Source organism: Schistocerca piceifrons, chromosome 2 (assembly GCF_021461385.2).
Source record: "Schistocerca piceifrons isolate TAMUIC-IGC-003096 chromosome 2, iqSchPice1.1, whole genome shotgun sequence".
Taxonomy (NCBI): domain Eukaryota; kingdom Metazoa; phylum Arthropoda; class Insecta; order Orthoptera; family Acrididae; genus Schistocerca; species Schistocerca piceifrons.
The window spans coordinates 825,531,731-826,108,446 of record NC_060139.1 but is presented as its reverse complement, the minus strand read 5'-3'; the positions used below and the strand labels follow the sequence as shown (position 1 = coordinate 826,108,446).

General features: G+C 41.4%; 1 protein-coding gene across 1 annotated transcript; it reads left to right on the top strand.

Moving 5' to 3' along the window:
• Window positions 1–119,513: 119,513 nt before the first annotated feature.
• On the top strand, window positions 119,514–502,250 carry LOC124776875 (potassium voltage-gated channel protein Shaw-like). Its single transcript, XM_047252057.1, has 5 exons — window positions 119,514–119,588; window positions 243,940–244,289; window positions 450,928–451,122; window positions 475,844–476,867; window positions 500,013–502,250. The coding sequence occupies exons 2-5, from the start codon at window positions 243,963–243,965 to the stop codon at window positions 500,048–500,050; spliced, it is 1,584 nt and encodes a 527-aa protein (XP_047108013.1). The 5' UTR covers window positions 119,514–119,588; window positions 243,940–243,962; the 3' UTR covers window positions 500,051–502,250.
• The last annotated feature ends 74,466 nt before the right edge of the window (window positions 502,251–576,716 follow it).

Here is a 576,716-nt window from a genome sequence, read left to right as displayed (position 1 = left end):
TGTGGTCGGAGCAAGAGTTGCAAGTTGGATCGATGATAATGATGAATCCGAAGCTCTGAGTCCCTTTTTCTACCACTGCATCGACCCCACGCTGTGTTGTCTTTCTCGGTGGACAGCATGCTTCTCGACACTGTGTTCGACCATGGGTCACCCATTCCTTCGAATAGTGGCATCGCTCCTACCCAGATATCGAGCGATTTGCCAACTGGCTTCTTTTAGACTATCTACACGTCCTATCTACGAGTAGAATGCTTACATCTGCGTATACTGTTCATACTACTGTCTGCGGGGCATTGTTCCTGTCCAGCGGAGTACACAGAATGAAATTCGCAAGGACTTTGGTATCGTCGCTACCTGTTCAGTGTCCTTGTCAGCTGCGCTGTGAAACTGCTCTGTAGCGACACACATCTATCCATCGGCCACCAAATTTAACGATCATGTATTTTCCGTCGATATTTCTATCTGTGTGTGAAGTAAGTATTGCAGATTATTACACTAGTGTATTTTTCATTAGCAGAGGATACAGTTCATTCTCCATGGCAGAAATCTTTGTTGGTGCAGAACTGTCCTTCTATCGCTCTACGAAGTAGTTTTACTGTGTGGCCTTTGCCAAACGTCACTGCTGTGACGCAGGCCAGAGGCTACAGAGCTGCCAAGCGGCGGAGCGAGACGGATGGCGTGCTGCTGTGCGCACTCTCAAAGGCGACAAACAGGAAGCCGGACAGTCGCCGACGCTATTAATCTCTGCGCGACGTCTCAGTGGCCTCGCTTGGACCCGACCCCAAGCAGATTCGCGAGTCAAGGAGTTGCGGAATCCTCTCTGTACAGCAGCCCAGCCACCTGTACAACCGCATACTTGCTTAACTGAAGAGCTCTATAACCACATCTGTACTTCGTGTAACATTCACATTTCCCCACTGTTCTGTTCTAGTGGCGAATGATCCACGGGTAGACCGGTGTATGCTTGAATCTTTCTAATCTTGGCTCCATCGTCGTTTCGCTTGAGATACTTGGGAGGAAGCGATATTTTGGAAAATTTGGAAATTTGTGGGACCAAACCGCCTACTCACTACTTAATCTAACTTAACTACACTACTAGCCATTAAAATTGCTACACCAAGAAGAAATGCAGATGGTAAACGGGTATTCATTGGACAAAGATATTATACTAGAATTGACATGTGATTACATTTTCACGCAATTTGGGTGCACAGATCCTGAAAAATCAGTATCCAGAACAACCACCTGTGGCCGTAATAACGGCCTTGATACGCCTGGGCATTGAGTCAAACAGAGCTTGGATGGCGTGTACAGGTACAGCCGCCCATGCTGCTTCAACACGATACCACAGTTCATCAAGAGTAGTTACTGGGGTATTGTGATGAGCCAGTTGCTCGGCCAGCGTTGACCAGACGTTTTCAATTGGTGAGAGATCTGGAGAATGTGCTGCCCAGGGCAGCAATCGAACATTTCTTGTATCCAGAAAGGTCCGTACAGGACCTGCAACATGCGGTCGCGTATTATCCTGCTGAAACGTAGGGTTTCGCAGGGATCGAATGAAGGGTAGAGCCATGGGTCGTAACACATCTGAAATGTAACGTCCACTGTTCAAAGTGCCGTCAATGCGAACATGAGGTGATCGAGACGCGTAACCAATGGCACCCCATACCACCCCATACCATACCTGTCTGTGTTGCAGCGTCAAGGGTAACCGCAGCCATGGTTTCCTAACTGATAGTCCATGCTGCTGCAAGCGTCGTCGAACTGTTCGTGCATATGTTTGTTGTCTTGCAAACGTCCCCATCTGTCGACTCAAGGATCGATCAGTTACATCCATGCGGATAAGATGTCTGTCATCTCGACTGCTAGTGATACGAGGCCGTTGGGATCCAGCACGGCGTTCCGTATTACTCTCCTGAACCCATCGATTCCATATATTGCTAACAGTAATTCGATCTCGACCAACGGGAGCAGCAATGTCGCGATCCGATAAACCGCAATCGCGATAGGCTACATTCCGACCTTTATCAAAGTCGTAAACGTGATGGTACGCATTTCTCCTCCTTACACGAGTCATCACAACAACGTTTCACCAGGCAACGCCGGTCAACTGCTGTTTGTGTATGAGAAATCGGTTGGAAACTTTCCTCGTATCAGCACGTCGTAGGTGTCGCCACCGGTGTCAGCCTTGTGTGAATGCTCTGAAAAGCTAATCATTTGCATATCACAACATCTTCTTTCTGTCTTTCTATTTCGTGTCGTCTGTAGCACGTCATCTTCGTGGTGTAGCAGTTCCAGGGAGGGCTCGAACCTCCGACGGTGAACGGGGGGGGGGGGGGAGGGGGGGGAGAGCCTTACAGACCGTGACAAGACGTCTCAGAACGAGCGGCTACCCCGCGCGACAGCGATATTTTTTTGCTTGTTTCTCCTAGGAACGTAGGCTCTCGAAATTTTAACAGTAAACCACACCGTGAGGCAGAAACTCGCCTATAGCCTCTGCCGTTGGAGCCACCTGAACACCTTCTCACGCAGTGAAACCCTGTCTCAGAATAAGCAATCCGCAAACATCAGTCGGAAGAGAGTTTTGTAAGCTACCTCCTTCGTGAGTAGACTACACTTCTTCAGAATTCTTCCACTGAAATGTTTGACATGGTCGTTTTCTGTTATTATGAAGTCATTCCACTTTAATTCTCTTCGTACTCATACTCTTGAATGTTGAAATGATAGGGCTGTTTCCACGGATTGTCCGTGAATGCGGAAATTGGATCTTCCTCCAATAGGTGACCGATAAATGCATTTGTTTATTTTGAAGCGCAGCAGTCAATGTTTCCTGAAAGTGCCTGTCCTCTAGAGGGCTTCCTGCATTCCAAAACCACACCGAAAAGCCAAAGAAACTGGTATAGCTATGAATATTCAAATAGAAAGATATGTAAATAGGCAGAATATGGCGCTGCGGTCGGCAACGCCTATATAAGACAACAAGGGTCTGATGCAGTTGTTAGGTCGGTTACTGCTGCTACCATGGCAACTTACCAAGATTTAAGTCAGTTTCAACGTGGTGTTATAGTCGGCGCACGAGCGATAGGACACAGCATCTCTGAGCTAGCGATGAAGTGGGGATCTTCTCGTACGACCATTTCATGAGTGTATCACGAATATCAGGAATCCGGGAAACACCAAATCCCCGACATCGCTGCGACTGGAAAAGGGTTCTGCAAGAACAAGACCAACGAGGACTGTAGAGAATCGTTCAACGTGGCAAAAGTGCAACCCTTCCGTAAATTACTGCAAATTTCCATCCTGGGCCACCAACAAGTGTCAACGAAACATCATTGATATGGGCTTCCGGAGCCGAAGGCCCACTCATGTATCCTTGATCACTGCACGACACAAATCTTTACGCTTTGCCTGGGCCCGTCACCACCGACATTGGATTGTTGATGACTGGACAAATGTTGCCTGGGCGGACGAGTCTCGTTCCAAATTGTACCGAGCGGATGGACATGTATAGGTAGGGAGACAACCTCATAAATCCATGGACCCCTGCATGTCAGCAGAGAACTGTTCATGCTCGTGGAGGCTCTGCAATAGCGTGGGATGTGGCCAATTGAAGTGATATGTGACCGCTGATACATCCAGATACGACTCCGACAGATGACACGTAAGTAAGCATCCTGTCTGATCAACTGCGTCCATTTATGTTCTTTGGCCATTCTGACAGACTTGGGCTATTCCAACAGGACAATGCGACACCCCACACGCCCAGAATTGCTACAGAGTGGCTCCACGAACTCTCTTCTGAGTTTAAACACTTCCGCTGGCCACCAAAGTCCCCAGACATGAACATTATTGAGCATCTCACGGATGCCTTGCAACGTGGTGATCAGAAGAGATCTTCACCCCGTCGTGCTCTTACGGATTTATGGACAACCCTGCAGGATTCGTGGTATTACTTTTCTCCAGCACTACTTCAGACATTAGTCAAGTCCAAGCCACGTCGTGCAGCGGCACTCCGGCGTGCTCTCGGCGGCCCTACACGATATTAGGCAGGTATACCACCTTCTTTACTTTTGAATGTATTTTCTAGCGTTGCGACTTCCTTATATGTAACATTATCACCCACCTTCGCGAGCTTTCCACGTCGCTCACTTAATCATGTAAATATACTGTGACCAGTAATCGTCCTTTGAATCTCTTTAGAGATACACCCCAAGTTACTTGCACTTCAGAATATTTTTCTCCGTTGAGAATTGCATTTTGAGTTTAATACGCTAAGAAGTCTTCAATCGAATCTCGAAGAAGCTCTGATATTCTTCGCGCTCTTGTGGTTCTCTTAACGACAGTGACGAACTGTATCGAAAACCTTCCGGATATCAAGACCGCCGTAGCCATTTCCTTTTGGACATCGTGAGACAACAGAACGAGCTTCGTTGGTTTGTAGAATCTATTTTGATCCTTACAGATTTCCGGTCTCCAGAAAAGTCATAATACGATGCGTTCTAAAATTCTACAACAGACGTCGGCAATACAGACCTAGAGTTATGTGCGTCTGTACAAGAACCCGTCTACAAAAGGTGAATTATCGTCTTTTTCCAGTCAGTTTCAATGCCTAGTTTGTCAGACTTAAGGAATTCCCCTCAAGGAACTAAATCCAGAAGTCATGCCTCCGTACAAAAGTGGCAATACAAAATTCAAACCATAAGAATAAGCTTTGTATTTATTGGAGGGAGTATGTTTCAATGAAATAATCTCTCATGTATTCATGATGATAGAAATAAAAGTACCAATCGGTCTAATTTGTTCACTGCAGAGTCAGCGAAGAAAATAGAGAACAATCTTCGTCGAGCGAAGATTCTTGTTCGATGACATATCAGCATATTCGTATTGCGCATGCGTCCTAGTGGTGTCCATATATTCCAATGTACATCAACTTTGAGGCGAACATATCTTCCCTGCGTGGTTGTCGATAACAGGAGATGTTCTGACAAGCAACACACGAAACTTAACCCACCACTAGCACCTTACAATTTAAGCTATGCGAATAGGGCATTTATGGTGGTATAGTATCACGAAACCTCAGGAATATTGATCATTTGTAACCACCAGTTCCTTGAAGGGTCAATTTTTGCTCACAGGTTATTGAAGAGTGTTCATTAGCGTGTACTGTTAAATTTGTAGTGTTCACAACCATCAACCTGAACAACAAGGTGAAAGAGAAGCACGTTTCAAATTTCCAGGCAGCAGTTAGGATGTTCTGTAGTGTCCCTGTAAGCCTGACAAGAATGTACGGATCGTCGACAAGCCCATGGACTCTTTCCAATCCCTTCCTTCTTCAAAAGGACACAGAACTCTGGTTCCGAGGATTTCAATGTCAGCAGCTTACTCTGAATGACCGTGGCTTCAGTATCTACATTTCTACATCTATACTCCAGACGTCATCAGCGGAGAATGATTTTTGTGTTTTACTCGATTTCTTCCGAACTCGTAAATGGTGTCTTGAAGAACGACCTTTGTTACTCACTTTTGGAGTGAATAATTTTTCTGGTTTTATGGTTATTTCACAAGATTACTCTGTGTGGGTGTAACGTATTACTTGTCTCTCCTTGAAATACACACTTTAACAGGAAACATTGTCACACCAAACGCCACAGCTGTAGCATCTAGCATTTCACTCCCAAGCGAACACGTCGCGAAACGTGTTTCTCTTATTTGTATTTTCGCTATCTTGTCTCTTAGTCCCAATAACCGGTCGAACGGCAGTTTAGTAAACTCCACTTTTCGAATGAGAATTCCATTTTCTTAATATGTTTACAACCAATATAAGCCTGGCATCTGTTTTTCCTACAGTCAGCTTTATATAGCTGTTGCCCTTCGCACCTTTCCTGAAGCCTACTTCTACACATTTTACTCTGGTGGCTCTTTCCTGCGGTCGATTGCCTATCGTATCATAGAACGAGAACTTTTCTCCTATTTGTGCGCAATACGCCACATTTGTTCATGAGTACAATCGTACATTGTGCCCTCCACCAAACGTCTATAATATGGGAATATTTCTGCAATTTTTTACCATTTTCTGACGTTGTGGCTGCTGAATGTATGACAGCATCAACCGCGAATCGTTTCGCAGGACTACCAAGCAGATTTTTTATACACAACGTAGCGCTGAAAGTTATTTTGTAGTTGCTGAGTTACGTTGTTAGTACTGTTTGAATGCGGCCACAACAAACCAATACATGTAAGTATCATTCCATCAAGAGCTTCCCGATGCTGTTGTTATATACCTAGTAAACAAGCAGTGTCATATAGTAACAATGTTTAAGTATATATTCCTTTAGGTAAAAAGTTTTTGTAATGTGCTTTGGTGGTACGTTATTAATTAACTTTTGTTACTTAGGCAATCAGACTGTGTTTATGTGTAGGGACAACTAGAAACATATCAAAACACAAAGAATACTTGGTCTATGTTACATAAGCCCTTTTGCATACTTTGAAGAAGAGAAAGTCGCTTTAAAGTGTTGCTAGACACAACTTCGTATCACAACTGTTAAGTGTGTAGAGTTGATGATAAAAATAGGAACGAACAGCGGCCAGTAATCGCAGGTCAGGTCGTCGTCGCAAGGAGAGAGGGGGGTGGGGACAAAATAATTTTTAAGTAGTCGGCTGCTGATCGAAGAAAATCGATTAGACAAATTAGAGATGAATATGGATCAACATATGGACTTAACCTAGAAGTCCGTACCGTAAAATGTTTTGCAGTAGCAGATGATTTAAACGGTGGACGACCATCATGTGAACCGCTCATAAATTCAAAAAACAGGAAGGCCAGGGCAGAGTTTGTAAAGAAACATGAAGCTTGGAATGCTACAGATTTGTCTAAGGTTTTATGAGTGACGAAAGTAAATGTAATGTATCTTCTTCCAATGGTGTGCAGAATATACGCCGAGCAAATAACAGAAAGAAGAAGAAAAAGTACCAGGTACCGACCATTAACCCTCCCATTACCAAGCTCTTTCACACCTCTATTTTACCAACCCGGGTATTTGGACAACTCCAAAAGAGTTTTGTATTTTATTGTAATAATTGTTCTCAGATTTCGTTATTTCCATTGAATGCGTTTATTTAGTATTGAAAAACAGATTTTTCAGGTTATTAGAAGTATTTAATCAGATCACAGATACAAAGTACAAAAAAAAAAAAATTATTCTCTCACTAAATTCAGTACTCATCGAACACAAAATTAATAATATATGTGCCTCAATAGTCACTGCAGTAAAATAACACAAGACTTTTTTCAACTTTTCAGTCAAGTACATTTTTGCACTGCATGCACTTCACAGTACCAGTTACTTCTTTGTGTATATTACAAACAACTTTCTTGCACGTTACACAACAAAATTTTGTTTTCCGATCTTCTATTCTCTTACAATCTTGATATCGTTGTGGCGTTGGTAACTTTGAACACTGGTTCTGGATCACTGCTATAGGAATTGCAATACCTCAAGCTTTCAGTGCATCTTGTACATCTTTATGAAGACCGTTGATATTTTGGCTCTTTCTTCCATGTTACCTTTCCTGAGTCTAAATGCCAGTTCAGTCGTGAAGAGTTTATATCGGCTTCTGTTATTCTTCTGCCATTCGGGAAATCTTTGAGTGTACAGAATATATGCATTCAGTGCTTCAATATCTATCATTTCAATGAAGATTTGTAGTGGCCACCACCTCATTCCCCTAACACAAGTTTAGTCTCTTGTCATTTTGTCCCCATAATCTACAGCACCTTTGGTTTTGTTGTTGTGCAGTATGATTTTGGGTTTGTGTTCACTTTCTTCACCACTCACTTGCCTCTCATTATGCTGAGTAGGGAGTAGTTTTATTGCCTTTCCCTCCTTTGGAACATAGGAAACTAGGGTCAAGTCATTTGTGAAACCAAACGGTGAAGGGTTTCTTCTTTCTTTCTGTTTGGCAAGAATTCCTTCGGAATCTCTTTCTTATTGGAACACAAGGTACCAACCAATGTCGTGTTTCATTTTAGTAGTTCAGAAGCCAATGGAAAACTGGTGAAAAAATTATCAGTTCTTAAACCATGACCGTTATTCAGAAATGGTTCCATCAGATCCAAAACAACTCTCTGTCCTTGATTCACTTCCCGAGTATTGTCCACCATTCCAGTCTAAATTTGGACCCATAATAAGTAAGATGTCTTCACATCAGCACAAACCCAAATTTTAATGCCATACTTGCCAGGCTTGTTCTTCATATAAACCCTAAAAGGGAAGTTTCCTCGGTATGTTGCTAATTGTTCATCAATAGTCACATATTCATAAGGATAGAAGTCCTCGCACACGTAACATTGAAATTTGTCGAACACTACCCTGATGGCTTGTAGCTTGTCCTTGGTTTCTTCAGTTCTCTGTGCTCTTGTATCTCTGTTGCCAAATCGCAGGAATTTCAGTATAAACAAAAATCGGTTTTTTGACATGCAGCAGAAAAGAATGGTTGCCGAAAGGCAACATTACCTCCCCAAAGTTCGAAAACACTTATGCGATGTCCATGAGTTCGACCAGCTCCTATTAGAATTGCTAATATAGTGTACACTTCAGTTGCATTTATATCTCTCCATGTCGTTTTGTTCGAAGAATGAACTGCATTCCATAAAGAAACTACTCGTTTGACTTCCCTGTTCATTTCTTCTACAATGACGCTCACAATTTCCGGTGCGATAAATAATAAACATGACTTTGTTGTTGTTTCGATTGTTTTTCCATCATTCACTGGGCCAGGTACTACGTTCAAAATGTTGCGATGTCGACGCCGCCCACCTTTTGGTGGTTCACCAGAAAATTGAAACAAACAAATCTCCAGTGTCTTCGTCTTCTTCTTCTTCTTCTTCTTCTTCTACTCGTTCACGTTAATGTGTAGTGTCTTCTGATATTTCATCATCAGCTTCATCTGATGCTATGATATGGTCTTCGTCAAGAGGCTCCATATTATATTCATTCAGTTCATTTTCAATGTCCCATTCATTTTCATCGTCACTGACATCAGAATTGTATAGAATTTCCATGATCTCTTCGCTAGAAAGTCCTTTGGACATTCTTACTTTCAGATGAAATACTGACTCATGTAATGTCAGCTCATCAGTGAACGTCAAATTCAACTCAACAGTAGTAACCAGCAACAATAACAAACATCGGATCTATGGCAAAACTCAACAAAGAAAATGAATGACAGATATATATCTCAAAATTTTCTTTTTCTACAAAAAAGAAAATAAGACGTTTCATACCAAGCGGGGTAGTCTTACAATTCCACAAATAAATGACTTGAATAACAATGATAAAGCGAAAAAAATTAGACAGTCGTGAATGTTAATTCAACGTCAATCATTTTAGCACAAAGTTATGAAACCACAGGCATGTGGCCCTTAAGTAACCCTACTATAAGGAAAAAATCAACCTGGGGTAGTCAGAATACCCCGCTTGGTAATGCGAGTGTTAAGCACAGCAGGGTTGCGTCACGAAGTGCGGATATTTTTATAGACGTGGTTTTGGTCTTACATCCCTAATAGAAGGCGAAATGGATAGTTTCCTGAGCAGTGGCATCTCACAAAAGAATTTGGTTCCGCATGTAAAAAATAAAGTATTTTACGAAACTGGTGATTCAAAACACATTTGCGACCATCTAAAAAATTCTTTTCTTATAAAAAAAATCAAACTTATGTATTGGCCAAACCAGAGCCCGTATCCAAATCCCAATGAACACCTCTGCGAATGGTCTAAACTCCGACTTGACCTATGACAAAAGCTTGTAGCTTCAAAGTGAAATAGATGTGCAACTGTGTTATAACCAAAAGGTACCCAACAAAATGCTGGATAATTCTTCAGGTTTCAAAATAGTTTTATTTTATTCTTACATGCTTAGACATATAAAGAAATTCTGAGCCAGAAATACTGTTATTTGTTTTGATGTAAGACGACCTTCTTCAAACTAAATATAGTTTTGCACTAAATAGGTCATAAATAAACATTTTACAACTATCCATCAAGAGTTTTTGCTGTTGCAAACGGAACTATAACTAATGCTTTGTACAAAATACTTCTGAGGGCAATTATATTAAATTTAAGACCCTGCAGCATTCCCCAGTGTTACCTCATTTTCACATCTAATGATTTCACCCCTTTAGAAGGGACGTTGAGTGTTATATACGCAGACAAGTTCACAATCCAGCCACAAAGATGGAACTTCGTCTCATAACACACGAAAGTCAAAAACGTTGCCACATCCTGGGAGCGACTAGTTAGTCGACTCTAAATCTCATCAGTTACACAGAATAAGCCTGATTGTTCTTACAGAAGGTAGTCTCGATTCCCAAAATGGTCACAATATGAGAGAACAATACGTTTCCACAGTTATACAATAAATTGAAGTCAACAGTAAACATCTGTAGCTGTGCAAATGCATCCAACATTTTCTGGAAAACGGGAATGACCTCCGCTGCACTGGGGTCGCTTCGAAGCTCTGAAGAGTCTAGCGACCTACGTCAAACTGCTGCTACAGCAGGAAGAAGACCTTTCACGTAATCCACTTGTAACTGCTAATACCTCATCGGATCTAACCGCTTCTCTCTCTTAAGCAATTTTAGATGCACATCTATCCCATGACCTTTTATCTTGACAGACGCCACTTCAACGGCAAGCTCTTACCTCGATAAATGCAGCTTTGGCATTCGTGTTATTCAACAGAAGAATAATATTACATTATATTTAACAAAATGCATTTTATCCATCAGCTGTATGTATGTCCCATTAGTCATCCACCGGTTTCGGTTATTAACCACCGTCTAGGATGTCTATCAACGTCACATTAAAAATTTTAATGAAAGTACAATGCATACAAAAATAGCAAAACTCAACAAATATAAGGGTGCGAAATTCCATATGTATACTTCCAGAGTACAACAGATTAGCTAAAAGCATCTCATAGCCGTATGAAACTGAACAATAAGGAAATTTTATAGGAAAATTGTACAAAGAATTTGTCTTGAATACTGACAGTCACATGTTATGTCAAATACAGACATCACGAGAGAAAGACGACGAACAATTACTGGAAGAACCCTTCAGCAGTCAAGTTGTATCAAAGATAGTACATTTGTACTGCATAGGTAAAATAACAACATACTTTTGCATCAGTGCTAAGTTGGAGGAACAGGAACCACTTTATTAACACCTGTGACTAAACATAAAGAAAACCAGAGAAACCTTAAAACTGCAAGTTGCAGGAAAAACAGCGGCAAGATGAAAGGGGAACCACATATCAGTGAAAACCATGTATGTTTACGGGAACACATGTGTACAACTGGTTCAGAGTGCAAAACAAATTATCAGTGCTACACCACTTGCAGCAACACCCTTTATGCAATAATGTGTGTCAGACAGGATATAAATTCAGAAACATCTAGTCTCTTTTTTTCACTATACCTCAAATTTGAAGAGCTAAAAGTCTGAGGACACCCATCGGATGAGTAAATAGAGTTTACCATGGAGACATGTAAAAACAAATGACATAAATGGTTCTTAGGAGGCTAGTAATCTGTTTACAAGAATAATTGTTATATGGACAAATGTTAAGAAAAAAAACAATGTGCCGCTATGGTATACTGTTGACATCAATTTCTAAGCTGCCGATGTAGTAACAGCATACAATCATATAGCATTATCATTCAAAAGATGTGGACACTAAAACAATCCACGTTTAAAAATGGTCTAATCTTCATACTTTTATCCGTTTCAAAGCAGCAGGTAACAGAGGTGAACACCGACAGATAATATATAACACACATTGGTTATACGTATCACTACAAAAAAGACAGGAATTTTTTAAGTCAGTAGTCTCTAACCTAATTTTTTGAATCGATAGCAAATCTAAAAACGTAGTAAATGTAGTGATTACAATCTCAGTATCCAATGAAATGTAAGCCAAATGTAGAATGTGTGTACATGATAGCACCTATTTCAAATGAACATGACAACTAAAATGAACACCATCAGATTATATGTAAAGAGGATTGCCCATGTATAACATTAATGGACACTGCCATATAACTGTAACTACTCAAGCAGATTATATGTAATCTCAGAAAAACATAGAAGAGCCGTATGTAGGGTGCACATCTAATATATTTACTGAACACTGAACATCCTAAGCCCAGGATGTAGATAAGCAGCATATAATCAATACACAAAAGTACGAGCTTCAATTTGAAATCCATCCTGCCCAAATAACCATAAAAATGAGTGACACCTAACAGTAAAATTATTAAGTAATGGTAATGCCATACACAGTACAAATCTTCATGTGTTTAAGTATCTGAAACCCATCCATGTATAACGTCCATACATAGTTATGGTAGTGACCTATGTTCCTAACTACAAGGGCAGATTGTGTCATACAGTCATGGGACTCCTTAATTGGCACTGATTTTTGTAATTATCTGAGAAGCAGAATACATACACATAAACATCAAACAGATCCAGAAAAGTGTTCTACCATAATTATTTTTTTAAGAATGGTTGTGCTAGTTAATGTAAAAACTACATTGAGTCTATAACGAAGAAAACCTATATAAAATGATTACGTTCATCATTACAGCTTCATGCAATGCCACAAGTAGTACACCTCAACCAAATGTGAGATGGAAGAGGATCTACAACAGTATGTGTGATAAGTGTAAATAAGTTGGTGACACACCATATAAAAAGTCCAGCAGAGGGGAATGGTTAGAAGGTTCAGAACCAAGTAAAGAATTTGAGAAGCCCACTGAAATTTTATAAGAAGGCAGTGTATGTCCAATCTTTTAGTTCATTTAAAAATTTATCTGGATATTGCTTAAAATTCCAGAAAATCTCAATTCCTCTGAGTATATTGATACTTCAATCTTCATCAGTTTTATGTAACAACTTCATGTTGTCATCAATGCTACCTAAGGTATGTGTGGAAGACTTGAGGTATGTACCTAATTCTGAAGCATTAGATTGTTAGTTATGTTCTTGAACTGTCTGTCTTAGTTTCCCAGCAGTTCAGCCTATAACAAATCTCTTACATTGTTGATAGTTTATCCTGTAAACGCCAATCTGACCATGCTGTTGTTGTAGTCTTCAGTCCAGAGACTGGTTTGATGTAGCTCTCCATGCCACTCTATCGTGTGCAAGCTTCATCTCCCAGTACCTACTGCAACCCTTCATCCTTCTGAATCTGTTTAGTGTATTCATCTCTTGGTCTCCCTCTACGATTTTTACCCTCCGTGCTGCCCTCCAATACCAAATTGGTGATCCTTGATGCCTCAGAATATGCCCTCTACCAACCAATACCTTCTTCTAGTCAAGGTGTGCCACAAATTTCTCTTCTCTCCAATTCTACTCAAAACCCCCTCATTAGTTATATGATCTAACCATCTAATATTCAGCATTCTTCTGTAGCACCACATTTCTAAACCTTCCATTCTCTTCTTGTTTAAACTATTTATCGTCCTCGTTTCACTTCCATACATGGCTACACTCCATACAAAGACTTCCAGAAATGACTTCCTGACACTTAAATCTATACTCGATATTAACAAATTTATCTTCTTCAGAAACGTTTTCCTTGCCATTGCCAGTCTACATTTTGTATCCTCTCTACTTCGACCGTCATCAGTTATTGTGCTCCCCAAATAGCAAAACTGATTTACTGCTCTAAGTGTCTCATTTCCTAATCTAATTCCCGCAGCATCACCTGATTTAATTCGACTACATTCCATTATACTCATTTGGCTTTTGTTGATGTTCACCTTATATTCTCCTCTCAAGACACTGTCCTTTCCATTCAGCTGTTTTTCCAGGTCCTTTGCTGTGTCAATGTGATCATATACCGATTTATTCTCCAAACTCTTTTGAGGCATTGTTTTCATTTCATTTTCAGTTTGGAATGCTATTTTGACATTCCAGTTTAAAAAATTTCCTGAATGTGGAAACTTGACATACTTAGTCTTCTTGTTATTTTTGTTTTTGGCAAGAGTAATTATTTTTGTGTAAAATGCTGTCAACTACCTCCTCTTGATACTCCTTACTTGAGGCTATATATTTGAGTGTACATACATCATTACTAAAACTATCAGTGAACAGTAGGGTTGTTAATAAACTATCAATCATGCTATAAAAAATGCACGGTTATACCTTGTGGGATGGCATAAAGGTTCTTAACTAATGATATTAGTGGTTGTTGGTTTTCTATAAATTGTGATACTGTTCACCCTAGAGATTTTTACGTCCAGAAAACTAATTACACTTTCTTTTTCTGCCTCCACAGTTAATTTTAAATCTGGGTGAGCACTTTTGAATAGATTACAAATCTCTTTTACATCATTATCGTTACCATTTACTAGTAATATGTATCATCCACATATCTCCTACAATAAATTATATTTTCTGCTATTTACTACTGTAGTTTCAATGTGATCCATGAAAACAATGGCCAGATTTCTGGGTAGGCAACAATCCTGTGGCAAGGCCCTGTGGTTGTCTGTAAAAATCATTATTCAATGTGAAGTAACTGTGTGATAGTACAATATTTAAACCATCAATTACCTCCATAATTTCAGCAGTAGAGAATCGTCCATCTATGATCAAATTCTTTCTAATTATTTCAAAGGTTTCTGCTAAGGGGATGTTTGTATAAAGGTTTTTAATATTGAATAAGACTAGTCTTGCTCCATTAGGAATATGTAACTCTTTGACTGAAGCAAAAAAATCAACTGTATTTTTTGACATGTATTTGTTGGGAAAGATATAATTTTCATCAAAATGTGATTCAATTTTTGACTTAGAGGTAAACAGGTCTATCAGTATAATTAACAACTGAATACTTTCTTTCCCAGTTAGAGAATAAGAAACTGCAAATTTTTTTTACAAAAGTCATTATGTAGTCCTGGAATTTTCGTGTTGGATCTTTATCTATTTTATAAGTATTATCATCAGTAAAATATTCATTGGTTTTATCTATGTAGTAAATGGTATACGTCACTACCACAGAATTTCCCTTACCAGCTTGAAGGATAATTGCATCATTCTCATTTATCTTCTGTTTAATTGATTGTATTTCGTGTAATCTTCATTATTAGAGCATTTTCTACATCTTGTACTGCCTCATATGTGTTCATCAAGAACTTTCACTACTTCATTCATCACGGAATTCTTACGTAATGCTGAATCTGTCACTTGGTCGATTGCAACTTTAGTATGGGCAGTCAAACGGTTAATACATTTCCCATTTTCATCATTCCTTACATTGTATTTTAAGCCTTTACTTAAGATATCAATTTCCTCCAGTTCAAAAGCAATGAATTTTAGGTTAGCCACTTCCTCATAGGAATGGAAAATTGAGGTGGTCGTGTTATCTTGTGGAGGATTTTGCTTCAGGTTTAATTTTTGATTTTCTTGTTGTGTCTGTCAGTCACTACTTGACTTTCCACAGTGACAAATTCACCTACAATGCCAAACTACTGTAATGAGTGTTTTATAGTCTACCAGGTTAGTTAAATTCATATAAGCTAAATAAGACTGCCTATGACATGTGAGCTTTCACTTTTGAGTGAATTTATATTTTAGGAAACTAATCAGTTCACTCAGAAGTGAAATCTTGAATTGAACTGACGGCATTTCCAACACAGTACTAAAAGCTTGTTCCCAACACATGAGTAGGACTCTCAGCCAAAAATGTTATAGATCACTGAAACAGGGTATTTTCCCAGGTAGACAGAACTATGCCATTGTTAAACAACTGCATATGAAAGGGGATAGGTCCGATACTAACAGCCACCACCCAATCTCACTTCTGACAACTTTATCCACATGTCTTGAAAAAGTAATGTATTTGAGAGTAGTTTCACATATTTCTAAAAATGAAGTACTAACAAAATCTCAGTTTGGTTTTCAGGAAGGATTTTCAACAGAAAAGCTGTATATGCTTTCACTGATGAAATATGACATGCTCTGAATAACCCAGCGTCAGCCACTGGGATTTTTTGTGTTCTCTGAAAGGCTTTTGGCTGTGTGAATCGTGAAATTCTCGTATATAAGGATAAGTATTACGATATGAGTGGGGCAGTGCACAACTGGTTTGATTCCTATTTAACTGGGATATGAAAAGGTTGAAATTAACAGTACAGGTAGTCTGCAAAAATTAGCAGAGTCCTCTAACTGGGGATGTATCAAGAATGGTGTCCCTCAGGGTACAGTCTCGCATCTGTTATAACGACTTGCCAATCTGAATTCATGAAGATGCAAAGCTAATTCTTTTTGTTCAAGATACAAATATAGCGATCACACCCAACAAAAAAGAATTAGCTAAAGAAATTGTAAATAATGTCTTTCAGAAATTTATTAGGTGGTTCTCTGCAAGTGGACTCTCACTAAATTTTGAGACTCACAGAATATACAGCTCTATATAGTGAATGGCATAACAGCATTGATAAATATAGGCTCTGCCTGTTCCTAAGGCAGAGTATTCAAAATTGCTGGGTGCGTGTATTCAAGAGAATAGGAAGAAACCCATTGATGAATTTCTGAATTGCTTAGGTTCAGCTACTTGTGTTATGAGGATTAATAAAAATTTTTGGGATAAACATATCAGTTAATTTGTCTATAATACCTATTTTCATTCATAACTTTCATATGGCATCATATTTTGGGGTAATTCATCATTAAGAGATAAGTATTCGTTGCTGAAAACAATGTAATCAGAAAATAACTGCCACCTAAAATAATTTTGCAGACTTTTTTTAAGGAACTCGAAATATTCACAATGCCTTCACAATACATGTATTCACTTGTGAAATCCGTTAACTCATCCCATTTCCAAAATAATAGCAAAGCATGTAGCTACAACACTAGAAGAAAGTATGAACTTCACTATTCTGGATTAAATTTGACTTTGGAACAGAAAAGCGGGAATTATGCTGCCACAAAATCCTTTGGTCATTTACCAAACAGCATTAAAAATCTGAGAGATAGGCAATTAGCATTTAAAAATAAATTAAAAGAATTTCTGAATGACAACTCCCTCTACTCAATAGAAGAACTGGATTCATTTTTAGATATGAAGCAGTAAATGAAAAAAAAGAGAAAGAGAGAGAGATTATATTACGTAAAGGAAACTTCTGTTAAACTGACACGTTCGACATCATTACGAAATGTCGTATGCATGATTTAGGGAACAAGACGTATCAATATAATGTAATACTACTAAACTTTCGCAGGATAGTTGGCGTCTACCTTCAGACGCCTGCCATTCAAGCTTTTGCAGCATCTGAGTGCCGCTTTGCCTTCCGTCAAACAAACTTATCACCTTTTCTACTCTTGTTTGTGTGCCTCCAAAATTCTTGTTACTCCTGTGTGGTAAGTGTCCTACTCGTTAGAGTAATATTCCGGAATAGGTCGCGTGAGGTGTTTTGTAAAAAGAAAATTCATTTTTAAACACATTGTTTGCTTCTAGTATCTTAAAAATGGAACGAAGTCTAACTTCTGCCTTACCTAGGTTTGAGGCAACGTGATCCATTTTAATATACTTACAAACTGTTACACGTAGGTATTGATGTGGTTAAATACCGGTGCGAGCCTCGAGTTGATCTGCATCAGTTTGGGTCTTCTGAGCAGCTACTCGAAACACAATCCTTAATAAAAGTTAAGCAACGAACCTGACTGATGCATTTAATGGAAGAAGGGTAACCTTAGCATTGAATTCATGTTACCGGTATTTCGTTGATTTGTTGTTAATTTACGTCTTGAAAGGGATTTCAGATAGTGGTACTCGCATTATCTACTGTTAACTAAAACCTTGGTCAAGGTAGCTCCCAATATTTTTTTACAGTTCTTAGCGCGCACAAATTTGTGAAGGATAGTAAAAGATTGGTAATGGAGCACATACCAGAAATATCACAATTGAGACGTGAAACTGATTTAGAATATATGTTAAAAATTTTCTTAAATATGTTAAAATTATTTTTTTAATTTTATGAAAACCGCATTAGTTGTTGGTAATACTTTAATCCAAGATTTACGTACGTAATATCGTAATCAAATCTTCAGGAGAAAGATATTGTTAATTTAACGTTTGTCCATTGAAAAGGTACGATCTCCATACGTTCAGATGGAGCCTGACGTTAGCATTGCCAGTTGAAATGAATGATGAGTAACACAGGAAGAGAAATAACTGTCCACTCATCTTAACCATCAATGTTAATATCAGATGCCATCGGAACGTTGGGACACCGCATTGTTTCATTGGCCCTATGATAAATTAGCTATATTTTCACTTGAAGATGCAATTACTATATCGCAAAACCGGTCGTGTACAATCTTGGAATAGAGAATTATCAACAGCTAATACGGTGTCAGAAGTTTTTATAAGATTTTAAGAAAACGTTATTGAAGAAATTCTCTTACGTGTATCAACTTAGCTGTGGGTGTCGACATCGTAAAATCATATGTAATTTAGAGTAGACTTTGGTACAATGCTACTTCGTCAACACAAAGATAACTCGACAGGGAAACCGGGTTCTTGCAAATCAACTACCTGAGGTTTTAGTACCGTATGACGTAACTGCAAAATGAAACCAGTGATAGTATAGTTATGCTGAAAAGAGAACACAGAACACGAGATTATATTCAACCTATGTGTCAGGTTAATCATGAAAATCCTGCTTGAATTTACTGAAACGTTAGCAAATAATGAACCCAGTTCCACCCTAACCAGCCAGCCCTGCTACATTTTCTCACCATTACGTGCATATGGATGTGCAGACAGTGTCACAGATGGGTGTTTTGAGTCAGCCGCGTGAGAGAAAAGCTGCTACTCGAATGAAATCTGCCACTAGAAGCTACTACTAGATTTGAATATTCGACGAGATGGAGAACATGTACTTTTTGCACTTGCTTTACTCCGAGTCTCCCACGAAAAAAAAAGTTCGCATGGCGTTAGCTAATTGTGCTGTTTTTATGGTGTTAACACTCTTCCATTATGGAATGTCCAAAAATCGTCCTCTAATGGTCCGTTCTCCCACTAGCACTATTTCCAGAATCTCTGGAAGCAGACTTACGTCAGACCTTTGTGTTTTTAACTAACAGTCCGCAGTCTCCTCTCAAAAACTTTGGAAAGTGGGCACTGACCTCCATTTCTTAACTGTCTTTTCAAGAACACACACTTCGTAGCTGTCATGGCAGGAAGATGGAAAAAAACTCTCACTCCACCTATCTTCTGCGAACTGGCTGGCTAACGCACAGTGCCCTGTGCAGAGAGAGAGCCATACTGTAAAATGACAGTTAATGCGGAAGGAAAGTCGCATCAGGCTATTTATTTTAGCGCATTCACTGGGATCCATGCAGTACTTTGCTTTCCAAATTTCTCGAAAATAGCTTGCTGTACTTGTCACGGCAGCATCAGGGCTACATGAGTTTTCAGAGTACATACTTTCGGCGGAACAGGAGCGCCCCCATCCACCGTCGGCGTCCAATTTTTAAGTTTCCCCAAGGGCCCTCTGCGAGCGGCACATCAGGGTGTGCTGGATGTCAACACTCAGTTTTTGTTAGCATTGACTGTTGACCGCTTCGAATTGCAAGTGAATATTCTAGTTACATGCACCATTTCCCAAATACCAGGTAGAAGAAAGGAGATCAAAGAAGATGGCTTGATAAACACAATCGCTGTCGTAAACAGCGTCATTTTGAACAAGAAATAATGGCAAATAAATCTATATTGTTCCAGAGAACTTCGCAGGTCTCAGACGTGTATGATGTATATATGCAGACTGAAGAGAGGAGCGAATATTTGTACCAAGGCCAGGACTCGATCCCTCGTCTCCTTCGCGTTAGCCACTACGCCATCCTGGCACAGTGGTTTTGCACAACTGTACGGACTACATTAGCACACCTCTCCCTCAACAATCCAAACACACATTAACGCCTCAGCCCACTTGGTATTCCCCCTAAAGTCGGACAGCGTTTCAGTGGCCCTCCAACTGTATGTGAATTGCACCTCAGTATCGAACTAAACTGAGGATCCTGCCTGAAACACAGGTAGTTTAGTTTGCATAGAGCGTCCTGCTGAAACACAGACATAGATGCTTTTATGAAACTATATGTTTCCAGAGACCTTTTCAAGTCTTATACCTGTATGATGTCTATATCACTGAGGACCGAGGGGTGCTAGGATAGGCTATGTAGCTGTGCAAAGACTGTGCAGTGTGTTAGGATAGCGTACTGGTTAGCGAATCTGCCTGGCAAGCAGGAAACTGAGGTTCGAATCCTGGCCTCGTTACAAATATTCATTCATTGCTTCTGTTTGCATACATACATCAAAAAATAACGTTTTGATTGGCCTATACATGACTTTAATTGGTATCAGACGTCATTCACGTTTTACAGAAAATGAAAATTGTGAGGTTGGTGATGGCTTGTTCAACGTCAATTGACTGATTCCAGTGGTGTCACATGGACATTGTACTAGAAGGATATTACGTTTTTCAGTTTTTTAAAGGGTAAAACTTTCATTTATGAACAGTTCCTGCAAGTTGTCACACTTTTTTTTGTGCTTCATGATTGATTACTCTATCATCTGTAAACTATATGAGGATACTATTAAATTTCGCTGTCGTGTCATTAATATACAAGTGTTAAGAGTTTGATTACTCTATCATCTGTAAACTATATGAGGATACTATTAAATTTCGCTGTCGTGTCATTAATATACAAGTGTTAAGAGTCTCTGACGTTATTTATACAACAGTAAATGATTATTATCCCTCTGTATCCTACCTACTTTAATGAAATTAAATTAAAAAATTATTTATCTTTTTTTAAAATTGTTTTTTGTTATTTGCTCTTTCTTTCTGTCAGTACGTGCGAACTTTGTTCTAGAACCTCTTATTTACGTGTGGTAATAAAAATTAAGTACATTTAAAATTACGTGAACTTAGTCAACCCTCTCATGCTGATAAATTCATATTAACTGATTAAGAATATTTAGTTGAGAATTATACCTTTTACATAATTCGGCCTTGGCACACATTTTCTAAATGCAGTGACTTTTTTAAAAATATTTACTGAATTCTTTCCTGGCGTTAGCTATGGAACACCAGACTGTCTCTATTAGCAGAAAGTGGTTAAATATTGCCAAGCCGACCTGAACGTTTAATTATCATTGATAAAACACACTTCACTATACATTTAAGTTATTTGCAAGAACCAACGAATTGTTAAATTTCAGCATTAACTATCCGCCTATGAATGCACAAATGTGAAACTAGTAATAAATTCCGTCAGTATCTGAATCGCTGTAAAAGAAAAACATTTTCTTAATTCAGTGCTAATTTTTATCTGCTCCCGATTTACGGGTTTGGTTAATTTTTCTTAGCGGAACAATTTTTTAAATGTGCCGCCGCTGCAAATCGTTCGGTCGCGGCACAGCCCAGCAACACCAGCGATAATTGCTAAAAAATGCTGAAAATTCTTTAAAGAAATATTATAGATGACATGGGCAAGCTAATTTACATTAGTAATACACACTTTTGATAAATTATAATGTATTTAGACCACAACAATAATTCAACTTACATTAGTTTGTAATTTCTCCTCTACTGGCCGCTAAATCTAGATACAGACAAATGAATCTACCCATTCATAAAATGCTACGTCACAGGTTCCTCTCTCTCTCAGCTCTCGAGGAAGAAGACAAAAAATGCACACTATGTATTCCTATTTATATCACTCTCAATCGTTAATGTCTATTTGCAATCTGCGGCTGTATTTTACATTTTTGTTATCGCAGATATTGACACATTTCGTAATTACATTATGAGTATAGAAATATTACAATCATAAATACATCGAGAATATTACTACAGAAAATATTACAATAATAACGAATGTCCTTTACACAAAATTAAATAATATTTTTTGTTAAATAATTACAGTATATACAAATTGCTTCATAGCGGCGTATATAGTACAATTAAATTTTAGTTTATTACTAGTGTGTGTGGTGCCAGGGTACGTTACACTAACAAGAAACAATGTCTGTTATCAGTGTGTCATCTAATGTGCAAGCTCGTTTTTTTTATTTTTGTTTTTTTTACTTGCTAGTTACAGTAGTCTTTCCACCTCCCTTCACATTCCTTTTAAAATGTGTAATATTTGATGCTGTAACGGTCTTACAGTTACTGATTCTCTCCTGTAACGGAATCGAATAGCAGTGGTGTGCTATCACTGGAACATCAAAGACTCTTTGACTTTAAAGAAACTTTACATTAATTCCTTTAATCCTCTACAGTTGCTGAGTCTTTCCTGTGCAGTATCTACAGAAGGATGCTTACGGAGCGACGATAGGTGCATCTAAGTGCTCGGCGCAAGACCAGATTTGAGGGTAAAGCCGCGTTGAGTGACTCTGGTCGCTGCTCGTCGGTCTCTCCCACACACCACGCAGGAGGATTATTTGTGAACAAGGAGGCAGAAAAATTAGCAGCGAGGATGCGCTGGAGCCTGAGGAACGAAATCCCTGGCCATCCACACAGCGTGTTTGTCGGAAGCCGAGGGAGGCTACACGGACTCGAGCGGAAAATCCTTCCTGGCTTCGCTCCACTTTTTTTACGGGAACAAACTCCCACTATTTGGCTGATTTTTCTGAAAAGAGGATTATGGGGGCGATTAGGAGCGAAATGGAGCGTGACACCGACCGGCGAGGTGCGATGGCGCGATGTAGGATTCATTAGGCGCCGCGTGACGTATCGATCAGGTGGCCAGTTCAACAGTCGACACACGCCCCAGCCGGCGCTGGGTCGACTCTCCCGTAGCAACGATCGCGCGCCATACGAGAATTACAGCCGGCTAAATCTCACCCTACCACCTATGTTAAGAAGCGTATTGCTTTTACTAGATATTTCCCAGGCAAGATTGTGGGACGTCCTCAGTATTCTACGAAAGGAAAACAACAATATCAGTTAATTTTTATATTTTATTAAAGATAAATTCAAACAAAACTTACAAGAGTAAATCAAACAACACTGTTACTTGCCTCATGTCTTCGCAGCTATTTCAGTACTATTGCACTGATCAGAAGAATTAGAGGACATGACTTCGGGCGTTTAACATACTCTATAGAGCAGTAATTGAGGATTGGGTTCGTTAGCAAATTATACCTGCATCTTTCACAAATTAAGTACACAACAAAACATCATTGCATCCTCGATCATTTGAACACAAAGAACTGAAACGTCCGACAAGTATCGAAATCAAAGTGGAAACATTGCTTCATCCCGTCATCCTTGGTGCTTTTCATTGCGCTTTCATAGTTTCTTGTATGTTACAAATCAGAGTGTGTTCTTGCACGCTTGATCAACTGAATTCTAGTACTCTCGAAGTTTCTGGTTGCGTTGTCTTAGTTGAATTACTATGTCCAGTAGTGTTGCTGTATTTATTTGATGATCTCAATTGCAGTTCCGTCTCTTCCTGTTATGATGAGCAAACTATCCGCAGAATACAAATGTATCGCTAGATCAAACCACCTGACATACAGATGCTACCGCATGGACGAAGGAGCAATGCCATGAACAGTTAAACTGTTCATTCAGTTAATTATACTGCAGTGACTGTTTAATACCGCCTGAATTAATTTCGATTCTTCGCCCATAAAAGGGTCAGTCAAATGAGAACGAGACACATGTAAAAAGTAAATGGACTGCTTATTATTTGGAAAGTTGTTTGAAAAGTAATAGTCATAACTGTTAATAGATTTATCCCATTCTGAGACAAGATGATCAATGCCTATATGGAAAATTGCTTGCGGTTGACTACAGAATCATGATCGTAGCCAGACGTGCGCCTCTTCGTCCGAAGCAGATCGACGGCCAGGAATGTCTTTCTTCAGGATTCCAAGAATACTGATATCGCATGTGCAGAGATTCGTACTCCATGGTTCAAATGGCTCTAAGCACTATGGGACTTAACATCTGAAGTCATCAGTCCCCTAGACTTAGAAACTACTTAAACCTAACTAACCTAAGGACATCACACACATCTATGCCCGAGGCAGGATTCGAACCTGTGACCGTAGCAGCAGCGTGGTTCCGGAGTAAAGCTCCTAGAACCGCTCGGCCACAACGGCCGCTTCGTACTCAATGGAGAATGTGTAAAGGCTTCCCAGCGAAACTTCTGAATCGCACTCGAAACAACCTTGGCAACATGTCATGCAGACCCGCTTACGAGTTGTCAGGGTTGATCGGAGTACACTTGACAAGTTTCACTGGAGAGTCCTTACACAGCCTTTATAGAGTCCCGATCCCTCCCCATGCGACTTCCGTATTTTTGCAACCCTGAAAAATGACATTCGTGGCCGGAGATTTGATTCGGACGAAGGCGGTGCAAGCCTACTTGCAATCATGTTTCCGTATGCAACGGCAAAGATATTTCCATGAAGACTTTGACCGTCTCACAGCGGGGTAAATGTATCAACGGTCATGGCGATTACTTTTGAAATAATAAACAGTTTACTTATTGTTTCCAAAAAAATGTTTCAAATGACTCTGAACACTATGGGACTTAACTGCTGAGGTCGTCAGTCCCCTAGAACTTAGAACTACTTAAACCTAACTACCTAAGGACATCACAAACATCCATGCCCGACGCAGGATTCGAACCTGCGATCGCAGCGGTCGCACGGTTCCAGACTGTAGCGCCTAGAACCGCTCGGCCACTCCGGCCGGCTACTGTTTCCCGTCTTTCTCTTTTTTATTTGACAGTCATAAAAGTAGAAGATTTATATTGTGTCACTACATTCGAGAAATGCAGATTTTGGGAATTACACTGAACATTACATCAAATTCATTTTAAGCTACTAAGAAATATAGCCGTTAATTTACAAACGGCATGGTAAAAGAAATATAAAACGAAATGACTACTCTTCTTCAATTGACTAGTATTTAAAATTGGAAAATAATGAAATTCTCCTCATTTAATAATGTTAACATTGCTTCACATAGTGAACAGAAGAACGTACAAAACAATTACGGCAATCACGGATGATAGTAAGTAACGAAACGACCGAAGCCTTATACGTACAGTAAAGGACTCCCCAAGCGTTGATAATTGAGGAGGAGCGTAAGACAAAGCGAACTGGCGTGTTCGACGAGGCGCTCCATATCTGCCTCATTGTATTTCTCACCCCCCAGTGACCTGAGGACTGGTGAACGCGCGTTAATAAAGCGCTCACAAATCTTATTGGAGCTGCACGTAATTACTGGGGCGGGCCGGCCAGAGAGCTCGTGAGATAATGATCTCCAGTTCTGGCCGGCGTGGCGTAGCGTTGCGTTCGCGTATCGATTACGCTCCGGCCGTAGCCGCCAGCGCCTTGCCTCAGCCAATACTGCGTGGTGCCCGCCCGCCTGGAAAAGCGTCGCGGGTTGGCCTACCCCGGTAAAGGTAGGCGCAGCCGGTGCAGTGCACTGTGGTGCGTGGTGCGCCGTGGCGAAATTGTGCGTGACTGAGATATTGCGACCACCCACAGGGGTTTCCCCTCAGGTGACGCTTGGGTTTTACTCCGAACTTTGTGCAGTGACATGTATTCCCGTGGACGCCTCTAGAGGGACCTGACATGAAAAGGATCATATCGACTGTTCCGGTTCTATACAGGGTGTTACAAAAAGGTACGGCCCGACTTTCAGGAAACATTCCTCAGACATAAAGAAAAGATGTTATGTGGACATGTGTCCGGAAACGCTTGATTTACATGTTAGAGCTCATTTTAGTTTCTTCCACCTACGCTCAATGGAGCACGTTATCATGATTTCATACGGGATACTCTACCCGTGCTGCTAGAACATGTGCCTTTACGAGTACGACACAACATGTGGTTCATGCACGATGGAGCTCCTGCACATTTCAGTCGAAGTGTTCGTACGCTTCTCAACAACAGATTCGGTGACCGATGGATTGGTAGAGGCGGACCAATACCATGGCTCCACGCTCTCCTGACCTCAACCCTCTTGACTTTCATTTATGAGGGCATTTGAAAGCTCTTGTCTACGCAACCCCGGTACCAAATGTAGAGACTCTTCGTGCTCGTATTGTGGACGGCTGTGATACAATACGCCATTCTCCAGGGCTGCATCAGCGCATCAGGGATTCCATGCGACGGAGGGTGGATGCATGTACCCTCGCTAACGGAGGACATTTTGAACATTTCCTGCAACAAAGTGTTTGAAGTCACGCTGGTATGTTCTGTTGCTGTGTATTTCCATTCTATGATTAATGTGATTTGAAGAGAAGTAATAAAATGAGCTCTAACATGGAAAGTAAGCGTTTCCGGACACATGTCCACATAACATCTTTTCTTTATGTCTGAGGAATGTTTGCTGAAAGTTTGGCCATACCTTTTTGTAACACTCTGTATATGAGTAAGAACACAAATCGAAACCGTCACCTCAAAAAATTCGCAGAAAAAATTCAGATATAAACATCACGCAGTTTAAAAGTAATTGTGTAGGTAATAAAAATTTTCTAGTCTTGACAAATTAAAACTGTTCCGGACCGGGACCCAAAACCGGGACCCAAACTTTTAACCTTTACGCGAAGAAATGCTCTATCGACGGAGATACCCAGCATGAATCTCGAGCCGCCCTCACAGCTTTACCTGCACCAGTACTGTTTCTCTCACTTCCTAAACTTCACCGACGGTATCTTGCATGTCTATTGGGACTAGTTCTCTTGGAAGAAAGGATTCTATCGAGAAAAGGCACAATCTGACAGAAAGTTTCAAGTCGGCGACTCTCCGATGGACTGCAAAAATTATTCTGGAAGGAATGCCCTAGGCTGTGGCTAAGCTGTTTCTAGAACTATTTAAATATATATGTTGAGAACAAGAGTAAGGTGATGTAACTTCGCAGACTTCCACGGCCAGTGTGATTTTGGATAGCAACAAGGCACTCGAAACGTCAGCAGTTTAGTTGTTTTAGTAGTTTACATGACAAGGCCCAACATCCAAAATTATTTTATCTAAAATGAGTGAGGTGGTTTAAAGTAATAAGAAGTAATGTGCATATACGGCACAGATGACTGTAATGTTAAAAGATATCATGGCAGGTTCATGGACTGGTTTTGGTGTCATCTTGTATGGTCTGATATCTTTCACATACACAGAGCGTCCAAGATAGTTTCTGCAGTTTCCTTTTGAACTCATTAATGAACAGTTCGTAAAGCTACACACAAAATTAGAGAATAGTAATTAGGCGTCACTCTGCTATTATTTCTCAGTAGATTGTAGTCCATAGTAAACAGTATATGACGTTTTCAATATGACTGATCTTTCATTATATTTGTCCTACTCCGCAGCTGAGTGATTAGCGTGGGTGACTAATGCGGAGGAACTGGGTTCAATGACTTTTTTCCTTATTGTTTGATGGGAGGGTTGGTATGGGTTGCATTCAGCCTCGTGGTGCCAGTTGAGGAGGTACGGAATGATAAACAGCGGCTTTACGCTAAGGAGTCGACAAGCCCCTCCCTACCGCATCCACACGACACCTCGTGAGGAGGATCACATGGCTGTCGGACATCTCTCAGGCTTACAGGGTCTCTAAAATGAGCTTGCTTTCGTTATAACTAAGTTCCATGATAAGATTTGTTCAAGGCTTTGTCGATGAGTTTCGAAGAATATTCGCTAACAGAAATTGGAAACTATTTCACTGACAATTTATTTCAGTATGAACATCTAGAGCTAGTAATATCGCCCCAAAACTGACGTTTTTGGTGCTATCATGAAGAAGAATTTCGTTATGACATTTCGCTAATTTAAATATAAAGAGTGCTACGCTACATGTGAGGCAAATAGCGAAATACAAAATAAGTTAGACCCGATTAACTATTTCTGTGGAACTAGAGATGTAACGCTGGAAAAGGAAGTTGACCGACACTCCACTGACGTTCTATAAGATTATAGCTATGCTTGTACTTCACTTGAACGTGAATGCTGCAACCCCAGAAACAGAAACGGAAAAAGAACAGCAGCATGTGAAAAGAACTTCCTCAAATACGTCGCTGAATATACATTAATGGATAATATGATAAACGACGTTAGGTTGAATTGAAAAGGCCAAACACAGTTTTTAACATTTTTATTCAGCCCCCGACGTTAAGGAGTCAATTTAAGCTCCACAGAATTTCCCATCCGATCTGCCCTGTTATGAATAGCACCAATAGTGCTTATCATAAATTAGCGAGACACTTACACTATAAAATTAAAGAATATTTCGAGTTTCAAAATAAGTTTTCGATTAAAAATTCAGAGGGCCTGTCCAACAGACTTAAAACCGTAACATGTTCCGAAAACACCATATTGGTGTCATTTGACATAATTAGCTTGTACACAAATGTACCAGTGGATCAGACCTTGAACATCATAGAACAATACTTAAGGTACCACAAAAAATTATCCACTATAGAAATTGATGAGCTAATGTTACTTCTTAGAACGATTCTTAAATACAATTATTTTTCATTCAATAAAAAATTATATTCACAGCCATGTGGCCTAGCTATGGGGAGTCCACTTCCGTGTATGATGTCTAAAATTTTTATAAATTCTCTGGAATTGTGTTTTTTCCGAAATTACCCGGAATTCGTGAACAACATAATCTTTTATGCGAGATACGTGGATGACGTTCTTCTATTGGTTAATAACTCTCCAGAAGGAATAAAGCAAATATTCGCAACGTTTAACAGTCTACATGAAAAAATAAAATTCCCACAAGAATTGGAATCAGTTGATAGATCACTAAATAATCTTGATTTAACCTTGACTATTAAAGATGCTAAAATAGAGTTCAAGATATTCCGGAAGGCAACTTATTCAGACATCAGCCCGGCCGATTCAACCCACCCCCAAGCGCATAAAATGGCGTTTATCTATTCTAGTAGCCATCGGGCGATTTCTGTCCCGTTGTCAGATGTCAACCTCGAGAAAGAATTACAAATTCTCGGGAGTATTGCACAGAATAATGACTTTGATCCAAAGATAGTGAGGCAATTATATCATAAGAAAACGCGAAAAAGGGCAACGACTTTAGTAAACACAAATTCTCAAATCCAAGATCAGACCAAGAAATGGTTGTCGGTTTTTATACAGGGCTATTACAAGTGATTGAAGCGATTTCATAAATTCACTGTAGCTCCATTCATTGACATATGGTCACGACACACTACAGATACGTAGAAAAACTCATAAAGTTTTGTTCGGCTGAAGCTGCACTTCAGGTTTCTGCCGCCAGAGCGCTCGAGAGCGCAGTGAGACAAAATGGCGACAGGAGCCGGGAAAGCGTATGTCGTGCTTGAAATGCACTCACATCAGTCAGTCATAACAGTGCAACGACACTTCAGGACGAAGTTCAACAAAGATCCACCAACTGCTAACTCCATTCGGCGATGGTATGCGCAGTTTAAAGCTTCTTGATGCCTCTGTAAGGGGAAATCAACGGGTCGGCCTGCAGTGAGCGAAGAAACGGTTGAACACGTGCGGGCAAGTTTCATGCGTAGCCCGCGGAAGTCGACGGATAAAGCAAGCAGGGAGCTATTTTCATCTTTTAACAGGATGGTGCTCCACCGCACTTCCATCATGATGTTCGGCATTTCTTAAACAGGAGATTGGAAAACCGATGGATCGGTCGTGGTGGAGATCATGATCAGCAATTCATGTCATGGCCTCCACGCTCTCCCGACTTAACCCCATGCGATTTCTTTCTGTGGGGTTATGTGAAAGATTCAGTGTTTAAACCTCCTCTACCAAGAAACGTGCCAGAACTGCGAGCTCGCATCAACGATGCTTTCGAACTCATTGATGGGGACATGCTGCGCCGACTGTGGGAGGAACTCGATTATCGGCTTGATGTCTGCCGAATCACTAAAGGGGCACATATCGAACATTTGTGAATGCCTAAAAAAACTTTTTGAGTTTTTGTATGTGTGTGCAAAGCATTGTGAAAATATCTCAAATAATAAAGTTATTGCAGATCTGTGAAATCGCTTCAATCATTTGTAATAATCCTGTATAGGTAATGTCTCCTACAAGATACAGCACCTGTTGAAAAATTCAGGTTTTAAAATTTCCTTCTCGACGAGTAATAGTTTAAAGCGAAATTTTGTTCATACCCTTGCGAAAGGCTGTGATAAGTCAGCGAAATCAGGCGTATATAAGATTATGTGTGATGATTGCCCATGTTATTACATAGGTCAGACAGGCAGAGCTATAGTAGTAAGGTTTAAAGAACATCTTCCAATAAATGGCGTAGGAACACGGGGGTCAGCCTTTGCGGAACCTCTGGTGCAAATAGCTCATACACCTAAACCTTTACGTGACATATAGCTACTATATCATGAAGTTAAGGGCTAAAGACTCGACACGCTTCAGGAACTACAAATTTATGCACACCTAATTACAGATAGAGGCAATTTACTGAACGATCAACTGTATCTAAAAAATAGGGCAAACTTCGAAGGTTTCCAGCCTATATCAGGTTTACAATCATTTATAATGCATGTGACCATTACAGTTCCTGTAATAATAGAACGTTTCCTACAGATGTTCATACGAGATTTGTTGGTCAGTTTATAAGGCTCTGTAGCAGAATGTAAAACATAATCATGCCGGATACTGTAATCAACTTACAATAGTAAAGTATAAAATTAATTCATAGCAAAAATGTTATCTGACGCGTGCGTAGTAAGAGTTTGATTCTATACGTATCGCGCATGCGCGCCGCCCTCTGTGAGGCAGCCGTGAAGCCCTCGCGGTCCGCAGTCTCTAGTCACACAACGAGGCCCATACAACGGGCTTAATGTGAATTTGCTACAGCTTGTTTAATAGAAGTGACAAAACCTTATGGTGATGCATCAAGTTTTATAAAGTTGACTTAGGACATGGCTTGTTTTAGGCAAACATTTAAATAATATTTTACGTAAGTACCACACGTTGCATCCTGTAGGATGACCATATCTAATATAATTTACTAGCACATTATAATATTAACTTTTTGCAGGTTCTGAAGAAGACGTTATTACTAACGTTGAAACCTAGGTAAACGATAAAGTTTACCTGCAACTGTAGGCTGTATATTCTTGTACCAAACATAGTTGACACAATGAAACAATATCACATAAGGTGTAATGAATACATAAACAATATCACATAAGGTGTAATGAACACATAAACAATATGCAACATGCAAGAATCACTAACGCAATAGAACAGTGTAAATCAGGAGGCAAAAGATTTTGAGGAAAGACCAATGAAGAGACAGCTTGATTAGTTTTGAAGGAAACAGAACGGACCAAAAGTCCCAACCGCTGATGTAGATGAAGACGATAATGATGATGCTGTATTCCTACAGCACGTAGAAATAAATGTCGGAACTTTGTACTTAGCACCAGTGGCGATCATTACAAAAATTTATGACTGTAGAACGGTAGAACATCCCCTTCAAACGGTTTTCGGTTGGTAGTACGGAAATGTGCCTATCTTTCCCCGTAAAAATTAATCGGATTTATCAAACGAACATTAAATAAACAGCAACTACTAAGGGCGCGAAGTAGCTTAACGAAGCAAACAGCAGCAAACACAGTAACGATGAGTAGCATTACACTTTTTACCGAGCGAGGTGGCGCAGTGGTTAGCACACTGGACTCGCATTCGGGAAGACGACGGTTCAACCCCGTCTCCGGCCAACGTGATTTAGGTTTTCCGTGATTTCCCTAAAATCATTTCAGGCAAATGCTGGGATGGTTCCTTTGAAAGGGCACAGCCGATTTCCTTCCCAATCCTTCCTTAACCCGAGCTTGCGCTCCGTCTCTAATGACCTCGTTGTCGACGGGACGTTAAACACTAACCACCACCACCACCACCTTACACTTTTAAAGCAGAAACTCTTTTTTAATACGTAAATTTTGTACGTGCGAACATTATGAGCTTGAACGATCCTGTCTATCAATCGAACGACTTACGTACACCGCAAACTAGCATAAATGTTTTGCCGAAGAGGCTATACGCTTCACGACAGATGTTTTTTACGGCCCACGCATTAAATTCTTTATGCACAAGTTCCATATTAGCCAAAAATTTAGTCAAAGCCATTCATAAACGGAATCAGGAGAGCGGGTTTCAGAAATCCCATAGGCAGATGTTTACAAACAGTTGTGTTCTTTTTTTTTTTACTCCCGATACACTTCTCCTAGTTATTTTTCTTTCTCCCTTCGTTGTGATTTCACCACATGCGAATGGTTTAACCAGTATTAAATATGGTTCATTTTTACCTTACGCACTCATCTGACGAAAAAAATACGAAATGACCCTACAGGCTGGAACTTGATGGTTATGTTTATTATGCTTAAGAAAGCTGTTTCCCTCAGGATGACTCTCCTGTGTTATATTAGCACTGCAGAGGTGAGGTATTACTGTTGCCGAATTCAACAAAGAGACAAGTATCCGTCGCTCGCATGCTAATTATATTCAGATGTTCGTCCGCTTCGTGCCTCACGTCGGTAAATCAGTTCACACGTTACGAGGAAGATACCCTCTCCTTTTTGTAATTCAGCCTTTAATCCTTGAATCTGCGGCCTCTATTAATTCAAAAACACGGTGGAGAACTATGAGATCATTAACTAACTGCTAGGTACTATACCACTCTAGTAGGGCAACAAGTTAGCTTTGCGTGTTTTCGCCCACACCACAGGCGTTTCACGTCAGCATGAAAGCGCGTTTCGTGACCGAGCTGTTCCATTGGCGGTCTTTTCTGAACCGCGCTATCTCGGCGGCGAAATATAGCTCTTCCAGGTGGGGAAACAGTACAGGCTGTTGCGTTAAACAACTGAGCGTTGGTCGCAACCTGGTATCAGAGTGTGTATTCTTGCTTGTCATATGGTTCAGTGAAGCGTGTAGCGCGCACACACGAGGACGTTACGGGAAATTGATAGTTTTCTCTCGCTTTACCCGCGTCACGCAGTAACTGACGAAATATCAACAAAAATTTCACATTATTTAATACTCCTGTAAGTTAATTGCCGTTTGCTGTATTGTACGTTAAGCATTACTTGTTGAGTTCTAGCTGTATAAATTGTCGTTGCTTCATATTAACTGACAGGTTGTGACGTATCGGCTACTGCTATCGTCTTGATTTATTTTGATAGCTGACCTCGCGATCTACACTCATGGTCATAAATTAACGATAATGCTGATACATGGTGAAACAACGCTCTGGTGGGCGGTTAGCGGGTTTAAATCACCTTGGGTATGACAATGCGGTGCATTTGACCTGCGGTCGTCTCACGGTGGCGCTGGCAGCCGTCCACATACGCAGAGGTCTGTTGGTGCATGTCACAGTACGGTGCAGCGAGCAAGTGTGCGGACGTTTTCAGAGGTGCTAATGGTGACTGTATGTTGACAATGGCTCAAAGAACAGATATTGATGACGTTATGAGGGTAGAATACTAGGGCGACTGGAGGCTGGTCTTACACAGCAGGTCGTAGCACGAGCCCTCCATGTGCCACAAAGTGTGATCTCAAGATTATGACAACGATTCCAGCAGACAGGAAACGTGTCCAGGCGCTACAGTGCGGTACGTCCACAGTGTACAACACCACAAGAAGACAGATATCTCACCATCAGTGCCCGCAGACAGCCTGTAGCCTTGCTCGGGACCTTACTGCAGCCACTGGAACACTTGTCTCCAGACACACGGTCTACAGACGACTGAACAGACATGGTTTATTCGCCCGGAGACTGAAAGGTGCATTACACTGACCCCTGGTCACAGGAAAGCCCTTAAAGCCTGGTGTCAAGAACACAGTACATGGTCAATGGAACATTGGTCCCAGGTTATGTTCACGGACGAGTCCAGGTATAGTCTGAACAGTGATTCTCACAGGGTTTTCATCTGGCATGAACCAGGAACCAGATACCAACCTCTTAATGTCCTGGCATGAGACCTGTATGGAGGTCGTGGTTGGATGGTGAAGAGTGGGATTATGACTGGTGCTGGTACACCCCTGCATGTCCTTGACAGAGGAACTGCATCATGTCAGGTGTATCGAGACATCATTTTGCACCAGTATTTCCGCCTTTTCAGAGGTGCAGTGGGTCCCACCTTCGTCCTGATGTATGATAACGCACTGTCCCACCGAGCCGCTGTCGTGGAGGAGTACCTTGAAACAGAAGATATCAGGCGAATGGAGTGGCCTGCCTGTTCTCTAGACCTAAACCCTATCGAGCACGTCTGGAATGCTCTCGATCGACATATCGCTACACGTCTTCAAACCCTTAGGACACTTCAGGAGCTCCGACACGCACTGGTGCAAGAATTTCAGGCTATACCCCACCAGCTACTCCACCACCTGATCCATAGTATGACAACCCGTTGTGCGGCCTGTGTACGTGTGCATGGTGGTCAGATCCCATATTGATGTCGGGGTACATGCGCACGAGTGTAGCGCCCAAAATGTTGAATACAACATCTGCTGAGGGCTCAAAAACTACCAGCTCAGGGTACTTTCCGTGTATTAATTAATTTGGAAATGTTATAGGATACTTTAACTGAGTGAGCTGCCATGCCAGCAATACGACCCATGGAATGACAGCAGTCGGTCAATGACAGCGAGCAACCGACAGGACGGCGATAATGCTGCGGGAATCAAATAATTCCCTTCGAAGCTGGCTGCAGATTGGATAAAATTATATTGCGTTGTCCGTTCTGTTCTGTATTATCTCCAGTACTGCAAACTCCTCAGCGCCTAGGCGGATTTACTTTAAAGTGCCTTTGAGTAATTTACGTCACTGTATGATAGTAAGGCACACATATGGCGTTATACAGGATGATTCAGCTGCCCCTACCGATGTCGTTTCACGCAACTCGCGATGTTATATCTGACCTTCAAACACCACGCGCGAGTTTCTCATATTCTCTCGGTCGCTACGCGCAAACTGTTAGTCCCGCAGAAAAAATGAGCGGAACCTGTTTGTTGGAAATTTAATGTAGTTAAAGTTTGTACTGGGATACATTTTTGATGGAGGCCATGGTCTTCGAGTTATTCAAGAAAAACGCACAAGAGTGACCCTCACACGCACCTCCAACCCATACTCATCCCTCATCAGTCAGGAGTTCGTGACACTCCCTGTACCACTACACAAAAATTTCCCACTACACGAAATGTTCGCGATATTCGATCCGTTTTGGTCTCTATTGATTGAGTTATTACGCCACCAGCGTTAATTCAAGAGTACCCGCGAGGATAATGAAAAGAAACTGATAACATTGGCAGATCGATCCAGACTCAACTCTTAGAAGTACAGTAATTTCATAGTGAGAAGGCCTGGTAAATATAACGACACAATTGTTTATTTTGTGCTGTTAAAATACAAAAAGTGTTAGGTGAAATTTACACAAACGTCAGTTTTAGAATTTGTAAGCGCGCGAACAAGCCAGTGGCGTAATGAGACCAGTCAATGAAGATCAGAAAAGGTCGAATTCGAGAAATAATTCGTGCAGTCACACATTTTCATTATTTTTAAAGCGGTGGATGAGTGCCATAAGCAATATACCAGAAATCGTGACCGGTGGGGACACTATGGGAATGGAGGTATGTTTGAGTGTCTTTTTTGTAAGTTTTTCTTGAATAACTCGAAAACTTCGGCATCTAGCGAAAACGTAGCCCTGTACAAAATTTAAATACACTACATTTCCTAAAAAGAGGTGCTGATCGTTTTCTTTGTAAGACTAATAGTCGGATAGTAACAATCTAGAAACTAAGAAAACCTCGTGTGTGATTTTTAGAGGGCAGATGTAACTCTGCGGATTGCGTAAAACGACATCGGTAAGGGCAGCTGAGTATCCTGCTGTCACTTATTGACATAATTATTCAAAGGCAATCTCAATTAAATCTGGCTAGGCGTTAAGTAGTTATAATTTGTAACTTTTGGGAGGCAGCGTTTACTGAAGTGACTTTAGTATCGTATGAGGTATGTAGATGTTCATTCTGAGCAATTTTTGTTCCTTTATCGATTTAATTTGATTACACGGAAGTGATATTTATTCTCAAAAAGTGCTAGATGCTCTTTGGAAGCTACGGATTTTGAAATTGTATGACTGCTGTCGCCCTTGAATTTCTGCTGATTAGTCAGATTTTGATAGCTGTTTAATAGAGGCTATAATTTGCGTTATATTAATGCCCCTATCACGTGGCAAATCCTTGACACTGTGACGTTATCGCGTGCTCTCAGATTCTAGTGTGCCGTTTGGTGACAGTCATAGCTAAGCCGAGAACAACGAGAGTTCGTCGACAGAAGATCAGCCGCAGCGTTTATTACGACTATTGTCACAACTGTGTGTGAAGCAACGTTCGCAAATTGGTTTACAGTTGAGATGTAGATGGAAGGTAGCTCTTGAGATAACTAATGTTAATGCTTTTCAAATTACACACTGCTGATTTAATGCCAGTTTTACAAAAGCAGACTTAATTAAGAAGACCAGTGAAATTTTTGCAACGACATGTACTCAATATTTAGAACTGCACTGGTTCGCAGCTCGTGGTCTCGCGGTAGCGTTCTCGCTTCCAGAGCACGGGGTCCCGGCAGGGTCAGGGATTTTCATCTGCCTCGAGATGTCTGGGGGCTGTTGTGTCGTCTTAACATTATCATTCATCCCCATTACGGTCGGAGGAAGGCAATGGCAAACCACCTCCACTAGGACTGTGCCTAGTACGGCGGTGTGGGCCTCCCGCATCGGTCCCATACGGTAAAGGAGTATGGGACTTCATCATCATCACAGATTACAGTACGTGCCTAACAATTTCAGACTCCAGTCTGAACAGTTCTTGAATATTACTTTAAAAAAAATCATCACAACACTTAAAGTTGACATAAAGAGCAACCCATTTTTGCTTAGTTAAAATCCCTTATCACTCAGAAATTTTCAGAAGTGTTTTTGCAAAAATGTCTCACTATAAGCGTAACAACCATCGTCTATCTATAACAAATATTCGATGTCTCTGTTCATTATCTCAAGAAAGCTTCATAACGTCCAAAGACGTGAAATTAGTTATTCACTAATTGCAAAAAAAAAAGTCACATCCTCAAATATCTTCATTCAAAAATACATTATCAAACAAATGTTTTAGAAATGATGGTTTCTTCATCAATTACAGATTTTCCGGATGTTTTATTTAAGATTATCTAGTTATTCGAGGTAAATAAAAGGTGACAGAAAGTAGCTCTTAATACGTTTAAGCAATTTATTTAGCGGTACAGTAGCAGGGGCACTCTCCCTCTTGGAGAAAATTGCTGAACCACCTTAAAGTTGTGGTAACGTACCCGAAGGTATTCTGCCAGGACGTGATGGCTGATGACTTTGAGCAACTATTGGAGGAGAAGTGAAAGTGCTCTTGGAAATAAAATACTGTAGATACCTTGAAGATGCACCGTCCCTTGCTTCTTTTCTTCTTCTCCTTCTTCCCCTTCTTCTTCTTCTTCCTATCCACTATTGGGCCTAGTGCCCTACTACGGTCTCAGTCTATCTCCTTGCTTATTTTCCTACATCTATTGTACCCCCATACGGGAATTTGAGACTTTTTTGAGGGGTCCACCTGGTCTTCATCCGTAGTGTTTGGTCTTTACAAGATGTTATGTAGTTCTGTACTCAGAATTCATTTCTTCAGATCTTTTCCCGTTCCATGGTGTCACTCTAGCAGTTCTTCCCGTGAACCCTATATCTTTAGCCCCCGTTCGTCATCTCTACGTAGTGTCCACGTTTGCCGTAATACAAGGCGGTAGCTTTGGACAGAGTGTTGTGTAGTTTGAGTCTGGTGTACTGCACAACAACAAATTGTCTGAAGATGATATTCAGTAATCCTTTGACTTTTATGAACTTTGTAATGCCTATCGTTTCTTGGTTACAGCTGACGTTGCACCCTAGGCATCCGAATTCTGATTCTCACCTCATGGTTGTACTGCCTACTAAAATTGTGGTTCTGTTGTGATCATTTCCTATGAGGGGCTCGAAGCTGAATTGTAGCAATGCCACCGCCAGACTTGCCATCTTTTGGCTAGCATCCAATTGGTGGGACTAAATGCTTTACTTTAAATTATCATAGAAGGAATAACAACTATAGTATGCATTGAGTGTACTAGTAATGAGTCACGTGGTTTCTTGCCCAGATCTGCCGATTGGTGTTGTTCCATTCTTATCCCTCGTGTATCCGGTGGAAGGTCAGACGAGAGTATAAATATGTGCACAGTCGATATTCTCAACGTGGTGAGGTATGTTTAGTCACAGAAAGTCGAGCTAGTAATTACTCTAGAGGCATATTTATTACGCTTAATACACGACTTACGTGGTCACAATACAATAGAATTCATTAAAATGTAGCACTGATCATGTCGATTACAACTGCTTTAGCACGAGTTATGTGGCATGAAATTATCATCAGGTCAAATCTCAGCGCAAAAACGAGAAGCAGTCCACATTTTCCTTTGGCCTGAAGAATTAAATTCCATAAAAATATTAAAGAAGTGCAATCAAGCGTCTATTTTGCTTGGGTATGTGTCATCCAAGTTTAATAACATGGATTTTATGTCTGGTGTCGTCATGCACACGAATTGCTCCCTCACTTTTTCTATGTGGCCATGCTGATTGCCAAGTATATCTAACGCCTCCTTGTTCGGTTAAGAAAATTTTAAAAAAAGTGCGGTTGGATAAACGTTAGTGACCAGTTAGGAATAACAAAGTGATCGTCAGCACACGGAACTCGACGGCACTAGCAGGTTTGAATGGTGAATGACGTGAATACGACCAGGCCCCAAACACGAACGATCGAGTTCCATTACCACACATTCAGCTGCGGCGGAAATCCGTCGCCTAAATTTCTTTTTGAGTCATCAATCTTCTGTCTTGTTTGATACCCGGGCGCGAATTTCTCTCCTGTGCCAACCTCTTCACATCAGACTAGCATTTGAAAACTATGTCCTTAAATAATTGCTGGATGTATTCCAATCTCTGTCTTGCTCTACAGTTTTTGCTCCCTACAGCTCCCTCTAGTATCACGTTTGTCATTCCCTAATGTCTTAATAGACTTCCTACCATCTTGTCCCTTCTTCTCGTCAATGTTTTCCACATATTCCTTTCCTCTCCGATTCTTCGGAGATCCTTTTCATTCCTTTCCTTATCAGTCCGCCAAATTTTCAACATTAGTCTGTAGCACCACATCTCACATGCTTCGGCTGTCTTCTGTTCCGTTTTTCCCACAGTCCACTACAAGTCAGAGCTGTGCTCCAATCGTACAAAGATTACTAGCGTTGCATACAGCTCACAGAGTTTTCTGCACCAGTGTTTTCGAATGATATTTATGATGTAGCTTACCCGGCAGAAAATCCTACAAGCGCCAGTACAAGCGTACCGTAAAGATGCGCAGTACAGAAACGATTTATTTATCATTATAGAAAACAATCGTTCCTTCTTAAAGCCAGACGCTTGACTATACATATACATTAGTATCTCCAGGGTTTCCAGTGGACGACTTGCCGGAAACCAGCAGATAAACAGAGAAATGACACCTGTTAGTTGACAGAACGCCTCTCCAAGTTTCGATTTATAATAAACGTCATGTAAGTGAAGTAAAGCGTACCACTAGCTGCTGGGATGTCAGAACATACAGGCAAACATCTACTTCACATTGTCTCATCGAATTAGTTTGCATCTGCTGACAGGCATCTCAGTGAATTGATTTATAAAGTGGACTTCTGTCATTGCTCCTTCCTGGCAACTTCCTGGCGGTTTCAATGAATGTACAAACTGTTACGCTGGTATTGCCATTTGCCGTGTCGCAAACGGTACCCATATTTAGCCATACTGGGGTGAACTGGAAACTTGAAAAAATGTGTTTTTTAAAAGTGTAGTAGTCCTCGTGCAGTCGTGTTCTGAAATCCTGGAGGTACTTGTGAATAGCCCTATATGTAAATCTACAGATGGGAGATTACAGTATCGAAACTTTAACTAGCATCAATAAGTCTGCTTCGATTCTCGTTTTACTGACGATGGTTACATGGTACTACACCACGGACTATTAGATGGACAGTATTAGGTTATCTGACATTAGCAACTTGAAACTAGAAAAAAATGCAATTACTGTATCACAGCATTTGTATAACAATTAATTGTAATTCCAATAAGGTCCAGCTTTATGAATCGTTCTAATTTTGAGCATATAAAATAATCACGTGCAGACGGTTATTTAGGTCTCGTACACCTGTCTCGATCAGCTTGTGGGACTTATCTCCACCCTCCGAGAAAGAAACGGTCTTGAACTACATCTTACGGTAAAAGAAAAGCCATATAATCGATTATCAACTCAATATTATTCAAGGTGGGTTATTGTAAGCGAAACTAATCAGATCTATTTATTTTTGTATACGCTGAAACGCATACACTGCGTGCCTTGCACCAACCTTCGATTCACTCCGATTGGCATAGTCTGGAACGTTATACCTGAAAACAATGAAGTATTACGTAAACAGCAACAGAAGGATTGATTTAATTGTAAAGCCCGACCGCAATGGGGACGAAAAAGTCACCGTGGTATAAAAAGCGCAGGAGAGAAATAACCGTAGCCTTTCTCTCAGCCATCGGTGCTCACACATGAAATCGTCTGTCACCAGAGTTCAGATTATGCTTCCCGTTTCTCGGTAGCTGTGCGCAAAGAAAAACTATATCCGTATCGTGCACCTTTTACATACGACAGGCACGAAAGTGATACCGAGCGAGGTGGCGCAGTGGTTAGACACTGGACTCGTATTCGGGAGGACGACGGTTCAATCCCGCGTCCGGCCATCCTGATTTAGGTTTTCCGTGATTTCCCTAAATCGCTCCAGGCCAATGCCGGGATGGTTCCTTTAAAAAGGGCACGGCCGACTTCCTTTCCCGTCCTTCCCTAATCCGATGAGACCGATGACCTCGCTGTCTGGTCTCCTTCCCAAAACAACGCAACGCAACACAAACGCACGAAAGTGATGTTTACGTAGCAACTTTGGTGTAACAATGCTGTGTCGATAGTATGCCACAATCGTCTATGTAATTTGAACGTAACTCGTGCGTTCCTGGAAGGGCGTATTCCTTTATTATTTTATCAATCTCTCATGTGGAAACCATTTATCGTAAATCTGAAAAAGCTACGTTTTATCGCTCTTATGTTTCATTCTGTTGGAAGCCAACTAAGACTCGAATATCATATTAGTGTACCCCTTTTCATAGAATAGTGAAGCTGTGACCTCGAAGTACAAATAGCGTTTCTGTCTAGTGTTCGCTCAGTGACCTCTGCTTTTTTATATGAACGATTCCAGGCTGTAAACTTCAAATCGCAATGAGACCACGTAGGGAAAAACTTTCCATTAGCAAAGAATATTCCCTGGAAGTCCATATTATTACTCAAGAATAATGTGCAAGTAAAGTAAATGAGCGTCCAGATTTCGTTATGAGCAACGGGTCTTCCTGTAGCGAAGATAAAATTAAGTACATAAAATCATGAACATGAAATGTCCGAGGAAGCTTTCATACACTTTCCGTTCTTCGGCTATCGTTTATGACAGTGATATACTGCTGTTACCTCGATGTTTTAGTTAGAACATGTATACCAAGTTTTATAATAGAGTTAAGCGACATGTTTTACTTAAGGAACAAAATGGTTCAAATGGCTCTGAGCACTATGGGACTTAACATCTATGGTCATCAGTCGCCTAGAACTTAGAAGTACTTAAACCTAACTAACCTAAAGACATCACACAACACCCAGTCATCACTTAAGGAACATATATTTCCATATGTGACTCATGTTATCTGAAAATGGGGTTTTCTTTATACAGTCATCTATCAAATTTAGTGACCCTGTGACACCTTCCGCTTTTACCTCGTATTGTATTATTTTAGTCTCCGTTTGACGGAGAAGTGCCGCTCCCTATTTATATGTTTCTAGATCGAAAGAATATCGTCGGTAAACTAATTTTGTACTGTCCTACAAGCGAAATCACATGCTTAAATCGTGGACCACACACGAGCCTACGGCAGGAGTTTACTTTAGTGAGTGCTTTCGAAATCATATATTCTCTGTGCTGTGTAAATATGTGTCGTAGGAAACACGTAAGGCCCATAAAACTTGCACGACATTGTGGCATGTCAGATGTGATACGAATCTACCGGTAACTATAATGGAAAAGTTCCCTGCGCTTGCACACTATCGTGAATATCTTTATTGCCTTTACGGTGTTGCCTGAACGGTATTTTTCGAGACGCAGGAAGGCACAGCACAAAACTGAAGTTTCCTCTAAGAACATTAGGAACACCAGTCCGACCTGAATGGCACGACCTTACCATCTCTTTGGATATACGATATATGAGTAAGGAATGCCAATTGCCTACTAGAAATGTTTCTAATATATCTCTGGAAAATAACTGCAGTTTGAAAACATTGAAAGTAAATGTCAGAAACGGCACAGAAAAGCTGGAAAATGTTCCTGCGTAATACCAGTCGGGAATGTAACGTAAACGTGTTAACTTAAGAAACTGAATATATTTTATTTCCAGATTACAAATGAAAAAGTGAAATGTGATATGTTTCCTCCAGCAAGTACTCGAATGTATTACCGACCTTGTTCCAAGTAGTTTATAGAATAAATTGGAATTCCAATGAAAGTAGTTGCTGACAGGTGTGAAAATTACCGAACTATCAGTTTAACAAGACAGAGTTATACTAACACGAATTCTTTACATGAGAATGGAAGAACTAGTAGAAGCTGAACTCAGGGAATATCAGTTTGGATCCCGGAGAAATGTAGGAACACGCGTGGTAATACTGATCCTACGACTTATCTTAGAATATAAGTTAAGATAAGGCAAACCTACGTTTATAGCATGTGTAGACTTATAGGAAGCTATTGACAATACTGACTGCGTTATTCTTTGAAATTTTGAAGGTAGCAGGAGTACAGTACAGGTGGTGATAGGCTATTTACAACTTGTACAGAAGCCAGACGGCAGTTATAAGTGTCGTAGGGCGTGAAAGGGAAGCAGTAGTTCAGAAGGGAGTGACACAGGGTTGCAGCCTGTGTTCAGTGTTATTCAATCTGTACACCGAACAACTTTACAGGAAACAACAGAAAAATTTGGAAGAGTAATTTAAGTTCGGGAGAAAAGTAAAAACTGTGAGGTTTCCCCAAGACGTTGTAGTTCTATTAGAGGCAGCAAATGACTTGGAAGAGCAGTTGAACGGAATGTACTATGTCTTGAAAGGAGAATATAAGGTTAACATCAACAAAAGCAAAACAAGGATAGGGGGCTGTAGTCGAATTAAATCAGGTGATACTCAGGGAATTAGACTAGGAGACGAGACACTAAAAGCAGTAGTTGATTTTTGTGATTTGGGCGGCAAAGTAAGCGCTGATGGTCGAAGTAGAGAGGATATAAAATGTAGGTGGACAATGATAAGAAAACATTTCTGAACAAGAGAAATTTGTTAATATCGAATATGATGTCAGGGAAGTTTGGAAATATTTGTGTAGAGTGTCACCATGTATGGAAGTGAAACAAGGACAATAAACAGTTTAGACAAGAACACAGCAGAAGATTTGAAATGGTGCTACAGAAGAATGGTGACAATTAGACGGGTAGATCACATAACTAATGAGAAGATAGTGGAAGGAATTGGGGAGAAAAGAAATCTGTGGCACAGCTAGACTGAAAGAATGGTTCAGTTTATTCGCCACGTTCTGAGACATCAAGGGATCACCAGTTTAGTACTGGAGAGAAGTGGGAGGGGGGGGGGGGGGATCGTAGAGGGAGACCAAGAGATGTATAAGGTAAGAGGGTTCAGTAGGATGTTGATTGAAGTAGTTATTCGGAGATGAAGAGACTTGCAGAGGATCGAGTAACATAGATAGCTGCATCAAACCTGCCCTCGGATTGAAGACCAAAGCAACAACAATGATCTAAGTAGTTACCTGGATCCATGTGCATGCATTTTCTCCGAACTTTTCTTTCGGATAGGCGAATAGTTGGAAGCAATAATTCGAAACTAAGTATGCAAGAAAGGAAATACCTACAAAATCTCTGCGACTGCTAAATCGTAAGGTCACAAATCGTGGGGAACTGGACAAGGTGCGAATGAAATTTTTCGGAGCTGTAACTGTTGCGGTCCCAAATTAAAATTTGGAAGTTCTCAAAGAAATATGTTTCTTATCTCTAGGCAGTATTAACAGTGCACAACAAATTAATGAGTCAAAACATCATGAGCACCTGTTTAATACCTAGTTGGTCCACATTTAATATAGCAGCGATTCTGTGGCTATGGATCAGACAATCCTTGTGTAAGCTTCTGGGGGTATGGGACGGCACCAGATGTCTAATGACAAGTCACGTATTTCTCGATTGCGGGGAGGTTGTTTCTGAGCGCTTAGTTGGCACCCAGTAGCGTCCCGTATGTGTTCCGCAGGTTTCGTATCAGGTGAATATAGTGGATAACACATCGACGTGAGTTCACCACCATGCTCCTCACACCAAAGTAGTACGATTCCCGCTTTGTCACACGGGTAGCTACTATGGTGGGAGATGCCATCGATGTCAAAAAAGACATCAAGTTTGAAGGGATACTGGTGGTCCGCAATAGCGTTAACGTAGTGCGCAACTTTCATGATGTCTTTGATTAGAACCGCAGGTCACATGGGTGCACAGGTGAATGACCCCCTTACCACAATATTGCCCCTACCAGTCTACGCCCGTGGAACGGAGCATATTTCGAGCATGTGGTCGCCCATGACAGTGTATCCGGGCACGAATCGTGTATGCACAATTGAGGAGCTATGAGCATTGTTCATCTTCTCTAGTGTGAAACGTAACTCCTCTATTGAAAAAGTGCTCATAACTTTTAAGATATGCATTTTAGAACCCATGTCAACTACGATTTTGTTTTCTTTTATTGGTTAGTACTACCACCTCTGAAAGTTGCGTACCCTAATCTCTTGGCAACAACATTACCGCTACGCGTATTCCACTGTCAGAGGTAGCAGAATGATTTTCGCCTGTAACTTTGGACCTCACCTCAAATTGTTAAAGTTTACTTGATACCGGCTAACAATAAATTATTTCAGTCTTATGGTTATATCAGTCTTCGAACGCATAGCTCAACGTACTTGGATTATATATATATAACATTTTTAGCGTTTCCTTTATTATATATTTTAACCACAAGATTACATTATATTATCTCCATGTGCACTGATATACTACTTAATTTTATTTTATGTACACTGAACAGCCAAAGAATCTGGTATACCTGCCTAATATCATGTAGGGACCCGTGAGAACACGACGTGGCATGTACTCGACTAATGCCTGAAGTAGTGTTGGGGGGAATTGACACGATGAATCTTGCAGGGCTGACCGGAAAGAGTACGAGGAGATGGAGATTTCTTCCGAACAGCATGTTACAGGACATCCCAGGTATGCTCAATAATGTTAATGTCTGGGGAGTTTAGTGGCCAGCGGAAGTGTTTAAACTCAGAAGAGTGTTTCTGGAGCCACTCTGTAGCAATTCTGGGTGTGTGGGTTATCGCATTGTCCTGCTGGAATTGTCCTAGTCTGTCAGAATGCCCAATGGACAGAAATGGGCGCAGTGATCAGATAGGACGTGTCACCTGTCAGAGTCGTATCTAAACGTATCAGGGGTCCCATACCACTCCAACTGCACACGCCTCACACCATTACAGAGCCTCCAGCAGCTTGAACAGTCCCCTTGCTGACATGCAGGGTCCATGGATTCATGATGTCTCCACACGCATATATCCGCTCGACCGACCAGGGGACATGTTTCAAGTCCTCAACAGTCCAATATCGGGCTTGACGAGCCCAGGTGAGGCTTAGCATTCCATCATATATTACGTAAGCAACTGGTAATACTTTTTTCCTTGAGCTACTATTCTGCGGTCAAGATGCAGACAGAATGGCGGCTTCACTGACTGCCTTGAGCCCATAAATGAGATTAATTATTACCATACAGCTACGCTTCTGGAGGCGGACGATTAGGTTTGTCATATACTTACTCGTCCTGTCAGCTTTCTCGAGCTCACGTCAGAGCATTGATAGCTAGGCCGGGATGAATTTGCAGCACGTGAGTTTCTCGGTAGTACACAAGTGCTCTGAGTTACACCTGGTCGCAATGTATTGTGACGTTGACGGTTCTATGCTCCTTGGCTGTCATCAGTGTAGTAATCCTGTCTGTTCGCAACGTTCGGCTTAATTTCAGCAATATTGCTCAGTGGCTTACCGGATGAGCACATCGCCCGAACTGGCTTCCATTGCCTTGCCGTGGCTGTAAATAAAGATTTACTATTAGTGTGCCGAACGTTTTGGGGGGCGCAGTGCAGGGAACAATAAGCAGTATATTATCTTCTTTTACACTTGGTATGAATTATCCTTCAGAACCACATTATAAATATCGTTTTTGCATCACTATAAATGTTTAATGACAAAAATCGTTGCTGAAGTGTAGTTAGCTTTAATGTAAAGATTCCCCTACTCCGTGCCTATCGCGTAATGGAGGCAATATGTCTGTTAGTTCAGCATGATTATTCCATTTACGTGAAATGTTAACATAAATCAGCCAATGTCTCAGACATTCTATGAATCAGTAACATTGTGTTTTAGGGCATGCTGTATGTTTCTGTAACCAGCAATTCGCTATTTTTTTTTTTTTTTTTTTTTTTTTGAGGCAGTTGGCTACATGTATGAATGGCTTTTTTTTTCGGCCTGCGTTCAGAGGAAATGGAAAACACATTTAAAATCAAAATCGTTTTATTTGCAACATTTATCTACATATTCTAGCTGCTGTACACAGTCACCCCTACAACTTAGATATTTGTCGTAGCGTGGTACCAATTTTACAGAACCCTCGTCATAGTAGGGAACCTCTTGCGATTTCTGCTACGTCCATAAACTGGTCTCCAGCTCCTTATTTGTGCTGTCCTGTTAGCTGGCAGTTCGTGTGAGTGAAGAGATAAAAATGAGAGAAAGTGAGGTCTGGGCTATATTGTGGGTGATCTAATACATGTCTTCAAAAAGGTTGCACGGGCTTCTTCGTTGCACCTGCTGCGTGCGGCCGAGAATTTTCATGAAGAAGGAAATGCAAGACAGTTATGTAATGTGGGTTGCATGAAATCAGGAGGAAGCTCCCACCAGGTAGTTCGCACTTGGCAGGTGACATTACTTTCTAGGCTGTTTAAGCGCTCACTGAGCTCTCAGAACTGAAAAGTGCTAAGTGACACGATTGATGGACGCACTAGAGACATCGCGCAACACATCTGCGAAAACTTCATTGGACTTTATCTGTGGTTTTTCATAGCGCGACCAATCGAAAATGAAAAATATAGCCCTCATAGTATATGAGGAGATACGTTATGGTGACTTAATACGGTTTATTTATTGTATGTGTTGTTAAAGTGCGACGTTCAGTTTGTTAGTGACTGCTGACGCTGTACACCTAGAAATGGCAACAGTTCCCAAGCTTTGGATACGATTAAGAGTCTGGAAATATTTTTGGAACTAGCCTGGCTTCTTATGCATTCACGTTGTTGATACGTATATCATTTGTAGCGCTGGACATTACGCAACATTTTCATCGACTTTGGAGCGAAATAACCATCATGACAGTGACAATGTTTTCTAATTTTACTTTATGTCACATAATTTATTAAATTAAAAGCAATGAAACGAATCATCGAATTGTTGTCTGCATGGCTCTGAGAGATCGTGGGTGGGAACGCTTCCATACTTCGCGTAGTTTGAAACTTTAGGCCACAATGTGTGATTGGTGGGATTTCTGTTGGGAGAGTCATATTTGGTTTTGTGATATTGATAACAGTCACACAATATTGCAACTAACAACTAACGTTTGACTGTTAGCATCTGGGAGACTCGAACATAATATTCCAATAACGAGGACGGATCACTGTTCATCACTCCTAGAGAATGCGGTGCGACTGGCAAGTTTCTTTTTTCTTTTTTTTTTTCACCTGTATCTATACCACCTATATCTTTGCCACTTTATGGTGTGTAGAGAAGAGTATGTCTACTAAAACAATCACTTCCCTACTTCCCTTTTTCATTCACGCATGAGAGTGGGAAGAACGCCTGGCGAGCTCTAATTTCTCTGATTTTCTCTTGTGATCATTTTGCGAGACATGTAAGAGGAAGTAGTATGTTGCTCGATTCTTCTGGGAATATTTTCTCTTGGAATTTTGACAGTAAACCTGTCCGTGACCCGAAATGCCTCTTTTATAGCATCTGATACTGGAGACTGTTGACAATGTTCGTAACGCTTTCGCGTTTCCTAAAGGAGACAAACGAAACGTGCCGCTGTTTTTTACATTTTCTCCATTTCTTCAGTTAATCCAACATGGTAAGGGTCTCAGACTTATGAGCAATTCCCAGACTTGGTCGAACAAACCTTTCGTAAACCACTTCTTTCGCAGGCGAAATACATTTCCATCATTCCAAGTTCGTACTTACGTCTTGCATGGCCACATGACTGTTTGCTAGCAGCATCAGCCTGTGGAATCGGTATTACAAATATTTTCTTGTATGTTTTATAGATAAGTAGAATTGGGATATCATGATTTTTCATGTAGTCAATCCGATTGTGTGTGAAGTCTGTGTTGTAATTGGTACATACGATAGTGAGTGAAATGTGAAAAGGCGAAACAACAACCAAGGTAGTCAATACTGAAACATTATTCAATGTTACATTCTTATGGGGTTTACTATCATTTGGTTCAAAAGTCGATTTTTTTTTAAATCTCATTTTTGGACCCATAAAAGTGTCTAGAATCTACCCGTGAACGGTTTTTCCGAATACGGAACGGAAATGGTTGTTATTCGTGGTTCCATAAAAAATTCACCTGCCTGAAATCGGCCTTTTCCACGCACAAGTTTCTTTCTTTTGGAGGATGAGTTATTGTACCGGTGCTTGGGAGGAAACACACATAATTCAAATGAAAGTTTGAACTCGTTGGTTTGGAAATTATCCCCGAAGGATTTGCATTCTGTTGCGAAGACTGTGCATATTGCTACTTTCCTGGCAGTGAGCAGCTACAACGAAGGGTATTAAGCCATTCTTAAGACCATGGCAACGATGGACGCCACCGTGAGACTCTATTCGGTGCAGTTCGCCAAGCATTCGGACAACCAGCGGATTCAGGCGGCCAAAAACCGCTTGTCACCGGCCGTTCGAGCGGCTGTGGAGCAGCACAGGATGGCCCAGATCGAGCAGAACGCCCTCTATGAGGAAGAGGAAGGACTAGTTTTTGGACCCGGAATAGCAGATTGAACGTACGTTGCATAATATTGCATTTATATGTAGTCAAAACTACTGAACCGATTGGCATGATTCTTTGTTTCCGACGAAGCTAACTAAATTTTCTAGGAGTTGTACCACTTTTATTCCAATCCATAAACTATAAATATTTTTCTTGGCCGACGAAGTCGAAAAATCGATGGAAAAAGCCCTATTTTCTTCAAATGGCCGCCATTTTGTTTGCTATGGTCCAAATAACTTAAGCGAGGTACAACTCCTAAAGAATCTTGTTACATCGCTAACGTCAACTCAATTTTGATTTCAGACGAGCCGACTGACTTGTGACATACCGCGCGTGAAGGTCTGCATCGAAATTTTGTTTCGTTCCGACGGCACTTCCGCCTTTGCTCTCAAAGAAAATTCTTTTTTCGGGCCAAAGATAGTAAACCTCCCCTTAAATACTGTAGCATAGGGTTGTAATGGAAAATATACAGGAGATGAACTGAAACAACTCAGTTATAGCGTAGAATTGACGAAGTGCGAACAGCTCTAAATGCGGTCAAACTGAAGAAAGTTTACGCTAATGAAATAATATTAATTATATAAAAATTTTCGTAGAACTGGGAATGAAATATACGGAACAAGACTTGGAACTACAATATTCATAGTAGCGGAAGATAAAAATGAAGGAACGGTTAAAAAAAACAGTACAACCTTTGGAAACCTTGAGCTGTGTAAGACGTTGAAATTGAAATTAGGAAGTGATACAAGTGGGAAAGTGTAATGCATAGTTCTTATTTGATAAGGAGCTGGTGTTAAAATATCTAGCAAAGTTATACACACTTACGTACTTCAATAGCGGAAGCGACAGACATGAAATGTGGCAAAGGAAGTAGAATCTTAGAGTAGGGAGATCAAGTTAACAAGCAGAAAAGATGTAATGCCAATCACGAAACTGGCGTAGGAGAGGCGGAAGCGTATCATTCTAAACAGTGTGAAGGTAGTAGAGTCTGTTCACTTGGATTCTGCTCATACGTTAAGAAGCTGTCAAACAACGGAACACGAGTACCACTACAACGCCGTCAAGTTCACTGAGGAGGAAAAAACAAAGGTACAAAGTGAACGTGCTGTTTACTTCGGAGTCACAATCGACGGTACAGCTTCTCACTTGGAAGAATAAAGTGAACGACTTCGGTCCTTTAAGGGAACCTAACCGTCTTTCACCAAGAGTGGTTTACAGGTGGGAAATATTCCAGATGTTAGCCGAGAAACAGGAACCCAGCTTGTCACAAATCTGATTAAGTGTCTTAAAGACAGTATTCTTCGTCTCCATTGTACACTAAAAATATTACTACAAGTGTGCTGTTACTGCCGGCACACATTCATTTTCGAAATGTTATATGAACTGTGAGAGGTGTTCTGAAGTCCTCGTTACATGCAGTGTGGAACATCACGGTTCCTGAGTTACGCGTTTACGACAGAAGATCGGACCTCGTTTTCCTGCTGATTATACTTCGTAGTTCCTCAGCTTGACGCTTAGTTTACTTCAAACGTGATGGCATTCATACAACAAGACAAAGACAGCAGTCAGTTATTCGAACCCACTTACTCTCTGCAGATGTTACTTGTTTCCCATTGCCGAATTTTAGGAAATGTTTTCTTGTCAATCAACGCCCAACACGTCTACTACGTGTACTTTCAAGGCAAATGATTTCGGTAAAAGGTTCATCAGGAAGGTCACTGCTGTGTTGGTTGAAATGTCTCTGACCACTATGGGACTTAACATCTGAGGTCATCAGTCCCCTAGAACTCAGAACTACTTAAACCTAACTAACCTAAAGACATCACACACATCCATGCCCGAGGCAGGATTCGAACCTGCGACCGTAGCGGTCGCGCGGTTCCAGACTGAAGCGCCTAGAACCGCTCGGCCACAAAGGCCGGCAATCACTGCCATGTGTGTGCGCGCGCACGCGCGCGCGCGCGCGCTTGTGTGTGTGTGTGTGTGTGTGTGTGTGTGTGTGTATGTGCGCGCGCGCGCGCGTCGGAATCTTCAAACTCATTCCACTTTCATATATGACTATTAATAAACTTTTACTTTCCCTCTCCACATGCGTCTGTTCGTCTATTCTGCTTCATAATTATCTCCATTTACATAACAACTATATAATATTAACTAATTTTCCGTCGGTGGTTGGCGGAATATGATATTAATATTAAACAAGAAAACCACTTTCAAAAATTCTGCAAAATTATATTTATTTGATCAATACCGACTTCTCAGGCCGACTTCAGGTGACAACTGACTGTCGCAAACACCGATAAGCATGATGTGCGACTTATACAGATATTATTCGCACGGAAGGTACAAAAATCGCGAAGTATTTATCTACATAAACATAACAATAATAACATGCACTAAAAAGGGGTTAAACAATGTTTTATCTGGAGATGAATGCCAACCAATTTTTAAATGATCAGATTGAATTTCCATTTTCCCCTTTGTTAAATTACGGTTTGTTACAAATACTAAATTCGGTTTGTAAATTCATCCTATGCCTCATAATCTATTAAAATTATCTCCACATAAGTCTTTGTTTAAACCTTTTTTAGTTAATGTAACTATTGTAATGTTTTCCTATGTATACACTATGTCATTTTTGTACCTTCTCTACAAATATTACCTGTGTAAGAAGCACATCAAGTTTATCTGTATCTGCACATTCGTTTGTCACAAGGTGTCAACAATGACTGAAGATTTTCTACATTTTAGAAAAATCGAACAACGGAATGTTATTGATGTTTTGTAGCATGTAAACACACGCACATGTATATATTTGGAATAAAACAACAAAGAGCCAACTTCTGCTACTTAGGAATCTATAATCATGAAGGAAATGTGAACAAGCGGCATAATGAAAGAAGATTAAAAACTCTCGTAATGGGGAGCCAAGGAAATTCTTGTATGATCATACCCAATCATGATGTTGAAATTATAAAATTCGGTACAAAATGAATCCCTCCATTGAACGCTATTTTTAACGCAATTTTTTTTCTTGTGACATGTCTACAAAATCTGTCTTCAACCTCCGACAGTCGTTAGACCTCTTCCAATCATAACATGAACATCCCAGTAACCTCTTTACCACAGCACTGTTTACAAAAATAAAAAAGATATTTCTCTTTTTACAGCAGAACTTCATAAAAGAAAAATGAATTCATTTCTGATCAGGCTCTTTACAGCTGAATTCATGAAGTCAGCAAGTCTTAGTTGATCAGTTATAAGATAAGTCTTTAATATAATTTAACATCTACTATACGTAAAAGGTGGAAAGTGCTTAGGTTTCTGCACCTAGCGTTAGAATACACAAAGTGGAGCTACCACCATAATCATCCGCACCACCACAGTAATCATCATCACTGACAGACCTATTTACCCGAGCCACCTCAACACCGTTCCCACCACATTTTTAAAACGTAGATCATGAATGCAGTGTTGTCTCTGGTATTACACTGCAAAGTTCGCCGTTGACTGTACAGCTTCTTGCAATTCCCACAACTGCAATTTCGACCTTAATTCATTTTTCAGTGGTTGAGGTGCTGGAAATACAACAGTCCTTAGTATTAACCAAATGATTGTGGTTCATGTCAGCATTCGTCACATACACCATCAGATGTCGTAGACGAAATTTAGGTCATACACACCGTTGGTATGTAACGAGATTGTTACACCACAGATTACACCATGGATATGTTACAGGGGTACTGCTGGTCGTATTGCGTTTTCGCTCTTGCATGTTATGGGTTTGTCGTCACCAAACAGTATGGTTTTATAATGCATTCTGTTAATAATATTGTGCATTGGAGTTGTAGAAAATGCGAATGACGTCAATGAGCTGCAAATGAGGAAGTCGACATGATACACGTGAGCTCGTCTAATACTTTTATTTTGTCGATGCTCTCGAGATCCGTTGTGGTACGGTTTCGGCAGCTGTTCCAGAATGTTGCCACGTGCGTGCCCGCTGGAAACGACGTTCCAGAAGGAGAGCACACACCGGAAGAGACCAATGGGCCGCGACGCCATCAGCGGGCATTGGGTCGCCAAGCCGCGTGGCGAAACACGAGCTTACGACCCAGTTGGTCCACACTTAATCCTCTCCTCGCGCCCGTTCTGCTCAGCCTCCCACGTTCTCTCAACCAAATATCGCTTCCTACGCATACTCTCATGTTTACCCCATACTCTTGTTCTCCTCAACTACTGTTCATTCTAAACTGCTTCTGCATGTGCGTATATACTCTGCAAGCCACCTTATGGTATCGGTGGAGAGTGCTTTGTATACAGCTGTCACTTCGCCTCATTACTGTCCCAGTCGCGAATGTTGCGTCGAATGAACGATTGTTAACATCTGCGTGAGCTCGAATCTCTCTAATTTTATCTTCATGGTCCTTTTTTGCGAAATTACGAAGTAGTGGGCAATATGATGAATGTTTCTTCTGCACTCATGCTCATAAATTGAGGATAATGCTGATACATGGTAAAACAACGCTCTGGTAAGCAGTTTATGGGTTTAAAACACCTCGGGGATGACCATGCGGTGCATCTGATCTGCGGTCGTCACACGGTGGCGCTGGCAGCAGTCCACATACGCATGTGCATTGGTGCATGTCAGAGTACGGTGTTGCGAGTAAGTGAGCAGACATTTTCGCACGTGCTAATGGTGACTGTGTGTTGAAAATGGCTCAAAGAACACATATTGATGACGTTATGAGGGGCAGAATACTAGGGCGACTGGAGGCTGGTCAAACACAGTAGGTAACACGGGCCCCCCATGTGCCACAAAGTGTGATCCCAAGATTATTGTAACGATTCCAGCAGACAGGAAACATTTCCAGGCGCTACATTACGGGAAGTCCACAGGGTAAACACCACAAGAAGACCGATATCTCACCATCAGCGCCCGCACACGGCCACGGAGTACTGCAGGCAGCATGCTCGGAACCCTACCGTAGCCACTGGAACAGTTGTCTCCAGACACACAGTCTACAGACGACTTAACAGACATGGCTTATTCGCCTGGAGACCTGCAAGGTCATAGGAGATCCCGTAAAGCCTGGTGTCAAGAACACAGTACATGGTCATTGGATCAGTGGCCAGAGTTTATGTTCACAGGCGAGTCCAGGTATTGTCTGAACACTGATTCTCGCCGGTCATCTGGCGTGATCCAGGAACCACATACCAACCCATTAATGTCTTTGAAAGGGACCTGTATGGAGGTCGTGGTTTGATGGTGTGAGGTGGGATTATGATTGGTGCACGTACATCCCTGAATGTCTTTGACAGAGGAACAATAACTGGTCAGGTGTTTCGGGACGTCATTTTGCACCAGTATGTCTGCCTTTTCAGGAGTGCAGTGAGTCCCACCTTCCTCCTGATGGATGATAACGTACGGCCCCACCGAGCTACCATCGTGGAGGAGTACCTTGAAACAGAAGACATCGGGTGAATAGAGTGGCCTGCCAGTTCTCCAGCCCTAAACCCCATCGAGCACGTCTGGGATGCTCTCGGTCGACGCATCGCTGCACGTCTTTAGACCCCTAGGACACTTCAGGAGCTGCGACACGCACTGGTGCAAGAATGGGAGGCTATACCCCAGCAGCTGCTCGACCGCCTGATCCAGAGTATGCCACCCCGTTGTGCGGCCTGTGTACGTGTGCATGGTGATATATCCCATATTGATATCAGGGTACATGTGCAACAAACAGTGGCGTTTTGTAGGACATGTGTTTAGGGACGGTTTTCTCAACTTGTCACCAATACCGTGGACTTACAGATGTGTGTCGTGTGTGTTCGCTATGTGCCTATGCTATTAGCGCCACTTTTGTGTAGTGCCACGTTGTGTGGCACCACTTTCTGCAGTTATCCTTAATTTATGAGCATAAGTGTAGAACGATACTCGTACAATACCGTCATGGGCAACATCTCTCCTGTAGCGTCTGGCAGTGGAGCTGTATGAGCAATTACGTGACGCTTACACGCTTGCTAAGAGAAACTGAGACGAAACGCACTGCTATTCCTTAAATCTTCTCTGTTTTATCTATCATTCTTTTCTCTTAAGGGTTCATGACTGTCAAGGAAAAAATCATTTGTCGGTCGAACGATGATTTTGTAAGCAGTCTCCTTCGTGGGTGATCTGCACTTCCAGAGGATTCTTCCAAAGAACCTCGGTTAGGCATCTGTCTTTACTGCGATTAGTTTTATGTAAAGGTTTCACTTTAAGCCGCTACATATGCATATTAGCAGCTATTTAATAAGCGTCACTGCTTCCAATAAATATTCGGCAATCGTTTAATAATATGCTAACTGATTTCTCTCCCTGTCTGAGCGTTATGCGTTACATTTCCTTCTACTGAGGGTCAACACCACTTTTTTGCAACAAGCGTTGGTCCTTTACAGACTTCCATGCGTCTCACTACAGTTTTCTAGTACCTGTAATTATCTGTACGCAACAGTATTATCCAAGAGCATCAGATGATTCAAAACTGAAACCTTCTGCATTGATACACTGAGTTTGATGTGCACAGTGATTGACACACAAAACTGTTGATCGTCTATGTGGTTTTATTATATTTCTATAGATCACAGTGGCTGGATTCGGAAAGGTGATAATTAATGATTTCACGTCCCACCGTGGATTTTACAGCGTTATACACTAGATGATTTATATACTCATATAGTGATATAGTGTGGTAAGTAATGGTTCCACTTCACTTTCTTGGGGCATACCCAAAGTTACTTTTTCGTCTGTAGATATATCTCCATTAACAATGACAATCTGGTTTGATATTCCGTATGATCGAATTTCACGAATTATTCAAGACAGTGCAGAAATGTGTCAAACAACTTTCCGCTGTCAAGCCACCAGTATCAATTTTCTAAGACAATGCCTTAGAACCTTGAAGGAGGTTCGTACATAGGAATGAGGCTTATTAGTGAGAACAGGGTACAATGTTTAAAGAATAAGTTAAAAGAGATGCTATGGCAGTAGGTATATATAGAAAGAATTGATAATTACGCCGGCCGGAATGGCCGAGCGGTTCTAGGCGCTACAGTCTGGAGCTGCGCGACCACTACGATCGCAGGTTCGAATCCTGCCTCGGGCATGGATGTGTGTGATGTCCTTAGGTTAGTCAGGTTTAACTAGTTCTAAGTTCTAGGGGACTAATAACCTCAGCAGTTGAGTCCCATAGTGCTCAGAGCCATTTGAACCATTTTTTTTTTTATAATTACGGTTTCAGTTTATTCCATAATAAATTTGAGTCGGTGTTTGAAAGTTTCTTTCGAAAATTTTGTACTGAAAATCCACTAAAAAACAATAAACCATGGAAGTTCACTATAAAATGTTAAGAATGATGTACGTCCTATCAGAAATTAGTAATTCAGACAATAAAAGTAGATGTATATGCGATGTGGTCGAACGGGAGACAGGTTAGCCAGTAAGTACACAAGATTCACCAATAATTAAACTGAATGACAATGTTGCTACTGATAATTCACAAGTTGAGAGTACTTTGAACAATAACTTTTCAAATGTAGCAGCAAAAACAGGATTAAATGGTTCGGTTTAAGAAGCAAAAGAATATATTAAGAACGCCATTCCACAAAACGTGAAGCAAACAGAAGTAGCACCAACATTCTTCACTGAAATTAACAGATTTATAAAAATTCTAAAAAACAAAAGTTCATTTGGTGTTGAAGGAACGTCAAACAGAATTCTGAAAACTTACACTAACTTAGTAAGTTCTAACTTAATAAGTAAAGTCTTTAGTTATTTATGTCCTGCGTCACTGGCTTAGGGAACTTACCAGAACAGAATAAAACACGCAAATTTTACACCTCTCCATCAGAAAGTTAACACGAAAGCCTTGAATAATATTCGTCCAGTTTCCTTACAGACATAACATTCGCAAAAGTTTCCTATAGTGTCGGATACACGTCTATTACCCTACATCCGTTTTCCTATCATTTCCCTCTAAATAACGGTTCCCCGTTTACAAGTATTAGAAAGAATTTTCATCCTCCGGTTCACGACCTACAACGTACATTTTAGAGTTGTGAAGTTTTAGAAGTTAGCCCGTAGTCTCCGAATTAATTACAGAACTAAGTTTTAAACATCAGCCTCTCAAATTTTTATTCGAAAGTTCCTTTATTCTATATTGATACACTAAGTTTGATGTAAATAGTGGTTACCAAACTCCTAATCATGCCTTTGGCCATGCATTTGTAGTTTCTATAGTATTTTCGTAAAATACAGCTGGTGGTACGAAAAGATAATAACTTATTTCCTGGTTCTAGTGACCTCATCCTCCGTCCGAACCGACCTCGGACGGCCCGAAAGTACCGACTGACCGCCGTGTCTTCCTCAGACGATCGGCTTCACTGGTTCCGGATACGAAGGGGCATGAAGTCAGCACACCGCTCCGCGGTCGTAGTCTGTTTTCGTGGCCGGACGTTTTCGTTACTGGAGCTGCTATTTCTCAATCAAGCAGATCCTTAATTGGCCCCTTACGGGCTGAGTGCACCCCGCTTGCCAACACTGTTCGGCATATTTGGATGATAACCCATCCAAGTGGTAGCCAAGCCCGACAATGCTTAACTTTGGTGATGTGACGGGAACCGGTGTTATCACTGCGGCAAGACGTTGGCGGGTCTAATGACGCAGCAACACACTTTATATTGTGGGTAAGTATAGCTGGAAAAATTCAATCTTGTTAAACAAAATCGCAGCAGCTGTTAAATAACCCTTTGTTAGTACAAACAGTTGTGCAAATCAAATTTTCATCATCAGTTACATACTCAAATCATTCACGTACAGATTACTGGATGCCCCCATCACTCTTGGTCAAACTGTCTTAGAACGTCGTTTGACTACCGTTCCTTTTAAGGACGTTTTAAGTTAACTTGTGGGAGAACGATGATGGCGTCCAATAATCTCTATGTTTGGATGTAAATGATTTGAATATGTACTCGCTGATGCAGCTTTAGATTGCGAAACTGATTATACTAATAACAGATTATCAACAGCTGCTGTGGCTTAATTTAACAAGAAAATCTAATGACCTACGTGATGACGAGATGTAGAAATGTAACATTATTTCCGTTTTATGACTATGCTGTTGAGAAAATTCTGAATTCAGATACAACCTGTGAACACTAACAAATGAGAGAGTTTAACCATCGGTTCGTAAATTTAATTTAAATTAAAAAATCCTTAGCCCATATACACTTATGCGCTACATTAAAATTACTATCAATGTACACTTGTGTCCGGTTGGAGATCGAATGCACTCCTCCGAGTCTCTTGTCTATATCCATGAAGATCACACTATGACTTAATTTTTTCGTAGTGTGGGCACGCACTGCAAATTCCCAGTTCACGGAGGAAATTGTTCAACTTAATTCCATGCGCTGAAAGCGTTAAATTGAATTTATCGCTGCCGCTATCATGAAAGGTTCTGCACCAATGGGAAGAGAGGTGTTAACGGAAGACCTATAGATTATTCATGAAGCTGCGTCACTGAAAAGGGAATAATTTAAAACCGCTGAACTTCAAACGAACGGTAATGCATCGAATGAATTTAACTATTACGCAGTCAGTTTGTCTGCAGAGCTTGCTTTTAAGCTCATTCAATAGCGGAACCTTTGAGAGTGCATTCCACTGTGCTGACTCGCACTCATTGTTTACAGCGAATGACCTGTAGACTGAACAGTCGTAAGCATCCGCCGTATCTTTATCATTGTGAAAATCCTGTCCTGTTACTTTGATTTTATTTCGTTTCTTTACTTTCATTCTGTCTACTCTCACTATAATGAACAACTTTTTGTTACAGCAGTAACTGCTGGGTTGTAATCAAACTTCTCCAGTCGCTTTAGCATCTTATAATTCTGATATTTCTTATCAGCTTTCTGTAATCTGGTGATCCATACTGTTAATAAACTGTTTCCGAACCAACACATAAACAAAAGACACTCTTTGGTAACCGTTAACAATGTTGTAACCAGTTTCCAACGAAGACGAAAGACGTAAGGGATGAAACAGTTTCTAGCTCAACAGCTCGCTGTCTGTCTGTATGCAAGTTGACTCAAGGCAACGAAGACTAAATACTTAACGGACGAAACAGTTTTTAGCTCGTATGCTTGCTGAAGACAGTATCAAATATTAAATGAAAACGGAATGAAAGAAGTTTGCAATACAGAACTAGTGAGAAAGTACAGCAGGAATGTTCCAGTGAATAACAAGTCCCAGTGACACGATGATAGTTACTATCTGATGTAAAGATGACAGAGTATGGACACTTCCATCTGTGTATTTGAGATCTGATTTCACCGGTTTTCCACGCGACTGAAATACTGGTGTTGGTTTGGTACCCATGTCGATTTCTGTGGCAGCCTGCCTCGCCTTCCATAGGAGGTATCATTGCAAGAGTTCCCAATGATTTTATCTTGGAACTCTTCCATTTGGTCCGTGTTTGCAAAGGAAAACAGTAATGTCAGAAAATTGCGTCCGCCTTGATGCAAAACACCTTGTTATTCGTTTATTTCCTTTTTCTCCCAAATTTGTTTCGGCGACAAACATCACAATCACCAGTGTCTTTTTTTTTTAATCTAAAACATGCAGAAAATAGCACGGTTATACAAACACAGTAACACATTATTACATTTTTACTTCTAGTTTTTTGAAAGACAGTTTTCTATGGACACTTTTATACTACCTTATTTATTGTATGTTACAGCATGATTTAAGCAATTATTGCGCTGTCTGCAACATATTTTCTGTGCGCTTTTTCCTGTTGCCGTTTTTTACTTAGCGAGCATCATGTCATCTGCAACCATGTGAGCGGCTGTTAGTAAACAAAATACCAAAAGGTGAAATTCGAATGTCAGCTATATATATATATATATATATATATATATATATATATATATATATATATATATATATATATATATATATAAGTCAGCGATTGTTAGAAAAAGTGCTCACACATGCGAAATCTGGCTCCATTGATTTACTGTGGGCTCTTCCTCAGTGTGCCAAGCTTATATAAAGACTGATTCCTTCCGGTTCTTTTTCCCATTTCGTGTAACTGGTGATGTTTGGTAAACACGGGAATGGTGAAAAATAATGGCTCCGAATTTTTCATGTGTAACCTGTTAAAGAATTTTAATTAAAACAAACATTATTAATATACCACATTTTTATTCTTTATCTCTGCCAATTTACACTACTGGCCATTAAAATTGCTACACCATGAAGATGACGTGCTACAGACGTGAAATTTAACCGACAGGAAGAAGATGCTGTGATACGCAAATGATTAGCTTTTGACAGCATTCTTACACGGTTGGCGCCGGTGGCGACACCTACAATGTGCTGACATGAGGAAAGTTTCCAACCGATTTCTCATACACAAACAGCAGTTGACCGGCGGTGCCTAGTGAAACGTTGTTGTGGTCCCTCGTGTAAGGAGGATAAATGTGTACCATCACGTTTCCGACTTTGATAAAGGTCTGATTGTAACCTAACGCGATTGCGGTTTATCGTATCGCGACATTCCTGCTCGCGTTGGTCAAGATCCAATGACTGTTAGCAGAATATGGAATCGGTGGGTTCAGGAGGGTAATACGAAACGCCGTGCTTGATCCAAACGGCCTCGTATCACTAGCAGTCGAGATGACAGGTATCTTATCCGCATGGCTGTAACGAATCGTGCAACCACGTCTCAATCCCTTACTCAACCGATGGGGACGTTTGCAAGACAACAACCATCTGCACGAACAGTTTGACGACGTTTGCAGCAGCATGGACTATCAGCTAGGAGACCATGGCTGCGGTTACCGTTGACACTGCGTCACACACAGGAGCGCCTGCGATGGTGTACTCAACGACGAACCTGGGTGCATGAATGCCAAAACGTCATTTTTTCGGATGAATCCAGGTTCTGTTTACAGCATCATAATGGTCGCATCCGTGTTTGGCGACATGGTGTATTCGTCATCGCCATACTGGCGTATCACCCGGAGTGATGGTATGGGATGCCATTGGTTACACGCCTCGGTCACCTCTTGTTCGCATTGACGGCACATTGAACAGTGAACGTTACATATCAGATGTGTTACGACCTTGTGGCTCTACCCTTCATTCAATCCCTGCGAAACCCTACATTTCAGCAGGATAATGCACGACTGCATGTTGCAGGTCCTGTAAGGGTCTTTTTGAATACAGAAAATGTTCGACTGGTGCCCTGGCCAGCACATTCTCCAGATCTCTCACCAACTGAAAACGTCTGGTCAATGGCGGCCGAGCAACCGGCTCGTCACAATACGCAGACAGCAGTTACTACTCTTGATGAACTGTGGTATTATGTTGAAGCTGCATGGGCAGCTGTACCTGTAAACGCCATCCAAGCTCTGTTTGACTCAATGCCCAGGCGTATCAAGGCCGTTATTTCGGCCAGAGGTGGTTGTTCTGGGTACTGATTTTTCAGGATCTATGCACCCAAATTGCGTGAAAATGTAATCGCATGTCAGTTCTAGTATAATATATTTTTCCAATGAATACCCGTTTATCATCTGCATTTCTTCTTGGTGTAGCAATTTTAATGGCCAGTAGTGTATTTCCCAACATAGTCACCCTCGCGACGAACAAATCTCTTCCAACGAGAGACCAGTTTGTTGATAACGTCATCACGAATATTTGACTTTGTTGGTGGAGCTACAACCTCACTTCTGACCACACCACTGAGTCACTGTCAAGTCCTCGAAGATGCGCTTTGAAATTTGGAAATAAATGAAAACTGGATGGAGCCAATGTCGGGGCTGTATGGAGGATAATCGACGGCAGTGAATTCAAACCGTCGGATTGTTGCATATGTATCACTGCTCATTTATGGTGTGGCGTTGTCATGCTGACGGAGAGGGTGGTCCAGCTGTGGACAAATTTTTCGACTTTTAAACACGATTACTGCACGCTGTTTCTGCCTTGTACATATTTTCGAAGGGCGACAAATACGCAGACATGAAGAATAAAGACGCAGAATGTCAATAACGTCTGTTTTATTTAAAGGATTGGAGAGTTTTCACTTAAACACTTCGGAAGCTTTGCTTTTCAGCATGCCATCACACATTTGGAAATGGGAATCTTTACAAAAGAGACGCTGCGCTTCATAGAAAGCTTTACTCACAAAGTTACGTGAGTCTACGTCTCAATTAAGTCAAGTCATACTATCACCAACATTCATCTTGCTTAATGATCGCGATGCTCTAATTAGAGAAAGTTTCGACAAATTTTGTTCAAGTGCACCATCCGCGAGTGAAAAAGTTGCGCATGGGTAAGTGAAGCGCGATGTGATTGGTTGGAAGGATTTTACGGGAGCCGAGGTTATCAATGGATGTGATTGGTGCACTGTGCACCCTCTGCCACACACCACTTGCTGGTGTCTTTCATTATGATTTCTTTAACTTCGTCGTTCATCAGATTCTGATTATGTATCTGCCGTTATTTTCGCTTGTATGTCTAAATGCCTGCATGTGTCAGTTCTGACACCACTGTGATTTCTTCATAAAACGTACCGTTCCCTGAAAACGCTTTCTGAGGATAGGAATGTCCTGTGGCTTGCTATAGTCTCGCTTAGTCTGTGGTTAAGCACTTTGGCAGGTGCTGTGGAAGTCGCAATGCACGAGTCTGTAAAAACTGCCTCAGCTACTTGAGAGTGTATGCAATGTGTTGCCCCTGCCAACAGCGGTACTGTCAGTGAACGGTTGGATCAGCAGCTTCTGTAGTGTGACGATAGATTAATCCGGTAAAGCCTATGTTGGGATTCCCTGCGCTCTGCTGAAACCACCGTTTCTCCCACATCCTGCGCTGCGAGAACATACGCTTCACAAGATAAAAGACTTTCGAAATCCCTGGTATAATATGGAGGTAACTACAGTGTGTTCTCACAAAGTTGCCCTAGCAACATTATGGCACGTGGCACGTAGATACAACATGCACCAGAGGAACTTCAATAGTCCGTAATGTGACACTCTCTGTGTCTGGTAATGAGCTATAGGTGACACACAGAACATTAGTTTGGACTGTGATGCTCTCCACAGGAAATATGATGCACGATAGCTCTTATATTTAAATCTCAACTGCAATATGACTCATGGTATTATTTTCCCTTCCCTTCTAGGGAAGCGTTTAATACAAGAAGTTTGCAGTTTCCTGACATATTAAATCTGTGGACCGAACCAGGACTCGAACCCGACACCTTTGCCTTTCACTGGCAAATGCCCTACCGTCTGGACTCTCCACGACCCACCCTCAGCTTTACTTCCGCCAGTATGTGCATCCTACTTTCCAAACGTAATAGAAATTGTTCTGCATAACTTCCGGTCCAGAACACAATTTTAACCTGCTAGTCAGTTTAAAATTAGTGCATACACTGCTGCAGAATCACAATTTATTGTGGACATACTCTGTGTTTGAGAAACATGTAACTAACATATTTGAAGGAAAGTCATGACACTTGGCTACATTAAAACAATTTAGTAATTTGCTACCAGGTTCGTTTCCCAGTTTTGGTAACTACCATTATTTGGCAAGAAACATTGGCTATTGCAAGTCGCATGTCAGTCATGTTGAACAATAAAATCGTATTAGCTGTCGAATGCATGAATGATAATACAGAATAGCACTATTTCCACATCAGTCACTTTTATCATCGTTTGATGACGAAGGTTCCTGGTGCAGGCTATATTGTTATTATTATTGTTTCTTTTCTCAGACGTTATGTCTGGTCAAAAATGGAAAGTAACGCGGACGTTGATCAAGCGTGACTTCCTTTTAACTGTACGGTATATGTTATATTGCATTTAGGAACATTCGGGTGATTGAACATGTATCAATAATTACGGATTTCTGTAGTTGTATATATAAGTTTGGATGTAGCTGTATTGCATTGATGTACTGGTGGATATTGTGTGGTATGACTCCTGTAGTTGATAGTATAATCAGTATAATGTCATCTTTATCCTGATGCCACGTGTCCTTGACTTCCTCAGCCAGTTGGACGTAATTTTCCATTTTTTCTCCTGTTTTCTTTTGTATATTTGCTGTATTGGGTATGGATATTTCGATTAGTTGTGTTAATTTCTTCTTTTTATTGGTCCGTATGATGTCAGGTTTGTTATGTGGTGTTATTTTATCTGTTATAATGGTTCTGTTCCAGTATAATTTGTATTCATCATTCTCCAGTACATTTTGTGGTGCATACTTGTATGTGGGAACGTGTTGTTTTATAAGTTTATGTTGTAAGGCAAGCTGTTGATGTATTATTTTTGCTACATTGTCATGTCTTCTGGGGTATTCTGTATTTGCTTGTGTTGTACATCCGCTTGTGATGTGATCTACTGTTTCTATTTGTTGTTTGCAAAGTCAGCATTTATCTGTTGTGGTATTGGGATATTTAATAATATGCTTGCTGTAATATCTGGTGTTTATTGTTTGATCCTGTATTGCAATCATGAATCCTTCCGTCTCACTGTATATATTGCCTTTTCTTAGCAATGTGTTGGATGCGTCTTGATCGATGTGTGGCTGTGTTAGATGATACGGGTGCTTGCCATGTAGTGTTTTCTTTTTCCAATTTACTTTCTTCGTATCTGCTGATGTTACGTGATCTAGAGGGTTGTAGGAGTGGTTATGAAATTGCAGTGGTGTAGCCGATGTATTTATATGAGTGATTGCTTAGTGTATTTTGCTAGTTTCTGCTCGTTCTAGAAAGAATTTTCTTAAATTGTCTACATGTCCATAATGTAGGTTTTTTATGTCGATAAATCCCCTTCCTCCTTCCTTTCTGCTTAATGTGAATCTTTCTGTTGCTGAATGTATGTGATGTATTCTATATTTGTGGCATTGTGATCGCGTAAGTGTATTGAGTGCTTCTAGGTCTGTGTTATTCCATTTCACTACTCCAAATGAGTAGGTCAATATTGGTATAGCATAAGTATTTATAGCTTTTGTCTTGTTTCTTGCTGTCAATTCTGTTTTCAGTATTTTTGTTAGTCTTTGTCTATATTTTTCTTTTAGTTCTTCTTTAATATTTGTATTATCTATTCCTATTTTTTGTCTGTATCCTAGATATTTATAGGCATCTGTTTTTCCATCGCTTCTATGCAGTCGCTGTGGTTATCCAATATGTAATCTTCTTGTTTAGTGTGTTTTCCCTTGACTGTGCTATTTTTTTACATTTGTCTGTTCCAAAAGCCATATTTATACCATTGCTGAATACTTCTGTTAACTTTAGTAATTGGTTGAGTTGTTGATTTGTTGCTGCCAGTAGTTTTAGATCATCCATGTATAGCAAATGTGTGATTTTGTGTTGGTATGTTCCGGTAATATTGTATCCATAATTTGTATTATTTATCATGTTGGATAGTGGTTTCAGAGCAAGGCAGAACCAGAAAGGACTTAATGAGTCTCCTTGGCATATTCCACGTTTAATCTGTGTTGGCTGTGATGTGATATTATTTGAATTTGTTTGTATATTAAGTGTGGTTTTCCAATATTTCATTAGTATGTTTAGGAACTGTATCAATTTAGGATCTACTTTGTGTATTTCAAATATTTCTAGTAACCATGAGTGGGGTACACTATCAAAAGCTTTTTCGTAATCAATGTATGCGTAGTGTAGTGACCTTTGTTTAGTTTTAGCTTGATATGTCACCTCTGCATCTATTATCAGTTGCTCTTTACATCCTTGTGCTCCTTTGCAACAGCCTTTTTGTTCTTTATTTATAATTTTGTTCTGTGTTGTATGTGTCATTAATTTCTGTGTAATGACTGAAGTTAATATTTTGTATATTGTTGGGAGGCACGTTATGGGGCGATATTTAGCTGGGTTTGCTGTGTCTGCTTGATCTTTAGGTTTCAGATAAGTTATTCCATGTGTAAGCGTATCAGGGAATGTGTATGGGTCCGCAATGTAACTGTTAAATAATTTAGTTAGATGTGAATGTTTTGAGGTGAATTTCTTTAGCCAGAAATTTGGTATTTTATCTTTTCCAGGGGCTTTACAATTGTGAGTAGAATTAATTGCTTGGGTGACTTCATGTTGCAAAATTAACACTTCAGGCATCCACGGTATCATCTTGTATGTGTCTGTTTCTGCTTGTATCCACCGTGCATGCCTGTTATATTGTACCGGGTTTGACCATATGTTGCTCCAGAAGTGTTCCATGTCTGTTATGCTTGGTGGATTGTCTATTTTAATGTGTGTGTTATCTATTGTCTGGTAAAATTTCTTTTGGTTTGTGTTGAATGTTTGGTTTTGTTTCCTTCTATTTTCACTTTTTTTGTACCTTCTAAGTCGTTTGGCCAATGCTTGTAATTTCTGCTTCTTTTCATCTAATTGCTCTATCGCTTCTTGTTGTGAGATTTTACCTAACCTTTTTCGTTTTTTTTCTGACATTTCATTTCTTATAAATTGTGTTAGCAGTCCGGTGTCTTTTCTCAGTTTTTCTATTCTGATTTGTAGCCTGTGTTGCCATGCTGGTTTTGTGGGTTTCTTCTGTGTGTTGGTTGGTTCTGATCTCTGCCTAGTGTGTATATTTAGTGTAGTGAGTGCTCCTATATAAACCAGTAGTTGTAACTCTTCCATAGTTGTGTTTTCATTTATTTTGTTGTGTATGATTGTGTTGATAGTTTTTATTGTTGTTTCGACTTGTGGGTTATTAGGCGGTCTATGCAAGAATGGTCTAATGTCCGTATTTGTGTCTTTGTATTCTATATATGTCAGTTGAAATGTCTCTTCTATATCTAACATGTGTGTCACTTTGTGTTCTATTTGTGCTTGTTCTGGTGTCTGTCTTAAGATTTCGTTTTCCTCTGATTGTTTAATTGATGCGTGTTGGTCTTTGTTTGTTTGCTCTGGGATGTTTGAGTCCATTACTGTATTTTCTTCTTCTTCTGATTGCACATTATTTTGTTCCTGTATTTGTTGTACTTGTTGTTTGATGTTTTCTAATTCTGACTGGGCTATCCTGTTATTTTTGATTATTACACGGATCTGATCAGCTAGTCGTTGTTCTGTTAAAAATTTTAATTCTGGGTATCTGGTAATAAATGTTGTGTATACTTGTGATCTGTATCCACTTGTGTTGGTTCCTAGATTTGTTGCTTGGTAATAACGGAACATGAGGTGTCGATTAACTTTATCTGACCATCTCATCCTCTGTCTTTGTTTGCCTTCTAGGGTGGTTGCAGGAAGCATATCCTGCAAAACACCTCTATTTGAATTTAAATCATTTTCCAGTTGGCTAGCAGTGTCGTTACCATTGTGGGCGGGCATAGGGTTCAAGCGTCGTCCCCGACCATAACGGCGCTTGTCCGAGGCTTCTTTAGTTCTGTCCTGAACCAAGTGATCACATTAAAAGGGGAGTTAGCCCTATTAGTGGTTTGTTCTTTTCGTCGCCTTTTACGACTGGCAGAAGATACCAGAGGCCTATTCTTTTCCCGGGCCTCCACGGGATTTATTATTATTATTATTATTATTATTATTATTATTGACAGTTGACCGAAACCGGTAGTAAATTAATAAATTACTTTAATGCAGTTGAATGTCAAGAGTTTCCTGGAACATAAATCCACTGCTGACAGTTGTCTGAAGTAAAGATTTAAGATATTTTGCTATACGACCTCACATATAAAAGACCCTATGTTACTCATTTATTGAATGATCCAATCTCGCTCACGTAAAAAAAGAAATGAGTTTTCTGGTAACGATTTACGGAGTGAAGGCCTGTGTAGATGTGCTAGCTTCTGTAAGTCGTCTATCGACAATTGCATGCCCCTGTAATCCAAGAAGCAGATCATTTTTGTCAGTGAAATTTATTCTCAAAGTGTAACGAACAAGTTAGAATCATTTGAAATGACCGGGTAGTAGTAACCTGTCGGTACTTACCATTCTGTTTCGTCGTATGTCTTAAGAGAACATAAAACACGAACTTGCATCTGCTTATAACTTTTGCAATAGATGCTAATGGACAGAACTGCGAACTGGACATTTCAGAAATGCTTACACAAGCGTAGATACATTTTAATAATAAAAACAATTATCACTCGATCAGATACAGTTATCACCAGAAGACAGTGCTGTAACTGAATCAGTAATTTGTAATATGGCGTAGTTCAGGCCTGTTCTTTATATGAGAAATATGGATCGAAATATCGCATTATGGTTAGACAAACAAAAGTTTCAGCCATAAAATGTAATTAAATAACATAAGCAACAGGTTAATATCAGCAACAACCAACCGGTGCTGCAAAATGTAGCAATCCTGCCATTAAAGATTAACGTTAGGCATCTCTGTGCGTGTACCATATGCTAACCACATGCCCCTCCAAATCCGTACCCAGTGATGCCTGTCGGCTGAAGATGATATGGAGGTCGGTTGGTACTGGATGGACTTCTGAGTCATGTTCGGACGGAGAGCGAGAGAGTTTCTCCGTGCATGTTGTGACAGGCGCATCTAAATTCACCCGCGCATAAAAATCATTGACAGGAGGGTATATCCATTTATGGGAAGCGTGCGTTCAAGAAGAATGATGAAATCAGTACCAAGAAAGTAGGCTAACAAACAACAGATCCATAAATCACGGCTCTGAAACGAAATGCTTTCTGAGCTGAGAACGGGGATAAATTAGCAGCACTAAATGTTAGGACACCCCTTGCTGGACAAGTTTACAGTCACAGCTAATAGACTGACAATGGCTGTATTTTTTATGAGGACGTGAAGTCTGACCCTTAGAAATCGATGACTTGTATTGTATTCTATGTTAGTCGGGGGCTTAGAGCCGACGGACAGGCTCCGTCCTCGCCGCAGCCGCAGTGGTCCACAACCCCACGACAACTACCGCAGTCCACTTCACCCCTCCGCCGTCCCACACCGAAACCAGGGTTATTGCGCGGTTCGGCCTCCGGTGCCTCCCCCCCCCCCCCCCCAACCAAGGGAAGGTCTCACACCAGAACAGTGTAACCCCTATGTTTCCGTGGCTCCGTGGTAGAGTAATGGTGGTGTACGCGTACGTGGAGAACTTGTTTGAGCAGCAATCGCCGACATAGTGTAGCTGAGGCGGAATAAGGGGAACCAGTCCGCATTCGCCATGGCAAATGGAAAACCGCCTAAAAACCATCCACGCTGGCCGTTGTGGCCCAGCGTTCTATGCGCTTCAGTCCGGAACCGCGCTGCTGCTACGGTCGCAGGTTCGAATATACTCAGGTATGGATGTGTGTGATGTCCTTAGGTTAGTTAGGTTTAAGTAATTCTAACACTAGGTGACTGATGACCTCAGATGTTAAGTCCATAGTGCTTAGAGCCATTTGAACCATTTTTGAGAAACCATCCACAGACTGGCCAACTCACCGGACCTCGACACAAGTCCGCCGGGCGGATTCGTGCCGGGGACCGGCGCTCCTTCTCCCCCGGAAAGCCGTGCTTTAGACCGCACGACTAACCGGGCGGGCAAGCCATGACTTAGTATACGTTCGCCTGAGTTTCCTCTGAACCGGTGTCCAGCGGAAATACACTGAGGTGGCACAAAGTCATAGGATAGCGATATGCACATGTACGGATAGTGCTATTATCTCGTACGGAAGACCTAAAAAGGCCGTGCACTGGCGGAGCTGTCAATTGCGCTGAGGTGATTTATGTGAATAGTTTTCTGTCGTGATTACTGTCGAGTGACGGGAAATAACAGACTTTGAACGCGGAATAGAATTTGGAACTAGATACAAGGGACATTTCATTGCGGATATCGTTAGGGAATTCAATATTTCGATATCCGGAGCGTCAAGTGTGAGCCGAAAATACCACATTTCAGGCACCGAGGTCTCCCGACATGTATACTACCTAACAAACATGGGACATAATCGAGAGGTCAGTTCGTGCACAGAATCTAGAAACGGGAACACTTCCACAATTATGGATGGCCACAGAGGCAGCATGTCCCTGTATTATTGCAGGGGACTTTCAGCGATTCCTTGAGTTCGTGCCACTAGGAGATGCTACACTACTTCGGGCAAAAGGGGGTCCGACACGGTATTATGAGGTCTCTCGTGACATTTGTCACCTCAGTGTAGATACTGCGGTGATACTGAAACGGTGCCATTTAACAGCAGGTGGTCAGACTCTGTAGATTTGCGTATGTATCAGAAGTGCCGTTATCATACTTTTGTGCCTACCACAAAGCTGTTATACAAAATTTACCAATTAGTCCTATGATACACTGCGTACAATGAAGTGCAAGAGAAGGGAAAGTAAGACTAATTGTAAGTTATATTACCTTCAAGACTACAATACATTTTACAGCTGCAAATGTCGGTGTTTTGGGCTTTACTTGACTAACTATTCAGTTAGTTTCGCCCTGCGTTCATTTTTAATGGTACAATTATTCAGATTGTTCCTAACCATGCAATAGCGCTTTTTCTTGTAGAACTGCTCACTGCACTTATCGAATTTAGTATTCGTATGTCACATGCTTAAAGAAACTGTAGTACCACATAGAAAGATATCAGTATTTTATCTTAAATCTACGCAACAACGTAATGTAGGATATGATGAAACAGGAATCCCGATTTTAGGTCCTTCATCCTCTATCGTATCTTAATATCTGGAAGGGGGTGATACTTTATGTTACATAATTTACTAGGGAGTTATAGCCACAAATATATTCCGTTTTCCGACTGACTCTTTGACTGCAGCATTAAATACGCTCCAGTTTCATTATGTAACTCCTTTTAAAATGTGAAAATCTCCGAATACAATATGGTACGAATATAGAAAATTTTCGATAGCAAATGACGATTGCACATACTCTGCAAGGAAAAAAAGGATAAAAAAGAAAGGGACGAACAGCGAATGAAGTAGGCAAATTGGATGGAAATCGGTAGATGTGATTTACGTATACAGAGAAAATGTGATTACAGTTTTATAAAAAATGGATGATTTATTCAGGAGCAATAGCTTCACAAACTGAGCAAGTCAATATGCGTTGGTCCACCTCTGGACCTTATGGAAGCAGTAATTCAACTTGGCATTGACTGATAGAGTTGTTGAATGTCTTTCTTAGGGATATCGTGCCAAATTCCGTCCGAGTAACCGATGTAGATCATATCTGTCGATTTCCGTCCCATTAGGATAATTCCTTTGTGGTTCGTCGTTTACTTTTCTTTCTCACGGAGTGTATTTGTACGGCAAATTGGCATATTGATCATCAGGACACGCTCACATGCAACTTCTTCACCACCCACTCTCTGACTCCTAAGATCTCATTTACTTGCAAATACTCCAGCAATGCATTGTAAATGTAGTCCCACAGGTCACGGCCTCTGGCAACCTTCCGTAATCTCTTCCACGATTACTGTCTCGCTGATGCTGAATTCTACGACGTTGCCTCTGCAGTAGACATTGAAAAAATTGTCGTATCTGGCGTCGTCCCATCACGCCCAAGACACATTCGTCTGTGCTTACACCGCATTAGAATAGCCACAAAGAAGAGATCACAAAATTAGTTTTAGTGCCTGTTGACATAATTTGCTAAATATTGTGGCTTTGTCTGGTGAAGCGTGGCTCAATTAATGAAGAAATTTTAATCGGATATCAGCGGCAATCATGCCAGGTAAATTCAGCGATCACCGACCAACTCTGTAGTGTAACAACACGAGCTGCAGCAAAGTACACAGCTTGCATGACAGCAGTCTGCCATAACAGGAGCGCGAGCGACAGTACTAATGAAATACACTCCTGGAAATTGAAATAAGAACACCGTGAATTCATTGTCCCAGGAAGGGGAAACTTTATTGACACATTCCTGGGGTCAGATACATCACATGATCACACTGACAGAACCACAGGCACATAGACACAGGCAACAGAGCATGCACAATGTCGGCACTAGTACAGTGTATATCCACCTTTCGCAGCAATGCAGGCTGCTATTCTCCCATGGAGACGATCGTAGAGATGCTGGATGTAGTCCTGTGGAACGGCTTGCCATGCCATTTCCACCTGGCGCCTCAGTTGGACCAGCGTTCGTGCTGGACGTGCAGACCGCGTGAGACGACGCTTCATCCAGTCCCAAACATGCTCAATGGGGGACAGATCCGGAGATCTTGCTGGCCAGGGTAGTTGACTTACACCTTCTAGAGCACGTTGGGTGGCACGGGATACATGCGGACGTGCATTGTCCTGTTGGAACAGCAAGTTCCCTTGCCGGTCTAGGAATGGTAGAACGATGGGTTCGATGACGGTTTGGATGTACCGTGCACTATTCAGTGTCCCCTCGACGATCACCAGTGGTGTACGGCCAGTGTAGGAGATCGCTCCCCACACCATGATGCCGGGTGTTGGCCCTGTGTGCCTCGGTCGTATGCAGTCGTGATTGTGGCGCTCACCTGCACGTCGCCAAACACGCATACGACCATCATTGGCACCAAGGCAGAAGCGACTCTCATCGCTGAAGACGACACGTCTCCATTCGTCCCTCCATTCACGCCTGTCGCGACACCACTGGAGGCGGGCTGCACGATGTTGGGGCGTGAGCGGAAGACGGCCTAACGGTGTGCGGGACCGTAGCCCAGCTTCATCGAGACGGTTGCGAATGGTCCTCGCCGATACCCCAGGAGCAACAGTGTCCCTAATTTGCTGGGAAGTGGCGGTGCGGTCCCCTACGGCACTGCGTAGGATCCTACGGTCTTGGCGTGCATCCGTGCGTCGCTGCGGTCCGGTGCCAGGTCGACGGGCACGTGCACCTTCCGCCGACCACTGGCGACAACATCGATGTACTGTGGAGACCTCACGCCCCACGTGTTGAGCAATTCGGCGGTACGTCCACCCGGCCTCACGCATGCCCACTATACGCCCTCGCTCAAAGTCCGTCAACTGCACATACGGTTCACGTCCACGCTGTCGCGGCATGCTACCAATGTTAAAGACTGCGATGGAGCTCCGTATGCCACGGCAAACTGGCTGACACTGACAGCGGCGGTGCACAAATGCTGCGCAGCTAGCGCCATTCGACGGCCAACACCGCGGTTCCTGGTGTGTCCGCTGTGCCGTGCGTGTGATCATTGCTTGTACAGCCCTCTCGCAGTGTCCGGAGCAAGTATGGTGGGTCTGACACACCGGCGTCAATGTGTTCTATTTTCCATTTCCAGGAGTGTACATCATTAATCTGACTGTTTGAGCCGGCCTTGGTGGCCGAGCGGTTCTAGGCACTACAATCTGGAACTGCGCGACCGCTACGTCGCAGATTCGAATCCTGCCTGGGGCAAGTTCTAGGGGACTGATGACATCAGAAGTTAAGTCCCATAGTGATCAGAGACATTTGAACCATTTTTTTTTTTTTACTGTTTGATCCAAGTTTTGCGAAGAGAAACATTAGTTCTGCTTCCTCAAGATTTGGGACAGATACTGGAACGTCGACGCATTCGTTATAGATAAGCTACAATTAGTGAAACGTACAGCATTGGGACACTACAATCAACCGACTTATCATTAAGCATCAAAATGACATAGCCACATGTCTGTGTACCGTGAAAGGCAAGTTGTTGGTGAGGGTTGTGTATGATGCAGTTATACGTTAATATTTAATAAATGACTCATCGGTATCACCTGTTCGTCGAGAATACCGTGAGTAATATCTCACTGACATAAAGAACAGTGAGTCAGTTACATATACATTTTCAAACAATCCTGGGAAGCGATTCAGTTCGTAAAATACGTGGTATTCGTAGGATTTTTCCAGCCGCGCTATGCATGTCACTACTTCACTTATCTGTGACAGGCGCAATATCTCTAAGACAGCGGGGACAAAGATAAATGCCTTTCGTGGAAGAGACAGGGCAGCTGTGGCTTACAGCTAACGTGGACATTTCGGATCCCGACAACTGAAAGGTAGGAGGAAAGGGGAGATACACAACCACTCTCTGCAATCAGATTACTGAAAACATCGACTGTCCTCTGACCCGAAAATCGAATAGGAGTTAGCTACTCCTTGCCAACAAAGGAGAATATACAGCGGACAAGTTCGTAATCCTTTTCGACTGTCACGGTAGTCTTGCGAAAATATCGAACTCAGGTTTCAGTCAAATTGAGATTCTGTTACAGTTACTTCTGTTGGTCTCTTTTACCTTTCAAAATCTCGTCGTACGCGACCCTTGTTCTTAAGGCACTAGCTTGCAAACGAATTTAACATTCGGAACATTCAAAACTACTTCCTCGATCTATGTATTCTGCGGAAGAAATTGACATGTTTTTGGGTACCAGAGTACATGAGTTTCAAGGGAAAGGAAAAGGGAGATGTAGTCGCCAAGGAGGTGTATCGAAATCTTCAGATAGTTCAGTGTGCCATTCCCCTACATGCTGTGACCTCACTATTGAGATAGAGAGTTATGCTTGGATTGGAAGAAGAGTGGATGGGAGTAACAGACAAAAAGCTTCGCCCAGTATAGTCAGCAACTCGGATCTGGCGTACCTTCTTCTGGCCACACAGGCGGGATGAGGTCCTACTGACTCGTGTTCCCTTAGAACTCAGCCCTATGACGCATGACTACTTGCTCCGGCGAGAGGACCCTCTAGAGTGTTGTGCTTGAGGAGCACAGTGCGATAAATTTTACATGACACGGCATGCTAGCAGTAGGTTATGTCCTGACAGTAACACGAATATGGTACACACTTAAGGGTCAGAATTTTAGTAATGAGTTGTCTGTGTTGCCATGTTATTTTTACGTTATCAGTCAAACACATGTACCTGAGAAATTATATCAGCTTTTCTCTTGTTTGACTGGTGTTTTAATTGGTACTTTTAGAACTTATGCCCATATTTGCACTTATGCCCATATTTGGGTAGTACGACAGAGCGGGTGACAGTGAATGAGGTTGGGAGAGAGCGCATGTAATTAGGAGGGCGTGCTGAAAAGTAATGCCCCGGATTTTTTGTGTCAAAATTCTTAAAATTTTTCAACGAAAACTTTCTCAATCTTAATTCTTCATGTCTACATATTTATTTTCTAACACAGTCACCCTGTGGAGTAACACATTTCTCCCAACGAGAGACCTGTTTGTTGATACCGTCACTGTGGAATGTTTGGCTCTGTTGACGGAGTCACAACCTCGCCGCTGCTAGCACAGCTTCATCACTATCAAAATACAATCGTTGAAGGTGTTTTTCAAGTGTGGAAACAAATGAAAATCGGAAAAGTCGGTATTGTACGGGGGATGATCGATAACAATGAATCCAGGTCGGACCACAGCAAATGTTGCAACGTTCGCGTGTGGCCTGACATTATCATGCTGAAGGAGAGGATGCGTCACGTGTGGACGAACTCTTCAAACTCGAAACTTGATTAGAGAACTCTGTTTCTCAGTCACCGACATGCAGTAGTTACGTTACACACCTCCATGTTACACGCTACAAAATGGTTCAAATGGCTCTGAGCACTGTGGGACTTAACTTCTGAGGTCATCAGTCCCCTAGAACTTAGAACTACTTAAACTTAACTAACCTAAGGACATCACAAACATCCATGCCCGAGGCAGGATTCGAACCTGCGACCGTAGCGGTCGCGCGATTCCAGACTGTAGCGCCTAGAACCGCTCGGCCACTTCAGCCGTCTAGACGCTACAGTCCGGACCCTCTAGCGGCAGAGAGCCGCAGGTATGTGGAAATGAAGAATAACGACGTGGAATGTTAATAACGTCAGTTTTATTTAAAACGATTTTCCGAGTTTTCACATAAAATCATGGGTGTTACTCTTCAGAACGCCCTCGCAAGTAATACTGACTTGTTTTATAACATTTTAAACGGTTTAATCACATTCGATTCTACCACTTTTCATAATGGAACTGACAACCACGCCGTTGAGCGTCTACAAGCCAAACACGCACGCACACACACACACACACACACACACACACACACACACACACACACACACACACACACACACGACAGAGAGCAAATAGATTATCATTATCGAAGGAACACCGGTATTAGAGTATCAAAGAATAGAAGTTTATCGTCCAGTGCTCCAAACAGAATTCAGTCAGTTGGAAGAAATTTACGTGAAGTGAAAAAGACCAACTGATATGCCTGGTACAGTCTCGCAGAATAAAGGGTAAACAATAAGCTATTGACCGTCCATGAAGCTACCTAACGGTTACCCACACATTCAACTAGTTAATGCACCAACGTTCTTCCAGCACTGTGCTAGAAAGATCTGAGGACTGTTTCAGACATGGAGATGCTTGAGTGACGCCACTGGTCATCGACGTGAATCCTGCTGAGCGCATCTGAGAAATCATGGAGCGGAATGTGCACATTTTACAAAGTAATTTGGCGTTGTAAGAGCTGAACACACGATCTATTTTTTTTTAAAGCAACGTTATTTATTTACAGATATCTTGATCATTTGGCGTATTTATGAGATTTAATCGGTTGCGATCCAAGTGAGTCATCATCAGAATCAGTATCTTCTAAAAGCAACATGCCACTTCACCAACTAGCGCTCATTGTCCTCACTTAAAGTAAAGTGTAGTTTGGCCCAGCCACTGAGTTAAGCCTCGCAAAACCTACCTCCTGCAGATACTGCATTCTACCACAAGAAACTCTAGCGCCATGCGCCAAAAGGATGTCAATACTTCGATTGTCTCTGAGTCATAATATGCAGTCACATGCCAAAGTAAAGTCCCTTCTGCCAAAGCTCCGAAGAAGGGAGCAAGATTCGACCGAGAAGTTCTATTGCTGTTACGGTTGTCGGAGACCTGGGAAAGAATGGGAAAGGAAATCTCTTCAGAGGAAGCACTGCAGCAGTTGCCATATAAGATTTAGGGATATTAGAGAAGTCTTTATTACGAATGGCAGGTTGTGGTTTGAAGCACCGTCCTTCCGAATACAGAGCCTGTGCAGCAACACTGTGTCAACTTCTTCATGTCACCATTTGCCTCAGTATCAATAATAACTAATACTAATAAAGTGACCCTGACATAATTTGAAAAGCAAATTTTAGTTTGTGACGGAATGACGTTACTTTTTCTGCTTCAATACTTGAATGTATGTGAAACGTCCGAACTTAGGATGGACAAAGGACAGAAGACATCGAAGGGCGAACCCAGGCTGAGCACATCATTTTTCCTTAAGAGATCACCAATTTATTTCAGAATATGCCAGCAATAAGAGTGATAATTAAAACCGCGATCATCTCTTGCACCTGATGCATAGTAACGAACAGCAAGCTTCTAGTATATAAGCAGTCTCCAAGACAAAAAAACGTCAATTTAAACAACAAGCTTCACTTACACAAGAAAAAGAAAAAAGGGGAGAAACAATAATTGAAATAACTACTGCTTATCACAATAAGCAGGCCGAAGCCACGTTACCCCCGCAGGGAACACTCATACTCAGTAGACAACAGGTTAAGGTAAGCCTAAATTTTAAATTACCGTAAGGCCCTTAAATAAAACCCATACAAGTATAAAAGTGGAATTAAGTAAAAGTTCCTAAATTTAGTTATATAACAATCAAGAACCAGAATTAATCCTCCAAGAAAGAGGGAAATCTTACAACTTTATGTCTGATAATCTTCCATTAAGTTACAAGATGTGTGCGACCAAGTTAGGCCAAGCTAACTATCAAGAGCAGTGAACTACAGGTGGAATTTAAACGTTCAAATACTTAAGTACAGTAACTGTTCGTAAACTCAAGTACAGAAAATAGATTCTTAGGTTTGTTACGTTAGACAAAAAACAGGGCAGTTACTCAAAAGCACCCATCAAACAGAATATCCGGAGAACTTTACTTGTTTAGCAACTGCGACTGGAATCAAAACTCCAGCGAGAGCTAACGGCCACTGGAGACACCGTCCGGGTTCATGCGCAGGCCGAAATACAGGAGTACGTAGACGAGGGCAAGCGCCGCGTCCATTACAGTGTCACAACTCAAAAGCCAAGACTGTCAAGAAACAGGATACACATTACGACACTAAAGTCTAGAGCTCCAGCAATAAGGTCTTCAGGTCGTTCGAGACTTAATAAAGTCCTTAAAGTAACCTAACGTTCGCTAACCAATACTTAACTCTAAGCCTAAGTTCAATGAATAAGGCTTAAACTTTTAATTATGAGCAGGAATTTCAATTACATTACCAAAACGTATATTATAAAAGGATAAGACACTTCTGATAACCAATAGCAGCTTTACCAACAGACATCGAACGCTCAATTGAAACTACATGAGAAGAGATACAAGCTTACGTGCCTGGCTCTGACCTTAGACATTTACTTTAGACATTTACAGCTAAGACTGGGGTTGCAAGGCCTCAAGATTTAAACCCATCTAAACCAATTTAAAAGAACATTAGTTTAAAACATCAAAAGCTGATTCAATATTGCTTAATATTTACAACAGATAGGGGATTACTTAAAGCTAAGAAACAACCGACAGAATCGGTTCAAAGACAAATTTACCACTTCAATCAGTGGCCCATCTAAATGAACATTCATGTGACCCGAGACTAACTCGCAGATTCTAATAGACCTGCTCTCCTTACAACATTAGTTATACGCACATGAATAGAAATCACTAAGCAAATCAGCAAAGTTACTCTCGCGGCTTCGTGTGGCTTCAGTAATTGCCAGAAAACCGCTTCTTTCAACTGAAATGATGATTAAATCAAGACCCTAAGCTGTCGACAGGCGTTGATGTACATCAACGGGAACAGTTGAAAATGTGTGTCCCGACTCAGACTCGAACCCGGGATCCCCTGCGTACATGGCAGACGCTCTTCCCATCTGAGCGACCGAAGTGCACAGAGGATAGTGCGACTGCAGGATTTTACCCCCGCACGCCCCCTGTGAGACCCACATTCCCAACTTAATGTCCACACACTACGTTCGTAGTACCGCTGCCCGTTACACTCATTACTTGCGGCAGACAGTCTTACCGACTCCCGTAAGAGTTCGGGCAATGCGTGTGTATCCAGCACAGAAGAAGAAGGTCAATCGCCGGTTAGCCTTTACTATATGAAGATTGTTCTTTTGCACATGTCCGAAAGAATAGATTCCATCTTCATATCATCTTTCAAACTCTACAGGCGAGGTTCACTTAGAGTATATACACAAAATGCACCATAACTTCTTTAGTATTCCATATGTCATCATTCAAAGCACTATTCCTGCTGCCAACACCCAAACTACACACGGCGAGAAGCTTCCAGAAATCAAATTGCTGGTGCACTCTCTCTCTCTTCAACCTAGAAATCAGCCACGATGGATGTTACTCGTGCATACGGTTCCGAACATACCAAGAAGCTCCATCGGCCACCATGTCAACATACTGGCTTTTCAGCCCGTGTACCTGCTGCCGCCTCGTACCAACAGCAACTCGCCAGCAGCGGCTCGGTTCCCATCTTTTTTTCACTTTCAGACAGCTATAAACCGAGTGAATCCGTGTGGCATTCACACCTCCTTCCGGAACGCCAGTCAGAGGATCAACAGATAGCACAACGTCGCCACGGCTCAATATGGTATAATTCCTGTAAGGGGTAAATACAATAATTTTATCATTTGACGAAATGCGTATATCATGTGAGATTAAAAGGAATTTTAGATTACTTTAACTGCATTATTACAGGTGGCACATCTAATTATTTATTTATATTAATTTCAAGAGTTGAACACCTGTACGTCCATTAATTGTCTGTTCAGGTGCAGTTTATTGCATAAAGTGTATATTTTATAAACGTCAAGTGTAATTAATGTAAATTAGGTAAACAAATTATATATAATAATACGTCCATCCCCACATAAATGGCATATCGAAGGTCACCTTAAGAGACGCACTCTCAGCTTCTAACCGGAATTGTGGCCTGTTTCTGATTCTTCCTGACTGAATATCGTTTCGGGTAACGTTAGAGGTATCTCGCTTAGTTAACTGCAGAATCAGGGACATCACTGTAGAGTAGTCATATATTTGACGTCACGACATAGAATACGTCAAAATTTTACTCTTATTAAATCTGTTTGCAGATATGGGTATCATACTGACAAGTACACGTACATGTAAAGAAAGTCTGTCCTCACAAATGTACAGCAGCTTTCATAAAATATATAGCTGTAAACTTAAACAGTGTAGATGCACTGCAGGCGTACACAGCAGTGCAACGAAGCTACCTCTAACATTTTTTAAGTCTGCGATCTTTCGAGGACAACATGTCTGTGTCTCGAAGGTATTCTTCTGTAGGCGCTGTTGGGTTTCACATACTTGAACTAGTTCTCTAGTGCCAGTTTTGAAACATTTTTGATCTAGATCAGTTACAGCGAATTTTTTCCCATCATAAATCGTGCTATGCTGCACATGAGGGTGGGGAGAAACAGGATATGTATATGGAAGTTATCTTAAGCAAATTTTGTACTGCAGGCATCTACAGCTGCAGAACTGAACGAAGATCACCTCAGATATACGAAAAATCTTTATTTATGATTCATCTGGCTTCGCGCCTTTAGAGCCATGTCTTCAGTGATACATATTTACACTGAAGAGGCAAAGGAACTCGTGCAAATGCATAAGGGCCCCGCGAGCACGTAGTAGCTCCGCAACGCTACATAACATGGACTCGACTAGTGTCAGAAGAAGTGCTGGAGGGAACTGACACCATGAATCCTGCAGGGCTGTCCATAAATCCGTAAGAGTACGAGGGGATGGAGATCTCTTCTGAGCAGCACGTTGCAGGGCATCCCACTTATGTTCAATAATGTTTACGTCCGAGGAGTCGGGAGACCAGCGGATGTGTTTAAACACAGAAGAGTGATCTTGTAGCCACTCTGTAGCAATTCTGGACGTGTGGGGGTGTCTCATTGTCCTGGTGGAATTGCCCAAGCCTATTGGAATGCACCTTCGACATGAATGGATGCAGGCGATCAGACAGGATGTTAACGTACGTGTCACCTGTCAGAGTCATATCTACACGTATCAGGATTCCGACATCACTCCAACTGCACACGTCCCATACCATTACAGAGCCTCCACCAGCTTGAACAGTCCCCTGCTAACATGCGGGTTCCATGGATTCATGAGGTTGTCTCCATACCCGCACACGTTCTTCCGCTCGATACAGTTGGAAATGAGAGTAGTCCGACTAGGCAACATGTTTCCATTCATCAACAGTCCAATGTCGATGTTGACGGGTTCAGGCGAGTTATTCAGTAATTTCATATCCCCTACTCCAAATTACTTCCGTTTTTCTTCTGTTTACCTCAATCCGTATGCCGTGCACAGTAGACTGTTCATTCCATTCAGCGTGTCCTGTAGTTCTTCACTTTCACTGAGGTCGGAAATATCTCGGCGAATATTGATATCCTTTCCCCCTGAATTTAATCCTATTACTCACCCTATTTCCGCCATTGCTCCATCGGTGTACAGATTGAACAATAAGGGAGGAAGATTGCATCCAAGTCCTACATCATTTTTAATCTCGGCACCTTGTTCTCAATCCTGCATTCTTATCGTTCATTCTTGGTTTTTATACATACCCTACATTTCCTGACTTTACCTGCAGCTTAATACCATATTTATTAAAATTTCGAACACCATGCATTTTAGATATATTTACAAAAGCCCTTCTAGATCGACTAACCCTACAATGGTGTCTTGATTTTTCGTGATCCTATTTCCCTTATTAAGCGAAACGTCAGGACTGCCTATTTGGTGCCATTTATGTCTCCTGAAAGCAAAATGATCCCCTACAAAGAGCGCCACAACATTTTCTCATTGCTCTGCAAATTATTGTCGTCAGCACCTTGGATGCAGGAGATGTTACGCTGATGTGATAATTCGCGCTATTGTCTGGCCTCGCTATCCTCGTAGTTATATGGATGACGTTTTTCAGAAATTCTGATTATATGTGAACATACGGGTGCCACCATAGTACCTTGAATTATCGATAATTGTTATTTCCGCCAGTGATCTTAGATATCCTAAATGAATGTTATTCATACATTCTGACTTATTTGTTGGCAAGTCTTCCAAATCTTTATCAAACTTCGGCTCGTACGTCTTCTTCTATCATGTCGGAAGAATTCTTCTGTCTGTTAGAGATTTTCAGCTTATTCTTTCCACACATCCGTATTCTCTTCTACATTAAACAGTGGAATTCCTCCGGCACTATTAACGTTGCACATTTTACTATTGATACCTTTGCTTTTGATTTCACCGAAAGAAGTTTTAATTTTCTGTATGAAAATCTGTCCCTCAGATAACTGTTTCACCCCCGATTTCTTCACGCTTTTCCTGCCATCATTTCTCCTTTGCTTCCTTACATTTCCTATTTGTTTCGTTCATAAGTGACTGATTTTCCATGTGTTCCCTTTTTATTAGCATTATCGTACTTGTTCTGTTGCCTAACGTTTCTTCACAGTTGCTTTCCGTGTACCTATATTTACCTAATTTCAATAACTGCCGTGTTCAAAAATGTTCACTCCTCCTGACGTACTACTGTGACATCCAGTATTGCAGTAATTACAGTCTCAGATGACTTCAAACGAAGATTTTGGTATCATAGAATCACCATGGTGTAGTTAGGCTGAAGTATTTCCCAAACTCCCGGCCTTCTATACGTAAATCACCACCTCTTGTGAATTTTAAACAGTTTATTCACTATAATAAACTCAATTTTTGGCAAAAATCCGTTAGTCTTTCCCATGCTCATATATACTACCGATCCCGTATTCTCCCCTAACACAGCCAACAACCCAATCCCGTACTACAGCTTTCCAGTCTCTAATAAATATTAGATTTTCACCTAATATTGAATTACCCGTTCAGTACCCTTACATACTTTCTTCATCTGCTTACGACGTCGGCAGCTATACCTGAACTGGCATCTATACCCGAATTATTGTTTTGGCGTTCGTTTATTGTCGATTCTGATTAAGTTAATCGTATTACCGAATTGTTCAAAGTAACAGACCCACTGGTCTACATTCCAAATCCTGGCGAGCCCTAGTATCGTTAAATTCTGCTTTTCTCGTCTGACTCGAAATACTTATCTTCTTTTACCTTACTTCACTGATCGAAATTACTTTTTTTCTTCGATTTAGAAAAATATCATTAGGGAATCGTTCATCACCTTATAGACGTAGGTAGAGGAGATAAAAATATTTACCATTCTCCTCACCAGTCAAAAAAAGTGATAATTCGTAGTCACTGTTAAAGGAGAATTTTTTCTTTGAGTTGCTGTTACAAGCTCTATGAAAAATTTGTTTTACATTCGACGGAAGAACATTGTAACAATTAGTTACTGCAACGACAATTCTTCAAGTTTCTGGAAATAAAGTGATCACAAGGACTTGATCAATATGCTCCTATAAAATGTGGAACCAATGTTTGATTAGATTATTATTGAAGAACCAAACAAGAACGTTATGTTACTGGCTCACTCTCTACCGTTTTGTTTACAAGGCACATCATGTATACAATTTTGGGAAGCTGCTCTTTATTTGTAAAGTGTGAGATTCACAGTGTTTCAGTGTTGCAACAATCGTTGCCAGGATTATTATCAGAAACACGTAGAGCTCCTTGAAAATGCACAAATCGATTGGTTTAAAGAATAGAAAGAGCCAATAAAGCATATAGCAGACGTTCGTCCAGTTCACAACACAACCTCATTGTTCTCCATACAGAAGCGTTTTCGAAACACTAATTATCTGTTTGACTTTCAGTGACTACGACAAGAGCACATGTAACTGAGAAATAAAGACGACTGGCTACGAACCAAAAACACACCACAGAACATGAGTGTAGTACTGTAAGTGGATAAAGTTAATCGTTTAATCTGACAAGAGAATTCTATCATGTCCAGAATGTGTATATTCCTTTAGTTTCGACACAAGGATTATACGCAGTGCAATCCAACAGACTTGTAACACTGCTAATCTAAAAGTAAATTTATTTTAGTGTATACTTTCCCCACATAAATATAGTAAGTACCAATTAAGTGATTTTGCTACATTATGTAGATATTACTCATTTTGATACTTAAGAGGAAGAAATCCTATGAGTTATGTATTTGAAGTCTGTGTGCATCTGCGTTTAACTGCTGTTAGTACTTATTGTGTCTGACAATCGTTTACATAGTGAGGCTATTCGCACCAAAGCAGTTACACATACTTTGCAAATGAAGAAGAATGAAAACATGATCGCCACTGTTATGAAGAATAACGGCCATTGGAATTTTATGATGGATACTATTCGCAAACTGAACAATGAAGTTCATACTGTGATTTTAGTATTATTCTCCAACACAACTAATTTAGTTTTATAGTTGTATAAGTTAGGTGTTCTTTATTCTGTTACATACAACAGTTGCCGTCGTAAAGTTCGTTAACATTTAGATAAATGATTAAGTCCGTCACGATATCTTTGTTTGGTTGAAAATACATCTTACTACTTTTTGATAACCAGAACTGTCTACACTTTACGCCCACCATTGGGGCAACCATGCTGTTTAATGACTCTTCCAGACTGAGATAAGGTACTGACGCATAAGAAGATCTAGAGCTTTCTGGCAGGAGTCTAAAAAGAGGAGAAGCAAGAGTCTGCTGTGAATTTTTCTTGACTGAACAACCGTTGTGAATTATGGCTTGTTTTAAGATAAACGGTGTATCTCTTCATGGAGGAAATTCCTCCTGTCCTGTTTCTTTTCATTGGCCTTTTTTGGTCTGCGTCAGTTCTTAACTCCGTTATAAATAAATCAGGCTTCTAAGACACTCTACCCAGCCCCTATGCTTGCACTCCACCACCTTTACATGGAAGAGGGTGAGAATGAAGACAATATTTCATACGCAGTGTAAAGTGAAATAAAGTTTACATGCTTGTTATATCTAGGAACTGGTAAATGCCGTGAGAACTGATGTTTCAAGAATGGTAGTTCTTGAGTGCGTGGTACACACTGCATTAATCACTATGCACATCTTCGACAGAGGAAATAGTTTTGAAGTGTAATAGAAAACACCACACTGTATAATATTCACTTACATCTGAGGTTCCTGTGACCACACGTTGTGAGCTCAGTCAGTGTTAGGAAAGGCTTTGCCCTACAATTTTCTCTTCTGTTACAACGATGTATTAAATATCAAAAGTGTACTGAGTTAACCCGTATGGTAAATCATGGCTACTGGGTGACATGATACATAGTTGATCAGTTCTAACTCCATTTCGACCTCACTGCCTTCCCTACGAACGAAATGGAAAGACTAATACGGCAAAAGCCCACAAAATAAAGAAAAAAGACAAACACATTTCCCAGCCACAGACAGCCTTCACGACACACCAGAAGGGTATACGTAGAACTGTACAACAGTGCTGTGACAGAAAGGACTGTAAGGACTGAAGATGCGTTAAAGATTATGTTACTTACTAAAACAAGAAAATTTTTCGTTTCTGAGTTCTATCTTTCTGTTACGTTCAATAAAAAATAAATGCTGTATCGACGATTAATTGGAAGAAATATGTTTTGAAATTAAAAACTTCAATTCCTGCTAAGAAATGATCATTATAAACTCATTATTTCTATCAGTTTATCCTGAAAAATGATGGTTTTAAAATTTTGACTTTGACGTCCGCCCCTTGTTTTAATTTCGATGCGTTTTCACTTTTGCTACCATAAAATGGTGAGCTCGGTGCAACCAAGTAACGAAATAATTTTAGTGCAATAACTTCTCCTAGCAAACTGCATAAATTACTTGGAGAGTGACCAATGAAACAACGAAACTCAAAGATTATTGTAATGATAATAAATATGCAACATGTATCTAATTATCACGATCAGAAGATACAATCAGAAACTCTTAAAGTTCAGTTACACGGAGTGAGACACCAAACCCTTATGCCAAATTACTTTTGAGCTGTTAAAGACATTATTTAACCCATTTACACTCAGACCAGTGGTCGGCAAAGTCAGTCGATAGTGCTAAATGTCAGCAACACGTGAGAGTAAGTTTTTAAAACTTAGCTATACAGGGTTTCCTGTTACAAACTTCTAGTACTTGTAGAGGGGAGTCAGTAAATGGTATTCTGTATAGGAACTCATGACCGGAAAAGTACCATTTCCCTGATCCGTCCGTGTGTTGGGGGGTGGTTAAGTCGGATTGGCTGATGTCATTTGACGTCTGTCCTACCTCTGTGACCTTGTTCGAGCCTCATTAGTACGTCTGTGAGCGTTAGAGCAACGTGGTTGATTACACATTTTCAGAATACACCGACATGTTCCTTCCGAATGGCGAAACTCACAATAACAGAAGAACTGCTCGTCACCTTTATCAAGATCATTCTTCATAAGGTCCGACTCCATCGCATACCATTTTCGCCTCAATTACGGAACGGCTTCGAGGAAGCGTACCTTCACCACCAGCAGGCGCTACTGTTGTGGTCTAAGGAGGCGGCCCACATCCGAGTTGGAAGAGGGATACTGTATCACTTTGAAGTGAGCCTGTAAATGAGTACACTAGCAATTTCTCTGGCTATTAATCGGTGAGATTGTAAAATAAGTGATCTGCTGGGTCACTGCTAATCAATTACTTGTAAACGTAGTCGCCTTCCCAACATGTTTTCAAATGGCTATAGCACGGAATTGGTACCTTTTCGGACATAGGTTCCACTTCAGAATATTATCTGTTCATTCCCTGAACAAGTCCTAGAAGTTTGTAACGTGAATTTCGAACACCTTGTACAGAGAGTGGTCTTGTTATGAACTTAATTACGATATCGCAAGCTAGCCTTAGCTAGCAAAGTCCTCATTGTAACCGACGCACGTTCGCTGAGCTTTATTTCTTCCAACTCCTCCCTCCACAATCGTTTTGCGTACTTCTTTCGTCGAACTCTTTTTCTTCATCTCCTCTATTTTGTCCAAACCACCTCAACATACCTTTATCGCTACTCGACACTGTCTTCTTTCACTTACAGCGCTCCCTAAAATTAAGTGAATAAACAATACTTAAAGTTTTAAGTATTAGTTAAAGTACTGTAAATACAACTTGGTATCATACCTAACGACGATATAATGTACTGATGAAATAAATCTGCAAGGTATCCATGAGACTGAATCATGACAACGACTGACAAACGCCAATGTGAACAGTGTTTTTTGCGTCTTCCTGGGACGTTTCTGCAAGTCATGTTCGCATTCTGTTATTTTTAATTTTAGGCGCGATTCTGGGTTCTCATCAATAACACGACTTCTCAGTTTACTGTTGATGAAGTTCATGCTTGAAAATGATTGTTTTCATGAAAATGAGGTACCCCAAAATAAGGAAAGTGCAGTAAATGCTAGTTTTTTCAGCTGATTATATGAGTCAGGAATGCTGTTACACATGTTAAAAATCAGCATATCTTATTTCGCCAGTCTGTTCAAAGCAGACAACTTGTGCTGTCAACTTTCGCATTTTTCCCTAATATTTCTACATCAGCACAAAGGCATCCAAATTTCAAAAATTTCAAGCTTAATAATTCTTTGTTTTTCCATCAAGCAATCGCTTCTCAAAATTGCCACTGACACTATAAATGAAAGAAAAGATTCTTTTACAGTAGCATTAAGAGGTTTCTTTTCTTTTCTTCTTTTTACATCGAGGTTTCTGGTTTTCCGAAAGCTGTTGAGAAAAGCTTTTGTCATTTTTAAATTTTGTTTGAAAATAGCAAAGGTCAATATTGGAAATATTTCCTTCGAATGATTCAACAGAATTCTAAAGCGGAACATAATTTCTCTTTCAAAATCTAGAGCAGAAAAAGATAATAATGTTTTCGAATGAAAAACTGAACACTGAAAAAGTTTCCAGAATTAAATTTCCTGGCAGATTAAAATTGTGTGTTGGACTGGTACTCGAACTCCACTGTCGCAGGCTTCGGCTAAGCCATTTCTCCGCTATATCGTATCTTCCAGGACTGCTAGTCGCGTAAGTTTCGCGGGAGAGCTTCTGGGACGTTCTGTCGGAAGTAAAGCTTCACAGCAGGTCCTGAGTCGTGCTTGGGTAGCTCAGTCAGTTGAGCTCTTGCTCGCGAAAGCCAAATGCCCCAAGTCTGAGTCTCGGTCTGCCACACAGTTTTAATCTGGCAGGAAGTTTCATTCCATTTCCTTGATGTTTACGATTAAGACGTAACATCTGCGCTGAAATAAAATTATTCGTTAGTTGTGAACAGTGAGCAGCTTTCTCAAATAAAGCTGCTATAATTTCTTTTAATAAGGAAGTGACATGTTTCAACGTATTTCCTCTTGACAATCACGTACCTTTTTACGCAGCAGAACATCTGCGTACTCTTCATTTCAACTAAAAATTTGTTAAACTGATGATGATCAAAAGCTTTAGCACCGTACGTGCGCAGCTGCATGTGGTTTCTTGAGGAAGACTTATTTCTTTATTAACATTACAGAGTGAACCACCGCGTTGATAGCAATGATGGGTCGTTTGCTACTAAAATTGGTAACAATCTACAGAGATAGACGCTTCGTCATTTTTCACAGCTTTTCTTGTCTTTTACATAATTACATTGCTCTTTTTTTAAACAAAAACATGTAATGCATAAAATGCATTGTGGAAAAGGGATAATTTTTACCACATTCTTAAGAAGAAATAATAGAAGAAAGGAAAGAGTTAGATAATAAAAGTGGTCCCTTTAACTGGCTATTTCAAGTGGGCGGGCTAGGTTAACACTATGAGCCTGTCTCACCTGAATTAGCATATTCTATTCCACTACGGTTACTATTGTATGTATGTATATATGTCGTGAGATTAACTCTACACGGTGCGTATGAGTTTTAAAAGTACTATTTGTTACTACACTTACTTCGTCCATTTTCCCCCGCCATGAGCCGGAGAGGAGCGTCGGGAGGGTTACCTCAAGCATCGTCCTCCGGAAGGTTTTTCTTACCGAGGTTCTACGTTCACGTTTGTATAGTTCAGTCTTATGAGAAATCGTACGTGTGTTTACGTACAACATTATAAAATTCACGTTTTACAGTTTGTATCTTATACAGTTTATATATTACACAGTTATATGTTTGAAAATGATGATCGAAACCACTAAAGAATTGCTTGTTTTAGTTAGTAAAAAGAGGAAAATTATGCCTGCTCGTGATGTTACAAATGGCCGTTGCCACTTATCAGTCTTGTGTAGCCTCTAGGAGTTTCATGAGAGATTCGGTTAGGCGTACTGCACTTATCTGGGTCCCTTAAGGCTTGCCCTATATCTTCGGTTTCTGTAATCGGTCTTATGTGTGTCAGTGTGCCATATGTTAGCGTTATGTGTTCAGTGGATAGACATTTCCCACATTCGTAGGTGCAGGTGTGTAGGGTAAGGATCATGGCCCGTCAGGAAGTGTACCACACCGCGACTTGGGTCAACGTGTCTCATCTGCAAGTGTTCCCGGATGTTCGGGAAGAAGGACAACACCTGACAAACCGTTGAGATGATTACCACTCTTCTTACACGTCTTAACCTTTCAAAGATTTAACTGGCGTGTTTCTGTAGTATGCTCCTGTGTTTTCTCATTTACCTTGTGATGTCTTCCCCTTTTGAGCCAGTATGCCGCTGCTCTGGATGTAATGGGTATGTCAATGGTGTATGTTGCAAGGATAACGCATAGGGCTTCACAGACGTGGTGCCAAATGCCCCTGACTTTCTGAACAATACACCTCTTTGTTCACACTTCAAAGCGGTTCAGTGGCAGTCGCCAGGCAGTTGCTGCGAGGCATATAATTGACTCAAAGAGGGCTGCGAGATACATTCGTAATGTTTTCAGTGGTAGTCTGTAGGGAATTGAGTTTAGCGTGTCAAGTTTTTGCATTATTCTTGTCGCTTTCTCAACTGTATGCTAGTAACCGTCAGTTACTACGAACTGTGAGCTCTCTGACAGGACATCACGAATCCAGTCACATAACTGAAAAGAGATTCATTAAGTACGCAATTCGACTACAAGCCTAGTTTGCCAGTGCTGTTTAGTCCAAAGGTGAAATTTCTCTACAGTTCCCCTTTTGTCAGTTTGTCTTGTTTGCCGCAATCGTGAGCTTGTTATGGCTGCCTCAGTTACTTATTTTTACAAGGAGCTGTGTGGCCTTACTTCCGAGTTGCGCTCTCGAGTCTATAGTTATTACTGCTAGCAAGCCGTCAGCATAGGCTACTATACCCTTAAATCCAGTCATCTTCGTCCAGGTAGTTTAGGAGTGGTTCTATGGCAAGATCCCAGAAAATTGGCCCGCATATTGAGCCTTATGAATCTCTCATAGCCTTACTAACGAGACAGACCACCAGTGGCTGTCGAAGGTGCCGGCTATGTCTACTGCTACTGCTACTGCGTATTTTTCTTGTACGTCCTGTGCTATTTCCACACGTGCTTTACTGCAACGTGTATTGAGATTTTGGGACCAAGCTGTGGCCTCCTGTGTAACTGAACTCGAAGGCAGGGGAGTCTCTCCTGCATCTTAGCCAATGTGTTCAATAGGGTGATGAGCCTGTAAGTCTTTGGGTCTGTTGGGTTCTGATCTTCACATTTCTTGATGATTGCTAAGTTCGCAGTGTTCCACATGGCAGGGATCCTACCTCACAGCAATGCTCCAATCAGTAACTCTGTTAGAAAAGAGGTGATTTGTGGAACCGTATTTTTGAGTGTTTCTAAGTGAGTGCCATCAGGATCGGGAGTGTTCTTCTTCTTTAATTGTTTAATTGCCAACACTAATTCTTCTTTGACAAATGGGACACTAACGAGGTCATTCATGTAGGTGTCATACATTTGTCTTCGTGTGCTTGTGTGATGTTGGTAGTCATTGTCTTTACGTCATGAAGGAGAAGATTGTTCAGTAGGTACTCTGCTGAGCATCTTCAGACCCATGTAATGGTGCTGTCTGTGCCCTTAAGAGTTAACAGTATTGTTGGCGTCTTTAACTTATCTGTCTGAAATTCGAAAGGTTCCCCCTGTATATTGCTTTGTTGCTGAATTCTAGCAAAATTGTTCTAGTGTTCCTGTCTCATATTGTACAATTCGTTTTTATATTTTTGCTTTGAATAGTGGTATAGTTCCAGCCTTTCTTCCATCTCCTGTGCTGTTTTTCCTTTTTGGTGATGTTTCCTTTTCTCTCTAGCGTCTTTCCTTCGATTAGTTAACTCAGTGGACCGAAGGATTTTTGGTTTGGTGCGTGGTTGGTCACTGGGATAGCTAATTGGTGTGCTTTTTGAAGCAGATCCATTTGTTTTATAGTCTATCTACATCTGCATCTACACGGATACTCTGCAAATCATACATAAGTTCCAATCTAGAACAGCGCACGAAAAAAGCTACACATCTATATCTTTCCATGCGAGCTCTGATTATCCTTATTTTTTATGATGTTCGTTTCTCCCTATGTAGGTCGGCGACAACGAAATAGTTTCGCATATGGAGAAGAAAGTTGATGATTGAAATTTCTTGAGATTCGGCCGCAACAAAAAACGCCTTTGTTTCAGTGATGTCCACAAATCGAATATCATATCAGTGACAGTCTCTCTCCCCTATTTCTCAGTAATACAAAACCTGCTGTCCTTCTTTAAACTTTCGCGGTGTACTCCGTTAATCCTATATGGCAAGGATCCTACACCGTGCAGCAGTATTCCAAAAGAGGATGGACAACCGTAGTGCAGGCAGTCTCTTTAGTACTCGTAGATCTGTTGCACCTTCAACTGCTCTGCCATTAAAACGCAGTATTTGGTTCGCCATCCCCACAAAATTTTCTGTTTGTTCTTTCCAGTTTAAGTTGTTCGTAATTGTAATTCCTAGCTGTTTAGTTGGATTTATGGCCTTTAGAGTTGGCTGATTTATCGTGTAACCGAAGTTTAATGGATTCCTTCTAGTACTCATGAGGATGACCTTACACTTTTCTTTACTTGCGGTCAATTGTCAATTTTCGCTTCTTTTCTAAATCGCTTTGCAATTTGTTTTGATCTTATTATGACTTTATTAGATGATAAACGGTAGCATCATCTGCAAACAAATCGTTGATATAGATAAGGAACAGCAGAGGACCTATAAAACTACCTTGGGGAACGCCACAAATCCGGTTTTAGTCGATGAGAGCTAGTTGTCTACACTACCATTGACTGTACGCAATGAAAATTCTTCAACAACGTCCCGCAATTTTTGTCAGCTAGCCTTGTTTAGAAGAAGTCGTTTTTATTGATGTGAAGTTCGTGTGTTCGTGTTTGTATGATTGTCTATGTGGATGAGTATGGCGTTATGTTACTCTGATCAAGTACTTTCCATTTGTTGATGTGTATTAATGACTTCGCATTTGCTAGTGAGATGTCAATATTGCTGGATCCTCCTGCATCGTTGCAGTATGTAGGTGTTTGTACTGCTTTGTTTAGAAGAAGGAGGCTGCATTAACGTCTCGTGTCAAATACGATTTTCCCTCTATTGTGTGTTCTGATCAGTTTGCATGCGACAGCGATGACCGATCATTGGTATCATTAAGTATGTCCCTAGAAAATTGTGCTATATCTCTTATTCTGTCAGCAGAAGACTGTGCCATAGGAATACTGTGAGTACACGGATGCAATAATCCAAGATTTTCGTCCATTCGTAATTTAAGTTGTAGCTACACGTTCAGAACAAGGTTGTGCTGTTTTTGTTACTGTGTTATTTTAAATTCGTTATTAGAATCGCAGCCTTGGCATCTTGAGTCCCAGTAATTGTTATGAGATATTTGGGAACGCTTGGAAGTTTCTCGCCACATATGCGGGCTCTTGGAGACAGATTGTATCTTTACTGTCCACCCAGTTCTATTCCAACCCAAGTGCTCCTATTGCAGTTTAGTTGTGCGGTTTTCACAGCGTGAAGTTCCTAGTGAACGCATAGCACTTTAGCGTTGTTGGCTCCTTGTGCCATCACAAAGTCCTTATAAACTATATCTATGTTTAAACTCTCACTTCTTCGTGTGCAAGCTTGCCCTAAGAATTTACAGAGTTCACTATGGTCAGTTTGCAGGTTCTCTGTCCTAGGTATCACTCTGTATCTGCTCCATTATCGGGAAACAAATTTTTTTCCGCTTCCGTGTGATTGAGGAGTATCTCTAGACACAGAGCAGTCTGAAAAATTTCCCTGTTTTGTAACCATCTCGTGTGTAAGTGACTCTCAAGACAGTGATAATCAATTACGTTGTTCTTTTATTGTTTGTGGTTCCTGTCTGCGGTCTGTGATACATTCCAACATTTCTTTTTCCTCTTTTGTTAATGTACACTGGGAATTAGGTGCAGATGATGTGTTTGTAATTATATTATTATGCATATTTAGCTATCTTGCATTACACTTCCGCTGTCTATGTTATTGGAATATTGTTTGCCTACTTCGCAGTTATTTTGCAGCTTAACGTTTTCTTTGTGGCTGTTCTCTTGTGCGTCTGTGCTGTGTGTAGTGCCACCATATATAAACCGTACAGGCTTAAGGGCGGTCTGCATTTGCAAGAGTAATATTCTGGATAAGATTTTAACTATGTGTCTTGACCTAGTGAACCGTTTACAGGTACTGCATCTTTTTTCTTGTGCTGGTGTATAACATATCCATTATTCCTTGTTCTTCGGTGCTGTAAGATGAATATGTATGTGTATCACTGAGCTGACATAGGGTTTCCTCTCGCTTACCTTTTTTGATTGTTTTGTTGTATTCCCCGCTACATTGATAAAAACGTCCTCTTCCAGTTCCTCCACTCGTAGCAGAAGTCCGGTCTTGAAATAGCCCACTGGAACATGTATTTTAATAGCCTTGCTACATGATAGTCCATGGCTCCCTGCACACACATGTGCTTACTAGTCAGCAGTGTTAAAATATCTTTGCTGTATTATGTCACGCGTTTGCAACGATGGAAGATCGTTCGTTTCTAGATCTCTTAATTATGCTACACTCACATGTTGTCGTCAGGGGACCGCAAGCCGCCAGTCTCTTGTGTTAGTTGATGGAGACTTAGATTGGCGGCTGCAAGTGATGTTTCTCTTCATATCTGTTCCTGCATATGGAGAGGAAGTTAATGTCTGACAGCTGTAGCTGTAATCCATGATAGTGAATGTTGACGGTAATCTCATATTCGGTGCGCTCTGTTCTGTTTTCGTACTATTGCTTGTATTTAGAGGGATCAGGTCCCCCTGCCTTATCACATTACCTATTTCTATATTTGCATTGTATACATACAAGTGTGACTGCCTCTCGGCATTCTGACTACTTGTGATCTGGATTCACACATTTTCCACAGACTGGTTCTTTATCGCAACGTTTTGGCGAGTGACCTAGGCCCCAGCAATTTCTGAACAGTCACAAAATCTTTGCTGTATGAGGACTCGAACTGAATATTGACTCTTTCCCTTTGTAGCAGCAGAAGACGAATTCTTGGAATGACTTCCAGGACTTTATTAACTTTTCTTTTACCTTTTGGGCCTATTTTGAACTTTATTTTAGCTTCCTCGTAAAACTCTTCCATAGAAATGTATTTGGGTAAGTTGATCTCATATATTTCCTCCAGGAAGTCCTTATCACTTAGAGTAGTTGCGACCTGATACAGTGCAAGGAGAGGTCGGAATTTCCTCGGCTCTTTACATCCAGTATCTTTTATTTAGGGTGTGTTTTCTATGATATTTTTCCTTTTATCTTCTTATGTTTCACTTTCTAAAATGACTGAAGTTGCTGTGGATCTGATTGCTTTTATTTGTACTTCTTCTTTTCTTGGGTTGATTGTATTAGTGATTCTTTTACGTATGGCCTTCGCGTCTTGTTTGTTTTTCGATTTAAAAAAGAGAACAACCGACTGTTTTGATTTGGTTTCCTGCATGCGTTCTATTACTTTGCCCTTTGGTTTTGAAGCTGAGCCAGTGACAGCAACTGCTGAAAAAGAGAGTGGAGTTGAATTACTTCCTGTTCTTAGTATTTGATTTTCTGCTTTGAGATCTGTTATATCTGATTCAAGACGCTGTATTCGTTCCAGCGCATCTGGTTCATTGGCGTTTGCTATTTCTTTATGTAAACTCTAATTTTCTGTATTTAACTTCTTATTCTGCCCTTCTAATATTGTTTGAGTGATGCCGAGCACCCTAATTTTGTTTTTCACTATTGTAGAAGAATCACATTCTATACCTTGCAACGTCTGATAGACCTCAAAACAACTGTTGAATATTCTACGACAATACATATTACGTTATTCAATAATTAGATGTAATACTTTACACAGTATCTGTCTGACTTCCCATCTAAGTTCCATAAGTTCCCCCCGACCACCTGCCGACAAAAATCAACCACTGAGACTGCTAGTTTTTTTCTTTCCTTCTCAATAGTGCTGTCGATAATGTATGACTAAAATCTTGCAACATGACCTAAAGTAAACAATATTCACTCGTATTTTGCTGTAACAGGGGAAAGTAGATTAAATTTTACCAATTCTTAGATTTTATATATCATAGCCCAAACAGTAAGTTAGAAAATTATTTAAACAATGCCATCCTATACTGCAAGATGTTGTTCTTGATTCCTAATTTAAAGGACGGAAATTCCCAGAAAAAAATAAACATACGCTTAGTTCTTTAAACATCTGTAAGTATTGCAAATTATGATTCTGGTTTCCTGATTTGTACCAGTGGATGTATAAATTGTTCCAACGCTGTAAACCATGTCCTTGAGCTTCAAGTTATGTACCAGTCTAACAGAATTTTCCGTATTTTAGTTCTTACAACCCTGTTTGCAGGCATTACAATAGGACTTTTACACTTCTTTCCTCGTTCCTGCGGACTTTCCATCAAACCATATATTTCATGCATCTGATCACTTTGTCCACTCGGTTTTCTCCCACAACTGACAACAATCTTGTTTCCCCTCAGAGTCTCCAAAACACTTCATTTATAAAGGTAGAGCTGAGGCTATAGATTTCTTCTCCTTTGCTTCGGATAAATTTTCTTTGCATAGGCTTCTCGTCAACTCACAGATTCTTAGGCTGGGCCTTCAAGTTTGCTTCGAGATTTCACCATTTACTTTAACGTGGCCAAAAATAATTGCATCACCGGTTACATTTTTATTTTGAGCCTGTCCTTTAATTGCTCGCAGAGGCACATTTTATTGACGTGCTCATTTATTTAATGCGTGATTCACGTTCAGATATACTATTACAGCAAAATTCTATTCATGTGTGCTATACTTTCCATAACGTCTTTCTGTGGCGTTGTTGTAGAACAAAATCATTATTTAATTGATACATTGGGATAAAGAACACATTAGAAAACTGACCACATCATTTCTAAACAATATGTTGCACTACTAATGCAAAATTCAATTTTGTAGTTCACCATACGAGTAAGTTTCTTGTATTGTATCTATATTATATTGAATACTTAAAAAGCGGTGTATTACAGACAACGTCCTCATTTTCCCTTTACGAAAATTCCCTACAAACAAATCACAACGAATGCAGACTTGAGATTGTCTGAAAAGTAGGGTTATTTTTTTATATATTCACCCATAAATAAAACATTATGTCAGCACTTACCTCATAACAATAATTGTCTTCGCCACGTAAACAAAAAGCTGGATGGAAATTTCCAACAAAGTCAACGCTGTCTTCAAACGATCTACTATTCAGAAGTGTGTGTTTCACGATGTATTGCGCAATGTTCATTAGATATGCGCACATGGCTGAAGGACCAGACACTCCTACGATCTCCATCTTTGTGAAACAGCAGAAATGTGTTCGCAGCTGCGAATACGATAAGGCTTCAGCTACGTAACTTATTGGCAACATAAATATGTGTCGGACCGTGACCGTGACTCAGTCTGGATTTCCCGTTTTACGTGAGAGGTCGCCTTAACCACTTCCGCTCCGCAAGCACTAACTCCATAAGTCACCGTGTTTCTACGTCCACAGCAATTGTGTGAGTGTAGATAATTTACAAAGTAGTGATAAAATTTATATTCAGAAGAACTTATAAAGCAAATTTGCGTCACAGCCTGAAAATAAACTTTACAGCAATTTCTGCGAACGAAAGTAAATCTGCAAACGCACTGCAACTAGAACGAAAAATACTGTTATCGATAAAAGAGAAAACGTATCAGGTCTAAGGCGCTGCAGTCATGGACTGTGCGTCTGATCCCGCGGTGGTTCGAGTCCTCCCTCGGGCACTGGTGCATGTGTTTGTCCTTAGGATAATTTAGGTTAAGTAGTGTGTAAGCCTAGGGCCTAGGGAATGAAGACATTAGCAGTTAAGTTCCATAACATTTGACCCACGCACAAAACGTATCACTCACTGTAAATCCCTCTCCTTCGCAGGGATCTTTCCAGTAAAAGTGAACTTGTCTTACAGGGAACTATCGCTCTGTAATCAACATTTTTTCAGTTAATAGCATAAGAGAGGATAAGCTTTTAAAACCGTGAATTTTTAAATATTTGACTGGTGGTTAGGGTACGGCAAATTGTGCTGTCTGGAATACTACAGGAGACCACACGTATGTCCTGATTTAAACGCTCTATTGCCCGACAACGCTGGCCTCGGCAGAAAGACATAAAATGCTTGAGAAGAACTTGTGCTTGAGTAGAAATCAGTTGTAAAAATACATAGCTCAGTCACATTAATGTAGCCACCTGTCAGAAATCTGAGTAACCAACTTTTGCAGAGGAGAAGTTCAGGAAATGAGTCAATGAGTTTCTGGAAGGTGCTGATAGGGATGTGCAACCACACCGACTCTTGTGTCATGGGCAGCTGCGCTAGCTGTCACGGTTGAGGAACAGTGGCACAGACACCCGATCCAGGTAATCCCACAGATTCTTGATTGCGTTTTAATAGGGGTGCTGGGGGAGGGAGGTGGGACGGTAAAATCATACTTGCGCTCTTTGAACCACGGAGCATAATGCGAGCTGTTTCACATGTTGCATTGTCCTCCTGGTAACTGCCATCGTTCTGAGGAATCCCAGACGGCATGTAGTGGTGGACATGATCCCTAAGAATAAATCATACTTGTGTTTATCCATTGTGCCGTACATAATGACGGGATCACCCAAGAAATGCCACGAAATCGTTTCCCAGAGCATAACGCTCCCTCCACTGGCCTGTACAGCTCCGACTATTGCTGCAGGGCCGTATTCGCCGAAGACCATCTGTCCAGTGGAACATAAAACATGGTACAACTGAAAGGGCTACCTGTCGCCACTCAGTGGACTTCCAGTCGCTCATGAACATGAATCAGCAGGGATGCATGAATCAGATGTTTCCTGCAAAGACTCAAAAGCAGCAGCATTTGCCTAACGGTTCTTGAGGAGACACTGTTGGTAGTCCCTTGGTTCATCTGCGCCGTCAGTTGCTCAACAGTTGTACGTCTGTTCGCCGTAGTCCACCCCTGTCTCTTAAGGCCCGTGGTGCAGTACAGCTGCCTCGTCGCAGATTTCTATACCGCCGTTTTGCTATGCACGATATTCTTTAACTACTAACGCACGCGAGCGGTTTATAAACTTAGCTGTTTGGCAAATGCTTCTATCCTTGGCCCGAAAGCCATTCTGTGCATCAGATGAATCTCCTCCGTTTCCACGTGACGACAACGACTGCACTATTTTCTGCATTACCACACACGCTTTATACAGCCTCCGCTGCTGGTGCTGCCACCTTACGTCTGTAGCTGATTATTGCACGTTAACGTCGAACATAGTCGGTGGGCACATTAACGTGACTTGGCCGTGTAAAACTGCATGTCTACTGACATCAAACGCTCAAGGTGTCTACTATGTTGTAGAGTAAACGAATTTTTCAAGGCACAGCGGAGTGTGCGCTGTTTTGAAACTTCCTGGAAAACTAAAACAGTGACTCGAAGCAGGGACCTTTGGCTCTAACGGGCGACTGCTCTGTGACTGAACCATCCAAGTACGACTTTCTACCTCCTGCGTCCGTCACAGTTTTGACAGTACGAGAGAGGTACTGGCACAAATGAAGCTGCAAGGGCGGGCCGTGAGTCGTCCGTGGATAGCTCAGTCAGTAAACTTACCCGGCAAAGCCAAACGTCGTTGGATCGAGTCCCTGTCCGGCACTCTGTTCTTATCTATCAGGAGGTTTTGGTTATATTCTAGTTAACAGCTACAGAATATCTCTGTCGTTCGCAGGAGTGTTACCTCAACCTCTCTCTTTCTATGCCTCCATGAGCAGGACATTGCAATCCAGAACAAATTGCATATAGGGAAGCTAAAGCTCACGAAAAACAATGTTTTCCGCATATTGAGAATTTCAACTGAGGTACAAGTTTTCGTACGTGAAAACTGTAGGCTTGTTAGGAACATGTAACGTTCATTGTTTTACTCGTAAACGAGCAATGTTATCTCACAAATTGGGGTAATATTTGCCCATTTTCGCACTGAAGCTACGGCCACTTAAGGGAACTTCTTGATGCAAGAATTTACCAACAGCCGTATGTATTGTAGAAAATGGCTCTGAGCACTATAGGACTTAAGTTCTCAGGTCATCAGTCCCTAGAACTTAGAACTACTTAAACCTAACCAACCTAAGGACATCACACACATCCATGCCCGAGGCAGGATTCGAACCTGCGACCGCACCGGTGGCGCGGTTCCAGACTGTAGCGCCTAGAACCGCTCGGCCACCTCGGACGGCTATTGCAGAAATTTTACGACTATAGCAAGTGGGGCATAAAGATGGCATCAATGTAATACCGAAAGTGGTAGCCCGTAGAAGTTCATAAAATAAAATAAATTTCAACAATACATACGGCTGTTAGTAAATTATTGCATCAAGAAGTTCATGCCAGCCATCGTCCCACGATCCATAATGGATCAACGAAGACTTAAGGGAACGGCCATGGTGTATAGATAGATTCCTGCCCACACGCACTGAATCTAGGTAGTTACAGAGCAACACGGTTTGCTTGCTGGCTGTGACCTCTACCTCCATCGAACGCGTACATGGCTTTGAACTGTTGTTCTAAACAATTTTGTAATTGTACCCTGCAGCGAACGCTGTAATTATTACATGTTCTACATAGAAACAGCGTTAATTAAAGGAAAATAACGCATATAAATTGCTGTCTACTTGTTTAGTTCAATGTATGTAATTTCGAGTCGAAATTAATATCGAACCAAAAGTTGAGATACAGAAATTCTGATATTTTTTTAGAGCAGAGGAGTTGGAATACGTCAGGTAAGAGTTTCAGGTAACTGTTTGACGTCTGATTATGGTGTCTGAACTTTTATCGAGAACGGATAGCGAAAATATCGTCCAATACATTTTGAAGTCTCGTAGTGAAGTATTTTTCATTGGGTTTTCCTTTCTTCTTGCCGTTTTGCGGTAATCGTGGAGAACCCCACATGAATATCAGATGAAATTCCGTATGTTTAATCAGTTTATAGAGCTAAAACAGGGATGAAACTCGATACGAATGTCTTAGAAGCAACCACTGATATTCTATTTCAATTGTATGAAGTATACGGAGTACAAGACCCCCAATGTAGCAGTTAGCATCAAATTTCCAGAGTTTGGTCTTTAACAATTTTTCGGAAATATTCCAGCTCATTTCTTATCAATCTGCTTAAGTTACATCTTTTTGTAGCACCTCTTCTCAAAAACTTCGATTCCCTCTTTTCCGATTTTCCCACAATCCATAATGCACTCCCAAACAATGCTATGCTCTATACACAAATTTTCAGAAATACTGTCCTCAAATTTAGGCCGGTTGGAATCTAACAGAATTCTCCTGTCTTCGAATGCGCTCTTTTCCAGTCCTAGTCCGCTTCTTATATTCTTCTTTATTTTTTCGTCATGTGTTGTTTCCCTTCCGAGATAGCAAAATTACTTCTCCTGGTGTACTCCGTGGCAGGTAATTATCATATTAAGTTCATCCCCAATCTCATTACTATTACTCCTCATTCGGCTTGCTCTCACGCTATATTTTATACTCATTGGACTGTTCACTACATTCAACAGACCCATCAATTCTTCCTTATTTACACTCAGGACAGCAATGTTATTAGTGAATATTATTACTGATATCTTTTCACCCCGAATTTTAACCTCACTCCTGAACCTTTCTTTTATTTCCCACACTGCTTCTTTGATGTACAGAATAGGCTATAGGAAACTGCCCTGCCTCGTAGCCTTTCTAACCCGAGCACTTTCTTTTTGGTCTTTCGTGTTTATTTTGACCTCTTGTTTGTTGTACATATTGTAAGAGTGAGTGTTGAATATGGAGGATAATGGACATAGGAATACGCGATGTTTCCTCCTCGGTGCTTCAGTATAGTGACCCATTTTTTAATCACATGAAAAATGCGCGCTAGAAGCTGCCATAAATTATTTCCGGCATTTTCTACTATTTTTATTATTGTGAGACAAGGGGCTGTGATTTGTGCAGAGTTTGTCAACACTGTGAGTCCTTCATATTTAAGTGCTATATAATACAGCTACTTTGATTTGTTAATTCTCCTTTTCACGATTTTCTGTAGATTTTTAAAACCGTTGCATAACACGCAGACAGTTAAGCAATACGTGGTCAGTTGTGCACCATCTTCTACCTTGAAGAAAAGTATCTGCTTAGCATGAAACAAACAGTATGTGCAAATGGATTGAGTGTCTTTTCCTTAACGTCTTGACGGTTTTTCCCTGTCTCTAAAATAAAAATCTATGTTCTATGCTAATTGCTTCTTTTTCAAAATGTTTTAAGCTTATACCTGGTTATTTATAGCACTTCTTCTAAATTTGATTTCACTTTCTCATTATTAGTAAGTTGTAAGAGCTCTACTTAGTACACAGATTATGATATAAAGTTTTGATAAAAAAATTCTCGTTTAAAACAATTTTTAAATTTGAGTAGAGTATTTGTTCCTAGGCGCATGAACATGTTGTACCCTGGAAGAGTTTCTCACATTTGGAGTAACCTCACTTTTCCGGAATATTTTTTAAAATTTCTGTATACGACTGCAACACATATAAATTCAATTCTATCATTTGAAAATATAATAACTTGTATTGGAGTGCTGGTTAGAGGCGAAAGTCTGAAAAGTGTTCCAAGGTACAACACTCTCCCCTACATTAACCATTTTTTCCTACAGCTTACTCTTATGGTTCTCAGGATTTTGAACATCTTGTCCTTTTTTATATTGTTTAAAACATTTTACAGATGGTAAATTCTATGAAAGTGTCTCGATTTTTTTCTTAAGTCCTAGTTTCATCGTGAACGGCAAGGTCTGAACTGTTGCTCGTGGTTCTATCTTACCGAAAATCAAAGTGATTGTCATCTATCAGATCCCCAATTTCTTTGCTGTTCTTCTGTATAGTATTCATGTCAAAACTGTCCGCCTGGTTAGCTGACTGTTACGTGGTGGTGAATGGCAAATTAGACACACGCCAGCTCCTCCATGCTATAGGCCAGCGCTCGATTCCCGGCCGGGTTGGAGATTTTCTCCGTCCTTGGACAGGGTGTTGTGTTGTACTCATCATCACCGAATCGATAATCGCCCAATGTGACGTCACCTAAACTAAGACTTGCTTCCGGCGGCTGAACTTAACAGGACGGGGCCTCCCGGCCAGCAATTCCACAGGATCGTTTTTTTTTTCCTTTTTTTTTTTCTTTACTTGTGCAGAGGCACAGATTCTACAAATCAACTTGAATGGTCGTTTGGTTTCCACATCAGCCATTGATTTTAGGAAATATAAAGGAATGTTATCAGCGGAATGGCGGAAATAAAAAAAACCGTCCAAGAGTGGAATTAAAATTCAGGGTGAAAGGATATCAGTGATAAGATTCGCTGATGATATTGGTATCCTCAGTAAAATTGAAGAAGAGCTACAGAATCTGATGAATGAAATTGTGTAATGAGTACAGAACATGGATTTAGAGTAAATCGAAGAAAGACGAAAGTACTGAGAATTAGCAGAAATGAGAACAGTGAGAAATTTAACACCAGGATTGGTGACCACGAAGTAGATGAAGTTAAGGAATTCTTCTATCGAGGCAAAAAAAACAATCCACAACGGAAAGAGTAAGGAAGACACCGAAAGCAAAAGGCTGAAACATGGACTATGGAAAAACCGGAAGAGAAGTGATTAATCATTTCAGATAATGTGCTACAGAAGAATGTTGAGAATTACGTGGACTGATAATGTAAGGCTTGAGGAGACTCTACAGAGAATCGGTGTGGAAAGGAATACATGGAAAAGCATTGACAAGAAGAAGGGACAGGATGTTAGGACATGTGTTAAGACATCGGGGAATAACTTCCATGGTACTAGCGGGAGCTTTAGACTATAAAAACTATAAAGGAAAACAGAGATTGGAATACACCCAGCAAATAATTGAGGACGTATGCTGCAAGTGCTGCTCTCACTGGGATGAAGCGTTTGGCACAGGGGAGGAATTCGGGCGGGCTGCAGCAAACCAAATTTGCTCCCCCTCGAAGAGAGCTGAAACGTAGTCTTTATACCTGTTTATTCTGTCCAGTGTTTAACGGTAGAATTTCTGTTGTACTCTTTATGTTGACGCCTTAGTACTGTACTTCACCGAATGTCCTGAATTTACCCTTGCTGAATCAATAGTTCAAACAATCACTTCTTTTACAATTTCTCCCTGTGTTTCATATGGCTTAATCTGCCGTAATCGTTCTTTTCGTGAGGAATTTTGCACTTCCTTCTCTCGTCGATCATTTGAACTATTTCATCGGTTACCCAAGATTTATTCATATTTATCAACTTTATTTGTCACTATGGCTTCTACGACTGCCTTTTTAGATGTCTACTACTCTCTAACTGAACTGCTTGTTGTATTCATTATCACAGTACACCTGAATACTGCTTTACGGTACTTGAAATGCACCTGATGATTCCATTGTACTTGTACCTCACATCTTTCCACTTTAATCATTCCGGACGATGCTCTGAACCCTCCGTTCACTCTTCATCTTTACTACATTGTGATATGAGTCTATATCTCCTTCTTGATGTGCATTGGAATTCAATATTTGATTTCGGAATTTCTGTTTGACAATACTGCAATCCACCTGGAGTCTTCAGTGTTGTGTTGTGCCCTCTTGTGATCTGTGGTTCCTGGCTGAATGAGGGCAGTGTAGTACGATAGGTGGGTGGCCGGTTTCCTCTCACTTCAACACAAAATGCACGCGTGGTTAAAATACATTTTATTACAGGAACCAACGGAGTACTTCAGTGATGTCCAGTCTGAAGTTCTGAGGTTAACAGCAATCACGTACTAATTCTTGAATTTTGTCCGTGTCCATATCACAACTATATACAAGAACTAACGTTCCCTCACAGCTAGCTAGGGTGCGAGGCGACAACTATCACTGTGGAAGCCTAGAGCACAGTGCGACGTACTGTGGTGCAATGCGAACTGTTGGCCGATGAGACGTACTGAGGTACCGAGAGTGGGCGAACAAGTTGGCTCGGTCTGTAGCGGCGCCCTATATGCATGCTTCCATGGGGCGTTATCGGCGCGTAGCTTGAGAGCGTGTCTTGGCCTTCTCTTGTCCTAGGCGCGCCAAGTTCAGCGCCTGCTATACACTATTTCTTAGGGCCCACCGATATGCTGGCGAATACGTAAGCCATCATATTCCTCTCCCCCCTTACCCTCGCCCCCCCCCCCCGAAACGCCGCACCGTTGTCATTTGTTGGAGATACGAACAACAAGGGAGCTGGGGGGGGGGGGAGGGAGGCAGGAAGCTGGGGGTAGAGATGATCTGGGAGCCGCAGCTGTGGCGGACGGCGTACTCCCTGCCTTATCCCACCATCTGGCTTGCGAGAGCAGAGGAACGTCCTCCAGAAAACTCCACGTCCAGCCCTGAGGACATCTCCTGGGGAGATGATGGTGACGGCGACGGCGCTGGCGGGTCCAGGTCTATCAGGTCGGTGAGCGGCGGCGGCGGCACCAGCGGGCAGCTGCGAAGGCTGGGTGACACCGTGAGGCCGTGAATCTGTGGTAAGAAAAGAGGCAGATCATCAGGAAAACGACAAATGAGAATTTGATTCTGGTGATGGCGCTGCAAACCAGCGGGGCCTGCAGTTAGATATACATACGTGCCAATGCGTTTCTGGATCTCGCCTCGCACCCAGCGCTGACGTCGGCCAAAAACCCTGTAAAGAAATGATCGTGCGGTACAAAGCGTTACTTGGGGGTCATCGGCCGCGCTGGATGTTGTGGTGAGTGGAGCGAGTGAAGTAGCGTCCGACGGCGGCGGCCATGCAGAAGTTCCGGCGGTGACGGTCAGTCACGTAGGTGGGAGCGATAGGGGGTGAGAAAGAGTTGTGGGAGGCGCGAGACTTGGCCACCTGTTGTTGAGAAGTGGGTACGAAGCGTTCAGCTCCTCCGTTGGACTGCGGGTGAAACGGAGCACGCGAGGCCGAATGCCATTTTGCTCACAAAATTGTTCAAAGTCATTGTCCGTAACAATGACTTCAGGCAATCCTTCAATACAGAAAGTTGAGGACAACAATTATATGGTGCTAAGTAACGTGGTAGAGTTCATAGGCACCGCAGATGGTAACTTGCTAAAAAAATTGCTCTGAGCACTATGGGACTTAACATCTATAGTCATCAGTCCCCTAGAACTTAGAACTACTTAAACCTAACTAACCTAAGGACATCACACAACACCCAGTAAACTTGCTAAAAGATTCTACACCTGTGAGCCAATGAGTGTTCCAGAATGGTCCTCCAAAGTCTTTGTGCACTCGTTGCCTTGGGAATTGAGGCTCAGGCCAAGCTGCGAATGTCTGTGACGGAGCGGATTGTTTGTCCGCACATGCGTGACACTGTGACGTCATCCATTCAATGTGGGTGTCGATGCACTGCCAAGTACAGTGCCGGCGCGCTAACCGTTTAGTGCGAAAAATTCCCCAATGTCCTTGTTGAAGCAGTTGCAACACATCCTTTTTCAGTACTGCGGGATTGAGCACACTCAATTTTCCCCTGTTAGACTGCACTAAGATCACACCTCGTTGTACGGAAAGGTTATGCCGACGAGCAAAGTATCGGCGCCCTAATGAGTTCTGAATACCACTCAATGAGCGAGGCCAGGACATGCGAATGTAATGCAAACAAAATCTTCAGATCAGGGTCAGCTTCCATGGGCTGCGCCATTTTCCTTTAACGCAATAGAAAAGATTGCAGCAATTCAGAGTCCTGCGTATCGATCTGGCAACAAGAAGCGCCTGAGGAATCAAAATCCGAGTCGGGGCCGACCAGAAGGCAAGAAGGGGCGTCAGCATTGCCAGGCTTTGCCACAGGTCTGTACACAATTTCGTGCTGATACCGGGAGAGAATCAGAGCCATACGTTGCAATTTGTGAGCAGTACGTACCGGAACGGCTTTGACAGATGGAACAAGGATTCCAAAGGCTTGTGATCTGTCACTAAACAGAACTTGCGACCAAACAGATAGTGATGGAATTTTGTCACACCATACACAATAGTGAGAGCTTCTTTTTCAATTTGTGCATAATTGTACTGAGTTTGACTTAAGAACTTTGAGGCAAAAGTAATAAATCTGTCTTGTGCACCAATCCTATGAGCACAGCGCCGATTTCGGAAGAGGAAGCGTCTACTTACAAATCACTGGTTTGGCAGGGTCAAAATGCACTACATGTCTGTCCCTAAGAAAGGAATTTTTGAGTTTCTGAAATGGGTCGTGACACTCTTTGGTCCACACGAAAGTCACATTTTTTCCGAGGCAAGCGATGCAATGGAGCCGCGACTTGTGAAGCGTTCGGAATGAAGCGAATGTACTATGGCAACTTGCCTAGCACTGACTGCAGTTCAGATACATTGCAAGGAGCAGGCAGGTCACGGATTGCAAGTAAATGAGATTGGAGGGGGTGCACACCCTAACTGTTCACCACGTAGCACTGACTGCAATTCAGATACATTCGGAAGATCAGGCAGGTCACGGATTGCAAGCAAATGAGATTGGACGGGGTGCACACCATGACTGTTCACGACGTGACTTAAGTACTGTAGTTCTGTCTGAAAAAAGTCACATTTTTAGAGGCGACACTTAAGTCCTGCACCTGACAACACTCGGAAAGGAGTATGCAGATTGGCAAGGCCTTCCTTGGGCATACGACCTGAGACGACAACATCGTCAAGGTAGTTAGAACAGAACGGCATTTGAGTCGTCAGCTGTTCCAAGTACCGTTGAAAAATGGCGGATGCGGAGGGACTGCTGAAGGACAAACACAATACTTGAACAGGCTTACGTGTGTAATATCAACAAACACTTTCTGTGATTATTCATCTGGTGGTATTTGCAAACAAGCATCACGCAAATCTACCTCAGAAAAACAACGGCCTGCGCTAAGCCTGTCCATAAGTTCCTCAGGACGCGGCAATGGATAAGTGTCAATTATTGTCTGTGGATTGACTGTAGTTTTTAAGTCAACGTAAATGCGAATGCGGCTAGAAGGCTTTGGCAACAAAACCAATGGACGTTCCCACTTAACAGCTTGTACTGGAGTAATCGCACCGTTGTCTTGCAATTCTTTTAATTCACTGGCTACGTTGTCTCGTAAAGCAATGGGAACAGGCCGGACCGGAAAAACTTAGGCTGGGCATTGTCTTTCAGGATAATGCGCGCTATATAATTATTAGCTTTTCCAAGTCCATCTAAAAGCAGTCACTGAAACTACATTGGCTTGGATGCAAAACCAAACAAGTCAAACTAATCTACGCTAAAAAAATTTCTTTTGAGTGCAACACAGTAAATTTCACAGTCCTGGTGTTAAATTTGTAAGTGGCAGGCAAACTACACTGTCCAAGTACTGGGATTTCCTGCCCATTGTAGGCAGTGAGGTGCTTGCTAGTTTTTGATTGGCATGGTGAACCTAACTGTTCTTACGTGGCACAATTAAGCGAAGTTACAGAAGCACCTGTGTACAATTGAAAGTCAACATGACGGCCAAAAAATTGTAGTGTTAGAAATAATATGTTGGAATGGCGTCGCACTGCACTGGGGTGAGATGAGGGCACAACGTTACTTGAATTACTGCTAGAACATGTAGTCGATTTTGAAAACACCGCATTCACAGATGTGCATGTTTGCTGAATATTTTCCTTCTGTCGATTCCTAGGAAATACAGAAGGAAAGAGCACGTACGCAGCGCACAGCACGTAAATAGATTACAGAGGACCTAGTGAATGTGCGCGAGTGTCTGGCGTGGTACAGTGGGAATGCATATCGTGTTAAGAAGTATTCCTGACATGCCTGCGTCCGCCTGCAAATGCGAGTGCTTTATTCGTTTATTTATTTTTATTCTGAGATAGGAATCGATGGTGAGTCATGTGGCGTGCGTGTTCAGCCGCCATATCTCTCGGCTATCACTCGCGTGTTACGAAGCGTACAGTTCCGTGACGTCGCACAGCCCGTATCCAACGGGCGTGTCGTCTGCACGGAGACCCGAGGTTCTTCAGTTGACACGACATCAGTTACCTGATTCTTAGTTAACATATAAGGGGCGATCAAAAGTTCCCGTTCGAAGGCCACACTAACTCCTTGCCTATATGTCGGTACTTATACACCCGCATCGGATTCGCGCTGCTTTGTGTATATGCTGCAGCAAAGTGTTCAAACAGAAACAATTTCATCGCCTCTTGTATTACTACTGTAAGAAGGTTTCAAGTTCGAAAGATGGCTGTTTCTAAAAGAAAGAACTGTTAATACACTATGAACATTACTAATAAAAGATGGCTTTCAGAGACTTTCATGATGCTTGGCATAGGTAATGACAGCATTTAATAAATAAAAAGATAAACAAGACCAACATTTACCATTAACGTAACACAGTTGTTGATTTGATGCACTTTTCCATGCCACTCTATCCTATGCAATCCTCTTCATTCCGAAGAACTCCCGAAACCAACATCCTTCTGAATCTGCTTACTGTAATCATCTCTTGGTATCCCTCTACAACTTTTACCTCACCCCCCCCCCATCCCCACACTCCTCCCTCCAGTATTAATTTCTCTTCTCCCCAGTTCTGCTCAGTACCTCGTCGTTAGTTACGTAATCTACCCATCTAATCTTCAGCATTCTTCTGTAGCACATCGTTTCAAAAGCTTCTATTGTCTTCTTGTCTAAATTCTTTATCGTCCATGTTTCACTTCCATTCATTGCTACAGTACATACAAATACATTCAGAAAAGACTTTCCTAACACTGAAATCTATATTCTATATCAAAAAGTTTCTATTTTTCAGAAACACTTCTCTTGTCACTGCGTCTCCTTTCCTAATCTAATTCCCTCTGCATCATCTGATTTAACCCGACTGGATTCCATTATCCTTGTTTTGCTTTTGTTGATGTTCATCCTGCATCCTTTTTTCAGACACTGTCCAATCCGTTAAACTGCTCTTCCAAGTCCTTTGCTCTCTCTGACAGAATTAGAGTGTCCTCGGAAACCCTCAAATTCCTACACCGAATTTCTCTTTGGTTACCTTTACTGCTTGTTCAATGGATAGATTGCATAGCATCGGGGATGGGCTACAAGCCTGCCTCACTCCCTTCTCAACCGCTGCTTCCATGGCATACCCATCGACTTGTATAACTGCGTCTGGTTACTTTACAAGTTGTAAATGGCCTTTCGCTCCCGTATTTTAACCCTGATACCTTGAGAATTTCGAAGAGCGTACTGCAGTCAACAATGTCAGATGCTTTCTCTAAGTCTACAAATTCTGTAAACGTATGTTTGCCTTTCTCCTACCTTTCTTCTAAGTGAAGTCGTAGGATCACTATTGCCTTGCATGTTCCCACATTTCTCAGACAACTGTAAGTTTTTTCGGTACATAAGTGCAAACGACTCAAAGACACATAATAATATCACTAGTCTGTCTACTAGATTCTCCCTCAGCGAAATATTTTAATTTTTCCCCATACTCCTCAGAGTGCAGTGTACGTCAATTTTCACACTTTGTACCACAGGTTTAGATTCGCCTCACGCAGACTGTGGACAACTGTTGACCACTCTACAAGCACACAGACTGACGATAGTGGAATACGCACACTTGACTGAAATACAGTCACATTCAAAGCCTCACGTTTCCTGTTACATTTAGTATCTAGTACGCTCCATATTTATCCATTTAGTACGCAGTACCTGCCGGGAATATCTTGCGCAGAAGGTAATGCCGCGTCCCTGTAAAAGATCGTAGGGCACCTCCAATTCATTGAAAGGCTGAAAGAACAGATGCACCAATGTTTCAGAAAATGTATTGTAGCATCCTGGCGCATACTCTGAATTGGAAATTATGATGGTTCTGTTTGAGTGGAAACGTCTCTCAAAAGGGTCAGCTCCTGGTTGTGCAGAAAGAGATTAAACTATGTGATCAAAAGTATGCGGACACCCCCAAAAACGTTCGTTTTTCATATTAGGTGCATTGTGCTGCCACCTACTGCCAGGTACTTGAAATCAGCAACCTCAGTAGTCATTAGACATCGTGAGAGAGCAGAATGGGGCCCTCCGCGAAACTCACGGACTTCGGACGTGGTCAGGCGATTGGGTGTCACTTGTGCCATATGTCTGTACGAGAGATTTTCACACTCCTAAATATCCCTAGGTCCACTGTTTCCGACTGACAGTGGAAACGTGAAGGGACACGTATAGCACAAAAGCGTACAAGCCGACCTCGTCTGTTGACTATCAGCCGACAGTTGAAGAGGGCCGTATGTATAATAGGCAGACATCTATCCACACCATCACCGAGCGAGGTGGCGCAGTGGTTAGACACTGGACTCGCATTCGAGAGGACGACGGTTCAATCCCGCGTCCGGGCATCCTGATTTAGGTTTTCCGTGATTTCCCTAAATCGCTCCAGGCAAATGCCGGGATGATTCCTTTCAAAGGGCACTGCCGACTTCCTTCCCTGTCCTTCCCTAATCCGATGAGACCGATGACCTCGCTGTCTGGTCTCCTTCCCCAACACAACCAACCAACCATCTATCCACACCATCACACAGGAATTTCATACTGCATCAGCATACACTGTAAGTGCTTTGACAGTTAGGCGAGAGGTGAGAAAACATGGATATCATGGTCGAGCGGCTGCTCATGAGCCACACATCATGCCGGTAAAATATTAAAAGACGCCTCGTTTGGTGCAAGGAGTGTAAACTTTGGCCGTTTTAACAGCGAAAAAACGTTGTGTAGAGTGACGAATCACGGTACACAGTGTGCGATCCACAGGCAGGGTGTGGGTATGGAGAATTCCCGGTGAACGTCATCTGCCAGCGTGTGTAGTGCCAACAGGAAAATTCGGAGGTGGTGGTGTTATGGTGTGGTCTTGTTTTTCATGGTGAGGGCTTGCACCCCTCGTTGCTTTGCGTGGCATTATCACAGCACAGGCCTACACTGATGTTTTAAGCACCTTCTTGCTTCGCACTGTTGAAGAGCAATTCGGGGATGGCGATTACATCTTTCAACACGATCGAGAACCTGTTCATAATGCAAGGCCTGTGGCGGAGTGGTTACAAGACAGTAACATCCCTGGAATGGAATGACCTGTATGGAGTGCTGACCTAAATCCTGTAGAACACCTTTGGGATTTTTTGAAACGCAGATTTCGTGCCAGGCCTCACCGACCGACATCGATACCTCTCCTCAGTGCACCACTCCGTGAAGAATGGGCTGCCATTCCCCAAGAAACCTTCCAGCACCTGACTGAACGTATGCCTGCGAGAGTGGAAGCTGTCATCAAGGCTAAAGGTGGGCCAATACCATATTGATTACCAGCATTACCGATGAAGAGCACCACGAACTTGTAAGTCATTTTCAGTCACGTGTCCAGATAGTGTATATTTACGTACATGATGCCTTGCAAAATGTAGATACGGAAGAAGATAAGAAATCTCCCTAGAAGCACGCAGCTATACGCGGACATGTCCCCACAAGATTTATCCAGTTGCAACCTGTTTCGACACTTTATTCAAGTTGTGGTTGTTGTATTCTCCGCTTCTAGCATATTGCTTTTCGTCGAGAGACACATTATTGCAGCTGCTGGTAGAAAATTTCAGTGTTTGAAGTGTCGAAGCAATTTACAGCTAAATAAATCATTCATTACTGTCGTTTCATTTAGTACTCAGTAAATGATTTGCAGCTAAATATATCATTCATTACTGTTATTTTATTTAGTACTCAGTAAATGACGACCGACGTTGCTCTCTCTAGTTTTTTTGATCACCAAAAGACGTTCAACATGGCACCACGTTGTCGACTGACAATCTAAATATTCATTCATGTATTATACGAGTATCTGTGTGGACTGAAGGTTACTGACTGATGGCACCCAGTATTCAGCGGTGAATATTCAACAAAAATTGAAGTACAGGGTGTCTCAAAAAGAATCATCCCATTTTAAAAAATCATAACTATTACGTTATTTGAGATATGTGCGTAAACAACGTACTGTTGGATAGAGCAGACTGTCGAGTTTTGCATGGTTCCCGCTAGGTAGCAGCAGTGTGCGCCCACATCAGTTCTAGTAAAAATGGTGTCGGGGCAGCAGAAAGCGTCTTGTGTTCTACGTTACGCGCAGTGCGGATCAGTAACAGCTGTTCAGCGTAACTTTAGTACTAGGTATGTTGGGGATCCTCCTACAGCACAGAGCATTAGACGACGGCATGAACATTTCCGAGATACAGGTTCTTTGTGTAAAGGCAAACCGCTGGGCCGTCCTTAAGTCTCTGACAAAGACGTCGACTACATCCACTTTAGTTCCAGACGTGCAGCTCGACAGATCAACATGTTCCCGATGTCTTAGTGACGAGGGAACATTCCATTTAAATGGAACGGTGAACAGTCATAATGTGAGAACGTGGGGTACGGAACAACCACATGAAGTTGTACAACATGAGAGGCACTCTCAGAATTTTAATGCGTTTTGTGCAGTTTCATGGGGAAAAGTGAATGGTCCATTTTTCTTTGCCGAGAACACTGTTACAGGAAGCACATATTCCGATATGCTTGAGAACTTTCTTTTACAACAGTTGGAGACTGATTCGAACGACTTCACTTGCCAACAGGATGGGGCACCGCCACACTGGCATCTGGAAGTGCGGGAACTTTTAAATCAGAGGATTACTGAACGATGGATTGGTCACACTGGATTAAATGATTCAGCCCTACATTACTGGCCTCCAAGGTCACCGGACCTGAATGTATGTGATTATTTCTTGTGGGGGTTCATAAAAGATTCTGTGTACGTGCCTCCGTTACCAATAACAATTAATGAACTAAGGCATCACATAACAGCAGTTGTGGAAGCTGTAACTCAAGACAATTTGAATACCGTATTGACATGTGCTGTGCATCTCAAGAGGGGCATATTGCTTATGTTTATCAGTTTCAGAGATATCGACGTGCCAAATCGGATGATTCTTTTTGATACACCCTGTAATATGGAATGCACAATAAGCGTAAAAGTAGTATTAATGTTCTCGATAAACGGGGTGCCCAAAATTAGCCTACAAAATATTTCTTGCACCTTAAGACAGGCATACACCCTGGCTGCAGACGAAATAAGCGACAACACCGCTTTAGGACGTTAACGTTTTTGCTCGCCATTGAAATCATACGTGGATATCTGAAGAATTATTGTGTTGGTGGAGGAAGGGAATCTCACATAAAAGCTTCGAGACATGGATCGGATCTCTTTTGGAACAGTCGTTATTTGTAATTCATTGTTAATTGTGATATTCCTAAGGAACCATAGAGCATTTAATATGATGTGCAATGCTGTTTTTTGAAGAACCTGAATAAGGAGGCTTACAACATGACTGGTACCATTATCAATTTATAAAGTAGGATACTGTTTTTCCAGTTTAGAGAAGACCTTCTGTTTATTAAGAGATACAAAATATTGCAGTTTTGCGCACTGTAAATTATGTTTTACTCTTTTATTTTACAATCTATGTTGCTCTACAGTTATCTGTAACGCTATTTGTAAATCTCTCATTTTTTTAGTTACTAATGACCTATTCCTTGTAATGCAAAACTCGAATACATATTCTATACCCATTCGCACTTTGTCGAGTTGGATCTTCGTTGCCTCTATGGCGAATGCTTTAATCATTTACGGTCATGTTGTGCTAGATATATCAGATATTATGCAGTTATGAGTAGGGACTCTCTGGTCGGAACACTATAAAATAATAACAATAATAGTAGAATGATCTGATTTGGGTTCGCTATCTTAAGGAGCATGTGTTTACCAGACCACATTCATACGGTCCCTCACCTCCGTCTATGTTCGACGTCAACGAGAAATAATCACTCACAGAAGGCAGATGGTAGCAGTAACTGTGGATAGTATAAAAGTCGTGTCAGGGAGTCGCCAAAAGTAGAGCGTTCATTGTTGCAATTCGGAAACGGAGTGATTTATCAGACGTTCGAAAGGGCGTTGTCAATGGCTTTAGAAACAAGAGAGAAGGTATTTCCGAAACGGTTAAGTCTGTAAACGAAATTAGAATTACATAAATACCTTCAGCTGCTCACGGACGTTGATATATATCATATCCATATAAGTATACAGTTCTGGCAACACCAGCCATGACCTTCTTCTTCTGTGCGGATGCAAACATATTCCCCGAACTCTTACGGGACTTGGTAAGAATGTCTTCCACGACTAATGAGTGTGTGGACATACGTGGTGAGAATGTGGGTCTCGCGGGAGGGGTGAGCGAGATAGTCCCTGCAGTCGCGCTATACTCTGTGCCCTCGGTGGCTCAATGGACATGTCCGAAAGAACAGACACCTTATCCATATAAGTATAAAGTCTGTAAGCAGTTCGCGTGCCTTCGTGATTAAAGCACATCGTGCATAGCAAAATCTCGCAACCAAAAACCGGCATCGATGTCACAGTTGGCATACCAAAAGCCATAGGTGACACAGGTGAACGACGTCTGCAGAGATGTGTACGGGCAAATAGACGTGCAACTATTCAGCAAGTGATCGCCCAGATGAACCAAGGGGCTACCAACAGTGTCTCCCCAACGACCGTTCAGCGAACATTGCTGCGTAGTGGTCTCCACAGCAAGTGCCTGGTTCTTGCACCCATGCTGACTGATGCTCATCGGCTACGAGTGCTGGAATTTACACACCAACACCGCAACTGAATGTCTGCTGAGTGGGGAAAAAATGTCTTTTCAGATGGATGACATTTTATACTCCGTCGGAAAGATGTCCGTTGTCGTGTACCCTCCCGTCACAGTCCTGTCCCGAGGAGGGAATGTTACGATCTACCGTTCCCTGGGTTCCCTCGGTAATCTCGTCTTTCTATAAGGCACAGCCGATCAACGCAAGAATGAAACTATCCTTGGGCACCGTGTCCTCCCCTAGATGCAGTTTGTGTTATCTTCGGCACGATGGCAACTACCAGTACGACAATGAAACGTGTCACGTATCCCGCAGTGTACATGAGTGGTTCATGGAGCCCCAGGATGAATTTACCATATTCCACTGGCCGTCGAACTCCTCGGATTTAAGCCCATTTTAGAATCTGTGGCAACACGTCGACGGGGCTGTTTGCACCGTGGAAACCTACCGCAGCTGGGAAAAACACGGAAGTAGGCATGGCTTCACAACCCTGTCGGTACCTTCAACATCCTCATTGACACTTCTTGCACGTCCCCGCTGCAAAAGATGTTTATCCAAGCTATTGATAGGTGGTCACATCAGTGTGAATGGAGTGTGCGTTTTGCCTACCATGTTCATAAGTGTTTAACCAGTTTACGGTAAGCAGAATTTTGGTAATATTGGCTGGTAATACACGAATTTCTAAGCGCTGTATGAGAGGAGTTTCAGATCGTAAATGATATTTACAGTGGGTGTGCTGAGGTGTAGTTTTCTTTAAAGGTAGAGTCAAACTTATGCACAATATACAGAGACAGAAACTAATACTGCCCCATTACCACATCCATATTACATTTGAAGCATGTGACCTCGCTTAGATACTTGGATTGATACCGTGAAGCGACTTGGAATAAAGCATTGTTAATAGGTAAGAAGAATGGAAGGTTATTTGTAGATTTGTTTCGAGAGTTCTCAGAAACTATAGTGGGACGTATTTTAAGAGCCTCCAGGATGTAGAAATTAAACAGACGGTCACTTTACTCTCTCTTCATACATGTATATAATAAAACACACGGTAGCTAATATTGCTATAAAGTAGTCTTTGCAATTCACTGTTCAATGACTTGTGAATTATGTTCACTATCTGGTAAAAAATATCTGGGCACATGTTAGTGGACATTAGTATAGGATGTGTCAGCCATTCACCTATACGATAGTTTGAATTCTGTTGAGGACACGGCCAATGAGGCGTCTGAATGTCTGTGGCGGAACGGAGGTGATTCTTCAAGACCCGAAACCGGAGAAGGCAATGATGTTGGGCGTTGAGGTCTCGACTTAAATCGACGTTCTACACTAGTGGTCATTAAAATTGCTACACCACGAAGATGACGTGCTACAGGCGCGAAATTTAACCGACAAGAAGAAGATGCTGTGATATGCAAATGATTAGCTTTTCAGAGTATTCACACAAGGTTGGCACCGGTGGCGACACCTACAACGGGCTGACATGAGGAAAGTTTCCAACCGATTTCTCATACACAAACAGAAGTTGACGGGCGTTACCTGGTGAAACGTTGTTGTGATGCATCGTGTATGGAGGAGAAATGCGTACCATCACGTTTCCGACTTTGATAAAGGTCGGATTGTAGCCTATCACGATTGCGGTTTAACGTATCGTGACATTGCTGCTCGCGTTGGTCGAGATCCAATGACTGTTAGCAGAATATGAAATCGGTAGGTTCGGGAGGGTAATACGGTACGCCCTTCTGGATCCCAACGGACTCGAATCACTAGCAGTCGAGATGACAGGCATCTTATCCGCATGGTTGAAAGGGATCGTTCAGCCACGTCTCGATCCCTGAGTCAACAGATGGGGACGTTTTCAAGACAACAACCATCTGCGCCAACAGTTCTACGACGTTTACAACAGCATGGACTATCGGCTCGGAGACCGTGGCTGCGGTTACCCTTGACGCTGTATCACAGACAGGAGCGCCTGCCATGGTGTACTCAACGAATGTGAAAACGTCATTTTTTCGGATGAATCCAGGTTCTGTTTACAGCATCATGATGGTCGCATCTGTGTTTGGCGACATCGCGGTGAACGCACATTGGAAGCGTGTATTCGTCATCGCCATACTTGCGTGTCACCCTGCTTGATGGTATGGGGTGCCATTGGTTACACGTCTCAGTAGCCTCTTGTTCGCACTGACGGCACTTTGAACAGTGGACGTTACATTTCAGATGTGTTACGACCCGTGGCTCTACCCTTCATTCGATCCTGCGAAACCCTACATTTCAGCAGGATAATGCACGACCGCATGTTGCAGGTCCTGTACGGGCCTTTCTGGATACAGAAAGTGTTCGATTGCTTCCTTGGACAGCACATTCTCCAGATCTCTCACCAACTGAAAACGTCTGGTGAATGGTGGCCGAGCAACTGGCTCGTCACAATACCTCTGTCACTACTCTTGATGAACCGTGGTATCGTGTTGAAGCTGCATGGACAGCTGTACCTGTACACGCCATCCAAACTCTTTTTGACTCAATGCCCAGGCGTATCAAGGCCGTTATTACGGACAGAGGTGGCTGTTCTGGGTACTGATTTCCAAAATTGCGAGAAAATTTAATCACATGTCAGTTCTTATGTAATATATTTGTCCGATGAATACCCGTTTATCATCCGCATTTTTTCTTGGTGTAGCAATTTTAATGGCCTGTGGTGTAACTCGTCCCAAAGGCGCTCCATTCAGATGACGTTGGGAGTCTGGACAGGACAGTCCATTTTGGTAGTGGTACTGAGCGCAGAGCATTGCTTCACAGACGCTACTTTATGACAGGGAGCACTGTCATGCTCACAGAAACAATTGTCGTCTCAGAAGTGTTCTGCTGTACGCAGTGCACATTGTTGTAAAATGTGATATTATCCTTTCACATTCAGCGCTGTCTGAAACGCAAAAAAATTGAACAAGCCGCAACCACGAATATCACCGTCATACTGTAACACCATCTCCTCCTTAGGTCGCTGTTGACACTGCAAATGACGGCACGTAAACTTTCTACACGCAGTCTTCCACCTGAGTTCCGCAGTATACAGCGCAATTCATCAGTGTCGCTTAGCTTTGACCGTAGATGTCTGTGGCTTGTGAGAAGCTGCTCGACCATTATAACTTTTTTTTTTAATTCCACATACAAATTGACCCAGAGGGACTGCTGGTAGCACGGTGGAACATTCCAATGACTCCTACCGCTGATTTAGTGCGATTTTTTCCAGACAACATGCCGGCCGGGGTGGCAGAGCGGTTCTAGGCGCTACAGTCCGGAACTGCGTGACCGCTACGGTCGCAGGTTCGAATCCTGTCTCGGCCATGGATGCGTGTGATGTCCTTAGGTTAGTTAGGTTTCAGTAGTTCTAAGTTCTAGGGGACTGATGACCTCAGATATTAAGTCCCATAGTGCTCAGAGCAATTCGAACCATTTGAACTACTTTGAATGACAATAACAGGTGCAAACATGTAACTCTTTTGCATCGGTTGTGAATAAATACTCGCCACTATTTAAGTTCCTACCCTCGTATATTTAATAGGGGGGACGATTGGATTGATTTGACTGTGATCTGAACTTGGCACCTCTAGAATTCCAATACCTGTCTTGAACGCTGCGATAAAACTTTTGTAGAAACGCATGTAGCCGTTTCTGTTCATTTCTTTCCTGCAGTTAATACACACATACAGATTTGTCTCATTATTGTGTTTATTTAGTTTTCTTTCTTTCCGTCACTTCATTAGACGAATGGTTGTCTTGCACATACGCCTGCCACTTTCTTGAAACCTCTTTGGGTCTTCGAGTGACGGTGTTCCTAACAGTAGCTTTCTTTCTGTGTTGCAGGTGGCGAGAAGTGTCGTAGTCACAAGCAGGGAAATTCAGCCTAGCAATTGGTCGACTACACAGTGACGACTCCCGTGAGTATCTTACACCACGTTGTCTAGTCATAAAAAAGAGAGAACTGAACAAACTCGATTCCATCTGTGCTCTGCTCTGCTAAATGCGAGGCTCCGTGCCAGATCGATTAGCGGCTTTACTGGCACAGCATAAGGCACAGGGAATCGCAAAACCTCGTTTGCAGTATTTCAGAACAGTAAGTGGCCGATATACACAATCTTTGCAGAGCCTCCTCTGGTTTAAACTCAGTCTCATGTGACAGTCACGACAACAGCTCCTATCTACTGACGCGCGGTTTACTTCGGATGGATGTTCGTTTCATGTAAACAGCCCATAGACGCTATCCGATACCAACCTGCAGACAGGAGCATTATAATATCTGCACACGCGCCAACTCCTTTGATTCCTCTGAGCTTAGCATCAATACAGGGTTAGATAAGTATTTGTATTGAATCCTGATGATCATACTTATGCGAAACTCTTCGCATTATTCTTTTGGTAAAGTGCTAGACAGACAGGTTGAGATTGTCTTCCTCTGGGGTACGAATGATTTATAACGTGTGTGTAATGAAGACTGATAAAGTCCAGTGTTGTGTTTCTGATCTTATGAATGATTAAAAAGATTAAAATAAGGCAGAAAGTGAAATTCAGTACCAGCACGTAGTCAGTACATCGTGAATAAAACCAAGAAACGCGACGAGGTTAGTGTCCTAGTTGAAGCTACTGATTACCTGAAACACTGTCGTTTGCTCCACTTCATGAGATAATATTGAAAAGTTTACAGCTTCACTCAATCATGGAAAACAGTCAGCAACCAGTAACTCTGTTTCTATTAGTTTAGTCATACTGAGTGTGAAGGGGTGATCTGTAATTACTTTCCTACGAGAAGAAAAACTTCTCAGCCACGATCGGAATAAAACACTGTACTGAGGATGACCCGTTTCGGTAAAACTATGTTACCATTATGTTACTGTTTCTCTTATCTCTATCCGTCTTCTCAGTCAAATAAAGACCAGTACAGTAATTTGTTTCTGCAATCAGGAAAACAAGCGTTTAGTACTACAATAGAATAAATTTTACTGGCAGAAGCTACCCAAAAACACCCGGCCCAGGCACACAAACTAACACTCGTGCTGTGCGAAACCACCCCTCTATTCCAGGGCCGCCCACTATGTACCAAACCACATACAGGCTTGGTGTGCGGGTCGGGTGTGGAGCGAGGATTAGCCCTGTCGTGGTGGCATTTTTCGTTTCGCACAGCTCCCTTCAGTTCTGCAGAATCGTTCTGTCAGCAATGCTTACCGTTCGCTATTTGTTTGCAATATAAAGGAAGCTGACAGCTTCAGTGGCTGTTTGCCCAAAAACAGCTAGTCTAGGTCTCTGTCGTCACAGGCCTTTGAAAATGAATGGGAATAACAGACGAGAGGGATCAGAATTCTCAGCATCTATTATGGAGTCGCATAATCTACAGGTATTCCAAATTTGCTATGAAAGGACATTATAACACCAAGCAAAAATGATTTAAAGATTTAGTTGCAATGAAAAACCAAAATATTACAACGATCGACAGACAGGCTTCACTTCAGTGGGCTGAACTAAGAGTATTGTGAGTTTAAATATTACTGTAAAGCTTGTTTGTTAAGTCAAAGAGCAGGCCTGGTACGATCTTTTCGATTTAAAACACGCTATTATTGAATTTATGAAGGGACAAGCAAAGTAGGAATGAAAATTAGAACATCCAGTATGGACAAAGACCTCGCATTTTAAGTGGACTTGACTGCACCGCATGGTGAGAGGTAGCTTATTTGCGATCTAATGGAGGTGCATTTGGAAAGCAAATCGCGTTGTAGATGGGAAAAATTCTGAAAAACAAGGAATTCCAGTTCCCTAACCTCACAGGCGTTAAAGAAAACGCGAGGTTTGAAGAATTCATTGTGACCTTGAAAGAATTACAAAGACAGTTTCTTCAACGGTTTTTAACTCTGACAATCATAAATCTGTTTTCGAGACCGTTTTCCGTTTCGACTGATAGGCCCCTGTGCATCTTCAGTTGGAACTGATTCTTCTGTAGTGTAATTCCTATTTTGAAGGCAAAACCTTTTATGTTACAACTATCCACGGCATCTACGTTGTTTCCCTCAGGTACAGTTTCCACATCTCCGTAATGAGCTTACAAAAGTGCTATAATATTTCGATCGACATATTTGTGCCAAAGACCTTTTCGATTACGAAATTAAATACGTCAGTCGCAATCCGAGTGTGACAGTCTGTGAAACTGTCGGCGTCTGTCCGTATACAAACAGTTTGCACCAGATAATGACTATATTGTGTCTCCAGCATATCAGAAATAACTAAATAACACTGAAACTTTCGTTTGTGATCCATGTTTTTGAGAAGTATGCAATATGAAACCAAGTTGTATGCAATCCTACTGCATTTCCATCTGAATGCAGTGCATTCGCAGTTTCGCCCTGTTCCTCCTCTTTCTGCTCAGTCTGCGTGGTGTGGAAGGGGGATGTATGCACGAAGGTTGAGTGCTATGGCACTCATGACAGGACACAAATTCGTAGCCACCCCTACTTTCTCCTAAAGGGATAGCTACTTCAGCTGCCAGTCTTCTGGTGAACTGCATATTTCGAATGTGGTCGTTTTATTACATAGCACAGCACCGCAGAGTTTACACACAATAACTCTAGTGAAAGTTCTTAATAATAATGCTTATTTGGTTGTTTGTAATTGCGTTAAATTTATGTTGCAAGAGCCAAACCAGGAAAAAAATCTCAATAAAAAGGTATGCTTAAGGCGTTGCAAGAAACGCTTGCTACTTCAATTGCACATTGAAGAGAATAAAGAGGGAGAAGTGAAAGTAGCTACAGAATTTTCCTAGGTTTCATTGCTTTGAGGACACACGAGAAATAAAAAAAATTATATTTACATAATATCTACGACACAGGTTGTCAGGGGACAAGTATCCGGCCAGGGTGGCCGAGCGGTTCTAGGCGCTTCAGTCCGGAACCGCGCAACTGCTACGGTAGCATGAATGTGTGTGATGTCCTTAGGTTAGTTAGGTTTAAGTAGTTCTAAGCTCTAGGGGACTGATGACCTCATACGTTAAGTCCCATAGTGCTCAGCTCCATTTTTTCAGGGGACAAGTAGTAAGCTACGATGTCTGGAACACCTAGTTGTTTGTCTTCTTTTACGAAATTTCTTTCTGGCGCTGTGTAGTCAGAGTTTTACATAGATTGATCCTTTGTTTATGTGATTACTTCTTTTTCGTATTACTGGTTGCACCGACAACTTGTTAGTACCATCTTATGCAAACTCACTAACTGTTGCCTACAAGTACTGTGAGACATGCGTTTGTAGATATCAACTCTTGAAGTGCAGCTCCTCTATTGCGCGAATGCTGTTCAAAAGAGAGACCCTGGCATTACTTTCTCAAGTTTTAAAATATGGGCCATGTTATTTTGTCTACACTCTCACAGACATTTTTTATACATTAATACAGAATAAAAATTAGACGTTTGAAAATACAAAAAATTAAAACTAAAATAACAGAAAACTTTGCTAAATTTAGAAAACATAACATATTGTCAACTCTTGCAGCATAACCTAATAAATAATAGAGGCATTAGACGTTGGAATCGAAAACTATGTAGCGTTTCTTACACAGGAATTTTATACAGTTATGTTTTATCATCTGCTGGGATGTTTCTCTTCACAAATCTTTAGTCACACAGTAGTGAGAATACAATAAGTTACTGAGTTCATGGATCTTACCACTAAGAAAACATATACTAATAGATTTCCATACTTCTACTTGAGCAGTGGAATGTCGTTCATTCTGACCAGATATTGAAAGATATTGAACACATAATGGTTTGAAGGAAAGGAAGACTGGAAAATCTGTGTTTTATAATGCATTTTCCAAATGAATAAAGAATATTTTCTTTATGCCGAGTTATTCACAGCATAGAAAAGAATACTTACAAAAAATAAAGTCTTGTATATTTTCATCATAATGCACTGAAGACTTGAAGTAGGGTTACTTGTTACTTTTGCATAATTATTATACATTTGTAACAAAAACTAAAGATCTGCAATATTCTGATAAAGCGGACTGGTACTTTAATTTTATGCTTGCTACCAAGCAATAATCAGAAATTATACACTCTGACTCAAAGATTATTTGGAGTCATAATACCTATGTTGATCACACCTGAAAAACGAAACAATTCAGAATAGAAGAGGTTGAAAAAGACCGCCAACAAGTTGAAAACCAAAGGTTTTTTTAGGCCTAGACCTAGGTTTCGACATTTGGAAAACTATCTTCTTCAGAAGGAATGGGCCTTGCTACATCACATGGTGATAAACTACATTGTCTAAGGCCGAGTGGCTCTTCTCATATATACAATTGATGTAAAAACCAGAAACATCACATGCCATGGCTTAAGACAGCAACCAGATTACATTCAGCATACGTCATGTTTAAGATTGTGAATTCAAAATAGGGTTCCAAGGAGGAATTACCACTTTTAGAAACGTTGAAACAGTAATAGCAATGGAGTTGAGAGCATGAAAACTGGCAAGGAAAGACACGAAGGATGCTGATAATAATAAGCAAGCTGTAACAGGCCAAGAACACACAAATAAAATTTTTATGTTTTGGCCCTATCAAGGTAATGGGATTATCAGCATGCTAATGAAATAATATACTTACCATTACTCCAGTTAGGTTACGGTTTTATACTGTAGAGAAGGTCGTCTGCTGTATGTTTGGTTGCATACTGCATATACATTCAACAGGGCAGGTGAAAGTGAGCTAAAATGAGAACTTTCCAACTGACAACCAGGACAGATCACATGCAGCTGTTCCAAATCTTTCAAAATCTGCTGGTAAGTCAGCTGTCTGGACAACGACTTTCGAGGCACAGGACTGCATACATTACTCAAATAGTTTAAGCTAATATGAAGAACTGCCCAATATTGAAAACAACAGAACTTGCAACGCTTTCTGAAACATTGATCCAGAAAAGACAAGACGGCGCGGTCACATACTGAAAATATGTTAATTCAGGTTTTCTCGGCGTATTTCCGCTGTGAAACCTTCTCTGGTTATCAGACGAGTGGCGCCGTCGTCTTGTTGCAACGTTTAAATGGTTTCTGTAGCCATCATATTTGGGCGTAGTGTCGGGATGCAGGTCGCATGTAGTCGTACCTATCCTTCGTCCAAGATGCAGAAGGCTAAGCAGAAGGCTACCATTCGAACTCTAATCTTCTCTGGTTGATGATAATAGGCCTCTCTTGATGGGTTGTCCTGATGTTGTACTGGCGTAGAATTAAACCATAGCAGCTGGCAAGCTAGCGGTGAGATTTCCTTCACCTTCATCAGGTTGTTGCTCACTGGCTGGTATCCTCAGGGGAAGCCCTCTTCCTTCCTGACTGATATTCCTCCTTCCGCCACCTCTCTGAGACACAAAAAAATACACTCCTGGAAATGGAAAAAAGAACAAATTGACACCGGTGTGTCAGACCCACCATACTTGCTCCGGGCACTGCGAGAGGGCTGTACAAGCAATGATCACACGCACGGCACAGCGGACACACCAGGAACCGCGATGTTGGCCGTCGAATGGCGCTAGCTGCGCAGCATTTGTGCACCGCCGCCGCCAGTGTCAGCCAGTTTGCCGTGGCATACGGAGCTCCGTCGCAGTCTTTAACACTGGTAGCATGCCGCGACAGCGTGGACGTGAACCGTATGTGCAGTTGACGGACTTTGAGCGAGGGCGTATAGTGGGCATGCGGGAGGCCGGGTGGACGTACCGCCGAATTGCTCAACACGTGGGGCGTGAGGTCTCCACAGTACATCGATGTTGTCGCCAGTGGTCGGCGGAAGGTGCACGTGCCCGTCGACCTGGGACCGGACCGCAGCGACGCACGGATGCACGCCAAGACCGTAGGATCCTACGCAGTGCCGCAGGGGACCGCACCGCCACTTCCCAGCAAATTAGGGACACTGTTGCTCCTGGGGTATCGGCGAGGACCATTCGCAACCGTCTCCATGAAGCTGGGCTACGGTCCCGCACACCGTTAGGCCGTCTTCCGCTCACGCCCCAACATCGTGCAGCCCGCCTCCAGTGGTGTCGCGACAGGCGTGAATGGAGGGACGAATGGAGACGTGTCGTCTTCAGCGATGAGAGTCGCTTCTGCCTTGGTGCCAATGATGGTCGTATGCGTGTTTGGCGCCGTGCAGGTGAGCGCCACAATCAGGACTGCATACGACCGAGGCACACAGGGCCAACACCAGGCATCATGGTGTGGGGAGCGATCTCCTACACTGGCCGTACACCACTGGTGATGGTCGAGGGGACACTGAATAGTGCACGGTACATCCAAACCGTCATCGAACCCATCGTTCTACCATTCCCAAACCGGCAAGGGAACTTGCTGTTCCAACAGGACAATGCACGTCCGCATGTATCCCGTGCCACCCAACGTGCTCTAGAAGGTGTAAGTCAACTACCCTGGCCAGCAAGATCTCCGGATCTGTACCCCATTGAGCATGTTTGGGACTGGATGAAGCGTCGTCTCACGCGGTCTGCACGTCCAGCACGAACGCTGGTCCAACTGAGGCGCCAGGTGGAAATGGCATGGCAAGCCGTTCCACATCCAGCATCTCTACGATCGTCTCCATGGGAGAATAGCAGCTGCATTGCTGCGAAAGGTGGATATACACTGTACTAGTGCCGTCATTGTGCATGCTCTGTTGCCTGTGTCTATGTGCCTGTGGTTCTGTCAGTGTGATCATGTGATGTATCTGACCCCAGGAATGTGTCAATAAAGTTTCCCCTTCCTGGGACAATGAATTCACTGTGTTCTTATTTCAATTTCCAGGAGTGTATGTTCCGAGACGTCGGGGGTGAATACAGGATTGGCGTTTATGATCCTGAGTTCCTTCTTCAATATGGCATCTATCCCGATGTCACGAATATAGCGGAGGTCACGTGGTTTGTGGGGAAGGGGAGGTTTAGTAATGTGTGTAAGAGCAAAGGTATAGGGGTATTGTGTCTTTTGAAGAATTATTTTACAGTGAAAACATATATAGATAAAGTTAATTGAATTTCCCGTCAGTGCTTGACAGAAAATGACAAGAACATAACACAGGAAACATTTTCTTGATATCCTCAAAATATTATTTGTACGGACAGTAATCGGCTTCCAGCTTCTTATACCATCGGACCATCATCAGGGGACAAATGAATGTCGCGAATCAATTTATCTCTGGTTACAACATTCGTATGTCACCTGACGATGGCCTATAGTAGTTGGAGGCCGGTTATTGTCCAAGCAAATAATATTTTGCAGAACATCTTGAAAGTGTTCCCCATTTTAACATAATTTGTGAATAAGTAACCCAAAATCAGTTCAGTACTATATAAAAGATGGGTTCTCGAAGTGAAATGATTCCCACTTGTGTAATTTTGTATAATAATCGAGATAGTATGAGCCGTGACGACAGCAAGCGAAGCGGGTCGCTGTTTTAAAATGGTGATGAGAGGACGTTTCTCAGACTGGTAGTAACTGTTTCTGCGCTCATAGTTTCATTTCCTCAGAATACATCAAGAGAGTTGTGGGCGATCAGTGGTAACAAAAGTAGAAGGTAAGAACGCCATTTGTAGTGACACTTGTGAAGCAGTCCATTATGAGTACAAGTTTGTGAAGAAAGAGGAGTGAAAAGCGCTGCCACATTCTGCTGAAACTATAGGTATAGTTGTGAGTAGCGAGGAATGGTTGCAGCTGGGGTGGCCAAGAATTCAGCAAGCAAACCGAGCTGCTGCATGCATGCATAGCTCTCTCGCTTGGCTGAACACTTCGTCCACCGCCAATAACAATAGCGAAAGAATGCCCGGGACGAGATCACATAATTAACACATTGATACGAACTTTTATAAATTTTAGAAATGCTTCAGAAGCAATTCAGTCTCAAATCTCACATCAACCTCCTTCGTGGTAATTAAAATGGCTTCTTAGGGTAATGTTGATATTGGTGCACCTGCAGTTCCCTCGGAAAGAGGAAATCATGACTGGCGTTCATGAAGAGGTAATCCGTTTCCTAAAGTTACCTACAATGTAGAACAGTACTATCTTGTCTAAATAAACAAGTAAAAATCCTAAACGTTTGAAATTGATGCTGTACTTGCAAATTAAGCGCCCAGTAACTAGGGTATCTCCTTACCAATTAACTGTAAGTGCAGTCCATCTAATTTAGTAAAAGAAGTATGTTACATTCATATTGCATGGTGAAACTGAAATCGAGGACAAATTCCGTGCAATAAGTCACCACGAGTGAGGTTCATGTTGTAGCATTTACGATAGTACCTGGTTAACAATAATTATGTTTTAGCACCGTTTTTAACAGTGTGAGCATCGTCATCTTGACGTGTTTCAATTGAATATTTGATTGTATAATTTAAGGTTTTTAAAATAGTGACATACCTGTTAAGTGAGAGCAGAAATATCTACCTAAAGTAACGTATGTATGGCCCGCCCGGTTAGCCGTGAAGCCTGCCACACTGCTTTCCGGACGGGAAGGCGTGCCGGTCCCCGGCACGAATTCCCCCGGAGGTTTAGTGTCGAGGTCCGGGGTGCCGGCCAGTCAGTGGATGGTTTTTAAGGTGGTTTTCCATCTGCCTCGGCGAATGCGGCTGGTTGCCCTTATTCCACCTCAGTTACACTATGTCGGCGATTGCTGTGGAAACACTGTCTCCACATACCCGTATACCATAATTACTCTAACACGCATACATTTGGGGTTACACTCGTCTGGTATGAGCCGTTCCCTGGCGAGGGAGGTGGGGAGGGGGGGGGGGGGGGTAAGGGGGGTCCACTGGGGGCTGAACCGCACAATAACCCTGGGTCCGGTGTGGGGCGGCGGTGGGGTGAGTGGACTGCTGTAGCCTGTTGTGGGGTTGTGAACCACTGAGGGCTACGGCGGGGATGAAGCCTCTCCGTCGCTTCTAGGTCCCCAGTTACATACAACACAGTACAACAACAACGTATGTATGTGTGGAGGTAGATAATAACAGTGTCGCAAGTGGGATGAACAGGAGCCTAAGTTAGTCTGGATGGAAATATAACTGCGTGTGTTTACTGTACTTACCGTGAATTGTGGTTTTCGACTGTATTGAAGTACTAATTTTTCTGAAGTGCGATTTTCAGACAAACAAAAATTGCGAATGACGCCAAGGAATGCTTTGCCTCTTTCTTACATGATGTACTGCGAACTATGGATAAAGGGTCATCGGCATTGCCGCAGTGGTATCGGCAGGCCCTACAGATAATCGAAGTTAAATGCTGTCTGATGTGGCTAGCACTTGGTAAGGGTGACCATCCCTGTCTGCCGAACGCTCTTGGCATGCGGGGTGCACTCAGCCCTCGTAAGGCCAACTGAGGAGTTTGTTCACAAGTAGCGGCTCCGGTTACGAAAGGTGACAACGGCCAGGAGAGTGGTGTGCTGGCCACTAACTATGCCTATCAGTAGTTAGTGACCTCAGTAGTTAGAATCTTTTATTTAGCTGGCAGTATTGGCGCTCGCTGTATTGCAGTAGTCGAGTAACGAAGATTTTTGTAAGGTAAGTGATTCATGAAAGGTATAGGCTATTGTTAGTCAGAGCCATTCTTTTGTAGGGACTATTAAAAGTCAGGTTGCGTTGCGCTAAAAATATTGTGTGTCAGTTTAGTGATGATCAGAATAAGTAAAGAGAGAAATGTCTGAGTACGTTCAGTTTTGCTCAGCTGTTTGAAAATCAAATAACTTAAGGTGTTTACCAGCACAATAATTCATAAATTTTTCTAAGGGGGTGTTTCAACGGTGTCCCACCGCACACTGTAAACGGCGGTACGAACATATGGATTAGATTCACAGATACGTGAGGTGCTCGGAGACTTCTTAAGTAATAGAACACAGTACGTTGTCCTCGACGGTGAGTATTTATCAGAGACAACTAGGAGTTGCCTATGGAGAGGTGAGACGCCCGAAGTTATTTTCTATATTACATATAAATGGTCCGACGGGAGTGGTGGGCGGTAAACTGTGGTCGTTTGCTGATGGTGTACTGGAATGTGTCGAAGTTAAGTGGCTGTAGGAAGATAAGAGACACTTCCCAGACAAAATTTCAAGTTGATGTGATGAACGACAGCTAGTTCTAAAGGTTGAAAAATGTAAGTTAATGAGGATGAGTAGGAAAAACCAATTTGTAATGTTAGGATACACCGCTTGCAGTGCCCTGCTTGACACAGTCATGTCGTTTAAATACGTCAGCGTAACGCTGCAAATCGACATGAAATGGAACGACCATGTGAGGATTATGGTAGGGAAGACGGAAGGTCGACTTCGGGGTATTGGGAGAATTTTAGGAAAGTGTGGTTCCTCCGTAAAGGATACCGCATTTAGGATGCTAGTGTGACCTTGAATGCTGGTTATTTGTATCCGCACCTGGTCGTATTGCAGGGACACTTCAAAGCAGTTCAATCAGTTCAAAGGCGGGCAGCTAGATTTGTTACAGGTATGTCGAACAAGTAAGTACCACGGAGATGTTTTGGGAACTCAAATGGGAATTCCCAGAGGGAAAGCGAAGTTTTTTCGAGGAGAACTATTGAGAAAAACTAGAGAACCAGCACTTGAAGCTGATACTCACGTCAACAAACATTTCGCGCAACGACAGCGAAGATACGAGAAATTATTGCTCATACAGGGGCTTACAGACAGTCATTTCTTCCTCGCTCTGTTTTCGAGTGGAACAAGCTAGAAAATGACTAGTAGTACTACAGGGTACCCTTCGCCACGCACCCTATGGTGGCTTGCGATTTGTTTATTTTGATGCAGATGTAGAATTTGGTGGAAGATTAATTTTTTTGGAGTTTCAGAAGTGTGTCCTATTGTGTGAGCTTTTATGCTAGGATAGCAGAGATACACTCGTTGTCCTACTTACACCAATAAATTTGTTTCAACTATGACGGTCGTAGAGCATTGTAAACTAAAACAAACTGCACATAACTCGCTGGATAATGACAAAGCGACAAAGCAAAAATCCCCATTAATTTACGAGTACGAAATAAATGCCCAATCTTTGGAAGCGGTAACATCCGTCAAGTATCTGGGTGTGACTATTGGAAATGATCTTAAACGGAATGATCAGATTACACAAGTAACGGGTAAGGCGAACTCTAGATTGCGATTTATTGGTAGAATCCTGAAGCTATGCAGTCCTTCAACAAAGGAAACTGCTTACAATACGTTAGTTCGTCCGGAGTATTGTTGTCTGTATGGGACCCTTACCTGCAGGATCTGATTGAAGAGACTGAGAAGGTCCAAAGAAGAGCGCAAAGATTCGTGACTGGTACATTTACCCATCGCGAGAGCGTTATAAATCTCATAGAAACTTTGAAGTAGGACACACTTGCAGATAGACGACGCACTAAACGGAAGGGCCTGCTCACTAAATTCCATAATCCGATCTTCGCCGAGGATGTAGAGGATAACGTAGGCACCAGCTTGAGACTAATTGCTGATGACTGTGTTACTTCCGGAAAAATGTCGTTGTTGATAATGGGGTAGAATTTCTATTTGGTTTGTCGAATGATAGCATGATTTCAATGAGAACAGGTGTAATTTAATGAGGATTGGTAGGAGATACAGTTCTGTGATTTTCTGTTTGTGTTAATACTATGCATTCAAATCGCGCAATGATCACCATTCAAATATTAGGGAAATTAGAGCTCATACTGAGGCGTTCAGACAGTCATTTTTCCCTCGTGCGATCCGCGAGTGGAACAGAGGGGAGGGGGGGGGGGGTGACTTAGGCGCGAATAGTACCCTATGCCACACACCGCTTGGTGCTTAGCGGAGTATATATGTAGATGTAGAAGGATGTGCATGGTACGACGTTTAACCCTCAACTACCAGAAAGTTTTTGTCTCACTGAATACCACAGGTGTCATCTAGACCCAAGTAATTCACACCAGATATATTGACTATTTTAATGAACTAACATAAAAACTTTACAGTTATTGAATGTAACAGTATTGATTCTATTTTAATAAATATTACGTTCAAGAAACAAAGAGAAATTACGACTGGATTCATACAGTGGTACTCAGTGCAAACACAATAAATTTTAATGTTTTGCTGAAGCCTGCCTTCACATGAACTGTACCCAAATGGAACACTTGTTGGTATCGGTTTGTTCGCAAGTGCATATCTGCAGTTTAAATTTTGACGCACTCTTTTATAAAACGTTTATGTCGTATCGGGAAGCCATTAGTTTCCGGACCTATGTTTATGACTATTATTTGCTTGTTTCTTTGCCCTCTGCCCGACGCTTTAGTTTGTAACAGTCAAACACGCTGTATAAGGGGAGTTACGTGCCAAGCATAGGACAATTTCCACCGTAATACGCTTACGAACAAAACTTTCCTAGAATCTCAGAAAATTAAAATCATACGAAAACTCTCTGAACCGATCAAAAGCTTCTATTCGTTCATTCGCCAACCAGTCTTGTGCGGAAATACAAGACAACTGAAAGAAGGCCGAAGCTTTAAATCTTGCACTTAAAAATGACATATCACTCTCAGATGGAAGACTCAGAAATAAACGCACCTAGTGCTGAAAAGCAGCTGAATTAGCTGAAAACGAATAAGACGCCAGCGCCTGGTGGAATTCAAATTCGGTTAAGCTGAGACTACGCTCAGGCGTTGGCCTCTTCCTTAGCCCGCATTTATCGTGAATCTCTCCCACAGCGAACAGTTCCAGTCGATTAATAAAATGCACGGATGTGCAAAATTATAGATCAAGATCTCTGGTTTCGGTGTATTGTAGATTCCTTGGCCATATTCGAAGCACTGAAGTGCGGTAGTTCTCCAAATAAACTATTTTGAGGATAACGTAGGCACCAGCCTAAGACTGGTTGCTGATGACTGTGTTACTTCCGGAAAAATGTCGTTGTTGGTACTGGGGTAGAATTTCTGTTTGGTTTGATGAATGAGAGCATGATTTCAATGAGGACAGATATAATTTAATGAGGATTGATAGGAGATGTAGTTCTGTGTTATTCTGTTTATGTTAATACTACGATAATTAACACAGACACACCGATTAAATACTTAGGCATGAAGTTGCCAAGCAACATGAAAAGAAGAACAAACAAATGAAATTATTTGGAAATGCAGCGGCCGATAACGATTTGTAGGAGACTTATAGTAATTTGTAGCGCACCTATAAAAGAAACGTGTAAAAATGACTGTGTAACTTTATTTTTAACATTGCTCTAGAGTCTGCAGTTCCCAAAAGGTCATAATGAAGACAGGCATCGAAGATATTCCGAGGCGCGTTACTAAACTGTTCATCACGGAGTTTAGAGGGGAGCGTTATTAAAGACCTTTAGAGAAATAGCATTTTCAACAGACATCAAATTGTTTCCATCGTTCATCTCACGTAAAGATAAACCGACAAATTGGTGTCAGGGCTCATACATAGAGAATATTTTACCTCTCATTCAGTTAGGATCAGATCTGGGAAAGGAAAGGCTACCAATAGTGTGAGATACTCTCTGCCACTGTGTCACCCAGAGCATATATGTTGACGTAGAAATATTTCTAATGTGAAAAAACGCCTTCAGCCACAACTTTTAGTGTTTTATTCAGTACACGATGCATTTCGGACCCTGTGGGTCCATTATCAGGTGTAATCCGTGTCAATACATGCTTTATTTTTTCTCTTGAATTAGGTGACGTGCATATTCCTGTCACGAAAAGGTGACTGAAGACGTCTTTCAACTCTAACCTCGAATGCATTGAATACAGTCACGTATGAAGCTGAGAAATAGGGATAAAATTAAATTTCTAATTTTAATTCTGAGCATTGGTCATTTTTCGTAGTGATTTTAGAATTTGGACCACATGAAGCTTCTTTTGACATAGCTTTATTGCTGTGGCTAAATTCTAGGTTCACTAGCGCTGAAACACAGAAGATTTGATCGGATTAAACATTAAACATTAAATTGTAACTCGTGAATTAAGAAGCTCAGTTTGCAAAAATTATTAACGAGATTTCACCAATAAATACAGTGTTGGTCATTCAAATTAATAACCGATTAGGCAGTGTGCTACACAAGTCAAGGGGCACCAAGAGTACCATTTTCTTGGATTAGCATTTGAACGCATTTTCACAAAGTAGGTGGACAAAACGCCATCTACATTCAGTTGGCAAGGAAATGATACGCAGATTATGAATCTTGTCTGTTATTAAGAAGAGTGTCTTTATCTCATATGAGAAGGAGTAACATCTACCATTTCGTGTTGGAATTTCTTGATATTGTTGCTCGCGTTTGACGGCAGCTCAGCAGGGATTCAACATTTCTGAAACATTAATTACAGGAGTGTGTAACTAACTTCAGGAACATATTGCTGTAATGGCTGGGCAACGTACGGCAGCGAGCTACAGTTATTAATAGGGCACAAATGGTGATCCACAGACTTTTTGGATTCTTCTGGTCAGTTCGTTGATTACAGGGTGAAGTATATAAATATCCCCCTCCCCCCGCCCCATACCCTTCCACCCCCGCCCTTCTGGGCGGTAGGTCGCAAGAGCCTATGTGTAATGGGAAAACATAGCTGTGATTGGGCAAGTAGCATGCTTAGAATATTCCGTTAGAACGACCCTGCACGCTAATGACAAAGATGGCGACCATTACACAGTTTAAAGCCGGTCGTTAGTTCTTGGTACAAATACGCTGTAACAAGTTTGTCGATTCATCAGTAAAGATAGCAAATAATGTCAAATTACTTGCACTATGTATCTTGAGAGACTTAAAGTAGGATGACTACACAAAAGGGAAAGAAAAACATAGACGGATGTTCATAGTGAAACGTCCCCTTAGAAAAATTAGTGAATTACTGTGCTGGTAAACCTCTAAGTTATTTGATTTTCAAACAGCTGAGCAAAACTGAACGTACTCAGACGTTTCTCTCTTTGCTTATTCTGATCATCACTAAACTGACACACAATAATGTGTAAATATCTTTACAAAGAAAATGACATATTATTAATGCAGATTATATTTGAGGATAACAGTATTCCTCATCATAGTGAATGTAGCTGAGTATTAGAAAAATTCTACAACATAAGTCTTATCAGATAAACACATAAAGAGAGGAAGAACACAAATACACAAGGTACACAGACACATAGTAGAATAACACAAAAGGACAGGACACAGTTTATTTTCAGTGTGACATTTGGTACTGCAGCCCAACCCAAAACTTCATTTCATAGATGTTTCCTATTTTTCACCTTTTTTTATACCTTGTCAATGCATTTCTTCCAATTCATCACAACTCATTCTCTTATATAGCCTACTCCCTCTTAAGCCAACTTAAATCTACTGAGCTCAGATGCTAAACAAACGGACGAGGCAATGCAGCAGCACAAAACAATTAACGCAAACAGCAATGAAAAAAAAATGCAAATTGGCAAAACAAGCAGCAACAAATATAAATTACCAATATTACAACTAATATAAAGCAATGTGCAGCAAATAAGAAAAATAAATCAGTAGTAAAACTGGCTTAACAAAGTAATACAAAGTGAAATTGAGTAGCACTATGCCTGGCAAACAGCAGCAGCAAATGCTCAAGCAGAAAAAATATTACAGTAAAGATGGCCATGTCTAATATCTACGTCAGAACTTAACACTAGAGTGATGCATCACAATAAATTACTCTATGAAACAAGTTACCCAGTCATTGACAAAATTATGTATGCAATTCCTGTGAAGGGAAATATCTTTTTGTGCTCCCTCGTTTTTTTGGGAGTAGATCATAAAATTATTATTTACTCGATCTGTAGGCATAAAATATCTATATTAGTACATCTATTAAATTTTATTTTAACCAATGCTGCAGTGCAGCTAGAAACTAGATATTAAACAAATTGAGCAATCTCTCAACTAGGAAGACAATAGATGTAAAATGTTTCTTGTGGTGTGTGTATTGTAAGACCCTCGGTACACACACCATCAGATTATTTGACTTGTCGCTCTAACGAAGTAGGCGAGTGTCAGCAATATGTCTCGTGGTCTTATTGTGGCGTGTTTATCTTCTGCCGTTAGGTCAGACGATAGAAAGGCCACTTGCACCCTTAGAGTAGCAGATTGACGGTGACCAACTTTAAACAGAACTTGATTAATTTTCACACACATTTATTAAAATAATAACAAGCATAAAAATAACTTAACTTGGTTCTGGATGCTATTTACAATTGACAATCTGAAGTTCCTTTGGTCTTGGTACGTTAATCTTATTCTCACATATCTCTGACACTTGACAAAGTGTCTATTCATTTATCTTCATGGCTATGTACAGGAATATGGTAATCTTACTAGGCGCAGACTGAAACTTGACTATAGACGGGTGCAGACTAATGCACATTAATGCAGACTGGCTAATCGGAGGTCTGTACACTCGTTATAATACCTCTCGCATTCAGCTATCACTGCGCGAGTGTGATCCACGAGGAGAAAAGGTTCTACATTAGCAGCAATCTCATTGGCTGCGTTTTATATTAATACGCGGATCGGCGGTAGCAGAATTTGGCCATCTCATAGTGCGGAGACGGACGAGCGCTGCGCCTGCGCTGTTGTGCTTAGCGGGGCGCGCTCTAGTGGGAAAGTTGTGTATGTGCTGACTACGCGGAACTATGTACACAACATTTCTCATCATTTCATTAGGCATTTTAGTAAGTATCATAAATTAAGGGCTCATCAGTGTAATGATATGTTTTCAAGTTCGAGCGTATCGTATTTACGATGCTTTCTACAAAGAAATGTCAATAGCGAGGATAATGGTCTCTTTTTTTTCCACCTAATGGCTTTTTCTCCAGGCAGGTGGCACAGCTGGGCGCCCACGACGCATTACTTGAAGGTCACTTAACTTTCTTACAGAAATATTTACGACAGCAGTGACAGTTTCATATAAAAAATTTCACAGGTCGAGAGTCTGCGTTACAAATGTGTAGAAACGAAATCCTATAAATGTAACCGCGTCCAAAAAATTTTTGTCGACATTTTGATACATTCACACATTTACATACATTTCATAACTCTTAAAGTACGATTCTTGGTTTCCAACATCCGTTTTGACAAATCAGAGTCCCTAACCACTACTCACTATTACTTACCTTATTACACATATACATATTCATCGACACTTCTTCAGTATTTCATCATAATAAAAACGTAGCATAATCGAATTCCTCATATAGCATCAGCTTATTGATCATAAACATACCTCAACAACATAATACACATCGTTGTCGTAATAATAACATCATAACACATCAGTCAAATCCCAAAAACGTCGTAGCTTTCTGCAATGATTCCAAAACTTAAAGAAAATTCTCTGTTCATTTCAATAGTCTCATCTACCTCAAACGTACTTTAAAAATCATGATCCTGTACCAAATACATCATTCAAAGCTCGCGTACTATCACAATGGTTCCGAAAAAATATGAACAGTTCACAAAGTACAGATGAAATACAATTTCATAAGTATGAAGATATCCAACTGTGTATTCCATAAACATGTGTCACTGACGTAGTAAAAAAATGTTTGTCTCTCTCATTTAAGTGATCAGATACCTGTGTAATTCTGTGTTACAGAAATATGGTACCGATGTGTAGAGTTGTATAAGCAAATACCATATTAGCTAGGGCTCCTTGTGCTTGCCAAACACATGGTACACAAAGTAAGTGTGTACCCCCCTGAGGATTAATGTAATTATACCCTCAGGTGTTACAGATTACAGTAGTGGAATGAACGGAATACCTTTGTAATTCAAAAATCTTTTAAAATAAATGTTTGAAGTACAAAATTAATCACTCAAATACGTGTCCTTTAGCGCTAAATGTGCGTCTTGCTGTAAGATAATTCTGTGGAAATGTCGTAGTTATCGTCCTCCGAAAGCTAAGTTCTGCAGAAGTTAATGTACATACCTCGTAATAAACAAAAGTGAAATGCTTTGTCTATAAATATCGTAGTTATTACGCTTATTGCCGTGATGAAGTAAGTACTGTACTGTAATGTATTGTTGTGCTACAGAAAAGGCTGTCTCATTGTAGCTATACCACAAAAGTTACTACTAAAACATGTTTTCCTTTCCAGAAGAATTCAGAAAAACTCTGCAGATATATAACAGATACACTGCAAAAGCAACAATGTAAATTGTGTCACGCATTAGTAGCGTCATGATATAATCGTGTAGCTGTCAAATAAACTAACCACTGTGTCATCTGGTATCTCTCAGAAAGTACTTTAAATCATGAATGTATTTTCAAGTAAACCAAAATATTGCATTAAAATCTCATTAGCAGTACCGGTATATGTTCTAAGTACGTAAACCTTACAGACGTTATGTAATCGTGCAACTAACAAGCAAGATTGTACACACACACTGTGTCCTCTGTTCACTATAACTATGCAATTGTAATTACTTGTATAAATAAGTTCCCTAGGTTCTTGACTGGTTAGTTAACTTTAGAACATAGTTGCATGCCAACAGTTTCTAAGTGTGACAAAGAGAACTAGTAACGTGAAGTGAAAAATTTTATAGCAAAGACTAAATTAAAAAAACAGATTATCTCTCAATATACGGTTTTACATGTGAAATGTGGTGCAATCTTTTACCCTTTCTAGTGCACGGAGTTTCAACTTCAAATCAATTATCGTGTTTTATACGATGGTAAGGAATGCTAAAATTTTTCTCAAGGTTAGCGTCTTTGTTATTTTTCGCTGAACCAGCTGGCCCACGTGGCTGCCTCTTTGTTGGCACGTGTCGTTATTCAGATTAGGAGACCTAACTTCTACAAATTCACCTTGTCGAGAGGGCCCTACCCTGTTTGAATCCCGCCAGTTCTGGTGCAATTCAGGTCTGTCTTTACGAATATATCGTCTGTCGTCATGTCGGTAGATTCCATAATTTCTTTCTTGTCGGTCACGTGGTGGAGAATTTCTCCCTGAATCGTAACTGCGCGCTGGACCGTTGCGTCTAAAGCTATTCTGTCTCCCTTGATAATAATTATTTTGGTTCCCATATTGTCTGTTTCTCTGATTGTCTCTGTGATAGTCACTACTGCAGAGAGGTGATATTTCCCTGTAATTATTACTACTCTGTCAACGGTTGTCATACGGGTGGTGTCTGTTTTGGTCACGATTTGTGTTGTGAGAATAGCCTTGTAGTGTCCAGTTATTATTTCTTTCATCACGGAATTGCGACAGATGTGACCTGTAATTGTTGTGTTCCTGTTTTCGCATCCCGCAATTGTCAGTGTCAATTTCCAATTCTTGTAAGAGTCTCTGAAAAGCTTCAATATCGTCTTTCAAACGTCCTGCCAAAATAATGTGTCGTAAATGTTTAGGCAATTTGATTAAGCAAATGCGGATGAGATCCGAGGGACGGTATGGGTTTGACAGATACTGATTCTTGTGCAACATGTCTTCAAAATATTTCACAAGACTGGAAAATTCAGATTGTTCGAAATGTATCATCATTATGATGCTATGTTTTACTTGGTCTTGTGTAGCTTGAGACCAATATGCTGAGAGGAAGGCATGATAAAATTCTCCTTCACTGTGACAGTCGTGAATGATCGATCGCATTCTGACAGCCGGTTCATTCTCTAAGCAGCCACACATAAATTCTAACCTGTGCTCCAATGACCAGTTGGGAGGAAAACAATGAGAGAATTGATGGAGCCACGCTTGTGGATGAATGTCGTTGCCTTCAATGTTTTGAATTTACGTGTAGTAATGAACAGCTTATAGTCAAAATCATCGTGTCGGCGAGTCGCATATCGGTCATTGTTACGTCGTGTCGGCGGTTCTATCTCAAAATTCGGTGCACCTTGGCAATTTCTTTCATAATTTCCGAACTGCCGTGTGTTATTATTTTGTGGCTTTTCCGTATTTCTAAGTCCCTCTTCCCGTGTTGGAGCGCGAATGTCCTCTGAAATATGTTATTCCTTTATTACTTGTGCCAACTGATCTTGTACTTCCCGGATTTCTCTTTTATGTTGCGTATTAATGTGATTCTGATTTTGTTTGAATTTCTTAATTAGTTCATACTCTTCTGTGTCAGTGAAGGCTACAGGTCTTGTGTCATTCAGATCATCATCCACCTTTGTAGATAATTTAGTGAACTGATCCGAAAGTTCGGCTACTTTCTCCGATACTGAACTTATTTCCTCAGTGTGTTTTTCTGAACCAAGTTTCAGAGTGTTCATTTGTGTGGAAACCGTATCTACTGTGTCCTTTAAGTTTTCCTGAGGTTCTGGATGTTGCGTAACCAAATCGGTAGATGCAACTGAGTCAATTCTAGGTTGCAAGGTGACGTGATTGTCATGAGCAATAGTTTGCAGTTCCTTTATGGCTGCTTCGTGATTCTGTAATGCATTTTCATGACGCAAAAAATTGGTTGGAAATGCTCACAAATTTGTGTTTTTACGTCATAACAGACTTTTTTACATTCAGATTCGACTTTAAGTAACTCAGCAGTTAAACCTTCACGTGTTTGTTCATGTGTGGTGTCTAACTTTTGAAGCTGTTGCTGTGTTTGTCTCTGATTTTGTTCCATTGTGTCTAACTTTTGAAGCTTTTGTCTCATTTTTTGCACTAATTGTAATAACAATGCACGGGTGTCTGAAACATGTTCCGCAGTGCTATTCGGCAGTGCATTTGAATCGGCAATATTCGCATTTTGAAAAGCAGAAAATGTGTCTTGACTTATTTGAGAAAACGGTGAGAACGCAAAATCTGAATCTACAGTATTTGCGAGATTGTGTTCAGTCATTTCGGATTCCTGAGACGAGCTGCTGCCGACCGATCGATCGATAATGCTTCCCTGTTCACTAATTGTTTCACTGTCTACACCATTATTTGCAGCCCACTCCATTTCCCTATGCGCAATTACCAAATTACTACTTTGAACATTAGTTAATTCATTACTCGGCGGCGCTAACTCACTGCTATTGTCTTCACTGTCATTTCTCAGTTTACTTTGGAGTTTAGTATTACGTTTTTCACACGCCATTATTGTCGCAATATTTCACACGATAACACAGAAAAGCACAATTTGAAGAGCAAAATAAGAAAACACATTAACATAGCATTGAAAATAATATCTCGTAGAGGTTTATCAGCCATCCCCTTAGAAAAACTTATGAATTATTGTGCTGGTAAACCTCTACGTTATTTGATTTTGAAACAGCTGAGCAAAACTGAACCTACTCAGACATTTCTCTCTTTACTTATTCTGATCATCACTAAACTGACACACAATATTTTTAGCGCAACGCAATCTGACTCTGAAAAATCCCTACAAAAGAATGGCCCTGACTAACAATAACCTATACCTTTCATGAATCACTTACCTCACAAAAATCTTCGTTACTCGAACTACTGCAATACAGCGAGCGCCATTACTGCCAGCAAAATAAAAGATTCTAACTGCTGAAGGCACTAACTACTGATAGACATAGTTAGCAAATAAAACATTTCGATAGAGAACAAACAATTTATTTACCTTAATAGTCTTCAAAAGTCATAATATATATATATATATATCAGTTCATGACATCCAGTCTTACAAATTTACTGTCTCTGATGCACACGACCAGATCATCCGCTCTCAAAACTCAGTCATTTCTCTCCCCACATCCACCACTGGTGGCGGCTCACCTTCAACTGCGCAACGCCACGCGCTGTTAATAGCCAACTGCCCAACACTACAATAGCAAACAACAATGAAAACCAGCCACAGACTGCACACAGCACACCCAGTGATTTTCGTACAGAGCTCTACGTGTCGTTACCAACATAAAAACCTAAACAGCCTACTTACAATAGGAAGAATTTTGTTATTCGTCATTGGCGATGGTATCCAATAAGTTTCATAGAGGACGTAACCTACAAATAGCATACTTCGTCGCACATTCGTTAGTAAATGTGGTAGCCTTACGATGACGTTGATCCAGCTCTATTGCTGGAAGCTACCAGGGTGGAGTTCTGCATTACCGAAAAATTTACCTATAAAATTCCACCAGCGTATATTGCAAGAAGCATCAGGTCAACATTTAGCTGATAGATGCTTCTAGCAAACTAGCGTACTTGTTTGATATGTCTGTACTATTTTAAACAAAAAATGTCTGGTGAACGAGGAACGTCTGGATTGCAGCTTTAAGTTGTTAACTAGTAATTAGTTGTTGGGAGCGATTGTAGGACATACGGAGGATTCCTGGCGTTTCTGATACAACATTTTTCTTATATGCGAAAAGAAATTGATTACCGCTGTCTTGTAAACACCTTTCTCTATCACCAATTGAAGAGCTCGGGGGAAGAAAGTGGTAAACAAAAAGAGCGCATTTTGAGTTGTTTGATGTTGTATATTTCGTTACAGTCCAGATGAACATAAGTACGATAAGACAACAAAACTTATATAGAAGACAGTTCTTTCTAGCGGTACATGTGGAATTGCTTGTGTTCAGAATCTGGTGCATTCGAATGTACAGCGGATAAGGTGAGCAAACGAATCGTTACTAAATTGAAAGGTAGCATTCTCTATCGCTGGTCCTTTTAGTTCCGATGAAATGGTTCCAAAAATTCCTCAGTCTTTCAGCCTGAAAGTATCCTCACTTTATGTAGCCATATTTCAAAAAATAGAATTTTTATTAATTCACTGGTTCGAGGTACCTAGCGCCCTTCTTCAGCAGATTGTAACTATCGCATTATTAACGAGCGCCACAGATAAGCAGGTGTATGCAGCATATTACTGTAGTCCTTATTGGCGATACTTTCCTTGTTAAAATTAATGTAGTCGGAGATCTTCAGAGTCATCTGTTTATTTTTCCTGTACACGTAGACGGTTCTTTACTTCTGGATTAACCTTAAGTTTAGTACTTTGTCCATTTTTAGCAACTATACTTCTATTTATTGTTAACATCAGCAACCAGCTGCACAAAATAAATTTTATTTCCTTACCGGTTTCAGGTACCTAGTAGCCTTCAGCAGATCATTAAAATTATTGTACTATTGGGAGGCGTCAAAATTAAGCAGGTGTATGCAGCATACTAATGTAGTCGTGTGAAGCCTAGTGCCTCCACAATTATAACTTGTACCGTATTTGTACAGGCACTAAGATCCACATGACTAATATGCTACTTACATCTGTTTTGATGCTGCCTAGCGATGCGAAAATTATAGTCACCAGAAGAAGGACACAACGTGCCTGAAATACGTAAAGTAATAAAATTTCTTTTGTTCAACTGACTGTTCATTTCTTCAACAAATACAAATAGAAGTATTGAAGATGGATAAAGTACCATATTTAAAAGAAATGTAGTTTAGGTTGTGCTACCCACTGTATCACGTATCAGCTGCCTACTAGTATTAAACTTCCAGGAAATAAATTCAATAAGATATCTAAACGGTCTTCTAGAGGCACGATACGCCTTACGGAACGGCAAATCATGAGTGCCCCTGAAGGTGTCTTTCCAAAATTGTTTTATACTTTATTATTTATATTTGATTTTACATCGTTTGTTGTAGCTTACAGAAGATCATTACTTCTTACCGAAGACAGGTAAGGCTTATTAGTATGAAGGCCTACATCCTGCGTCTAGTTCCTTAGAACTTAAAAGTATACTGTAGGAAATACTGCAACCAGGCAAAAGTTTGTTAGAAATGATTCTAGTGTACCGCTACTAGTTTCGGATCTGAGATCATCTTCAGATGGTACCTTTACATATTACAGGAGTGAGGAATGGTTTTCTATTCCGGTCCATGCCGATCCATGAGCTAAACTAAGTACAAGATGGCGGGTACATTTGTTTACAATAGCTATTGATTTGACGTGCCAAAGAACGTGATATGTGTATAAATATATCATACTTCTGAACTTACTGCAGAGATACTTCTACATAGTACAGATAGGTTTGAAAGCTGCTGGTACTGTCCAGTGAAGAACATTCCTTCTGTCAGTTATTAATTCTATTATTTCATTTTATAGAAGTTGTATGAAATTTTGGAGGTACATTTAAGTTCTTTAATACTAGTTGATAATTGATGAGGAAGTCAGGCTTACTGTGAATGTTGCTGTAGATTTCTACTTCTTCTAATAAATTCATCTCTACTTCCTTTTTTTTGGCAAAATGTAATATGTGTAAGTGTTCGTCGTTGTTTAACTCTTTGTCTCCGTGTTGGGCCAAGTGAGCAGCGAAAGTGGATTTATTTAGGTTGATGAGCCTGTCAGAATTCAGGTGTTCGTGGTACCGTACGTTGAAACTGAGGTTTGGCAAATGTAAAATTTGGGGCGCACAGGACAGTTTAAGTGGTAAATGTAAGACTTGTCGTGTACTTAATTCCTTAAGATTAAGATATGAATCATTTTCCCTTTCAGTTTACTGTCAGTGGAAAAAGTAATTTAAATTTTTTTTAGCACAGAATAGGTTTGCAATCTGGTTTGACACCAAGCTAGTTGGTACTAAAGTGCTGTTTGATGTTGTCATAGAGCAGTTATCTTTGTTACAATCAATCATTAATCATGTGGACAAGTATTTCTAAGTCAGTTAACCTAAATCCACGGGAAAACTCGTCTTTGGCACTGTACGCAGCATCGTCAGTTCTTTCACTAATTTTCTTCTACAATGAACTCAGTATCTTTTGCAAGTGAAATTCGACATTTCCTTACTTTTTTGAATAGACATCCACTCTGACCACCCATCTCGAGCAAAACAGGCCGGTATATGCGAAACTAAACACTGAAGTAAGTCTATATAATATACTATCAAAAAGACAACACTGTAAACAAAGGAACAAGCAAAGATAATCTTTATCACAGCCTTCAAAACTCATCACTCATTCGCAGTTTATTTTCATTGTGTGTATGAAAAACTAACGCACAAAAAATTTCTAGCGTAGAGGAGGTGAAATCACAGCGTAGAAAGAGGGGACGTGGCAAGCGCAGACGCCCAAACAAACGTTTTGAAAACATATTTCTAACCAGAGTTCGATTATGAAACTTCACGGTGTTATTCTTAAAGAATCAATCTAATAAACTTCGAAATTACGGAATTAAAAAAATTAGAATTTTTTCGCAATTTTACCTTACATCTGCCCTTAATAAATGTCCTGCCATCTTGTGACTTCATCTTGAAAATGTTTTCCATATATTCCACTCCTCGACGATTCTGCGGAGAACCTCCTCATTCCTTACCTTATTAGTTCACCTAATCTGCAACATTCTTTTGGAACACGACATTTCATATTCTTCGATTCTTTTCTTTTCTGGTCTTCCCACAGTCCATGTCTCATTATCATGCAATGCTTTGCACCAGACGTTCTCAGAAATTTCGCCTTCGAATTAAGGCCTATGTTTGATACTAGAACAGTTCTATTGGGCAGGAATGCCCTTTCTGCCAGTGCTCGTCTGCTTTTGATTTCTTCTTTGCTTCGACCGTCATGGATTATTTTGCTGCCTCAGTATCAGAATTCCTTAAATTCATCTACTTCGCGATCACCCATCCAGATCTTAAATTTATCGCTGTTTTCATTTCTGCTACTTCTCATTACTTTCGTCTTTCTTCGATTTACTGTCAGTCCATGTCCTGTGCTGATTAGACTGTTCATTCCATTATGCAGATCCTGTAGTTATTCTTCACTTTCATTGGGCATTGCAATGAGGTCAACGAATCTTATCATTGATACCCTATCATCTTGAATTTTAATTCTACTCTTAAACGTTTCTTTAATTTCGTAACTGCTTCTTCAATATATAGACTGAATAGAAGGGGTGCACGATTACATCCCTGCCTCACACTTCGTGTTTGATCTTCCATTTCTGTTATTCCCTCTTGGCCCTTGTGCATATTGTATATTACCCGTCTGTCCCTGTAGGTTACCCCTATTTTTCTCAGAAATTCGAACATTTTGCATCAATTTACATTGTCAAACGCTTTTTCCAGATCGACAAATACTGTTAGATCACCAACAATTTTTACATTTTCGCTAATGCTAGGTCCTTTATACCATTCATAAATAGCTTCATCTTGATCCATTTTACGACGACTCTGGCTCCTCAATACAAAAGGCATATTACCGTAGAAATAAGAGGTACCAATATCTTTATTAAAAATTTCTCCTACATTGAAAGTGAGACAGGTAATAACATCTAAAAACCTCTCCTACACTGAAAGTGAAGTAGGTAATCACATCTCGATTGTTGAAACTTCCGAGGCCATCAATACTCTCAGTACCACCACAGCAAACAATAGCCACAATAAGCCGTCCTGTACCTGGACAAAATTTATTATTACTAGTTAGCGTAAAATTGAAGATACTTCAACAATAATACAAGGACCATCAAGGACAGCAAGTCAGGCAATCCATCTGATCTTCACTTTGTTGTTCTCCTTGGCCCCCGTAGTCAGTTCATTGTTGTCAGTGGCCCTGTGCAGAGTAGCCTGAGAGACAACTTCACTTGATGTCCAAAGTAAAATGAACACGTCTCACAACAAAAACGTTTTTAAGACAAGAAGTTCACAGCAAAGTTTGTCGAAACCGGTTGCCTCAAATAAAGAAATATTTGATGATATCTAAGCTGCTGAATGTATTTAGCATGTAGAAAAGATCGTTCCTTTAGTATTCTCAAAATGAGACACTGCAGTATATTGATTTTTCCTCAGTCTTGCTTCAGTTATCAACCACAATGTTAGAATCCCCTCTCTGGTTTCTTTATCATCTCTAGAGCCAAATTGGTCGTCATCTAACACATCCTCAATTTCTTTTCCGTTCTTCTGTATATTATTCTTGTCAGCAGCTTGATGCAAGAACTGTGACTATGCGATAATTCTCGCACCTGCCGGCTCTTCCGATCTTCGGAATTGTGTGGATGATGTTTTTCCCAAAGTCACATGGTATATTGCTACACATTTTACACAGAAACGTGAAAAGTGGTTTCTTTTGGCACTTCCCCCAACGGTTTTAGAAAATCTGATAGAATGTTACCAATCCCTTCTACCTTAGTCAATCGTACCTTTTCCACGGTTCCTTTACATTCTGGTTCTAATACCTGATCCCCTATCTCTTCCGTATCGAATCTTGTTGCTTCTACAGGCCTTCAATGTAATCTTTGTGCCTATTCACTATCTCCTGTGAATTTAACAGTGGAATTCCCATTGCACTCTTAATGTTACCGTCCGTGCTTTTAATTTGATCGAAGGTTGTTTTGATTTTTCAATCCTTCCGACAATCATTTCTTTTTTTATTTCTTCACATTTTCCGACAGCCATTTCGCCTTAGCTTCCCTGCGCTTCCTGTTTATTTCATTCCTAAGGGACTTTTGTTTCTGTATTCCTGAGTTTCCCTACATATTTTAGTACTTTCTTCTTTCATCGATGGACTCAAGTATTTCATGGGTTTCTTCGCAGTTAACTTCATTGTACCTACGGTTTTCTTTCCATCTTTTGTGACTGCCCTTTTTAGAGATGTCCATTCCTCTTCAGCTTACCTGCCTACTGAGCTATTCCTTATCGCAGTATCTATACCCTCGAGAACTTCAAGTGTATCTTCTCATTCCGTAATACTTCCGTACCCCACTACTTCGCGCATTTATTTTTCCTGACTAGTATTTTAAATTCCAGTCTAGTCTTCATCACTATTAAATTGTAATCTGTGTCTACATCTGCTCCTGTGTACGCCTTACCTTCCGATATCTGATTTCGAGATCTCTGCTGAGCATGATGCAATCCAACTGGAACCTTTCCCTATCTTCCGGCCAAGTGTATCTCCTCCTCCTGTGACTTTTAATAGAATATTCGCTATTACTAACTGAAATTTATTACGGAACTCAGTCTTTCTCCTCTCTCATTCCTAGTACCATGCCCACATTCTCCCGTAACCCGTTCTTCTACTACTTCCCCTATAACCGCATTACATATCCCCATGACCATTTATTTATATATAAATAAATAAATAAATGACCATTAGATCTTCATCTCCCTTTACGTACTGAATTACCGATTCAGTATGCTCATATACTTTCTCTATCTCTTCGTCTACTACTTGCGACGTTGGCACGTATACCTCAACTGTCGTTGTCGGTGTTCGTTTGTTATCGATTCTGATGAGAACAAACCTGTCGCTAAAACTGTTCACAGTAACTCACTCTCTGCCCAACGTTCCTACTAACTAACATTACTTCCTTTATACCATTTTCTGTTGCTTTTGACGTTACTCTATGCGCATTTGATCAGAAACCCCTGTCGTCTTTCCCTTTAACTTTATTGATCCCTACTATATCTGAGGTTGAGTCATAGCATTTCCCTTTTGAGATTTTCTAGTTTCCCTACCACGTTCAAATTTCTGACATTCCGCGTGCCGACGTTACACTAGCGGAATTTTATGTTTTTTGTTCCGATTGTGTGGTAGACGTTCTCTTCTTGAGCCGCACTCATGCTTGCTTTGGGCCGCATGCGGCCAGCGGGCCACGGTTGGACACCCCTTATCTGGGAGCAACAGTTTGATGAACCATTCAATGCGATAACGCCTGTGTAAAATAAGTAGTATTTATACGAACCGGACTCATCGTTGTTTGTGAAATGACGCCGTTTTTAGCCTCTAATTCACAGCAATTTAAGGTGCGAGATGTGGTCGTTTGGAAATCATGACACCATCACTTCAGCTGCCCAGTCCTACAGCCTTGGCTATGATGTGATGGTGTAATAAATACGACTTTCAGGAGACCGGTTGGTTATTTCTGCTGTGTCAGCATAATCTGCGTAATATAGCTTCTTACGCGTTAGCACCTAACTGACCCCTGCCACTGGGTTTCCTTGTGTCACCCTGGCGCGATGCCTCCTGCTAAACTGCTCACAGGACTCTTTCCTTAAGCCAGATTAAGCTGTAATGCAACAAAGTAAACAGCCTGGAAGGTTATTGATATGTAGAAGTGGTAAAAAGAAAGACGTTTTCTCTTTGGGCCCTAGCCTGGTGTCTGCGCTTCTTAAAATTTCGCAGATTTTTAACGATCTACTAAGTTCACTCGCTGTAGAAGGCGTTCAGAAATGGTCTGCTATCGCGTGGTGACAGTCTGAAGCACGTCACTTATTGCGATGACGGCATTACGTATTAGGTTGTCATATCGTCATAATGAGGGTCACCTGCTGTCGGGGACGAGGCAACCACTAGTATCACCCAAAACAGCACCACCAATTTTTGACACCTTTCGTGTGGTCAACGTGACTCACCTCCACGTGATGGGCCAGAATTTTTCATTTCCCGATACCGGTGTGTCAGACCCACCATACTTGCTCCGGACACTGCGAGAGGGCTGTACAAGAAATGATCACACGCACGGCACAGCGGACACACCAGGAACCGCGGTGTTGGCCGTCGAATGGCGCTAGCTGCGCAGCATTTGTGCACCGCCGCCGTCAGTGTCAGCCAGTTTGCCGTGGCATACGGAGCTCCATCGCAGTCTTTAACACTGGTAGCATGCCGCGACAGCGTGGACGTGAACCGTATGTGCAGTTGACGGACTTTGAGCGAGGGCGTATAGTGGGCATGCGGGAGGCCGGGTGGACGTACCGCCGAATTGCTCAACACGTGGGGCGTGAGGTCTCCACAGTACATCGATGTTGTCGCCAGTGGTCGGCGGAAGGTGCACGTGCCCGTCGACCTGGGACCGGACCGCAGCGACGCACGGATGCACGCCAAGACCGTAGGATCCTACGCAGTGCCGGGGACCGCACCGCCACTTCCCAGCAAATTAGGGACACTGTTGCTCCTGGGGTATCGGCGAGGACCATTCGCAACCGTCTCCATGAAGCTGGGCTACGGTCCCGCACACCGTTAGGCCGTCTTCCGCTCACGCCCCAACATCGTGCAGCCCGCCTCCAGTGGTGTCGCGACAGGCGTGAATGAAGGGACGAATGGAGACGTGTCGTCTTCAGCGATAAGAGTCGCTTCTGCCTTGGTGCCAATGATGGTCGTATGCGTGTTTGGCGCCGTGCAGGTGAGCGCCACAATCAGGACTGCATACGACTGAGGCACACAGGGCCAACACCCGGCATCATGGTGTGGGGAGCGATCTCCTACACTGGCCGTACACCACTGGTGATCGTCGAGGGGACACTGAATAGTGCACGGTACATCCAAACCGTCATCGAACCCATCGTTCTACCATTCCTAGACCGGCAAGGCAACTTGCTGTTCCAACAGGACAATGCACGTCCGCATGTATACCGTGCCACCCAACGTGCTCTAGAAGGTGTAAGTCAACTACCCTGGCCAGCAAGATCTCCGGATCTGTCCCCCATTGAGCATGTTTGGGACTGGATGAAGCGTCGTCTCACGCGGTCTGCACGTCCAGCACGAACGCTGGTCCAACTGAGGCGCCAGGTGGAAATGGCATGGCAAGCCGTTCCACAGGACTACATCCAGCATCTCTACGATCGTCTCCATGGGAGAATAGCAGCCTGCATTGCTGCGAAAGGTGGATATACACTGTACTAGTGCCGACATTGTGCATGCTCTGTTGCCTGTGTCTATGTGCCTGTGGGTCTGTCAGTGTGATCATGTGATGTATCTGACCCCAGGAATGTGTCAATAAAGTTTCCCCTTCCTAGGACAATGAATTCACGGTGTTCTTATTTCAATTTCCAGGAGTGTATTTGTCGCATTAGGAAGAAGCCCACGTTAGAAAGTTATTTTTATTCGTTTTGCCTTACACCACACGAATATATGCCGTTTATAAACACCAGCGCACTGACTGTCACGGGAACGCATCATTATTGATTCGATTTGTTGTAATAAAATGACGGGAAACTTCATACTTGTTGTTAAAGAATTTTCGTAGTTAATTATCTACGCGTCGTAACTCGTGTGTTGTAAAAGTAAGCCGTTCTATGGCAGCTGCACATTAAAAATTCATGAAAAACTTTTCCTTTTTGCTAGGACTTGTTATAATTGTCAGTTAATAGCATATTGTCGACTATCGTCTTGAGAAGACCGTAATATTAAATACAAAGTTCACCTACCTTACTAAGGAAGCACAGGGTAGACTGACGGAGGATTCATGTCCCGCTGTGCCGAAATCATATTTTTTTCAGCTTCGCTTTATAGAGGAGCCTATAGTACTGCCTCGTTAAGCCGACAGAAATAATTTCGGTAATATCTGATGTTATGTAAATACAGGTGCAATCTTTGTCAGGAGAGTGTTTGATTTTGAGAACATTTATAAGCTGATTTCCTTACTGATTGGACATGTGTGTTTTCTTTTTGTTTTATTACTTGTTCATGAATATTGATGTTTTTATTTATGTATGCTGCAGACAGAACAAAATGACTAGCATGTGGTCAAGGTAGGAAATGTGCGTTTTAATATTGCTGACATAGGAATTTTAGGCGTGTCAGTTTTCGTGAACAACTGATTTGCAAGCCAAATAAAGCCGACAACTAATGCCTGAGAGCGCAAAATCACGTTAACCAGCTCGTGCTATGTGCCAACGGCTGTGTGTCTCATGACACCGGGTATCTAGTTCGTGGTTTTCGACCCAGACATGATGTGGGAATGTTTGTTCATCACATAATTTTGGTTAAAGTGTTAAGTCAAAAACGGTATTTGCACATATTAGTAGTACTAATAGAATAATGGAAGCAGATTGCACTACTCTGCATTTTAAAACATTTTGGCACATGATTTGTTTAAGTAGGTGTACTTGAATCACTTTTACGCTGATTTCAGAAATAACTTCCATTTCTATCACGTCAGGTTTTTACACAAAATAAGAAGCAATATTTCGACGATTTTAACTTCTGACCCTACAAATATATTCAAAAACCATTTTACACAAGCCGAGTTTTTAAACAAAACATATTTAAAAAACAAAATACATTTAAAATGTACCCTACAGAACCCACCGCACTCACAATTTGTTTTGTGTCTACCTGGTATACAAAATCAAGTCGACAGTGTTCCATTAATTTTTGAACTTCCTCTTTTTTGTAGACAACCTTGAAGATAGGCAACCACAGGTATGAGTAGTCATCTTGGGTATTAATAAACCGCTTCAGCTGTATTTAGTTCTTTATTATTGGTTTACTACCAATTTTGTAGCACTAACAGCCACATCTTCAGGTGAACATCTGTATGACAATAAATCCAGGAGGAATAAGAACCCTGATATATAAACTGTAATGGTATATTATTTTAAGATTTAAAAGAAGTTTTTAAAACTATTAAAAACTTTTACATGAGAATATTAAAATGTTTGTACTCACATAACTAAAACATTAGAGCTGAAAAGCTCAGAATTTTTGTACCCAACATTCGTTGTTTATCAGAACAACCACCGCTAAAAGGCGGTAAGTCAAAGTATAAAACTGGCATATTCCAGTGTAATGGATGGGGATGGGTACTAAACAAATCATACCGTATTGATCCATTGGTAAGGAGTAAATAAATTAAAAACTGTTAAGACCTAATTTTGGGCCGAAACGAAAAACGAAGAAGTGGCTGCTACAAGATGGAGAGATAACCTGGGCCAAACCCGGCAAGTAAGTAGCTATTGATGGACAAGCAGAACCTGAAAGCCTCACTTACCGCTTCTCCGATAGTGATCATATAATAAATTGCAAAATATAGCTGAACTGGTTTATTAATACCCAATGTTTCCCTTTTTAGCTTTCATTGAAGGAACTTGTAATGAGATGACTGTCACTCATCAACATCCAACAGTAGTTGGTCTTCATAGTTGCATTTCCGTTCCCCTGGTACCTCCTCTCCATCCAAATATCATGGTGAAAACGTTCACCCCGCTCTTCATTATAACGTCCCAAATTTTCCGGAAAGTAGTCAATGTGTGAGTGTAGAAAGTCGACTTCCCCTCATGTCAAATGGTTCAAATGGCCCTAAGCACTATGGGACTTAACTTCTGAGGTCATCAGTCCCCTAGAACTTAGAACTTCTTAAACCCAACTAACCTAAGGACATCACACACATCCATGCCCGAGGCAGGATTCGAAACTGCGACCGGAGCGGTCGCGAGGTTCCAGACTGTAGCGCCTAGAACCGCTCGGCCACCTCGGCCGGCCCTCTCATATCACTACCAGTCGTTTGAAATTTAGCAAGATTTTTTCAATAATGGCCCTGTAATTATGATCTTTGTTATTCCCTAGAAAGTTTTAAGTATCTGATCCGAAGGTGGTCCATGCGTTTTTATCTCTCTTCTTTGGGCCGGCCAGTTTGGCCGAGCGGTTCTAGGCGCTTCAGTCTGGAACCGTGCGACCGCTATGGTCGCAAGTTCGAATCCTGCCTCGGGTATGGATGTGTGTGATGTCCTTAGGTTAGTTAAGTTTAAGTAGTTCTAAGTTCTACGGGACTGATGACCTCAGATGTTAAGTCCCATAGTGCTCAGAGCCATTTGAACCATCTCTCTTCTTCAGTCGCTAATCATATTTCTCCTCCTCAACCTATGTCTCATTTGAGGACCAACAAAAATTATAGCTTTCGTTATGTCTTGCGGAACGAAGGGAAATTTCTTGAAAAAATACTTGAAGCAGGGTCCATCTGGTGGTAGATCCTTTACAAGTGTCTTCATCAAGCTTTCTTTTTGTGTAGTGGTTGAAGGGAGATTTTTATGGTTCTACAAGCAGTTCATGCAGGATATTTTTAGTTTCAGGTACAAAATTTTTCCGTTCTGGCCTTGCGCAACTGTCCCATTCTCATGGAAAGCAAAGCTTTTTTTTATATAACCATCTTATTCTCCTAGAAGTATTCCGACAATTCTGAAGCCACCGCAGATAAGCCAATTGTGTTCCTCATACTGAACACTTGATAAGAGTATTTTCATTGTCTCTTAGTCCCTCTCCTCTTAACTGAATGGGCCACAGGAATGGACCAATACTCGTTCCGATTATGCAGTAATGCGCTTTTCAGGTTCATCGTTGATGAGTCTAGAAATTGTCTCCACTGAGTTGGATCATGCTCAGTTTCACAGAGGTTCATCAACTCATTTACGTTATTAGGAAACCAAAGACTCGTTCTATGTGAATAAATGAAATAGTTCTCTCTCTCTCTCTCTCTCTCTCTCTCTCTCTCTCTCTCTCTCTCTCTCTCTCTGTGTGTGTGTGTGTGTTGTGTGTGTGTGTGTGTGTGTATGTGTGTGTGTGTGTGTGTGTGTGAACCATAAATCCTTGTTCCAGAAGATTTTTACTTCTTAACCAGGAGACAAGTAGTTCGACATATTTCTTGGGCGAATTTAAATCTCATTTAGAATAATTAAGTTCACGCTGAGAAAACCGCTGTGGAGCAAAGCCGCATTCACTCTGGTGGGCATCAGTATCGTCTTCAGTAATTGCATCAACATCATTTACATCACCGTCTTCGGCCACGTTCTCTAGAACATCTGGAAGGCGAGCAGCCATCCGATCTTCTTCATGTGCAACTGGCCTAATGGCTGAATCACTGCTTGGATACACAGTCTGTCTCTTATTTCTCGAATTGGACAACTCAACACTAACTAAAAAGGAGTAACAGTCATTAACGTGAATTTTAGGCTCCCTCCACACCATTGGAATCGCAAATAGCATGCATGTTTCCTTTAGTTTAGTTCACAATCTGAACCTCTTAAACAATAGCGATAAACTGTTTTTGGAGCTCATCCCTTGTCCTGGTCACCAAATTTAACTCTACAGTAAAATAAGCTTGGTAAGCTTTTTTCACAAATTATATTATAACCATTGTCTGTTTAGGCACTGTGTAGCTTCCAAAGATCTAACAGAAAACATGTGTGTTGTTCAAACACTTTCATGTTAGCAGTTTAGTGACTACTAACGACAGGAGAACTGTTATAACTATACAGAATAATCACAATATTGCTCTGGTAATGACAGCAACAACACATTCAAGGTCACACAGTAACAACTAGCATCAAAAGATATACAGGCCCGTACTGAGAAATTTCCCTCCAACCACATGCATAACCTACAGGTACAGCAATATGTCTTAGGACTCACCCTACGGCAAAACAGTATATGACAGGAAAAAACTGGAAACAGATCTGGAATCAGCATAACATGTTGTGGTGGTGTCACACATTATCCTCTAGTCATCTGATACGCTGCACACTAGTGCTATACGTTGGAGGCCAAAGAAACTGGCATACCTGCCTAATATCGTGTAGGACCACTGTGAGCACGCAGGAATGCCGCAAAACGCTGTGGCATGGACTCGACTAATGTCTGAATTAGTGCTGGAGGGAATTCAAATCATGAATCCTCAGGCAAATCCATAAATCCGTAAGAGTACAAGGGGTTGATGATCTCTTTTGAACATCATGTTGAAAGGCATCCCAGATATGCTCAGTACGTTCATGTCTCGGACATTTGTGGCCAGCGGAAGTGTTTAAAATCAGAAGAGTGTTCCTGGAATCGCTGTGTAGCAACTCTGGACGTGTGGGGTGTCGCATTTTCCTGCTGAAATTGCCCAAATCCGTCAGAATGCACAATGGATATGAATGGATGCAGGCGATCAGACAGGATGCTTACGTACGTGTCACCTGTTAGAGTCGTATTTACACGTATCATGATTCCCAGATCACTACAACTGCACACGTCCCATACCATTACAGAGCCTCCACCAGCTTTAACAGTCCCCTGCTGACATGCAGGTTCCTTGGATTCATGAGGTTGTCGCCATACCCATACACGTCCATCCTCTAAAAGAAATTGAAACGAGACTCATCCGACCAGGCAACATGTCTCCAGTCATCAACAGTCCAGTGTCGGTGTTGGAGGGCCCAGGCGAGGCGTAAAGTTTTGTGTCGTGGAGTCATCAAGGTTACACGAGTTAACCTACGGCTCCGAAAGCCCATATCGATGATGTTTTGTTGAATGGTTCGCACGCTGACAGTTGGTGATGGCCCTGAAACGCCTGGTGAAACCCGCAGGACAGAACAGGTAGTTGAAATTGTGGAAAGGGGCCAAAAATGAGCGCCTGTCAGTTACACTCGAACACATATAACTTCATTTAGTTGCCCCAAACGTTACAGCGAAAATTTCCGACCTTATGGCTTAAGGGCACAACTTCCTTAACTTTTAAAACGGCTGAAGACCCATGATTTAAAACAGAACTACAATAAATTTTCAAAAGGCAGAAAGCGCAAGGTTTTATCCTTAAATAAGATTTCAAATGAGACTGAAGGCCAAAGCAGTCTAAGACTTGACAAGTAAGGAATTTTAATTTTAAAACGGCTGGCCGGCCGAAGTGGCCGTGTGGTTAAAGGCGCTGCAGTCTGGAACCGCAAGACCGCTACGGTCGCAGGTTCGAATCCTGCATCGGGCATGGATGTTTGTGATGTCCTTAGGTTAGTTAGGTTTAACTAGTTCTAAGTTCTAGGGGACTAACGACCTCAGCAGTTGAGTCCCATAGTGCTCAGAGCCATTTGATCATTTTTTTTTTTTAACGGCTGAAGGCCCGTGATGGAAAAACACAACTACCATAAGTTTTTCAAAAGGCAGAAGGCCCAAAGTTTTATATAGAAAAAAATGTTTTGAATGAATCTGAAGGCCGAAACAATCTAAGACGTAGCAAGTAAGGAATTTCAATTTTAAGGCGGCTGAAGGCCAATGATTGAGAAAAACAACTACAATAAATTTTAAAAAGGCAGAAGGCCCAAAGCTTTATCCAAAATATTTTAAATGAGGGTGAAGGCCCAATCAATGCAAGACTTGACAAGTAAGGAACTTTCAGTTTTAAAACGGCTGAAGGCCCAGTATTCAAAACCCAACAAAAAGCATACAAATTCAAACCATCGGCTATGAGCCATTAAAATAAACAATCATACACCAATAAGAAAAGGTAGTACAGCCAGTGGCTCTCAGAAGTTTCTGGTTGTCGGTCTGGACTTGAAATATTAACGTTCGCTTATAGGTGACAGGTAGTCAGCCCAACTATATCCGATCTGCCGGCAACCCAAGCAAGAGACAGTCAACGTACCCACCGACAAGACGACTTGCTTTCCACCCCACCAGTAGACAAGGAACTCCAAAGCAAAAACGTAAAAGGAGTAGCCACCCGCAACCAAGTATGCATAAGCTGTCGAAACTACACACACGTGTAGGACAGCGACAACACGGTGAGGAAAGGACGCTACCTGAATTTTACGTCAGCTGCCAGGGCAGGTAATCCGAACGCTAACGGCCACAAGGCAGAAAATTCCGCTGGTGCACTTGGACTTCGAATAACCAAAATACACTTAATTTCCACCGGATGGTGGCCAAACTTTCGCCAACTCGAACACTCGCTGTTGCTCACGGGAATACCCCCAACAGCCAACCATGAAAACCAACGGCACAATGTGGATAAACTGGCTTCGGTAATTAAATCACCACTCAACTCTGATGTCCTGGGTCGGTGAGCCACGAACCTCGTAACAATCGGAACAGCTCCCACGCACTCCGACACTGCGCAGAGACCGCCAGCGGGCCCAGTCCACTGCGCCGTGCGGAGATTTCCTGGCTGCCTGGCTGATCCACACCAGCCGACGGACTGCCCAAAGCCAGTACACGGACGACATTTAAAATAACTTGTCAGTCAAAATCACACAAACTACACACAGCTTCACGTACACTTGCACGAAGAACTAGGCAATGCTAACGGCAGTGACTGTACAACAACAGGGACGAATCACGAGTCGGCACACACAGCCAACCCATAATCGAACGCCGGCCAAATACACGTCATCTGGCAAGACACCAACCGATGACCAACCAAAGTCGTCGCCATTCCTATCATGTGTGTCGGCAACCGTCGGGCGAGTCATGGCGGTCCGGACCTCACTGCTGCCGCACCCCGACTGAACTTGTGCTGCGTGCCAACTCAAACACTGCCAGGTCCGAACTAACTGCTAGCGTGATCCAACTGACTCACGACACACGACGACCGGGAAGTAATAGCAGTCAGCAAAGATAATACGCCAGGGGCTATATCGATATGCGCTGCTACTGCTGCCGCTCAAGGGCAGGCAAGGCTGCAACTCAGTGACACCAGTAATAGAAAATTAACATAACGAGGTGGCAGTGTGGTAAAAACAGGGTGTAAAATAAGAAATGGCACGAACACGAGCCACGCACGGGTCAGGCCCAGCATTGAAATGTGCAGCAATTAGCGAAAGGATTGCACTTCTGTCACGTTGAACGAATCTCTTCTGTCGTAGTTGGTCCCGTTTTTGCGGGATCTTTTTCCGGCCGCATCGACGCCTGAGTTTTGTTGTTTTACAGGATTCCTGACATTCACGGTACACTCGTGAAATGATCGTACGGGAAAATCCCAACTTCATCGCTACGTTGGAGATGCCGTGTCCCATCGCTCGTGCGCCGACTGTAACAACACGTTCAAATATTGATAACCTGCCAATGTAGCATCAATAGCCAATCTAACAACCGCGCCAGACTCTTGTTGTCGTACACAGGCGTCCGACGGCAGCGCGGTATTCTGCCTGTTTACAAATATCTTTATTTGATTACGAATGCCTACACCAGTTTCTTTAGCGCTTCGCCATATAAGAGTACACAATTACGCCAATTTTGCTGCAGGGAGGACCATTTATTGCATTCTGTGAGGCATCTGGTCGCCATATGACCAGAGGTAGCTGTTCGCTGCTGGCGCTGCGGGCAGTCGCAGCTGCAATACCGGCCGCCCCTATCCGGGGAAACATTTATGCAATGCGATGTAGTGTCGACACCAAGGGCAAGCGCAAACACGGACCGGTATATACATGTACAAGTGTACATTATCACACTTGTATTACCAGTTATCATATCTCATGCGTCCTTCCGAGCAAAATATTTACTGTGTAGTGCTATGCGACAGAACATGGACCATTTGTTGTTCAAAAGATGTAACACGTAAGGTCGACTTTCCAACTAGAATGTTCTGAAATGTGTTCCTGCTAACCACGAGACAATTTGGCTACCGACGGTATCACCGCTGCCCATTGCGAGACTGAATGCTGCAGCTGGCTTTGCTGTCACATGACACGTCAAGGAAATGCATAAACGTTTCAGAGACGATGGACTGCAAAAGAAAGAAATCCACTGACATAAGTGACTGCGAGCAATAGAAGATAGTTAGTGTCCGGCGACTGGGAAAGAGCATCTCGACAACGGTGATAGAGGAAGGAACACCAAACTTTGCTCCAAAATCGTTGAATTTCGAACAAATACATCAGCGAATGTAAGTTGTTCAGAAGTCAGTAGATACGGAACTATGCAGATATGTCATACCAGGTGTGAAATGGAAGGTTCAGGGATACAACGTCCATGTTGTAGCTCAGTCGTGGAAGTGGAAGCATTGCGGATCGCTAAACCGGAAAAAACTCGGCGAGTGCGGTCAACTGTAAAAGGTACCCTCATTGTGTTCATAAAGTTTAATGCCATGTGCCCCATGAATTCTTGCCCTAAGATCGAACGATCAGTGCGGTTGCAGTACGGTAATGCAACTGTTAGAGTTTCGTTGCATGTTTTTGTTTTACGGCCCCAGACGATATTAAATGCACATCACTGAGAGAACTGAAAGCTGTCTCCAAGATCGAATTCCAGAAGAGTGCAGAGGATTGGAAACAACTGTAGCATAAGTGTGTAATATCCAGTGGTGGCTATTTTGAAGTAGATATCAATGAAGTAGGGTAATAATTATTATTCTTGCCAAAATAAAACGAAAGTTCACACTTTTTAAACAGGGCTAGTATGTTCGTAAGCTTCATTGCTGCAGGGTAACTTTCAGCGCTGGGAAGGACACTGACCTACCATTGTTTGATAATTTTTGTCGGACTTCCAACTGGACTGGCTTTGTGATCATCTAGGACATTAGGGATACAGCCTGTCTATTGGCGGGGTTTGGGATTTTATAAGTTACAGAATTACTTCCTTTTACTTTCTAATGAGAATCGTAGTCCAGCTGCAATATTACCTTTTCTTCGCACAGTACGGTGGCAGTATGACATCTGAAAAATAGTTGATAACCCGATATCCCTTTTACCATTTCATACCGTACCGTCGTTTTTCCTAGTAACTGCAATATCTTCGTCGCAGCAGCTCTGTAATTAAAGTTCCTACTATAAGAAGAAATTTCTGATATCTTTGAAACAACTTCTTGAACTGATTATTTCACATACATTGTGACCAAGTTCTCTACGCCCTCAAATGAGAAGAAATTTCTGAAATCTTTGAAACAACTTCTTGAACTGATTATTTCACATATATTGCGACCAAGTTCTCTACGCCCTTAAATTATTTAAAAATTAAAGTAATACGAATATTTGTTCCTGACAGTACTCGTTCAGTGCTTTTAACGTTTTATGTAACGTGGAAATAATTTCTTGATACTTGCCATCTGCAAAGTACAATAATTCAAGTTGCTCATTCTAAATGAAGTTCGTCGAACAACTATTATAGACTGAAACTTACTGGCAGATTAAAACTGTGTGCCCGACCGAGACTCGAACTCGGGAACTATTATAGACTATTTCCACCATTACATTTGTTAAATACAAGCGATCACAACACACAATGTAAAAAAAAAATACATTAATTACATTATGAAAAATTGTTATTTTTGTCACTATAAATTTATGTGTGCTATTTAACAAAATGGAACAGTTGAACTCATATACAGCTACAAAGCGTTAATCAAATGGATAATACATTATTTTCTATCAGCATAGTACATTATACACATTAAATATTAAAACAACTATATACCATCTTAACTTTCATTTTGTGTATAAAATATATAAATATGAATATGTTAAGAAACCTATCTCACGGCAATTTTATGCTTATTTACATAAATTCACAAAAGACAAGTACAATAGTATAGCGCAGCACAATGTCAAGTATTAGTGAAAAAAAAGTACCTTTAACTTCTTTGGATGTATAATAAAAAAATAGTAGTGATGTGCGCTTATTGACATATATTCACGTAACAAATGGTTCAAATGGCTCTGAGCACTATGGGACTTAACATCTGAGGTCATCAGACCCTTAGAACTTAGAACTACTTAAACCTAACTAACCTCAGGACATCACACACATCCATGCGCGAGGCAGGATTCGAACCTGCGACCGTAGCAGTCACGCGGTTCCGGACTGCAGCGCCTAGAACCGCGTAGCCACCGCGGTAGGCTTCACGTAACACGTACCTCTACCACACAACGACCAAAAACCTATACAACGTAAGAGATTCAGGTCATCATCATGATTGGGTTGGCTGCCTTACGACAGGTTTCGACTGCTTAGGCCTCCATGCTTCTCTGCGTTCCTCTTCATTGTTTTGTACCCTCCTTGTGGGCTGCTGACATCATCCAGCGTCAGGAACCTTCCTCTGCCTTTCACCCTCCTTCCCGGAACGAAACTTTCAATTGCCTCTACTAGGAGGCAATATCTTCTTAGATTGTGGCCTATCCAGTTTAGTTTCCTGTTCTTCACCGTAAGCCACATCCTCCGTTCTTCTTCAACTCTCCTCAGTTCTTCTTCATTCCCGACTTTATCAGTCCAGCTGATCTTCTCCATTCTATACCACACCCACATTACACAAGCTTCAATTCCCTTCTCATCCTTCTTTCTCAAAGTCCACGTTTCTGCTCCATACGAGGCCACGCTCCTTATTAATGGTTAAACAAGAATTCAGGTAAGAATATATAAATACAGCCATATTCCCAGATGGAATACGGAAACAGGTAGCAACATAACCATCAAGAACCAACAGCATATCGTAAATGTCAGTACACCATCTTTTGTAACAGCGGTAACGACAAAATACATACTCTACTGACCACTGAAATTGCTACACCAAGAAGAAATGCAGATGATAAACGGGTATTCATTGGACAAATATAATATAATAAAACTGACATGTGATTACATTTTCACGCAATTTGTGTGCATAGATCCTGAGAAATCAGTACCCAAAACAACCACCTCTGGCCATGAAAACGGCCTTGATACGCATGGGCATTGAGTCAAGCAGAGCTTGGATGGCGTGTACAGGTACAGCTCCCTATGCATCTTCAACACGATACCACAGTTCATCAAGAGTAGTGACTGGCGTATTGTGACGAGCCAGTTGCTCAGCCACCATTGATCAGACGTTTTCAATTGGTGAGAGATCTGGAGAATGTGCTGGCCAGGGCAGCAGTCGAACTTTTTCTGTGTCCAGAAAGGCCCGTACAGGACCTGCAACATGCGGTCGTGCATTATCTTGCTGATATGTAGGGTTTCGCAGGGATCGAATGAAGGGTAGAGCCACGGGTCGTAACACATCTGAAATGTAACGTACACCGTTCAATGTGCTGTTAATGCGAACTAGAGGTGACCGAGACGTGTAAGGAATGGCGCCCCATACCATCACGCCGGATGAAACGCCAACGCTACCAATGTGCGTTCACCGCGATGTCGCCAAACACGGATGCGACCATTATGATGCTGTAAACAGAACCTGGATTCATCCGAAAAAATGACGTTTTGCCATTCGTGCACCCAGGTTCGTCCATGAGTACACCATCGCAGGCACTCCCGGCTGTGCTGCAGCGTCAAGGGTAACCGCAGCCATGGTCTCCGAGCTGATAGTCCATGCTGCTGCAAACGTCGTCGAACTGTTCGTGCAGATGGTTGTTGTCTTGCAAACGTCCCCATCTATTGACTAAGGGAAGGAGACGTGGCGGCACGATCCGGTACAGCCGTGCGAATAAGATGCCTATCATCTCGACTGCTAGTGATACGAGGCCGTTGGGATCAAGCACGGCGTTCCATATTACCATCCTGAACCAACCGATTCCATATTCTGCTAACAGTCATTGGATCTCGACCAACGCGAGCAGCAAAGTCACGATACGATAAACCGCAATCACGAAAGGCTACAATCCGACCTTTATCAAAGTCGGAAACGTGTTGGTACGCGTTTCTCCTCCTTACACGAGGCATCAAAACAACGTTTCACCAGGCAACGCTGGTCAACTTTTATTTGTGTATGAGAAATCGGTTGGACACTTTCCTCATGTCATCACGTTGGAGGTGTGTGAATGCTCTGAAAAGCTAATCATTTGCATATCACAGCAGCTTCTTGCTGTCGGTTAAATTTCGCGTCTGTACCATGTCATCTTCGTGGTGTAGCAATTTTAGTGGTCAGTAGTGTATAATACAAAGAAGTAAGGTGTTGTGCACTGGAGAGCCTACATGACAGCACAAAACCGCACAGCATACAATGAGCTTTGCGGCAGGTCACAGCTGTGTACTGAACCGGGATTCAATCCCAGAACCTTGTGACTCAGCTGTCCAAGCACGACTCACGACGCACCCACAACGCTTTGATTCCGGCAGTGCCTCTATTCTAGTTTCCAAACTGCACAGAAGTACTCCTACATACATATCTGGAGTAGCGCTCTTGGAAGAAAGTAATATAATGCAATTTTTAACATCTCTCCTAAGTATGCAATCTTAATCCTAAACCGACTGCCAAGGAGTAATGGAGGACACAGGAACTGTCGTACTAAAATATATCTGTTGCTACACGGAGCTAACAAATTTATCTATTATCATGGAGATAATCTTAAAACGTAATGTGAAACGACAAATTCATGCACTAAGAATCACAAGTCGGAGGATGGAAAGTTAGATTCAAAAATCTTTTATGCAAAATACACAGATTCTACCTTTATCAATTAGAATCTAAAAATAATCGAACTCCCTTGTCGTAATAAGACGAACTTGCAACAATCTTGACGTAATATATTGAGAAATTTACTAGATTGTACATCATGTTAATAAACGTAGCTCTGTGTTACGTATAAGATGGTGATACAGAGGAAGACAAATTAATAAGTCCGTGTAAAAGCAAGTTTTGAAATGCACAAAATAGTTCACCGTTGTCCTAATGATAATCAAAGACTACTTCATGATGCTGATTCAAGTGGAGTAATCAATTACAAATCCTTAGTACATCACAAAATAATTTTAGAGAGCTATTGTTTTCAAGATATCTTTCTTCAGTCAGAATATAATAACATGTTATGTAATACAGAATTTTTTCTGCGAAACTGAAGCTATAAAAGAGGAGTGGAAAACAGCTTTCATACAGTCAGTCTACAAAAAAACGTGATAAAAGCGACTCCAACAACAACTACATAAGAATTTCACTCCTTCCAGTGACTTACAGAACTCTTTCAAAAGCGTTACAAATCCAGATAGACAGCCATGTCGATCACCAAGTAGGAGAGTACACGGAAGGCTTTAGACACGAACGATCCTTTGTGGAATAAATTTTAAAGCCGTAATTTATAATCAAGTTTAGAAGAATGAAAACCAAAAACACTTATATAATACATGTAGACTTAAAAAAAACGTATGATTCGATTGACAGCAAAACATCATCCAATAACTGAAAGGAGCTTGGTGTTGACAACAAATCGTGGGAAATCATAAAAGACACACTAACAAACACAAAAAGTGAAATTAAATATTTAGGTGAAACTATGAAGGTTTTGGAGATAAAAGCAGATGTAAGACAAGGAGATGGTTTGTCCTTACGGTTTTTAATTGTGTTCTAGGAAACGTGATGAGGGAACGGAATTTAAAAAATCACAATTTCGAGAAAAGGGGATAATCTGATTATTAACTGTTTGGCTTTTTCAGACGATCTTGCCGTCTTAGCTGAGTCTACTGAAGATACAACAACATCGTAATCATCATCACCATCATCATTATTTAAGACTGATTATGCCTTTCAGCCTTCAGTCTGGAGCATAGCCCCCCTTATAAAATTCCTCCATGATCCCCTATTCAGTGCTAACATTGGTGCCTCTTCTGATGTTAAACCTATTACTTCAAAATCATTCTTAACCGGATCCAGGTACCTTCTCCTTGGTTTGCCCCGACTCCTCCTACCCTCTACTGCTGAACCCATGAGTCTCTTGGGTTACCTTGCTTCTCCCATGCGTGTAACATGACACCACCATCTAAGCCTGTTCGCCCTGACTGGTACATCTATAGGATTCCTTTCCAATTTTTTTTTTTATTTCCTCATTGTGGACACCCTCCTGCCATTGTTCCCATCTACTAGTACATGCAATCATCCTAGCTACTTTCACATCCGTAACCTCATCCTTGTTGATAAGGTAACCTGAATCCACCCAGCTTTCGCTCCCATACAACAAAGTTGGTCGAAAGATTGGACGGTGCACATATAACTTAGCCTTGGTACTGACTTCCTTCTTGCAGAAGAGAGTAGATCGTGGCTGAGCGCTCACTGCATTAGCTTTGCTACACCTCGCTTCCAGTTCTTTCACTATGTTGCCATCCTGTGAGAATATGCATCCTAAGTACTTGAAACCGTCCACCTGTTCTAACTTTGTTCCACCTATTTGGCACTCAATCCGTTTAAAATTCTTTCCCACTGACATTACTTTCGTTTTGGAGATGCTAATCTTCATACCATAGTCCTTACATTCCTGATATAGCTCTGAAATATTACTTTGCAAACTTTCAATCGAATCTGCCATCACAACTAAGTCATCCGCATATGCAAGACTGCTTATTTTGTGTTCACATATCTTAATCTCACCCAGCCAGTCTATTGTTTTCAACATATGATCCATAAATAATATGAACAACAGTGGAGACAGGTTGCAGCCTTGTCTTACCCCTGAAACTACTCTGAAACAACGAACTCAACATACCGTCAACTCTAACTGCTGCCTGACTATCCATGTAAAGACCTTTAATTGCTTGCAAAAGTCTGCCTCCTATTCCATAATCTCGTAGAATCTCGTAGAACAGACAATAACTTCCGCCTAGGAACCCGGTCATATGCCTTTTCTAGATCTATAAAGCATAGATACAATTCCCTGTTCCACTCTCCATTATTTGCCGTAAGCTAAAGATCTGGTCCTGACAACCTCTAAGAGGCCTAAATCCACACTGATTTTCATCGAATTGGTCCTCAACTAATACTCGCACTTTCCTTTCAACAATACCTGAGAAGATTTTACCCACAACGCTGATTAAAGAGATACCTCTGTAGTTGTTACAATCTTTTCTGTTTCCATGTTTAGAGATTGGTGCGATTACTGCTTTTGTCCAGTCTGATGAAACCTGTCCCGACTCCCAGGCCAATTCAATTATCCTGTGTAGCCATTTAAGACCTGACATTCCACTGTATTTGATGAGTTCCGACTTAATTTCATCCTCCCCAGCTGCTTTATTGCACTGCAATCTATTGACCATTTTCTCCATTTCCTCGAATGTGATCCTATTTCCATCATCATTTCTATCCCATTCTACCTCGAAATCTGAAACATTACTGATCGTATTTTCACCTACATTGTGCAACTCTTCAAAATATTCTCTCCATCTGCCCAAGGCATCCACAGGATTCACCAGCAGTTTTCCTGACCTGTCCAAAATACTTGTCATTTCCTTCTTACCTCCCTTTCGAAGACTGCTAATTACACTCCAGAATGGTTTTCCAGCAGCTTGACCCATAGTCTCCAACCTGTTCCTAAAGTCTTCCCACGATTTCTTCTTGGATGCTGCAATTATCTGTCTACCTGAGTTCTAGTATGTAGCTATTTTTGATACGCCTTCTTTTTCTTTTTACAGGCTGCCTTGACTGTGTCATTCCACCAAGCTGTTTGCTTCATCCTACTTTTACACACTACTGTTCCAAGACATTCTTTAGCCACTTCTAGTACTGCGTCCCTGTACCTTGTCCATTCCTTTTCCAGTGACTGTAATTGACTACATTCAACTAACTGGTACCTTTCTGAGATCTCTGTTATGTACTTGTGCCTGATTTCCTTATCCTGAAGCTTCTCCACTCTTATCCTCCTACATATGGGCCTGACCTCCTGCACTTTCGGCCTCACAATCCCAATTTCACTGCAGATTAAATAATGATCAGTATCATCAAAGAATCCTCTGAATACACGTGTGTCCCTCACAGCCTTCCTGAATCCCTGATCTGTTATTATGTAGTCAATGGCAGATCTGGTTCCCCTGCCTTCCCAAGTATACCGGTGAATGTTCTTATGTTTAAAAAAGGAGTTTGTGATTACTAAGCCCATACTGGCAGATACAACACTGCAGATAAATCTCCTACAAGGGACAGCTTCAATGTAGGCCCTTGTATATCTTTTGAAAACAGTATAGCATATGACACACGCAAAGCAGTCATCTAAATATATGGAAAACGAGTATGGAAGAATAAGAATTGTACCACAGCTAAAACAATACAACCTGTTGCTGGGGAGTTTGGAGGCTAGCGGAATTGTGCAAACTCAAAGTGTTCCTAGAGCCACTCTGTAGTAATTCCAGTATCACTTCAACTGCACACGCCTCACACAATTACAGAGTCTCGACCAGCTTGAACAGTCCCCTGCTGACATGCACAGTCTATGTACACGTCCGTCTGCTCGGTACAATTTGAAACCGAGACTCGTCCGACCAGGCAACACGTTTCCAGTCATCAACAGTCCAACGTCGGTGTTGACGAGCCCAGGCGAGGCGTAGAGCTTTGTGTCGTGCAGTCATCACCGTTACATGAGTGGGCCTTCGGCTCCGAAAGCCCATATCGATGATGTTTCGTTGAATGGGTTGCACGCTGACACTTGTTGATGGCCCAGCACTGAAGTCTGCAGCAATTTACGGAAGGGTTGCACTTACGTCATGTTGAACGATTCTCTTCAATCGTCAGTGGTTTCGTTCTTGCAGGATCTTTTTCCGGCCGCAGCGATGTCGGTGATTTGATGTGTTACCAGATTCCTGATATTCACGGTAAACTCTGAATTGAGTTCAAATGTGTTCAAATGTGTGTGAAATCTTATGGGACTTAACTGCTAAGATCATCAGTCCCTAAGCTTACACACTACTTAACCTAAATTATCCTAAGGACAAACACTCACACCCATGCCCGAGGGAGGATTCCAACCTCCGCCGGGACCAGCCGCTCAGTCCATGATTCCAGCGCCCTAGACCGCTCGGCTAATCCCGGGCGGCCTCGTGAAATGATTGTACGGGAAAATCCCGACTTCATCGCTAGCTCGGAGATGTTGTGTTCCATTGCTCGTGCGTCGACTATAACACCCCTTCAAACTCATTTAAATCTTGGTAACCTGTCATTATAGCAGCAGCTAGCTTTCTAGCAACTGCGCCAGACACTTGTCTTATATAGGCGTTGCCGACCGCAGCGCCTTATTCTGGCTGTTTACATATCTCTGTATTTGAATTCGCATGCGTGTACCAGTTTCTTTGACACTTCAGTGTAAGATATTTACGTACCTTTTACAAGTCTGTACACAAAATTTACGCCATAATTGTGTTTTACATTACAAGATTTTTTAAATTCAATTTTTTCCTGTTCATACAGTTATATTATTGTTCGACTGGGCTTGATACCAGCTCCAATAAAGTAAGCAATTATAAAGCTGTGGGTACTGAGTTGTTCCAATTTATCAAACACAAATTACAATATGTAAATTCAATTACGGCTAATTTTAACAGAATATACATAATTAGTTTATTGCAAATAAAACTATTTCTCTATAATTTGACTCTACCCACATTCGTCATGTCAAGTTCCATAGCTGAGTGGTGAGCAAGGCTGATTGCCTTGCAAAGAACTTGTCTTCGATTCCTGGTATTACGAACTTGTAGAAGTTCTGAAACGGTGTGCACTCAATCTCGTCTGGCCAACGAAGGAGCTTCTTGACTGAGACCGAGTAGCAGCGATTCCAAAGCCAAAACTGCAAGACGGGTGTGCTGGCCATATGCCCCTCCATACCGCATCTAAGGGCGCTATTGGCAGAAAATGACGCGGTTGTCGATCGGGATCAGTTCTTCCGTCAAGGGCCAGAAAGTGGTGCTTTACATTTTACTTAGATTCATCATGCTTCTCTTGCATAGGATAAAGAAATATAATCGACTTTGGAAACTTTGTTGGGTGAATAACGGCATTCACCTCATTCTGTTTAGGAAACCATAGGAAAGACAAACCAGGAGGTTTGCTTGGAAATTTGAATCCAGCGCCTCGCAGGTGCGAATCCAGTTATCTTCCTACTCTCTCCTACCGCTAGATGTTAGTGCAAATAATATGTAGACTTAGGTCAAATCTCCAGGGCGACTGTAACTCATTAAATGATTAAAGTTTTCAGTATATCCTGTGTCATAGCTTACACTATTAGTTAATGGTCATTAGTCAAAGGTCGCTCAGTATAAATCACACGTGGAAACCTATTTACTCTTTCTAGAAGATACCTTCGTCTCGTAGTACTGCTGGGCTATTCACTCTACCGTTACTCTTATTTCTGTCTACTGTTCAGTTGAGTGACCAGTTAAGCATTCCGTGATTTTATAAAACGTGGCCTACCCATGTATCTACATTGTAGAAAGTGCATTCCACAGATTTCTTTCCTCACCTCTTTCAGCTCCTCGTCTACAGTTTACTTATGTTTTGGTATACTTCAGCAACACTTCGTTTAATACCCGTGCGGTTTACCCTCGTTTGAAGTTTCTCATGCGAGCTTTCCCAGACTCAAGACTCGAAGACTTGGGGCTCTAATTTAAACTTTCTTAGACTTCACGTATCTCTTACTAATATGCTCATTCTAAAGCTGACATCAGCAAATCGTAAACAGAAGGAAATAAGTTATTATCTTTTCGTACCACCAGCTGTATTTTACGAAAATACTATAGAAACTACAAATGCATGGCCAAAGGCATGATTAGGAGTTTGGTAACCACTATTTACATCAAACTTAGTGTATCAATACAGAATAAAGGAACTTTCGAATAAAAATTTGAGAGGCTGATGTTTAAAACTTAGTTCTGTAATTAATTCGGAGACTACGGGCTAACTTCTAAAACTTCACAAGTCTAAAATGTACGTTGTAGGTCGTGAACCGGAGGATGAAAATTCTTTCTAATACTTGTAAACGGGGAACCGTTATTTAGAGGGAAATGATAGGAAAACGGATGTAGGGTAATAGACGTGTATCCGACACTATAGGAAACTTTTGCGAATATTATGTCTGTAAGGAAACTGGACGAATATTATTCAAGGCTTTCGTGTTAACTTTCTGATGGAGAGGTGTAAAATTTGCGTGTTTTATTCTGTTCTGGTAAGTTCCCTAAGCCAGTGACGCAGGACATAAATAACTAAAGACTTTACTTATTAAGTTAGAACTTACTAAGTTAGTGTAAGTTTTCAGAATTCTGTTTGACGTTCCTTCAACACCAAATGAACTTTTGTGTTTTAGAATTTTTATAAATCTGTTAATTTCAGTGAAGGATGTTGGTGCTACTTCTGTTTGCTTCACGTTTTGTGGAATGGCGTTCTTAATATATTCTTTTGCTTCTTAAACCGAACCATTTAATCCTGTTTTTGCTGCTACATTTGAAAAGTTATTGTTCAAAGTACTCTCAACTTGTGAATTATCAGTAGCAACATTGTCATTCAGTTTAATTATTGGTGAATCTTGTGTACTTACTGGCTAACCTGTCTCCCGTTCGACCACATCGCATATACATTTACTTTTATTGTCTGAATTACTAATTTCTGATAAGACGTACATCATTCTTAACATTTTATAGTGAACTTCCATGGTTTATTGTTTTTTAGTGGATTTTCAGTACAAAATTTTCGAAAGAAACTTTCAAACACCGACTGAAATTTATTATGGAATAAACTGAAATCGTAATTATAAAAAAAAAAAATGGTTCAAATGGCTCTGAGCACTATGGGACTCAACTGCTGAGGTTATTAGTCCCCTAGAACTTAGAACTAGTTAAACCTAACTAACCTAAGGACATCACACACATCCATGCCCAAGGCAGGATTCGGACCTGCGACCGTAGCAGTCCCGCGGTTCCTGACTGCAGCGCCTAGAACCGCACGGCCACCGTGGCTGGCTAAACAGAAGAGGTAGTTCTCTTCTTCACCCTGATTTTCTCCAGCTTGTATTCATATTCTCATTCATATATTTTCTAAAACTGTCCCTTATTTTGTTTTTGTGTATTTTTATTTAATTTGCTTTGTAGAATTCTATTTGTCACCTGTGACTGTTATTTACAACTACAAGAAAAGTTTTGTATCACCTCGATATGTCGTGCAGATTTGTTGTACTTTGACTGTTTCTGTACTGGTCGGAAGGTCACACTTGCCATTGTTTTCAACGTATACATAATTACATTGAGAGAAACGCACAGATATAAAGCTGCAGTTGAGTGGATAGCAGCATTTCAGCTTAAAGTAAAGCACCAGGGGATCCAATTACTACTGAACGTCCACCATGGCACGAAGGACAATCACGACCAGTGATCAGGTCCGTAGCATCAAGTTGCACGCAGAAGGTTGTTAACCAGGGAAGTTTCTCAAAGTGTGTACCGAAATCAAAGTCAAAAAAATGGTTCAAATGGCTCTGAGCACTATGGGACTTAACATCTATGGTCATCAGTTCCCTGGAACTTAGAACTACTTAAACCTAACTAACCTACGGACATGACACAACACCCAGTCATCACGAGGCAGAGAAAATCCCTGACCCCGCCGGGAATCGAACCCGGGAACCCGGGTGCGGTAAGCGAGAACGCTACCGCACGACCACGAGCTGCGGACAAATCAAAGTCACGTGGTGCGGACATGGATATGGTTTCAATTAAAAGATAGTGCTGAGGACTTACACCACACGAGGACTTACACCACACAGGCAGTCCCTGTTAAACAGGTGCACAGGATGGTCGATGGTCGTTACCTGTGACCTTTGAGATAAAGGAATCGTGGGCTGAGTGCTGTATAACTGTATTCGGCGTTCGGAGAAGCTACAGGTCGTAATGTATCGCATCAAACAGTTAGATTTCTTGATGGGAAACTCCATTACCGACTATCATGACGAGCATCACGTTGTACACCACAACATTTTGGACTCTTTTACAGAAGGGCTACAAACAGTGCACGATTGGCGACGAGTATTGCTTACGAATGAAAGTCGGACCTGTATGTGCAGTGATAATCGTAGACATGTGTGGAGACAATCCGGTAAAATCGGACGCGCACAACAACAAAAAATAAAGGTTCAAATGGCTCTGAGAACTATGGGACTTAACTTCTAAGGTCATCAGTCCACTAGAACTTAGAACTAATCAAACCTAACTGACCTAAGGACATCATACACATCCATGTCTGAGGCAGGATTCGAACCTGCGACCGTAGCGGTCGCGCGGTTCCAAACTGTAGCGCCTAGAACCGCTCGACCACCACGACCGGCCGCGCCCAACAGTGTGCACCATATGTCAACAGTGTGGTGGTGGAGTAATGATCTGTGGTGGCATTTCTTGGGACAACCATACACCTCTCGTGGTTATTGAGAATAATGTCACTGCTCCAGGGAACAGAGAGGAGTCTAAGCAGTCAAGAGTGACACCGTAACACCAACGTTTTGGGACGATTTTACCTTGATGGATGATAACTCGCATGCTCATTTTGCTGTTTCCGTGAAAACGCACCTTCAGCATGTTAGGATCACCAGAATGCGATGGTCTTCCGTTTCTCCGGACATTCACCCAACCGAATATGTGCTGAATGATTAAAACGAACCGTTTGTGGACTTCGACACTGACCATGAACTCCATTAGGGTTACCGAGAATCCCAATTGAAGAGTGGGACAATGTGAACCATGGCTGGCTTTATGACCTCATTGATTTTTCGCCACGACGGATTAAAACACGTACCCGCGCAAGGGGACGTTCCAACACAATGCCCAGGAGTCCCGTGACGGACCGCCCTCGGGGAGCAGGCGATTTTGTCGATAGACAAATGCTTCTTCTATGTTAATTTTGTGATCTGGGTGCATTGCAAATGGAAATATACGCGTGCCTCAGAGCGAGTTTTTGTTGTCTCTGCCATGAATTTCAAAATAAAGGGATGGTGCAAAACTTTTGTTGATGTATGTCACTTTTTCATGTTCCCATTACAGTTTGATTGCTTTCCGGAATTATTTTAAAATTCCTTCATTTGTCCTTAATAGGCATATATAAATGAAACTGTTGCAACAGAAAATCACGTACGACTGTTTTTAACTGTTTCATTTTGAGTTTAATTTTTTCCGTAACTCTGAAATTCTCAGCAGCAGCTAATTATCGTACAGTACCTTTTTAATGGCTTTCGTGAAGAGTGAGTAAAGATGGGGAGAAGATGGGGAGAATCACAATTTTATGTTGGAACTCTTCCATTTGGTCCGTGTTTCTATAGAAAAACAACAAATATCGGAATTGTGACTCCGCCTTAATGCAAAACACCTTGTTATTTGTTTACGTATTTATTTCCCATACTAGTTTCGGCGACAAATATCACCATCATCGGTGGGTTCTTTAAATCGTGTTCGCGAACAGCAAGATGGCGTAATGTTCACGATGAAAACAAAGTGCGAAACACTTGCAGATAACATGACATACGCCGGCCGGTCTGGCCGAGCGGTTCTCGGCGCTTCAGTCTGGAACCGCGCTACCGCTACGGTCGCAGATCCGAATCCTGCCTCGGGCATGGATGTGTGTGATGCCCTTAGGTTAGTTAGGTTTAAGTAGTTCTAAGTTCTAGGGGACTGATGACCACAGATGTTAAGTCCCATAGTGCTCAGAGCCATTTGAACCAACGTGATGTACGCTGAGAAAAAACAACAGAAATAAGCACAGAAAATGTGCCGCAAAGAGCGACAATAATTCTTAAAAACATGCCATAGCATACAGTAAATAATATTTTAAGAATCCACTGATGATGGCGATATTTGGCGCCGAAACAAATTTGGGAAATAAATAAGTAAACAAATAATAAGATTTTTTGCATCAATGCGGGCTCACAATTCCGATATTTGTTGAATCACAATTTATCAAAATATAAATGCCTAAAGTGGAAACTCTCTTTTATTGATTCGCTTCAGAAACAGAGCCGAAATGCAGGTGAATCCACAGTCAAAATAACTAAAGAGCGCACGCAGGACAGCCAGCCCGTCCCCGTCATGCACGACCGCAGGACACAGCCGCGGTGCCAGCGTGCAGCTCACGCATGTTAAACGAACGACACAAAAGAGTTACGGCGCGACCGCCGCACGCACAACTGGGCACTGCATCTCCATTAATTTTTCTTTGTTTCGTGACGTGTAAACTTCGTCACAAAGGAGCGGAGATGCACGTTTAATTTAAAACTCCCTGTGCTATTCATCCTTTCTCCAATGTTTGAAAAGCGATAACAGAACAAATGCCAAATATCTCTGTAGGTTTATTCGAAATAACAGAAAGAGAAACATATGACAATATGCCGCGGCCAGTTCCCCCTTATGCCCAACGACCGCAAGCAGTATATTTAATCGGAGTTAATTTTTTTCTTTTTTTCTTGTTTTAGGCTAATCGCGGACGATGTTGCAACGGTGAAATTATTTAGCGAAATGCAGGAATGCCTGTAGAGGATTGACGTTTGAGCTAGAATAGAAAGTTGACCGTAAGTGTCAAAAAATTCGGTGCAGTGTGTATATACAGGCGGAAAAATGCCTTAATGGTTGATTACATGGCTGGCCATTAATAACCGGGATGAGTCACTATCGTTAAATATATGGAAGTGTATATCCGAAAATATTTAAAGTGAAGAGACCACATAAAAGTAGGAATCAAGAAATGAAGATGACGCGTAAGAGTCTTTGGAAGAATTCTGAGGATATATGCAGGATGATCCATTGAAGGTGACCGGGCCAAATATCTCACGAAATAAGTGTCAAATGAAAAAACTACAAAGAACGAAACTTGTCTAGCTTGAAGGGGGAAACCAGATGGCGCTATGGTTGGCCCGCTAGATGGCGCTGCCATAGATCAAACGGATATCAACTGCGTTTTTTAAAATAGAAACAAAAACTTTAATTGCATATTCGTGTAGTACGTAAAGAAATATGAATGTTTTAGTTGGACCACTTTCTTCGCTTTGCGATAGATGGCGATGATACAGTCACAAACATATGGCTCACAATTTTAGACGAACAGTTGATAACAGATAGGTTAAACTAAAATACATAACGTAGGTACGTTTGAAAATTTTATTTCGGTTGTTCCAATGTGATACATGTACCTTTGTGAACTTATCATTTCTGAGAACGCTTGCTGCTACAGCTTGATTACCTGTAAATACCACATTAATGCAATAAATGCTCAAAACGATGTCCGTCAACCTCAATGCATTTGGCAATACGTGTAACGACATCGCTCTCAACAACGAGTAGTTCGCCTTCCGTAATGTTCACACATGCATTGACAATGCGCTGACGCATGTTGTCAGGCGTAGTCGGTGGATCACGACAGCAAATATCCTTCAACTTTCCCCACAGAATGAAATCCGGGGACGTCAGATCCGGCGAACGTGCGGGACATGGTATGGTGCTTCGACGACCAATCCACCTGTCATGAAACATGCTATTCAATACCGCTTCAACCGCACGCGAGCTATGTGCCGAACATCCATCATGTTGGAAGTACATCACCATTCTGTCCTGCAGTGAAACATCTTGTAGTAACATTGGTACAACATTACGTAGGAAATCAGCATACATTGCACCATTTAGATTGTCATCGATAAAATGGGAGCCAATTATCCTTCCTCCCATAATGTCGCGCCATACATTAACCCGCCAAGGTCGCTGATGTTCCACTTGTTGCAGCCATCGTGGTTTTTCCGTTGTCCCTAGTGCATATTATGCCGGTTTACGTTACCGCTGTTGGTGAATGACGACTCGTCGCTAAATAGAGCGCATTCAGTGTCATCGTCCCGTAATTTCTCTTGTGCCCAGTGGCAGAACTGTACACTGCACACTATACACGACGTTCAAAGTCGCCATGCAATTCCTGGTGCATAGAAATAGGGGACGGGTGCAATCGATGTTGATGTAGCATTCTGAACACTGACGTTTTTGAGATTCCCGATTCTCGCGCAGTTTGTCTGCTACTGATGTGCGGATTAGCCGGGACAGCAGCTAAAACACCTACTTCGGCATCATCATTTGTTGCAGGTCGTGGTTGACGTTTCACGTGTGGCTGAACACTTCCTGTTTCCTTAAATAACGTAACTATCTGGCGAACGGTCCGGACCCTTGGATGATGTCGTCCAGGATACCGAGCAGCATACACAACACACGCCCGTTGGTCATTTTTTATCACAATAGCCATACACCAACATTATATCGACCTTTTCCGCAATTGGTAAACGGTCCATTTTAACACGGGTAATGTGTCACGAAGCAAATACCCTCCGCACTGGCGGAATGTTACGTGATACCAAGTACTTCTACATTTGTGACTATTACAGCGCCATCTACCACAAAGCGAAAAAAGTAGTCCAACTAAAACATTCGTATTTCTTTATGTACTACACGAATATGTAATAAAAAAATGGGGAATCGTATTTTAAAAAGCGCAGTTGATATCGGTTTGACCTATGTCAGCGACATCTAGCGGGCCAACCATAGCGCCATCTGGTTTCCCCCTTCAAGCTAGACGAGTTTCGTTCTTTGTAGTTTTTTAGTTTGATGCTTATTTCGTGAGATATTTGGCCCGGTCACTATCAATGGACCAACCTGTATACAGCCAGAGAAGAAAAGTGAAGGTCCTCGAGGCGGAGAATGAAATGTAAAGAAACTATACGGATCGAGACGTTATGCCGTGTTATTTCAGTGGTTAGTGATTAAAAAACTGAGTCAAAGTTACAAAGAACTTGGCAATATGACGATGCAGTCCACTGGCCTGGGTGCTTACACTGATTCGGTTGAAAAAGGTGTCAAAGTCGTTGTATCCTCTCCTGAGACTATCTGGCCCCCCAACTTTTCTAACTGGACCTTGATATACTGGATACTGGCTTTGGGATGGGGACGGGGACGATATTCCAGCTGGTCCCAGGCATGTTCTGACATTCCAATTGGTCCCACGCATATTCTGACATTCCATTTGATCCCACACATGTTCTGACGTTCCAGCTGGTCTAAATGGTTCAAATGGCTCTGAGTACAATGGGACATAACATCTGAGGTCATCAGTCCCCTAGAACTTAGAACTACTTAAACTTAAGTAACCAAAGGACATCACACACATCCATTGCCGAGGCATGATTCGAACCTGCGACCGTAGCAGTCGCGCGATTCCGGACTGAAGCGGCTAGAGCCGCTCGGCCACCGCGGCCGGCTTTCAGCTGGTCTCCCACAGGTTCTATCGGGAACAGATCTGGGGATTTTACTGATCACAGGAGTACCTTACCAGTACGCAGACAGTTCACATAGCCACAGTCTCTCTCAGTGAAAAACGGGTCAATATCACCTCATTTGGACACTTACTTCAACACTAACGCAGGCCGTACGTATCTGAAAAGCTACTTTAAAAAAGAAGGATATATTAGATTCTCGATCAGAAGTCAATATTGGGTAGTATAAATGTTGAGAGCCTGTGTGCAAACCAGAGTAGAATGCTTACCACTATCTCCAGGGTTAATTTTGTCGTATTGCGTGAAAAGATTCCATTCCTAGTACCTTTAAATTTTAAATCGAACACTTGCTTCCGTTTGAATCGATTGAAGAGAGCTAGTGAAAACTTAACTTCGTATGGCTCTAAGCTGATTGTAACAGTACTTCCCCGAGTAAGAATCCAGTGACATATCGCATGTACCTCCTCTTATGGTTTGTTACAGACGAATTCATTTTGATAACCGTGCGCGAATCCTGAATCTCTGCACTTTTATTGTGAAACACGATATTTCCATCGAAAACATTAACTTAGCCTGTAAAACCAGTGACAGAAACTTCCTTTCAGCCATTTCTAAATATGATGTCTTATAGCTACGTGGTGTCATTGATAGACACTGAAACTCATAAAAAGGCTTCGCCATTTATACCAGTAGCATTGTATAATGATGAACTGTAACACGAAAATATACCTTCTTGACACCTAGGAGATTACATTTATTCACAGACTTTTATGTAGTACCTAACAACGTTGTTTTTCAACATTTTCTGGTAATTCTATTTCTTCACGGTAAATGATAACAGCCAAACAGTCCTGTAAATGTTTGGGTGTTATCATTTACCGTGAAGATATTCAACAGTTGCTGCTTCAGCCATGTTTACAATTTGTAATTCTGTTTCGAGTATATCTCATTAAATTATAGCAACATCCATCACGAACTGTAAATTTTAGTTCCTATAATATTTTAAACTTAACCACAGCAACAGTGCTGTAATTTATGTAAATTTTACAACACGATACTGCTAAGTTGGGAGCACGTCATATTTCGGACACAATTATACTTTTGTGGAGCATTAACCACTAACTTATTTAAAAAAATTTGTTTTTAAAATTCATTCTTAATCACAAATACGTGGTGGTGTGATTAAGACTGACCTTTAAAAATAAGAAATTAAAAAAAATTTTAATAACTGTTCCAAAAATGTTTATTAAAACTGTACTAACTTATTTGTTTTTCCAACAAATAGCAATCGGAGCCGTTGCTTACATAATTGAGTAGCCTCAGAAAAGTACACGCCATTCGATTTACGGCATATATCCATCATCCATTGTTTCAGCATTTATGTTAGATTATCAATATCCCTCTGTTGTAGGTGACTGCTTTATACAACCCTCTGCCTTTTATGAGTTATTCGTGTTGTAGACCATTTAGTAACAGAAGTGAAGAGTATTTACCATCCAGTATCTTACTGAATGGAAATAATTTGCATTAACGAGCAAGACAAAAAATGAGAATGATGCATGTTTACTAAAATGAATGTTAGCCTCTTAGTTGCGTCAACTGTAAAGAAAATTCTGTATCTCATATTTCATTGACTTACTGCTTCAAGCATTCCTGAATTCCGCAACTTTTATTGGTAGCACAAATTTATCACCTAAAGGCAAATACTTGTTTCCAATACATTTATTACAAGAAACCAAGAAAGAACCAAGCCCAGAGCCACTGACATGAAAGTAACGTAAAGGTTATTTAAAATTAATGCAATGGCCATTTACTTACTGTTCAGTCAAAATTTATAGAGTAGTGTTATACATTTCAATCTTCTCAGAACATTTCAGAGCTATGGAGCAAGCAAACGTCAGCGGGCATTCATTAATATTAAATATACTTTAGAATTCCACGAAACACTGGAATAGTAACTAAACCGCTCTGCAGAACTTAAGAACGAGCTACAAAGAAGTGCTGCGAACTTTTTGCGAGAAACCTCCTAAGGCTTTTATGTATAACAAAAGTTATTAACATTCTGAATCTTTATTCTTCACATCTACATATTTGCCACCCCCTGCCGCTAGAGCAGTCCCAAACGTAGCATCAGACGTAGTGGTGTGATATGTATTTTGGTGTTTGATAAACGTGCTGTAATCGAGTTTCGATTTCTAAGATTTCATCCACACATGGAGCACCCTCTCCTTCGGCTTGAGAAAGCCGGGTCACGATGCAACGTCTCCAACAACCAGAGGCCTTGAGCCCACTGTCATTGACCATCCTCCACACAGTCTCAACTTGGCCCCATACGTGTTTCAATTGTTTCAATACTGAAAGAACACCTTCGAGGGCTTCCCTTTGACAGTGTTGAAGCGGTGCAAATAGAGGTGAGGTTGTAGCTGCGTCAACAAAGCCGGCCGCGGTAGCTGTGCGGTTCTAGGCGCTGCAGTCCGGAACCGCGGGACTGCTACGGTCGCAGGTTCGAATCCTGCCTCGGGCATGGATGTGTGTCATGTCTTTGGGTTAGTTAAGTTTAAGTAGTTCTAAGTTCTAGGGGACTGATGACCTAAGTGCTCAGAGCCTTTCTTTTGCGTCAACAAAGACAAACATTCTACTCTGACGGTATCAACAAATTGTTCTCTCATTGGGAGAAATGTGTTCGTCGCCAGGGTTACAACGTTAAAAAATAAACATGTACACATGAAGAGTACATATATAGCATTTTAATAATGTTTGTTGTAATTAAATAGCTTTAGGAGTTGTCGCATAAGAAATTCGGAAGCATTAGTTTTCAGTGCGCTCTCATAAATAGCGTAGCATAGAATATTAAATATGGGGTGCAAATGTATGAATGTATAGGAGCATGTAGATAGAGGTCTCCCAGTAGAGCACAGAAAGTGTGGTGTGTCATGGGGTGAGGTCAGCGTACCTGCTGCGTCATATCAAGCTGGCCCCACAATAGGAGGCAGCTGAAGCAACGGGAAAATACATGCCTGTCAATGAGCAAGCAGTTACGGTGCCCTGTGGAAGTATTCTTCATTAGAACATGGTTCGGAGCTAATACATAGATGACTTCACACGGGGAAGAATCATCGGGAAACTGGAAGAAGGGCAAAGCGTGCTGGGTGTAGCCCAGAACTTTGGTATTTCTCACAGTATCGTTTCACGTACGTAGGCCGCGTTCGGAACGGCAGACACTGCTGTCAGAAAAAGAGGAACTGAATCATCTACAAAGTCAATTACAGCAGCAGATGGCCGCTACATTGCGCTGTAGGCGAGAAGGGCTCAAATCAGACAGCTGGCGCCAGTTGGAACCGTATTTAATAGGACTCCAAGTCACGGAATCTTACGCTCCACTGCGTCACGGATACTGCATGGGGGAGGTCTGTTTGCTCGACGACCAGTACGTCGTGCTCTAGACAACCGCACATAGGCGCCACCGTTTGCGATGGTGGCAAGAGCATTCTAAATGGACCAACGACGAGTGGGATCGTGTGCTGTTCCTGGATGAGAGCAGATTCAGTCTGAGAGGTGATTCTGTACGTCTACTCGTATGGCGGGAGACAGCTACATTGTCGACATGATCGTTTTTGTGTCCAGGTGCTATGGTGTGGGTAGGCATAGTGTTGTGACTTTTCAAGCATTCCCGGTGGATATGTTGTACACAGTTTTCACGGGTTTTCCGCCGAACGACGTTGTGCTAATTCCACAATATTTCTTCGGAGCAACTGTCAGACGTTTACAGGAATCTGTCCCTCAGGCCAAGATCATCCTTAACCGTATCCATCAGATTCCTCAGTTTTGCAGATGGTCGAAAAACAAGAGTCCTTGTCATTGTGGGGCGACATACACACGCCAGACATGTCGCACTGTACAAGAACGCTGCGGTGAGAATCAGCGACATATACGCCTACGCCAACCGGAAAAGTCGGCAATTGCAGAACACTGTCTGAATACAGGACATCGCATGATTTATGAAAAGGCAGAAGTTTTATCCCCGGCATCACCTTTCTGAGATTGCGTCATTAAGGATGCAATAATCTCATCAACAGGGATTTCAACTGAATACAGCCTGGAGCCCTGCATTGGTTGCTATTAAATTACGACGAGAAAATCAAGATTTTTGTCGATAACATACCCGCCATAGCATTGGTTTAGTATGTAAACACAGCGCAGAATGCACTCGCGGGAGGGCCGCTCAGCGACTTTCGGCAGAGGGAGTTTGAGTATGGCGCCATGTATCTGTAAATCATTGCGCATGCGTGATTTCCGCTCCTGCGCATTCTTCGCGCACGTTTTCTGTTCAAATGGTTCAAATGGCTCTGAGCACTATGCGACTTAACTTCTGAGTTCATCAGTCACCTAGAACTTAGAACTACTTAAGCCTAACTAGCCTAAGGACATCACACACATCCATGCCCGAGGCAGTATTGAACCTGCGACCGTAGCGGTCGCGTGGTTCCAGACTGTAGCGCCTAGAACCGCTCGGCCACTCCGGCCGGCCACGTTTTCTGTACACAGAGTGTCCAAGTGCGAATACCGTCAGTCGAACCTAACCACCACGGTTATTTAAGGGAGGTTGGGCCCGAAGCTAAATTGGCTCTGATTGGCTGGCGAAGTGACGTCACTGTAGGAGCAAAGCGAGGCAACGGCTAGAGCTGCAAGCGACTCTTATTAAAGACAAGCAACTACTTTTGTGGCGGTGTTCGTAGCGACAAGCAATTCGCTGTAGAAACGGCTTACGAAGTCACCGCCACACTTTTAATAGCGGGCCGACCGGTCCATTGGAACAGTGAACAGAAAGATGAAAGCCCAAACACTCAGGTTAAATAAAAGTCGGTACTTATCTTTATTCACGAAAATACAGAAACAAGGTCGTGAACTCCGTGTCTACGGAAATCTGTCTAGTTCGAGTCGGAGCGGCTAGGTCAGCGTCGGCTGACGACAAACAACAACTCTGCTGCGATGAAAACCCAACTGACTAGCAAGTACACAATTCGGTGGCGAGTACACAACTGAGCGGCGAATGCAGAACTGTCCTAGCGCTCGCGACTCCAGCGCTTAAGAAGCCAGAAGCCAGCGGTGGCGCGCGCAGACTTGCGGCGATTTCCTGTATCGCTGGCGCTGCTTATGCGGACGGCGTCCGGACTTTGATGCTGCCAACCTTTTGGCAGCGGGCTTGGGTGGCATTACTGGCTAGGACATAACAACTACTTATAACAGCAATAAGTTCTCAGGAAATTATTTAAAACAGTTAATTTACCTGTTTAGATGTTTGTAGTGGAAGAAGAGTGCCACTGTCTTGATTTCCGCTTCTGTGCTGCTGTTGCTTTCTGCATTTTATGCTCCATATTGAGGGACCGCATACGAATAAAAAGTCTTGTTCTGACAAACTGTTTAATAACTTGTGAAGAAAACTACGGATATTTAGTTTGGACAGCAGTACATATTTTTATTATATTTTTTCCCCTGGAAATACTATCCCATACCATAAAATCTTTTCACACAGATCGATTTTTTGTTCGAAGGTCGCACACTATCGCATCAACATCGTAATCAACATCTTGTACAGAGCAGATAATACTGTTTAACCGATCAGATGTTATTCGTGTGTCAACATCACAGTAAATGGGTTGCTTCCATACAGAAACAAACCACGTACCATAACAAATAGCACGTTAGTGTGTTGTCCTACAACGCAATCTTGAAAAGGCCATAAGTCATATTGCTGTCTATATTCATTTCGACGAATGATTGCACACACACACGTTCGGTTTTTTGTCATTACCGATGAGTGGGCTTTCATTAGTTGCAAAACATCTGTCAGCACACTAGGAAAGCATCTGAAAGAGCGTGACGTCCATCTCTTAACTGTCGACAGTCCTGGAAGTGGGAAACCGATTTGACTCCTTAAAAACGAATAACGCTTCCTAGACACAGCACGAAGTGTAACCGCCTTACAAATATCTTCCCTTTGCCACTTTGCTCGTTTCTTTCCACTCAACAAGCAGTTTGTCTGTGTTTTGGAAAACAATTTGCCTAATATTTGAGTCACTTTCCCGCGCACTTACTTCTTTTGACACTTTTGTTGATATTTTATTATCTCACACACTTTGAGTTACAAGCACTTCTCACTACACCTGAGGTTTGCTCACATAGCTGTCAGTCTGCGGTTCCTGTATTCTAATTCTTCTATACGTTTACAGAGTTCGCTGATCTGTTTACTATCAGTGTCATCTAACGCCGTTGACTGGTCCATTTTTCTTTTTTTCGGAGACACACTAGCTAGGTGCTCAATTGCATTTTTCATTGTCTTTCTTGCCTGCAACCTGTCTGCCCTGTATCATCAGCGCGTGAATTTCCACCAACACTGGGAACACTTCCTGGTATATTTACACTCGGCACTGCGTCTGGTTTAAGTGTTTTCTTCGGCGGTAGAGTAGGACGTTCTGCTCCCAAGTCACGAAGATAATCATCTGATGTGAAATGCAACGAACAAACAGTTGACGTCACAACACTGAAGCTATCTTTTCGGTGGAACTACATTATCCAGACCTTCTGCTCTCTAATACCTTTTGGGAACGAATGATAAATTATAATCGTGCCTCTTGTCTTTTTGCTGTACGACAGACACCCTGTTACAGCACACCGAGGCAGTTTAAAGCAAAACACTTTTACAAAACACCGCAACAACACCAGAAACTGAAGCAAAATAACACTACGGAAAAATCTCTTTTGGCGCCTCGAAAGAACGTGCTCCTGTGCTGACATCATGCGCATAACGACGAAATATTCGCCGATCTGCGCAGGCCATTTGCCCCCCGCCCCCCCCCCCCCCCCTCCCCCCCGCGCCGATGCTAGCCACTAGGAAGTTTCAACCACCTGAAGATATCGGACAGATGCTCCGAGGAAGTATTGTGGCATTTGCACAACGTCGTCCGGCGGCAAACCCACGAAGACTATTTACAGGCATAATGTTGCATGAACGTATTGACCTCTATATATTTGAATACGGTACACTCATCGGTGAACGTTATGTATTCCTTCTCCATGTGTGTATTTCAGGTGTGCATTCGGCTCTGCATTCATTTCTATGAATGACAACGAACGGCCGTATCGAACACCATTGTTCGTGGAGCTCTCGGAACGAGAGGATATTCGGCGCAAGGACTGGCCTGGCCATCACCAGGCCTTAAATCTGGTCAGATACGATCAGGAGACGTGTTGAATGTCCGTACACACCAAAGACCATCCACCAGTTTCAACTGCGCCCTACCACCAGAGCTCCTTATCAACCTTGTGGCCAACATGGGAACACGCTGCAGAGCATGCGTTGTAATCCATGGTGATCACACAGGGAGAGCGGTGTGCTGACCACACGCCCCTCCTATCCGCATCCTCAGCTGAGGATGACACGGCGGTCGGATGGTCCCGATGGGCCACTTGCTGGCCTGAAGACAGAGTGCTTTTTTGTACTGCACTGTTCTATACTGTAACAGTTATTTCCACGTAATGGTCCAAGTTTCAACTTGGCAGTGATACATCAGGCGAAAGCTCCTTTCGCCATTAAGTTTTGCACGTGAGTGTATAATGCCTATAACATTGGTTTTATAGCCTGTCATTCTTTGACCAGCCTTTGGATATTGACAAGTTATGGTTAGTAACAACGCTTTAATGGCTAACACTGTATTTAGGTTCCAAATACAGTGTAGCCATGTCAGTTGGATACTTGCTACTAAACTGAAAGCGATTCATCTAAATCTGCACGGATACTCTGAAAATCACATTTAAGTGCCTGGCAGAGAGTTCATCGAACCACGTTCACAATTCTCTGTTATTCCAATCTCATATAGCGCGTCGAAAGAATCAACACCTATATCTGTCCGTACGAGCTCTGATTTCCCTTATTTTATCGTGGTGATCGTTCCTCCCTTTGTAGGTCGGTGTCAACAAAATATTTTCACACTCGGGGGAGAACGTTGGTGACTGGAATATAACATGTAAAGTTTCCTACACTTATTACATATTCTCAGCTCATAAAAATTCATTATAGTTCATATGGTCAGGAACAATAAGGTACTGAAATGAAATATTGTTCTTTTCAGAGTTAGTTTATTACAAGGCCAACACGTGAATTCCCAGAATTAGCATACAGATCAAATTACAAAAACAAACACGAATCAAAATACACAGTGACAGGTGATGCTGACGGCAGGCAAAATTATTCAAGGGGAAGGGGTTCAAGCTAATATGATGCCTCCCTCAATAGAACGGCTTTCTGACTATACGTGTGGTACTGAACGAGTTTGTGAAACGCTAGCTGAATGTCAATACGACATGGGTTGGTTGAAATACAGGTCTGCAGATCAGATAGACTCGCTGCAGTGATGACAGAGTCCTCAGATGAAGATTGCTAGAAGTCCCTTGCGCCGAGATATGCGCCGAAAAAGTACTGGCGTGCCGAGAAAGTCAAGACCGTCCTCTGTGGCGGCTCTCCGCCAAATTGCCGAGCACACAGCGTACCTCAGCCGAACTGCCCAGACAGTCCTCATTGGTGGACATACACCGAAAATCACGAAAATCTCTCCTCTCTTCCGTCCTCCGCACCAGTCCCACGTGGAGTCGCCAAAAATTGTTCCTCCATGCAGATTTAGCCATTGGAGCACTTATAATACTACGCCAGAACTCCCGCCTAGGCATGGCACAACGGTATTCTTCCAACGATAAAGCTTGTCACCAAAATCTATGCTCTCCCTCGCTCAACTTGGTGCCAGAGAAACGCGCATGCGTTCCATACCTGCGGCTGACAATGCTTTCCTTCGCAGAGCGATCATAAAGCTCGGAGCTCCTTTGTCAGTCACATACCCGAGTTGGACAAACGCCTCCGGAATGTAGGCCGCTAGCTACTGTCTTGCAGGAGATCGGGCCCTCCTCGTGGGCCTACTTTTGTGGCGAGACCTCACCGCCTGCACTCACAAGCAAATTGGTCGCACTTTTCTAAAAGTCCGAATGCTTTCCTTGAAGAGCCTACAGCGCTTTCTTTGACTTCTGCCGCCCTGGCCAAGTCTACCTACCGCCCTCGCCTGACAGAAAAAATCTAGTACCACAAATATTATTGCTAGCGGCAAAGGAACTCTGTTATTCCCTGTCATATCTATAGTTACTCTTCCTGAGGGCTCACTACGTAGCTGAGATAGCTGCAGTGCCTCTGCTGGGACTGTGTTGTTAACAAGGGGTGAAAGATGGCGCGCCCAAAGGGTTGCTACTTTTCAAACAAAGCTATTGTTTCATTGTATTGCGATCTAGGCCATTGAAATTTATAATGAATTATACAGATCACTGTGTCTCCTTCATCGGATAAGTGTTAGGGATCACACAACAGAAAATGGGATGATCACGTAATACAACAGAAAATGGGACGATCACGGGGTACCAGCTAAGTTCTGAGAAATTCACATAAAGTAAAAGCAACCAAATCAGTATTCCAGTGTTTGGATTCCTTATTAAGTATGTATTTCTGCCAGAATTAGTAGGATTCTCCGTAAACACAATATCAAGTGTGTTTTCTGTCCATCCAGCAAGACAGGGGGACTGGTGGGAAATGTCAAGGAAACCAGGGATTTATAATATAAATTGCCAATGTGGCATGTCCTACATTGGCCAGACGACAAGAACAGTAAATATCAGGTGCAAGGACCATCAGAGGCACACCCGATTAAGACAGGCAACAAAATCAGCCATTGCTGAACACTGCCTAGAACTAGGTCATGCCATGAATTATGAAGAAACACAGAATATTGGGACAGTGTTAGAAGGGAGTCAATAGAGGTAAAAGTGACCGAAAATCTTATGAACCGTGACACGGGGTACCAGCTAAGTAGATCCTGCTCTGGAATTGCTGAAGGAGCAATGTGGACAGCTGCAGCGCTCCACAAATAGAAGAACTGAAGCCGTGGACATGGAGAACGATCCTCATACAGAGTTCCAGGGGCACCAGACCGAAGATGGAACACACAGGAGCGTGTCTGGCGGGGGCGGACCGCAAAGAGAATACCCAGGACTGCAGTGGATGGAAAAGGGAACGGCAATGCTCCAGAAGATCGCAGCGAGCCGGCGCGGACCGCAGAGGGAGCGCCTGGTGAAGGGGGAAGGCCACAGGCATAAATACGGGAGCAGGTCCACTCAAGGAGTAGTCTCAGGTCGCACCTGATGAAGGTAACGAGTTACGCTACTGAAATATCGTGGAAGTACGACGTTGATATCCGGCAGAGCACCTGACAATCCAAGATGGATGAATGATGTTAGAGATTTAATCGATAGATTATTAGTAATTCATAGTGAACAATTAATTGGAAAAAATGTATCATAATAAAGAAATTGGTATAGCAAATATGTTAACAAATAAATTCTCTGATTTCATAATCGACAATACAAAAGGAATTCTTTATCTAACCAGATTTTTGAATAGTATTCCTCACATATTTTGGAAAAGTAATAAATATGGTAGAGGTTTAGTAAATACGTTAATTAACAAATTACCATTTGAAAGGCATCTTCCAGGCTATGTGTACTATTGGACAGGAACTAAATAAGAAGAAAGGTCAAGGAATTAATCCATAAGATGAGTCTTGTAAAAAAACTTGATACTGCCTATCATGATCATGAAGATTAGGAAAACAGACATTAAGCTGATGAAGAACTTCAGTTACTGAAAAATGAAGAATGAATGCAACTGGTGCTTCAACTGTTGACAAAATAGCTGCAGCTGCAGTTAAAGGATTAATGTATTGCAAGAGAAAATTAGGAATGGGCCTAAGTAAAGATGACAATGGTTGGGAACTATAAACCTAATATTTTATTCTATTAAAAACTTTTTTCTATGTAAATGAATAACTTTTAAATCTATAAAACTTTACTGCCTAGTGGCAAAAATAAACCAAAATCAATTAAACTGAAACTGAATAATGACCAATTAAATAGTATTGAACCATTTTTTAACTGATGCACAAAAAAGACAGAAAGATAAAGCGACAGCTAATGCCGTCTTATGACAGCATCCAAAAACTGGTGGCAATTTACTCATTACACTAGGTATTCCTGTTTCGAAGAAGATTATTCAGTATCTAACGAAGAATAAGGAAGGAAAAGGACTAACACAACAGGAAGGTGGTTTTTTACCATTACTTTTGGCTGTGTTACCATATCTATCAACTACTGGTTCACTTGCTGGTGGATCTGCAGCAATTGCAAATGCAGTAATAGACAAGAAGAAAGCTGATAAAGAGCTAGAAGAACAAAAAAGACATAATTTGTAAATGGAAAAGAGAACTGAATGGATTCCTGAGACCACTTCAACTGTCATTCGTTCTGCACCAGCTGCAGATGGCTTAGACCGGTGGTCTGGATTGAAAAAAAAAATTGAAAAAGTAATTGAAAAATTTAACAATCTATTATTTAATTTTGACATAGAAAATTTTGTTCTACAATTAAAAATCAAGCACTTTCCTGGCATTTTTATGATTGATGAATTGGAAATGAAGCAAAAAATTTAGAATGTGGAATAGTAAATTTATATACTTTTGATTGTGTTGGCACTCACTGTATTTGCTAGTATAAAAATAAGGATAAAAAATTCTTTTTTTATTCATATGTAGTAAATATTCCCACCAGCTCATTAACTATTTGGGAAAAAATGATCGGGACTACAGCAGTGAGAGAATACAAACCTTCAATGAAATAATTTGTTGGCATTTGTGTTTGTTTTGCAATTCTTATGCAAAAATTATAAGTTTAGTGACATTTTAGATTTACTGCATGGAAATTTTTGAAAACACACATGTTGAGAGTTTTCTGTCATCCAAACCAAAATTTGAAGATTTTCAATAAAAAATCTGAGATTTTCAATCATTGATAAATCCAAAAATTAATAATGCAATCACACAATTTCGGAGAGAACTAAAGCATCTAAAGGATATATTGGTTATAAAAGCAGAAGAATTGTAGATACAAAAAATCCAGTAAATGGTTATGATGCAGTTATCAAACAATACTTACAAAAAGAATATATTAAAAATCTGAATACAAAAGTATTTGAACAGAGTTCAGTGACTACATCACTGCTGCACAACTTAATGAAAAAATTAATCAGATTCATTAAGATAACTGTAACATTACCACAAATTTCTTTACAAAAAAGGAAGTAGAAAAAGCTTTCATGGATTATTTTTAAAGGGAGATTTAACACCATATCTGAGACAAATAAGTGATCTTCTGAAAAGAATGTGTGAGAAACATAAACTGAAACATGGTTTTCATACTGGTACAGAACTATTGAAATTCATACATGGGTATGATGTAAAAATCGAGAGAATTATTTTATTTGGAGCCAAGGGAAATTGTGACCTATCACCTACTGATTTTAAAATAGAGATAAAAAGATTCAGTGTAGATGAATGTCAAATTTTATATCCATCACAGCTCAATAATCCATCAGTTGAAATGAAAAAGAAAGATAAATTTTTTATAACTCTAAATTAATCTGTTAAAGCTGTAACTGTTTCATGTGAATTAATAATGTTTGGTGAATTGCTTTTATAATATAGTGATGATGACAGCAGCAGCTGAAGCAGCCTTTCTGACTGTGCCAGACACAGTCTGAAGACTGGTTTTGGCAGTTACCTGCATTTCTGGCTGCACCAGAATGGAAGCATAATAAATTACATTATATTTGAATGTATATAATTGGAGAATCATGCTTTGCACTTGGTCCTAAAGGACAATCATATTTATTATTTAAAGTCTAAAAGGTTTACTGAAACACATAATACTCACAGAGTAACAACTGAAAAAGGCAGACAAATAACTGAAGGTCTTTGCACAGTATGTAAAACTAAAAAGAGTAAATTTGTTGAAAAATTTTTGTAGGCAAACATAGTTGTATGACTGATTCAGCAGTCAGTGACGTGGGTAGCAAATCGCTACTCCCCTACTAATAATTAATGAGTTGCATAGACTGATGAAAAAAATTTAATTTCCCTTGGTACTGATGATTTATGTCAAGCTGATCTAGTAGAGGTGTATTCAGGTAGATTCAAAGGGTCTCGAAGAAAAATCAAGGATATAAATATTTATTAACTGTTATTTATTTATCTTTTCCAAACTTACTTGAGCTCTTCCAGTTAAAGATAAAACAGGTAAGAATGCAGTTGATGGATTTGATAAAATATTTAGAGATGGATATAAGCCAAAAAATTTGCAAACAGATAATGGAAAAGAATTCGTTAATGAAGACTTTAAAGAATTGATGAAAAAATACAACATCAGAATTAAAAGCATCTGATGTCAAAAGATTTAACAGACCACTGAAAGAAAAGATGTGGAAGAAATTTGTTCTACAAGGAAATTATAAATGGACTGATCTAGTTTCGAAATTAGTTGATGAATACAACAACACAAGACATTCATCTATAAAAATGAAACCAATAGAAGTTAATGAAAAGAACTATAAGATAGGCTTCTTTGTACCAAATAATAAGGCTAAATTCAAAAAAAGAGGTAAAGTGAGAACCAGAAAATGTGAAGATCTTTTTGAAGAAGGATACCTGCCAAGTGGTCAACATACATTTTTGAAGTTGAATCTGTTATTCATTCCAATCACATATAAATTAAAAGCCTTAGATGTAGAAGAAGTAAAAGGAAATTCGTATGAGTATGACATACAAAAATCGAAATATCCAGATGTTTATCTCATTGAAAAAGTTTTGAGAAAGAAAGATGATTCGAAAACTGAAGACGTGCTTGCGAAAGCTGACGTGGTTCATTGGTAAAAACAGCTGATTTTTCGTTACCTCTTAAGGGGAACGATTCGTTCCCCTCTAAATTCTCATACATTTTTTGCAGATCTATTACAAATTGTTTATATATAAGTGCATCAAACAATAACATTGCAAAAATTATCATTTTCATATGTTTTCCTGATGAGGAATGCACAATTAAGAAATTCATAAGTTAATTAACTGATGAAAGTTTGAATTATTTGTACAGTATCAATGGAGATGAAATTTGTATTGTATATGAAGACTTTAAAAAGCAGACTTACATTGATTCATTTTGATGAAACATATTAATATCATAAAACAATTGCTCTCGAGTACATTTATTCAAAGTATTGAAATAGTTGAGATGACAGACAATCCTCAAATTTTCTTTCGTTCTTTGTTATAAATTGAGATAGGATCATAGTGAAGTCTCAAAATTTCTTCACAGTTTCGATGTGTGTCTATAATTCCATATAGCTGCCTTTCTAAATTTCTTCTTTGTATTCTAATGACATAATAATCATAGTCACAATCACCATCAAATAATTTTAGTAGGACAAACATATGTCTCAAATTAATATCTTCAGTTGGTGCAACTACATGTAGTTGTATTTCTCGAATTATTACATCTTTCTCAGTAATTTGTTGTCTTAAGTTTTGAATGTCTTTTCTTCTTTTCACTAGAACACACATACCATTCCTTTTCAATTTGTAAATCTTCAATTTGTTTTTGTTAATTTTCAATGGCTTTTTCTTATTGAAGGTAAAACTTCTTTAGTTTCCCAATCTGTAAATTTTTCAGTTGTGTGCATTTTAGATCTGAATGTAAGTTTGTATAAAGCAGATTAATTGATAAAAACAGGTTTTGGATGCATTTTCTCTGATGTTGATGACTGACTGATGTCAATTTCCTTATATATTTTTGCATCTTTTTTGCCTATGTTATCATAAATTGCATCTCTAGAACTTTTACATTCTAAACTTCAAGCTACATCTGTTCCTTTAAACCATCGATTATTCTCTTGATCAGTTATCACAAAAACTTCTTTATTGTTGTCTGTAAGCTTGTTGTTGATGAGACTCCACTTACTAGAAATAATCTTTAATAGTTTTCTAGAAAATACTTAAAATTTTAGTAATAAGTTTGTATAGAGCTGATTAGGCTACTGGCGAAAGCCAAAGCAGTCTTCAGACTGCATCAGCCTAAACTGGGTTTAGACTGTGTCTGGCGCAGCCAGAAAGGCTGGCGACTACCAAAGCAGTCTTCAGACTGCGTCTGCTGCATCTGCAACTGATTTAGCTGCTGCTCATTGATGAAATTTGTATTATGTTTTATATTTTCTTTACTGGATAAATCACCCAGTCAAAAATCTCTATAGAATCGTCTATGTTTTTCATTATGTGTGAAGGGAACTGGCAGTCCCCCCACAAACTTTCACAGTTAGTTGTGTCTTCAACATACACATTTTTACTTATTGCTTTTTTGTATCACTATATTCTGGACTCTCAGCAATGTCTTTCTTTTTTCTCATTCTTATTTCAGCAAGTGTAAAATTCGGATACTGACTTTCATTAAATTTCTTTACCTTCATGGTAATTAGGTTCGAACCCATTGTGGATCCCAACTAAATTTAATAAAATATATCTTATACTTATCGACAACATGCACATGTATCTCTAGGCTTTGGCTTTTTCATTCCTTTTTTGGCAGTTGTAAAATCCGTCCACTGGTTTTCTTTAAGAAAATCTGTACAGGAATACTTAGATTTCTGTGAAATTGATTTTATCATTAATATTTTCAGCCAATGGCATCACATTGCCTGAAATTTTCGAGAGAATGGCATCTCACTCCCAGAAATTCCTTAATGAATGAAGCACAAAATTCCATGTCCAGGGACTAAATATTTAATCTCTGGAATTCTAAACATAATTTCCTTTGCATTTTTTAAAAACGGAAGAGGTGATGTTCCACACTTCTGAAATTCCTTTAATTTGCTTTAATTTTTCAGATAGTATGCTTATACTAGCTGAAATCCCACAAAATGTCATTTTCCTTGAGACATCACATACCGAAGGTGTGCTCTGTTCTTCACACAATCTAATGTTTACACTTTTAATTAATTTAGAATTACAGGCGTGGGATATTCCCACATCTATAATCCCTTCCTTAGAGCTAATTTTTAGGAATCAAATCTTTGACACCTGCAGTAATTAGAGGGATTTTCCCCATTCGAGAATTTGACAATTTATTCCAGCAGACAAATAAGTGTCCTGTGGAAAAATATTTTATAATATTTTAATTGTATATAAATGAGATGCAGTCTGAAGGCTACTGAAGCAACTGCTAAAGCAGTCACTAAAACACTTCTGCTATTGCTGTTTGTGAAAATAGTAGTAGCCAATGAGAAGAAGCAGGCAGTTAAATGTTTATCTGATTATTGATACTTGGACAGTCACATCGAAGATGTGCAAAGTCCGAAAGGATGTATTCAAGCATCACATAAAGCCATGGCAGTTGAAGCAGCCTTTCTGGTTGCAACAAACTCAAGACTGAGTCCAACTGAAATAACTCATCAGCAGCTGAAGCCCACTGTGAACGACATTCAAGTGCGTGATGATGTATTAAGAGAAACATAAGTGTTACTCCAACTGACACACAATATTGAGACAATTGATGAGGTAAGTGAAGATACTTCAATTTTTATGCAGTGTAGAAGATTCCTATGGTACTTATAGAACTAGTATGTACAAACGGAATAAAAGGAATATATAATCGTTCTATAAATGATCAACTAAGAAAGTATTAGAAATAACAGAAAAAGCATTTCATTTATGGGAAAAATATACTGATATTCGACTTCACCTCAATAATAATAACACCAATATTTTAATTTCAAATGAAAGACGATTACACAAAAATGAAATACATGGTCATCATTGCCCAAAGGATCTAGATGGAAAAGGAAATATGTTAGGTCATGCGTTTTTACCAGATATGAATAATGATCCAATAGAAATAGATATGGATGATGATGAGTTATGGTACTTGGAAATTAACAAAAATACATCAAAACACCAGACAAATTTATTTAAAGTTTTAGTTCATGTGACTGGTCACTCATCAGGTTTATATCATTTTGACATTTATGAATGAATAATGTATCCATACTATAATGGTTCACACTCAGAATTACTTCAAGACGATATTGATGCTATCCAAAGTATGTATGGTAAAAAAATAATAACGCTATCAACTATACCAGTTCAGCCATCATCATCATAGTCTTCTATATCAAATGAACGAATTGAGTCATTATGTCAAATGAAAAAGTTCGATCACTTACTTTTTGTAAATGGGGTTTTATGTATTTTTATACGAATTGGGTTTCAGTACATGACAATAAGCCACAATCGATAATCAATTGGTTGACATTCTTACCTCAAAATATCAAAAAATAGATGCAATATATCAAAGACCAAGTGGTGATGTGTTATTTGTTATCAATACAATACATATGATAAATTTACACACATTACAATTAATTCCAGGATATCCAAAATCAATATCTAGTACAGGATTATGTAAAACTTTTTTATTAAATGATGTAGTCAGCACTTATTCACAAAGAACGTTTTTATTCTTTACTTTACTTTTCTATTTGGAATTAGATAAGTGTAATTTTACATATAAATCTCTAGGAGTTATAAATAGAGAATTTCCAGGATCGCCAACTAACATTAATTCTGAATTTAGGTGCATTAATGGAGTTTTGTGTTTTTTCTTGAATGATACTTTCTATGAATGTAATGAATTAACAAAAAAAGTTGTTAGAGCTCATACAAGTCATCTGTCTTTATTTGATACTGATTGTAGAGAATTAGTTCCAAAGATAATAATTATTTTGACAGATACATTCCAGAAATTAGAAATTTTTTTTCTAATGAATTTTTTTCTACATAAATGGAACTGTAAACACAGATGCAGTCTGAAGACTGCTTTGGCAGTTATCAGTCTGAATGCAGTTCTGAGACCGCTTCAACTGAGGACAGCTTTGGCACTCTCCTGTCCAGAAGTAAACTGTGTAAATATTACATTACTGAGAAATCGATTTTTAGTAAAAAAAATTAGAAAAAAATGGTTATAAACCAATTTGTAGACAATGTTGATATAAATTTCTAGTAAAAAATTACAATGAAAATCAAATTCCTTGTGTATGTGAAGATACCATTGCTAAATATTATTATAAAGAACATTTACATCAAATTCCGAGGGAAGAACATTCGAAACTATTATTGTTGATGGAAATACATAAAGCATCTGCTGAGGCAGACACACAGCTGCGCCCATCCTCAAAAACATTTATAGGTTATTAAGAAATAAAAGATTTAAGTTGCCTCTACAGAAATTCTTCACATAAAGTTAAATATGACATGGATTTTAGAATATATGAATAATAAAAGACAAAACAACCTTAATCGATAATTAACTATTTAAATAAGAACCTAGTTTGCAAGACTGATGTTTTTTGTTTCCTTTAAATAGAAAGGCCAAATCGAGCAGACACAGTCTAAAGGCTTCTTTGGCAGTCGCTGATTCACAGTTGCTCAACTTCACGATTTTTGGAGAGTTCAAATGGAGAACTTTACAATTGTTCAGCTTTATAATTGTTGTAAAAGCAATAATTTATGAGGTTGTAGTAAATTATATAAATCTGATCTAATTAGATTTATTATTAGACGTTGCACACTGACCAATCTTTGAAAACGATTATCTTTTTTCTGAAATTGAAAATGATGATGAAATTTCGAAAACTAAAGAAGAAAAACCATTGACAAAATATTTCCATTTTCTACTGACGTGTTTGAGAAACCTAAAACCAGAACAAATGAAGAAATTTTTGTCCTTTTTATACTTATTAGTCTGAGAAACTAAGAGACAGAAGAACAGTTAGAGATTATCAAGTTGATACTGCATTTGCAGACAGATTACAAACTATTTATTTTGAAAATAATATAAATTCAATTGTGGCTAATCATTTCTTCACTGCAGTAAAATCGAAAATTAGAATTTAAGAGTACACTGTGGATTGAAAGTCAATTTTAAACTTTTTTGTGAGTACCAAATGCAGACAAATAGAAAAGTTGCATAATTTCAGTTCCAGACAGAAACCTGTAGAATCACAAAATAAGAGGTTGTAAAAAAACATAAGACTGGTAAATGAAATATTTTATCGAGAATGACTGATTTTTCAAGGTCAAGGATCAGGATGTACATTAAACAGAACTATTGGGCTTCAGCTAGGAATGAACAGATATGTCCCATTGGGAGGATAAACTTACACTGAATTACCATATAAAATAAAAAGTAAAAAATCTCTTTTCATGTAAAAAATAAAAATCTAAGAAGTTTTTTGGGCTATAAAATCAGCATTATATCCTGTAGACAAAATTCAGAAGGAGAAACAAAATATAAAACATTGGTCTTGATCTTGATCAAAAATAGGAAAATACTGAATTTCCCATAGTGGTTGATCATATTCCAAAAATAGAGAATAGAATTAATATATCTATTCATTTTTATTCGTTTGATAAAATTTATAGAGTGTATCCATTAAATTTTAGAAAAGTAAGAGAGAGAAACATGTAAATCTCCTTTATTTCGAGGAAGGAAGGAAATCGCACTATTGTTACATATAACATTTATCTAGGCTTTTTTCGAGTCAAATAACTAAACACTAAGAACCAAAGTTTATTTGTGGCATGTGTTTGCTTCATTTCGATAGTAAAGAAATGTTAGATATTAACACATCAATCTGTTTAATTAAAAGTAGAAATGTGAGAGAAAGGGTCATATGTTAATTTTAAAAATTATCAACATACACGAAAAGTTCCATTTGTTATTTACACTGATTTTGAAAGTTTGCTACAGAACATGGACAACTGTCAACCAGATCCTGAAAGTTCATATACAATGAAATATCAAAAACAGAAATGAAGTGGGTTTTGTTATGGACATTATAAAGATCCTGTTTCTTATAGAGAACCAAATTCTGATAAGACAGTTATTGAATGCATAAGAAAAGAGACTGAAGAAATTGGAAGAATTTATTCTGAAATTGAAGAAATGAGTCCCTTAACTCCCGAAGAATGATTGAGACTTAATAAATATAAAGTTTGTACTCTGTGTGGATGTCATCATACAAGAAATAATAAAAAAGTTCGACATCATGATCATTTGACTAGTAAATACATTGCCCACTTGTGCAAGAAATGTAATTTACAGTTAAAACAACCGAGTTTTTTACCAATTTCTTTACATAAATTGTTTGTGAAAGAATTGGGTATGACATGAAAGAGAGAGATTTATTACCTAACAATGAAGACGGATAGATTAGTTTTGGTAAAAACATAGAAGGTGTGAAAATGATATTTATTGATCCATTTAAATTTATGGCTGTTTCACTTGACAAACTTATGTCAAATCAGAAGAGAGATCAAATGAAAAATATAAAGAAGTTTTTCAAAGGAGAATTATTCACTTTAGTAATCAGAAAATGTGTATATCCATACGATTACATGGATTCTTGGAAGAAATTTGAAGAGACACAAGTACCAGCAAAAGAAGAATTTTACAAAAAATTGAATGTACATGGAATAAGTGATGAAGATTATAACCATGCAAAATTGGTTTGGAAAAAAACGTAATATGAAATATCTTGGTGAATATCATGATTTGTATCTGAAAACCGATGTGCTGTAATTAGCTGATATATTTGGGAATTTCAGAAAACCTTGTATAAAAGCATACAAATTAGATCCATCTTGACATTTTGGAGCCACTTGTTTGTCATAGGATGTGATGCTGAAAACGACAGGACAGCCATTTGATTTAATACACAATTACGATATGATACTGATACTTGAAAAAGGAATAAGAGGAGGAATATATGTGACTAGGATATCAAATTATTTAGCTTATTCAGAAGCAAATAATCTGTATGCCTGGGCTATGAGTCAATATTTACCATGGGCAGTATTTGAATGAGACTATCCAAAAAGCTTTGATTCTGCAAAAGTAAGTGGACGTCGAACACTTCTCGAGAAGGATACATATTTGAAGGAGATCTTGAAAATCCAAAGGAACTGCATGATTTAGATACAGATTTACCATTAGCACTTGAAAATAAAATTGTACCAAACAGTACAGAAAACAAATTGTAATAACACTGAATGACAAACAGAAATATGTGGTTCACTATAGAAATCTCGAATGGTGCCTCTCTCAAGGAATGAAGATCACAAAAATACACAGAGTTCTGAAATTTATGCAGTCTGACTGGCTAAAGAAATATATGGATCTGAATACACAGATGAGGACCACAGCTACAAACGACTTCAAGAAAGATTTCTATAAGCTCATGATTAACTCAATCTTTGGAAAGACAATGGGAAACATTAGAAACAGAGTAGACATAAAATTACTTTCAGATGGAGGAAAATATGACGAACTTATAGCAAAGCTACACCTGAAAGGAAGAACTATTTTTAATGAAAATCTTGTGGCCTTTCACATGAACAAGACAAAAATCACATTTAATAAACCTATCTTTATTAGAATGAGCATTCTCGATTTATCTCAAGAATTGATGTACGATTTCCACTATAGAATAATGAAACCGAAATATAGGGAAAATATTGCATTGTGTTATCAACATATGGACAGTTATATCTATAATATACAAACAGAAGATTTTTTATAAAGACATGATATCGAAGATTGATTTGTTTGATACAAGGAATTATCCAGCAGATAATATTTATAGAATTCCGCAACTAAATAAGAAAGTTTTAGGAAAAATGAAAGATGAATGTACTGGAAAAATAATGGAAGAATTCTGTGGTTTAAGAGGAGAAATGTACGCTTATAAAGTTGGTGATAAAATAGAGGAAAAAATCTAAGGGAGTTAAGAAGTGTTGTTGAAAACAGAATAAGCTTAGAAGATTATGAAGATTGCTTATTCAACAAAAGAGAACAATACAGACTGATGAATTTGATTCAAAGTGAAAAACAGGAAAAATATACAGTTAAAATAAACAAGAAAACATGACAACAAAAGACATGTTCAGGAAAGTAAAATACATACATTACCATATGGACACTATGCAGTCGCTGTCTGAAGACAGCTTTGGCTGTTGCCAGTGCTTTAATCATTATTGTCATCTTCATAATAATCAGGATAGTCTTCCCATTCATAACCATCTTCTTCAAAAAATTATCTTAATTCAGGTGTATTATCAATCACTTCTACTATCTGTTCAACAGTTTAGGCCATTTTAGACCTGTTGTCCATATACAAAGTTAAAATTCAATTGTAAAAAACATAATTCCTTATTAAGGATTTTTATATGTAAATGGAGACTCTAATCAAGAAACTCAACAATGTGTCTCAAAAGAGATTAAAAAACTAAGTGAGCTAGAGGTAAATGTTTTATGTAATATTACTAAATGTGAATATATAAATGCTAGATATGGAGAAAAAATTTCTATAGAACACAATAACGATTTTAAAAATATTTCACCAAATAGATATTCTAAATTAATTACTAACTGGGATGTTCAATTTTTTAAAGATGGACAGATGACATTGAGATATAAAGGAATAAAGAAACTTAAAACTAAAAGTAATGAATTTCATGATCTGGAATTGAGTATCTGAATTTTCTTCCTCTCATATTTCATATTTCTTAAAGGACAGCTAGAAACAATGTACTAAATGTGTGGATAAAAAAGATATTAAATAATTTCATAAAGATATAATTGAAAAGATGGATATTGATATATTTATAGTGAATGTGTATATAATTACGAGAGAACTAGAGTTACATGTGAATGTGGTAAAACTGTAAATAAACCCTATCTCAAAAGACATTTACAAGCAACTGCTCATAAAAATCTTATGGCTGCCCAAGAAGAAAGCAACTAATATCATTCACACAGGGAAATGAGTGATTTACTTTCATTCACCAATTCGTTTTATTTATTTTCTTTCGTTCACCAAGATGACATACTGAGTTACACCAGCATATGATATTACAGTAGATCAGTTCTGTGGGTATTGGCTAACTCTTTGGAAATAGCTCACGAACGGAGCGAGTGAGCTAGTGAGCAAAGATGAGCAAATACCCCCAGAATTGATATTCTTCTATCAAGCACAAAGTTCATCTTTTATTGGCTGTTGATGTTTTTATTATATTCCGCTTGTATATTTTTTCACACAGTGTAAGAGACCTGGTCATCACCAGTAGCATCTCGAGGATGCGATTGAATTTTGCAAATATCCAACTCTGAATCTTGAAAAGAAGTCTCTGGCTTTTCACCTTTCAAAGTTCCATCAGTTGGTGTAAACAGTAATAATGAAAATCTTGTGTTATAGACATCTGTAATGCTAAATAAGTCACTATGTTGCTAAAATTTCTAATTTAAAGGGGAGAACAGAATATTCTTTACAAATGAAATCACTTAACCATCTGACATCATCCTTAGTCCAATTTTGTCATGGATCCGAAAGTTCCATGTCAAAACGTTAAAAGGGAAGATCTAGAAACGTCCGGAAAAAACGAACATTACGACGAGACACCAAAAGTCACCAGAATTTTGAACTATGATAAATGCAATAAAAAGGTAAGATAAATCACATATTGCTTGGAATTACTTACACAAATTAGTTTTTTTGGTTATTTATATATATTCCTAATGTTTTGATAGCTCCGTTTCCTGTCTGCTGTTACCTCTCTTTCGGTTGAAACAGTTCACCCGTCACCTATCTCCTTCTCACCACATTTGCGTTGTAGGGTTATGCGGCCTCAGCAGTCACAGATAATATATCCTACTACATAGTTTCCCAGCTTGTGTTCCTGGTCTAGCAGCACGGGGGAACGGTTTTTACAAAATTTATGTAAGTAATTCCAGGGAAAATGGCATTTCTCTTCCTCTTTTTATTGCATTTTACATATTTCAAGATTCTTGTGACTTTTAGTGTCCTGTCGTCACGTTCGTTTTCTCAGATTTTTCTGGGTCCCTCCTTTTGTTTGTCTGACACGGAACTTTTGGTTGCAAGACAACATTGGACTGAGGATGACCACAGAACGTTAAAGGATTTTATTTCTACATAATGCCCTGTTGACACTATAGTCGCATAGTTCCTTGTCTGAGATTTCTGGCTTGAGCATCCTCTTGCACAGTCCTGTAACACAGTATTTTCATTATTAATGTTTACACTAGCTAATGGATTTTCAGGCGTTCAGAAACCAGTCAGTAGCTAGTGAAACATCGTTGATTCAGCAGTTGTGTAGTTTTCTCATCTTCCAGAATCGACTTACACAACAGCAGCTGTCCCATAAGAAAATCTCTTTGCGCATTCGATTACATAATTACGTCGCTCACACACACACACACACACACACACACACACACATATATATATATATATATATATATATATATATATATATATATATATATATATGGCAGTTTTCCCATTATTCGTGCCTGCGTGTTTGCCTGCAGAACTGAAGTTATTGCCCCCTCCCCCTTCCTCAACTAAATGAAAAGCCCTTTGTCTCAGTTCAGACAAACATCCGCAGTTGATTTGCTGTCCGTGTGCAGACGGCTTGACATGTTCTCTGCCGTAAAGATGGTGGAGGGTCAGTTGGGGACTTTTTGTGAGTACAGACATTCACATAGATGGAGCACTTTATTAATAAGTCTAATAGAAAATTCGTATTTACAATCAAAACTAAACGATTTACGCTACAGATGTCAATAACTGATTACACAAAAAGATAAAACTGATTGTTGCAGCGTATTTCGTTTGCAACATATTTCGCTGCAAACCCAGTACACGCGAAACTAATAAATAACGATCCGTGTACGTGAATTACGCGCCAGAATATTATGACCACTTGCTTAATCGCGTATTGGTCCATCTTGAATTTAACAAAAATGGCTCTGAGCAATACGGGACTTAACATCTGAGGTCATCAGTCCCCTAGAACTTAGAACTACTTAAACCTAACTAACCTAAGGACATCACACACATCCATGCCCTAGGCAGGATTCAAACCTGCGACCGGAGCACAATTCCCGTAAATTATGGGCTCTTAATAATGGACGCAAAACTGATGCCGATAGCGTTTTATGTTTATTCCATTAAGATCTGAACAGGCATATTTGGGGTTGGGGGGGGGGGGGGGGTAGCTTATAGACGTACATTCACTGTCATGCTCCCAAAACCAATGTAGCAAGATTATGAACTTGTGACACTAATTGTTATTATGTTGGAACATGCCATCGTCGTTAGGGACAATATCAAACGTATAGGAGTGCAGGTGATCTAGGGTAATGTTCACTTAGTCGATAGCTGTCGACAGACCTTCGATTAATACTGCAAGTCTCACTGAATCCCAGGTGACTTACTGTCTCTTATAGCGTCATACTATCCCCTGCCTACGTTTGTGGCGCGGTGCATGTTTTCAACAACCGGGCACAATCATCTACTTGGTATAACAAGATATGTGACTCAAACGTCCACGTGGCACGTTTCCATTGATCCACGTTCTAATCCCTGTTATCTCATGCTCGCTGCAGTCATAACTGACGATTTAGTTGTGTCAAGACGGGAACATGGGATACACGTAGGGGTCGCTTGCTACGGAGCCCCAAGTTCAAGAATATAAGTTGAAAGATGTCCTCCGGAACACTTGTGCCCGCACTAGCAATGTGTTTGGTTGTAAGCCGTCCTCCGTGGCCGAGCGGTTCTAGGCGCTTCAGTCCGGAACCGTGCGACTGCTACGGTCGCAGGTTCGAATCCTGCCTCGGGCATGGATGAGTCCAGTGTCTTTAGGTTAGTTAGGTTTAAGTAGTTCTATGGAACTGATGAACTCAGATGTTAAGTCCCATAGTGCTCAGAGCCATTTGAACCATTTGTTTCGTGGTCAGATACGCTACAGCTCGCCACCTGTGGGTGAGCCTCCGACATCCACGTTCTGTAATGGGGTGTCGAACTCCGTGTCACCTACTCGTGGTTTCACTGTTCTACACCCCTTTCCACAGATGCTCACTACCGCAACGCGAATACAGCAGCCCGCATTGGCCGGTTCCGAGATGCTCGTTCCCAGGAGCCGGTCTATTACAGTCTGCTCTTTGTGTAAGTCGCTTATGTCAGTACGTTTCCCCATTTGTCAACCGTATAACCACTACAATGATTTACCAGTGTTCTCTGCTCCGCTCATACACTGAGGTGACGAAAGTTGTGGGATACCTCCTAGTATCGTGTAGGACCTCCTTTCTCCGGCGTAGTGCAGCGGCTCGACCTAGCATGGACTCAGCAACTCGTTAGAAGTCCCCTGCAGAAATAATGAGCCATTCTGCCTGTGTAGCCGTCCATAATTGCAAAAGCGTTGCCGGTGCAGCATTTTGTGCACGAACTGACCTCTCGCTTATGTCCCATAAAGGTTCTATGAGAGTCATGTCGGGCGATCTGGGCGGCCAATTCATTCGCTCAAATTGTCCAGAATGTTCTTCAGACCAGTCTCGAACAACTGTGGACAGGTGTCATGGCGCACTGTCGTTGCCTGCGAACATAAAGTTCATGAATGGTTGCAAATTGTCTCCAAGTAGCCGAACAGAGCCATTTCCTGTCAATAATAGGCACAGTTGGACCACAGGATCCAGCGCATTTCATGTAAAGACTGCCCACACTATTATGGAGCCACCAGTAGTTTGCTCAGTGCCCTATAGACAACTTTGGCCCATGCCTTCGTGGGGTCTGCGCCACACTCAGAACCTACCATCAGCTCTTACTAACTGAAATCGGAATTCATCTGACCAGACCACGGTTTTCCAGTCGCCTAGCGTCCAACCGATATGGTCACGAGTCCAGGAGAGGCGCTACAGGCGATTTCGTGCTGGCGTCGGTTGTCTGGTGTCATGGCCTGGGTATCTCCGTCGTACGTCCCACTTTCATTTCTAAGGTTATTTCACGCAATGCTGCTTGTCTATTAGCATTTACAACTCTACGCAAACGCCGCTGCTCTCACTCGTTAAGTGAAGGCCGTCGGCCACTGCGTTGCCCGTGGTATAGATGCGGTTTCCGAAACGAAATGTCCCGTGCGTCTAGCTGCAACTACAATTCCGCCTTCAAAGTCTGTTAATTTCCATCGTGTGGCCATAATCACATCGGAAACTTATCACATGAATCACCTGAGTACAGATGATAGCTACGTCAATGCACTGCCGTTTTATAACTTGTGTACGTGATATTACCGCCATCTGTATAACTGCATGCCGCTGTCTCATGGCTTTCCCTTCAGTATATACTTTCCTTGCCACGAAAATTGTCCGCATGCAGGAGGCATTGGACGTAATGTTACGGTTCATAAGCAACAGGCAGCATCAAAGTGTTAGTTAGGTATATAGCAAGACGACTCATATTAATGTATCTTATGATCCATTAGGCACTGATAACATCAACGCGGATATTTAATTACCTATTGAGATCAACCACAAAATATGTGGCACCCGTTTACGGTGTACGACGACGAATGGAAATGCAGTTGGAAAAATGATTGAACCATACACGCATTAACGTGGAGAGTGGTGTTGAAGTAATCAGCCTGAAACGAATTATTGCTTCCCAGATTAGCGCACGCGGATTTAGGGCTCAGCCCAATTTCGACGTATTCGGTAATTACTGTGGGACGGACCACCTAATAAATCAGTGCTCAGTGAAAATCCTGGAGCTGAAAACGCAAATACGTGACTGAGTTAGACGTGGTTTTGTCGCGTGAATGGTAAAAGCAAAAGAAGGTTGAACTTAAATTGTGAGGCGACAATCAACATTAATAACAATTGTCAAAGTGTCTAAGGCAATGTTAGCAAACTATACATGCCTCTCAGTAGAGAATTATGGCCTGCTGGTAATTAGTATGCACAGAGCGTTCAATAAACAGATTCTACAAAGAGATACTTTTGGCGAAAGAATTTTGAGTCTATTGGCAGCCACATTCCGATAGAGGGACTTCAATCGTATAGTGAGAAAAATGTAGATCAAGCAATTCTCGGGGTTTAATTGATGTGGATAGCTGATGAAGTTTGTCGAAGGTGTACGACGTTTTATATCTTAAAATTATAGGTTACACTTAAGCGTGCACAACAGCGGCTGATCGACTAGACAAGCTTTATGTGAACAAACAGCTTTTGTTACCATACAACAAGTGATACTTGTTGACACGTAACAGCACCTCCAGAGAACGTGAAGCATTACGGGCGAAGCTTTCGCTCTTCCATGACGACGCGCCCAAATCCAAAATAAGCTCTAAATACGCTGCTTTTCTGAGGAATAAACGAAGATACAAAAATCGTATATTTGGTTGCTGAAAAATGCCACACAACACAGGTAAAGACCGTAACACAACATGCCGCGTACAAAGAGCGAACCACAGAATACCTTTACAGTTGCAAAGAAATCTATACAAAAGAGTGACTGACTTGTCACAAAACACGCTTAAAATAAAACGGGTAAAAGCAAAACTAAGAGAGGTAATACGAGAGAAGGCGCAAGTCACGAAAGAGCGGATAGCTAAAGAGAGCAAAGAGAATAGAACTAAGCAATAAATAATAACGGAGGCAATAGACGGGGAAGGTTATGACTGGAATTACAAACTACGATTAAGGATTTGGCGAAACCTTTCCTTAAAATGAAGGTTGCGATTTATTTATTTATTTATTTATTTACGCATTTATTTTACCTGGCAAGATTAGGGCCTTCAGGCCCTCTCTTACACCTAACCAGGCATACTCAGATTCAACAAATTTCAGTTTCTACAGAACATTAAGGACATATAACATGTTATACAGTATTAATGTTAAAGAAAAAAATAGAGATTATAAAAGTAGTACAATGATAATTATAACAATCAAAAAATAATTATGACAATCAAGAATAATAATAATAATAATAATAATAATAATAATGACTATGTATATGAAAGTAAACATATTTTTTCTTTTATGAATGTCAGTCCTATTGCTAGTTGGGAATTTTCTCGTTATATTCTTGCAGCTTGTGAGTTATTCTCATCAAGCAGAGACATAAGACGATGGAGTGGGGTGAAAGAGATATAGAAGAGGTAGATAGGTTAGAGGAAGAGAAATAGAATGGTAAGATTCGAAGCTATGATGGAGAGGAGAAAGAAAAAGATGAGAGGGGCACAACAATGGTGGCTATACCGTCCCTAATATGTAAGTCTTGAGTTCCCTCTTGAATGTTGAGTGGTTTTGGATAAGACGCAGATCACAGGGGAGCGCGTTCCATAGTCGTATGGCTGAGATGGAGAATGACACGGAGAAAGATTTTGTGTTATGTAAAGGTACAGCCAAGATGCTAGACGTATCCGATCTGGTATTGCGGTTGTGGAATGATGATAGGTGTTTAATATGAGAAGATAAGTATTGGGGGCACCAGTGGCTAAGAAATCGATGAAGTAAGCACATCGTGTGGAGATCGCGTGCCTTATGTGGGCGTATCCAACCTAGCTGGGGGTATGAAGGACTGATATGATCATACAACCGTATATTGCATACGTATCTAACGCAAGCATTCATCACTAGCTCGAGGCATCTCGAATTTTCACTATTTGTGCCGTGTTGAACTACATCACAGTAGTAAAGATTAGGCAAGACTAGTGTTTGGACTAATTTTTGTTTAACATGGGTTGGAAATATTTTTCTAAATTTTTGAATTGCATGTAGGGAGGAGAGCGATTTCCGGCAAGCTGTGACTGTTTGTTCTTCCCAGTTTAGGTGTTCATCCAAGATTATTCCAAGGTCTTTTACTGTTTTTTGGTATGGTAGTTGGGTACCATTGAGGAGTATTTGAGGGACTGTTTCGCGAAAGTACCGACTGATTAACTTTGGATGAGATATAAATATGACCTGGGATTTCTTGGGGTTTAGTTTCAGACCTAGGTTCTGTGCCCATCGAGAAACAGAGCAAAGATCTGCGTTCATACTCGCTACTGCGTCAGCAATGTTCTTGGGGCTTGCACTTATGTACAGTTGGATGTCGTCGGCATATAGATGGTAGTTGCAGGAGTGAATCACTGAAGAAATATCATTAATGTAAAGTGAGAAGAGTAATGGACCAAGGACGGAGCCTTGGGGAACTCCAGAGCGCACGTTTTTCCATGATGACTTTTCCGACCCACAAATGACTTGTTGACTTCTGTTTTTGAGGTAGCTGTCGAACCAGTGTATTGCGCTGTTTGAGAAATTCAGCTGTTTCATTTTAATTAGTAATATATCAAAGTCAACTGTGTCAAAAGCCTTGCTAAAGTCAAGCAGTGTTAGGATGGTAGCTTCACGTCTGTCCATAGCATGTTTAATGTCATCAGTTACTTTGATTAATGCAGTTGCTGTACTATGGTGCTTTCGAAAGCCTGACTGATATTTGTCGTGGATGTGATGAGTTTTGAGGTAATCCGTCAGCTGTTCATGGACGATGTATTCTAGGGCTTTAGATATTGCAGGAAGTATGCTGATCGGCCTGTAGTCACCTGGCGACTTAGGGTTGTCAGTCTTGGGTATAGGTTGAATTAAACTTTGCTTCCACTCAGTAGGATATGTACTACTGACAAGAGACAGGTTGAAGATGTCTGTGATAACTGGAGTAATAGTGTTTACGACGTTCTTAATCATGCCAATGCTCACTCCATCATTTCCTACTGCCTCGGAAGAGATTCTCATAATTGCCTTGTGTACTGTGCCGGTAGTGACATGTTTTAGGAAAAACTTGTCTCTCGAGAGATTGATATCTTGGGGCTGGTAATTTGTCGCTGCGTGGCAGTTTACAGCTGTTGAGAAGAAATCGTTTAATTCTTCTGCAGACGCTTGATAAACAGCGTCAGATCTTCGCTTCCCTATACCGAAACTGCGTAGCTTTTTCCACAGTGCAGCAGGTTTTGATATGCCGCATACAACAGAGCGGGCGTGTCTGATTTTGGCATTCCTCACGCTTTGCTTGGTTCTATTTCGGAGATTCCTATAAGCTTCGTACGCCTCGGGAGTTGGGTTACGCTTGAAGGCCCTATGTGCAGCATCACGTTTATTCATTAACTGGCGTAATGCAGTGGTGAGCCACGGAGCGGGAGCTCTCTTTACCTTGACAGTGCGTTGAGAAGCATGTTTATCATACAGTGCAATAATTTTGCGACATAATTCCCGAATTTTTCCGTCTAAAGTCGGTTCATTGCTTATATCATGCCAAGGGATGTCTGAGCAATCCTTTTGAAGAGCGTCATGGTTAACATTTTTTAGGTTTCTGTAGGTTACCAGGTGAGATTTTTCTTTGGTAGTATGTACTGAGTAATTTAAGAATATCACGTCATGAGCAGAGAGTCCTGGAGCGGATGTCTGATTGGCGCGAATTATTTTATCTGGTCGCTTTGTTGCTATTATATCTACAAGGCTGTACATTTGCGACGGAACCTAACGGTTTTCTGCTGCTGAGTTGCTCTTCTAAACCCACAATTTAGGTACCTGGGCTATGCAAGGCAGTTTAAAAAGAATAGCTCCAAGTAGTCCAGCTGCCCACATCTGCTTCCATGCCCTGCAAGTAATTTGCTGCAAATAATAATCCGTGGTTGCGATCCTATAGTCAAATAGTCTATGCATTGTCTAGAACTGCGAGTTAATAGATTAGACAGAAATGCAAAATAAAAGTTAAATGAATAATTTAATAACAAAGGTTTTGTTCTAATGTCTGTAACTGATGTAGACAACGGGGAATTACGTTGAATAACGTTTGTTCAAGAAAGACATCTCAAATAAACGGGAAGTGGTCTTGCAATATTCAGTTAAATTAGAGATGTAAAATGCTCTTATCAAATGCAATAGAGTGCAACAAAGAGGATTACAAGAATGGTAGCAAAATCCCGAAACCAAATAATCATCAAAGACGCACAAAAGCTAAATCCATTTCATGGTCACAATAATAAATATTCACCAGCACAAAACAGTTCAAAGTGCAATATGATAATTCACAAATTAACACACGCGATACAAAGAATAGTAACTTGTAAATGAACTTAATAATTTTTTCTTATTGATAAATAGATAGATAGTTATTTGACTCTCATACCAAACATTAATGTGAAATGTATTTAACACTGATGGACAAAAGAAGCTTTACGCTCTTCGTTTATTAGTTTTAGTATTAGTTACCTTTCATTGTTCTCCTGTCCTGGTGATAAGACATATTGTGTAATTTTAAAGTGAAATGGTGTTATACAATGAAAGCAATTCATGATCAATATGATTTTCTGATCTACGATACCACGGATCCCAGCTCCTGTAACTCTGGGAGATTATTATTATTTTGATTTTATATGGAGAATTTAGATGAAGGCGACGATATTCACGAAGGCGCTGTACAATAATAGAGATAGGTGAATGTGTTCATCTCTTTCCCTTCCTGGCCGCCAGAGTAAATTTAGATGTATTTGCCTCGACATTCAGAACCTACAGTCTTTCTTTTCATTTAATTTGGAAATCCGATAATTTTCCTTCTTAGATTACTCACAATTCTTCTTATCTAGGCCACGTTGGATGATAGTACTTAGAAAATACGTGCCTCTATCCCGATCTTACGTTCGCATACAACTGAGTGTGTACCGACGGAACTATATTTATTACCCATTTCCTTTGCGGGGCACTAGCGAATGTACGTGTCCTCTTATTTTGTGGAGTCAGTCGGGTGTATTCTATAATAACGTTACATGTAGTATCCAGTGGCTTAGTTTCCACAATTGACCTTTGCCTGTGTCGCAACGGCACTTCACGCGAAATACTTATTACGTGACTACCATAACTCTCATATCAAACTTACGACACCGGCTGACTAAGCTTCCAACAATTTAATAGGGCGGTTAGAAACACATACTATGTCTGTCCTCATTTCCGTAATATAAGCAGATCACATTCATTCAGACCTTTCGTGAGTTACAGTCGCTTCAAAAGTTAGAGTAATTTAGCGGCTGTTCACTACCCAGAATCAATCACCTATATAACTGAATCGCACATGTTACCATAGGCAGGTATGCATTCTTTCAACACTCAGTCTAAAATGTCCAGAATCGTTCCCCTGAGCTCTTCACTCGAGAAGTCACATTCTCCGCTTGACTCCACTAATGTCCCACTAATGTCTGCTTTTCCATTGCCTGTACGCTGTCACCGCGAAAAATATATCGCTCTTCAGTTCTATAGACATGATTTCACTTATCATTACCAGTTACTGGACTAAACTAGCATATTAAAACAATATTTAAATAAACAAATGTCATAAACATCCAGTCACACTCAGACTTTTCACAATAAATAAAAACAAATGTTTGTCCATAAACCAATAAGCCAGCATTCCTGGAAAAGTTTGCTCATGATATATGACAAGAAATTGTCGTTAATATTGCTTAAAGAATTATTTAGGCCTGCTTGTCAGATGTGTCATACAGTGGCTAGCAAAATAGTAAGTTCATTAAATAGAAACACTATTATGACAAAGTGAGAAGTTTTCATGCTGTCCTCATTTGCTGTATAGTTATGGAGGACACAATGTCCTGAGAAACATTTTCGTAATGAGAAGGTATAAAAGACATAATAAATCAAGAAATAAGAAGAGATACAGCTACGTACCTTTCAGAGATGATAGCTTTAGTGCAATGCTATCGTCCGAAATGTAAGTTGAAATCGCATGAAGTGTTTAAAAGTTATTAATTCAAAGGTTCATTGCGAAAATGTTTATTTGCCGTGAAATATTGTTGCCATTTGATGTGCCTCAGTTTTCTGAGATCGCAAATGTTTTCAGGTTTGACTTAATCTTCCACTGTGAGATGTTACAGATTCTTGAAGAAATGTAACAAGCCATCTTTTACTTTGTTTGACACAACCATTTTTGGATCATCTCCTATACAAAGGGTTTGCGAGTAACAGTCGTCCGATTTTGCAACTTTAAGATTTACCCATTTCTGGAGACGCTGCTCGTCTTTGTACCTGCGTTCGCCGTTACTGGTCACCTAGACAGATTTGCTGTGGCGAGCCCTAAACCCTGAGCCCGCTAGTATTCAGTCGTACAGGAAATTCATCTTACCTCGTACCGGTACTGGGCGGCCGATTAGGTCGCCTAAATAAGTTAGCAATACACAGCCCAGAAACGGTATGCCAATTAGGCATCAGAATTGAAGCAATCATCCCACTGACGGCCGTCCTGAAGAGACTCATTTGGTATAACAGCACGTCCTGCTGTGTGAAGAACTCCGTAACTGTCTGCTGCACATTCCCTCCAAGAGAAATCATCTAAGGGGCCCAAAGTGTGATAATTGCATTGGGGGCGATCAAGACTAAAAGGCAGATGCTCGAGTGTCACCCATCTCAGCTGGCGTAACGTCTGCTTTACGATATTTGCGACATGGGAATATGGGACCAGCAAGGAACTTTGTGCACCATTCCACATCGTTGGGTTTCGACAGACATGCTACGTATTCTACATTTTCCTGTGTGTGCCTACCAGCGTTTGTCCTTCGGCAACCAAGAAAAGTATAACAGCACGTTTGTCCTGTTTGGACGCATTTGGTAATGATGTCGCCATAGTTCACAGTTCCGCAATTTACCGCGCACACCACGGAAAATACATCGTAGTCGTGCAACTAGTTGACAGGGAAACTTTCTGCTCGCTCATCATGAAAAATTTTAAGTTATCAGTATAAAAATCATAACTGGGGTTATAGATTTAGAATCTTACTGCAATAAAACAGTTACGCCACTGAATATGCCGCTAAAAAACCAAAGACTACCGATACTAAAACAAAAAATAAATGCATATCACTGTTTGACACATTGATTTTTTAAAAACCGCATGCTATGAACAGCATCTACACTCATGCTCATAAATTGAGGATAATGCTGATACATGGTGAAACAACGCTGTGGTGGGCGGTTTGCGTGTTTAAATCACCTTGGGGTATGACCATGCGGTGCATTTGACCTGCGGTCGTCGCACTGTGGCGCTGGCAGCAGTCCACATACTCAAAGGTGTATTGGTGCATGTCAGAGTACGGTGCAGTGAGTAAGTGTGCAGATGTTTTCAGACGTGCTAATGGCACCTGTGTGTTGAAAATGGCTCAACGAACAAATATTGATGACGTTATGAGGGGTACAATACTAGGGCGACTGGAGGCTGGTCAAACACAACAGGTCGTAGCACGGGCCCTCCATGTGTCACAAAGTGTAATCTCTAGATTATGTCAACGATTCCAGCAGACAGGAAACGTGTCCAGGCGCTACAGTAAGGGACGTCGACAGAGTACAACACCACAGGTAGACCGATATCTCACCATCAGTACCCGCAGACGGCCACGGAGTACTGCAGGTGGCCTTGCTCGACACCTTACCGCAGCCACTGGAACAGCTGTCTCCAGATACACAGTCTACAGACGACTGAACAGACATGGTTTATTCACCTGGAGACCTGCAAGGTGCATTCCACTGATCCCTGGTCACAGGGAAGCCCGTAAAGCCTGGTTTCAAGAACACAGTACATGGTCATTGGAACAATGGTCCCAGGTTATGTTCACGGACGAGTCCAGGTATAGTTTGAATAGTGATTCTCGCTGGGTTTTCATCTGGCGTGATCTAGGAACCAGATAGCAACCCCTTAATGTCCTTGAAAAAAATAAGAAAAATAGATACAGTGAATGGTCCAAGATCACCATGTGCAACATCGAGCAAACTGAATTAACCACGGCGTCGTGGTTGTCTGGTCACGATGTTGGATTGCGAAGCGAGAGATCAGCGTTCAGATCTCGCTCGTGCCACTTTTGTTTTGCAAAATTATGTACTCTCCATCCGGTCACTGACGTGTCTGTTCTCCTTCTGTCGTCTTGGCAACAGTCATTCTATACACTACTTACAGAACATCAGTAATGTGGTAGGAACAGGTGCCTGTACCAAGTAAATGTGATGAATAGTGGGAGCAGGTGAAATACCGCTTAAACCTCTCACAAAAATGAAAACAACAAATGAACTGGTGTGAAATATGTTGCAACAAAGGAATTCAGGAGTCAAAACTTCCAAAAGGGAACAGAAGGGTCATTATATGTAGTACTTGTATAGAACGAATAGGAAGTACCGACGTCCGGAGGTCCCTTCATTACATCTCGCTGTTGCAAACCACGTTACACCACGACGTCTAACTATAAACAATACGTGGTTAAAAATTCAATTCACAATTATATTTATTGGCCGCGCGGCTCCCCCCGTTGGAGGTTCGAGTTCTCCCTCAGACATGGGTCTTTGTGTTGTCCTTAGCGTAAGTTAGTTTAAGTTAGATTAAGTAGTGTGTAAGCCTAGGGCCGATGAATCAGCAGTTTGGTCCCACAGTAACTTACCACCACAATTTTATTTATTGGAGTAAACTTGACCTCCTTCACTCAACAGATACAAATCTGAATACAGCAAACAGAAACGTCATTGACCGGAAGGACAGTCCATAACTTTGTAAAAAAAAATAGGGCACGAGGGAGAGTCGAAAATGGATACCCCATTCGCAGTCCAACTACATGACCACATAACCACGACACCACGGCTAGTCAAATTCGCTCAGTGTTGCACATCTTAAGCTTGGACCGTTCACTGTTTCTATTTTTCTTCATTTTTCACAGTTCAGTACACCTTCTTCCTGTTATCATGCTTGATCTGTGTTCAGTTTGTAACGGGGTATCCTCAGGGCCATCTTACCACTAAATCTGAGGGGGATGCGATGGGGAGTTTTCCTTCTTAGTACGTATCCATCAACGCTGCGTTCTTTGTTTTGGATGCAGGTATTCTTGTATTCGAAATACGTTTATAAAGGGTATTTCATAATTCCTATGAGAGGCATCTTAGTGTTGTAGAGGGGATTTAGTAGGTAAAATTTTGACGAGGAACCCACATCCGGAAATGAAACGTTTGGATGGATCAGTCTGAAATCTACCCCTTCACAGTACGCACACAGCTGAATCAATGAAGGTCTATGTTCTGCAGAAGCCTATGGTATGGACAGTTTTTAGAGTACTCGTTGTCTGATTCTTTTTTAGATGAACAAGGACGTCCTCTTCAAAGTCGAGTATATGGCGTGTCCATGGAGCTCCATAGTCAATCCTCCCAGTTGCGGAAATGCTAGTTTCTCGCAGCCAGAGTTAGAGCTGGATGAAAATGGTATGTGATGTTTAATTACAACAGGGACTGACAGTGGCGCCCTCTTCTCAGTTTGTATGTGTATTGTGAAGTGGCACAGTTGAAAGTCATCCTATCTTCAAACTTATTTTATATCCAAATGGTGCATTTTACACCCAAATGGTTCTCCGTACAACTCCAGCAAGCCTCTAAGGAATCGTGAAACACTTTGTGCAATAACGAGACAGCAAGAACTCACTTAAACACTGTAAGCATAGCGTGTAACGTAGCGGAGTATCGCCAGCGAAAATAAAGAATTTGCGGTCACATTTACCTACAGATTTTTGTAATCGCTGCCGAGACCAGAAATATTGTTGATATTGACAAATACCTCTGTGTGCAGGCTTTACTTCCGTAATGACGAAAACAATCTCTTAAATATTGGAATGAGGACAGGTAACCACATGGATAGCACGATATGTTTACGATTTGAATGCACTGAAGTGTGGCATAAAGACAGGTGTTTAAATATTAAAAATTTAAACGAACAATCCCACAAGAGCTTAAAAATACGCATAAGCAACTAGTTGACTAATTGATGCGTATATTGACAGATGTAATGGTAATTTTGGGATGACCTCAAGGGAATAGCTTTATTGTTTAAACTACCTATAAGTGACGTAGTTGACGTCTGAAGACCGGCCGGTGTGTCCGAGCGGTTCTAGGCGCTTCAGTCTGGAGCCGGGCAACTGCTACGGTCGCAGGTTCGAATCCTGCCTCTGGCATGGATGTGTGTGATGTCGTTAGGTTAGTTAGGTTTAAGTAGTTCTAGGGGACTGATTACCTCAGATGTTAAGTCCCATAGTACTGAAAGCCATTTTTTTGACGTCGGAAGCTCCATGAGAATTGTCGCTCACGGTATAGTTGTCTGTAGGTAGGAAGCTACTCCAGAAGAAATAATGAAATGGAAATAATGGCTCTGAGCACTATGGGACTTAACATCTATGGTCATCAGTCCCCTAGAACTTAGAACTACTTAAACCTAACTAACCTAAGGACAGCACACAACACCCAGCCATCACGAGGCAGAGAAAATCTCTGACCCCGCCGGGAATCGAACCCGGGAACCCGGGACTCCAGAAGACTATAGCGAACTGCAAGAAGACGTACAGAGGCTCGATCATTAGTTCATGCACTGTCGGTTCACCGAACGTAAGTAAATTTGTCATATTGTGAGTAAATAGGGTAACAGATCGATTACTATTCGGATACGTTATTGGCGAAGAATCACTAAAAACAGGTAAGAAACGAATACATGAAAAGAATGGATGGTATGATAGGCCATGTGTTGAGACATCAGGGAGTGAACTCCATGGTATGAGAGGAAGCTGTACATAGCAAAAATTATAGAAGAAGACACAGACTGAAATATATCCAACTACTAACTGGGGACGTAGTGAGCAAGTGGTGCTCTGTGATGAAAAGGTTATCGCGGGACAGGTATTCGTAGCTGTCCCCATCAAACCAGTCTGAAAACTGGTGACTCAAAAAGAAAGAAACACGTCCATGAAACAAAACGAACCTCACACTCGGCCCCAGTTTCGTCTGTCGAACAAACTGTTACATAGCCTAGCACCTCGTTGCTTTTAAGAAAATCGTTGTAGCTCTCCTTTATACCTTACTCGTTAATTATCTCAAAAACTAACACAATGCCCTGTATTTTCTTGGCCAACTGCGAAGAAAATTTCCCTTTCTTATTCTTCCTTTTCCACTACTCACCGTTTTCTTAAATCTGTCACTTATACAATCTTGTCTTCTGTGTTACACCAGTTTCCTTCCTTTGTGTAGTCTCTTCTTCCCCAAGTGCTGTCATTCGTTTAACTAGCTGTATAGAAGATCCAGCTTTCTGATTTTTAGAAAATAATAGAAATAATGACTGTTTCCATTGTAATTATTGATTTACTTTCCGACTATTACGCTTTTTAAATTTTACTCCGAGGAGAATATAAGATCGATTACGATTCAGTCAGCGTACATGATGTGGATCGTAATGTACTGATAAAGAGTTAATGAATGTTTGGGTAGGTGTAAGAGACTTCCTCTTACCAGATTAAATAAATTCCTAACTACATTGGAAGTTATATAAAAATGTCATCTTTGAACCAGAAAAGGCTGTTGTAGTGAATATTTCTTCCTGAAAATAATAATTCATTTTAACAATTTATGTTGGTTCCAATTTACTCTTCTTTATACACGTTGAAACTGCGCTACCTCTATAAAATATTATAGCAATTATAGTTAGCGCAACGTCACATACTGCCAATTAGCGCAACGTCACATACTGCCAACTCAAAGTACTACCTCCGATTCGCGCGAACCTGCGTCACGGTTGTTGCATATAGTGTGTGTATGTTAGTGAGAAACGGGCACCCCACGCGACTCCAAGTACCGTTCAGGTGCTACCTTAATCGTTTCGTTACTCACATGTCTTCTTCCCCGCACACAGTTTTTCCCCCTATCTAGGCCGAGTCGTGTTCTTCCAACTCATTACCCCCAGCGAACTCTGAGGAACGGAAAGTTTTTTTTGTCGCTTGTCTTGTTTCCCGTAACTTCTTGTTGACTCAGCAGTTACCTCATTTCTCCAGTTTCTTATTTTCAGGGGAGGAAGCCTTTAGTGACACGGAGTTCCTAATATAGCTTGTCACTCACCATGCCTTTTTTCCTACAGGTAGTTCGTTTCCGACTCTAACTCAGTCGGCAATACAAATGTAATCCACAAGTCTCTCACTTTCACACGCTTTGACTTTCATTGTAAGGCAAATTTCTGGCTTTTGAATAGTGTACAGCGGTAAACTTGAGGCTTCAACAGGCTACGGCAAGTGACAGAAACTCAGCAGCCGCCGTGAGGTGATTCGCCACTGCAGTGGCGGCCGTCTTACTGCTCAACTGCAGTCTTTGCGTGCAGATGCGCAGATCTGCAGGGGTTGCACAATTATATGGAAGCACCCCGACAACAGCAAGCATGAACGTAAACGCAGATGCTAGCCAAGCTTCCTGGTTGCGCTTTAGTATCTGACGACGAACGGCACCTGTGAAATTTGCTCAATGCGTTGCAAGTGTCAATCACGGTCAGAACAGTATTCTGTATAGCTGTGAGTGCATTGTGTCGGAGCTAACTAAATTCGAACGTGGACATACGGTGGGTGCTTCCGTAACCAAGGCAACTGAAGTGTTAGGTTTTAAGAGACACCTTGTCGAAGATTTGTACCGTATGTAAGGGAAACGGAACAATATAATCTTCTAAGTCACAGTGCGGACGGAAGTGTGTGTCGAGTAATCGTGACGGACGGTCATTGAAGAAGATTGTGACGAAAACTAAGACAACGACAGCTGAGAAAGTTACTGTAGAACTGAATGTCTTACTACCTAATCCTATCAACACCAAAATTACATAGAGGTAGCTCTATAAGGTAAGAATTTCAGGGCGAGCTATAAGTACAAAATCACTCGCCAGTGATGCTAATTCCCGTAACAGGAAAACGTGGTACCGAAGCCATAAAACCTGGATTGTGGAGCAATGGAAGAATGTCGTTTAGTGGTACCAGGTTTCTTTCACAGCTTCTGGCTGCGTAAAACATGGCGGTGGTTCGGTAACGATTTGGGCAGACATGTCGTGGGTATTTCATGGGCGCCATGGTTACTCTGCCAGGTTACATACTTGCCACGGATTATGTGACCATTCTGGCCGATTAAGCCCATCCCCTAGTACAATGTTTGTTCCCGAACGATGATGCTGTGTTCCAAAGACCTCATGGTCCCTGTTCACACAGCTGGCATCGTCCAAGCCTGGTTTTGCGAGTACAAGGACACATTGCGAATCTTCACTTTCACCTCATTCATGAGGACTAAATATTGTTGAGGCTTTATGAAATACATAGTAGAGAAAGGTGCGTGATCGCTACCTATCTCCACCGTCGTTGCCGGAACTTGCCGCTATTATGCACGAAGAAGGGTATAAGACTCCGTTGAGAACCATACAGCACATGTACGCTACTGGCCACCAAAATTGCTACACAAAGAAGAAATGCAGATGAGAAACGGGTATTCATTGGACAAATATATTATACTAGAGCTGACATGTGATTACATTTTCACGCAGTTTGGGTGCATAGATCCTGAGAAATCAGTACCCAGAACAACCTCCTCTGGCCGTAATAACTGCCTTGATACGCCTGGGCATTGAGTCAAACAGAGCGTGGATGGCAAGTACAGGTACAGCTGCTAATGCAGCTTCAACACATCAAGAATAGTGACTGGCCTATTGTGATGAGCCAGTTGCTCGGCCACCATTGACCAGACGTTTTCACGTGGTGAGAGATCTGGAGAATGTGCTGGACAGGGCAGCAGTCGAACATTTTCTGTATCCAGAAAGGCCGGCACAGGACCTGCAACGTGCGGTCGTACATTATCCTGTTGATATGTATGATTTCGCAGGAGTTGAATGAAGGGTAGAGCCACAGGTCGTAACACATCTGAGATGTAACGTCCACTGTTCAAAGTGCCGTCAATGCGAACATGAGGTGACCGACACGTGTAACCAGTGGCACCCCATACCATCACGCCAGGTGATACGCCAGTATGGCGATGACGAATACACGCTTCCAATGTGCGTTCACCGCGATGGCGCCAAACATGGATGCGACTATCAAGATGCTGTAAACAGAACCTGGATTCAACCGAAAAAATGACGTTTGGCATTCGTGCACCCAGGTTCGTCGTTGAGTACACCATCGTAGGCGCTCCTGTCGGTGACGCAGCGTCAAGGGTAACCGCTGCCATGGTCTCCGAGCTGATAGTCCATGCTGCTGCAAACGTCGTCGAACTGTTCGTGCAGATAGGTGTGTGGCAAACGTCCTTATATGTTGACTCAGGGATCTATCCGTGGCCGCACGATTCGTTACAGTCATGTGGATAAGATGCCTGTCATCTCGAGTGCTAGTGATACGAGGCTGTTGGAATCCAGCACGGCGTTCCGTATTGCCCTCCTGAACCCACCGATTCCATATTCTGCTAACAGTCATTGGATCTCGACCTACGCGAGCAGCAATGTCGCGATACGATAAAGCGCAATCGCGATCGACTACAATCCGACATTTATCAAAGTCGTAAACGGGATGGTATACATTTCTCCTCCTTTCACGAGGCATCACAACAACGTTTCACCAGGCAACGCCGGTCAACTGCTGTTTGTGTATGAGAAATCGGTTGGAAACTTTCCTCATGTCAGCACGTTGTAGGTGTCGCCGCTGGCGCCAGCCTTGTGTGAATCCTTTGAAAAGCTAATCATTTGCATAACACAGCATCTTCTTCGTGTCAGTTAAATTTCGCGTCTGTAGCACGTCATCTTCGTGGTATAACAATTTTAATGGCCAGTAGTGTATTTATCAATCCCGAGACGACCGGAGGCTGTTTCGAATGCCAAACGGTTTTCTATGCCGTATTAGGCGTATACGTGGATTGTGTTTTTGGTATTTATATATTTTTTCCCAACCCCTGCATGTGAGGTAGTGGCGCTTATTACACACTGCAGTGAAAAGCGGACGGTGCACAACTGCCGAACAGCACACGGCGCTACTACTGTTCTTCGTTGGGTTGACGATGCTTTTAGGGAATGTGGGTGTTAAAATCGACACAGAGAACTACTTTTATAAGAAATAGACCCTTGTTATGGGACAACGTTACAATTATATGTAGAGATCGCACTGCCACAACGAATTCGTGGAGCGCAATATGCATGGCTGCTAACGAATAATATGAGGTGCCAGATACCGGAAAAAAACCGTTTCATTTTTGTGGACAGCAAATATTCCTGAATGACCGTGTACTACACGAAGCTCTGGCAGTAAATTCATCATACAAATCAATACATGTCGTCTGAAAGGAAAAATTCATCTCTTGTCGCCACACTTCGTACATAACTTACAGTCCGCAGATGTTTCTCTAACCTAAATTGCAGCTCGTCGAAGCTTTTAACTGAAATACAAGGGAAATAAAAGCAAAAAATTTCGTTGTTGCTCCATATTTCTACGAACATGAACTGGAAAGCATCCAGCGATTCTCTTTCTTGGCCAATCGAGTGAAACTAATGGACTCCCTGGCGCTATGTTTTCTGATAAGGAATGATCGAAGGAAATACAGGCTTGTGTTCCGACTTCTTTGAAAGCCGATTTACGACTGTAAAAACAAGCAAAAGGGCGCAGCATATCGGAAGCCAACAGTCTTTCCACAACTGCGACAGCGATTGATGCTAACAAGGGAATGTCACAAACTTGACTTCACATTAAAAAAAGGTTCTCCCCTTGACCCCCTGTAGCTATAAACACGCAGATTAGAAACCGCGGGTTTTGACACAATGAATAAAGAGTGTTACCAATGTCAAAACAGTGTTTCACAAAGGTCTTACTCACTTCACTGCACAGTACTTCGTGCTCGGGCATTAAGCGGCTGCAATGGGGCGGAGTGCGTGAGGACCTGTGCGCGTGCCTGTATAAAAGCTGTAGGTTCATGAGGTCATACATGCGGGCTATCAGGCCCAAATATTCTCGCGAAATCGATTACAGAGGTTGAAAACTTGCAAGAGTGGTTTCCCTCCTTAGAAAATGAGGTGAAGTTGTTGATGTTTTCTTGTAAGGCTTTTACGTAACATCGTCCTTGATAACTAGGAATTTCGATGGTAAGATTTGGGATCGGGTCACCCTAATGGAAGGATTGGGATCTCCCCCTCCCCAAAAAAAACTGCTTCAGCGTTCATCATCTTTAATAGGTAACTTGTCTTTATTAAAACAAAAAGAGTTTTAAAACAGTCAACAATAAAACTGTTGTTGTTGTTGTGGTCTTCAGTCCTGAGACTGGTTTGATGCAGCTCTCCATGCTACTCTATCCTGTGCAAGCTTCTTCATCTCCCAGTACCTACTGCAACCTACATCCTTCTGAATCTGCTTAGTGTGTTCATCTCTTGGTCTCCCTCTAGGATTTTTACCCTCCACGCTGCCCTCCAATGTTAAATTTGTGATCCCTTGATGCCTCAAAACATGTCCTACCAACCGATCCCTTCTTCTAGTCAAGTTGTGCCACAAACTTCTCTTCTCCCCAATCCTATTCAATACCTCCTCATTAGTTACGTAATCTACCCACCTTATCTTCAGCATTCTTCTGTAGCCCCACATTTCGAAAGCTTCTATTTTCTTCTTGTCCAAACTGGTTATCGTCCATGTTTCACTTCCATACATGGCTACACTCCATACAAATACTTTCAGAAACGACTTCCTGACACTTAAATCTATACTCGATGTTCACAAATTTCTCTTCTTCAGAAACGATTTCCTTGCCATTGCCAGTCTACATTTTATATCCGCTCTACTTCGACCATCATCAGTTATTTTACTCCCTAAATAGCAAAACTCCTTTACTACTTTAAGTGTCTCATTTCCTAATCTAATCCCCTCAGCATCACCCGATTAAATTGACTACATTCCATTATCCTCGTTTTGCTGTTGTTGATGTTCATCTTATATCCTGCTTTCAAGATACTGTCCATTCCGTTCAACTGCTCTTCCAAGTCCTTTGCTGTCTCTGACAGAATTACAATGTCATCGGCGAACCTCAAAGTTTTTACTTCTTCTCCATGAATTTTAATACCTACTCCGAATTTTAGAAAAATGACTTTTAAGTAGCTGCCACTGATTATGGGCCACCAACCATTAACTACATTAACTGTACTCCAAAGGTACAGAATTTTAAGAACAATTAACTACAGTTAACAACATTCAATGGGCAGTTTTTAAAGCAAATTACCTTTAAACAGCTGCCATTAATTATGAACCCACTGTCACTCAGTTGGCAGTAAAAGTACAGAATTTTAAAAACAATTAACAGTCACTGAATAGGCAGATACAGTTCACCATACTTCTGATCATATTTCAAGGAAACGATTTTTAAACTTCTGCCATTAATTATGAACCCACTGTCACTCCACTGACTGTAATGGTACAGAATTTTGATAACAATTAACAGTCACTGAATAAGCAGCTACATTTAACCAAAATTCACTGATCAGATTTTGAGTAAATGACTTGTAAACAGCTGCCATTAATTATAAACCCACTGTCATTCAGGACACACAAGGTACAGAATTTAGAAACAGTTAACAGTTCTGAATAGGCAGCTACAGTTAGCCAACATTCATTGATCAGTTTCTACGCAAATTAATTTTAAACATGCGCTGTTAATATGAGTGGTGGCTGCATGAACCCCACCGGTCGACGGGGGTTAGGGGGATGGAGGGATGCGCGAGAGCTAAGGACATACACGGAAACAATGTAACTTAGGCAGGATGGCCGCCGTCCTTCCATTCCTTAAACCTGCTACAGACCGGACCACCTTCAGTACTGTATAAAACGGCCAAATTACCACCAAGTCGCTGTTGTGTTTTCCAGAATATAACATCCACTCACGGAAACCGCTTCACAGGACAGGCTATGACCCAACAGTGAAAACTACATTCGGTGCCTTCACAGGAGCCGATTCGTTCTCTAGTGTACAATCCAGAACTCCAAACCTCACGCGCCCCAGGCCGACTAGCTCCGCTCACCACACACACAAACGCACACTCACTCACTCACTCATCAAGCCTTCCTGCGTCGCGGATTCTGTCGTCATCAGTACAGTACATACTTCTTCAATGAACTGCTAGCTTCCACATCATACGCGTTTCATCTTTAGATCCACTGAGAGCATCGCTCTATTACGTCCGGCAGATACATGAATAATATCTGTGTTTCTTGAAGTTTTCCTGGCGGATCGAGTATTCCATCATTTTTCGGGAATTCATCCCAGACATTGTTACCTCTTGTATCGATATTTTTGCTGGCAGCCTTTCAGTCATTCTCAAGATGAGACGCTTGCATGAGTTTTAAAGCACTTTGCAGTGTGGAGTAAAGACGCATGCGTCAAAGGTAACATAGTTGCTATGTTATCTTTATCGCATGCTCGTTTACCCCACAGTGTAAAGTGCTTTAAAAATTTTGCAAGTGACTCGCTTTGAGAATTTATGAAATGCTGTCATTCTAAGTGTCGGTACAAGACTTAATAATATCCCGCACGCACTTCCGAAAAATGATGGAGTATAAGTTTTCCGGCAAAGGGGAAAAACTGTTTCTCGTCGAAACTTGAAATATTGAGGAGACATACGCAATAAGCGAAGTACGAACGCTGCCGCAGTTGTCCGAAAGCGCTGGCCATTGCTATGAGAACAAACCGTCCTGATCCATTTAGTAGTGCTCTGAGCCGCCCTATTCACCAGCGGTCTGGTACCACTTCAGTTAGGTACTCTCTTCTGATAACAGTGTCACTTGGTCGCCGAGTGCTACTCAATCATATCTACAGCTCAGCATAGGATGAAGCAGTGCTTGATCGACATCACGTAACTCCTGTCAGGACTATTTGACTCCTATTCGAACTCTGCACCTCCATGATACGATTCTAATGTGTCAACAACCAACAAGACGCAGATTATTTTCCTAATCTTTACGTGTTTTCCAGTTCTCTTTCTGTTTACAAAATTTTCTCTCGTTCTTTTGTTTCGTTAACAAATGATTCTTTATGCAAAATCTACTCTAGTTTGGTAGCTTACCAGTTCTTTTGAAAACTAGCAGGGTGTACAGTTGAACCCGATACATTTGGGTCAAAAATATCAGCTGATGCTTTTCGTTTAGAGCAGCTTCATGTAAAATGAGAATTGAAGCATCTAATGATGTTTTGATTTTAATGATACATTACACTAAGTATCGATGACCATACTTTATTGTCACCTTTAGGCAAATACCATTTCCAGTTTGCAATCGAGCCATTAAATGAGATCCTATCTATATCTAGCCATATACCACGGACACCACAACAAAGTGCCAAGAATAAAGTTTATTTCAGTAAATGGTCACGCAAATTGTTTAATGGCTGTAACGGTTTCGACTGACTAGTCATGATCAATAGGTCATTTAAGCAATTCATATACGGTGACTGACCGGAAGTACTCCATTTTATTTGGTTATTACGACGTTTAACGTGTATTTACACCAGTATAACTCATACACACATCAAAACAAGTTTTTTATCACCTCAGTTCCGAGAGTTTCGGAATCTGTACAGAAAACTGGATTACAGACCAACATAAACATCATTTCCACCCTTTTTATTGCTCATGAAAGCCACACATTGCATGTTGTACTACCATACAGCGAGACCTTCAGAGTTGGTTGTCCAGATTGCTGGAAACTCCGGTACCTCTAATAGTCAGTAGCACGTCCTCTTGCATTGATGCATGCCTGGCGTGTATTCGTCGTGGCATACTATCCACAAGTTTATAAAGGCACTGTTGGTCCAGATTGTCCCACTCCTCAACGACAATTCGGCGTAGATCACTTAAGAGTGGATGATGGGTCACATCGTCCATAAACAGCCCTTTTCAATCTATCCCAGGCGCCTTCGATAGGGTTCACGTGTGGAGAACACGCTGACCACTCCAGTCGAGTGATGTCGTTATCCTGAAGGAAGTCAATCACAAGTTGCGCACGACGGGGACGCGAATTGTCGTCCATAAAGACGAATGCCTCGCCAATATGCTGCCGATATGGTTGCACTGTCGGTCGGAGGATGGCATTCACGTAGCGTACAGCAATTACGGCGCCTTCCATGACCACCAGCGGCCTCACATAATGTCATCCCAAAACAGCAGCAACCTCCACTTTGCTGCACTCGCTTCACAGTGTGTCTAAGGCGTTTAGCCTGACCGCGTTGCCTCCAAACACGTCTCCGACGATTGTCTGGTTGAAGGTATCCCCGACACTCATCGGTGAAGAGAACGTGATGCCAAACCAGATTGGTCCATTCGGCATGTTGTTGGGCCCATCTCTACCGCACTGCATGATGTCGTGGTTGCAAAGATGGACATCTCCATGGAAGTGGGGAGTGAAGTTGCGCATCATGCAGCCTATTTCGCACAGTTTGAGTCGTAGCACGACGTCCTGTGGCTGGACGAAAGGCATTATTCAGCATGGTGGTGTTGCTGCCAGGGTTCCTACGAGCCATAATCCGTTGGCAGCGGTCATTCACTGCATTAGTAGCCATTGGGCGGCCTGAGCGAGGCATGTCATTGACAGTTCCTGTCTCTCTGTATCTCCTCCACGTCCGAACAACATCACTTTGGTTCACTACGAGACGCCTGGACACTTCCCTTGCTGAGAGCCCTTCGTGGCACAAAGTAACAAAGCGGACGCGATCGAACCGCTGTATCGATCGTCTAGGCATGGTTGAACTACAGAAAACACGACCTGTATACCTCCTTCTTGGTGGAATGACTGGAACTGATCACTGTCGGACCCCCTACATTTAATAGGCGCTGCTCATGCATGGTTGTTTACATCTATGGGCGGGTTTAGTGACATCTCTGAACATTCAAATGGACTGTGTCTGTGATACAATATCCACAGTGAACGTCTGTCTTCAGGAGTTCCGGGAACTGGGGTGATGCCAAACTTCTTTTAATGTGTGTAGCTATCTGTTATAGACACATTACCGTTTCTGAAATGCCAAGTTAAAATTTATTTCTTAAAAATTACGTTATACAGATGTCTTCCATAATTGGCGAAGCATTGCTGAAGAGGTTCACGGAAGCTCCTCTTTATGTTCTCAGTCGTTTCTAGAAGAATGACGTCTATCTCTTCCCGGATTGCGGCTTTCAGCTCATCAGCATTGTAAAACTCTCCTGAAAAAAATCTTTGTTCTTCAAATGACACCACAGAAAAAAATCAGGGTCTGAAAGTTCAGGTGATCACGCCGGGCAGGGTACACCACCGTAACGTGAGAGTGCTTTATGCAGAAGAAGGCGGCTCAGAGAACTGTGAGCAGTATTTCTGTAGCCTCATCTTGCTGGAACTATATCGTAGTTATACGGCATCGTGTTTAGACGGTAATGTCCGTGCAGTTGTGGAATGAGGAAGTTGTTCATGATGACCGCATACCGTTCGGATCTGGCCGTTGTCGTCCTTGAAGTACACCAACCTATGGGCAATCTGTGCCTTTTCATGAATGAGCTGTGGGTGTGTGATCGAGTAACACCAAGTTTCGTTTCTTGACAAACCCATTCAGATGAGACTTTTCCTCGTCACACATCAAGATTTATCAGAAGTGTGTCGTACTGGCTAATTCTGTCCTGTAATGTCGTACAGAAACTGCGCCTACTCCCTTACACTTGCAGCTTATAGCGAAGAAACTTTAAATCCTGTTCCACAATCATCTGCATAGACATGCGAGGGATGTGAAATGTTCTGAAACAGCGACAGACGGATCGCTGTGGGCTCCGATGCAGAGCTGGACGAACACGTCGTACGCTTTTCGGCGTTCGAACTCTCATTTCAGGTCCCTTACGCTTCACATTGCTTACAGAAACTGTCAGGCCATCCCGGCTCAAGCCAGGCCATCGTATTATCCACCTAGATATTGCGCTAGTGGAATACGGAAATGGCGGCTCCTTAAACGGCGGACGCTCTGCACACTCCGGAACCACTGCACTGCCTCAGAGCCACCTGCACTGGACGACGTTCTGCACTGAACTCAGCTGCATACTACATGGGCCTGATCAGATGCGGTAGACTCTAAATTATTGCAGAATGGCTGAAATCTGGTTTCGCAGGACATAGCGGATCGCGTTATAGTTGTGGTTGGTTGGTTGGTTGGGTTAAAGATTAAAGGGACCAAACTACATAGGTCATCGGTCCCTGTTATAGTTGTGGAAAGGGGCCAAAATCAGTTACTGTCAGTCGCACAAAACATACAAACTTTATTTTGCTAAAACACCTAGTCACACATGCCCTTAAAAGCATGCAAAACAGTACGGCTGAATGTCCGAACACAAGTTACTAAAATTGCCTTAAGGAATACACACGGCTGGAGGCATTAATTAAAAATTTTACATTAAAACTCAGCTGAAGGCCACACACCGAACATAGAACAACTCAAGGCTTAAGGCCTGGATAACAAGAATTCAGATAGAGAAAAATATTTTCAAAGTTTTAAACAAGTGATTTTTCAAATTTTAATTTAAGACGGCTGAAGGTCTTAGCTTAAAATATTGCACGTAAAGTTCGACTGAAGGTCACATACTAAACATAGAACAACTCAAGGCTTCGGGCCTGGATAATAATCAGGATTTCCAATGCGCAAAATCCCCCTTTCTTTAAAAAAAAATTAGTTTAAGCAAGAACCTTCAAAGTTTTAATTTAAGACGGCTGAAGGCCTTATCTTAACATTAAAACAAACTAAATTAATAGACGGCTGAAGGCCTCACACAGTGCTTGAGACTAAAAGAAAATCACAATCGAAAACAACAGAACAGTGGTGCTGAGAAGTGCTCCAAGGGTCGGCCTGAGGGGGTAACTAACATAAGCTTAGATGAGACAGGCAGCCAAGCGTAATAGTAAATAATCGGATGGCAACCCGATGCAGGGACGGTTGACGGATCAACCAACAACCAAATCAATTCTCTTCCACCCGACCAACAACACGAGAACGGAAAAATCAGCGAGAACGAAGATACGATCAGCACCACGTCTTGAAAATTGGCGTCTAAATACAATCAAGAGACAATTACCACTCAAAGATATGAACAACACCAAAGCTGTCTAACTACACGCCGTGCCGGACAGCATTAACATGGCGAGGAAAAACACACTGCCGGAAAACTACACTAACGACCAGGGCAGGTAACTGGAACGTTAACGGCCACAAGACAGAAGATAACGCTGGTGCACTTCACTAATAAGTATCAATCAATTCAATAGTTATATATTATACAGGAAGACGGCTGCTAAATTTCGCCGATTCCAACGCACCATACGTAGCTGCTTGCGGGAACGGCCCAGAAAGCAACAACCGGCAATGAACAAAGAGAGGTCACAGCAGTTGAGGTTTCATAACAGGTTAACTGATCACTCAACATCAGTGTCCAGGTTCGGTGGGCAACAAACTTTGTAGCTCTCGCAGCTAGCGCCTCACAAATCCGACAACGTGTGAACGCCACCATCGGACCCGGCCTGACTTCGCGCCGCAGAGACTTCCCCGGTGCTCTGTTCAAACCGACCGACTGCCGCACACACCACACACGGAAATATAGCGGTCACAAAAAGTTGGTACAGCTGCTGCTGCCACTGACGGAGGCAAGTCAGCAACCCGTTCTAGCAATAACTCAAGCAGAAATAAGACGCCACTCAATAATGACGAATGCCAAAGAACAAGGTATCAACGCGAGCCGGCCATGGCTCAGTGTCCAGTTCAAAATGTATTGTTTCCCGTGGGCCACTCTGTACATCTTGAGCCACAGCTGTGCCAGAGAATGCCAGGGGAGAGTTTTTCAATGAGGCTTCAACTAGAGCTCTTTTCTAATAGACTCCTGATTATGACTAAATAGTCGAAACCGGTATAGTCGTTAAACAATTTAATTTACTGCAATAAATATTAAGGTTAAAATAAAGTGCTCAGTGATTCCCGTGGCAATAACGTGGCAAATTTGATATACAAACAGTAACTGTTCCGCAAAATGATGCCAATACGCTGTAAGGGAGATAGTTATTATGTTCTCCTAAATGTATAGGTTACAGACAACTCTTACTATGAAGACCTTCTGAGTTGAAAGTGTACTCGGTATTGGATGTGTTAAATATGGTCTCTGCAAAAGAAAGAAAGAATTAAGAATTATTTAGAAATTTTTCTCGTATCTTAGAGAATAAAACTAGGACAAGCAGGCAAACAATCTATTTGTTGAACACTGTCTCCCCCCACTTTATCTTTCATCGTGTGCGAAGTACAATGCGCTCTAGATAGGTACCCAAAGAATAGTAAAATGTACATACAGATCATGACAGTGCCCTTTCTAGCCAGGCCGTAGTATTAATTTCCAGTCCTTTTTATTACGATCAGATATATTTCCAGTAATTATGAATCACATTCTTAAAAGAATGAAAGTTTCAATAAATTCCATCAAATGTGGTGTGGTTAGAAATTTTGGGAATGGAAATATATATTCAGACAGAGAGTGACTTTGCATTTTAGATTTAGTGAACCTATGTTGTGACTGCAACCACTACATGTTATCTACTTGTATCCCGAGGAAAAGAGAAATTGAAATATATTCGTCACGAGTAGCACGCAAGGGACATTCTGTGGTGAGATACTGTGTCATAGGAATTTACTGGAGATCGGGGCACAACAGACGAAGGAAAAAATGATGGAAGTAAAACGCCTGACAGCGTACTTCGTGGTTTTCCTCTACGGTAAATTGTATCCTACAATGACACTTTTTTATCTTCTACAGGAAGACGCTGTATATTGATGGTTTTCTTGCACGTTGACCCATATTTTCTACAGGACTGACGACAACTGCGCATCTCCGCTTTCCCGATAATACTGCTGCAATGAGTAATGCAACTGGCACCACTATGAGAAATGCAGGATAATAACTTCGGGGATATCAGGCAAATGGTATAGTGCGAGTAGGAATCGTAATGAAAACGAAAGTAGGGCAAAGAACCAATTAAAGAGCTTAGTTCAGTGACAGGATGGTTCTCATGAAGAATCAACAGCAATGCAGTGCCAACACGCCACTAGTTCAGGTATACAAACCGACGTCGCAAATAGAATATGAAGAGATAGAGTAGGAAGATGAGGTTGTCAAATAGATTATTCAGTATTTAAAGAAAGATAACAACAATAATGGAGGATATGAAATAGTTTTAGGGGAAGGAATAGAAGAGTTACGAGAGAATATAGGGTTGGTAGTAGGAATGAGAAACAAGAATGCCTAATTGAGTCTCGCAATATATTTCTGCTAGTAATAGCGAATACACTGTTCAGAAATACCAAGAGGAGAAGAAATATTTGGAAAAAGGTCTGGAGAAATTGGAAAATTCCAGCTGGATTACGTCGTGATAAAACTTAGATTTGGAAATCAGATACTGGATTGAAAAGAGTACCCAGGAGCAGATATAGACTCAGATCAGAATTTAGTAATGATTTCGAGTAGAGTGAAGTTGAAATGAATCGTCCGGAAGCTTGTTATCGAAGGAAGTGGCATGCTGAAGTACTGAGAAATGAAGACTCTAGACGTTACGTTAATACCACAGTAAGGAGACGAATGGACAACCCTAAAATGGGCAGTCACAGAATTTTGGGAGACAAATATAGGAGTACAGAAGGTAACTGTGAAGAAAGCTTGGGTAACAGAAGAAATTTATCAGTTAATCTACGGATGAAGGAAGTACAAAAATGTTTAGGGAAAGACAGAAACGTAGAAATAGAAGTCACTCAGTAATAAAATAAAGAGGTTATTTAGTTAGGACAAATGCCTCTGAAGACATGTGAAAAAACACAAAAAAAGCGTAAGAAGGGTTCATTCAGTATTTAGAAAAGCAGTATAGTATATACAAAGCAGAATTAGGTGAAACTAAAAGCAAACGTATCGATATTAAACGTGTAATAGGAATTCCACTGCCAAACGCAGAGGAGAGGATGGATAAACGGGAAGAATACATTCAAGGAATCGACGAGGCAGAAGAACTGATGTTGTGGTAGGAGCAGAAACAAAAGTCGGTATGGAAGACAGATGGAATCCACTATTAGAGTCAGAGTTTAACTGAGCTTTTAAAGACGTGCAATCAATTAAGGCAAAAGAGATAACATTTCTTCGTAATTTTTAAAGTCGTTCGGGAATATGGCAACCAAACGACTATTTAGATTAGGACGTGGACTCTGTGAGACTGAATATAATACAAGTTTGAAGTATGATCATTCTCATATCTCTCCGTTCACGGTACGGACATTAACTGAGAAAAGGGCGACATACCTGTCACTGTTGTTACTACTTACTACTTTCGTCCTACTACAACAACATCTGCGAGAAACTATTAAGTTCGCAACTAGGAGTGTCGACTTTGGTGCTCCAAGCACGCGCCACGCTCTCGACTATGAAGAGGACGTTCTTCGCCAGATGGAAGTCAGCCGGATGACGTCTAATCGAAACATTGCCCAAACCATTGGCTCAAGTCGAGCACGCAGGTCAGAGCTCTCTGCTATGTGCGTACCATGAAGCGGGAGATCTGAAAGTGATCCGAAGTTCAAACTTATTTTACATCGGAACAGTATATTTTCGGACACTGGTTCCTCACAAAACTTTTGCCTGCTAGTTTCCGTCTACATCCCCTAGAAGCCCGTAATAGGTATCGCGTAACACCCTGTATGTACAGGGGGAGTACAGGATCCTTACTTTGAAGACAGGATCCTTACACCAAAACATGGAAAAGAAGTCCAGCAAACATACATACAGATTTTAGAAAAAATGGATACGTTAAGAGCTATGAGCACGTTCTCGTCTTCGCTACAATCAAACACAGCTCTCCACTGAAACACTGCTGATAGCTCTTAAGGCATGATACGCATTGTAGAGCTCATGGGCACTGGACATTTTTCCTTGCTTTGGTCCATAATAGTTCCTCCTGAAATATGGAAAGCAAAGAGCTAGTTGACAAATGCTTTTAAATTTTCTCATAGTCAAAAGTCCAACAGGTTCAGGTCATGCTACCGATCATTCTTCACGTATCCACCGAACGTGAACGTTGCGGTGAGGTACTGTCACACGAAGTGTAGCAACCATAGTCGTTGTATTTCTGTAGGAGCTACGTTCTGTAACAGCGTTGCTAACTCATCCCACAGAAATCAAGTATATGCAGCAACTGTTAACTTGCTTGGTAAAGTGTATGACCGTATGAGTCTGTCACCGACAATTCCTGCCCATAATGGGATACTGAAGCGATCCTTACGCCTTACCTTCATGATTGGTCAAAGAGTTGCGTCTGCCCACACGTGCATAAAGCTGTAATTTACTCTGCCACTTCTTGTGGATCTTAAACGTACAATTAAAATTCAGGATGTGAACCGCAGATATTCAGTGGCTCATATCCCAGCAGGTATTGCTTTCCGGACTTATTATTATAGGAAATTTTCTTCTCATTTTTAACCAATACAACCTCCTGTAGGAACATGCACACTTTCTTTGAATACCCTGTGTATGAGATGGCGAACATGAGCGAAGTCGCGGGCGATGCCGTAGGATGTAGTGGCCAGAAAGTCGAAAGTTTTCACATTTAGCTATGGGGTTACGTGAAGTCGTTGGTGGGTAAAAACCAGTAGAGGCTGAAGAGGAACTACTTGGCAGTATCCTGTCTCATGGCAGAACAGACGTAAGATACATTTGAGGAAATTATTAAAAATTTATTTACCGTTTTAATACACGCTTCGAGAACCATGGCAATTAGTTTGAACACTTGCTACGTGTGTGTCGTTTATATCAATAAAAATCTAAATATGTATGTTAGTACCATAACTAAAAGCATACCTGCATGACTGCTCTGCAATTCACAAATAAGTTCCTGGAAAAGGGTTCATCGAACCACCTTCAAGCTTTTTCTCTGCTGTTCTACTCGAACCACCTTCAAGCTTTTTCTCTGCTGTTCTACTCTCGAACAGCTCACGAGGAAAACGAACAAGTAAATAATTCCGTGTGGGCTCTGATTTCTGTTATTTTGTTACGATAGTCATTTGTCACTATTACGCGGGCGCCAGCAGAATATTTTCGCACCTATAGGAATAAGTTGGTAACTGAAATAACATCAAAATATTTCGCCGCAACGTTAAAGGTAAACGTTTTAATTGTGTCACCCCATACCGAGTGTCATATTTGTGACATTCTCTCCCCTATTTCGCGATAATTCAGAACAAGCTGCCCTTCTTTGAGCGTTCTCGATGTGTTCAGTCAATCCTGTATGGATCCAATACCACACAGCAGCACTCCAAAAGACGGTGGAGAAGTGTTGTACAGGCAGTTACTTTGGTAGACTTGTTGCATCATCTACGAGTTCTGCCAATAAAACGCAATTTTTGGTTCGGTTTCCCCAGAACGTCTATGTGATGGTTCCAGTTTAAGTTATTCGTAATTGTAATATCTAAGTATTTTGGCGAATCAGCAGCCTTGTGATTTGTATGGTTAATCGTGTAACCGAAATTTAACGAATTCCTTTTAGTAACCATGTGAATGACTTCACACTTGTCACTTTTTCGACTGAATTGCCACTTTTTGCATCCTGTAGATATCATGTCTAAATCATTTCGCTATTGGTTTTGGTCTTCTGATGATTTCACTAGACGGTAAATCATAACTTCATCGCCGGACGATGTGGCCGAGCGGTTCTAGGCGCTTCAGTCCGGAACCACGCGGCAGCTACTGTCTCAGGTTCGAATCCTGCCTCGGGCATGGATGTGTGTGAGATGTCCTTAGGTTAGTTAGGTTTAAGTAGTTCTAGGTCTAGGGGACTGAGCCGGCCGGTGTGGCCGTGCGGTTAAAGGCGCTTCGGTCTGGAACCGCGTGACCGCTACGGTCGCAGGTTCGAATCCTGCCTCGGGCATGGATGTGTGTGATGTCCTTAGGTTAGTTAGGTTTAATTAGTTCTAAGTTCTAGGCGACTGATGACCTCAGCAGTTGAGTCGCATAGTGCTCAGAGCCATTTTTTTCTAGGGGACTGATGACCTCAGATGTTAAGTCCCATAGTTCTTGGAGCCATTTGAACCATAACTTCATCTGCAAACAATTTCCTAAATCATTTATGTTGTTTAGGAACAACAAAGGGTCTATAACACTTCACTGACGAAGATCAGACATCACTTCTGTTTTACTCGCTGGCTTCTCGTAAATTACTACGAACTGTCACTTTCTGACAGGAAATCCCAGATCCAGGCGCGCAACTGAGGCGATACTCCGTAGGCATGCAGACTGAAGTCGGTTGTGAGGAAGGTTGTCGAAAGTATTCTGGAAATTTAGAAATTTGGATATTATTTGAGATACCCTGTCGATAAGACTCATTGCTTCATGTGAATAAATAAGTAGTCGTTTTTCACAAGAGCGAGATTTTCTGAAGCTGTTGTGACTAATTCTCATCAGAACGTTTTGCCTGAGGTAATTGATAATATTCAAACACAGCCCATATTCCAAAATTCCTACTGCAAATGTACTGTAATGATACGAGTCTGTAATTCAGCGGGTTACTCCTGTTTCCTTTCTTTGAAGTTGATGTCATCCGTGCAACTTCCCAGTCATTAGTTGCGGACCTTGCGTCGCGCGTGCGATTGTAAGTTATTCCAAAGTATGGAGTTATCGTCACAGCATAGTCCTAAAGGAACCTATCTGGTATAAATACGTCTTGGAAGCTTTCCCTTTATTAAGTGATTTAAGCTACTAAGTTACTCATGCTTGTGAGAAAGCATAATTTTGATGGTACATGTTTGCGATCGGCGTGATGCCCAGTGACGAAGATGTGCGTTTAAGCACAGATTAGGACCAGGCCATGGGAAGTTTGGAGTGGGCACAGCGATCTTGCAACCAGAACATTACGATATGCGAAAACCTTGGTCATAACACTAATTTACGCCGTAGACGGGAATGTAGTATATTACTTTCCAGTGACATTAATGTGACCAGCACTCAAAAGCCAGGATTATCACATTTTGCAGCGAGGACCGTTGCGAGACGAGAGGTTCTAGAAGGTACCGACAGGAATGTGGAACCATGCCGACTCGAGTTCCGTAGCCTGCTACACTACGTTTCACGGTTGATGATCCATGGCACGAACAGTCCGATCGAACGATTGAGGTGGCGTCAGAGATTTTCGATTGGGTTAAAGTCTGGGGAAGGGAGAGGGTGTAGCGGCCAGAGGAGTACAGTACACTCGTCCTTGTGCTCCTCGAACCCGCACACGCACTCTGAGGTGTGTGAATCGTTGCATTGTCCTGCTGGTAGATGTCATCGTGCCGAGGAAAAACAAATTGCATTTAGGGATGGACATGCTCCCCAAGGATAGATGCATACTTCTGTTGATCCCTTGTGCTTTCCAGAATAACAAGGCCACCCAGTGAATGCCACGAAAACATTCCTCATACCTTAACAATCACAGCGCCGACGTGGACCTTTCCGACAGTTGTTGAATGGCTGTACACGCCAACGGCGTGATTCATCTGAAAAGGCCACATGCCTCCGCTCATCGGATGTCCACTAGCGGTGCTGGCATTCAAATTCCAGTCATGGTAGCCGATGAACAGCAGGCATCATTGGTGCGTGTCCCAGACGTGTGTTGCAGAGGACCATGGGCAGCGACATTCGCTGAGCAGCCATGAGGAGACGCTGTAGGTAGCCCCGTGATTCATCTGAGCTGTCAGTTGCCGGTCTATTCGCTCGCACACATCTCCGCAACCGTCGATCGCCCCTGCCACCACAAACTAGGCCAGTTCGGAAAGGCTTTCATCCTGGAACCGGGACCTAATGATCATGGCCTTTTGGACGTCAGATATGTCGCTCTGCTTCTGCAATACGACGGCACTGTTTCCACGTCCTCCCAACAAGCCTGATAAAATGGCTCTGAGCACTATGGGACTTAACTTCTAAGGTCATCAGTCCCCTAGAACTTAGAACTACTTAAACCTAACTAACTTAAGGACATCACACACAGCCATGCCCGAGGCAGGATTCGAACCTGCGACCGTAGCGGTCGCGCGGCTCCAGACTGTAGTGCCTAGAACCGCTCGGCCACCCCGGCCGGCCAATAAGCCTGATAATTTACACCCTCCACTGCTAGTGCTGCCACCTACCACCTGTAAGTGCTTGCACGTTGACGTTGAACGTAGGAGGTGGTCATATTACTGCGACTGGATCGGATCGAGAGTAACCTCCTCGTCTAGTTCGTCCATATTTCCTTAATACTGATCGATGATTTGGATGTGACTCGCGACTCAGGGTTACTCCCTGCTCCTGCACTGTTTGGCGATATAATGTACAGCCATTGAAATGTCAAGTGACTCCATGGTGTTCAAAGTGTCTAACTGTGCCTGTACGAGGCCTTTAAGTAGATGCACATCTGAAGATGGCCACTACTTGCACAATTTGTTTATGTATCAACGCGGTCAAACGTATCTGCAAGGAATAGTGTACCACACGCAGCCATGTAAAACGACCTAAGAACTGTGGGTATAATAGAATCCTAATCGTCAGGGACAAGAGGGCTGAGACGTGGTACTTAGGGAAAGGCAGATTTCGGTGTGGACGGGGTCTTACTCAGTTACAGTTCGTTGCTCGTTATTTTTTTTTTTAATCACGTACACTTTATTTGGAACCAATTGCATATAAAGTTGACAATAAGGAACAATTATAAAATATGACTGTTAAGACAATTACTAATTGAAACTTCTTTAGACAAATTGCATTCACGGCTGAAGGCCTTATTGACAAAAAATTCAAATTATTTGTTGGCTGAAGGCCCCAATAGTAATTACTCGAAAACAATTTGAAGGCTGAAGGCCTAGATAGCAAATTCTTACGAAAATATTATAAAAAAGGTCAATCATATTAGGAGACAATATGTAATTAAAAATTCTTAAGACAAATTGCATTCACAGCTGAAGGCCTTATCGACAGTCATCACAATGTGACCAAATCAAGAGAGAAGTGGATCTCAGACAGTGCTCGAAGAATCGGCCTGCGAAAGTCGCTCAACTTCGTAACTGATGAGACAGGAGGTCAAGAGTTGTATTCACTTAATCGGATGGCAACTCAAACTAGTGACAGTTTAAATGCAGACTAACACTCTGCCAAAATCTACCTAACGTCTGGTAACCAACACAGCGGCAAGGCGGAACGGGCGGACAGCACTGCATCTTCAGAACCCGGTGTTTAGAACATGCAGAAGTAGAAGGAACCACTACGACCAAGATAGCCCAATAGAACAAAATATCCGAACCGCACTCAAGGAGGCTGTCGAACTACACGCCTTATTGGACAGCAGCGGCAAGACCTCAAGGGCAGGTAACTGAGGCATTAGGGGCCACTAGCCAGACCAATACCGCTGGTTGAACTTCTTCAATAAACACAAGGAATTCAATGATTAATAAAAAGAAATAGAGGATGGCTAATTAATTTCGCCGACTCCAAACACTCCACTCGTTGCTCTTCGCCTCAGTGATCCTGCAAGCAACAACACGTGAACAAATGGCGTGATCTCAAAATAGTGGAGGTTTCACTACTGGATTAATGTTCGCTCATCTCAGTCGTCCTGGGTCCGGTGGACAACGAGGTTGTGGCCCTCCAAACTACAGCCCCTCGATCCGGCAATGCCTGTGCACTGCCGGACCTCCCTGCTCCTCTATCCCAACCGACACATCCGACCCGGAAAACAATTGACGTCCTTCCAAAGATAGTACCATGGTACTAGAGATCGATAAACGCAGCTACTGCCACTCGCGGACAAACAAGACTAGCAAACACAGTGGTGCCAGTAAACACATGAAGAAAATGAGACGAGCCGGCCGTTGTGGCCGAGCGGTTCTAGGCGCTTCAGTCCGGAACCGCGCTGCTGCTACGGTCGCAGGTTCGAATCCTGCCTCGGGCATGGATGTGTGTCCTGTCCTTAGGTTAGTTAGGTTTAAATAGTTCTAAGTTCTGGGGGACTGGTGGCCTCAGATGTTAAGTCCCATAGTGCTCAGAGCCATTTGTGAAGAAAATGAGACGCCACTATCTCTATTACACAATACTAACGTACCAACGGCACCAATGCGAGCCGCACACGGCTCAGGGACAGTTACACGCCATGTCAATAACCACCAGTTTAAGTCTGACTGTAATTAGTGCTTTATGTGAAAGCATGTTCAAAAATGGCTCTGAGCACTATGGGACTCAACTGCTGTGGTCATAAGTCCCCTAGAACTTAGAACTACTTAAACTTAACTAACCTTAGGACATCACACACATCCATGCCCGAGGCAGGATTGAACCTGCGTCCGTAGCGGTCGTGCGGATCCAGACTGTAGCGCCTTTAACCGCTCGGCCACTCCGGCCGGCACGTGAACGCATGTCCATCTCAACTGTGTCCCATATGAACACCGAGAGGTTACCTGCAGGGAATAGACGTATAGAGTCAGATACGTCGAAGACGTCCGTTTGCTCATAGCGACACATAAAATTACCCATCTCCAATGCGCCATTGAACAGAGAACCTTCGCAGTAACTTACCAGAGGTGGATAGTATGGTTTGACGGGTCTCAGTTTTGCGCTTTTCAAACGATGAGTGGTGTGGACTGTACTGACGATTTCTTCTTCTTTATTATTCCCGAAACGCTTCTACTTGTGCAAGCAGTTCACAGAGCAGAAGTTTCTCTTTTCTCCTCAGCATATCCTCTCATTTCAGTCCTCTTCGGCTCATATCATCTGCACCGCTATAGGGAGTAGTAGGACTGGGTGTAGCTTTGAGTGTTTCTTGCCCCTTGCTAAAATTACTTTTATTCCTGTTATACAAGCTCTCAACATTTATTTGCTCATTGATACAATACAATTTTAAGCATATTTTAAGGGAATTACCTCTTCCAGAAGGAGAACTCTTACAACGTGAAATAAGGAGTCAGCTGTGTGGCAGGCCCATAAAAAATTTGACGAAAACAACGACAAGTCCAAGAAATCGTGTAAAAACCACTTGCATTTAAAAATATTGTAGATGAAGCACCAGTGTTGCTTCGCAGTTAAAATCAACCAAAATTGAGTGGACCTTAAGGAAATGACTTATTTCAGCCAATAGCTCATTAAACTGCCTACAGAGTGTAAGGAGCGAGTTGATTACAGAAGCATAAATGAAGCTTGAATGACAACAAAGTTGCCAACCAAACAGGCATCTGACAACTTTAACAATATATATCAGGAATTCATAGGCGCGAACCCAAGTCACACAGCGAGTACTGGTTATGTAATGTGTGCTGATCAGGCTGAATTACATACAATACAGACAGTAGCCCGCACTAACTTACAAAATTTGCAGACATTAAATCAGCAGAGAACAGTCCGTCTTACAACACACACACGGAAACTCGCTGTCTCCAGGTTCTACATTGCCAGCTAGCAGTGAAGCAAATTGCTTCCAGTCTCGCATACTCCCAGTATCCGGCCAGCACATTCTTCCTTGTCGCCGCTGTCCCTGCAAGGCAGCCACTGCGTGCGGTCAAAAACAACGACCGTTTCCTCTATTGGTAACTGCTCTTTGCATGCTTCCCGCTTGCTCTCCAAAACAAGACTCTATCCCCGCTTCCTCCAGAAGGTCCTCGCGGTGGTACATGTATTGCGATGGACGAGGCGCAGTACCGCCAGTGAGTTTCTCATACATCCACGTCGCAAGGGTGACGCGGATTTGAAAGGGCCGCGGCTGCGTGACGCCTTGTGGCGGCACATCATCTTTCATCTGTTCTGTCCATCTTGTTCGCGGACTTCGATTTTCCATACTCTGTCAATTCTAGAGCTCATCTTGGAAGTCTTTCTTGTACCATTATTTTAATGTTGCCAAACTATTTGAGCCAATTTCTCTCCATAGTTTTTTTGGAAGTAATTGACCTGAAATGTGTATCGTACAGCTTTATTTCATATCATGTCCCTTCTCGCCTTACCCAGGATTCTTAGTAGAAAGTGCATTACTGTCGCTTCTGTTCAGCTCAGATATTTCCTTGTCCAACATTCTGATGCATAGATCAAAATGGGCAGATAATATGACTTGTGTATCATTATGTTCGCTTTGACAGATGTGTTCTTGTTTATAATTAGGTCCGATGGACAACAATGAAATTTTGTATCCTATCGGAATCAGGAGACATCAGACTTCAAATTGTTCAAAATTTTATTGTTGTGTAGCGGACGTAATAAGAAATAGGAAAAATCCTGCCACAGCAAAGATCGTGATATGAAAATCAAATTACCTGTCAATTTTTAGCTATGTTTCATAATGTTGAACGACTGACGACCCAATGAAGTGTTAACCCGCAGTGTGTGGAGGATGCTTCAGGGTGGAGGTTGTTCTGTGATATTGTGGGGAAAATTTGCCTGCCATGCCTTGGGTCCTTCATTCACGTTACAGCGAAAATGATCAAAACATTTATTTCGACAAGCTCAGTGAACGAGCGCTGCTCTTTTTTATGCAGTTTCATGATGAGTTCACAATGGGCAGCCATTACTTACAATATGACGACCACGTTCACAATGCCACTCAGGTCTGCTCCTGGTTTGACGAACACCCTGACACGCATTCACACCTACTGACCCGCTAAATAACCTGCCGCTCTTAATAGCGTAGAAAAATTCTTCGACTATTTAGAACAGAAATGAAGCATGGCACTGAACATATCAAATGATCTTTAAAAAAACGCAAAGAAATTCTGGTCGTATGTAAAAGCCGTTAGTGACATCACAGTTCGAGTCCAGTCCATAGCAAATGAGACAGGGGAACTGAAGCTGAGGGTAACAAAGCAAAAGCTGAAATGCTTAACTCTGTTTTAAAATATTCCCTTACAAAGAAAAAACCAGGAGAATTGGCCCAATTTGATGCTCGTACACTGCATAGATGAGTGAAGTAAGTGTTCGTGTTAGCGGCATTGAGAAACAGCTAAAATCATTTAAATATACCAAAGTTCCACGGCCCGGTGGCTGCGCTGAATTTTCGACTTAATGAGCCTTTCTTCTAACTATAATATGTCATAGATCCTCCGAACAAAACACTGCACCCAGTAGTTGGAAGGTAGCTCCGGTCACTCCCGTCCACAAAAAGTGTAGTGGAAGTGATCCGGAAAACTACCGTCCAGTATACCTGACATAAATTTGTTGTAGAATCTTAGAACATATTCCGAGCTCAGATAAATGAGGTATCTCGAACATAATGATATCGATCATGTGAAACCCAAATCACACTTTTCTCATATGACATATCGAAAACTTCGGATCAAGTTTGGTAGATGCTGTATTTGTTGATGCTATATTTGTTGACTTCCGAAACGCGTTTCACTCAGAACCACACCCATATTGTCAAAATTATGATTATATGGGGTACCAAGTGAAATTTGTGAGTGAAATGAAGAACTTTTGGTAGGATGGACGTAACATTTAGTCTTGGACAGAAAGTTATCATCAGTTGTATAAGCAACTTCGGGTGTGCCCCAGGAAAGTATTGGGGCCCTTGCTGTTCGTGTTGTTATTAATGATGTTGCGGGCAATGTTAATAGCAACTTCAAACTTCTGGAAAATAATGATGTACTGTCTGTAAGAAGCTGCATAAATATTGTCAGATCTTGATAACATTTCAGAGTGTTTCAGAGAATACAAACTTGCTTTAAATGCCCAGAAATGTAAAATTATGTACTTCACAAAACAATAAAACGTAGTATGTTATGATTATAGTATCAGTGAGGCATTGTTGGAATCGGCCAACTCTTGCAAATACCCGGTGTAACACTTTGCGGTGATATGAAATGGAATGATCACATAGACTCACTCGTCGGTAAAGCAAGTAACAGACTTCGTTCTTTTGGTAGAATATTACGGAAGTGCCAATCAGTCTACAAAGATAATTGCTTACAAATCACTCGTATGACCCATTCTAGAATATTGCTCAAGTGTTTCGGACTCACGCCAGAAAGGACTAACGAACCCAGAGAAGGTCAGCACGAATTGTCAGTGCTTTGTTTTAACCCTTGGAGACTGTCACAGAGATGCTGAAGAAACTGAACCGGCAGACTCTTGAAGGTGGTCGCAAACCTTTCCGAGAAAGTCTACTTAGAAAGTTTCAAGAACCGGCATTAAATAATGACTCTAGAAATCCACTATGTATCGCTCACATATGGATCGTAAGGAAAACACCAGAATAATTTCAGCATACACAGAGACATTCATCCAATTATTTTCACCGCGCTCCATACGTCAATTGAGCGGGAAGAAACCGTAATAAATAGTACATTGGGACGTACCCTCTGCCATGCACTTCATGGTGGCCTGCAGACTATGGACGTAGATGTAGATACCAGCAATTTTGTATCTTTAAGGGGACAACATTATGGAAATGGAAGAGGATGTAGATGAAGATGAAATGGGAAATATGATACTGCATGAAGAGTTTGACAGAGCACTGAAAGACCTGAGTCGAAACAAGGCCCCGGGAGTAGACAACACTCCGTTGGAACTACTGACAGCCTTGGGAGAGCCAGGCCTGTCAAAACTCTACCATCTGGTGAGCAAAATGTATGAGGCAGGCGAAATACCCTCAGACTTCAAGAAGAATATTATAATTCCAATCCCAAAGAGAGCAGGTGTTGACAGATGTGAAAATTACCGAACTATCAGTTTAGTAGGTCACGGCTGCAAAATAGTAAAGCGAATACTTTACAGACGAATGGAAAAACTAATAGAAGCCGACGTCGGGGAAGATCAGTTTGCATTCCGTAGAAATTTTGGAACACGTGAGGCAAAACTGACCCTACTACTTATCTTAGAAAATAGATTAAGGAAAAGCAAACCTACGTTTCTAGCATTTGTAGACTTAGAGAAAGCTTTTGACATTGTTGACTCTCTTCAAATTCTGAAGGTGGCAGGGGTAAAATACAGGGAGCGAAAGTCTATCTACAGTTTGTACAGAAATCAGATGGAGTTATAAGAGTCGAGGGACATGAAACGGAAGCAGTGGTTGGGAAGGGAGTGAGACAGGGTTGTAGCCTCTCCCAGATGTTATTCAATCTGTGTATTGAGCAAGCAATGAAGGAAACAAAACAAAAATTTGGAATAGGTATTAAAATCCATGGAGAAGAAATAAAAACTTCAAGGTTCGCCGATGACATTGTAATTCTGTCAGAGACAGCAAAGGACTTGGAAAAGCAGTTGAACGGAATGGATAGTGTCTTGAAAGGAGGATGTAAGATGAACATCAACAAAAGCGAAACGAGGATAATGGAATGTAGTCAAATTGAGTCGGGTGATGCTGAGGGAATTAGATTAGAAAATGAGACACTTGAAGTAGTAAATGAGTTTTGGTATTTGGGGAGCAAAATAACTGATGATGGTCGAAGTAGAGAGGACATAAAATGTAGACTGGCAATGGCAAGGAAAGCGTTTCTCAAGAAGTGAAATTTGTTAACATCGAGTATAGATTTAAGTGTCAGGAAGTCGTTTCTGAAAGTATTTGTATGGAGTGTAGCCATGTATGGAAGTGAAACATGGACGATAACTAGTTTGGACAAGAAGAGAATAGAAGCTTTCGAAATGTGGTGCTACAAAAGAATGCTGAAGATTAGATGGCTAGATCGCATAACAAATGAGGAGGTATTGAATAGGATTGGAGAGAAGAGAAGTTTGTGGCACAATTTGACTAGAAGAAGGGATCGGTTGGTAGGACATGTTCTGAGGCATCAAGGGATCACCAACTTAAGTATTGGAGGGCAGCGTAGAGGTTAAAAATCGTAGAGGGAGACCAAGAGATGAATACACTAAGCAGATTCAGAAGGATGTAGGTTGCATTAGGTACTGGGCACAGGATAGAGTAGCATGGAGAGCTGCATCAAACCAGTCTCAGGACTGAAGACCAGAACAACAACAAGGGATATAATAAATCACTGACTACAGTGGTTATGGCATACGTTTAGAAAATTGTGTACCCTGTCCCTCATCGAAATGGAGCCGTGACGAAGGCCAGACGCTATGTTCCGCGGTATCACTGTAGTCTCTCTTGGGGGTTATTAATTTTGTCTCCAGTATTCTTATACTGAGCTCAGCGTGATGACGTCTGACGTCGACTTTGAAAATACAGCTTGTATCAACAAATCTATTTTGATGTGATGCGCAAACATTATACCATTGCTGCCTAAGATCATTCCGCAGATTGTGTGTATTGTTGCACTGTGCAGGGATCGGGTCCGCGGGCGCCGCGATGAACCTGATCAACATGGACGCGGAGAACCGCGTGGTGCTGAACGTGGGCGGCATCCGGCACGAGACCTACAAGGCGACGCTGAAGAAGATCCCGGCGACGCGCCTGTCGCGGCTGACGGAGGCGCTCGCCAACTACGACCCCGTCCTCAACGAGTACTTCTTCGACCGGCACCCGGGCGTGTTCGCGCAGGTGCTCAACTACTACCGCACCGGCAAGCTGCACTACCCCACCGACGTGTGCGGACCGCTCTTCGAGGAGGAGCTCGAGTTCTGGGGGCTCGACTCCAACCAGGTCGAGCCCTGCTGCTGGATGACCTACACCCAGGTCGGTGCCTTACAGTCTCTAAATTGCTGCTTGTGTTTTTGATTTCGCTGGATGCACTGTAGCAACATGAGTCATAACTGTGGTCGCACCAACAGTTGTCTCGTATCAGAGGGGCGAGAGGCACGCCGAAAAGGACTATTGAATATCAAGCCTTTCATTGACAGTCTGTCATATGCGTCGAACTGGGAAGAATCGACACCAGCTGACCCACCTCCACGTTGCAGGGAATGCATCTGGAATGCGTATAGGAAGTGATATTTACACGATGGCTAACCCTGAGAGAGGGTATGGTAATGATGTCAATATAATTGGTGATATTTGTTTTATGGGCATTATGCTGTGGTCCATAGCTTAGTTCACTGCTTAATACTTTGTCTTACAATCCTGGAAACATCAGAGGCTTTAGCGAGTCATAAAGCAGTTGCAGACTCAAACAAGTCAGCAAGCCGAACTGTTTACATGTATCCATGCAACCGTCAGTTCGTATCGTCATCAGACTCTTGCCTAAGATAAGTCACGCGAATGTATGTCAAGGTAAGCTGCTTGTTGCGCGGATAAACTCTGGATTGCTGAGCTTGTTCGAGCACTGGATGACGAAACTTTAGGCAGAGAATTATGCCCTGGACCACGGCACATAGAAATCTTTGATTTTAATGGTGTCTGTGTCTTGATCATTACCAGTTCTGCATGTTACCATGTGGACTGATATGTCCACACGTTCATCCATCGATTGTGGCCAATAGTGAACTCATAAGAGTTCCATCATCGGTGATCGTTCCATAGTTCTATTCTTACTTTCTTAACGAGGCTGTTTGATACTGGGACTCGTTACCCTTCATGGAAACTTCTGCCCACTGTAACATTGAATACTGAACGTTCTGTAAAAATTTTATGCAATTTTTTGCTCATATAGTCTCAAAGGCTACTAGCCAACACGAAAGAAAATGACCGAGGAAGGTGGGTGTGTAGTGCACATTCTAAGAATTGGAATCCACGTAAATACACAATTATTTCCACAACACTCTCGGCAATACTCGTTTTCCGCTACTCTCGTTATATTTGTTTATCGATGATAATTTTTCCTGTGGAACTATTTGAAATGGAACGTAAATTGCTACAAAACGAGGGGGATTATCAGTAAAGGTAAGAAAATTCTTTCAGTTGCTTCTTAAGTTTCGAATTCCAAATACCGTGAAACATATTTGGCTGGGCTTGCTCATTAATAAATCGTTTCCTTTGACTAAGGGAATACCGCTGAAACTCTATCAACACCGTATGTTAGGTCCTCACGAATTAGACTGGTAGACTAGATAAGAGTGACAATCATGCATTTTTCATTTTTGGTTGCACGTTTTACTCAACTGAGGAATTTTTTCTTCTACACAATTTTTGTGGATATAGAAGCCGTCATCGTATTGTAGAAGCGTTATGGCCCTATAATCATCTCTATATCTCTTTAGATACAGACCGTTCCAGTTCTCTTCACCAAATTTCAAGCTAATAATTGAAGCACTGTAGAAAAATCATGCTATTTACTTCTCCAACTAATTGTAAATACTTGATAGCATTAACATCTAGAAGCAAATAACTGCAGATGTTGGCAGAAAAATTTTAGGAATAATGCACCAACACATAAGGTTTTTGAATCCATAATCTTCCCAATACTACAACATATCATAGGTTTAGAAGGCGCTGATTACGAGAAAGTTTATGATGAACTAAATTAATTATAACTGAGAAGACAGAAGCCGTTTTTTGTACTACATGTGATTAAAACGAGAAGACAGCAAGCCTGTTGTTTACGGAACTACAAAATAAACGTAAGTCATTACTTGATTCGCTCTTTATTTGTATCTGAAACTGGCTTCCATTCTTGTATTTAGATCTGACATGTCCCGTTTTGTACCGATTAACTAAAGCGAAAGAGTATTATGTGCTAAATGTTGACAGAAGAGCAAGCATAAGAAAGAAAAGGAAAGTCACGTAAAGTAAATACTAATCTTATGCAATAAGCTCATAAACTGTCCGTCAAGTGCGAGTATACGAGTAAGCAACTTCAGCCTTGCACATAGTACTGCACTATTTTATTTTTAATCACATATGGATCACAAGAGTACCACTTATCTTCTACTTGCAGCTGCTTAATTTCTTGTAGTAATTTAATATCTGATTTTACACTACAATATTTTCCGAAATAACAACCTAAAGCACATCGCTGCATTACATCGAGAGTTTGAGGCTCAAGCAACAAAGCAAATGATACTTACAAACATGCTGCTATTTGAAAATATCTAAAACCTATCATATCTCGGGGGTACTAATTTTTTTAAATGTTACTGGGAATAAATGGTTCAAATGGCTCTGAGCACTATGGGACTCAACTGCTGAGGTCATTAGTCCCGTAGAACTTAGAACTAGTTAAACCTAACTAACCTAAGGACATCACAAACATCCATGCCTGAGGCAGGATTCGAACCTGCGACCGTAGCGGTCTTGCGGTTCCAGACTGCAGCGCCTTTAACCGCACGGCCACTTCGACCGGCTTTACTGGGAATAGTAAGTGGAAAATAAAAATTAATTACAAGATTCTTAAACTCAAGAAACCTATAAAAAGCAAAAAAAAAACGTGTATTTCCACTTTAAGTTTAATATAGTGTAGGTAGTAATATTTTGATCCAACCGTCGTCGAATCGGGAGAACGAAAAGTGAAATAAAAACAGAATACGTCTAAAAATGATAAAGGCTACGTAGGTAAATATCAAAACAATAACACCAAATCGTTGAGTCTAAGTGTTAATTAACTTACTAGGAAAAATTCGCAATGTAGACACAACCATCAACGGATGCCTGTCCTCAATCTACTGCCAGTTCCGATAGCCCGCACTTTGTCACAACTCACTCACCGCATAACGCGCGCCACGTAACTCGAGCCGGCCCTTTAATAAAGCGTGAGTTAGTAGGCTATCATCAAAGCACTGCAGGACATAGGCCTCGTAAAATAGATTAATGCATGAAACTGAGTCCATATATAATTATGTAAAAATATGACAAAATAAATAGGTAACTCTATTCTTTAACAATGTTGAGCTACTTAAAGAGAGATTGGCTTCCATATTTTATATAAGTAATTATAACTTCACGAGCTTTTTTTTTGAGGTGGATACGGGACGCGCAGGACTGGAAGAGATGACGCCATACAGAAGAGGCTTATAACCAGAAATAATGAAAGTATACTGTTCTAGAAAGGATAACTGCTATCAACTGCTTATTTTTAGTTTCTTAGCGGTTCTCCGACACGACGACGTTTGCACCAACATATTATTAATTATATTAATCATATGGAGGTAACACATATTTGTTTTTACTTTTTTAGAGGTTAAGATGTAGTACAGATTTTTTAAATTTTTAGACGTTTTTGTCGGCGTGTTTCTTAATTTTTAATTTATCTTTTATTTCATGCTTTTTAAATTTAATATTTTACTATTAGACACGGTACGATCGACATTCTACTCCCAGCTTCACATAAACACTTTCTGGGACGAAACAGGAAATTGCGACGCGATTTCTTTTTTCATTTAGCCCCAATATGGTGTAAGTTATGGTCATTCTCGTGTACGACTGTGATGGTGTTATCCTAACGCATTACGTGCCTTCACGGCAGACTGTCATTGCACAGTATTACAGTTCGTTTTCGGAGCATCACCTGCGACCAGCTTTGCGAAAGAAGCGGCGACACTTTCTGCGCAACCCACCCATCATTTTGCACGACAATGCGCGGTCGCATACAGCGCAAGAAGTGGCTGCTCTGTGCTGTCGATGGAACTGTAAGTGCTGTACCATTCACCATACTCTTCGGACAAGTCCTTGTGACTTTCATTTGATTCCGAAAATAAAGTAACCACTTCGTGGCATTCGATTCAGAACTGTTCCAGAGATTCGACAGGTAGTAGGCCGCTCTATTCGCACCATCAACAGAAAAGGCTCTGCTAACGGTATACTACGATTTCCACATTGCTGGCAACGGGTTCTACACAACGCTGGTGACTACTCTGGAGGACAGTAACAGGTGCAAACATGTTAACTCTTTTACATCGGTTGTGAATATGTAGTTGCCACTATTTAAGTTCCAACCCACTGTCATTATCTCCCTTTCCGGTTCCAGTCGCGTATGGTTCGCTGGAAGAACGACTGCCGGAAAGCCTCCGTACGCGCTTGAATCTCCTCGGGAGATAAAAGTTGGGGGAAGCAATATATTCAACACCTCATCCAGAAACGCACCCTCGCGAAACCTGGACAGCAAACTACACTGCGATGCAGAGCGCCTCTCTTGCAGAGTCTGCCACTTAAGTTTGCTAAACATCTCCGTAACGCTATCCCGTTTACCAAATAACCCTGTGACGAAACACGTGCGCGCGCGCGCGCCTGTGTGTGTGTGTGTGTGTGTGTGTGTGTGTGTGTGTGTGTGTGTGTGAGTGATGCCAGAAGAATTAAGTTTTAAAAATGACACAAAAAAAATGATAGCCCAAAGAATTAATGGCTACACACTGTGCATGAGCAATCTGTAATCAATAAAAACTCGGCACCCATCCTCTCCGTGCTTATTCCTAAGGTTTCAGTCAAACTGAACATGTATTCGAAGCCTTGCGACGACATACCACACAAATGTCCAAATTTTGCATCATTTCTTTTGGGATTATCCGACTTCAGGCTGGTTTGAACAGCCCACCACAAATTCCTCTCAGAGTAGCACTTCTACCCACGTCTTCAGTTATTTGTAGGACGTATTCCAATCTGTTTCTCCCACTATTGTTTCTAATCCTCTACAGCTCTCTTTACTGCCATTCCTTGACATGTGCTCTGTCACCCTGACCTTCTTCCCGTCAATGTTTTCCACATGTTTCTCTCCCCGTCGACTCTGCAGAGGACGTTTTCATTTGTTTTTTATCTTATCAGTCCACCTAATTTTCAATATCCTTCCATAGCACCACATCTTACATGTCTCTAGTCTCTTCTTTTCCGGTTTTCCCACAGTCCATGGTTCACATGTATACAATTGTGTGCACTAAACATACATTCTCATATATTTCCTCCTCAAATTACATCTTGCATTTCATAGTAGTAGCCTTGTTTTGGCGAGGAATCCATTCTTCACCTGTCTGCCCTTTCTGTGCTCCTTGCTTCATTCGCGGTGTATTATTTTGCTTTCGTCTACTTCTTGGCCACCAGATTTGATTTCTGCTATCCCTCATTATTTTGGGCTTCCTTCGGTTTATTCGTAGTCCACGTACTGTGGTTAGTAGGCTATTCAGTCGATTCAGTATGTCTACATCTACATGATTGCAATTCACCTATAAGTGCTTGGCAGAGGGTTCATCGAACCACAATCGTACTATCTCTCTACCATTCCACTCCCGAACAGCGCGCGGGAAAAACGAACACCTAAACCTTTCTGTTCGCGCTCTGATTTCTCTTATTTTATTTTGATGATCATTCCTACCTATGTAGGTTGGGCACAACAAAATATTTTCGCATTCGGAAGAGAAAGTTGGTGACTGAAATTTCGTAAATAGATCTCGCCGCGACGAAAAACGTCTTTGCTGTAATGACTTCCATCCCAATTCGCGTATCATATCTGCCACACTCTCTCCCCTATTACGTGATAATACAAAACGAGCTGCCCTTTTTTGCACCCTTTAGATGTCCTCCGTTAATCCCACCTGGTAAGGATCCCACACCGCTCAGCAATATTCTAACAGAGGACGAACGAGCGTAGAGTAAGCTGTCTCTTTAGTGGACTTGTTGCATCTTCTAAGTGTCCTGCCAACGAAACGCAACCTTTGGCTCTCCTTCCCCACAGTATTATCTATGTGGTCTTTCCAACTGAAGTTGTTCGTAATTTTAACACCCAGGTTCTTAGTTGAATTAACAGCCTTGAGAATTGTACTATTTATCGAGTAATAGAATTCCAGCGGATTTCTTTTGGAACTCATGTGGATCACCTCATACTTTTCGTTATTTAGCGTCAACTGCCACCTGCCAGACCATACAGCAATCTTTTCTAAATCGCTTTGCAACTGATACTGGTCTTCGGATGAGCTTACTAGATGGTAAATTACAGCATCTGCGAACAACCTAAGAGAACTGCTCAGATTGTCGCCCAGGTCATTTATATCAGGAACAGCAGAGGTCCCAGGACGCTTCTCTGGGGAACACCTGATATCACTTCAGTTTTACTCGATGATTTGCCGTCTATTACTACGAACTGCGACCTTCCTGACAGGAAATCACGAATCCAGTCGCACAACTGAGACGATACCCCATAGGCCCGCAGCTTGATTAGAAGTCGCTTGTGAGGAACGGTGTCAAAAGCTTTCCGGAAATCTAGAAATACGGATTCACCTTGAGATCCCTTGTCGATAGCGGCCATTACTTCGTGCGAATAAAGATCTAGCTGCGTTGCACAAGAACGATGTTTTGTGAAACCATGCTGATTACGTATCAATAGATCGTTCCCTTCGAGGTGATTCATAATGTTTGAATACAGTATATGCTCCAAAACCCTACTGCAAACCGACGTCAATGATATAGGTCTGTAGTTCGATGGATTACTCCTACTACCCTTCTTAAACACTGGTGCGACCTGCGCAATTTTCCAATCTGTAGGTGCAGATCTATCGGTGAGCGAGCGGTTGTATATGATTGCTAAGTAGGGAGCTATTGTATTAGCGTAATCTGAAAGGAACCTAATCGGTATACAATCTGGACCTGAAGTCTTGCCCGTATCAAGAAACTCATGCTAGTAGCTGTTCGTGTTTCAAATTCTGGAATATTCCATTCGTCTTCCCTGGTGATGGAATTTCGGAAAACTGCGTTCAGTAACTCCGCTTTAGCGGCACAGTCGTCGGTAACAGTACCATCGGCACTGCGCAGCGAGGGTATTGACTGCGTCTTGCCGCTTGTGTGCTTTACATACGACCAGAATTTCTTCGGATTTTCTACCAAATTTCTGGACAATGTTTCGTTGTGGAACCTATTAAAGGCATCTCCCATTGAAGTCCGTGCCAAATTTTCCGCGTCTGTAAATGTTAGCTAATCTTCGGGATTTCGTGTTCTTCTGAACTTCGCATGCTTTTTCCATTGCCTCTGCGACAGCGTTCGGACCTGTTTTGTGTACCATGGGGGATCAGTTCCGTCTCTTACCATTTTATGAGGTATGAATCTCTCAATTGCTGTTGCTACTATATCTACTGCAAGACTAGCGCGCTTTTGTTGAGAACAGCCATGTCAAGGGTGAATATTATCACTGATGTCCTAGCGATATGCGTCCACATTGCGCACCCAAGAAGACTCTCTTCTATCCTGTGCCTTTCTGCATCGCTGTGCGCCGCGCGTTTGTGCGTGGCTCGAACTGAAGGTGGATTCACACACACCAAAACCGCGGCAGTGCTGTGACAGGCCCGTGACTCCATCGACGTGTTTGAAATTATTTTTGTATGAATTCAAAGGTCGTTGTTCACGCTCGCTCGTCGCTTGACCTTGACAGTGCAATCAGTGCTATCGCCGACGCCGTGCAGCAACCGCGCTGTTTCCTGTTGCCGATTTTATTTCACTCTACGGACGCAGCACGGCTAGATTGATGTGATGTTCCCTATTTTATCATTATAAATGTAAATGACGAGAACATACTTTCCGTATTTTGTGATACTTTCGATCCTACAGCTGAATCGGCGTTAGAAGATCCGCGGCAATTCCAATGTGCTGGAAGCGGCAGCTTCGCGCACTTACCACAACCATCACCTAACGTGGTTTCCTAAACTTCTATATGGCAACGTTTCAGCGTTTCGCAGCTGTACCGACGACTATTTTTTCCGCCGCCGCTTTTACCGTTACGGAGCTGAAAGCTCGCAACAGCTGCCAGTGATCTTATGTCGACGGTTAATATACAGGGTGAAAAGTATTTAAACCGACAAACTCTGGGAGGTTGAAGGGGACATCAAAGCAAATATTTTTCCCTGATGTCATTTTTTTCCTATGAGGATTATTTAAACCGGTGGAGGCCGTATTACGCTCTTCAGTTGTTAGAGGCCGTATTACGATCTTCAGTAGTTAGAGGGCGTATTACGCTCTTCAGTTGTAGGCAACTGCTGTCCACCAGTGTACTAGTGCATTGTCTCTGTTTACTAATTGAGCGATACATCTGGAGTGAGTACACCGATGTAGTTGGTGCGTACTACGTAGCGCACCACAACGGACGAGATGCACATCGGGTTTATCAACAACAATATCGTAATCGCCGTATCCCGCATCATACGACCTTTGCTGCTGTGTATCAACGTCTGCGTGAGACCGGGTCATTTAGCAGATTGCCTGGACAGGGTCGCCGTCACACATTAAGAACGATGCAATTTGAGGAAACTGTCTTGCAGCATGTGGAGCGGGATCCTTCAATCAGCACTCGTGCAATTGCACGTAACATGTGAACGAATCAGACGAATGTAAGAACAGTCCTTCGAGAGCAGTTGTTATGTCCATTTAACTTACAGCGTGTCCACAACCTGGAACCACTTGATTATCCACCCAGAACACAGTTTTCGCAGTGGTACCTGGAACAGTGTGAAATGCATCCTACATTTCCATCCTCTGTGTTGTTTACCGATGAAGCAACGTTCGGGCTTGATGGAGTCTTCAACATGCACAATTCGCAAGTTTGGAGTGAGGATACCTCACATTCCACAGTTACTAGCCCTCATCAAGTGCGGTTCTTCGTTAAAGTGTGGGTCGGTGTTGTTGGGGACCGTTTAATTGGGCCGTATCTGCTACCTAGGCCATTAAATGGCAGGCACTATTACAATTTTCTCGCCAGAGCATTTCCAGAACTGCTGGAAGACGTCCCGCTCACTACAAGACAACACATGTGGTTCCAACATGGCGGGGCGCCGGCACATTTCAGTCGTCATGTGCGTCGATTCCTGGACCGACGGTTCCTAGAAACGTGGATTGGCAGAGGTGGTCTTGTATCATGGCCTGCTCGATCCCCAGGTATGTCCCTCCTGGACGTTTTGTGTGGGGAGAGATGCGCAACCTTGTTTACATAACTCCTGTTGCATCAGAAGAGGATATTGTTGCCCGCATAGAAGCAGCAGGAACAATTTAGGATACTCCTGGGGTTTTTGCCTGTGTCACACAGAACATGATCCGACGGTGTAACCTTTGTTTCCGTGTCAATGGAGGCATTTTTGCAAACTGAAATTGGGTTGTGTTAATGTGTTGTCTCTTGGTTTAATTAATATGCCGCCAGAGAAATCTTCCTCTACCGGTTTAAATACTCCTCATAGGAAAAAATTACATTACGGAAAAAATATTTGTTTTGACGTTGCCTACAACCTACCAAAGTTTGTCGGTTTAAATGCTTTTCACCCTGTATGAACTTGTGGCTCAAGAATACGCTATGGAATGACTAGGAGCAGAATTAAAACCAGCTGGTCCTGTACATTTCTGCTTTTACACCCATTTATGATTTTAAATCCTTAAATACAAGCAATCTTTTTTTAACATTTCCTCACTCCTAGGTGTTCGATAACCAAGGCAGGGACCCAGCCTCAAAACATAAGTATTCAGTGAATGTTTCTCTTACACGAAATGCATCTGCCGATGCGTTTTCTCCAAGCAAATGTAAAGTTTGTAATGTGTGGACCCAACTGCTCAAATACCACATGCTGAGTACGATGTAATAGAATTATGCGGTACTTAAATGGCCACAATTATGTAATCTAACAATCTTTTTGCGGCATGAATCACCTATTGCAAAGTCCAATTGGAGGCAATATACCAGAACTTTTTTCCGATGTCCTTCTGGCACGACGCAAACGAGAGTTGAAGTTATGCTTACGATCGATTAGTTATCCGCTGGATACGGTCGCATTCATTACGTTTCTGGAGAAAATGCTCCGTCAACTACAGTAGCGTATGGAACTTGAGTATCAGCGTTAGGTACAGTAGAATTTGCTGGTACATTCAAAGAGCTTTGTAGAAGCACTTTTGTTTGATTTTGAATTGAAAAATATTCTCGCATCACTTTTCTTTCCATATGCCTCACAATCAAGTTACCTGGAGCGTCAACAGCTGCTGACAAAATTGTGGAGACTGTCTTTTTAAAATTAAAAAAACAGTGATCCGGTGTTCGAAGAAACCTGAATTGTAACCTGTTTCCCAAACAATGCTCTTATACAGTTAGGAAAATTCCACATTTAATAACAATCGACAGTACCTCCTTCCATATTTCCTCTATCGGGTTGGACATCAATTCGTCGATCATATTGTCTGTAATTATCTTGCCGATTTCTCACAGGATCTTGCGACTTCTACTGTGTTCAATGCTCTAGGTAGATAAAACCATCGTTTGCTTTTTCAGATGCAGTTCCGATTTGTTCAGTAATAAAGTGATTGAATTTTCTGACATTCTTAAATATTCATACAGCTTTGCTGAACCGTTCGTCACTTCTCGGCACAAAGTAGCAAACGTTGCTTCTGTTCCTCTGTTTTTCAACAACTGTTGAACCCACTCCCGCCTCTTGTTTTTATTCCAAATTACAGCAATCAGCAACAGATTGCCGTACAAGAACTTCGCCAGTGCCCTCCGACCCGCTGGAAGAAACACTGACCACAATAAATAGGCGTCACAGTAACGTCACTTCCAATGCTTCCACTAATGTGTGTGAATCAACCTTAACCAGCCGTCGCTCACGTATATTGTTGTCAAGCAATAACTGCCATGTTAGATTTTTCCAAAGAATGAGATCTAGCACCTATTTTATCTCCTTATGCCAGACAAAGACACGTTTATACAGTAAATCATTTCTTTATTATTACGAAAGCGTTATAAATTGTATTGTATTGTATTATGTTGTATGTTAACCGGGACCTAGAAACGACGGAGAGGCTCCGTCCCCGCCGCAGCCGCAGTGGTCCACAACCCCTCGACGACTACCGCAGTCCACTTCACCCCTCCGCCGCCCCACACCGAACCCAGGGTTATTGTGCGGTTCGGCCCCCGGTGGACGCTCCCAGGGAACGTCTCACACCAGACGAGTGTTCAAAATGGCTCTGAGCACTATGGGACTTAACATCTGTGGTCATCAGTCACCTAGAACTTAGAACTACTTAAACCTAACTAACCTAAGGACATCACACACATCCATGCCCGAGGCAGGATTCGAACCTGCGACCGTAGCAGTCGCGCGGTTCCGGACTGAGCGCATAGAACCGCTAGACCATCGCGGCCGGCCCAGACGAGTGTAACCCCTATATTTGCGTTGTAGAGTAATGGTGGTGTACGCGTACGTGGAGAACTTGTTTGAGCAGCAATCGCCGACATAGTGTAACTGAGGCGGAATAAGTTGAACCAGTCCGCATTCGCCGAAGCAGATGGAAAGCCACCTAAAAACCATCCACAGACTGACCGGTTCACCGGACCTCGACACAAATCTGCAGGACGGATTCGTGCCGGGGACCAGGCACTCCTTCCCGCCCGGAAAGCCGTGCGTTAGACTGCAGGGCCAACCGGGCAGGCAGCATTATAAATTAGTATAAACATATTATGGAACATGTAATTTTCTAAATTTAAAAATATTTTAATATGCAAAGATTTCTCAAACTTTTTGATTACATTTACAACACCTGTGTGAACAGCAGTTCGTAATATTTATAGCAAGTGATGAATTAAGGTTAACCACACTCCTTTTTATTCGTCAGATATGGCTTCTTGTGACATACACTCCTGGCAAATAAGAACACCCGATGCTGTATGTTCTTTACAGGTAGGGCAGGAACAATGATGGCAGTGATGCTGTGTGAATCTGTTTTTCCTTTTAGGGCAGTAGTGACATCTGTTTTTTTTTTTCACTTAACACATTTTCATCTTTAGCTGTCTGTAGTTTGCAAATGTGTACAACACCAACTATTTTCTCCTTCAAGCGAAGTGATATCCTCGGAATCGACATGCGTTTGATCATATATGCTTTTGTAAGCATCACACTCAATTCTGTGGTGAATCTTCTCGGTGGATTTAAGTCATTTGTGTTTAACTTATACAGGGTGTTACAAAAAGGTACGGCCAAACTTTCAGAAAACATTCCTCACACACAAATAAAGAAAAGATGTTATGTGGACATGTGTCCGGAAACGCTTAGTTTCCATGTTAGAACTCATTTTAGTTTCTTCCACCTATGCTCGATGGAGCACGTTATCATGATTTCATATGGGGTACTCTACCTGTGCTGCTAGAACATGTGCCTTTACAAGTACGACACAACATGTGCTTCATGCACGATGGAGCTCCTGCACATTTCAGTCGAAGTGTTCGTACGCTACTCAACAACAGATTCGGTGACCGATGGATTGGTAGAGGCCGACCAGTTCCATGGCCTCCACGCTCTCCTGACCTCAACCCTCTTGACTTTCATTTATGGGGGCATTTGAAAGCTCTTGTCTACGCAACCCCGGTACCAAATGTAGGGACTCTTTGTGCTCGTATTGTGGACGGCTTTGATACAGTACGCCATTCTCCAGGGCTGTATCAGCGCATCAGGGATTCCATGCGACGGAGGGTGGATGCACGTATCCTCGCTAACGGAGGGCATTTTGAACATTTCCTGTAACAAAGTGTTTGAGTCACGCTGATACGTTTTGTTGCTGTGTGTTTCCATTCCATGATTAACGTGATTTGAAAAGAAGTAATAAAATGAGCTCTAACATGGAAAGTAAGCGTTTCCGGACGCATGTCCACATAACATATTTTCTTTCTTTGTGTGTGAGGAATGTTTCCTGAAAGTTTGGCCGTACCTTTTTGTAACACCCTGTATATTATTAGTCTTTATTGCTCTGATGTTCAACAAGCTCAAAAGCAGTGTAAGAGGCCAGTGGCTGCTTATTCTTGAAACAGAACATTCTGTTTTCAAACGGTCGACAACATCTACATCCCTTTTGTGAGATTGTAAAATGTAATGACTTCAGGTTTGTTTGCTTGGCCACTGTCAGCGTCTATAGCATCGTCACTATGCATGGTGGATAACATTAGAATATTCTTTTTCTGTTTCTTTTTCGGAGCGTATGAGCAGTTCAAGCAGTTGTTGCTTGCTTTTTCTCCAAATGCAAATATGTTGCTGTTATAGTTGCCTACACTTTACGTCCAGAAGTCCCGGTGGAATCTCTTTTATTCTTCCGTAGAGTACCTACTACTGTGATTCGGTGATTGGCGTACATTTTGTTAGCCACTCGTATAGATGTAAAATAATTGTCCATTGTCACGTTTCTGCCTGTTTTGTCAATTGGTCGAATCAATCGTAACAGCAGATTCTCTGCACCATTGGGTACTTGACATGGCCCAGTTGGCTGTTTTCCTGCACATATTAACGTATAAAACGTTCTGGCATCACAAGCACATATACCCTGGTGCCCTATTTTGCAGGCTTGTTCGCTATATACTGCCTGAATTTGCAACGGCCACGGATTGGTTCCAATGTACCGTCTCAAACACAAATTCGTCAAATATTCTCTAATAGGTGCCAGATTATCTGTCTCCTTTCTATGAGCTCTCGTAGATTTCTCGTCAAAACGTATAGCTTGGAGAAGTGTGTGGAATCTTCGTTTGCTCATCGATGCAATACAGAAATCCGGTGCAGTCCCATCAGTGGCCCATAGCTCATCAGGATTGAGATGTTGTGCCTTTTTCGCTCCTGCAAGATATAATACACCAAAGAAAGCGAAATCTGTCCGTGGGCAGTCTCGAGCACTCCGAGAATAAGATGGTGCCATTCGGCCAAGTTCTTGGTCTGTGTATTCCACAATGCGACCAATTACACTACCTGTAAAAATAATTTCGACGATTCTAAAATTGTTTTCGAATTTTTTGCAACACCCTTCACACATGGTAGCTGTGTTAAAATATTCTGACGGGCAGTATTTGCTGGAGGATCGTGCTGCTTCAACCATTCTGTCAATCAATCGTTAGCAAGAAAGGTATCACGATGTGTATATTGAGAAACAGCTGCAGCAGAAGTATCAGATTCGCTGTCTGACCTGTTGCGATATTGATCTCTTCATTCTCAGAGGGTGCGTCAGTGTCTGATGGCAGACCCTCTATGTAAATATCCTCGTCTAGTGGTTCATCTAACCACATAAATATCTGTTCCTCTGACATGACTTCTGCCCTCTTCATATCCGACAGAGAATGTCATGTACTCTGCAAACAGTTTCTTCTACTTTTCTTATAAAAGACGTAACATACGTTAAACAATTTCATGAGAATACAAACGAACACATCCTCATGTTAGAAGTACAAGAAACAGACTAAATGTGAAACAAGGCGGCAATCCACGAAAGGAGAAGTAATTTTTATATAAAGACTCCCGTGTTAGATAACATCTAACACTGGGCACCACTTCAAATAATGGCACAACTAACAAGCTATTGTTGAAATTTGACTGTCGAGTCACAGATGAATTGAAGCGCGGGATATGACAGAACGAATTCCTAGATCGATAGTTCATTAGTTTTGAAATGTGCTGGAATATTTAACTAAAATCACAAATGTTAGATTTTTTTCTAACAACACGAGTGATCGCGGGTTAAGGGTGCAAAAAATCAGTTGAGGATGGCAACAACAGTCATGAGTGAAGTGTATACATAAATGGTAGTTAGTGTATTCCTTGTTTCAAATGACTGCTTGGTCTTCGACACCTTAATGCGAATGCCCATAATTATTTGCTTACACTTCCTACGAAAAATAGCTCAGTGAAACAAATGGAAATAATTCATGAAGACTAACAGTATAATTGTATTATACATAGGTACCAGAACGGTGCTATATGCATAAAAGTTCTAAACAAATTCATATTGATGTTCATGAACCCTGGCCAGTTTCAGAAGGGTCAAAGCGTTGCCTTGAGTGTGGTCTTAGTCATGTGCAGAACCAATTACTGTCACTCAGCAATCGAAGTTATTCAAAGTCTCTGCTGAAACCGACAGAGATGCATGAGGCGATGTCATGAGTTTTCTTGTTATCATATGTACCAATTACAACAACGAAGTTGTGACGCATATTTAACCAAAAATACGAATGTCGTGTTTACTCCCACATCAGTAACTGCAAGTTAATAACTATCAAGTTCTGACAAGGGGCAATATATACAAAAACACAGAATAGAGAAGCTGGTTGCTCGAGGTCAAACAATGACAGTGTATCTATGCCCTTCCGTAGAATTTGTTCAGTAACGAACAAATATGGAGAGAGAGAACGTTCTACACCGGTGACAGAGCGAACCTCGTAGATATAACGTGTGGTAAAAACATTATTCAGGTTCACTGAGTCAACAGGCTCCAAGCTTCGAACAGAAATCCCTGGCATTCTCTTTGAATATTCATAGGCAGTAGCCATTCTGATAATTGGCAATGAATGCGGAATAAGGTAACATAGTTGGCTCATAATTTTGCTTCAACTGGCGGTACGTTACCGACAGTGGGTAACGTATACAGGGAAAGCAGAGTGCAAAAACGAATATCTAGCAAAAATACGAATGATTTGAATCCGCTTCTTCTCCGTGCTCCATAATTTTATATTGTGTACGCACTACGTCTTTAGTGAAGCCTCCCTATCATAGTCGCTGAATCGTCCATGTGTTTATTAGATGATGCTGTCTAACCCCAGTGCTCACGAACATTCAATATGATCCATCCTGCAAAAGGTTGCTCTTATGAATAAAAAAGTGAGAGCCGTCAAATAGTTGTGAGAACCATTTGGGATGCTATACCGCTCTTGGTGAAGTGGGTATCTGGTTTATAATTTAATAATATCTGAAATGTAAGTTAAATTCGGCAGGGTACGTTCCCAATTGCTACGTCATAAAATTATTAATATAACACATACTTTTCATAGCATTATTAGCTACCTGACTTGGTGTATTAGACCACTACTAATTTATAACGTCTTAAGCTGGCATTATAGTCATGAAATGGGCAGTTAACGAGCAATTTACAACATACGTCATTATTAATAGTAACATACGTTATACAAGACTGAGCGACATGGCTCAGTGTGTAAGCCTCCCATTTCATTCGGCTTAATTAATCTGAGCATGATTACGTGTACTTCATAACTCCGGAAGCCGTCAGTACCGAAATATAATGGCCAAAATGATATGTGAAAGTGTAAATTAATCACCAGAATGGTAATTTATTATACTGTTATACTAGGGACGAGTTAATTAAGAGAATAGTAATAACGTTCAGTATCCATTTGTTAGCTGAAACGATCGTACAGTATCATTTGTATTTCAGTGAAATATAAATCGAATAACGAAAGAATACGGTCGCCAGTCCTAAAGCGGACGCTGTGGTATGGAAAGAATTTTTCTCTCAGACCCAAATTTTATTTATACGTCGGGGATCGTAAAATTTAACTATGTCAAATTTTTGGATTACTGAACGTAATTATAAATATAATAAATGAGTGAAAGTGCCGCACGCAACGATAACTGTAGCCTCTGTTTAACTTTTACTATCACGAATTCTAGTACACAAATGTTTTCAAAAACCCGAGTATCATCAGTAACGGTCTTCTATTGAAATACTAATGTCCTGAAATACGGAATAAGATATTAATGCAACGCTGCAGTATGATATCAAAACAACAATACATGTGGTTGTTGTGGTATTCAGTCCAGAGACTGGTTTGATGCAGCTCTCCATGCTACTCTATCCTCTGCAAGCTTCTTCATCTCAGAGTAACCCTTGCAACCTACATCCTTCTGAATCTGCTTAGTGTACTCATCTCTTGGTCTCCCTCTACGACTTTTACCCTCCACGCTTCCCACCATCACTAAATTGGTGACTCATTTATGCTGCAGAACGTGTCCTACTAAGCGGTCCCTTCTTCTAGTCAAGTTGTGCCACAAATTCCTCTTCCCGATTCTATTAAGTACCTCCTCATTACAGTCACATTAAACAGAAAAAAATTAGATCCTATAGTTAAAAAAAGTATTTAAATTTGTTAAATTGTGCTCTTTTTAACTTCGACACTACCTCCGAAACTACCTTTATTATTAGAATTCTAATTTGCATTAATGAGATTCATTTCTTAAATAGAATCTGAAATTTCAAACTTGGAAAGGTTTTAGATTTAGTTTTTTGGCAATATTACTGACTTGAAAGGACAATGAAATTCATCATTACTTTTGTAATACAGAACAATAGGACGTGGATCCTATTCCAGGTGATAACAACTTGAGAAAATGATTACCACTGTCTACCGTTATTTCTCATATAAAAATTATACTGTTCATATTACACAGAACACTGCCAAGCTTCCTACATAGCAAAAAGTCTGTAATGGTTTGAACCTAAGTTTTTATTGTGCCATGTAATACCTCGGCGACGAGGAGTTTCGACCCTTCCACAACTTGACAGCTCGCATCCTGATGCTATTAGTTATGGTATTTCACAGTGTCTAGGCCGTTACAGTTACTTATCAGTACTCTTCCCTTAATACGTCACAGTGTCTCTTAATTAGTAGCTGATGTGCACTGGCCCTTGTATTCTACAGTGCCTGCATCATGCAACAGTCCAGAATCTGTAGGTGAATCAGGCTGAGTATTGAGGAAATCATCCCATCGGCCCACCAAGTTAATGATACCCTTTTTGTAAGATACCGTATCCTGCTGCGCAAAGAAGTTCGTAAGTGCGAGCTGCACATCCTCGTCCAACACGAATCGTCGACCCACCAACACTTTTTTCAAGGGATCAAAGGGTGATAACGGCACAAGGAGAGAACGGGATTATAGAATGGGTGCCCGAGTGCCTCCCATTTAAGTTGATGTAACTGCTGCGTTACGACGTCTGCTACATGTGTACGTGCGTTATCATGTAGTAGCAGCACCCACTGCCGCGCAGATTCCAAGACGGTGGTTTGATTGTCGACAGTTATGCTGCCCATACACTTTCTTCACTCTCTGAATGATAGCTACCGGTGTTTATCCTTCGGCAGCCAAGAAAAAAGTAACAACTCGTTGGTCCTGTTGGCACATATTTGGTAATAACGGCGCCATAGCTCACGTTTCCGCATTTACCGCACGCACGTCGGAAAGACACGAATGAAACACTAGTCCCTTGCCTACATGTCGATGCTTACACACCCATATTGGAGTCGCTTATACAAGGACTTATTGCTGTCGTAATAGGGGCGTCCGCAGAAGTTTTTCCAAGAGCGGCAAGACTCAAAATTCGTCATTATTAATATAATTGGGTCGATGAGTTTGAAAACAGGTCGTGCTCCAAGAAGTTTATGTGACGAGTACAGAATACTTTTTGTACCGCAAAAGACTGATTTTTATCTATTTGTAACTTATTATTTGTAACGTAGATTACTTTGGTACTAAACGGTAAGCGTGTATGTATATGCAACATACATGTTTTTGTGTTCCTAATATTAATACGGATGCCACATTTTAGTTCCAACAATCTAAAACTACATCCTCACATGATTAAATCCAAGGTATTACCAGAGTCTGAAACAAAGCTATAAAATATTCACTAAAAATAGTTTATTCATACACTCGTAACATTAGTTTGAAACTGAAAATCAGTAACCTGAAACAGGAAGAAAATTATTCAGAAAAATCTTTCTGGGTATCAAGAAAACTTGTTAGTATTAGTAACCACGTCATGTGATATAATGCATGCATCCCCATACATTTTATCTCCCGTAGAAACATTTTTTAGCTATTACATGTACGCTCTTTTGCCATATGGAATTTATTATTGTTGACTATGGCTGGCGAATCTTCTGGATTTTGGGCACAGAATCAAGGACTTAAGCCTACAATTTGCAAGATATAGGTGTGCCAACACCTTTCAGCTAAGAGAACTCGCTGTGCTGGAAACCTGGTTTAACTCACAGAAAAGCGCGAATATTCCTGCCACATAATTCTAAAAGCAAGTTCCCTACTTTTACATCCTTAACTCTGCCCAGAACATATTCGTGTTTTTCGTACTATGATAGTAATTTTCATTCTGGTTCCCAAATTTTACTCTAACGTAACTTTGACATTAGACAGCCACAGTTGGCAACTGATGAAATTTTTGTTGACTTGAGCAGGGACTGATCTGGTAGCCTCCAAGTTCTTTATTGCCTTTCGAACCATGTTGCTTATATCGTGGCAGCTCATAAAGCTTTCTCAAAACAATATGACGACCATTAATTACATATGTTTTTCTATCTTCTTACGAAATGTAAATCAGTTCGCACAAATGTGAAACATAGAAGTGTCGCACGTAAGATAACTCACCAAATCCTTGTATTTTGCACGTAAAAATCCGAATGAAGTAAGATTTATGAAAAGGAGTTTTCAATTTTGTCGTAAGAATCGACTTTTTATTTATGTGATTCATTTTAAACCGTTTTTGCGTATCCAGTTCACGCAAGGTCGAATTTTACTTGCTGTATTTAACTCGATTGTAAACCATTATATCTGGACAGCGGCTAAAGATCATTGAATAAAAAGAACTCGTTTTGAGTTTATCTATTTATCTACCTTCATGCTAAGTCCAAACCTATTTGTATAAGTTTAAAACACAGAGATAACACAATTCAGAAACCCCACAGAAAAAAATGCCCTCTTAGGTAAAATTAAAACGAAGCAAGTTTTTTCTTTTTTTTTCAAACGGTTAAAGCTTACCGTATACCAAGGTCCAATAGATCGGTGGACCAAATGTTGACCAGTAGTTTGTATCCACACCAGAAATGCACATAAAATCCGAACGAAGAGGTGCATACAAATCGTTCCATTAGCTGAATATTAATATCAGTGCAGTTAAAATGTTTTGCAAAAGCAAATTATCGATTCGCACAATTTGTTGGGAGCGAAATATTTATATTATTCTGTGTAGAAAGAAAGAAACGGCTTTCCTCACAGTGATAATTAATATTATATGGATATGAAATACGTTTTTTACAGTTGTCTCTAACGTTGTACTTAATTGCTGTATTTTCCCACGTGGCGTAGCCGGAATTTTAGACGGCGTCCAATAAAAGTTGCCTTTTCGATGTTTTCCTAGGACGGTAAATTTTGCCGTTCTTTCAGTAACAATCTCACGGCTTGTGCTATTCTAATGGAAGGCGATTGGTTTAGCTGTGGTTTCTTCCCTTCCGTCACTGATTAATATTTGTGCACTGAGATTCAAAAAAAACTCAAGGAGACAGTATTTCAAACTTCCTTGAAGTATGTTTAAATAAAATATGCAAATTTTGTGATGATTTATCCAGATACGTACTACCTAATGTGCAGATCATGCGAGAACACAGAAGATTGAAACTGTTCATTTTAATTAGATCCCTTTGACTTGTCACTGATACATCTTAACTTTCTTGGACACCTTTATACAACGTAATTACAGACTGTCAATAAATGAAACTACCACTGGACAGAAAAATATTTGACTACCCTTAGGTCAGCAGTCTACTATTTATACCTAAGCTCATTTGCAGAGAAGCTCAGAACATATTATTTCTCACTCGTGTGAAATGCTATGCTTGTGTGTCACACAGCCCACAAGTACTAAAATTAAACGTGTCCTGAGACAGCTCATTCATATCAGTTCTCGTATCGACAGGATGGATCGCATAACTCGTAGCATTTGTCGCCGATAAAACTTACATTTTGAGATTTTTGCTCATTGCATTATGTCGTAAGTGCTTGATAATTATTTTATGTACTGTTACGTCTCATCATCGTGACTGGTTCCACCTAACATTACTCTTTGTGGTTATTTGTAAAGTATCGAGTTTCTGGGGTTGCTATCGGTAAATATTAGTGTACATATTTCTAAATAGTATAGGTTTAATTAGCTCATAGTGTAGTGCAGTTCTCATTTTGTGTATCATAGTTCGGATTTCTCTTAGTCCGTTTTCTAAAATCGAAACTTAAAATTAGTATTTACATTTGTACAATTTCATCAGTGTCTATCCCCTTCAGTTTATCGTCTTTTTTAATATTGTGGTTTTCTTTTCTTTTGTCATCAGTCTTATAATTAGATTGATGCGCCCTACAACGAATTCCCTTCCTGTGCTAACCTCCTAATCCAGTGTAGCACTTGCAACCTATGTCCTCAATTATCTGTTGGATGTATTCCAATTTTTGTCTTCCTCTACAGTTTCTGCCCTCTACAGCTCCCTCTAGTACCATGGAAGTCATTCCGTCATTTTTAGCAGATGTCCTATCGTCTGTTCCTTCTCCGTATCAGTGTTTTCCACATGTTCCTTTCCTCTCCGGTCCTGCGCAGCACCTCCTCATTCCTTACCTTATCAGTCCACATAATTTTCAACATTCGCCTGCAGCACCACATCTCGTATGCTTCGATTCTCTTCTCTTCCAATTTTCCCACAATCCATGTTTCACGACCACACAATGCTGTACTCCAGACGAACAGTCTCAGAAATTTCTTCCCCAAACTGAGGTCGATATTTGATATTAGTAAACCTCTCTTGGAAAGGAATGCCGTTTTTGCCATTGCTAGTCTGCTTGTTTGGTCCTTCGTGCTCTGCCCGTTGATTGTTTTACTGCCTAGGTTACAGAATTCCTTAACTTCATCTACTTCGTGACCATCTATTCTGATGCTAAGTTTCTCGCTGTTCTCATTTCTACTCCATCTCATTGCCTTCGTCTTTCTTAGATTTACTCTCAATCCATACTGCGTAGTCATTAGACTGTTCATTCCGTTCAACAGATCATGTAATTCTTCTTCACTTTCACTCAGGATAGCAATGTCATCAGCGAATCGCATCATTGATATCCTTTCACCTTGTATTTTAATTCCACTCCTGAACCTTTCTTTTATTTCCATCATTACTTCCTCGATGCAGAGATTTAACAGTAGGGACGAGAGGCAATATCCTTGTCTTACAGCACTTGTTCTTGGTCGTCCACTCTGATTATTCCCTCTTGGCTGTTGTACATATTGTATATGACCCGTCTCTCCCTATAGCTTACCCCTACTTTTTTAATACTTTAGAACACCTTGCACTTTTTCCAGGTCGACAAATCCTATGAATAGGTCTTGATTTTTCTTCAGTCTGGCTTCCATTATTATCCGCAATGTAAGAATTGCCTATCTCGTGCCTTTACTTTTCCTAAAGCCAAATTGTCGTCATCTAGCGCATTCTCAATTTTCTTTTCCATTCTTCTGTATATTATTCTTGTAAGCAATTCGGATGCATACGATAATTCTCGCACTTGTAAGCCCTTGACGTTTTCGCAATTGTATGGATGACGCTTTTCCGAAAGTCAGATGGTATGTCGCCAGACTCATTCATTCTACATACCACTGTGAATAGTCGTTTTGTTGCCACTTCCAACCAATGATTTTCGAAATTACTTATTTGATCTTAAGTGCTCCAAAACTCTTTTAAATTCTATTACTGGATCCCCTATCTCTTCTAAATAGACTCCTGTTTCTTCTTCTATCACATCAGACAAATCTTTCCACCTATCTGCTCTCTCCCCTGCATTTAACAGTGGAATGTCCGTTGCACGCTTAATGTTATCACCCTTGCTTTTAATATCACTGAAGATTGTTTTGACTTTCTAATATGTTGAGTATGTCATTCTGACAATCATTTCATTTTCGATGTCTTCACATTTTTCCTGCAGTCGTTTCGTCTTAGCTTCCCTGCACTTCCTATATATTTCATTCCTCAGCGACTTGTATTTCTCTATTCCTGAGTTTCCCGGAACATTTTTGTACTTCCTCCTCTCTTCGATCAAATGAAGTATTTCTTCTGTTACCCATGGTTTCTTCGCAGCTAACTTTCCTTCCCAAATTCTGTGATGGCCCTTTTTAGAGATGTCCATTCCTCTTCAACTGTACTGCTCACTGAGCTATTCCTTATTGCTGTATCTATAGCCTTGGAGAACTTCAACCGTATCTCGTCATTCCTCAGTACTTCCGTATCCCACTTCTTTACGTATTGATTCTTCCTGACTAATGTCTTAAACTTCAGCCTACGCTTCATCACTACTATATTGTGATCTGAGTCTATATCTGCTCCTGGGTACGCCTTATAATCCAATATTTGATTTCGGAATCTCTGTCTGACGATGACGTAGTCGAACTGAACTCTTCCCGTATCACCCGGCCTTTTCGAAGTGAGCCACCTCCTCTTGAGTTTCTTGAACAGAGTATTCGCTATTACTAGCTGAAACTTGTTGCAGAACTCAATTAGTCCTTCTCATCTCTCATTCCTTGCGCCTAGCCCATATTCTCATGTACCGTTTTTTTCTTCTCCTTCCCCTGCAGCTGCATTCCAGTCCCCCATGACCATTACATTTTCATCCCGCTTTACACACTGTATTACCCTTTCAGTATCATCATACGCTTTCTCTATCTCTTCATCTTCAGCTTGCGACGTGGGCATGTATGGCTGAACCATCGTTGTCAGTGTTGGTTTGCTGTCGATTCTGATAAGAACAACCTTGTCACTGAACTTTTCACAGTAACACACTCGCTGCCCTACCTTCCTATTCATAACGAATCCTTCTCCAGTTATATCGTTTTCTGCTGCTGTTGATATTACCTTATACTCATCTGTCCATAAATCCTTGTCTTCTTTCCACCTCGCTGACCGCTATTATATCTAGACTGAGCCTTTTCATTTCCCTTTTAAGATATTCTAGTTTCCCTCTCACATTCAAGCTTTTGAAATCCACGCCCCGACTCTTAGAATGTTATCCTCTCTTTGATTATTCAATCTTTTTCTCATGGTAACCTCTCCCTTGGCAGTCCCCTCCCGGAGATCCGAGTGGGGGAGTATTCCGGAATCTTTTGCCAGTGAAGAGATCATCATGACTCTTCTGCAAGTACAGGCCACATGTTCTATGGACACACGTTACGTTTCTTTAATGCAGTGGTTTCCATTGCCTTCTGCATCCTCATGCCGTTGATCATTGCTGATTCTTCCGCCTTTAGGGGCAGTTTACACCCCCAGGACAAGAGAGTGCCCTGAAGCTATATCCACTCCTCCACCCTCTTTGAAAAGGCAGTTGGCAGAATGAGGGGGAATTCTTATACCGAAAGTCTTATGCCGAAAATTTTTATGCTGATTATTAATCAAAATTTAAGGAGCGGCAAAATTCGAACCCAGGACCGAAGACGTTTTGATTATGAGTCAAAGACGCTACCCTAGACCGTAGGTACTATATCCTAGTACCTGTCTTTGGATCCTTGTGCAGATATAGTCATCACATCTTTCCTGAATATGTGTGTGCCAAAAGATAGTATCCGGAGGCTGGAATGTCAGTTTTCACGTATGGCCCTGAATATAACAGTTGCCACTTGTCCTTTAATTTTGTCTGTTTGGATGAATCAGGCTGTATGCGTGGTAAAACTTCTCCTCCGGCCTAAAATGTAGAAATATGCCATATCTGTCATATATTTCTTTTGCCCTCTCACTAAGAGTTATCGTTGCTTGCCTCACCTTCTTTCCTACGTCACGTCGTCCTGAGGCATTGTGGTGGTGGTTTGATCAACTTAACATTTTCAATTTTTCGAAACGTTAACTACATTAGCCTGAATCCAGTGGAAGCGTAGGAAAGGTTAGTGACAATTTGTTGAAGAGGATTTAAATTATCTATTCAGCCTGTTTATGGGGAGCAAATGTTCCGATAAACTACTGAATTCTTTAAACTGTCTTCTGGACTTGTTTGTGGGTTAAAAGATAAAACCAAAATATGCCTTATTTCTCGTTTCTTCAGGAAATATTTCCATTTACCACTTGTGAAATTTGAGGTTGTAGGTCTGCCAATCCTTGGTAAATTATCCTCTCTAATCCTCCTTCGGCTGATGTTATTGTTTAAATACCATACATACGAAGGTATGTGGTCAAAACATCGTGTAACGCAATTAAATACATCACCCCACCCCTAGCTTGTGGTAGTGGGTCAGCTGGATCCACGGATACCAATTCTAATTTCTTAGTAGGAGTGATCGGATGTAGTTCCATCGAACAAGGTTGATTTGATATGATACATATTCTTAAAAGTTGTTGTACTCGGCACTGAACATTTGGAAAATGACAGAATGATACAAGCACAGACATGAGGTAAACGTATGCACCTCCAGGATAGCTCCAACTTCAGTGTACAGTGATGGAACAGTACTCCTTGGACTAAGGTACAGTACTTACACAGTTCCCTATTGTCATTTCATGTTGTTTTTGCTTGACATTCTTCTAGCACATGTCTTCCTCTTGCAGTTGTTTGATATTTTGACACATCAACGTAATAAGGGTGTTAAGTGCCATCATGTTCAAGCAAAATCTGAAAATTGCAAGTTTGTTCTGTTAATTGAATGAATTCGTTTAGAACTTGTGGTAGTCGTAAAAGTGGATCTGTAATGACGTTTCGAAACTGAACTCTTGTAGAAACAGGGACCAACGTGCTATAAATTTGTATAGTAGTTGAAGTCAAAAGAAGTGATAGGGCCTGATGATCGAAAATACCCTTGTGGGTTTACCCGATATGTAACACTGCAGTTTTCTGGAAGTCCAGACGACCGCTACAGCCTCCAGCTCCGTCACAGAATCACAAAATAATATTTTGCATGCTCAGTAAGGGTTCTATCCATGAAACTGATTACACATACAGTACTATCACCATCGATTTCCTACTTTGGAACAGACCTGCCGTCACTCTCTGTAGAGCTGCATCCATGCGCAGGCAAAAATAATAGGCTGATATTCACTGAAGCTTCTTTTATATCATCAAACTCCTTTCGACACTCTTCTGTCCATAACCATGTAACGTTTTCCCGTAGAATATTTTACATACCACCACTATTTAGTAACTAGTTTGGCACAAACTTTCCAAAGAAAGGTATTAATCTTAGAAATGCCTTAAGTTGTCTCTTGGTCTGAGGTGCTGGAAAATGATTAATTGCCTCACCTTTTCCTTTATCTGTAAGGATTCATGACTGAGAAATGATGTGGTCAAAAAATTTAATTTTCTCCTGCCAAATTCAGACTTTTGTAGGTTTATTGTAACACAGCGTTTGAGAAACTTTTCCAGCACTTTGCCCAGTAATTCTAAGTGTGCTTTTCATGTTGTAGCTGCCTTTAATTCGTTTACGTAACCTGTCACCTGCTTAGCAGCACTGGGTGCATTAGTGATCCAGGGCTGTGATAAATACTTCAGCAGTGATTTTTAATTCAAAAGGGAGGACACAGAATTGGTAACTTCTGCATAAACAAACAGACTGTATTTTTTGTTATCTGGTCGGAGTGCGATCTACCAATAGGAGGAACACAATTTGATAATCGTTAGTTTCCTGATATGGGACAATAATTTTATTGATATCCCTTGCATTTCACACCAAAGCGGACTTTTCCATTAGATTTTTTGATTGCCAAGAAAGGACTACAATATGTTGACTGAGATGGTTCTATTATCTTCAACTGGTCGTCCTTTTGATTTCCTTTCTCACTGCTTCTCTCTCTGCCTGTGGCAAGACTACCTTTTGAACATACGACACTTAATAATTCCAGGGTTCTTTCCTCAGACCCATACACACTGTAAGGGCAATTTACATAGTTCATCTATTTACGAGAAACAAAACGATTCCTGTATTTGTCTTAAACAACTGATATATTAGTGGGTGGGTCTGACAACTGGTCAGCATGCGTTCAATTATAAAAAATATCTTTGGCTAATAAGCTCTAAGTCTACTTTACTTCATCCTTTGTTGTGGTCTATTTTTGTCTTAACTAGGTCAAGAGAAAGTAGTAGCTTACCAGTTTGAAAGTGACATCTGCCATTATGTAAATACATTTTGATCCCGAACTGTCAAAAATCCCCCACATACAACTATCAATTTCTCCACTACAAGGAAGGCAAATTTTATCGTGGTATTATTGAGAGTAACAGGTATACAGGTCTGTGTTTCTATCTTCTGTGATTTGTACCTCACTGGTATCAAAATCGTGCAATTTTGTACTTGTAAAATATGTATATGCATACTATTTTCAATTTCACTAAATAAATTTGCAAAAATCACATTTGTCGAGATACCAGTCCCAAGGAAAACAGGTACAAGAATACTGCCTAACTTTGATTTTATTACTGTCTGTACAAGTTCATCATTTTCTTCGTCATTGGGTACATCATGTGAATATAATTCGACTATAACATCCCGCTCACGATCTTACCGTAAAAAGCGTACATGTTCACTTTGTGTGCCCCCACTATTCTCACCGATCGTCATCGGGATGCTTAGCGTAACCGGTCGGCGTTTCCCGTCGGCAGCGGTGGAGTAGCAGCATTATTGTCCACCAGTTGAACTACGCACACCGCATGTTCTCTACGGCGCCAATTAGTATTCAGGTTACTGCAGAAACGTTAATCCCCTTATCTCGCCTCTCTCTTTTGTACTGGACCAGCATTCATTGCACTTTACTCATTACGTGTCTCATTGTTCGCTCGCCAATTGTTCATTATACCTCTCCTGCTCTCAGTATTTCCTGCTTTCTTGTATCTGCGTTTTTACCTATGGTCTTCTTTCTTTTGGTAATAATCATTTTCTTGCAGCCAGAGTTTCTTGGTCTGTTGTCTTTTTGTGATGCAGAAGGGCGTCTGTCATGGATGTTATTGATCTTACTGGGTTGCATGTTTCCATTGCCCTTGCAATTTGACCCTAAGGTTCTGCTGCTTCTTTGACCTCGTCTGTCTTAAGGAATCAAGCCAATTGAGTCCTACATGGAGAAGAAATATTGAAGATTTGTATCTGTTGATAGAGATATGTAACGGTCAAGGTCCTGCAGACCATGTGCTGCTTGCACAAGCTGCCTTCATTCCTTTCTGTTTTGTGCTCGGTTCCTGCGGGTGTCGGCAGTCTCCAGAATCGTCCGTACAACGCTGACTTCGTCGTCCTACAGGGCTTCCGGTAATTGGTTTCGCTTATCTTTCTTCTGGAGTATGGGCTACATGGCCTGCCCAGTGGATTCTTTTGCTCTTCAGCTTCTGTAGCTGCTTTTTTCCTTCTTCCTCCTCCTTCTTTACTGTTCTATATCTAAGATTGGTCCCCATATCTCCCTCATTGCTCTCAAATACTAATAGTTTTATCTTTTAGCATTTTGTCGTGCTCCAGCGTACATGACTGCTGAGCATTGTAGAATCTGTTCCCAGTGAGTGTGGTACTCGTATGCGTGGTAATCGGAGGTAAGTCATTCGGTTTATCATTGACGTTGCCGCTTGATTATATGTACCGATATCTCTTTCAGCGGCACCGTTAATCTGTGGAGGAGAAAAGTATTTTCTCTTAACTTTGCTCTCTTGCATGTTTCTACGTTACAAGTACTCGTTTCGTTTGAACTAATTCTGCAAGTGGCCAGATCAGAACGAATTCGTCGAACGGCAGCTTTGATATCCACCTTTACTTTGGTAACAATTATACTTTCCTTTTCGGACGATAGTTTTCCTACTTCGTCTGCATAAGTACGATGCTCAGTACAAGCTTTTCCTATAGTGTGGTGTTACTGACGAACGCCCCACCTCCACACGTTCGTTCAACTTCTTTACGACAGTGTAAACGTGTTTTGTTTTAGTTTCATAAACCTAATCTCTTCTGACAGTTTTTCGCTTCGTCGAGGAGTTCGTTGCAAACTGATTGCCATTTTGAGACATCTGTCTGACCTGTGCAGTTTACAAACTATTTTGCTTTTCTGTCTCCTCATCTAACCCACACGTGTTTTCCTTTTGTTCATCGTGTAGTCGTGAAAATTTCTTATTAAACTCATTCGACATTTTTGTAAATTACTGATCAAATTCCTGATCGAAATCATTGGACATTTATCTTTAATTTGCATCATCTCATTGATGTCGCTATGCTCCGATGAAGTAGTGTTTCTTGACCCTTGTGATACCCTTCCGCCCGTAATCTTGTTTTTCCTCTCAACATCGGACTGTCAAAAATTTCGGATTATTTTATAATATCTCCCTCCAAACTAGTTTGAGAAAGTATATTTCGTGGTGCTAATAGTGACGATAATACAGCTATCATTTTGCGTAGAAGTATCTCCTAGCTAAATCTCTTCTGTTATATACTGCGTCAAACTTGTGTCGTACTACCATTTATGGTCATTTTTATCATGTTCAGCGCCAATTTGTTTTGCACATAATTAGAACTGCACATCGTTCAGTGCTGTTCCATTGTGTATTTTATACCCACACATATTACAAGTTGCGTTTTATAATTAGTAAAAGTAAGCTGATCACGTAACTCTGCAGGTTTATGTAACCAAAAGAAATTGCTTTTAATGCAAGTACAGTTTTTCATGCACAAACTTAAAAATATCTATGTAATTGTTACTGCTATTTTTCACTCAATAGAACGTTCTTCATCACGCCGAAAAGTAAGATTTTTCTGTTATTAGTGATAAATGTGAAAGTTGTTTATGAATAACAGAAAAAAATTTTATATGAACTTGAAGAAGTATTTAAGTAATGTTTGATAAATTTTTGTTTTTCGTTTCTTTTTCGTTTAACGTTTTTGAGGTAAATGCGTTTTCTATCACTATTTGACAAACCTGTACTGTTTTTTTATTTTTATTTTTTTCGCACATAGGCGTTAAAAACGGAACCCTCATAATATTCCTTGTTGTCAGTCTATCTGTCCCACTGTTGAAAATCCTTTTTCTCAGTAAAACGTAGTCGTATCAAGTTGAAAATGGTCATATGTTTAGGTCTATGGTCCCTTGGCTATGTAAAAAGCTGAAGATGCAGAGTCAATACAGCAAAAAGATGTGGCCATTTATGTCATATATTTTGATACTCACGAACTCACTCATAAAAACCGACATGATACTTCCCGTTGACCTAGAATTATGACATTTGACAAGAAAGTAGATTTTACACTACAGCCAAAGAAAAAAAATCCGCAAAAAGAGGGATCTTTAACAACATCAAGCGAAAAAAAAATGTATTTGTTATCAGATTGCTTGTCTGTTCGTCCGTCTGTATAACACTCCTCTTTCTCAGGCGCGAGTTGACGTATCAAGTCAAAATTTATGTCACATATTAAAGTCTATAAACCCTGTCTAATATGATAAACGTTAATCAATTAAAAGATGCGGCCGTATTTGTCAAATATTTTGATAATCACAAACTCACTCATCGAAAAAATGTGGAATTTCCGGGCATTGGTCCAGAATCATGCAGTTTCATAAGAATCAAAGTTTTACAACGCAAGAAAAGAGAAAAACTTCAATTGTTAGTTTATAATTATACCACGCCAAAAAATACTTATTTTGTCATTTGTCATCCGACTGCAGACCTGGAATCGATATCTTGGCAGTATGAGTAACTAGCAAAAATCGTCAGTATCCTCGACTCCAGCAATGAATGAACTGTGTGTATATGTAATTAAGTTTGTGCGGAACCCTCAGTGCGCGATTTCCACTTGCACCTGGCCAGTCTTTTTTAACCACACCATCCCTCTTTTTCACGTTAGAAATCAACAATTCGCGAATGAAACCTGAATTAACGACTGATATTAAAAATTTCTCAATAAGTATTGTTTACTTTTATGTAATTTATTTGTGAGTAACAGGCAGGGGTTTAGCTATGTAGGACAAAAATGTTACACTTTTTCATATGTTACAATTTGGTGATGTTGAAAAAGATAACTAATACGGATACACATTTCATGATATGAACTAACAGAACTGTGACTAAAAATTATGAAAAACCACATACAAACATTACTTTAGTTACCTGTAAACGTAACGTAATTGACATTTGTTTCCTGACTTTTAATTCGAATTTATAAAATAAGTTTCAACACAAAATACAACGAATTAAGAAAATTAATGATAAGTTCCAAAATAATGGTCAGAAAATACTGTTGCTTGTGACTATGACTTTTGTCCCTATAAAAACTGTACTTTTAGGTTCAACATAACGTTAATCTGAATGACTATGTCATCGATGTGGACTCTTAGCATACTCAGTGACACTTTCTAAAGTTTTTGAAGGCACAGGTTCATTGTCCTCCATATAATGTGTCACTGCACGAGAACTAAATTCTCGATTCTTGCAAGAGAATGCCTGTACTTTTACTATGGACCCTCCTGTGCAGCGACTAGTTGTTCTCGCTTATATCTGTTGATAATGGTGTACTGGAAAGTTTGCAGGCGAGATAATCGTATTTCAGTGGCTGACTGCTACACAATCTTTTCCACCAGGTACTGGGTGAAATATGTTCAGCAGCAGCTCACACGCCACGTGAGGAGAAGAAACCAATGCAGGTTCTACGCGTAAACTCACCTACATTGGGTAGACATTGGGTAGGACACGTACTCTTTCATATCTCAACAACTGACAAAAAGAGCTGGTGAAATGCAACGTACGACTTTCATACTCAGCATTCAGACTAGTGTTTTTTTTTTTGTTTTTTTTTTTACCCTGGATATAACAGATGTGCCCTAGCACAGATAGGCTTGCAGGTGGTTTTTGTTCTGCTTGTAATTACAGATGTGGTACATAGTTGGTCTTCTGCAGATAGCAATGAGCTGTTGATTTTTTAGATGCTCCGTCTCAGCTACAATTTTAGTGGAGTGGTCATGCACGTCTGACAACAGGGAATTGTCTGCCTCATGTTAGGTGATGGCAGTAGATACTGATCGTAGTAAGAGGCTTGCTGGTCTCCCAAGTGTCCTTTAACATAGCACTTACAACTGTCTTATCAAAACGAACTGAAGGGGAAATAGTGGCTTCTGGAATGCCCTCTTTGTTCTTTATCAGGTTCTTAACGAACTGATGAAGAAAGTTGCAAAGTTACAGCCGAGCTCCTGCACTTTTCTCTGTGGTTCGACTCCAATTTTGGTTAATTCCTTACTGAGCTGGAATAACTACTGGTGTACAGATACAGCCATGATGTGTTCGATGAGGAGATTGATGTTACGAGCAGCACATCCCACACTTATGTGTATGTATTTTTCTTCCACTATGCTCCAAGCAGCCTATACATTTCTTTCATTGTCAGCAATCACCACTGTGAAGTTTTCGTCGCCTATCACTTGAATTACTGTGATACGTTCTGGGGCTATGAATTCCGCTGTACTCAACAGGACAGTTACTCTTGAAGAAATTGGTTCTTGTGACGTGACAATAACATTAATCGCTTGGTGTCCGGACACATCTATCCATCCATCACAAATTAAAGCGAGAGCATTTCATCGTTTAATTTTGTGATAACACCTTGAACACGTTGATATTCGGCGGTGAGCAACGTTGTACCTATAGCATGCTGGTTAGGTGGCTCTAGCCAGGACGAATTAAATTAAATTATTTCCTCTGTTATCCGGTCTTTAGTACTGATAACGAGGCATAAACAGCTCTGGCGAATACTTCGTCTATGTTTCTGTCAGAAACTGTTGTAGGAGTACCCCATGAAACCGATGACGTAGCGTTCGAAAGACTAGATTGCTCATCAGGTGAGATCTCAGACATAGTAGTTTATTGATTGTTTCGGAAGTGGTCCTCGAAATTTTTGCTGACTTCTGTACAGGCTCCTCAGACACGCGTTGATAGATTGTGGACGATACACGGTATGATACATGGTTCCGCAGTACTTACAACGGGTTTCTGTCTGGTTTTCGATGGTCCTTGTACAATTCCTACACTTCTGAACGATGACTCATACTGAGAACGCTGCTCACATTCTGACATTTCATAGGTTACGTTGCCGTTTGTATATCCTTATTAATTTTATATTCGGTTGAACACTTCCGGTTTCTGGGAGAGTCTACAGTAGTAAGACACTGATCGCACATGTAAATAAAGCGACAGAAATGAGGTAAAGTCCAATACGCATGCAACACACCTAACGTACAGGAAACCTGGGTAGGATATTAGCTGTCCGAGTCTACTAGTGAAACTACCGTAGTCTACGTTTGTTTACGATTGTCTAATTTTGTGTTACAACTCTACCTATGATGCGTGGCTCTTTGCGCCAACGACAGAATGCTACAGTGTATGGTGCTGGTGGCACGGAGATGGACAGTGTGCTGCATTTAAGTGGACGGCTGTTTTTATTCAGATGTGAAGGCAGCTGCTAATAAATCTGCTGGTTTACAGACTATTTTTGCTGACAGTGACACGACTGTGGTATGACTTCCAAGACCCGTCGTAAAATGACAGCAATTTTTGTTGCATTAACTAACTAGGTAGCTCACCCATTTCTTTATTTGTTTATTTGGTTAGTGACCAGCCTGCGACATATTCTTGTGTCATTACTTCAGTATTCTTCCTCTATTATTTATGTTGTAATAGCAAATTGTTCAACGTACTAGCGAATTTACATTGTCTTGACGGTTGCTTGGTAGACTGTATGGGTTAACTGAAGTTAGACATGGAATGACTGATTGCAATATTAACACAGTTCTTGTAAAGTTTTAGACGCTTTAACCGTATTCGTATCTAATTTTCTTCTGTGGGCATTGGTAAGACCTCTGTTGAGGGCCGTAAGGTACACACAACACACATACACATACACACACACACACACACACACACACACACACACACACACACACACACAAAATCCCATATAAAAGATTATAAACGACATGACGTATTTTACAAAACACAGAAACAAATATAAACACGTACAGTGGCCGAGTCAGTGTGCCCAGGGATGTATTCACTTTGAGTAGCGCAACCTGGAATCTTTCCACTTGCTCTCATTGCACTCCTACCAACATTTTTTTTTTTTGCATTTTTAAGTTTGTTATATACATCTGCGTAAGCACTACTCACATTATGTTTCATAAAAATTTATTATTCCTGTAGTAATTTATTATTCACTGATTGCAATGGTATACTAGTTTATAGTCTTTCTGGAAAACATATTAATTAAAAGTAAATAATACGTAACTGCAAATGCTACTACAGCACATAAGCTGAATTTCGAATGAGAAAACTGACCTGGTCTGTTATAAAGCTATGAATTCACACTTTACAGTAACGTGTTCTAATTTTCTTGAAACTAATGATCTTAACTGATAGTCAGCATTCAAGTTCAGAAACACCCAAAATTAGTTTTGCATTGCGGACAACTGTAGCTCTTGGATTCTCAAGTTTACGTTATACTTTTGTTTCCCCGACGTAGTTGCCTTACTTGTAAACGGGGAATTCCTGGCAAAGACACAGTAAATATTTCTGTAATTTCTTGTATTTTGTTAACTAACCATGTATTATGTATCTTGTGGGAACATTTATAACAGTCCAATTAGAAATATCTTATCTACTTGCTCTTCAAATCATTATATACTTACCGAAATTCGAAAAAATTCGTACATACATATTTATGTAGCACACACTAGCTCTACATCTTCAGTCTGGACCCGGAAATCTTACAGGCAACACATGTGTGAATCTTGTGGGATTCGCAGTTAGCATTACGTTAAAACCCACGTCTGAAAGCAGGGAGGCAACATCTATATGAAAGTCCCGCGCAAGATATCCCATGATTTGGTACTATTTAATAAGTCTGGCGCCAGAATTCATATACGTAACATCTATGTATAAGATTTCATATGTCACACCTTAACGAATGTCATTGGTAAATGAATTGCGACTTCGTCATTTACACCTGAACTATCGTTGTCCGTGTCGGTTTGCTGTCGATTTAGATGAGAACAACTCTATCACTGAACTGTTCACAGTAACAGTCTCTGCCCTACCTTCCTGTTCATAACAAATCCTACTGCCGTTATGCCATTTTCTAATGCTGTTGATATTACGTTATTCTCAGCTGATCAGAAATCCGTGTCTTCTTTCCATTTCATTTTATTGACCCCCACTATATCTACACTGAACCGTAATATTTCCCTTTTCAGATTTCTAGCTTCCCTACCGAATTCAAACTTCTGACGTTCCACGCTCCGACACGTAGAACGTTATCCTTTCGTCGGTTACTCAATCCTCTTCTAAATGTCACCTCCCCATTGGCAGTCCCTATTATGGACATCCGAAAGCGGTTTACTTCGGAAGCTTTTGCCAGTGGAGAGATCACAATGACACTTTTTCAATTACAGGCAACATGTCCTATGGATACACATTATGTGTCTTTAATGCAGTGGATCCCACTGCCTTGTGCATTCTCATGCCACTGATCGCTGCTGACTCTTCTACCTTTAGGGCAGTCTCCCTAGAATAAGAGAGTGCCTGGAACCACCATCCTCTTTGACGAGGCCGTTGGCAGAAAGAGAGTGACTACTTACGCCGGAAGTTTTCAGCTGCCAATTCTGAGGATTTTTATTAAAAATGTAAGCAGTGGCGGGTTTCGAACCCGCGACCGAGGATGCTTTGATCAGTAATCAAAGTTGCTGTTTGTAGACCATGGTTATTTAACGGTTGTAAATACCATCAGATGTTGAGTGATATAAGGGATACAGAGATTCCACGTACTCGTCAGTAACACCATTATTAGCAACTTTACATGTGCCTGCTATCTGAGAACAAGTAATGACTCACTGAATCATTCTGTGTCATGTTGCACCAGAGACTAGCAGCAGCCGGAATTGGGTACTACTGTCCCATGCATATACTGCCACTAACATGCAATGCAAACTGCTACATTTGGAATGGTCGCATGACTGGGAAGCATGAAATCCTGATGAAAGCGTCGCATTGTGTTTGGCGTTGAATTACAGTTGTGCCATACTCGTTTGGCGATGAATTACGGTTGTGCCATATTCTGTATGAACATTGTCAGCGAATACGATGGCTACCCAGTAACAGGTCCCATCGTTTCATTACGTCATAGACATCCTGCATCCTCGTGAGTTACCTCTCATGTGACGATGATGCCATTCATCTACAATACAATGCTCGTCCACTCCTGTCTGATGCCTCAATGAATTGTCTGCGTGATTCTGATGTTCTCCTGTTGCCATCAAGGCCACCAAATCTGTCACTGAATGAATGTGTGTGGAACCTGCTGCGACATCAACTTCGTTGCAGTGCTAGTGTGCAGAATATCAAGGACCAGTTACAAGAGTTGTGAGGCAAAATCCCACAGGAGAGGATACAACGGCTTTGTGTTATCCTTTCCAACCAATTGCATGCGTGCAGACCAGATGGGGGTGTAAGTTCATACTGATGAGTTGGTTCGTACTGCCGACGTGAGTGAATTTTGACTCCATTTATTAATCAGTGCAATAACATCACGTATCATTTCCAGCTGTGAAACTTCATTTCGTTTCTTCCTCTCCTTCTGGATGCTTTACCTTTTTTCTTAAGACAGTGTACACTCGAACACAAAAAAAGAGTTTACAACGAAGGGATTATCCGAATGGGACATTAATCGGTAGATGTGTTGTACATGTACAGACAAAAAAATGAATGCAATTTCATACAAAATTGAATGATTTGTTCAAGTGAAAGAGCTTTATAAACTGAGCAAGGAAAGTCCACCTCTGGCTTGTGTACAATTAATTATTCGGCTTAGCATTGATTAATAGAGTTGGTGAATGTCCTCTTGAGGGATATCGTGGCGACTTCTGTACAACTGGTGCCTTGAATTGTCAAAATCCCGAGCTGCTTGGAGGACCATGCCCATAATGCTCCGAACTTTCCCAGTGGGGAAGGACTCGGTGGCCTTACTGACCATGGCAGGGTTTGACAAGCATGAAGATAAGCAGAAAAGACACTCACCGTGTACAGGCAGGCACTACCTTGGAGAAATATAAGTCCAGCTTGGCTTGCAGGGCCGTACGGCGGGCGACCATCAGTCTGGTGAACTCCAAACATGTCTGCATTCTCACTCACTGGAGTAGAATTGTCCTCAGTGTCGCGCTTCGAAATATGCGCCGGCGACCAGCGAAGATGCGTCTGGAGACGCATTGGATAGCGGTGGATTACCAATATTACACTTGCCTGCCATAGTAGCCTTAGAAGTGCATGTGTTTATCTTCTCTCTTACCATTACCTTCTTGGTAATGACCCCAGACACTAGAACAATACTTTAGAATTGCTAGTGCAGTTCAGTTACATAAAACGCAGCAAACTCTGTCCGTCTGGAGCTCCATTATGCATTAAAACCACCCGTTTCCTGTTCTCAACCGTCTGTTATATTATAGTTTCATATCTACTGTACACCGAAAAGGGATGATAACCTCCTCAACATTCGCTCATCTGGAAAAATCTTGTGTTCTTGGATGGATGTGGGACAGCAGTTACAGCCTTAGTTCGCAGTGTTCCTACACGAAATGTGGTATGTAGTGATCTACTCCTGGTCAGCTGCAGGGAGCGTTCGTCAAAGACAATGCGAGGAGATCTTTCGGTCTCTAACTTCGTCCTAAGAATGCGAGAATGCCCTGAGGCTCTCATCCACATAGATAAGGATGGTAAGTTACGCACTATGATCGAAGTGCTAGAGATATTAGGTCGCTGTCTGGTATACTTTGGTGTATATGATTGAGAATTAACAATGAATGAACATACTACACAGTCATCTACTTACATTCGCGGTGGTACTCGCAAAGGAGTGGAGACGCTGTTTAGCGATGATACAGAAATTGGAGAGCATGTTTCCCCGTCATTGGTCGGTGTTGAAATGATGGTTATTATTAAAGAACATCGACGGTGCCATTTCCATCCGAACAGTCCAGGTACGCTGTTGATTGCCACATAATGTGGTGTACACCATGCGATGTCTAGTTTCCTGGGGGAGTAATTTTCCTGTGATGGATGGTACAGAATAACGATGATAGAATGTGTTGGTGATAGCCGTGAATGGATCCTGAGGGCCGCGGATCTGCTTCGATGTTGAGTCTTCCTAATTTTCCCAGCAAGGAATACCACCGTAACAGTTCGTACTGTCGTCGTGTTGCAGGAGCAGGCTTCATTTGAGGCTGAACTTACACATCGTACAAGGGTTGTAGAGCCTGGACAGTATGTTCCCACTTCCACCGAGTGGTCAGAACACGCTCCTATAGCAATAACTCAGCTCACTCTGTTTCTACACAGGTTTCAGATTGTGGTGGATATTGCTCTCTCCCACTTCTGGGTAAAATTGCTAAAATTGATTTCGCTATCAACTGCGGTGTGTATTACAGTACATCGCCCCATATCAATGGCGTCTTTCCAAACCCGACTTTCCACAGGTTGTGCTGTTGATTACTGCATAAAGATTGACTGACACCACTGCGTTGAGATGGAGGGAACCTTGATGGAACACTGGATATCTGCTGCTTGACCCTGTGGAACATCGGATTAAATGTAGAGGTCATCGCCTTAATACAATTGTTTGGTAACATTCCTCATTGCTACAGACTAGTCTATATGCTCCGATAACCTACACATGTTTTTATTTTTTTCACTAATAAGATAATAGTACCTCTTTTTATTAGTGGTGGCAGTGTTGTGAACAGTAAATGACTACATGTAAATGACTACAAAATGAAGAAACAACGCTTTTGGAAACGGAGCACCTAGACATCAGCTGCCCTTTCGATGGGAATCGAGATTAACTGTACAGGTAATCAGTTTCAAACAGCTGCTGGAAGCGCTCTACATTACCGTACCTCTTCCAGTTTCCATATGTTGCGATATCTTCCACATTTTTGACAATGAGAAACATTGGGTCTGTGTTTTATTTCTACTAGCCTGTGGTGTGGTAGCTGTATTGTTTATGCTATGCGATGTTCAGTTTTCTGTGAGAGCCAGAGGATCGAAACGTGTTGATGTCGGTTTAGCAGCAGCTGACGCGGGTCTCTAAGTCAAGGTAGAAAAAACAAATTGTATGGAAGTGTGTATTGAGTGGGTGTGTTACAACCGAAATAAACAATGTATTAAACTGCTTATGAAGGAGAAATTCAGGAACCCTCTCATGTAATTGATTGTTGGATATGGTCATCCTACAGTAAATGTGATGAAGCTTAACACCAGTCTGTGGAAGTGACTTCGATTATGAACCACCTGCTCCAACGCATCAATACCTGTATATTTAATAGGATCGTCACATATATGTGGGTGATAGACATGAATGCACCCTGAGAGACACAGATCTCCTTCGGGATACCTGTATGTGGTTTTGGCATGTGTCGCAAAATCTTCGTCCTTCCTCCATGCCATGTATGATGTGAAGTCTTCCTAATTTTCCCAACAAGAGACACCGCCATAACTGCTCGTAGTATCTCTTCTACAATCTCGTGTTGCAGGGAAAGATTCGTTTGGCGCTGGCCTTACAGGCTGTACGTGACTGGCGGAGCTATGACACCAGGTTCCCATTTCCACCGAGTGGTCAAAACGTGCTCCTGTCGCATTAACTCAGCTCGTCCTGTGTTCCCACAGGATGCAGGAAGTCTTAGATACAATGCTTTCTGACTTCCGTTCAGGTCAGAGTTAAATCGGGACGATTACGTGGACTAAGCTGCAGGGAGAGCGGGGCACAGACTTAGGAGCATTTACGAGATGCAGACGGACTGTCTAACAACAGCGTTGGGGTTCTTGGTGTATTGGATCCTTGGCAGATAGAATCTAAAAAGAAAGGTGACTCATTTCGAGATACGAGAGTTGCACAAATATGATTCACCACTGTCTGTAACCATTAAAAGACGTCCCTACAGGATCCAAGGCAAATATGTGGTTGAATGAATAGACTTTATTCCAAATTGCGGACAGCATTTCTCCCTGAAAGCGTAAAACTGTCAGCGACTGTGTGTGCGTGTAGACTCAAGGCCGCATTTTAGTCAGGTTGATGGTAACGTAGATATTATGATCGTGCTTTTTTTTTAATAGCGTGGTCCTTACGAGATTTGTAAGTTGTGGATTGTAGACTGCCTTTGTGGTCAGCTTCAGATGCCATTTCTCAATAGTGTTTCTCGAAAAGAACATCGTATTCCCTCCATGGATTCCCAGTTGTCCTCCTTGGTGAGTGTAATCCGAATGTTGGAAAAAATTACTCGCCACACAAAGTGACTCTCATGATCAATTTAATTAATTAGCCTATCAAAATGATGCCAATGATGCGCAGGTGGAGGAGATGGCTATGGCACCACAGCGTTTTTTTCTTTTTCTTTTTTTTTACGGCGATACCTTTTAACGAAATTTCAATCTCCCACCTACACATGGCGAGATAGGCTCTCAAGATTTGTTTCGTAAATCCTAGTATGATATAACATCGCACCGGTGAAAGGGTACCTCTCATAGAGTACAAAACAGCTACGTTCTCTTGAATTATAACTTCTTGTTGTCAAACGTTGAATGAATGTGTCTTTCTCAGTCATGTGTGCCAATGGCGTGAGAGACTGTCTGAAATGTGTGTAATACACACGTGCATGAGAGTTTATTTGCAGACACTGAACCCGAGATATGCTCTCAGGTTGTGTAATTTCTTCAACAGGCTGGAACAAACTGCTTAGTATAGACTTTTATTTTCTTTGGAGTTTAAAATTCTCGCTTTTTCTTTACTTCAATGACGGTTTCGAGATAATAAGGACATTCTGCGCTGATCGGTAGTTCTCGCATCAAAATAGCCGAATTTTTCTTTCCCTTATTTTACGCAAGGTGTGCATGTCTCTGCTGATCATTTGTGACCGGTGGCAGTGCACTCTCCTGGACTTCCCAAAATAATGAGAAGCAACTGCAGACGAACGGGTATAAACTATATCGATTATGCTCATAAAACTAGAAGAAAATGGGTTTTTCCTATTTTCGTGGAAAGAGGACATTTATTATGGTCGCAAATGTGTTTTGCTGTTTTCAATAAGTGATTTATTATGGATGCAATGACGCAAAATACAATTGTTTCCATCACCGCACGGCGTGCTGCTGTAGGCGAAGGGTGGGGGGGGGGGGGCATGTTTACTGTAGTTTTCGCCAGACACAGCCGCTCTCTGTCTGGGTGAGCGGCGTTTGGGGGCTTTGTCGATATATTTTAGACGAACTGGTTGCACTTGAGACGGCCGTCCTTTTATCTCCTATTGATCAGTTGACTATATCCACTACTGTGTTGGCGGCGGCCAGATGGTGGAAAGCCAAGTGCTGATCTGGACCATTCTCCAGATGGGCGGAGTTAAGCTTGTAAATTTCCCATTTGTGTTGTCTAGGACTGTACCCTTCAGGCGACGGCCAGATGGTGGCAGCAAAGGCCGGATAGCGGCCTGCACATGCCACGATGAGGTCGGTGGAGCAGCTGGCTATTTGAAGGAGTATATGTCCCCCCCCCCCCCCCCCCCCGGGTGGATGGAGGGAGGTAGAGGGCTTCAATTTTCTGCAGTTTGTGGACGCCTATCGAGGAGAACGCACATTCAACTCGCCTCCTCTGCAGTCATTTAGGACGACGATTTCCCCCAGTACATGTGCTGCATTATGTCCTGTTCATTATGAGTGCTGGTTTTTTCACGACAATTGCGAAATGTAATTAGATCTGTGACAGTTTTTCCGTCATTTATGGTAGCGTGTATTGGCTTTGTTTACCTGGGTTACAAGATGGTTTTTGAGCAGGTATCTGTAGCAAACTTTGACGCCAAACAGTGATATAAACTGTATGCTTACAGATAATACACTTTTTAAACTCCCCTCTGTCCAACACCAGGACCTAGTCAGTTGGTCGTATTTCTCACCAAAAAGATTAAAGGTAGTGCCTTACATACCAGCCGTTTTCCCGCCAGCTTGTAGGCATAGGGCAGAGTTTGGGTGTGTCTGTCGCTAGTTTTGAGTGGCATTGCGAAATTTTTTCCAAGCAGGATAACACCAGTTTTTGTGCTGTATTGCGTTTTTATGCCGACCTTGTGTAGCACTAAGTTTATAGTTGTGTTATTAGGACCGATATTTATGATTAATTATGTAATTAGGATCGATCTTTGCGTCAGAATCCCGACAAAAACAAATAAAGTACACTAACCTTCTTCTCCCGCATCTGGACAGTTTCCATGTGTTAAGCGGTTCACTTGGGCTTTCCATCCAGTAGAATCAGGGTTCGAGTCCCGGAAAGGCCACAGCCCACTTTTAATTTCCCGTTAATTCCAAGTGCCTCTGGTGTTTTAATTGTGCTAAGGGGGTTCACTTGGGTTTTCTGTCCTGGAGCACCAGGCTTCGAATCCCAGAGAGGGTGCCACCAATTTTAATTTCCCGTCGATTCCAAGTGCCTCTGGCGGTTTAAGTGTGTTAGGGTGGTACACTTGGGCTCTCTGTCCAGGAGGACCAGGGTTCGAGTCCCACAAAGGATATCTCCAGTTTTAATTTCCCACCAATATTCGAAATTCCCACCAATAGGGAAGGTTGGGAGAGGGGGATGGGGAGGGTGGTGAGGGAGGAGGAGGTGATGCCCACATGCAGCTGAGTAAACACGTGACATCATCTGGAGGAGGGGGTGGGCGTGTTGGAGCGTGGTTGGGTGGGCGTGGTGGTGATTATATGGTCAATTTAATTAATCTGCATATCAATTTGATATCAAATCTGTGCTCCAAACCCCACTACCCTACTACCAATGGCCATAGAAGAAGCAATGCGTTACTGACTTGCTGAATTTGTGAAGCTATACTGAGAAGATTATGTACTTTTACATTGAAAATGTACTTCATTAAATTACAGCTGGTATATTTTAGCGATCTGTCATTGATATTTGACTGTGTAAATCACGAAAAGGTTTTAAGCAAATTCGAATGCTACTCTGTAACAAAAAATACTGCAAAATGATTCAGTTCCTGTATTTTAGAGAGGAAACAAAGGGTGTCATTAGTAAAGTGACGTGTGTTAAGCTGTTAGGCATAATTCAACTGTGATTTAATTACATGTGGCATCCCACAAGGTTCCATCTTATTGCCATAGATTTTTCTTGTGTTTATCAGAGACCTTCCATCATTAATATTACCTTATGTCAAGTTTGTTTTGTTTGCAGATAATACATGCATTGCAGTAAACAGCAAATCAAGTGTAGTCTTAAAAAGATGGGTTAATAAAATTTTCAAAGACATTAATAAATGGTTCCTGGCAATTCTTTGTCACCAAAATTTGAAGAAAAGCACTACACGCAATTCAAGATTTGTAGCAGGTTTCCAACCCCTATATGCCAAAAATATGATGAAAAAACGATAGAACATGTGGACAGTGTTAAATTCCAGTGATTTACTCCTTGATAAATTCGCTGGGAGGAGCAGGGCACAGAACAGCTGAAGAATTTAAAGAAATCTGTGTATGTGGTGTAGATTAAGTCAGACATGCGGGATATAAAAATGAAAAAGATTAGATACTACGCTTGCTTTCATTCCATAATGTCATATGGCTTAATTTAATTCCATAATATCACATATGACTGTTTTTTTGGGTTAACTCATTAAACCAAGCTAAAGTTTTCCGAAGTCAATAGCATCGTAGAGAGGCATTTTTGGGTAACTAGGGATATTAACTACTGCTTCCCTATATATATATATATATATATATATATATATATATATATATATATATATATATATATATATAATCTTAATGAAATTTGTCATTGCATACATACCGCTCTTTCAAGCAAACAGCTCAGTTCAGGGAATCAATATTAGAAATAAAAATTATCTTCACAAAGGTTTAAAGTTACTTTCTTTGGTCCAAAAAAAATCAGCTATTAATTAGGAACAGACGTTTTCAGTAACTTCCCAGCAGCCATAAAAAGTCTAACTACCAATATATTTCAGTTCAAGAGGAGCCAGAAAGAATTATTCGTGGCCAACTCCTATTCCACTGATGAATTTATTAGTAGAAACAAATGATGTGTGTGTGTGCGTGTATGCGGATGTGTGCGTGTGCGTGACTAATAATATAAAATAATGCGGGTGTTAGTACAATTGCATTTCTGTGCAAAATCAATGTAATAGTACGAGCAAATACAAAATGGTGTAGTAAAATGATTCTTGTATTCAGCGTTTATTACCTCATTCCACTTGGGATTTGAGGAAGGTACATTAGCATACTGCTATTAGTTTTTCATTGTAAATAATTATTGTGCATTCATGTTCGTCTGTCAAGTTCTACTTCGTAGAAGATCTCATCACTGTGGATCAACTGGAATGAAAAGACTTCTAATTTAATCTAATCTTGAATATTCGTCCAATGTTTCTGACAGTGTCATCATATGTTTGTCTGTATAGGTACATTACATTTACCGATTTTCTTCCTACTCGGATAACTTCTTGTGCGTATCCTTTTTTTTTTTTTTTTGTGTATATCATCTTAATCGCACTAGTAACGTTTTCATTTGTTGAATAAGTAAAAGGTTAGTTCCAGAGCCTAGTCATAAAGAAGATAATGTGACAAAGTAGGCTGAAAAAATGTGGTACACAGAAGTGTTAAGAATATTATAAAAAAACTATAAAAACAGAAAATTTCTTTAGACTCACAAATTCGAAAGAATGAAAAGAATAATTGTGAGAAAAATGAATAGAGCCGGCGGAGGACAGTGGCAACCCTCTTCTTAGTGATGATGGGACTGATCACATTAACTGTTGTGATTTTTCGCCTGTATCACATGCAGATACGAAGTAGTTCTCTTTGCGTCGCTACAGAGTACCATCTTTAAATAAACTGTTTTATCTTATTGTGTTTAGTTCTTCTCTTTGAATGTAACAAAATATATAACATTCTAATCTCAAAATAAATTCTTGTGTCTCAGCATTTCCTTCTGCCGACCCCTTAAATTTTATGTCCATTTTGTAGAAAAGACAGGAATAATATGTATCAGATTCTAGAAAAATAAAATGATTAATGCAGTCATGAAAGAACTATCACATTATGCATGAGATCATGTATGGATGGTCCTTTGATAAATGCAAGCAGAAAAAGAAAAATCGCACAGGTTATGTTTAATTCGATTACGTTCTGTACATGAACGCGCAACGGACTGGTCCACAAACTATAACAATTTATGTATGATGCTCAATTAGTGACGTCTATATATTTTAAGGCAGTCTTTAACTGAAGTCGACCGGTCGTTTTATAAAGAAGTAGTACAGCTCAATTACCTTAAAGCTGACACAGTCACTCTTCACAAATATTAAATATGGAATATCTCTGCCACACATACACTTCGTGAATGGTCAAACCTAAGAGCCGTCAGGTGTTGTACACTGATGTTTCGAAAGCTATATTTTCGTTTCTGCTTTCCTGATATGTAGGTAACTTAAGCCAAAGTGCTAACGAAATGTTTCATATTCAATCCGGTTTGACGGAAAAATCTTGATCCATTTCGCATTAAGCACTAAATATTTCAGAAATTATATTTTCATGTACCCAGTGTACTGAAAAACATCACATTAGTCTGTCGCGTTGTTCAATTCAAGAATATATAATGGAGGTGACAACAAAACCCACACAGTGAACTGTTCAAGATAATAAAGTGACTTGTTTACTGTTTCAAAAGTAATCGGCTTAACTGTTAATATAATTAACGATCATTGCCTTCATGGAATAATATTTGCAGTTGCCTACAGAATCGTGACTACACAACAGCGTGCACCCCTTCGTCCGAATTAAATCAACAGCCATGAATGTCTTTCTTCATGACTCCCAAAATGAGGAAATCGCATGGGGAGAGATCAGAAAAATATGGAGAATGTGTAAGGGTTTCCAGCGAAACGTATGCACTGTAGTCGAAACAATCTTGGCTACCTGTGGCAGCACATTGCATAATGCTCACGTAGACATTGTAACAAGATGGCGAAATGATTATTGTGTTGGACCTGTAATCTGGAAGAGTTCAGGGATTTTGCTTAAAGTAATATTTCCTTTCAATGTATCCTGTGACCCCTAAGAACGAGCGTTCCAACGAGGGCACGGTCGATTTCCTCTGTTCTTCCTTATCAACGTAACTAGTGGAGCATCTCTAATGATTCCACTGTTGACGAGAGGTGCGTCGTGAATTTGCTCTATCCTTTCGAGTGTGAGGACATCCGACTTAATGATGGATCGATGGCCTTCAGAGAGAGCTGGAGAATGTTGTCACCTTGTCGAGGCTTCCTGCTCAGATAATCCGGCTTGAGTATCAAACAGACTTGTTCCGATTTAAAAGGACATACAGTCATAGACGATCGAAGTCGGGTGAAACAGGGGGGCAGGGGAGGTGTTCCGGGGAGGAGGGGTGTGTGAAACAAATTATTTTTGTGAGCTTTTATCCGCAGCATTTGAACTTAGAAGGTGCCCCGACTTTGGAAGTATCTGTGTTGTATCGAAAAAAGTCCACAGATTTTCTGCACAACTGGCTTTGTGGGAACTACTCCAACAATATACACTACACAACTTGTGAATAATGTCAATTTTGCACATTTATTGGCACTGTATAGGATAAGATGAAGAATCATAGCTCTCACATCAAACGTTTCTCGTTGGCTGGCGCTTTCAATATCTTACTAATTCGAGTGACAATGGCAAATACAGTTCAGTTTCCTACATAAAGTCTGACATATAAACATTCCAATGTTGGTATCAAAATACACAGTTAGTGGGTACAGTGAGTTTTACGCCGCCTGATAATGATCCACAAAAATGTATGAAGTTGACAATGAGCAACTGACAACATAATAAACGTACAGTAATTTTGCAGTTTTATACGGTTGATGGATAAGAAAATGAGAATACTGAACGGCTAATTCAGTACATAAAGGGAGATGGAAATCTAATAGTTGTGGGGGACTGGAATGCGGTTGCATTGGAATGATCAGAACAATGGGTTACTAGACAGTACGGTATTGATACTAGGAATCAGAGGGCAAAGTCTAATTGAATTCTACAATAAATTTCAGATGATAATAGTCGAATTCTCTGTTCAAGAAAAACAAAGGGTGAGGTATATTTAGAAAACGCCGGGAGATGCGGAAAGATATCAGCTAGATTACATCAAAGTCCGGCAGAGGTTTCGAAATCAGATACGGAATTGTAAGGTGTACTCATGAGCAGATATAGACTCAGATCACAATTTAGTAGTGATGAAGAGTAAGCTGCAGTTTAAGAAACTAGCCAGGAAGAATCGATATGCAAAGTAATGAAGAGACACGCTTGAAGTTCTCTGAGGCCACAGATAGTGCAATAAGGAATAGCTCAGGAGGCAATTCTTTTGAAGAGGAATGGACATCTCAAAAAATGGGAATCACTCAAGGTGGAAAGAAAAACATAGGTACAAACAAGGTAACTATTGAGAGACCATAAGTATCAGAAGAAATACTTTAGTTTATTGATGAAAGGAGGAAGTACAAATATGTTCAGGGGAACTCAGGAATACAAAAATACAAGTCGCTTAGGAATGAAATAAGTAGGAAGTGCAGTGAAGCTAAGACGAAATGGTTGCATGAAAAACGTAAAGAAATGGAAAAATAAATCATTGTCAGAAGAACTAACTCAGCCTGTAGAAAAGTCAAAACGACCTTCGGCGAAATTTAAAGCAAGGATGGTAACATTAAGTGCGCATCGGGAATTACACTGTTACATGCAGAGGAGAGAGCGGATATGTGGAAAGAGTACACTGAAGGCGTCCGTGAGGGGGAAGACTTCTCTGACGACATGACAGAAGAAGAAACAGGAGCCGATATGTAAGAGATACGGATCCAATATTAGAATTAGAATTTAAAAGAGTTTTGGAAGACTTAGGATAAAATGAGGTAGAAGGGATATATAACCTCCCATCAGAATTTCTAAAATCGATAGGGAGTAGAAACGAAATGACTATTCGCATTGGTGGCAATATACCATCAGACTTTCGGAAAAATATCATCCACACAATTCCGAAGACTGCAAAAGCTAACAAATGCGAGAATTATCGCACAATCAGCTTAACAGCCCATGCATCCAAGTTGATAACAAGAATAATAAATAGAAGTACGTAAAAGAAAATTGAGGCTGTGTTAGATGACGATGAGTTGGTCTTTAGGAAAGATGAAGGCTCATAAAAGGCAGTTCTGACGTAGGAATTGGTTATGGAAGCAACAGTAAAGAAAAATCAAAACACTTTTGCAGGACTTGTCAACCTCGAAAAAGCGTTCGACAGTGTCAAGGGGTCCAAGGTGTTCGAAATTCTAGGGAAAATAGGGGTAAGTTATACGGGGAGAGATGGGTAATATACAACATGTACAAGAGCCAAGAGGGAATAATAAGGGTGGAAGCACAGGAATGAAGTGCTCAGAACAAAGAGGGTGTAAGGGAAGTAATCTTTCGCCCCATACATCGAAGAAGCTGCGATGGAAATAAAATTTAGGTACAAGTGTGGAATTACACTTCAAGGTGAAATGGTATCAGTGATAAGATCCGCTAATGACATTGCTATCCTCAGGGAATGTGAAGAAAAATTACAGAATCTGCTGAATTGACTGAACAGACTAAAGAGTATAGAATATGGGTTAAGAGTAAATCGAAGAAAGACGGAAGTGATGAGAAGTAGCAGAAATGAGAACGGCCAGGAACTTAACGTCAGGATTGATGGCCACAAAGTAGGTGACGTTAAGGGATTCTGCTTCTCAGACAGAAAAATAACTCGTGGTGGAGAGGAAGGAGGACATCTAAAGAAGACTATTACTATCAAAAAGGCCAGTCTACTAGTATCAAACACAGGTTTCTTGTCACAGAGAGGTGCAATCGTAACATGCACATACTTAGCGACGGTGTGCATGTTTACCAAGCTACACTAACATCCGACCACGTCTTCTAGGTGCATTTTTGTCAAGCACTGAATATTTCCTACATAGAAAGTTACTTGTGTGTTTTCCGATCTGATATTCTATGTTATTCTATGTAATGCTACACTTCTTGTTTCTGTTCTGATTTCTCAACTTATCACTTTGAGACACTAGAACATTCTGATCTTATTCTTTTCACTCAGTATGTGTTTACCGAATGAGTCAAAAGGGACTTTAGAACTTTGGAATGATATAGAAATTATTCAGAGAAGTTAGAAAATCAGTATATGTGTCATTCTGTAGCAACCAACCTCAAGTTTGTCATTTTGGCTTATGATGCAGCATAGATTTCGCCGGTAATTAACTTCTCTGAACACTCGTTGTAGCAAATCTGGCTTATCTCGTGTGATGGCAACGTTTTCAGGCAGGCTAAATTGTTTGATATGAGAGGAACACATGATCTTTAGTAAAACCTCAGATACAGAAATACCGTGATGTCAAGTCTCGGGAGCGAGGTGGCCATGCAGTTATCCCGTCACGGCCAGTCCACCGACTTGGGAAGCGATTGTCGAGGACACCTCGAACTCACATGAGGAAATAAGGTGGTGTGCCGTCTTCCTGAAAATAAACCATCCCATCTCGGTCATCTTCAACGATCTGTGGCATTAAGGTTTCAAGCACATCCAGATACACAAGCCCAGAAACAGTTTTCTCCACCAAGAAGAAAGGGCCGTACGCTTTTAATTTACTATGGAACACAAAACAAACAAATTTTGGGGCTATCGCGAACGTGTTCCAGGATTGCATGTGGATTTTTGCTGCCCCATATTCTGCAGTTGTGAGTTTTCACTATGCAACTGATGTGAAATGTTGACTCGTCGCTGAAGATTATTGCGCTCAGCAATGTCTCTTCGTCCTATATCTGGTGCAACTTTTACTCGCAGAATTCCCCATGAGCATCCTTTTGTGTATTACTAATGTGCTGTGCCATTGTGAAACAGTATGGTTCCAAAATTTGGACCAAACTGCTGAGATCATCGGTCCCTAAGCTGACGCACTACTTAATCTAACTTAAACTAACTTCCGCTGAGGACAACACACACGCCCATGCCCGAGGGAGGACTCGAACCTCCGACGGGAGGAGCAGAGCGAACCGTGACAGGACGCCAAAGACCGCACGGTTACCCCGCGCGGCTGTACGCTTCCAAGTATAAACGTCTGCGCAGAACTCGCCAAACAGTCTTTTATGGAACGATAGTCTCACGAGACGCACGTTGCGCTGATTTTTCTGGACTGCTGGAAAAGCTCTCCCTAACCTGTTTGGCATAATCATCAACACACGAGCAACTTCGTGATTAACCATGTCACTGCGAACATCCCCTCTCAAAACTGTTCTTGTGCCAAGAGTAAATTGTAGACCTACTTGGAGGTTCTTTAGCGGATTCGGTGTGAAATTTATGCCGAAGTTTGTTTCCGAACCAGTGAAAGTATCCATTATAACTGACCACAATGCTGGCGCTCTTGGTGGCGGAATGAAGTACTGATGCACTACGTGACTCAACCTTGAGATTGTTGCACAAGATGATACATCTACCGATTCTGTAAGTTATCTCAACAAATTTCTGTATCATCCCAAAGTTGTAAAGTCCGTTTTGACTCACCCTATATTACTCGAACACATACATTTTTGTCAGCAGTATATTTAGTTTTCGCTTCATAGTTCTTATGCCTGATCTAATATATAGCGTCACCTAATTACTTATGATTGTCTTTTACAATGCAACTTTGCTGTAGCTGCATGAAGTTTGCACATGTCTGTAGCGATATCGTGCCGATAATGCTGTCTGTCCTAAGAACATATTCCCACACGTAGTAGAATAAACACATATGACTTTCAGACGTGACTCTCTTACACAGAAATCATTGTACGAGTCTTACTGCGGAGAAGCTTTCAGCGGCCGCTGCTTTTTTGTTTTCGCCCAGTGAGAATGAGCAGAAGTCTAGAGATAAAACCATTGGCGGAGCAGCTACATCGAGTGGTAAAATATTTATCGCCATACTTTAGTGGCCTCTGGCGCCGTTGAGCAGCTGATGGAATAAGTAATGAAATGACCGCGTTGTCTTCCGCTTGGTTTTTCCACACTGTCTATACCGTTACTTCCTTGCTAGTAGGCTGAATACTTCCATATCTGCACTTAAGCGCGGACGTGAGAAATGTTCTCTGCCGGTTAAGAATACTCATGAAAGTTATAGCTGGAGTGTGTGCCTCAACTAAAAAGGGTATAAGCGTTTGCGCCATATTTGTTGGTTCCTTTAATCTCATCAGACTGAAGACTTCTTGCTCCGTCCAGTGCCGCTCTTAGGGGTGAGGTATGTAGGCTGCAGGCTATGGACCTAGGCCACGAAGGGCTTGCAAACAAAAACAATTTAAAATCGAAACAATGTTTTTCTTTTAAAACTGTAAAGCGGCCCCCTTGCAACCGTAAAATACCTAGACACTGTGACAGTTGGGGGTAAAACGACGGTGCTGATTAGTGGGAGCAGTATTAGTGTGTGTCAAGATGGGTGCCGGCCGGAGTGGCCATGCGGTTCTAGGCGCTACAGTCTGGAACTGCGTGACCCATACGGTCGCAGGTTCGAATCCTGCCTCGGGCATGGATGTGTGTGATGTCCTTAGGTTGGTTAGGTTTAAGTAGTTCTAAGTTCTAGGGGACTGATGACCTCAGATGTTAAGTCCCATAGTACTCAGAGCCATTTGATCCATTTGAGCCAACCATCACGGAATCAGCATGTGTAACCCATCAAGATGGGTTAGCCCAGCGTTTCCCAACCGTCCATCGTGACACCGTGGCGTGCCGCGAATACATGTTAGGGATGTCGCGAGATTTTCTACTTTCTAATTTTCCACACGTAAAATATATTCGACATAAAAATTTGTCGGCAAACCGGTTCTTGGACTAGCCCAATTTACAAGATGTCGCCCATCATTACAAGTGATTATACCCGTTTGATCATGTAACGCATCATAATAATTATATATATTTTGCACTCTAAAACGAACGACCCCTTATTCCACCTATGATCTTCACCAAAAAAAAAAAAAACCTTTTTCTGCGTCAGGCGATATCCTTTGATCCTTTGCCTACACAGTGTGCTATCTTCGACTTGTTGTTGGCGTTGTCTGCTCCGTCAGTAAAAAATGTCAGTTGATACTCAAATTGGATGTCTGGAAATTCTACAATGTTCCGCATTCAGTTCGCAACACGAAGGAGTAATGCAAACTGGCACGAATTGGTATTCATACAGGTCTCGACGAAAAATGCAAAATTGTGAACTTTGGCGGTAGATGGATGAATGTATGGTGCTCCAGCGCAGTTTCAAGGCGCAGCTGGTGAGAATAGTAAACAGGGGACACGGCGATACCAGGATGTAAAGTCTTCGCGAATTTTATTCCGTGCACTCAGCTGTACCGCAACTACGCCTCGCAGACAGACGTGAGAACAGTATGTACAGATGTCAGCATTTGAGAGAGGACCTGTAGCTGCGCTCAAGGACGCCGACTGGGGTAATTGCTCGACATTCGAACAGAAGCGTTGTTGGCTGGAATGGTTGAACAATGGTCGAACACAGCGTCAAGAAGGAAGCGGTCTACCTAGAGAGACGAAGGAAGCTGAGAACCGAGTAATCGTCGGAGAGGTACTCAGAGTCCCGGATTCATCATTATCATCGATCTGACGTCCAGCTGGTGCATCAGTGACCACAAGAAACATCAACAGGCGGCTCACTGGAAGGTGGCTGAGCTCACGGCGCCCCTTGTGTCGACTACCAATGACCTCTGTACAGCAACAAGCCCGTTTGCAGTGGTGTCGGGGACATTCGGTTTGAGACCTCATTGACATCTTCAGTGATGAGTCCAGCTTCGAATTCAGCCCCGAAGAGAAGCGAACACGAGTTTGGGCATGCTCGGACAGAGTAGTATACGAACCTGTCTGCCGCCCACCATACGGTCCGATAACCAGAGCCGGCCGTTGTGGCCGAGTGGTTCTAGGCACTTCAGTTCGGAACCGCGCTGCTGCTACGGTCGTAGGTTCGAATCCTGCCTCGGGCATGGATGTGTGTGATGTCCTTAGGTTAGATAGGTTTAAGTAGTTCTACGTCCAAGGGACTGATGACCTCAGATGTCCCGTAGTGCTCAGAGCCTTTCGCTACATTTTGGCGGCGAGCTTGGGACATTTCGGCGTTCGTTGTAGAAATCTGGCGGACCGAGGGAATACACAAATCTGTGTTTCACATCCTGTGGAAACACATTCCAAAATATCTGGAAGGCAGGAGGCAAGTGGATGTTCCCTGTACGTGGAGCAAGATTTTCTGCCCAGTTAAGGTGCTCGTCCAAAGTTACATCCAAGTTCTTCACTGTTTTATGTTGTTAGCATAGGATTACCTTCGAGAAAAATTGGAGGCAATTTTTTGCGGAATTCCAAATCTATTTGCTTCTAATTGAATATTACGGTTAGGACATCACCTATTCAGCGTAGTGACCAGTAATGTCGAAATATGAGCATAAAAACTAGTTTCGATATCCACATGTAACCGAAATAAATTGCAGTTATCAAAAGAATAAAGATTTCTCTCGTCACAGGTTACAGTACTCAGATACGTACTCGACGCACAGCTATCAAAATTGGTATATATATTATCACGATATAGTTCGTGGAACATTAGATAGCTTATTTTCATTTCTATTATCACCGTATGTGAATGGCGAATCTTCAGAGAAGAACAAATTTTATATCAGTAAAACGACAGAGCGTCGCATGCAAATGAAAAGGTTTCATTGAAATCTGTTACCAGTGTGCGGTTATGGAGTCGAAAATTACATTACGGACAATGACTAGACATTTTCTTTCTTTTCTAAATAATGTTTTAAGCTCCATATTTCAGTTACATGCTGTTATTCACTATCTAGGTGCAGGGTTTGTTATCGGTACGAACAGACTATTTCGTTTAAAACCGTGAAAACAGATTTCAAGTTCTATGAATATGGAGCATAAACAGAACAAGACGCACGAGGCTCCTGCATACGCGCACACGTGTGAAATTGAAATCAGTGAATGATTCATGTTACGATCTCACCTGAAATGTAAATGCATATACATGCAGCATACGGCTACCGAGCACAGTTTTGAATATAACGGAATAGCTATGAAAAGCTACCAACAGCGCGCAACTTGTACAATTGTATCGCACTAGTTAATACTATAATTCATACGAAAATGTTCGTGAATATAGTTACTGTCGAATGAAAGCTTAAAAAACGTATATTAAAAAAACTTCATTCTTGCTTTTTTTTAATTTAAAAAAAAATCAACTGCCCTATATTTGCGTTGGATCTTTTTTAAGTTTATACTTAAATTTCTACTACAAAGTTAATAACACTGGGACTGGCCTCGTGAAGTACCCTGCATAAACTCTTTCGTCTCACTAATTCGTTGGGAACACGGGATGGAAGTGAACTGTGTATATCACTTGTAATAAATCAACGTGAAACACACATCAAATTAAAGCGCTTACAAACATTTATTCTAAAACACTAGTAGTTTTGTTAGTGCGTGGCAAAGTCTAAATCTTCCTAATCGAATCAGTAGAAAATCTCTTTTACGAGCCTTTCAAATAAATGAAAAGGAAAAGAAATCTAACTCTGTAAAGTTATGGTGAATCATTAGAGCCTTCTTCACTAACGGAGACCTACAGTTATTATGGACGAAACGTACATTTCCACATTTTCGCAGCGACTAATTGAGGTTACCAATAAATATTTTTGTTTTAAGGAATTTATTGATGTCATAAATCCAGACAAAATTGTACTGAGAGTAAGCAACACAAAATTTACGTAACGTATTTAGTCAAATTTAAGAATATATCATATTGTAATAATTATTTCTTTGTAACAAAGCTAACAGCTAATAATCTGCAATAATCTTTTATTTTTATGATTATGTGGTCAGCTATTGTTCTTAAAAGACTTATAGAAACACACTGACATTCAAAATCACTGAAATAATTTCAGCCTACTATTAATGAAAAATTTGCCACCTGTTAACTCCCGGAACTTATCTGTACGTAAGACGAGAGAAATCTATTACTATTGCGAATGACAAAGTATAATGTTTTTCAGTACCGCCTTAAATATGAATTGTTTTATGATAGGCCGTTTCTGGAAAAGTAGAGTAAATTTTGAAACAAAAAGAAGTCTCTTGTAACTCGGAAATGTGAAGAGACAAAGCGGTATTACTCCTGGGGAGCCATCGTGTGTGACGTTAGGTCATGGCTGTAGATTGAGTGAACTCCTACGGCGCAACATTACCTCTAGGACGTCCTGTGTCCTCACGTGTTACCTAATATGCAACAGTTTCTTGGTGCCATTTTCAACAGGACAAGCCTCGACAAAACATGGAATGTGTCTCTATGAACTATCTGGGTGATGTTGAGGTACTAAATCGATTACACAGATAAGGGACAGCAGAGGGCCTATAATACTATCTTGGGGAACGCCAGAAGTCTTCTGTTTAATGCCATAACTTTCCGTTAATTTCTACGAAATGTGACCTCTTTGACAGGAAATCACGAATCCAGTTTTTTGTTTCTTAATCTATGTGACCCGCTGCACATACACAAAGTAAGTGCAGCACTGAGTGGAACCTACTAGAGGTCGGACTTCCGAGTTGTCAGAAACGTTTTTGAAGTGTCTTTGTAGCCCTGGATTACACATGGTGCAACTGTTCTGTAGCTGAGTGCGAAGTATGTTTAAGTGACAGTCTTACTAACGGATGATGCTATACGAGAAGCGTTTTTAGAAGACATTCATGAAAGAGACGCAAATGACTTTTTGACTTTTCTGGTAAAAGTGATTCTGGAGCTGATTCTCCCGCAGTAGTTATTGACAATGGCGAAACTGATCAGTTTGCCGAACCTTCAGACAGCAATGAAGAAAATACATTCGTCCACAGTAAGAGTGGTGATTACTGGAACACAGCTTTCCCCAGTATAAGAGTCCTCGATAACAGTATAATTGAGATTCCAAGTGCGTGGAAATAAGTAACGAATAGACTTATGAATTTGAGAACATCTACAAATATTTGTGTAATATAATCATTTCATTAAATGAATAGCAACTTCATCTACTCAAATTACAGATGAAGTCCTTAGATACGGATAACTTTCAAGTTTCATCTTTGAAAATCTTTCATGCCAGTTTTTACTTATTCTCGAGTATTGGACACTGTAATACTAATAATATTGGTTGAAAAGTGCATGACAGAGATTAAATAAAGTGTGTTTTGGATATGACCGTCCAATTTAGTTACAAAATGTTCTATATTCAGGCAGTTTCTCCAGAAAATAATTGACGATCGCTGTGACTCTGGTGCATGGTTGGTTTTGGTGCATGGTTGGTTTGACAGTTTAAGGGGCGTACACTACTAGCGTGTGTATGTTTAGGATTTTACATCGACATTCGACGACGCCTCCTTGGAGCGTCACTTATTTTGTCACGCTGAGCTAATGTGCCGGTACTAGGCCCGACGCACTTAATAGTTATTTATCTCTTGCAAATGGCATAATAGTCAGAAATCGCGGTGGTGGAGACATCATCAATTTAATGACAGTTTCTAAAAAGTCTCGGAGCAGCGGACGCAAGTAAACAGAAGACAGTCGTCAATGCTTGGCTAACTAGAGCGCGCACAGCTACTTTTAAACAGTCATTCTTCCCGCAATTCAGACGCGAATTGAACGGGCAGAAATACTAATATAAGGTACAACTGGAAGCACCCCTTGTCATGCACATTACAGTGGTTTGCCGTGTATCTTTTTAGATGTCTCCAGGTGAATGTTTTTTTTTCTTGGTCAGTGATTGTGTTACGGAGGGTGTAGAGCAACGAGATGATGACTACCGGGATTCCGGTATATTTATATAGATTTTTACTGTCACGTCCGGCCAAAATACATACAAATCTGGTCTGTCTGGCTTTTACTAGGCATTTTACAAATGAAGTAGAGAACGCACAACTTGAAAGTTCCTGGCAGATTAAAACTGTGTGGCGGACCGAGCCTCGGACTCGGGACCTTTGCCTTTCGCGGACAAGTGCTCTACCAACTGAGCTACCCAAGCATGACTCACGCCCCCTCCTCACAGCTTTACTTCTACCAGTACCTCGCCTCCTACCTTTCAAACTTAACAGAAGCTCTCCTGCGTACCTTGCAGAACTAGCACTCCTGAAAGAAAGGATATTGCGGAGATATGGCTTAGCCACAGCCTGGGGGATGTTTCCAGAACGAGACTTCCACACTGCATGTTCGCAGGAGAACTTCTGTTAAGTTTGGAAGGTAGGAGACGAGGTACTGGCAGAAGTAAAGCTGTGAGGACGGGGCGTGAGTCGTGCTTGGGTAGTTCGGTTGGTAGAGCACTTGCACGCAAAAGGCAAAGGTCCCGAGTTCGAGTCTCGGTCCGGCACACAGTTTTAATCTGCCAGGAAGTTTCATGTCAGTGCACACGCCGCTGCAGAGTAAAAGTCTCATTCTGGAAACGCGCAACTTGTCAGATACATAACAAAATCGGGTGGATGCATTAGAGCAAACGTGTATAAAATTTCTATATAAGGGGCGACCGAAGAGTTTACGTTCGAAGGCCTATAGTCCACAATTAATGCGAAAATCAGACAGCCGTGAGCGTTTAGGCAAGCCATCCACTGACGCAGTAGGTTAAAGATACCCGTTTGGTAAAACACCACGACCTACCGCTTGAACACTACCTGCTGCATCTTCGTCCGACAGGAAACATTGGCCATTCAAGGCCTCTTTTATGCAGCGGAAGGCGTAGTAATGGCATGGAGAGAGATCAGTACTATAACGCGAGTGCTGAAGTATCATACACTTGAGTTGGCGTAACTTCTACGTTACAACATTTGCGATTTGGGGACTTCCGTTTTGTGAAGCAGTAGCACTCCTTATCGTGAGGTGCTTTTCGACAGATATGCTGCCTCATACACAGTCAGAATCTCCGATCAAAGTCTTCCTCTGTTTGTCCTCCGACAGCCAAGAAAATAATAATAGCACGTTGGTCCTGTTTGGTTGCATCTGGCAATAAAGTCGTCATAATTCATGTTCACACATTTATCGCACGCACGTTGGAAAGATACAACCGGCACATTAATTGCATGCCTAAACGCCCATGCTTATATACCCGCATTGGCGCCACACTGCGTTACTATGCGCTGGAACAACGCCCTCAGCGAAAAGTTCTAAATTGCCCCTTATATTAACAAAGCGTACTTAAAATGCAGGACCTACGAATTTAACAGCCAATTAAAGCAGTTCCCGTGGATGACATTATTTGACGTTCCAACTTAGGAACAAGCAGCAGAAACTATAGACATTTTGTCAAGAAAAGCCATAGTTTTCGGTGACAGTAAACTCTTCGATTAGTAGTAAAACTTCACGAAATTCATGCAACAGAAAGGTCGATTCTTACGCTTAAACGTGGACAGCTCCTTTCAAATTGTTCTCTTTCATAAATGAACTGAATAAATTGCAAACCGACAAATTATCTTATAGTAATGTAATTTAAAAATTATCCTGTCAAGAGTTCAACGACATGATTTCCAAGAATAGTAACGTTCTCCATATTGACAAAAATTAATATCTAACTGCGGATTATAGTTATTTATAGTTTATAGATTATATGTTACAGTTATTTATAGTTAGTTCTACTCAAATAACCAGAGTAATTAAATTTCGTTTCGTTTACTGTCCCGGAAGAATAGACACTTGTTTATGTCGTTCAGTGACGCACTTTTAGTGTATTTTGCCCTTGGGAAGAACACTGAGCAATTAGTCCTCAGTTTCTATCATAATAACCGAGTTAAAACTCACTGTCTGTTGATTATTTCTTAATTTAAGCACTTTAACGTTTATCTCCCCTAAAACTAACTTTAATTTTGAATAAACAATTAAAAATATCCAGCCGCATTCATTTCTACTTAAAATATGTAGGAGAGGTATTATAACAGGACAAATCTTAACAATTATCTACTTTACATACTTCTTAATTAACGTTCAGGTTGCAAATGCATGAGACAAACTAATTAAGGAATAAATAAGTTAATTAGCTTAGGAAAATCATATGTTTTGAAAACATAAAACTAGAAGTTTAACTCAGGAAAAGTGGCCATGACGGTCAAAGTGACCATTGGGCTCCTGTGGGCTATAAGGGGCTAGTATCACTCGGCAAGCGCTATAACTTATTCTCCTTGGAGGTCCTAGGCCCCTCAAGAAGTCTAACCTCTTTTTTGTGCCACTCCTCGGAGATTTCTTAATTTTTTTGGATTTTAGTTATCTTGAAGAAAGGATTAAGCACGTGCATTTATTGGGAGAGCGAATGTGAATTACATCTTTTCAATGAAACTTCGTTGACAATGTCTTATCTTGACTCCATGAGCCCATTTTAGATACTGAAATTTCGATCGTGTTGTCAGAGGGTACGCAGCTTCTGTGTAACGGCTTCCATAAGGGCAAAGTGGCCATCTCGGAGGTGGTTTCTGGCCATTTTGTGTAGGGGAAAAAGTAAAAGCAGTGCCCGTAAAAAGGGCTCCGTGACGATACTTACAATAACAGTGACCTAGAAGTGCCAAATAAAGAAAGAAAAGAAGAAAGTAAAAATGAGAGTAAGCGGAAAGCAGCCGAAGAGAAGAAAGACAGTAGAAAGAAAACTGCGAAGAGCAGGAAGACAGAGATTGCATGTTTTATTATACTTTAATTAATTAAATTATTTAATAAGGAATTTTGTTAAAGAAAATTCTCCACTTCTTATTTCTTTGGTATTTTTAGTTATGATTTCCAGTGGTTTTATTTATGCTTTAGCTTCAGTGTTTTAAAAGCAAAAGAACATAAGGCTTTAGTTTTAAATCCACAGGAGAGCTAGATATATTTCCCGCAGCGTCGATCTCGCTGATACTCCTCGTCGGAACTGCTCCACCCGAAAACTCTAAAATGTTTATTTCGCTACGAAGATCGTTCGGCACAACTAGGTGCAATGTTGCATGATGCGTATGGATTGATATGTCTAACTTCTTATCAACGAGAAGTTTAGTGCTTCTGAGATATTCTCTAGAAGAATATTGACCATGAAAAGATGCAGGCTCCTCCCGCCGGAGGTTCGAGTCCTCCCTCGGGCATGGGTGTGTGTGTTGTTCTTAGCATAAGTTAGTTTAAGTAGTATGTAACTCTAGAGAGCAATGACCTCAGCAGTTTGGTCCCTTAGAAATTCCCACACATTTGAACATTCGATGCAGGCTCGCACTGTCATTCTACACTGCACCTCCGATCGATCTAAGTCGCATGATATCTGAAGAACGTTTGTAAAATCTTTTACAAATTGATAATTACACGCCTTGAATGAGTATTATTTTCTTGAATTTGTTTATAGTGCCATCGATTAACTAAACATTGACAATGGAGCTTAATAGCGTCGCACAACAATAGCAAAATCTCTCCAACATAAAACACGTCCGTTCTCTGTAATCGCCTTACGCAGAGTCCCCAAATATACATCTTTGGTTACTTATTCCAGAGTGATGCGTCAGTAGCATGGAACATCGAATTCTCGCAGGCAGTTTATACTACTCTCGGCATTAATAATCCGCCGCACTAAAGACACAACTTGTGGTGTAATTTTACGTGGTACTCCAGTTTGGTTGTGTGGCTTGAACACGCCCAACGTGGTATGCCAGTTCGGTTGTGTGGCTTGAACGCACGTAACTACTGATGTCCATTTTATTTTACGTGGTACTCCAGTTTGGTTGTGTGGCTTGAACACGCCCAACGTGGTATGCCAGTTCGGTTGTGTGGCTTGAACGCACGTAACTACTGATGTCCATTTTATGATAACAAATTATAGCAGACAGACAGATGTGGTTCGGTATGCCAGTTTGCTTGTGTGGCTTGAACGCGGCTAACTACTGATGCTTGTTTTATAATAAAATCTCGCAGTCAGGCAGTCGTGGTTTGGCTTATATCATTCTAAGTTTTTCTGCGCTAATATGTCTATCCCATTCCACATCACCCCTGTAATTCATAACGCAGCTGACAGCGCTCCCACACAACAAATTTAGCTTAACTTTCATTTCTTCTAATTACAAAGCAGAGGTATTTGGCTTTTAATTTGTCGAAGAACTTGCCGCTGTCACTACTATTTACGTGAGAAGACGACATACTTCTAAACAATAGGATTCAATCGTATACGTCGACATTACTTCACTAAAATTTAATATGAATTGGAACAGGATAACATTCGAAAACTCGAACTGGAAATAATTAATAAAAAAGCTTTTGTTTAAAGACGGTATTACACGGCGATCCGCCAAGAAAGGTATTGGTTAGAGTGACTAAATTCTCTCTATATAGGCTCTGTAATATTGGTCTAGTGTGACAGCCATTTAGTGGCGGGACTGGTGGAACTAACAGAATTGGCAAATTAGCAGTGAAGTAATGTCGCTGTATACGATTGTATCCTACACTTTAGAAGTATGTCGTCTTCTCACATAAATAGTAGTGGCAGAAGCAAGTTCTCAGACAAATTAAAAGCAAAATACCTATGCTTTGTATTTCGACGAAACAAAAGTTAAGCTAAATTTGCAGTGTGTGAGGGCTGACAGTTGCTTTATTGTGAAATATAAGGTGCTGTGGAATTGGAAAGAGCACAGAAAAACGTAGGACGACACGAATCCGCGTATGTGCACTATGTAGGGATAGTAAATGGGAAATGCCTTTACGCTCGTTCCCGTCAGCCACCGCCAAATGTCAGCTTGGTTTTCACGAGTAATATTAAGGCCCACGAACTTCGTTTGTTCGTTCCGAGCTTCCTTTGTTCACACGCAACCTCCACTTGACTGCCATCTGGCGGTCGTAATCATTCGGCATGATTCGGGAAGTTGCCTTCGAAGCATAGCGTACTAAGAATCGATGAATCGTTGGAACTTGGAATCGTCACGACTCGGAAACACGCAATCGTTCTTACGATTATTTTGAACGACGATTCGTCCGTATCACGATTCGACTCTTACGATTCTTTATTTAGAGTCGTTCAAATGAACGACTCATTCACGAATCGCCACAACTCTACCAAGTAATCACCGCCCCTCCCCCTCCCCTCTCCACCCCCTGCTATATTCGCGAAAGGCGTGCGGCAAGAATGATCGTCGGAAAGTCTCTGTATTGGCTCTAAACTAACGAATTTTTTCTTCGTGATCATTGCCCGACATGTATGTGGGTGAAAGTAATACGTTGCCGGATTCTTCCTGGAAAGTGCTCTCTCGAAATCTCTCCGTCATGCATAGCGTCTCTCTTGAAACGTGCGCCTACGAAGTTTGTTGAGTATCACTGTAGCACGCTCGTACCAGTTAAACGATCCCGTGACGAAACACGCCGCCCTTCATTGGATCTTGTCTATCTCGTCTATGAGTCCCACCTGGTAAGGATCCCATATTAATAATCAATGTTCAAGAACAAGCATCTCGTATGCCACTTCCTTCGTGGATAAGTTAGATTTCCTTAAGATTTTTCCTATGGATTTCGGTGTGATATCTGCGTTTGCTGCTATTTGCTTTAGGTGGCCCTTACACTTAAGATAGCCCTGGATAGTCAGATATTTTACGCTAGGTAGTGTTTCCAGCAATTTGTCATCAATTACATACTTTTACAGTAGTGGAGTTATTTTCCTATTTATGTCAATATGTCTCATTTATTTACGTTCAGAGTCAACTACCAGATCCTGCACCATTCATCAGTCCTCTTCACGTCATTCTTCAAATCGATACTGTCTTCCGGCGTTGCAGATTTGCTATAGAAACCGTGTCATCTGAAAACAGTCATAAATAGCATCCATTGTTTTCTGTTAGACTGAAGCGCCAAAGAAACTGGTATAACAAGCGTATTCAAATACAGAGGTATGTATAAAAGCAGAATACGGCACTGCGGTCGGCAACGCCTATATAAGACAACAAGTGTCTGTCGCAGTTGTTACATCGGTTACTGCTACTACAACGGCAAGTTATCAAGATGTAAGTGAACATACTATAGTCGGCGCTCGACCTATGGGACACTGCACCTCCGAGGTAGCGCGGAAGTGGGGATTTTCCCGTAGACCATTTCACGAGTGTACCATGAATCTCATGGTTTCGGTAAAATATCAAATGTCCGACATCGCCGCTGCCGGAAGAAGATCCTGCAAGAACGGCACCAACGACGACTGAAGAGAATTGTCCAGCGCAATAGAAATGCAGCCATTCCGCAATTTGCTGCCGTTTTCGGTGCTGGACCATCAACAAGTGTCAGCTTGCGATCCATTCAACGAAGTATAATCGATATGGGCATTCGGTGCCGAAGATCCACTCGTGTGCCCTCGATGCTTGCATGACACAAAGCTTTATGCCTCGTCTGGGTCCATCACATCGACGCTGGACTTTTGATGACTGGAAATGTGTTTCCTGATGGGACAAGTCTCATTACAGATTGTATCGAGCGGACGGACGTGTACGGGTATGGAGACAACATCATGAATCCATGGACTCTGCATATCGAGCTGGTGGAGTCTCTGTAATGATGTGGCACGTGTGCAGCTGGAGTGATATGGGATCCCTGGTATGACAAGATGCGACTCCGAAGTTGACACGTACGTAAGCATCCTATCTGTTGATCTGTATCCATTCATGTCCATTATACATTCCGACGGACTGGGGAAGGACAATGCGACAACCCACACGTCCAGAATTGCTACAGAGTGGCTGCAGGAACACTCTTCTGAGTTTAAACACTACAACTGGCCACCAGACTCCCGAGACATCAACATTATTGAGCATATCTATGATGACCTGCAACGTGCTCTTCAGAAATCTCCACCCCCCTTGTACTCTTACGGAATTATGCACATCCCTTCAGGATTCATGGTGTCAATTCCCTCCAGCACTAGTTCAGACATTAGTCGAGTGCATGCGACGTCGTGTTGCGGCACTTCAGTGTGCTTGTGGGACCCTACACGGTATTAGACAGGTGTAAACGGTTTCTGTGGCTCTTCAGTGTAGATCACCCATATACAATATAAACAATAACCCGGCGCTTTCACACTTACCTGGGGGACTCCGAAAATTAACGTTTTATCTGTCGATTTTGTTCTGTTAAGAGCGACGTGTTGCGGTCAGTGCGCAGGGAAGTCTTGAATCTGGCCCGATACTCGGTAAACCGGTATTGTTTTCAGCAAACGGCACTCCGTCGTCAGGCCACGAGTGGCCTACCGGGACCATCCGACCGCCGTGTCATCCTCCGTGTAGAATGCGGATAGGAGGGGCGTGGGGTCAGCACACTGCTCTCCCACCCGTTATGATGGTATTCTTGACCGAAGCCGCTACTAATCGGTCTAGTAGCTCCTCAATTGGCATCACGAGGCTGAGTGCACCCCGAAAAATGGCAACAGCGCATGGCGGCCTGGATGGTCACCCATTCAAGTGCCGACCACGCCCGACAGCGCTTAACTTCGGTGATCTCACGGGAACGGGTGTAGCCACTGCGGCAAGGCCGTTGCCCTTTCAGCAAACGGCAGTGAGGGGAATTTATGAAAATTGAATTCTTTAAAGTATTTAATTTTATGCTAAGATTATTAAACTGTTTTACACTATACTTCAGTATTTGCAGATTACAATCACCCATTTCTATGCATTTCCGCCTGTTGCTACTCAGCTTAAAAAGAAGGAATACCTTAGCCCGACCACTTTGTCTGGGTCTCTCCATCTCCGGTTTTTAGTGGAAAATGTCCGGCTAAATACAACGCCGAGACCAGTATTTTCCATTTATGCACAAGGCAACCCAAGACGAGAGCTGCCGGATAAATGGTAAATGGAGCTGCGGCTCCACTGCTACTGCCCGTGGCACAGGTTTCAGCGGCTGGGGTGAACTGCACTAGTGCGTCGGGTTCACGAGAGTCGCCGCGTGGTATGTGGCGTGGAGGTCTGCCGGGGACAGAGGCGGCACTCGAGCGGTCAGGCCGGGGGTGGCCGTGTCAGCTGCGGCCATCCATCACCGGGCCAGACACAGGACGGCGTGCGGCACGTGGCCGCCGCAGGGGCGCCGAAGCTGCCTGCCGGCGCAACGCGGCCGGGCCCTCGTTAACTTCGCATACGTATCATTAGGCTGCGGTCACGGGTCGATATGTGATAAATTGGCCTACGCGTAGACGTCTGCACTGGTGCGGATCTATGTCGATACATCCGCCGACATATGCTGCAATAACTACTTCACGGATAACTTCCTCAGCAGCTGCGGGGAATCGCTGGATATCCATAGTAGACTACATTTGATACGCCACAGTAGATTAGATTTGATACACTCTTTGTTCTATAGATGCCTAGTGACAAGATCTCAAGAATGTATAACGCCTTGAGGAAGGAACGAATAATACACTACTGGCCATTAAAATTGCTACACCAAGAAGAAATCCTAATGATAAACGGGTATTCATTGGACAAATATATTATACTAGAACTGACTTGTGATTAAATTTTCACGCAGTTTAGGTGCATACATCCTGAGAAATCAGTACCCAGAGCAACCACCTCTGGCCGCAATAACGTCCTTGATACGCCTGGGCATTGAGTCAAACAGACCTTGGATGGCGCGTACAGGTACAGCTGCCTATGCAGCTTCAACACGATACCACAGTTCATCAAGAGTAGTGACTGGCGGTTTGTGACGAGCCAGTTGCTCGGCCACCATTGACCAGACGTTTTCAATTGGTGAGAGATCTGGAGAATGTGCTGGCCAGGGCAGCAGTCGAACATTTTCTGTATCCCATACATGCGGTCGTGCATTATCCTGCTGAAATGTAGGGTTTCGCAGGAGTCGAATGAAGCGTAGAGCCACGGGTCGTAACACATCTGAAATGTAACGTCCACTGTTCAAAGTGCCGTCAATGCGAACAAGAGGTGGCCGAGACGTGTAACCAATGCCACCCCATACCATCACACCGTGTGATACGCCAGTATGGCGATGACGAACACACGCTTCCAATGTGCGTTCACCGTGATGTCGCCAAACACGGATGCGACCATTATGATGCTGTAAACAGAACCTGCATTCATCAGAAAAAATGACGTTTTGCCATTCGCGCACCCAGGTTGGTCGTTGAGTACACCATCGCAGGCGCTCCTGCCTGTGACGCAGCGTAAAGGCTAGCCGCAGCCATGGTCTCCGAACTGATACTCCATGCTGCTGCAAACGTCGTCGAACTGTTCGTGCTGATGGTTGTTGTCTTGCAAACGTCCCCATCTGTTGACTCAGGGATCGAGACGTGGCTGTACGATCCGTTACAGCAATGCTGATAAGATGCCTGTTCTCTCGACTGCTAGTGATACGAGGCCGTTGGGATCCAGCACGGGGTTCCGTATTACCCTCCTGAACCCACCGATCCCATATACTGCTAACAGTCATTGGATCTCGACGAACGCGAGTAGCAATGTCGCGATACGATAAACCGCAATCACGATAGGCTACAATTCGACTTTTATCAAAGTCCGAAACGTGATGGTACGCATTTCTCCTCCTTACATGAGGCATCACAACAACGTTTCACCAGGCAACGCCGGTCCAGTGTTGCTTGTGTGTGAGAAAAAGGTTGGAAACTTTCCTCATTTCAGCACGTTGTAGGTATCGCCACCTGCGCCAACCTTGTGTGAATGCTCTGACGAGCTAATCATTTGCACATGACAGAATCTTCTTCCTGTCGGTTAAATTTCGCGTTTGTAGCACGCCACCATCGTGGTGTAGCAATTTGAATGGCCAGTATTGTACATGGTGGTGGTGGTTAGTGTTTAACGTCCCGTCGACAACGAGGTCATTAGAGACGGAGCGCAAGCTCGGGTTAGGGAAGGATTGGGAAGGAAATCGGCCGTGCCCTTTCAAAGGAACCATCCCGGCATTTGCCTGAAACGATTTAGGGAAATCACGGAAAACCTAAATCAGGATGGCCGGAGACGGGATTGAACCGTCGTCCTCCCGAATGCGAGTCCAGTGTGCTAACCACTGCGCCACCTCGCTCGGTAGTATTGTACATGCACTGGTGTGCAAAACTTAAGGACGAAAGCTACTTTACGTAATGTTTCACTGCCAAGTAATATTAACCAATGAAACTTGGATAATTACATAAAAATAACTGCTACAGTACAATACAGCAGGCAACTGAAATAAACACTGATTGGGACGAACAGAAATTACATTCTTATTCACAGACAAAATTTACACCGAAATCACAGCGATTTAAGCCCCTATTACACGATGCAAGTAACGTGCATACCTCTGCAGCTCAGCTCCATACGTACGTCTGTCAAACTTCAGACTTGTACACGTAGACCACTTACAAGGTTCAGCGGGATATTTAAGGCGCGAATATGCACATTCAGTTTAGATGGCAATAATGGACGAAACTGGAAAGAGAGTGTTTGATTTCTTATAAAATTGTTCATCGCAATTAAAACAGCCATATAACTCAAGATTCCTATTTACTAAGTGACTGTTGTTGCCTTTAGCAGCTGTCACAGATTGTGTTATTACTGCTATGAATTACGTGCTGAACTGATCGTTTTATATTATTACACTTGCTTCCATATTGATATTTTATCCAAATCAACGTTTATACAGGATTTTGGACAGCGGGAAGCTATTGCACTGGAAATTTGTCTCTAAACCTTAGAGTTACAACAGAACGAAGACGACGGCGACGACGACGACGGCGACGACGACGACGGCGACGACGACGACGGCGACGAAAACCCATACGTTGTTTGGTTCGACTCTGGACGGGAAGATGGCTAGATGGCAGGTGGATATATTGCTTGTTAATGAAGAAATGAAGGCGCGAAGATCCGAAGGAATTTTGGAACTTCGCGAGAGTTGAGGTGGCTTGTTTTGACAAGCTGCTATTGATGCTACAGAAAGGAATTTTCTCAAGTGACACACTAATAGAGAAGGCAATTTCACCTAGTCGGAAGAAAAAATTAAACCATTTGTTTTTTTCACTTTGTGGGCGGACGCTCTCGCCGACTATAGACAGTTTCTCCCTCCTAGCATGCAGAAATGAAGCAACAAGTACAGTTCAAATCGAACGTGAATCTTCATCGATTAGGGTGTTACGTACAATAACCAAAAATCACACATGTAAAGTTATATGCATATTTACAAAGAAAACAACGACATCTAACATACCTTATTACGATATAGCGCGTCGCTATACCTCTAGGTTTGATACTACTATCTTATACGTGGCTGTAATGCTTGAAACGATGACGTTCTGCCTGCAGTTAGTCAGAGATTCGATAGCCTACCGAACGCGTTTGCTTGGGGTTTAGTTTCCTTCCCGAGTGGCTACTACCTGTTTACCCCTCTTCCACGTGGCGCGAGTTAGGTACAGTTTATGGTTGGCTGTCGAACTTCCTGCTCGGTAACTGTGTTTAGATTTTGGCGTCTTTCCAGGTTTCTTTGATTTGACTGCGTTAACTCATTGAAAACTTATTTGCTTGTTTGTCTTGTTCTGCCGCAGCGTTCTGTCTATAGTAGAGACCTGGCCCAATCCTTGTACTAAATTCCGTATCTCTCTTTCAATTAGGCTACCATTTGTATTTCTTTTGGTGGAGCTTGGGCGAAATCTGCCTGGTTGGTGGGGCAGGTGCAGCATCCGAAAGTGGAGCCAAGTCCGTGCTCGATAGAATGTCCAGCCGGGTGCAGGTGATCCTGCACCACTTAATCTTTTCGAGCCCGCTACGCCTTACCAAGACAGGGCTGTATAGCTCTGCCTAATGCAGCTCTCCTTTCAATTTTTTAAAATTTCTAGCCCATTTAAATTATTGATGTGTTAACCAGCTAATTTGCCAATTCTGTAATTACTAGATGAGACGTGCTGAACCCGGCTTATGCGCTGCTTTAAATCTTGGCTGTAACTCTGCGTTTGGTTACCTGCGCTTATTGCGATTATGCCGTGGTTCTTCCTCTTTATATGTGTGGCAGCAGCGGTGTTTATCGATATTTGCACTGTATACCATCGTTGGAGAGAGCAGATAGGTGGAAAGAAGACATTGAAAGCCTCTATGAGGGTGAAGATTTGTCTGATATGATAGAAGAAGAAACAGGAGTCGATTTAGAAGAGATAGGGGATCCAGTATTAGACTCGGAACTTAAAAGAGCTTTGGAGGACTTACGGTCAAATAAGGCAGAAGGGATAGATAACATTCCATCAGAATTTCTAAAATCATTGGGGGAAGTGGCACCAAAACGACTGTTCACGTTGGTGTGTAGAATATATGAGTCTGGCGATATACCATCTGACTTTCGGAAAAGCATCATCCACACAATTCCGAAGATGGCAAGAGCTGACAAGTGCGAGAATTATCGCACAATCAGATTAACAGCTCATGCATCGAAGCTGCTTACAAGAATAATATACAGAAGAATGGAAAAGAAAATTGAGAATGCGCTAGATGACGATCAGTTTGGCTTTAGGAAAAATAAAGGGACGAGAGAGGCAATTCTGATGTTACGGCTAATAATGGAAGCAAGGCTAAAGAAAAATCACGACACTTTCAGAGGATTTGTCGACCTGGAAAAAGCGTTCGACAATATAAAAAGGTGCAAGCTGTTCGAGATTCTGAAAAAAGTAGGGCTGAGCTATAGGGAGAGACGGGTCATATACAATATGTACAACAACCAAGAGGGAATAATAAGAGTGGACGATCAAGAACGAAGTGCTCGTATTAAGAAGGGTGTAAGACAAGGCTGTAGCCTTTCGCACCTACTCTTCAATCTGTACATCGAGGAAGCAATTATGGAAATAAAAGAAAGGTTCAGGAGTGGAATTAAAATACAAGGTGAAAGAATACCAATGATACGATTCGCTGATGACATTGCTATCCTGAGTGAAAGTGAAGAAGAATGAAATGACCTGCTGAACGGAATGAACAATCTAATGAGTACACAGTATGGTTTGAGAGTAAATCGGAGAAAGACGAAGGTAATGAGAAGTAGTAGAAATGAGAACGGCGAGAAACTTAACATCAGTATTGACGGTCACGAAGTCAATGAAGTTAAGGAATTCTGATACCTAGGCAGTAAAATAACCAATGACGGACGGAGCAAGGAGGACATCAAAAGCAGACTCGCTATGGCAAAAAAGGCATTTCTGGCCAAGAGAAGTCTACTAATATCAAATACCGGCCTTAATTTGAGGAAGAAATTTCTGAGGATGTACGTCTGGAGTACAGCATTGTATGGTAGTGAAACATGGACTGTGGGAAAACCGGAACAGAAGAGAATCGAAGCATTTGAGATGTGGTGGACTGATAAGGTAAGGAATGAGGAGGTTCTACGCAGAATCGCAGAGGAAAGGAATATGTGGAAAACACTGATAAGGAGAAGGGACAGGATGATAGGACATCTGCTAAGACATGAGGGAATGACTTCCATGGTACTAGAGGGAGCTGTAGAGGGCAAAAACTGTAGAGGAAGACAGAGATTGGAATACGTCAAGCAAATAATTGAGGACATAGGTTGCAAGTGCTACTCTGAGATGAAGAGGTTAGCACAGGAAAGGAATTCGTGGCGGGCCGCATCAAACCAGTCAGTAGACTGATGACAAAAAAAAAAAAAAAACCATCGTTGGTCTGGTGTTTACAGTTCCGGCTTGGCGGTGTGCAGCCAGTCGGTCGTTTGGAGCGGATCAACAAGCAAGTCTCCGCGCGCTGCAGTCGGCCAGACCCACTGGCAGTCTCTATGTCGTGTCGGAGCGTGTGGGGGTGTTGTGAGTGGTACGAGGTTCGTGGCTCACCGATCCAGGACATGAAAGTTGAATGGATCCCAGAATATTGAGTTCCCTAACGATTTCCGAAGTGGAGTATGCCATGCGTCTAGCTCGAACTATTATTCCGCGTTCAAAGTCTGCTAATTCCAGTCGTGCGTGCATAATCACGTCGGAAGCTTTTTCACACAAGTCACCTGGCTACAAATGACAGCTACGTCCATGCACTGCCCTTTTACGTCTTGTGTACGCGATAGTTCCGCCATCTGCTTATGTGCATACCACTATCCTATTTCTTCTGTCGCATCAGTGTACACATAAACGGTCAGACATATACACGTATACATATTGATCAGTCTTGGTGTTTGATATGCATATAATAAGCGTAATGTTTAGGGGTTGTGGATGTAGCAGCAATGCCTCACGTCATACTTGCGAACTCGGTACTCACTTTCCTTTCTACACTGGTATAATCCACTTGTACCTGTGAACAGACTCAAGCGGCACGTTTCGAGTTAAAAGGGCGACGACAGACAGGCGACTGGAGTCTATAAAGCGTACTGAACCGGCGATTTCGAAGATTATGTCATGGGAGCCGCTGGAGAGTTCAAATCACGAGTACACGGAGCTCATTTCTCATCCCCACTACCTGCGGTATTTGCATAGCCAAGCGGAACAAGCCGATATAGGTCGGCGGTGAAGTTGCTGTAAGCACATCCGTCACTCACCATTACACCTCGTGCTATAATGCCACCTAGCGTAACAGCAAGATTTCCTTAGTTATGTATAAGGGGCCACACGCCTGTTGCGTCGCAATCGGCGCATCCTAGCCGCATGAAAGCAACTAAGTGGATAGTGAATGATAGGGAAAGGTTGCTTTTCACTCGGCTTTATCGGGTGCAACCTCTGGTCGTAGAAGATATGTTAAGCCTTAATCCCCACTGATACTGTTTTCATTCAGACAGGACGTGATACAAATGGTTCAAATGGCTCTGAGCACTATGGGACTTAACAACTGTGGTCATCAGTCCCCTAGAACTTAGAACTAATTAAACCTAACTAACCTAAGGACATCACACACATCCATGCCCAAGGCAGGATTCGAACCAGCGACCGGAGCGGTCACGCGGTTCCAGACTGAAGTGCCTAGACCGCACGGCCACACCGGCCGGCGGACGTGATACATCCGAGTTAGAAACAGGGATTATGTTTGTCCTTGGTGACCGAGAAGGACAATATTTTTGAAACGGCGAATATGTCTACCTTCGTAGTGAAAGTGTGTTGCGAATGTACCACTGACTCTAGGCATATACCGAATAGCCGAGGTAGAAGTTGCATAACTACATATCACTAGATGTCCGACACCATCGTCGACCACGAAGGTGAATGTAGATGGAATGGGACATTATAAGGTAGAAATAAGTCCGGGATCTAAGGACTCGAGTCTAACATAACAGTTCAGCATAACCTGCTGCTTGTGTGAGGTCAGCAGCAGGTATTTAAAGCCTACATCTACGCAGGAGACTACTTTCATTATATCAGTCGTTTACTTTCTTTGTCATTGAGTTATAATGTTTCAGTACAGCATCTTTCGATACTACACGGACAACAAACGGCTCAAGTCAGCGGACTGAAAGAGAGAGCTGGGGAAGGAGAGAGGACACAGCACTACAAAGAGCGCTGCAGATAGCACCGAAAGACCACCTGACGCAAATCTTTAGAACCAAATTCTTTCAGCAAGAGTAAGATGAAGGATGCACTGCTGCAAAATAAAATTAGTACCCGCTTATAGAGGTTTCCTATTCACTCAGTATTTCTAGTTGCAACAGCGCATTGGCAGTACCTGAAATGATTACATTTATAGATCAATAGTACAAGCGGTTCTGAGATACTAGGTATGCATACTAGGTATGCAAGAACGGCTAAAGAGCATGTCTAACAACATTTGCAGGTACCGAGCGCTGGTTAGCATCCCCTCCAGAAACACCAAGGACGGACGAGAGTTTTAGCCTATCGCACCCCAGATTATAAAGGCCTTGGATGGGGCCAATGTCTCTTGGACAAATGCGCCCTACGAGACAGCGCTCAGCAGGTCTGCGTAGTACGCGCAAATGACCAATAGTTTCGTGCAGACAGAATCTGCTTTCTTCGCTGAAGCCCAAGTTGCACCCTTCCATCTTCGAAGTGATCCTCTGACGGCACCAGCCGAGCCGTCCACATCGATTAGCAACAGTTCGTGATGACACGCCTGAGTTCAGAAGCCCTCTTATCTGTGCTGTGGTAGCCGTACGATCTGCCGCTGATGCTCTTACAATACAACGAACCTGGCGGGCGTTTGTGCTTTATGGACTTACAGAACGTCGTCTACGAGGGTGAGAATGTTCACGTGACCACCGATACCAGCATCAACAACAAACACACCACGTTCAACTTATGCAGCAGTTCTCCGAAAGGACCATTTCGTCATACGGAAGGTAACAATTTGACCCCTGTATGAAGCAGCAGTCCATCTCTGTGGCATGACTGCCTGATTGCTTCACACATTTGCACCACAGTGAGCCTTCTGGCTGGGAGCATTCCCTATTAAAGGGTAAACACAGATGGCGCTCTTGTAGCTATATCACTACGCTATCTGTTGACGGACGACGTTGAAACCATTATCAGTAAATGTAATATGCCGCCACCGAATAAAAAACGACGTTGTTTCTCCAGGCGTACTAATTTTTTTCCTCAGCAGTGTATTTTTTGACCAACGAAAAACCAATCAGAAGCACTAGAGTTTAATAAGTCATACGAAGAGGCTTCGTGCACATTTTGATAATGAAAAGTTGCGGAGAATACAGGCTGTGGTGTCGTCCGAATAGCAGGATGCCAAAGAAACGTTGGCACCTCGCAACGCAACCACAGAAAGTGTAGTCACTGCATGCCGCACCGACGAATGACAAACGCCGGTTTACCCAGGCCTAATGGAGTTTCTCTACGTTACAGGACAGTCTCGTCTACTTGCAGTTGTGCAGAGGAACCCTCGCGCCAGTTCGCAGTCAACAATCGAGGCGACAGCTTCGACTTAGATAGGTGACTGGGGTATTAAATGTCTTGCGATGTTGAAAAATCAGCCATCCAGTGGCAAACAAAGCTTTATTTGCACTGGACCTAGGTTTCGATATTTGTAAAGGATCTTTAGAAATGGTTCAAATGGGTCTAAGACCTATGGGACTTAACATCTGCGGTCATCAGTCCTCTAGACTTAGAAATACTTAAACCTAATTAACCAAAGGACATTACACACTTGTAAGACGTTGCGGTCTCCTGACCTTCATTGCTTACATGTTCAGCCCTCACAATCATGTTCCGCACATCGAGACACTTCATTCGAACCCAAACTCGATAAGATAAAGTCAGTGTTATGCAAACGATATGCAATTGACAAGTGAGTGCACCGTGGTTGAAATACTCGAGGCTGGCGTGCATACATACATTCCAGACATGATGGTCACAGAGGCTTATAGTTCGGGAGAAAGCTGCACAACGGGATGCCAGGCCCTTCAGAGGACGACCCACCCCATGTCGGCCGGTGACCGCCCGTAGCGCACAGCGTGGGCCCGAGTGGAAAACGGGGAACGACTCCGTGTTCGGCTTAAAAGCAAATTCCGCTACATTGTGTGGGAGCGGCCAGCCTACGCATTCTTTACACATAGCACGCAGTTTCAGAGATATTCACAGGGAGACAGCAAACGCCAAACGCCAAAGCTACAAGTTTCTGGATTGGTCGCCTTAAACGAAATGTCATTCTCCCGTTTTAGAAGAGCAATGCTGATTGGCAGACGATATTTCTGACGCCTTGAGGAAGGGATAATAGAAGAGACCAAAAGATATACCCCGTCACGTCTGGCGTGGAGAGGCGCCGTTCTGTTGTCGCTCTTGGAGTGAGAACACGTAACGAGAGCGTGCGCGCTCGTACATGGACTCGAAAGAGCGAGGAACAAGTCTCTCCTCAGTACTTCACTGGGAGAGCACCTCTGTCGAGAGCAAATCAAAGGGCGACTCTATGTTGAGTCCTTGCGGTTAAGCGTTGTTCACTGTGTTGGCCAACACACTTATTGTGCGGTGTCAACAGACAGAGATTTAGTTAAACGCCTGCAAGCGAATTTTGAGTGGACTGGTTATCTGACCGGTGCACCACGCCAATAGTTAGACTAGTGGCGAATAGGAATCCTTGACTTCATCAAGGCATAGGGAGAGTCTGACTGGCGAAGGTCAATCCAGAGAGAACAAGAGTTATCTTATTTGTCAGCAGCGAGCGGCGCAGACAGCAGTCATCGCAGCTTACGGTATTGTGCTCTACAGCTATTTCGAGCCCCATATTTCCTCCACAACAATACACTTCACTGGATTTCACACGCGAAAGCCTCGACTGTACCTAGCAACATTCTAAAGGATAATTATTCAAGTTGAGTAGGCGTGCCTCTCAGCCATTCTGCCAGGTTAACTACCATCTTAAACTTTGTGTAGAAATATCATTAGCGAATCCTATCCTTGAAAAGTAACTTCACATTCCGAAAAGAACCAGGTTATAACTTGTTCAATTCATAACTAAAAGTGTCATTGTGATTTCTCAGAATTTTTGCAAAATAAATAATAACATTCGTTAGTTTCATGTTTTTCTTACACTAACTAGCACTACTCCAGTACTCAAGTATCCCACTAGTTCCGTAAGGAATTTTGTGAATTTTTGTGTCATTTCCGTACAGCGGACGACTGCAGAGGATATTTATTGTTGAAAGTTTTTCAGGCATTTCTCTTTAAAACATTAGGAGCGTCTGTCTGACTTCTGTAGTAGTGCGGGGGTGGAAATTGCATCTTGCAGGAGCCACAGGGTAAAGGGCATATCTCAGATTAATCCGTCGCGCAGAATAACAGAATAACACTTCCATGCCCGAGGCAGGATTCGAACCTGCTTCCGTAGCAGTAGCGCCGTTTCGGACTGAAGCGCCTAGAACCGCTCGACTACAACGGCCGGCAAAAGATCTTTGAAAAGAGTGGGCCTTGTTGCATTACACGAGGTACATCAGATTTGATGGAACTGAGCGGCTCTTGTCATATTTAATCTACTCTAATGAACCATCATGTGATGTAACCAGGCCCACTCTTTCTGAAGAAGATAATTTATGAAACCTAGGTCAAGGCTAATAAAGCTCTGTTTGCAACGGGTTGGCTGATTTTTCAACCTCCTTAGATTTAGACAGGTGCTGTTCAGCTGCCATGTTTAAGATTTTAAATGTCTAAGGCAGAACTGAATGTGAACATCAGGTAATTCATTCTTCAAGTGAAGAGTCTTGTAAATTTGTTTTTGTAACAACTGATACTTGAATCTTGAGAGACAGGTGTAAATACACGGAATAATCTGTCGAAACGGATTTTACAACGTTAAGTAAATCTTCAAATCCGTGTAGTACTAGAGTGAACTAATCTATATTACGACATAAAGACATGTCGCTGTTTAACATTATTACCGATACACTTCAGATTTTTACACGATACGGACATATACTACATATTTTTAATGTACATAATGCATAAATATACATACATAATACATAAATAGTAAACGCAACTGAAATCTGGTAATGTTCTTGATCGATATAGTTCAAATATTTACATGACGCTCTAATAAACATTTGAATCGACATAGGCTATATATTTAATACGTACAATGTATAAATATATGTAATATATAAATTGGAAACATTGTTAGCAAAAACCTCAACACGTTATGGACCAGTTTACTTCACATTTTCAGACGCTACTCTAATAAATGGTCAGACGGACATGCGGTACAAGTTTTTTTAATATATGGCTACTATACAGGGTATATGTATATATCTCGAGTAACATGGGCTGTAAAATGCGTAGCTTTAAGAGCTATGAGCTATCAGCAAGATAAAAATTCACACTGACATCGCCTTTAAAATTTCTTGAAACGACAGTCTGCAGGTTTTGTGTGAAAACTGTTGTGCGAAAATGTGTACTTCCGCTAAGTTTTTCACAGTCAGTTTTAACGACGATAGCCAGAAATGTTTGCTCTCAAATATATACTTCTTCTTATATACAGTTTTAACAAAAATGATAAACACAGTATAGGAAAGTAGTTTATATGGATTATTGGAAACTTGTTGTAAGTTCTTTTGGGACCAAACTGCTGAGGTAATCGGTCCCCAGGCTTGCACGCTACTTAATCTTACATAAACTAGCTTACTCTAAGGAAAACACACACACACACACACACACACACACACACACACACACACACACACAAGCCCAATGGAGGACTCGAACCACCGACGGGAGGAGCCGCGCGAACCGTGGCAAGGCGCCCTTGGCCACGCGGCTACCCCGCGCGGCTTATGGATTATTGGGTTTTAATTAGAAAACTACTATCGAAATTGAATTGTCTAAAACGCTGTAATCCTACCCCTTCGCAGATTTAAACTATACAAAATGCTGTCAGTGAAGCTAATGCTCTCTGAGATCCAGCAGCCGGAGAATTTCTCTCATACTCCATGTACACTATGTGATCAAAAGTATCCGGCCACATGGCTGAAAAGACTTACAAGCTCGTGGCGTCCTCCATCGGTAATGCTGGCATTCAAAATGGTGTTGGCTGAACTTTAGCCTTCATGACAGCATCCACTCTTGCAGACATACGTTCAGTCAGGTGCTGGAAGGTTTCTTGGGGAATTGCAGCCCATTCTTCACGGAGTTCTGCACTGGGGAGTGGTAATGATGACGGTCAGTGAGGCCTGGCACGAAGTCGGCGTTCCAAAACATCCCAAACGTATTCTACAGGATTCAGATCAGGACTCCGTAGGCCAGTCCATTACATGGATGCTATTGTCGTGTAACCACTCCGCCACAGGCCGTGCATTACGAACAGGCGCTCGATCGTGCTGAAAGATGCAATCGCCATCCCCGAATTGGTCTTCAACAGTGGGAAGCAAGAAGGTGCTTAAACATCAATGTAGGCGTGCTGTGATAGTGCCACGCAAAGCAACGAAGGGTGCAGTTCCCCCTCCACGAAAAACACGACCATGCCATAACACCACCGCCTCCGAATTTTACTGTTGGCATTACACACTCTGGAAGATGATATTTACCGGGCATTCGCCATACCCACACCCTGCCATCGGATTGCCACATTGTATACCATGGTTCGTCACTCCACACAACGTTTTTGCACTGTTCAATCGTCCAATGTTTACGCTCATTACACCAATCGAGGCGTCGTTTGGCGTTTACCGGCCTGATGCGTGGCTTATCAGCAGCCGCTCGAACATGAAATCCAAGTTTTCTCACCTCCCACCTGCCATAGTACTTGCAGTGGATCCTAATTCATTTTTGAATTCCTGTGTCATGGTCTGGATAGATGTCTACCTATTACACATTACGACCCTCTTCAACAGTCGGCGGTCTCAGCCAGTCAACATACGAGATCGGCTTGTGTGCTTTTGTGCTGTACGTGTCCCTTCACTTTTCCACTTGACTATTACATCGGAAACAGTGGACCTAGGGGTGTTTAGGAGTGTGAAAATCTCGCGTACAGACGTAATGACACAAGTGATACCCAATCACATGATCACTTTCCAAGTCCGTGAGTCTCGCGGAGCTCCCATTTCTGCTCTCTCACGATGTCTAATGACTACTGAGGTCGCTGATATGGAGTGCCTGGCAGTAGGTGGCAGCACAATGCACCTAATACGAAAAAACTTAAGTTTTTGGGAGTGTCTGGATACTTTTGATCAGGTAGAGTACCAATGACACTAAGCATTTTCCCATTCACTTTAAGTAACTTCAACTGCAAATCAAGATTTCGTTTGCAATAACGAACAATAAGGTTAACGATCAGGGAGAGGATGGAAGAGAAGATGAACAGGAGAGAGGGGGGACGGCAGAAGGAGAGGAACTAGACATAGAGCGGGGAGGAATTGGCGAGAGATAGGGGGAGTAGGAGATCGACAGAGAGAAGGGATGGAGGGAAATTAGGACTTATACCCAAATCCCATACATATTTAGCATCTGTGAAACATGACTGGAACTTAAAAAAAAGAGGGCATAATTTCTACACTAGAAAATGCATATACTTATTTTCTGTGAAACAGGCACGTTTCTACCATAGTACAACGCAACAAATAACTACTTTCTTTGGACAGCTTTAAAATCACTTTTTCGAACTCACTGCGAAGATACCTTTATTATGTTACGCCACTCTTCCGTCCATGTCCATACGTTGATACATGAAAAACGACGATATTAGTGCTAGTCACAGACTCTTTACCTTCATAATGTGATCCACAACTCCCAAAAGAAGTAGCAATGCGCCATGACACAGTGTTTGGAAAGGTAGTCTGAGGCAGTTAATTCCGCTGCAGTTCCGCTCATACGTCATAACTTAAAAGTTAATCAAAACACAGCGGAGAACGGCAGTAACTCTCTCGAATTTGCCGAACGTGCTCGGCGGCTTATTACAGCGGCGAACGGTGTACTGACCCGCCACTGTGAGCTCATAAGCCGGACGATGCCGTGAAAGGGTCGCTGCATGTGGTGCGGTATGGAGAGCGCGCGGGCTGAGCTGCGCCTCTCTCTGCTCCGCGATCGCCACGTCGGGTTTTGTTGGCGGACATCTTGCCAGGGAGAAAGGTAATCTACAAGAGCGGCCGGCTGCGGCGCCATCAATAATCCGGCCAGTGGGGCTGCCGGATTAGCGGACCGTGTCCTCTACGCCGCTCTCCGTTCCTCCCATCGACGAGCAGCGCGAGCCGCCGTCACCGATCCTCAATCTCCAGCCTGATCAGTCCGCTGCTGTGGCACGGCCGCACTCCAACCTGTCGAACAGGTTGCACACTTTTCCATTTCAAGAAGTATGTGGTACGGCCACAGCTCAAAGTACTCATCCGCTTCGTCATTCATATACAAGGTGGAGAAAAATTATGTCACTGAATCTTAACGCTGGATTAGTGACGCCAGTAGAAACCGAAATTAATAATATTGTGTAGGTCGACAATGCACCATTTTTAAACAACGGAGAATTGGCGCCACGCGCTCCTATTGGCCGTGGGGTTGCCATGTTGCTGCTCGTCGGTTGACGGGCTGCGCTATGGTTGTCGGTTCCCACATACAAACGTCCCTCGCCCCGTCACTGCGCCAGCGCGATACGTACACGTGTCGAATAGATCTTTCTGTGTATTTCCATCTCACGTCAGGGGCAATAACACATGAGCTTCGCTTCGGAGCACACACACGCCACCTGCGATTTAGTCATACAGTAAGCATGGCGGCACAGTATTCGTTCGAAAAACAACCACATATAGTTTTTGTTTATGGAATAGCCGACGGTATTGCGCATGAAGCTCGACGGTTGTGTGGGGAACGGTACCCCACAAGACGTCACCTACACCCGCACAACCAGCGACTCTGCGAAACAGGCTCGTTAGCGGGATGTCATGGCGATGCAGGAAGACCTCTAACACGACGGTATGCTGCATTTGAAGAGAGTGTTTCGGGGAAGCACCTACGACAAGTACTCGAGCGATTGAACACGACATGGGGTCACTCATCGGTTAGTCTGGATGGTTTTGGCGGATGACGGCCAGCGTCCATTTACTTTCCACCCTGTCCAAGACCTACATCCTGTGGCGGACTGTGAACACAGGCTAGGGTTTTGCCAGTGGTTTCTGCGATGTGTTGCTCGAGATCCAGACTTCCTCGCCATTGTGTTGTTTACCGACGAGTGCACCTTCCATCGGGATGGCCCACCACTCGAAAGGTTCATTACTGGGCAAGGGGAAATCCTCACGTCACGTACGTCCACGGACACCAGGAACCATTTTCGCTCGACATTTTGGCAGGCATTGTGGGTGAACATCTGATTGGGCCCGGTCCGTCTAGCTCGTCGACTTACTGGGGCAAACTACCTTCACTTTTTGCAAGAAACTCCACTCGGCCTGCTGGAAGATGTTCCCCTGGACATACGAATACGCATGTGGTTACAGCTGATGGAGCGCCCGAACATAACAGTCGTGCTGTGCGCGGATATTTAAATGAACGCCGGACAATTGGCAGAGGTGTTCGTACGACATGGTCTCCGCGATCACCAGACCTTACGCCACCGGACATTTCCCCGTGAGGATTCTTCAAGGTTCTAGTTCACCCAATCGGACGCGAATCACCTACAAACGAAGAGGAATTAATGGATCGCATTCAACATGCTGCCAATCACATCAGGACAATGTCAGGAATCTTTGAAAGAGTTCGGAAAAACACCATTCGACGTTACCAAGCTTGTATTTCGTCAGACAGCCGCCAGTTCGAGCACCTGCTTAAAGTAAACAATATCATAGCTACAAAAAAGGCCCTTTTCAGGGTCGACACAATTTGTAAAAGACTTTCTGTAAGTAAACTAACAGTTGTTGACGTGTTTGTTCCCGGTACGTCTTATCATGAAACTACAATGGATGTATTGAGACCCCAGCGGATTCGCCTCCAGAGTGGAAGGCTGGCGCGCTACCACCGAGCGTGTGGACCGCCTTGGATACATCGCGATCTCCGGCAGGCAAAGCATTGGCGGTCATGCGTTGTCCGGAGCAACCGGCAACAGGGCAATCCCGTGGCCAATCGGAGAGCGTGGCGACAAGTTTCCGTAGTTTAAAACCTGTGCGTTGTCGACCTACACAACATTAGTAATTTTGGTTCCTACTGGCATCAGCTATCCAGGGTTAAAATTTCGTGACACAATTTTACTCCACCCTGTATTTATCTGAAGGATATCCCCTATACAAGTTGAGGCTCTCACATTGCAATTTACATTCAACGTGTAATGCAACACACTTTTGTTCTTGGCCAATTTCGATTGAAAATATGCGTAATTTGTTGTCGGTCATCGTGGAATATTCTCGCTTCAGACCCTATAGTTCCGATTGGTGGCAGTGCTATACGTAACCTTCAAAATGGCGTTTGTATCAGAGGTGCGAGCTGAACAGAGAAATGTCATTGATTTCACTTTTGGAGGAAAAAACGAGCATCGCACACATACATAGTTTTGTGGCGGCGTTCGTAGCGACAAACAATTCGCTGTAGAAACGGCTTACGAAGTCACCGCCACACTTTTAATAGCGGGCCGACCGGTCCGCTGGAACAGTGAACAGAAAGATGAAAAACCCAAACACTCTGATTAAATAAAAGTCGGTCCTTATCTTTATTAACGAAGATACAGATACACAGTAGTGAACTCCGTGTCTACAGAATCTGTCTAGTTCGAGTCGGAGCGGCTAGGTCAGCGTCGGCTGACGACAAACAACAACTCTGCTGCGATGAACACACAACTGACTAGCAAGTACACAATTCGGTGGCGAGTATACAACTGAGCGGCGAATACAGAACTGTCCTAGCGCTCGCGACTCCAGCGCTTAAGAAGCCAGAAGCCAGCGGTGGCGCGCGCAGACTTGCGGCGATTTCCTGTCTCGCTGGCGCTGCTTATGCGGACGGCGTCCGGACTTGGATGCTGCCAACCTTTTGGCAGCGGGCTCGGGTGGCATTACTGGCTAGGATATAACACACAGTAGCTTGCAGAGTCTCTATGGAGACATGGCCGTGAAAAAAAGCACGGCGAGTCGTTGGGCGAGGCATCTGTCCTCGCAACAAGGTCGTGCTGGCCTCTCCGGCCGACTTCACACAGCTGTGACCCCTGATATGTTGGAACGTCGGTACACACTAATTCGAGGTGATCGACAGATCACAGTCAAACACCTCGCTACACAACTGACGTCCCTGTTGGTACTGCTGACATATTCGTCCACCAGTTAGTTCACTCAAAGGTGTGTGCCTGCTGCCATTATAATATTGTGGGTGACGTCAGAAAATTGACTTTTTGCACCACAAATTCCATCAGGTGTTCTGTTCCTATATGTCTAACACAAAGTACTTCTTTATGTACAGAACAATAAATCTCATACAAATCGTCTATCCATCGCTAAAATTTTTAGCTCTATCATCGTCAAATAAATTTTAAAATTCTCTTTGCCTGGTGTTGTAATTCTGTTTCTCATCGTTGTCATCTGTGATTTCCATTAATTTTTAAAGTTTTCTGACGATAGATCGCTAGCTGCCCCCTTCTGTGCAAACTTCCGCTTGATATGTTAAGGTCCCTTATATCACAAACAAGTAGCTAAAGATAAACAGCGATTACACCACGACTGCGCCGAAGTGAAGCCGACCAAAGTAAGCCGCACGAAATGCTGAAAGGAAGTGTCCCATCGCACTGCTGAATGAAATGTCGAGCTATAGAGAAGGAACAAGTAAATCCCAGGCGTGCGGATTAGAGCCGAGGCAAACAGAGGCAGCACATTATGCAAGCGTGAATTTTTGTACGGTGTGGCAGACATTGTTTTACTGAAGAGCCGGCCTCGTGCCAGACTTCCGCGTGTGCAGAGTGTGCGGGCCAAGCTTCGGCCTCTGTCGGTTTTGGTCGGCACTTCTCGGAAGCACCTGGAACAGCGCGACATTTTATTGAGTATTGTGGCATTTTTCGGTCGCCACAATTCTATTTGTGCAGAATAGTGATGTCAGCGCTCTTTACCCTTCGCTATTTGTTCGTGGTTTGGGGCACGTTCACAGCTCCAGTGGCTGTTTGCGCAAAAGGAGGCAGTCTAGCGATGTATCGTCACAAACCTTTAAAAATGAATGGGAAGTGCGGAAGAGAGGGGTGAGGCTTCTCAATATATATTATGCAGTCGCATAATCAACGGTTAACGCATCTTTGCTGTGAAGCGAGATTATAATACCATGTAGCGAGAATTTACAGATTTAGTTGACAATGAAAGAGCAAAAACTTAAACGCTCGACATTCATTGTTATGTGCATCAAGAAACACTTTGGGCTAAATTTGCAGGCATGAAGGACGTACAGAAATTAGTTGTATGAGCAGTAAAATTCTGGAAGTCGCACGGATCGTGCCACTGTCAGTTACAAACAGTTTGCCATCGAAATGAATTAAGAGTATGATGACTTTATATATTGCTGCAAAATACCTTAAGTCAAGGAGCATGCCTGGAACGAATTTTCGATTTAAAATTCGCTATTGTTGATTTTATGAACGAAAAAGAAGTGCGAGGACTGAAGTTAGAGCATCCAGAATGATTTGCAGACCTCGCATTTTAAGAGGAATTGACTACACACTTCCCGCAGTAAGACATTGCAAAGTTTAAAACACTTTATTTCTGATTTGATGAGGATGTATATAAAAGGAAAATCGCTTTGTGGAAGGGACTCATTCTAACGAACGCATTCTGACGAACATTAAACAAAACAAGAGATTTGAAGGATTCATTGCGTCCTAGCAGAATTGCAAGGATAATTTCCTAAAAGTTTTGACAACACTGTCAGACTTACATCTGTTTTAGAGACCATATTCCACTTCAGTCGAAAGCGGCACTGTGCGTGTGCAAATGTAAATGATTGACCTGCGAGGTAATTTCCGTTGCAAGAAAAATTCCTTTAACGGTAAAACTTATAACAGTACCCTGTCGCGACACAAACTAACGTTACCCTCTGAGAGGATTTATAATTTGGACTGTGCGTGTATGTCTAACGGAAAAAGGTATCAGACAGTAATTTTGAATATATTGCAATTAATAGAAAAACTAAACACGTTTTAACTATGGGGTTAATGAAAGTAGTAAAACTGATACAAGAATGAAAAATCTAACGGTCGCCAGGCCAAGTAGGTACATTAATTTGGAAATATACTTTATGTTTAAGAAACTTGAATATTAGTTGTTGAATTGACGTTCATTAAGATTCCTTTTGAATAGCACACAGGATAGAAACGGACACAGGGAAATCTAAAGCGTCGGTAGCAGTAGTTACCAATAATGCACAAACCAGTAATCATAAGAAGCAAAATTGTACCCAATTCATAATCATAACAGCTACAATCACTATCATTACGTGACTCAGTATTGAGACGTTACTGCAGGAAGCACCGAACTAAAGTTGGACATGGGGGGGGGGGGGGGGGGGGGCTACTAACGTAGCTGACATGTAACAACCGGTAATAAAAATAGAAAAAAAAAACAAATAATATCACAGTTACAATGTTTATACTCCCATTTAAAGAAATATATCAGATTTCCTTAGTAGCAATAATATTGCAATTCTTTTTCTAATGTGAGAAGAATATAGTGAGGACCCATAAACTGGTATAGTATCACTGTTCAAGCTATATGATTATTTCAGTATCAAAATTTAATTCAACTAAAGTTAATTCTTAGCTTCACTAGGAATAGTCTGTGGTTTTTTGTATTTTGTTTTTTTTCCTTTCAAGGCAGATTGTTAAACACTTAGCTCAATTAACTTCAAAATTTCGTTCATGATAGTAATAAAAACTAAATTAAGTTTCAAATGAGTATAACTTATTTGTCTTTTTTTTATCACTTATGAAGCAGGTGTTTTAGACAGTAACATTTACACATTCTGGCACTGAATTTTTGCAAAACGATATTTTGCCATAAAATGACATTACCTTAGCAACATTATAACTAACTTCACCTCTTGCTAAACCTTGCACATTTTACAAACATAAATAAATCACTAGCTGATTTGAAACACGATACTCGATTTCCTGAACACGTAGGAGGGGACTGCATAGTTTCATGATAAGGATAAAAGTTAGAGCTCTAAACACAGGTTTATAGCACTTGGATTATTATTAAAATCTCTCAGATAAATTAACCAGTCGATGCTCTGTTATATATTGATATGCATGAAGTTGATGGAGCAGTGACGAAGTAGTGGTGGCAAGCGACGTGGCGGCTAACTGTACTCACGGTTCTTGATGTTCGAATGCTTTATAAAATTTCTTCTTGGGGACGGATTTTTTAACATGCTAGAGCCATTCCTTATTGCCGAGAGTACCATTCAACAGTCAAATCCACATCCAAGGCAAAATTCCTTGCAGAGGGGCTTGCTATTTCCTCCCTTGGCGCCGTCAATGTGCACCGTGTAACGGCTATTCACTGACTGCGTACCATTCACACCAAGAAACCGCCCAGTTCGACCGCCAAAACCACCTATTACATCGCGCCAAGCCACTTCCGTTGCGGAGGGACTTACCTACATCTTTTACATTTTACAATACAAGAGCCCTAAGCATGAACCACTTTCCAACAACACTGTCTTTCTTTTAAATGTACACATATTATAAAATGTCATTATTTTAAATATCATTTATCTTTTTCTATATATACATTACAGAACTCTAAATTTCCTGTCACAAATCAATGACATTAACTAACAAAAAAACACACACTTCATAATTACAGTTACATAATATAAACTTACTTCCAATTGATATAAGTGTTACAAACTATCCAGGACATCTACATACCTTTACTCAGGGCGAATTGCCGCGTCGCCATAATGTGGTTGCATGAATGCTACATTATTTCCATCGACATATGTGTGTATTAGGCCGTTTGTCCGGTTATGAAGCTAAATAAGTTACGATTACAAGAAAACCTGACTGCGAAAAATCCGAGAAATTGTGTCTGTTTGTATGCCGACAGTTTGTTCCAGATAAAAATTATATTAAGGGTTCAGCGCACCAAAAACAATTAAATGATAATGAAAAGTTGTTTTCAGAATGAGATTTTCACTCTGCAGCAGAGTGTACGCTGATATGAAACTTCCTGGCGGATTAAAACTGTGTGCCCGACCGAGACTCCAACTCGGTACCTTTGCCTTTTGAGGGCAAGTGCTCTACCATCTGAGCTACCGAAGCACGACTCACGCCTGGTACTCACAGCTTTACATCTGCCAGTATCTCGCCTCCTACCTTCCAAACTTTACAGAAGTTCTCCTGCGAAACTTGCAGAACTAGCACTCCCGAAAGAAAGGATAAAGCGGAGACATGGCTTAGCCACAGCCTGGGGGATGTTTCCAGAATGAGATTTTCACTCTGCAGCGGAGTGTGCGCTGATATGAAACTTCCTGGCAGATTAAAACTGTGTGCCCGACCGAGACTCGAACTCGGGACCTTTGCCTTTCGCAGGAGATCTTCTGTAAGGTTTGGAAGGTAGGAGGCGAGATACTGGCAGAAGTAAAGCTGTGAGTACCGGGCGTAAGTCGTGCTTCGGTAGCTCAGAGGTAGAGCACTTGCGCGCGAAAGGCAAAGGTCCCGAGTTCGAGTCTCGGTCGGGCACGCAGTTTTAATCTGCCAGGAAGTTTCAAAAGTTGTTTTGTTTGTGATCTACGTTGTTGTGAAATGTGAACTAAAGAAACAGTTATATGCAGTGTGAGTGCATTGCGTTGAAATGTGGCTTCGTTGCAGTTTCCCGCTCTTCCCCTTCATCACACTTAGCCAGGCTGAGAACTACGGCACTCGTGTCGAGTACGGCTGACGAGCCAAATTATTGGCCATACCTGTGTATCCTGCATCCAGTTCCGATGTCGCCACATTGGATTATCGTGAGTTTGGCCCATCACAAACATGGAAGAGCTCATCGTGATACATATGTAATTTGATACATGATACATACGTGATTTGTCGCGTAATCTAAAACCATTATTTTTTTCTCAGCCAAGGTAAACAAAGTCTGTGCAATACAGGGTGGAGTGCGCTGAAAAACCTGTCGATAAATGGCGTAGTTGCTATTTCCCATTATTTTAATGAACTGTGGAAATATCTATAGTTGGTGTACAGCAGGATTTTAGAAAGTTCCCGAATAAGGGATTGGATGCAATGAAGCGTTCTGTGTGTGGCATCCGTATCGGCTCGGCACTGGAGCAGCCGTTGCAGTATCGACACCAGAAGCTGGTGGCGAGGAAGATGCCAGGAAATGGCGGCGGAACAAGTGCCCAGCCGGCGGAAGTTCCAGCCGAGCGGTAATTGCGAGGCCGGCTGCCGGATGTGCGCCATTACGGGTTGGCTCACCGCGCCTCGGCTCCAGCGGTGTGTGCTGGCTGGAGTCTTCATTGCGGCGTCCCGACCGACGCCACATGTAGCGCGGCGCTTTCCTCATTACACCACGGCCTAGCATCGCGGACACTGCTATTGGCTTCACGTCTTGTCGAAGATCTTACATCTGGATTATAAGTTTGTCACGTTTCGTTATCTTCTCTGTATATAAAAGGCAACGTCCCGATCGACTGAACGACTCACCCACCATCACCCAGCCGAAACCCTAAGATAGAAACTTGAAATTTAGAAACGGCGTTAATCTTATACTGTAGCCGTCTTTTAAGGAGCGATTTTCGGAAACGGCACCCTTAAGGAGGCAAAATAAGGGATATTGTTTTTTAATGTGTCGCTATTAAGGCAATTTCGAGACTAGACCTACGAAAATTGGTAGGTATTTGATTTCTCTGTCGTATATAAAGAAATCTACGTTTCAGCGCTTTTGGAAATTTAACACCTATGGGGATGAAATATTATGTGGAATTTTTTTCGAAAATAAATCGTTATTCAAGAACTACTAGGGAATTTTTAAAGCTACGTCTATGAAAACTGGTATCTGACTTCTCGGTTACAAATAAAAAAACACGTGTTTCAGTGATTTTGAATTTCAATGCCTATAGGGGTTAAATAGGGGGTGAAATGTTTTGTGAAAATATTTTATTATAGAAACATTTTTAAAGCTAAATCTCTGAAAAATTGAATTTGGCTTCTCAACTAGAAAATAAAGAAATCGTTTTACTGCGGTTTGGATATGGACTCATAAGGAGTGAAACAGGGGATGAAAGTATTTGTGGAACTATTGCATTATGCAATCATCTTTAAATCTATGAAAACTTGCATTTAACCTCACTGTTAGAAATTTAAAAATTGCATTTCACTGCTTTTGAAAATTCAACCGCTAAGGTGGTGAAACAGGGCCAGGTTGATTCACTGACTCATCATCGCCCAGCCTAAACCACTGACGAAAGAAACTTGAAATTTGGAGAGGGTATCGTTGAAGAAGGTACTGTTCGCAATTCCACTCCTAAGGGGGTTAAATATGGGATGAAAATTTTTAACAAAATATTTATTTATATCAAAAAAATTGAAAGCTACTTCTATGAGGTCTGGTATTCCACTTATAAGTTAGGTCTAAAGAAATATGTGTTAGGGGACGAAAATTTCCGTTAAAATATTTGCATCAGAATGGAAAAGGCTTGATGAAGAAAAACTTTAGACTGCAGCTACTAGAATCACTTTTTAGTCAGAAGTACATTCGGAAAAAATCATGGTTCTATCGGCCTAAATGGCGTGAAAAGTTTAGGTGTCGAAATTTGTTAGCAACTTAAAAATTCGATAAATGAAATAAAAAAAGATCTTGCAGGCCATACAGTCCACGCGAACGAAGCAGCAGGCGCTAATATAATGTGCGCATTAATGTGAGCAAAGTAAATTCAAATGATGTGTCATCTGTTGAAACCCGTCTCTGAATTTTAGCGGACAGTAATGTGGCTGTTTGCCTCATGCTTATATTGAAGAAGTGGCTAGCAGTGTTAAAGATTCAACTTACTATAGTGGTGACAGACTGAGACTGAACCCGCTGCGGCGGTTTGTGCAGGGTTCCTCAGATAAGATATTCTTCTCCGTAGTTTATAAAACCACAACTGAAAGCAATATTTATTCAGATATATAAACGTAACAAACGTAGCTCTTCATGAGATGTTATGCACGCAATTTGTTTACGTATTCTCCACTGAGTTATTGCGGAGATTGTAATGTCATAATAGAACACTGCTTTCTGTCATGTAGCCGATGTACGAGTATCTGTTGCCTAGGGTTTAGTTGGAGCGGATTCTGCACTGCACGCTGTGCAGGGGTGGGATTATTTTACAAAAACATTTGTTAACGACATAAACATTTCCACTCAAACGAATTTATATGAACAGAACGTTTAAAAACAACAAAAAATCAATGGCATATTGCCCCAAGTCAATCATGCACATTTATACTCCAGACAACAGCAAAAAAAATTAAAAAAAAAGACATTTTTAAACGTGGCTGCGCTGCAGCAACGGTTAGCGAATCCAAAGCAGCCAACCAGTTGCAATGAATGGTAGTTTTATTCACCCTTTTAAAGTGGTCTCAACAGATGTAAACCCGTCCTCTTCAGGGAGAAGGAGACTAATTTATATCCATCGAAAGCATGCAAAAAGCTGAATAAAATCAACATTCGTTGCAACTGTTTGGCTGCTTTCGATTCATTTACAAAAGACACGCGTAAGAAATATCATAAATACAGCTATTTCTATTCAGCTACACCAAGTAAAAACGAAGTATACAATGGAATATTCATATTCTATGTCTGTAGAACATTACAATTTGGCTAAAAAGTCAAAACAGTACAATAAATGAATAAAATCACAATATAAATCTATCTGTACCATCAGTGATCTCCACCAGCTGCTTCCTACCGCTACAAGCAACAAAGATACAAAGCTACCCATGCTACGCACAACACAACAACGAAATCTTAGTAACTTACAGCTATGTACAATATTTGATGTACCATCAGCCTGATTGTAAAACAGTGTACGGAATCCTCTCCTTTGTGCAACAGTACCGCGTGTCCAGAGCTGAGAACCATAGAGAGCTACTCAATATCCCAGATGACTCTGGATCAACACCATGGAAGTCTGTGTTGCCCGTAGGATGGCGTCGATGGTAATTGAGGCATGGAACCTCGAGATCTAACCCAGTTTCGATTAAAACTGTTCTCGACGGTTCGTGGTGAACAGCTGTAACCTCTGCACAGATACCAGCTGTAGTTACCCATCTATTCACCAGCGTTAGTGGAGCAGCTCTAAAATACTCTCTTTATGTAGTCCTTCAGGAAGTACTAGTGGCTGCTTATCTTGGCAGTGTCTTATACCCTGGTACCTTGTGTTCCGATCTCTAACTGAAAAGTTCCAGTAAAGTTAGGCACACAATGGGCATCACGTACTTATACCATACTTCGTCCTTTTTTCTATTCTTAAGCTAAAACCGCATTAGAATGGAATTATAATGAACGCACCACACAGGCATAGAAATACCAGAGTATCTGACTATAGCGTTCGGTCACGGTGTTTCCATTTTTGTCAATGTACAATGTACGAGACTACAACTAGTGAGAATATCGTAGGGAACTGTTTCTTCGGCATGGAGTACAGACTTGGCTGCTTCAAGAGCACACCACTGCTCACTCTCCGACAAAGGGATTAGTATGGCACTCGTCATTTGAAGAACAGGAAAATGACTCCAGGAAGTATAAATCAAAGTATCTGTCATCAAGAATATTAAGTACACCGAGAATAATATGAGGGTCCATCCTGATTGCCATAGCAAATAGGCCACGACACATGTAGGTAGTGAAAGTATTCCCGTTTGCAGGACCTGATTTCCCTACCACAGTGTCTCGTCGGCAAAGGATATCAGGGATCTACTGTTCATTCTTCGTCGAATTACGGCATGCTGGAGAGGTGCCACATACACAACATGATAGCCCACCACCATGTAACCAAAATGTTGCTAGGACACTTTACTGAAATAAGAATGCTTTTGCAGATGCAGGCTTCATCTTGCCTGACTAGTACTCAACACATTTCTAGCCCCAACGAGAGAGATGTGTGCCAAACAATTTCTGCTAACCTAAGATGGGACCTGTGTGCCATTGATCAGTATGGCTGTACACCACATCCTTTCTCTCGTGAATCACGTGCTACGATTCGTCACAATCGCCCTCAGGGCAAAGAGAGATGTGACTACTAATTAGGTGTTCGTAATTCAGTTACTCGTCAGTGTATGCAGGATGGTTAGAAGGAGTGTGAAAAGCTTGTGAGTGTGTTACAGGAGAAGTTTCCGCTGCGAACTAAGTCTAAAGAAAAACGTTTGATACGTTCCGTCGCTTCCGAGTTATTAAGCATTGAAGTTAGACAGTCAGGTCATCGCAGGAGCGAACGTAAGCAGCCTGCCAGAGACACTGTCGCCAAACGTAATCTTCGATGGTTTCTTCAAAACGAGCAGCCGTAGCCTTGGCTCGTCTAGCTTAAATTTATGACTTTCGCAAAAGACATTTCAACTGGTACTGAGCATATGAACAAGTTTTTCTGGCTGTTTCTGACCACCCTGAAGACTGTAGAAGTCGGTACAATAATAATCACACTTTGATAAATCTACACATTTCCTTGAACCACTGATATGTCATACAATGCAGCCTTCACTAGGTGCAATGCTGACTTTTAGTTTGTAATATTTACCTCACTCTAAAATGACGGTGATCGCATGAGCCTAATCGGATGAAAAAATCAAGTCATCTCTTTCCAAAATAATAACTGATTAGCATGGAAAGCGTACAATAAGCTACTTCTACAAATAAACGGACTACCTTCATCTTCTTGCTATTATTCTTCACTTCTAGAAGTACCTCTTGCTATATTTCTCTTTCCTACAGATCCATAGCCTATTATATATCTCTCTGTACTTCTGTCACAATTTTTTCGATATGTTTCTTCGCTCAGAATACGTCATTTTACTTCATTTAAAAATTTAATTTAGCTGACTGTATCCTTTATTGGTCTTTCTTGATTAATGTCCAGGCCTCATTTGTATAAGTGAGCATAGGCATTGCCACTACTTTGTAGGGTTTTGTCTTTGTGTCTTTCTTGGTTGCATTAGTATGGTACTGTAAATAAATAGAAATATATTTAGCTTATTTCAGACGTCATTATCACATTCATAACTTATATCACATCTTAAAGCTTAAAGCGAGATACTTGTTCAACTAATTATTCATTTAGCATTATTTTAGAATGTACTGATTATTTTCCATTAAAAGCCATAGCTTTTATTTTATTTTCTGATGTTTTCTAGTTACATAGTTTACCTATTGGGTCAAAACAATGTAAAGCAAATTGTAAATCATCCTCCGTCTTTTTAAGGGAATTAATTCTTGTTTTGAGAGAGAGAGAAAGAGAGAGAGAGAGAGAGAGAGAGGAGGGGGGGTGAGGGAGGGTGAGGGGTAGTGGGAGAGAGACATAGAGAAAGTTGGCTAGAGACTGCACACTTGTCGTACTACTCTGTTAAGTGCTATTGGCCCTGTTCACTCTTTTCGTGTGTTAATAATAATTTCGTTATTTAGATACAAAATTTTTATCATTCTGATTAGTTATTATGGTTAGCCTTGTCTTTCCATTATATTCCACATCTTGTAACTGTTCACTTCGTCCAATGCTCTCCCATAATCTACAAATGGAATGGGAGTCTCCTGATCACGTTCTTGTCTCTTTTAATTATCTGTCGCACCACTATAATATTGTTGCTACGTCATTGTCCTTTCTAAAAGCAGTAAGAGGGCGTTAGCTATTCTCTTAAGTCTGTTATTAATCATCTGTGCATGTAAGTTAAAGCCAGTGTTTAAGAGACTCATTCGTCTGTGGTTTTGAGAAGTTTTTGTAATTCCTTTTTTATGGAGTGTTACTACCTTCACTGGACTATCTTCTTACGAAAATCTTAAATGATTTTTCTAAAATAGTGCGAATCACACACAAAAAGGGCAATGAAGAGTAATACTAAATATTTCGATATCACACAGCTAACCCATAGATATTCGGTCGCCAGTTCAGTAGGAATATGTTGGTGAATCAGTTTATCAGAATAGTAATTACTATGTAACTTATCTGGACAAGCGTGCGCTGGCGGAACAGTTCACACAGGAAACCTACAGAATCGCTTCGTTAAATAGCAAAATGAAAACTTAACAATCCGTTTAAATAAAAAATAAACCTAATAATTTAAAAAAGCGTGGAAGCAATAGTTAAAGAGAATGACGGGCTTTCTATTAAAATCGAAATCGTTACTTCACAATAACGTTGACATGCAAAGTCAAAACTGATCAACTTCACTGAGAAAGATTACAGAATTTCACTAATTGAAAAGTCCTTGGATTAATATTAATCACAATACAACGCCGAAACACGAAACATCAAGAAAACATAGTGGGGCAATTTCACAAAATCAGACGTGAAATGAAAAGCTTGAAAATATATAGTTTTAATTTTTCAGTGTCACTGCATTTATTTTACTACTAGTTTAATAACTCTTCCATTCAAACTACTATTATTTTCACGATATGCGAGTGTTATATTGTACAAACTTATTGAGACGTTGTTACAGAAAGATGAAGATAGTTTTCCAACAACACATAAGTAGCACAGTTTTGAAATATATTTATTTCATTAATTGACTGGTTAGATATTCATCAGAGACACAAGCTTCTTTTGTGATAGGAAAGATGCATTATTGTAGCTTAGGTAACTACGACCAAGTCTTATGACAAGATGAAGGAGTGAGACTTTTGTATGACTCTTACTGATATTCACTGGGTATCCCTTACAAATTTATAATGTAATCTCCAGTGAACAGTCTAACATGCTGTCAATGCTGCTGAGAAGGACGTCTCCCACCATGCTCCCTTGGCTCCAGTCACAACTAGAACAATGGATAATTGCAGACGATTTCGGGGCAAGCTCTTGACGTCATTTGGAACTTAAATCATCTGAGTACACATGTCGCTCCCACTGTATCCCATAAAAATGTCTCTTGCCTGAGCATTGGCCAATTTCTCGCCTTGCACAAGACATACACACAACCGGAGTGCCGATCGCCGTCATCTGATGCATCAAGGTAGGATCCAGAGACGTTGCTACCATCACAGTTTACTATCTGAGAAACATGAACTCGAATATTTTGCTACCACTTATTTTGTACGAAGTTAGATGATACGTAAGAAAATACTGAAAGAATGTCGCATCTGTGTTATAATGTTACGAAGTATCTAGAAGATGACTACAGAAAAGCTGATGTCACCTTTGAAAATATAGATTGTTTACAACTTCCATCGTAATTTCTCGAATTACTTTGGTGATAAAATAAAATGGATCATTCGGTGCAGCCCATGCTAAGTTGGTGTCACTCCGATGATCATAAACATGAATCAAGTAAAAAGTACTCGACGGTGCTTGCAGATATTTTATTGGAACACTAGACAGTAATTAATGTTGCCGTGAGTAAGGGGTGCTTTTCTTGTCACATGACGCGCTATGCCAAACATGATAGAGTGGACGTAGGTAGTTACTAGCGATGTTTGCTAACTTACTAATGGCTACCGGGCTAACTAGAATTTTCATTCGCTTCTAAATATCATTAACTGCACTCATTAAACATACTATCCACACAGTATCAGCTGACATCAGAATTGTGACTGTGCTATATGATACCACAATTTTGCATTTGCTTGCCTGAAAAAACTGAGCCTGGATTTTTTTGAATAACTACTATCTCTACCAGATCAGCTAGGATACAAGCAATTAAGCCATTGGTAAGATAATTTGAAGTCGGAATACCGGCTGACGAGGGCTATTTAATCAAATCGAAACTTTCTGGAGCTATTATTGTTTTAAAATCTGTAATTAGGTAATTCACTAGAAAATTTCTATCCGCCAAAAAATATTGGTTCAGGGAAGACTGACGGTAAGTGACAATTTTCAAGTGGAATTAGATGTCAGATATGGCATTAATTAGAAGCCTGGTATGGTATACCACTAAAGTATTTTGATATTTGGTTCCCAAGCAATAAACAGTAGAAACACGAACGGTCGAATAGCATGCAGTGTAGTATTGATACCGAATTATATTTACAGATTTGTGCCTTGAATAAAATTACTGGTCCTGAAACTAATTTGATACAGTTAATGAATAGCCAATAGTGTTATAGTTCACTTCTTATTCAATATAAGGTTGATTGGTTAATATCTATGCCTTTTATTTTTATTTATTGGAAACGCACACATGCCGTGCAAAGAATTACATTCACATTACATTACATTCACATTACTCGTCTTAACTATAAGCTACGATGTATTTCGGTCTATTCCTGCATTTGATAATGTGGCATCGGTCGCAAGATTCCAACCACAACTCACACGCACACTCATCATTTGGTACGTGAAACAACGCACCCTGTGGTGAAAACCATGGGTTGCCAACCTAATCGTCACGTCTCGCATTTCATGGTTAGCTTCCATCCAGGTCCTGTCTTGCGTAGCACAATAGTCCTACGGTATGTTGTTTTTCTGCTCATGAAGATCTTGTAGAAGCTGTTTGAAGTCGGCATTAGCTGGGAGTATGAGCTCATATCTTAGATCCTCTATCAGTAAGGCCTCCCTGGTGAGCTCGTACACTAGCCTTGATCTTGAGTTCTCTTCAGGTATCTAGTCTTTACTCGCTCCAATTCTTCCAGCTCTTTGTATGTGAGGTATTCCCCTACTGATTCTAGGCCATACGTCAGAACAGGCAGTATCTTCTACCTGAACACGTCCATAACTGTGCTGGTGGATAGTTGTGTGACGTATCTGATTTCATTCATAGCTCTAGTGACTGCCACTGCTCTAGATCTCATATGTAGACTGAAAATTTTTCCCGTTGTTGGGATTGTGATGCCTAGATATTTGAAATTTTAAACCCTCTTGAGTGGTTTTCCATTGCATGTGACGTTCTCTGCTTCAGTGAGTCTTCCTCCTTTCCTGCTTTTTAATGCAACCCAAATATTATATAGGTAAAAAAATAAAACGCATCACAAGACACACATTAAAGAATACTTTAGAAATATATTGTACGCCAAACAGCTACTAATTTATACACATATCTCTCATTATACTGAAATCGCATTAACTGAGAGCTGATAATTATCTACCTGTAAATCAAGTATAAAAAGAATTGTTTTGATAGACACACCAGGGGGCTCATTATGATATCTTTGTCTTCCCTAAATACTGTATAACTTAAACAATGTTACAGAAAATGAAACAGGTGTAGTATGAAAAATAGTTGAGGGTACCATTATGTGACGGAATGCGTGGCAGCTCACTGGATGATAGAGTTTGTAAAATTTCCGGAGAGGGAGCTCTGTTAGATTTGACTGAGAAAAGGCTGCAAGCGTTAGTAGACTGCACAGACTAACAAGGAACCCTCTGACTGCGAGGTCGCAAGTTCAGGCTTCAGTAAGGCTGATTTAATAACGTTTTATTAAACATCTTGACAGGAAAAATATTAGCTGCTACTGACTTACCACGTGCATTAGGAGAGCGACTGAAAATGAGTGCCCCGGAGATGCAGAGATCAACCTTCTGTGGAATATCGTCGATATTTAAGAAACGTTCAGAAGTAACCTTTAGCTTGCACCAAGAACACCGAAATCACAAATATTCTCATCATCAAGATCGAAGGTGAACTCCTTGGAAATTACAAACAGTGCAGGACGTTCAGCTAGCTATCATCCACTCTTATAGAATGCATATAGAATCATAATGGTATAACAAGGTGATGAGAAGTGATGTAACGTGATGTCATGCAACAGAACGCGAAACAGTCTGTTGTGGAGCTTACCGCGAAACTGGCTGTTCTTTAGGCATATAAAAGACAAACATCAAGAAGCTGAATTTGTCCGGTGTTACCCAATGATGGAGGAAGAGATTAGCGTTTAACGTCAAAAAAAATGGTTCAAATGGCTCTGAGCACTATGGGACTAAACTTCTGAGGTCATCAGTCCCCTAGAACTTAGAACTACTTGAAACTAACTAACCTAAGGACATCACACACAGCCATGCCCGAGGCAGGATTCGAACCTGCGACCGTAACGGTAGCGCGGTTCCAGACTGCAGCGCCTAGAACCGCTCGGCCTCTCCGGCCGGCCGTTTAACGTCCCGTCGACAACGAGGTCATTAGAGACGGAGCACAGGCTCGGATTAGGGAAGGATGGGGAAGAAAATCGGCCATGCCCTTTTCATAGGAACCATCCCATCATTTACCTGAAGCGATTTAGGGAAATCATGGAAAACCTAAATCTGGACAGCCGGACACGCGTTTGAACCGTTGTCCTCCCGAATGCTAACCACTGCACCACCTCGCTCGGTGGTTACAGATGGTATGAACTGCAATGTCACATACTTTCCAGGAGGCATAGTTTTCTCTAAAGGAGTATAATTTTTATGCGTAACCAGGAATCAAGTGTAAGGAAGTTTATCGGACAAAAGAAGTGCTCATCTCATAAATCTCTTACGTCCATTTTCCCATTCTTGCTAGCCGTGACGTAAATATTCCCTACAGCTTTTGGAAGATCACACACAAGAGAAAGAATCGTGGGGAGTAGAGCACCTACAGCGCCTCGCAGCACAGTATATAATTTTCCAGCCAATTTACCATCGAGGTTAACAGTTGTCATAATTCGGTTAAGTCAAGTGCGTACGTCGGATTTGAATTACCGGGTTCTGGAGCATACTGAGACGAACCCTAGTACCAGCCCCAGACAAGTGGCCCGCCAACATGGTGTAAGCCAGTGTACGATTATGTGTGTCCTGCATGGTAACCGCTACTATCCCATCACCTGCAGTGTCGTGGAGTCCTCTCTGAACATCTGTTGTGACGAGGATACGATGCAGCTTTGTACTGTGTTCCGGAACGATTTGTTGTTACACACACATCGTCCGTTTCCGGTCACATGTTCATAGGACCATTTTTTCCCACATTTCCTGTCTGGAATCCTTCCCTGCAGTTAGTTTGTTTTATTAATGTTCACTCTGTGTGTTTCAGTAATCTTATTTGCGCCATTTCTGGAGGTGATATAGTCTTAAATTTGATCATATCGGACGTTAACGTGACACTTGTGGCATGTTAAGATGAGTTTGGGGTAATTCTATTCTATAGAATTCAACTGCTGAACCGCCCTAATTATTTGGGTAGTTCGTGTTCCCTTTATCGAAAATATTTTCCTCAGTACTCTACTGACCACAAGAAACCACGTTGCCGGCCAGTGTGGCCGAGCTGTTCTAGGCGCTTCAGTCTGGAACCGCGCGACCGCTACGGTCGCAGGTTCGAATCCTGCCTCGGGCATGGATGTGTGTGATGTCCTTAGGTTAGTTCGGTTTAAGTAGTTCTAAGTTCTAGGGGACTGATGACCTCAGATGTTAAGTCCCATAGTGTTCAGAGCCATTTGAACCATTTGAAACCACGTTGTATGGCTTCCTCGTACTGGAGATTAAGGCGCAGTTCAGTAAAGGACTCTATGCCTCCAAACGTGAACGAGGCAAGGCGACATTTATCAGTCGGTCAACATACCTCAAGGGATTTCAAACATAGTTCGTGTGCTCATCGTCACTACATGGCAAGCATGCTTTCATCTTAATCGGTTTATACAAACTATGGAATATCTAAATCTTATTGCTGGATGCGGATGTGAACTATAATCTTCCTAAACACGAGTACAATGCCTTAATCACTGTTTCAGCTTGCTCGGGAAAAAATCAGTGGTTTCGTTATGAAACAGTAATGTGCGTTGATTAGGAAACATTTAACAGAAACCTAAAACAGGAAGCGGCATTAGAGAAATGTATGAAAGCATGTTCATTACCTGAAACGAACTCCAGACAGGCCAACTTCCACAGAGCGCTGCCGAGACTGCTAAATCGAGAGCTCGTCAACTTCTCAATGAGGACATTACGGAGGTAAACTCCCCTCGAGTAAATTAGCTGTCATTAAGGTAACAATTTGCTTGACTCTTGTCGGAGACATAAACTACAGGAAACATAGATTCGTTGAACTTCCGTCTTGCAGAATATAATCGGGGCAGTTCATGAAATTCAAACGTGGTAGTCAATTTTCATGATAGACTCTATATGTCATTCACTTTACTCTTTGTTAAAAGGCTTCATTCGATCGTTAATACAAAGTACTGTAATACTCTCCGAGAACAATTTGTATCTATTCTGTCATTTATGAGTCTATAGTGTATGAATGTCTTTAAGGGCCCAGGAAGGAGGTGCATGCAATTAATCTTTCATCTTTTACAGTATTCTCAGGTTTCACTAAGCATATAAGTCAGTGAACGTCTAGGCTATACCCGCTGTAAGCAAACGGGAAGTGAAAAGAGTATTACCTCGTTTATTCATTACAAGGATTGTCAATGAATTCAACTAAGCATTCACGTAATCTTGAGGCAATGCTTAGACGCATAGTACAAACTGTGCATAAAACAATTAACAAAGTCGAAACTGTACACGAGTTATTCAGAGCTCCCGCTGTCCACGAAATATGGTCGGAACCATCCCTAAAATATTCACACTCCGAACTGCCGGCAAAAATATTCAGAGCCTTACTGTTCGCTTACTGTCCCACACAAAGGACTGACCAACCGCAAGCAAACTTCGCTAAATACTGGCCACAGAACACCGTTCGCAGCACTGTTAAGTTAGGGATTCCTGAGTACGCTGTTGCGACCTGCCATCGAAATCACATTTTGGTCCCGAATTTAAATTTATTACACTTCATGTAGTTATGTGACATGTCAATCGATGCGCCTTTTACTGACGGATCCGGCTACGCATCAAGAATTCTGATTCAGATAACTGTGTTTGGGTAATCTGTACAGGAATGAAATAAATTTAAGCATTACTGAATTATTCACGTAGGACGTATGATTATTTTGCTCATAAGACTATTACGATAACAGATGAAATTAAACGGCAAATCGCCAGTTTTTAATTAATTAATTTATTTTCGAATCGTCAATAGTATGACTGGTTTGATGAGGCCAGACAGTAATTCCTCTCGTGTGCCAACCTCTTCATTGCAAAGTATCACTTGCACCTTTTTTTTTCTTTTTTGACTCGTCAGTCTTCTGATTGGTTAGAAGCAGCCCGCCACGAATTTCTTTCCTGTGCCAACCGCTTCTTCTCGTAGTAGCATTTGCAACCACGACCTCAATTAATTGCTGGATGTATTCAAATCTTTGCCTTCCTGTACAGCTTTTCACCCTCTACAGCTCATCTAGTACCATGGAAGTTATTGCCTGATGTCTTAACAGTCTTCTCAGTGTTTTCCACATATTCCTTTCTTCGTCGATTCTGCGCAGAACCTCCTCATTTCTTACCTTGTCAGTCCACTTAATTTCAACATTACTCCGTAGCACCACATCTCATATGTTTCGATTCTCTTCTGTTCCTGTTTTCCCACAGTCCATGTTTCACTACCGTACAATTCTCTGCTGCAAGCGCACATTTTCAGAAATTTCTTCCTGAAATTAAGACCTATGTTTGATACTGGAAGACCTCTCTTGGCCAGGGATGCCCTTTTTGCCAGTGCCAGTCAGCTTGTGATGTCCTGCTTGTCTCATCCGTACTGGTTATTTTGTTGCCTACGTAGCAGAATTCCTTAACTTCATCTACTTCGCGACCATCAATCTTGATGTTAAGTTTCTGGTTGTTCTCATTTCTGCTACTTCTCATTACTTTCTTCGATTTAATCTCAATCCATATTCTGTACTCATTGGATTGTTCATTTCGTTCAGCAGATCGTGTAATTCTCCTCCACTTTCACTCAGGATAGCAATATCATCAGCGAATAGTATCATTGATATCCTTTCGCCTTGAATTTTGGTTCCACTCCTCAACCTTTCTTTTATTTCCGTCATTGCTTCTTCGATGTACAGACTCAACAGTACGGGCGAAAGACTACATCCCTGTTTTACACCCGTTTTAATTCGAGCTTTTCGTTCTTGGTCGTCCGCACTTACTACACCCTCTTGTACGTTTTACATATTACCCGTCTCTCCCTATAGCTTCACTATTTTTCTAAGAATTTCAAACATCTTGCACCATTCTCCATTTTCGAACGATTTTTCCAGGTCAACAAATATAATGAACATGATTTTATTTCTCTTTAGCCTTGCTTCCATTACCGACCGCAACATCAGATTTGTATCTCTCATGCTTTTACTTTTCCTAAAGCCAAAATGATTGTCATCTAACACACTCTTAATTTTCTTTTCCATTCTTCTGCATATTATTCTTGTCAGCGACGTGGCTGCAAGAGTTATTAAGCTGGTAGTTCGATAATTTTCGCCCTTGTCAGCTTTTGCAGTCTTCGGAATTGTGTCGATGATATTTTTCCGAATGTCAGATGGTATGTCGCAAGACTCATACGTTCTACATAACAGCGTGAATAGTCGTTTTGTTGCCAATGATTTTACGAATTCTTAAGGAATGTTATCTATCCCTTTTGCTTATTTGATCTTAAGTCCTCCAAAGCTCTTTTAAATTCTGATTCTAATGCAGATCCTCTATCTCCTCTAAATCGACTCTTGTTACTTCTTCTATCATGTTAAACAAATCTCCCCCCTCATAGAGGCCTTCAACGTACTCTTTCCACGTGTCCGCTCTCTCCTCTCCATGTAGCAGCGAAATTCCCGTTGCTCTCTTAATTTTGCTAACCTTGCTTTTCTTTCCAACTTCTGTGATTGCAGTTTTTAGAGATGTCCATTCCTCTGCAACTGAACTGCCTAATGAGCTATTCCTTGTTGCTGTATCTCTACCTTCAGAGAACTAGAAACGCATCTCCATCACTACTACATTATGATCTGAGTATATCTGCTCCTGATTACGTCATGCAGTCCAGTATCTGATTTCTGCGTCTCTGCCTGACCATGATGTACCGTAACTGAAATCTTCCCTTATCACCCGGCCTCTTCCAATTACGCCACCTCTTCTTGCGAGTCTTGAATAGAGTATTCACTATTACTAGCTGAAATATATTAAGAACTCTGTCTTTCTCCTCTTTTATTCCTTGCCCCAAGCCCATATTTTTCTGTAACTGTTCAACTGCATTCCTGTGCCCCATGATAATCAGATTTTCATCTCCTTTTACCGTACTGTATTACCCTCTCAATATCCTGATATACTTTCTCCTTCTCTTCATCTTCAGCTTGCGACGTCGGCACGTATACCTGAAGTATAGTTGTCGGTGTTTGTTTGCCGGCGATTTTGGTAACAGCAATCCTGTCACTGAACTGTTTGCAGTAAGATACTCTCTACTCTACCTTTCTGTTCATAACGAATCCCACTTGCAGTATACCATTTTCTTCTGCTGTTGATATTCCCTGTACTCATCTGGCCATAAATCCTAGCCTTCTTTCTACTTCACTTCCTTCACTGACCCCTACTATATCTACATAGATTGAGCATTTGCACTTCCCTTTTCAGATTTTCTTGTTTCCCTATCACGTTTAGACTTATGACCCTCCACGCCCCGGCGTTAGAACGTTATCTTTCTGTTGGTTATTCAATCTTTTTCTCATGGTCACCTTCCCGTTGGCAGTCCCCTCCCGGATGTCGAATGGGGGTCTACTCCGAAATCTTTTGCCAACGAAGAGATCATCGTGATACTTTTTAAATTACAGGCCACTTGTCCTGTGGATTCACGTTATGTGTCTTAAAAGCAGTTGTTTCCATTGCCTTCTGCATCCTCATGACTTTGGTCATTGCTGATTTTCCGCCTTCAGGAGCAGTTTCCCACCCCAAGGACAGGAGAGTGCACTGATCCTCTGTCCGCTCTTCCGCGCTCGTTGACAAGGCTGTTGGGAGAGTAAGGGTGACTTCTTATGCCGGAAGTCTTCGTCCTCCAGTGCTGATTGGGGTTTCGAACCCGGGACGGAGGTTGTTTTCATTACTAATGAAAGATGCTCCCCCCCCTCTTTTTTTGCTGATCTCATTTTGTTCGTTGCATTTATCCGCGGCGGACGTCGCCTGACACCTACTCAAGTTCATCGTTGATCCGTTCACTCAGTTTTTTTTTATTACAGTGGACAGTTAACCCTCTGACTGAACATGCTGAGTTACCGTGCCGGCGTCCTAGTCCATGGGGAAACCTTCACTTTACGTGTTCAATTATGTATTGGATTTCTTCCAATCGCCGTCTTTCCACACAGATTTCCCATTTAGAGCTACCTATAGTACCCCTGACCTTATTCCCTGGTGTCTTAACACATGTCATATCATCCTGTCACTTCTTGTTTTCAGTGTATTCCATATATTCCTTTCTTCACCGATTCCCTAGGACCCTCTCATTCCTCATCTTATCAGTCCGCGTAATTTCCAGCATGTTTCCATAGCAGCACGTCTCAAGCGTTCCGATTCTCCTTCTCATAGTTCACGATTCACAACCATATTATGTCGTGCTTTAAACGTACATTCTGAAGAATGTCTTCCTCAAATTACTGCTTGTATCTGATACGCCCTTCGCGTGTGTTCTTGACTCATTTTCCTGTCATCCTTGCTTCATTCGTTTTGTGTTACTTTGTTTCCAAGATGGCTACATACCTCAAACTCGCCTACTTCGTGGTTACCAATTTTAATAGTAGATTTATTGTTACTCTCATTTCTGCTACTCGTCGTTGCTATCATCTTTCTTCGGTTTACTGTGAACCCATATTTTGTATTCATTTGTCTGTTCATTCCATTCAATAGGTGCTGTAATTCCTCTTCACTTGCGCTGAGGAGAACAATGTCATCAAAGAATATTGTTACTGATGTCCTTTCTCTATGAATTTTAATCCAAAAATTGAAACTGTCTTTTATTTACGTCATTGCTCCTTCGAAGATAAGAGTGAACAGCAGGACCGGAACACTGCAGCCTTGTCTTACTCGCTTTTTAATCCGAACTCTTCGTTCTTGGCATTCTATTCTTACTGTCCCCCTTTATTTTTGCACACATTATAGATTACTTGTCCTCATGCGGCTCATTCCTGTTTTTTTTCAGAATTTGGGACATGATTTACCGTTGTTGAATACTTACGAAAATGATAGACGCAGAAGGATACAAATACAGGTATACACACGTTCGCAGCACCTGAAAATGTTGGTCAGTTGCGGCAGTAGTAGAGAGTTCGGGCATGATGGTTGTTTCTATAGGACGAGAATACACGCCGTATAGAGCAGCATCTGTGGCACTACGGTTTGTAGACAGTAACTTTTCTTTAATGGATTAGTGCGCCCTGAGTCTTCACCTCACCCAAAAAGAACAGCTTTGGGATGTGTTAGGACACAGACTTATTACAGATCCGATTGTCCAGCATCACTACCTTCTCTGGCTTCGGCTCTGAAAGATGAATAGGCTGCCTTTCTTCTACAGACGTTCAGATATCTCGTTGGATACACCCCCAGCAAGTTGAAGCCCTCAAAACGGCGAATGGTGGACTAATCCTATATTGAAGTCCATTAACAGGCGTCCAGATACTTTTGATCAGCTTGGTATTTCATGTTTAGTGAATGTAAATCGCATTGCCATACGACGTGCATTTCAGTTACTGTATTTTCGTAATACTGGTCTGTAACACAGACTATTTTGTACGTTGCTAATATTAAACTGTCATCCGGTTCAGTCTGTCAAGGTGCACTTTATTAGGTACCAACTGTATCTCCAAAATATTAGTTGTCCACAAAAATGGTGATATTAACTGCACTCAGTGTGGTGGAAACCAGTATGGTGGAAACTGCCCGATATTTTACCCTCTTTTCAAGAAGTTGATGTTGGCAGTAAAATTAAAAAAAACTTTTACAATTGTGTTACAAAAAGAAGAACGTTAAGAAATGTGGTAAAGAAGGAAACAACGCTAAATTTCTACATAAAGAAGGCGATCGCAGCAGGTTTATGGAGACTTGCACAGTACCGAACACCTTACGTTGTATTCACACAAAAACTGTTTTAAGCATTGCAGGAAATGGAAGTACAACAATTGCAGTGTTAAGGTATTTAATTATCAGAAAAAGTAGTCATTTTTCAAAATACTATACTTTAGCACATCAAATAAACAAATAAATAATTCTCACAAGTGACTGCAGGGGAAAACCATTGCCCATTATCGGACACTTTACAAACTCATTAAATACAACTCTAGTTATTTATTTTTTAGCTAACAAGTGATACATTTGATTAATTTATAAGCTGCTCTAAACAAACGGAATGTAAAAAAGATATAGTAATGTTTATACATGTCATTTGTCACACTTATAGTAAAGGAGATTTTCTTGGCCTGCACAAGCCACATGAGCCCACCCCTTGCATGATGTGAATTGAACCCTATCTTCATTTATTGATGCCGTGCAAATAATACACTCTGTAGTGCTTTCTTCTTCATTAGTGGAATTCTGTGGAATATTTGTCAGAAAGTGACGTTTTCGATTTATTTTCACTTTTCTTTGTTTCTTTTTCTGATCACTGTTCTGAGCCTAGTTTTGTATCTTCTGTTCTTTTCTTAAGACTGTTTTTGCAAGCTTCTCTCCCGATTCCTTTAATTTCTTCTCCAGCATATCTTTATAAGGGGCTGTCAGTTAATATTACGCTTTTTTCAATTCTTCTCTTCCTACTGACGATTTTATACCTCGCTTTCTCTGACACTGGAGAAAATTCTCTCACTATTTGGAATAGAGAAGTAATGCAGTTTCCATGTCCATTGAAGAACCCAGAAGTGCCTGGAGGCGAAGCGAGAGCAGAATCCGCCGTGGAAAGACTTGTTGACAAAATGCAGGGCAAGGTGGCATCTGTTGACCACGATGGTACCGGTTCAATAATTGACGTAGGAGTTGCAATTGCAGCCACTGGTTCTTCTGAAGAAGCGTTTAGCCCTACGGCACCAAAAACAGTCGGTCTTGAAATAATTGTCGGATATTCCTCAGAGAAGTGAGTTGCAGCCAGGAAATCTAAATCTGTAAAGATTCTTTCTTTAATGGGTGCGCTGCAGTCTGGAACCGCAAGACCGCTACGGTCGCAGGTTCGAATCCTGCCTCGGGCATGGATGTTTGTGATGTCCTTAGGTTAGTTAGGTTTAACTAGTTCTAAGTTCTAGGGGACTAATGACCTCAGCAGTTGAGTCCCATAGTGCTCAGAGCCATTTGAACCATTTTTTATTTTTTAATGGGTGGAGCCCAGTGCAGGAATGCCCAGAAGTTGCAAGGTCGATCCTGCAAACAGCCTTGAAAGCAGTCCCAACCAAACCAGCAATGTCCCTTTGAGTTATTTTAAGAGGACGATATTTGTTCATCTATCCAGCACAGGCATCATTGTTAGCCACTTTGAAGGGTCTCTTTACTGCACTGTCAGGTGGCTGAAGTTTGTGTGTAGTGTGAGGAGGAATGCTTTTGCACGTTGTTGCTTTTTGCATTCAAAATTACTTGAAGTTCCATATGTGAGCAGTGGCCATCTAAAATTATAAGAGTAGGACTTTCCTTTGTTGGGTTCACACCAGCAACAAACATCTTTAGCCAAAGCGAAAATGAATTTGCAGCGAACCAACCATTTTGTTCACATGCGAAGACACTCCTCTCTGGTGCATCCTTTTATAGCTCCTCAGACATTTTCCTTCTCCCAAATACATATGAAGGGGGTAGAAAAACATCACCTGTAGCGTTGATTGTTAGCAACACAGTCATATTTCTTCCTCTTTCTCCTGACGTGATTTTGCTAACTTGCTCTTTGCCTTTTTGGGGTAAAACCATTATGGAATTTTCATAAACAACTGACACACCAGTTTCGTCACAGTTGAAGATTTTTGAGGGATCGAACTTGTATTTTCTTAACATTGCCCCATACTTGTTATAAAACAACTCAACTCGTTCTTTGATGAAGCTGACAGCCCTTTGGGTACTCGTTGACTGAGGTTTTCGCAAAAAGAGTTCACGATGACGGCCTATAGATTGATAGTAAAATTTATCACCTGCTGTCTGATTTTCTTTATTGAATTGGTGCAGAATTTTAAGGTGCTCAGAAATTTCAAATACAAATGTTAAGAATTCCTTTTTACTCACTGGCATCATTCTATTATCTAGATCTACCAAATGCTCAACTAAGCTTGATTCTAATTCTTCGGAAAAGGTCTGCTTGAAATGGCCAGTCTGGGGCTTCATTTCAACATTCATGCCGTTTTAAAAAAATTACTCTGTCTGCCAAAGTGCGTTTTGGGAAATAAAAATGGATCTAAGCCTGCCTTATTCCCATCTTGTCGGACAGGAATTGCTGAATAGCAATCTTCATGTTATCCTTTATCCTTGGTGTGAAATGTGCCTGGAAAAGGAAACACTATATTAGTGTGCTTTACAGTTCTTCTAATACTGTTGTTTAGGTGTCCGGTATTGAGCAAGTGATGACTGTCCGATAATGAGCAAATGAGCAGGGAAGGAATATGAATTTATCATCATGAAGTTACCGTTTCAAATAGAAACTTAATTACCTCTATTTATTCACAATGAAAGTGGTGTTACCAAAAAAAAAATAGCTGAAGCTATTCTACTCACCTAGTCTCTGTTAATAGAGGGTGAAACCTTACAACGGGAAGCCGCCGCTCTAGCACAAACATATCTCCCAGTCACTGTCTGTAGCGTTGCTCTTGGGGGACAAAAATAAAAAGAATTGTTACTTTTTTTTAATGTCGAAAAAGTGAATATTTTGGTGGGCCACTTGGCAACAGAATCAGGGATTTATTACACTATTATAATAACATACGTTGACCATTAAATACCTGAATAAGAGCAGCATATTGATATATATATTTGAGATCGCTCGGAAGAAACATTATCATTTCTGTGCATTTTTATAGTCGCGATGTAGTCATACCCGGATCAACACTAAGGGACCAGAAGATTTATAGACTTTAAAAGAAATGCAACACTACACAATTAAAAAAAGTTGGTTCAGAAATAATAGGAAAACGATAATGTTCCTTCTGCCTCATGCTGCGTTCGGCCCATCAGCGTGATCGTAATTTCTGATGATGAAGTAACACAAAATAATTAACAGTTAAGTAAATAAGGAGATGGACTCATCAAGGTTAATTTACGAAAATAAGCACACTTATCTTTAACACACGTTTTTTTTAATGCTACGTACCTTTTCATATTAAATTACAATAGATGACCATTGTGGTTAAATACTTTATACATAACAGTCAAAATGTCCTCTGGATGCTGTCTGTTCGATATCAGTTACAAGAAACTACATCTTTTCTGATTGGAAAAAAATAACAATTAGCATATTCACTAAATATTTTCACATAAAATATAAAATACAGTTGCGGAACGCAGCAAGTCCGCGTCCGCCTCTCATGGAAAACAATCAGTAAAAGGTGAGGCGCGAAAAGCCTCATTTGTCTTGAATCAACAGAATTCTTTTTTTATACCTTTAATCGATACATGTACATAGAGATTTACTGGCACCGCGCAAGAAGGGCAAAGATAAAGAATAATAGATTCTGTCGCTGCTATGCGATGATTCATTTCTTTTACTTTACAATTTTTCGATAACTTTAGGCCATCAGGCGTTTACTATTGAGCGTATATTAATGTTTGTGAGGCGAAAATTACTAATATTACACTGCCTCCCATGAGGAGGGAAGGAATACCGAAGGTATTACTTTCATCCTCATGCACATTGGAATATTTGTAATTTTCGAGTGTAACATACAGGTTATTAAAAGTTTCATTTTATATTCATTCCATAATAAAAGAATTAACGTTTCAATTTGTAATTACTGACGGTGGATCATTGTGAATTTGTTCTGTATGTCTATCAGTGTTTGTATGGATTCAGTCTATCTTGATGATTCTTAAAATTAAGGCTATAAGTACACATATTTACAAGATTTATAAGGAAATAGAGTCACACTTCATTTTTCATCGTTGCAAAAGTAATTTGACTATCACAACTGGTACACAACTTTCAGTTTTGACAGTATTCATTATATTGTCATCGTCTTGTCGATTGATTGCCTTGTCCGTCGTCGCATTTAATTATACATTTATTTTCGTCGCACATACACTATTTATGATAGACTTGGATTGTAGAGCGGCCACTGGTGATGGCTTCGAAAAGGAAGTCCATATCTTTCACTTTCAGGGCTCGAGTGTGGCTCTCCGAATTATTTCACATATGAAACAGATAAAATGTTTTATATTAGAATAGCTTACAAAACTAATTTTATATACATGTGGGATGGGATATAGGAAGGATCGGATCCTTTGACGTATTTTCGTGTGCTTATTTTCATTCGTATCGTGACCTCTCGTCAAAGTTTACATTTCAACAGTGTTCAGAGGTGACCTTGTGACTTGTCTCTGTGTACAATCAGTCATTATAATAATTACGTTAACTTCTCTATTTTAGAGTCTCTCGGAAGGTTTATGATACATACAAAATGTTTTCAGTGCTGGGTGTGAATGTTTTTGCTACAGAATGTAGCGCACAGCAACTGTGTTGTCGGTTGAACGTTTACATTATTTCGTCACGTGGTGGCTGTCCACCTCCACTGTTGCGAGCAATCTTGAAATTCAGTCTGTGCGCGCGCATGTGACCGGAGCTTTCTTGCAGAGCGTTGATTTCGCGCTTGAGGTGCCGTGCGTCGCTTTTGTTCGGCGGATCGTGGCTTTGTGCTTTTTAGATTGCTGGAGGGAGCTTCTGCCACCGAAACTGCCTCACATCACTTCCTGTCCACTATCCAGTTACGGATTCACAGGTAAGTGGTAGCTACCGCTGCAACTGCATGTGTGGAATGACACTGATTATTACACACATCAACGAAATTGTTCACACATATGGTGCAGTATAATACTGCCGCTGAAAACCGTCGAACTTTAAAACTTCACTTGCACTGTGGTGAGCGTCTGCGTGAACGGTGTACTAAAAGAAATTCTCGCGTCATAACATCACACGGTGTTTACAAGTTGATTTACTTACTAATATTTACAAGAGTTCATTTAAATCGATAAACAATCTAATTGACCACTTTGAATCAAAGCAATTGTTTCTTAATTAGTCTTTTTTTTATATAAGTACTTTTTCTTTGACCAAATCCATTCCAATCTCCTTTACAAATTAATTTCATTCATAGTAATCTTTATCACGCTTGCTTATTCATTTTGTAGGACCAATACTTTTTTTTTTAGTGCTCGTCTTATTTAGTGACTTGTGAGGGGAGCTTCATTTATGTCAAAAGTTTTTCTCGTATGTGCTTGTACTTAAAGAAAGTTCGAGGACAGATTTGAAAATAGCAATTCCGCCTCTGAGTTTCGTGTAGAAATACAAACAGTCGAAAAAAGAAAGGTGGGAAAAGCGGGTCTACTCGCGGATCGTCGACAGAATCTAAATTACTCCTCAACCAGGTCGAAAATTTAATTTACCTTGCGCATTACAAAAGCAATTTGCGCGTCGCGAACCTACTCATTTTTATATGTAGTGCCTCACTTCCTAAGCACACGTGCATCTTTACAAGTTGATCCTGAGGAGTGGATAGGATCAAGGATCTTAAAGGATTTGCACTTAGGAAAGGGATTCAATAATCACATAATCACAGAGAAAACAATAAATATTGCAGTGCACACTTAAAATAAAATCTATCACTTCAAGCATGTATATCTAATATGTATCTTGCTGCAGCTTGCTTACTACTCGTTGCTCATTTCTTAGACTAAGCCAAGTTTATGCATTACGCATTTGGGTATTAATTATCATTTGTATATATAAGCCTCTCACTAGAGTGTTGTTTTTTTTGCTGCTGTCGCTACCTGTGAAGCTTGGGCGAGATCCTTATTATATGTGCTGCTAGCTTGTGAATTTGCAGTATCGCTAATGCTCAATAGTACCGTGAAGTTGGCATAATAAACCATGTTACTCATATGTTCTTTTACTCAGCTTGTTTATAGTCTGGACTCATCTTACTTTGCGTTATATAATAAACTTCCTTTTTATTCCATCACGCTTTTACTTAAGGTTAACGTCAGGCCTTTTTAGAACAATTGCACTGCGTTATCAATCTGTTCATGCTTAATCCTAGGTATCTGTTCACTTCAAAGAGATGTTATTTTATCGCTGTCACAGCACTGTGCTGGAATTTACAAGTTAAATCTACCGACTGTTTTACGCTAACAGGTGGTGCCTTATTTACGTCACCTTTGAAAATAGGGAATAACCTCATGGAATCGAATCTTTTCTTACAACTTTCCTATTTTGTCTGGACGTTTAAGTATTTCCTTTTAAAACAGGTCATTAATTTGTCCTCGATTAAATTTCACTTACTAATACTAAGCACATATAATCATCATTTTCATATTACTATTTAGTGAGAGAAGTGCATTATTCGCTCCTTCCTGCTCATTCTCAAATTACTATTTAGCGAGAGAAGTGCATTATTCGCTCCTTCCTCTTTCCTCATTTTAGTACCTCGGGGCTAATTAATACCTCTCGAGTACATCATTTTCCTTACATACTAACTTATAACTAAAATTGAAAATCGCCTCTAGGACATGTCCTCCTGTTTACATAAAGATTATTCATGTAAATACTTGTCTGCAACTTATTCTGTATTTTATTTTCCAGACGCGTTGTTTTAATACACAAGGTTTCCTTTCAGCACCGGTTAACGTCCGTAGTCAGTTCAGTTCCGTTCTTGTTACTCATTGGTTAATCCTGATCTCCAATACCTTAGAATTTTCTTACAGCTTAAATTAACTTAATTCCTGGCGTTATAAAATTTTCTTAAATCTTGATGGTGGAACAATCCTTTGATTTTATTCGTGGCAGGGTCAGATAACAAATAGCTACCAATGTGTGATTTCCTCATTATCACAAAGGGACCTTCATAAATGTGTTGCCACTTACGATTCTTCTATAACAACAGGGATGGACAATAAAGGACTCGAATAAGGTGAATGAGATACTTCTATCACATTCCAGCGTAACATTTTCTTGATCTCGCACTTGACAGCTTCGCGTCTCGCATATGGAATGGAATAGCTTGTTCTACAGTAGGTTGAATGGGGCAGGACATCCATTCGATATTCAAAGCCTTTTATTAGTCCAGGTTTCTTAGAAAATACTTGAACGTAATCTGTTAACAAATTGTAAAGCTCATTCTTCTGTTGTTTGGATAATTCAATGGACTCACTAGCTTTACCGTATAATTCATTCTGACCGGGAATTAGGTCTTTATACTCATCGTCATTAACACTTTCAAGATCTGTCATGTCTTCTGTCTGACTGTACTGTTGTCTTTTAGTCCATGGCCGTACTGCTGTTTGAAGCACCCCAAAGTTTGCCTTCACCTTACTTCTTAACAAATTTACAGTTACTTGTTGCTGGCTCGCTACTAGAGTACAGATTCCACACTCGACGTCAATTTTAGCTTTCGTCTGCCTCAAGAATTCCATACTCAGGATACATGGCACTGATAGGTTTTTAACAATAAGAAAAATGCACGTTACTGAAATAGACTCTATCTGGATTTGAAGCTGAGTCTGAAGATTTACACGTTGTGTTAGTGGACCAATTGCTCCCGATATGGTGCAACCTTGAATTGGAAGTGATAAAACTTTGCATACAGAGGATATTTGCTTAAATAAACATAAAGATAAGACATTTATATTAGCTCCTGTATCTACAATAGCTGTTACAGGTATGTTGGCAATTGATACCCTTATGGAAGCTTGAACTTGTTCGTCCCATACGTCATCATTGTCTTTCGTCTCAGTGTCTGCTACTAGATCATCCCGTAAGTTTGTCTCTTTGTCATACCTAATTGCTTTAATTTCGTGTGGACTAAGGGACAGGGTGCCCCCATTCAAACCTGCAGCATCCTCTAGGAGGCTCAAAGGTGCTGCTTTTAATTTTCCGCTCGACGCTTACTTTCCTGCTGATTTATATTTCTTAATGTTTCTTCCGTCTGGAACTGGTGTTGGTTTTGTGGTACGAACTCGGTTGGAAACGGATCTTGTTGTCCTGGCGTATTCGCTTGCGCATAATAAATTTGCGTATTATGCGGGCGTTTAGGCTTCAGAGTTCCCGAGGGTCCGTTCGCTTGTTGCGTGAAGTGTATATTTTGTGGCTGAAAGGTATTTTGCTGTGGCTTGTGTTGATTGTAACCGTTACTGAAAGGTGTACATTGGTCTCCACCTTGATTACGCCATTTATTTCTTTTCCACTGACGATTTGAATCGTAAGACTGATCGTTTTGATAATTACCGTTGATCGGTTGCGTGTTTCCATATTGCTGGGGCTGTGTGCTATAATGTGTGTTTTCGTACTGAGGTGGTGACGAATTATATATTGGATTGTATCTCTGGCCGTTATTGTACTTATTTTTGTATTTGCTGTTGGAATACGTAGTCTGTTTATTTTTGAAACCGTTGTGGGGTTGGTACTGGCTGTCGCTGTGACGCGCTTTCGCTCGGCCACCATTGTTGCCTGCGTATTCTGTATTGTGCTGGCCGCCTGCACTGAAGTGGGCGTTGCCAACATCAACTCTAGCGTCCTCGTAAATCAGATCTAACGAGTCTAACACAGATAGGAAAGTGTCCGTATCGTCCTCAGACACGTTTACTAACTTTTCTCTGATCGCAATCGGTAGCTTAGTTTTTAGAATCATAATAACGTCTTTGGCGGTGATCGGCGAATCCCAGAACTTGATTTTCGCTAAATACTTTTCAAAATATCTTCTCAAACTACCGCGCTTACTGTTAAACACTTCGGCGTTGTAAACCTCTTTTCTCAGGCGCTGCTGCACACCAGAACTCCAGAATTTAGCTAAAAACATCTGTTCAAACTCTTTGTAACTTTTACAAGAGTCGACCATTTCGGTTCCCCATAAGGCAGCATCGCCTACGATAAAGCCACTAACGAATTGAATTCGCTGGCGGTCACTCCAGCTACTCGGGAAAATTCCTGAAAAATTTCGGAGGAACACTATAGGATGAATTTCTCTTTTCTGTGGGTGAAAGGTCGGAAAAATACGATGTTTGATCACGCTTTCCTCCTGCATCAAACTGACAAAAATGGATGGGCTGGTAGTCTGGTTAACTTGTGCTTCTATAGAACTATGAGTTTGAGCGTTATCAAATAGTGAACGGTAATGTACCTGCTGTTGTTCATTACTTCGTGGTGAATTATTCCAGTTTCCTGACACGGGAGGTGGGGAATTTTCAACTTGACATTTTAGTGTACGAACTTCATCAACTATCTGTTGACGCCATTCAGGTAAATCTTGAGCTAACGTTCGTCTTATCTGGCCTAATTCTGACATCACCGTGTCTCCTGTTTTTCCAGGGGCTGCCAATATTTCAAAGGTCATGTTTTTGACAGTTTCCCTGAGTTCGTTCTTGACCTTGTTTTCTATGAATCCGTCTTTGTTTTTAATCCACTCTTGGTAGTGATCAGACAATGCTTCAGCATGTGCCTTAACAGTATTCTTTATTTGGTCCTCTACATTAAGAGTCTCAATCTGTTTCGAAAGATCATCAACAACATTCTCGATCGTGTCTACTGCGGTTTTAACTCCTTTGACCTCATCAGAGATTGCAGTATAATCTTCTTTTAAGGTCGCAGCTTGTTTTTGATATTCTATCACTTTTGAATTTATCTCCCCCTTGGCTGCTTCGATTTTTTCATCTAACCGTTTTGAAATATCCTCTATTTTTGACTCTACTTGTGTGTCAATTTCTAGCCTCATGATCGTGATCTGACTGCTGATTTGGCTTTGGACATTACCCAACAGGGTATTTAAATCAGCTGTTATGTCTGCCTTTAGTTCGGCCTTTACCGAATTTAACCGTGTATTTAGGTCATTTATCTCCGTTTGCAGATCTGTTTTTACTGAATTTATGTCTGTTTTTACCGAATTTATTTCTGTTTTTACTGAATTTATGTCTTCTTTTACTGAGTTGCACAGATTTGTAAGGACCTGATTTTTATTATGCCGTCTTTCGGCCTTCTCTTTTTCTTCGCGGGCCTTTTCATCTAATTTTTCCTGCTTTTCACGTTCCTGTCTTTGCGCCTCTCTCTGTCTTTGACTTTCGAACTTGCGTTCCATTATTGCTTCGATCATTGCAGCCAAGTCATTTTTTTCAAAAGCGGGAATAGTTTGCACACTAGGACCAGCTTCTAAAACTTCGGTCGAGGCTGCTTCTGCCTCCGCTCGTGTACCTATCGCGCGTGATCGTAATGGATAGTGAGGTCCATTCGCATCACCGCTGTCGTCTGGTTTTGTTTGTGTCCGCTGTTTACCGTCAGCCATGTTCATGAATTATTTGTCAAACGTCAAAATGCTACAGATATTGTTTGTCACTGCCGTCAGTCGTTTGTCTGTGACGTAGTGCTATGGCTTACTGGGACCTAAGATAAAATTTTAACTCTGGGTAACAACTGACGTTCATTTACGCCAAGAAGACAAGATGGTTCCTACTAATTACAAACAAATGAAATATCACACGTTTTACCAGTTTTGAGCGTAGTTATCCGCCATATCGTAATTTTTTTTATGCACTGACAACAATGGTACACTTTCACTGAATTTAACTACATAGGAATGGACTATGGGACAAATTGAAATAAAGCTGTTTCAAGGCAAGGAAAGACAGGTTTACGTTCTGATCAACTCGAAAGATGCTACGTCACTACGAAAGCTTGGCTACTGCGTATAAAAATTTGACTTACTATGGCTGTCTTGATAATGATACAGCTGGATACTCGCGTTTTTTGGTAATTTCATCAATCGTTCTTCTGAATTAATTAAAAGGTTTTCCCACTTCTCTTTCTCGGTTGAATTGCATCCACATGAAAAAATGAAACAGTTATTAGAACAAGCAAAGAAAATTTTTTAAACACATACATGAAATGATTTTTTGATCAAGTCCCTGTTCGGGCGCCAAGTGTAGCGTTGCTCTTGGGGGACAAAAATAAAAAGAATTGTTACTTTTTTTTAATGTCGAAAAAGTGAATATTTTGGTGGGCCACTTGGCAACAGAATCAGGGATTTATTACACTATTATAATAACATACGTTGACCATTAAATACCTGAATAAGAGCAGCATATTGATATATATATTTGAGATCGCTCGGAAGAAACATTATCATTTCTGTGCATTTTTATAGTCGCGATGTAGTCATACCCGGATCAACACTAAGGGACCAGAAGATTTATAGACTTTAAAAGAAATGCAACACTACACAATTAAAAAAAGTTGGTTCAGAAATAATAGGAAAACGATAATGTTCCTTCTGCCTCATGCTGCGTTCGGCCCATCAGCGTGATCGTAATTTCTGATGGTGAAGTAACACAAAATAATTAACAGTTAAGTAAATAAGGAGATGGACTCATCAAGGTTAATTTACGAAAATAAGCACACTTATCTTTAACACACGTTTTTTTTTAATGCTACGTACCTTTTCATATTAAATTACAATAGATGACCATTGTGGTTAAATACTTTATACATAACAGTCAAAATGTCCTCTGGATGCTGTCTGTTCGATATCAGTTACAAGAAACTACATCTTTTCTGATTGGAAAAAAATAACAATTAGCATATTCACTAAATATTTTCACATAAAATATAAAATACAGTTGCGGAACGCAGCAAGTCCGCGTCCGCCTCTCATGGAATACAATCAGTAAAAGGTGAGGCGCGAAAAGCCTCATTTGTCTTGAATCAACAGAATTCTTTTTTTATACCTTTAATCGATACATGTACATAGAGATTTACTGGCACCGCGCAAGAAGGGCAAAGATAAAGAATAATAGATTCTGTCGCTGCTATGCGATGATTCATTTCTTTTACTTTACAATTTTTCGATAACTTTAGGCCATCAGGCGTTTACTATTGAGCGTATATTAATGTTTGTGAGGCGAAAATTACTAATATTACATGTCATACGACAGTGCCGCGAAACCGGTGAGATCCGCATTGCCACCTTATGTGACAAAGACCTTTACGCACAAGAGTGCATCGGCATGACATCTATGGGAGTTTTTGAGAAGCAAGCTCTGTTCGATAATGGGCAGTTTCCGGCACTGTGCAAGTCTCCCCAGTAGTGTGAAACGTGGGTTCTCACTAGGAAGGACAAACCTAGAGACAAATCTTTCAAATTAAGATATGGCTATGACGATGACAAAGAGAAACAAGTTGAGAAATGAAGACATACGGTAGACAATATTGATACCTTAAATGAGAAAAATCAAAATTGGTCAGGCACACAATTTTAATTTGTCAGGCAGTTTTATACAGCTCAAGATGCAGTTGTCTATTTCTTCAGTATATCACAGTCTGTTTCTTCTTATTTATGGTTCTCTTGTGAAATAGTTGTGTAAACGAAATTAAGCAACGGTTTATCTGAAAAGATTTTGACGAGAACGTCGATTCTCCCGACGATAACGTACGAGCCGAGGCAGGGGTTAGGGTGTGGACCTCTTGTTCGAGACCAACGGGACGCATTCTATCAGTCTTCCCGTACGGTATTGCCGTCTAACCTAATACCATGCAAATTATTCCTTGATGGATTAAAATGCGACCCGTCATGCGGAGAGCCTCATCATTGCTTATCATATGAGTCCAACCCAAGACTTCTTGTCAGTTGCAACTTCGGCGATATCCAAATTCGGGATAACTATTTGTCTTCAAGTAAAATGCCTACTGTTGATCAACGAATCTACAGCGTTAGAGAAGTTGAAACACACTTCATCATTACTCTGTACTTCACCATCCCACATCCTTGTACTTCAACTTTTCCTGACTTTTCGCTTCAACTTAAACCTACTCATTATCACTGTTGAATTGTAATCTGGGTCTGTACCTGCTCCTGGGTACACCACACAAACCATTATCTCCGTATGGAGTGTCTGTTTTAAAACAGCTGGTACCATTCCGTACCTTCAGATCTTTTCGAATATACATACTTCCTACTATCAACTGCAACTATCACAGCCTGAAATGTAACATTTACTAAAATATTCTGGGCTGTTATGAAGTGAGGAGTTACTTTGCTGGAGTAACCTAAAGTTTCGTCCCGTCTGCGGAGGACATTAGGAGGTTGTAGCTTTTATTAGTGTCCGGCGCATGTGTGCCTCTAACTTCATCTTGGGATTCTTAAACGCTATATTTATTGCTTAGAAGCTGAAGTTTATTCAGAATTCAAGGACTCTTTTTTTCTCTCTCATTCATACTCCCGAATCCGTGCTCACCAGTACCTCTGTGTACTGTTTCTAACGCTACTACAGAGTCCCAGATCCCCACAATTATTAAATTTCCTTTTCCCCTTTCATACCAAGGAACCTGTTCAGTGCACTCATGAACTCTGTCTCTTCATCTTCTGCTAGTCACTTCGGCATGAATAGCTGAATTATTGTTGTTGACGTTTGTTTGCACAAATGTTCAAATGCGTGTGAATTTCTAAGGGATGAAACTACTGAGGTCAACGGTCCGTAGACTTACACACTACTTAAATTTCGCTAAGGACATCACACACACCCATGCCCAAGGGAAGACTGGAACCTCCGGTGGGAGGGGCCGCGCAATCCGTACATAGCGCCTCAAACCTCACGGCCACACCGCACGGCGTTAGTTTGCTGTCTATTCTGGTCAAAATAATCCTTTCCCTTTGTTTCTCTTCATCGATTGAGACAAATTCGAGGGTTTTTCTCCTGTAAATGGTACGACCTATTTCTTTCTCCATACTTCCACTACCTAAGCTTTTCGTCTGTCTGCAAAGACCTCGATCTCGACGCAGCAGCAAATCATAGTTTTACCCTCGTTTTCTTCATCTGAGCACACTCGTAACACTGCTTCAGGTCTCTTAAGTAACAAGATCGACTTGTGATTAAAATTTTATGGGCGCTTTCCGGACAATGGTTCGTCATCAGACTATCAGAAACAAATCTAATGCGAAGTGTTGTATCTACTAACATCGACGTTAGTGTAATTACCACTGGAAACGGTACTTTCTATCAAGCTTGTATCTCAATTCTGATCGCTACCCGAAACACGTCGATAAAGCTAGAATGGTAAAAGGATTCTTGTTATACAGCTAAAATGATAAATGCGCATTCAGTTAATCCTAAGGCTATCTGTCACAGCTTAAACTATAAGCACAGGGCCCATTACTGCCTCATACAGTGGTGCAATCAACAATAATTTTCATTATTTTTAATATTTATTTACTATCTTCTTTTATATGTTATCTAGATACAAGTACGGAATAAATGTTGCACACGAATTATTACTTATGGATATAACACATAATACTTTAACATAATATCAAACGTGTTAATATGACTAAGTATGATGGTAAAGTTCGAGTCCTCCCACGGGCATGTGTGGGTGTGTATCTTTCGCCAGTAGCTCTGGGGACTGAGCCTCTGCCGTTTATGGCCCTTCTGAGCGTCTCTCACTCTCCTTGGAGCCCAACTAGTTACCACCATGGCTCCACATTCAGTATGCATGAAATCTGATACAGGAAACTAATCTAATTAGTTAAGTGTGTTGGCAATTAAGTAATTAATTACTGTATACCGAAATCTGCATCCAGTAGACAAAATAAATAAGTTGCGGCTGTAGACAGAAGCAAATACTTTTTCAGTGCTCAAAAAAAGTCATGTCTAATGAAAAATACAATTGAATTTCAGTAAATTTTTGAGTTATTTCAAAAGTATGTCCTGAGTGGGACAACGTATGCATAAACGGTCGCATAGCCCTCAGTATCTCCCTTATCATATTCGACATTTTTGGGGCAATATCGTGCACCTCTCTTTCTTACTGCTAGGTGCAGCGTTAGCAAACCTAGTATCACAAGGAGTACATCAGTAGTTGGTATTCTAACAAACACGGTCTTTCTGTGTGCTGCCAGAATACTCTGTGTAGTCTACTGTTCTGGCACATATTTCCTACTTGCAGCCCACTGCAGCGACTAACACTGCGTTATGGTACGTTCTTATTTCACCGAATGAACCTTAATTTTAACATTTTGGAAGAGCGGCGTCTTGTGGTACACTTTTTAAGACCTACATACTAATTTGGAACAGGAGCCAGAGGCTGGCAGCCGTCGTAATCGCGTGACCGTGTCGCTGCTTTGGGCCTGTGTTCTACAGACACACCAACCTCAACCCGATCCCCCATCCCCCTCTTCCGCCGCGAACAGCCAGGTTGCTCTTTAATGCATCGCGCACAGCACAGGTCGGCTGTGCACTGGGGCGAAGAATGGGCCACCGCAGGACGCGGTCGCAGCAGCCGCAGCAGCAGCCGCCCCTGTTGACTCTCCTTAGAAAGGATTCGCCGCTCAATAGCTGCACTTTTCTAAGGAGCGGCCGCCGCCGCCTTTCTGTGCTCCCACCACACAACGGTCGGTCTTTTGCAGACAGTGATCACACACACACAGAGGGATAGAGAGAGAGAGACAGAGAGAGAAAGAGATAGGGAGTGTGGGGGAGGGGGAGGGAGAGGCTAGATTTTGTGCGCAGGAGGGAGTGGAGGAAGGAGACTATACACACGAATTAAAGAGGGTGAAATTTAATTCAACGTTCTCTTTGAAATTTGGCTCTTCGGTATCGCTTAGGTTAATCTCTCTACTTTCCTCTTGGCATAAGGCTGAAGAGGAATCTAAAATATGATAACCTCTATGGAACCTACACAACAGCCTTAAATGAAATATTATACTTGGAACTACAAATAATAAATTATTCGTAAAAACACTTTGATACAGGAATATATTAACGTGTTTACTGTCGTGTGTTTCAGCCTCAGATCACCATTTTTGAGTTATTAGCCAGTCGTCATCTGACGACCTATTGATATAAATAAGCTACTCATACGCTAGAGAGAGAATACCTGACGCCCGCCTGCAGATGCGATAACCGACTGGTCTGTGAGTTCCTACTCGAGGATTGTGTCGGTAAGTTAGTGTCCTCTAAAGCGCTTTTATTTTATTACTTCTTTTGGTGGGGGTTAGGGCGGCTTTGAGAGTGTTCAATGCAGCACAAATTCCTCTCCTTTATCAACCTCACGATCACAGACTAACACTTGCTCTGCTGGCGCAAGCTCTCACCAGCACACCGGTAGTCAAAAATGTAGCAAGTAGCTCGATAGTAGGCGTTGCATCAAGTGCGCCTATCAGGAGAGAGACCAAAGACAGACTCGCTAGCAACACGCCCCCAACGCCCTCTCGACCGCTAGTACTCAGATTGCCGCTGCTGACGGGAGAGTCAGTCTCAGTCATTCGCAGTCTCAGTCACTAGCGCAGTCGCTCACTCACTAGCTAAGTCACTGGTGCACTAACTAGCATTCTAGTTTTGCGTCTGTCGTTCATCGCATAGCAGTACTTGTACTTTACCAGCAGTGAGGCTAACGTGGACTATTAGTGAAGAGCATGTACCACAACACATGGCCTCTTAAAACTTAAGTAGCTTCCTGTTTATGTAAATAAAGAACCTTGTTAACACATCTGTGCAGTTGTGTTGTAGAAAGAGGATACTGGCCATTAAGCAACATCCTCTCCCTGGATTTCAGTGGCACAAGACTCTACAGTAGCAACGAAGACACATCACTTGCACCCAACGTCCTCAAATATTTTATAGAATCTATGTCTCCCCTTACAGCTTCTGTGATCTACGCTTCACCCCAGTGCTCCCGATTTCTTAACACATGTCATCTTATTTTGCCCTGTCTTCTTGTCAATATTTTACAATATTTCTCTACTCATTTCTTATTTTATTAGTCCACCCAATTGTCGACATCCTTCAAATCTACCACATCTCAGATTCTTCGACTGTCTTCTTTTCCGGTTTTCCCACTGTCCATGATTCACACCTATACAATGCAGTGCTTCTAACCGTACTTTCTCAGAAATTAATCCCTCGATTGAACTCCAATGTCTATTAGTAGACTTTATTTGGCTCTTCACTTCTTCTTTTCCTCTTTGCTTCAGCTAGTCTTAACGTCGTGTACCTCGTCGTCAGTTGTATCCCCTCCTGGGCCCTTTTTGAGAAAGCCTTTGGCAGAACTAGGGTGACTCTTTTGCTTTAGGTTCTTCGCCACTAATGCTGACGAATATTACTCAAAGTTTAAGCAGTGGCTGGATTCGAAACCACGACCAAACGTGTTTTGATAACTAGTCAAAGACGCTACCTCTTTTTATATAAGGACAACAGAGCTCAATGGACTGCTTAGCCTTTGCAGACGACATAGTAAGTGACACGGAAGAAGAAGCAAATACACAACTCGACAACTTAAGTAAAATAGCCAGAAAGGTGGGACTGAGGATCGCCTAGAACAAGACAAAGACATTAAATACCACTACAGACTGGGAAACACCGGAAGGCACTGTGCAAATGGTGGACAAATTTAAATATCTGGGAGAATTTATAACAGGAAGGAACAGCAGCAAGGAAGGAATGACAAAGAGAATAAAGAAGGTGAGGTCAACCTTCTGTATGACGAGAGAGATATACCATAAAAAGAATATATACACAGAGGCAAAGATAAGCCACTACAAGGCAACGGTGAGGAATGCAGTATTATATGATATGCTGCCGAGACGATGACACTAGGAAGAAATGGGGCAGAACAACTAGCGAAAGAAGAGAGAAAAGTACTCAGAAAAGTACTAGGTCCCAAAAGAGGTGCGGAGAGGTGGATGCGAAGATCTAGGGGAGAATTGTACCGGAACATGAGAACAATATACGGGGAAATCAGACTCAAAAGGACAAGGTTTCTTGGACATGTAGTTAGGATGAGTATGGACAGAATGACGAAGAGAGTGTGGGAAACGACAGGGAGGTCAAGGGGAAAGACAGGAACCAAGTGGCTTGTTGAACTTCCAAAGGAGTGGTTGAAATTGGGGATCAAGGTCGAAGGAAAGGAAAATTGGAGGAACAAATACACACCGACCAGTATGCCGGAGATCAACGACAGAGAAGAACACAGGAAAAGATTAGAGTGTCACCACTGGAGCCGACAGGAGAAAAGCGCACTGAAGATCTAGGAAGAAGAGAGGGAGAGAAGAAGAGAAAGAATGAATTGGTTCTGGGAGAAGAAGAGGAAAATGCAGTCCACGAAAGGGATACCCGTGGTCCTACAGATGCCGCAACGCAAGAGGAAGATATAAGAACTTACATTACACATAATTTTTAACAAAGTAAATAACTTGCATATTTCCGTTAAGATCAAATAGCTGTAAAACGTACTTTTTACAGTTCAATATTTTTAACATATCTCCCAGGTAATAAGTTTATGCTCTCACAAATGTGATCAATCAAATTTTTATACGTTAATACAATTTTCTTTAACATAACAATAAAATTTCCTGTCATTTGTTGTACTTGATTTGAAGCAAGAGTCACGTCGTTGGTACTACATAAAGAGTGAGAATGTAGAAAAAAATGCTTAATTAATTGGTTTTCTGAGTTTTCATAAAGAGACACCACATGTACATCACAACATTACGTTGAGTTTTTCATCGGTCTTGATGGGATAGTCTGTGCCAGCCTTCAGGGTGGTGTTCATTACCTTAGAACTACACTGGTGTTCAAAATTAAACCAACAAACCGCTATTTCCCCGTCTTCTGTTTAACTCTCGATATAATCATACAAACTTTCAACAGATGTCCATGCGACTGTGTTTTGCGCTGAAGATGCCATTCCGGTCAACGGACAATCACGCCAACGATAGCGTCAAGGCACCTCTCAATCAGGCTAGTGTTTGCTGGGTAGACCTACATCCACAATAGCCGTGTACATAGTCACAAACGTTACATTACGGCACAGAGAGGATGTGTGCCATACTGTGTGGTGGAGGGCCACAGGAAGAATGGAAGGAGGCCAATCGCAAACTGATGTGGCCCGATCGCTTATTGTGAATCATTCTGTTGTTTTTCGGACGTAGCGACAGTTTATAGAGACCGAAACAGTATCCTGAAGACCAAAACAGGCCCGACTTCATGTGAAGTCAGAGATAGAGGACCGTTTTGGGCTGTAAGCGGACGACGGTACCGCCTTAATACTGCACAGCAACTGGTATCTGACCTCGCAGCATCCACTGGACGTGTTGTATCGAGACAAACGGTGTACAGAAGGCTTTGGCAGAGTGGCTTTTAGAGACTCGCTGCATGTGTACCTCTGACGCGTCGGCACAGAAGGGAACGTCTAGAGCGGAGTCGTCAACATGCCACTTGGACGGTCGAACAGTGCGGCAATGTTCTTTCCACAGGTGTGTCCCGATTTGATCTGGAAAGTGATTCTCGACGGTTTCGCATCGGGAGTGAACGTGGAATACGATTTGGGGATCCAAATATTGTGGTAACAAACCGATATCGAGGAGGATCCCTAATGATGTAGGAGGGGATTATCTTGACCAATCGAACACCTCTCTAAGAAATTATATGGGTTAATCAGCAAGGCTTAACTGCTGTCAGGTATCGTGACGAGATACTGAGATCTCATGTGTGGTTGTTGCGAGGAGCTGTGGACCCAGACTTCGTACTGATGGACAATAACACTCGACCACTTAGAGGACAGGTGGTTGATATTTCCTTAGAAACGGAAGATACTGCGTGCACGTCGTGGCCTGCTCGATCTCCCGATTTGAAACCCATAGAGCATGTCTGGGATGCACTAGGGAGACGCGTTGCATCACTTCAGCATCCATGAACCACTCCCCAAGACTTGCGAGCAGCTCTGCAGAAAGAATGGGCGTTATTGGCTCAACATGAGACTGATGACATCATTTACAGCATGCTCCTTTGTTGTCAGGCCTATACTGCTGCCAGATGTGGTCACACCCCATACTGAGCACATTAACCTGTTGTTGAAATGTGTGTGCAAATCCGACAAGCTGGTAAAAACCAAGAACATGATTTCCTACCACTATGCATGTTGCAGTTGTTTACGTTCTTCATTCTTCACGTAGTTTCTACTTTACTATCACCTGTTTGTGGCCAAATAAACGTAACCTTGCAAGATTTCCGTTTGTTGCTTCAATTTTGGACAGCAACATAGTTCCCTTCTTTTACTTTGGACCTGTGGTGGCGAAGAGGGGGGGGGGGGGAGTAAGGAGAGAGGAATCGAAAGAAATTTGATTGGTGTACGCGTTGATACCACTGCACATCCTTCAAATCCACCTAACACGAATAATGACACAGGCCTTTGGGCAAAGCATTTCACAGATGAGACACGCATACACATATAGGATGTCTGTCATACAAACCATATCAACACAAACATGTCTGCTGCGTAATTCACACACACGTACTTGGCAGAGGATTCATTGAACCACTGTCAGGCTATTTCTCCAACGCTCCACTTTCGAATAGCACGTGAGAGAAACGAACACCAGAATCTTCCTTATTTTAAGAAGTAGTTTGAAGTTAACCAGATACTTTGGGAAGATAAAGTTGGTAACTGTAATTTCGTGCAAAGATCTCACCGCAGCGAAAAACGCCTTTGTTTCAAAGATTGTCATCTCAACTCGCGTATCACCTCTTCCTTAATTCGTGGTGATTCAAAACGAGATGCCATGCTTTGAACTTTTTCGATGGCTTCTATCGATCTCATCTGCCAGATAACATCGAAAATTGCCTTACTTATCAAGTAATTCCGATTTCTTTCGCTGTGGAAATAATTTACAGTAAAACACTTTTATCTATTTACCTTCTTATATAAGCGAAGTTTAGGCGTCTTTTTGTCGAAGGTAGATATCTGTTTACTTTCAGATATTTCGTCTCTCTGGTAGGCGGAGACTAGTAGAAAAAAATATCAAGATCTCGTTCAACCTTTCTAGTGAAGGTGACAAATTGTTCAGCTACACAGAAAAAATACAATTACCGTTTGTGTACATTATGTGACGCTGTATGTGTTTAGTTTAGAGGTCACTGTTAGCTGTTGCGTTGTACATTCTAATCCTTCCCTGCAGATCATTTTGGCAGTTATTCTGCTGTGTTTACATACGGAATTTCCGTACTGATGCTAAAGCTGCTGCTAAATTTTGCTTCTCAAAAATCTTACTTCTGTGCAAAAAATTTTTGCTTTTACTTTTTGCATTTTATTTCCTGAATGACGAAACTATACAGCGATACGATATAACCGAAACATTGACGTGAAAAATTTCTTATTATAGTTACATCATCAGATAGGTGGCGAACTTTCACACAACACACGTGATGCAAAGTGCTTTTCTCTGTACACGTAACGAGAAAAGTTCTGTACACATCGTCAGCCAACAAAACTGCTAAACCATTTCTTTGTTGCTAATTTCAGCAGCTATCAAGGGAAAAAAAAATTATATTAACAGCACTCACTTAACGGATTGTTGTGTTAACAAATAACAGTCAAGAATTTTCGGAAACGAAGGAGATAGTCAAATTAATAACACGTAAACATCACATTTTAATTTTGAGTTATTGTTTTGCTTTATTCAATATATATTCATGTCTCTCCATTGGCAAATGTAATTAGCTTCCTCAACATCTGCTTCATACCGAAATAGTTACTCCGTGCAACAGCTGTTGCTCTTTCGTGTGTGCCTTTAATCTAACCTGAAGGTACACAGTAGCAATACGTTGTATTAACTGTGGCTCATGCATGTCTTTACAGTCAATGCCAGAGGCTATCGTATGCACTTTGTCAAATACATTGGTTTTTTCACCAAAGAAACAACAAACACATTTAATTAGCTTCTAATAAAAATGGTTTGAGTTTAAGGTAAATCTCACTAGAGCAGAACATCAGCATTTTTCTGTATGCTGCACTATTTTAAACACTGCTACTGATGGGTGAAGCGAATCACCTCAGTCAACCTTCATAGTAAACGCAGCTGGATTTTCCACGGGATTTTTGCAGTAAGTATGATTATTTGGACACATGTAGGGAACACTAATAAGTTATTTGCACTTAGCAAATCTTAGCGTTTGCAATATTTTTCACGACGTATCCTTATATATAATGAACAATGTTATCCTGGTATTCACTGAGTAGTGCTGATTCAAGAGCGTTCAAAGTATCTTCATTGTCACCAGTGAACTAATCACTTTGCTTCTTATGGCACATGATTTCATGAACACTGAAGGGGCTCACTTTCGCAATGTCATCTACATTACTCTTATGACTATCAGTAACATTGTTGTTAAGCAACATTGTACTCAGAGCAGTCTAGAACTGTAATATGGTGGGATTATTGTGCCAAACAAACCTAGATCTGTTGCAAGAAAAAAAGTGTTCTAGATGATCTTGTGAGAGTTTGTGTGTTAAAAAATAGTTTAGAGGTTCAGTATCCCGAAACAGGAACTCCTGGGACAGGTTTATAACACCATGTATGCATATGAGAAATCCCAGCATAAATGTTTTTCTTGGTGTCTGAAGGTAGTTTTCTGCATGATAAAGAAATTCAGTCCAATAGTATATATTTTCAGCTCTCAATGGAAGTTTAACGTCCTTAGCATGAACATTTCTAGAGCTGCACACATCAAACAGTTCATCCACAATTATGATCAATTCTACAGTGGCAGAGGCATCCTGAAAGTCAGGGTACTGGAAACTGTTTAAAAATTCAATGGCACCCCCAACACTGGAGCTCATTGTCTGCGATGCTAAAGAGACATTCATTTTCTTATTACAGATATTCGCATGTGAACCAGAGAATGAATCGGAAAACTGTAATGATTAACGCTCCTGCAGTTAAAGTAACTTCAAAATGAAGTCCCACTCCATATCTCCAGCTTCACAGTTAATAAATTTATTTTTAGCGAAAGTATTACAAACTAATTTCAGCATATGGCATGGATCAAGAATTCCAAGAACATTACTCTCATTTGCAGAACGCTTGAAGTAAGGGGCAAAATTTGCCAGATTCAGTGAACACCCAAGGTTCTTCAGTGACAGCAGCACCAGCACATGTCACTGACTCCACAATAACACTTATAGAAAACAGTTTCAGTTCACAAACTCTCACAATTTCAGTCATTACATCTGCTGACAGTTTACGCACAAAGGAATATGCAATTGGGCTCTTACACTTTTCAGTATATGACACTATATGAAAAAGTAAAGCTTCAGTATTCAGTTCTTCTGCATTCATATCCACAGTGTTTTCCAGATCAACATTGGCTGCACACACTTTTTTCTTGTTGTTCCATACAAGCTGCTTCCTAACTGACACACTATCAAAAATAAGTGCACACACTTTAAGATATCGTTTGTTATTGGTATTATGTTTTAGATAGTTGAAAACGTCTTGTAGATAGCCCGGTTCACGATTTACTGATGACATCCAACCACAAAGAATACTGGGGAGAGGAAAAAAAAGAAACAGAGAGGAATAGAAATGCAGAGTAAAGCAAATTATTTGGTTATTTCACTATATCGCCTGGATTGCTTCTTTGCACAACTGCTTTTCAATTGGGTAACTATAAAGTTTAAAGGGAAGCCACTGAAACGTTCGTGAAGAAGACTTTCCAGGTTGTTCTCTACACAGTTTCTTTTTTTCAGCAGAGTAATCAGTTCTGCCATTGTTTTCACCTATTTTTTACGCCACTTAAGTTTCATGCTGTCGTTTCACTTTTTCCCTAAGGGCCATTGTTCTGTGAGAAACATCAGTCTGAACACATGTATGATTTCCGTCGGGTTCACACAACGTATTTATAGTTTGGATCTCACTCCTTTTCTGAAACAAAATTAAAAGAATCCATCAGCAACAGTTACGAGCTACCAAAAATTCAGAAAGATACATTAACAGCAATATATATCCATGTTGCTAAATAAATACATGGTTTTACCTCAGAAACTGATGGTTTATTCCGAACAAGTTATCTTCTCCGACTTATTTTCACTTGTAAATGGCCTGGAAAACTGAATAAACTTGGCATAGCATCATTCTTCAGAGGCTGCCTATCAGCTCCTGGTCGGAACATGTAGCTGTCGTTTGAGAGCTACAAATGACTATGTTCCGATGGAGTTCAGTATTCCCTTCGTATTGCATGCACCCACTTCTTTAAAAGTTTTGGAAGCGATTGAGGAAAACTTAAAAGATTATACATATCTTAGTACAGTATTTGAATTTCTCGAACACTATTTCATTTACAATAAGCAAGTGTAACTTACAGGTGGATTTGAATACCATTTCCCGTTGTCTATCAATTACTGCATCTGTATGCAACACAACTGTTGACCATGTTTGTTAAAAAAAAGAAACATAATCTTTTTAAAATCGCAAGCAGAAGAACGATAAGATGTACTACTACGCTGTTGTAATATGGCGACTGCAGCAAAGGCCGTCACGGTTTTCTACCAAAGACGACGCCTTTGAGTAGTCTCTCCAGTATAGTATTGAGCTCACTACCGCATACTGGGTAACCACCCCAACTTCCTATGTTCATTGGTGTGGAAACTATACCACTCCTGTCAAATCAAAATGAACTTTTTGATATATCCTTTCTGATGTTATTCGTAATGAATAAGTTTTCCTTTATCGTACATGGCTGTATATATTGCCTGTCGTCACTTGAAAATATCACCAAAGAATATACTCGCCACGAAACAGTCATGATATTCATTAAGTGCGCGGCCTATTGGTGGCTTCCTAACACCTTTGCTGTCTCCATCTGATCCTGATCCACGCCAGCTGCTTCGAACTGTTGTACCTTCATCTTTTCACTTCATCCAACGTTTTTATTCCTATCCTTCTTTTCTTCTGTCCTTGCGTTGTACCTCGGATAGATATTATAATTCCTTTTCCTCGCCTTACACATACTGATTTAGTGATGATGTTATGCACCATAGTGGATGATGAAAAAGGATAAAAGTATGAATTTGAGGTAAGGAAATCTTCTGCTGAAACAATCGAGTCGGAAGTTATAAGCGAAAATCGTTCTCAAACCTCTGACAGTGGAATTCTGGCACCTACCGATATTGCAGCTGCTAATGTAGTCGAGTAGGTAACTTTCAGAGGTGATGGTATGAACCAAAGCAAGAAAAAATGTCCAGTAAACATGGGCTCCAATATGCGTAACTTTAAGAGTATGCGCACTTGATCAGTAGAAGAGAAGTGTTTCACAGTAGTTGTTCATAGTTCTTCGTGTATACATTTTGGAGCCCATATTTGCTGAATATTTTTTCTTGTTTTGGTCCATTCTATCTCCTCCAGAATTGTGGTAACCAAAGACCTTGCAGCAGAAGAGATGTGTTTCACAGTATCGAAGACGACCAAGTGGTTATAGGTCTTAAAGTCAGCATTTCAGTGCCCATGTTTACCAGACATTTTTTTCTTGTTTTAGTCCATGCTATCACCTCTGATAGTTTCCTACCATACAGTCTTAGCAACAACACCGGAACATATATTCCACTGCCAGAGGTATCAGAACTCGTTTCGCTCATTGCTTTCGACTCGGTCGTTTCCGGACAAGGGTCCCTTGCCTCACATTGAAACATTTACTCGTCTCCATAATCCATTAAAGTTTGTAATAACATTACGGAATCATCCTGCGTGTCACTCACAGTTTGCTTCCTTTACGTTAACCGGTTTTAGGAGAGTTCATTATTACTTTAACCTTTACTTCACTGTTCTTCACTTGACCCACAGACTGTACAAACATTATCATGATTGCGGAAGGCTTTTGACACTGTACCACACAAGCGGCTCGTAGGGAAATTGCGTGCTTATGGAATATCGTCTCAGTTATGTCACTGGATTTGTGATTTCCTGTCAGAGAGGTCACAGTTCGTAGTAACTGACGGGAAGAAGTGATTTCCGGCGTTCCCCAAGGTAGTGCTATAGGACCCTTGTTGTTCCTCATCTATATAAACGATTTTGGAGAAAATATGAGCAGGCGTCTTCGGTTGTTTGCAGATGACGCTGTCGTTTATCGACTAAGAAAGCCATCAGAAGATCAAAACAAACTGCAAAACGATTTAGAAACGATATCTGAGTGGTGGGAAAAGTGGCAGTCGACCCTAAATAACGAAAAGTGTGAGGTCATCCACATGAGTGCTTAAAGGCACTCGTTAAACTTCGGTTACACGATAAATCAGTCTAATCCAAAAGCCGTAAATTCAACTAAATACCTAGGTATTACAATTATGAACAACTTAAATTGGAAGGAACACGTAGAAAATGTTGTGGGGAAGGCTAACCAAAGACTGCGTTTTATTGACAGGACACTTAGAAAATGTAACAGATCTATTAAGGAGACTGCCCACACTAGGCTTGTCCGTCCTCGTCTAGAATACTGCTGCGCGGTGTGGGATCCTTACCAGATAGGACTTACGGAGCACATCGAAAAAGTTCAATGAAAGGCAGCTCGTTTTGTATTATCGCGCAATATGACAGAGAGTGTCAAAGAAATGATACAGGATTTGGGCTGGAAATCATTAAAAGAAAGTCATTTTTCGTTGCGACGGAATCTTCTCACGAAATTCCAATTACCAACTTTCTCCTCCGAATGCGAAAAATTTTTGTTGACACCGACCTACATAGGGAGGAACGATCACCACGATAAAATATCAGAGCTCGTACGGAAAGATATAGGTGTTCATTCTTTCCGCGTGCTATACGAAACTGGAATAATAGAAAATTGTGAAGGTGGTTCGATGAACCCTCTGCCAGGAGCTTGAATGTGATTTGCAGAGTATTCATGTTGATGTAGATGTAGATGATTCTCATAAACTGCTGTCATAGTTCATAATCACTCAAGGTTAATGATTTTCGTACATACTGTTATGTCCCAAATATTATCGAATTAACGAAAGAGAAATAATATAAGTTTTATATATAGCCCTCTGCCGTAATTCCGTCTCAACAGAATAACAAATTCAAAAGCTTTCGTTATTCTCTCCAAATATTCCCCTAGGCAGCGTAATGTATGTGTGCTATTTTGTCAGTGCACTGAATACGTGTTGCTGCTCAACCCCGGAGAGATCTCGGGCGTCACAGGACGACTTCCCGGAAGCCCGGCTGCAGTTGTATCTGCAGCGCACACTGTAAGAACAAAGAAGCAGCGGCTTCGCTGTCGTGATCCCAGAGCGCGCCAGGTGTCTCTCTCTGGCCCACGGGTCGATGTTGTGACGTCACGCTGGGCGTGGCGGCAGCCGGACGCTGTACACTCATGCATTGCCTACCGCGTGTCTCCTGGTCAGTGGCGTCGACCTAGTCACCTTCTGCCGCTGCGCGCGGTGAACTTGCCGGTGCCAAGCCGCGTGGTTGCAAATCAGAGCTTTCTGACTGTACGTGGCACCACTACACAATTCACTGTACACCTTTCCCTTGAGGCCGGTACTCACTAGACCACCGAAGGCCTCTGAACCGCAACCATTCACTTCGATGGCCGAAATTTGCTTAGTGTGTACCGCGGCAAATCGGTGCCAACGCAGCTATTGACCTTGGCTGCCGTTCAGACTGCCGGCGGTAACATCAAAGCGTTGACGGTGAGCTGAGCTTGGGACCCACCTCTTCGCGTGGACATCGGATCAAATATTCGTTGCTTCAGTAGCGACTTGCTGTGTGAATTGAACGGGTGTATATGAACCGGGAATTTACTTTCAAAATCTTTTTTTAAGGAATTTCCTTTATTACTAGCGATTCATCAAGGACATTAACACATTTCATCACACTAGGTGAGCGTGGAACTAGCTGCCAGGGAGTAACTGATGAAAATGAAATTACCTTCAACACATGGGAATTTTATTCATAAAAGCCTTTTCGAAAACAGATTTAAAATTTATAAGCAGAAAAGCGCCCTCGATATATCAAGTTACAATTTTATTTAGAGGCAGAAAGAACAATACTGACAGTGTTAGCCTTCGGGCTGAGAAGTTTGCCGCTCCCTTTCAACACGGCCGTAGTCACGACCGCTCACAACAACCTCTGAAAGCTACACTGGTGCAAATCTGCAACACACCAGATTACTTTAAACTAAAAATTTTAACAACTCACACAAACACATTAACTATGGAAATGGTACAAACACTCACACTAAGAAATTATTTGCCATCGGAAGTGCAATTTGTTTTTAAAAGGACTCTTACTGTGGAAGGGTGTCAACTTCATAAAGTGACTATTTAAATAAAACTCATGAAATTCAGACTTACATAAAATGTAAAACATGCTCTACATTACACATATACCGCCTCGCAAGATGATAGGCAAGATAAAAAACAAATTTCAGGAATTCGGCCTTTACACCTTAATTCCGTAAATTCGTTAACACCGAATCCGACAAGCATGACAGAGGCAGGTATTAATGTACGGCAGACCGACAGACAGACAGACAGACAGTAACTGCCTAACAAATACGGACGGGAGACAGACGAGCAACCTGAGGACGAGAGACTGACGAAGAAAACAAGTAGAATTTAACAAGTAAATGAAACATATCACGACTCATTTAACTTCTAAAAAACTGCGATGTCTGGCAAAGACCTGTCGCAGCACCCCCAAAACGCTCTCCCGAACCGTCCGCTGCTATCAACGGACGCAGGAAGGTTTCATTTAAACACTACAGAGTAGCCCACCACCTGGGTTACTAAGGTGGGCCGTGTGCTACTTAAAACAAGTAACAAGCCAGGCAGTATTTGGTCTCTTAGCCGAAATGGCTGCTTGCAAGTTATGTCAGCTTGACAAGTCCCTATTCCGTTACCGTCACTGCCACGTGGAGGCGGGCCTTTTCTAATGTTTCTGCCCTGGCTGTTGCTCTGTGTGTTCGTACACTAATTATTACAGTGAGTGACGTTTATCTGCAAACTAATTAATAAAAAATAATATAATTATTTAAATATAAAATGTAACAAATAAAATATAAAAAGAAATATACAGAAAAGAAAACAAAGGAAAAAAGAAATTCGAAACTATAGGGTGTCAACAGAGAACCGGGTTCTCGCTGCTACAATTTTAGAATACAATTTACACATATGCCCAAAATTTGAAGTGGACTAGATTTATCTATGTAAGATTATTAGTGATATTGGAATTTTACATGAAACATGGTAGCATAATGAATATTGAGATAAGTTGCATACACAATCTTAGATACAGGAAAAATTAGATCAAAGTATGAGATAACATACAAGTTATCAATTTTTAGAAATAAGTGAATATCAAAGTTAATATAGTTAATAAAAGGAATATGATTATACTTAAAGTTAAGAAAATAAGTTTCTGATTTCTCTCACATGCAATTCCTGAATGTGAAGGCTATGTATTTGCCTGTAGACTGACCATAACTAGATTCCTCTATGTGACAATAAAAATTAGATTACAAAGACAGAAAAACAATATTAATATATCATAAGAGCTAGAAGAGTATATAGACAAATCAAAAATAAGTTGCATGGAAGTTTAAATTATGATAAATTAAATGTAAAATTACTTAAATTAATACAAGTAAGTCCAGAATATGTACCAAGACAAGTGACAAGGTTGTGAGCCAGGAAGGGGAATCTGCATGAGTGTCCAATAAGATCTCTGATGCTCTATAAGACAAAGCTGGGAACCTTCAGTGTCTACATCCATATAGTATTGAGCTACACCTTCCGTCAGAATTAATCCATGTCTGTTCTATTGTCTGTGTCACTGTCAGAGCTTGTATCTTCCCAAGTAATGTGTTGAGGTTCTGTCTCTGTCTGTATTCTTGTTCTGGCAGTTGGATGTTGATTTTTGTAAATGTCAAGCAGTGTCATTGACACTGAGTCAGCCAGACTATTTAAGATGTTCCATTTATCTGGGTCCCGAAGGACCGCACTTATCTCATCATCTCTTATTGCAGGTCGTTCATGGTCGAGTAGATTACACCTTAGCACAACAGGTTCAGGCGTTCCAAGAATGCCACATGTGCAAACCTCTGTTTGCCTTGCTCCCATACGGTGTAGATGTGTTGGATATGGTCCGTGCCCAGTCAAGTAGTGAACCATGCCACGACTTGGCTCCACATGTTTTAGTTTTAACCTCTCAAATACATTTGGAAAAAAGGAAAACACACGCCGACCTTTGTCTGATGTCTCCCATTCTCTTTGCCACGTGTCTAACCTCCATTTGTGTAGCTGTTGCTTGGTTTGTATGTTTTCTCCTGTTATTTGGAAAACCGTTTCGAAGTCACCATTTTTCAACCAATATGAGGCAGCTCTACAGCGAATAGTGAGGTCTATTGAGCATGTTCCTAGGACCACATACAGGGCCTCAACAGGTGTTGTGCTGAACGCTCCCGAAATCCTAAGTAATGCACTTCTTTGCCCTCTCCTGACTATTGTTTTATAAGTTACTAAACATAGACGATGTGCCAAGGCACTTGCTGCAAAACATGCGATAGACTCAAATAATGCCGTGTGATACATCCGCATCATCGTTAATGGTAATCTGAACTGCACTGAGTTTAATCTCGCAAGTTTATGCATAATTTTAGCAGCTTTGTCAACAGTGCGCTTTATGTGTTCTTTGAAGGAGAGCCGTTCATCTAGATGGAGTCCTATATATCTAGCTACCTGTTTCCTCTGTATATTAATGTTATTGAATTTTATACTAGGATTTCGCTGGAGTATTCCCTTGAGCAATAAGTAAACTGTTTTATTTCCTGCTATTTTCAATTTGTTCTGATTACACCAGTGATTGATCATCCGTAGTGTTAAAGTACATTTATTTTCCAATTGCAGTCTAGATGGTGCAGAAACAACAACCAAAAGATCATCTGCATAAGCGACAACACCTTCTACAAGTGTGTCCCTATCCAAGATGTCCAATAGGGGCTCAATCGCTATACCCCAAAAAATGGGACCACAGATTGATCCCTGTGGACATCCCTTGGTTACTCTCTTAACCACCTTCTGTGTTCTTGCTCTCCATTCTACAATTCTTCCCCTACAGTAGTCCATAAAACTAGAGTACAGGGCAGTAGGTAGTCGAATTTCCCGTAGTCTAGCAAATAGTGACGGCCACCAGAGATTATCAAAAGCTCCAGCAATATCAATGAGTATAGCGACCGCATATTTCTCCGTCGTATTCTCCACAACTTGTAGGGCGCGGTTTATGGTGTCATCTATCGATTTTTGTTCTCTAAATCCAAATTGGTGGGGAGTTAGACCAAAAAGGCGTCTATGTGCCTGTAGTCTATCACACAGGAGCCTCTCCTGCACCTTTGCAAGTGTGTTCAGGAGACAGATAGGTGTATAGGATTTCGGGTCAGTTGGATCCCTATCTTCAGACTTTTTAATAATGACTGCATTAGCCATTTTCCAGAGTGTAGGGATTCTTCCTTGTAGAAGGGCTTCATTAAAAAGGTCAGTTAAATACGGGGTGATCAATATACTGGCATTCTTCAATGTTTCTGTGTATATCCCATCGGGGCCTGGTCCCTTTCTATTTTTGAGTTTATCTATTGCTAGGGCTACCCCTTCCTGCGAGAAAGGGAGTGTGACATCCTGATTTACATATGCAGATTCCATTCCGTCACGTAAGTCACGATGATGTCGCTCGTCCTCTATGTATGAATCATCTGGTAGGAGCTTGTTTAGAAGACATTCTGCTGAGCATCTCCAGCCACTTGTCATGGTTCCGTCTGTTCGTTTTAATGTTGACATCATCATCGGAGTTTTAATGCGATCAGTCATTAGTTTAAATGGTTGTCCCCATATATCTTTCTGTAAATTCGTTTTAACAAAGTCAGTGCAATACTTTTGTCTGGTTTTACAGAGTTCAGTTTTATTCTTTAGTTTTGCATTCCGGTACTGATCCAGTCTAAGCTGTCGTTCTTGGGCTGATGTAGCCCTGTGATAGTACTTTCTCTTATTCCGCGAGTCTTTCCGTAGTCGAGTCAGTTCAGCTGTCCAAGATCGTTGATGCCTCCGCTTAGCACTGGCCAGTGGGATGGCACTCTTTTGTGCCTTTTGCAGCACATCTGTCAAAACATGTGTTTTAAAGTCTATACTACCTTGGGTAGTGTACAATACTGATTCTTCTATTACATTTCTTAATTTGTTCCAGTCTGCCCTACCAAAAGCTAAATACTGTTGTTGTGTCTGAGTATTTTGAGTGTTTCTATAATTGTCTGTGTGGATAATAATAACATTGTGATCACTATGTGTGGCCCCATCCATGACTTCCCACATATTTATATGTGGTAAGGAAATATCATTTGCCAAGGAAATATCAATATTACTTTGGCCACCGGCATAACCACGAAAGGTTGGTGGTTGTCCCGCTCTGTTTAATGGGAATAAATTACATTCGTTTATTACATCCTCGACCATGTGTCCTCTAACATCTGTCCTATCAGCATGCCATATGGTTGACCGCGCATTTATGTCTGCTAATATAAGCAATCTTTTCCCTTGTGAGAACCGCGAAATATCTCGCATTTTTTCGATAAAGGGATCAATTTCATATGAATATTGGGCATATATAGATGAAATTATCCATATATCACGCCCGTGTACAATCTCTACTGTAGCAATGTGTTCTGTACAGAACTGAGATATCCTTGTCACAGTCAAATTAGGGTTAATCAGCACTATTGCAGCTTTAGCATTTTGAGTTCCCACAATTGTGGTGAGTTGCATCGATAATCCGGTAACTTTGCCACCCCGCATGTGTGTCTCTTGCAGGCAAGCTATATCAACATGTATTTCGTCTATTAACCTGTTAAGTTCCATGCCTACATGGGTACTTCCCATACAATTGAGTTGGATTATCGTCATTTGTTTAGTATGACTAGAATTAGATGCCTGTGTGCGTACTTCCGTGACTGGTTGGGGGTGTACTGTCTCGCGATTTAAGTTACAGTTCATGTTAGTGAGCATTATTCACTATATCGTAATCTGTACGTTCAATTTGTCTTTCATAAAGCATTTTATATGTTTGATATTCAGGCCCCCCTGCCTTGTCACAGACCTTGTTCCTATACTTGCATGGAATACATCCAATTTCCGTCTCCTCTTTACAGTCAATTCTCTTATGCCCTGTCTTGGCACATCTTCCTCACACCTGCATCTTATCACATCGTTTAGTGGAGTGTCCAAGACCCCAGCAGTTAAAGCATTTCTGTACACCTACGAAATCTCTAATATTTAATGCTTCAAACTGACTGTACACCCTATCACTCAGTAATAGCTGCTGACGAATTTTTGGTGATACCTCAAGAACATTGTTTACTGTACGTTTCCCTCGTGGTCCCGTTTTGAATTTAATTGAAACACCCTCACTGAATTCTTCCCTTGAAATGTACTCCCTTAGATTGATTTCATACAACTCTTCGAGAAATTCATCATCAGTTAGAGTTGTTGGTACTTGATACACAGCAAGCAGTGGCCTAAATTTTCTAGGTTCCTCACATCTGATATTCTGAAGCAGTGCTGTCTTTTCCATTATTTTTATTTTATCTGCTTGTGTTTCTGTCTCCAAAATTACAGTGTTTGCCGTCGATCTTATTGCCTTTATTTTAACTTTGTCCTGTTTCGGATTTATTGTCTTTGTTACCACTTCCATTATTGTTTTAACATCTGTATTATTATCCGACTTAAAAAAGAGGGTGCTAGTCTGTTTCGCTTTCATTTGACTAATCTGTTGTTCCAACTTACTTTTCAAATTTCTCTGGGGAACACTAGCAACCACAGTTGCAAAGGACACTGGAAGGGATCGATTTTCGGATCTCAACTTCTCGTTCTCCGCTTTCAGTTCTACTATCTCTGCCTGTAGTTTCTCAAAACGTGCCTGCAAATCAGGAGCGCTTACTGCTGCTAATTCCCTACTTAACCTAGTATTTTCTACTCTGAGTTCTTCTATTTGCCCACATCATTTCGCCTGCCCCAATGCAAGAATCCATATTTTATTTTTTACCGATGAGCATATAACCGTTGATGTTTTCTTTCCTCTAAGATCTGTCTGAAGTTCTGTGATTATTTCCTCCACAGCCTCTGTCATGCGACTTTCCATGTTTGATCTTCTAGGTGTCTCTCCCCACGGACTGCTACGTGGTATCTCCCTACTGTGCCTGCCTGTGGGTGTGTCACTACTGTGTCGACGAAAACTGTTAGGTGTACCCTCCATATTTATTGACATGGCCTCACCTCCACCATTAATTAATCCGTTAGGTGCCACCAGCTTTTATAGAAATATTCCTACTCCGTTTCCGCGTATTAACGCGAGAGTAAACAGGTCAATGTTACAGCGTTCAGTACAAATCATCATAAAGACTTTGGACAAGAGAAGTCCACATGATATCAAAACAGACGCCAAGGATTAACATGTCAGCGCTCTTGTGTCTCTCTCTATCGTATAAAATAGAAACAAAAGAGTTCACTTCACGCCTGCGTCACTAGATGTCAGTGTCTCAGTATCCGGGAGATGCACCCATGTATGATAAAGTAAGACACTCAGCCCTACAGTGCTGCACTCCTTAGTCGACGGGAGGATACACGCTCTGATAGTTGACGAAACCGCAGCAAGATGACACTGCGACAGCGTACTGGACATCAAAGTGGTTACCAAACAGTGCTGCACTCTCTGGCCACAAGGAGAAGTAAGTAGCTGAAAAAATCCGCCGCAGGATGACGTCGCAGCGTCGAACTCAACGCCAGGACGGTTATCACCAGACAAACGACTCTTTTAAATTCACCAATACAAGACTCCTATCACAGGTGACGCAACAGGAAAGACAACAAGTAAGAGCACGGAAATATGCTAGCCACTCCGGTCTTTTCCCGCCAAGGTTACGTCACACAAACGGATACCAGTCACATGCCACGACATCCCACCAAAATAAGATAAACACTGTCAAATTTCAAAGTTAGGACCATATTACGCATAAGCCATCATACCCTTATTAACCTGTCCACAAAATTCACACAGAGTATCTACGAAAACGACCGAAAAGACAACATTAAGTTTTCTTTACAATCCTCAAGACACTCTCAGCATGGCTAGTTTTTAAACCATGAGAAGTAAATTTATAAACGATTCTGAAGGAATATTTTAATGATTTAACACTGTGCGCTCAGTACCTTCATCTGCATACACCTAGAAAACACTCAACATCAAAAAGCACCACAAGACACCACTGAAGACCTCAAAGTTCACGGAGCACTTCCACAACCATGTATAGGGACAGCGGGAATGTCGCATAAGACGGACAAGTCATCTTGTGTCCCAGTGCGCGACCGACCAACCGATCGATCCAACAGCCAATGCCCATTGCCTGAACAACTCGAACAGCCTGGCGGCCTAAAAGCACTCCGGACGACAGACCAACTGACCAGACTCGCCGAGATTGACTACTGAACTATTGCCGAGCACATAGCGCCCCTTAAATGCACGTGAACAGGCAACTTGTTCCCTTTCTCACCAGAGGGAGACACCAAAGCTGGGATTGCCACAGCGACGCCACCGCCAAAAACGGAAGGCGTCTGCGTTACACTGCGCGCTGCGGCGCGCTCTTCAAAACAACAAATTTTACCACGGCTTAGTATATTTATTTATTGTGTCTAAAAACAGTGGTGTCCTGAGTGGAATACGGAAACTTCATCAAAGCTGATAGTTTTATCGTGTACGGGAATGTTTATGGGACCCTACGAACTATGATTGTAAAATCAAATTGGACAGATTAGTCGCATAGAGGGAAATAAGTGAGCTGTCAGAAAATAGCGTGCGCGCTGTGGAATATTTGTGGATAACTTTTTCTGCTGGTCAAGCTCTCTTAAAAGAGATGTCGTATTTTGAAATTTTAGGTCCTAGATAATGCAACAACAATTCGAAATTTGTAGCTCACATTCGCAAAAAACCGTATTCCAATTCAGCTTTAAGGCAGACAATTTTATCCCACCACACTGTTCCCTGATGTTTACAGAGAGGTCGTCCGCCAGCATCGATTCTCCTTCTTTTTCCGATGATCAGATTCTTGCAGTTAAATAAATGCTCCACATGCGACGACTGCTAAATCCTCTTCTTCCCTCGAAACATCGGCCGGTGAATCTATCACTAAAACGCTATTTTATAACAAGCAACGTGCGCCCCGGCAGCTGAGTGGTCAGCACGACAGCATGTCAATATCAAGGGCCCGGGTTCTATTCCCGGCTGGGTCGGAGACTTTTCTCCGCTCAGGGACTGGGTGTTGTGTTGTCCTAATCATAATCATTTCATCTCCATCGACGCGCAAGTGTCCGAGGTGGCGTCAAATCGAAAGACTTGGACCTGGCGAATGGGCTACCCGACGGAAGGCCCTAGCCACACGACATTTACATTTATTATAACGAGCAACAAACTGAGAGCAGCATCGAGAAGTTATCAGAGCCAGCTGCGATTCCACATGGCCGAATCAATTGCTCCCAACTACCTGCTTTGATAAGCATAGCAGGCCGAACGTCAGTGCGTTGACGACCAACGTTAGGAGACGGCCGGGGTGGCCGAGCGGTTCTAGGCACTACAGTCTGGAACCGCGCGACCGCTGCGGTGGCAGGTTCGAATTCTGCCTCGGGCATGGATGTGTGCGATGTTCAAATGGTTCAAATGGCTCTGAGCACTGTGGGACTCAACTTATGAAGTCATTAGTCCCCTAGAACTTAGAACTAGTTAAACCTAACTAACCTAAGGACATCACACACATCCATGCCCGAGGCAGGATTCGAACCTGCGACCATAGCGGTCTCGCGGTTCCAGACTGCAGCGCCTAGAACCGCTCGGCCACTTCGGCCGGCGTGTGTGATACCCTTAGGTTAGTTAGGTTTAAGTAGTTTAAGGTTAAGTAGTTAGGTTTAAGTAGTTCTAAGGGACTGATGACCTCAGAAGTTAAGTCCCATAGTGCTCAGAGCCATTTGAACCGAAGTTAGGCCGAAAATATTGGCTGTCGTTTGTTTGCCTTAATTGGGCTTATGTGTACGCGCCGTAATTTAATTTTAGGGTTCTCATTTGAAGTTTGAGGGGCCCGCGACAAAAATGGTTCAAATGGCTCTGACCACTATGGGACTTAACTTCTGAGGTCATCAGTCCCCTAGAACTCACAACTACTTAAACCTAACTAACCTAAGGACATCACACACATCCATGCCCGATGCAGGATTCGAACCTGCGACCGTAGCGGTCGCGCAGTTCCAGACTGTATCGCCTAGAACCGCTCGGCCACCCGGGCCGGCGGCCCGCGACAGCTTCCTCTTCTGTGCCAATCTCTTCATCTCATACTAGCGCTTACGTCCTATGCTCCCGACTATGTGACGATTATAATCATCTTCGTCTTCCCCTATTTCGAAATCTTAGCCCTCCATATTATCAAGGAAATTATATCCAGATGTCTTAACACACGTCATCGCATTCTGGTTCCTCTTATGTCGTTTACGCGCCAATTTGATGGCTAAAGTCTTGCCTGATTATCTAATTAGTCCACATAACTTTCAGAATTCTTCTATAACATTACTTCTATAACCCGTTTTTCCTCTTCTCTTAAAATCTTCTTTTCATATGAGCTGGTAGCACACATTAGCTCAGTGAATGACATAATTAACCCTAGATTACTAAACCCTTACAAACTTATGACTGCAGTAGGCTATAAAACAAGCCTTTTGTATTTAATTTGGAAGTGTAACATAACAATGGAGATCTAATAATGGTAATTAACTAATACATAACGTATAAATTGTAATTTCCTTTGAATAAGATGTGGATTAGTGATCTTCCCAATCGTTGAGTAGTAGTTTAACATTTTTCCCCCTTTAGTGATCTAGGCTGAAATATTTTGAAATTAAAGCAATAGTAGCCCTAGGTCGCAAAAGAGACATCTTTTGATCTAGGTTTCGGCAGTGCTATGATTGCCTTCATCAGAAGTAAAACACTCATACTGGCCTACAACATAATTATAAGATTATAGGAAAAACAATGGGTAGATCACGTAACTAATGAGGAGGTTTTGAATAGGATTGGGGAGAAGAGAAGTTTGTGGCACAAGTTGACTAGAAGAAGGGATCGGTTGGTAGGACATGTTTTGAGGCATCAAGGGATCACAAATTTAGCATTGGAGGGCAGCGTGGAGGGTAAAAATCGTAGAGGGAGACCAAGAGATGAATACACTAAGCAGATTCAGAAGGATGTAGGTTGCAGTAGGTACTGGGAGATGAAGAAGCTTGCACAGGATAGAGTAGCATGGAGAGCTGCATCAAACCAGTCTCAGGACTGAAGACCACAACAACAGGAAAAACAATTTTCAAGTCTAAGTACTGACTAAGGACCCCGTCTTCAGGACACAAGTGGCCTATCGGGGCCATCCGACCGCCGTGTCATCCTCAGAGGGGATGCGGATAGGAGGGGCTTGTGGTCAGCACACCGCTCTCCCTGACTTTATGATGGTTTTCTTTGACCGGAGCCGCTACTATTCGGTCGAGTAGCTCCTCAGTTGGCATCACGAGGCTGAGTGCACCCTGAAAAATGGCAACAGCGCAGGGCGGCCCGGATGGTCACCCATACAAGCGCCGGCCACTCCCGACAGCGCTTAACTTCGGTGATCTGACGGGAACTGGTGTATCCACTGCGGCAGGGTCATTACCCGTAAGTACTGACTAGGAGTACAAAAAAGAAACAGTACTTACATGTCACGGACCGTAGCTCGACACGGTGAGCAGCCTATAGTGGCTTGCCTTCTATACATTCTGTTTCAAAAATTTTGTGATTAAAGCTTTATCGCTTGATATTTTGTTTTATGCGTTATATGTAAGTACGGTTTCTTTTTTGTACTTCTAGTCAGTACTTACACTTAAAGATTTTTTCCCTATAATCTTGTAATAATGTTATAGGCCGGTTTGAGTGTTTTACTTCTGATGAAGGGACTCACAGCAGTGCCGAAACCTAGGTCAAAAAACTTCTTTTTTTGCGACCGAGGGCTGCTATTGCGTTAGTTTTACTTTGTAAACGGTCGCTGACCACACAGCTATGTTCAAAACTATTAAATATTTTCTCGTTTCCTGCTGCACATGGATGTTATTAGATCGTTGTATATATACGACGAGTCTCGTTTCGGCAGTGTGCTATTTTCAGGCAATCCTGCAATACACGATATACAACGCTTTGTGTGAGATTAAAAGGTATAAGATGGCTTATGTCTATTTTTGTAGATATTTACGTTTTAATGTGTCACAGTACAGTGTCTTGGAGTGTCTGTTGAGACTGTTCCCAATTTTCCGTGCTGTTGGAGCTTGTCAGAACTTTGTGTACTTTTTTATTTGCACCTATGTTCGTTTCCCAGCACAATTACTTATACTAGTATGTTTACAATGAATTTAGATTTTTATATTCGCGGAATTTCAGAGAATAGTTACATACGAAAATGACATTATTCTATGCTTTCAAGTACTGTGCAAAGATGCATCTTGAGAGTTCTGCTGTTCCTTATTTCTCTCGGCACACAGTAGCGGCTGATCAGATGAGGCAAGGGAGGCCCACCCTCCTCACTTTTCTGTGGTAGAAGTAGTAGCAGTAGTTGTAGCAATAACATTTTTTGCAATAAACCTCTATGCACTTTTGTCAGCTTGAGTGAAGTTCGCCACTGTAGCTGATTCGACAGCGCGCCGGCTTGTCATGCTGGTGAGGGGAGGGGGGCGGGGGACGGGTTCCATTCCTGGGGGCTGGCTAGGAGATTTTCTCTGCTCAGGGACTGAGTGTTTGGGTCGTGTTCATCATCATCAATTCATCCTCATCGACGCGCAAGTCGGTGAAGTGGCGTCACCTCGAAAGACTTGCACCAGGTGATCGTGTCTACCCGCCTGGAGGCCCTTGCCACACGACATTTCATTTCAGCATGAGTGAAAGAAATTAGCTTTTGTTATTTGTTCGAAACCGCCAGCACTAGAGAGCAAATCAAAGTGCGAAAGCTTAACGGTAAGCTACAGTATAAGGCAGCCGGAGGCGTGAAGCATACGGCAAGGACGCCAGACACTTGCCAGACAGCCTGCAAATGCTCGGTTGCCTTGGTAACCTGACGTGACTACTGGGAACAGAAGAGGAGGTACAGACTGTCGTAGCCGTGTTTTCGTGCGCTTCATTGGCACGGGAAGACAGCAGCTATGGTCCCGCCTCTCTAGGTTCCACTTAACGTTAGTTCTCCTGTGTGCAGTGAATACGGATGAAGCCAGACCTTGTACAAAGACTGATGTTACGCTTTCGAGTGAGAACGTCGTTACTTCCCTGCAGTAACTTTCGTTTCCAAAGAAATGTGAAGCTGAACGACTTGGAATTCTTCAGAAAGATAAGTTCAAAACACTTGCATGGCAAAGTTCAGGGTATGAACAGCACAAGTAATTACGTGCTAGTCCTACAAAAGGAAATTATTCTGCTCGCGATGTTTACTCTTAAGCACCAAAAAAGCTAAATGATCCACTGACTGTTTTCAACTATCTAAAGAATCTGTTTACAGGTTTAGCTCGGATTGCTTCTTCTAATTATCATACAAATAGTTTTATTTCATATAAAGAATTGTGCAAACGATCTTTTTAGTATTGCAGACCTACATAATAAAATGTAAAGCACTATAAACGTAATGAATATCACAAACTTACGAAAATCAGACAATACAGTCAAGTGAAAGTTAACAGGGACATAATGAAGATTCTAACTGACATCACAACTCTTGTGTGTAAGCCGGAACTAGTTTCCAGAGGTCATGACGAGACAGAAGATTCCCTGAATCCCAGAAATCTCAGGGCTGTTTTAAACTTGTGCTAAATAGAATCAAAGATATGAAAGCAGACTGGAAGAACATGGGATGCCCACGGTTATTCAAAAACTGCACAGACCGAATTGATTGAATGCATAAATGAGAACATTTGTGAATATACAGGGTATTACAAAAAGTTACGGCCAAACTTTCAGGAAACATTCCTCACACACAAATAAAGAAAAGATGTTATGTGGTCATGTGTCCGGAAACGCTTAAGTTCCATGTTAGAGATCATTTTAGTTTCATCAGTATGTACTGTACTTCCTCGATTCACCGTCATGATCTCATACGGGATACTCTACCTGTGCTGCTAGAACGTGTCTTTACAAGTACGACACAACATGTGGTACATGCACGATGCAGCTCCTGCACATTTCAGTCGAAGTGTTAGTACGCTTCTCAACAACAGATTCGGTGACCGATGGATTGGTAGAGGCGGACCAATTCCACAGCCTCCACGCTCTCCTGACCTCAACCCTCTTGACTTTCATTTATGGGGGCATTTGAAAGCTGTTGTCTACGCAACCCCGGTACCAAGTGTAAAGACTCTTCGTGCTCTTATTGAGGACGGCTGTCATACAATACACCATTCTCCAGGGCTGCATCAGCGCATCAGGGATTCCATGCGACGGAGGGTGGATGCATGTCTCCTCGCTAACGGAGGACATTTTGAACATTTCCTGTAACAAAGTGTTTGAAGTCACGCTGGTACGTTCTGTTGCTGTGTGTTTCCATTCCATGATTAATGTGATTTGAAGAGAAGTAATAAAATGAGCTCTAACATGGAAAGTAAGCGTTTCCGGAAACATGTCCACATACCATATTTTCTTTCTTTGTGTGTGAGGAATGTTTCCTGAAAGTTTGGCCGTACCTTTTTGTAACACCCTGTATACATTCAAGTTTGGATTGAACCTCATTTTATGCCTGCATTTTGAGTGGAGTGGATTGTTCTGTCAAACGAACATAGTTGTGAATAAAAAAAGAGCACACAATAGATAAAGTTCTGACAAGTCTCAACAGCTGAGAATACGGAAACAGTCTCAACAGAACCTCTAAGACACAGTACTGTGACACATAAAAACGTAAATATCTACAAAGATAGGCGTAAATCATCTAACTTATATTTTATGATTTTATACGAGAAAACTGTGTGTTGTACATTGAAGGATTATTTGAAAATGGCAAAATGCCGAAATGAGACTCACTGTATGTAAATAACGAGCTAATAATGTCTTTGTGCAGCAGAAAACAGGAAAATAATTAATATGCCATTCTTCTTTTACAGTTTCCCCACAGTCCGTCATTCACAATCCTAAAATACTGTACTCCATTTCCTGATTTAGGATAAGAAGGGTGTCCCACCTACCAGTCGGCAGGCACATTTTCTATGCTATTTCGACGAATATTTGCAATGTCATTCTTGCAGTCTCTAGGTGGAGTCAGCCCCAAAGGTAGGGCTCATCCCGTCTCATAACATTTATCATGCGACCCCAAAGTCCACAGAAAGCTTCAGTTTGTTCCCATTACAAACAAAACAATTCTTATACCTGAATTTTATGTGCCCATTCGATAGACGGTCTTAAATTAGTCTAGTGCGATATTCAATTTGGAGATATGAACTGACAAGGACACAATAAAGCCTTTGCTGACCAAGTCTTCGTTGCACTCCCATGTGCCGCTCCGATCCGCGCTGTCTGCTGCCAATATGCAGCAGAGCTACTCAGCCGGTGCTGGAGTACTGGTATTCTTCGTGGTTTACTCTCCCCGTTAAAATAAATCACTAAAAGGAATAGGCACTTGACAAATGTGGGATAGCTGAGTCGAAAAGGCAGGTAAAATTCCGCTTTAAAAATTATGTACATTTAAATATGAGCGAGAGAAAAAGTTATAAGTTCAGGATCCAAAGTGTTGAATGAAATTTTAATAAACCACGGTGTTCGACAAGCGGGTATTCTATCATCCGCATTAATTAATTCATATTTTGACGACCTACTTATGAAGTGGAAGATGAAATACAGTTAGAAACTAAAATAGGGTTAGCATACCATTAAATACTCTGTTGTATGCTGATGACCAGATAATTATGCAGGGAACAGAAGATAATGTACAAAGAGAGGTGAAATGACTAAGCCGAAACGCAATATGTTACATTTTAGCTATATCTGCAAATAAGACAACGTTAAATGCTGTTACGAAGATCCACAGTTCATTCAATGTTAATTTAAAACTGGAAATTAAGTTTTATACGCTAATATAATTATATAATGGTTAGACACAGATTTAGGAATCAGATTTTTAATTGTGAGATATTTCCAGGAGCTTATATAGACTCTGACCACAGTTTATTGGTTGTGAGCTGTAGATTAAAACTAAAGAAATTGCAAAAATGTAGGAAATTAAGGAGATGGGACGTTGATAAGTTCAAAGAGCTAGTGGTTGTTGAGAGTTTCAGAGGTAGCATTAGGCAACAGTTGACTAGAATAGGGGAAGGGAAGACAGTAGAAGACAGGTGCGTAGCTTTAAGAGATGAAACAGTGAAGGCAGCAGCGGCCCAAATAAGTAAAACGACAAGCCCAGTTAGAAATCCTTGGACAGCACAAGAGATATTGAATTTAACTGGTGAAAGGAGAAAATTAAAATATTCCGTAAATGAAGCAGTCGAAAGGGAACACAAACGTTTAAAAAATGACACTGGCAGTAAGTGCATAATGGCTAAGTAGAAACGGCTAGAGGACAAATGTAAGGATGTAGAAACATATTGCACTAGGGCAAACATAGACACCACGTACAGAAAAGTAAAAGGGGCCTTTGGAGAAAACAGGAGCTGTATGAACATCAAGACCACAGGTGGAAAACCAGTCCTAAGCAAAGAAAGGAAACTTGAAAGGTGGAAGGACTAGAGATAGGGTATAGACAAAGGAGATGAACTTGAAGGCGATATTATTGAAAGGGAAGTGGATGTATATGAATTCGAGATGAGAGGTATGATACTGCTCTGAAAATTCTAAGTCAAACAGGGCCCTGGGGGCAGACAATATTCCATGAGAACTACTGACAGGCTTGGGGGAGCCAGCCATGACAAAACTCTTCCATCTGGTGTGCAAGATGTAATAGACAAGCGAAATACCCTCAGACTTCAAGAAGAATGTAATAATTCCAAGCCGGCCGAAGTGGCCATGCGGTTAAAGGCGCTGCAGTCTGGAACCGCAAGACCGCTACGGTCGCAGGTTCGAATCCTGACTCGGGCATGGATGTTTGTGATGTCCTTAGGTTAGTTAGGTTTAACTAGTTCTAAGTTCTAGGGGACTAATGACCTCAGCAGTTGAGTCCCATAGTGCTCAGAGCCATTTTTAATAATTCCAGTTCCAAAGAAAACAGTTGCTGACTGGAGAGAAAATTACCGGACTATTACCTTAATAAGTCATGGTTGCAGAATACTAACACGAATTCTTTACAGTACAATGAAAAAACTGGATATTAAGAAACTGACCTTGGCGAACAATAATCTCTTTGAAATTCGGATGGTAGAAGGGCTAATATACAGGAAGCGAGAGGCTATTTACAACTTCTACAGAAACCAGGCATGAGTTATAAGAGTCGAGCGGCATGAAAGGAAGGTATTGGTTGAGAAGGGGGTGAGGCAAAATTGTAGCCTGTCCCAGATGTTATTCAATCTCTACATTGAACAAGCAGTGAAGGAAACAAAAGACAAATTTAGAGTAGGAATTAAAGTTCAGTGAGAAGAAATAAAAAACTTTTTGGATTGCAGACGGCATAGAAATTCTGTCAGAGACAGCAAAGACCTGGAAGAGCAGCTGAATGAAACGGACATTGTCTTGAAACGAGGATATAAGATGAACATCAATAAAAGCAAAACAACGATAATGGAATGTAGTCGAATTAAATCAGGTGAAACTAAGGGAATTAGATTAGGAAACAGACTGTTACGGTAGTAGATAATTTTTTCCATTTGAACAGAAAACTAACAGTTGATGGCAGAAGTAAAGAGAATAAAAATGTGTACTGGCAATGGTAAGAAAATCATTTCTAAAAAAGAGAAATTTGTTACCATCAAATGTAGATTAAAGTGCTAGCAAGTCTTTTCTGAACCTGAAGGGGTCTCCAGTTTAGTACTGGAGGGAAGTTTTGGGGGTAAAAATCGTAGAGGGTGACCATGAGATGAATACACTGAGCAGCTTCAGAAATATGTAGTTTGCTGTAGTTACTTGGAGATGAAAAGGCTCACATAGGGCAGAGTAGCATCCAGAGCCGCATTAAACTAGTCTTTGCACTAAGGAGCACAACAACCACAATGCTAATAAGCTGGTGATATCGGTCAGTACTTTATTACTGGAAGAGCTACTGTAGTTTCCCAAGTTTCATAAACTGTAGTCTCTAATATTTATCGAAATTCATGAGAAATTCAGGAGCTTGTCTGATGCCAAGTATCTGCTATATGGAATGACAGTAATCACCATCGTCATCATGCCTATATGCAGCCACATTTCTCTTGGATGTTATGTAACTTTGTCTACCCATCTTTTCATAAAGATGCCGGCTCGTTGTTTTACTACATCTTGAAAGCTAGCAAAGAACTTCCTTAGCTCATGACCGTCCAATTACTTGACTAAATGTCATATTCACCTGTGTTTCTCTTAACTAAATTTTCCATTTGAGCGTATTCCCTTAACTATTTGTCCGCTCTTCTGTCTCCTAATAGTTCCCATCTTTCTGTTGATCTCTGATCAACCCTCAGTTACTAAATGTTGGGAGTCCCCATCTCACTATAACGTCAGGAGTGATAGTAAATTTTCTAAATGAGACAAATCAGAAGTTCGTTCAGAAAATCCTGCTTAGCACCAAGAGGACTCCATGACCATTTTTATTCGTGTTTTCTTATATTTACTTATTTATTTGTTTTTTGCTGCCAATTGAATCGTAGTTTTCAGTTTGCCTAGATACAAAACTCATCTTACTATTATACGACTTTACTAGCTTAGCGCTCCACTGCTTCGCTCGTGTAGACTGTATGGCCTGCAGCCATCTTTTTTGTTTTGTTTTTATGTAATCGTATTTTCATGTTATTTACAAATTGCAACACCACCTAAGCTTTTCACGCTAATTAAGGCGTTATAGACACAGTCTTTTCCGGATGTACTTGTGACCAAAAAGCGATCCTAGTAGGTGGAGTCTAATGTTCCTGTTAACCATGCCTTTTGCGTCCTTGTGAGATATTTCAACAGTAAATTTAATTCCCTAACAAATTTTCATGAATTTAGCTTGAAATTTTTTTTAATGTAATGAAGTATTTTCTTAAAAATTTTCGTCGGCTATTGCACTCCCTTTGGGGTTGAATTTTCAGAAACACTGAACCACGTTTTTTTTTTATTTGTAACCGAGAAGTCAAATACCAGCTGATATTTATGTAGCCTTAAAAAACCTGTAGTATTTTTTCCGCAATTATTTATTTTCGAAAAAACAATTAACTCAATATTTTACCCCCTTAGTGGTCGAGTTTCCAAAGATGCTGAAGCATGTACTTTTTTTTGTCTGACTGAGAAACTTAATTATTGTTTTTTTAGTTGCAGCTTCGAAATTAGCTTAATAGCGACATATTTTCGAAAAGCTTTTCACATCCTGTTACCCCCCCCCCCTCCCCGCCCCCCTAGGAGTGAAATTTCGAAAAATCCCTTCCCAAACGAAGTCTACGCTGTCCAAATTTGAATTTCCAGAAACCGTGCCATGTGTGTGTTGTGTTTCTAACACATAAGCCAAACACAAATTTTCATTGATTAAGCTGCAAAAATGCTTGCACAATGATAGAGTTCCATAAAAACTTTCATCCCCCGCTTCGCTATAGGAGTTTAATTACTAAAACATTGAAAGAAGTACTTTCTCATTTCCAACTGAAAAGCCAAATCTAAATTTTCATAGATTTAGGTTTAAAAGAGCTTTCTTCTTCTTCTGCTTTTACGGCCTCATTGGACCACTTCAGTCAATCATTTCTGGTCCTCTTCTTTGGTATTTTCCCCTTCCGAGTGGCCCAGTATCTCTTCATTCGTTCCAATGCTTTTCGTCGTTCCTTATCTGTAAATACTCTTTTCATTGTATGTCGTTTGTCAATTTTTGGTTTAAATCTTATTTCTGTGTCCCTCAACTTCTTTAAATTTGGCGTTTTGTTCTGCAAATCATCCAGAGTAATTTCCAGTTCTTCCATATCCTCTCTTATTTCCTTAAGCCATCCTCCTTGTTGTTTCAAATTCCAGAGTTTCTCAATAATTTTCCTTGATAATCTGGTTTCTGGTGTCCTCAGAATGTGACCACAAAAAGAGATCCTTTTCTTTCGTATAGTATCAGTGATGGGCTCCAGTTCACTGTATACCACATCATTTGGAACTATCCGCCATTGCCCAGCTTTTTGATATTTCTTATTTATGCATGTTCTAGCAATTCTTCTCTCTACTTTTAAAATTTTGTCAATTCTGTTTTTCTGGGTGACTTTAAAAAGAGTTTCACTTCCGTATGTAACCTCTGGTTGAACCACCGTCTTGTAATGTTTTAATTTTGTTTTAATTGATAGACATTTTTTATTGTACATAGACCATGTTAGTTTTTGAACTAATATCATTTTATTAGTTCTTGCTCGCCATGCAGGTTTCTCGTCCAATTTATGTGTTATAATTTCACCCAGGTATTTAAATTGTTTCACTATTTTAATTTCCCTATTGTTCACTGTGATGTGATCTATTACAAGTGGATCCGTTACCATTATTTCAGTCTTTTCAAATGATATCTGGAGTCCTAATTTTTGTGCTATATTTTGTAAGCTTGTTATTTGTTTCGTGGCTTCCTGAATATTATTAGCTAGTAATGCTAGGTCATCAGCAAATCCCAAGCAATTTAGGTTTATTTTATCTTTCTTAGTTCCAATTTTAATATTCATAGGATTTTCCTTGTACCATTCTCTCATTACATATTCAAGAGCAAAATTGAATAGCAATGGTGATAAACAATCTCCCTGTCTCAACCCTGATTTAATCGTAAATGGTTCAGATATTTCTCCTCTAAATTTTACTTTGGATTTGGTGTTTGTTAAGGTTAACTGTATCATTTTTATTAATTTAGGATGAAGTCCAAAATTCCTTAATATTTTCATCATTGAAGATCTATGGATGCAATCATACGCCTTTTTGAAATCTACAAAGGTTATGACTAGTTGTTTTTGCCTTCTTTTGTAGACATCCATAACTAACTTCAAGGTGATTATCGGTTCTGGGCAGCTTCTCCAGGATCTAAATCCTCCTTGATATTCTCCCAGTTCCAGTTCTAATTGATCTTTACAGCGGTTGTATAGTATTCTTGACATGATCTTATACGTGCAGTCCAAAAGGGAAATTCCTCTATAGTTGTCTGGATTTGATTTTTCTCCTTTCTTATGTAATGGTTGTATTATAGCAGTAGTCCAATTTTCTGGTAATTTCTCTTCATTCCAGATTTTTACTATGCATTGGTGTAATGCTATCTTTACTGGTTCTGCTGCATATTTCCAAAGTTCAGCAAACGTTTGATCTTCTCCAGTTGCTTTGTAGTTTTTGAGTTCTTTCAAAGCTCTGTAGACCTCATTAATTGTAGGTGGATTTATGTTTTCTGCTGGTGTTTTAATTGGGGTTTCTGTGTTTATCTGAAGAAGTTCTGGGGGATCTTCACAATTTAGTAACTTGTTAAATGTTTCTGCTAGAATTTCTGTTTTTTTACTACTGCTATGGGCTAGGTTATTATCTTTATCTTTTAACATTGATGTTGGAAGATCATATCTTTGTAATTGTCTGCCAAATATTTTGTAATAGTCTCTTGAGTTTGTTTTTTCACTATTTGTTTCTATCATTAGAAGTATATCTTTTTGATACTGACGTTTAACTCTCCTTATTATTTTTTGTGTTGTCTTCCTTTGTTTTGTGAGTCCCAAATATGATTTTCCTGTTTTTTCATTTCGATGCTTTAACCAGGCTTGGTGTCGATCCAACACTGCTTCATCACATTCATTGTTCCACCACTGGTGTTTTTTCCTTGGATTTATAGGGGCAACTTGTTCAGCTATTTGTTTCAATTTGGGAATTATATCTTCCAGATCATCTGTTATTTTTATATCCCTGGTTTGTGCTTCATAATCCTCATTTTGTATCAGTTTATGAGGGTCATAGGTTCTCTTCTTCTTCTGGTGGGATTTTTCTTTGCTAATGGGGTTAATTTAATTTTAATTTTTATCATGTAATGATCTGATCCGGTATCTGTCCCTCTCAGTACTTTCACATTGTAAATTTCCTTGTGGTAATTCTTATCCATGCAGACATGGTCCAGTTGCCATTCTCCTTTTTTCCAGTCTGGATGTTTCCAAGTTTTTAGTTTACTAGGTCTTCTCTTAAAATACGTCGACTTTGAGATCATGTCATGGTTTCTGCAAAATTCCACTAGTCTTATGCCATTTTTGTTTGTTCTTCTTTGTGCTGTCCATTTCCCTATTATGTCTCTATATCTCTTTTCCCTTCCTAACTGGGCATTGAAGTCTCCAATTAAAATTTAGATGTGATTTTTATTAATGTTATTCGTCGTTTGATCTAAGAGCTCCTTAAATTTTTCTACCTCTTCTCTGTGTTCTTTTTTATTATTTTTATCATTTGTCGGGGCATGGGCATTTATTATTGTGTACATTTTATTTGCAGCTTTTAGAGTTAATGTTGAGAGCCTGGGAGATTGTGCTTTAAATTCTATTATGGACTCTATTATTTTCAGACTCACCACGAATCCTGTTCCAAATTGTGGACACTGTTTCATGACTCTTTTCCCTGGTATTCCCTTATAAATCCTATATCCTTGTGATTCTATCGGCTCCTGATCAGTATTTCTCATTTCTTGAAGTCCGGTTATGAGAATCCCCTTGCGATCCATTTCATCCATCAAAATTTTGAGTTTGCTTGATTGTATGAGGGAATTTATATTGTGTGTCGCAATGTAGTTTATTTGTCCTGTCTTGAGTTTTGGTCGTCTGTCCGTTTTGGGTATTTTCAGATGCTCCGACTCATCCAAGCTATCTTTCAGGTGACTGCCCACCGTATCCGAGTGCAGTCTTCCTTGGTTATTGCCAAGCGGTGGATTATTCCTTGAAAGATTTCCTTCCATGTTTGACTTTCAAAGGTAGTCAACCTTGTATGGAGCAAGCTCCGAGTTACAACTACGGTTGTTAGCCGTAGAGGTTGTTTAGTGTTTGGTCCGCGAGAGCTACACTCCTGGAAATGGAAAAAAGAACACATTGACACCGGTGTGTCAGACCCACCATACTTGCTCCGGACACTGCGAGAGGGCTGTACAAGCAATGATCACACGCACGGCACAGTGGACACACCAGGAACCGCGGTGTTGGCCGTCGAATGGCGCTAGCTGCGCAGCATTTGTGCACCGCCGCCGTCAGTGTCAGCCAGTTTGCCGTGGCATACGGAGCTCCATCGCAGTCTTTAACACTGGTAGCATGCCGCGACAGCGTGGACGTGAACCGTATGTGCAGTTGACGGACTTTGAGCGATGGCGTATAGTGGGCATGCGGGAGGCCGGGTGGACGTACCGCCGAATTGCTCAACACGTGGGACGTGAGGTCTCCACAGTACATCGATGTTGTTGCCAGTGGTCGGCGGAAGGTGCACGTGCCCATCGACCTGGGACCGGACCGCAGCGACGCACGGATGCACGCCAAGACCGTAGGATCCTACGCAGTGCCTCACCGCCACTTCCCAGCAAATTAGGGACACTGTTGCTCCTGGGGTATCGGCGAGGACCATTCGCAACCGTCTCCATGAAGCTGGGCTACGGTCCCGCACACCGTTAGGCCGTCTTCCGCTCACGCCCCAACATCGTGCAGCCCGCCTCCAGTGGTGTCGCGACAGGCGTGAATGGAGGGACGAATGGAGACGTGTCGTCTTCAGCGATGAGAGTCGCTTCTGCCTTGGTGCCAATGATGGTCGTATGCGTGTTTGGCGCCGTGCAGGTGAGCGCCACAATCAGGACTGCATACGACCGAGGCACACAGGGCCAACACCCGGCATCATGGTGTGGGGAGCGATCTCCTACACTGGCCGTACACCACTGGTGATCGTCGAGGGGACACTGAATAGTGCACGGTACATCCAAACCGTCATCGAACCCATCGTTCTACCATTCCTAGACCGGCAAGGGAACTTGCTGTTCCAACAGGACAATGCACGTCCGCATGTATCCCGTGCCACCCAACGTGCTCTAGAAGGTGTAAGTCAACTACTCTGGCCAGCAAGATCTCCGGATCTGTCCCCCATTGAGCATGTTTGGGACTGGATGAAGCGTCGCCTCACGCGGTCTGCACGTCCAGCACGAACGCTGGTCCAACTGAGGCGCCAGGTGGAAATGGCATGGCAAGCCGTTCCACAGGACTACATCCAGCATCTCTACGATCGTCTCCATGGGGGAATAGCAGCCTGCATTGCTGCGAAAGGTGGATATACACTGTACTAGTGCCGACATTGTGCATGCTCTGTTGCCTGTGTCTATGTGCCTGTGGTTCTGTCAGTGTGATCATGTGATGTATCTGACCCCAGGAATGTGTCAATAAAGTTTCCCCTTCCTGGGACAATGAATTCACGGTGTTCTTATTTCAATTTCCAGGAGTGTATTTTATTTCGCTCAAGTCCGCCGGTAAACCGGTGAGGACCCCCCTATCCGCCACCTGGGACGCGCCACGTCGGAGTATCACCTCTCCGCCTGCTACGACACCGTAGTAGTTTTCATAATAACATATTCTCGTAAAAATCTCATCCCCTATTTCATCCCCTTACGGGTTCAGTTTCCAAAAACATTAAAACACATATTTTTTATTCGTAACCGAGATGTCCAATACCAACGTTCGTAGATGTAGCTTAAAAATACTTTAGTATTTCTTTAACAATGATACATTTTCAAAAAAGCCTTTCACCTACTATTTCATCCTCATAGGGTTAAATTTCCTAAAATTTTAAAATAGCGTATTTCTGACCGAGAAACCAATTTTCGTAGGTCTAACTTCAAAATTGCCTTAATAGCGCCTTTTTTTAGAAGAAACACCTCATCCACTATTTCACCCCCCCCCCCTTCCCCAGGGTTGGAATTTAGAAAAACCACTTCTTAAACGACGCGTACACTATGAGATCGACACCTTGTGCAAGTTTCGAGCTTCTGATCTTAGCTGTCTGGGTTGGGCGATGATGAGTGCGTCACTCAGTCAGGACATTGCCTTATACACAGTGTACAGAGAATGATATTTCGTTCCATTTTCATTTAATTCCTAAATGTCTTTTAAAACTAAGAAAAACTTCTGCGATAACTTTAGTGTGAACCTGGACACTGAAAGAAAACACAAATCTAGTTTTGGGACAATATTGCCCATTGCTTCACATAAAAATAAAAAAAAAATTATCTATTAAGTCACCGACGCAGATCTGTGTCATATTACTAGCATTATTAAATTTGCCAATAGAAAACGTATGCTTCCTCAGTTACAATGCTTTTCTATAGGGCATGTACGGTACACCAGAAGACACAGTCTGATAAACCCTAATTCTCATTAAATGAGTGCCCCCTCCGTTCATTCGTAGTCTCGTACGACAGTACAGGAATTAACAGTTCTTCGCGTCCTTTGGCCGGTTCTGTTCCGTTTTCTCCTGTCGGAGCGTTCCGAACCACAGACACTGCTGTCCGAGGGGGAAGAGGTGGTCGACCATGGCAGAGAACAAAAAAGAACGTGTCCACGTTAAACAGCGGGTGCAGTTACAACGAAATTTAACGTAACTGAAAGGCACGTAATCTCACGCTCCGTCGAGACCCGCACATCAGCGACACCGACTGCATACAGACTGGACGAACGAGGAGTGGAGTCGCGTGCCTTCTCTCACGAGAATAGGTTCAGCCTGAGTAGTGATTATGGACGCACCCCCATATGGCGAGAGGCGACAACGCGTAATGCACACAGGAACATTGTCCAACACGATTGTTAAAAGGTCGTGCACGTGTTATGATTTGGGAGGGTAATATTGCACCGGATCACTGGCCGGCAAATCTTTGAACACGATACACTCATGGGTCAATTTTACCACATACTCCTTCCTTATTTGCGTCTTTTAAGTGATGCTTTGGGGCCTGACCTCATTTTTATGGATGAGAACGCGCGACCGCAACGGGCAGCGCCGATGGAGTTGCTATTGGAACGAGAGGGTTTTCGGCGAACAGACTGAACCAAATCGGCTAACGAACAAGAAATGCCATGTTAAGGCAATACTGTCATCTCATGTAGGTGAAAGAAACTGCGTCTTCGTAAGAGGGTAGTATTAGGATTCACCTCGAAATTGAATTTACGTCAATAATTTTTATTTGTTCACAGATATATGTACCTGATGGCATAGTAAATATTGAAATTTTCGAGACACAGTACCGTAGCTCATCGTATAGAGGAACGGAAACCAAACGGTGCAGCGTATTGATAAAGTACTCAAGTACTCGTGCAGTAAGGGAAGAACATTTCAACAATTCATCCTGACTTGATGGAAGTGGATGGCAACAACGCACCACGATATGACGCTGTGACTGGATGGTGTAGACGGTACTAGTGCTGTCAAACCAGTCTGTAAGAAGATGATCATTCGGGTTAAAATCTAGCATCGCAAGAGAAGGCCCTCGTACCGACGACTGCGTACAGTGAAAAAAAAATAAAAAGAATTATCATGAGTCAGTTTTAAAATATATTGTACAAGATTTTTGAATATGAGAAACGTCGCTGGGTTCCACTACTCAACTTTTCCGGCGATCCGACGCAGCAGAGGAAATGCTGCAGCTGTGCAACCACCATGAACGAATAACATCCGTACCAAAGTCTGTTGGTGGCCTGGAGGCAAAGCGAGAAACCGTAAGCTCGTGGTCGGACCACAGATTTTTCGTTCTGCCTCTAAAGTAGCTTTCACCTTTCAGTGGTTTGCAGATTCGCCGGAAACTATATGTGGATTGGATTCCACGTTATACTTGAGGTCCCGTTTCCCCTGTTGGATAACTGGGGTACGAGAGGGACACGCAAATCGTGACAATGGCGTACGGCTGAAAGACTTGCACCTTACCATTGGCGCACACGAAGTTATTACTATCACTATGACGCCGAAGCGAAGATCGGCTAGGTGATGGGGTCTTTTCGGATTTAGAACGTGTGGTGGTAAGAATTTGTACTCGTAAGCGGCAAACCGTCACAGCATAATACTACCGAAGTGTTCTGACGGAGAATGTCTGGCTGAGGCGTCGCGAGAATCTGTCCAACTACTTGTTACTGCTTCAGGGCAATGCCACTGCCAGTTCCTCGCCGGTCGCAGTACAGAATGCTTACTTTATTTTACTATGATATTTTGACTCGTCCCCCGCACTCTCCATGCATGGCACACAGTAATTTTTTCTTCGTTCTTCGCATAAAGAGACCATTAACTGGCGGCAGTCATTTTACAATTAAAACTTTGTTACTATCCCACTATTATCCGCCTTCGTAGCTCAGCGTATTCGGTCAGGGGACTGGCCACCGTCTGTAGTAAGAGAATCTGAGTGAAAGATGTCATGTGACATCCAAACATAGACACTGACTGGAAGCGACGAAGAAACAGATCGAAAGAAAGGGGGCAAAAAAAGTGATCCGCATGTCTGGCTGCTATACGGAGGACCCGGGTTCCAATCACGGTACTGCTAGGAATTTTTCCTTGATAGGAGGACTGCAGCGAGGTGCAGTCAGCCTCGTGATGCAAATTGAGGAGCTACTTGACCGAACAGTAGCGGCTCCTACGTCAAGAAAACCGACAGCGTCCGAGAGAGCGGGTTTGCTAACCGTTGCCCTTCCATATGGTATCCAAATAGCGCCATTGGCCGAGGAGGACCCGGCGATTGGCCGGTCCCGATAGTTGTACCTGGGCCAGAATGTAGAGCTTTGCTTTACTACCTCACTAGTAACTTGCAGTCTTCTTACTGCCTTTCCGCCAGGTCCACGGTTTGGTGGACGTGACATTCCGGAAAGTCGCTGGCGGGCGAAGGCGAGGGCGTACGGCGAATGAGCGTGGGCGACGGACACCTCAGCCCTGCCCCGCCTGCGGCCGCCCTCGCAAGTTTGCGCGCCGCGCCGTCCTGCGGTCGCTGCGGCCGACAACTTGGCCCGCGGCGAGGGGCGCAGGCGCCGCCGCAGCCGCCAGCCCGCCACGCCCGGGATTTGTCAGCTCCTTTCAGCACCGGCCGCCTGGTTTGCCGGAGAGTCCTCCGAGTACGAAAAGTGTCTTTCTGGTCTTCAGTTAGTTGAAGGCAGGCGCTTCGCCCGTGGGTGGAAACTATGGCTCTGTATAGATACAATGGGCACAACCATCACTGATAGAGGCAAGGTGACGTTAGTCAGTCGTATCTTTATCAAACTTTTAGACAGTCTGCTATCTGTTCCGTGTTGCAGCTCCTTTGATGGTATCCCTCACAGTTTGTAACGCTAACCTAATGTTCACGGAAAATTGGGTCTTCCATTAGGATTGCGGGGTAATACTATTAATAGGCCCTAAATGAAAAACTGGAACGACGTCATGGTGAACTTTTTGCAAATGAAAACCGTGATGTTTACAAAGTGAGTGGGAATTACTGACGGAAGTAAAGCTGTGATGGAGGTTCGTTGATCTGATTGGATAGGTAGTCGATAGGACACCTGCGCGCGTGACTTTAAGAGCCAAGACTCGAGACCCGGTTCGATCCAGGAAGCTTCAAAAACAGTGAAGTTCACAGAAATATGCTTCTGATATTAACGAACATTTATATTTCTATTCCTCAAGTCACCTTACGGTGTGTGGCGGACGGTACTTCTGCTACCACTAACTGTTGCCTCCGTCCCATTCTTCTTCCATTTACGCATGGCGAGTGGAAGGAATCGCTGTCAGATATCCGTACTACTTCTAATTTTTTCGACTTTGTGCTTGTAGGTATTTCGCGAAACGGATATAGTCTTCTTCCTTTTCTTCTTCTTCTTCTTCCCAACAATAATTAGGACTTAGTGACCTCTTTCAGCTTCGCTGAATTTATTCCCATCCTTTCTTTGACCTTCCAACTCTTCTTCTTTCGACTGGCCTGTGTCTAATTGCTCCTTTTGATTTTTTTCACTAATACGTTCTCGATGGTCTTTCCATTTTTTTGCGTAGTTGTATTTTATAGCTGATATTTTATTCTGGGTGCTAATAATCACAGTGCATCTATTCGCAGAGGTCCAGTGTTGCCTGTAAATTTCGTATGGCAGCGAAACATGGTAGATATTGTAACCCGTTAATGAGGTACGGAGTAACGCTGGAAAGAAAACCACTTACAATTTTAGTCAGCAGTCCGCAGCTCGTGGTCTTGCGGCAACGTTCTCGCTTCCCGCGCACGGAGTCCCCGGTTCGATTCCCGGCGGGGTCAGGGATTTTTCCTGCCTCATGATGACTGGGTGTTGTTGTGTCCTTTTCATTATCATCATTCATGCCCATTACGTTCGGAGGAAGGCAATGGCAAACAACCTCCACTAGGACCCTGCCTAGTACAGCGGTATGGGTCTCCCGCATCGTCCCCAGCGTCCCTCGGAGGTGGGACCTCATCATCATCATTGGTCAGCCGGTGCAAAGCTAGAGCTCTCAACACAAGGAAGACACATAGAAATATTCCCATGTGTAATGGATTAGAAACGGAATGAGGGCAGAAAAGATGAAACAGTGAGGAAGTCATACTGTTGATTTTACTATTAACTGCCGCGGCAGAGACGTCGACGAAATGGTGTAAGTGCCAGATTTGCACCAGGCGGCCAAAAACTGGAACAAAATTTTTCCAGCGTAAATCTGTTCCGCATTATCGTATTAGCATATCTATCAAGTTTCGTTGCCATACGATGATTGTAGTCCACACTAGACCACTGCGATTAGCCGCACTTTAATTATAACCACCTAGTATTTGTACCTGTTCTCTAATCTCTTCATATCTAAATCGATCTTATTTTGCACACCTTAGAAACTGCATTTCCGCTATTTGTACGCCGCTTTTCTCTCTCTCTCTGTCTCATTATCTGTGACTCACTTCCATAATGGAGCATGTGGACAGCCTATACATTATAGAATCTGAGATGGTGTCCTTCCAAGTTTTGTTTTTTTAATGTTCTTCTTAAGGCGCAGCATATCATTTGGAACAATTAATTCAATGTCTACGTCCCTGCTGTCGTCAAAACATGTATTATATCACGTTTAGTTAGTGTTAGAGACTTGTTCCATCACTTGGTTATTGGTCCTTATTTTCGCTCTTGAGGGTTACTTCCTAAGAGAGCCATCAGCTTTGTTTTCCTTATGAAAATACGAGGGTCACTCCAAAAGAAATGCACACTATTATTTTTGTAAATCCATTTTTTATTCTACATGTTTGGACGTTTTACAGTGTGTAGATACATTCTTAGGAACAATATTTTCATTTCTCCACATAATTTCCATCCCTCTCAATTGCATTACGCCATCTTGGAACCAGCGCCTGTACACCCACACGGTAAAATTCTGGACCAACCTGTTGGAGCCACTGTTTGGCAGCGTGCACAAGGGAGTCATCATCTTCAAACCTTGTTCCATGAAGAAAGTCTTTCAGTTTCCCAAAGAGGTGCACTATCAGCTCAGAGACCATGGCTGCGGTTACCTTTGACGCTGCATTACAGACAGGAGCGCTTGCGATGGTGTACTCAACGACGAACCTGGGTGAACGAATGGCAAAACGTCATTTTTGCGGATGAATCCAGGTTCTGTTTACAGCATCATGGAAGCGCGTATTCGTCATCGCCATACTGGCGTATCACCCTGCGTGATGGTATGTGGTGCCACTGGTTACACGTCTGGGTCACCTCTTGTTCGCATTGACGGCACTTTGAACAGTGGACGTTACCTTTCAGATGTGTTACGACCCGTGGGTCTACCCTTCATTCGATCCCTGCGAAACCCTACATTTCCGCGGGATAATCCACGACCGCATGTTGCAGGTCCTGAACGGGCCATTCTGAATACAGGAAATGTTCGACTGCTGCCCTGGCCAGCACATTCTCCAGATCTCTCCCCAATTGAAAATGTCTGGTCAATGATGGCCGAGCAACTGGCTCGTCACAATACCCCAGTCACTACTCTTGATGAACTGTGGTGTCGTGTTGAAGCTGGATGGGCAGCTGTACCTGTACACGCCATCCAAGCTCTGTTTGACTCAATGCCCAGGCGTATCAAGGCCGTTATTACGGCCAGAGGTGGTTGTTCTGGGTACTGATTTCTCAGGATGTATGCACCCAAACTGCGTGAAAATGTAATCACATGTCAGTTCTAGTATAATATATTTGTCCAATGAATACCCGTTTATCGTCTGCATTTCTTCTTGGTGTAGCAATTTTAGTGGCCAGTAGCGTATAAGAGAACAATTCCTTGAAAAAACACCTTTAAGTAGCTGGTTTGTACTAAAGCTCGCCTGTTAAATAACTTATATTACACCTGTCAGTTGTTACAAGATAAATGTGAATAAGCCAGCACACAAACCTTCACATTAAAGGCAGTTCCCAAAAAAAATTTTCCTTAGCTCGGTGATGTAGTGACACGTGTAAAGGGGCCCAAATAACAATAGCCGGAATAGTTATTGGTGATCTACAGGACCACAACAAATCAGCCACAAAATTTCCATTACAAGCCACCACCTCCCCGAGTTACCCAAAACCAGAAGATGTAGAAAAGGGCGGTGCCTGCACAGACTCCGAACCACAGAGAAACGCGATACCGGCCCTAAATCACCCAATCGAGTTGTGAATTAAACGGCCCGACCAAGAAGCAATTACCACATTCCCGCGGACAGGCAAACGAAAAGTGGTGGGAAGACCCCAACAAAACTACTGGTGAAGAAACTCATATACTTCCCTAGAACTTGAAAAACCCCTCTGTTACATAAAAACAGTACTCAACTTCTCACACTCCACCTCAGCCCCGGGAACACGTTGCACTTCCAAATGCTCGTCAGAGCCAACCGCTGCCATTGGTTTAACCGGTCCCAAGCGCTGATCTCCTGCACCACGGCTTCTAAGCTTCATAGGCCACGTACATGCGGGTAAGGCAGACTTAGCCGCTGACAGCCAAGAGGTCGGCCAAAGCACGTGGCGAGCAGTCGACGACCCCCAACAGCAGCGCCCCGCTCGCGCCACCACCTCTCTCGGTCACCGCCCAGTACGTACTCCTCGATCGTCACGCGACCATGGACTTGCTCCACCTCCCGCCAGAGCGCGGTAGCGATCCAAACAGCGCGCAAAGCCGAAAGCTCCACCGCAAACACTAGACGCGAAGCGAAAGCACTCCGTCTGGCGCGCTTTTCGAAGAGCCGGACACGACTACGGCTCAAACGAACTGTGTTACTTGGCAGTGACACATGTGTGAGTAAGTCTCGTCTTTAAGTTTTGCACACCAATGTACTACAAGAAACCGAGATCGGGAAAGTTTACGTTCTATTATGTGTATAGGTGCGTGTGGGTGTCAAGTGTGAAAGAAAAATACCTACTTTTTTGCGGTATGTTTTCCTCTAATGTGACACAATTAAACAGTGGGATATTTCTGGTCAAATATTATGTTTTATATTGTTATTGTAGTAATAGTTTTACTCATCCACAGATGTCTTTTACAAGGATAAATAACATGTTTTGGTATTACAATTTAAGAATAACAAAAATAATTTGAATATTCTGACATTTACATACTTACAAGTCTAATAAAATAGTGAAGGGACACTTTTATTCAGTAAATGCACTTGGCCTCAAACATACAGAAGTGGCAGAAAGAGACCTCTATACCACCGAAAGGAGTTGCTGTTGTGAGCAGTTATGTGCGTGCAGCAGTTCATAGATCTCCCACTTTGCCTAACAGCGTTGGGCAACAGCTGTGGCAAAAATGGATGGCAAAACGGGTTAGCACGATTTGAATGATTTATTATTAGAAAATTTGCAGTACTTAAATCTAGCGTGAAGATGGTACATGGCAGTAAAGGCCAAAGTTCACGTGTACTGATCTCTCTTTCGATCTTGTGTTGTTCTATAATAGGTAAACGGTGACTAACGCCACTTATATCATGTCCAGTTCGGCTTTTCTTGCAGGCGAATATTGATTAGTCCTTTGACACTCGCTAAGACGCCCTGTGTTGAGGCACCATCCTCGAGGTACGGACTGACTCAGTGGAGGCATGAGCCACATTGGGCGGATGAATATCCACTTGGGAACTATCTGTGTGACAAAAGCTGGTGCATTTCTTGCCTGCACGAAGTCTGTGGGGATCGAATACTAACCTTGTAGCGCCTAGAATTGTACGCAGTTTGGTGCTTCTATATGTGCGCTGTGCCCATATCTTCTGGGCGGGTATGCACTTTTAAGCGTAGCGAGGAGTTCTCATTCAGAATTCATAACTTATTGTTTTCCGCTTTTGTGTTCAAGGCGTACCAGGAACATGTTACACTGAAGAGCCAAAGAAACTGGTATCGTGTAGGGCCCCTGCGAACACCCACAGGCGCCGCAACCTGGCGTGGTATGGACTCGACTAATGTCTGAAGTAGTGCTGGAGGGAACTGAAAACATGAATCCTGCGGGGCTATCCATAAATCCGTAAGAGTACGAGGGAGTGGGAGATGTCTTCTGAACAGCTCGTTGCAAGGCATCACAGATATGCTCAATAATGTTCATGTCTAGGAAGTTTGGTGGCAATCGGAAGGATTAGTAGAGTGTTCCTGGGGACATTCTGTAGCAATTCTGGAAGTGTGGGGTCTCGCATTCTCCTGCTGGAATTTACCAAGTCCATCGGGATGCACAATGGACAAGAATGGATGCAGGTGCTCAGACAGGATACTTATGTATGTGTCACCTATTAGAGTGTATCTAGACGTATCAGGGGTCCCAATAACTCCAACTGCACACGCCTCACACCATTACAGAGACTCCACCAGCTTGAACTGTCCCTTGCTGACATGCAGGGTCCATGGATTTATGAGGTTGTCTCCATTCCCGTACACGTCAATCCGCACGATACAATTTGAAACGAGACTCGTCCGACCAGGCAACATGTTTACAGTCATCAACAGTCCAATGTCGGTGTTGACGGGACCAGGCGAGGCGTAAGACGTTGTAACGTGCAATCATCGAGAACACAGGAGCACGCCTTCGGCTTGAAAGCCCATATCGATGATATTTCGTTGAATGGTTCGCACGCTGACACTATTTGATGGCTCAGTACTGAAATTTGCAACAATTTGCGAAAGGATTGAACTTCTGTCACGTTGAACGATTCTCCAGAATTGTCGTTGGTCCCGTTCTTGCAGGATCTTATTCGGACCGCAGCGATGACGGAGTATTGATGTTGTACCGGTTCCTGATATTCACGGTACACTCCTGAAATGGCTGTACAGGAAATCCCTACTTCATCGCTACCTCGGAGACGCTGTGTCCCAACTCACTTAAATCTTGATAACCTGCCATTATAGCAGCAGTAACCGATGCAACGACGGCGCCAGACACTTGTTGCCTGATATAGGCGCTGCCGACCGCTAAGCCGTTTTATACCTGTTTACATATCTCTGTATTTGAATACGCATGCCTTTACCATTTTCTTTGGCGCTTCAGTGTAAATAATTATCTGGTTCGTAGAACCAATTACCGGCCTTGCGTGTAAATATACGGAGCTGCTCGATGTACTCCAGAGTTGACTGTTCCGGACCCGGGCATTTGACAACGGAGTTACAGAAACATGAAGTCAGTTACATACTACGAACATCATAAGCAAAGGGATATTTGTTTAATATTCCAAATAGTATTATTAATCTATGGAGCACCCTGAAGACGTCTGTCTAGAAATATGGGGTACAAGTGCCAACATGAGTAACTTAGATGCAGATCTCCTTGATATAGCGAAGCAGCTTAAACCACATAAGGAAAGCAAGTCTTCCCGTCCAGTTTGTGTACCAGTCAGGTTCCTTTCAGAGTACGCTGATACAGTACCTCCATATTTAGCAATCATACACAGCGGCTCGCTCATAGAAAGATCCGTACACAGAGACTGGAAAGTTGAACAAGTCACACCAATACCCAAGGAAGAAAATAGGAGTAATCCGCTGAATTGCAGGCCCGTATTTCTAAGATCGATTTGTAGTAGGATTTTGGAATACACAGTACGTTGAACACATTACAAATCGCCTCGAAGAAAACGATTTATTGAAAAACAGCCAATACTGAATTGGAAAATATTGCTCTTGTGAAACAAAAGTAGCTCTATAGTGAGTGCTGTCGACGGGGACGTCATATTGACAGCATATTTTTAGATTTTAGAAGGCTTCTGACAGTGTTCCTCAAAAGCGATTTCTAATTAAATTGCGTGCCTGTGGAGTCTCGTCTCAGTTTTGTGACTGTATTAATATCTTGTCAGAAAGGTCACACTTCGTAGAAACTAGCGGAAAATAATCGAGTAAAATAGACTGATATCTGGCGATCCCCAAGGAAGTGTTATGGGCCCTTTCCTCTTCTTGATACACATAAACAATTTGGAAGACAGTCCGAGCATTTCTCTTAGATTGTTTGCCTCTGATACTGCCTTTTGCCGTCATGTTATGTCACAAGATGATCAAAACGAATTGGGAAAAGATTTATAAAAGATATATGTATAGTTCAAAAAGTGGCATTTGACTCTAAATCGTGATAAGTACTAAAACGAGTCTGCTAAATTTCAGTGGGATTAATATTCGGCGTGACAAAATATCATTGAGAGTGAGAATGGAGAGGAATTACGGCATCTGTTGAATGAATATAGTAAACTCTAAAAGACAAAAGTAATGTAGCAGAACTTTAAATAGCGAGAAACATTAACATCAAAATTGATGGTCACAGGTTAGACAAAGGTAAGGAATTCTGCTGCATTGCAAACAAAATAATCCATAATGGACGAAGCAAGGAGGACATAAAAAGCAGACTGGAAAGGGCAAAATGGGCATTGCTGCCCAAGAGAAGTCTACTAGTATCAAACGTAGGCCCTAGTCTGCGGAAGACATTTGTCAGAATTTACTTTTGGGGCACAGCATTCTGTGTTAATGGATCATGGACTATGGGAAAAATGGATAAGAAGAGAATCGAAACATTTGAAATATGGCGCTACAGAAGAATGCTGAAAAATAGGTGGACTTACAAGGGAAGTAATCAGGAATTGATGAAGAAATGGAGGTATGGAAAACACTGACAAGAAGAAAGGACAGGATGGTAGGACATGTGTTTTGACCATCAGGGAATAACTGCCATGATACCAAGGGGAACTTCAGAGGATAAAAACTGAAGAGAAAGAAAGAGATTGGAATGCATACAACAAATAATTAAGGACGTTGGTTAAAAGATGAAGAGATGAGCACTGAAGAGGAATTCTGCGTCAAACCAGTGAGAAGAATGACGACAAAAAAAATGTCATCACTCAAAGTGATTTGAATATATACCGTACGTTTTGTTGTCCACTACATTCTGTATCTGATGACTTATGTTTTCTCTCAGATTAACGTAAGATCACATGGTTCAGGTTTTAGTAAACGTGTACACATCTCATTGAATAACTCCACTGTTAAAAGCGTTGCAGCTTTCTTGAGACAATGACGTACATTGGGAATAGCTCCGCGTCTTCAAAAGTGGAGGTTACAGTCTACGACCGTGCGATTCTGTGAGGAATAAAAGGGCGTCATCATTAACGCCGTCAGGGGAGTAGAGAGGGCATTACTTTCTGCTTTCAGAGGATTACTCCCGGGACGGAAACCGACGGAGTATTTTAATTAACAGCGTCCAGGGTCTGGCATTCATCATGCAGTGCAAAACGGCCTCCAAGGAGGCAGCTGCCGTGTCGGGAAGCGAGGGAGGCGGAAAAACTTGTCTGCCCGGCGCCCGAATATGAGCTCCGAGGCTAGACGTGGCCAAATTCTGTGCGCGCTGAGTTACTGAAGCTGCTGCTCGTTAAGGTGTTTCGTGGGGCATCTGATAGCGCGGCTGTCGCAAGTGATTAATCCGCACACGTCGCGTGTCTGTACCCGGGGACCGCTGTGACCGAGCGTTTCTAGGCGATTCAGTCCGGAACCGCGCTGCTGCTACGGTCGCAGGTTCGAATCCTGCCTCGGGCATGGATGTGTGTGGTGTCCTTAGGTTAGGTTTAAGTAGTTCTAAGTCTATGGGACTGATGACTTCAGATGTTAAGTCCCATAGTGTGCAGAGCCATTTCAACGATTTGTGACCGTACTAAATTTCACTAATATCTTTCGCAACACTGGAGTTACTTTTTACTTATCCTTGAACATTAGCTTATATATGTAAGCGTTGTTTACTTTCGTGAAAGTTTTCACTATCATTTCATGTCAGTGCAACTGAGGCTTCTGATGATTGGGAGTCTGACGAATGTGGAGGATGAAATATTATCAGTATTTTCTGTTCTGTGAAAAAGAAGAAATTTTACTCGCGTGAAACAAGGGAGCTTTTAGCAGGGATAAACGATTAAGGATCATTGTTAATAATTTATTAATATCAAATATTGAAATTAACACACAAATCATTGTTAACAAGAAATAAATTTTATTTGTGGGTATACAAAGTGTATAAAATTGCAATCAAAAGTTTAAATAAATAATTTCGATAATTTAACAACAAGTCTACGTTTATGGTTTGAACAAGTAGGATCGCGACGAGAAGCACTTAGCCCAAGATTCCTGTCCTTCACATGTAAAGCTAATGAAAACTCCAGTTGATGAAGTACACAGCCGGTCAGTGGCCAGGTTTTAATTTTTAGACTTGACTCAGGTTTCCATACCCGCTAAGGGTATCATTACTGCGGATGTGAAATGTTTTGCGCAATGTAATTCAAGTAACTCCTTGGTCTTCTGAAATTAAATGATCGTATGGCATTGACAGGCGGGAGTCCCCACTTTGGCAATTTCGGGCGCCGAGTTGCAAGTATTTTCAGTTGACGCCACACTGGCCGACTTGCACGTCGATGATGATGAAATGATGATGACAACTCAACACTCTGCCTCCGAGCGTAGAAAATCTTCGACCCGGTCGGGAATCGAATACTGTTCCTCTGGATGCCAGTGAGACCCACTGAACAGTAGCTGAGGGGCGGACACTTCTTGTGAAGAAGCAACACTTAACGGTATCGAACTCTCGGTCAAGTCTAAAAATAAACAAAAGTAGGCAGTGAGTGGCTGTGTAATTCATTAGTTAGGAAATTACTTACAGTTGCTGCTGACAGCCATATTCAAGACGGTGATAATAAAAACTATTGATAAAAACAAAATATTCCTGGCGCAAGAAAAATCTTACGAAGGTGCAAATACAGCGCGATGTGTATATTAAGCCAAAACAAAGAAATAAGTGTGCAGGTGAGTCCAAGGCTGTCTTATATTGATCAAACTTCCACTAGCTCGCCAAAACGTTCACCGCAGTCAACCTTGCCATCTGTGACCAGATGACAGCGTTACGTGATAAAGCCTGTTATGTGACCACCAGAGAAAAATGTACAGCCAGTAATTCTCAAGCCTGGCATTTTCAAATGACCGCTTTTTGCTCGATTGCTCAACCATCTCCCTCGGCCTGGTACCAGAATCGGGATACACCGGCGCAACCGGAACGTAATACAGGTATTAGCAAAAGAAAACAGTTTAACAGAATGTTATAGTTGTTGTTGTGGTCTTCAGTCCAGAGACTGGTTTGATGCAGCTCTCCATGCTACTCTATCCTGTACAAGCTTCTTCATCTCCCAGTACCTACTGCAACCTACATCCTCCTGAATCTGCTTAGCGTATTCATCTCTTGGTCTCCCTCTACGATTTTTACACTCCACGCTGCCCTCCAATACTAAATTGGTGATCCCTTGATGCCTCAGAACATGTCCTACCAATCGATCCCTTCTTCTAGTCAAGTTGTGCCACAAACTCCTCTTCTGCCCAATTCTATTCAATACCTCCTCATTAGTAATGTGATCTACCAACCTAATCTTCAGCATTCTTCTGTAACACCACATTTCGAAAGCTTCTATTCTCTTCCTATCCAAACTATTTATCGTCCATATTTCACTTCCATACACGGCTAAACTCCATACAAATACTTTCAGAAACGACTTTCTGACACATAAATCTATACTCCATGTTAACAAATCTCTCTTCTTCAGAAATGCTTTCCTTGCCATTGCCAGTCTACATTTTATATCCTCTCTACTTCGACCATCATCAGTTATTTTGCTCCCCAAACAGCAACACTCCTTTACTACTTTAAGTATCTCATTTCCTAATCTAATTCCCTCAGCATCACCCGATTTAATTCGACTACATTCCATTATCCTCGTTTTGCTTTTATTGATGTTCATCTTATATCCTCCTTTCAAGACGCTGTCCATTCCGTTTAACTGCTCTTCTAAGTCTTTTCCTGTCTCTGACAGAATTACAATGTCATCGGTGAACCTCAGAGTTTTTATTTCTTCTCCTGGATTTTAATACCTACTCCGAATTTTTCTTTTGTTTCCTTTACTGCTTGCTCAATATACAGACTGAACAACATCGGGGACAGGTTGCAACCCTAACTCACTCCCTTCCTAACCACTGCTTCCCTTACGTGCCCCTTGACTCTTATAACTGCCATCTGGTTTCTGCACAAATTGTAAATAGCCTTTCGCTCCCTGTATTTGACCCCTGCCACCTTCAGGATTTGAAAGAGAATATTCCAGTCAACATTGTCAAAAGCTTTCTCTAAGTCTAGAAATGCTAGAAACGTAGGTTTGCCTTTCCGTAATCTTTCTTCTAAGATAAGTCGTAGAGTTAGTATTCCCTCACGTGTTCCAATATTTCTAAGGAATCCAAACTGATCTTCCCCGCGGTCGGCTTCTACTAGTTTTCCATTCGTCTGTAAAGAATTCTCGTTAGTATTTTGCATCTGTGACTTATTAGACTGATCGGTAATTTTCACATCTGTTAACACCGGCTTTCTTTGGGATTGGAATTATTATATTCTTCTTGAAGTCTGAGGGTATTTCGCCTGTCTCATACTTGCTCACCAGATAGTAGGGTTTTGTCAGGACTGGCTCTCCCAAGGCTGTTAGTAGTTCTAATGGAATGTTGTCTACTCCCGGGGCTTTGTTTGGACTCAGGTCTTTCAGTGCTCTGTCAAACTCTACACGCAGTATCATATCTTCGATTTCATCTTCATCTACTTCCTCTTCCGTTTCCATAATATTGTCCTCAAGTACATCGCCCTTGTATAGACCCTCTATATATTCCTTCCACCTTCCTGCTTTCCCTTCTTTGCTTAGAACTGGGTTTCTTTCTGAGCTCTTGATGTTACGGTATGGGATCTATAATTTACGAAATGCATTCGACCGTAATTCACAAACAGTGACTCCAAGGAAAAAATGCATTAAAAATAAAGGTACTTCATTTTACAGCGTATACCTGTACTAGCGTGCGTTCAGTACGTTTTGTGCTAAAAGTTCTGATACGAGGCTAGTCATAAAATTTTCATTATGATTTCAATAAAATAAAGTTATAACTTTAATTTTTATGTTTGTACAGGACCATATCCACTGCCCAGGAGCGCACTAATATAGCGCAACACAGTACCGTTCCGTACACTGGTAAGACAGTCCTACCTGATACATTCCACATAGTAATTTGCGTAGTGCCGTGACTAATCGTGTTAGCAGTGACAGTTTTTTATCGCCAATCCAGCCACTTGGAAGACTTTTATCACCCTCTCACTAAAAAAACGATTTTTTTTCTTTTTAGTTGTAGATAAATTTTAAAGCAAGGACCTGCAACCAAAGTGTCACCTATCAGCAATCCGTCCTAAATGAATAAAGAATGTCTTCGTTACCTTTCACTCGCCGTAATATTGACAGTATTCACGGAATAATAAATTTTGACTTCGAGCGATGGTTGTGCCTATAATCTGTGGAGACACTGTTCTTACCATGTAGGCCAACGTTGCACCTGATGAAGCGGCTTTAGGCAGCGAAACCGGTTGTGTTTTAGTAAAGAACAGTTTTACCAGCTGTTAGCGGAATTCTTCCTAACAGCGTGCAAATCAAAATGATGTGACCTACAGAGAAAATGAAGATGCGCTGTGCCATATTGTCTTGGCTATGGTACAATGGTATTGTGGTTTGCAATAGGTACCAGCATTGCAGGCATGTAACTGCAATATAATTAAAAATTAATTACGCCGCCTTAGATTTTTTTCTAACTACCCCTGATATGGCAAATGTTGTGCAGGGAAACCGAGTGGAGACACCCCTGTGTGACTGTTGGTCCATCATGGACAGTGACATCGGCTGGTCAACGGAATTCACCAACAGGTGTGTGACTTAATATGGTCTTTTATCTGCTATCAAGTCTTCGAATGAAGCACTAGTGGCCCTGTACGGAAATTTTGTTTATTTGGAGAGATCCATATGAGGCCTGAGAATGGCATAGTGAAATAATGAAACTGGTAGCCTTCAAAATAAAATAAAATAACATCTTAAGCCGCACGGCTGTTTCTGAATTTAATTGACATTGACAAACCACTGTGTGAGGTCAGAATGGCTGCCGGAAACCTGTAAGGCATCTCCAATGTTATTAAAACATTAATAAAGTTCATTCATTTATTCACTGTGTTTTCAATTCGTTGCTCTTCCGTACCAATCTCGGTTGATGCTTCATTCAGATGCGTGTTGGGTTTCTAGCTGACGTCTGTTTCGCAGCGACGGGCTTCTGGCAGGCAGGCGGCGGCAGATACCAACGCGAAAGCTTGGCCTCACGCTGGCTGTTGGAGTGTCCTCGGTCCCATTCTGAATCCTACGATGATCCATGAGCAACATACCTGGTGTCCATAGTCGTGTGGTCGGTTAATATCCTCCCTGCTGGACTGGTAGGTTCCAAAACATGCAGGCGTCTGGGTGTTGGACAGGAACGTGGAACACAGGAAGCCCTGTTGCTGGTTTCCGCGTTAAAGCTTAGTGCTTGGAACACTCTGCGATATGATATTGCTAGAAGACAGTCAGTTTCTCAATGGGTGTATGATAGACGGTGAGCAGCGTGAAGTTCATGGCCTAAGACCATCACCTTAAGTACGTCTTTGGTTAGTTCGTAGATTGAACTGGAGCATCTAGTACATAGATTGACTACACAATCGTAATCATATAATCGAGAACTATTACTGTGAATGTGATCGATCCCAACGGTCAACTGGCGAGAACTGTAGAACTGGAGTATTTAAAAGAAGCTAGTACGAGCCTTTGATGTGCTGCTCAACTTGTAATGACCGCATGAGTCCTTCATATTCTGCTATATTCACTTAAAATGTTCTGCTACATGTTCTTGTTTAAAGGGACGTTGTACGTGAAATTCATTGAATTTGACATTTTCTGTTTTCTACTCCACAATGTACTTTGGGCTTTCCTGAAAATTTTGGTACGTAATACATTAAAATCAGACGTTTGTGAAACCTTCAAATAATATTTTGAATGTTGACGTGTGACTGTCAAATTTCGTGGCTATGCATTTACTGCGACAGTTGAGCAGTCATATCTTGGGAACTACACAGTCTAGAAGGCTTTGAATTGCTTTGTTTGTGCCTACTGCTACGTCTCAGAAGTTGGCAATACAACAAACAAATCAGTCCTTTGTTTCTAAAACTAGTTTTCGTTTAAAGTAGTGTGATTATTGGCTATTTTTGTAGTAAGCTAACTTCTATTGCTTTTTATGCGTGAATAAAATGACTAAGCGTAAAAGTAACTTCAAGAATCGCAAATTTGTGGGTAGCAGATATGAGAGACCTGCATTTTCTTCTGAAGTACTTGACAACACGTGTGCTAGCAGTGAAGGAAACCACGGTAATGTTTCTGAAGTGATGCACTAGGGGTGGTGGTCACTTCTGAATTTTCTGGCACCTGCATGGATTTACACATAAACATTCTCTTCCTTTGGCAGTAATGGAGGCAATCAAACCTATTTACAGAGATTTTTCAACTCCTGAGCAACTAAAGAAGTGTGTACATTGGAAGACCCAGAATGTGAATGAGTCTGTCAGTAATGTTGTGTGGTGCCGTGCGCCTAAAAATGTATTTGTTGGCTTTATGACTCTAAAGTTAGCAGTGTCTGATGCTGTAATAACTATCAATGGCGGGAATTATGAAACGCTTAAGGTTATGGAGAAATTAGTGGTAAGATTTGGACAGAACACAGCTCAAGGACTGCTGGAACTGGATGAGCTTCGTATACGTGAAGCAGAGTTAGCTGCTCAGCAAATGATAAAAGAAGCAAGAGAGAAGAGGAGGAGGCAAGCACTGGGCTGTTGTGACACTGAAGAAGACACAGATTATGGGCCAGGGCGATTCTAATGCATAAAACACGCAGAAATGTAAGTCCGTATAAGAATTTGTAATAAAAAAGTCTTAAACCTCAATATCTCTGAACTACATTTTTTGCAATAAATGACCCGTTTTCTGAAAAAGTACTGACGTTACAGTCATGAAATTTTCACAGCATGCCAAGTGTGAGATTCAACAGATATGGAACGAGAATAATTAAAATGCCCTGAGTTGTTTTTATGTTCATTTATTTACAAAATTATTTTCAAAAAATTGTCTGCTTGAAAAGAAAAAAAAGATGCCCCATAACACAATTTTAGTAATAATTCTGGTTCAGTGTGTCTAGAAAGTGCATTCATTAATTATGGAAAACTGTAAGTTGATGTCTTAGTAAGTTTCCAAGATAATGGGCTACAAAATTCAACTATTTGACATTGGCGGCGTAGGACATACAATGTCCCCTTAAGAGATACAGTTTCTTGCATCATGTCTTACAAGCTAACGAATATTAGTCTCTCTTCCTTTGCCGGCCAGAGTGGCCGAGTGGTCCTAGGCGCTATAGTCTGGAACCGCGCGACCGCTACGGTCGCAGGTTCGAATCCTGCCCCGGGCATGGATGTGTGTTACGTCCTTAGGTTAGTTAGGTTTAAGTAGTTCTAAGTTCTAGGGGACTGATGACCTCATAAGTTAAGTCCCATAGTGCTCTGAGCCATTTGAACCATTTCTCTCTTCCTTTGGTTTTCTGTCACAATCTTCTTTCTGCTGAATGTGTATTTCTCACACGGTGGATGGTCTCCTGATGTGCCGAATACCTGACCCACTTGTGACATGCTTTCTGTTCCAGCCTCTGTCTCTGGGTTAAATTGATATTGCCTGTGACAATGTGAGTGAGTTTTGATGAGAATTTTAATTTCTTACCCTTTACTATTATGTGACGTAAGAACTGAGTCGCACATGATGACGGCATTGCTGCAAAACTGGTGGCGACAATGAAGACGGGGAGTTGGCACCCAGTGAAGGTGTTCGTCTCTGTCGGCCTTCCTCGTTCGTCTCCTTTGCTGTAAACAAATACTACATTTCTGACGTCCAAATCTTCCGCACGTTTGCCTGTTTAGTGTTTGAAGTCTTAAAACTTTCAGCACGTTTTGAATGACGTCTCCCAATAATTTTCATTGTTGTTGTTGTGGTCTTCAGTCCTGAGACTGGTTTGATGCAGCTCTCCATGCTACTCTATCCTGTGCAAGCTTTTTCATCTCCCAGTACCTACTGCAACCTACATCCTTCTGAATCTGCTTAGTGTATTCATCTCTTGGTCTCCCTCTACGATTTTTACCCTCCACGCTGCCCTCCAATACTAAATTGGTGATCCCTTGATGCCTCAGAACATGTCCTACCAACCGATCCCTTCTTCTGGTCAAGTTGTGCCACAAACTTCTCTCCTCCCCAATCCTATTCAATACCTCCTCATTAGTTATGTGATCTACCCATCTAATCTTCAGCATTCTTCTGTAGCATCACATTTCGAAAGCTTCTATTCTCTTCTTGTCCAAACTATTTATCGTCCATGTTTCACTTCCATACATGGCTACACTCCATACGAATACTTTCAGAAATGACTTCCTGACACTTAAATCAATACTGGATGTTAACAAATTTCTCTTCTTCAGAAACGCTTTCCTTGCCATTGCCAGCCTACATTTTATATCCTCTCTACTTCGACCATCATCAGTTATTTTGCTCCCCAAATAGCAAAACTCCTTTACTACTTTAAATGCCTCATTTCCTAATCTAATTCCCTCAGCATCACCGGACTTAATTAGACTACATTCCATTATCCTTGTTTTGCTTTTGTTGATGTTCATCTTATATCCTCCTTTCAAGACACTGTCCATTCCATTCAACTGCTCTTCCAAGTCCTTTGCTGTCTCTGACAGAATTACAATGTCATCGGCGAACCTCAAAGTTTTTATTTCTTCTCCATGAATTTTAATACCTACCCCGAATTTTTCTTTTGTTTCCTTTACTGCTTGCTCAATATACAGATTGAACAACATCGGGGAGAGGCTACAACCCTGTCTTACTCCCTTCCCAACCACTGCTTCCCTTTCATGCCCCTCGACTCTCATAACTGCCATCTGGTTTCTGTACAAATTGTAAATAGCCTTTCGCTCCCTGTATTTTACCCCTGCCACCTTTAGAATTTGAAAGAGAGTATTCCAGTCAACATTGTCAAAAGCTTTCTCTAAGTCTACAAATGCTAGAAACGTAGGTTTGCCTTTCCTTAATCTTTCTTCTAAGATAAGTCGTAAGGTTAGTATTGCCTCACGTGTTCCAGTGTTTCTACGGAATCCTAACTGATCTTCCCCGAGGTTGGCATCTACTAGTTTTTCCATTCGTCTGTAAAGAATTCGTGTTAGTATTTTGCAGCTGTGACTTATTAAGCTGATAGTTCGGTAATTTTCACATCTGTCAACACCTGCTTTCTTTGGGATTGGAATTATTATATTCTTCTTGAAGTCTGAGGGTATTTCGCCTGTTTCATACATCTTGCTCACTAGATGGTAGAGTTTTGTCAGGACTGGCTCTCCCACGGCCGTCAGTAGTTCCAATGGAATATTGTCTACTCCGGGGGCCTTGTTTCGACTCAGGTCTTTCAGTGCTCTGTCAAACTCTTCACGCAGTATCGTATCTCCCATTTCATCTTCATCTACATCTTCCTCCATTTCCATAATATTGTCCTCAAGTACATCGCCCTTGTATAGACCCTCTATATACTCCTTCCACCTTTCTGCTTTCCCTTCTTTGCTTAGAACTGGGTTGCCATCTGAGCTCTTGATATTCATACAAGTTGTTCTCTTATCTCCAAAGGTCTCTTTAATTTTCCTGTAGGCGGTATCTATCTTACCCCTAGTGAGATAGGCCTCTACATCCTTACATTTGTCCTCTAGCCATCCCTGCTTAGCCATTTTGCACTTCCTGTCGATCTCATTTTTGAGACGTTTGTATTCCTTTTTGCCTGTTTCACTTACTGCATTTTTATATTTTCTCCTTTCATCAATTAAATTCAATATTTCTTCTGTTACCCAAGGATTTCTACTAGCCCTCGTCTTTTTACCTACTTGATCCTCTGCTGCCTTCACTACTTCATCCCTCAAAGCTACCCATTCTTCTTCTATTGTATTTATTTCCCCCATTCTTGTCAATTGCTCCCTTATGCTCTCCCTGAATCTCTGTACAACCTCTGGTTCTTTTAGTTTATCCAGGTCCCTTCTCCTTAAATTCCCACCTTTTTGCAGTTTCTTCAGTTTTAATCTACAGGTCATAACCAATAGATTGTGGTCAGAGTCCACATCTGCCCCTGGAAATGTCTTACAATTTAAAACCTGGTTCCTAAATCTCTGTCTTACCATTATATAATCTATCTGATACCTTTTAGTATCTCCAGGGTTCTTCCGTGTATACAACCTTCTTTCATGATTCTTAAACCAAGTGTTAGCTATGATTATGTTGTGCTCTGTGCAAAATTCTACCAGGCGGCTTCCTCTTTCATTTCTGTCCCCCAATCCATATTCACCTACTATGTTTCCTTCTCTCCCTTTTCCTACACTCGAATTCCAGTCACCCATGACTATTAAATTTTCGTCTCCCTTCACCAATAAAATGTTACTGTTATGTATTTCGCATCAGGGCGCAAGAGAATTCTGGAAATGCACCAGACGTTACGACTGAAGTAGTCTGTATGGGCTAGACTGTAATAGATTGTGTATAATTTTCATAACTACCAGATTATTGACTAGATTCGTTGAGAAAAGAATTTGCTTAGAATCAACCTTCTTTTTTTTTCTTCACAGAGAAGACATAAATATGCATTCACACTGGAACCACCAATAAAATGTTACTGTTATGTATTTCGCATCAGGGCGCAAGAGAATTCTGGAAATGCACCAGACGTTACGACTGAAGTAGTCTGTATGGGCTAGACTGTAATAGATTGTGCCTTCCCTTCCATTACCTTCATTCGACAGGAATAACTGTGAATGACGAGAACCATCAGATTGGTCACAGTTTCTCCTTTCCAAATGATTTCAAACAGGTCATTGGCTTTTAAATCATCTATTATTACTCTGGCAAGAAGATCTTTCTCTATGGTATTTGTAATGTACAAATTTCTGCAACATTTTTACCGTTTTGACAAGCAGGCTGAAATCATTCTGCCAAATAAAAATTTGCTGAAACAAATCTGACAGATCCAAAAACAGCTGCCACATGTTTTAAGATTTAAACACCGCCTCTAAAATATGATGGTGAAAAAGTAGCCGTATCGTCTTTATGGCTATAAAATTTTTCCCCTTTCCAGCTTGGTGCTTACAAGGCCCAGGTTCTGCATTAGATCTGTTAGCGCATTTCTACACTCCTGGAAATGGAAAAAAGAACACATTGACACCGGTGTGTCAGACCCACCATACTTGCTACGGACACTGCGAGAGGGCTGTACAAGCAATGATCACACGCACGGCACAGCGGACGCACCAGGAACCGTGGTGTTAGCCGTCGAATGGCGCTAGCTGCGCAGCATTTGTGCACCGCCGCCGTCAGTGTCAGCCAGTTTGCCGTGGCATACGGAGCTCCATCGCAGTCTTTAACACTGGTAGCATGCCGCGACAGCGTGGACGTGAACCGTATGTGCAGTTGACGGACTTTGAGCGAGGGCGTATAGTGGGCATGCGGGAGGCCGGGTGGACGTACCGCCGAATTGCTCAACACGTGGGGCGTGAGGTCTCCACAGTACATCGATGTTGTCGCCAGTGGTCGGCGGAAGGTGCACGTGCCCGTCGACCTGGGACCGGACCGCAGCGACGCACGGATGCACGCCAAGACCTTAGGATCCTACGCAGTGCCGTAGGGGACCGCACCGCCACTTCCCAGCAAATTAGGGACACTGTTGCTCCTGGGGTATCGGCGAGGACCATTCGCAACCGTCTCCATGAAGCTGGGCTACGGTCCCGCACACCGTTAGGCCGTCTTCCGCTCACGCCCCAACATCGTGCAGCCCGCCTACAGTGGTGTCGCGACAGGCGTGAGTGGAGGGACGAATGGAGACGTGTCGTCTTCAGCGATGAGAGTCGCTTCTGCCTTGGTGCCAATGATGGTCGTATGCGTGTTTGGCACCGTGCAGGTGAGCGCCACAATCAGGACTGCATACGACCGAGGCACACAGGGCCAACACCCGGCATCATGGTGTGGGGAGCGATCTCCTACACTGGCCGTACACCACTGGTGATCGTCGAGGGGACACTGAATAGTGCACGGTACATCCAAACCGTCATCGAACCCATCGTTCTACCATTCCTAGACCGGCAAGGGAACTTGCTGTTCCAACAGGACAATGCACGTCCGCATGTATCCCGTGTCACCCAACGTGCTCTAGAAGGTGTAAGTCAACTACCCTGGCCAGCAAGATCTCCGGATCTGTCCCCCATTGAGCATGTTTGGGACTGGATGAAACGTTGTGTCACGCGGTCTACACGTCCAGCACCAACGCTGGTCCAACTGAGGCGCCAGGAGGAAATGGCATGGCAAGCCGTTCCACAGGACTACATCCAGCATCTCTACGATCGTCTCCATGGGAGAATAGCAGCCTGCATTGCTGCGAAAGGTGGATATACACTGTACTAGTGCCGACATTGTGCATGCTCTGTTGCCTGTGTCTATGTGCCTGTGGTTCTGTCAGTGTGATCATGTGATGTATCTGACCCCAGGAATGTGTCAATAAAGTTTCCCCTTCCTGGGACAATGAATTCACGGTGTTCTTATTTCAATTTCCAGGAGTGTATTTGTATAGCGCTTTACAAGTTGAAGACTTTATGAACATTGTCAGTCCTTAAAAACACGTGCTTTCAATAAATATTTGAGTCGAGTGCAATCTTGCTTGGAAGTGAAATACGGACGATAAACAGATCAGATAAGAAAAGATTAGAGCTTCCGCAGTGTAGTGCTATAGAAGAATGTTGAAGGTTAGATGGGTGACTTGAGGAGGTACTGATTCATTTTGGGGTGAACTGAAATTTATGGGACATCCTAAAAGAAGAACACGGTAGGTGGGGCAAATCCTAAGCCAGAAGAAATGGAAAATTTGGTGATGGAAGGACGTGCAGGTGGTAACACCAATATTTGAGGGAGACCAAGGCTTGAATACAGCAAGTAATGTCAGATGGACAGTAAGGCACAGATGAAGAGAGAAGCCAGGATAGAATAGTGTTTACAGCTATATCAAACTAAACTTCGGACAGAAGACCGTAACAAAAAAAAAAAACACACCGCTGATTATGTAAGTTGCAGTACATTTAAGAAAGCGTGCGACACACATCTAATGGGAATGAAATATACTACATGCATGGATATGCAAAATGATAGTATTTACATGCGACGGCACAGACTAGGTAGGGGTAACGTTATCTCCAATCTTTAAATGAGGAAAGGCTATCCAGCAGATTTCTCGTTCAGTTATCCGATTTGAACGTTGTGTGATTGATAGAAATTCGTGATACGTGTTGTCTAAGAAGAACCAACGCGTACCAGGGTACTAATAGGTGTCGGAATTACACGGCAACAGGATCGAGACCTGTCGAGAGTACAGTTTATCTTTCGACGATATTGCTGCTGATGTTGATTGGAATTCTCGTTCAGGACTGCCATTCTCAACGTTACGAAAGAGCCTCACATGACTAATGCTCAAGAGGGCAGAGATATTATACTTTGCGTATTTTGAGTCAGGAAATAGACTTTGATTGTTGCAAGATAAGAATCTACGGGATCAGTGCAGCAGTATCTGGAGCGACCATCGTTGCTGCTTCCCTTGAGCTGGCAGCAGAGTATGGCGTGGCAGCAGATTTGCTCCCAACAATAACACCGGATGCAAGAGTGTCACCTTTTCAGGTGAGTTCTCGTTCTGCGTCACATGTGATAAGGCTCCAAGGAGAACAAACGTTGCCTGATTGAGTTCGGGCCTAGCATCTGTTGTCATGGTAATGGGTGCCATCCGGTACACAAGCCAATGATAATATCTGATTCGCGTAGCAGATAATTTGGGCAGCAGACGTTACATTTATGATGTGTTGAGACTGACGGTTGTGCCGTATGTTTCAAGTCCTCGTGAAGTTATCTTTCATTAAAATAACGCAAGAATTTAGGTTGTACGCTCTTCAGATATGCCACCCTTCGAAAACATTTGACAGTGGGTTAGCGAGAGACGAGCACGTAATTACTCGCCAGCCATTACCTCTGATGAACTCTGTCACAGACCTGAATCAGCCTCTAATGTTTCATACGTAATCAGACTCGGTGCCCAGTTAGGTTAGGCCCCTTGTTGCTGTCATAGGTGGCAACTACGTGAATTAAATTTCGCACTCTCTACATCTCCAAGTAACCTATGAATTTGTGGAAATAATAAGCAAAATTTCGTTATTTGCTGACGGTCCTAGATTCTAGTATCTTGCACATCAAAATTCGTCCTGGAATGTTACACTGGTGATAAATCACACTATCCTCTTTCTCCGGAGAAAAGTTCCATGTAAGGAGCTTGTCGATCTGAAACATTATGAAGTGGGAGAATGTCTGTGGTATGATTCGCGATTGTATAATATATCTCCACTTGATTTATTAATTCGAAACGAAATATATTTATTCGCTTTCGGGCATCATACTATTAAATTTCTTGAAAAACATCATCTAAACAGCATGAGTTTCATATACTAACGTAATTTTTATTGTAATTGGGTTCTAGATATCTACATAGTTGTTTGTTTTCAAGATACACATCATGCTGAACGTCATAAAGGTTTATAACTGACGCCCATGCCACTGATGTAGGGATACATAATGTTAAGTAGACTTACGTTTCTGCTGTTTTTTATACAGCTGTCAAGTTACAGAGATGCCACGGACGACAGGCTATGCATCCGAATATGAGTTTGGTTAATTAATATTTTAAGAGTATTTCATGGCGTTTAGAAGTTGTTCGTAGCAAATATCTAAAAGCTGCGAAGCAGGAAGCATTCAAGACTTTTAAATTACTAAATGATAATGAATCTTCACGGTAAATGATAGCAGTCAAACAGTTGCAGGATAAAGATTCATTAAAATTCTTGACACGGTTTCGGTATATCTAAATATACCTTCATCAGAAGTAAAATATACTAAAATCACATCCTGCACTGGAGTTACATAAAAAAATTGTGCCAAAAGCGTCGTCCGTAGTTAAAACATCATCTCCATTTATACAACATAAATGACGACGCCTTTTGCACAATTGTTTTATGTATCTCCAGTGCAGGATGTGATTTTAGTGTATTTTACTTCTTATGAAGGTATATTTAGTTATACCGAAACCGTGTCAAGAATTTTAATAAATCTTTATCCTGCAACTGTTTCGCTTCCATCATTTACCGTGAAGAATTTCAACAGTTGCTGTTTCAGTCATGTTTAAAATCTTGATAATGAATCAATGTTTTAATATTTTAAAAGATTATATACTCCCATTGAAGATGGATTTCTAAATCTGGTACTAATTATAATAACTTTGATACGGCAGATTTTTACATATGTCTCGAACTTTGGAGTTTTCCATTATAATCAAAAGATTTTCGTTATTCTCAGGTAAAGAGTCAATGTGAATGGCATCGGAAGAATGTGATTACTGGTTTCATCATGAAATGTCAATCATGGACAGCTGATTTACACGTGGCTGCTTCGTTGCAGAGAATGGAATGTGTTTCTTTCAAGGCAGACAGAATAGTTTGATGAGACACGAGGCTGGGATATCTTGTACCAGTCATCGGCAGTGTGCGTCACAATGAGCGACTTTGAAGCTTTCTATTGCAGCAGTCTCGTACATCCATATGGAAAAAAACCGCCACCGTAAGAACCTTCTGCAGAGAGTGGAAAAAAACTGCTGTCACTCCTGAAGATCATATGAGGGCCACATTTTAACTTTTTATAAGAACAATGTAAAAACATCAATTTTTAACCAATCGTTTTATTCCTCCTCGAGTTATTGGCTTTGAAAATTTATACACCTTTGCATGCGTTGATACTATTTCGGAAACATTTTTCAAGTTTCTGAAGGTTCGACAGATTTTTCCGATTGCTGTCCAAACATTTCTTGTGTAACATAGGTGGAAAATAAAACAAACAAGTAAGTACCTCGGCAAAAATCAGATGAATGCATGATATGATACATTAATTGTGTGTTTCTCTTCGTCAGTAAGGTCTTTGACCTACTTTAAAATAGTTAACATTAACATGACAAAAGATGATTCGTCTTTTTCAGCTGTTTTCCTTATGGTAGTTTGGCTACAAATCATTTGTAACACACACATTGTAGTTTACTGTTAAGCGGTAACTTGTTAGATCCTATGAAGCAATGGTTCCCGCTAGTACGGTATAGCAAAAGTTAACCTTTGAATACACAAACAGTTCATTGCTCCGGCTCCTACGGTTGTGTATCCATCTTTCATCTCTTTTTACGATGTAGTGTACGGATTATAGAATTCCTCATCCGAAATTATTATTATTATTATTACTATTTTTGCCTTTCCTTACATCAATTGACAGGAATCGACATATGAACGTCGATCAAATTATGTTGGATTCATACACCAGAATTTTTTTTTTTTTTTTTTTTGTCATCAGTCTGCTGACTGGTTTGATGCGGCCCGCCACGAATTCCTTTCCTGTGCTAATCTCTTCATCTCAGAGTAGCACTTGCAACCTATGTCCTCAATTATTAGCTTGACGTATTCCAATCTCTGTCTTCCTCAACAGTTTTGCCCTCTACAGCTCCCTCTAGTACCATGGAAGTCATTCCCTCATGTCTTAGCAGATGTCCTATCATCCTGTCCCTTCTCCTTATCAGTGTTTTCCACATATTCCTTTCCTCTCCGATTCTGCGTAGAACCTCCTCATTCCTTACCTTATCAGTCCACCTAATTTTCAACATTCGTCTATAGCACCACATCTCAAATCCTTCGATTCTCTTCTGTTCCGGTTTTCCCACAGTCCATGTTTCACTACCATACAATGCTGTACTCCAGACGTACATCCTCAGAAATTTCTTCCTCAAGTTAAGGCCGGTATTTGATATTAGTAGACTTCTCTTGGCCAGAAATGCCTTTTTTGCCATAGCGAGTCTGCTTTTGATGTCCTCCTTGCTCCGTCTGTCATTGGTTATTTTACTGCCTAGGTAGCAGAATTCCTTAACTTCATTGACTTCGTGACCATCAATCCTGATGTTAAGTTTCTCGCTGTTCTCATTTCTACTACTTCTCATTACCTTCGTCTTTCTCCGATTTACTCTCAAACCATACTGTGTACTCATTAGACTGTTCATTCCGTTCAGCAGATCATTTAATTCTTCTTCACTTTCACTCAGGACAGCAATGTCATCAGCGAATCGTATCATTGATATTCTTTCACCTTGTATTTTAATTCTACTCCTGAATCTTTCTTTTATTTCCATCATTGCTTCCTCGATGTACAGATTGAAGATTAGGGGCGAAAGGCTACAGCCTTGTCTTACACCCTTCTTAATACGAGCACTTCGTTGTTGATTGTCCACTCTTATTATTCCCTGTTGGTTGTTGTACATATTGTATATGACCCCTCTCTCCCTATAGCTTACCCCTACTTTTTTTAGAATCTAAAACAGCATGCTGCATTTTATATTGTCAAACGCTTTTTCCAGGTCGACAAATCCTATGAAAGTGTCTTGATTTTTCTTTAGCCTTACTTCCAGTATTAGCCGTAACGTCGGAATTGCCTCTCTCGTCCCTTTACTTTTCCTAAAGCCAAACTGATCGTCACCTAGCGCATTCTCAATTTTCTTTTCCTTTCTTCTGTGTATTATTCTTGTAAGCAGCTTCGATGCATGAGCTGTTAAGCTGATTGTGCGATAATTCTCGCACTTGTCAGTTCTTGCCGTCTTCGGAATTGTGTGGATGATGCTTTTCCGAAAGTCAGATGGTATATCGCCAGACTCATATATTCTACACACCAACGTGAATAGTCGTTTTGTTGCCACTTCCCCCAATGATTTTAGAAATTCTGATGGAATGTTATCCATCCCTTCTGCCTTATTTGACCGTAATTCCTCCAAAGCTCTTTTAAATTCCGATTCTAATACTGGATCCCCTATCTCTTCTAAATCGACTCCTGTTTCTTCTTCTATCACATCAGACAAATCTTCACCCTCACAGAGGATTTCAATGTATTCTTTCCACCAATCTGCTCCCTCCTCTGCATTTAACAGTGGAATTCCCGTTGCACTCTTAATGTTACCACCGTTGCTTTTAATGTCACCAAAGGTTGTTTTGACTTTCCTGTATGCTGAGTCTGTCCTTCCGACAGTCATATCTTTTTCGATGTCTTCACATTTTTCCTGCAGCTATTTCGTCTTAGCTTCCCTGCACTTCCAATTTATTTCATTCCTCAGTGACTTGCATTTCTGTATTCCTGATTTTCCCGGAACATGTTTGTACTTCCTCCTTTCATCAATCAACTGAAGTGTTTCTTCTGTTACCCATGGTTTCTTCACAGCTACCTTCTTTGTACCTATGTTTTCCTTCCCAACTTCTGTGATGGCCCTTTTTAGAGATGTCCATTCCTCTTCAACTGTACTGCCTACAGCGCTAATCCATATAGCTGTATCTATAGCGTTAGAGAACTTCAAACGTATCTCGTCATTCCTTAGTACTTCCGTATCCCACTTCTTTGCGTATTGATTCTTCCTGACTAATGGCTTGAACTTCAGCCTACTCTTCATCACTACTATATTGTGATCTGAGTCTTTATCTGCTCCTGGGTACGCCTTACAATCCAGTATCTGATTTCGGAATCTCTTCCGACCGTGATGTAATCTAATTGAAATCTTCCCGTATCTCCCGGCCTTTTCCAAGTATACCTCTTCCTCTTGTGATTCTTGAACAGGGTATTCGCTATTACTAGCTGAAACTTATTACAGAACTAAACTAGTCTTTCTCCTCTTTCATTCCTTGTCCCAAGCCCATATCCTCTTGTAACCTTTTCTTCTACTCCTTCCCCTACAACTGCATTCCAGTCGCCCATGACTATTACATTTTCGTCCCCCTTTACACACTGCATTACCCTTTCAATATCCTCATACACTTTCTCTATCTGTTCATCTTCAGCTTGCGACGTCGGCATGTATACCTGAACTATCGTTGTCGGTGTTGGTCTGCTGTCGATTCTGATTAGAACAGCCCGGTCACTGAACTGTTCACAGTAACACACCCTCTGCCCTACCTTCCTATTCATAACGAATCCTACACCTGTCATACCATTTTCTGCTGCTGTTGATATTACCCGATACTCATCTGACCAGAAATCCTTGTCTTCCTTCCACTTCACTTCACTGACCCCTACTATATCTAGATTGAGCCTTTGAATTTCCCTTTTCAGATTTTCTAGTTTCCCTACCACGTTCAAGCTTCTGGCATTCCACGCCCCGACTCGTAGAACGTTATCCTTTCGTTGATTATTCAATCTTTTTCTCATGGTAACCCCCTCTTTGGCAGTCCCCTCCCGGAGATCCGAATGGGGGACTATTCCGGAATATTTTGCCAATGGAGAGATCATCATGACACTTCTTCAATTACAGGCCACATGTCCTGTGGATACACGTTATGTGTCTTTAATGCCGTGGTTTCCATTGCCTTCTGCATCCTCATGTCGTTGATCATTGCTGACTCTTCCGCCTTTAGGGGCAATTTCCCACCCCTAGGACAAGAGAGTGCCCTGAACCTCTATCCGCTCCTCCGCCCTCTTTGACAAGGCCGTTGGCAGAATGAGACTAACTTCTTATGCCGGAAGTCATCGGTCGCCAATGCTGATTATTTATCAAAATTTAGGGAGTGGCGGGGATCGAACCCAGGACCAAGGACGCTTTGATTATGAATCAAAGACGCTACCCCTAGACCACGGGTCTAAGTAACACGGCTAAATGCGGAATCACGCTACATCCTTAATTATTTGCTTGATGGGTCCCAATCTCTGTCTTGCATTACCGTTTTTTACCCACTACACTCCCTCTAATACCCTGGGTGTTATTCCCTGAAGTCGTAACACATGTATTGTAACAACGTTTCACTCTCCTATATCTCTCAATATTGTGAACTTTTGGTTGCGTCTGCTAAGTTGCGTGATCTTGCAACAGCAATGGGTGGTTGTTGTAGCGTCTAACTACACACACACAAACATGCACACACGCACACAATGATCAGGATAACTTACTCTTCTAGAACTGCTGTTACTTAAAAATAAACTATTTTATCAAAGTTTGCAATGTGTAAACAAGTTTGTCCACTGTAAAGGCAACCATAACAATTCTGGAGGATTTATTGGAGTTTTGGGAGGGTCGTTCTCTCTAGAAACATTATCTAACACTGTACCTCACTCTTACCTTAGTTATTCCTTTGACATCTCAGATGCCTCCTGTAAAACAAAGTGTCTGTTTTTATAACTGTGCCAAGAACCAGTACGAACTCAACTTTAGTATGTTCTACCCGAAAGTGATTAACCTTCTGAAAATAATTAATACTGTCTACGAAAATTCGGACACCAGTCCTTAAAGGATAAATTTTGAAAATAATTTTCAAACGCAGTTCAAATTGTTAATGAAATTATCATTGAATGAATGAAACTTTAGTTTTTGGTAATAGAACGAAGCTAAAAGACGATTAGTCCTTTAGCAATAAATTTAATGTAATTTTCAAATGAAAATGAAGTTGCTTCTTATTATCTTTTTTAGATTTACTGTTTTATTGAGGAATTAAGCAAGTGTATTTAATAAAGTACTCTTGCAATGCGTTTTATAATGAAAATTTACCTCACAAATTACTACGCTACCCCATGAACCATGGACCTTGCCGTTGGTGGGGAGGCTTGCGTGCCTCAGCGATACAGATGGCCGTACCGTAGGTGCAACCACAACGGAGGGGTATCTGTTGAGAGGCCAGACAAACATGTGGTTCCTGAAGAGGGGCAGCAGCCTTTTCAGTAGTTGCAGGGGCAACAGTCTGGATGATTGACTGATCTGGCGTTGTAACATTAACCAAAACGGCCTTGCTGTGCTGGTACTGCGAACGGCTGAAAGCAAGGGGAAACTACAGCCGTAATTTTTCCCGAGGACAGGCAGCTTTACTGTATGATTAAATGATGATGGCGTCCACTTGGGTAAAATATTCCGGAGGTAAAATAGTGCCCCATTCGGATCTCCGGGCGGGGACTACTCAAGAGGACGTCGTTATCAGGAGAAAGAAAACTGGCATTCTACGGATCGGAGCGTGGAATGTCAGATCCCTTAATCGGGCAGGTAGGTTAGAAAATTTAAAAAGGGAAATGGATAGGTTAAAGTTAGATATAGTGGGAATTAGTGAAGTTCGGTGGCAGGAGGAACAAGACTTTTGGTCAGGTGATTACAGGATTATAAATTCAAAATCAAATAGGGGTAATGCAGGATTAGGTTTAATAATGAATAAAAAAAATAGGAGTGCGGGTTAGCTACTACAAACAGCATAGTGAACGCATTATTGTGGCCAAGATAGACACAAAGCCCATGCCTACTACAGTAGTACAAGTTTATATGCCAACTAGCTCTGCAGATGATGAAGAAATTGATGAAATGTATGACGAGATAAAAGAAATTATTCAGATGTTGAAAAGAGACGAAAATTTAATAGTCATGGGTGACTGGAATTCGTCAGTAGGAAAAGGGAGAGAAGGAAACATAGTAGGTGAATATGGATTGGGGGGAAGAAATGAAAGAGGAAGCCGCCTTGTTGAATTTTGCACAGAGCATAACTTAATCATAGCTAACACTTGGTTCAAGAATCATGAAAGAAGGTTGTATACCTGGAAGAATCCTGGAGATACTAAAAGGTATCAGATAGATACCCATTGCCAGTCTACATTTTATATCCTCTCTACTTCGACCATCATCAGTTATTTTACTCCCTAAATAGCAAAACTCCTTTACTACTTTAAGTGTCCCATTTCCTAATCTAATCCCCTCAGCATCACCCGATTTAATTTGACTACATTCCATTATCCTCGTTTTCCTTTTGTTGATGTTCATCTTATATCCTCCTTTCGAGACACTGTCCATTCCGTTCAACTGCTCTTCCAAGTCCTTTGCTGTCTCTGACAGAATTACAATGTCATCGGCGAAACTCAAAGTTTTTACTTCTTCTCCATGAATTTTAATACCTACTCCGAATTTTTCTTTTGTTTCCTTTACTGCTTGCTCAATATACAGATTGAATAACGTCGGGGAGAGGCTACAACCCTGTCTCACTCCTATCCCAACCACTGCTTCCCTTTCATGCCCCTCGACTCTTATAACTGCCATCTGGTTTCTGTACAAATTGTAAATAGCCATCCGCTCCCTGTATTTTACCCCTGCCACCTTCAGAATTTGAAAGAGAGTATTCCAGTTAACGTTGTCAAAAGCTTTCTCTAAGTCTACAAATGCTAGAAACGTAGGTTTGCCTTTCCTTAATCTTTCTTCTAAGATGATTCGTAAGGTCAGTATTGCCTCAGGTGTTCCAATATTTCTACGGAATCCAAACTGATCTTCCCAGAGGTAGGCTTCTACCAGTTTTCAGGTTTTAAATTGTAAGACATTTCCAGGGGCAGATGTGGATTCTGACCACAATCTATTGGTTAAGAACTGCAGATTGAAACTGAAGAAACTGCAAAAAGGCGGGAATCAAGGAGATGGGACCTGGATAAACTGAAAGAACCAGAGGTTGTACAGAGTTTCAGGGGGAGCATAAGGGAACAATTGACAGGAATGGGGGAAGGAAATACAGTAGAAGAAGAATGGGTAGCTCTGAGGAATGAAGTAGTGAAGGCAGCAGAGGATCAAGTAGGTAAAAAGACGAGGGCTAATAGAAATCCTTGGGTAACAGAAGAAATATTGAATTTAATTGATGAAAGGAGAAAATATAAAAATGCAGTAAATGAAGTAGGCAAAAAGGAATACAAACGTCTCAAAAATGAGATCGACAGGAAGTGCAAAATGGCTAAGCAGGGATGGCTAGAGGACAAATGTAAGGATGTAGAGGCTTGTCTCGCTAGGGGTAAGATAGATACTGCCTACAGGAAAATTAAAGAGACCTTTGGAGAAAAGAAAACCACTTGTATGAATATCAAGAGCTCAGATGGAAACCCAGTTCTAAGCAAAGAAGGGAAGGCAGAAAGGTGGAAGGAGTATATAGAGGGTTTATACAAGTGCGATGTACTTGAGGACAATATTATGGAAATGGAAGAGGATGTAGATGAAGATGAAATGGGAGATAAGATACAGCGTGAAGAGTTTGACAGAGCACTGAAAGACCTGAGTCGAAACAAGGCCCCGGGAGTAGACAACATTCCATTAGAACTACTAATGGCCTTGGGAGAGACAGTCATGACAAAACTCTACCATATGGTGAGCAAGATGTATGAGACAGGCGAAATACCCTCGGACTTCAAGAAGAGTATAATAATTCCAATTCCAAAGAAAGCAGGTGTTGACGGATGTGAAAATTACCGAACTATCAGTTTAATAAGTCACAGCGGCAAAATACTAACGCGAATTCTTTACAGACGAATGGAAAAACTGGTAGAAGCCTACCTCTGGGAAGATCAGTTTGGATTCCGTAGAAATATTGGAACACGTGAGGCAATACTGACCTTACGAATCATCTTAGAAGAAAGATTAAGGAAAGGCAAACCTACGTTTCTAGCATTTGTAGACTTAGAGAAAGCTTTTGACAACGTTAACTGGAATACACTCTTTCAAATTCTGAAGGTGGCAGGGGTAAAATACAGGGAGCGAATGGCTATTTACAATTTGTACAGAAACCAGATGGCAGTTATGAGAGTCGAGGGGCATGAAAGGGAAGCAGTGGTTGGGATAGGAGTGAGACAGGGTTGTAGCCTCTCCCCGACGTTATTCAATCTGTATATTGAGCAAGCAGTAAAGGAAACAAAAGAAAAATTCGGAGTAGGTATTAAAATTCATGGAGAAGAAGTAAAAACTTTGAGTTTCGCCGATGACATTGTAATTCTGTCAGAGACAGCAAAGGACTTGGAAGAGTAGTTGAACGGAATGGACAGTGTCTCGAAAGGAGGATATAAGATGAACATCAACAAAAGGAAAACGAGGATAATGGAATGTAGTCAAATTAAATCGGGTGATGCTGAGGGGATTAGATTAGGAAATGGGACACTTAAAGTAGTAAAGGAGTTTTGCTATTTAGGGAGCAAAATAACTGATGATGGTCGAAGTAGAGAGGATATAAAATGTAGACTGGCAATGGCAAGGAAATCGTTTCTGAAGAAGAGAAATTTATTAACATCGAGTATAGATTTACGTGTCAGGAAGTCGTTTCTGAAAGCATTTGTATGGAGTGTAGCCATGTATGGAAGTGAAACATGGACGACAACCAGTTTGGACAAGAAGAGAATAGAAGCTTTCGAAATGTGATGCTACAGAAGAATGCTGATGATAAGGTGGGTAGATCACGTAACTAATGAGGAGGTATTGAATAGGATTGGGGAGAAGAAAAGTTTGTGGCACAACGTGACTAGAAGAAGGGATCGGTTGGTAGGACATGTTTTGAGGCATCAAGGGATCACAAATTTAGCATTGGAGGACAGCGTGGAGGGTAAAAATCGTAGAGGGAGACCAAGAGATCAATACACTAAGCAGATTCAGAAGGATGTAGGTTGCAGTAAGTACTGGGAGATGAAGAAGCTTGCACAGGATAGAGTAGCATGGAAAGCTGCATCAAACCAGTCTCAAGACTGAAGACCGCAACAACAACAACAACAACAAATTATTACATTAATTGAAATATCGTTTTTAGTTAAAAATAACATTTTGATACGATGTGAGGTAGTATTGAATGTAAAGTTATTTACAGCAAATTGTTACCAAATTTTTCCCAAAATACAATCATCATGCTTTCTTTCTAAAACGTCTCTGTTCAGAAAAAAACTACTCATTACGAAAGAAAATATCAATAGCTTGCCTGTTACACTGCACCCCTCCCTCCCCCAGCAATTGGAATCTGTCAACGACACTGTCCGCGGCGATCAAACTATTGCTCATTTCTCCCAAAGAAAAGGCGTTCCAGAAACGGACACGATAAGGGAAGAGGCTTGGCAGTCAAAATACGTAACTGGCTTCCATATTTGATTAGTTGAATGGCACCTATTTCTTTAATATAATGTGTTCTTTCATCAGGAGGAGAACATACGTTGTTTGAAATAAATATGTACATAACAATTTAATACTTTGAAAAATTGCTAATTATTCAATATTTATACAGCAATCTTTTCTAAGGTGAAATTATCGTTTACAAGTTACCAGTTTCAGTAACCAATCGTTAGCAAAAAGTAAATGTAAAGCTTTTCCGTTACAGTATCAGCATAACTCATCTTCTTGTCAATGTTTTCCACATATTTCCTTCTTCGTCAGTTTTGTAGAAAACCTCCTCATTACTTACGTTAAAGTCCACCTAATCTTCAGTATCCCTGTGTACACATCTCAGAAGGTTTGTTTCAATTCCATGCAATGTTGTGCTCCAGACTTCCATTATAATCTTCTTCCCATCCATTTCATTCGTAAGTGACTTATGATGTCGATCAATTAAAAAAATTCTTTTATTTCCCAAGGTTTCTTCGCAGTTGTATTCTCGTAATTACACTGCTGGCCATTAAAATTGCTACACCAAGAAGAAATGCAGATGATAAACGGGTATTCATTGGGCAAATACATTATACTAGAACTGATTGGTGATTACATTTTCACGCCATTTAGGTGCATAGATCCTGATAAATCAGTACCCAAAACAACCACCTGTGGCCGTAATAACGGCCTTCATACGCCTGGGCATTGAGTGAAACAGAGCTTGGATGCCGTGTACAAGTGCAGCTGCCCATGCAGCTTCAACACGATACCACAGTTCATCAAGAGTAGTGACTGGCGTATTGTGACGAGCCAGTTGCTCGGCCTTCATTGACCATACGTTTTCAGTTGGTGAGAAATCTGGAGAATGTGCTGGCCAGGGCAGCAGTTGAACATTTCCTGTATTTGGAAAGGCCCGTACAGGACCTGCAACATGCGGTCGTACATTATCCTGCTGAAATCAATGGTTTCACAGGGATCGAATGAAGGATAGAGCCAAGGGTCGTAACACATCTGAAATGTAACTTTCAATGTTCAAAGTGCCGTCAATGCCAACAAGAGGTGACCGAGACGTGTAACCAATGGCACCCCATACCATGACGCCGGGTGATACGCCAGTATGGCGATAACGAATACACGCTTCCAATGTGCGTTCACCGCGATGTCGCCAAACACGGATGCGACCATCATGATACGGTAAACAGAACCTAGATTCATCCGAAAAAATTACGTGTGGCATTCGTGCACCCAGGTTCGTCACTGAGTACACCATCTCATGCGCTCCTGTCTGTGATACAGCGTCAAGGGTAACCGCAGCCATGGTCCCGACCTGATAGTCCATGCTGCTGCAAACGTCGTAGAACTGTTCGCGCAGGTGGTTGTTGTCTTGCAAACGTCCCCATCTGTTGACTCAGGGATCGAGACGTGGCTGCACGATTCATTACACCCATGCGGATAAGGTGCCTTTCATCTCGACTGTTAGTGATACGAGGCCGTTGGGATCCAGCATGGCGTTCCGATTATCCTCCTGAACCCATCGATTTCATATTCTGCTACCAGTCATTGGATCTCCACCAACGCGAGCAGCAATGTCGCGATACGATAAACCACAGTTGCCATAGGCTACAATCCGGGAAGTCGGAAACGTGATGGTACGCATTTCTCCTCTTTACACGAGGCATCAGAGCAACGTTTCACCAGGCAACGCCGGTCAACTACTGTTTGTGTATGAAAAATCGGTTGGAAACTTTCCTCATCTCAACAAGTTGTAGGTGTCGCCAGCGGCGCCGATCTTGTGCGAATGCTCTGAAAAGCTAATCATTTTCATATCACAGCATCTTCTTCCTGTCGGTTAAATTTCGCGTCTGTAGCACGCCATCTTCGTGGTGTAGCAATTTCAATGGCCAGTAGTGTATGTCTGCCTGAGTTCTTTTTGGAGATGTCCATTATTTTTCAACTAAACATCCTACTGTGATACTAATTATTGCAGTACCTATACCCCCAAAGAAATTCAAATGCAAAAAAATGGTTCAAATGGCTCTGAGCACTATGGGACTTAACATCTATGGTCATCAGTCCCCTAGAACTTAGAACTACTTAAACCTAACTAACCTAAGGACAGCACACAACACCCAGTCAAATTCAAATGCATCCCATTGCTTTGCACATTGGTTCATACGGACGATTATCTTAAATTACGCTCTTCATCATTACTAAATTGTTATTGGGGTCTTTTATTTGCTCCAGTGTACAACATTCAGTTTAATAAGTGATTTCGAAATCTCTGTCTATCCATGATGTAATCCACCTGCAATCTTACCGTGTCTCCAGACTAAGAATACGTCCTCCTCCTGTGATTTTTAAACAGTGTACTAGCTTTTACTAGCTGAAATTGGCTGTAGAACTCAGTCTTCCTTCTCTCTCATTCCTACTACCAAGCCTGCATTCTCCCACAATTCTTTACTCTGCTCCATCCCTTTTTACCAGTTTCCAAACACTCAAGATAGTTAGATTACAATCTTTACACAGTAAAAGTATGACATCAATTATCAATTTTTTCACAACAATGCAGCTTTAAAGGATCACTGTAAACAAAGTACTTAGCTAATTACCGGGTTGTCTTTGCTTTTAATAATAACAAATTACAAACATCACAACCACGGTAGAAACTCAGGTCAGCTGCACCATATAGTGACCGTCTGTAACATCTTAAAACGTGACACTGATCATTTACATTTTAAACAGCAGACGGAGTACAGGCATATCACCCATATCTACCTCTGAACTATGGTACTGATGTCACCACCACACATCTTTGCTCATTCTCGACGGACGTAGGTGGGCAAAGAAAGTAACAGTATTGCAGTTGGACGCTGGTAGCATTTAGAAATGTTTCTGCCTACTACGTATAACATGGAGCGATTTACGAATGGTTCGCTAATGAGTCGGTAGCTCAAGAGGCAAGCATTAAATGAAGGGTGGTTGCGTTTATCTAAATAGAAACGTGTCAAACAGATCACACAATGAGGTGACGGAAAATTATTGATGTGAGCGTAGGATCTGCTATCTCCATATGAGTATCAGTTTGCCAGAAACATCTTACTGTTTCCTCAACTGTGGTAGCAACAGAATCTACAGCAGGTGTTCGAACTGGATAATGTTCCAGCGTTACGGATAGGGGGAAGGCCTCAAACAAGTATCGGAGAGGCAGGAAAGCAATTAATTTCTGTAAGTGTAATAAAAAACTGTTTATTAAGATTTTATTTTTTCCAACAGTAACTTATTTCGGCTCCATGATCATTGTCAACCTATTTTCGTAATACATCGTTAACGATGTCGCTGTCTAATACCTACCATTGCTACGTGCCATAGACGTAATACAGACGAAATTGTTATCCTCTAGATCGTCGGTTCCCAAGCCATAGGTTGCCGACCATTTTTGGGCCGTGGGCAGCGTAGCACTGGGCCGTGAAAGCTGTTCGAGAGTCCAAGACAAAATAAAATCTGTCGGGAGCTTCGGGGGTGTGATCGTCAGTCGTCAAGGTCAGCGAATACAGAGTGAAATTACAGTTGAAGTCACAAGGAAGTGGTCCGTTCGGTCATGTTGAAGAGTACCCAGATTTTTTAAGACACAGAAAAAGTAGATCAAAAGAAGCTGATTAGCCAGCCTCCCAGTATTTCGAATATCGTGTGCCACCAGGCGGCTGGATTGTACACCCCTGCAGACTGTACCACAGGGCTGGCGTTCGGCCTTTGCTGGCTGTTCATGACAAACGCATAACGTGTTACAATCCGACCGTAATTTGTAGAGTCGGTAGTTTCTCGGACACAACTGTTCGCAAGAATGACTCGTCTGAAGTTTTTTCATTTAATATCCGGACGTAAGAAGGAAGGACAATTTGTGTTTTACGTCCTGTACACAGCTAAGATAATGAGAGGCAGAGTTTTTCTCGGATTTCGTACTGGTGGAGGACAAACCCATTTAAGGAACCATCCCGACATTTGCATGGAGTAACCTGTTCGCCCGCAGAAATCCGTTATCTGCATGGCCGTCCCGTTAAGTCTACACGGGTCTCTCGAATGCGATTAAAGGGCGTTAGCCACTACTCCACTTCGCTCAGCGCCATGGAAATAATTCTGAATTACAATTCACCGAGACACTTGATGTGCATTTCTAAAAACTGTGTACGTGAACGAGCGTCTCCAACTTTACTTCTTTTTGAAAATAAATACACGAACATACTGACTGTAGATGGTGATTTAAGTCTAAAAGTAACCAGTTGTAGTCCAGATACTGATTGTCTCGTGGGTAAAAAACGATGTTAAAAATCCTGTTGAGCTCTTTTTAACACTGAACACTCGATTTTGACTTTTCATCTAGTTGTGACAGTTAAGCGAATCTTTTTTTATAAAAAAATGTTAATATTTTTCACCCCTAGTTTCACAGTATGTTTTCAAACACTCAGAGGTGTGTGTGTTTACATTTTTTACTTGTATGTATTGTTACTGGGCCTGTAAACCTTTTTAAGAAAATGGGTGATCTGTATAGCTAGAAAGATTAAGAACCGTTACTCTTGATCTGTAACCTCTCAGCAGTGGAATCTGTTGCTATAAACTTATAGTTCCAGATAATCACACCTTAACATAAGGCCTTTGAATCTAGCAGCGTATTGGCTTACTGTACATATAATCTCCTGACATGACATATATAACGCTGAAGGCCCAAAAGAATTTAAAATGTTAACAATTAATTTTTGCATATAATGTGTAAACGACAACGGTTTACGACGTACGACAGACGTATAGGGGAAGTCGAGGCAAAAAATTTGGTTTTGAACATTTGCGGTCTATCAAGCCGGGAAACACCCTCAAACTGGTGTACGAAAGCCAATCAAGTTGCAGCGCATGACAAGATGCGCGAGACTTTAAATATCCAGTCACCCTCTCGCTCCACTGCCATAGTAGTCTATTTCGTTAACATCATCAATTTAAACATTTCACACGAAGATAAGGAAAGAAAAGGAAATTAGAACCTTTAATTAAAATAACCTTTGTCTGCAAGGATGGTTGTATAATTTTTTACCACGTATGCGATTGCGGGACTCTCAGTCAATCTCCAGACGCACCTTAGGTGCGAGGGTAAGTGGATTATTGTCCGCAAAGTAGTTATAAAATTTTATTTTAATCAGATAAGAAACTTAAAAGAACATCAGTTTTCGACATAGTCTCCTTGCATTTCAACGCACTTGGTCCATGTTGTAGAAGCTTCCGCACGCCCTCATAAAAGAAGGTGCTTGGTTGAGATGCGAGCCAGGAATGCTCCGCTTCTTTCACTGCTTCGTTCGAGGCAAATCGAAGGACCCTTAAGGCCTGTTTGAGTGGACCAAACAAGTGATAGTCAGAAGGGACAAGATCGGGACTCTATGGAGGATGATCCAGTACTTCAAATTTGAGTTTCTGGAGCGTTTCAGCAGTGTGGGCAGCAGAGTGGGGACGGGCATTATCGTGCAACAACACAACACCTTTTGACAGCAATCCTCGGCGTTTCCATCTCACTGTAACGTACACTGTTTATTGTTGTGCCCTTTCCCCATAATGTTCCAGTACTGGACCTTGTGCGTCCCAAGAATCAGTTTTCCTGCGGACGGTTGGGTCTTGAACTTTTCCTTGCACGGCGAATTTGGATGTTTCCATTCCATACTCTGCTGTTTACTCTCCGGCTCGTAATGATGGATCCATGTTGCGTCACCAGTAATGATCCTGTCTAGGAAGTTGTCCCCTCTGTTACCATGGCGATCCAAATGTTTTTTGCAGATGTCAAAGTACGTTTTCTTATGCAACTGTATGAGTTGTTTTGGGACCCATCTTGCACAAACTTTATGAAACCTAAGTCTGTTGTGGATGATTCCGTAGGCAGAACCGTGACTAATTTGCAGACGTTGTGTCGCTTCGTCAATAGTTAATCGTCTGTGTAAGAGAATCATTACACGTGAACGCTCAATGGTTTCTTCATTTGTGGCGGTAAACGGTCGTCCGGCTGTTTCATCGTGCGTAACACTCGCGAGACCATTTCGGAATTTTTCAGTCCATTCGTAGACCCTCCATTGTGGCAAAACAAAAACCAAAAGTCGTAGATGAATTCAGGCCCCTGATACGCCTTCCGACCACAAAAAACGTATCACTGAACGTTGCTCTATTTTGGTGCAAACAGACAGCGGAGCAGCCATGATTAACAGCACGGCAGCGATAACGAAGCTAACCTAGCAGCTTGAAATTTGCAAAGATGTAACAACAAATTTCAAAGATGTAACATCAAATCTTCCCCATGAACCATGGACCTTGCCGTTGGTGGGGTGGCTTGCGTGCCTCAGCGATACAGATGGCCGTACCGTAGGTGTAACCACAATGGAGGGGTATCTGTTGGGAGGCCAGACAAACGTATGGTTCCTGAAGAGGGGCAGCAGCCTTTTCAGTAGTTGCAGGGGCAACCGTCTGGATGATTGACTGACCTGGCCTTGCAACATTAACCAAAACGGCCCTGCTGTGCTGATACTGCGAACGGCTGAAAGCAAGGGGAAACTACGGCCGTAATTTTTCCCGAGGGCATGCAGCTTTACTGTATGGATAAATGATGATGGCGTCCGCCGGCCGAAGTGGCCGTGCGGTTAAAGGCGCTGCAGTCTGGAACCGCAAGACCGCTCCGGTCGCAGGTTCGAATCCTGCCTCGGGCATGGATGTTTGTGATGTCCTTAGGTTAGTTATGTTTAACTAGTTCTAAGTTCTAGGGGACTAATGACCTCAGCAGTTGAGTCCCATAGTGCTCAGAGCCATTTGAACCATTTTTTTGATGATGGCGTCCTCTTGGGTAAAATATTCCGGAGGTAAAATAGTCCCTCATTCGGATCTCCGGGCGGGGACTACTCAGGAGGACGTCGTTATCAGGAGAAAGAAAACAAGCGTTCTACGGATCGGAGCGGGGAATGTCAAATCCGTTAACCGGGTAGGTAGATTAGAAAATTTAAAAAGGGAAATGGATAGGTTAAAGTTAGATATAGTGGGAATTAGTGAAGTTCGGTGGCAGGAGGAACAAGACTTTTGGTCAGGTTAATACAGGGTTATAAACACAAAATCAAATAGGGGCAATGCAGGAGTAGGTTTAATAATGAATAAAAAAATAGGAGTGCGGGAAAGCTACTACAAACAGCATAGTGAACGCATTATTGTGGCCAAGATAGACACGAAGCCCACGCCTACTGCAGTAGTACAAGTTTATATGCCAACTAGCTCTGCAGATGATGAAGAAATTGAAGAAATGTATGATGAGATACAAGAAATTATTCAGATGTTGAAAAGAGACGAAAAATTAATAGTCATGGGTGACTGGAATTCGAGAGTAGGAAAAGGGAGAGAAGGAAACATAGTAGGTGAATATGGATTGGGAATAAGAAATGAAAAAGGAAGCCGCCAGGTAGAGTTTTGCACGAAGCATAACTTAATCATAGCTAACACTTGGTTCAAGAATCATGAAAGAAGGTTTTATACATGGAAGAATCCTGGAGATACTAGAAGGTGTCAGATAGATTATATAATGGTAAGACAGAGATTTAGGAACCAGTTTTTAAATTGTAAGACATTTCCAGGGACAGATGTGGACTCTGACCACAATCTATTGGTTATTAACTGTAGATTAGAACTGAAGAAACTGCAAGAAGGTGGGAATTTAAGGAGATGGGACCTGGATAAACTGAAAGATCCAGATGTTGTACAGAGTTTCAGGGAGAGCATAAGGGAAAAATTGACAGGAATGGGGGAAAGAAGTACAGTAGAAGAAGAATGGGTAGCTCTGAGGGGTAAAGTAGTGAAGGCAGCAGAGGATCAAGTAGGTAAAAATACGAGGGCTAATAAAACTCCTTGGGTAACAGAAGAAATATTGAACTTAATTGATGAAAGGAGAAAATATAAAAATGCAGTAAATGAAGCAGGCAAAGAGGAATACAGACGTCTCATGAGATCGACAGGAAGTGCAAAATGACTAAGCAGGGATGGCTAGAGGACAAATGTAAGGATGTAGAGGCTACTCTCACTAGGGGTAAGATAGATACTGCCTACAGGAAAATTAAAGAGACCTTTGGAGAAAAGAGAACCACTTGTATGAATATCAAGAGCTCAGATGGAAACCCAGTTCTAAGCAAAGAAGGGAAAGCAGAAAGGTGGAATGAGTATATAGAGGGTCTATACAAGGGCGATGTACTTGAGGACAATATTGTGGAAATGGAAGACGATGTAGATGAAGATGATATGGGAGATACGATACTGCGTGAAGAGTTTGACAGAGCACTGAAAGACCTGAGTCGAAACAAGGCCCCGGGAGTAGGCAACATTCCATTAGAACTACTGACGGCCTTGGGAGAGCCAGTCCTGACCAAAGTCTACCATCTGGTGAGCAAGATGTATGAGACAGGCGAAATACCCTCAGACTTCAAGAAGAGTATAATAATTCCAATCCCAAAGAAAGCAGGTGTTGACACATGTGAAAATTACAGAACTATCAGTTTAATAAGTCACAGCTGCAAAATACTATCGCGAATTCTTTACAGACGAATGGAAAAACTGGTAGAAGCCAACCTTGGGGAAGATCAGTTTGGATTCCGTAGAAATATTGGAACACGTGAGGCAATACTGACCTTACGAATCATCTTAGGAGAAAGATTAAGGAAAGGCAAACCTACGTTTCTAGCATTTGTAGGCTTAGAGAAAGCTTTTGACAATGTTGACTGGAATATACTCTTTCAAATTCTAAAGGTGGCAGGGGTAAAATACAGGGAGCGAAAGGCTATTTACAATTTGTACAGAAACCAGATGGCAGTTATAAGAGTCGAGGGGCATGAAAGGGAAGCAGTGGTTAGGAAGGGAGTGAGTCAGGGTTGTAGCCTGTCCCCGATGTTATTCAATCTGTATATTGAGCAAGCAGTAAAGGAAACAAAAGAAAAATTCGGAGTAGTTATTAAAATCCATGGAGAAGAAATAAAAACTCTGAGGTTCGCCGATGACATTGTAATTCTATCAGAGACAGCAAAGGACTTGGAAGAGCAGTTGGACGGAATGGACAGTGTCTCGAAAGGAGGGTATAAGATGAACATCAACAAAAGCAAAACGAGGGTAATGGAATGTAGTCGAATTAAGTCGGGTGATGCTGAGGGAATTAGATTAGGAAATGAGATACTTTAAGTAGTAAAGGAGTTTTGCTATTTGGGGAGCAAAATAACTTATTATGGTCGAAGTAGAGAGGATATAAAATGTAGACTGGCAATGGCAAAGAAATCGTTTCTGAAGAAGAGAAATTTGTTAACATCGAGTATAGATTTGAGTGTCAGAAAGTCATTTCTGAAAGTATTTGTATGGAGTGTAGCCATGTATGGAAGTGAAACGTGGACGATAAATAGTTTGGACAAGAAGAGAATAGAAGCTTTCGAAATGTGGTGCTACAGAAGAATACTGAAGATTAGATGGGTAGATCACATAACTAATGATAAAGTGTTGAATAGAATTGGGGAGAAGAGGAGTATATGGCACAACTTGACAAAAAGAAGGGACTGGTTAGTAGGACATGTTCTGAGGCATCAAGGGATCACAAATTTAGCATTGGAGGGCAGCGTGGAGGGTAAAAATCGTAGAGGGAGACCAAGAGATGAATACACTAAGCAGATTCAGAAGGATGTGGGTTGCAGTAAGTACTGGGAGATGAAGAAGCTTGCACGGGGTAGGGTGGCGTGGAGAGCTGCATCAAACCAGTCTCAGGACTGAAGACCACAACAGCAACAACAACAACAACAACAAATAAACAGAGCATGCGTCATCAACGTAAAACGACAGTACTACAACTATATAACTAAATTGCGAATAATAATTGACTTACCCTCGTACAAATCTAATAGATGTTAGACATTATATTTCCGGGTTTCAGCTAGCTGGCAACCGAATATCGCGCGTGCGAGCACCGCATTCACAATGCCAATCAAAGTGACACCTCGTTGTTAGGAAAGAGACTACACCAGTCTGCGTTTGAAGTATCTCATCTCCGTTATACGGTATACAGCCCATACCAGAAAAGATTGCGCGTGGCAGGTATACGTCTGTGAGTCGGGTGTGCATTGTGACGTGCTCTAGAGAAGAGTAGTACACCTGTTCTAAACACATTTTGATGAATGCAGTTATCTAAACATTTTGAATGACTTACAAAATCCGAGAGACGTAAACATACAGGTTGAGGCAGCGTAAACAGGCCAAATACATCCAAAACGATGAAATATACCGAGGTGCAGTTTTCGCCAAGTTAAGGAACACAATATGGCAAATTTCCTAACGTCCGTAAGTAATTTTTGTCGTTTATAATCGCCAAAGTAAGACACCGACTTTGTTTTCTTTTTTCTGATGGACCTATCCACTTTTTTCTGTGACATTTAAAAGACTTTTCCAAGAGAACTTCAACGATATGACGTTTATAAAAATGGTTCAAATGGCTCTGAGCACTATGGGACTCAACTGCTGTAGTCATCAGTCCCCTAGAACTTAGAACTACTTAAACCTAACTAACCTAAGGATATCACTCACATCCATGCCCGAGGCAGGATTCGAATCTGCGACCGTAGCAGTCGCACGGTTCCGGACTGCGCGCCTAGAACCGCGAGACCACCGCGGCCGGCTGACTTTTATAGAACAGGATCAAATAGTATCAAGATAACATCAACGCAAACCACTGTCCTGCTGTCAGGAGACGAGAGGTTCTACAAACGTCTGCCCTCTTATGTCAAATGAAGCAAGCACGTAACTGGGGTATGGCTCGTGTGTCTGTTATCACGGCTGTCAACTAAGTGCTAAAAACGCTGACCCTGAGCATTGTTATACGCTATAAAGTGAGTCTGGAGAAATACTACTGCACGCTACATTCCATATGCAGCTAAAGGCAGCACAGGCTCGTGTTGTAAGGCATTGCTTCTTGTCTTCCGGAGTCGTTTGTATTTCCCAATAGGCCTCTTGTTTTAATTTCCGCCACAAGTATGAATAGAGAAGTGTTAAGTCCAGTGAGTGTGCAGACCATTTCGCGTTTCCTGAACGACTGTTCAAATGCTCACCAAACGTTCTCTTAAGAGATTGTGTCATTACATGCGGGAATGGGAGGACATCCGTATGTTGGTACCACAAAGATTGCCTTATGTCAAGCGGGTGTCTTCCAACAACTACGGCAGCAGTATATCTTAGAAAGTCGAGATACTTGAGAGTATTTAAATTCCCATCAATGAAACAAGGAGTAATGGCTCTAAAATTAGGCACCTAATGTTGACAGAACAAGAACAACCATTTTAACCATTTATTTGAGTCAGTGTGGATTTTCAACTGATGATCAAGACATATTGTGGAGACTGTCTTGCTCATCGTTTTAAACGTCGCTTCTTCCTTAAACAAACTTTTGCGTATATATCCACATCACTCTGCACTTTGCGTAGATAACATTCGAAAAACCGTAACCGATTTTGGAAGTCATTGTCGTGAAGATGTAATTGCAGTAAAATGTTAAGAGGATGAAGTACGATGAAATGTAGTGTTCGCAGAATACTATTTTGGTTGATGCCTCTCGTACGTCCGAGATTCCTCTTAGTGACATTTTCATTGTGTGTTACTGCTGTTAAAATTTTTATTTCATGTCTTCCAACTGGTTTTCTTCTATTTCCCGTGGGATACTTTAGCCTCCAAGGAGAAAAGCATTATACATCAATGGATCAACGATACATTTACGTCCTATATGGGCCATATGTAATATATAAGATTTTTATGGTCGTAATAGTCCGTCTTAACACAGTCCATATTAACACGTTGTGTCTTGGTACAATTATGGTAGTGCACTTTGGTGACAACCCTACACATAATAATAACATTTAAGTCCGTACAGTATTTTTCTCCTTGAAGGTGATTGTAACACCCAAAACCGGTAGAGAATAAACATAAAATTGTCCAGCTGTTGGCACAAATATCCTTTTCCTAAATAATTTAACAGGAGTAGACAATCACCTACGAAAAGCTCTAGTGCTCTAATAGTCTGCGACATTCGACATAAACGATATTTACGTTTTCGAATGTCTTATACAATGTGAATGTCTTAAATAGCTCTAAGAGAGAATTATATGATTGTTACAGCAGCAGAACGTAGAGCGATGGACTTCCGGTTCATAGGTAAACACAAGAACCATATCTGGGTTACGCGTTTGCTTACATGTGGTGTAACTGGACATTCGTTTGTGGAATCTCTTCTCCTGACGTTGGGGCAGAGTTCTCTGGGGCTGTTGTCTCGATACTGTTTGATCAACTCCAATACATGTTACGTTGCTAAAGTTATCTTAGAAGCTTCCTTCAAATGCCACAGGAAGAACAACATAGTTGCGTTAGAAGACAAGAAAGTCGGTGTCGCACTTCCGATGATTATAAACGATAAAAGTTACATGCGACCGTCAGGAAATTTACCGTATTGTCCGCTATAACTTGGCGAAAAACGCAGCTCAATAGATTTATTCTTTCTGGATGTATTTACTATGGCCTGTCTTAGCTGTTTCATCCTGTATAAAACACTGACACTTCCGGAATAACATTAATTTTTGTGGCCTTAAAATATCTTTTGTATGTAGTTTATTAATGCTGCTACTGTGCATTTAATTACTGAAAGACACAGTAACAAAAACACGAAAGTGGAAGGATGCAAGTGAAGTCTACTTCTAATTAAATATTTTTCGTGTGACCAGTACCATAGAACTTAAGCAACTGGCGGCGGTCCGTCTGGAGTGGGAGGATGGATTGTTGACCTACTCCCTGTTTCATCCTTAGCAAGCGTTCTTCTCAGCTATTTATTTTATATGGGTTTACGGCGATGCTGCCACAGCTTATTCAGTATGCGGCTTACCCAAGTCCCCAGAGCTTCGAGAGTAGTCGTTATGAGTTTGTTTTGTTGTGTTGGCAGCACCGGGACACGCAGGAGACGCTGGCCGTGCTGGACAGGCTGGACCTGGATACAGAGAAGCCCAGCGACGAGGAGATCGCCCGCAAGTTCGGCTTCGAGGAGGACTACTTCAACGGCACCATGTCCTGGTGGCAGCACCTCAAGCCCAAGATGTGGTCACTTTTCGACGAACCCTACTCCTCCAACGCTGCCAAGGTACACATTCACAAGCCATTGTGAGGACTCTTTCACTTTCCAAATACTAACATTCAGTAATCACGTAATTAATGTGTTATTTCCAGAAAGTTGGGTTCACAAGGGATGTTGTTTAACAAGTTACCTAAAGATTTCAGATCAATATGCTTGGTGCACACTCTGAGAAAAAGAAAAGAAAGAATTATCAGGATGGAACGGAAATCGGTAGATGTGATGCACATGCACAGACAAACAAATGATTACGACTTCAAAAAAATTAGTTGATTTATTCAAGATAAAGAGCTCCACAAATTGAACAAGTGAATAACGCTTTGGTCCACGTCAGAACCCTAATGCTTCAATCGCTTACAGTTGGTGAAGATCCGGCGACCTTGTTGACCAAAGTAGGTTTTGGCAAGCACAATGGCAAGCAGCAGAAACTCTTCGAGTGCGGTAGGGCATTTTCTTGCTGAAATGTAAGCAGCGGATGGCTCAACATGAAGGGCAACAAAACGGGGCGTAGAATATCATAGACGTACCGCTTTCCCCTTAGGCTGCTGTGGATGACAACCAAAGAGGTGCTGCACCCCAGATCATCACATCTGGTTGCTGGGGTGTATGGCGGGTGACAGTCTGATTAGTGTCTCGCAGCTCTCCGGAGCTACTTCGGCCTGGAATCTCATTGACTGGAGTAGATGCTTCTTCAGTGATGAGTCCCGCTTCGAACTGAGCTCCGATGGCAAGCAAAGACGTGTCTGAAGACAAGTCGCTCGCGATACGGCCCGACAGCCCGAAGTGGTGATCTTGGGTGTCATTTCTTTTCATAACACGACCCATTTGGTTGTTATCTGTAGCATCCTCAGAGCACAGCAGTACGTCGAAGATATTCTGCGTCCCATTTTCTTGCTCTTCATTGTAAGATATCCTTGGCTTACATTTCAGCAAGATAATGCCCATCCGCACACGGCCAGACTTTCTATTGCTTTTCTTCGTGCTTGCGAAAGCCTACATTGGCCAGAAAGGTCTCCGAATATCTCGCCAATTGAGAGCGTCCGTAGCACTATGACCAGACCCTCCCAGCAGTTCGGGATTTTGGTAATCTAACACTCGAGTTGCACAGAATTTGGCAAAATATGCCTCAGGAGGACAGCCAACCACTCTATCAGTCAATGCTAAACAGAGTAACTGTTTGAAGATGGGCCAAATGTGCACCAACGTGTTTGTGAAGCTCATTCTCTTGAATAAATCTCCCCATTTTTCTGAAATAGTAAACATTTGTTTTTCTGCTCATGTTCATCAGATATACAGATTTCCTTTCCAGTCGGTTAATTCCTTCGTGGTACGGCTTTTTTTTGTTTTTAAGATTGCAATAAAAACATGGGCTTTTGCGGACGTAGTAGATTTCAATGAATTACTTCTGGGCATATGAATGTTTCTGATGTGATACAATGATCAACGTATTGACTACAGTTTCAAAGAGCCGCCGGCCGTGGTGGCCGTGCGGTTCTAGGCGCTGCATTCCGGACCTGCGGTACTGTTACGGTCGCAGGTTCGAATCCTGCCTCGGGCATGGATGTGTGTGATGTCCTTAGGTTAGTTCGGTTTAAATAGTTCTAAGTTCTAGGGGACTGATGACCTAAGATGTTAAGTGCCATAGTGCTCAGAGCCATTTTGCAAACAGCCATCATCACTCATCCTGATTCATTCCTGATCATTCTAGTTACAATTACCTTCTTCTGGGTCCACTGGTGTATTTTATCATCGAGCATCGGTCATGTATCCTCAACCGAGATTGGTGTTAAGTCACTATGATAAAGTGGAGTGTGAAGAATCTACATACGGCACAAGAAAGCAACAATGTCGTTTAAGATTATCTCGTAATTCCATCCTCAATAGTGGACTCATGGTTAAATACAGTGGAGCTTGTAGATCAGGAAGAGAGTCACAGCAACCACGACTGAAACGTCGGTTTTATCCCTTCATAGTTATTTTACATGACACCATTGTATACGGAGAAAATCAGTGGGAGAAATACGAAGGAACATAACGCTTGACAAAAAAGTGAAGCATGCAGAAGACATCCTCGGATGTCATTGTGACTTCGTGCACTTACACATCTTCAGTGGATCGGTAAATGATTAGAGCTGCAATTCTCTGCTACAGTTAAAACGGTCATTAGAGGGCATTAGAATTTTTTTGTGCTTAGTGTTGTTACCAGTCATGATATTATATATGAGGGCCGTGAACAGCGGCAGATGTTGGGTGATCATTGTGAAAGGCTCGGAGATGACACGTCCTCGTGTGAGACAGTATTATCCTGACCTGACATTGTTTGAAAGTGTGATATCAGACGGGTCGTCAACTCCGTCGCCGTGCAAGTATCCTGGAGGTCACCAGTTGTAGGAGTTGTGGACTAGCTAGCCTCGGGAGAGCATACAATGGTTTAACGACACCCATCCTAACTGACTCAGCATAGGTAATTAGGCGATAAGAGGAGCAACGTCATGTTGATTAGTGGCCTCATTTTGAATCAATTTTGTAATCACTGAAATTAAATCAAATACCCTCTCAATCCGTGGCTTCATTGCGTTTCCTCCCTCCTCCCTCCCCTACTTCAGGTTGCTTCACTTCTTTTACCCGGCAGCATACATGGGTCTGCGACTGGTCGCGGTCCAAGGTTAGGTTGCTGTGATTAGTTAATGTCTGCGTCTGTAAAAGTGAGGAATCTGCCTCTGCATTTATATGTATACCTATTGCCCCTGTAGGCATCGTAGTATCATCTTGCGTTTGATAGTCGTCTCGCTCTTTCCTTACAATTTCAAGAAAAATCTTACTTGGCCTACCTGCCTTATAATTGTCCTACCCACCTCACTTTCATTTTCGTCTTAATTACTTTTTCCACTCCAGTTAGTTCCCTTAACCATCCATTTGTTTTCCTTTCTCTCCTACAAGTTCCCATCCACATCAACAAGAGATCCCTGAGAAACGCTCAGTCTTCGAATAGTTTTCGCTTTAAAAGCTCTTGTCTCACCGGTAATACCTCACATTGTAAGTTTTCATTTTCAGGCATATCGTTTAGTTTTATAAAGACTATATAATTTTAAAGGCTTCACCACTTCGTATTCACTCTTCTGTTTGCTTATTATTCTTTCCATGCGGCCATCCCTTTCAAAAGTGCTAAACAAAGAAGATCTGTTCAACTGGTCCTAGTAACTTCATTGTCTGTAAAGTTTTATCATAATGGTTTCATTGTAATAGTTCAACGTACGTTATTTTAGTGTTATAATTTCTTCTCAAGTCCGCATTAAACTACTGCGTGTTTCACAGTTACCATTACAATGCAGCTATGGTTGTAAAAGTGATTTTAGCAGATACAGTTCTGATCAGAAACGCTCGACTGCAAATATACCTTTCGGATGCAAAATAAGTTTGAAGATCGGAACACAATCAAACCTCACGCTTCACTTTAAAAACACAGCAAAGTCAATGAGCTCTGATGTGTGTGCCCTAAAGGAGCCCGTGTCGTGGGGTATCTTTCTTGTATACGTCATCGGGTTATTCGTGAGGAATGGCGTCCCCTCGACAGCCGAGAGTGCGGCGCGTCCAGTATGTCTTCCTGGTTGCAAAGGTACCAGTTTTTCGCCGCTATTCTTGTGACAGCACGAAAATATTATAATAATAAAATAATAAGACGTGGCGATCTAGAAGATCTAACAGAGGCACGGGCGTCAACTCTATTCCCCGTCCAACCTCGATGATGTCGATTGCAGCACGCTACGCCGTTCCCGAGATGCTGGTACCCAGACGAATTGTCACCCTGCTCCTTGTCAATGTCGCGTAAATCAGTGTATATCCCCGTTTGTTGTCCGTATCGTAGCTAAAATGTTTCCTCCTTCGTCTCTGCTCCACTTGTATATTTAATATCCTTACCTCCCTACGTGTCCGTTACGGCACCACGCAGCATTCACTGTAGCAGACGGTACTTGTCACAACGTTTTGGCTGTTTCATACTAATTTCTATAGCTCAGCTGACTGTCCCGACTGTATTCACAGCATGTCAACACGTAAGAAGTATCCTATGAGGCACGACGAATAATCTGTTGCCTGACAACGAAGGCCTACGCAATGGTTTACATGGCACTAGAGCACCCCTCATTAGAGGACGTATAACTGTCGACGTAGGCAGATTTACTACCATTCCAAAGCACCGATTTCGAGTCAACACTGTGGTGAAATTACACAGTCCGTTCCACACACACATAAGATTTCTGCCTGGGCCTAGGTCTAAGCGCTCTGCAAGTGTGTACTTAATCGCTTCTTTCTTTCCTGAGTGGTCGTATAATGGTGATGTTAGTGTGCTTAAGACAAGTTCTGGGATCTTAAGATGGAGCATTACTTTATATTCTTATCGTTCTTTTCGGACAATTGCTGCTATTTGGTTTCTGTCAGCACAAGTTCACAGAGAGCATTCTAGGATGAATGGTTTGTAGATGCGTGGTAGGATGCGCGTTCTGGTAACAGCCTTGAGCAACTGTTCTCGCCGCGAGTCGGCACGTGGTGGAGTGCTCGCCGCTGATAGGGGTCAGTCACCCTTGCTGCTGTCCCACGGGGAGGCGGTGCTCATATCTCACTCAGTCCACTGAGGCCACAGCTCACCGTCCCGTAAGCCATCCCGCAGGGGCTGCAGCTCTGCGCCGTCCCTTCTGTTTAACATCTGCCTCACCTCCTCTCTCTACACTTGCAACACTCACTCTTCTGACAAAACGTGCTACAACTACCACACTGCATGAAGCCTCTTTCTCGTCTGCCTCATTTTCTTGTTCTCCCACCCCTTTCTGTCTCACTTCTTTTGTTTAGTGCTGTTTCCACATTAAATACCCTCAAAGTTAAGCAGATAAGTCAAAATATTTATAGAAGAAATTTCACGTAGTAACTTTTTGTTGTAACACATCTGTAAGACAAACTGAAAATTGTAAGGTGTACAGTGCACTGATATAAGGGGATGCAATTGCACCTGTTTTCTTCAACCTCGTCTTAGCTAAGATCAATAGAGAACTTAGTGTAACTAATCCACAAAGGATCCCACTGTCGGAGGTGAATAATTACTTGAGTGCTTCGTTTGTGACGGTACGCACCGTTCCGGCACCTCTGACGAAAAAAATCAGAACCGCGGATTATGAGATGTAGTTAGAAAGAACTTTAATTTTTACCAGTGAAAATGTTGTCTTCGTAATTTTAAACTGACCAGAAAAGCGATAAAGTAAGGTTTTAAGAAGTTTAAACTAAGGAAACACTCTCTCGGTGCCCACCGTCAGGAGGTCGCAATATCCGAACCTCTATTATTATTATTATTATTATTATTACTATTACAAATCAAGTACTGATTGCTAGACTTTAACGTGCGACACGTCATTTAAAGGGTCTTATAGGTCACACTAAGTCCTTCTATATGAGAACAGGCGATCGTGAAATTAAGGAATTAAGGCAAGAACAGTCCACTGTGTGTGAAATGGTACGGTGTTACGTGCAGATGTCGCGTGTCTGATGGACGAAGCGTATCGATTGGGCAAATTGACCAATAGTGCCGTACCACTTGCTGAAGGAAAACTCTTGGATCTGTATATGATGAAAATTACATGGAATGGCAGATGAGAAAAAATTAAGAATTTAGGTAACTATACAGGTATCCTAACTTTGTCAAAGTGCTAAAGAGGAGAAGGTTGAACTGGGGAGCCCATATAGCAACGACGGAAAAGAGACCGGTAACTCTCGGAACATGCACCCCGAAGGTTACCTATGGCCACGGAACGCGAGCCACGATTAATTCGTGAGAAGTTGTTATAAAACAGTGGAAATGATGTTATTCTGTTATTCTTAATGAATCGTATAGCAGGAGATGAGATTTTGTCTTGTGAAGTAAGACACACCTCTGGAAGGAGAAGAGAACGGATTTGGACAGTTAACTGAAAAAAGTTTTCATTATTTAGTAGGTTGCAGAAGATAAAAGCTTTTTTCTTTTAGCTTTATGGTATATTCTAAACTGCCGGCAGAAGCGTGATGTAAAGCGGCACTTCGACACGGAGTAGCTTGTCCGAAGGAGAAGAATTACGAGATACAGGTAACCGATTCTTATTTATTTCCATTACGGAACATAGAAGAGAAGACTAGAAGACTATAAGAGTAGGCCTACCTGGACCATGTTTACATTCTCACAACCCGTTGAGGCTGTGGATTCCCACAAAAACAAAATTTTAAAGAGAATGTAAATCTACACTTATTTCACGCCAGAAGCGAGCCAGGAACAGCTCATCTAGCCTATGCAGATGATGTGTCATTAATAGGTAGCACCAAAGTACAATTAATCGGAATGTTCACAAATTATTACGAAATCACTGAGATAGCAGCATTAAACGTTAATGAAGTAATGACAGAACATCTGTTCGTAAGTAAGACAATCAGAAGTAATTCAGCTTAGGCTGTAGATGGTTTCACGTTCAAGACTGTTGACCGCTTCTAGGACGTATAGTATCTTTTTTGTGACAACAGTGGAAAGAATGAAGAAATAGATGCCCATCTAGCAACGGCAAACAAAAACACGTTTTAGCTTCATCAAAATCCTAAAGAAAATATCACTTAGTACTAACTTAAAAATCCAGTTGTACAAGTAGACAGTTATACCGGTGACATTATATAGATGTGAAGTATCAATATTTAGAAAGATAGATGAAGAAAAATTGTTAATATTCGAAAGAAAAATACCAAGGAAAATTCTGGGATATGTATATGATGAAAATTACATGGAATGGCAGATGAAAAAATTAAGAATTAACGTAACTATACAGGTACCTTAACATTGTCAAAGTACTAAAGAAGAGAAGGTTGAACTGGGAAGGCCATATAGCAACGGCGGGAAATAGACTACTTACAATAGAGAGAGACTCAGAATTAGGTGGGGTGATAACATGGAAGGGAAGGGGAGGGTGGCAAGCTAATATGAACGTCAGCGCCAAGAAGACAAATAGTGCACTAGCCAGAAAGAAATGAAGAAGTGGAAGAGGCTCTAAGAGCAGGCGTATGGTCGATAAGGCCGTCGCCGCTTGTAAAGTAAGTAAAACCGATACACAAAAATATTTGTCTTAGATATTGTGACCACATGCAGTTTCTGTTGTTGAACTGTCTCTGTTATCGGAGAAAATGTGTACCCAACCTTTCTTTGAAAATTATTGCGATTTTTGTCATTGCATCTTAGTTGTTGACATTCGTGCTTCTGAGGCGGTTCTGTGGAGTAGCCGTTTATAACTAACCGTCTAAAGCCGATTCCAGAATTCTGGAATAACAGTGTATCTGGGTCGAACTTACTTCCTTTGAAGGTAATGTAGCACACAACCTGTTCAGTTTTGTGGATAGCTGTGTTTTGGTACATTAAAATTCATGTAACTATGATAGTTCCCCATAAAGTAATGGAATTTAGTTTGATGCCTTTTGCCATTTAAAAATGTTTCGTACTTTCGATCTGAATGCTGTTACTACAGTTTCGTTAGCGCTATCATAGTTTTTAAATAAAATTTCGGCACCAGTTGCACTGCTGTCGTAATTCTGAAAACAACGATCGGTTTCGGACTGGTGGTATACGCCAGACGTTCTGAAGAACTCAGTTTTTCTGCGTTTCTTTACATATGCTTGACAAGAAACCATCATACTTTCCTAAATACATATGTGTGCCTCGAAACAATAAGCTGTATGACATATATAATATATACATTATCAGTTCAAACAGTATAAACTGACCATCTTACGTGGTACCATTCCAAGATTTCGTATTTCTGGTGCAAGCTGTTCTCTTTTTGAGGATCTGTCAGAGCTGAGCATTAAATGAAATAATTCGGGATTTTTCTCTTTTGAATACATTGCGACGTAATTTCAGTTGTGAGAGGCGCCCTGGAGGCTTGTCTCAGAACGAACTGCATCTTCTCTTTTTCTTTGTTTAGGTTCGTCATTGACACTGCTAAACTCTACCTTGAAATCTAGCAGAAAATCCAAAGAGATTTTTATCTATGTGAACTACACTAGTGAAAAGACAGAAGATCTTCGTTCTGTGGTAGCAGTTGGTTGTTACCAACGACAGCATCGCTACATCAGAGTTTTCTTTATTTCTTTTTCTAGTTATTTATTTTGACTTCTAGCATGCATACATTTTAGCTAACATAGTTTAAAGAGGTTGAAAAATATTCTTGCATACATTTTATGGCGTACATTCGTAAATTTATCTTGAAACTCAAAATGTTATATGTATTTACTTAAACTACTACACAGTTGACATTTAACTATTCTTTGGTATTCAAGGAGTTAATTTAAGTATGTGAATTAAGTTCAGTGGCCTCCATTACTTTTAGATTTTGATGTCTTCTTGTGGTATAAGCCTTCCTATACCTTGCTATGAGATCATGTGCACTCCCAGGTGTACCTCTAAGAACTAAGAAAGTGCGAAGTGGCCTGCAGTGACGAAAGTGTCTGGAGCTTCTTCAAACATTTGAGTCTGCCTTCCCCACAGCTATTGCATTGAAATAGGATGTATTTATATTATGAGCTGTTACTTAACCACACTCACAGAATGGTGTTCCAATTCGCCGATTCTATGTTACTGGGCAGGGACAGATCCGTGATTGAGACACATTTTCCTTGAATGTCTTGAACTGATAACCCACGACTGTCTTGGTTTGAATTGCTGCATACTTGCACATCTTTTACCTCTTGGTCTTTGATTGTCGTTCTATTCTTCCTGACACAAAAGAATCGCTTGTTGTTTACTTTTAGGAGATAATCTGTGTACGGCAGCAATCTGTCTACAGTGCGGGAGTTTTATGTCTGCATATCTTCCTTTGCTAATTGCTTCTCTCGCTAGTCGACCAGCTTAGTCATTGTATTTAATCCTGTAATGAAATTTAATCCATACAAATTCTATGATTTGACGAATTTTCTTTGCATGATGGTAAGAGATCTACTACGTCGGAAGTGTATTTACTAGTTCTTTTATTCCAGTTCCTGTAAGTGACTGATTTTGGAGCGCTTTGTGTGTCGACTATTACCGCACTGGTGATTTTGAGGAATCTTTCGTATTATATTGCCTGTATAACAGAAACGTTTCGGCTAGAAATGTAAAAGCAACACATGGTAGTTGAAACTCCCTTTTTTTCCACAGTTTGTCGACAGAAGAAAGCGCATCCTGTGTCACTTTCCGTGGCTATTTTTGAGCCATCTGTATGGACCGGAGTATATTCCTTTTAATTTTTCTTCCAGGTACGATCAAGGTGAGAGCTGCCCAAGTCATTTCCTTTTGTTGGAACAATTGTCGCATATAGACAACTGAAGGACTTCAGTTTGGTGTATTTTATTTTGCAAATGTTTCCATAGTTCGTACTGGTTGTAGATAGGAAACTGATGTTTCCTCCCATTTTCGTATTCCCGATTTGAGAGAGTATTTCCCTCTTTTTTGTCAGTGTATGGTTAATATCTGCCATTATTTGTAGAATATAACGTCCGCGCTGCATTATTCTGTCAATATAGAGGCATTTATATTGCTTCCACGAGAAGGGCATTAGTGGGGAGAGAAAGCATTGCTCCGAGAGAGAGGCGCAGATGCCTTGTACACTGATCAGACAAAACATTGTGACCACTTGATTAATGGCTTTTTTGTCCGCCTTTGAAATGAAATACGCCACTGATTCTGGGTATCAGGGATCCGACAGTTTGCTGATAGGTTTGTGGAGATACGTGGCATTAGATGTCTATGCACAGTTCTTGTAATTCGCGTAAATAATGGGCTGATGATTTGCGTCCCCGGTGATGGTGCCCGATAGCACCCCAGAGGGGTTCCATAGGATTTACATCAAGGAATTTGGTCGCCGAGACATCAACGTCGGATCACTCTAATGCTCCTCAAACCACTGTATCACCCTTCCGGTTCCGAGACACGGACAGTTACACAATTGAAAGATGACATCGCCGTCGGAGAAGACATCAAGCATGAAGGGATGCAGGTGGTTCGCAGCTGTCAGCATGTATTCGATACTAACACAGGTCCCATGCGAGGGCACGAAAATGTCTTCCATAGCACAATACTGCTTCCACCAGCCTGCAACCTTGGCACGTTGCATGTTTCGAACCGCCGTTCACCTTAATGTCGGCGTTTGCGGAGATGACCATCAACCTACTCTAGCAAAAATGTGATTCACCCGAACACCCGACACGTTTCCTTTTGTCGACGGTCGAATCTCGATGGTCCCGTGCCCACTGATATACAAATTGACGATGTCTGTTTTCAACGTGTGAGCACGTCGGAGTGGCTTGCTGCGGAGCTCCATGTTCAATAATATATGAAGAACGATGTGCTCCGAAACACTTGTGCGGGCACCAGAATAGAGATGCCACAGATCACTATCTATACCACTTTACAGAGCAAACAAACCGCCGGGCCCCACGTCCTGTGAAGAGTCGGTGACGTACAACCATTTAGCGCCTACTGGTAGTTTCACTGTCCTTCACCTCTGTCCGTAGACGATGACGACAGTAGCACGAGAACATTCCACCAGCAGCGCTGTTTTCGAAATACTCGTTCACAGGCTCTCCGTAGTAACCATCTGCCATTTGTCAAAGTCGCTTATCTCAATGGATTTCCCCATTTTCAACCCACATCTCCGCTAGGGCGATCTCCGTCCTTGTGTGCTCCGCTTACATAGTTTTGTTACCGTGTCACATACCCATAAAACCAGCAGATGGCATCTAAAGTCGTTGTGGTCAGTAGTCATAATGTGATTCTTGACCCATCACACCGACGTCATCTCAGACGCCGTCGCAATCTGTTCCCCTGCGTGACCGTGGCGCGGGGCGCGGACGGCGGAGGGAGTGCGCCGCGGGAGGAGGGTATTTAAATCTGCTGCCGCCACGACCGAAGCCAGTTCCCCCTGAGCAGCCATATCGTACGGATCTCCGTACCGACACGTTCACAGGAGCTCAGTCCGTCAGTTCACCTGATGATGGCGACATGTATGATCGCCGAAATATTGTGCCCGTTGGACACTGTAGACCGGCAGCACACCCGTGGATATTTTGAGTAGTCATAATGTTTTGGCTTATCAGTGTATGCTAAAGTTTGTCCAGCAACGCTGCGTACGTTTTAGAAGCATTATGATAGACCATGCGTACATGATCTATACAGGAAGAGTCCTCCCTCAGGCATGGGTGTGTGTGCTTGCTTTTGGGTAATTTAGGTTAAGTTGTTTGTAAGCTTAGTGACTGATGACCTTAGCAGTTAAGTCCCATAAGATTTCACACACATTTGAACTTTGAATCAACATGCGGTATAAAGGAAGCAGTATGTTCGGGTGAGTTCCCCGCCGATCTGATAAAATTTCGATACTTTTTCGCATGTACTAACTACGGTTTAGATATGAGGTCCCCAACTCATTCTTGATTTAAACAGATGGGCAAAAAAACAAGCATGCGATTTTATTTCTATTTTATGAGCAGAGAGTCTTCCAACGTTGAAACCTTCTCGCATGGTTCTTTTTGTGAAAGGAATAGTTACTGATTTCTCTGGAGAAATCTATAGCTCACAGCTGTGTAATGTCTGCTCCAGTACCCCACTGCCTTTATACTATTGAACAAAGTTCTCCCCTGTTCTTTCAACATAGAGGATTCAGTAAATAATCCAGAACTGGAATGAAGAAACATGCCAATATGAGCAATCTGGAAGTAGGTATCCACGGTGTAGCGAAGAAACTTAAGTGACTTAATAAAGATGTCTTCCCGTCCGGATTCTATACAAGTCATTTTCCTTTACGAGTGATCTGATGGAATAGCTCCATTTTAAGCAATTATACACAACCACTTGCCCGACAAAAGACCCGATCCTAAAAGCTGAAAAGCTTCACAGATCATACCAATGCCCAAGAAAGGGAACGGAAGTAATTCGCTAAATTATAGACCCAAACCACTGACATCGACGAGTTCCAACATAAAAAAGTACTCGAAGAAAACTATCTATTACCACATAATCAGTACAGATTCAGAAACATAGTTTATGTAAAGCTCGATCGGACAAGAAAGAGAACAGTGTGGTCTTAAGATGATTACACACACACACACACACACACACACACACACACACACACACACACACACACACAACAGAGGTCTTTCGCTATCGTTCTTCACAAGCAACTTGAAATCAAATTCAACGTCTAAGTGGTCTTCAGTTGTGCGTATTCGTGATTTCCTGAGAGAGGGGTCTAAGTTCGTAGTAACTGACAAGAGCAGATCTAATGTAACGAAAGTGACATCTGTCGTTCCCCAAGGAAGTGTTATAGGCTCTCCGCTGTTCTTAACCTATATAAACGAATTCAGGGAAAATGTCAGCAGCCCTCTTGGATTGTTTGCAGATGATACTTTCGTTTACCTTCTAGTAAAATCATAAAATGAAAACGAATTTCAGAATTATTTAGTAAAGAGTTATGTATGACGCTAAAAGTACCACTCGATCCTAAACAATAAGAAGTTTGAGATTCTCTAGAAGAGTACTATAGATTACATTAAATTCAAATTACTCAATAAGGAAGTTAAAAGCTGTCGATTCATCTGAATACCTAGGGTTCACAATTACGAATAACCTAAATTGAAACAATGATACAGAACACGTTTTGGGCGTGGAGGGGGAGGGGGGCGGAGGAAGGTGCAAACAAAAGGCTGCGTTTTATTGGCAAAACGCTCAAAATGCTAAAGAGACACCTTCCCTCTTCTGAAGTACTGTTCCTCGGTATTGGAACCTTACGAGATACGATTGATGGTGGACATCTAAAACGTTCGAACTAGGCCAGTTCGTTTCGTATCATCGTGAAATAATGGAGAGAATGTCACGGATATGATAAGCAGGTTGGGATGGGAATCATTAAAAAGAAAGCTTTTTTTCGTTGCGGAGAGATGCTTTCGCAAAATTACAGCTCCCTTCTCTTGAGTAAAATTATATGTATTTCGATATTCATATTGAGTAATGACCATCGTAATAAAGTACGAGAAATCAGAGGTCACACCAAAAGATTTAGGTGCTCAATTTGGCCACTCGGAATTCGAAAGTGGAACATTCGGGAAATAGTCTTCAAGTGAGTCTGCAAACTCTCTGCGTAACAGTTGAGTGTTAATTGCCGAGTAACCGTGTAGCTGTACATGCAGAGTTTGCTTGCGCTGGTGCACTGTTTGACAACACCGTAGCGCTATTTGCTTCCTTATATCGTCTACTCTTTATTGTAATTTTTCTTTATTTCTTCACGAGAAAGAAAGCTGGAAACAGCTGATTCGCAAGGCCAAACAGAAAATGTAGGAAGCTGTGTCGCCCATAGAGCTCAGTCATCTCGTTCGCGGCTCTAGAGATTACGTGTGCAGGTTTGGGTCCACCTAGCACATTTCAGTAGATAAAGAAGTGCCTTTCAACTTTTATACAGGCAATAAATTGCGCTACGTCCCTACAATATCATAGAGCAAATACTTAATATGAAGGGAAAATTGTGCACCGTGCTGAGACTCACGTAGCGAAAATCCTTTTCTGTAAAATTATATTTGGTGGCCTGATTTAGATTAACAATTGAAGAACTATTTGGAACTTGAAACGGCGTCAACTACAGTGGAATCTAGCAGTTCTTTAACAACGAAGTTAAATATCAATGTAGATCTCCTAAAATGATCTGGAATCATTATTTCGAGGTCTCATTCTTATTTTTTTGGTCACTTTTCGAACTCGTGCGCATCACGACAGCAGGACCCTGACTGAAAGTATTTTTATAGACACTGCACAGTTTGAAACAACTGATGTGCATCCAATCGTTAATGGACTGTCTGATCATGAAGCACAGTTAATAGAAATAAACAGTGCACCTTACCTCCCTGAAACAGGTTCACACAATACAGTGAGGCTTCTTTATGAGAGCAGGATACAATGTTTTAAGAGGAAGTTGATGAGGGTGGTCTGGAATAAGGTATATACAGGAAGAGCTGCTAATGCCAAATTAAATTTTTCCCCAGTAAATTTTTGTCAATATTGGAAAGTACGGGAAGGACTTAATCATGGCCTTTTTGGATATTGAGAAGGCGTATGACAGTATCTGTAGGGACAAGCTCTGGGATGTGCTGAACGCAAAAGAGATAGATGAAGAGATAACACGAGAAGTCAGAGAAATGTGTGACGGAAGTGAGAGTTGTGTGAAAGTGGGGAGGGAACGTACTGCATGGTTCAAGCTGGAAAATGGGCTGCGACAGGGAAGTGCACTTTCGCCGTTATTGTTTATTATTGTTATGGATGAAATCCTACAGCAAGTATCAGATGCAATTGGATATCATAAAATGAAAGCAGTGCTTTCTGCCGATGACCTGATGTTATGGGGAAATTGCGAGAAGGAGGTGCAAGAGCAGTTAGATGCATGGGAGGCAACGGCAGCACAATATGGAATGCATTTCTCTGCAAAGAAAAGTGAAATAATCGTCACAACAAGGAAGAAGAATAGGCCAAATGTGGATATAACTTGTGGAGGGGAAAAACTACAAGTGGTAGAGAACTTTAAGTACCTGGGAAGCGTGATTGAAAGTAAGGGGGGAAACGCAATGGAAATAAATGAAAGGTGCAGAAAAGCAGGGCAGTTCTACAAATGCAGTAGGGGGCTTATTTGGAGCAAGGAGGTGCCACAGAAATCCAAGGGAATTATATACCGAACCTACTTTGTCCCCATATTGGCATACGGAAGTGAGACATGGGTAATGCACAAAAGCGACAAAAGTAGAATACAGGCTAGTGAAATGAAGTTACAGAGGAGCAGGTTGGGTGTAACAAGACGAGACAGATTGCGAAATGTGTATGTGAGGGAAAGACTAAAGGAGGAACCAGTGCAGGACAGGATAGAAAAATCAAGACTGCAGTGGCATGGACACATGAAGAGAATGGATGAGGGAAGAATTCCAAAGAGGATGTTTGATCTGCAACTGGAGGGGAAGAGGCCCAGAGGAAGACCAAGAGATAGAGGGGTGAAGGGAGTGAAGGAATGTGTGATGAGAAGAGGAGAGAACTGGACGAAGGTGGAAGAGTGGGAATGGTGGAAAGACAGAACACGATGGAGAGGCTTGTGTTCACGACAGACCCAGCCAGTGGCTGGAAACTGTCCAAGATGATGATGATTGGAAAGCAGTTTTCCTTGAACGCTACCTGGAAAATCTATTAAGAACAAGCAAGCCATGGATAACTAAGAAAATTAAAGTCTCGTGTAAAAGGAGTAGGGAAACTTGTATAAAGCCCAGAATAAATGATGATTCGATATTACTAGCATACTACAAACAATGCTGTTGTATTTTAAGGAATGTCATTAGAATGACCACAATTATGCACATCCTCATAGAAATTGATAATGCAGTATCAGGATTATAACTGTATGGACAGTTAGTCAGTGAACAATATACCATAACATTTAAACCAAACGACAGTGTTGTGACTAATAAATCAAATTTTACAAGAACTTTTGATAACCACTTTTTAAATGTAGCAGCAAATGTGGGATTAAATGGTTCAGTTGAAGTAACAAGATAATTTATTCGAAATTTCATTTCACAAAACTTAAAGCAACAAGAAGTACCACCATATACCTACATGAAAATTAACAGAATTATAAAAATTCTAAAAGACGGAGCCTCATACGACGTTGATGCAATTTTAGGCAAATCTCTGAAAATTTGCTCTAGCTTAATAACTAATGGCCTAGTAACATATGTAATGCATCACTGAAACAATGAATTTTTCCAGACAGGTTAAAATTTGCAAATGTGAAGCCTCATTGTGAGAAAGATGATAAGAAAGGGTTAAATAATCTACATCCATTGTCCTTACTAATAAATTTTCCAAAATTTTAGAAAAAGTAATGTACGTATGTGTAGTCTCACATGCAGGTAGAAACAATTAAGTTATGATTTTACATCTAGGACTCCAGAAGGGTTGTTCAACTGAAAAGGTCATTTTCACATTGAGTCACAAAATATTACAAGTCCTACATAGTGAAATATCACCAGTTGATACTTGTTGTGATCTTTTCAACTGATTTGATTGTTTAGATCATGCTACAGTTTTAGAAGAAATTAAGTTTTATGAACCTAACGGTTTCACACACAACTGATCTGAGTCCTACTTTACAGACGAAATATAAAACGTTGTGCTGAATAATTTAGACAGTTTTGGAAAGGCTGAAAATTTTAGTGACTGAGGAGAAATTGCAAAGGGAAACTGAAGGGTTCCATTTTTGGGTCCACTCCAATTTCTTATTTTTGTGAATCACTTTCCACTTAACACCCAACAATCAGCACGGGTACACTTTGTGAACGGCACTGGTGTTGTAATTAATACAATTAGAGAGAAAGCAACAGTAGAGATGTTAATCATATTTTGTAATGAATTTGTAAGTGGTTTGAAAATGGACTGTCTCTAAATTTTGAGAAAACACATTATACTCAGTTCTCTACCATAATTAATGTGTTAGCCTGAATTGCTGTTGTACATGAATAGATGAGGGTATATAGCGTAGATTCTTCCAAATGTATGGGCGCATTAGCGTTGTCAACTTGAATGGGAAGGAGCATATTACTGAGCTTCTGAAACAATTAAGTTCAGTTACTTTTGGTTTTCGTATAATTCCTAATCTTAGAATCAAACGAAGAAAACTCCTGATAGTTTTGCTTATTTCCTATGAATTACGGAAGAATTTTCTGGATTAACTCATCAGTTAGAACGAAAGTAGAGATTGTAAAAAGGCGAGCAGTAAGAATGATATGTGGTGTTCATCTTTGATCATCATGCAGGTAACAATTCAAGGAATTGCTCATTTTAACTGCACCCTCAAGAACATGTATTCCCTAATGAAATTTACCATAAATAATCCACCACAAATTGGGAATAATAGTTACATCCATACCTACAACACGAGCGAAAAAATGGCCCTGAGCACTCGTTACTAAAGCTGTCAGTGTCTAAGAAAAAAGTTCAATGTGCTGCAACAAAAAGCTTTGGTCATGTGACCAATACCATTAAAAGCCTTACAGGTGGCAAAGCACGTTTTAATCTGAGTTTCAAATCTAACTTAGAATCATGTCTCCTGAACAAATCCCTCTATTCAATGGACGAATTTCTGTTTAAAAACTAATAGCTTGTAAAAGAATGCCGAGTTGTTTTTAAGTGAGGTTCCAACAGTAAACTAAAATATAATATGTTCAGTAATATTAACACTAATAGTGTATGCATTTTGTGTAAACTGAAGCATTCCGCATCATGTCGACAAAAGACTACCTACAAATATGAAGACCTAGTTTGTGTGTGTTTGTGTGTGTGTGTGTGTGAGAGAGAGAGAGAGAGAGCATCTCTTAATGGTTGTAAAATTGTAATATTAATGTGTACTGCAGTGTATCTGTAGTGATGAGCTACTGTTTAAGTGCTTGACGAATTTCTAATTGTAGCTCAAAGGCAATAATTTCTCCAAGCGTAGACGCTGAGTTTGTCGTTGAATTTCTCGTATAGACTGCAGGGACATTTGGAATTACTTGTTCAGTTCTTATTCAGTTCGTTTCTTCAACTGTAGGTATTTATTCGAACAGTGGCATATTGCGACGTTTTTAACGACACAAGAATGCATCACTTTTACTAACTTTACTGGAAGAGAAAAACACAAGTAGCAGAAAAATGTATTGAAGACTTGTTTAACATATATTTTTTGTTATTCGTCGATGAAGCCCTTGAACTGTTCAGTTACACCCTTGTTCGTTACAATAAGTAGCAGGAGTCTTGCTTGTATGGACATATGTAACGTCCTAGCAGATTAAAACTACAAGTGCTGTACCGACTGACCTGCCCAAACACCTCACCTCCTACCAACCATATTTCACGCAAGTTCTGTTACACACCTTGCATGACTAGCGCTTCTGGAAGTATACTGGGGAGACATGGCTTAACCACAGCCTGGGGGATTCTTCATATCAGCTCACACTGCGATGCAAAGCGAAAATTCATTGTGGAATGGTCGTTTGTCGCATTTTCCATTATCAAACCAAGAATGGATGAAACAGCAGCACAAGAACAGTATATCAAGCTCGCAGACAATGGTTCTTTGAGGATCTTTGTTTTGAGATTAACAACGATCAAGATTGCATGCAGAGAGGCTGTTATCTCTTGATTAAAATGTAATGGAACAGAAGCTGCCTCTAACAAAGTTGGTGGCAAACGCGATGTAAAGATATAACGTAAATTACTGCTGCTCTTAAAAGCAGAGTAGTAGTAGGAAAGAGCGTTTCGCAGGAACCACTTTTTCTTCTGTAAGGAGAAAAAAAGGATACCATCACAAGGAGTACAATAATGAGGTACCGTGAGCTGTGGTCTCTGGGGAAGAGCAACAGAAGGTAAGGTCCTTCCAAATTAGAGCTGGATATTTTTAAAAAAATGACGTCGGAACGTTTTTTATATGCAGCGACGGAAATATTAGGCTACACCACGTGTTAACGATTGCTACACCATTTTCTGTTATTGTCTAATATACGACAGTAATAAATAATGGACAATCTTTCAACATATAATCTTTGTGAATGTACTAGAAGCTTTTACTACGTAGTCCACAATCTTTTTCTCGTAATTGCTCTGTTTTATTTTTCCATCCCTTGAAAGAGGCTGATACAGAAGGAGCATAGTCCACTTATCCATCCCAGTGGCTTTTTGGAGTTATGAATATTAACTGTGATAAACGTACAAATTTAATTTAATTTGGAGTAAGAGTCTCAATTTTCTAAATTATCAGGTCAGTGTCAAACTAAAACTCTTCTTCGCATCAAACAGCATTTAGTAATTGTGAACAAATTGAAAGGTTGCCTACGATTCCATCTCCAGTCTCTGCTCATTTCGTAAGATGTAAATGGTTTTATATATGCAGTACGACTATCTGGTATTGTTAAGAGTGTAATAATTTTTTCAGCAAAATGTAAGTACTAAAGACTTGTTCATGTGCAAATGACCATCAGTTTATTATTTTCATAACAATACTACTTATTCGTAATGCCTATACACAGACGTCGAGTACTTGCATTTTATGAATTGCGCAGCGATTGGAGATGGAACTGTAGGCAGCTTTAACCGAAGATATGTAAGTGGTGATCAAAAGTTTCCCGTTCGAAGGCCGTACTGTCCAGAGAGTCGGTAAGCCAATCAGCCAATATCGCCGTGGGCACTGAGGTAATCATTCCACCGACGCACCGGGTTTCGTAAAACAACGTCTCCTGCTGCGTGCTCAATTCCGTAACTTCCTGCTGCACATCCTCCTGTGACAGGAATCGCGAACCTTCAGGGCCATTTTTAATGGACCGAAAACGTGATAATGACGTGGAGGGAAATCAGGGCTATGCGGCAGGTGCTGGAATGTTCATTGCAGTTGAAACGGCGTAACTTCTCCTTTAAAACACCTGCGATGTGAGTACATGCTTTATCATGAAGCACGTTTCCGCATTATCGAACGCACGTCGGAAAGACACGAATGCCACCCTAAACCCTTGCCTACATTTCGGTACTTACAGACCCGCATAAGCGACGTGCTACGTTGTATATACGCTGCCGCAACGTTCTCGAACGGAAGACTTTGTTCTCTCTTTATGATTTCCTGCCAGATGTTACGAAAATCGACAGAATGCTAAGTCATTTTCATCCAGATTACCCTTGATAACATTCCAGTTCTCCAGTTCTTTATTAGTGCACCACGATACTTACTATCGTGCAACAAGTTTATATCAAATATCATACTCCAAAGATGGAAAATTATCATTATTATTTCTTTTAAAATATCTATTTAAATTTCATAGTTTGAATCAAATAGTTCAGATGGCTCTGAGCACTATGGGACTTAGCTTCTGAGGTCATCAGTCCCCTAGAACTTAGAACTACTTAAACCTAATCAACCTAAGGACATCACACACATCCGTGACCGAGGCAAGATTCGAACCTGCGACCGTAGCGGTCACGCGGTCCCAAACAGAACCGCTCGGCCATACCGGCCGGCTCATAGTTGGATCCTAATATTATTCAGTTTTGGAAATCAGAGAATACTTTCCCTGATATCTGCTTTCATCACTGTAAATCATTAAGAAACACAGAAATAATTTCTAGTTTGATCTCCGTAAAATGTCTAGGTGTAACGGATATTTCCTCTGATGTCGAGCGTTTCTTTTCCCTTCCGTCGCTTTGTTGCCAAAGATCTTACAGCTTTTTGCTCCTGTCAGGCTATACATAAAATCTTTGTGAGCCATTATTTGAAATAAAATTCCCAATCAGGCCATTGGGTAAGTGTCTCAACAGAATTGGTGTCACTTGGTTTCAAGCACAAGCCCCAAAACAGAAACCTATGTAAGGTTGGTAACTGCACTTTCGAGTTCGGGAGGACGAAGGTTTGAATCACTACCCGAACGTGCAGGTTTACATTTTCAGTTGTCTCCCTAAGCCATGTTAACGTAAATACCGAAATGTTTATTGGTCGATTTTCTTTCTTCTCTTTCTCCAATTGTGAGCCTTTGCTACTTCTCTAAATACCGTCGTTGATTTAATACTCCTCGTTAACAGACGAACAAGGAAACAAGAGATACCAATTCTTATCAGAACACTAGAAAAAGAGAGAATCACAGCGAACTTAAAATTAGGAAATTTATTGTTCATTTCATAAAAGCAATTGTTTTGAAAATTATTGTTCATTACATAAAAGCAGTTGTTCTTGTTATTTAGCATATATGCAAATAACTGCCAATATTTTTATTGGTAATTTACTTTCAAGTTTATGAAATAAATTACAGACACCAGAAGAGTTATAAACATTCGATTCCATTTGTACCGACGGAACTCGACGTCATATTGTTATCTCTTGTCAGACGGCCTCATTGCTGATTGACTATCATTTCACTGTAGAGCAGTAGCCCGCATCTCGTGGTCGTGCGGTAGCGTTCTCGCTTCCCACGCCCGGGTTCCCGGGTTCGATTCCCGGCGGGGTCAGGGATTTTCTCTACCTCGTGATGGCTGGGTGTTGTGTGCTGTCCTTAGGTTAGTTAGGTTTAAGTAGTTCTAAGTTCTAGGGGACTTATGACCACAGCAGTTGAGTCCCATAGTGCTCAGAGACATTTTTGTAGAGCAGTATGCTTACTGAGATATGAACGTTATTTTTGTTTCAGATTATGATCGCTATCGAGACATCTTTTAACGCCTGAACCAGTACACACCAATATGGACTTACTAAAGTTAAAATTATCTCAATCACTTTGAGAGTCAATTGGAATATATAGTATTACTTTACCCATCATTATTATTTTCAATTGTTTCTTATTCTGAAGTACTCATAGTAATAGTAAAATAATAACAGACATTATTGTCCTAAAAGTATGTTTTTTTTTAATTTCTTTTGGAGCCTTGTCTGTTTATTACTGGTGAGAGAATAGCCACTAAAAATTCACATATAGAAAATATAAGCTTCTACGTAGTTCAAATACTCCTCAAGATACCTACTTCGATCAAATTGGTAGTCGGTGAATTCTATAATCCTCCATATTTGTCCCTACAGAGAATAATGGGTAAATCTGCAAAAATATAACGAAAATAAATTTTACTTAAAATATTTCAGTCATGTAGCATTAGCAATCACAGCCACGCTTGAAAACTTATTTTGTCGAACATTATATTTTCATGTAGTTTAATTACAGTTTATTGCTGATTACAAAGTTTTACTTGCCCAGAACTGGATGGGGATGCTGGTAACACACCATCTTTGTGGATATTATTTGCACACTATAGTTATTTGCGTCACTTGTTACCGCTCACTCTTGATTTATGTATGACACATACAGTGTACTCAGTTTTATTTTATTTTTGGGTCGTCAGATTTCCAACAGGTTTGATGCAGCCTAGTACAACTTCGTCTCCCATGCCAAGCTCTTCATCTCAGAGGCATACTTGCACCTAACATCCTTAATTATTTGTTGGAGGTGTTCAACTCTCTGTCTTCCACTATAGTTTCTACCATATGAGCTCCCTCTAGTATCTTAGAAGTTATTTTCCCCTGACCTAACACATGTCCTATCATCCTGACACTCCTTCGTTTTAGTGTTTTCCATTAGCTCCTTTTCTCAAAGACTTGCAAACAACCTCCTCATTAAGACTTCAGAAAATTTTCATTGTCTTTCTACAGCACCACATCTCAGACACTTGTCCTCTTTCTTTTCCCGTTTTCCAACTGTCCATCATTCACTACCATACCATGCTGTGATCGAAACGTATTTATTCCTTAAACTAAGGTCGATATTTTAAAGCGATAGCTTTTTGTTTTTAGTTTATCGCTAACCTCATCCCGGCTGCTCCTCACCACTTTCGTCTATCTCCGATTTACCCTCAATCCATATTCTCATTAAACTGTTCATTTCTGTTCTGTACTTTACTGATATGGCAGCAGTGAGTCTTATCAGTTACATCCTTTCTCTTTGAATTTTAATCCCGCTGCTGAACCATTCTTTTATTTATTTATTACCGTCATCACTTCTTCGAAGTAGGAGCTCTATCCATGTCGTACACACTTTTAGATCCGAGCTCTTCTTTCTTGGCCTTCCTTACACCATGAAACCTTCAAGATTCCATTTTCGTTACAGCCACATTTAAGCTCTTAAGTTAGCTTTTCACTTTCTCGAATGATTCATCTTTTTTATCTTCTGCTTTTCATTTCCTTCGTGGTCTTCTGGAAAATGTTTCATTTCGACGACGGTTCCCACTTCTTAATTTTGTTTCTGAATTTAGTTCCGTTTTCAATTTATTGTTATTTTATGCCAGTTTCATCCAGATTCTAATGTCCTTTCCGAAACCAACTGGGTTAAGAATTTTTTTTTTTTTTTTTTTTGTGTGTTACTGCTGGGGCTCGTTCTCTAAATGTGACCTTTCTTAATTTCTCTACATGACTATTTAGAAATTTGTTACTTCTCAGTGCACACTTCACTACTATTATTGTTCTATTTCTCAATACGATGACTATTTTGAAAATACAATCCGGTCGATTGCGAAATGGAAACCACATTGAAAACTCGATGAAGCTTTGCACAGATGTGTCTCTAGTATGCCCATCGATCACGTCGTGTCTCTCCTCTTATTCCTGAGTGCTCATTGAGCACGTAAAGATGTCTAAGACAATAGTGTCTTCCACCAACTATTAATGCCTGGTAAGAGATTGTGCCTGATGCCATGCAGCCCGGAAACACAACTGTAACATGTTTCCTTCTTCATGACTATTCTCGGCCGCACTCTGCTGAGACAATGAAGATGTTGCTGCAGCGTTTTCTGTGGGAAGTGTTTGATCACTCAAATACAGCCCGTAATTGACCCTCTTCCCCCCCCTTGAGTCTCATATTTGCTCTCGTGAACCGCTGGTTGTGACGTAGACAACGAGCATAGAGAATTGGCGGAAAGCACAGGCGGCTGCCATCTATGACGACGGTACTGGTTCAGATGGCTCTGAGCACTGTGGGACTTAACATCTGAGGTCATTAGTCTCCTAGAACTTAGAACCATTTAAACCTAACTAACCTAAGGACATCACACGCATCCATGCCCGAGGCAGGATTCGAACCTGCGACGGTAGCAGTCACGCGGTTCCGGACTGAAGCGTCTAGACCCGCTAGGCCACCGACGGTACTGGACAGTTGCTACAATTGTAGGACAGATGTCTAGGTCGGAGCGGTGACTATTCATAGGAGTAGCTGGAAGGTGTAGCTAACTGTGGCAAATTAAAGCCGGCCGGTGTGGCCGAGCGGTTCTAGGCGCTTCGGTCTGGAACCACGCGACCGCTACGGTCGCAGGTTCGAATCCTGCTTCGGACATGGATGTATGTGATGTCCTTAGGTTAGTTAGGTTTAAGTGATTCTAAGTTCTAAGAGGCTGATGACCTCAGCTGTTAAGTCCCATAGTGCTCACAGTCATTTGAACCATTTTTTGCAAATTAAACATTTTTTTGTTTTACAATCTTCCAGCAAGGGAATACCTGTGTGTCAGCAGCTTCTATTAACCAGTACAACGAAAAACCAGTTCAAAGTATCAAGTATTACTTTTTCTATCAACTGGATGACTAGTTCCGGGCCGAGACCCACATCGTAACATTCTCAAAAATTTTTTTTCCGAAGACGTGAAAGCCAAATCAAACACGTGCAACGAACAGTTACAGCATATACGCTTTCACGTCTTCGGAAAAACGATTTTTGAGTATGTTACGGTGACTACTTTCGGGTTGAGGCTCATTTTCATATCATCGTAAAATACTCAAAAATGGTTTTTCCGAAGACGTGAAAGCCAAGTCAAACACGTGCAACGCACAGTTACACCGTATACCCTTTCACGTCTTCGGGAAAACCATTTTTGAGTATGTTACGAAGATACGAAAATGGGTCTCGGCCCGAAACTTGTCATCCAGTGAATAGAAAGAGTACAATTTGCAATTTTTTACTGGTTTCTCGTTGTACTGATTTTTGATTTTCGCAGTGGTATCCATTTCGTTCCCGATTGGACCTTACTCTCAGAACTACCCTCGTATCTTCCTGAGAGTTAATTATTTATATGCTACATTATGTCTATGTATTTTTCATTAGCTTTTGCATCTCACACCTGCTCATTGCGCTGTTGCAGATAATTGGCGTCATCTCCGTGTTCTTCATCTGCGTCTCCATCCTGTCTTTCTGCCTCAAGACGCACCCCGACATGCGCGTGCCCGTCATCCGCAACATGACCGTCATGACGCCTTCCAACGGTACCGCGTGGGTACTCGACAAGACCAAGACGACGGCGCACGTCGCCTTTTTCTACTTCGAGTGCGTGTGCAACGCTTGGTTTACGTTCGAATTCTTCATACGCTTCATCGCGTCGCCGAACCGCATCGAGTTTATCAAGGCGTCCGTCAACATAATCGACTACATCGCCACGCTGAGCTTCTACGTCGACCTGGTGCTGCAGAAGCTGACGTCGCACCTCGAGAACGCCGACATATTCGAGTTCTTGAGCATCATCCGCATCATGCGGCTGTTCAAGCTGACGCGGCACTCGTCCGGCCTCAAGATCCTCATCCAGACGTTCCGGGCGTCGGCCAAGGAGCTGACGCTGCTCATCTTCTTCCTGGTGCTCGGCATCGTCATCTTCGCGAGCCTCGTCTACTACGCGGAGCGCATCCAGGCGAACCCGTACAACGACTTCAACAGCATCCCGCTGGGCCTGTGGTGGGCGCTGGTCACCATGACGACCGTCGGCTACGGCGACATGGTGCCCAAGACGTACGTGGGCATGTTCGTCGGCGCGCTGTGCGCCCTGGCCGGCGTGCTGACGATAGGTCTGCCGGTGCCCGTCATCGTCAGCAACTTCGCCATGTACTACTCGCACACGCAGGCGAGGGCCAAGCTGCCCAAGAAGCGGCGGCGCGTGCTGCCCGTCGAGCAGCCCCGGGGGCCCCGCATCGGCGGCACGGGCGGCTCCGCGGGACCGGGGCACCCCGGCTGCGGCAGCGTGGGCGGCGGCGGCGGGCCTGGGGGCGGAGGCGGCGCAGGCGGCGGCAGCGTCGGGGGCCCCGGCGGCGGGCCCGCCTCCGCAGGCGGCTGTCCGCAGAACTGGCGCATGAACGCCATCAAGGCCAACCACCTCAAGGACTCGCCGTCCAAGATGGGTACGTCAGTCAGGCTGACACATAGTACGATGATTAACACCTGACAGTTGTCATGTGAAGGTAGAACATTTTCAGTTAAAGTGATGGTGTTCATTCTTTGTGTTGTTAACGTAAAGCTCGATTTTGGACTTTGTTTCTTGGACACCTGGAGCGTATATTTCAAGCAATGGCATGCCGCAATTTCACTTGTTACTTAATGGACAAAACAAGATTTTCGGAATATCAGATAACCTTTGGGGCTAGATTGAAAACTATTTAAAGAACAGTTGCACGGAGCACTAATACTAACTCAAGAACTCTTCGCGTTTCACGCCGACAGGGCACCATCGGGTTATTTGAAAGTATGTGGGGAGTATGATATAACAGTTCATCCGGCGTGGTCCTGCCCTGGATTACTTTAAAAGCAAAATAAACTTCAGGCACTGATCGAACAAAATTATGTTGATAAATGTAATGCAACTCACTTATTAAACATTCTGCCAAAAAGCGTCCGTCAAAGAGGGAATGAAAACGAGAAGATGTCCTAAAAGGCAATCTATAAATAAAAATTTAAAGATTAATAAATAAAAGCACCAGGATCAGTCATGAATAGACAACGAAGGAGAAATCGGAAAACGCATCTTACGTCATGGAGTCTACTACAGACGTAGCAGTGCAGAATAATATGTTAAGCGCAGACTGTCAACCTGCCGTACACTAGAACGGCGCCCGAGGCCCGACCACATCACATTGTGCATACCTATGAATGACAGGAGCACAAGAAAATGTTGAACTAGTGATAATGACAGTCGCCATGCGGCGTTACCGTCGGGTGTGCAGTTGATGGCTGGGTAAAATTCAAATAGTAATCGATAAATAGAGAAATAATTAACAACGTAACAAGGCATGACAAAATTTACGCAATGTAGGACATGCTAGATTGAAAACTATGTACAAAGACACAGAAAAACCCTAATGCTCAAAGCAGTGTAAGGAAATAATAAAGTAAAATGCGTGGTGCAATAGAATAAAAATTAGACTACAAAAATAAGGCTAAAATATAACAGTGCTAAGAAGAGAAAAAAGTGCCCGGTAATGAAAAACTAAAAGGTAACAATGCTAAAAAGAGAAGAAAGGCCAAGGTAATAAAAAGATGAAAACTAACTTATTTTTTAAATATATAAATTAGTTATTATTTTGAAATGCATCAGTGTGGCTCAATTGCTACTGAAGTACCGGTAGTAATACATATCGATAAAATAAATATCACACTAGACTAATTAGGGAGCGGACTATTGACAGGGCAAGTAAAATTACGCTTTAAAAATCAATTTGCTTGTAATGGGAATAAAACTGACGATTTCCTTTGACAATGAGCGTGGAATGAAAGACTTGATGAACAGTATTTGGCTGGGCTGACTATAGCTACACACTGCAAAAATAAAATTGGAAATATCGCCGAAACACCATAGAAAATACGCCTGACGACTCATAGGAGGGTACATAACGTTGAAGCTGCACGAGCCTGATCGCGAACTAGTATGTGGAAGGAACTGCACTAAAAAGATGTTGCGAAAAGCAGAAAACCTGCGGAGGATCGACGTTTCGTACACTGATTGGCGATTAATTCTCAACATAAAAAGTAACCTATTGTGCATAATAGGCTAAAGACTCGTTATTACATTATTACACGATTATCCAACAGTAACTAGAAACAGTCACATCCATTAAATACATTGGGGTACGAAGAGATTTAAAGTGAAACAATTAATTGCAGGTAAAGCAAACGTCAGACTGTGATTCATTGGAAGAATTTATTGTTCTCAGAATTTCGAATATCTTGCCCCTTTTCATTGTCGATTATCTGTTCTAGGTCATCAAATGCAATGAACATGATTTTTCTTAAATCTTGTTTCCCTTACCAAGTGCTCTGGTGGTTTTGCCTTCCCTAAAGCCAAAACAATCGTCTTGCAGAAGATCCGCGATTTTCTTTTCCATTCTTCTGCATATTAATCTTGTCAGGATCTTGGATCCATGGGACGTTGTAAGACAGTTTCAGCACTTATTCACCCTTAGTCTTCAGGGTTGTGTGCATGACATTTTCCCGATATTCTGATGACTTGTCTCCAGTCTCAAATATTCTGAAGACCAACTTGAATAAGCGTTTGATTGTTACTTCCTCCAATGACATTCGATATTCCGAGGGCATATTATCGGTGTGGTCCGTCTGATCTGATCGAAAGTTTTCTAATACTATGTTTGACTCTAATACTGCACGTTTCTTCCATGTATGTATTCTCTCTTTAAGAGCGAGGTTCCTCTTACATTCCTAATATTGACGTATGTGTTTCTAATTTCGCCGAAGGCTCTTTTCATTTTCCAAAACCCTGATCAGTTCACCGGACGACCATTTATTTTTAATGTCTTCGAAACACCTTCTATTTATTTCATTCGTAACCGAGTTTTATTGCTGTACTCCAGTCTTTTCCTCAACACTTATGTACTTCTTTAGTTCGTCGATCACCTGAAGTATTTCTCTGTTACCCATGATTTCTTCGCAGGTACCTTCCTTGTACCTATGTTTGTCTGTCAAAATTCTCTGGCCGTTTCCGGTGATTAAGGGTGGCAGTGTGATACTGGTGTGCAAGACACACTCCCCCCTGGCTATCGAACTTACTTGGAGTTGCTTCGCCGATCTTCTTTCCAGGATAGCCGGATACGATGTCCTGCAAAACTTATTCTCCGAATATAAGATGCTACATTGGAGCAATTTTTTATACTTTTAAAATAACTCCGTACACTCGAGAATGCTTTGACCTCAATCTCACTGTATTTTCATCACACATAACAGTTTTCATAGAACTAAAATATTTTTCTTAAGCTCGACACCTTCCGGTCCGTCCGAAACTATCACATTCCTTTTTCCATAAGTACAGTCTACAAATCTCCCCAGGTTTAACAAGACAACTGACCGGACCATACGAAAATAAGAGAATGAATAAGTAATTGTCTCTTCTCTTCTTTCAACAACATTCAGATGTTCACACAGTAATGTTCGACGTCGCACGAAGTACGGCGCGCTTGTTCTTTGAGCTGGACGTGTAACTCCTCAGGCGGGCTCGGTGACTACCTGCCCACGCCGACCATGCGTCCGATTCACGTTCGTCCTGCACACTCATAATTGTGGTGCAATAGACACAGTTCTACGTTACCACACACATCTCTAAAATAACGAGTGTTCGAGAAGGTGGAAATACAAGGGCCTCTAGAATTTAACCCGAAATTCTCGTGGCACAAAAATTCTGAACTGTTTGCTGTGGTGTTTATTACCTCAGTATTTACAGTCTCAGAGATCTTCAACCGCGTTTCATCATTTCTCAGTAATTCCCTAACCCACATCGATTCTTCCAGACGGTTCTCTTAAACTCGAACCTGCTCTTTAAGATTATCATTGTGTGATCCGAGACCATATCTGCTCCAGTATACGCCTGAGAATCCCATACCTTATTTCTTTGTCTCTGTCTGACCTCGATGTAATCCACCTAAAATCTTCCCGTGTCTCGAAACCTTTTTCACATATACCTCCTCCTCTTGTGGTTTTTGAAGAGTGTATTCGCTATTAATAACTTAAATTTGTTCCAAAACTCGATTGGTCTACCTTCTCTAATATTTCTACAACCAAGCATATATTCTCCCGTAACTCTCACTGCCATTCCGTCCCCTACTGTCGTATTCTGATCCCCTATGATTATTAGACTACTATGTCCCTTTATACTTTTACATCTCTCTTTTTACTGGTACTCTGATCGGAATCGTGTACAAAACGTTCTCCCACAGTCCCTAGAAGACCTGCCGAGGAAAATTCGTCAGCTTACCCGCTTTCAGCATGACGGGGCACAGCACACGGCCGATTTTTCAAGAAGTCGCAATTTCTATTTTTATTGAAATTTCGTTAACAATCACTCGTCCTTAACGAAACATGTTCTGGTCGGTAACCAGTACTGCGGATGTATGTAGGTTAAACACCGGACCGAATAAATTAGTTGTTGTTTGATGTAAAAAATTGAAAACGGTTTGCCTACTTTGTGACGATAAGGCCCAACGTCAAATCTAGGTTCTTCAGTGAGGAACTTTTGCAAATTTTTCCATTAATAACGATCATACAACAAACAATTAACGAGAAGCTAATGCAAAACATTTCATAAGTCCACTTATCCATGGTATTTTATCTCCATAGAATTCTTATGTAATGCTCACTTACTTCATGGACTGGAAACTAAGTACAGTGTCTGGCTTTACATCTTTTTTTCAATCCTCCGGCCTCCACAGAAATGGTGGCATCAGCTTTTTCCTCCTTTCTTGTTGAAATGTACAACATACCACTGTGTCCACTGTGTACAACACTATCCATAAACAGATTTCCAATTATTTCTATCTGCTATATGACTCCACTCTATGCTTCCTCTCCTAAGAAGAGCTCGTTCCCTGTCTATTTTTTCTGCACTTCTTCGTTTCGTACTTCATCTAACTCTTGCCCGGTTCTTATATCTTTAAGCTTTTAATGCCTGAAGTTTTTTCTTCCTGTTTATTACATACATTAAACATTTAGATTTCATGTACTGCTACCCCTACAGCACAGAAATGTGATCTTCATACGCAGAGTTTGTATGACTCACTATTCCATTTCCATCCACTCAGGTTCCTACGTGCTGTTTTCTTAAACCTCAATCTACTCTTCGTCATTACTAAACTATGATGTTGGTCTGTAGCTGCTCCTGGGTTGACCGTAGGATCCAACATCTTATTTGGGAATCTCTCTCTGATCGTGACATAATCCAGCTAGAATCTTTCTATATTTCCAGGTGTTTACCAAGTATCCCAAATCTTATAATTTTTCAACAGGATATTCGCTGTTACTTGCTGAAATTTACAGCAGAACTCAGCTAGTCTTTCAACTTTCTCATCCCTGTTAACGAGTCCACATTTTTTCGTAACCCTTTCTTCTGCTCCTTCCCCGACAATTGCATTCCAGTACCTCATGACTATTAGATTTTCATCTCCCCGTAGGTACTGAATTACTCTTTCCATATCCTCATATACTTCATCCATCTCTTTTATATTCTGCTTGCGACGTCGGCATGTAAACCTAACTTATTGTTGTCTTCAAAGCTTCCAGCCGATTCTGATGAGAACAATGCCATCGCTAAACTGTTCACGGTAACTCCATTGCTGTTGAAATTATTCTATATTCTTCTGACCAGAAGTCCTTATTTGGTTTCAGTTTCACTTCACTGACATCACTATATCTAGAATGAGCCTTTGCATTTACCATTTAATGATCGCTAGCTTTCCTGCCACGTTCAGACTTCTGAATTCGACGTTTCTGATCGAAGAGTACTAGCCTTTCTTTGGTCATTCCATCTCCTCCTCATGCCACCGCCTTCTCCCCTTTCCTTGGCAGCACCCTACCGGAGATCCGAATAGGGGGATTAATCTCGAATGTTTGGCCAATGCAGAGATCCTCATTACATTTTTCATACAGGCCATATGTCCTGTTAATGCGTTTTTAATACAGTGGTTTCCATTGCGTTATGCATTCTCATGCCGTTGATAACTACTGATCGATCTGCCTTTTAGAAGCAGTTTCCCATCCCAAGACCTCAAGTACAAGAAAGTGCCGTGCACCTCTGTCCACTCCTACACCCTCTTTGACAGGGGTGTTGGCAGGACGAGGGTGAATTCTTATGCCAGGAGTCTCTGTCCGCCACTGCTACTGATTATTTTTCAAAATTTAAGCAGTGTATATGTTTTATTAGTCAAAGACGGTCCACGGAGACAAGGGTCGATCTTGAAGAACTGTTTATAGTGTGGTAAAGTACATGACTATGCGTTAAGCATAGTCTTTATCTTGCCTAGATATACAAATTCCCAGTTTTCCAAGTAGAATATCAGATATTTGCAGTTACTCACAGTGTGAAAGGCATGGAGTCTGACAACGCGTAGACGTGAAACACATACATGGGGTAGTGAAAATATTTTGATTGTCATCTCTAAGCAGTCAAGTTGGACCACGACATTTGCTGACTGCGTTCGTCCTTCTCCACATATTCACCCTTCAGAGCTACATATATCTCCGACGACGAATGACTTGGTAGAGACAGTTATAAACATGTTTGTTTTAACTGTTCGGAAAAAGAATCCTACCTCGAAAATCACTTTGTCATCATTCTGGAGTATTGTTGCCGCTCGACAGTCCAATGTAGCAAGTGGGACGGTGCGTTTTGTTTTGGCTGCAGCAACGTGCTAAGGTACAGTGGCGTCGGGTTTAAGTGTGTACCAGGATAGCAGGTGTGCAACTGCCAAAAGAAAAACAATATAACATGACTTCTACATTTGCATCTACATCTACATGGTTACTCTGCAATTCACACTTAAGCGCCTGGCAGAAGGTTCTTTATGTTTTCGATGTGGTTATTAAAACTTTACGATTAACAGTTTTATAGGCCCACTGCGTACGCTAGGATAGCTTTCCAGCATGCACTTCTATTTTCTTAGCGACAGAAACATCGTCCTGATGGAACTTAGCGGAATATTGGACGGTGACACAATGTTTACAAAAAGTCAGAACGATTGCACTAGCTTCTAATATACGCTCCCAGGTGTCAAGAGTAGCTTTTTATGTACCTTGTGTCTGCTATGTGGTGTGTTTTCTGCCCGTGGAGTTGCGTGGGGACCGACGCAGGAGAGGACCATCTCCGTGCTCAGACGCAGCCTCCGAGAGCGGCCAAAGCCGACGGCCATTTAGCAGCGCTAGAGCCACAGATGATCGCTCGTTTTTTACGTACACAATTTACTGGACTCTTACCAACAGTGAGACACATTATCCTACATATTCAGCGACGCAGAGCAAAGACTCGCTGCTTGAGTTTCCAAAAGTAAGTCAAATACCCCCCACCCCAACCCCGTTCACGGTCAGCTTCTACCACTCATCTCCAGCCTCGCCCACAAGACGGAAGGTGCATTATCTCAGCGTGAGTTTGGTAGTTGACACCTCGCCCAAAACAGTTGTCTGCTCCCGTCGCGTACTAGACCTAACATTCGCACACTGTCACATCTTTACAAATCACGAATAACCTTCAACTTAATGCACCGCCACTAGGGGCTGTACCTTAGATGCTTGGACCCTTCTCATTACAGTTCAGCTACAGTGATGGAAATGGAAATCATTACAGCATGATGCACCAGTCCCATACTTCTTAAACTTTGCAGAGATGTTCAAAAATTGATGGGTGTTAAAGGATTAAACCCTTTCTCCGTTCTACGCTACGTCTATTCCTGGTGGCAAAAGGCCTTCGAATGGCGCCTTGACAAATTTCTTGCAGTGCCTGGAACACATGCTGCACCAGTTGATTAGGATTGTTGGTTGGAGGCAGAGTTTACAGTATACGTCATCTCATAGCATCTCGTCTATCAACGCATACATTTCTCAACACGTTTTAGAGTGTGTCTACAACTTGAGCTCTTGCATTATCCTGCTGAAATATGCAATTGCTTCCCTGGTCATCAAAAGCACGACGACAGGGTGTACCATTCTTGCGAAGTACTGGCGAGAATTCGGCCATCTCTCTACAATTACAAAACCAGTCATGTTATCATATTCAATAACTCGCTACATACCCTGATTTCGGAGTTGAAGAGATATGGGTCATGCGAGTTACTGTTTTACATAATCGTCTACTTCGTTTCGATCCGACTGCCGAGATAGAAGAAACAGCCATTGATCAACAAAACAGAATGCCATTCCGTTTCGCAGTTGATTCTGGCTCTGTTGTCTGTGGTGTGGTGCCAGTGGTAGACGACTCATGGGGACTCGAGAGCTGACCCCAGCTCTCAATAATCCATTTGTGGTGACTCGATGCGTCTCTTCACCGGAGCCAATGGAATACTTCTACGACCTTTTGAGGGTGCTCAGATGTTCCTCATGCAGTGATTCGATTATTCTGAAAGCTGTAAACATGGCGTTCTCAGCCTCTGAGCATGTTACGTCGCGATTGCAATCTGAAAATTTTCAGTGGTGTTAATTGTTTCTTCTTTTGGAGCAAGGGATTTCCCTCTAATAAATATTCTGAAAAATAAGCTTCAATAAGGCAGCATGCGGTAAAGGTATTCATGGTGTAACATTTTCCATTTCCGTCATTGTAATTATCTAGTTTACATCCAGGTGTTTTGGAGACCAACATACAAAGTTTAAGGATCCTTCCTAATAACTTATCAATGACTGCATGTATCCCTTTAAAGAGGATACTTAATAGTATAGCGTCATATCATTAATGTCACAGTAGTTTATCTTAGGTTTCCAGTCCAGAATGAAAACCCAATAACCGGTCATCCTGAGACACCCAGAAATTCCCCTGAGTCTCTAGTCTTGATGACAGGTATTTTGGGAAGGCAGTTTCGGTTCACGAAGTTACAAAACGAGGCGAAATCGCCATGAAATGTTCTAATAATGGTAAATACGAAACAACTATTATTCAATTGCTTGTAGGTTACATTTCTAATTCACTCACTTTTTTGTACCAGTTGGTTTTGTCAGTAAAATCTTCAGTCCCTTATACAAAACAGTACTTCCCACAACGTTGTTATACACCTACAAATGAATCGCATGCTGCATAAACTGCAGTAGGTTTCACCAGATCCATATTGCTTTCAGATCCCTCTCTAGACCGACCGACTAGTCATGTCAATACCAGGATAAAGCATGTATCTCGTTTAACCTATTACGTGACTGGGCCACAACGCTACAACCTGCAGTGTGTCGTTCAACTCGTTTTGATTTTTACGTTCCAGTGTTGTCGCACTCAGTGCATGGCTTCTGACCCAAATAGTTCAATACGAAGATCATGTGTTAGCATTAATTTCAGCAGAATGTGCGAAAACAATACTTCTGATGCTTAGGTAGAAGTGTGTAAGATTGTGTTTCATTTTAATGCGGCTTTGTTTAGATTAAGTGTTTCGTCTATCTTAGACATAAAAAAGGGCCACGAACATAATTCATTTAATACTTGCTAACCTGTCTTTACAAAGAAGTTGCTTAAATCGGATCCGACGAACAAGTAGTGTCCACGTAGTTCATGTTCGAAGGAAGAAGGAAGAAAAATTTTGTTTCAAAAACCCCGCCACCTAAGACGTCATTATAGACGAGAGTGGGTATAGTAATGTACGTATGTGTAAATTAAATAGTAAGGCACAGATGGTTCAGTATGTAAGATGATATACAAAAAGAAATTTTTATGTATTTGGTTCCGATTCATTGGTATCGGTGGTGTTCAAATTCGTCTACAGATTCGACAAAAATGGTGTCGCGGCTCAGGTATCTCCATGGACAGCGTAACTAAAAAGGGTTTTGAAATAAGGATGTTGGATGGGAGGTAGGAGGATTCGATTAATGGAAGGTACTTAACTGATTGACATCTCATGCGCTAGAGACAGAAAATACTCGTCCAGAAAAATGACAGGAATATCACGGAAGAATAGCACCCGCACCGAGAAACAATTGGCCGTGCCGTGACGCAGCGGATATATGGAAGAGAGCAATAGGCACGTGAACAATAACCGCTTGCACTCGTAACAAGACAAGTAGGTCAGTTGCCGTTCTGTTGTGAGCAAATTTCTCTACTTCATATAGGTTGCAAATTCGAAATCATAGCATCAATCGATGTGACCGAGTAAACGTCATAAACCGTTTATTTTGAACAGGTGGACTGAAATGACTCTCTCAACTGTTCAGATTACACCAGTAGTTGCTGGAAACTATTTAAAAACGTAAAATGAATAGAGAAGTCGATGAATTAGCTCAATGGGGTAAAACTCAAGCCTTTAAGGAATATTAAAATCTTCATAATAATAGCAGCATAAATAAGTAGCTGATGTAATAGTTAGTGTTGAGTGAAGGGAAGGAATTAGAAAAAAAGAAATCTCTAATTACGTCTGTGATTTGTGTTAATAGTTCCTGCATAAACAAGAAAATGAATTATTACTAGGAGAAAAACGATGGATTATATAGTTTGTATTACAAAACGAGTTCCAAAGCAGAAGCGACACTGCGAAGCGTATACAAGAGCAAGTATAAACCGTGTGTATTTCTTCTTGATTCTTGTTGATGATAAAGTATGTGCGAATAAAAACGTAAAATAAAAACAACTATGATCAGTATGGATTTGGAAGAAGTGAATAGAAAAACTTGACGGAGTGAAAGAAAAGGATGTTAGTTGTCGAAATATTAAACATGGGTTTGAAAAAAAGTGTAGGACGAATTCTTATCAAAAATTTAGCTTCGAAAACCACTGTAAGGGGACAAAGGAGAGAACTGACAGAATGAAGTTGTAAAATGCAGCTCGTCTGATAGAGAACATTAGTCTAGAGATGACCATTTTGAAGCAAATGGTTGATTACTTTTGAGAAACGAAATGTCTGATCTCAAAGAGGACAACTGAAACTACCAATGCAGGATGTCGACGTCTTCTCGTAACGATGATGTTGCATGTGTTTCACAAACGGCCCGTCCAATGATCTCATATCCTTCTGTCTTGTTGGTATGACTTTACTTGCCTTACGTCCAGTGAGATGACTTCCAACAAATTCGACACTATATCTCTTAAGAACTGCAAAAGCTTATGACTATTTAGAGTTCCATTAGTGATAGACGTACTAATGATGTATTTGTTGAAAAGCATGCATCCCGTTTTAACGACTAAGTTCGTTGGCCCGCTTTTCTCAGCCAGCGTGGCTTTCCAACTGACCAATAGTGCTTACTGCAACAACTGATTTGCCCAATTTTTGTAAACGATGCTTCATCGATAAGCAAAAGCTTATGTAGAAAAGTTTTCAGTATAATTAGACATTATTCGGAGAAATGTAACTGATTTTTAAAGTCAGTGAGATGGTGGGGCCGGTGGAGCGAAATGTGGAAAAGAAGTACATTAGAATTTAGTTTTCATGGATCACTCCTTTGGCTGATCCCACTTGCACATTCAAGCTGGTTCATTGCAATTCATAGATTGTGTGTTACTGCCACTGAAATGTTGGTTGGTTTTATCTCATAGGATGTCGTTCTTTTTCGTTGGTGTATTGTCTTTTCTTCGCTCTTTACAATTCTTAACTTTATTTTGAACTGTTTACAAAGACATATTGGGTGTTTGGCATGTTTGCGACACGTGTAGGATACACCCACAACTCTGCTTTAATAATCTGTGGACATTTGCCTGAAACAAAAACCATATCCACTTCTTAGACTCTAACATACTTTATAAAGGTCTGAGTAGCGTTGCGAGTATATTGCCTGATAGCTTCAACAGCAGAACACAGAATGACTGGCATCAAATACACAGAAAAATACATGCTACTTGGAGGGACCTCTTGTCCTAAATGTCTGACATTGGTTTACGTCCCTTTTATCTTGTAACTGTTTTATTAGATTCCACAAATATTATGTTAAAATCTTCTTCGAAGGCACTTCCGAACGCCACAGGAATCGTATATAGTTCCATTTAAAAACAAGTCAGTGATACAATACAGCAACTACACTGCCGGAACGAAAAACTGGTACACCACGAAAGACGATATCGATTTTTATCCCATGAGAGGATATGCCACCTGGGGGATAGTAAATGTATCGGTAATCTTTTCAACGCCGTCAATCAACAGACAGCGTAGCTGCATAGCCACCAGAGCACCATCTGTGTCTGTCTTGCAACAAGGAATTCTCACACACAAAGTCCCGATATGATGCAAACGCGCGAAGCAAAGAGGCAACCACGCCACGGATATGCTCTCGTGCTTCATACAATCATCTTAGCGAGTTTGCACGGGTTCACATTGTGGTCTTCCGAGGGGAGGGATGGTCCTTTCGGAGAATTAGCACACAAGCAGGACGTGCGGCAGCCATGCAACGATGCTGCTATCAATAGTCACGTGCACTCTTACTTCCTTTATTGAATATTTGTGTGACCTGTACAACTTTCCGGTCTTTGGATACGGACCTCTCGTCGAGCGAATGCTATTGCATCAGCATACCCTGAAATGAACCTAACTGGTGTGCAGTCTGGACCGGAAGACTTGCTTTTGTTAACTGATTAAGTTGCCTCACATCTCCGAGGGTTTCTATGGGGATGCTCACGTGACCAATGATACCAGCATCATTTCACAACTGAAGCAACACGCCCAATAAGTGTGCCAGTTCTCCTAAAGGAAAATACCGCCACTCCCACATCGCAATTTGACCCCTTTTAAACTCACTCAGATGGCCGTAGGAAGCACGAGTGCGTCTCCGTGGCGTGGTTGCCTGCTTGCTTCATACGTTTGCATCACGCGGAGCCTTCTGGCTGTAAGCTTTTCCTGTTAAAGGGTAGACAAAGGTGGTGTTCTGGTAGATATGCCACTACGCTTGACGGATGACTTTGAAACTGTTATCAGTACACCTACCATCCCCCAAGGTGGATATGTCGTCATCGCATCAAAATCGACGTCGTCATTCCAGGTGTAAGAACAAGAAAGAATGTGTGTATGTGTGTGTGTGTGTCAGTGTGTGTGTGTGTGTGTGTGTGTCTGTGTGTGAGAGAGAGAGAGAGAGAGAACGTTTAAGCCTCTCTGAGGCGAACAAAGCTAAATAAAATAAACGATCCCGTGTGAAAGAAGCTAGTCGTCCAATAACCCGACTGGCGCGGCGGTAGCATCCGATCTCAGACCTTGCCCAAGCGCAGTGACCTAGCTGCGGCGAACTGGCGCGGCGCGTGTTCACTACGGAGATAATGAGTATTAAGGAGTGTCCCGCGCAGTTGCGAGGCCTGCACCGTGTCCCATTTGTTTGTGTTTGCAGTCTGCATGTCTGTGTGGCCCTGCTGACCGTACTGGTGCCCCGCAGTTGACCAGCAAACCATGGAATGTGTTTTGGTGCTTCCGCCTGCCCCCTCGCATGCTATAACATTACTTTTACTGCAGTATTTTAATGCGATTTATATTTATTTCATTTTACATTAAGAAATTTGAGATTAACATTTACATCTTAGTTCATTAAATTTTAAAAAAAGTATTTTAGCTGCCCTAATACAGAAGTAAATTTGTGTTACCGTTTTGTCCCAGCTAAATCCGGTACCTGTTAGAACAACATTTTGGTGTGACAAGGAAGTGGCTCATACAAAGGTTGTTTGGCTCCTTAAGAAATATCTATGTTCGCTACCGAAAATCACTTGAGTGACGTATTCTAACATTACCAAATTCGCTCTCTTATTTTGCAAATGGCAGTGTGATTGTTTTTTTTTTCCTTCAGCAGAATAGCTTTTCCACAGAGGTTGGAGAAAAATATGCAAACGGAGAGAAACACATGCTTGAACGTCAGTGCAGATGCTGCCAAACCTGGAGATGGCGCTGTTTTAGTTGACCACGAACGGCACCTGTGTAATGTCCTCAATATGTTACAAGTGTCAGTCGTCGTCAGAACTGTGTCCTGGATAGTTGCGAGTGTGTTACGTCAGAGCCAAGTGAATTTGAAATTGGACAAATTTTTTATACTCTTTGTTGTATCCGTAATTGGAGAAACAACAAATAACGACTGGCGTGAGTTCCAGTTCTGTTTATTGCCAATAGTTCCACAATAACAACACAACTTGGTGCTTGATCAAGAGCAGCGTCTGGGCTGCAGAGTCCAAGTCCGATATGGTAAACAGTCGTAGTGTAGAGTCGTTCCGGGGTGCGACGCCGACGAAGCACGTAGGTAGCCCAACACGAGACTGCCAGGCGTGGCGGTGTATGCGGCTATATAGGATGAGTGGCGGAGGAATAGGCCCACCGAACCCGAGTCCGCTTGTCGTGTCCTGTTATGATTGGCTGCGCGGCCTCACGTAACTGTCTCTCCGGAGTCCGCAGCTCGTGGTCGTGCGGTAGCGTTCTCGCTTCCCGCGCCCGGGTTCCCGGGTTCGATTCCCGGCGGGGTCAGGGATTTTCTCTGCCTCGTGATGACTGGGTGTTGTGTGCTGTCCTTAGGTTAGTTAGGTTTAAGTAGTTCTAAGTTCTAGGGGACTGATGACCATAGATGTTAAGTCCCATAGTGCTCAGAGCCAACTATCTCTCCGGAGGACGCCGGCCGAGGTTGCCATGACAGTGCGGAGGCACTCAGTGTGTGAGGCCCGCGCCTGCGCTGTACGTAAAATGGTTCAAATGGCTCTGAGCACTATGGGACTTAACATCTATGGTCATCAGTCGCCTAGAACTTAGAACAACTTAAACCTAACTAACCTAAGGACATCACAAAACACCCAGTCATCACGAGGCAGAGAAAATCCCTGACCCCGCCAGGAATCGAACCCAGGAACCCGGGCGCGGGAAGCGAGAACGGTACCGCACGACCACGAGCTGCGGACGATGTACGTAAAGACCGCGGCCACGTAGCTGCAGGCGCCACGGTGTGGGCATTGACTATACCACACTCTTATTCTGGGTGCTTCAGTAACAAGGTAACCGAAATCTTCTTGTTTCAAGATGTCCGTATCGAAGTTTATGCAGCATTCAGCTAAATTTGAAGAACGTCATCCGTGGAGTCACAACGCAGACGAAAGTGTCGGCTGTGTGATCGTGGCGGACGGTCTTTGAAGTGGATTTTGACGAAAAATAAGAAGTTGGCAGCTGAAGAAGTCACTGCAGGAATGAATGTCGCAGTCACCAAACCTATCACCACGAAAACAAAACGAAAGGATCTCCATATCCTGGGATTCCATGGCGAGCTGGAATTCCGGTGCCACTCATCAGCGACACAAATGTCCGTGTCAGGAAAACGTGTTTTTGGAGCCCAACAAAACCTGGGATAGCGGCCTATGGAAGAAAGTCATTTGGTCGGATGTGTTGTTGTTTCACACTGTTTCTAACTTCTGACAGAGTTTAAGATCCAAGAGCGAAACACGGCGGGGTTCCGTGACGATTTGGGCACCAGTGCTACTCTGTGAGCCCACAATATTGCCAAAGATTGTGTGAGCATTTTGGGTTATCAGGTCCATCGCATGGTACAATTTTTGTTCCCCAAAGGTGATGCAGTGCCCGAAAACGACAGAGAAACTGTTCACACACCTCGCAGCATCGTTCAGGAGTGCTTTTGTGAGGACGAGAATGAAATGTCTCATCTTTCGTGGCCGCTACAGTCGCCGGATCTCATTATTTTTGGGTCTCATTGTTATTGGGTCTTGGTGCTTTGGAGAGAAGGCTGCAAGGTCCTTATCGTCCTCAGTCAGTGTTACCTGAATTTGACACCGGAAAGACGTGTTAAGATTCCCTCGAAAATCGTGTAAGACCTTTATTTATGAATTCTGAGACGACCGGAATGTTTTGTGTTCCCATATTTTTGTACACCCCTGCAAATAAGACGCAACAGTCGCAGGTTCGAATCCTGCCTCGGGCATGGATGTGTGTGATGTCCTAAGGCCACTTAGGTTTAATTAGTTCTAAGTTCTAGGCGACTGATGACGTCAGAAGTTAAGTCGCATAGTGCTCAGAGCCATTTGAACCATTTTTGCAAATAAGAAAATTTCAGTGATAGACTTCCCTTCTTGAACTGACACACGTTCACGTGTGTGCGAAATCAAATGAGACTTAACTGCTAAGGTCATCAGTCCCTAAGCTTACGCACTACTTAACCTAAATTATCCTAAGGACAAACACACACACCCACGCCCGCGGGAGGACTCGAACCTCCGCCGGAACCAGCCGCACAGTCCATGACTGCAGCGCCCTAGACCGCTCGGCTAATCCCTCGCGGCTCTTGAATTGTGTTAACAGTAAAAATACATTGGCTACTGCTTGATACAAAAATTTAAATGACTATTGCGATTCCCAAGTTATTATTGCCATTTGAAATTGTACACTGCCAAGAACTACACTCCACACACACTAGCGCAGAGGAGGCATCCGATAAGTGATGTTTACGCCTATCTCTACGGTGAGTGGGCTGACCATTCGGGTGACGTAGCAACAGGAGGAAAATCAAATTTCCCAACACATTTAGTATTTTTATCGGATCCACAAAAACGATATACCGTTGTATTTTATTCACAGATCTCCATTTATGATGGAAAAAGTTATCATGTTTTCATTTGGACGAATACTGGTAGCCGTTGGTCTTTATTTGATGTGTCAGTCGAGTACTTATCGGAGTGTAATCGTTTAGGCCTTTTTGAACCAAACGACCGTAGTCTGAACCAACTTTTGTCACATTAAAGTTAACATATTTCTTGCAGAAGCTACACCCAGAAAGGTCACGTCTGTATTCGGTGCATTGCAATCTTTAACAGAGGCATAGTACATAACGCCAGTGCTTATCAAAAAGGAAAGGACAGTACCGTATAGATTAATAGCAGATGATGGACGGATAACGGATGCTGACGATCCAAACCATTAAGACCACTGCGAACCACGATATTCAGTTACGTCTGCCGGTATTACAGGCACGAGGAAAGTATTATTTAGAGCTGATATTCTGATGAAAAAAAGTTCCGTATTTAAAATATGTGCTAAATCTTTTAGTTCCGCAAAACGTCAATCAAGTGGTTTTCGGTATCATACACCGATTCTCTTTTATTACCAAAAAAAGTTCGTGTAAATCATTTTCTTGACACATCCATTTTATTGACAGATAAAAATCAACATTGGAAGAATATAAGAGGAGTAAAGATAAATCGTACTGGCCGTGGAATAAGGAAATCCACTGACATAAGCGACTTTCGCAAAACACATGTTGTTGTAGCTCTGCACACGCTAACGTGCGTCTTGCAAGCGTCGAAGCTGTTCGGCTTTTCGTGTGCTACTGTCGCCAGCATCTATGAAAACTGGTGGGGGAATGGTGAAACCAGGCATAGGTGACAATGTGGTCGACCTCAGTAAGTCTCAGATCGTGGAGGTCGATGGTGTGTTCGATGTAGGATAGGTGAACTGCCTCAGATATGACGACAGAGTAAACCGCTGGTGCAGGCACAAGTATTTCGGCGAAAACCGTTAGAGGACATTGATTAACAGGTGTTTCTGCAGCAGGCGACCCCTAAGTCTCTCCGTGTTGACTCAAAGGCATCGTCCACTGTGACTGCAGTCGGATCTGTGTTATAGATATGACACAGCGGATCAACGGAACGTGTCGCCTGGTAGGATTAATCACGTTTCTTGAGTTCGGATACGCCGGCATTCGGGTGAACAGCAGTTCGAAAAATACACCCCACTATGTCGATAGGTCCGCGAGGGCACTATTTAACTCGGAGGACTTTTACCTTGGCTTCCATATAACTTCTAGTAGTAAACGATGTCACCGCAATAAATGTGGACTATGTGAAAATTATCATGGATTGTCCGCATTGCATCTTTTGGCTCTTGGTGTGTTCTGCGACGGCGAAGATGCCTTTCAGCAGGATAACTGTCCGAGGCACTATAACTGTGCGTCACACGCGGCTAGTATCTTTCAACAGTCGTTTGAGGAGCATGACTATGAACTCACGAGAAGGTCATGTCACGGATACCATATTTGTCACGCATGATTCCGATGGAACACGACTGGGACGCTATTGGGCTTCAGCTCTGCACCCACGGACAACCGGTCATTAAATTATGAGAATCACATAATTAAGTTACCAGTGTGTAGATATCTGTTTCCACATACCTCCTAAGCCAAACGTACCTCCTAAGCCAAACCTAAGCCATGCAGAATAACTGCTGTGCACCGTTCCAAAGGTGGGCAAACACGATACGACGCAGGTCGTAACGTTTAGGTTTATCAGAGGAAACTAAGAAACCTACATGTACGGCAAACCGAAATTCGTGAACTTTACAGCACCAACACACATCTTACTGGCAAGAACTGTATATCTCAAATTAAGAACGTGACAATTTAAAACTGATTAAGGTTACAGAAGTGTACACTCTAAGGAAAAAATACGTACTATTCAGAAATATTCGGTGATTTATTCGAGAGAAGAGTTTTACAAATGGAGCGCGACAGTAACACTTTGGTCTACTTCTGGCTCTTACTCAAGCAGATATTCGGCTGGGAACGGATTGATAGAGTTGTTGGATGGCCTCCAATTGCGTACAATTAAAGCGTTAGATAGTCAAACTCCTGAGCTCTTTGGAGGGCTCTACCCATAACGCTACAAGCTTTCTCAATTGAAATCCGGCGGTTTGGCAAGCGCAAAAATAAGTACAGTAGAGCGTCGATTATTCGAAAGTCGATCAACCGAACGACCGCTTAACCGAACTGTGTACTCGCTCGCACCTGTTACTCTCCCACCCTACCGTCCATCATCCCCCTCACTCCAAAACCAAGTTTCCCACAGTAGTCGCCCCACTGGGCCACCGCTGGCGGAACATTGCTTCTAATGGCGCCTTCACAAGGCGCTGCTGACCGGCCAAGCCGCCAGTCGCTGTGTTTCAACAATCAGCACACTTCTGTCTGCTTGGCACTGGCAGTAGAAGTAGCGGCAGTATCAAAGCTGTTCACAGCAACAGCTGCGCCAGCTTAGAGTTGAGGCGTGCCGCTCCGCGCAGTTTGAAGAATTGTGCGCCCCCGAGAAGAGCTTATCACGGTGCATACAGTCACCTTCTCTTGTCTGTTACGACCACTTGTGTGCTGCTGCGTGAAGAAGTGAACTTGACGATACAAAATGCTTAAACGTAAACGTGTTGTCCTTCCTATGACGGACAAGTGCGAGATTATTACTATATATTCCTACTGAAGTTGCCTTTGTATGTTACTTGGTAATACTAAAAGAGATGCCTGTTTTTATGAATAAATTTACTGTACAGTACTTATTTTTGGCAAATAAACATGTACAGTTCGATTATCCGAACAAACCAGTTTTCCGAACACCCATGTCCCCCAATTACTTCGGATAATCGACGCTCTACTGTAGTAGTAACTCTCGTCGTATGCGGGTGGCCATTATCTCGCTGAAATGTAAGCCCAGCACAGCTTGCCATGAAGGGGAGCAAAACGGGGAATAGAATATCGTCGACGTACCGCCGTGCTGTAAGGCGCCATGAATGACAACCAAAGGAGTACTTCTATGAAATGAAATGGCACCCCAGACCACAACTGCCTGCTGTCGCGCCGTACGGCGGGTGACCATCAGGTTGATCTCCCTCCGCTGTCCAGGGCGTCTGCAGACAAGTTTTTGCTAGTGATTGTGGCTCACTTCGTAGCACGACTCATCACTGAGGATAATTCTATCCCAGTCAATGAGGATCCAGGGCGAATGTCCTCGACACCATTGCAAACAGTAGTTTTGGTGTGCAGGTGTTTATGGAAGTCGGCGCAAGGGCCACAATAAGCTCAGGCCCCTTTCTGAGAGCCGCCTATTAATGGTCCTTGTGCTCAGTGAAGCACCAGTTGTACATCGGATCGGTGATAATGTTGAATCTGAGGATCTGAGTGATTGCTTGATCATCTCGTTCGGTCGTCTCTCTAGGTCGACCGCTTCCTTCCTGATGCGGTGTTCGGCCATGGTTCACGCAACCTAACCTACGTAGTCGAATAGTGGCTTCTGTTTAAACGACGAGTCATTTGCCGATTATTCCAACCGGCTTCTATGAGCCCACCTGCACGTCCTCTGTCAAATGCGGACATCTGTGTATATTGTTCATGGGTCTGTCTGCAAGATATAGTTACTGTTTAACTGATTACACGGAACGAAATTCGCAAAGAATTTATGCCCTGATCCACTGCTTGCTATCCTTGCCAGCTGCGCCATAAAATTGCACTGAAGCTTCACGCAGTATCGGAGTTTCTTTGAAGTAAGGAAACGGATCTTACTGAGGACCCGAATCAGCTCTATACTCGTAAATGAGACAGGTGTTTGCAAATTGCTTGTGCTTCTTAACAAGTAATTGCCAGCCGCATCGAGGTCAGCGATACCACCAAGAAAAACAGTACACATCAACCTTCGATGCGTGCACGACAGAATACACCATTGTTTGCAGATCATGACTGGTGGTCGAAATGGGAGTATTACTTGTTATAGGAAGTTGCTAACGAGCATTGAATCCACGGAGCGTGCAAGCGTAGTGCCCATGAGTTAATTTATTGTTGTAGGTAGATGAGAAAACGGTTCGTTCAAAGGCACAAGGAGCTGCCCGAGATTCTCAACAAATATTTGTTCGAAGGAATTATGTTGGGTCGTGTCGGGAAATTTCGTCTATAAGAACGTAACAATGTATTCTGGAAATACACTCGGCTAAGGAAATTGTATGCAGACATCTGGCGAAACGGAAATTACATTATTAAACAACATGTTAAAGTAAAGGAGTAAAGTAACAAGGAGTCCAGAGTTCAATTTTAATCTTAGATAATACAGCAGTATGCATGCACCGAGACTTACGCTATGAGTGGTATAGTTGTTGTGTGTTGATCATATCAACACGTAGTTTAAATTCTCACTTTCTAGTCTTAATTATTCATCACAGATTATTCATTTTTGAATCCTACAGCATCAGCATTAATCTGATCCTTATGTTCGGGGTCATCCTATTACGTGAGACATCAGAAAGGGTGAAAGTTGACTGATAGAGAGTTTTGATGAATAATTTTTGGCTCTACCAAACTCCAGATATTATTCAATCGTCAACATATCGCTCAAAATGTAATCCACAGTTTCTGTACCGTTTATCATTTTTGGAAGAAAAATTGCGTATTCTCTGCCATACATGAGCAGGTTTTCCTGCCGAAAGCCGGCACATAGGGACACGTTAAGGGCAGGTGATATCTCGAACTCTCATTGCAGTAAAGCTGATGTCGAAATTGCCGTCAATGCATAGGAGTGAAAACTCTAAACCATTACTTAGGACTGGTACAGCATTTCACTAGTAACGGCAAGTTGTCAGGTGTACAACATATAAGCAGCTATTACTGTAGGATGTGCTGAAGCGGAGACGTGGCGTTTTTGCTCTCAAAATGAGATCGATTGCTTTCAGATGACAACTGGAGACTTACATGGGAAGTATACTACCAACGAGCCTCCGATTTTGCTCATGTTTCGCCCGACGAAGTACATACGTAGGTAAGACAAATCCTGCTCTATTACGATGCGCTTCTCCACTTTTTCGAGAAATCAAGGTTCAAAGTTATATGGTCAGCAGCTTTAGCACTACCGGCAAAGGCGCTACACTGAAAGTCGGCTTGTAGTGCGAGAGTCACTTGTTCATTTCATTTATAATCTTCCACGAGACACTTACATTTCTTCGTCATTGAAGCTCCTAATAACTGTACCATGGTAAAAACACAGCAAACATATTTTCGTAGTACACAAAAGCAAGCGACCGCCCTGAGCGTTTATGAACTGTTGACAAACAACTTGATCACCTGTACCAAGGGAATAAAGTCATCTCCTAAACGGCAGGTAGTAAATCAAACTCTTCGCGATCCACGAGCATGGGATGTAGCTGCTGTCTACTGACATTTCCAACGCAATGGAAATACAGCGTACGTTATTCGAAGAAGGTATTGGGGGACAGCTTGAGGAGGTAACAAAGATTAATTAAAGTTTACGTAAATGCGTAATACGAAACTGCTGAACTACATAGCTGCGCTATGAAAGGCATCAGTAGGTAAAGGATTGAAACAAGAATTGAAATCAGAAAATGTCAAAGGACTTTCGAAGTCCAGTCATACACTTCACAAAATCCCAGACATGAGGACATGGACGCTAGCATCTTTCAGCTACTGCAATATGTAATGCTGAACACAACTTGAATATCTGCAACTAAGTCCTCCCAAATGTAATGTGCTGATACAATTTCATAATATTAGCTGCACAATATTTTTTCCTGTTAACTATAAATATTTAGAACTGTTACCTTGATACAGTTATATGAATTTAATCCTACATATATAATGTGATAAATATATATCTTTCATGATCTTCGAAATTTTTAACTGAATGTATCATCTATTGGACAGTGACGAAACAGTATGTTAAAATGTTTGTGTTGCAACGAAGTAATGTACACTACCATAGGTATTATACATTGACAGTTAAAAGTTCTTGTTTGATCGCTCATATACATTCAGATGATAATACCATATAATTACTAATTAACTGTTAACATTTTTCTCACATTAAGTGAAGTACTAAATCAATTCCCTTAAAATGACTCTCATAATTTGACGTTATACAAAATTTAAAGGTTTCTGTTCTAATAGCATTTTTAATTTCCATTTCACATTGTATGAAAATGCTGTTTTAAAATTGAAAGGAATTACGTTCCACTGCATTTCCACAAATTATTCCGATATTTTTGCATTTTGTTCAGTAGAAACAATGCTGGTGCTGAAATGAGAAATTACAGCTGAAGAAACACTGTATAAAATGCCTCACTCGCTCACTCTTCATTTTTGTGGTCGTTGGTACATGACAAGCATTATGTTAATTAGATATTTGGCACTATCATATTATCTCAATTTTAGTAACAAGCAAAATATTGATAAGCAATAAAACTGATGTAGATGTAATTAGGTGCACCCTTAGCAACACGTTTTTCAATTATTGGAAGACAAATATTATGATATTTACTATGTAACTGTATCATTGCTTTGACAGAGATGATGTGATTCTAATTGTCAATCTCAATTTGAAACGTTAGCGATAAAATACTGTAACTGTTATTTGTCCCATTTCGAGCTCACCAGTTCATGCACATGTGGCCTATAGTTTCAATATCTTAAAGCAATCAAGCAAGACACTACTGATTTGAATATGTCATAATGACACATTTGATTCAAGATATATAAAATGATACAGAAACTACATTACTTTCCCATAATTTGATAGTTCTACAAAATTCTGCTGGAAATTAAGCTTTACATTAGTTTAGTGTAACTAGTTTCTTCATATATTGCTTCAGCTTGATATATAACTCACAATTTTGTATGTAATACTTCGAGCACAATTAGAATGTAGGAAATTATCATTAGAATGTCATTACATAAACTCAGTAAACAAGTATCCTGTGTGAAAAATAATGTACATTAGCCTCCTCAGTATTGTCATTTCTGCTTATTTGCTTGAATTCTAAGTCTCTCATTTAGATTTACTCTTGTACACACCAAAAATGTAAGTACTTAACCAATGTATTTGTTCATATTCATTACAGATCAGTTTGACAAGAAGCCCAAACAGCGTCCATTTTGACGGCTTTCAGTGGAATTGACAGCTGCCTTGGTGCAAAGTGTCGTGTCTTGGTCTTGGGGTGCTTGGCTGAGAGTGAATCATCAACATCATTTTGTCACAAAAGGATGATTTCTCAAATATTAAATCTCTTCTAATTTAATTCATCCAAAGCTCTGGGAAAAGGTCTTACTGAGTATTTTATCATCATCAAGTTTTAATATACTAAAGTAAAATTTTAGAAATGCTATTCAGTGCCATAAAATAGCAATGTACCATAAAACTGACAATAAGTCAACAATATTATGTATTTAATTTGTACAATTTTACACTGTCATATCTTGTGAATCGGCATTTGGATATGGGTGTTATTACCCAAAAAGAAAACACTTTAATCCACGCTATACAGGGTTTATCAAAAACGTTCAGAAAAAGTCTCCCATTTGTCGTCCTCTTGTGAGATTATGTTTGATGTACTTAGTGAAACTTGGTGCTTCATCTGGAAATGGCTATTGAAATGCTAGCAGTGTGATTAAAATACTCCCAGTTTAGCATTTCAGGGATGTGTCTCACAGATAAGAATATGTCGAGTTTTATTTCTCAGGAATTTTTAAGGCACGAGTTACACTACTGTAAATGGGCTCAGTTGCTGGTGAAAGAAGTAACATCAGGACTCAAGAAACAATTCGGTCTAGTGAATGTGTGTGAACATTTCATTATGCTAGAGTTATTAGACTACAAAACAACTTGAAGAAATAATGGGGAACAACCTGTATGATATATTTCCTTTATCAGTTTTATCCAGTTACTATATAGAACAATTCTATGTATCACTTGTTATAAGATTTTACTATATGCACAAATATCAAAATATTTTATCACCATTTAAATATTTATCATATAAACCAAGACTAAACATGTCTAACTACAAATATTCTAAACACCCAATTTATATTTTATTTCTAAGAAAATGGCGTTTTTTACCTATAAATACATAAGAGATGCTTCCCATATAACTGCAGGAAGAGAAGTCATGCTACATCCAGAAATCACTATACTATCTCTTTAAAATGAGAAATGTATTCATTATTTTACTTAGCACTGTTTAATGCTTATGACTCAAAATATATTTATTATTTACTTCTAAGAAGCCATAAAATTATTACCTGAGAAGGTAGCCTTCATTTCTTTCAAGATTTTCTGTACACTTAGGCACCTGGATATTTGCTACATGAGTCTGAATTTGATTGTCTTCATTAACGACTACCAACAGTTACCAAATTAAAGCCTTATATTTATGGAAACTGTACCACAATGACCAGTCATATCGCCAAAAACTACTCTGCTGTAAGTTATTGAAGAACAATCACCTTACTACAGTCGTTAAATTTCTAGAATGTATTAGCATGGTATCGTTCTTAATAAGACAGTTGTGTGGATTAAGCAGTAGGAGTATAATTACGTTGCAGCATTTTGTCTGTAGCTGTTGTGTACTTTTTATATAGTTCACCAGAGTTTTCGGTTTCGATTTGTGTTTCCAAACTGAGAAATGCACTTTCCCTCGACTGTCAAGATGGGCAAAAAGTTGTGATAAAGTTTTTAAATACTGTAACCAGCTATCTGGGGAAAAACCATGGATTTAACCAAGTATATATATAAATTGTCACACCACTACCAATGCAATAATGTGGTAATGGGAAAAGACCATCCATAAGAATCTCAGCCATTGTGGATTCAACAGTTAAAATTCGAAATATTCTATAAGCTAGGATAGCTATTGCTACTAGTCATTTAGCGTGATTTTCTTTTCTTTTGTTTTTTTGAGAACAGCAAGTCATGACAGCTAAAACATAACTTCCTGTAACCTGTTCAGCATCATATAGCGTTAGGGAAGTGTAGATATTGCATATATACCATTTTGGGGGTACATTGCAGAACAAGACATGCACAGTTATGTGACTAACATTAATAGTGCTTCAAGGAATTTATGCTACAGAATCTTTGAAACATTAGCAATAATCATAGTTTCTAAGGCGATTACATCTTAAAGGCCCATACATTCCATTATACAAGACAAACACATTTCATTCTGGTTTAATCATTCACTTAAAAAAATTGTAAAGGGAACTGATTCATAAATTGCTAAACAATTTACTTTCATCTGAAATATAACATAGCATCTCTAGTTCTAGTTTAAATCTCTTATATTGTAAAAATACTGTAAAATGACACTTAAACAATAAAAATAAGATTATAAAAGTAAAATTCTTATTATAAATTCGTACTAATGAAAAGAAAAGTGTCACATAACGTAAACAAGAAATCAGACTGTACTCTTATTTTGAATGGGTGTCAATCATTAAACAGTCTTTCAGTGCTTATGGCATCATTTGTATTTCATATCTTATTATATCTATATTGTGCACATACAAGGACTTGAATAAAAATATGTTACTTTTGTCTTACACTATGTTGTTCATTCATAGTAAATCTGTCTTTTGCTGAAATGACTGGTACCAGAACTATTTATTTGCTTTCAAGGGTAATATTAACAATCGGCTATATGTGGCCCAGTTGTTGGTACAGGTGAAATGGATGTAGGTATAGACACAGTGAGTGTGAACTTATTGAGGTGTGCTGCCATCCAAGAATGTGAATACCTAGTTTGGTTATATAACAACTATAAAATAAAAAAGGCCATAGTTTTTGATACATGATGTGAAGAGTCATGTGGGATATCACAGTAATTCTTCCACATTTAAGTTTGCCTTAAGCAACTCAAATATTAGTTCCTTTACTCATCACCTGTTTTTTCCACACATGACTGCAGTTCCATAAACGTTTGTGTAAATTAAATTGAGGTCAACATATTTCAACATAGATAAATTTTGAAAAGTAAAGGCAAATCTATGTCTCATTATTTTTTGTTTAGGCTGATTCATCCATGTTTATTAGCAATTGTGTGAAGGTTACTGCACTCACAAAATTCATTAACAACCAACAGACATCATTCTTTCTCTTTACTTGTAGTCATTCCATGATGATGAGAGTAATACTTATCCTTCGCTAAATACCAATATATTGTGAGGTTAGTGTCATCATCTGGAACTATTTAGGATAGAGCAATGAAATTTTAACACCCTATTATTCTTTTAGCATTATCTTAAATTAAAGACTTTCATAGTGTGCAGCAATTTTAGTAACTTGTACATGCTGATTACGTACAAGAGCAATGGAACTCAGTACTGTTTTAGTACTAGGAAAGAGGTGATGCTTTACATTGTGAAAAGTCTGAGCAACCATATATCACTTTTCACTTGCATCAAAGCATTCTGATAAATAAATACACTGAGAAAAAGTCTATCTATGATCATCTGTTTCCAAGATGTACAACATATTTTGAACAATTCAGCATTTCTTTTAGATCAACTTCATAGCATATAGGCAAAATCAAACTGTTTTGGATGTAGAGACATTTCATCTTAATGGCTAGAGCAGAAGTTAACTGAATACATACTATGTTCCTATATACTGCCTCAGTAGTGGTAAAAGTAGTTTTCTTGAGTAAAAGATAATTTATTATCACATAATCTTTGTTCTGTTAGTGAGAAGCACCAGCCTTAAACTATTATCTCCCATTCTTTACCACTTATATTTTTCATCTCTCTGACAGTCCTGCAATATAAAGCAGAGGAAATAACGGGACCATTCTCAAATTTATTTTCTGTGGAAGTCTCAATCGATTCTATACGTGTTAAGAATGTCTCTTGATTGAACTTTAATAAGTCTACTGCCTGTAGACCATTAAATACATAAAAGTGAGTCAGTGATGACACTGTCACAGTATTCCATCAGCCCACTGTCATTGACCTTCAGAACAAGGTAGTGAGGCAAATATATAACCTTCATTTGTAATATGTAATAAAATGAGAATGTGGCTACTGTTGTTTCTATTATGTACCCCATACTCAAGGAGTGAGTGTCACAGTAGTAGTGCAGTGCTTGGAAAACATTAGAAATGCGACATTAATGCCATTATTGTGGTAATTGCAGTTGTATTTATAATATAGCCTGATTGAAAAGTGAATTTATTTTGAGCTAATTATGGTTTTATTTTTATGAGAAAGGTAATAAACTAAGTTAATCTCCTTTTTGCGAAGGATAGTTGCTGTTAAGGAATACAAAACATGTCTTGTAAGAATTCTATCTTCTTTGTTTATAATATGTTTACCCACATTAGGTGCTCATATTTCACATGTTAATAAAAATATTTAGCTGTGGTGGACTTGCAATAAATGCAAAGAGTCCTTTACATAAAAACTTCCTACATCACACACTAATTTAAGAGGTGGTTCTGAAAAGTTTATATAATTGGAATTAGGCAGCCATTTCATTTGTTGCCAATTTTATATCCTATGTTACATGATTAAAGTGTGATTCACTTGGAATATTATTCACATAAAGTTATCTCAGGGTTTGTTCTATATAATTAACCTTCTTCCATGATAAAGAAGGAAATGGTCACATGCCCCAACACATATGGTGTTATGAAAACACACAGCTATTAGATCAACATTTCGTTTTACAGGTTCATAACGAAACATATTGTGGCACTCAGACTGTATGTGGTGAGCTAAATATAGCATGAGGTAAATGTTCAGAAAAAGTAACAGCAGTGATAAAAAATTAAAAGCAATAATAACTTACTTAATTTTCCAGTTAATGAAAAGAAATTAACCCAGAAAGTTACTAACATTAACATTTTTTAAAATATTTACATCACAGATATCCAAACCAGAAAAGAAATACAAAGGAAACAGGGATAGTGTAAGCCTCCTTTCTTCATTCTGTGAGGAAAAAGCCGATTATCAGTGACATGATGATTCAGAAATCAGACACACAAGCTGTGTACGAAGATTTTAACGAACTTTGTGGTGTCAATAGGTGGTAGGCGTCTTTTGGATTTCTATGGGCAGTGCCTTGAATGTATATATTGAGCACACAGGGAATTTTCGGAAACATTTGTTAGGCTATGGATGGAAAAACGTCTTTGATATTACCAAAGGAAAACTATTGTCTTCTGCAACTGTTGAATCAATTAGTTGCATTTTTGGTCAGTTTTAATTTAAGATTATTTTGTAACATATTGTACTGAGGAAGGAACTTATCTTCATTGTACCAGGAAGTGCGCAATTCCAAAACTGCATTAAGATATTTTTGTGACTGTTTTCAAGATGATGAACATTTTCTTAGCTCTTTGTCTACAAATTATATTTGTATGTGAAATGGAAATGAAGTAGAGTTACCAGGGTAAGACAGAATCATTAACAATGATCTGAATAATATTATAATTTAAAGTTCATACCGTTACCATACAGAAAATGGTACAGCAGTAATAAATTGTAGGCATTAATGGCAAGTATTTTGGAGAGTGAATAAAGAAATTAATTTTCCAAAGTCATGTAATTTGGAAGAAAAAATGTGGTTAAATGAGAGTTACTTGTACATAAATGTTTGATTATGTCATGTTTCTTCATTAACCTATGACAGTTTGACATATTTTATACCATTCTTCGATGACTGTAGACCATATACATTTATTTCCATACTGAGTTACCTATTTATGTTAAAATTTTAGCTGTTTTGTTCTAAAGACACATGCAAGTTAACAGGCATCAATCTCCATTATTCTGAGCATAACCAGGAAATCAAACCATTTAAAATGGTAACACAAAACGCAGTTTTACAAATTACATTCCTTGTGTTATTCATATCGAGTATGGAAAGAATAATTTAAAGTATTTCAGAGATGGACTTGTTTAAGCATGACAGACCATAAAAGTTTCATACAATTAACATCATGCATGTAACGGCTTGCAGCTGAGGCTATTGTCAATTTAAAATGTGTCGAAAAGTTCATCATGCAGTATCAACTTTTTGCTGTTTACTCCACCACCAAATTTATTTAATTCTTTGTCGCAATTGTTGACAATCTATTATATATGTCAACATCTTTGTCATCCCATGCATTGAATTTTGTTTTCGCTTTTATTGTTAACTTATTTAGTCATATGTAGTTCAGTAAATTTTGTCTCATCTTGTGCTGATATTCTCAGCTGAGTGTGTTTTGAAGACTTCTTTTTTAACATATTTCATAATTTATTTCTTCAGTTTTCTTTTTCTACAGGTTTGAGTAGTATTTGAATTACAATGTTTTGAGTTTCCTCTCACACAGTTTTCTCACCACACAGCGTTCTGCACAGTAAACACACAGTAACAGCAAGTGTTTTCTTAATGCGCTCTAGATGTTGATAAGGAAGATTTAAACGTTTACAGGAAACGTGCTTGATCTACAACAACATGATCTTTTTGGTCTTTGTGTCACTCATTGCAGCAGCATTTCTGATCCTTGTGAATTCCTGAGTAATTGTAATTATCTATCACTCTTCCTGCGTGTAGACTACTGCCTAGTCAGGCTGAGGCATGGTAGAATATTTTCTATATTGTGGATTACTACAGCTTTAATTCGCCCTAATGGACTTATCTGCCTGCCTATCACGAAGGATAATGACAGCCAGTCAACCAATAGGCACTCCTACACAATATACAACATCAGTCCGAAACCCACTGGCAAAATTTCGGGTGTTGTTCGTGGATGTGTCTGAGTATCTGGCATAACGGACCAATGGTCTTTGCTGGCTTATTTCAGTTTATTAATATAGTAGTGATTTACTTGATTTGTTGCCTATATTCATCTGTAAATACCTTCACAAAAGAGGACAGCCTTTATACGCAAGAATCATTATGTACAACACAAGAAAGAGTAATGCAACAATTTCCCTTCCAGCTCCCCTGCTCGATACATAAGTACTTTTGAGTGGCTGCCGTAACTGTATGAATAATTCAGCATACTGTCGTTGTTCCGCTTTTCCACTGTGTTCAGTGAATGGCTACACAATGAGTATGTCAGCAGACTCTTCATCGATAAACCTACACATACCTATGCACAATACTGTGTATAACTGTCAATGCGCAAGTAATGAAGTTGGAAAAAATAACTCTGAGGCAGAAGCGAACAGTACTGAATGGAAATTTGAGGGCGAAGGGCAAACCGGACGTCACAGTTGTCAGCAGCAGATACCGTGACTGAATGGCGCTTATTTTTTTTTCCCAAGGAAGGCACAAATTAAATGAATTTTCTCTGGGATGAAATGGTAGAGATCATGGGACAACGCAGAAAATGTTCCTGAAAAAGAAATTTTGTCACTCGAAACCATGATGCATAGGTCACAAGAAACGACTGTTTCTTGAGACTTGCTATATGCAACCATTGGTACACTTCCTGTCCCATAATCAACTACTTAATAATCTGCAACGACTCTGTTGGCTAATTGGAGCAATTATAAAAACAATTCTGTAGCAGTGGGTTCTAGTAGAATAAGAAGATTCGATCCGTAGTCATAATGTTGGCACAGACAGTAAGAAAAGCAAGCAATATAAAAGTATATATGAGTCATACATAGAAAACTGTTGGTGAACAAAATGCCATTACCGGTAGGTCAGTGTGAGGACTATTATCCGTTACAAACAATTTAAACAATGTCTGTTGTTCTGTCATCATCGTCAGATACAGACACTATGTAGCAATACATTCTATTTGGCAAAGGAGTTAGTGCAATATGATTCCTGGGATGACTGCGACTATAAATGAATAGTGATGTGGTAAATAGCAGCAGGTTTACTACAACTAACTGTTGTAATGATTCATAAATCAAAAACTTCTGTGAGTTCCCTCTCCTTATGCTGGAACCATCGTGAAGGATTCTTAATTTTTCGCTCTTATAATCAATACAGCAACATCTGAGGTGTCAGACCACTTTCAAAGGGTTTGCAGCAAGGAAAACCTCCTCCAACCAGGTATACAATTAGCTTTTATCTTGCCTTCAGTCAATGCAACATGGAGTTGTAATTGTTTGTGAAAATTTGCAGGTGGTCTGGTAATGTTGTGTTTTCAAAATTTTTACGATTGTGAGGGTATATGTCGTGTACTGCTCTGGGTTCTTCTGTCAAAATGTTTAACTTTGTTGCCTGTGGGATATTAGAAACAGAATGTTGTACTCTGTCGTTATACAACCTGCAGCAACACAACTCACACTTTAGTCACATTTCTATTTTAAACAGTCTACAATCGTTGCATGTACTGAAAGAGTTTGTAGCTTAAATGGGTAATTCCGCAGGGAGTAGGACAAGTTTCAGTTATCATTTCACAAGTACACAAATAACCTTTAGCACATTCTGACAATACTTCAACGAAATTAATCAGTTGAACTCTATGCATAAAAATAATTACAGTTTCGTTAGACAGTTGAACTTATGTATGTCGACAGACCATATGGCTGACAGTTTATTAATTACTGTGTAAACTCTGAATATTTTGCGATTTAGTAGCACACTGTAACACACCGCATGTTAAGTCTTTTCTACAGTAGAGGTAAAAATCATTCTGGTAGTTTTACTGAAGATTCTCATCAATACTATTACACAATTATCTGTGAAGTTTAAGGATGAATTTAAGGATGAGATGCACCTTGTCGTTGGTGGCAGCAGGACTTTTCACTTATTATTGGATCCAGTATCGTTCTATAAATATAATTTTGTGTGATACTATATAGTATTCCATTCCCACAGCAAAACAGCATATATTAACTGAAGTACTCCGACGTTCTACATAACGGATCTCACATTAGGATCCATCATTGCCTCGCTACAACACAGACTGCAACTAGTGACCTGCTCTCGTCCATAGTGGCAACAACGGGCAGCTCCATTGATAATGCTGATTACTAGCCTCAAGAATGCGCCCTTATTTAATAAAGCGCTAAGCAAGGTGTGGTGACACTACACTCACGTGGGGCAGTATCTCATGGTCATGATTGCACCCATTACGTTTTACGGTACATCTTCATATCAAACATTTTCAATCTGTTGCTCCAACGTTGAAGATTCTGTTCCATACAGCACACATGACTTTTTCAATTTTCTTGTTCTTAAATGCAGCTTTTTCGATGCCAGTTACTCAGTTACTGTACCAAATTCTTCTAATGTTAGCCAAACATAGGCCACACAAGGTTTCTTTTTTTCACTTGATTACCTCTCTGCAAATGTAGAACAAGGTGTTGCAGATTCTATCCACAGTAGGACTAATTTCCCTAACCCAAATTCCAAACACTATATGAGCTGGTATTGAGGTTGTGGTGGTTCCAAACTGGAGTACTTGTTCTCCTAAGTCCAGCCTAACATAGAGTCGTGATTATTTCCGACCAAGTACCAGATAAGCTCTCTGTTTGAGAGATTCACAGTTGGGACCGAACGGGTGGTGGTTACTGGTCTGATATTCATTATTACCAGTAGAAACATACCTGAAACCTTGGTCGGAGTTGGGACAATGTGTCGATTGCTATAGACAATGAAAAAACACATTTGAGTGTAACAGTGTTCGACACATCAGTTGAAAGTAATTCAAGAGCTATATTTGTTGCTGTAAGAACAATTTTCGCATGCGAAATGTCTTTACTAGTTTGTTAAGAGTTACAGTAAAAAGTGACGGATTATCAAAAAATCTGGAACATATTAATTTTTTAACTTGCTTTTTTAACCTTTAACTCACAGTACTTCACAGTTGTTCAAAGAGATAAAACATAGATATTCCCCACAATCAGCAGTTCCACAAAATAAGTTTTTCCAGATAATAATAATGAATAGTACCTTACTTAGGAAATGAGGTTAGGGTTGCAGATGCCCGAATCCTACACTACCGCTCATGGCAAAGCACTAGCGCCATCCTCAAACCTTTTATGAAGTGTTAAATTTGTCTTGTCGATGAGTGTTGACGAGTGCTTCTGCAGTGGAGTGTAGGGCATGTATCACTATGGACCAAACGAGAGGATTCTGCCACACAGCCTATTCCTCACAAGTAGGACCTTGAGAGCCAACGAACTGAACGTCCCCATCCAATGGACAGATCGCCAACAACAGTGTCACATGGCCTCGCTCCATAAGATAGTGAGGAGAGGTTAGGGATTTAATCCACGACATTGATACAAATACTGTGATCAGAGAATTTATGCCAACACCTCTCTTCTTCTTGCCGATGAAACTGCTGTTAGTGGAAATTATATCTCCCACCAGAATATTTTTTCGTAATTTTAGGTATCCAGAAGCAAAACAAATACCTGTCTAGAGGGAACTTATGTACAACCAAAATAAAAAAAAATCAGCAATCTTCTGTTCAACCAAGGAATCAAGCCAAGTTTGAACGTTCTCTCAAGCTAGAAGGAACGAAATGGAGCAATATTTCAATAAAAAACTAAATAATATATGAAGAATTATAGTTTAAGAGTACATTTTAATTAAGGAATTAATCAACATTTTAAAATGTTTTTATTTTCGTTTTTTCTTTTCATACTCTTTCCTTAAAGCCTTAAAGTCTTCTGAAATACATTTTCTCTAGGTATTCGTAATTATTTTTTAAAGTTTTTGTCAGTAGTCTCTTTTTTGCCACCTTTTCCGTAGGAAAGGGAGCTAGTTAATCTATGAGCTCCGCTTATACCTTTCCATAGTCCCATTAACTAGGCAACCAACGATTTACATAGTAGTAGGCCTACTTTTTAGTTTGGGAAACGACAGACGTCAGAAACAGGCGCCATAAAAGCTGAAATATGTGCCTGAGTTGTCCAGTTTGTGAGTGCTATGATTCGACAGTTGCCATTCCAGATATCTACCGCTTTTGGGCAGTTAATATGGTGCTCGGACGTGTTGTCAGATTGACATTCCGCACATAGCCCTGACTGTAATCGGTATTAACTACCTAGGACTCGAAATAGCTTACCTCCGAGTCGAGCGCCACTGCAGAAGCGTGTGTTCGACTTTGGCTACAGAGGTATGTACGTTTCCAAATACATGTTAGGAAATGCAAAGTATAACGTAAGGTCCAGAATGAGATTTTCACTCTGCAGCGGAGTGTGCGCTGATATGAAACTTCCTGGCAGATTAAAACTGTGTGCCCGACCGAGACTCGAACTCGGGATCTTTGCCTTTGCCTACCTCAAAAGGCAAAGGTCTCGAGTTCGAGTCTCGGTCGGGCACACAGTTTTAATCTGCCAGGAAGTTTCAAAACGTAAGGTGTTTGCAGCAGCCTTAGCTGTCTTCACTGATTCTGCATTTCTGGTCGACACCAATTAAAGAGCTGGTCCTGCAATATTAAGGCATTTAATGCTACACCTGTAAACCTTACGTTTTTTACATTACTGTCCTTCTTAGCGAAATTTGTTAAAATTTCAACAGTCACACATCATTCAGGAAATTCGAGAAATGAAGACAAAAGGCTCACATAAACCAATTTTTCAGTATTATGATACACAATTTTGGGTAGTTTTAATTTTGACCTCTGGAAACCGTAATATCTGTATTTCTGATAATGTTTTCACATCCGTTTTGATTTTCGTATTGTTCTTTCAGTTTCACCCTTTATTTTACTTTTATTTGATATCACACTAGTTGTGTGGTATGTATCTGTCACTTTAAGTTTAAATTGATTTAAAGTGTTCTTCTGTTTCAACCAGGACAACTGCGCCATCCCTAAATTTAGCATTATAAGCAATGGCCATCGCAACTTTCTTGTTTCAGTATTTATCATCAGTTAGTACTTTAACTCTGGAAGATAGAGTTAAAACCTTTTTACAATGAAATACTGCGCTGTTTTCCACCCTTAACACAACCATTGTTTACTGCTGTTTCTCATTCTCCAGTTTTACATCTTAAATTGTGGTTTTGAAGTTGTCATAAGTAAGATGTGTTTTGTAATTAATTACTTCCTTTAGTTTAACGAGTTACATGTTTTATACATCCTTTCTTCAATGAATCCTTCTAATGTGGAATGTATCAGTTAATGTAATTTATAAAGACATGATTTCTTACTTTTCATATATATACCTGAGTATAGTTCAATAACAGAGGTAAGTATGTCGTTCGTTAATGCTGTGAAAGCTTTATGTGTAAATAAACAACTGACATGAACCAACTAAAGTTCCCATAATTGAACAATCATTTGTGGTTTGCCACAGGTCACACATTTCATATCCTTCACTAAATTATCAACAGTCTTAATATCTTAATGAAAAGTAATGAAAGATATTTATTTTACAGTTCTAGTTTTAATGTCATTATTACTTTGATGTAAGGTAATGAGTGCTGTGAATCACTAGTTAAAATTATAACTAGTTGTGTGATTGTTTTACGATGTTTTTAGTGTATGTACTTTTTTGTGATGAAAGCTTTCTTCCATCAATATGATTTCAGAATGCATTTCACCACATTATTGAGGTGTAGCACATAAAATACTATAACCTGCCTATTAACATCTCTAAACTTCCAATGAACCAATGTGCAAATCATCCATGATGTAATTATTAAGGAGCTTTGGAAGATGTTTAATGTTAGTTTAAATCTGAATATGTAGTTTCAGTTTTTGAAGATTCCATCATGGTTATTAACCTATAACAATGCCCCAGCTTTTCAAGTGAAATAGTGAACTTAGGTCTGTAGACCAGAATATTGTTTATTTTGATATAATATAGGAACCGTTTTCGGAAATGTTCGTTTCTTATGATGTTGAATAAATTTGGGTTGGCTATAACGCTAATGTTACTTATGAGAAAAACAATTCTGCTTGTCATGAATAGTGGTTCTAACATTGAACCACACTAAATATTATTAATAATTTCTTTGTAGTATTTGGAAACTCTGTATCACTTTGCATTACCTTGTTTTGCTAAACATGCAAATTTGGTTATCAGTAATGTACGAGAATAGCCTTCAGTAACTGTATTACTTTTCAGTAAGTTAGTTCTGGATGTGTGGCTGAATCATGATATAGTAAAACTACTAGTGACTTTACGGTCATCTTATATCGCTTCAAAAGCCTCTATAAGTGCAAATATTGTGATCATAAGCATTTTAATACACCCACTTACGTCTGTTAATCTGTTAGTTGTTTCTTATCTGCTTCTAACAGTCTTCCCATAACACCTCACATAATTTAGTGCCTGATATTTTCTGTGCAGTCGTAACTCTACCTGTCAGTATAGACTAAACGTTTTGCATCCAAATGTTCACACCTCAACTCCTGACCTGATGAGTAGGTGAGAATACGCATTAATGCATTGCTCTTTGTACTTGTACTTGGAGGTACAAACCAATCTACAAATACTCCCTTAACATCTACGCTAACTAGCCTGCAAATGAAGTAAATACTAATGTAATGTTGTTCAGTATGCTGTACTCTGTCACTAATAGAAATCTCTGCACTTGTATCCTTAACTCTCTCTCGCTCTCTCTCTCTCTCTCTCTCTCTCTCTCTCTCTCTCTCTATATATATATATATATATATATATATATATATATATATATATATATCCATCTATCTACTGTCAAACATGAAAATTGGAACTTCTACACATAAAGTATTAAGTCGTTTTAGTGGTATCACTAATCACATTAGCTTGGTGAGTGTTCTTCAAAATACAACTGTAATCTTATGCTGACATAGCACTGTGGGCAAACGTTATCCCTATAACATGCTGGTCACAGATCTTTGGAAGTTATGTGGGATCTCATTTCATAGGGAAGTAAGGGGCCCCAAAGTTGTGTTTCATCCTACAACTTTCTAGTAGTGGGAATTCCAAACTTGATAAATTATGAAAACTCATTGAGCCTTGCTTATTGAGGGTCATTCTGCAAAGGGTATATCATATAATACTGTCAACAAGAGTTATTCATTGTAGTGGTTTATTAGTAGTAATTAGTGCAAACCACATGACCTCGTAGTATCTTCGACTGAATGTTAGATACTGTACAGAAGATTGAATCTTACAGGAGACTGTTATTCAAGCATGAAAATCCGAAGCTGCCTACTATTACATCTATCAGTCCACATCATTATCATATGAAATGCATGCTGCCATCTCCCACTCATTTTGATGTGTAATCGTGTAAATTCATTAGATGTTCCAGCACGTCTTGATACCCACGTTTACTTTGTTTTTTGAAGTGTAGAGTTGTTATGAAATAAATAATGGGATTCTTCCTCATCTTTATTGACAGACTGAAGCTATTTATTGCGCTGGAATTTGAGCCTCAGTTTACGTCATTCGTCCGAAGAAATGTCAGTGAATAGCCTGTGAATGTGTGTGACTCTGGTTCCTTCCAGATTGAGAGACAGGGTGAATATTCTGTACAACTATGGTTTTCCTGTCATGTACTCTACTAATGAGCGAACATCTTTCTAGGAATATTTTCTTTCTTATTTACAATACACCCTAATACTTCGGGATTATGTCTTCCATCAGCACTCGATCTTGGATGTACAGAGTATTGTAATACGTTACTTCCATTACTGGTAATGCTTTATAGGAGGGTTGGAACTTAAATAGTGGCAACTATTTATTATTGTGTTGGTTTAGGATGGGCATATCATAGCCTGCTGTCTGTGACATGGAAGAGAAGCACAGTGAATGGGTTTTGTATAATGTCACCACAATTGATCCATATGCTACACTAACATATAAGGATACAAAATAGTTATATGTTTGCACCTTTTACTGTCCTTCGAAGTAGACACAAGCGTTGTGTAGAACCCGTTGCCAGCGATGTGGAAGGTGTAGTACGACTAATACTCCAGTTTAGACGTTATGTGAGAGGAATTATGATTATCTATCGCAAACACGAAGATTTTTTTCGTTACTGCCGTAAAATATCTACTGTGACACTTATCCCAACTGACAAAACAACACATAAAAGTCACAAATACCTGTTCAGATACCAATGATTTTAATTTTACAGTTGTTTACTGGTTTTTATCATATAACTACCATCATCAGAACAATTTAATGTCCATGTAAAAAGCCACTGTTCAGAGCCTCTGTGTTGTTACGAAGTGGTATTTGTCAATAACTTATGCAGTCTTGTCCACAAACAAAGGACAGTGACACATGTTGGTGTCTAAGAAGATCATACTCGTACATGAAAAACAATATTATCCTGCGAGGCGAAAGACAAAGCTAATCTTAAGATTCTGTAAGTATAGAATGGCTCGATGGAAATCCTGTAACTCTGGAGGGATTTGTTATTCTTAATTTATGCTTGCAAATCAATAACACAAACGTCAACTCAAAATGTATATAGGATTTTGCTGTAGCCTGTTGTAGTGTAAAGTTATCACAATCACAAATCTGTGATATCCCACTAATTTCTTAGCCTGTAAATTGTAATTATAAGAGAATGTTCTATACACATGACGAAAACTTTATGTCTCCTGTCTAAAAGCGTTGAATGGTGTTATATGTTTTCAGATGTTTTACCTGTCTTGTCACTTATGAAATCCTAATTAACACTTTTTACAGTTAACCAACAAATTGCAGACTGAAATGGTAGGAAATGGCAGTTTTTCGGTATTCATTTCGCCATTGCAGGCACTCTTGTTAAATGGAAGAACAATATGAGCGAATTGAAAATTTTCTCAGTTCTAGACAGGTGGTGGGATCTTTGTGAAGACCAATGAAATCAATATAATGTTCAAATAATTGACAATGTTGTCTTCACCTGTTTTGCTTCTCTCTGCATCTAATTCAGACACAAGAGTCTGTACAGATGACTGGCTATAGGCTGAAGACAGCAATTAATCAGAATGTTCCAAATATTGTTATCAAGATGGCATCAACAACTTCCTATTTCTTTTCTTTAACACTATACATTGTCTTCTTTGTAACACTATACAGTATTAACAGCTATTTAGTGTCTTCTCTATAATTTGTGATAATTCTTTGTGTAGATTCTTGTCCTTGGCTGCCCGATTTCATAATACTGTTTACTCAGTCATTTCCTCTAAGCGCTACATTATCGTGAGTACACATGAAGTAATCGATTTTTAGAACGGTTTGTGACTTACACAAGTACAAGCTCTATGTTACAGTCGGCAGTAGTGAAGATTTTTGAAAATCATTTTCGTGGAACTAAGAGTGAACACACTGAATTATAAGCGCTGTTTAGAGTCAGTGAGGCAGTTCAAGGTCCCTAAGGTCTCTATTGATATTAGTGGTGCGCAGTGTCCATATGCATTAAGTTCACGTATGACAGATTATAATGCCATTGAATTTCACATTAAGTTCTGTCTTACCTTACACAATCCATTCGAATGTCCCGGTTTTAAATTATTGTTACCATGTTCTCTGCAGAAACTGTAGGCTATTATTGCTGCAACTTAAATTTGCAGATACTCATTAACAAATTCGAGTAATCGTTTTTATCTTAAAACCATGCTACATCCACAATACTTGAAACTATTTTCTGTGTGGTGCAATGCCGATTTTACATTGCATTACGTTTTGGTACAACAACATTTAAGTAAGAATTAATTTTTCTTCTGGATGGACGATGCCCTTTTACATTCATAAAATTACTGAATGTGGAAGAATATTTCAGCTATTTATCACTCTACTCATATCAGTAACTATCTTGATATATTATAACAGGCTCCACTGATTGTAGATAAATCATTTTGTGCTTCATGGTGACTTAACATTAACGTTGAATCAGATAATTGAGCGAAAGCATCTAAAATAAACTAACAAATTTACTCACTAGTTTGTTCATAGTATAATCTTTTCCGATTGGGAAATGAGGCTTACGATTATAGATTCATTTTTTGGAGACGGTCTTTGTTTCGCTACTGTAAGTAGTGACTAATCATTTGAATCCTCATAAGTCTCATTCAATGTCAGGCTGCTTGAATTAACTTCATTAACGCCTCAAGAGACTTACTGAGCCTTTTACATATTTCTGTATTTGCACCTACACCAATTAATCTAAACTTAGTGTTGTGGATTCTATATCTTGATACTTTAGCAAACCTAACAGTCTCCGTAGCGTCATTTTTCCATGCTTCCATTGTACAGTCCCTTTATTCAAAATTACTCTCCTCGAAAACAGTTTAATGTGATCATTTTATGGACTGTAATACAATTATCCATTCTTCGTAATTACAGTCTATTATGTGGATACTTAACTTATGCCATATAGCCCACATAGTAATATACAACGAAAAGGGTATGAAATAATCATTACTACTTGCTTCTTACAAAGTACACTTCAGTTTACATAATGGAGTGAGTGTGGTCCCGAGTGCTGATGATCTCATTACAGGCTACGATGTTAGTTCATGAGGGGTACAGGATAGCAGGTATGATGAAACAGTTCCTCGTCAATGGAGGAATCATTCAGGCAGTGAGAATAAAACAAGTTTATTTGACAGAAGTCATACAGAAGTTGAAGAGGGCGTCTAGATGACTTCAGGCAGCGGGACCTGCGGCATCATAACACCATTGGCGTGCTGCCTGTGCACGGATGCCAAAGATCAGAGTCGCTTACATCAATGGCCTTAAAGTCGAAGTAGCGCCCGTAACACGCCAACAACCGGCGACGACATATCAGGAAAGAGCCAACCAGAGGCAAGGTATGTGTACTAAAACCAGTGGGTGGCGTCCTGGAGTTGACGGAAATCAGACAGCAATAGGCCTCCAAGCTGGAAACCACCATTTCAATCCTGGCACCATCCGACTAGGCATAGCCCATAAACCTGTGACTAGAGGAGGTAACTTCTAGTAATAACTGATGCTGAATGACCCTTACTGGACCGAGGAATGGCATGCAGGACTTCGCAGGACAGGCTGTGGTCGACGACGTAGCTAGAGCGGGCAGTCTTAATAGACGCTGGATCCGGCCTTCCTGTCACAGGACGTAAGTTCTGATTCCATTGACCGTGAAAGCAGTGGCCTGCCAGATCAATTCATATTGTAATACATGTCACCATTATGGCGTCCTGGCTCCAGTACAACGCTATGTCGACAATGTTCCAGCTGCTGCTGCAGCAGCAGTGATACATGTGTGGTAGTTGGCTCGTTTCATTGCCCAAGCGCATCCTTTTGTCAGCTCATTTTCTTTCCATAATCTGGCAGCAGAGCGAGTGGTATCATTCTGGCTCGTCTAATCATAATTTATGGAGGGCTGTTTGAATTTGTGGTGGCATAAAATTCCTCCCCTCTTTAGAAGACCTTGTCAACCGGATACAGAATTGCACAAAATTTACGTAGTGTGGTCCCATTTCCTCGAAATATTCGGCATGACTGCGGCAGTAGGATATCCGTCTGGCATCCTTCCACTTGAGGTTCTCCTGAGAATAATTTTTCCTCATATGTTCGTGTAGCAAATGGATCAATTGTGGTGACATTATACAAAACCCATTCACTGTGCTTCTCTTCCATGTCACAGACAGAAGGTATGACATGCCCATCCTAAACCAACAAAATAAGACAATCATAGTCTCAACTGTACCATGAAAGAAAGCAATCGAACCTCCAGTTCCCTGTACTAAATAGACAAGTAAACAGTATTTCATGCAAAACAATATACAAAACAAAAATTCAGCTGTTCCTAAATACTGAATAAATTACAGCAACGACTCTCATTATTCCAGGCACTCCTGTGCTGATAACTACTGGCATCCGAAGTCGATACTCAGATATACTTATAATACTGAAACATGTGTAAATGCCTTACTAAACATCACAAAACTTGCTTAAGAGCATTAAAATATCAGCCCACTTCATCCTCCATAGTTCACTACAGATCAAAGCTTAAAGAATGCAATCCATTAATCATTCTAACTGTGAGTTAGAGAAATAATCACCTAGTCATGCCCTACAATTATTCACAAAAGTGAACAATTCAGACACAGTAAAGGAGCCTCAAATTAAAATGTTCAGTAGGATTCATGCACAAGAAAAATGAAAATGTACACATACAAATTTTTTCATAAATAAAGCTCTTAATTACTTTACTCACCTAGGTATCCACATACAATACTTACAACTATGCTTTCAAAACCAATAACAAAAATGGTTCTGAGCACTATGGGACTTAACTTCTGAGGTCATCAGTCCCCTAGAACGTAGGATATCCGTCTGGCATCCTTCCACTTGTGGTTCTCCTGAGAATAATTTTTTCCTCATATGTTCGTGTAGCAAATGGATCAGTTGTGGTGACATTATACAAAACCCATTCACTTAAATCTAACTAACCTAAGGACATCACACACACCCATGCCCGAGGCAGGATTCGACACTGCGACCGTAGCGGTCGCGCGGTTTCAGACTGTAGCGCCTAGAACCTCTGGGCCACTCCGGGTGGTAAACCAATAACAAACTCTAAGCCAATTATCTGCGATTTTCCTCTAATGGAATTCCTGCATTCCCACGACAATGTGACAAATTGATGTGATATCTCCAAAGTAATCTATGATTGGTTAACAGTTATTTTATTTACATATTATCAAACAAAATGCCACAATAACTTTATTTATCATTTGAACAATATTCTGACACTTTTATTCCCATGGTACATGATAATAAATACACTCACAAGGAATGTATTCATCTAGTATACTGCCATTTCTTTCTTTTCTCAATACATATGATAACTTGAATGTAGCTTGCGGGGGTGTTGCTTCTTTCTCCTTTTACTTTCTTTTCCTCCCCCTACATTTGGAGTACATTACTGGTGGGAACTGCTATATCCTTAGACTATGGACAAAGAAAGATCCAAATCACTTGTAAGGATTTTATTAACTCTAAGCTGTCAACATAACGTCTCTTCTGACATACTGAGTAACTGATCAATTGTGAGGCCCACAACAAGGAATAAAAAAGTACAGAAACAAATGTTTACCCCAAACAACAAAATAGTATATCTAAACCAATCCAGAAAATTTGGAACATCAAAACACTTATTCTGGTGCTTCTTGATGAGAGGTGTTGGAGACCACATAAATTTAATGAATTGCCGACGATGCAAAGAGCTTCTGGGTCGGTCGACGTCTCAGGTAGAAGACAGGCATATGGCACACACTTATGAGAAGAAGGGACACGATGATAGTACATCTGTTAAGATACCAGCGAATGACTTCCATGGTACTAGAGGGAATTGTAGCGGGCAAAAACTGTAGAGGATGTAAGAGACTTAAACACGTCCACCAAATAATTGAGGATGTAGGTTGCGAGTCGTACTCCAAGACGTAGAGGTTGGCATGGGAGAGGAACTCGTTTCAGGTCGCACCAAAACAAAAACAAAAAGGCTGCTTATAATGAAAGAAAGGAAAAAGCTGTTGAGGGTGAAAAAAGAGAAAGCTGTTTAGGATGTACAATGAGAAACTACTTAAATAAATTTTCGTTTTGTTATTTCTACAATATTTCTGATGTTCGATTTCTTATATATAAGTCAAGGCTGCTTGTAGAGTTAATATTTAACTTATGGTTTAGTACTGTATCCCACCCATCCTCCCTATCCTTTCTGTGCAAGATGGACGTTATGTTATAATTTGCTACAGCAAGATTTAAGAATTTCCTGCTGAATTAGTCCATATTCTGTCAAAGGTAGAATATCTTGTGTTTCTTCATTTAATGTTATTTCTAATTGCGTAACCTTGTTTTTGATATATTGTATGTGCTGTTGGACTATTTTTATATCTTAATGCCCTGGTTGTATATTTCAGCTTTTTTTATATTCTGTGTTGTTGTTTCTGGTCCTTCACTCCTCTCATCCCATGTTAGTTTCCCTTATTTGTAATGATTTGCGTACATTTTTAAACATTCTATTATGCGTTACAGACCAAAATGTGTTTAAATGTTTGTCATCATTTCCCAGTCAGTTTTCACATTTAAATTTTTTGGGTCTATGAAGACAGCCACAAGACGACCTTATTGCTCTTTGATAGCAGAGTTTATTTTTGAGATATACGATTACTTAAAAGTAATGTCTCCACATATTTAGCTAGTTAGTTAGGCATATGTTCCATCGATCTACCTCACAGTAACGTGGATGTATCAAGTGCATAAGAAATATACAGGTAAATCAATTTTTTTTAAGGAAAAGCTAAAAATTTTTATTACCTATCCCTTTCCCTTAAATGGCACAAAATGCATATATTATACCTTCAGATTTATTCATTCCTATTCAAGATTTCGTCTATGGCACAGAAGTAGTTGTCAGGGAGATATGATTTCAATTTATATTTGAAACTATTACTGTGGTCTGTCAGGCATTTTATTTCACTTGGTAATTTAGCGAAAAGTTTTACAGCAGCATATTTTACCCCTTTCTGTGCCAAAGATATGTTAGACAGAGGAAAGTGTAAGTCTTTCTTTCTTCTGGTATTATCTCCATGAATGTCACTGTTGTTTTTAAATTGGTCCTTGTTGCTAAGAACAAATGTCATTACTGAATAAATGTACTGTGAGGCTGTTGTAAGAATTCCTAACATTTTGAACAGATTCCTACAAGATGTACGAGTATGAACTCCACATATTATTGTAACGACTTTCTTTTGAGCAGTGAGTACTTTTTGCCTAAGTGTTAAGTTACGCCAAAACATTATTCTGTATGACATCAAAGAACAAAAGTATGCAAAGTATGTTAGCTTACTAATTTCTATATCCTCAAAACTGGCAATTATTGTGATTCCAAAAGCTGCTGAACATAGTTGCTCTATGAGATGCAAAATATGAATTTTCCTATTAGATTCTCATCTATATGTACTTCCAAAAACATAGTATGCTCTACCCTGTCTACTGGCTTCTGTTAGTCTGTTTTATTTATTGGAGGAACTGTGCTCCTTGCAGCAGAAATTTGTACTGAGTTTTTTTCAAAGTTCAGAGCAAGTCCATTCACAGAGCAACTTTTCCAAAGACATTATTTGTATCATTTTATATTCGAGTTTTCTTTACTCGATTAATTATGATGCTTCTATCATCAGCTAACATCAGCTAACAGTGTCAGTTTAGCTTCTTGTTTCAGATAATAAGGGAGGTCATTCACACATATTATGAATAATAGGGGACCTATGATCGAACCCTATGGAAAACCTAATGTAATTTCACTTAAGTTAGATGAAGTGGTAAACTTTCTTAAATCACTTAAACCATATGAAGAAACTTTTGGCTTCCTTTATTGTAGATATGACTTAAACCACTAATATGCCTTTCCATGTATACCATAGAATTTTAATTTCTGTAACATAATGTCATAGATCACACTTCACACAGTCAAATGCTTTGTATAAGTCACAGGAAATTCCTCATATTTTACTAATCCTGATATTTTACTGTTCAAAAACTCTATTATGTGGACAGTGCAACTGTATATTGCTGTCTCAGTGGAACAACATTTTTGAAATCCAAACTCTGATACCATTACTGTTGAGATGGATATTACTTTCTCAACAAATTTTGAAAATGCTGTAAGCAAGGATACTGGGTGGTGATTATTGACATCTGTAGTGTTCCCTTCATTGTAGAGAGGCTTGAAAATGGCATATTTTATCGTATCTGGGAAAATACTTTGAGTTAGTGATGCTTTACATATGTGACACAGAACATTTGCTGTAACTGCTCCACATTGCTTCAATATCTTGATAGAGATGTCATCTACTCTAACAGAACATTTATTTTTCAAAGATTTTATGATTTACCTTGTTTCACAAGCAGTTATTGACTAAGATTTCTCAAAACTTACTCTTCCATGTACTGCTTGGCTTATTCTTTTGTACTATTCCCACTAGTATTTTCAACTACATTAAAAATGGTTATTAAATACATTCTTTAGCTGTAGTACTACCTATCCCAATGGCTGCTTTTTCTGTCTCCCTTCTAACAACATTCCCTACTGATTTGATTTTATAGCCTTAGTTGTTAATTTCGTCTCTAACATATATATTTATTGACTTTTGACTACTTTCCTTAGTATGTTACAATAATTTTTATAGTGTAAAATTTCTTTTGGGTCTCTTCTTGCTGTCTCATACAGTTTTATTTCTGAAGACTCTTCAATAGCTGTAGTAATCTAAGTTTTCTTTGAGAACTGTTTGGTGTTATATTTAGTAATTTTTTGAGTAACAGTTATCAAAAGGGATATAAATTTATCAAGAAATATGTTGCATTTATCATTAACATTTGTCTCATTATATACTAGTCCCCAGTTAATATTTCCTAAAATTTCTTTATAGTTCTCTATAGATACCAGGTTGGGAACCTTACACTTTTACTTAATGGTTTCTGAACTGTACATCCTGCTAGATTTTGTAAGTTGATCAACTGGGCATCATGGTCTGATAATCGATACACCACAGGTAAAGCGTGTCTTGATTTTACATCCTCTTGCTCTATAAATTCATTATGTAATAGAGTGATATTGTCCTGAGCTATACGTGTAAGAATATTGATCACTGATTCTATGTCATTAATAGCACTTCTAGTTCCCTTTCCTATCAGAATTGCTTAGAAAGTTTATGTTGAAATCACTTCAGATTAATAAAGTCTCACAGGGAGCGTGCAAGAGGTAAGTCCTACAGGCGCACTATCCTCTGTGCCCTCAGTGGCTCAGATAGAGCGTCTGCCATGTAAGTAGGAGATCCTGGGTTCGAGTCCCGGTCGGGGCACACATTTTCAACACCTCCCCAATGAAGTATAGCAATGGCTTTTTCCAGCTAGGGTGTCCATTTAATTATCATTTCATTCTAGCGAAAGCTGCATGGTCATCAACAGTAACTGTTCTACTTTTGAATGCATTATGGGAACAGCAGTGATCAATAAAATTGTAAATAATTACTATTAAAAACAGTCTTGATCACAATTTATTTTATAAGGTGACCGGTTTCGACCACTGCTGTGGTCATCTTCAGACCATTGAGTGGAAACCCCTTTCTGTTGGAGAATCACAACAGAAAGGGGTTTCCACTCAATGGTCTGAAGATGACCACAGCAGTGGTCGAAACCGGTCACCTTATAAAATAAATTGTGATCAAGACTGTTTTTAATAGTAATTAGTAACTGTTCTTTCGGGAACAGATACTACCTTCATGTTGTTGTTGTTGTCTTCAGTCCTGAGACTGGTTTGATGCAGCTCTCCATGCTACTCTATACTGTGCAAGCTTCTTCATCTCCCAGTACCTACTGCAACCTACATTCTTCTGAATCTGCTTAGTGTATTCATCTCTTGGTCTCCCTCTACGATTTTTATCCTCCACACTGCCCTCCAATACTAAACTGGTGATCCCTTGATGCCTCAGAACATGTCCTACCAACCGATCCCTTCTTCTAGTCAAGTTGTGCCACAAACTTCTCTTCTCCCCAATCCTATTCAATACTTCACAATTAGTTGTGTGATATACCCTTCTAATCTTCAGCATTCTTCTGTAGCACCACATTTCGAAAGATTCTATTCTCTTCTTGTCTAAACTATTTATCGTCCATGTTTCACTTCCGTACATGGCTACACTCCATACAAATACTTTCAGAAACGACTTCCTGACACTTAAACCTATACTCGATGTTAACAAATTTCTCTTCTTCAGAAATGCTTTCCTTGCCATTGCCAGTCTACATTTTATATCCACTCTACTTCGACCATCATCAGTTATTTTGCTCCCCAAATAGAAAAAACTCCTTTGCTACTTTAAGTGTCTCATTTCCTAATCTAATTCCCTCAGCATCACCCGACTTAATTCGACTACATCCCATTATCCTAGTTTTACTTTTGTTTATGTTCATCTTATATCCTCCTTTCAAGACACTATCCATTCCGTTCAACTGCTCTTCCAAGTCCTTTGCTGTCTCTGACAGAATTACAATGTCAACGGTGAACCTGAAAGTTTTTATTTCTTCTCCATGGATTTTAATACCTACACCGAATTTTTATTTTGTTTCCTTCACTGCTTGCTCAATATAGAGATTGAATAACATCGGGGAGAGGCTGCAACCCTATCCCACTCCCTTCCCAACCACTGCTTGCCTTTGATGTCCCTTGACTCTTATAACTGCAATCTGGTTTCTGTAAAAACTGTAAATAGCCTTTTGGTCCCTCTATTTTACCCCTGCCACCTTCAGAATTTGAAAGAGAGTATTCAAGTCATCAACTGGACTACCTTCATATAAAGTTAGTAAATTCTTCTTTTTGTCCGACAGGCAGCACAATAGCTCCTAATCTCCTAAGAAGAACCTGTACAGTGTTGCTAATATCAACACTACATTCTCTAGCTGTAGTTCGCATGCACAAACTTCAAAGTGCTGATCGACACAAAATTTGCTTACTTCTACAGTTTTGTATTTATAACCTTGTTTTGTGTAAACTGCAACTCCTCCTTTATACATGCTAGCTCTATAGGAGTAAGATGCTAAATTATACTCATTTATACTGATACTTTTCATCCCCACAGTTACATGGTGCTCGGACAGACAAAGTACATAAATCTGATTGTTGTGATCATCTAAACACACCAACAGCTTAACTACTTGATTTCTTATTGCCATGACACGTTGATGAAGTAAATTGATACTACCATTAGGTTTATCACTATTTACTGTACATGAAACTTCTTTTACTCTATTTTTCTTGATTGATGTGTGTCTAGACTTTGGTTTTAGCCTAAAAATCCTGTCTCCCTGGTCCCATTATCTGTAGGGATCATCCATTGTGTGACTGTGTCCCCCTTTACAGTATCTGCCTATAGAGAAGCTAATTTATCTTTCCCCTTGCTGTTTAGGTGCAGGCCATGTTTAGTGTATCCCAACCTACCAATAGCATCAAGTGGAATAACACGTGAGATTTTGCCGGTGTCTGGTGCATCATGTTCAGTCCAGTGTTAACATGCCTTACAGCAGTGTTTACCCAGGGCCGGTTATGGTGCTGAAAGACCTCCGCAAACCCTGCATTTGTGTGCCCAGTGTCTGCTACTATTTTTTCACGTCACTCCTAATACTATATCTTGGATTCATAGCCAATTGGTTCAATTGGCTCTGAACAGTATGGGACCTAACATCTGAGGTCATCAGTCCCCTAGACTTAGAACTACTTAAACCTAACTAACCTAAGGACATCACACACATCCATGCCGAGGCAGGATTCGAACCTGGACCGTAGCAGTCGCGCGGTTCCGGACTGAAGCGCCTAGAACCGCTCGGCCACCTCGGCCGCATTCCTAGCCAGGTCATTTCCTTCTCCCTCAACTATAATTACATCTTCCTTCTAAAAGCCCCTGCATAGCTGATCTTTCTATCACCTGGCTATGGCCAGCACTTGGTTTCACAGAACTTGTGATCTGATACCCTCCACCTAATTTCTCCTGAAGTTGCTGGCCCACTCCCCTACAATGACTGCTACCTAGAAGCAGAATTCTTCTTTTCCTATCCTCATTTAATCTCGAACCTGTCTTTTTTCTATAAGATAATACTCTGCTTCAATCTACATTCAACTACATCTAGATGAGGCCCTTACTCCACTACTAATAGCAAGCTAAACTGGTTTACTAACTGAATTTCGAAAGTTTTTTCAAAAGTTTCCCTCTTTCGCTCTTTGTTTGATACAGTTTCCCACCTCCCCATCTGTTTTTCCTCCCTTAGCCTACACAATTCCAAATACGCGGTTTATAATTCAGCGTTACGGGTAGAAATTTTCGCCTCCTGTTCAGCCATTTTTCTGACCTTTCTACATAACCTACATTGCCATGGAAGAGCCTCATTACCTACCCCCGTTTCCTCACCACTACGTTCGCCCATATGGGACCACAACCTACAGTCTTCACAGTACACCCACTCCTTCAGATTTCTACGGTAACCACCACATTTGTCACACACGATTTGATCGAAAAATTTACACAAATGCAGAGAATAACATGGCACAAGATCACTGAAGTTTCGTAACCTGTACTGATACGTTACTAAATGTTATTGTCAACAAATTTTTAAACTTACTGCCGAAGGTTTTAACTAGCTACCTTAATTCTATATGACAGACATGAATTAATTTAACTTTGAACCGCTAAGTCTAATCAAAAACGAAGATCTACACTCGCGCCAAATTTACGCCTAACATGTAAACAGAACTAACGATTACGGGCCTTTACTAAATAGTTTCTTTTCGATCTCAATACGCTTTGGAAAGCAAACCATCAATAGATAGCCAAGAGAAGAAGTAAATGCACTAGTCTAAAATATAATATTAATTAAATTAGTACTTATTTCAATAGTAATCATTAATTTAGAGAGAGCTTCGTGGACGTGTAATTTCGCTTTGACCAATGTGAAAATCTTAAGGCTTCTTAAATAAAACAAACGTTATTAATATTCTACATCCTTACTCTTAATGTCTACATATTTGCAGGCCTCTGCCACTAGAGGGCTCCTCCATATAGTACCGACTTGACCCCATCGGTAGCCGTGCGGTCTCGGGCGTCTTGTCACGGTTCGCGCGACTGCCCTCGACGGAGGTTCGAGTCCTCGCTCGGGCATGGGTGTGTGCATTGGCGTAAGTTAGTTTAAGTTGGGTTAAGTAGTGCGTAAGGCTAGGAACCGATGACCTTAGCAGTTTGGTCCCATAGTCCTTAGCACAAATATCCAAATTTTACCCCATCGGATTTTCATGTTTTCAAAACATAGAGGACTTCGATGGTTATGAAGAGGTACAAGCAGAGCTGAGGGCGTGTTTCAGTCGCAAAGAAACATTCTTGAGTGACTGTATCAACAAACTGATTTCTCGTTTGGAGAAATATATTGGCTGTAAAGATCATTAAGTTGAGAAGTAAATAAGTAGACACGAAGAGCAAAAATATGAAATGTTTGTTTTATTTAAAAAAATTGAAGAGTTTTCACGTAAAATTTCGGAGTCACTACTTTTCAGCATCCCCTCTTACATGTCACTCACTGACATGCTTCTCACTCCTGCGCTACTGCCCTGGAGACCGCATAGACACTTCTTGCTGTTGGAATCATGTTTATTGTTTCGTTTGCTAATTTTTCAGCGCTGCAACTTCTTAACGTGTTTGTTGCATCATGTACAAAAACAACTTTATAATTCCGACTGGGTTCAGAATCCTATTCTGTAGACTGTTGTTTTGAGAAAGCAATTTTTTTAATGTTTCCCGAGTTGTTGCGTTCTACATCTACATCTACATCTACATTTATACCCTGCAAGGCACCCAAAGGTGTGTGGCGGAGGGCACTTTACGTGCCACTGTCATTACCTCCCTTTTCTGTTCCAGTCGCGTATGGTTCGCGGGAAGAACGACTGTCTGAAAGCCTCCGTGCGCGCTCGAATCTCTCTAATTTTACATTCGTGATCTCCTCGGGAGGTACAAGTAGGGGGAAGCAATATATTCGATACCTCATCCAGAAACGCACCCTCTCGAATCCTGGCGAGCAAGCTACACCACGATGCAGAGCGCCTCTCTTGCAGTCTGCCACTCGAGTTTGCTAAACATATCCGTAACGCTATCACGGTTACCAAATAACCCTGTGACGAAACGCGCCGCTCTTCTTTGGATCTTCCCTATCTCCTCCGTCAACCCGATCTGGTACGGATCCCACACTGATGAGCTATACTCAAGTATAGGTCGAACGAGTGTTTTGTAAGCCATCTCCTTTGTTGATGGACTACATTTTCTAAGGACTCTCCCAATGAAACTCAACCTGGTACCCGCTTTACCAACAATTAATTTTATATGATCATTCCACTTCACATCGTTCTGCACGCATACTCCCAGATATTTTACAGAAGTAACTGCTACCAGTGTTTGCTCCGCTATCATATAATCATAATAAAGGATCCTTCTTTCTATGTATTCGCAATACATTACATTTGTCTATGTTAAGGGTCAGTTGCCACTCCCTGCACCAAGTGCCTATCTGCCGCAGATCTTCCTGCATTTCGCTACAATTTTCTAATGCTGCAACTTCTCTGTATACTACAGCATCATCCGCGAAAAGCTGCACGGAACTTCCCACACTATCTGCTAGGTCATTTATATATATTGTGAAAAGCAATGGTCCCATAACACTATCCTGTGGCACGCCAGAGGTTACTTTAACGTCCGTAGACGTCTCTCCATTGATAACAACATGCTGTGTTCGGTTTGCTAAAAACTCTTCAATCCAGCCACACAGCTGGTCTGATATTCCGTAGGCTCTTACGTTGTTTATCAGGCGACAGTGCGGAACTGTATCGAACGCCTTCCGGAAGTCAAGGAACATAGCATCCACCTGGGAGCCTGTATGTAATATTTTCTGGGTCTCATGAACAAATAAAGCGAGTTGGGTCTCACACGATCGCCGTTTCCGGAATCCATGTTGATTCCTACATAGTAGATTCTGGGTTTCCAAAAACGACATGATACTCGAGCAAAAAACATGTTCTAAGATTCTACAACAGATCGACGTCAGAGATATAGGTCTATAGTTTTGCGCATCTGCTCGACGACCCCTCTTGAAGACTGGGAATACCTGTGCTCCTTTCCAATCATTTGGAACCTTCCGTTCCTCTCGAGACTTGCGGTACACGGCTGTTAGAAGGGGGGCAAGTTCTTTCGCGTGGTCTGTGTAGAATCGAATAGGTATCCCGTCAGGTCCAGTGGACTTTCCTCTGTTGAATGATTCCAGTTGATTTTTTATTCCTTGGACACTTATTTCGATGTCAGCCATTTTTTTGTTTGTGCGAGGATTTAGAGAAGGAACTGCAGTACGGTCTTCCTCTGTGAAACAGCTTTGGAAAAAGGTGCTTAGTATTTCAGCTTTACGCGTGTCATCCTCTGTTTCAATGCCATCATCATCCCGGAGTGTCTGGATATGCTGTTTCGAGCCACATACTGGTTTAACGTAAGACCAGAACTGCCTAGGATTTTCTGTCAAGTCGGTACATAGAATTTTACTTTCAAATTCACTGAACGCTTCACGCATAGCCCTCCTTACGCTAACTTTGACATCGTTTAGCTTCTGTTTGTCTGAGAGGTTTTGGCTGCGTTTAAACTTGGAGTGAAGCTCTCTTTGCTTTCGCAGTAGTTTCCTAACTTTGTTGTTGAACCACGGTGGGTTTTTCCCGTCCCTCACAGTTTTACTCGGTACGTACCTGTCTAAAACGCATTTTACGATTGCCTTGAACTTTCTCCATAAACACTCAACATTGTCAGTGTCGGAACAGAAATTTTCGTTTTGATCTGTTAGGTAGTCTGAAATCTGCCTTCTATTACTCTTGCTAAACAGATAAACCTTCCTTCCTTTTTTTATATTCCTATTAACTTCCATATTCAGGGATGCTGCAACGGCCTTATGATCACTGATTCCCTGTTCTGCACTTACAGAGTCGAAAAGTTCGGGTTTGTTTGTTATCAATAGGCCCAAGATGTTATCTCCACGAGTCGGTTCTCTGTTTAATTGCTCGAGGTAATTTTCGGATATTGCACCCAGTATAATATCACTCGATGCTCTGTCCCTACCACGCGTCCTAAACATATGAGTGTCCCAGTCTATATCTGGTAAATTGAAATCTCCACCTAAGACTATAACACGCTGAGAAAATTTATGTGAAATGTATTCCAAATTTTCTCTCAGTTGTTCTGCCACTAATGCTGCTGAGTCGGGAGGTCGGTAAAAGGAGCCAACTATTAACCTAGCTCGCTTGTTGAGTGTAACCCCCACCCATAATAATTCACAGGAACTATACACTTCTACTTCACTACAGGATGAACTACTACTAACAGCGACAAACACGCCACCACCGGTTGCATGCAATCCATCCTTTCTAAACACCGTCTGTGCCTTTGTAAAAATTTCGGCAGAATTTATCTCTGGCTTCAGCCAGCTTTCTGTACCTATAACGATTTCAGCTTCGGTGCTTTCTATCAGCGCTTGAAGTTCCGGTACTTTACCAATACCGATTGCTGCTTGGTCCCCGCGTGTCCTGACTTTGTCCCGCACCCTTTGAGGCTGTTGCCCTTTCTGTACTTGCCCGAGGCCATCTAAACTAAAAAACCGCCCAGTCCACGCCACACAACCCCTGCTACCCGTGTAGCCGCTTGCTGCGTGTAGTGGACTCCTGACCTATCCAGAGGAACCCGAAACCCGACCACCCTATGGCGCAAGTCGAGGAATCTGCAGCCCACATGGTCGTAGAACCGTCTCAGCCTCTGATTCAGACCCTCCACCCGGCTCTGTACCAAAGGTCCGCAGTCAGTCCTGTCGACGATGCTGCAGATGGTGAGCTCTGCTTTCATCCCGCTAGCGAGACTGGCAGTCTTCACCAAATCAGATAGCCGCTGGAAGCCAGAGAGGATTTCCTCCGATCCATAGCGACACACATCATTGGTGCCGACATGAGCGACCAGCTGCAGATGGGTGCACCCTGTACCCTTCATGGCATCCAGAAGGACCCTTTCCACATCTGGAATGACTCCCCCCACTCCGTGTGCACATTGGCTTTCTTCCCTACCCTTGCTGCTATATCCCTAAGGGTCCCCATTACGCGCCTGAGGTTGGAGCTCCCAACTAAATGGCTCTGAGCACTATGGGATTCAACTTCTAAGGTCATCAGTCCCCTATAACTTAGAACTACTTAAACTTAACTAACCTAAGGACATCACACACATCCATGCCGGTGGCAGGATTCGAACCTGTGACCGTAGCGGTCGCGCGGTTCCAGACTGTACCACCTAGAACCGCTCGGCCACCCCGGCCGGCGGCTCCCAACTACCAGTAAGCCCACCCTCTGCGACCGCCCGGATCTTACAGAATGAGGGGCAACCTCTGGTACAGGACAAGCAGCCATGTCCGGCCGAAGATCAGTATCAGCCTGAGACAGAGCCTAAAACCGGTTGGTCAGACAAACTGGAGAGGCCTTCCGTTCAGCCCTCTGGAATGTCCTTCGCCCCCTGCCACACCTCGGGACGACCTCCGAGTCTAACACAGGTGAGGGATCAGCATCAATGTGGGCAGTATCCCGGACAGCCACAGTCGTAGTCCGATCGGGGGATGCGTGGAACGAGCTGGCAGTCCCCGACAAACCCCCATCTGGACCCCCACAGTGATGCCCATTGGCAACAGCCTCAAGCTGTGTGACCGAAGCCAACACTGCCTGAAGCTGGGAGCGAAGGGATGCCAACTCAGCCTGCATCCGAACACAGCAGTTGCAGTCCCTATCCATGCTAAAAACTGTTGTGCAAAGAACGTCTGAACTAATCTACATAGAGCACAAGCAAATCGACACAAAATTTAAACGGTTATTAAAATACAAGATTGCCTAGTAAATGCAGTAATGCTGCTACTTGCGCACTGCTGACACACTGCTCGGCGGCCGAAGGAGACTACACGATTTTACACTATTCAGGTACTAAAACGCGATGCTACAACTCTCAAATACTATAATACGCCCGAAATGTATGAATTAAACCATGCAAGTACCAAAAACACGCAAAGAAATTAAGAATTAAACTATGTAACAAATAAGTGAGCTAGGAGTATACGACTTTCTGCTGGCAGCTGCTTATCCAACGGCGGCAGGGAGCACGTCGAATTCGCAGTTGGAAACAGCGATATTTTTCAACAGCGAGTCATCAGTTATCAGAAATTCGTTTTCGTTCCATTTCATAGCAGTGGTCTCATATTATCTTTTACTGTGTGTCATTAATTTCCGTTCATATTTAGCTGTAGATTTTAGCCTGTTTCTGTTTGTCATGACATCATTGAAGACACTGTATTTGTTTTTACTTTCATTGGTCTTAAGGCACACATATTTTTAAGGTTTTGTATTTCTAGTTGACGGATTTCACACTGATAAACTAGTATTTTCCCAATTAGCCTATCATTCTCTTTCTTTTTTGTCAATATTTAGATTTTTAATTCTTCAATGTTCTTTTGCATGAATTTTATAATTTCGTTTTTTTGAGTCCACTGTGCTCACAAGACTGACCATTTCGGCAAGTAAGCAGCAGTGGCAAGTCCACGGGAAATAACACTTTCCGTGTAACCATTAATTGCTCATGACACGCCTCCCACCACTCACTGTTCATATTCCTTACACGCGTAACTGTTTACTTTTTGAATTTTTGTCGAGAGGAAAGTTCACCGCACTTTCCTATTGGCGCCATATTGTAGTTTACTTGACCACAAGGAACAGAAAATACACTTTCTGGGCGGTCGTCTGTCACTACTTCCACTTAATGATGGCCACTCTGTAGATCTGTAGAGGAAAAATACCTGCGTTGCTCCATGTCGTCAATGGTTTCTGTTGATATTGGAATTGGATACAGGTCTATAATCATACAACTGTTGCGGTATGTGTAGTAACAGTCTAAACGATACGTTATCATTCCATCGAAATTTTTCTTTGGCACCCTTAACCATAGGTGAACCTCACCTCTTCTCAGTGAAACCATCACGTGATTATTGGTAAATGAATTTCTCCATGACTGGTTGTGGGTGACAGGAGACCTATATATATATTACGGTACACAGGTGATTGAATCACAGTTGGGATTTTGTGTAGCATCACCGGAGTTTCTGGGAACGATTCACAAGGATAAAACGGGTCATGAATTTCGAATAGTAACGTCTCCACTATTACTCTTTCTGTTCGTTTCAAATGCTTTCTTTCTCATGAAATCCTGTTATACTTTTGTCTTGCTCATGGATATGGTTTACACTGAAGCGACAAAAGGCGTGATATAGCGATATGCACACATAAATAAGGCCGTAGTATTACGTACACAAGGTATGAAAGGGCAGTGCTGTCATTTGTACGCAGATGTTTCACTTGAAGGGGTTCCGACGGGACTACGTCAGCACAACTAGAATCAACAGACTTTGGACACGGAATAGTAGTTGGAGCTAAACGCATGGGACATTCCATTTCGGAAAACGTTAAGGAATTCAGTATTCCGAGGTCCAAAGTGTAAAGAGTTTGGTGACAATATGAAGTACCAGGCTGCCCATCTCACCATGGACAACGCAGTGGTCGACGGCCTTCAGCTAACGACCGAGAGCAAAGGCGTTTGCACAGGACCGTCAGTCCTGATAGACAAATAACATGCGTGATATAATCGTAGAAATCAATGTAGGACGTACGACGAACGTTTCCACGAAATCTAGCTTTAATTGGCTGTGGTAGCATACGACCGACGTGAGTGCCATTGCTAACAGTACGACATCGCCTGCAGTGCCTTTCCTTGTCTCATGACCGTATCGGTTGGATCCTAGACGACTGGAAAACCGTGGCGAGCTCTGATGAGACCCTATTTCATTCAGTAAGAGCTGATGGCAGGGTCGAGTGTGCCGCAGACCCCAAAAGCTATGGACGCAAGTTTTCAACAAGGCGCTGTGCAAGCTTGTGGTGGCTCCATAAAGGCGTGGGCTGTGTTTACACAGACTGGACTGGATCCTCTGGTCCAACGACTACTTCGAAACCATTTGCAACCATTCATGGACTTCATATTGTCAAAAAATCAAGAAATTTTTGTGGATGACAATATGTCATGTCACTGGACCACAGTCGTTCGCGATTGGTTTGAAGAATGTTCGGAACAGTGAGAGCGAATGATTGGGCCACCCTGATTGCGCGACATGAATCCCATTTAGCATTTATGGGACATAACCGACAGATCACTTCGTGCACCAAGTCCAGCACCGATAACACTTTCGTAGTTATAGAAGGCTATAGAGGCAGCATGGCTTAACATTTCTGCAGAGGACTTCCACGGACTTGTTGAGTCCTTTTCACTACGAACTGCTGCAAAATGCCGGACAAAAGGAGGTCCCACTATTAGGGGGTACCCCATGAGTTTGCTCATCTTACTGTGAGTTCTTCCTGTGTAGATCACCTTATTTTAGAACACCTAAATTTTTGACCGACAATCCTGTAGAAGCCAGCGCACCCATCTGACGCCCCTTCTGTGTTCAAGGCGGTCGTTGAAGGTTTCTGGTCCCGTCGACAGACGAAATGTGTTGGGTCCCTCCCTCTCCCTTCCCACACGGCGTTGTGGTGTTGTCGGATGGTGTGATGCCCGACGATATTGAGCTACCAGCCACTGCATCTTGCTGTGATGTCGGTTGCCGTTGTGGCCAGCGCTACCGCCCTCAGATGATTGCGTTGTCGCGCTGTTTGCCGAGCCTAGCCTGCCATTCAGCAAACCTGCGGTGGATTGGAGACTGCGACGTTAGAGCAGCTCGTGCCCCAGCTCGGTGTCGCGGTGTTGCCTAACAGTAATCAGATAATCGAGTACAAACGAGGTGAACACCTTCGATCCTTCTGATCGACGGCCCATTGGCCTGTCACGCGGACCATTTATTACGGTTGAGGAAGGGGGTTGACTATTGGACGTCATTCGTAATGACCGAACCGTCCTAAGTTATTCCGAGCCGTCAGCAGTCTCTCCCGCTGCTACATTTGATTCACGATTTGCATTTTTACGTTAACCCTCGTAACAAACCAACGGTAAGTGAAGCTACGAAGCGAGCCATATTTCTCACATTACGCTATGGAGGCGCCCCCCCCCCCCCCCCCCTGCCAAGCTCTGTCGCTGTTGCAGACTTCCTGCTGAATCGCTCACTGTCAGACAAACTGCCTTGCTGAACTTGCTGTTCTTCCGGGCTGATCGCCAAGCATAACGGCTTACGACACATGCCACAGCTGTTGATACGCTGTCCGCGCTCCGGACGAAATACTCGACTTGTGAACTTAGAAATTTTCTGCCTTCCCAAACTGAACTACTCTGTTGTGCAACGATCCCTTAAATAAACCAAAATCTACTCGCTCTCTGTCTGTTTCCGATAAACGTACAGCACTCCTGTGCACAAAACACAATGCTTTATCTAGTTAAACGTTTTCTGCCATTATTTCTACAAAACGTAATACCTGTGGTGGTAGATTTGTTTCCACATTCACTCACAAAAGTTTCCATGTAACTTGGTTTAATTTATCAAACGAACTGATCATTAGTGATATTGCACGCAGTTTAAGTAGTTCATCCTTCATGAGAGACGTAGCTCTGTGACAACTGTTACCCCCTGAAGGAACGATGTTCTTCCAAGTTCTACCATGCGTTGCCCACGATCAGTCTTAACATGACGCTTGTCCAGGGGAGCTACGATCTTATGGGACAAAAGTTAGGGATTTACCCAGATTGCCTTGCTACCACTTGAAAACTCAACTTCGCTAAACCTAGTGACGACGCAGGATTACCACCAAGTCCATATAACCTACATCCAGATAACCTATACCGTGGAGGGTTTAATCGCCACTTCTCCGTGAGGTCCAAACGTCCCACAAACACCGGAGCACCTGTGTCTAACAAAAATTTATATTCCCTACCTTTCAGCACGGCAATCAAGGAACATTTCGCCTCTGTGTATGATATTCCAGCATTACAATTTACTGTGAGCTCTGTTTAGCGGAGCTGCGACTCCTACTGTTGTTTGACAGTTGATTATTCATAGTTCGTCTCTCCCAGTTATGAACTTTGCTTCTGCAATCACATCCTTCAACCTTACCTCATCTGTTATATCTCTCTGTATCGGACTTGAACGCATCAATTGTAGCATTTAGTATCAGCAGGAAAACCATTTCTCATGTCACGGCTTCCAGTTATTGCGTTTCTTTCATACGCAATTCTTGTTCTTAAACATGGTTAAAAAGTAACAGACGCAACCCGCTATATTGAAACTTGGATTCAGAAAAATCAGAGTTAGTCAAGTTCGCAATTTATTTTGTTTGAACACTGGTTTCGGCTTACACACAAGCTATCTTCAGTTCATGAGCTATTATCTGCAATCTCTATATGTCTGACTTGGCACATTATTCGTATTGTTGGACATGGTCAAACTGGAAATACAAGATCTTGACTAACAAGGCCTTCTCAGAATCTGAAGTTTCAATGCAATTTTGTATCTCCATTTTGAGCATGTCAAAAAATAACATAAATGTGCCAAGTCAGGCATATGGAAATTCCAGAAAATTTTCTCAAATCTTAAAGTGGCATGTATAGACGCCGAAAATAGTTACCAGACTAAATTAATAACGATCTTGACCATCAAGGATATATCAGAATCTACAGCTTCATCCGAAATTGTTGCTGTATCTGTAACTCCAGTGTAGTACCTTCGTAATTCTGTATACACCTTTCTCGGCACATCGGTTGATAAACCACTTAAAAATGCGTCGGATGCCGGTTTCTGTATTTCCTGTAGGAGGACGCTATTTCTACCTTCATGATCCGTTAATCCGTAGATATTGTCACTAATTTTTCGTTTCCTCTCTACGAAACCTTCAACAGATTCATTCTGCTTCTACCGAATTTAACTGTTCCCGACAGTATCTACATCTGTTCCTCATTGCCTATTACTGTGCTAGCTCTCTCCTTAGTTCACCAAATCTCAGGTTCTCGTGGTACACTAGGTAAGTTTTCGCGCTTCTGGCATGTGTAATTTGACGATTTCCAACAATCCAGATTTCTAGCTGTCAATACTGATACAAGTTCACCTGTCTTTCCTGAAATAAGATAGACTGAGCTAGCGGTAGTTGAATCTAGTGTGGAATCAAGTAAACTAGATGAGACTCCGTCCTGAGGACGGCATTTAACTGCATATTCAGAACTGAATTACTAATTCACAGTTGAGCTCCCTAGCATAACAAACAAATAACCACTTCCCTAATGGTCCATTTATCCGTCGAGGTGTATCGAGCACTATTGGCAAGTGGGATGCACTGAACTCTTATGAGTCCAACTGACGAGATACTTGACTGACACGTAGCGGCTCAACTCACGAAAACTGACAACGGCCGGGAGAGTGGTGCGCTGACCTCGTGCCTCTCCCCATCCACAACCAGTGTCTGAGGATGACACGGCGGACGGTCGGTAACATCGGGTCTCCCGACGCCTGTTCATACGATCTGACACACTAGACAAACAAAATAAAAGACATAATGAGATCAATGGAATGACATTTGCTTCTAGTACCCCGGACAGGCCCCGGAAGTTCCAGCCGTACCAACTGACCGCCGTGTCATCCTCAGCCAACAGGCGTCACTGGATGCAGATATGGAAGGGATACTTCCGTGTAGTGAGCGCTAAGAAATCATACTGAGTGCATCTAACCAGTCCCACAGCTGTATAATATTCCTTCATATGTCACCTAAACTCATCTAAGATTATTCCTTTGTTAACACAAGGTTAACCTTCAAATGACTGTGCCGTTCTAATCTGCATGTCACTGCCCATATTTGAAGGAATCACAACGAAAAAATAATCTTCACTCAATCACCCCACTGAGCTGACAATGCTGCAGGCCGGCTCAACATATATCTTGATGTAGCTAGCCACTTATGGCACCAGTTATACCTGAGAGAGGATGGTTCTGAATGTTAACCCCTTTTTCTTTTTTTTTTTTTTTTTTTGGTCATCAGTCTACTGACTGGTCTGACTGGTTTGATGCGGCCCGCCACGAATTCCTTTCCTGTGCTAACCTCTTCATCCCAGAGTAGCACTTGCAACCTACGTCCTCAATTATTTGCTTGACGTATTCCAATCTCTGTCTTCCTCTACAGTTTTTGCCCGCTACAGCTCCCTGTAGTACCATGGAAGTCATTCCTTCATGTCTTAGCAGATGTCCTATCATCCTACCCTTCTCCTTGTCAGTGTTTTCCATATATTCTTTTCCTCTCCGATTCTGCGTAGAACCTCCTCATTCCTTACCTTATCAGTCCACCTAATTTTCAACATTCGTCTATAGCACCACATCTCAAATGCTTCGATTCTCTTCTGTTCCGGTTTTCCCACAGTCCATGTTTCACTACCATACAATGCTGTACTCCACACGGACATCCTCAGAAATTTCTTCCTCAAATTAAGGCCGGTATTTGACATTAGTAGACTTCTCTTGGCCAGAAATGCCTTTTTTGCCATAGCGAGTCTGCTTTTGATGACCTCCTTGCTCCGTCCGTCATTGGTTATTTTACTGCCTAGGTAGCAGAATTCCTTAACTACATTGACTTCGTGACCATCAATCCTGATGTTAAGTTTCTCGCTGTTCTCCTTTCTACTACTTCTCATTACCTTCGTCTTTCTCCGATTTACTCTCAAACCATACTGTGTACTCATTAGACTGCTCATTCCGTTCAGCAGATCATTTAATTCTTCTTCACTTACACTCAGGATAGCAATGTCATCAGCGAATCGTATCATTGATATCCTTTCACCTTGTATTTTAATTCCACTCCTGAACCTTCCTTTTATTTCCATCATTGCTTCCTCGATGTACAGACTGAAGAGTAGGGGCGAAAGGCTACAGCCTTGTCTTAAACCCTTCTTGTTGATCGTCCCCTCTTATTATTCCCTTTCGGTTGTTGTACATATTGTATATGACCCATCTCTCCCTATAGCTTAACCCTACTTTTTTCAGAATCTCGAACAGCTTGCACCATTTTATATTGTCGAACGCTTTTTCCAGGTCGACAAATCCTATGAATGTGTCTTGATTTTTCTTTAGCCTTGCTTCCATTATTAGCCGTAACGTCAGAATTGCCTCTCTCGTCCCTTTACTTTTCCTGAAGCCAAACTGATCGTCACCTAGCGCATCCTCAACTTTCTTTTCCATTCTTCTGTATATTATTCTTGTAAGCAGCTTCGATGCATGAGCTGTTAAGCTGATTGTGCGATAATTCTCGCACTTGTCAGCTCTTGCCGTCTTCGGAATTGTGTGGATAATACTTTTCCGAAAGTCAGATGGTATATCTTCAGACTCAAATATTCTAGACACCAACGTGAATAGTTGTTTTGTTGCCACTTCCCCCAATGATTTTAGAGATTCTGATGGAATGTTACCTATCCCTTCTACCTTATTTGACCGTAAGTCCTCCAAAGCTCTTTTAAATTCCGATTCTAATACTGGATCCCCTATCTCTTCTAAATCGACTCCTGTTTCTTCTTCTATCACATCAGACAAATCTTCACCCTCATAGAGGCTTTCAATGTATTCTTTCCACCTATCTGCTCTCTCCTCTGCATTTAACAGTGGAATTCCCGTTGCACTCTTAATGTTACCACCGTTGCTTTTAATGTCACCAAAGGTTGTTTTGACTTTCCTGTATGCTGAGTCTGTCCTTCCGACAATCATATCTTTTTCGATATCTTCACATTTTTCCTGCAGCCATTTCGTCTTAGCTTCCTTGCACTTCCTATTTATTTCATTCCTCAGCGACTTGTATTTCTGTATTCCTGATTTTCCCAGAACATGTTTGTACTTCCTCCTTTCATCAATCAACTGAAGTATTTCTTCTGTTACCCATGGTTTCTTCGCAGCTACCTTCTTTGTACCTATGTTTTCCTTCCCAACTTCTGTGATGGCCCTTTTTAGAGATGTCCATTCCTCTTCAACTGTACTGCGTACTGCGCTATTCCTTATTGCTGTATCTATAGCGTTAGAGAACTTCAAACGTATCTCGTCATTCCTTAGTACTTCCGTATCCCACTTCTTTGCGCATTGATTCTTCCTGACTAATGTCTTGAACTTCAGCCTACTCTTCATCACTACTATATTGTGATCTGAGTCTATATCTGCTCCTGGGTACGCCTTACAATCCAGTATCTGATTTCGGAATCTCTTCCGACTGTGATGTAATCTAATTGAAATCTTCCCGTATCTCCCGGCCTTTTCCAAGTATACCTCCTCCTCTTGTGATTCTTGAACAGGGTATTCGCTATTACTAGCTGAAACTTGTTACAGAACTCAATTAGTCTTTCTCCTCTTTCATTCCTAGTCCCAAGCACATATTCTCCTGTAACCTTTTCTTCTACTCCTTCCCCTACAACTGCATTCCAGTCGCCCATGACTATTAGATTTTCGTCCCCCTTTACATACTGCATTACCCTTTCAATATCCTCATACACTTTCTCTATCTGTTCATCTACAGCTTGCGACGTCGGCATGTATACCTGAACTATCGTTGTCGCTGTTGGTCTGCTGTCGATTCTGATTAGAACAACCCGGTCACTGAACTGTTCACAGTAACACACGCTCTGCCCTACCTTCCTATTCATAACGAATCCTACACCTGTTATGCCATTTTCTGCTGCTGCTGATATTACCCGATACTCATCTGACCAGAAATCCTTGTCTTCCTTCCATTTCACTTCACTGACCCCTACTATATCTAGATTGAGCCTTTGCATTTCCCTTTTCAGATTTTCTAGTTTCCCTACCACGTTCAAGCTTCTGACATTCCATGCCCCGACTCGTAGAACGTTATCCTTTCGTTGATTATTCAATCTTTTTCTCATGGTAACCTCCCCCTTGACAGTCCCCTCCCGGAGATTCGAATGGGGGACTATTCCGCAACCTTTTGCCAGTGGAGAGATCATCATGACACTTCTTCAAATACAGCCCACATGTCCTGTGAATACACGTTACCTCGTTATCGGTCATAAAATTGGTGCTGAATGGAAGACAAGACTGCAGGTACATTGAACCAGCTGGTCAGACATCAAGGAATAATTTAGTCATCGAGAAAAATAAAATTTGTTATGTCCTAGCCAGTAATGCCACCCGAGCTCGCTGCCAAAAGGTTGGCAGCATCAAAGTCCGGACGCCGTCCGCATAAGCAGCGCCAGCGAGACAGCAAATCGCCGCAAGTCTGCGCGCGCCACCGCTGGCTTCTGGCTTCTTAAGCGCTGGAGTCGGGAGCGCTAGGACAGTTCTGTATTCGCCGCTCAGTTGTATACTCGCCACCGAATTGTGTACTTGCTAGTCAGTTGTGTGTTCAGCGCAGCAGAGTTGTTGTTTGTAGTCAGCCGACGCTGACCTATCCGCTCCGACTCGAACTAGACAGATTTCTGTAGACACGGAGTTCACTACTTTCTGTATCTTCGTAATAAAGCTAAGTACCGACTTTTATTTAATCAGAGTGTTTTGGTTTTCATCTTTCTGTTTACTGTTCCAGCGGACCGGTCGGCCCGCTATTAAAGGTGTGGTGGTGACTTCGTAAGCCATTTCTACAGCCAAGTGTTTGTCGCTACGAACACCGCCACAAAAAAATTATTTCACGGAAGTCACACTGCAGCTAAAGACGTCGTCTTAGTGATCTGTGATGTCTTCAGGCAGCCGAGACCACGACAGCACAACATCGGTGGGGCGCTGGCCGTGCATGGAAGCCAGAGGTCAGAATCGCTTGTGTCGGTTGCCTTATGGTCTAAGACGCAGAAATGCAGAATGCCAACAGCCAGTTACATTAGCTCAGGAACTAGGTGCCTTCAGATGCTTGGTGAACCAAGAACCCCTGGGTGCAGTCCTGGAGCCGGCTCAAGTCAGTAAGCAGTAGCTCCCAACTCCCTCCCGCCATCAGCTGAAAGGCACCAGTTCAGATGCCGGCAGCACCAAGTCTAGCGGCAATCTATTGAGCTGTGGCTAGCAGAGGCAGTATATTCTAGTATTGGAAGCTGGATGACTCTCATCGCGTCGACGACTAGTGTGAAGTACCATTCAGGATAGGTAGTGGTCGATGACGTGTTCTGCATGGCCGGAATGGGAGGTATTTACGGCCACTCGACCTTATTCAGACGTGAGAGAGTGCACTGCTGATCACTTACATCAAAGAAGCGGTGCAGAGACAGGCCTAGACATGGTGTAAGCCAGGTGACCACTGTGGCGGCGTCGCCTTCGTACCATGGTGCATTGACACTGTTCCAGCCTCACGAGCAATAGCGGGACTAGACTTGTGGTAACCGGCTCGCTTGACTGCCTGAATGCGGTGTTTTGTTTCGTACCTCAGCAACTTTCGAGCTCTTCGCAGTGGATTACAGTGGTAGACTTTTGTCTCATCTGGTCTCAAGTTACGGACGCTGATTTGGAAGTTAGCATAGCACCCAGTAATAAAACAAATAAACAAAAAAGGAATAAAAAGCTCCACTCAACCTATCGACCCCTGACCAGGTCCTCAAACTTCTATTAGTACTATGTGTAGCGTTCAACAAGCCATGCAACACATTTCTAGTGAAAGTAGGTTGGTTTTATTGCCAGAATTCCAATGCACCTTATTATTCGCCCTACTTTTGGCTACAAAACAAAATTTTTCATTACAATCTCCGTTCAGTGGGACGGCCTTTTCACTACCTTACTCGGAGGGCCGGTATGACCACTTTTTGATGTCGGAGCCAACATCTTGCTGCATCAGTAATCTCAGGAGTCCATCCTTCACTGGGCCAGACGGACGGAAGTCAGAATGTGTGAGATACGGACTGTAGGTTGGATGTGTAAGTACAGTCTAGTGATGTTTTGTGAGCTCCTCTCGGGTGAACAGACTTGTGTGAGGTCTTGCGTTGTCATGGTGAAGGAAAAGTTCGTTTCCACTTTTGTGGCGACAAACACGCTGAAATCGTTTTTTTAATTTCCCAAGGGTAGAAGAATACACTTCAGATTTGTCCGTTGCACTGTGAGGGAGAAAATCGAACAGATTGAGCCCATAAAAGTCCCAGAAGACCGTCTCCATGCTCCATGACTTTACTGGCTGAGGGTGCGGCTTTGAACTTTCCAGTCGGAAGACAGGTGGTGTGGCACCAGTCCATGGATTACCGTTAGTTTCCGGCTGGAAGTGATAACTCCATGTCTCATTATCTCTGGCGATGTTCGACAAAAATTTATCACGTTCAGCCTTGTAGTGTGCAAATTCCGTACATATGGTACTTCGTTGCTCTATATGGTCTTCCGTTAGGCTGGGAGGAACCCAGCTCGCACACACCTTAGAGTACCCCAGCTGATGGCCGAGTGCTGATGGCCGAAAGTGGCAGCACTACCAACTGAGACTCCAGTTATGCAGCGAGATGTTTGATTGCGATCGGTCGATCACCTCGAATGAGAGTGTTCGCACGTTCCCCGTTGAAGCAGTCATAGCAAGCGGGAGGTCGAATGGTCTTAGTGACCTTGTTGCGATGATGACAGACACCTCGCCCAAATATACAGCGTCCATTTGTTCACTCTCAGATTTCTGTAGACTTACTACAAGTACCTATATCTGCGAGGCACCGTTTTCCGCCAAAAGAAACTCAATGATAGCTCTCTGCTTGGAACGCACATCCGTTACAGGCGACATTTTGAAGGGTACGTACAGCACCCAACCTATCAGAAACTCATGCAGCTTTGTGGGTTCAAGCCGGAATGTTCCACAATCTCACACAACAAATTTCCCTTTTTTTCACCCGAAATTGTACTACTGTAGCATTAGTGTTTCTACTAATCAAATTAATACAGTTCTCATACTGTTCATTCCTGAGGCTCATCGCTTCCTTGCGAAGCTAATATATTAATATTATTACAGATTTTTTTTCGTTATTGAATCCGTTCTGAAACCACCTGGGGCAACAATCGTAGTCTGTTCGATTCCTTGGGCGTACGGCAGCGCATTTACACACTATCGTGGAACTTATGGACACCATTTGTGCAGAAATCGGAAACATATCCACACAGTTGATTGAACTAGACGTGAACGATTTGTGTCGCAGAATGTCTGAGTATCAACCATAGTGGCTACCTACAAGATATCTTCAAAACAGTAACAGTGAGTGGAATAATAACACTAAAAGGTTCCTGAAACCTGATAGTCGAGGGAAACATATCTTGCGCCCAGTGACTACCATCTGTTCCTGCACTAGAACAAACACCTGTGCGTTCAGCGCCTTCAGGACGATGACGAAGTCAAAACAGTGGTGATGCAGTGGTTAACAAGTCAGGCGGCAGACTTCTATGAGGAGGGTATTCAAAAACTGGTACAACGCTATGATAAGTGCCTCAGTATTGACGGAAATTATGTATAAAAGAAGATTAAGGTATGGAGATGTTTTAAAAGCAAGCAACTGTGATATGGGCAGAAAGCCTTACATGCCAGAAATGGCAATAAACTAAGAACTGTTTAAAACTCGCTGCAACTTACAAATCACAGATATTGAAATATTAAAGGCAAGTCGCCACAAACACAGCAGAAAGCATCAGACGTCAGGAATGGCAGTAAATAAGGTTTTAAGGCTTATTGTTAAAATATAAATATCAAATTAGAATTTTATGGTAAATGACCACAATCACGGCTGAAGGCCTTACACGCCAGGAACCGCAAAAATATTAAAAAAATTAGGAACCCACTTTAAAACAGCAAATACTATAGCAAAGGTTAATTAAAAAAGAAAAAAACAAGCAACTGATCACCAAACGGGTGAAATACGATGATGGTAAACTTTGTAACACAACCTTTAACATCCACTGAACACTAAACTGCTGGATTTATTCCGGAAGGCGACCAGAACTATTAACCTGACATATATAACCTTTAATGTAGGCATTACAAGGTATTGTACGAGGGCTATCCACAAAGTACATTACGTTTTGGAATTAAAAATAAAAAAGTATTGGAATTTTTTTTATTATATGCAGATGAAAGCCACACTTAAATACTACTTTTCTACATAGTTGCCATTTAAATTAAGGCACTTATCGTAGCGATGGACGAGCTTGGAAATTCCTTCGTCGTAAAATTCGGCCGCCTGCACCTTCAACCACGTGGTTACCTCTTCTTGAAGTTGTGCGTCGTCATCAAAACGCTGCATAGCCAACCACTTCTTCATTGCTGGGAATAGGTGGAAGTCGCTCGGTGCCAGGTCGGGACTGTACGGCGGATGAGGAAACAACTCCCACTTAAAAGATTCGAGAACTTCATGAGTGGCATTTGCCTTGTGGGCCCGGACGTTGTCGTGAATCAGCAAGATCTTTGTGCCCAACTTTCCCCTGCGCTTGTTTTGTATTGCTCTTCTGAGGTTGTGCAGAGTTTGGCAATACCTTTGAGAGTTTATCGTAGTGCCTCTTTCCAGGAAATCCACAAAAATCACACCTTTTCTGTCACAAAACAAGAAGTAACCATGTGGTTGAAGGCGCAGACGGCCGAATTTTACGACGAAGGAATTTCCAAGCTCGTCCATCGCTACGATAAGTCCCTTAATTTAAATGGCAACTATGTAGAAAAGTAGTATTTAAGTGTGGCTTTCATCTGTATATAATAAAAAAAGTTTCCAATACTTTATTTATTTTTAATTCCAAAACGTAATGTACTTTGTGGATAGCGCTCGTAATAAATAATACAATAATAAAACACAAGGACCACTACAAAAGTTCCTTAAAGGGTACCGAGGCAGATTATATCCGCAGAAGGCATGGACTGAAGGAGCGTTACACCGAACTACTGGTCATCAGACCTCCTTTTAGAACGCACATGTCTTATAAGAACCAAGGGGTTTCAGACGGTGCTCGAGGAATCGACTTCTGAGAAGGTCCGACTACAAACACTTTGGCGAGCGATTAGTTAGGCAATCAAGAATTGCATTCACTTCCCAAGATGGGAACTCTGACTAGTGGCAGTCTAACAAATGACTAATGATAATCTTGCTGAAGCTACCTGACGTCCGATAAACCAAATGCAACAATGGAACAATACGCCAAAGCCGAAACTGGCGGTCTGCACTCCGTCCCCAGAATACTGTGTTCAGAACCCCCAGAACGAGAAAGGAATCACTACTACCAGAGTAGAACAATCACCAACCGACCTACAATCAAGAAAGCTGTCAAAACAACACGCCTTATCGGACAGCAGCGGCAAAGTGAGGAAACGTGCACTACCGTTACACACACTAACCCCCAGGGCAGGTAACTGGGGCGATATCGGCCACAAGGAAAGCAAAATTACCGCTGGTTGAACATAACAAACTGGAACAAGTTGAACGCAGTAAATAGTAATAAGAAATCGAGGGAAGCTAATAATTTCCACATTCCCCAAGCACTCCACACGCTGCTCTTCGCCTCGGCGACACTACGAGAATCGCGAGATATCACCATGGTGTAGGTTTCTCTACTTGGATTGAAATGCACTCATCTTAAAGCTTGCTGGATCCGGTTTACGACGAGGTCGTACACCCTCGTGACCACAGCCCTTCCATCTAGCAGTCCATCCGTGCCGCTAGCAGTCCTGGTGTGCTTCTCCACTGCACGGACCTGGCTCCTCCTGAGTCCCCAACCGAACTGGTGCACTCATACGACCCAGAAAAACAACGGCGTCGCTCCAAACATAGGACAACAGTTACTACACATCGGTAACCACTGCTGCTGGCACTAGCGGATAGGCAACGCTTGCGAAACCGAGTAGTGCCAGTCAGCACGAGAAAAAGACAAACAGCTGCAACCATTCCAACCAAAAAATACTGTCTGGCTTCCAACAGAGAGCGGAAACCTACAAACAAAACCAAACTGCCTACTGGCTCCACTCTCGGGTACTTCGACTGACGTTCATCTAATGATTTTTCTGACGTTTCGCCAGCACGAGTGGCTAGCATTGTCAAAGCTTCACCCTCCATTGCCGGTGGTGAACTGGAGCCGAGCTCGCGGGCGCAGACTATATGTACCTGGCGCGCCAACGTCCGTGGGCTTCACCGCGGTCATTTCCAGTGCGATTCTCCTCTTGCTACCTGCGACGGTCGTTCGCTGCAGTACGGGAAGCCAGGATCCGTTTACCTTAAGGCTTTCCTCTTTCTTGCTCAAACTATTCTCGTGTTTTTGTATTTCCACAGCTTCTCTGAACAAGCGCGTGTGATAGTGCTTCTCTACAGCCAGAACTTCCGTGTCGGCGAATTTTATTACGTGGTCGGTCTCATTCAGTGCGTGCTCTGCCACGGCCGATTTCTCCACCTGCCCCAACCTGCAATGTCGTTTATGCTCTTTGATCCTGGTGTTAATGGATCGTCCAGTCATTCCGACATAAACTTTTCCGCATGTGCATGGTATACGGTATATTCCCGACATTTCAAGTGGGTCTCTTTTCTCCTTCGCCGATCTATGACACACTTTGATCTTCCTTGTCGGTTTGAAAATCGTCTTTACGCCATGTTTGCGCAATATACGGGCGATTCTGTCCGTCACTCTGGGAATGTAGGGCAGAAAGGCCGTACCCGACATTTCTTTTTTTGGTTCCTTACTTCGCCGAGTGTTTGGCTCTGTTACACTTCTAATATAATTTGTTGAGTACCCATTGCTCCTCAGGACAGTTTCCAGGTGTTGCATTTCTCGTTTGAGGTGTTGCGGCTCACATATTCGTCCTGCTCTCGTTACGAGCGTACTAATCATGCCTCTTTTCTGGCTCGGGTGGTGGTTTGACAGTTGGTGCAGGTATCGTTCCGTGTGTGTCGGTTTTCGATACACACTGTGTCCCAGGTTTTCGCCGTCCCTTGTGACCAACACATCTAGAAATGCCAGTTTCTTGTCCTTTTGTACTTCCACGGTAAATGTTATGTTGGCATGGAGGCTGTTGAAGTGTCTTAGGAAGTCACCGAGCTGTTCTTCACCATGGCTCCACACCACGACAGTATCATCGACGTACCTGTACCACACCTTAGATTTGCAAGTCGCCGAGTCCAGTGCCTGTGTTTCGAATTGTTCCATGAAGAAGTTGGTCACCACTGGACTGAGAGGACTACCCATGGCGACGCCTTCCAGCTGTTCGTAGAAATCGCCATTCCACGTGAAATAGTTCGTGGTGAGACATGCATGGAAGAGCTTTCTGATGTCTTGCGGGAAAATGGAACCGATGTGCTCCAGAGCGTCACTGAGTGGCACTTTCGTAAATAACGAAACAACATCAAAGCTGACCAGGATGTCGTTTGGTGCAAGTTTCAGTTTCTTAAGCTTCTCAATGAAATGTCCTGAGTCCTTAATGTATGTGTCGGTCTTCCCCACGTGTGGCTGGAGCAGAGAGGCCAAGTGTTTTGCCAGTTTATATGTCGGTGATCCAGGAGCGCTAACGATCGGTCTCAGTGGAACGATGTTCTTATGGATCTTGGGTAATCCATACAGCCGAGGTGGTAGGGCTTCTGTGTTGCACACGATTCTCTGTATGTCCGCCGGCAGAGAAGACGCCTTGATTAATCGATTCGTATTCCGTGTGATACGCTGCGTCGGATCTGCGCTTAGTTTCCGGTACTTCGTCGGATCTAATAGGTCTCGGATCTTTTGTTCATAATCTTCGGTCTTCATTACGACGGTCGCATTCCCCTTATCGGCAGGCAGTACCAATATACTCTTGTCGGCGTTGAGATTCTTAATGGCATGTACCTCTTCTCTCTTCAGGTTGCAAGCTGGTGGTTTTGCTCGGCGCAGTATCCTGGCTGTTTCAGTGCGTATTTCCTCTGCCCTTTCACAGGGAAGGGTTCGAATGGCTGTTTCGGTGTTGGCAATGATGTCCTCCATAGGTATAGTTCTCGGTATAACAGCGAAATTCCCTCCTTTTTGCAGAACAGACACTTCCTCTTCGGTCAGTTGTCGTTCAGTGAGGTTGACCACTGTGTGTGACATGTCGGGAATCGCCTTGTCGGTCTGCTTCCGGCATCTTTCAAACTTTTTCTTCTGTAGCTCGGTGCAGCGCTCGAGTTCGTTCTGCATGCTCCTGTGAGTGATGCTGTCGATCCTGTCCCAGTCGTCTCGCTGCATTCTGCTACTTAGTTGGTAAAAAATGTCCAGTAGTTCCTGATCCGTTCTTGCCAAGTCTCTCCGTGTTGTATGTATTCGCTCACGAAGAAAAGCTCGTTCCATTCTGCCGTAGATACGATGTGCTTGGGCGGTGGTGAATAGGCGCTTACAACTCACGAACTTCGGTGTAGCACATTCAGGAGGGAATTTCGCTATCATACCGCGAACTATACCTATGGAGGACATCTTTGCCAACACCGAAGCAGCCTTTCGGACCCTTCCCTGTGAAAGGGCAGAGGAAATACGCACTGAAACAGCCAGGATACTGCGCCGAGCAAAACCACCAACTTGCAACCTGAAGAGAGAAGAGGTACATGCCATTAAGAATCTCAACGCCGACAAGAGTATATTGGTACTGCCTGCCGATAAGGGGAATGCGACCGTCGTAATGAAGACCGAAGATTATGAGCAAAAGATCCGAGACCTATTAGATCCGACGAAGTACCGAAAACTAAGCGCAGATCCGACGCAGCGTATCACACGGAATACGAATCGATTAATCAAGGCGTTTTCTCTGCCGGCGGACATACAGAGAAACCTGCGCAACACAGAAGCCCTACCACCTCGCTGTATAGATTACCCAAGATCCAGAAGAACAACGTTCCACTGAGACCGATCGTTAGCGCTCCTGGCTCACCAACGTATAAACTGGCGAAACACTTGGCCTCTCTGCTCCAGCCACACGTGGGGAAGACCGACACATACATTAAGGACTCGGGACATTTCATTGAGAAGCTTAAGAAACCGAATCTTGCACCAAACGACATCCTGGTCAGCTTTGATGTTGTTTCGTTATTTACGAAAGTGCCACTCAGTGACGCTCTGGAGCACATCGGTTCCATTTTCCCGCAAGACATCAGAAAGCTCTTCCATGCATGTCTCACCATGAGCTATTTCACGTGGAATGGCGATTTCTACGAACAGCTGGAAGGCGTCGCCATGGGTAGTCCTCTCAGTCCAGTGGTGACCAACTTCTTCATGGAACAATTCGAAGCACAGGCACTGGACTCGGCGACTTGCAAATCTAAGGTGTGGTACAGGTACGTCGATGATACTGTCGTGGTGTGGAGCCATGGTGAAGAACAGCTCGGTGACTTCCTAAGACACTTCAACAGCCTCCATGCCAACATAACATTTACCGTGGAAGTACAAAAGGACAAGAAACTGCCATTTCTAGATGTGTTGGTCACAAGGGACGGCGAAAACCTGGGACACAGTGTGTATCGAAAACCGACACACACGGAACGATACCTGCACCAACTGTCAAACCACCACCCGAGCCAGAAAAGAGGCATGATTAGTACGCTCGTAACGAGAGCAGGACGAATATGTGAGCCGCAACACCTCAAACGAGAAATGCAACACCTGGAAACTGTCCTGAGGAGCAATGGGTACTCAACAAATTATATTAGAAGTGTAACAGAGCCAAACACTCGGCGAAGTAAGGAACCAAAAAAAGAAATGTCGGGTACGGCCTTTCTGCCCTACATTCCCAGAGTGACGGACAGAATCGCCCGTATATTGCGCAAACATGGCGTAAAGACGATTTTCAAACCGACAAGGAAGATCAAAGTGTGTCATAGATCGGCGAAGGAGAAAAGAGACCCACTTGAAATGTCGGGAATATACCGTATACCATGCACATGCGGAAAAGTTTATGTCGGAATGACTGGACGATCCATTAACACCAGGATCAAAGAGCATAAACGACATTGCAGGTTGGGGCAGGTGGAGAAATCGGCCGTGGCAGAGCACGCACTGAATGAGACCGACCACGTAATAAAATTCGCCAACACGGAAGTTCTGGCTGTAGAGAAGCACTATCACACGCGCTTGTTCAGAGAAGCTGTGGAAATACAAAAACACGAGAATAGTTTGAGCATGAAAGAGGAAAGCCTTAAGGTAAACGGATCCTGGCTTCCCGTACTGCAGCGAACGACCGTCGCAGGTAGCAAGAGGAGAACCGCACTGGAAACGACCGCGGTGAAGCCCACGGACGCTGGCGCGCCAGGTACATATAGTCTGCGCCCGCGAGCTCGGCTCCAGTTCACCACCGGCAATGGAGGGTGAAGCTTTGACAATGCCAGCCACTCGTGCTGGCGAAACGTCAGAAAAATCATTAGATGAACGTCGGTCGAAGAACCCGAGACAGAAGCCAGTAGGCAGTTTGTCAACAAGTGGCCACGAAAGCCTCAACAATTTTGTAAACTAAACCAACATGAGCCGCAGCACGGCTCAGTTCCGTTGTTGTGATTGACAAGTTTTGACAATATAATCCTCTGTTCCGTTTCACTATATCCAAATCGGCCCGTTGTCCTCCCACAACCTGTATTTCAATATCTCCTTAGAAGATGAAATCAAAAGTGTCAACTACCCAGCATCATACTCGTACCATTGAGCTCTATTACCTATTGGAAACGTATTTTTTGCAGGTGCTGTCTGAAAGTTCATTAAAATTTAAAGAAAAATAGTTTTGTGTAAGATCATTAGCTGATAATAAGGTAAGTCAGTAGTTAAGGTAAATCATTAGTTACTACCTGATCCAATCAATACAACTAACATCAGGCAATATAAATTCTTTTCATCAACATTCAAGGCCACTACAATAGGGAGGAACTGTCCGATGAGGTGATAGAAGACGACATGTGAGCCGATGTGGAAGACATAGGGATGTCACTAAATGATTGGATGGGTCAAGAGTGATGCTAAAATTCACCATGAAATTAAATCACTTATACTTCCTGTAATTTTGTTATCTTCGATGAAGGTAAAGAAGAATTACAGGACTTACTGAATAGAACGAGTAGTCCAATGAGTACCGAATACGGACTGAATGTACACCGATGAAAGATAGGAGTAGTGAGGAGTAGCAGAAACGAGATTAGGGAAGTAATCGCGAAGCAGCTTAAGTTAAGGGATTTTGCAATTCTGGAAGTAAAAAACACATGGCAGACATAGGCAGGCACAGACACAGATGACATTCCTGGCGATTGAGGAAGATATATTCGAGAAAGTGTGTTGGTGAATAATGGACTATGGGTTCTGGAAAGAAGAGAGTAGAAGCGTTTGAGATGTGCTATAGAATGATGCAGAAAATTATGTAGATTCACAAGATAAAAAATGAAAAGGTTCTTCCCAGAATCCAAGACGAAAAGAACATGTGGAAAACACTAATAAGAATAAGGGACAGGACTATAGGAAACGTGTAAAGGAATCAGGGAATTGTCTCCATGGTCCTGCCTATGTGTCGCCACGTCTACTTTGGCGTCAATAATGACGTCGTAAGCGATACGTTAAATTCTAATTTACTATTGGTTTAATACAATATCGCCAGCCGGAGTGGCCGTGCGGTTCTAGGCGCTTCAGTCTGGAACCGCGTGACCACTACGGTCGCAGGTTCGAATCCTGCATCTGGCATTGATGTGTATGATGTCCTTAGGTTACTTAGGTTTAAGTAGTTCTAAGTTCTAGGGGACTGGTGACCTCAGATGTTAAGTCCCATAGTCGTTAGAGCCATTTGAACCAGTACAATATCTGGACGAAAGGAATAATTTCACAGATGGTTTATAATATTACGGTTCCTTACCTTAGAAGGTCTATTTGTGGAGCATAGCTTTCCTCATTTTTCCCCGATAAGAGACGTTACGAGATAGGATTACGAGTGAAGTTTCAGTGAAAATAACAAAAGCAATTAATTTCCATAACTAAGTGTTTGTAGCTAGGGCTCTGTTTCTAGTTCTTCCTTGATGAGATAACAGCCACTTGCAACTCTTTTCTGCAGCCATTCTGCTACGGAACTGATCGTCCAGCATGCCCACCGCAACGAGGATCTGCGTTCGACCCACCAAGACCAAACCAGGTTTCACTGATAGGGGTAATGAAAGAGCTTTGTTGACAGAAAAGTATCGTCTGTCGCTGCGAAATCCGACATTAAATGCCAGTATAGCAATTTGTTAACGATATATCGCAGTGAAACCGTGTGGTGTAAGTACAACTAAGGATAGATGACGCAATGATCGACTGATGTATCATCGTACTACGGCACAGCGTATTTCTATTTTAATTAATCAAAATTTGACGTTCGACACACACATACCACTGAGGCTGAATTATATCGTAAACAGAGAGCACGCAGGACTTATAACTTAAACAACAAGAAAGAGCATTTTACTTGCGAATTAGAAAAAGTAGCGACTCCGAGGGAATATCACTTTCCGAACTGTAGTTTCTCTTCTTCCAAACTGTGATGAAATATGGCGCTTGATAGACAGCGCAATGTGTGACTAACTAAAGTTGTACATAACTGGTGATTTATAATGTTTCACTACAGGTCTCAAACTTTGAAAGTAAAATAAATGCATTTAGAGAAATTATTTTCACAAATACGCCAGTTAATGGTATATCACCGTGGATTCATCGTGTTCGTTTGTTTGTACGCGCAGCGTATTCACAACAAACGTCAATTTGCGTGCTTCCGTGCGTGATATAATGTTTAGAGCCAGGGGCAACTTGTAGTCACATTGTTTACGCCATCAGATGTGTAAGGCGAGGTATTGTCTACGCAGCAGTCAATTCATCACTGCGGCGTTGTAATAGCGACTGCTATACGTTCACGGAGGATAAATAATGACCGGAACATACGGCGCACAGTTCGAGAACGCCTTTCTGAAACACAGATTCATCTCACTTCATCTATCTATCAACCCCCTTTTTTCCTCACTTTGAACTGTCTTCTATCCTTATCACGGTTCTCATTCGTCGCCTACCAATCAACCACTTCAGCAAAAATTTTAGTTTACACTAAAGGTACATTAGAACCTTAACTTATCAGTTATTATAGTTCTTTAAGCTTTTTCATTTAGAGACAAGACTGTTTTATCTTGCAACCAAAAATTCGAATCTGTACCTAATGAGCAGACTGTCTCTCACAGCTGTAGGTACCAAGTATGTAGCACAAACATACAAAAAATACATCCGACCAGTCTGACGCCACTGTCATCTACATAGGCTCTACACAGAATGGTATTTAACCGTATATATGAACATATTATTTTCTTATAAAAGACTTCAGGGAGGCCACGTTCAGTAAGATGCTTAGTCATACTCATTATACTTGGCCCGCTCAAAGGAGATCAGAACACAGGAGTTGTGTTGTGTATGAGGTTGTGAATATGTGGCTTGTATGAAAATCTATCCGATCAGCCATCATGTCTCTTCTCCTTCACTCTGAACGTGATTGATTACGCTATATCATTTCGTATTGCATTTTAAGCACTCATGTTCGTGTCCTCCACAAGGAAAACAGGATTTGTGTTGTCTCCTATTATATACGTGGCTGTTATGCATGCCAACAAAACAAGGTGTCGCGCTTCTCTAAACTCAGGAAACGTCCACGTTATTTTACCCCCGCCAGATACGTTTCTTGTTATGTGACAATGTGAAATAACTTTCTTCTTTGATAAAACGGAACTGTACAACATACTGATAATTACACTACGTTTCAATATATTCATCAATACATCGATATATATACAGTCAAAAGGTGCAGTACGTAACGCGCATATCTTACACAACTAGGAATACATGGCTTGGTAAATTAAAAGTCCATTAATAAGATTTTTTTCAAGATAAATAGGTAACTGCAGTACTGTACCCCACTGCCTTTTCCTATAACTTATAATAACACAGGAAATATTATTATTGGTCAGCAAGTGCTATAGCCTCTCTCATTTTTCTTGTGTCTACGCACCACCATTTAATAAACTTTTTCTGGATATGACCTGTCTAAGAAGATTTGGTAGCCAAGCTAATAAATGTGCCTATTATTAACGCAGGTAAATCGTACATTCTATATTTCACGTAATACGTATCATAACCAAATGAGTCTCTGTATTTCGGTTATTCAATTATTTCGTCAACTTATTTTATGGTAGCCTCCTAGAACGAGATCCATACTTGCTCTCTTAAAAAATTGTTTTGCCAGAAACACCTGTTGTTCGTGCCGTTCGATAAGTTTTAGTTCTCCTTTTGGAAGGGAGTGAGACAGGGTTGGAGCCTCTCCCCGATGTTATTCAGTCCGTATATTGAGCAAGCAGCAAAGGAAACAAAAGAAAAATTCGGAGTAGGTATTAAAATCCAGGGAGAAGAAATAAGTACTTTGAGGTTCGCCGATGACATTGTAATGCTGTCAGAGACAGCAAAGGACTTGGAAGAGCAGTTGAACGGAATGGACAGTGTCTTGAAAGGAGGATATAAGATGAACATCAACAAAAGCAAAACGAGGATAGTGGTTCAAAATGGTTCTGAGCACTATGGGACTTAATTTCTGAGGTCATCTGTTCCCTAGAAATTAGAACTACTTAAACCTAACTAACCTAAGGACATCACACACACCCATGGCCGAGGCAGGATTCGAACCTGCGACCGTAGCGGTCGCGCGGTTCCAGACTGTAGCGCCTAGAACCGCTCGGCCACTCCGGCCGGGGAGGATAATGGAATGTAATCGAACTAAGTCGGGTGATGCTGAGGGAATTAGATTAGGAAATGAGACACTTAAAGTAGTAAGTAGAAGGATATAAAATGTAGACTGGCAATGCCAAGGAAAGCGTTTCTGAAGAAGAGAAATTTGTTAACATCGAGTATAGATTTAAGTGTCAGGTAGTCGTTTCTGAAAGTATTTGTATGGAGTGTAGCCACGTATGGAAGTGAAACATGGACGATAAATAGTTTAGACAAGAAGAGAATAGAAGGTTTCGAAATGTGGTGCTACAGAAGAATGCTGAAGATTAGATGGGTAGATCACATAACTAATGAGGAGGTATTGAATGGAATTAGGGAGAAGAGGAGTTTGTGGCACAACTTGACAAGAAGAAGGGACCGGTTGGTAGGACAAGGGATCACCAATTTAGCATTGGAGGGCAGCGTGGAGGGTAAAAATCGTAGAGGGAGACCAAGAGATGAATACACTAGCAGATTCAAAAGGATGTAGGTTGCAGTAAGTACTGGGAGATGAAGAACTTGCACAGGACAGAGTAGCATGGAGAGCTGCAAAAACCCAGTCTCATGACTGAAGATCACAACAACAACAACCTACAGCAGACAGGATATGATCACTTTGCACATCTCTGCAGTACCATTGACATCTTTAATGTCTTGTTTTATTGAATTTATTGACAATAATGTCCGAGTACTTCCATAACAAAATCTTCGCTCACCTCGGTGCCAGTGATGGTCGTGTGATGACTAGAAGGAAGCCAACTGAGAGCCTGCATGCAACCGGTCTGTGTGATAGACACACTGGTACCACACTTGGAGTTATGGTCTGGTGTGCGGTTTGGTACGACAGCAGTAGCACTCTCGTGGTTATACCACATACCCTCGCTGAAAATTTTACGACAATCTGCTGATTCGACCTGTTGTGCTGCCATTCATGAACAGCATTCTATGTGGTGTTTTCCAACATCATAACGATCGCCTACACCGCTGTTGCAGCGCAACATACTCCACAGGATGTCTACATGTTGACATAGCCCTCTCGATCACCAAATCTGTCTCCAATCGACCACATATGGGACATCATTGGACGACAACTCCAGTGTCATCCACAAACTGCATTAATTGCCCCTGTACTGACCGACAAAGTACAACAGGCAAGCGACTCCATCCTGCAAACTGACGTCCGGCACCTGTACAACAAAATTCAAGCTCGTTTCCATGCTTGAATTCAGTATTCTGGCAGCTACACCGCTGTATTAATGTATTAATGTCATCATTCCACATTTGCGATGACTTAAATCGCGCTTACATTAACCTGCGATCTTGCAATGTTAACCACTTAAATATTCTACCTGCACAGATGTATTTCGGAAATGGCATTACTCTGCAGTGATTATTTTTTGGTGTTTCGTTTTTTTTCGTCATTGTATTTTATGAGGCAGCGTGTTTTGTAAGAAATATATGCATTGCTTGTAGATAGTGATAAACGTGGAAGAAGTTTAGTTGTTGAGATAGGAACCAATTGGAAGAGAAGATGTAAACTCATGTATGATCACTTCCGACACAGAAAATGCGTAAGAGTTTCATAAAGCAACATCCATGTCGGATAATAATATTTACTCACGTACACGGGCTAACATGCAGTCTACAGGGTGTTTCCGTAAAGGTGATTTATCTCAGAAATGGCAGGAAGCGGCAAATTTTTCAATTTAAGATGAGGAACACTGGTGCAGAAACAATTGAATCGAAAGTTGTAAGTGGAAACTATAAATCTTAAATCTATTGCTGGCTTTCTGGTGATGTGCAGTTTGATAATTATTCCATGTATTTGCACAACATCCACAAGATTATTCAAAATGGATCTACAAGCATCAGTGGAAGCAATTGTTGCACAGAGTTCTGCCGTTCTCGTGCGACCAACCACTAAATTATTCTCATAATGAAACAACACTCGAAAATACGTGTGAAGAGACGTTCGGTACTTTCGATAGGTTTCACATACGCTATTCCTTTTACGTGAATTCACAGGAAGAAATCGAGTTGTGGTAGAACAGGTAAACGAATTCGTCACTAAGCAAAACCTTCTCTTCCTGTGGTTGTTTCAGGCAATATCTGATGTATGGCGTACTAAGTAAGCTGCAACTCCATCGTGATGGAACCAGGTACTTTACATGCTATCGTTGAAGTGGGAAGTACATCTATCACGAATAAAGCGTATTTAACCTTAGATTGCTAAACCCTCGCAAAAATTACGATTACAGCATGATATGAAAGAACACAGTTCGTAGATAAGTAACTTAAATTGGAGACCTAGTAACTGTGATTAAGTACTGCATAATCTATAAGTTACGACTTCCATTGATCAAAATTTGGAATAGTTTTTTAGCAATTAGCATCCCCCCACCCCCTTCAGGTTTCTAGGGTTAACAGGAACACGGTATACACTGGTGCTGTCAAGGGATGAGAAACCAATTAGGGCCTTTCAATCAATGATAGGCTAGGTCTAACAACAGGATCATTGAACTTATTTCTTTATGACTCTTCCCGGTGTACCTGTTATCCACCCCTGACTACTGCGACTAAAGTGAACGCCGTCTCCGGGCGAAACTGGTTTCATCCGAGAGAAGTACGTAGCAGGAAACTGATCAACCAAATAGCACTGTGAGGCTGATTGTCTAATACAATAACAGGAATTAAGGCTAACACTTCCTGCTGTTGTTGTATTACACTCCTGGAAATTGAAATAAGAACACCGTGAATTCATTGTCCCAGGAAGGGGAAACTTTATTGACACATTCCTGGGGTCAGATACATCACATGATCACACTGACAGAACCACAGGCACATAGACACAGGCAACAGAGCATGCACAATGTCGGCACTAGTACAGTGTATATCCACCTTTCGCAGCAATGCAGGCTGCTATTCTCCCATGGAGACGATCGTAGAGATGCTGGATGTAGTCCTGTGGAACGGCTTGCCATGCCATTTCCACCTGGCGCCTCAGTTGGACCAGCGTTCGTGCTGGACGTGCAGACCGCGTGAGACGACGCTTCATCCAGTCCCAAACATGCTCAATGGGGGACAGATCCGGAGATCTTGCTGGCCAGGGTAGTTGACTTACACCTTCTAGAGCACGTTTGGTGGCACGGGATACATGCGGACGTGCATTGTCCTGTTGGAACAGCAAGTTCCCTTGCCGGTCTAGGAATGGTAGAACGATGGGTTCGATGACGGTTTGGATGTACCGTGCACTATTCAGTGTCCCCTCGACGATCACCAGTGGTGTACGGCCAGTGTAGGAGATCGCTCCCCACACCATGATGCCGGGTGTTGGCCCTGTGTGCCTCGGTCGTATGCAGTCCTGATTGTGGCGCTCACCTGCACGGCGCCAAACACGCATACGACCTTCATTGGCACCAAGGCAGAAGCGACTCTCATCGCTGAAGACGACACGTCTCCATTCGTCCCTCCATTCACGCCTGTCGCGACACCACTGGAGGCGGGCTGCACGATGTTGGGGCGTGAGCGGAAGACGGCCTAACGGTGTGCGGGACCGTAGCCCAGCTTCATGGAGACGGTTGCGAATGGTCCTCGCCGATACCCCAGGAGCAACAGTGTCCCTAATTTGCTGGGAAGTGGCGGTGCGGTCCCCTACGGCACTGCGTAGGATCCTACGGTCTTGGCGTGCATCCGTGCGTCGCTGCGGTCCGGTCCCAGGTCGACGGGCACGTGCACCTTCCGCCGACCACTGGCGACAACATCGATGTACTGTGGAGACCTCACGCCCCACGTGTTGAGCAATTCGGCGGTACGTCCACCCGGCCTCCCGCATGCCCACTATACGCCCTCGCTCAAAGTCCGTCAACTGCACATACGGTTCACGTCCACGCTGTCGCGGCATGCTACCAGTGTTAAAGACTGCGATGGAGCTCCGTATGCCACGGCAAACTGGCTGACACTGACGGCGGCGGTGCACAAATGCTGCGCAGCTAGCGCCATTCGACGGCCGACACCGCGGTTCCTGGTGTGTCCGCTGTGCCGTGCGTGTGATCATTGCTTGTACAGCCCTCTCGCAGTGTCCGGAGCAAGTATGGTGGGTCTGACACAACGGTGTCAATGTGTTCTTTTTTCCATTTCCAGGAGTGTACTTCCATCACCATAAGTTGTCTTGCGGAATCTATCAGATGTAGATCTAACGTGCGCGACATCCGTTTTACATGCAACAGATTGCTCATTTAGAGGCTCTTCATTCAGGCGGGCAAGCAGTTTGCACCCCACGTTCTCTCCTAGGCAGTTACATTGCTGCAGCCCTTGCTGTGCCTACCTTTAACTTTTTGGAAACACGTTCATAGCTGTTTTCCGCCATAGTTATTACTTACCTTCAGTTTGTATTAGCTTGCCCGTAACCACAAAATCTTGTCCATAAATTCAGTTACTGTGTAAAGTGCCGTTTCACCAGAACTGACCGACTGATCACCTTGGAACCGAATTACACAATCTTACAGACACAACTGATTGGACAAAAGTCACAGGTTACGTCCTAATATCGTGTCGGACGTGCTTTCGCCGGCGTAGTGCAGCAATTCGACAAAGCATGGACTCAACAAGTTGTTGGAAGTCCCCTGCAGAAATACCGAGCTGTGTTGCATTATAGCCGTCCATATTAGCGAAAATGTTACCGGTGCAGAATTTTTTGCACGAACTAACCTCTCGATTATGTTCTAAGAGGGACTGGTGGGATTCATGTTGTGCGATGTGGCTGACTGACTCATTCTCTCGAACCGTCCAGAATGTTCTTCAAATAAATCGCGAACAGCTTTCGCCTGGTGACATGGAGGATTGTCACCCCAGAAATTCGGCGAAGGAATGGCGGCAAATGTTTACCAATTAGCCGAATGTAATGATTTCCAGTGAGTGATCGCTTCAGTTTGACCAAAGGAACTACTTTATTCCATGTTAACTCTAGCCCATTCATCATGCACACGCCCCCAGCTAGGATAGTCCGTTGTTCACAAACTAGGCCCGTTGATCTTACCAACTGAAATATGGACTTATTTGTTAAGACCACGGTTTTCCAGTCGTCTAAGGTCCAACCGACATTGTCACGAGCCCAGGTGAAACGTTGCAGGCACTCGCGACGGTCGTCTGCTGCCATAGCCCATTAAATTTCGACGTACTGTCCTAACTTTTAGTCTGGTCGTACGTCCTACATTTGAGTTCTGCCGTTATTTCACGCAGAATTGCTTGTATGTTAGCAATGGCAAATCTAGTCAAACGCCTCTGCTCTCCGTCATTAAGTGAAGGCCTTCGGCCACTGTGTTGTGCATGATGAGAGGTTATGTCTGTAATTGAGTGTTTTCTACACACTGTTGATCCTGTGGATCTCGAAATATTGGATTTGCTAACGATTTATAAAATGGAATGTCCCATGCGTTTAGTTCCAATTACCTTCCCGCGTTCAAGGTCTGTTAAATCCCGTTTCACGTTAATCACCTCAGTACAAGGGACAGCTCCGCCAATTACGTATTTCACTATCGCATTACTTTGTCACCTCAGTGTAGTGTACAGCAGTAAATAAATTCCTGCTCCCCCCACCCTCCCTCTCCGCGATCGAGCTGCCATGTATGAAACATCATATCTCCCGAACTATGTGTTATACGATGACCTAATTTTGCATGTACACTCAGTGGTGTATCTAGACACCGTCAGAAAAATATGTCGCGAACAAAGTTAGTAGTAAATCCGCAATAAATGCCTGGCTGCGCGGGATTAGCCGAGCGGTCTTAGGCGCTGCAGTCATAGACTTTGCAGCTGGTCCCGGCGGAGGTTCGAGTCCTCCCTCGGGCATGGGTGTGTGTGTGTTTGTCCTTAGGATAATTTAGGTTAAGTAGTTAACATTTGCAGTTAAGTCCCATAAGATTTCACACACATTTGAACATTTTCGTAAATCCTGATGCTACAGTTTTACAGCATGAATACCGAAAATGTAGTTAGAGATATTTTTTCTTTCGTCATTTGGTAGAAGGTGTCTGCGAAAATAAAATTCGGAAAGGTCTGAATTTGTGTATAAAATTTGTTGGAAGTCACTAAGTGCTTTTATTTTCAAAAACCGTTTTAATATAGTCTTCATAATTAGTGTGTCATGAGTTAGGCTACCTCAGTACATACACACAGTTACTAACTGTAATATTTGACGTACTGCATTAAACCTTTAACATAAGATAAGAGTATGACAGCACTTTCATTACTATATTCTGTCAATAAACGCACCAAATACTGAAAATATATATATTTTTTGTCCTCCCTTGACGCATTTAGATAATAGACTTGCAACTGGGACTTAACCCTTTGTTAGCCGTTTAGGAATATGTAAGGCCGTCCTTCAGAAATTTCCATATGAAAACTCGTAAGGCTTTTTAAATAAAACAAAAGTTAATGACAGTTTACGTTTCTATTCTTCATGACTACATATTTGCAGCATTCTACCGCTGGACGTCTCAGAATTGTAATTTTTAATATGACGGCAAGTAACGTAACTGCGTCGGCGTTCACTGTCATCGATCATCCTTCATACAATCAAGACTTAGCGCCATCCGATTTTCGTCTGTTTCCAAAACTTAAAACGAACGAGGATTTATCTTCGATGGCGACAAAGCGGTGCAAGTTGAGGTGACGTTGTGGATGCGTCAACGAAGTCATACATTCTACAGTATCTGTATCAACAAACAGCTCTCTTGATGGGAGAGTATGTCCATCGCCGAGGTGACTGTTTTGAGAAGTAAGTATGTCTCCGTGAGCACTAAAGAAGTAGAATGTTATTAAAGTTAGTTTAATTTAAAAATCTTTAAGAGTTTTCATACAAAAAAATTCGGAGACATTAGTAGTCAGCACGCCCTTAGAGATATCTGTAGCTAGATTAGTGTAATTTCCTGTCCCTAGTCTCATGACTTATGCCTGTATGTTGATCGAATTTTCTAACACTAAGAACTTCATAAATGAATTTATTACAAAATACAGAAAAGTGAATTGTTATGGTGGCTGTACCAGTCCTTGCACGAAGATTTGTGACTTCTTCACCGTCTGTCACTTTGAAAGTCACCCAGTCCTCTTCTTCATTCCCCACCCAGTTCCCTCCTCCCTCTCCTAGTAGGCTACTTGTGCTGTGATTGTTAATTTTTTTCCTTCAGATATTATCGTGTTGGTTGGAGAGCAGATGTTGGTATTTTAGGATCTCACTTATTCCCCTGCAAACAATCCTTGTCATTACGATTTATTAACCAGTTGTGGCATCTGTGGGTGTTTATTAAGGATCTTCCCCATTGTAATTTATGGCTCTAAAGGGTGTCACAACCAAACAGAGATCTTAAAGATAAGTCTGTCACTATGACATCACAGCTGATATAACTGTAATGAAAACGAACCAATTTGGCTGTCACAATCAAACATGGCTCCGCAAGATGAATAAAACAACATGATATCACAGGGATTTCACTCAGTGAAAAACAGCGGGATATTAAAAAATCCAAGTTAGATAGCTTGCATATCACATGATCTATTTGTTTCGGAAAGTTTCGCACCTAGCACACCGTGCCAAGATTAGGTAAGTGTGTGAATCATCACGCCAGCAACCTGAGGCAGAGTCTGGATCGATACCTGTATGGAGGGAACGGTTATCAACACTTACACATTCGCACTGTGCTGTCTCGTGAGTCATCTGTCTTCCTGATCCGTGTATGCACATAAAAAGGTAGGTCTTACGTCTATGCTTTGTTTAAATATGGTATGGTCAACACCAGTTGCCGCACAGACTTATGTATTACAAGAAGCGGTTGTACTCCATCAGACTCGCATCGTTTTTTTATGAACAGATGCAAACAGATATTTTCAGCTGTAATTATATTATAAATTTTTATTGAATCCATCTAACGCCATCATTGGTAACCTAGTGTATGGCATCAGCTGCTTAACACTGATTTATTCCATTTCATCAAGAGTACATCCTCTCGTCAATAGTGCATTGTATATTAAGTTCTACATCTACATATACATCTACATACATACTCCGGAATCCACCATACGGTGCGTGGCGGAGGGTACCTCGCACCACAACTAGCATCTTCTCTCCCTGTTCCACTCCCAAACAGAACGAGGGAAAAATGACTGCCTATATACCTCTGTACGAGCCCTAATCTCTCTTATCTTATCTTTGTGGTCTTTCCGCTAAATGTAAGGTGGCGGCAGTAAAATTGTACTGCATCAGCCTCAAATGCTGGTTATCTAAATTTCCTCTGTAGCGATTCACGACAAGAACGCCTCCTTCCCTCTAGAGACTCCCACCCGAATTCGTGAAGCATTTTCGTAACACTCGTGTGATGAGCAAACCTACCAGTAACAAATCTAGCAGCCCGCCTCTGAATTGCTTCTATCTCCTCCCTCAATCCGACCTGACAGGGATCCCAAACGCTCGAGCAGTACTCAAGAATAGGTCGTATTAGTGTTTTACTAGCGGTCTCCTTTACAGATGAACAACATCTTTCCAAAATTCTACCAATGAACCGAAGACTACTATCCGCCTTCCCCACAACTGCCATTACATGCTTGTCCCACTTCATATCGCTCTGCAGTGTTAGGCCCAAATATTTAATCGACGTGACTGTGTCAAGCGCTACACTATTAATGGAGTATTCAAACATTACAGGATTCTTTTTCCTATTGATCTGCATTAATTTACATTTATCTATATTTAGCGTTGGCTGCCATTCTGTACACCAATTATAAATCCTGTACAAGTCATCTTGTATCCTCCTACAGTCACTCAACGACGACACCTTCTCGTACACCACAGCATCATCAGCAAACAGCCGCACATTGCTGTCCACCCTATCCAAAAGATCATTTATGTAGATAGAAAACAACAGCGGACCTACCACACTTCCCTGGGGCACTCCAGATGATACCCTCACCTCAGATGAACACTCACCATCGAGGGCAACGTACTGGGTTCTATTACTTAAGAAGTCAAAGTTAGTAATAATTACACATTGTTTGGCATTGGATATGCAGGCCAGCTTTACTTCATACGGTATCATCATCTATCAAGATCGCACCACAAAGTGCAAGGCTACTTTAAGAGTTTGGAAGGATTTATGTGTTTAATACACACATTGTTCATTGCTATATCCCACGTGTTATTCGAGAGTCGAATGATCGATGTGGCTAACTTCGATAACTGTTCTTGGCTAAGGGTAGCACATGCCTCCTGGCACTTCTCACCCATACAGGAATCTTTGACTGACTGGTTAAGTGCCTACCGGATGTTGCACTTGTTTTAAAATGCTTGCTGTGTGGAGTTTTGGGTCGCAGATCTGTGTCCTATATTATGTAGCACATTTAAAAAAGATTTGCTAGAGAGTACTTTTTTTCCCTTACAAGAATCAAGGGCGTTCCTACTGTATAATTTGCTGCTGATTCATCCAAGAGAGTAACACTGGTGATTTTTTTGAAAAAGTGATTCCTTTGAAGTCTATATTTAAAAATGAAAAAGTTGTGTTATTAAAAAATCCATTACTTACACATTGTTCCGACGACAGAAATTTTGCTACTTCTAACATTAACCCCATGCCTGTTCTATTTGTGATTGTTGCATGTTAGTAGCGACTGTCGGTAAACCTCCATATTAACTCTAATTACTTGAAATTCTTCGTCGTGGTCATTTTGCGAGTTGTGTGTGTGAGGAATAATTTGTTGCCCAGTTGGTCCCTTAATGTATTCACTCCGGACTTGCACAGCAATTCTGTTTGGGATGCACAACCTTGTTGTGATCACTTCATGAGACTTATGTTAGAGGGAGAAGTAACACGTTGCCTAAGCGTATTCACTTAACGTATTATCTAGAAATTTTTACAATAATGCTCCCTATGATGCACTTCTCTCTTGCAGCGTCTACAACTGCACATTGTTTAGCATCTCTGTAATGGTTTCGTGCTCTCTAAATGATCATGTGCGTGCTTCTCCCCATTGGAACTTGTCTACATCTTATATTAAAGTGACCAGCTAATCGTCTGAGACAGATTAGCAAGACCCAAAAATTCATCAGACAAATGATTATTAAGTCACTACTTTCGTGAGTTATATTTCCTTAAGATTCCTCAAATGAATCTGCGGCTGGCTCCTGATTTTTCCGAATTCTGTTTTATGTAGTCGTTTCACTTTAGGTCGCTCTGGTTGGTTACTTCCAGATATTCTAAGATTGTTGCTGTTTCTAGGGATTTGTCGCCAATAGTGTAGCAATCGTCTAGTACTGGAGTTCTTGGCCTATTTACGTGCACCACATTACATGTACTTACATTCAGTGTCAGCTCCCAGTTCCTGTACCAAATACCTGTAACCTGCAGGTCGTCCTGCATTTCGCTGTAGTCTTCTGGCAGTGTTGTCCTCTTATAGAAAACCGCTTCATCTACGAGCAGTCTCATGCAGTTTCTGAAGTTATCCACTGGATTTAGTGCGGCTGTTTAACCGGTCTGCCACAGCATATTACGCAATACATTTTAAATGTTGATGCCAGTACGTTACTCAGGTGTATTTTTTTACTACTATAGAACAGTTATACGACTATTTTATGCTCCAAGTATTAAGTAACTTGATAAAAAATAATACAAACAATTGTGCTATGAGGTGAGATCGAATTATTTTCATTCCTGATTAGAGTTCAGAAATAATATTTGCATATTCTCATACGCAACCATTATCCACCACCTAAAATACCTACTGAGGGAGGAAATTCAGCGATGTGTACTTATTAAAGTGATGCCCCTGCTGCAAGCCCTAATCTATTTGCAGCGTCTTTGATGATGACGATCCCATACCTGAATCATTGACTGACTCGTGATGTGCTCCTGATGGTGGTCAAGTGTCAAAAACTCATGATGTATGGAGTTCTTGTCACATCCATGACATGGACTACGCAGAATTTTTTTAAAAAACGTAAACTGTACAATCCTTTTCCCTTCAGGAATTGAAGTAAACCATTTCCACTCAGTAAGTGAGTGGAAGGGCTTGGTTGAGGTGAGTGTGATACTGCTCTTCAAAACAGATTAGAAATAAATTTTAAAACTCCCATTAAAAGAAAATAAATGCAGCAAACATCATTCAATTTAAAATAATGTAACTTAAAACAGTGAAATTGATGTAATTCGTCAAATTCGTCATCAATTACAAAATGAAACTACGATAATTTCTGAAAGATGCAATAGTAAAACAAGTTCAATAAAGGAGGTTATAAATTCAATATTAGATATACACGAAAAATAGTACTGTAATATGAATGACATGACGCCTGAGCAAGATAAAAAAAAAGTAGCAAAAACAGTTTTCGTTACTGCAGCTTTGACAGCGGTCTGCATTTTATTGTGTAATTTGATTTTTCTTTACATAAACCACCATCCATATTTATGAACACAGTCAATAAAATTTATAATTACTAATCATCAAACAGAGTTCCAATTACAAACACCAACCGATACGGCTGGGGCCACAACAGTCACAGATTTAAGACAGCCCACTTGCCTTTGGCTAGCCATATCAACGATTTACATATTTTTTTAACCCTTTGTTCGTTTTTAATACACTTAGACCGTTTTCCACAAGTTCAATCACACCATATTTTGTATAGTTATAAGTCCTAGCTTCTAGTCTAATATTATCATCTCTTTTAGCCCAGGAAGATGCAAAAGTTTCTCGTAGATTCCTTCTTCTCCCTCTTCTTCACCTTACTTACGCAAATTGCCTATCAAGGTACTCTATCTCTTGTATGGTCTTCCTACAATTCTTCTTCCAGTGCATTAATAACTGAGAGACTATAGCAGCATCCTTTCTCCAACGATATGGTCTATATGTTAGTTCCATTTTCTCCAGTTTCCCTTTATTTTTTCGTTTAGGTTATACATTCTAAAATAATGGCTTGGTCTATGTGTTCGACTTTCTTGATGTATTGTTGTCCATGTACCACTTCCGTATGTAAGGGTTGGTACTGATAACAGTTTATTAAATTTGACCTTATTGCTTTCCTGGCTTTACTGTTCAGACTTTTTACGTTGGTCCCATATCCCATTCTACAAAGTCGATAAAACAGTTACCGATAATTATGTCCAGTCCTGGGCTTGTGATTTGACACACAATTTTTTTACGAACTTCTACCATGCTCGAGAAATCGCAGGGCAGCAAATTGCGTTAATCAATACAGTTGATTTAAATTTGTTTTGTGCCTGCAAGAGTGGATAGCTGCGTAAATTCTCGCACAGTCAGCTTAACTTCTCAAGGATCTAAGCTGCTGACTATAAAAATATAGAGAAGAATAGAAAAGAAAATTGAGAATCTGTTAGATGACGATCAGTTTCGCTTTAGGAAAGTTAAAGGCACCAGAGAGGTAGTTCTGACGTTGCAGGTGATAATGGACAAAAAGACTGAAGAAAAATCAATATACGCTCATACGATTTGTCGATCTATAAAAGCATTCGATAATGTACAACGGAGCAAGATGTTCGAAATTCCTAAAAAAGCAATAAGCTATAGGGAAAGATGGGTGACGTATAATATGTGCAAGAACCAGGATGCAACAATACTATTAGGAGAGCAAGAGTGAAGTGCTCAGATTAAAAAAAGGTGTAAGACAGGGATGTAGTCTTCGCTTCTATTGTTCACTCTATACAACGAAGAACTAAAGTCAGAAATAAAAGCTCCAGACTGGGATTAAAATTCAGGGTGAAAGGAAGTCAGTGATAAGATTCACCATTGACATTGCTGTCCAGAGTGAAAGTGGAGAAGAATTACAGGATTTGTTGAATGGAATGAACAGTCTAGTGTGTACAGACTATATATTTAGAGTAAACTGGAAAATGACAAAAATAATGAAAAGTAGCAGAAATGAGAACGGCGAGAAAGTTAACATCCAAACTAGTAGTCACAAAGTGGACGAGTTTAATTAGTTCTGCTATTTTGGAAGCAAGATAATCCATGACAGGTGAAATAAGGAGGAGGTAAGAAGTAAATGAAATTAATTAGTTCGAGAGATATTTTTAACCCTCAAACATCTATGTCGTATCTATGCAAAGCGAATAGATCAGTGAAAATTAGTTCCAAGGCCGGTATTCTAACTCTGGTCTACTGATTACTAGGCAGAAGCGCTAACCAGTACTCCACCATGGCACACGGCTTTCAAAATGGTTCAAATGGCTCTGAGTACTATGGGACTCAACTGCTGAGGTCATTAGTCCCCTAGAACTTAGAACTAGTTAAACCTAACTAACCTAAGGACATTACAAACATCCATGCCCGAGGCAGGATTCGAACCTGCGACCGTAGCGGTCTTGCGGTTCCAGACTGCAGCGCCTTTAACCGCACGGCCACTTCGGCCGGCGCACACGGCTTTGCATAGCTGTACAGAGTACCATAAGATCTACAACTACATATATACTCCGCTAGTCACCAAGTGCTGTGTGGCGGAGGGCACAATTCGCGCCAAAGTCATATCCCCTGCCACCCCCCCCCCCCCCCCTCTGTTCCACTCGCTGATCGCGCTAGGGAAAAACTACTGTCTGAACGCCTCAGTACGAGCTCTTATTTCCCTTATCTTTGAATCGTGATCATTGCGCGATTTGAAAGTTGTTGGTAATAATATATGCTCTACATCATCGGTAAAGCTCAGATTTCGGAATTTAGTGAGCAATCCCATCTGTTTATCTGCAAGTGTGTCCCACTTCAATGAGATGAGATTTGTAACGGTCTCGCGATGGTTAAATGTACTAGCCACGAATCTTGCAGCTCTTCTTTGGACCTTCTCAATCTCTTGAATCAGACCTAACTGGTAAAGGCGCCATACAGACGAACAATACTCCAAGACTGGAAGAACTAACGTATTGTAAGCTATTTCCTTTGTTGAAGGACTGCATCGCTTCAGCATTTTACCAATAAACCGGAATCTAGAGTTCGCTTTACCCTTTACTTGTGTAATCTGGTCATTCCATTTGAGATCATTTCGAATAGTCACATCCAGATACTTGACGAACGTTTCCGCTTCCAAAGACTGGGCATTTATTTAGTACTCTTACATTAATGGGGATTTTCGCCTTGTTATGCGCAGTAGGTTACACTTACTAATATCGAGAGATAACTACCAGTCATTGCACCTAACACGCTTCCTCCTTAATCCCAAGTCCCATACGCGTCCTTAGCCCATTTGTTATTCTCCATAAAATCGAAAAGCATTACAGAGGGTATCCAACTGTATTGGAATTGCACTACAGCATCGAAATGCGGGATCCTGACTGAAACCCAGGCTTGGCATTCCCCATAAACTCTAACAGCATTTCAAAGGATCTACAACTGCACTGGAGTAACAATTCAGCGTCGAACAAATGGGAATATGGTTTGAGGAGGGAGGCATGTTAGGCTATTCGGTGCAGTTGTGCAAAGGCGCTGTGCCAGGGGGGTGTAGTGTATAGCGGAAATGCCTAGTGGGCAGGAGACCCAAATTCGAAGCCTCGCCTTGATAACAATTTTAATTCGTCGCCACAGCTTAGGTACATACGTCATAGATGTTTGAGGCTTGGAAAAGTCTATGGCGGTCTAAGGTGCTACAGTCATGGACTGTGCGGCTGGTCCGGCGGAGGTCCGAGTCTTCCCTCGCCTCAGGCATGGGTGTGTGTGTTTGTACTTAGGATAATTTAGGTTAAGTAGTGTGTAAGCTCAGGGAATGATGACCTCAGCACTTAAGTCCCATAAGATTTCACACACACTTGAACATTTGAAAATCTATGGAAACATGCAGTTTCATTTTTCTAAAGCACATATGCCTGGTATGTAGGCAGGATACCCAATTTCATTTGGTGCTGATGTGCTATTCCAGTGCAGTTTGAGACCCCTGATAGTTTTAGAGTTAGAAAATGTTGGGGAAGAAAGAGATTGGAATACATCCATCAAATAACAGGTCGGAAATGCTACAGAGATAAAGAGGCTTGCGCAGGAGAGGAACTTGGGGCGCGCTGGATTAAATCAGTCACAAGACTGATTAAAAACAAAAATAATGAATAATAATAAACTTTATTCTGCATTCGGAGCTTGGTCCCGTTAAGCAGCGTATCCCATAGGTCTTACCGTTGTTTACTATTATGCTGCTCTTTCCTTGATAGCCTTCTTGCAAGCAAAATATATCCGGGTCCATGAAGTGGCAGTCGTCTACATCTGGTTGTTGCAATATTCAAGGCAGTTGGTCCCTAAACCACCCATTTAAACGTCGGGCAGTACACATTATATGTTATAGCCACAGGATTTTTATATTTACTAGAAATGGTTTCCAGCGCTACTATCCTCTTGCTGTCACATTGTCGTTCCAGTAAAGGAGAAATGGGAGTCTCGCTTTGACATCGTATTTCGCAGAGTTCTCCTTAGAGAATTTTCCATGTAGATACTTGTTAAATGTGCCTCTAATTTCCTTCTATAACGCTACAGGTCTGCCTCTATCTAGTTGCTGCTGACCATGGATTTTAACCGTCTTAATATCGCATAACGATTCTGTAAAAGATGTAAGCACATTTAAATGTCTCTTATTCGGGAGCATATACAGTTTTCAGTGTAACTTATCTTACCAATATCAGTAACAAGACTGCCCAGGTTATCAAATGATAACCACAAAACAAAGTAGTCATCGGTGGTGTTGATTTCTTCCCTAATAACTTACGAAAGTTTAGTACATTGTAATGAGACATAGCGACAGTTTCCATTACCACAACAGACTAATTAGTTACGGTTTCAAAGATTTGTTATACACCCTAGAGATCCATGACGTTGACAGTTTCAACGTCATCATGTCCTTACTTGCGGCTATACTACCTAACTTTAGAGGGCTACTGGATGCTGCCTTTCCAATTCCACAAAGTTAAAAAGCTGTTGACTGTATTAACTCTAAAATATGAGAGAGTAAGATGTTGATGAAGGAAGTCAACATAAACTGACGGTAGTAAGAGGCTGATGAATGTCTATTTAGATTAATAGTTGAGATATGATGTACTGAATCTTTAAATGAAATGCTTTCTGTATAGCCTGCCAGATTTTACAACGTGGACTTATTTTATTTAACATGCCAATGTGAAGATCAGTTCCATAAGTCGTTGTTGCTAAGCAGGGAGCGTGGTCACACAAAACCGTTTTATTGTTGAGTTTCATCCGATGAAATGATTTCCATGGTGATAATAATTGGACATTATTAAAGGCATAGATTGCAGCCTTCACTTACAAGAGTTTAAATGCATGAACTACAATCCAGTAATGGCGCGCTATCATTGCATCATCAAACCGAACGCTTCCAGTGTATTTAACAGGCTGAAAACTCAACAAAATGTTTGAACATCATTATTTAATGGGATTAAGCACAGTATTATGAAATAAGAACGTTTATAATTTTACGTCAGTTGTTAGTTCATGTTAAATTTTTATAAAAGTCTTTTTCTTATGGAGATCTGGGAAAGATGAAGGAAGAAGACGGCTCTGAGTACTTCTACTTTTTATAAAACAATGTACAAACGAAAATTCAAAAAAAAAGATGTTAATTATAACATAGAAGAAAACCTTGCATTCGAAAAAACAATTCCATCGCTGACCTTAGCCAAATATACCAGCTTGTTTCATTGCCCCCTGGAATGACAGGGATAATGTTTGTTACACATTGGCGATGTGCCATTCAAAGTTATACCATTTAGGGACTCAGTATCTGATACACCGTAACAACATCAGCAATCACATAGTCATAGTTAATTGCAAATTTATTGGCTCTGTTGAACAGTTTTTTTGGGGGTGGTGGGGGGAAGTGGACGATGGGTTCCTGTAAACAGTTTCAGTGAATTTATATGAGAGAACTGGTTTCCTCGTCATGACATTCATGCAAGTGATTATGAAGAGATTGCTTTAAGTTTTGCAATAAAATATTAGATGTCATGACTTAGTGTTTAAGTCTGGGATTTGTGCCTAAGACTATTTCTTCCACCATATTCCCATAGTCAACTGGAAACTTGAGGAAACCGCGACGGGGCTTTGAGAAGACAACGGTTTACAAAATGAAACTGGTATAACAAACATGCAGACGCTAATTCTTTTAAGTACAGTTCCTTACAAGGTAACTTGCCAGTAAAACTGTCATGTTTTTAATAGATGCTACTTAGGCAGTTCAAGTTCTTGGGATTTTCTGTTAATGGTACTAAAATATATTTATAAACCTTTAGACAGTGTTCATATTCTTCGGTTAACATGTTCTCACAGATGACGAAGTGTTAGTGTAATATAAGATGTAGCGTTGCTGCAGTAAAATGACACTTCCAGTTGTTTCTTTTGTACAACAGTAAACGTTAAAATGTAGGACATGTAGGCTTATAGTAATAATTAGATGGTCATGCAGGCAAGGACTAGGTGCGAAGGACCCAAAGACAAGATGTGGGTGGCATTTTTGGCTGTTGTGGGACCCATCTTAATGGCCAGAATCAGGATTGAAAGGTCGATGTCCGGAACGGTGGTGGGATGACTTAGTATTGTTCTCGTTGCATCTCCGGGTTGCAATACAAGATTTGGCTTATCTGGTTATATGCTATAGTTGTGCAATGGAATCGCAACTACGTAACAATAACTTACACATGCTGTACAGAAAGAAAATCTTTGTTGAATACCATTGCACACAAGTAGAAATGATAAAGAATAACTTCACATAAGGGGACCTGGACGTGAATGGGTTGCGATTTTATATTTCGCTTTCAGTGCGCTTTACTATTGATGTATAATCTGGAGGAAGTTGCAGTTTTGTGTCAATACTGAATGACATTAAATAAAGCTATACATGGATATTTATTTAATTATCTGTTACAGCGCAAGAATTACATTTGGTCTAATATATTTTTTACAGTACTCGTTCCCATTCTGGTGCAATTTTCTGGAACATGATCGGTCTAATAGTATTGAGACTGTGACAGGCTAGGATCACGTTACGCCTCTTATTTTGTAGCTTTCAGTATGTCTGAGGAAACAGAAAAATCTTTATTATACCACATCATTAATTTGTTTAAAAATTACCGCTAAAATTATTTGAAGAATGACATACACAGGAAATTTCTGTCATGCGCTAGGTGTAATACAAAGAGACTATCCCATTCCTCACTTGGGATAAATTTGCTGAACGTAGCTCAAACGATTGTGAAGATATGCCTAAAGTTCTGAAAACGTAGTTCCGAGAAAACGAGAAAACATTGTTCACAGTATTTTTAACTCACGGTATGCCCCTTTCAGAACATTGCAGCAGAATACTCTCGCTGACCAGCTGCTTCTTTACCCTCTGCAGACTTTTCATGAGTCTTTTCCTTACTGTGGATCCTTCAGTGGTAGCTTCCGCAGCCCTCTCAGCTTCAACTACTCGCTGACGATCCATGACAGTCAGAGCAGCTATCATATTATTTCCTGGTTGGATGCTTAATTTATCTATTACTTTTGTCATGATAATTACACCATCACTGAAACAGACAACAGCATCCATCACAACCGATTTGAGTACTGTCCATCCGAAAAACAGTGTTTTAGGTACTCATTGCCACAAACAACTGTTGAGAGTCTCGTTAGGATTTTGTTGTATAGCACAAGGTCCGTGTGTATTGTCTCCATGAACGTACCAGGCAAGGGATGTTCATCTAGTAGTGGCAGTGAACTGAAAGGAGTCGCGGCCGGTGTGCAGACATTTGTTCAAAGAGCGTTTAACACCAGATCAACAATTGAAAAGTTAATAAGCCATACATTTCGGAAATGGGATAAATTTGTCCTTCAGATGCAGACAACTTTTATTCGATTTTTCAGTCATATTTACGTCCATGATCCCTTTAAGTACATGAGACAGATCCGTGTTTAGCTTGGGGGCGCTCTATATTCATTTATTTTTAAAGCAAAATTCAGTGTCCGGTACACTGTGGTTTAGATTGATGACCTTAGCTTAGGCTTTCATAGCTAATGTCACAACACACTGAAAGTCTCTGTCAAACATTTTTTATGTTATGTTTCCTGTGCAGTTTCAAATCAAGAATGACAACTGCATAGTGCTTCACAACGACAGTCAGGTTTGCAGTAGGCAGACAGTATTGCCGGCCTTCCTATGGTGGGATCCAGTGCACCTTACGCATCTGTCCAACTACCTGGTGAGTATGGGTGCACAGAAAACCGTTTTTATCATTCGAAGAAAGCTTTCATATTCAATTCAGTACCATAAGTAATTCGGAGTTCGCTGGTTACAACTCCCGTAAGAGCAAAGTATTTCACAGAGTTCCAACTGGTGAACTAGTTTTAGTTGTCCTTCTCAAAACACACACACACACACACACACACACACACACACACACACACATATTCACTACCACCACATTTGTACATCAGCGTTTCGTCGTGGGTCCATTAACCAAATACCTTTTTCGGAATTAAGTTAATTGTACCATCGTTTATCAGCAGATATTATAAACAGTACGAGCTTTTATGTTACTCCACAGGAGCAACATAGCATTCCATACAGTGACCTTTCCTTTCACGACTCTGTCCTGAACTAGTGAAACCTCAACATTGTTTGTCATTACATTATATGTAGAGGTCATTAAAAATCACCCATCCATTCATACGACAAAATTAGCCAGTGGGTATTTGCATAAAGTCAAATCCAGCACACGAAAATGTCGTGAAAGACAAAGGACAGAATGTTACTTCAAAGCATACCAGAATAACCACTTCAGAATTAAAGAGTGGCAAATCAAATATAATTATTCAAAAGGAGCCCATACTTCGTAGAGTAATTTTTCAAGGGGCTTTCATTTCTGTTAATACATTCTTAAATGCTTATGCTCATATCATAGCAACAAGTTACACATTTACAAATAATTAGTAACGGATGCATCTTATGTATGCCCATCTTTGATTTCATTTTGTACAGAAGTACAAACAAAACATATTTCTGATACTAAATAGTTATTGTATAAATCAAGATATACTAGGAAACAACTGACATCATCTATACAAAAGTCTCTCCTTCCCGTTTGAATACTGCCATAATCATCTCAGATGGGCTACAGTCATGTTATTTCTGTTATACTACCAGTGGCTGTGAGACTTGTTCACTCTATGTTTCAGTACATAGAGCTTGTGGAGTGCCACAAGATGTAGGCTTTATTTTCATATATCACAATTTGTAGACGAGGTACGTTAACGCTAAAATGTTTTCTCATTCCGTGTCTCTACTAACTACTATACACATATACATTCCAGTTAGTCATTCTGTGACACATCCAATGCAGTGCCTAGTAATCAACCTCTCCAATAAATGAATGATGTGTGGCAGACGTTACTTAACCTAAGCACTAGCAGTCTGAATTTCCCTATTGTAACAAGTTTCCAAGCGAAAATAGAGTCATGTATATAGACATCTACCGATCTACGTGCATTCTATTGGTAAACATAACATCACGATGTATTTTTCAAGAATCACAGGGTATGCTAGTTCGTAATTAGGAGTCAATTACTCATTTATTTTCCTTACAAACAGTACCAAATAAGAAAAATGACCATCACAGTAGATGAGGTAAGTTTGTAATAGTCTTCTCGTTTCGTTTTTAGCATGG

What these genes read in the sequence shown, in the direction of transcription:
- LOC124776875 (XM_047252057.1), top strand. Translation starts at nt 243,963, where the DNA reads ATGAACCTGATCAACATGGACGCGGAGAACCGCGTGGTGCTGAACGTG. An exon ending in GCTGGATGACCTACACCCAG is followed by an intron (nt 244,290 to 450,927) that starts GTCGGTGCCTTA and finishes TTGTGTTGGCAG; the next exon opens with CACCGGGACACGCAGGAGAC. An exon ending in GGACTCGCCGTCCAAGATGG is followed by an intron (nt 476,868 to 500,012) that starts GTACGTCAGTCA and finishes TATTCATTACAG; the next exon opens with ATCAGTTTGACAAGAAGCCC.